The following is a 513,247-nucleotide window of genomic DNA, read 5'->3' as shown; positions in this document are numbered from 1 at the left end:
TGTTGTAAGGGTGTTCTTTATTTGTATCTCCGGAGCATTATGTAATTTCATAAACCACGTAGTTTGAAGTTTAGAAGAATAAGAGTGATAAAGAATTGTACACAAGAAGTGATTAAAATGGGTTCGAAAAGAGTCAAAGGTACTGACAGTACTTGCAGTGTGTATAACAATGCAATTTGTATCACAAAACATTAAATCTGTCTAAGTTCTGAACAGAAAGTGAGTTTATCTGTGTTTCATTTTTTCAACTAATGAGTCTAATAGTTTGGCCAATTTCTTACTGTAGTTCATAAGGAAATGAGACGTTTCAATTTATATTGTTTTGCATAGCTCCTGAGTCTCAACTAAGTCAACAAAATGGTCTATGTATGTACACTTCTCGGCGTACTTGTGGTTGCCCCTCTGAGGCATAAGGGGGTAGAAGCGAAGGGGTGGACAAATTTCCACTTAATTACATGTATTTTCCTCAAGGACGCTTCCGTCGAGTCTGCTTAATTGCATTTTCAGGGAAAGCATACAAGCACCCCTCCCCTCCCTGTAAATTGCACATGCCATTTCATGCTTCGAGTAAGTTCATGTGCATTACTTCAAAATATCCCCAAGACTATTATTACGCAAGTTTGGAAATGTATCGATTCTGACAGGTTTTGTTTCGACTGAATCGATACCACATTCGATCTAGGCTCTCGCTGTTACAATAAGAAGGTAGAACTTTCCTCGCCAAAGCGTTCTGGTCCATGACATATCTTAGTCCACACTACTAGGAGTTACTATACTAGGAAAGACGAACATGCTAATTCAAGAAACCTTCAAAACGTTAAGAGTTTATTGAATTTCCAACTCAATATTTGCATTAATCTTATTTTGTTCTTCGATTTAACCTTGGTTAAACACAATGCTATTGATGAATAACGTATTGCACATTAAGTACAGCGTGTATCATAATAAGCAACTTATCAGGTTTATTATTAAAGTAAAATCTGAAACACAACAATGAGTTTTGTTGTGTAACAATGAGAAAATCTTCAAGTTTTGTTTTCATTCGCAAGACTTGTAAACACGGTTATTGTGGCGCTGGTGTAGGGTTAAAGAAAATTGTGACTTTCACAGGTGCAGAAAAAGAAATATGCGTCTTCAATGTCCTTACATCCCTAGACTTCTGCATTCGGGGCTTTGTGAAAGACAAAGTCTATGTGCCACCTATGCCACAGAATGTGCAACAACTAAAGGAGAGAATAAGAAACGCCATTGCTTTGGTGGACGAGACGTTCTTGGGAAAAGTGTGGCAAGAACTAGGATTTCTATGGAATGTATGTCGCATAATTGGTGGAAGCCACATTGAACATTTGTAGCCATTCATAGAAACTTGAAGTGTTACTGATTGTTACACAACAAATATCATTGTAATATTCCATATAAATTAGATGAAATAAATTCTTAAAGTTCTTTACTCTATTATGATACACCCTGTGTATATGTGTCTCGACTTTCTTTCCCAATTGTAGCTAATATCAGCAAACAAAAACATTTAATATTACCTCTAGTATCAGAATCGTCAAGCAAAGTCACAGATATGTAGCGTCAGACTGGAAAATACTAACTTGCAGCATCGGCATCTTGAAAACAAACATTATCATAGCCCTTGAGCTGGTCTAGTATTTCTTCTAGATTCCTAATTACATCCTTTACATTCTCATAAAGCTTTCAATTAATATAGAACGTGCACTGTCATCTTTGGTTTTTTCCTGACTACGAACACGCAACAAATTAGCAATCCGAATACCGAACCAATATTTTCCAGTCTGATACTAACAGCCTGTGATATGCCTGGATTAGAACAGGATATTTGAATTATATATGTAATAGTGTGGACTATGAACATGTTTCGTGGCTTGTGAATAACGAAGAAATAACTCTCCGAAGAAAGAACTCCGGATTTGTACTTTGAAAGGGAGAGAATTCCAAAAAAACCAACACACCAGAAACTTCATTAAATGTTTTCTAATAAAATCAAGCTAGTCTTTCTTTAAAAATAAAGATTTGTTCATTGTGTAAAAATATGCCAATTGTATGTATGTTTGATTATGTTGCTTTCCAGTTGATTTCAAGACACGCGCTCTTCTCAAAGTGATCATGTTTATAAAAGGTTAATTCAGACAATGTATGATCCGAAAGGAACAAAACAACAAGAATAAAATCATTGTATATGTTCAATTTTCATTGATTAAACCTGCATATATTTCAAAATGTTGTTTAATAAAAGTGCATATATATAAGTTGAAATAAAATGAAAATAATTACTCTATTGTATTCATTTATTTGTACTGTATTTGTACTACATAGCAAAGATTGTGTATGGACTATTTACAAGTACATATACATGTATGCGAGATCTTGCATGGAACTGCTTCAAGATTAGGCTTATATGTAATCCAATGTGAAATACACACAGGGTGGGAATTATGAAGATGTTGGTTGATTCATACATTGATTTAGTTTCGCTTTTCTGCCACTTATGGCTAATCGCGAAGATGACGTTGAATGATGACAAGAAGAAATGGATGAAAGGATGATCACAAACATGTAGGGACGACACAACACGACGCACACGGAGGACTATACTAACCGTGAGTTAGACGCCAGAGCCTAGCTAGTCTGCAAATGCAGCCGACGATGTACGGTCCCGCTGCCCTGCAATGCGTTGTGTATGTTTCTAACTGTACGGCGAAAAGTCAACTTGAATAGGAACTTTTCTGTAGGAAGTTTGAATTTCGCCACGAGGAGTTAGGCAACACCCATTCAAAGAAGCGGGTATTTCAGATCTAGCTGTCCCATTTTGTTTGTCGGTTACTGTACAGGGTGATCATAAAGTCTTTCCCTGATTGCTAAAGAACTATGCTAGATACAGATATGCGGTTTGTTGGAAATGGTAGCTTAACTCATAATGTTTTGTTATCAGTACACTTCGAGATGTCCTCCCTTTGTTGCCCTTAGAACGTCTAGGCGATACTCAATTTATTTCCATGTCTGTGCCAACATCTCTACCGTCACCGTCTCTATAGCATCCCGTATTCGTGTCTGAAGAGTTTGCATATCAGGAACTGGTGGACTAAACACTGTGTCCTTAACGTAACCCCATAAAAAAAGTCAAGAGGGGTTATGTCCGGCGAACGCGGTGGTCGTGATATGGGAATCAGAATAAGAATCAAACAAAACAAAGAAATGGAAAAAAAAACTTGATGTATTGCACTATTTGTTGCCATAGGTTTTATTTGCCTATCTACCGTGGAAGTTGAGATATAAATATTCATAATCAGGGAAAGACTTTATGCTCACCCTGTACTACGTGTAAGGGAGGACAGAGAGGGTAATGTGTATGGGAGCGAACATGACTGAAGGGTAGAGTCTGAGCGAGAGGATGGTAGTGAAGGGGGGAAAAGCAAGACTCAGAGAGACAATTAGAGAAAATAAAGATGGAAGAATGAGAAAGGGTGAGAGAGAGAGAGAGAGGAAGAACTGTATCTGAAAGATAGGAAGAAGAGGTGAGAAAAATAGAGCGAGTGAGAGAATGCGAGGAAGAATAGAGAGAAGTATCGCACTTTCCAAAAGAAAGGCGAAAGAGAGAGAAGGAGACTGAACGAGAGGATTGAGTAAAACAAAGAGAAATGCGTGGCTGTGAGTGGGACAATAAGAAAACGGAGGGAAGGGAGAAGGAGACAGAAAGGTAGAAACTGACATAAAAGAGGGAGAGAGACAAAAGTAAGAAGAGATAGGGGAGATGAGGGCAAGACGAGTGATGAATAGAGAAAGATGGGGATGAGCGACATGAAGAAAGTAGAACAGTAAGAAAGAAAAGAAGAGTGCGCAATGGGAAACAGAGAAGGAAAGAGAAGAGTGAAGCGTTAAAGGACAGAAGCGAGGGAAGGATGAAACATTGGATACAGGGAGAAGAACGCAGTGTCTGAGAGGGAAACAGAAGGGAGAAAAATGAAAGAAAATCGGAGAATGAGAAAGTGTGAGAGTGAGGTTTGAGTACAAGGCAAAGAGGGAGACATGTGAAATAATCTCAGTACAATAGAGAAGACAGAGGGGGAAAGAGAAAGTTGAGGAGGAAAGTGAGGGGAGAAGATAGGACAAAGTGATTATTAGAGCCCGGATATTAGGCAAAATGCATATTCGTTTCAGACGCTGGTAGACAAAAATTGAACACAAAAGTACACCGATCCGAAGGTTCTTAACATTCTGAACAATACTTTATGTTGCCTTTTTTTGGCCTATTTCACCTTACGCTGCCTGCCTTTTTCAAACATTTTTGCCTTTCTTTGCCTCTTTTGTCATTCCGACAAGGCATTTTTTTAAAATTATATTTCTCTTCTTCTATTTGATTTCGTTTTTCAATAACCCTTGTTATTCAAATTATTATTTGTAAATACATTTTTAAAGATTTAAGAAGAATTTAAATCCTTCTCTTCAATTTTTAATGCCTCTTCTTCAATTTTCACTGCCTCTTTCTGAAACTTGACTGCCTTTTTTTTCAATTTTTCGTTGCCTTTTTGCCTGCCATTTTTAATACTTTTCAGTGTCTGAACATCCGGTCTCTAGTGATTATGTTTGTGTGCGAGGATGGAAGCAGGAGATGAGAGAGTGAGTGGAAAATAGTATAAAATTAATAGAACAGGATAGTTCCTAGAGAAACCTTCAAGTTCACGATTAGAATATTTATTCTATTTCACAATGATTTCTCTTCATGTGCGGTTTATTCATTTAAGAGTTCCCACATGAACTCCAAATGTATTTTCCCTGAGTTTTCCAGAATCGTCCATATTTTTCTAGAGTACTCAATTCACAGAATATTACTATTTTAAATTTATGTTACGATGTCCGCCTTTCCTTGCATAGGCATACCACCCTCACATTTTTAATATTGGAGATGGGAGAGCTTAATGAGTACTTTATCCGTATCAGTGCATCAGTAATGTTAATAATAATCTTACCAACCTGATGTATTAAAAATGGCCTGTAATCCTGCCAATTCGTTATTTTCATGAATACATATCATGGGTTATGTAAAATAAATGTGTAAATATGCAGTTCCTTTTCAAAGGCAAAACCCTTTGCAATCAGTTAGTTGAATGCACTAATTAAGGAGGCATTGATGTAATCAATAAATTTTAAATCAGTAGTTCACTGATATTTTTTTTTTAATTCCTTGTCAGCTAACTTTTTAATACCAATGACAAAATTAATTCAAGAAAACAGCGACATCTCTGTGCACAAAATTAAATACTAAAATAAAGGTTTTTGGAGGGAGTTTAAACATTTCTTCAAACTAACTGTATTACAGCGCACACATTGATCAAATATTTTCACAGTTTTGAAAACAGAAGTTTAATCTGTTATGCAAAATACCTAGTCTATATTTTCAAAGTAGCTTGTGCAATGCAAATTACTGAATTTGTAATTATTAGTATTTATTAATTGTAGGTGTTACCATGCTTTTCCCTGCGAATTTTATTTTTTCAAATTTCCAGGTTCTCTAAGTTTTCCAGATGTGTGAGAACCCTGTTTAATTTTCATGTGCGTTTTTCGAATAATGGTGATGAAAAATGAAAAGATAAAATAAACATTGGTTATTTCGGAATCGAACAGAGAATAACCGATTTCTAAGATACGGTTGCACGTTAGAAAATTGATATGCAACATGCATTCATTGGATACATAAGTCACTTGTAAGTAGAGTTCCAAAAAATAACGGAAATGTTGCTCTTTTTTGCCAATTCCGGTTAACCTGTTTCACTTGCAGTGCCAGTTGAGAGTTTAGATTCGTAAATAATTGTATATGGTGTATCAAACAAGAGACAGCATTGCTCTCAATTATAAATTTGTTTTGCATACGTGCATGTGCCTACCCAATGAATGATATAGTGGTAACACTGTTGTCTTGTAATCAACTGCTACCAGGTTTGATCCTCGATGGGGGTTCGGATTCAATTGAAAAACTGTAAATCCAATCACGATTAGCCTATCTAAGCATAAAAAAGGAATTAAAACATACTTTCACTTGTTTATACCTCATGTCAGATTTTAAATGTTGATGTCATAAAGTATGAGCCTCCCTGATGGCATAGATTAATGATACCACCTTGTAATCAAGCGGTTCCAGGTTTATTCCCCAATGGAAACACAGTGAACTGGACTGTAGGTCCAGTTCCAATTAACATGTCTAAGCATAAATTGCATTTAAAGAAAAAAATCTGAAAGTCAGATATTTGCTATTTTTGGATCAATATATTTAGGTTTTCGTACGAGCTTTAGGGCCATCCTACACTAGACAAGTTATTCTCAACCACTGGTCTGTGGTCTGGTACAGGGCCCTGGCATCAATTACACTAGGCAGTAAGAGGTTCATTCGATCCAGTTCTTGCCAATTAATATAAACCCAATCTTATATTTGTCAACAAAGCCTGGACATAATTAACTTATTACTATGTCATAATTTATTTATTAATATTTAATTTGAAAGATGCATATTAATGTATAAAGTTGTTGTTTTTAAAAAATATACAGGGATAAATTTTTGGGCACGGTACCGATTTCTATAAATGCAGATTTCTATAAAAAATATCTTACTGGGCCGTGGTCTCACGAAGATTGAGAACAAAGGCGATAGCATTCCTAAAGGTGACCAAAATAATCAAGATTTGCTCCATGACGGGAAGTCAAATTACACATGAAAGCCAGAATACGATATTCTAAATAGCTACAAATGTGTAAGGGTTTGATACTAGTTCTTTTTTCATCTTATATATAATTCGAGAAAGAATAGTGTTACTGAAGATACATTTGATAAATGTGTTAAAAGGCGTAGCAAATACTTTATTTTTGCATTATATGCATGTTGACATGTCAAATTAAAATACTATATGAGTGTCTATAAAATAATAATACTATTGGATTTTATGTACAAAATAATACATAACAATTTCAATAGTTATGTGAATGTGTAATAAGAGTAATGAAACAAGAAGGTAAAACTCAGAAAAAACGGCCATTTTAAAAACCCAACTATTTTGCAACTACTGTTTATGTCTAGCTATGAATTCCTTGTCGAAAATTGCATCTTAAATCCATATATTAGTGTCTCTTTATAAAGCTGCCACCTATTTTCACTGATTTGAAACACTGGGGAAAATGTCGAAAAGTCCGACAAACAAACAAACAAAAAAGCCGCGAAAGAAACTCATTTTCTCAACCACTTCCAACTCTACCTCTAAGACAATTGGATGAAACATGGGTTAATAATATTCTATTATATTCTATGTTACAAGCACAATTTCTCTAAAACTGTTGAAGTTATATCTGCGGATGATAGCAGGTTCTGTATTCCGCTACAAATGACAAATGCTGGGTGACTTGAGAACGCTGAATCGCCTTATCGCATGGTTCACAAAGAAACATCGACAGTAGTGAGTAGTGGGATTGGCTATAGTATAAACCCAGGAAAGTATGAACCCCCCTCAAGCAGATTTGGCTACACTTAAAACTTGCTCAACATGCCCATATGAGCTTTTTGCTCAAGTGTGGAACCCTGTCCAATCCAATATTTTTTTTAAAAATGTCCTCAAAAATTTCTCGGAAAGTATGACCCCCTCAGATTGATGAGGCTACACTTATAAAAGGCACTTTTGTGAGATTGTTGTCCATAATCCTGTCAAAAATATGCCCCTCTTGATATTTTTTTTGGCCACACTTAAAACTAGGCCAAAAAGCCACACCCACCCACACCCACACACACCCATATTTACTTCCGGTCTATTTTTGGCCATTTCTACCCATTTCTGCCCACTTCCGGTCCACTTCCGGTCCATTTCCGGTCTATTTTTTGGCCATTTCTACCCATTTCTGCCCACTTCCGGTCCACTTCCGGTCTATTTTTGGCCATTTCTACCCATTTCTGCCCACTTCCGGTCCATTTCCGGTCTATTTTTGGCCATTTCTACCCATTTCTGCCCACTTCCGGTCCACTTCCGGTCCATTTCCGGTCTATTTTTGGCCATTTCTACCCATTTCTGCCCACTTCCGGCCCATTTCCGGTCTATTTTTGGCCATTTCTACCCATTTCTGCCCACTTCCGGTCCACTTCCGGTCCACTTGTGGCCAAGTTGTGGCCTATTTCTGGTTTATTTATATTGCATCATGCTGTGCAACAAATTATTATCCAATAAATTATTAGATACGTGTTGTTTTCTGATTGGTTGCTTATGACATAATGTGATTATGTGTTATATTCTGATTGGTTTAAATAAGCAGTGTTTCTATTGGCTCTGTAAATCTATATAAGCCAGGGCACAGTGCAGATTCTTCACCATTGCTGGATCGGCAGTGGAACCCACAAGTGGGGGAAGAACCTGAACAGGCTCCACCAAAGTATAGGAGACTTGAAGCATATAATTTGGCGGAATAACCCAAGTAAGGTCATAGAAACAATATACACTGATACAATAAAAGCCAATTTTTGGCAGGGGGGCCAAAGTGGTTCCTAAATACAAAATAATTAATATCTCAAGAACTAATTGACATAGAGTTATGCAGTTTTTTTCTGCACTGAACCCAACTGATATTTTTTTATTAAGCATAGAATTTTGATCATAGAAACAATATACACTGATACAATAAAAGCCAATTTTTGGCAGGGGGGCCAAAGTGGTTCCTAAATACAAAATAATTAATATCTCAAGAACTAATTGACATAGAGCTATGCAGTTTTTTTGTCTGAACTGAACCCAACTGATATTTTTTATTAAGCATAGAATTTTGATTTGATTCCCAAGAAATTTTATATAAATACCAAAGCCAAAAATATTAACACACACACACACACACACACACACACACACACACACACAAAGCACAGTGCTGAACCCAACTGATTAAGCATAGAATTTTGATTTGAATCCCAAGAAATTGTATATAATAAACAACAACAAAAATGCCAAGTCAAAAATATTGTAATCAATGCAAAAAGAATATATCCAGCCCCAATTGGGCCAAGCACCAAAAGATTTGTGACCCAGACAAATACAGAACTCCCACAAAAATATGCCCCAAATGCCATAGAGAATATAGCATGCAATACTTCACATATACACATAAAAATACTTGTTCTATACAGTCATCAACATTGCCCCCACAACCATCTACATCTGGTCTGAAAAGGAAGCATGAAGCACCTGTTAATGCTGGACCTGCAAAGCAGCCACGCTATGAACCCATCCATAGCAGTTTTAATGCCCAACTTAGGGATTATCGGTTTGTATCAGAGCCAAGATGTGGAATTAAGAATTTTTTGAACAGTGTAAATCCTGATGTGCAGGCAATTCTAAATGCACAAAATGGCTCTTATAAGCTGTCCCTCAAATTGTATACTCAATATAAGAAACCAAATGGCACAAAATTTACACAGCCCCACATAACAGAAACTGTACCTGTATATTCAAATGCAAATTCAGACACAATAATAAGCAGTTTAATAGATCAATTGAACATTAAGCACTCTGAATTTGCGGCAAAAGAGTCTGGATGGAGCCTATGCGGACCTCCACACAAGTTATATGTTAATATTTCTGAATTCAGCCCATTACAAGGTTCTACATATCTGCCATTACCGGCCAATATAAAAAACAAAAGAGCCGTGGTTAATATTGAAAATAATGATGAGAAATGCTTTTTGTGGTGTATTTTAGCTGCTTTGTTTCCAGTTTTAAGGCATCCTGAAAGAATAAGTTATTACAAACACCATGAACACTTTTTTGACGATGCAATGAAGGGCTTAGAATATCCAATATCTGTTCAGAATATTGATAAATTTGAAAAAAAGGCCAGGCATATCAATGGCAAACAATTATCTATTAATGTATTTATTTGTTCCACTGGTCGTGATAATTGCTTGATAGAACCTCTCAGAATCAGTACAATTGATGATGAATCTGCTATTCCAATTGATTTGCTCTTAATTGAAGGGGATGGCACATATCATTACACTCTGATACATAATCTTGAAGCTTTAGTGAGAACACAACTAGACAAATCCAATACAATATTCAAGTTGTGCAGAAGATGTTTAAGTGTATTTGATGGCAGAAAAATGGTAAATGGGGTTCGGGAAGTGAATGCAGAAATTGCCAAAAACAAGTTAATTGAACATTTAAAATACTGTAAAAATCATAAACCTGTTCATATGGTGATGCCCAATTCAAGTGAAAATGCAAAATTCAATAAGTTTGAAGCCTTGTTGGAACACCCAGCATATATTGTCTGTGATTTTGAATCAAATCTCAAACCTCTTGCATTCTGCAATCCAGATCCTGAAGAATCTTCAATTACACCATACCAGCTACATGAACCTTCCAGCTTTTATTATGTGATTGTACAGGATGGTGTTGTTACTAAAAAAGATTCATACATGGGAGCAGATGCCATCAAAATATTTGCACATAGAATAGAAAATGAGTGCCGTGACATAGCATCTAACATCTTATTAAAATCAAAACCCATGTTGCCTTTAACAGAGAAACAGATTGAAGATTTCAACAATGCAGAAAAATGCCCGGTATGTGATTCTGAATTTTCAGATACAAAAATCAAGGTGAAACACCATTCTCATACAGATGGTAAATTCAAAATGGCCCTGTGTAATAGCTGTAATATTAAGATCAAGAGACCAAAATTTGTCCCCATATTTTGCCATGGAGCATCCAATTATGATTTTCATCATCTGATCAGATATGAGGGGTTTGAGAAGCAGAATTTAAATATTTTAGCTGAAAATGATGAAAAATATATATCTATTAGCAAAATAATTAAAGTTAATGGTGTTCCTATTCACATAAGATTTCTTGATTCTTACAGAATTTTATCTGCTAGCCTCGCTACACTGGCCACTCAATTATCTGATGATCAATTCAAAATCACATGTGCTTTGTTTCCAAATCAGGACCTGAAATTAATTAGGCGGAAGGGTGTATATCCATATGACTATGTTACAGATTTTTCTAAATTTGATGAGTGTTCTCTGCCACCACAAGAAGAGTTTTACAGCAAAATCAGAGGATCTGGAATCACTGATGATGATTATCACCATGCCCAATTGATGTGGAACAATTTAAAATGCCAGACATTTGGTGATTAACACATGGCATATTTGAAACTTGATGTGACCCTCTTAGCTGATATATTGCAGGCATTCAGAAAATCATCAATGCAAAATTATGAGCTGGACCCAGTGTATTTTTACAGTGCCCCGGGCCTAGCATGGGCTGCAATGTTTTTAAACACTAAAAAGCATTTGGATCTGATCCAAGATCAAGATATGTATCTGTTTATGGAGCAATGTATAAGAGGGGGGATGGTGCAATGTTCTCAGAGATATGCCAGAGCAAATAACAAATATATGCCTGATTATGATCCAGAATTGCCATCAAATTATATATTGTATGTAGATGCAAACAGCCTCTATGGTTACGCTATGATGGATAAACTGCCACATGCAGGGCTTGAATGGGTTGAAGATTTTAATATTGAGGATCTTCAGGACTTTGATGACAGTAATTATGGCCTATTCTTAGAGGTTGATCTGACAATTCCTGATGATTTACATAACAAATTTTCTGATCTGCCCCCAATTCCTGAGGTTAAGTGCTCACCTGGCTCTAAACAGAAGAAGCTCATGATGACACTGGAGCCAAAACAGGGCTATGTCATATATTACAAGAACCTCCAGTTCCTGATGCATCATGGTGTCCAAGTGACCAAACTTGGCAAAGTTTTGAGGTTCAGGCACTCAAAATGGTTGAAGCCATATATTGATACAAATACAGAGCTTCGAACATCTGCAAAAAGCCAATTTGATAAGGCCTTGTTTAAATTGATGGTCAATTCTGTATATGGCAAAACAATTGAAAATGTCAGAAAACATACCGATGTTAAAATAATTACTGACCCCAGCCTGAGCAAAAAATTGGTTGCAAAGCCTAATTTCAATTATAGAAGAATTTATGATGAAAATATGGCACTTTTCAACATGAAAAAAACAAAGATTAAGTTTGATAAACCTATTTATGTAGGGGCTGTGATATTGGAATTGGCCAAATCACATATGTTAACATTGTATTATGATGTGTTGAAACCTTTTTATGGTGATAGTGTAAAATTGATGTACATGGACACAGATAGTTTTGTTCTTGATATTAAAACAGAAGATGTTTATAAAGATATGTCACAGCCTGAATTGCTTGAATATTTTGATACCAGTGAACATACATGGATTCAACCCCACAACAAAAAGGTGCCTGGCAAGTTAAAAGATGAGACACTTGGTGATGTTATTGTGGCATTTGCTGGGTTAAGTGCCAAGATGTATAGCTTTGAAACATGTAGTGGTGCTGTTGCCAAAAAAAGCCAAGGGCATTGGCAGAGTAACTGTTGAAAAAGAGCTTGAATTTGAAGATTATAAAAATTGCCTCAAATCCCAGAGTTTAATCAAAACATCAGAATCCAGAATCCAGAGTGTGGATCACTTATTGACTAGCAATATTGTAAGAAAAGTGGCTCTGGACCCACATGATGATAAGAGATGTATTTTGTCATGTGGCATACATACTTTACCATGGGGTCATTGTGATTTGAAAAATGGTAATCAATGCAAAAACACAGAGCATGATTTGAAATAAATAAACATGCCTATGAACTTATTTGGGTTCAAAAAACAAGGTATTATGGACCTGCCAACACCACAACCCTCTTCTGATATCATATCTAAACTGAGTGGTTTCTTAATTATTCATCTGAACAGCATACTTACAGATATTGATGATGAAACAGGCAAAATATTGTACATATTTAACAATAATTTAAATCATTACCAATTACCTGTAGGTGGGCAATTGCAATTTATTACAACTCCTGAAGGTGATGTCAAAATTTCAGTAGGGAGAAATATTTACAGAATTAAGCACTCAAACATGATTTCTGGCACTGTTTATACTGTTTCTGCTGGTGACTGCTTATATATTGAGGTCCCTGGATCTTATGACAAGCTTATACCCTTTTTTATAGAATTAAGAATCAGATACTCTATAATAAATAACCACTAAATCAAAAATGCCTAATGATATTTTTGGCCATACAAGACATGAAGATCACAGTGATGAGATTTTGATGCTTGATGTCAGAGTCAAGAAATTAAGAAGTGATTTACAAGCTTTACAAACCACACTCAATGCCAGTCTTCAATTAGAAATTACAAATTTACAATCACAATGCATGGACCCTCTTCTTAAAATTGATTCTGAACTCAAATTGTTGCTTCAGAAATATACTGACCTGGCCACATTGGATAATTTTCAAAGTTTAGAAGAGGCTGTAGCAGCTCTTCAAGCCAGATTTAAGACCCAGGCTACCAATTCTGAGCAATTGAAACAACAATTGGAAGAGCAAATAAATAATGTCCAGGCACAGCTCCAAAGAATTGTCAAAAGCATAAAATCACAAGAAGATTTTGATCTAGTGATTTCCACTCTAAAGGAACAGATTCAATCACTCCAAATACCTAATCTGGACCCTCTGAACAATGCCATAGCCGAGGTTAAAGAAAAAATTGAGACACTTGAAAATTTTATGAACAATTTGCCATCTTCTGATGCTTTGAATGCAATAACTCGGAGTGTAGCAAATATTAAGCTGCAACTTGAAACATATGAAGATTTTGAAAAAATTCAAAGTTCCATAACCCATCTTGAAGGTACAATAGCAGCAGTGCAAAGTGATTTGGCAAATGTACTAGAATCCCGCCTGCCCGGTATTGTAGATACCCTTGTCAGTGTCCAGCAACAAATCACAAAGCTTGAAAACCTCAACACTGAATCTGAACTATCTCATTTTCATCACTTGATAGATGATATCCAAACAAAACTTGAAATTTTACAACAATCCACACCCTCTCAGGCAGATATAGCTCTGCTCCAAAATGCTATGCAAAATGTGGCTGATGCTTCTGAATTAAACAATGTGAAATTGGCACTTGAATTTTTGCAAAATACAGTATCAAATCTTCCAACATCACAGGAACTTAAAAATATTAAGAGAGCAGTGAATCGCATATTGAAATCAGAAGATATCAAGAATATCCAGGCAGAGATCAAACATCTCACTCAGGCAGTGGCCACTCTTCCAACCAATCAACATATTAATGAACTGCATGCCCTATTTGAGGATATCAGAAGACAGGTCCATGATCTTACAGCTCAAAATTCAAAATTGGCAGTTGTTGAAAATTTGCAACAAATTGTAGCTAATATCAAGCAACAGCTAGGAACCATGGAATCCAATCAAGCAAATGCTTTGTCTGTTTTTGCCACGCAGCTACAAGAAATTGTGCAACAATACAAGAAACTTGTTGTGGACATAAAAATCAAGCCGGGCCATGATGATGTTGTTAGGACCATCAATGAGCACCTTGAATCTGTAACAAGTAGATTGCTCACAGCAGAAAAAGAAATAACAGGCATAATTGAAAATCCTAAACATACAGTAATTCTTGAATTGTACAGCATCCCCAACAAAGAATATGATTCACCATTTACACCAGGTGGCAAAATATATATGCTGTCCCCTGCACAATTTCATTACCAATTTTTTGTTGGGGGCACATTGAGACCAATCAAGATCAAATATTGGCTTCAGCCACAGGCACACCACTACCCCACCTTATCAATAACAAATGCTGATAACAAAGTGAAAATCACCAGTGTAGAATTGGAGGATTTTACAGATCCCAATACATTAGAAACAGCCTATACTGAAGATGATGGCTCTCTGGAATTTAAAATACAAATAGGGGATAAATTATATTTAGAAAATCCTGCAGTCTCAGCTGCTGAACATCCTATAGTTGCAATATTCTTGTTTACATATTATGTCTAGAAAAATTATTGTTGATGAATTACACAGACAAGCCCGACATAATTTTAAGAGACTCCCAGTAGTCACAAAGGGCATAGATGATTTATGGCAATGCGACTTGATTGAAATGGCAAGTGGGCAGTTGAAAAACTTAGACAAAATCAACAAGGGCTACAAGTATCTACTCACTGTAATAGATACATTTTCAAAATTTGCCTGGGCTGTGCCACTCAAATCCAAGACTGGAAAATGTGTTACAGAAGCTTTTAGAACAATCATCAATCAGAGTGGAAGATCCCCGCGCTATTTGCAAACAGATAATGGCAAAGAATTTTATAATTCAGTGTTTCAACAATTTATTAAAAGCCAGTCAATAAAACATTATTCGAGTTACAGTGACCTCAAGGCCTCAATTGTAGAGAGATTCAACAGAACCTTAAAAAATCTTATCTATAAACAATTTACACTTCAAGGTAATTATAAATGGATTAATATTCTTCCAGAACTTCTACAAAAATATAACAACTCGGTCCATTCCACAATCAACATGAAACCCTCTGAAGTAACTTCATCTGATGAGCAAAAATTGATCAGCACTGTTTATTATCCTAGATATCAGCCAACAATAAGAAAGGCCAAATACAAGGTGGGGGATCAAGTAAGAATCAGCAAATATAAGCACTTATTCAAGAGAGGCTTTACAAGAAACTGGAGCACTGAATTATTTACAGTGGTTCAAGTTAAACCCGGGACCCTTAACACATATATAATAAAGGATCACCGAGGAGAAATTCTCAAAGGCAGGTTCTATGAACAAGAGCTCAGCAAAAAACTAAACAGCCTGACACATATCTCATAGAAAAAATCATCCGCAGAAAAGGCAAAAAGTTACTTGTCAAATGGCTAGGACTTCCAGAACACAGCTGGATCGATGCAAACAAAATAATAATATGAACACCTGGGATGTTATAAAGAGGCTGCCAGAACATGAACAGCAGAATAAGAGAAATGGCAAATTGCTACCTGATAATATTAGGTGTCTTATTGTTGGGCCATCTGCTTGTGGTAAAACTACACTAATGGTTGATAATTTTTTATTGGCACCCAACTGGTTAGACTGGAAAAACAGGCACTTGTATATCTTCTCTAAGAGCTTGGAACAATTAAAATATCAGCAGCTGATGAAGCTATATGATGGATTGGATATTGCCACTTTTGAACCAGATCTTAAGCCACTTCATGAATGTCTCGATAATTCTGTTGTTGTGTTTGATGACATTATACTGGATAATCAAAACAAGGTTAGAAACTTTTTTACACAAGGCCGACACAAAAACATTGATTGCTTCTACCTGGCACAGACTTTTTCAAAAATACCCAAGCAGCTGATCCGAGACAACAGCAATTTTATATGTGTGTTTCATCAGGATCATACCAACCTCAAACACATACATGATGAATATGTAGGTGGGGACTTGAGCTACAATGATTTTTCTAAGTTTTGCAGCAGGTGCTGGAACCAGGACAGTTATGGGTTTGTCACAATTGATATGATAAGAACACCCAATAGTGGCAAATACAGAAATAAAATCAACAATTTTCTAGACATTGAAACATAAATAAATAACCATGAAAAGGCCAATAATTGATGATCTTAAATTAAGAGATTATCTTGTAAAAAGATTTAAGGGATGGAAATCAGAGAACCGAGGAATTTATGAAAAACACAAACAAACAGAACAGCCCATAATTGATGCTATTGGTGAATTAGGTAAAAATATCAAAACTGTTACAGAGCAAAATCAAAATTTGATCACAGAGCTTGTACTTGTAGCTGCAAGGAACATATTAGATTATCCATTCACCCCACTTTCCAGTATTCATACACCTAGTCCTATTGGTCCTAGAAGAATTGAAGCTACTCAGGATCCTATTGAATTGGGTCTTCTTGCTCAAAAATATTTAACCACACCTAAAGACAATAAAGATGAGGTGTTTGGCTTATATGCTGACACAGAGCTTGATGGTAGCATCATACATAGAATTGGCAATTTCAGAGTAACATTTATGGGGGATGATCTTATTGTATATTCAGAATCTCATCTTGGAGAAAAAGGTGCTTTTGTTAAGTACCCCGGAACACCTGGATTGTGGGAACTGATGACTAGGAAAAGGCCTGGCAGCTATACAGATCAAGATTATGAACATTACAAAGAAATGTTAATAAAATCAGATGCCCTATACCAGAACAATGATCCCACACAAAAAAAGGGTTAAGTCGAGCAGTGGGGCAAAATACAATAATTTAATCAAGCCCATATGGTCACAAATCAAGACTGGCAGTGGAATCAAACAATACAACACCCTGCCCAAAGAATTTGTGTGGGTTGATGATGTCAGGAAACTTGTAGATAGGTTATTGGTAATAGCTGGGGAGGAAAATGCTGGGAACCACAATTTTTACAATGAAAAAGTTGGAATTATGGACATGATAAGCACCAAATTGTCTAATTTTATAGTGAATGACACTAAGGGGATTGGATATCTTATAAAAATTATTAATACTCTACCACCTAAATTTTGGAACATTTCTGAGGGTCGGGGCCTTGTTAATGACATTATAAACAAGCTGCCATTTGAACTACACATTCCAGGCTATCAATATTGTGGTCCCGGTACAAAATTGGACCATAGATTAAACAGAGGGGATCCTGGTGTTAATCCTTTAGATGCTGCTTGTAGAGACCATGACATAGCATACAACACACATTCTGATCTTGACAAGAGACATGTTGCAGACAAGAAATTAGAAGAGGCTGCATTTGGCAGATTTGTAAGCAAAGATGCTTCTTTAAGTGAAAAAATAGCAGCATTGGGAACCACCATAGCTATGAACACCAAACAAAAATTGGGGTGGGGGTTGTGAATATGTATATAATAAACCTACAATGAAGGCCAAGGGTGTTATGTATCAAATACCTTATGCAGGTCTCAAATCTCTTAAAACTATTGACAGTCTTTTGACCAAAAAGCAGCGCAAGAAAAAAAATTCTTGTATTGCAAAAGGGCATGGTATGAAATTGTTGCTTAGTACCCCCCAATTAAAAAAATTACAGCAATCAAGAAAAAAATCACATGTGGGGGGGATTTATATTTACCATCCCTGCCATCTTAGCTGCTCTCGGGGCTGTTGGGAGCTTGGCCGGGGGATCAGCTGCCATAGCAAAAACAGTAATAGATGCCAAGAAAAATAGGGCAGAATTAGATGAGCAGAGGCGCCATAACCTGGCCATTGAGAAACAAGGCAAAGGTGTTAAGAGAGCCATGAATAAGTTTAAAAAAAACAAGAGCCGCTTACAAACCAAGATATTGAAGCTTTAATCAAGCCACTGGGCATCAAACATTTTAGAGGTGTGTACATGTCTGATTCTTTGCCAGAACAACCACTCAACAAAGAGTGTGGCATTGTTAATTTGGATAAGTACAAAAATCAGGGCACTCACTGGATTTGTTATCTTAAATATTTAAAAGATGAGGCATTTGTGTTTGATTCATTTGGAGGTGTTCCACCTGAAAATTTAATAAAATATCTAAAATCACCTAATCTTTATTACAATAATGCCCGTGTTCAAAATTTCAAAGATGTTAATTGCGGACATTTGTGTTTATCTGTTCTTAGATATATGTCTCAAATAAATAAACCATCAATTGAAGATTTTCAAAAGGCCCTGTGGTATCTGAAACATCATGGGGGTATTTCATCTCACCAGCCAAAATTCAATATTGAAACTCAAATTGCATGATGACATAGTGTATCCCAAAACAATAGATCTCAGAGCATTTTATGGCATGTACCTAATCCCCAATATTACACACCACAACAATACAATTGCAGTAGGGGATGAAAAAATTGTCATCACTCCAGGGCAATATAATCTCTCCACTCTAAATGCTCAATTACCCAGAGGTGAAGTGTTAAGTCAAAATTCTGTCACTCACAGAGTAGAAATTGTGTCTGCCACAGAAACAGTGAATCTGGGTACTATAGGAGAGCTGTTAGGCTTTGAGAACAACACAAAACTTGAACCAGGCATCAAACACACTGCTATTAATATACCTAAATTCTTGGCCATAGAGACTCTAAATATTCACTGTAATGTGGCTGAGGGTATGATCACCAAATCAAATGGCATAGGCACTCACAAACAAACTGGCATCATTGCAACATTCAAACCTAATTCTGAATTCATGGAGCCCATCATCTACAATCCATCCCCAACATTATATTTTCCTGTGTGTCATAATAGAATAGATTATATTGAATTGATGGTCACTAATGAAAAAGAAGAATTAGTTGATTTTGCTGGAGCCACAACAACTGCAATCATAGAGATTAATATTTAAATAAAAATACATACAAGAAAAAAATGGAAAATATTGAGAGTTATGAGCTACAATCATTCCCCCCAAACAGGAGGACATTTGCAAATTTAAATCAACCCAACACAGAGATTGAGGTTGATCTTGATGTAGGGGATGGATTTATACACCCTCACAGAGCAGATCTATACATCAAATTTGATGTTGTAAAGCTCGATGGAACAGATTATCCGGCAAATACAAATATAAGATTGGTAGATAATTTTGTGCCACATCTATTCTCTGAAATTGAGATCAGAAAGCATGGCGTTGTTATAAACAGAGTGGATTATCCCGGCATTACCTCCACAGCTTTGGCCACATTAAAATTATCCAAAACCGAGGCTTCTTACTACAAAATAGGAGGATTTGAGGCTGGTGATAAGATATTATCTAAAAACCACACAGTGCTGTTCCCGATGCGCCTATTGCCAGGATTCTTCTCAGATTACAAAGATATTATGTGGAAGGGTGGTTTAAGAATCACATTTAGAAGAGCTGCAAATGATAACAATGCTTTGATGAGGTACAGTGCAATAAACCCTACAGGAGAAGCTCTGCCTAATACCCTACCAGATGCAGGCAAATGCATTATTCAGACTATGGAGTTAAGAATCCCTGTTGTTGAGTATGAGGCCAGTTATGCTCTTAAATACAAAGCTAATATAATAAAAGATCCACAAATTTCTCTACAATTTTATACATATCAATGTGTACAGAAGCCCGCAACTGGTTCTTATTATGAGTTTGATGCTACAAATTCATTCTCCAGTATTCAATATGACATGCCTGATTTTGTAGTGGTACTGTTTCAGACTGGAAGACACAATAATCAGGAAAAAAATTCAAGTAAATTTGATAGCTGCAACATAAAGAAAATATATCTTAAAAATGGCAGAAATGAGGTCTTTCCTAGAGAAAATTATAATTTAGACATGTCCAAGGATGATTTCCTCAAATTATATGAGGCATTTTCAGCATTCAAAAGGGTCACTACTGGCAATACTCACATGTATTACACACCAGATGAATTCAAGGCACAGAGACCCATGTTTGTAATTAACACTTCAAAAAGGAAACAAGTTGTGGTGAATGACAGGACAAACATTAAAATTATCTGTGAATTCCATGAGGCATTACCTGATGACACCATATGTAGTGTTATTCTCATAGGTGAAAAATCATATGTTTATGATGTAAGAAATGAGAGAGTCACGGAGCAATTCTAGAAGAATTACATTATTTTAATACTAGATATACAAGTTGAGCCTGGTGCCCAATTAAACTTAAACCGGAAGTAAATATGTGTGTGTGTGTGTGTGTGTGTGTGTGTGTGTGTGTGTGTGTGTGTGTGTGTGTGTGTGTGTGTGTGTGTGTGTGTCTTAGCCTAGATTTAGGTGTAGCCAAAAAAAATATCAATTTTTAACAAATTTATGGACAACAATATCACAAAAGTGCCTTTTATAAGTGTAGCCTCATCAATTTGAGGGGGTCATACTTTCCGAGAAATTTTTGAGGACATTTTTACAAAAATCTTGGATTGGACAGGGTTCCACACTTGAGCAAAAAGCTCATATGGGCATGTTGAGCAAGTTTTAAGTGTAGCCAAATCTGCTTGAGGGGGGTTCATACTTTCCTGGGTTTATCCTATAGCCAATCCCACTACTGTAGTGACCGGTATGTTGTGGAGTCGGGAATAGGATAATAATTTACCGCATATTTTGTCTACTTTATGCATTAACTTCAAAATATGTATTTGTACAAAGAATGTGGAAACTTTATTTTATTTGAAATGTCTAAAATATGTACATTTTATGTTATGCGCTAATATTATGAAAGAGGTTCCAGTAACAAATATACGCGAAAATTGTAGTGCTCCAACAAACAATAGACATTGACTTTTATGAGTGGCTAACATTGATAATACCAAAGGAAAACTCTCATTCAATGAGAATATGCAATTTACGTACGACTATCTCAAGTGAACTTTTCAATTGCTGTCTGTGCATTGAGTCTAGAATAAACCTAATAAATACTACTAATAACTATGTGATAAGTGGCTTGATCTTTGAACAAGAGAGGATTTGAGCCCTCAATGAAATTATTTACAGAAGTGTCGTCATCTAGTGAGCAAACGTGGAGCCATTTGTTTCATTTCTCCGCCAAAACGGAGTCCAGGCGAAAATTCCAATATAGGAGACAGTAGAACTTGCACGTAAACACGAACGCATGAATGAATAAAACACGCCAGGGATTACGTTCAAACTGCAGCTAACAATCTAAGACTGAAACTCTAATTAAATTTGAAATTATATTTACATATGCAGAACAAGAGTGTGGCATTATTTTATACAGGACTTACCTCTGCTTAACTTGAAGGTTCATTTCCTCGTAAACATGGGAATAGTCCCAAACAAACACTGCAGAAGCTTGCCACGTAGTCTATTACCGGTCACATCGTCTCTTCACATAACACACTCGTCGGTACGGATGAGACAAGTAAGCCCTTCAATGTGTATGGTTTGAAATACAGAGCATTCCCTGACATTCGCTACGAGACTCGGCGGCAAAAGGCCCGGCATCAGCGCTTGTCTTTCCCGGTGAACGAGTCAGCGACAGTCGCTAGAATCGGCTATTAAATTACAGTTTTCATATTGTGTACTAACCTTGACTACAGAAGGTGTTAAAAATGATGTCCCTCTGCTGCAACACACATTCCTGGCATCTCCGAAGGAAATTGGCATTTACACGTGCAAGTTCGTCTACTGTAATTCTCCCGATTTTTCGTAGAATACTCTCTTTTAACTCACGGATGGTGTGCGGATTGTCTTTGTATACTTTATTTCCCCATTTTTCTTTCCACTTTTATTCAGAACTGACCCGGTTACTCTAAAATTTTTTACGAGGTTTAATATAAGCGACTGTCGCGGACCCGTTCACTGGGAAAGACAAGCGCTGATGCTGGGCCGCTTGCCGCCGAGTCTCGTAGCGAATGTCAAGGAATGCTCTGTAGTATACGAAAATTCAAAAGAAATTTCAAGGTTATCGCTATTTATTGAAACCAATGAGAAAGTTTCTTTCTGCATAGCAACAGGTGCATGAGAAGGGTGTGTTTTACAGCGCCACCAAGTGAGAGAAATAAAAGAAATTTAAATGAAAACTTGCAGATTACGATACGATTTTTATGCTATTCTCTACGAAACAAATTAGTTATTGTCTGTCACTTTTGTAATAATCTACGATTCTAAAGCTATAATACAGTGGCGAATCTGATTTTAGGACAAAAAACAAGAAAAGGGAAGGTGAGAAAGTCAATGTTATTCACAAATGTTCGTAAATTCATATGACTTTCGTACAATTTTCATCTCGCATTTTGTCGTCGTTATGTAAGATTGATTTATTTGGTATACAAGTATTTTACTTCGCATTTCTGCAACTTTGGCTCATCGTGAAGATGAGGATGAGCGATGATATGATGAAGGGGCACCCATAAAGAACACCGATGCCCAGGCCGGGATTCGAACCTGGGACCCCGTAGCGTCTTAGCGCTCTATGCTAACCACTACGCCAGGGAGGCCAGCCATTATGCAACACCAGGAAAATTGATGCAAAATAAGCAAAAGTAACATATCAAAGGGAACGATAAAAAAATTATAAAATTTTATTCTACGTTCTATTGGAAACTCAGAGCTCAGTCTACTATCCATATCCATAGTTGAAGCATCTATTGGTAATAAAAATTAAGATTTGTTGGCGTTGCCGTGAAGAGGAAAAATTCAAGGACAAATGAAGGAAGAAATTCGAACCCGGCCGACCTGAATGTTAATATAAATGGTCAATTATCATAACAATAGATAAACGTCGACTCACAATTTTGTAATATGAAGCGGTCACGACAGAGATGTATAGTTATCGCTATTTGCTGCCATTCCAATATTATTTTAAAGTATTCGAGAGCATTTTTCTGTTATATATCAATTAATTATGAAATTACATTGTCCCTGTATTTTTGATTGATTGATTGAGTTGATATTTTAAGTCCATAGTAAGGCTAATTGGGACTGGACCTACAGTTTAAAGCGGGATCCGAACCACTATGTGCCTCCACCAGCTATCGAACCCGGTGCCCCTTGATCAAGGCGACGACTCTACCTACCACTGTGCCATCAGGGAGGTCCGTCCCTGTCTTTTCCATTGTATATAACTTGCCTTATTGACATTAGCATATAACATAACAAATAGGACAATTAACTTTTATGAACTTTCAGACCGAGGCGACAGGCGACAATCGACACGTGCCTCTTGGAAACCGACCCTCAATAATCAATACAACTTTTCGAACCGAAGCATCACAAGCTGCACGTGTCGCTCGGACTGGGCAGTTAGTTTTCTCAATGACATGCATCGTGTCGCCTTGTACTGTTGTTCGCACATGCGCAGTGAATGTTTTGATTTGGATTCAAGGGACCGTGTCGTTTCAGTCTGAAACATACCTGAGGAAGATTTCAGACCGAAGCGGCAAGCTACAAGCGACACGATGCACGGTATCGAGAGAACGGCTGTTGGAAAGGTTGCATTCACTACTGAGGGTTCACTTCCAAACGACAGGTGTCGCTTGTAGCTTGCCGCTTGGGAACGAACCAATCAACAGCAACGTTTCACACCGGAGCGGCACAACAAGCCGTACAAGTCTGGGTTCGATTGATGATGTTCTCAAGAGACACATTTCGCGGTGTGAAATCTCCCTAAAACTTTTAATGAAATGGATTTGAAGAAAGATGTGATAAATCATTACAGGCAAGCCTGTTCCATACAGTTAAAAAGAAATATTAATAAATATAATTTGAGTCACTTTGTATAAAACTAAGCAAATAGCTATGAAAATAGTGTTTCTCCTGTGATAAAAATAGTGCACCCATCACGATAACATCGGCATCCCATACACACTACGAAATTCCTCAATCTGCGCCACCTATATGTAATAGAAACCTATAGAATAAGACATTTGAGCATTACACTCTTTCAAGTTATGTCAAGAAGATACCCTTGTTGGTATATTTCCCGCCCTTTTGTTAATATAAAAATGAACTCAGAATATACCAGAATCTGCCAGATAGAGTAAAAAAAAAGTTTTCGAAATAACCCCAACCTCTCAATTTTTCAGCTCTTCCCTCCCAAAAATAACCCAATATTTGCAGCAATTAAATCGGACATAATGATGGAGCGAATACACGCCTCATACATGTGCGCACATGTCTCCATACCCAACAGTCACTGGGGAGAAAGATGGAGTTAGAGGGAGGAAAAAAAATGGACGAAAAAAAAATAATAAAGACCAACATTATATCCACTCCATCACAGATTGAAAGCGCTCTCATTACATACTCGCCAAACCCCTTGTCTTTACCGATTCCATATCACCCCCCGCCTCCCTGATAGGGTAGGCGAAAAAAGCAAGAAAAAGTATCATATCAAAACCAAAGCTTGTGTGTTCAAAACGCCAGTTAAATTGAGCGTGAAAAACGCAACGCTGAGATTTATATTGGTGGGGGGGGGGGTATAAGGGGAAGGGGAAAGAGGGGAGGTTTATGGTAAAGGAGTGAGTGGAAAGGAGGTGGGGATGTTACACAAACACGTCAATAACATACGTTACCCCTCGGATAGCTGCTCTCCCCCCCCAAAAAAAAGCCAATATCAAGGGTTCAAAGCGAGGCAGTTAGAAAGCAAAGAGTATGTTGCCTGGGGGGGCTTTGCATCGTTGGGGAAAAAATTCTGATGAAGATGTCTAAAATGCGGGCAGAACATGCGGATATTGGTAGCACTGAATGAACAAAAAAACCGTTACCAGGAAGCAGGTAAGTAAATTCGTACGCTCACCTCACGCGACGAAACGCAACACGACGAGTCACAGCGCCACCGGAAGCGACGCGGCAAGTCGAGTAAATTTGTTGGTTAAAATCTAATAGCAGATTTCGTCCATGTAGGTCTAGGTCTGTCTTTTGTAATGTGGGATATAACAGGACATATTCATTATCTACTTTACCTGTAGTTACCGATCTGCATAATTTGTATAAAAACAAGTACCCTGGCAAATATATTAATGTCAAATAGATGAAGAATTGAATAACAAAAAAGGATGTTAGATCCAGCTGGCGAAAAGTAAAGTTACTGATAAAAATTGTATGCATATTGTCATAAATACTATTAGTGTGCATGCATAAATCTTTGATACTCAAGGCCGTATGATCCCAATCCTTGCCTTCCAATAAGTCGAGAGGAAATTATAACAATCGATTATGAAATAAATGATAAAGAAGTATGTTTTCATTAGTTAAGGCCGTACTAAAGGTAATTTTGTGGTAATTTTTCGATAACAGATGGCAGCACCGTTTGCCATGGCAACCGAGGGCCATGTTGCCAGATCTCCGCGTAAATATAACAAAGGTAGATACATACAGGTAGGTCGATTAGGGTACTCGATGTGAGATGACGCCATATTGGTTAGAGGTGAGTTAGTGAATTAAAAAAATAGTAGTAAATCAGGGAAATTGATAATCATGAGATTTTTAGTTATATGTTCTTCTTACAGAAATAAACAATACATCATCAGTGGAAGGTAGTAATAGTCGAAATATTAATATAAAATCCGTTGTTTTATATTAAGTATTTGTTTTAATATTTAGAACGCAGAGAAAAAATGCAATAATGAGTGTAGTATACTAATATAAAATTCGTTGTTTTATGTTCAGTATTTATTTTAATATTCAGAACGCAGAGAAGAAAATACAATAATAAGTGTAGTTAATTCAAACACGAAACGGACCAAGTGAGGACATTAATTGAAATAATTGAAAACATTTTGTGAATTCGTTTGAAGCAAATGCTACGTTGACTCAGGCACGTATCCAAGGGGGGCTCAGTGGGCTAGAGCACCCCGAAAGTTTTCGGTTTACACTAGATAAAATGAGGCTTCTTGGTTTCTTGTGTGTGTGAAATTAAATAATGTGACGAAAATTTAAGGAGAGAAATAATTATCGAGGCAAGGTAAATTTTTTTACAACCCTGTAATTGATAATAGCACTTGTCCAATGTGGGAATAAGGGGGTCGACCCCCCCCCCAGGAAATGTTTGTTTACACTAGATAAAGTAGGTTTTTGGCATCTTGAATAATGTGACAATAATTTAAGGAGAGTAATAATTATCTAGGCAAGACAGAAAATGTTCTATAACCCTGTTATTGATAATAGCATGTATCCAAGATGGGGATCAGGGGGGGGGGGGGTCGAGCCCCTTCCAAGGGAAGTCTTTCAGTTTACACTAGATAAAATTAGGTTTTTTGTTTTTTGAAAGATGCGACGAAAATTTAAGGAGAGAAATAATTCTCGGGGCAAGATAGAGAATGTTCCATAACCATATCATTGATCATAGCACGTATCCAAGGTGGAGATCAGGGGGCCGAGCCCCCGCAGGAAATCTTATCAGTTTACACTGGATAAATTAGTTTTTTGGCTTCTTGAATAATGTGACGATAATTTCAGGAGAGTAATTATCGAGGCAAGACGGAAAATGTTCTATAACCCTTTTATTGACAATATTGCACGTAAACTTTTCTTGCGTTTTCATTGTTGTTGTCGCAGCGAGCGCGATCATTGTGTAAAGATTTGTCATCATTTGGAAGCTGCACAACAAACCGTGTCACGAGTAGGACGATTCTTTGCATTATTTATTCTTTGGAAAGCGGGAAAGGAAACGCTCTTAAATAAGAGGTGGAGTCGAACCACTGGTAATATTAACGAAACGTTTTACCTGCGGAACATTCTAGAATATAATGAAGACGTAAATACCCGGCTTCAATTTCCCGGTTGATCAGTACAACAGAATCTGTTAGTAATTCGAAAATGAAGAGGACTAGTGAGACAATTTCCCGTAAACTACCGAAGTCTACTTCTAGTTCGTGTCCAAAGTTGAAGATATTGACGTCTGTGGAACTCTAGGAGCCTCAGTGTAGTGCTAGTTCGGGGCATGAGCCGAAGAGATCGAAGGTCTAAAGTGAATATTTCAAGAGTACCGGATATTGGGGCGGTTTATTAAGACATAAATAAGTTGCACAGATCAACTGTAATTTTATTTGTGCCTGGGCCAAATTTCGTGTATGCAGTCCGAGACTTTCATGGGATAAAAATGACTTTTATTTAAGCCAACTGGGTTCGACACACACTCAAACACTTAACCACTACAAAGGGACAGCCGAAAATTATATGAATGTCGAGAGGAGAAAGCAGGAAGATGTTGCATATGTAGATATTTTAGCGGAATTTTCACGCTCTGCCAGGACCCGAACCAGGGTCTCTGGCATGTCGTGCCGTTGCTCTACTGGCATACCCAGGATTTTCGAAAAGGGGGGGGGGGGTTACGTATACTTTTTTTCGGTAGTCAGTCTTCATTTTGCCATCTTTCTCTGCCTTTGACGTTCATTTCTTTTAGAAATACTGGACCAAAGGAGGGTTATGACCCCATCACGCCACTGGAGATAAATGAGTGAGCATTTTATCATATTGGAAGTTGAAACATTAGATGTGTTGGGAACGGAAGGGTTTTCACTGTGCATTAATTGTTTCTCGATCCAGCTGTGAAGACTTGCTTTGTTTCGTGCCGATATATGACAAGACTGCGGAAGCTGTGACGGACAATAATTGACAAAATTATTTTGAACACTTGCGAGTGCTTAGGCCTGAATATGAACAATTTGGTGGGTTTCAGCTTTTATAAGAGCTGCATACATGGGAAGACAAGACACATTAGTGGTGTTCAGGCTCGAATCAGGGAGAAATATTCGAGAACTGTGTGCATCCAGTTCACAGCCCACAGTTTGAATCTCGCATCGTCGAGTGGATTGTCCATCCATTGTGTAACAGCTTCATGAAGACACTCAAAGACACCAAAGATATTTTGATACCTGATGAGAAGAAACGGACAAACACGTGATAAAAATGGCAGCCTTAAACGGTGGCTACTATTTAGGGGACAGTTGCTCCCCATTTTTTTGCCTCCGCACTATGGCCTCTTAATGCTAGGCCTTGTCCACCAAGAGAAAGTAAACTTTCCTTGCCCCCCCTCCCCGCTTTGCCACCAAAAGGGCACCACTGGCCTTAAATATACACCTGTGAGGTTCTATCTATACCCCTTAAAAATATATTGTCCCCCCTCCCCCCGAAAGGAATTTCTGGATACGTGCCTGCGTTGACTGTACAATTAATTTTGTATGACAGTACTTTCTACTTTTGATTGGAGACTTTATACTCTGTCCCAACTATCACTGCTGCAGCAAGGCTGCACATAGCGGCAGAGAAAGGGGGCGGGGGGATCGAGTGGGCAGAGCGAAGCAGTACACGATGCTGCGAAAGCTGGTAACTACAGCAGCTTTCCACCGTTCCGCGCAATCCCGTTCCCTCTCACGTGTTCATTGGTAGAGCCGTCTCGCATCACTACTTGCGCAGAGACTTGCTTTCGTTCGCTTGCTCCAGCGAAGTTCTTTTCTTGTGTATGGAGCGACCGTTCAAACTATTCTTGGGTGGAACGCAACGCACAGTGCTTTCATTGTTGAAATGCCATTTGCAAGATATTATTTTCAGCACCCTGTATTAGTAAAATGAAATTAAAGATAAAACACATTTTCAATTTTTTCAATTATAAACTTTGTTGAAAAATGCTTAAAAGTATTAATGTTAATTTTTCCACAAGGCCGTAAATTTCAGTTTCTTAATGTATTTTTCTTGCAGAATGGATGAATTAGTGATTATTGAAATCGTGAGACCATGAGAACAATCTTCTTTATTGCCAAGAACCAGAATGTATCTATTCTAAGTGCATTTAAATTAGAATAATTTCGACATAAGGCTATATAATCTCCAACAATCCTCATTGGTATACCACAGTTCAACAGTAATTCTAAATAATATATTGTTTGCTCAACAAAAATACAATAAAATATTATTTTTTCATCTTTAAGTAAATGATGTGGATTTTATTGCCTCTGTATTTACATATAAAATATATTAACTTAGTTATGGTTAGTTGATTGATTTAGTTTATTTTACTACGCTTTTCTGCCATTTTTGTCTAATCGCAAAGATGAGAACGAGTGATAAATGATGAAACTTATGAAGGATCACATACAAAGCATACCCATGCCGGGATTCGAACCAGAAACTCCTAGCGTCGTAACGCGCTGTTCTAACCACTCCAACACGGACACCAGCAGTTATAATTGAAGACTATAAATGGTAAACACTGTAAGTGCCACAATAATTCAAACACCGTTTTCCACGTTAAATTGTGAAATGTGGCTGGTAGCCCTCTAAATAGTTCAAAGGGCGTGTAAAGAGGTCACTAGTGTGCACGTTCGTAGGGGCTGATGTGCGGAACGATGCGACTTACAACGTTTACCACTTTTAGTTCTCAATTATATATGAAACTTAATGCTAAGTTGTTGGTGGTCATCTGTGATGAAATGAATAGTGCGCTTGCATTTCATGTTCTGAACCATGTCTTACAAGATATAACTAATCTAGAATAAAGTAATTGTAATAGTAACTAAATTAGATACGTTTTAAAGCTACAGTAATTATAACTGAATTAATTTCTCAAGTGATTAACTTTGAATTACTTTTGAAAAGTAACTTTCCAAACACTGTCGATATCTTAGAGTTCAGTATTAATCAGATAAGAATTGTGAGAGAAGTTTTATAAGATACAATATGGTAAAAATTACCATTAGAATAAAAATCAATTCATTCAAAAATCATTGCATGAAGGGACTACTAAAACTATATATTCGGGATATACGTATAAATTTACATTAACATTTTTCTTTCAATGTAACTTCATTCTCCTTCTTGCCCATCCTGCAACATTATGTGGTTCTCTCATAGATGCGTATGCTTCTTGCTGTCTTGAAATCATCATTCCATTCAGAAAGCAATGAATATCCTAAGATTTTGGGCAAATACCCTTCCTAATTGGAACTAGCAAAAATTTCAAGGAATGTGTGCTATAACTTGACAGACAAGACAAACAAGTTATACCATTCCCATTATTTTCAGTTTCTCAAATACACCGTTCCCAATTGCTGACTACTTGCAACCAGATATTAAGTCTTGCAACATCATTTCTTGAGTATATTTTGGACTCTTGATATCTTGTAAACCATCACCATCCAACCATGTATGTGCAAATTGTGTACAGTTCAAACAATCCACACAGACGATTTTTATTCCATAGAAGCATATCCACAAACTTCCACCTTATTGGATTGCCATTGTTAATTAAATCTGTTGACCTTTTTACAAATTTCAAGGTATTCTTAGAAGACACATCAAATAGATTCTCAAATGTCCATCTGCAAAAGAAGCAAATAAAAATATTGTTAATATGGTGTATGAGACTATGAACTTAACAAAGATGAAAAGAATCATTTTCATTACATTGTTACAACCACAGACAAGTTGAGTTAATAATAAAATGTAAACAACTTAGAGATGTTGTGTAAGTGGATGTGAATATAATTGATCTAAACTGCACCATAATGGTTAACGAAGTGGTCCTTTTATAACAGAATTATGAAAGGTTTGATTCACGGTATCAGCTCACTTCAGTGACTCAGATCTATCTTTACAGTGCATGTTAAATATGACCATAGGCGTGCGCAGACCCTCTGATTGGGGGGCGGGGGGGCAAAAGCCTTGAAAGTTCAGTCGGGAAAGAAAAACTTCACTTTATCTCACTGTTTTAGTTCAATTGCATTGATGGGTATATGTGTGTGTATGACATATTTTTTATATACATTACATAATCAATTCATCCGCTCCATAACAAACCAATAGCAAAAATGTTATAAATTGTCTCAGAAATATGCGCGCTCCTTTCCCTCGAAACCAAGCTGTTACAGGAGCTATTGTCTGAAGTACTTAATTGTTCTTACACTGTATCTGATAATTTACAATGTACTACAGAAAATAAATTGCAAGCGAAGCGAGCAAGAAAATTTCACGATCCAAATTTTTGCAAAGTGAAAACTGTATTGATTTAATATGGCGCAAAAAAAAATCACGGGACGCCATGGCGTTCTCTTTTACAATTTTTCTCATTCAGATTGTTCAGCGTCCAGGGACAACTCCCGCCGTCCCCTAGCTATGACTATGAACTTGACAAGACTGTAAGAAAAGCAGATATTGCGAGCGAACCGAGCAAGAAAATTTTACGTAATATATTTTTGTTTGTATATAAAATTTGAAGTCGAGGGTGCAATTGCCCCTCTGTGCACCCTACAAGTGCTCCTGGCCGTCTGGAAAAAATGATGATAGAAAGACGTGAAAACTAATTCCATTTTGAGTATCCTATTGTCCTGCTACTCCTAATTTCTGCTAGTCTTACTTTCCCTTACTTCAATGTTTGCCCCCCTAGAATTGATTTCCGTCCAAGGTTGGGATAAGGTAATGCCCCTCTGTCCCCTTGTGGTTGCGCCACTGCAACCCCTTCCCCCTAGTTGCTTTGAATTTTCATCGGCTTGAAATACTTCATTTTCTACAATAATATCGTTTAATAAGTCATAAGATTCCTCTACACTAAATTTCTAGTTGAAAGTATAATAATGTAGGGGCATGGAACGTTTAGAAGGGGGGCAAGGATTACCACACCTCCCTCTTTTAAAACGAATATCAACCTAAAAGTATAAATTTCACACGTATAATTTGATTTCAGTTATAGTAATTTACATTAATTATTATGTAATGGAGGGACGCAAGTATGCGATAATTTCAAATTCCAGTGGTGTTTTTGAGGGGGCAGCACTATTATCGGGGTAATATGCCCCATGGAAAATATCTTGCTTGTCCCTATGTGGAAAAAATCTGCGATCGTCTGTGAGCCCCCTCCGTGCGCACGCCTATGAATATGACTTGGACTTCAGTAGGTTATTGAATCAAATATTCGTAACATAATCTGGACAAATTATGATTTCTCTGAAAATCAATCAATCTTACCCACAAATAAATGATTGGCCTTGCACTTGCAAAATATGTGAACTTCTAATCTTTACTAATCTATACTAATTTGTAAATTCTCAGTAAACACGCAAACTATTGTTTGGTAGACTGTTAGGACTTTACTCTTTTAGCTGTTAGGGTGTACTTGTACACTTTAAACACATAAAGCTTGAACTTATTGGAAATGCTGCACTACCATTACAAGGCGTTCAAAATTATGAAAGAACGAGAAAACCGAAGTGTTTTATACAGCTTACGAAACCGGTTTTCTGACCTGATTCTGTGAAAGAAGACAACAGAACGTTGTCCAGAACTTGCACAAAATTCGGGGATCTGACATTAAATCTATTCCAATCAAACCTAACAGCTTAACCTACTTAATGCATTTAAGATTTGCGAGCTTTATGAACTGTGTTCAAGTTTCAAAAACATAAAGGAGAAAAATCTTGTTCTAAACAGGTCAGAAACGACTCGTTCCAACCATGTACAAGGGCAAAGTGAAACTATAATGAACGACTGATTTGTAATACAAATTCCGATGTACGTACATTTGAATAGCACCAGTGAAATACGCAAATAATCTCCCAAGAACGATAGTAGAGCATTTTGTGCAATATCGATTTAATGCCAGAATATAATCTATATCAAGGTATTTCATGCTCTAGTAATAATCACAAAACTGTAATATCTGCATTATGCCTAATTTAATATAACATTCTCTTCTGATTTTACAATTGCAAAGAATTATTAACTTCGTTTGTAAGGAAAAATGCGTGCTGCGTTGTAAAGGTAGAGACGTTGAAGCGATATTCTCACAGAAATTATATCGGAAGGTATTTTCTCAACATATAAATAAATCATACATTCTGCTTCACTCTTGCATATTGCAAACGTTTTGCTTTTGATGGATTAAGCAACAAGCATTTAAATTAGACTTACCTTTCAGTTTTTTCAGATGTTTCCTTCTTCCAACATTTACTGGGATTCGTTATTCTCTGGTAACTTGGTTTAACTTTCACAATTTCGAAGCACTCACTCGCATTGATCACATCCAGGGGGTGCTCGTTGCTATGTGAAGTACGTATGCATTACGTCATCTGGGAGGATCGGGTTTGACGGTGCTCGTTGCTATGTGCAGTAAGTTTGGTGCAGGGTATATTTAGCTACTAACACGTCGCAAAAATCGGAACAAGCAGGTTATTGATTTTGTAGCGTTCGATTTATTTTTATTGTATTTTTGTACTTGTAGACTGCAATCATGTCTAATTGTGCTGTAGCAAGCTATGAAAACTATAACCAGAAAACTAAAGGAACTGACATAAAATATCATAGATTTCCAGTCGATAATTGCGTAAGTAAACAGTGGATTCATGCTTGTAGACGAAATGTAAAATATGCAAGTGTGCAGTGCCAATTATTGTGAAGAAGACTATGTGCGAGATCTAATAGCAGAATTTCTGTATTTTCCACCAAAGAACGTGCTGAAGCCAAGTGCAGTGCCATCGCTAAAATTACACCCAATTTAAGAAATTTACCTACTTTAGTACCAAAAAATCGAGGAAGACGTGCCCTAAACAAGCTAAAGACTATGCTGCCAGAAAAGAGAAAAATATATAAACGAAGGTATATACACAAACTGCAAGCAATGTTTCGTAATTGGAAAACATATTCGATTGTTTACAAAGGAGAAACACACCAGAAGCAGAGTTACATAGAGTTGTATGCACGATGGTAAATATTGCATGAGTGAATATTACACCCATCATTGAAATTTTTGCAACTTTGTTCAATTTTGGTATTTCACAAATACATTGTAAATAATTTTGTACCCTTGTACTCAATATAAACCAATGGATGTTACATTATTTATTTGTAGTACATTTCTGTCAAAAAGAGAAAGATCTAAGATTAGTGTAATGCAAGTTACTTCGTTAATATACAAATGTGTGTCGGATATCAGCCTTGGAGTATATTTTCCGGTTATACAACTCAGACACACATGAAAATGGAAATGAAAATCTGCGGACAAAGTCCTTTAACGAATAATAATTCGTACACTTGCACAGTCAATCATTGTAAGTTCATGTAACTTTTCTTCTTTATTGTTTAATTAAACTAAGAACTAAGATATTTTCATCGATATTCTCAAAGCGTTTCATTTACCGTGTGATCATAAATCTATTTCTATAGGCTTGAATTTAGTAGGTTAAGACATTTAAGTTTGATGTTCCTAGCACTCATCCAGTATTTAGAGTAGGTTAAGTTAGTTAAATTAGTACTTGTACACTTTGGCTCGTCTTCTGCACGCGTTTGTATGTAAAGTTCTTAATACGAAACAATACTTTACAGAACTATGACAACGATAACTTGCAGCCAAATTTGAACCAGAGAAATTTAAAATATCTGCAAATTACAAACTGGAATTGCGTTTTCAAAGTCTGAAACTACTATCTTACAAACTATTTCGTCATTCTTCCTCCACATAAAACTTTCCAAAAAAAAATGCATGTGGAACTTTCATCCGTAAATTATTGTACAGTAAATAAATATATGAAGAATGTTGGGGATTCTTTCGAATTCAGAGTAAGTTTCAAATGCAACTAACTAACTGCAAAACTAACTATTTGGCTTTTGTACTGCGTTGTGTTAAATGTTGTAAATAGATTATACCGGACTACTATCGGATTAAAAATTACGGATATTCAAATTTGGGCTCCAATTAAAAGTTAACCAGTAGAACCACATAAAAACGAGTTACATCAAAAATCAGCTTATTCAATTCTGTGTCAATCGTGAAAACAAAATAGGATATTTTTTACTTTGACAAACTATCGCTCTCTTTCAAATTCTACAAATAAAGAACGGGTGTTTTATTTATTTATTATCCAAACTCTAATATCCATAATTTATAATCCGATAATACTCCTGTGACGTTCTGAGGCCCGTAGTACCTCGGAGGCCTCTGTCGATCTCCGTGGGGAGTTGTTAGAACAGCGCACTACGACGCCAATCGGGTAAGATATTGATTTGTCCTTAATGAGAAAATTGAGAATTTCGTAAATGTGATAGTATATGTGGAAAGAAAGATTGATTTGCTTTATTTTACTTCGCTTCTTGTGCCACTTTTGGCTAATTTGCGAAGATCGGGATGAGTGATGAAATTGATGAATGAACACTCACAAACATCCATTCCCAGGCCAGGATTCGAACCCGGACCCCTGGCGTTGAAGAGCGATGTGCTAACCACTACGGCACGGAGGCTGTCGTGTGGAAACAAGAGATCGATGGGAGGGGGGTAACTACCGCTTATGGGTCTTCTTTCATATTTAAAAAGAAGACTTAATAGCAAAAATAAGCCAAATCTGTCAATCAATTATTCCTTTGTAACTCTTTCACTATACAATTCTTCTTTAGCATGCAACGTTTTTTTATTAAAATCATAATACGATTTATGAAATGATGAAATCTGAAATGCTAATGAGAACACGGACAACCTTCTTTGTAATATATCGATCAGCTTTCAGAAACATGATTTTTTACAATATCTTTGCATGTGCAATTTTCCCTCTTTTAAATAGCATGTTTTAATTATGTTACTAATCATTAAAGGAATACCTCAATACCATCCCGAAGTATGATAATTAATATTTACCCCTCAAAGTAATGAAACACTTTTCCTCTCTGAAACTCGCATAGAAATGAAAGCGGCCATTTGCTTCGGCCAAGGCCCGAATGAACATAACCGAAGGGGCACCGAGCATAACCGATCCTCCCACATGACGTCACGCGCTCGTGCATGATCGGCAATTTTCGGATGGCGCTACCTTATATATTAAGTTACCTTGGATCACATCGTTAAAAACCACGGTGTGAAATCTCGGCAACAGTGTTGGCTAATATCTGCACCACGGACTAAATTACGACGAAACGCCACTTCAAAATTTTTGATGATAAACACTACTCTCTGAAGGTACGAAATGTTTTCATTTTTTCACATAGAATTTCAGATGCTTGCGGGAAGAAAATGTGATCTTTGTTTCACCACGAAATCTTCCATACTAGTCATAAAAGAAAAAAAAATGCACCGGTATTGACAAGACTACCACTTCAGCGCCATCTGTACGCAGAAGTTTGAACATGACAGAGACCTTTTATTTTCTGTTATTTACTTATATACCTTCAATCGTAACAAAATTATAAGGTTCACATTTTTTAGTGAATAAAACAATCTTTTATATCGGAAAATTTCTTCCTTACCGAATCTATATTAGTTGTACGGTTATATTTTCAAATTAGGGCCTATGCTTTAACATGGCTTTAGAACCCCCTTAAGTCCTTCGTCCTTGGGTAGCGGTAATAAATAAAAATACATTATTTTTCTAACCGTAAGAAGTACTTTTTGTTTGAAAATTTCTGTCTAAAAGTAAACTGCGTTTTAATGTCTGAAGATAAAGGTAGCGAAAACCGGTTTCCAACACAATGTGAGGCTACAAGGGTTTTTCGCACCCCCAATTCACATGTTCTCTGTTCAGAGTTGCCATTTCCCTTTAACAAATGTAGGAGCAGTTCTGATTAGTCAGCATGGACGTCCGGAAGGGGAAAAGGGGTCCGCCCCCCCATGGAAATTGAATGTAAACCAAAAATTATATATTACACGCATATAATTTAATTTCAGTCACAGTAATTTTTGGTAATTATTATAAAAGCGTTGCAGTAACTTCAGACTGAAGGAGTGTTTTTTGCTCCTCGTGGGGAAAAAATATATTACTTGCCCCTACTTGAGGATGTCCATGATATTCCAACAAAACTCAACTTTTTTCATAAAGGCACAATTTATTGTAGTTTCAGCCCTAAATTTATTCGCACACCCCTACAACAAAACCTTATACTCCCAGATAAAAAGAATTCTTGACAAAGCTTTTAAACCCTCCCCCATCCTTTTGTTGGGCGAAGGAAGTATATTTTGCGGAAAGTGAATATATGTCACATCACTTCAGTGAACCCCCGGGTAAATAATGCACGAGCCGCGCCTGCTCTATGGGCTGATCACGCGCACCTAGTAATACGTCAGGTGACGTCACAGAGTTTAGGCCAATTTAGTTTTAGTCTTCTCGAATTGAAAAGTTCCCACAGTATGTCCAGTTACCTTCAATAGTTCAATTTTATTGGATTTAAGTCCTCTTTATTCACAGATCGGCTACTCGGGACATTTTAGTTACGACACTGCCTCCAGTTGAACACTTACACTGACTTATGGACATGTGTGACTGGTGATGACTGTAACTGTAACATAAGCGAATTATGTACGTATTAATATTTACGTGCAACTTTATTTTGATACAACACTATTTCTCTTTCCAAACGGGAACTACGTTACGTACGAAAGACGGGAAAAAACTGCGAGAAAGTGTCAGATTGCTGTACAGCCCCGCCATCTGTGTGCCAACAGCGGAACTACATGAAGCTTGCCCGTACTGATGGTAACTGCCATCTGGTGGAGAAAGCAAGAACTGAATGAGTGCTTTATAGAAATAAGCAAATAACTTGAAATACGGTAAATTTTTGCTTGTAAAAACTTTCATATATGCAGGCGAAGGGAGTGGTAAAGAAATGCAGATGCTTTCCAACCAAACCCCATTATACACGACTGCTACTCAAGAGCACATGAATTGTGCAGAAACACAGACGACCTTGCTCCTATGTAGTTGAGCAGGAAGAAATTTAATAAAGTAAATTCTCTCCATTCTGCAACACTCCATATTTGACGTCTTTGTTAATATTCCTCTTTTTATCTTTTTCAGGAGTCATAGCTAATCAAAAGGGCATTAATATCGAACTTAAACTTAATCATGCTAGTCTGTGTACATGAACAACCAGACACACACAACATATTGAATTAATATTTACAAGGCGAAGAAATTTCCACATCTCATCGGGGAAGCTCTAAAGTATAGATGTATCATTGAGTTTGTCCGATCATCCATATAATTTATTTCATCAGCTCATCAATAATCCTCATCGCTGCGATTAACCCAAGAGGACAGTAAAAATGTGACGTGAAATAAAATAGAAGGAAAGAAAGAAAGCAACAATGAATTTTAATAGTCACGAACTATTATCTTCCTTCAGCTTTACTAAGCTTTCTATACTACAAAATACTATAACTTATTATTTTTCATCGTATCACATTCTGCATTTTTGTCTTTACAAAATTAGTATTTAATATGTTGGGTTCTTGATAATCTTTTTCGTAGAGCACAAAGCTGTTAAGTTATTCGTCACACAACGAGATGCATAAATAAAGATGGACGCTCAGATGTAAGCCTAGTGCGAATCATGAATAATTTACTTTTTCGAGCAGGACTCACTAAGCAAGCCCAGGCAGCTGGCGATCCGTTGGACGAAAATGAAGAATGGGCTCTACCGTCTCGGGAAACTGTGGAGAAACGCCACGCATAACAATAGAGAAAGGGGATGGAGGATGCAAGCAGTGCGCGCTGCTGCAAACTACTGGTAGCTGTAGTCGCGTTTCCCCCTCCATGCTCTCACTTCTCCCACGCGTTCATTGGATTAGCCCTATCGAGTCACTACTTGGGCAAAAGGACTTCTTTTCTTTCGCTTGCTACACAGATTCCCGGGACAGAGTATAACTGGGCTGCATGGTTTAACCCTATGCAACACAATCAATACGCCGACTTCCGTGGCATAGTGGTTAGCGCAACGCGGTTCGAACCCTGGCCTGGACATGGATGTTCTTTGTGTTCCTTCATAAATTCCATCCTATTGTCACTCATCCTAATCGTCTTGTTTAGACGAAAAAAGCGACTCTAATAACAGAACTCAAATCATAGACAATCAATACAGAAGCAGAAGTTAACATTGGTTCAACTAACCACTCTCGTATAGCTTGTAGATAAATAACAATAGCTGTACTTATATCGTTTCAAGACCGTGACATAACCTCTCATTCAAAGTTATTTCGGGTCAACATGCTTTCAGATTTAGAACTTTTATTATTAATCATTAAAAAAACCTTAATTAATTTGTTGCAAAAGCGTTTATCTTTTAACTTGAAAAACCTACAGAGTAGAGCCAAATATCGGTGGAACAGTGAGGACATCTAGTAGCAGCTAGCGGAACTCACAAGTAAATTCATGGAAAGGCTTCTTAAAACTTTCCGCAGACCAGTACCTCCCCTTTGCTGTACCCCCGGAAAAAAAACCAACTTTTTTTCAACTTTCTTTCCCTGCTGTGCAATATGGTGTCGCGGGCCATTTTCATATCTATGAAATTATGATAGTCTATTAGCATAGTAAGGCCATTCTTTAAACTTAACGAGCCACTCTTACACTCGGCAGCTGCTGTTACGGAGAGAAAGTCGTTCTTCTTCCCCCCTCCCCCGCTTTTAATCCCCCTCCCCACCCATCTTTCAAGCACCGAGGTAAAAAAAGAAGAAGAAAAAACATGGCGAAGAGTGCGCGGGTGTGTAGATGCTCGTTTGTTTTTCACGACAGGGAAGAAAAAGTGAAAAAAAAGAGGGTGCTCCTTATTTGTACACATTTGGAAGTTTATGATTATGTACAAGCTGGCGAAGTAATGAGTCTTGCCCCTTTTTCTATATTCTTCTCAGCGCCATATTCATGAAGGCGGAAGTGGAAAAGTTGTAAAATTGGGAAGGGAAAATTGATGTTGCTTCCTTCGCTGTAAAAGGAGGGGGAACTGTGTAATGATATCGTAATTATAAGTATGCATATATTTATAGCACTGATTAAGACTGCTCGCGTCAATTCTCGAGAACTATTCATGTTAAAATTTCGTTAACAGCAAGGCTAGAATTGAGGAAGTTAAAAGCGTAACACGTTACAAGTAACCTTACTTTCCTTCTGAACTTAACATACAGGGTGGTTATAAATTATCGAACCTATTTGAATATATGCACAGTGACAGTACACCTTCAGATATGTATGTTTTTGCCACTAGGCTATCCTAGGGGCCGCAAAAATGAAACGCTGAAAGAGCAGAAGTGGCAATACTATCGACTATTAAAATTCTTGAATATTGTGATAATTTCAAAATAAAACATGTGAAGTCCTTTTACTTGCTTTTTCATGAAGGAAGGTAAAAGGAAGGACTTTCTAGCGTTCAAATAACTTCTTACATTTCGGAGGTCACATAACAGTACTCGAATATAAGCAATTGTTTCTCGATGAAACATTGTGAATGCCAACAGTTGAAAGTCAACTGGAGGACTATTGACCGTTGATATCAACATCCCTGTTTCTCAGTTCACAGCCATTCTTAATGTAGTGTATAAGTCTTTTGTCTTTTCCCTTAGTGCTTGTCCGGTATTAGTGATATGTGTGGTGCAACTTTGCACTTTAAATGACGCATGCAAACATAATGGAAGGTTTAATTAATATTTTTTTTTATCTGGTGTGTCTCTAATTTAAAGTTTTACAATATTGTACATGTAATTAGTAATAATAATAATAATAAATGCCGGCAGGGCCCAAAACAAAGAATAGGCTAGGGGCCAAAATTTTACAAATCCCCCCTCCCCCGCACCGGTTTTGTGCCTAACCCGCTTCCGGACCCGGGTTTGATCCCAGATGAAGACACATATTGGCTCGGAATCCACTTTAAACTGTATATAGGTGCAGTCTCGATTAGCCTTTCTGTACATAAAGTGAACTTAAACATCAATTCTAACCCAACTGGTCTTTGATTAAAAAGAAGTGGTATACAGACCAGATGATACTCAGTCTCCTTTCGTGTTGTACGTATGTGCCTGCCTTGTTCTCGAAGGGCAAGTTTTTTACTCGACGCCTCATCTTGACGCTACGCTACGAACTCTCGAAAAACGGTATGTTGCTCCTGAGTATATGCAACAGCGCTGCATACGTTTACATTTACAACTGACGAGTTAAGTTTTCAATTATGATTAACAAAATGCATGACCTATCTGCAAACAATCAAGTACCATTGATATCTGAGCATCCCCGATGGTGCAGTGTTAGCGTCGTTGCCTTGTAATGAAGGGATCCCGGGTTCGATACCCGGTGGAGGCACAAGTGGTTCTGATCTTTGAACTGTAGGTCCAGTCCCGATTAGCCTTACTGTGCATAAAGTGGACTTAAAACACCAAATCAACCAACCAACCATAGATATCTGATTCGCACATCCGAATAAGTCGCATAGTCAGAGGCCGAATTGGAAATAAATTACTACCGGCATGCTCGTATGTACAGACCTGTCTCTTGATGCAGCCCCCCTTTTTTTCTTTCACTACTCACGCTTTTAGCATTGTGAAGTTCAGCGTCACTTATATCGTGTTCGTTGGAAGGTGTTCGTCTTAGCAAAAAATCTAAACTAATTTTTCACTTGTGACACTCACACCCACAAGTCAGCCCACGAATATGTCGCACAAGTCAGCCCCAACTGGACAAAAAACAAAACTTATACAGTACAATAACAATTTAAAGCATTTGTTTTTACACTTCAATCCACGACCACAAGAACCGAGATCAGAACTCAAATTGAGCATTTGGCAGTTATGATAAGTAAACGAATAAACCACGTGACTACATTCTTGCGAGCCAAATAATTGCTAGAGGGACAAACAGTTAATGCTATAATTTTAAGTATCCTATGCAAAAAGCGAAGTTTAGACTATGAGCACTTATTTAAATTACTATTTTAATTGCAGACGCTATTGTTGCGTCTCTCATGAGCCATGACTACGGCTCGAAAGTTGAAGGCCCTTTAAATTACCAAAAAAAAGACCTAAAAATATCAAAAAAGAACCTAAAAACGGAATAAAGGACGTATAAATGTGATCCAAATTAATTAATAAATTCAGTTTTAATTACATATTTAATGAATAAAAAAAGTACAAAATTCTGGTGGTATGGAACACACAGTGCGAAAAAAACTATATGAATGAAATGCATCTTCTTTCAGTCCAAAAAATTTTTTTCTCTCTTTTCAGGGATGGTTCAAATATATTTCATTCTTTCTTTTTTTCTTTTTTACTACAGAAAGGATGTTTAAGAGGTGAACTGATGATGATTCGAATTTAGAATGGGCAGTAAAAATGTAGTCGAAAGAAGGTGAAGTTGCAAAAAAAAGCCGTTAAGACCTAAAAAAGGCTAAAAAAAGACCACTAAGCCAAAAAACGCCGAAAAAAGCAAAAAAGGACAAATAAAACCCACCTTTTTCTGGCCTACAATGACCCAAAATGAACATATATTATGTTGGGCCTCGTCTTCGGACACTAGAAAAAAAAAAAGGATTTTTCCTCAACTTCCGAGCACTAGTCATGACGTATGATCCACAAGAAGCTCTCGGCCGTGGACGGTGGGGTGTGGGAAAGACTGCTGAGTGCTGTACGGTACAGTCACGGACAGTTCTGGGTTGTAATGAATGCATTGACTTTCAATGGAATCATTACAACCCAGCAGTGTCCGTGACTGTACAACTCAAACTTGCAAGAGAGAGAGAGAGAGAGAGAGAATTGAGCGAGTACATTGTTGGCCATTGCACCATTGCACAGCTACTTGTGCGATTAGCTCCAATAAATAAGAGTGCCAATTTTAAAAATTTACTGCCGGTATGCCTTTTGACATCTTGATTTACTACCGGTATGCGGCCCAATTTGATCACTGCGCATGGTACGCTTAACTTAATTTTGTTTTGCGTATTTTCAAATACCATACATAATAATTTTAAAAATTCGCGTCTTTTACTAGATTTTATACAGACTTGTCTAGTTATCTTCTCGGTAATATCTCTGATCTTGAAAGTGCTTCGATGTATTGATTGATTGATTGATTGATTTGTTGTTTTAAGTCCACTTTATGCACAGTAAGGCTAATCGGGACTGGACCTACAGTTTAAAGTGGGATCCGAACCACTTGTGCCTCCACCGGGGCTTCGATGTATTGCAATCTACTGTTGATATGGACATGAAAGTTTGGTTATCTAATGAAACGAATAAAATTAGAATTAATATCACAATATATGGACATAAAAGGATTAAGCGACTGGTTAACCACCATTATAATGAATTATTATAATTTAAATAAGTTTAGCGAACTGGAAGTTTCAAATATGAAAACGAAAAAAAATGTATACAATCCTGAATTAACTGAATAACAAAAGATGGCAGTTGTATTAATGAAATATACAAGACCGAAGCATAATGTTTTTCGTGAGCTATTTAAACTGTTTTACAGCATGTAGATTAGCATTATTAATTGTTCTGAGCTTTGTTAAGAATTCAGCTATGCAAGAAATTGTGTTCCGTTGTACTGTACCAAAACATAAAATCTCACATCTTCTCAGTACGTGCTTAGTAACATGAATCTTGCTGGATCAGGATATATGAAGCTAGCCTACTATTGTAATAATGGACCTTTGAGGCTTTGAAGTGATTTGACGCGAATTTTAGATGAATGTATAGAAATACAAACCTTATTTCATTTCATTAAACCTTGAGTTTCTTTCTATGAGGGTTCCAAATGATTGTTGGGTTTTGATGAAGTTGTTACTGTTAACCCTAGCAGGACCAAGGTTTGATCTGTTACATGCTGGACTAAGGGTGGCATTTTGTGCCACTTTACTATTCCGCTACATTTGTTAGTTATTTTGCACTACTAGTATGTTTTGTTTAATATAAGTCATAGTTTGTATATTTTTAATGTTTGTTAAGTATTTTTTTTTATTTTGAAAGATAAGTAAGTCATATTTTGTATATTTTTAATGTATGTTAAGTATTTTTTATTTGGAAATGTACATCTGCATATTTATTATTAACAATAATAGAATAAAACATTATAACACATTTCAGTTCTACATTGTCAGTAAATTACAGTTCCTCAGCATTACTCACTATTATTAGAAATAACACAGTTGTCACAGATCTGGACTTTCATGCAGTGTCTTCCAGAGACACATTTACCACAGTCATTGCATGAAATTGTAGTTCGTGAGAGTTTGTTTCTTCTTTCTCCATTAGAAATGCAAATGTAACACATATTTCCTTTTCTCGAAGCAGTTGCATAAGTAGATATATCTATGGGATTGTCAACCGTTGACCTAATTTTCCTTTGAAGAACGTTTTCCATTGCCGTACCTGTACTTGCATTCAATCCCTCAATGTTCTTTGCTCTATCTGCTACATGTGGCTCAATCAACTTCAGTTTAAAAATTAAAATGGATAAAATTTTCTCTTGAATTTTAGCAAATATGAAAATACACATCTGAATTGACAATAAACAGGATTTTTAATTCAATTGAAAAGGCAGTTTCGATTACCAACACAAAAACTTCAAAAGTGGTACTTTATGCCACACCTTGGTCCTGCTAAGGTTTATGTGTTATTTAAAAAACTATCGTTGCTGCTGCAGTCTATTGAGAAACTGACCACGTTTTTGTGAACCTCTTGTTATTAAAGTAGTTCAGTCATCGTCCGCCAGGAGGCAGTTTTCGAAAAATGGCGGCTAGTAATGTATATTTTATTTGATTTATTTCACTTGGCTTTTCTGGCACTTTGGCTAATCGCGAAGATGAGGATGAGTGACTCTATGATGACATTGATGAAGCGGCACTCGCAACCAGGGAGCCCTGTCTTCGTAACGGCTGTTGTAACTACTTCGTCACAGATGTCGGCTAATTATACTACTACGTATTTGTATTCTGTATATTAAGGACTCATATATTCATTTTGAGTTGAAACATCCTGTTAATAATATATTGAAGAAAAACATTACCCGCAGGCAGTTCACTGACCTCAGACATTGTTTAAACTTGTAAGCAAACTTCCTATATGATGTCAGTGACTGGTTTGATCCCGTAGGGTCCACACCAACGCAAAATCCTCAGTTCTTCCATAAACCCGAATGTTGATTACCTGCATCCCCACCTTTCCCGCATCTCATACAATGCGCAGTTCCGCTTTCACACCCAAAATATACTCCTGCTTCGGGGTGTTAAGGATTTACATCAATTACAGCGAAACCAATGTTGCCAGAACTCGTGAAGCTGGTTGTTCCGAGAACTAACGTCCGAGGCTACGTAATTACTTAGGTGAAACGTGAGTCACGCGGTTGCTTCAAAGGCCGGGTGACCATTGTATATGATCTGGAGGTGTTGGTTCGCTGGGAGAGTTCATGCTTGCTTTTGGTAGATATAATTTCTGATGGAGAGATGCCAGTCTTTACTATTCTCCGTCCACTGTGAGATCGAAGTTAATGTAAACAAAACCACGTTGATTTCTGAGTAGTTCCTTTACTATTTGTTAGTTCGGTGCTATCTTACCCGGACGTACATTTGTCGTATAGAAAGATGGGTAGGTTAGGTAGGGTTAGGTTTTTGTACGTTACATTTAAAATCTTTTATTTCATCTGGGCAGTGGGGGCGATAAGGGGGTCAAGGGTGGACAGTTGCCCCCCCCCCTGTCTACATAGAGAAGATAAACTTGTCTTGCCCCTCCCTCAGCCCCAAATTTTGGCACCAAATCGCCGGCACTGCATGAATGATATAGGGCACACATGATACCGTCATCTGACACGACCAATGTTGCCAGTACACCTCGAAATTTCGAAAAGAACATACTTTTTAATGAATATGCTATAATTAACCTCATAATGTGTAATGCATAAAATACGTAAAACCTATCGTTCATTTATCAATTCAATTAATACCCACACAGACCATGGATACAAATAAAAAGAATATTGCAAGCGATTCCACAGCTGCCTATTATCCATGTTTTTCTTTGCTTCTTTTCTTTTTACACCTTAGTAACGTATTCCTTACACAGAACTTTCATGTAGAAGATGACTTTTTTGTTTAATTTTCAAAAATATACACATAGACAAAGTTAATACCCAATGTAAGTTTCATCTCCATTGTTTTTTTTGTACACACTGTACAAGGACAAATGAAAATTATGTTAAAGAGGAAATAAAAAGTAGGCTTAACATAAACTTTTGTCTTCTCGTTTAATATCTAAGAAACTAAAAGTTAAGATATACAAAACAGTAATTTTGCCTGTAGTATTATATGGATGCGAAACTCGGTCCTTTGCATTGAAAGAGGACCATAGATTAAGAGTATTTGAAAATAAGATCCTTAGGAAAATATTTGGACCTAAAAGAGATGAGGAGACAGGTAAGTGGAGAAGGTTACATAATTTAGAACTAAATAATTTGTATTCATGTCCAGATATTATTAGAATGATTAAATCAAGAAGACTTAGGTGGGCAGGCCATGTGGCACGAATGGGAGAGGAAAGAGGAGTTTGCAGGATTCTTGTTGGGAAACCTGATGGTAAGAGACCTGTAGGAAGGCCAAGACGAAGATGGAGGGACAACGTTGAGATGGACCTAAAGGAAATCGGTAGGGATGGAAAAGAGTATATAGATCTTGCTCAAGATAGGGACAGATGGAAGGCCTGTGTTGCTGCAGCCATGAAACCTTCGGGTTTAAGAAGGCTAGAGAGTTAGTTAGTTGTACAAGGACACACAACTTAATACCGTAGTATCCAACCCAGGCCCCCTTGGTTACAAGGCGATGACGTTAACAGCACTTCTATACTGTAGGTCCACTCCTGGTTAGCCTATCTGAATATAAAGTAGACTTAAGCCTAAAGCATTTTTTTGTTTCGAGAAGATTTTAGGCTAGTTCTGATGGAGTGGTTACCGCAATGAGCTACGAAGCTCGAGTTCCTAGGTTCCTATCATGGCTAAGAAATGAATTGCGCTGGTCTCATCGTCCAAATAATTTTCGGGAGGGGCCACAAGCCCCTATACCCTCTTACAAATACGCCACATCTAATCACACTAACAAGCGAAGATGGGCAACCGTAACTAACAAATGAATAACGTCTAGAAGATCCAAGGAGATACAACCAAGGTGGAACAAAAGATCTGCAAGCGTCAGGAAGAAAAAAAGAAGCATCGAAGATAACAATCTCAAACGTTGGCACTCCTGCCCAAATCGTGACTGTTTAATGGGACTTTAATCGAGCTAATGAGACGATGCAATTAGAAGGAAGCGTTCCGCAATCACCTTCAAAATTACAATTCTCCACGCGCTCACCAGGGGTCTCCACATTACTTCCGCACCAACAAGTGAGTTGCTTTTGTTTTGTTTTCTTGCTTCGTTCTGAATTACTGTGCCAACTGTTTGTCAGATTTTATCAGTAATTCTGTATCAGCAAGAAAAGTGGACAAAACAAAATTGACAGGTTGGATTCGTCCTGAAACTGGTAACTGTCACAGTTGAACGCGATCTTACGTAAATTGTATGCAGTTATAAATTTGGAATATTCTTTACGTCCCACACACGGTATGGTCAAAATTATATGTATGTGTGAAGTTCTACCTCCTGTTTTTCTAATAAAATTTGGAGAAACGTGCAAGTTATAGTAAATATTGTACACTCCTATTGACTTAAAGTGGCACTCTTTATAAGATTGAACAGTTGAAGAATGTGTCACTTTATCTGAATAGGAGCGCACAGTTTATTTTATTAAGCCAAAAGCACAAGAAGTTTGCATTCTCGCTGCATTTTTCGCCCTTTAAGCACAAAATATATACGTTGAAATTCACGAAAAAGCCACAATTCGCATTCTATGCGAATTTCGTGATGATATGAAAAATGTGATTAGAACATAGGGTGTTCCGGAAGGAAGCGGCAATACTTTGGGAACTGGTAGTATGGGTGATTCTAAGCAAAAAAGTTGATACGAACATAGGCCCGATTTTGGACGATAACGGAGATATGAACAGAAATAAAAATGATGTAGGAAAACGTAAACAAAAACAGTAGAACGTAAAACATGGCAATGTAATGGTAATTGTGTAAGTAAATACGAGAAGGAACATGCTGATACTAATCTTTATTGCATTAATTTGTGGTGTAGCAGTAATTAGTACACGATAATTAAGTAATGAAGCAAGCAATAAATGTAGAAAAATGAAATGTTAACACCTGCTGGTCAGTACTCATATGAACGAATGTAAGGAGGGAAAAGGCCACAGAAATGATAGCAAGTCACAGCAGATTCTCAAAAATACCACCACCAACATCAATGCACTTCTGAGTGCGTCGGAGGACATCTTGTGTTGCACTACAAATATTTATAAACTGGAAATGACTTCCGCTTCCGATGCCACCTTTAATTACACGTAAGTCCAGAAACTATAAATTTGATAACACAACCACAATATTACAGAAAATAAATAAATCAAACAGATTTCTGTGAAATTAACAGAAAACAAATAAAAAATTACATATGACCAAAATAAACAAGGCGTATCAAGGAGCCGTGGTAGCTCGGTCGGTACGGCGTTCCACTACCAATCCAAGGGTCGCGGGTTCGACTCCCGACCAGGCAAACCCGGAATTGTTCTGACGATGGCAGAGGCTCCGGCACCTATCCAGCGTCGAATAACATGAGTATTTACTAAAACAATTACCACTACATTGCCATGTTTTACTTGTTACTGTTTTCGTTTACGTTTTCCTACATAATTTTTATATCTGTTCATATCTCCGTTATCGTTCAAAATCGGACCCATGTTCATATGAACTTTTTTGCTTATAATCACCCATACTACCAATTCCCAAAGTATTGCCGCTTCCTCCCGGAACACCCTGGAACACTGGCGTGCACAGATTGGGGGGGGGGGGGGAGAGCTGATGGATGTGCAACCTCCTCTGAAATTCTGAGAAAGTCCACCATTTCAACTCGGGAAAAACCAGAGTGGTCATTGAAATGTTCTCCGATGGCCATTTTTGAGAGTGAAAAGTTCTAAATATACGAAATATCTTATTCTGTATGCAGCCCCCCCACAGAAAGCAGCCATGTACTATCCACCTTTAAAATTTCAGTATGGGAAAAAAATCCTGCGTAAAGCATAGCTGTACATACATAAACAACCTTATTATTTTTTTTTCAGCAATTAACAGTTTTCGGTGTTATTGCGTCAGGGAAAATTCTAGGTCCCTAGCAGGGGCGTGCCCAGAATTTTCGAAAAGAGAATCAAATTCCCACTTATTGGGAATCAAATTACAAATTTCTTCGCGTCGAAGACGAGGGGTTAATTTGTAACGTACCCGAGGACTTGATAAATAATAATAATATTTATTTATCTGTAATGGTGAGAACAGAGCGATCCTAATTCAGCACTAAGACAAATGTTTCTTACAATTACAGCGAATTAATAGTGTGTGTGTGTGTCAATAACATTAGTGTCATCCTATTTATTTAATATTTTCTTTAGCAATCCATCAACATTGTTAGAGCTGATAATTACAACCTCGTGGGTAATTGATTGATTGATTGATTTAGTTTATTTTACTTTGCGTTTTGTGCCTCTTGGCTAATTTGCGAAGATGGGGATGAGTGATGAAATGATGAAATTGATGAACGGACATTCACAAACAACCAAGCCCGACCGGGATTCGAACCCGGGACCTCGTGGGTAATTAAGAAATGATCACTACATTATCAATATTAATACAACTAAATAAAATTCGTCGCTTTTATGGGGACAATTGTACCTTAAGAAATAATAATAGTAATTTCATAAGACGACACAACAACTACACTAGATTTAGCAACATGCATACTCCTTACATTGGTAAAGACATACATTTCAAGTCTATCCATGATGAAAAACATCTCTAAAGCACAATTATTTTATATGCACCCTTCGAACTCTCTTCAAAAATTACTTCGAAGTGTAGTCCATTAACTGCAAATTAATTCGATACCATCTAAGAATGTTATCTTGCTTTTGAAACATTTAGGAGATTAAAAACTGTTTGTTGCTACCGTGCCATCTAGCGTAAGTCTTGGAAACTTGAACTCTGGTCTAGATTTTCCCAGAAGCCTTCCGCCATCTTGACCACAAGGACATTAAAACAGCGGTACAGATTTTTCAAACGACGAAAACAGTCGTACGCCCTACAGCAACGGTCATGAAGGCCAATTAAATATCGTTTAACCTGGGACAAATAATTCAGTATGTCCTGACGTACCACACAAGCGAACTCTCCAAAAGGTATGTCTGCGGACCAAGACTGAATACAAAAGTCCAGCATTGGGAGAGATTGATTATTTACGGTGCAACAACCTTGAATTGTCCTTGCTTTTCCTTTTGGCAAGGATGGGACACCCTGCGATCGTGTCCTGCAAATCTTTTCTGAGGTCTTCCTGAAGACCCAGGTGCGGCAATCAAGAAGTAGAGGCAAATCATGAAGAGTCTGTGGTTGATTGACGCCTCACCATCTTCCCAGGCTATTATCTACCCATTAAGCACATACCCAAAGAATTAAGGTAGGCTGTTCCCAAAGGTGGAACTTTTTTCTTTTCTGGGATCCAATGAGTAGAGGTCTTGAACGAGAAGCTATCAGTGCTGGTCACGACAAACCTTCCAACACCTGCAACTGTCTGACGCCTCGGTGCTTCTTGGTTTCCATCGACTCCAAGTGGTACCATTGCAGATCCTGGTTGGTGTAATCTTTCTTTCAAGAACTTTGGCTTCAAGTTCAGACTCTGTAACACCTGTGATTCGTTTCATCTTTCATCCTTTAGGTAGAGTCTGGTTATTTTTGGAACATATACAGCTGGCTGCGAGCCTACCAACAGTGTAAAGCGTGAGCAAGAAGGTTAGCGATTGGTGCTGGGCTGAGATGACGTCAGCGGCTCAATTGTTGATTGGAAGCCTTCGGAATCATGACTCGCTCCCAAGCTGCAAATGAAGAAGCAGTGTTGCTACACGAAGAGAAAGTTCCCTTGTCTAGGGAAATTCGGGCCGAATTTTAAGCAAAAGGGGAAATGGACTATTCGATTTAAAAAATGAAAATTTCAAGGATATTTGAAGGCATCAGACTTAGGTTCCAGTTTCATATCCCTAATTTCCGAAGACACTAAAATGTCAACTTCTCTTCTACGTAATAAACCCTGGACTCACAGCATTGTCTTCTGGCCACGTGTATTTGTGTATTCATGCATCTCATCTTATCACCATTCAATATTATCTTCGCGATTACACGAAAGTGGCAGAAAAGCTAAGTAAACTAAATCAATCAATCAAAAAACAAAAAATATTTCACACATTATAAACGTTATTGTTCGCAAAGCTATCAAACTGACCTTATTACTTATTCTGTAAAATGATGAATGTTTTCCAATAAATCTCAAAATGTAGTAATGGTGTGCATTGCAAGATAGAACTTTTGTTATCATAAGCATTCTACGTAAGCAAATTACTCCTAGCGTTTAGCTTTCAGGCTTATACACATTATTTTGTGATGATTCGTTACATGAATCTTGCAAATTAACTGTAATTATCCCCTTCCTGTACCGATTCTCATGTTGCATGCATAATGAAATCTGAAACTAGTGAGGTGTGCCGGGAAGCCCACAGGTATCGTGATTAAAATATCCCCTCCCTACTTTTTCCAACATCTCATGCAATTTCTTGATCACGGGAGGCGGAGATGATAGGTTAATGATGTCACACGGGAACCTATCGGTGACGTTATTTGAAGCGAGGTATCTTCCTGTTAGACAATGATTGATTGTTACGCATTGATAATTAGAGGCCTGAGATGTATAGCTTCATTTAGCGAGGTTGTTTGGCGCTTCCATATGTGGGGATATTGTTGGGTGTTTCAGGTCATGTGATGGCAAGACGCATCTGTTCCGCCATCGCCAACAGGCGATGGTTTACTGAATAATATAGTTCTAACATGTATTTCTTATTAGTTGAAATTGAAAAGCTTTTGCTAAGAACATTTTAGAACTGACGTTTTGTGGAAATTTGTGAGCATTATCCATGTATGTCATATTAAAATTCCGAACACAAGGGAAGTGTCGGACGGTCCCACCTCTGTATATTCACCTTTATGCGATATATTGACAGTCTTAGTAATGTCGATATTATCTTTTATTATACAGCATTTTTTTCCAAGGTACAGTTTGACCGACATTGAACAGAAATAAATTAATTTCGGCATAACCGAGGCAAGTGCAATAATTAGCATCGATATCCCCGAAACAGTCCGAATTAAAAATATTAAATTTGATGGGTTTAACCTTTTGGTTAAATAGATACGTTGTCATGTTCGTAGTTTTTACGTCATAATGTCGCTATTATTCGCTGGAATTGCGATTCTTTTTTATATTATTGTTAACACATATATGTCTGCGTAAGGACTGTTGCTCGTCCCTGAAAATTTATTGTTATTCCATAAAAAAAAGCGGGAAAATGGCGGCTTTGAAAAAAAAAAGTATTCTTGTGCACAATATAGTCTCGGAATGTTTGTTCCACGACAATAATGCAGACGTACTTGGAGTTGGGAAAAGTTTTCCCGTCGGTAGCAGCAAGTTCGTAAGTGCTTTCAGTGTCAGCAAAAGGGTGGTGGGAGCGGAAGACACGGGGGGGGGGGGTGAAACCCAATTTTCCTTCAGAAATATTGGAATTTTCCGGCTCCTCCCCTCCCCCCGCATCCATAGATACACTCAATGTGCATAAATTGTATACAGTCCGAATCTATGGTTCATTCCGCGTATATCGGATTCGTCTGTCTAGGGCAATTAGCCTCCGATCTACAGTCATCTAAATTAAACTCTACATTTTGCTAAAAAACGGCCCGGTCACCGGAGGCTTACCTGCAAAATGGGCTCGGTAATCAAAAGTTAAAGAACTGTGAATTCTCTGCATGGTGCGATCCCCACCTCCTTAATTGTAACGCCTAATTGTCTGCTTCGTCAACAATAGATTCCTCAAAAACTACTAAAGATACAAACGTAAAATTCGGTGGACGAAAACATCTACCTAATACTATCATAATGTGATTGATCGGATTGTTTGTGTCTTTGGCAAAAGTCAACAATCGGTATGTTTAACGTGAGATATCTCAGGAATAAATAAAGCTACAAACTGTAATTTGGCGCATGTAAAGATCCAGAAAAAGTATCAACTTAATTCTAAAAAAAATTCCCGTTGTTTAGTCCATTTGTCGGTTCATATCAACACTCAAACAATTCCATATCTGTTGATTACTCGGACACCCATCTCCGGATACAAAGATATAATTTCATGAACTAAGAGAATATACGGTTCTAGTTGAGTGGGAAATTTATTATCTCGATCGATCTGTCCGTCCGTCTGTCAATAGGACTCAAAAATTGATAGCAACCCTTATTACAATGGCCTCTGCCTAACCAATATATTTTGTGGGTAAAATATTTAAAAAGACAGTTCATTTGACTCTATAGGAAATTCAAATGTTAATTAATTATGACCTAGATTATCCTCATTAGCAATTTGATAGGAATCTATAACAATAGCAGGGGTCCGCACTTCGATACCCGGAGGCACATAGTGGTTCGGATCCCACTTTAAACTGTAGGTCCAGTCCCGATTAGCCTTACTGTGCACAAGTGGACTTAAAACACCAAATCAACCAACCAACCATCTATAACAATAGCATAATCAAAATTAGAGATATCTTATTCGTCACAACATTAATATACCAAGTTCTGATTAGAACCAAGGAATCATACGGCAATTACCCTGTAAACGAGGCTTCGGCTTGTTTTATTTTTTTGGAGTTCTTAATTTGTAAGTTCATCAAATTGATTTACAGTTTCATGATAGCAACATCGCCATGTCTTTCACTGAAACAATAAATGAAAGCCAGTTTTATTTCCAGACGTTCCAAGCCACATTAATTCCTGCTTCTGTAATAGAAGAATTGCTTCACAAAAACAGAACATGTCGGTATAAATTTACCTCATAAATACCAGCAAATACACTGACATCTGAAAACGTTTATGCGTGCATTGTAGGAGAGCATTCACGGTTGTTTCATGCAATCTTAAGTCATAATAAAAATCTGTATTGAAGGAAAGCAGAGGAAAAGGGACAGGCAACTATGCAGCGTCTTCTTTGAAAAAAAACAATTTCAAAGCTTAAGGAATACTTTTTAATCCTATTTGCCCTTAAAGGCTAGTTTTGCATGCAACACATGCATGCTCAGTTATTAGTTAAACAGCGGTGCAAATATCTTAATTTTGACGCCCCGTTAAAAGAAAAAAACAAGTGAATGCACGCTATGATAAACAAGTATTTTCCGAAGAAAAAGTCGCCGATAGATGGCAGCTTGACTCAGCGATTGTCTCATGTTTATTTATAACGGCTAGTTATTTAAACTCAGCTCGGGATAAACCAGTTTAATTAAACAAGGTTTATTTTTCGTTTCGCCAAGAGATCGTGACAGATCCACAACAAATTCGACACGGGTCAATTTTTGTTTTCTTTAACTCAGTTCCTTCGTGCAATTTTTGGAAGGTCGTGATTCAGGCAGACATTCGGAGAAGATATTTCGTGGCGGAATGGTTCAATTACCTACAATTTCTTTCTCCTTTTTTCGATGTACCACGTAGATCGCGTGCGTATGGACCCAGATTCTCTGGTGTGGTGTAATGCGGCATGCATGTTGGCAAGCTTAACCGCATCTGCAGATTCTCAAAATAGGCATGACTCGTATGTGGAGGCGGGGAATTTTGTATTCGCCAACATTTCATAATAATATAGAAGCGATTAGTGTTCGAGTGAAACCTTACAGCTTGCCCATATCAGTCTTCTTGGTTGTTCGATTTAAAAACGATTTGTAATCGAACTTACACATTCGAAATTTGGATTTTCCCCCTTAATCGATAGGTTACTGTGTTTTGCATAACGTAAACTTTATTTCAAGGAACCACACATAACAGATATAGTTAGTTCCGAAGTGTGGCATAATTTGTATTCATGTCCAGATATGATTAGAATAATTAAATCAAGAAGATTTAGGTGAGCAGGCCATGTGACACGAATGGGAGAGGAAAGAATAGTTTATAGGATTCTTGTTGGGAAACCTGATGGTAAGAGACCTGTAGGAAGGCAACGACGAAAATGGAGGGATAACGTTCAGATGAACCTAAGGAAAATCGGTAAGTATGGAAAAGATTGGATTGATCTTGCCCAGGTTACGGGCAGATGGAAGGCTTGTGCTGCCATAAACCTTCGGGTTTACCAAGAGTAAAGGTTTTTTTTAGTTTTTAAAGAAAGAGAGAGACGTAGTAAAAGAGGACAGGGGGTGAGACAGTTAGTAGTTAGTGTGACCAGCCTTCGTCTAATTGTTAGCTTCCCGGTACAGTTTAGAAGGGTTTTTCCTATATTTTTTTCCGTTGTAAGCATACGCACAAATCGAGCGCTACAAGGCTAGGTGTCCTAAGTTCGAATCCCTGTCGGGGCATGGGTGTTCCTTCATCAATTTAGTCTAAACATCACTCATCCTTACTGTCGGGATTAGCCAAAAGCAAAACCGAATAACAAAAATCAAATCAAATACGCACAAATCGGCTTCTATGCTCTGTGAAGGCACATAGTTGTTCGGATCCCGCTTTAAACTGTAGGTCTAGTCCGGATTAGCCTATCTGTGCACATAGTGAATCTAATCGTTGAGTTTGGCCAAAAAACAGTATAACACCTAGCGCTCCTAACCTAATAAAAACTTTTAGAAAATACTATCAGCAACAAACTTAACATAACGACAGAAAATTACAAACCCCAAAAAAACTTAACACAATTAACCAAATTGAACTGATCACAACCGAAATAAAATCGGAAATATGCATTTCCAGATATACGTAGTTGCAGGGGGAAAGCGTCAACATCCATGTCACCATCGTTCGTCTACCTTGTCGTATTCTGGAGCACTTTCAACGTTTTTTAAAACAAAATATTGTTGAATGGACACACACAAATCCCATCTCTGACCAAAACAAAACGTGAAATTTTTATCGCAGTGTAGTCTGAGTTTATTTTAAGCGAATTCCCCCTTTAGGTTTCATGTATCTCCCCTCCGTTTGCCAACATTTTGATATTGGAAGGAGAATCATACCAATACAAACATACTATCCCGGTGCTACGAGCGTAGCTATTAGAATTACCCCCAATTGAAAAAGAAATATTCAATACCATACTGGATATACCAATACAGAGCCGGCTGGCCCTGGAGAGCGCATGATAAACATAATTGTTTATGTGCTGTTCATTACGAGTTTACAGAACGCGTTGAATTGAATAAAGCAACTAAACTGTTCTTTTTTTCTGATTTCATGGATTGTTTTGACATCCTTAAAAAATATCCAAAATTACTAAAATCATTTCTAAACGAAGTAGAAAAGTTGTGTTCAGATGTTTAAATCAAAAATTGTTAATATGCATTATTCGTTCAAATAATGAAATCATGATGTGAAAGTATTATTTTATATGGATCATTGTGAATTCACTACAGTGTCAAAATTCAATGAAAATTAAAGAAAACAGACGAAGTAATTGTCACTTTCATAGGTAATATAACAGTTTGGTATTAAACATACCCAGTTAAATATAACGAACGTCGCACCAGAAATGGGAAGAAACATTAATATAATACTTTTATAAGCCTCCCATAAATCTTAGCTATAACCTTCAACACGTTCTTCTTATTGCTCTTAGGTATAATACGAAATATATAAAATTGATTGTTTATTAATTGTAAATCACTGATTTTTTCAGACCTCTGAATATTTCTCGTTACAGACCCAGCGTATACTGCATGCTCAAGGCCAGGCACCCACCTTGTACCAATATCATATTTTTTTGGAATATTAGCCATTCGTTTTGGAACGGGCACGTGCCCCTCTCCTCCCCCCGCTAAATTTGCCTACAGTGGTTAACCGTACAAATTTGTCGACAAAATATAGCGTTGGAAAGCTTATTAACAGCATGTAGATACGTGAATTGCGTTTGAAAGTGCTTCGAAATATTTTTAATAATATTCTGTTGAATTTCACGCAACAACTTATCACTCGCTAGAATACATTTCTATTTTCACTTTGGTTATTTCACATAGCATACATGTAACGCACACCGCGCATTCCCAGATATCGAATCTGGAACTGCTGACTTCGTAGTGGGTTTCAGGTTTCACTAACCACTTGGAAACAGCTGGAAAAAAAAAACCAAGCAAAGCGTTAGAACAAATGGCCGGAAACAAGTCACATAAGTTTATCAATTATCATTTTAGAAGAAAAACCGAACGTAACAAACGAAGGACAGTCGCGAATAATTGGGAAAGAAGTTACACTTAGAACCTTACGAGGAAAATTTAACAGGTTGATACGATCCTCCCGAACCATATCAAAGATTCGGTCATATTTAATATTATTCTTAATTATTTTACTTTTTATATTCACTATAAAAACGTTATGAAAGATGAGATATTTAATAGTTGAACTAATGACCTAATTCTGTCATTCGAGAAGTTTAGAATTTGTTATTTGCAAGCTTCTTGAAAGCAAAATCTTTCATTGTTGACAATTAGTCAAAAATATGTGTTCTCAGTTTTAGAATCAAACTATTATGAAAGCCATAAGAGCTAAATTTCAGTTGGAGTTATTAGTAATATAAGCCTTATGGACATTGGAAAGAAGTTTTTAAGAATGTGACAACTTTATAGTAGAGAATATTATAGAAACTTTAAGGATCACAACTGTTGTTTTAGACATAGAAAAATGCACCTTATGGAACATACTGTTTAATCTTTAGAATATTGCCATTATACACAAATTAGTTCTGCATATCACAGCTGTAGCTATGTTTATCTTTTGTGTCACGGGAGGCGCTCTGCTTGATATGCGGGTTTATAAATACAGCTTCGGAACCTAATTCGGGGGCATTTTCATCACCGACTCCGATGGATTAACATCTTAAATACACAGCTCCCTTTATGGGAGGGTTCAAGAACTCAAGTCTTCGTTCCCAAATTAGCTTAGAGACATAGTTATTCTGTCGTATGGGTAGGTTCGCCCTGTGGACATGCTAACATGACACCATACTAAAGAATAAGTTAATTTCAACTTTATTTTGAAGTTTTCTGAAATTTTAAATAAAATCTTCACAAAATAATGTTAAATTTCGACTCAGAACTTACTGTTATTCTGACGCATGGGTAGGTTCGCCCTGTGGACATGTTAACATGTCACCATGCGTGAGAATAAGTTAATTTACGATTGCTCAGTTTGATTTCTTCGAAACATATACGTAATATATTTTCAATTTTTGCATAAAGCAATCGGACTTAAATGTCATTATGCCGTATGAGTAGGTTCGCCCTGTGGGCATGCTAACATGCCATCATACGGAAGAATAAGTTCAGATTATTTCGTCTCCATGATTATTATTTATTGATCAGGTTATTCATTATTGATATCTGGCATGGTTAGGTTTCGCCCTGTGAACATGCTAACATGTTGCCATACCCGATATCAAGTCGATGTCTCTAATATTTTACGAATTATAGCAGTTTGTATTTCTGCATATATCTTGAAGCCAGACCATAATGTCCAATTTATATTAAAATCGGAGTCAATACTTAAAACCTTCGCCAGTCACGTCAAAGTTATGCTTCATTATGTCAAGGAGCGTTCATAAAGTTCCAAGCAAGCGCCTGGTCGTCTTTATATAACTGGTATGACAGCTTGATCCATATTATGTAAATAAACTACAAAAGTCGCGTAGATTTAATTATAAGACGGAAATCTGTTCTGTCCTTAATTTATGGAGATCTGTAACTAAGATGTAAATTTATAAAAGTATCTTGAAAATAAACCATCTTCAGGAAAATAATTGCCCATAAAGAAGTCTACTGAAGACGCAGACCTTGCTTCATATCCCACGTATTTCTACTACTATACCCGTACCTGAGAGGGGTCAGAGTATCCCATTAGCCCAAGGCGATTGCTGTTACTTACCTTTCGAACTATGGAGATACCAACTTGACTGCTTCGACGATTCGAAATGAGGTCAAGACACTCTCGTGACAAACGTTATTACATTGTCTACCCTCTCGGCATATAAGCTATTCTTTAGCACACACGTTTTTCCGAAATAAACACTAGTCTGTTACTTACTATCCAGAATATATGTTAAAAAAAACTACAACTCCTACTTCAGCAGAACACACACGAACGACAGAGTAATACTGATGACGTTGATATCGGAAATTACGTAACAACAACACCCCCTGGTGATAATCATCGAACTATTCGATACGTAGCAAAAGAAAGTTGAAGTTTTCCCGTGAAGTTTAAGCGTATATTCTTCCCATAAAGAACAAAGAACAAAACTAGCGGAGGAATACAGTTTATTTTCGATAAATTAGCATTGTAGTCGCCAAAAAGTCTTAACCTAAATGTATTTCGTCAATCGTTCACAGTATACACATCGATAAGGCGGAACCAGTGTGTAAACAATAAATAACGAAAACGGTAGATGTTGCCTGCAATTTTCATTAATCATAACATTTAAATTCAGCCACCTTATTATATAATAGCACCGGGTCGGAGTGGAAAGTTCAGTGTACAATGACGTCACGGGCCCCGGGTTCGAATCCCGATTAAAACATGGATGTTTGTGTTTGAGTCTGACATGAATAATAAAGAATACAAGTGAAGTTCCCCGTGTATAATTATAGTACCGTGCCATGAAGGCACATTTAGGGGATGTGGGGGGTAGGGCCCCACACATTATCGATCGACATTTTGGAAGTGATGTGATCAGCACAACGCTCCGGCCGCCTTTACCTCCCAGGGTTGCCTATTTATTTGAGACTGGGTGAGCCCCCGAGTCGCTTTATGAGGGGAAAAGGCCGGTAAAATTCAGACATTAGATCCCCCACCCCGAGAATCGAACCCGGGTCTCCCGCATGAGAGTCAGACGTCATACCGATTTTTTTTCTTTTTTTTTAAAAGGAATATTCCTATGCGGAAGTATCCCCCGACAAACACAAACATCCATGTCCTAACCGGGATTCGAATCAGAGACCCCTGCCGTCGTAGTGCGCTGAACTAACTAGCGTTGTTAAAAGGTCCAGAGGAACCCATAAATTCTAATGGCTTCTATTGGGTTCCGCTGCAGAACCGGAACCTTTTTTTCTAGCACAATTTAAATTCGGTCCAAGCTGTGTATTGTTACATTGAAAAAAGGTTCCTGGACCGTATTTTAATTGTTCCTGAAAAAAGGTTCCTGGACCGTATTTAAATTAATGCGGGGAAAAAAGGTTCCTGGACCGAAATGAAATTCTTCCGTAGAAAAGGTTCCTGGACCGAATTAAAATTCATTCTGAAAAAAAAGGTTCATGGACCGAATTGAAATTCATCCGGAAAAAAGGTTCCTGGACCGAATTGAAATGATTTAAATATCAAAAGGTTATACACTGTTCAGAACTCATTTTCGTTTGCTGATTTTCTCTCCGGGATTGAATTTATTTACAATTACAGATCAGGCTCGTGGCCGATTAAAAGTTGCCTTCTAAAAATGTCCGCGAGTACGTTTTACATTGGAATGTCACACTGCGGTTGTAGAAAACGTAGCGCAGGGAATAAATCAAATCGCTGTTGTCCTCTCGTGGACCAGGTTCAAAAACTCCCTTGTCGATACTGTACATAACGCAATGGACTATATTAGTGTGGCGTCACATTGAGTTCAAACAAACCCGTCACGTGTTGCTCCGGCATCCGATCGAGGAACCGCAGCCAACGGACGAACTTAAACATGCATGGTTGTGTATCCACACGCCAGATCCTTGTTGGCCTGCAACGGGTATACTGCGTGGAATACGGTTACTATTTAAAGAGGTTCGGACTAAGATCTGATGATAAGTGCCAGAAATGTGGAGTAATAGTACTGTAGATACACCGGAACACGCCCTTTTAACTTGCGAGAAATTTGACGACGTCCGAATTCGGCGTCTCGAGGACTAATTTAAGAAGAGGCTCATTCCAGCACATGGCGAGCTGCCAGCAGACCTTCAATATCGTCAACAAGTTTGCAGATATAATATCAAGCTATGAGGAAATCGAGCATAGAAGATCTGACCCCACAGAGAGAGATACCACTCTTGGCTCTACTATACGTAGGACTGTCGCAGTTCAGGATGTACCTAGGAGATCAGCTCGAGTACTGAGATCAGCCATTACTGTGGCCACTGAGGAAGATCATCAGCAAGAAGAGATCAGGAACTACGAGACAACTTCCCTAATAGAAGACGTTTCTTCATAACTTCCATTAGAGGTAAACCGCTGGAAGAACTCGAAGCAGATTCGTAGTGCAGACCTGTTTCCAACAAGAGTGGATGCTGTGCAGCAGAAGATGACCAAGCACTCCCTAAGCTTCTGGGAGAACCTTTAGTCCATCTTACTTTATTTTATCTTCTGCATCTTGTGGTCGGCCTTCTTGGTCCGCCCGCAGTTCTCATCTTGTAAATTTTCTGTATTATATTCTCTCTTACTGTATATTATTCCATGCTATCTATTGTTCAGGGTGGTCTTCATTTGAAGGCCACTCCAGTTTTCTACGGGCCCTATTGGACCCTGAATTATTATCTCTATATTTTATGTATTATATATTATTTTATATTTATCATATGAATCTTATTCTATATTATACTTATGTATGCTCCTCGAAAACTTCTCTAGATTCTCAGACTCTAATTTCAAACATCTCGTTTTTATCTTAGGTACCGAGATCTATATTACTCGCTGTTGTGCGATGGAAAACACATATAGTAACAAGATTAACTGAATTCATTAAGGAACTCACAAAACAACGTAACACTTTACATTATAACGAAACTACGTTCACCATTCCAGGTGTTTGCACAGACTCATGTCTAGCAACAGTAGCTTGTTTCTTCTTCCTCTAGGAGGCAGCACTACATTCCTCCCAGAGTTACAAAAAAATTAACAAGGGTACCCGTATCTGTCAGGGGGTACCTTAATCCTGGTTGATCTTCTAGGCACATGACTAGTGGATCTTGGTCGTGGAGCAGCGTCAGGGTCTGGGGATTGATGGTCATCAACGTCTGGTTGAGGTGGGGTAATTTTGGAATCTGAATTTCGGTTCTCCGCCGCGCCTTCTGGTCCGGGTGGACTATCATCATCCCAGGTTTCTGGATTGTTTAGTTGTCTGTGTATCCTGTGACGAATCCAACGTGAATGTACCACTCTTTGAGATCCATCTGTAAAGCGCACTTTGCAAAGGTGAGTGCCACCCAACCTTTCTACAATATCTGCCTCGTTGAAGTTAGGTGACAAGTGCTTCGGTGATTGAACCATACGGTTTCGGTAGGTGAAAATGTCCTGTATGGTTTGCTGTGGTTGCTCCTAGGTTTCAAGAAAGGAGGAGCTTCTGTCCTCTCGTCATCTCTATTATGATCACCACCTATACAGTTCCACCATGTTCTTGGAATGAAGGTAAGGACTGAGGCTGCAGGAAAACTACGTTCCTCTCCCAACCGGGAATTCCTCAAAAACAGCAGGTACTCTGCTAACTTTGCATCGAACTGTAAAGAAGTCAGATGTGGATGTTCATGCAACACCTTCAACATGCCAGTCTTCACCGTGCGTACGTACCTCTCTGCGAGCTCGTTGCCAGGACTGTGGTACGGCGGTATTGTGATATGTTCGATCCCGAACTGCTGGCAAAAAGAACGGAACGTGATGCTGCTGAAAGTTGGACCATTGTCGGAAACTATTGTCTGTGGAATTCGGAGAGTCGAGCATGACTGAAGAATCCAGCGTATGGTCTCTGGTGTATCTAACGACGATACTGGCCAGACATCTATCCAGTGACTGTAAGCATCCACAAGCAACAGAAACTTCCTCCCAGCCAAGAAGAAATGGTCTACGTGGAGTCTTTGTCCTACGGATCTAGCTTCTGGCCACCTATTACCTGAACCTTTCTTGACCTTCGGACTTGAGGATCGACAAGTTTCCTCTTCAACTGATCTTTCCTTGATAGAAGACAATCCGCTATCCGATGTATGTGCAGCATCTTCACTTAACGGCACGTGTATGGTGTTCGACATCGGCTTCATTACGACTACACCAGTGTTAGAAGAAATGACTGGATCTGAATTCGACTGCGAGTGTTGAAGTTGCTCAATCTCTGTAGATATCCCTACCACAGAACTTGCCGACTCTGAGCGTAACAGTAGCGTTCTCCAATCCGGAGTAACGATATCTAACCAGGTACGACCTATGAGTGGATAATTTAGATGTTCCTTGCACAAAATAACAGGAAGTAAGTCGATCCTGAGTGTGTTAGTTCCAGTTCAGCCTGTCCTTGCACTGAAAGAGCATGTTTCCCTACGCCATATATTTTTATAGAGGAATGGTTAATATCAGCCATTGGAAACCAGCTCCTGAATGAATCCGCTTTGAACAGAGTTACGGCAGATCCTGTATCGAGCTCACATTGAATAAACTTGCCGTTAATAAGTAAATCCTTTAACATTGGATTCTTTGATAGAGAATAATTGGACGTAGGTGACCCGATGATGTGTGAGTCACAACTGTATGAGACGACACTAGGTAACCATGTTGTTTGCTCATCAAGTGAACTTTGAGATGTTGACATCTGTAAATTTGTGTGTTCAGTAGTTTGCCCTACGTTATAACTATTAGGTTTCCGTTTAAACTTCTCTCTCTTCCTACACCGCTTTTGCCAGTGACCACGTTTCCTACAGAATGAACAAACAGAATCCTTGGCTGGACAGTTGTATTTAGAATCATGTTTGTACGTACAGTTAAGACAGCTGTAATCAGTATATTTCATTCCGTGAATCGTTGGATTAGACGAACTATAAGTATGTTGTTTTGTATGTTTGTCCCCTTGCACTGTTCTTCTTGGAAACTGGATTGAGATGCGTGAAACTGTTGACTCTTCCTTTACATTTTCTGATCGAATTAACAATCGGGTTTCTTTCTCTAACATTTCATTTTGTAAGGTCAGTTCCTGACATTGCTGAAAGGTTAGTGACTGTACTGAAAGCAACTTTCTTCTAGTAACTTCAGATCGTATGCCCAATACTATCTGTTCAACTAAAGCTTCGTCCAGATAATTGCCATAGTTACATTTTATGGCTTGTTGCTTCAGCCTTATGAAATAATCAGAAACGGTTTCACCTTCCTCTTGCACACAACGTCGAAACTTATGTTCAACAAACTTATTAGTTACAGGTTTGTAGTGTGACAAAATACTATCCTTCAGACGAGAATACGACAGATTCTGTACAAGGTATGGTGCAACTACATTTTTTAAGACTTTAAATGCCTTTGCACCTATAAAGGCGATGAGTATAGGAACTCTCTGATCATCGCTGAACTTTTGAATGATACACAACTGTTCGAAACGTAAGAGATAATCTTCAATGTCCTCTGAATCTTCGTCGAAAGCGTTAAATGTCAAGTTTGTGTACATATTTATGACTGTAAATCCAAACGTTTAACCTAACAACTATGAAAAGTGAGTTTTCACTTATAATTATACTTGATCTGCGTCGGATCACAATGTATCTATGAACGTGACAAAGCCTTTGTACGTTTCATGATTATAACTTGGTTCTACGTTAGAAGGAATCTTGATATATATATTTACATCACACTATTTTTGTAAGACTTAAACAATGTAGACGGTAATCCTTACAGTGTTATGACAAATTGCGTCAAACCGACACGTTTATGATTGTTCCAACAGTTTGTTGTACTAATGAGGACAGTCAGTTCGAATAGAATAAACTTACGGAAATGTAAGGTTCTTGCAAATGCTGCAATCCATGAAGAGTAAAGTTATTTTATACCGACTGCGCCATAATGTTGTGCGATGGAAAACACATATGTTAACAAGATTAACTGCATTTATTACACAAACTCACAAACAACGTAACACTTTACATTATAACGAAACTACGTTCACCATTCCAGGTTCTGTTTGCACAGACTCATGTCTAGCAACAGTAGCTTGTTTCTTCTTCCTCTAGGAGGCAGCACTACACTCGCCTGTCTTCTTATTTAAACTGGTGTAGAAGCGGAGATTCCCAGAACATAGTTAACCAGTCAAAAATATATCCTTCACTCCAGGACCACGAAGAATGCCGCACTCAGCAGAAGCACCAACGACAAATGATAGCTGAGTGAGAAGGTATAAGAAGTGAGAGTGGTGGCGGAGGTTCGCACCTTCGTGTCCCCCTATACTGCGTGTAGATGAGATTGACTTTTGGGAGCCTTCTTAAAGGCACACATTTGAAGGGGTTTGTACGTAAGGCCCACTCATTTATAATTTAGGCCATTTGAGGCGGTGATGCGATCACCACCACGCCACGGCCGCCTTTACTCCCCATTGTTGTCCACAGGTACCGATTAATTAAAGGCTGAGTGAATCCCAGACCCACTCCGTAGAGGGACATGACTGGAAAATTTAACACAAGAAATCCCACAACTCTAAAATCGAACCTGGCATGTCAGTCAGACGTTCTAATGATTTTTTTTAACGCTGATGATCTCCTTTTTCATTTCAATTTCATTTCATTGGAACACTACTACAGCTCTCATGGATTTCAGTAAAATTATTAATTAAAAAGTTCGTCCAAGAAATCAAGATATAATGATAATGAAACTGATTTGAGCCTGGTACAGTGGGATCGATAAGTATTGCTCAGCAAATTGTCCATGACTATTTTCATTTGTTTTTTTATCTCCATTCTACGTATTTTTAAGAACTATATTTTTACGTATACTGGTTCAGAGGTTGTAAGGAGATAATTTGGTGATTTGTGTCAGTTCTTGAAGTCTCATTGCAAAAACCAAAGGGGGTAAACGTGGTGATGGACGAATTGCTTGGTAATACTTATGGATCCCACTGTACAGCTAAATTTAAAGCTACATAAATACATCGTCATCGGTTTGTTGTTGTTTTTTATTTCGATTCATGATCAGTATTAATCTTTGGTGACAGAGTGTTGTGATCCGTCGAATCACCAAATATTTTAGAAGAGGTCAAGGTCCTGCCCAGGGTATGGACATTTCTTTGTCAGTGAACCTGATCGTCACGAATATCCTAAAATAGTAAAAAGCGACGCAAAAAAATACAAATACAAGTGACCATTATTTATAACGTGGTCGTTAGTACAATGTGTAGTAGCCTATGAATGAGCTAATTTCATATAATAAAAAACATACTTTATGATAGTCCAAAATTTCCACGAAAAAGTCCAACTGCAAAAAAGAACACATACACTGACAGTAATTATGATCTTATGCATTAAATATTACAGCATAGAACATACAAAGATGATAAACATATTTATTCTTAAGGACACATTTTTTATTGCTTCATGAGACCAATACAAAAATAATCACTCATCAATAAAAACCACTATACACAAATATTCAGTACATCGACAATGTATTTTTCCTCTCTTCAAGTAAAGCGATTCCCACACTGGAATTATCATCGTCAGAAAATATAACAACAGTTGTGTGTTTCATAGGTTATATGAATAATATATTATCATTGCTTTCAATTATCCATGCTCCACATTTCACACAGTGAAGTATGGAAGCATGGCTATGCATTGCTTTGTATTATATTAACATTCTTGCACCAAAGGTAGAACAAAGACATGTTGTTATTGAAATTCTTGCAAATGCAAGATACAATTCACTGGACCACTGGGAGCATAGAACTATCTTTTATTCGATTTTTGCAGTTTCATATTGAGACTTTTGAAGTTATATGTCCTGTCTTTATGATATTAATACAATAATGGAAGATTTTCTTTATATACTAATTAAAAAAAAATAAAAACAATATTTATTAACATAATTTTGTGAATCAATAATAAATCAGAAAATAGAATTACATCTAGACAGGATAATACTGAATAAATATTAAATCTGTGTTCATTAAAAGAAATGTTTTAACAAGGCACAGGTGAAACATGCAAGAGTATATAGCAATATAAATTTAGGCATAAGAGTTCATACTCCCAAGTACATGTTAGGTCCAATCCTAATAAAAATTGTTTACAATTCTCCTCAGATATACATACATATGATGTCAATGGCTTTATGTTCAACGAGTAAAAATAGCTTATTAACATACGGAATGTACATTGTTTTTTATCATTCACTCCCCACAAAAAAAAAAAAAAATATTCATGAACTATCCTTTCAGCTATTTATAACGGGTATTTACATTATATAACTACACATGTAATAAAACAAAGACTGACAGCATCGCGAATAAAAGCATAATGTAATAACACTATTTACAAAAAAAGCTATAAATAAAACATGAAAAAATGTCAAGATGTGCCAACACTGAAGAGGTCCGATTTTCTGAATGAAATTTGTGATTTAGTAGAAAAAAGTTGATTCTTGGAAATTGTAACATTTAAGTTAAAAATTGCTGTTGGCAATAGGTGAAATGAACACAACAAAAAATGGAAGGTCAAAGACAGAGCTTCCATTCGTATAAACAACAATTGGAAATGAGCATAGTTAGACAAACGTATTACCTAAGCTCCCAGCAAAGTCAAACTATTTCATACTTAAGTTCCTTTTAGCAATCATAAACAAGTCAAAGAAACAAACACATAGTTTGAAAAAAAAATGTATATACCTTTTGTATGTTTAGTTTGAATTGGCTTCCGTAAAAGTAAAAACCCATATTTTGAAACAAGGTTAAATCTGGGAACAATTAAGAGTGCATTGGAAAATACATTAAATAACATTAAGTATGACACAATCATTCTTCAGAAAAAATGTAGAAAAATGTATCTTTTTAATTTAAGCTGACCTTTTAAAATGTATAATTATATTCAGGAATGTATCAATATATAACGCAAACCAAGGTTCAAACAGGTAATGTACGATTAAAGGATAAATCTGTGAAGAACTATCTTCGAGACATTAAGAGAGGTGCATAATATTTTATTGCTTTAGTAAATAGATACAAGTGTATTTACTTGTCTATTTTTATAATGAAGCATTATCTTAAGAACGTATATTATTTTTTATCTACGTGAGTACACAAATATTGAGTATAAACGTAGTTAACAAGCTCCGCATTGATAACTTTGAGCAAAGAAAACATCATGGTATCCATGTCTCCTATGTTTAAATGTAACAAAAAAAAAAGTTCATATCCATGATTGTTGTTAAAATAAAAAATCGTTGATTCTTACATTTGCTAAAGAGAATTGGCTAATTGGGACTGGACCTACAGTTTTAAAGTAAGATCCGCACCATAGTGCGGGGGGCAAAAAGGGGCAAAAAATAGGGGGGCAACTACTCCCCACTGCTTAAAGGTATAACGCACTGCAAAAGGTTTGCAAGAATGTTTCATTTTTGTGCCGGTGTATCTACTAAGAATATTTTTTATACTATATTTGTTCCACTGAGAATAAATAGTACAAGAGATAAAGTAACACCAATTAAGACCGAAAAATTCTGCTTCAATATAGATATTCTTGAATACACATTTATGTTGAATTCAGGAAACAAACAACAAACTTATCCTTTAATCATAGTGAACAACCATGGAAAGGAATTTTGTCGTGTAAATATGGACAGCAATATTATACTACTTGCACCAGAATCATCATCTTTACTTCGTTATCACAGTAGAAAGATTTTCACACATGTGAAGTATATCAGGAGATCGGGTTGTGGAAAAATGTTACACAGGAATATTGTAATGTTCTTATTTTCTCTGACAAGAATTCAGTCCACAAAACTTATATTCCTGTGATAGTACTGGCCTAGCTATTTTTATGTGTGAAAAATGAAGCGAGTACAAACCATATAGGGAAGTTAACAATGTGGTAAGCTCAAAAGGAGAAAAAAATATAATATCTTGCTGAATAGAAATATGCGACAGCAAGTGAATGTGCAGGTACTGTTACACGAAAATTTACACAACACACTTTTGGCCCCTATATTTGTGTTCAATTAATTGACAGTAATTGTGCAACTCTTCGTGTGGAAAATTACAGTACCAACCTTGTAGCCTTAGAACTTGTATGGAGAGGTAACACAATTTTAAAGAAACGTACAAGAGGCGACAGAAATATAAAACAACAAAAAAAAAAAAAGTACGAACTCTGCAAGGACATCGCAACCAGTAACTGAAGAGTGAACAATTATGGATTTTAAGTACACTGACGCACCCACACACATGAACCAAAAAACAACAACAAAAAAGCAACTAATGGTAAATATAGTTATTTACAAGGTATGAATGAAGTGCGAGTATTACTGAAAAATAACCCCAAAAACTGACAACTTCCGTACCAAGTTATACCCACAATGTTATCATACATCCATGTGTTAACATGTCAAACTATGGTATGCAAATTTATCACACAGTCAACATTCTTTTCATTCATGTTGAGGTTGCTACTTCGCAAGTTCGGCTTACAAAGCAAACATTACCATTGACACAAGTGTGATTTGAAATCGCACTCGAAAACTGGCACTTAATATATTAAGTGTAGTGTATAATAGGAACCTTATAGCAAATTATAACATTAAATAACAACTGAGAAATGTATTCTTTTTTACTTTAAGTGTTCATGGGACCATATAAATTTGTAACAATTGAAAGCTACCCGTCATTTGCAACCTTTTTGCAATGAAATTCTGGAGGAACAGATTTGTTAATTAACTTAATGATAATTCATGAACAAATGAGTTTTTACTAATCAAATATTATATTTCAAATGCACCTAAGATTGAACTAGGTACCATACAGATCTCATCACGAAGCCTTAGAAAATATTGCAAAATTTTACAAGAGGCTGATTGGAGTTTAATAAATAATGTGTATAACTTCCAAATATACAAATACTTATACCTCTTACAATAAAATTAATAACTATTGAAGGTAACAAGTTCAGTGGAAAACATAATCACCACTTTTGCATGCTTCTGGTGAACTTTTTTTTTCCCCCACACTACCATGGAATGAAGTTTATTTGTAAAAACTAAATGAGATTCAGTTCTTAAAATGGGATAATCAGAAGATATTTTATACACAAGGAATGCATTATTATGTCGGGAGGGCATAACATCTGAAATAATAATAATTTTGTGAGATTACTGGTCAGCACTCACACAGGTACTTGAATGTTCATACATATATTTATAATAATAATAATGCAAATATATTATTTCTTCTTGGTTCTTATTTACACTAAATTTTCCTCCAACGTGGTCCGTCGAAATAAAAATATCTCATCTAAGTCTCACGAGGAATCACTAACTTACACAAGACTATAACTTCTGTATTCTTCATGGGTGGTAAACTGTAGTTCCACGTAAATCACTGAGCATTAGGCCACAACTTACGAAGAACTACAATAGTCCCCGTGTCTTGCAGGTGTCTAAAAATGCAGGTAAATGTCTTGAAGTTTGCCTTAGAGCTATAAAGTCCACGAGTTTCAATGTCTCTTCATGTGGAGGGACAGGTGGTCGGACCTTGAAAATGACCTTTGACACAACTGACACTTGAAAGGTTTTTGACCCGTGTGCTTTCTGTAGTGGCGTGTGAGTTCGTCGGATCGCGCAAACTTCCATGTGCAACCTTCCCAGGTACACTGGTACGGCTTCTCACCTGGAAAACAAAAGAAGTACGCATCAAATGCATGTTTTTTTGTCAAATTATCGCATCAGAATGAGTAATAGTAATTTTTCACACTGACTTCTTTTACAAGCCCTGACACAACTAGGAATTCACTGAATGTTCTTAAAGAATGATAGAAAGATAGACAGTACAAACAAACAAAGGCATTATTTAACTTAGAATATTCTTGATGAATCATATAAACTTATAGGTACAGACACATCAAGATATCATTTAACTACAGTAGAAATTCACCGAGTGTTCTTGATGAATCATATAAACTTATAAGTACAGACACATCAAAATATCATTTAACTAGGAATTCACCTAATATTCTTGATGAATCATATAAACTTATAGGTACAGACACATCAAGATATCATTTAACTAAGAATTCACCGAATATTCTTGATGAATCATATAAACTTATAGGTACAGACACATCAAGATATCATTTAACTAGGAATTCACCGAATATTCTTGATGAATCATATAAACTTATAGGTACGACACATCAAGATATCATTTAACTACAGTAGAAATTCACCGAGTGTTCTTGATGAATCATATAAACTTATAAGTACAGACACATCAAGATATCATTTAACTAGGAATTCACCGAATATTCTTCATGAATCATGTACAGATAAATGAAGGTAGAGGTGTCATTTCAGTACGAATTCACAGAATATTCTTAGACAGCCTAATATAAACATATAGACACATCTGGGTACACTAGGAATTTAATGATTTTTGTTTCCCAACGTTAGAAACATATAGTACGAACACATAAACTAAAACATTAATACAATACCAGTAGTTGCTTGTCTTATTTCGGAAATGGAATGCATTTCAGAAATATTATTCAGACTTAAGTAGCTGGATATTTCCTGAATTCCTGTTTTTATTTCCGTATTATTGTTTAATTGTAATGTAAGCTTTGTCTCAATCTGCTTTTAAGCTAGTGCTACAACCATATTGGCCAGTGGCATGGCAAGATCTGGGGGGTTAGTGGTGTTGAAAAAAAAAAAAGGAAACGACATAACCAATTACAGTTTACAGTTATCAACTCTTATCTGCTACTGTTGACTGTGAGAATATGGATCCAATATATTCCACACCAAGAGACATTCCAAACAGGTCCATTACTGCAAAATTGAGAGAATCAGAGTGATTCCTCAACATGAGAGTGTAGAAAAAGTCATATCAAGCCTAGTTCATGAACAAGAATAGGTTCAGCTGTTATTTTCCTGCAATATGTAGTCTTCAGCCACCAGGAAACGATACCTTATCTTCCTTTTCCTGGTCATCCTCCACCCTCAACACTTGACACGCGCCATCATCGGTTAAGTATGCAAATGGCAGGTTGAGAGGACCGCCAGAGAGGGACCATGGCGCCAAAGTCTTCATGGGCGGAGTTTGCCACACGCTTTGATGTGAAGACCCTCACGTTCGCACCTTATACAATTCGTCTCAGACCAACGCCTCGTATAATACAAACACCTGAAGGTAATCCAATTTGGCGAAAAAGAAACCATGTAAAAAAAGTAAGACAGATTTGTATCTACAACAACAATGAAAACACCAACAGGCCTCATCCGAAGAGGTTATTGAAAATCATGGCACGAAAGAGTTGAGATCTTGCTGAGAGATAGTCATGTAGGTTGTGCTACTCCCAGCATCGGCACGTTACTACGTCATATAGAAGACCTAAAGAAAGTTCTACACACACACACACACACACACAACTGGTGATTCCAACTAGGGGTAATGTGCTAACCTCAAGTGCGCAGTACACAGGGAAGATGATGAGGGTGTCCAAGGGTCACAACTATTCCTGTACGTCCAATTTACACCCTAGGACCTCCCATCAGCACGACCTCCCTCTGGAATCGTGAGTGCAGCCATCAGGATATGATGAATGTGGTGCTGTTCTTTCAGGAGCGTTCGAAGTTGTCTGACAGCAATTATGTCGGTGAACGATTCATAACCGGATCGACTGGGAGAGTTTGAAATGGTTTCTGTCCGTGTTTTATGACTGGCATGTTCCATTCTCACTTCTTAACATACATCAGCAGCTATAGGTGATAGGAACAGTACCTGTTCCTGTAGCGCAGCACAAGGTGGGCAGAACAAGGATGGAATTGTAAGACCTCTTACGACCGATAACTAAATATTATGATCATTTCTGTTTGGTATACAAAGGTCATGTTTAACGGTTTGACTAGATTTACTCGTATAAACAGCGTATTCAATAGAAATTTCAGAGACAAATGCATTCCTGGTTGCTGTTTTACCTAAATGGAATTGTATCTGTCGGTGCTGCTACAACGATATTCCAGAGACCCGAGTTCGAGTCCTGGTCGAGCTCGGATTTTGCACTGAAATTTCTACTTAGTACATTTCCTGTATGTGCCAAACAGTAAACTTGTTCAATAGTTTCATTCGACTTACGAAGAGATTGTTCAATTGTTTTACCTGATTACTACAAGAGCTACAGATTTGTTTGATTAATAAAGAGCTTCTTCAACATGTTGGTTGCTGTATAATGAGATTGCTCGCTAGTGTTTCATTCACAAACAGTTCGTTCAACAGTTTCGCTTTATTCATAAACAGCTTGTTCAACAGTTTTGCTACATTTATAAACAGCTTGTTAAATATTTTATCCTCGATTGATAAAGAGCTTGTTCAATAGTTTTACTCGGCTTATAGAGAGATTGTTCAACGGTTTGGGCTGATTTACAAGGAGTTTGTTCAGCAGTTTTGCTTGATTTATAACGAGCTTGTTCAACAGTTTTCGTTAATTTATAAAGAGCTTGTAAATAGTTTGGCATCATTCACAAACAGCTTAATTTTTTAACAATTTTGCTTGATTTATAAATAGCTTGTTCATTACTTTTTACTCGATTGATAAAGAGCTTGTTCAACAGTTGTGCTTGATTTATAAATAACTTGTTCAACAATTTTGGTTGATTTAAAAGATTTTGTTTTACAGTTTTAATTGATATGAAAAGACCTTCTTCACAAAACTTAAGTATCTGTGCAAGCCCGGATTTCCCAATAGGCCTCATAGGCCCGGGCCTAGAGCGGCACTTTGGTAGGGGCGGCACGATTGTTTGTTTTAAATTTATAAGGAATACCTAATTCTAGGATTGCCTCTATTTTCCTCTGGACACACGAATGGAATGACTTAATGTAGTTGTATTGTAAATATAAGTTAATGAAGAATATTTCTTAAGAGAGATAGGCTAGCAGGGCTCGGAACTAGTTTACTAATTTGTTGTTTTAATTACCGACGTTGTTGCTTCGAATGTACAGTATTGTGCTGAGCCGGGTCGGCGATTGCGGCAAGAACGTGGAGCCTGCCGCTTGCTTTTGAAAGACAACACCGGCTGGGCTGCGTTCCAGGAACGCCGTTCCTTGTTACTGCCAGCATTGGCCACATATCGAAAGCATGTGATTCGCGTTGAATTGTTGAGAATTAAACTGTCGGCGCAAGCATTATTAAAGGGGTTTCGCATTGTACTATTCTACTGTTAGTTGCTCGAGAATAATATTCAAGAAGTAGGTGGTGTGTCGCGTCTCGCGTGTCAGAATGTTAAAATGCAATTTATATAATTTATGTCATATACCTTTGTTACATTTTTTGTATGATGGTATGTACCTATCACTTAAATAAAGTAAAAATAAAAGTCTTCTCTGAAAAACAAGGTAAATGTTAAAATGTAATATGTAAAGGTTGTTTTTTTAAGAGTGATAAAACTTTGAATTGAAATAAAACACATAAAAAAATAAGTTTGAAGCCAATTGTGTTTTTATTTGAAAGATAACTTTCTGACATTTACTTTTTGAAAATAATTTCCGGCATATATTCACCACGACTAGCTGTGATGAACCGGATTCGATCAGTCCAATTTTGAATCACTTTTTCAAGTAATTGGGGACGTATGTCGTTAATAACACGAGTTATGTTGGCTTCCAAAGCGTCAATTGTTGCTGGTTTATCAGCATAAACCAGAGACTTTAGATATCCCAAAGAAAATAATCCAGTGGCGTTAGGTCCCATGATCTTGTGAGGCCAATTCACTGACAGCACCGATATTTCTGAAGTGCTCTAAACGTTTGGCGAACAGAACATTGATTTTGGAAATATATTTCCACAATTTGTAAACGTTGTTGCGGCGTCAGTCTTTCCATGATCATTTGTCAATGCTCACTGATATGAAACGACAAAACAACATGTCATCAAAACAAAACAAATGACAGCTATCCCTATCGAAAATTCTATCACTCTTAAAAGAACACCCTTTATATATATAATTTATGTCATATCGCTTTGTTACATTTTTTGTGTGTAATTATAATTTAATTAATACTGCATGCCGTTAATAGTAAAAATAGTAATACAGAAAATAATGATTTTTTTCATTCTTGATAAACGGTATGGGGGGCGCCAAAAAGGTAAATCCGGACCTGTATCTGCGCTACGTTCATGCATTGCTATACAGTGAAACCCCCATGAAACATGGCGATATTCTGTGTCTTAAAGCCGACAAGGATCTGGCGACTAGTCAGAAGATTGTGCTCGTATGTTCATACATTCTGTATGACGGAAGAACTTAACTCTTACAGGCTAGCTGGTATCATCAACAATGATCGACAAAGAGTTAACGAGAGCAGACACTCTGACAATGGCTTGACATCATCGCCATTGGTCTCTACGTCTGCAATCGGAGGTTCGTAATAAAGCCCCTTTCAAACGGTCTTCACGGTAATAAGACCGGGTCGCATTTCCAGGAATCATCTTCGAGAAGGAAGATCACTTGATGGGAATCAGGGAGGACGTGAGGAAGAAGGAACTTTCGGGGCCGAACGTGATTTCATTTGGCGGACCTCGACAACAGGTAGAGCCGATTGATTCGAATCGCCTTTGCGGCCATTAGGCCAATCCACACGGCGATTTCCCATGCCGGCCGAGAGGGACAATGCTTCGAAGGGGGCGAGGTTGCACGTGCGATTACACGGGGCGCTGGGCGTGCAGCGAGACGCGTGGCTGTCTTGCGTCTTCTTGGAGAAGATCCGGAAATCTGAAGGTCCACTCCCAGCGGTTGGGATCTTTCTGGCGAGCTTTTTGCGAGACGGTTCTTTAGCGGCCACACCTGAAGTGGGGACTCAAAAGGGACTCAAAAGGAAACACTTCGTATAAAACAATGCACGCTGGCTGACTTTTGCACGATTTGGGAGGGATGGCATCTTCTTCGTCTATGGTCCTGACGCTATTCACTTATCGGACAAGCCTCAAACAACCTCACCGCTTTTCGCCTTCTCTGGGCTTGACCAACAATGAATTATTTATGCTAGGAGAACAAAATGTAACAAGCCTAACCTAACAACAAAGGCATTTCGCTTAAGAATGCATTTCGGCAGACGAGGCGGAGAGGTTGGTTGAGGCTTGTGCGATGAGCGAGACCCACTCTCGCCAAAGCCTGCATTTTCCATTTAATTATTCCTATTCTCTGTCCACTATAAGAATGAATTCAACGTAAACATATACACGTTGATTAATTAGGTTATTTTACGTCACTTCTCTTCCGATCTTGGCTAATCGCGGCGATACGAATGAATAGTGATGAGATGGATAAGGGACAAACATATATGGATGACACAACAAGAGCCTCACAGAAGATTATACTGGCTGTGAGCCCAGACGCCAGAGCCTCGTTAGTCTGCAAAATGCAGTCCATGATGTACTACGTGGGTAAGTTTGACATTTGGGTGTCCTCGGAAAGGGCCAACCCTTACACCCAAAGCCAATACATGTGGCCTAAGAGAAATCCTATTGAGGTTGGGGTTGAGTTTCTGTTTTTGCAGAGATATGCTAATAGCGACTGGACCTACAGTTTGAGTACGAGACGGCTACGCTACCACTACTGGATCGGGGAGGCCCAGAAATTGTACTCGTTATTCGAATGGCAGCAACAGCCTCCAAAATTAAATAAAAAAATTAGCCAGAGCATTATCTTGCTGCAATACTGCACTGTATTTCAACATCTGACCGCTTGGAATGATGGATGTAGATTGAAATCAAACGCAATATGCGAACACAGATATTTTATACACAATTACAATATAGATGATGGTTTTACTCTTAGGAGCATAACCAATCCCGTAATGGTCGCCAAATCAGCTATTAATACAAATAACACGTTTACGTAACTGCTTCATCATTATGTAATTCCATTGTTTCTCTGTGGAAACGTCACTGAAGTTAAGACATTGATATTATCCAGAAGGCATTCGATGGAGTCTTCAGAACTTCATTCCTGTGGCACAGCGTTTCAAAAGCCAATATTACAAATTGCTCATACGTTTTGCTGTAATCCATTGATCTCGGTTCGTTTTGGACTCAACTGGAATTCTTAGCTGTCTCTCAATAACCCTCGGGGAGGAGAAAAGAAATGTACCGAACCATTCTTCACGGGGAGACAGGAGAAAATATACTTCTTCTGTAACGAAATCGTAATCCTCTCTTTGAGGCAGGTTACCGATTGGGAGGCCTGACCGTTCGGGAACAGGTCAGAGAGTAACACCGCCTGCTGGAAGCGTTCAGCAAAGGTGGGGCAAAAAGATTTACAGGAGAGGACACAAATTTCACAAAGACAATTATCCGGTTCGCGAAAGGAATGCCACCGCTGACTTCTTTTGTCGAGTTAATCTTCCGAATTATGTAACAACAGTGGCATTCACAGATGGCGTATAAATCACGGGATCATCTCAGCGGTCGGCCATTTTTCCATGACCTGTATTCGTTCGCTGATTGCGTCGCTGAAGAATCTGCCAGATGTGGGCAGCAGTATTGTTAATCAAAGAAACCAACGCCTGCAGATAAATATGCCTCGACGTTATAAAAACCTTGCTGGTAGTGCATATAAATTACCGAAACGAGATGCATAACCCTGGTTTGGGGTAATTGTGGATAGCGCCAACAGATGGCTCTGCTGTTCCAATCCCAAAATTGTTCCTTGCAGGATGGAAAGTGAAGATTTGTCGACATGAAAATGAAGAACTAGAAATCAAGTTTCATGGTGTATTGAGGAGATACTTTCTACGATTTCATGTGGACACAAGTTAATAAATATCTAACCATAAGTTTTAGTTCCCAGTCCTAGAAAAATAGGTCGCTATTATAACCTCCGTACAATCACGGTAAAGACAATAGACTGGAGAATTAAATGAACTAACTATACTATAAACTATAATAGTATCCTAAAGCTTATATGGTTATCCATTTTTATCCATAAATCTTATGGAGAGGTTTATTGTCGATTACAAATTTAGTGATCGGTTAGTTCATTTAACTCTCCAGCCTAACTATTGTTTATTTTTTTTGAGGGGAGGGGACTCATCTCACCCAACAGGTCGGTAGGTGCCGGGACTTGCCCCGAGTTGATACATTGCTAGAGATGAGGTCTGCTCGAAAAGGTTTATCTAAATCTTATGGATTAAGTTTGAGCACTTCACATATTTCTTTCAAATGTAACTCTGGCAATTTAGTAATCTTACAATTACTTGTATCTTTTCTTATTTTACTTTGTTTCATGACACTTGAATAATTACTCACAACTATGAAGATGGATTATAATTAGATTAAATTGATGGACACTCATAGAGAGATAGCCATGCCCTGACAAAGTCTCGAACTTGGAACCTAAACAGGAGAGAGAGTTTGGGTAGACTGACTTGAATTTTCAATAAAGAAAAGAACAAATACTGGCCCTGTCTTAGAAAATCCATTTCCTAACTTGAAGAGAGTAAAGATAATTTCACCCCAGGTTGATTTAAATAGAAATTTAAATCACCTTAAATAAATAATTTATACAATAATGTACATAAGGATTTTGTAAATAACAGAATCACTTTTGGTGAAAGTATATTAATCTTGTAATAATTTAATTGTGCTTATTAATCTCTAAAAAAGGAAGCAAAATATATGTACAGATGGGGGTGAAGCTCATACGAAATAAAATGTAAACGCACTTAAATTTCTCTTGATTAAAAATTCAATAATTTTTGTAGGCAAATATAGGAAACATTTTGTGTTAAAATAATACAAAATGCTAATCATGTTAAACCGTAAATAATAATAATAATAATCCTTTGCGCAACAGCCCTGAAGGGCCTTGGCTTACCTACCGACTGCCGGTCTCCCTCCCACGCTTTCCTTCGTCACCTCTAAGCGTGGAGATCTTCAACCAGGATTGGAATAGTCGGGTGGTCAGCCCGACGTATCCCCAGCCGTTGTAGTAGATCTACGCGACCGGATTACGCGTACTCATTAGAAGCTCCCCAATTTCCTCACGATGGTGGGTTGCTACCGGCCCTATACACAGGCCGAAAATTCCCCGAGACTGAACCCGGGATCGAACCCATGCCGTTGTGCAAACTATCATTAATTCTTTTTCCAAAATTCAGCTACAAAGACTTTCAAAATATTTTTAGTTGCAATAATAAAGTATATTCAGAATTGTATTATTTTCACTGGAAGAAAAGTTACTGAAATTGTTATAGTTTCACTAACGCACTCAATAAACATTTCCATAGTAGTTCATATATATAGTATCAGAAACAGAAAAATGTATATTTACATATATTTTATTTATTTGATTTAATCGGACTGTTCAAATATTTTACAGGGCTTGAAAAACTCAATATGCTGATATTATAACATTAATATATAAACATTAATATAATAATGTTTGTGTATATCTATCGACCTGTTTTGAACCTTGTTACATTTGTACTTGGTGCAGAGTCTGAAGAAGACCTTGCTAGAAGGTTGAAACGTTACGTCTAGTTTATGTTTTATAATAAAATAAATTTCTGCCTTGGTCAGCATATTTGAGTTTTTCATATCATTGAAACAAGGCTTACTGGTGTTATAATTTACAGGGCTGTTTACTATAAACAGCCTTTCTATAAAAAATCGATATAAATTTTAAAAATCCGATTTAAATATAAAAAAAATCATAAAAAATGATTATTTAAAATAAAAAAAACATGATTTTTATCTACCCTGATTTCACCACGGCCCACCTTGGAGACCAGAAGTAGAGAAAGGACAAAAAAAAATAAAAAATAAATGAGCGGACGATACTCCGAAACTGGTACCCTCTCGCTTTGCAGGTCAACTGACAATGATCGCAATTTTCAGAACCAATTTGTAAGGCGTCGCCTCAAGCCTTATCCGGCTAATCAAGACAAAAAAACCCAAATGGGACAAGAAAACTTGTCGCTTTAACGACGATTCCCCATTATGCTAATGGTGGCTTGGCCTCGGCGTTAGTGACAAATTGTAATTGGTTCGCGAACAAAAACAAGAGACCTTTGAAAGGGCGAAATGGATCCGGCCGCAATATGCACGACAGCAACACTACAAGGTGTTCGCTTCTTCGCCTCCTCTCGATGGTGCAAGGCGGTAAATTGCCTGCAGAAACAAATGACTGCCTTAATAAGAAATTGATGAGGGAGTGGGGACGAGAGGCAGAATGAACCAGGAAACATGCACGAATGAGGTTGTTAAGTTAGAACGAGAAGAGATGAAATGAAGAGTGGGTACAATATACGGGGTGTCCGCGATTTTTTCAACCCGATTTGAAAATTCTTGCTTAACGGCAACTACTCTCGGGAAATGTTTAAAATGATCCCCCGACAACGTTTGTATTACACGGTTGCATGTTTAGGTGATCAGAAAGCAAAAGTTACCATAAGAAAAGGAAGTCCGGTTAGATTAACATCCGGCGACGTGAATGGCCAGATATATTAACTTGATTCTTTCTTTTAACTTAATTCTTTCGAGCAAGGCTCACTCTCCGGAAATCATCAACCGTACTCAAGCCCAAGTTCCTGGCGACCCCGAAATCGTCTCCAATTTATTAATGCTTAATTTTTAAACACTTTGATTGATTGATGTGGTTTATTTTACTTCGCCTTTCCGCCACTTTTGGCTAATCGCGAAGATGAGGATGAAATGGATGAATGAACACTCATGCACAGGCCGGGATTCGAACCCGGGATCCCTGGCGTCGAACGTAGTGCGCTGTGCTAATCACTCAGCAACTCCCATTAAAATCACCGATTTACTTCTACAAACACTCCTGATGTATTATCGAGACAAGATACATTTCTTTCGAGCCTTCGTGAGAAGAACGAGATATGGAACTTTATTCCCAAACCACACTGTAGTACTTAATTCTCGTCTTGGTACAATCTTTAACAAGGATAAAAAAGAGACGGGGGAGGGGGGGATTTAGAGGAAGACAGAGATACAGAATAAGTAAGAAAAAGAAAGAACAAGTGAAAGTAAGAGAGAAGTGAGTGAAGTAGATAAGAAAGAAAGACAGAGATAGAGAATAAGTAAGAAAAAGAAAGAACAAGTGAAAGTAAGAGAGAAGTGAGTGAAGAAGAGATGAAAGAGAGACAGAGATAAGTAAGAAAAATATAAAAAAGGAACAGCGTTGGGGGATATATCGACCAGGCGATATCAACTAGTCGATATATCGCACGATATTTTGGCGATATATCGCCGATATCACGATACGGAAAAAAATATCGTATCGTCTGTGACGGTATATCGCGATATCAAATTTCCGATATCGTCCATCCTTAGAAAGGAAGAGAAAAGTTCGTAAAGGCAAACACAGATAATGGTACTTCCACTGCACACACATACACATGACATGAAGATTGACTCATCAAGAAACCTGAGAGTATCGTCGACACCCGGTACAGTTGGGTGGCTACCCCATGCAAGATAATTGCACTATAATTGCATGCATTTTGCAGACTAAGTACAGAGTCGCACACCATAACGGAACCAGCGTAATGGCCGTGAGGTGCAATGCAATGCAATCGCTCGGGGAACACCTCTGCAACACGAAGATCATCTTTGCCAGAAAAAGAAAGAGTCACATGTAATTCCAGTTATCAGAAGATAATTTGCAAAAATGATTAACTCCATATGGTGCAGATACGTGTGGTATTTCCTCGGTAAATGGGGAAACTGTTCATGATATTATTCTTTGCGATGTAATTACTGTTTGTTTCGGTCTGATGAGAGGTGCAATGCGCTGAGTTCACTGTTGGGGAACATTTCAACCAATTTTAGCTACGCTGCAAGGTCATAAATGTTCAGCTAACCTTGATGCACAAGGCGAGATTTGCCACTAGGATGTAGCTTAGGAGCTGCAAGTCCAGGTGGCAGCACAATAATGAGACGCTGAAGGGGCAGAAATGAGACAAAGACCACAGCCCATCAGAATTCTTTAATATCCTGATAATAGCAAAATAAAATAACATGTTTAGTCCTTCTACTTGCTTATATCATGAAATAAGATAGAAGAAAGGAGTTTCTAGCATTTAAATAAGTTCTCACATCATACTCTCCCCGATTTCCACGTATACCGATACTAGAGCTCTCGCCACGAAAACAGTCCAGTCAAGGTCACGCCGCCCACGTACAGTGTTGCCAATAAGCAACAATTTCAACCGACGAAATTAACCGTATGCGTACAACGTGCGAAGTGTTGGTTGGGCAGCTTAGAAGAAGTGTGGCAACCCTGGATGGCCAGGGGTGCGGAGGAGTCAAGGGAAAGCTCCGACCTTGACTGAACTCTCTTCGTGGCGAGAGCTTTAGAAAATTGTAATAATTAAAAGTTGGTTCAAAATATTTATTAATATTCGTGTTAGTATTAAATGCATCAATTTACCAACATTTTTACTTTAAAATATTCAAGAATCGCATAAGAATATTAAAGTATACATGTTACGTTACCACAAAATTCAGCTTTTTTCACACAAAATTAGTGCAAAATAAAAAGAAACTTCGAATTTTGCATAATTTCCAAGATAATGAGACTACACGAAAGTGCTGCCTTGCAATTTTCGCGGATTCCGTGAAAGACCAAAATCCGGGAAAATTACCGGCTGGTATCGGTAAATTCCAACCGATATTTTCCGATACCGATACATCGGCATCGGTATCGGCTCAGCTCTAATTAATACATTGAAATTTTTGTAACGCCAGAAGTCGAAGGGCGGGGCTTGACCAAGAAGGTGTGATAGTTCGGCCCCCCTATCCCTCGTTTCTATCCGGCCCTCTGGATTTCTTCCTACTTTAATTCTTCTAATCTCTCCTTTCACCTCACCCTGGGTGCCAAGCGAACAGATTATATTTACGAAAGGGGGGTTTCACATAGAATTTATATTTTTATGTCCCTGGTTTGTTTGCCCATGTACAGAAAGTGAATATACAACTTGTTCAATGGACAGTACCGTAGTTCTCTGAATCATAACATTCTAGTAGGATATATTGGTTTATTATACGAAGTTATATATAATATACATATTTTACATAGCGTTTCCATGTGTGTCTGCATAGACCAAATTACCAAATCTCTAAACCAATATAATTGCGCACCTATGGCATAACCATCGGCACTTCCTTTACCACAGAGTTAGCATAACTATCTCTACGGGCCTACCCTCAGCTTAAATGATATTCCGTTCATTACAAATGCGTTTCCTTACGCCTTCACTCCTTCTTTTGGGCATCAATTAATCAATACTGAAATATCCACATAATCAAAGCTTTTTCTAAAAGGGGACTTGGGACAGCAACAGGGGCTGGCATAACCAGATGCTACAGTATTATATCCAGTTTAGCCACCATAAGTGGACTAAACTTGAGGAGACGTTCCTCTTTCTTCGATCAATGGGGAAACACTGTTTTTTTTTTGCTAAAGCCCACTGGCCTTTTTTATAGTCGGGGTAAACGTCCGTGGACATGGACCCCGTAGCGTTGGAAAATTCCACTGGAACGGTCTTTTGAGACACCTAGCTCCCCCAACCGGGGAGGTAAAAAAACAGGGGAATCTAACATCCAGCAAAGCACAATCCAATAAGCATATACACTTACATGCAATAATAACATAAAAGTACACTCATGGAAACATATTACTTAACCCTACACCTCGTAGCAGGCCAGCAATTAATTATTACAATATACCAAAACCAGTAATGGTCAATCCGACCGTTACAAAGGTGATTGAAAATTGTGCTATAAGTGAGGCCAACGACGGTTTTACTATTCGCACAGCCGATTGAGCTCCTTCGTCAATAGACATCAGTGCGGAATGCTTTCGTTGTTAGGTTTTACTTTCCTTAGCATAAATACAATGCAATACTTCGGGACTTTCACGAAAAAAAGCATTAATTATGTTGAGAGAACTAACCCTAACAAGGGGAACATTTAACGTGTTGTCGGTTGACGATGGAGCTCAATCAGGTGTGCGATAAGTGCCTTGCCTCGGCGGCACCAAGCAAACTCAACCGGCCAATCCGATTCCACCTAGCTGGAGCGCCACATCGCATGGTGTAGTAACTATATATGTAATAGTAAATAATTTGTTTTTGATTTGATTTGATTTATATTACTTCGCTTTTTGTGCCACTTTTGGCTAATTTGCGAAGATGGGGATGAGTGATGATATGATGAAATTGATGAATGGACACTCACAAACATCCAGGCCAGGATTCAAACCCGGGACCCCTGTCCAGGTAAATAAGAAATAACAAAATAACAATACCTGATGAAGTTTTATAGTGATTAAAATAACCTATTTTGCTTGTTAGAATCTATTTTTGTTTTTTTCGCCTAAATCAAACATTTTTTTTAGGTTTTTGTATATTTTTTAAAGTTTTACAGTATTTTTACATCACACAAAGGTATTTGTTCTGTTTGGTAATGAAAATATTCAATGACTAGCGTGTTTGAAACATACTCTCTGCCGATTTCCCTCCATCCAAGTCCGCAATGTTTTTCCAAGATCTAAACAAATCGAAATTTCCGTCGCCACTGTTGCCTGCACAGTCCAAAGTGCACACGTCTGGTACTTTCTTGTCTACCTTTTTTGTCTGTAGACAATATGAAAAGGTTTGTGCATTTATCATATCGATAAGTAACCTTTACTAACAGCACAAGTATTAGTATTACAATAACTAGTGGATAATTTTGAAAATGATGCATAGAAATGAAAATTTCGTTAGAAAATTAATATTTGATGGTTTGGATGGATGGATGATTTACTAAAATTTGTCACGGCTCCTCTGACATTTTGTTTCTAACAATTAACAATTAGTATTTTTCAGGAACTTTGAACCAAGTTTTTTGGAACCTACTTCAGAATTTTTTGAGTTTAATTTAATATTTTTAGAACCTATTTTAGGAATTATAGAACCTATTTTAGAATTTTTAGAGCCTATTTTAGGAACCTACAGTAAAAGTACATTTTTTAGAACCTAAAAATCCGAAGCCTAATAATAACGCATGACGTCATGTACACGTTGCATGATAATGTACAATTCATACAAGAAACATCACGATGAGCTATAATCGCTTCAGACAAATTACAAGCCGTCCGTGTTCATTTCAACGGCAAAGAGGATGTGCGCCATTCAATCCAAGACTCGCTTGTCGCTAAAGTGTTTCATTAACATTGTAATTGTCCCTGTACATTAAAGAATCTGCAACACTCAACGGCAGTAATTACTAATATATTTGCAGCATCAAAGTTGGAAACACTGCCAAGAAATTAGCTGAAAATACACACTCACACTGCTACCCTGTCATTAAAAATGAATTTTATACACGTAGGCTAATTGATTTTTAGGTGCCAACCATTATACCAGAATCCTGAATGGTACTGGGAGAAGTTGTCCACTTTCAAAGGCGGTCAAAATGTAGTGAGAGTGACGTCTTTCCTCCTTTGGGATTGATAATTATGCATATGTATTCAAGCATTTTTTTCTTCCGTTGCACTGAAAAAATGTATCCCATTTGGACATGTAAACCGGAAACTACGTAAAAATGTGTTATTGGAACAGTGAACACTAAATGAAGGGTTCCGGTGTAAAACATGGTAAGTGACATTTTGGTCATTCTTGAGTTACAAAGTAAAATGTGGCATCCTTCAACTTTCGAGTGAAATTGCCACGTCATACAATTTGCATTGGACTCAGTGAAGCCTTGTGAAATTGGTAAACACAACACGAAAACAATGTATCTAAAGTATAGCTTCTAATAACGTTCTTTCTTAATCAACTCAGGAATGACCAAAATGTCACTTACCATGTTTTACACCAGAGCCCTTCAAATTATGTTCAAAACTACAAAACCGTATAAAAGAAAAGCGATATCACATATACCGTAAGTACACAACAATACAATTCAAACCGTATGCCTCGAAACACCCAATTTAAGTTAGTATACAAACATACTCAAGATAAGATCGATGGAAAACATGTAATATTCAACGGAAAGTGCCGATAAGTACAGTTGCAACTTTTAAAATGAAACTGCCATGCAAATTACGCCAAGATTGTTGCTGCCCCAGTTTCGACACAACGATATTAATTTGGTGGCGGTAGTACAAAAAGCGAACGATAGGTGCCCTGAGAGTAGGGAGGTACTTAGAAGGGCCAACACAACCTGCGTAACTAAGCGGTAAGTGCAGGAAGAATAACATAAAAAATAGCGTAATAGGTCCTTTCTTATGTTTTCTGTCATTAAAGAACAATTTATCCTGAAATGGTGCGAGAGACTAACCCTGTTTGCAAATGCGATGCCATTCAGGTTCAGGCGCCATGTTTTTCCAAGATCCAAATGTCATGCGTTTAAATTGCACGACTATAAAATTGAGTGCGAAGAAATTACAGAAGATGGCGATGTTCCGTGGAGGGTGGGGGAGTGAAGGCGGAAAGATGTTCTTGGGAAGGGCGATGACCTAGAGAAGTTGGTAAGGGGCCAATTTTTTGTGGCCAAAAAAAAAGGTGAAAACTGAAATGTAACAACTAGATGGGGAAATTGCACGTAAAAGATTTGATGTGGCAATTGCTACATATTATCTGTTGTTAAGGATTAATATCACTCACATCTATTTTGTTGAAATTCATGGAGATACATTCCTACATTGTACATTTACGTAATCAGAACGTCTTTACAATCTGTGATTGACCATAGCCCGCTATAAGGATCAGTCAGAATCGAAAGTGAATTTATCTGCACATCCTTCATTTCAATTGTGATGAAACGCATTGCTTCCTCAACAACAGAAATGTTTGAAATACCAAAATACTTAAATCACAAGCCTCTCAATCATAAAGTTCACCTGATTTAGATGCGTCTTGGTAGAAGCAGACCAGTCGAACATCAGCGCCATTTGGTGAGTAGCGGCAGAAATTGTAACTTCTTGCAATAACATGCGAACTGGTCGAGTGCCGAGGCTGGATGGATCGTAGCGGGGGCTATGGTTTGACTGATCAATCTAAATTGTTAAATCAATCCTTCAACTGTGTGTACATAAGGGAAATTTCTTTAAAAATTCCATATTTTATTCTTATTACATGGTTTGTGATATTTACTTCCTACAAATTTTGAAATCAGGAAACAAGGAAAATCTTATTATAAATAATATGAGTTATATTAAAGACTCGTAGTTTGCACTTCAGTTTCTTTTAAAAAATGTTTAGCATATTTAAGAATAGTTCAGCTATGTCTGTCCCACTGTCTGAACAACACCTAGAAAAACTTTGGTCCAACGTGACCTCTCAGTTGCCTTTAAGGCTATGTTTCTCCACTCAGCCAGGCTACTACTAATCTATGATGAAGTTGTTACATCCGTTACACAGGGTGGCCACAATCGATGTTGCCCTACAGAGCCCTCTGGAGCCCGTTCGAAGCAACGGATTGCGCTGAAACTTTGTACAGATGCTATGGAGACCAGGGAATAGCGTATGCTGACGAAGAAAATAGTTAAAATTTTCACCACTAGGTGAAAATGTGGCGCATAGAATTAGATTCCCCCTACTCAAAGTCCTCTGGAACCTGTTCGAAACAACGGATTACGCTGAAACTTTGTACAGATGCTATGAAGACCAGGGGGGAGCGAATGCTGACGAAGAAAATAGTTTAAAATTTCACCACCAGGTGAAAATGTGGCGCATAGAATTAGATACCCCTACTCAGAGACCTCTGTAGCCTGTTCGAAGCAACGGATTGCGCTGAAACTAGATATAGAGGCTATGGAGACCATTGGAAAGCGAATAATGACGAAGAAAATAGTTAAAATTTTCATCACCAGGTGAAAATGTGGCGCATAGTATTAGATACCCCTACTCAAAGCCCTCTGGAGCCCGTTCGAAGCAACAGATTGCGCTGAAACTTTGTACAGATGCTATGGAGACCAGGGAATAGCGTATGCTGACGAAGAAAATAGTTAAAATTTTCACCACCAGGTGAAAATGTGGCGCATAGAATTAGATTCCCCCTACTCAAAGACCTCTGGAACCTGTTCGAAACAACGGATTACGCTGAAACTTTGTACAGATGCTACAACGGATTGCGCTGAAACATTGTACAGATGCTATGAAGACCAGGGGGGAGCGAATGCTGACGAAGAAAATAGTTGAAATTTTCACCTGAAAATGTGGCGCATAGAATTAGATACTACTACTAAGAGACCTCTGTAGCCCGTTCGAAGAAACGGATTGCGCTGAAACTAGATATAGAGGCTATGGAGACCATTGGAAAGCGAATAATGACGAAGAAAATAGTTAAAATTTTCATCACCAGGTGAAAATGTGGCGCATAGAATTAGATTCCCCTACTTACAGCCCTCTGGAGCCCGTTCGGAGCAACGGATTGTGAAGAAACTTGAAATAGATACTATGGAGGCCATGGGGAAGCAAATTGTGACGAAAATAAAATAGTTAAAATTTTTACCACCAGGGCGAAATGTGGCGCTGATGTTGATGCAGAGTGAACAACATCCCGGGAAACTGTTCGTCCGATCATTGATCACGCTGCCTTACGCATCCAAAGGGTCATTCACGTTGACAGGGCGCATACTGAACACTGGTGTTCAGACAAACTCAAATTACTGGTTTATGTTATTTCAAAGCCACATTTCCACCTGTTGGTGAAAATTTGAACTATTCTTCTTCAGCATTCGCTTCCCTATGGTCTCCATTGCCTCTGTACCAAGTTCCACTGCAATTCATTGCTTCGACCGAGTTCCAGAAGGATCCGAGTATGGAAATTTAATTCTAAGCGCTACACATGCACCTGGTGGTAAAAATTTGAACTTTTATCGTCAGCATTCGCTTCCCTATGACCTCCATAGCCTCTGCACCAAGTTTCAGCGTAATCCGTTGTTTGGAACGGACGCCAGAGGGCTCTGAGTACTAGTCTGGCCGTGAAGAACTATTTAGTACTGCCCCAAGGAAGAAGAGAAGAGAATAAAAGAAACAGAATTTGAATAAAAAGATATTTCCTTCAGAAAACTATATTTAGTTAAAACTCTACGCCAACCTGGGAGAGGGCAGGGATCTTGCTGACCAAGCCACTGAGAGATCATATCCTCTGGCAAACTTGATACCCAGATGCCGCCAAGAAACACGGGAGAATGCCAGTAACGCTTTGGTAATTTCATTGTCAAATGAAATCATATTGTTGCTTTTGTGACTAGTAATGCCTGAAAGTAGGACCAAACACTGGAGAAAATAAACATTTTTTGCACTACAAGTATAGCGCTTGACAACCGAATTGTATTTTTTGACCACACCTCGTATATACAATTTTTACTCACCTGTGTGCGTTCTTTTGTGCGCCTTGAGATGCGAGCTCTTCGTGTAGACCTTTTCACAACCTTCGAAGTCGCATTTGTGTACCTTCCGCTTCCGTAAACTGCTCTCGTATGGATCCCCCGAACTCGGCGACGGGGAGGAGGTGGGTGAGGTTTGGCCCCCGATCAGGAGGGAGCTTATCCCGTTCAGTCCGTTCTGCGCATGCGGCGAGGCAGGCTTCATAGGTGGTCTCGTGTGGAACGCTCTGCAAGGAAACAAAGAGAAAAGATGAAAATAAAATACATGATGTGATACAGTGTTTTTCATTGAAAGTCCTCACAATATACAGGGTGGTGTGTTGGTTGTTGTTCTTGTATGTTTATTCATCTCATCTTATAACAATTCATCATCATCTTCCCGATTAGCCAAAGAGGCAGAAAAGGGAAGTAACATGAACCAAACGAATCTTAAGGTAAGGTAAGGTTCGCGGTGTATACAGCACCGTGCCATGAAGGCACATTTAGGGGGGATGGGGGGGGGGGGCAGGACTCACAGATTCTCGATCTTCGCCATTTTGGAGGTGATGTGATCAGCATCACACTTCGTCCGCCTTTCATCATATCATCACTCATCCTCGTCTCCGCGATTAGCCAAAACTGGCAAAAAAGCGAAGTAAAATAAATCAATTTGGATAGTTTGATCCAAGTAGTGCTTTCAGACAGTACGCAAAGCCTACTACCGACATCTTTACTCATGGATCGGATAACAATTAATAACAGTTTGTGTTAAGGAACAAAATATAAATAATCAAGTACAAACGTACAATTATCCAGATGAATTGAACTTTCCATGTTGTCATTTTTATCGGAAATATCAGCACCTTTCTACCAAAAAAACATGGAAACACTACTTGCAAGTATGATTAAACACACCAGTTCAATCCATTTGTACTAAAGTCACAAAGAAAGGTGATATATGAATTTACCTGAGAGGAAATGTTCAATGTTAGCATTGTCCATTAATGTTTGCACGATTAATTCCCGCCAACCAGAGACGGGGTCTTCTGATCAACAATTATCGAGTCCTGGCACATTCCGTGCCGTGAAGCACATCTTCTGTTCTTTCTCAGAAAATTGGACGATAAACGTGAGTTTCTGTTTAAACAACCCAATACTCCACAATGTACCAAAACAAGGGTCAAATCTCCCAACCGTCCGCTTGGATTCCGTATGTTTACACGAACTGGCCTCAATCATGGCTGCTCGATCCCACAATGCAACAGTTTGTGGCGTAGTAGGTGAAACATGCCTATTAAAAAGCAGTTGCTTCGTGCCACAGCAGATTCAAATGCAGTTATGATTAAAGCTTAGTTCCTGGCTCTTGAAGATTGCCTTGAACACTATTCCACAGAGAACAAGGAAGGGCATTTTCTTTGTAAATTCCTTATGGGCGAGTCGCCAAATTACAGCCACATGTCTAATATAAGGAAGGGGGGTGGGGGCTGCGCCGGGGGACCAACGGCATCCGCACCTACCTCAATTCACAAGATTTATTGTCGTCGCTAACAGGTAGCGCTACGAGTTATTGTTACCGACGGGAGACAAACAACTAGTAAATAGGGAACGTCTTCATCAAGATACATTGATCATTGCCAACACAATGGATCTTCATACCCGAAGCGCCTGCTAGTTTTTGGTCCGCGGAGCTTATCATTAAGGGTTGGCCATTACGGGTATCTCGCGAACTATCAGGCGGTTCCTGTTCCATCAAGGACCGAGCCCTCCCCTTTCCCCCCCAGCGGCACGCATTGTTTCGCAGCGCCATCTCTTCGCTCGGAGGCTGCGGAACTGCGCGCCTTGTTTTTATTTATGGACAACCACGTTGGTCATAAATCACGCGAGCGATCCTCTCCTGCTGGACCAATCTACTCACTTAGGAGGATGGCTTCTGGTCTTGGATGGTTCTTCGGCTTATGAGGTCGGGGAGGGAGCGGTTGCGAAACTGGGAAATTAGCCTTCACATCTCTGGCGGTCTTTTCCGGGTACTCCTGCCCTTTCGTTGTTCTTGTTCTCATATTTGATGAGAAACTCTCCTTTTCTGACCACATCTCTGCAATGACTAGGTCTGGGAAAATGAAGGCTGCAACGCGGCGAGATATGGACTCGTAAGTAGGTTTGGGCATTGCATTCTCCGACGACAATATCCGGAGGACACAATCAAGACAAATAAGTAGGGAGACAAATTTATGGTAAATAAAAACTGAGGAGACCGGTAAATAAAATGTTAGATCAGCGGTACATACCAGCGGTGGAAAAAAAGACAGACTAATCTTATCGCTGTTACAGCTAGCAAGTTCAATGAAACTGGAAGTTGGGTAGACATTCGGGTAAAGATAGGAATGCAGCTTGACAGGGAGCGAAGTTTTATGAGATTATGTGCATAGGAAATCCCAATATGCAGCGTCTTCCTGATGTGATTGAAGATAAAACGTTCTTCAGCTGCAAGTGGTAGGAAACTTTAGGCAAACGTTTCGTTACAAATCGACAGTTTGCGCGCACAACCTCGATTGCCGGTTCTTGCGTGTTTTCTACTTAATTTGATGATATTTCACGGTTATTTCGCGAAAAAGCGTTCATTTCGTGGAAAAGCACACATTTCGCATTACTTCGCGAATAAAACTCATGCATATTTCATCATTGGGGGCGTAGTTACGTCTAGAATGTTCAAAATTCCATCTTTTTTTCACATTTCGCGATTTCGCGCATCGCGAAAATTCAATGTCCCTACAATAAGTGACACACGGACACGAGAGACGCCAACTGTTGGAACATAAGCTGGTCCCAATGCAATTCATTACTAATTAGACAATATAAATTTTGGATTCACAATTAACCAATTAAATATTCCCTCTTCAGGTGGCGGTCTATCGACATCTTCTTCTAGTAGATGCACAATATTTGAAGTAGACAGCAAATTGCAAGACACAATTTCAATAAAAATAACAACTGAGGTGGAAATGTAATAGCTATTCATTAAAGTTTATGTTTTTTTTAGTTGTAAGAAAGAAGGTATTATAGGTCTTTTCAGTTCTTACGGCGGGCGCTCTAGATGCTGGCAAGGGAAGTGGGGAGCGGGGAAGCGACCAATCCAGCGCGATAAGAAACGCAGCAGCCTGTATAACGAGGTTCACGTAGTACCTATTTCCGCCACGTCGTATCTCTCGGCGCCACCGCTGTTGTCTGCGGCGAATAACCCCGCTCCCCACTTCCCTTGCCAGCTTCTAGAGCGCCCGCCGTAAGAACTGAAAAGACCTATAGTATAGAATACACACAGGGCACTATGCACCGTGTGTGTGTGTGTGTGTGTGTGTGTGTGTGTGTATATATATATATATATATATATATTGTATCATCTGCACTGTTTTGCAAGTTTCTATTTACAGTAAAACCTCGTTAACGGACCCCGATAAGCCGGACTTCGCTTAATCCGGACAAGCAAAAGGAAAAAGCACAGAATGCAAGGTTTTAAATGTCGCTACAAGTCAACAATCGCAACAATTCCCCTTGCTTTATGCCAACACACACATTTTTGAAGTCGAACAACATTCAGCAACAACTTTGTAAAAAACACAGCCTCTATACTGTACTGTATAGTGTATTTAGGCCTATGCCCTTTAAATACACCATAACAAACGTGTTTTGTTGCTATGAACGGAGTTTCAATGCACTTTCTACTGTTCTTTTAGGTTATTTCAGTTAATTCAGACTTTCGTTAAACCGGTCAACTTATCCCCCACCCCCATTAGTCCGGATTAACGAGATTTTACTGTATTTACATTTACAATTATATACATGTGTACATATCTATATTTATCATAAGTTCACCGACAAGGGCAAGAGCTGTTGCGAATGTTACCAGCAATTCCCTTGATCCTATCCTGTTACTGAAATAAACAAGCTGTCTGCTCTCAGTACTTTTTACAACCATTTCGTTTCACCTAAAATTGAATATTGCTCTCCGATCTGGTGTATGGCATGCCCCCTCAAATTCAGATAGACTGAATTCCGTTCTAAATTTCTTCCAAGTCATTGTTCGTCACCGAATTCCATAAAGAAAAAACACTCGCAAAAAGGCCATCTTTCTGAAAATGTTAATTATCCATACTTCTCACGAGAGACATAAACTGCCTGGTCATATATTCCTGCAAGAAATAGCCAATGGGAGCATCAGAAGTGACCGCCTTCTTCAGGAAATTCACTTTCGAGTGACGTCTCGCACCACAAGGAGCACTCAGCTTTTCACATATCAGAGAGCAAGATTATGCCTCATCCAGCGTTGCTTATTCCACAGACTCCCCAGCCAATACAATCATTTAGCTAACAAAATAGATATTCTTGTCAAGTTTCTCAACTCTTGACTTCCTCCTTTCCCAATTACTCACGTATTTCACCTATGAAATAGACTTCCCAAATTTATCGTAAGATGGCGTTATGTCTGCTGTATTAGATTTCAGCGCTGCTGTTATTTCTACTTTCATTATGCTGTGGTCTATTGTACACCACTTATTTGATTCATTTGCTCCTAGTTCTGTTATCATTCCTGCTTTCCATTCGCAGGTCCATAGAAGCAGCTTCATTTATTTACATGTAGTTCTAGCTTGTTTCATTCATGTGCTGGTTCATAAGGTGTCAATTTCTTCAGTTTTTAATGATAAACATCTAAGAGATTGTGGGAAGATTCAAGATTAGTCAATTGTGGCAGAAAAGCCAATTGAAATGAAACAAAAGCAAATCAAGTCGTGGGAAAAGTCACGTCCTTTGTCCTTTCTTGTCATTCTTGTACGTCTTCATTAAGTTACCTCTTCGAGCTCCCTTTCGGACGGTTTAAAGATTAGCCTCAGACAATTTCGTACGGTCCCTCGTAATAACCACGTCACACTTGTCGTCCAGAAGGAATAACCAGTATTGTTGCCTGCTTTCTCGCTCAGTTGGAGCCGTTTTGAAAGAGAACATGAAAATGGCTTCATCGCCATGGCGAGTTCCATTGTTGTACAGCCTTTTCCTTTCCTTTCATGCATTCTTTTTTTGTTTCTTGTTTTGTTTTGCTTCTTGTTTCACCTGCCACATACAGCGACAGGAAATGGTCCACAGAAATCTCTCTTCTGTTCAAACATGTATCTCACTGTGTCGGGAAATGTATGTATTAATATTTACGTTACATGTCCTCCCCCACAGAATAAATGAGGTTGTTCGATCGTTTCTTGTCATTTACATCAGTGGTTTTCAACATTCCTGATCTCGCGGCCCGGTAATTTTTTCTAAAGGTCTATGCTCCAACCCCAACCATATTACTAGTAAACATCTTCCTATTTGTTTTAACTTTATACGATAATTAATGTACCATGAAATTTAATTAATATTAATAAATAAATAAATTATGGTATAATCGTAGAGAGTATTAGTTCGAATATGTTTAGACTTGTTGTCAAATATAAAATTTGGTTTAAATTAGTTGACAACAACTGGATCTAATGGAATCTTTTAGTTTCCTCTGGCTATTATATATGATTAAATTACAGTAAAACCTCGTTAATCCGGAGTAATAGGTGGGATAAGTTGACCGCTTTAACGAAAGTCCGGATTAACTGAAATAACCTAAAAGAACAGTAGAAAGTGCAATAACACTCCGTTTATAGCAAGAAAACACGTTTATTATGGTGCATTTAAAGGGCATAAGCCTAAATACACTATACAGTACAATACAAAGTCTGCGAAAAACAGAATTCCATCAGTGATTGACTGCCTTTTCTTTGGGAAGTTGTCTTGTTGACTTCTAGCCACATTTAAAACCTTGTATTCTGCTTTTTTTTGTTGCCTTTTGCCTATCCGGGTTAAGCCAAGTCTGGCTTATCGGGGTCCGGATTAACGAGGTGATACTGTAATTTGGTAAGTGATGATTGTCATTGCTCGTTCCATATGAAAATTGCTGCATAAACTCTATTGACTATGATACCCGTCCGTCAACCTCCAAAATTGGAGACGGGACAGAAAAATGGTTGCCACCTCGGGCTGCAAGTCGCAAACTTCAGAATAACCTTTCACAGCCCGCTACCGGTTCGCGGCAAGACGGTTTAGAAACACTGATTTGTTGTTTATTGTCACGTAGATTATTACGACTTAACAGGCGAGTCGTTTTGGCGTTTACGCAGAACAAATTAAATAATAAAATCATCTAAAGTTTGTACGGTTTGTTTTGAGTCCATATCTATTTATGCACAGGTTCGAAAGAAAAAATGGGCACTTAAAAAAAAATCACCAGCCAAGAAACCTATGGAGTGCTCGAATGGAGGAAACCTTACAGAAATCGATAGGGAATAATATTAATCGATACGGGGAAACGGCAGTGAGACAAGATAGCAACGGGTACAGTTTAATTATTAATTAGTGTTAGGCGAAATAAGTTTATGGTAGAATTAAGATACTTGATAGCTTACTATTCAGTTCGGAGCAATCATTATGAATTACCATCGGAGTTTTATCGTCTCCCAGCAAGTGACTGATTTTATTACATAATTACTCTAATAACGTTGTGTGTGTGTCAGAGAGAGAGAGAGAGAGAGAGAGAGAGAGAGAGAGAGAGAGAGAGAGAGAGAGAGAGAGAGAGAGAGAGAGAGAGAGAGAGAGAGAGAGTGAGGGAGATAAAGGGATTGAGAGAGTAGAGAGTGAATGAGAGAGAGAGAGATAGGGGGAGGGAGAGAGAGACTGAGAGTGAGGGAGAGAAAGGGATTGAGAGAGTAGAGAGTGAATGAGAGAGAGAAACAGAGAGAGAGAGAGAGAGAGAGAGAGAGAGAGAGAGAGTGAAGGACAGAGACAGAGAGAGTAGAGAGTGAATGAGAGAGAGAGACAGAGAGAGAGATAGGGGGAGGGAGAGAGAGAGTGAGGGAGAGAAAGGGATTGAGAGAGTAGAGAGTGAATGAGAGAGAGAGAGAGAGAGAGAAAGAGAGAGAGAGAGAGTGTGTGTGTTTTTTAATGAATTGATGTTTTAAGTCCCCTTTGTGCACAGATAGGCTAATCGGGATTAGACCTACAGTTTAATGTGGGGTTCGAACCACTGTGCGCCTCTCCGATGGCGCAGTGGTAGCGTCATCGCCTTGTAATCAAGAAGTCCCGGGTTCGATTCCCGGTGGAGGCACATGGTGGTTCGGATCTAACTTTAAACTGTAGGTCCAGTCCCGATTAGCCTTACTGTGCATAAAGTGGACTTTAAACAACAAATCTACCAATCAATTAATCGAACCACTGTGCAATGTGTCTCCACCACCAGGTATCGAATCCGGGACCCCTTGATTACAAGCCGACGACGTTACCACCATCGCGGAAGCCGAGAGAGAGAGAGAGACCGATGCATAAATCCAACAAAAATTACAATACTAAATTTCAAAAGCCAAAGAAACAAACGAAACAAGAGATTAATGGACACGTCATAAGGTAATGAATGATACAAATATTCACGTCTTCCTTCTTTCCATTAAAAGCGCTACTAGCCAAGATGATAAACATAGGCTATACTTCTAGGTTTGATTATCTCGTGACAACATTATCTAACACGGCACAAATTTCAGATATTCTATTGCTTCAATCGGCTCTCGTGTCCACCTAGCCTCTTGCCAATCCAACACTGACCGATATACCGTTTTCCTCAAAATATGAAGTGGAACTTTATTCCTAGGGAGACAAATTTATGGTAAATAAAAACTGAGGAGAGCGGTAAATAAAATGTTAGATCAGCGGTATATACCAGCGGTGGAAAAAAAAAAATTGGCACACAATTTTTCATCATGAGAGGAAACAACATACAAAAGAGCTATAAATTGATAAACTACTTCATTTTTATATACTGTACACATACACAAGTACTTAGCTGTCCAACCAAAAAGAAAACATCAACACAAAATCACTTCCTTTCTAAATTGCATATTCGGGGGAAGAAAGGAATGCAGCTTGACAGGGAGCGAAGTTTTCGAACTGAGATTATGTGCATGGGAAATCCCAATTTGCAGCGTCTTCCTGATGTGATCGAAGATACAACGTTCTTCAGCTGCAAGTGGTAGGAAACTTTAGGCAAACGTTTCGTTACAAATCGACAGTTTGCGCGCACAACCTCGATTGCCGGTTTTTGCGTGTTTTCTACTTAATTTGATGATATTTCACGGTTATTTCGCGAAAAGGCGTTCATTTCGTGGAAAAGCACACATTTCGCATTACTTCGCGAATAAAACTCGTGCATATTTCATCATTGGGGGTGTAGTTACGTGCAGAATGTTCAAAATTGCATCTTTTTTTTTTTTTTTTTTCACATTTCGCGATTTCGCGCATCGCGAAAATTCAATGTCCCTATTTATTCCTATTCTCCACGGCACACATACGGCAATGTGCGTGCGCGCGTGAGGAACGCATCGAGCTCAATTAAATCCCAGTTTCTTTCCTATTTTTCCTTTGCACATAAATTTGCAGACATTCCTGAGGGCATAACTGTGAACGAAAAAACTAATTTTTTAGACACAGTGAAATCTTTGCTTCCTTTCATTCTACGCTAGGTTCGGGAGAAGTCTGAGGAAAAAAAAAAGTCAGCAAAAAGTTGCTACAACAAATTCTCTCCCTTCCAAAAGCACTTTACAGGACAGCGCCATCCATCTCAATTATAGTGACCGCACCCAAATTCCTCAGCATTTTGTGAGATATGTCCGAAACCAGTTTTTTTTTTTCTCTTGGCCGGTCCCTTCCTTGTATAATCATTGTTAGCATAATTTTGGCCACTTCATTCCAGATGAATACATTGAAAACATGTTGCCCTTTTTTTTCACTCCTTCTTCTTTTGGAGGACAAGATTGAAACCGACTTGGTTTTTGTTTTTCCTTCCCGTTTGGAGGCCTTTCAAGGCAAAATATAAGTCACGGAACTGCGTCTCGTTTCCTGCGGATACATTTCTATGAAATACGGTCGCTGTCGGATTAGAAGAATGAATAAAATGCAGAGGAATGTGAGGCTTCTCTGTATCTGATGCAGCCACGTCACTCCGTGGCGGTTTCGAAATGGGAATGCGTGTAACTTCTGTGTCCACTGGAGATTAACTTTCCTTCAGATATGATAATGTCCTTCAACTTCTTCACACACACACATGTATATGTATATATCTATCAAGGACGAATTTAGGGGGATACAAGGGGTCTGAACCCCCTCCCCCCAACTTAAAAATTACTAAAATTAAATAATGAAAATATACTTGTTTAGAATAAAATATTAATCTGGATCTTTGTTTTTCGCAAACTGGATCTAACATCTTTCTTTGTTATTCAATAAATATTCATTTTTTTTTATCTATTTGACATTAATTTATTTGCCAGGGCTCTTGTTTTTATACAAATTATTCCGATCTTAACTACATGTGAGCTAGATAATGAATACGTACTATTATAGTATCTATATTCTTGTACCGTTGTAATTTCATTATTATTATTATTATTATTCCTGAGACACTTGGTTCGGACCCCCCCGAAATATATTTCTAGACATGTGCCTGATTATATTATATATATATATATATATATATATATATATATATATATATACACACAGGGTAAGTCAAAATGATGGACCCGATTTCAGACATTTATTCTGTGAAATATAACAAAACAAATGTTATTGTGAGACATGTGCTAAGAAAGGTAAACTGTCAAAGTTTTTCTCAAACAAATCACAAGTGTTCTATGTGAGCACCTCGCGTAACACGGCACACGTCAAGCCGATAGACTATCTCCTGCCAAACCTTGTGTAGCATGTTGCGGTCAATATCAGCAATGGCTGCTGTGATGCGGGCACGCAAGTCATCCAGTGTTGTTGGAAGTCGTGGTACGTAAACATGATCCTTGACAAAAACCCACATGAAGAAATCACATGGGGACAAGTCGGGGGAACGAGGTGGCCAATGAAGGAGAGGTCGATCCTCCGGAGATCGTCCCGAACACTGCCATGGTAATGCGCAGGGGCACCATCCAATTGGAGAATGAAATCTGCGCTATCCTCTGCAAGCTGTGGATAGTTGCAGCATATCAAGGAAAACAAGTCCTGTCACAGTACGTTCATGGAAGAAAAAGGGCCCATAAATTTTTTCATGGGAAATGGCACAAAAGGCATTCACTTTGGGAGAATCGCGTTCGTGTCCCACAAATTCATGGGGGTTAGCAGATCCCCAAATTCTTACGTTGTGTCTATTCACTTTCCCTGAAAGGTTAAAAGTTGCTTCATCACTGTAAATTAACCTCTCAGAGAACCCATCCGTTTCCATTAATGCGAGGAAATCAGCACAGAAGGACGTGCGCAAAGCATAATTATTGTCTTTTAAGGCTTGAACTAGTTGCAAGCGGTAAGGTTTCATTTGTAAACGTTTTCGCAGAACCCGCCAGACAGTTTTCTGAAGTTCTCTCGCTGCTCGGTAGGTGGACTTCCGTGGACTTCGCACGAAACATGTGCGCACTCGTTCCACTGTCTATTCCCCAGTCGACGGACGGTCAGTCGATTTTCGTTTACAGATGCAACCCGAATGTCTGAAATGTTCACACCACTTAAGAATGGCCTTCCCCGTAGGTGGTTCTCTCCGATATTTGGTACGGAAATGCCGTTGGACTCTAATCACAGACTTGTTCACATGATAATCAAGCACACAGAAAGATCTCTGTTCCCCAGTCAACGCCATTTTCCTGCTCGCTGCTGACTCCTAGCGGTAGAAAGTGGAAACACTGCGTGGAAACTAAACTTTGAAAGTTAACCTTTCGAAGCGCATGTCTCACAATAACATATGCTTATTAGATTTCACAGAATAAATTCCTGTAATCGGGTCCATCATTTTGACTTACCCTGTATATATATGGATAGATAGGTATAGATATAGGCAAATTACAGACAGATAGTTTTAGAGAGAGAGAGAGAGAGAGAGAGAGAGAGAGAGAGAGAGAGAGAGAGAGAGAGAGAGACATAAAACAAATGGAATCATAAACAAAAATTAAGCTTCTCTACACTGATTGTCCTTACTGAAAACTAAGAAAAACATTTGTTTACCCGTTCTTATGTGACCAGTGGCGAATACTCACTTCAAAAGAGTGCTACTAAACACCCCCCCCCCCCCACGCGTATATATTTACTATTTATGCATTGTATGACACTTTATATTCTTTTCACACTCATTGCGTTGACAAAAATGTTCAGTACCAGCTAATCACATGCTGTCCTCCGTGGCGGAGTGGTTAGCACAACGCGCTACGAAGCCATTAGTCTGTGCTCATCAATTTCATATTATCATTACCCATTATCATCGTCGCGATTAGCCAAAGTGGCAGAAAAGGGACTCCAAATAACAAAATCAAATCAAATCAAACCAGATCACCCACTCCTAGATAGTTGTAGCGTGTGGTACCCCTGGGTTACATAGTGTGTTCGTCACTGTGTATGACCACTATATATTTAGTTAGGATAGTATTTTCTTTTTTATCGTAGAGATATCATTTCTCTGCCTAGTCCAATACTCAAATACGTATATCTGATAAAAGGTTCCATCCAATAAAGAAACAGAAATTATTTATATGGCTTGAAGACCTAAGATCATGAAAGAAATGGAAATATTTCCTTCGACTTAAAGTATATGGAAGAGCATGGAAGGAATACGAGAAAATGAATAACTTATATTTTTTAAAGCCCAAAGTGAATGAAAGAAATAGATATAGTCTACGTCCAGAAGAACAGGGAGCATGTAGAAAAATTGGCAACAAAATACTTCAACAAGTTCTCCAGTTACTACGCCATCTCTTGAGGGCAAACATTTATGAGCTACGTTAAAAAAAAAAGGCAACTGGTTAGTTGAATTTATTGACAACAGATGGCACGGCAGGATCAAATGGTTTCAGACACAACATAACATTGCACTTAATAGTTTATATTTTCTGTTGTATCAGGAAGTTTTTATATTTTTTATAAACTGTTGGTGGATCTTATAGACCGTGGTTTTGGAGCTCCCTGATTTAGAATAGGCAGGTTCTACACAGCAGGGAGGTATATAGATGAGTCAAGCGTGTAAACGGCTAGGAATTTTGCGCGGCACTTTGCACATTGATGGAACTACTCCTAAAGCAGTCTCTCTCTCGTGCAATTCACGCATTCTTTATTGGCGATTTCTGCGCGTTGTGGCCTTACGGGAATTCATTCAAGCGAAAATCTTCTCCATAATCTACACTTGACACTGAGTTGTTAACTTGTATTGTTGCCTGGCTTAGCCTGCAAGGGTAGCATTAAAAAAACAGGTTCAGACTTGTCGTGTGTTTTCTTGGGTTTATTTTGCTATACTATACGTTAGAAGCGGTCGCTGGACTTTGACAGTTCGACACCAACGCGTGCTTTCAACAGTTCCGGTTTAAATAGGAAATTTAATTGCTGTCTAAGCAAGTTTTTCGAAATATGTTAAAAGTAAAAAGAATTACAGCTAATTTGCTCCAATAGTCACTGACTTGTCACAAATTACGGTAATTTATGCAATATTCTACCGTTAAATTTGGTTTGAGTTGGTGTTTTAAGTCAACTTTATGCACAGGGAGGCTAATCGGGACTAGAACTACGGTTTAAAGTGGGATCCGAACCACTGTGCCATGTGTCTCTACCGGGTATCGAACCCGGAAACCCTTGATTACAAGGCGACGACGCTACAACTGCGCCATCGGGAGGCCCATTCTACCGTTAAAATTTAATACTCTGGCTGTTAATTACGAAAACTGGACACAACCGTTTTTAAAAGAGTGCAGGCTCATTTATGACGTCACTTTTATGTAGTATATTATGTATGAGGGTGCAGGGGAAATTTCATTTTAGAAAACACACACACATAATGTGTGCGTGTGTGTGTCTGTGTGTGGAGGTTAAATTTTGTACCGCCCTCAAATGAATAACGTTCCTGCGCCACAAGCACATGGCGTTCGAATCCCAGCCTGTTCGAATCCTGCACAAAGCAAGCTTATTCTCTGGCGATTGAATATTCTCTTAGTTAATCGATTACTTTCTACTCAATCCTCCTCATTACATATAATCACATAATCAGAGTTTCATTTTATCTTTGTTATTTAGCGTATACTTTCTTCCAAGTTTGGCTAATCGCGACGATAAGGATGAGTGATATGATGAAATTGAAAAGAGGCACTCACAAAAAACACCAATGCTCTTCCACGGAGGCCGGCGTATACAATCACAGAATTAAAAAAAAGTTCATAATACGTAATAAATAATTTTACACGTGGTACATCATTTTAACCAAACTTATCTTCCGTGCACATAAAAATAATCATTAAGTTCCTCTTAATCAGCTACATGGGAATATTAACACAGCAGGTTAAGTAGAAAAAACAAATCATCAATTTTTTTAAAAAACAACAACAACACAAAACCAGGTGCAGGGTCAAAGGACGTTCACTCCACGCTAAGAGTAATTTAATTGAACAAACACTTAAGAGATGGCTCTGGCTAGTATAAATAATATCACGTGACAGTAGGTGGCCAATCGCAAAGAAGGAATCAATTCGCTGCAACAACAACATACGATTTGATTGGCTGACTGGTTAATTCGCGGAGTCATGTGCTACTGATATGCCATCTGTTTGTAAGAAGGCCAATGAGCTCAAGCTTAGGAAACGGATAACTGTTCATCGTTCCTTTATCTGATCTCTCTCTCTCTTTCTGCGTGTGTGTGCTTGACAAGCAATATTAAATACAGATTGTTTTTATGTTATTAGAACATTAATGTATTCGCTTCTTGCTTATTGCCTACGATATCATTAAAAAGTTAATGTCGAAGAAACGACAAGGAATATCATTAATACGTACAGTTGACGTGTAAGTAAAAAAGATAATGTCACAAAAAATAACATTTCTGAAGATAAATGTAATACTTCAAGCAAGTTATTTAACAGCCCGATACGAGATACTAATGGTCCTTGTAATCGAAAGGAAAAGGTATTGCAACCCTCCGAATGCCGGTTTACATATGTAAAAAAAAAAGTTATTAGGAATGTCCTGGAATGCAGCAGGACCTCAGAAGGTCCAGTTCCCGCCACTGAGCCATCACGTGATTGTTTCCATCCACTAAGAGCAACGCTGTCTCGCAGTTCGAGTCTCCTGGGTGAAGGGTAACAACTTTTCTCCTGAGATCGCTGCCTACGTAGGGACAAGTGGCCATCCACCATCGTGAGGAAATTGGGGAGCTACGAATAAGTAGCATAACCCGTTCACGAGAACCTACCACAACGATTGGGGGTTCGTCGTTCTAACCACACGTCACCCCGAAATTAAATTTCTACAGTTCATCCTCATCGTCGCGACAACTCAAGAGATAGAACAGTGACGTAAAACAATTGACATAAAAGAAATATCGGGAAGTGCAGAAAGAGGAAGAAAGGAAAAACTAAGGAAGAATTATAGAAAGGAAGACAGAGGAATATTGAAAGATCTATAGGAAGATGGACAAAGAAAGAGGAAGAAATACAAGATGTAAGAGAAACAGAAGAAGAACAGAAAGAAAGGAAGACATATAAGGAAGGAAGGAATATAAGACAGAGGAACTTTGGAAGAAATATAGAATGAAAGGCAAACAGAGGAAGAAATGCAAAAAAGGAAGAAGTACAAAAAGAAGGAGAAACAGGAAGAGAGAAAGAAAAGAAATGTACAAAGAGGAAGATGGAAGAAATACTGAATGAGAAACAGAGGAAGAATGGAATTCAATGGAACTTGAAACATTTGAAAGTAGCGAAATTCAAAATGGAAGTCCTTTCGCTGCTTCCCCCCAGAGACCTTCCTGCAAGTGGGCGTCATGTACAGGAGTCACGTGCTCAATTGCACTGTGACCCCCACCATGTATCGATGCTACCTTGAAAAAATAAAAAAGTCTTCCGAGAAGACCAAACCCATCAAAATTACACACCCACTCGTTCGAAACACGATTATCATTTTCTCTCCTCTCTTCCCCTTCTAGTTATTATTATATATCTCGATGCAATCCTAATTTCAAAATGTTCGTGGGTGTGTTTTCGAGGAAGGATGTCATTACGGAGACAAAAGAATTGGCTTTCTGTGGAAACGCCGACAAATCAAGGAAATTGTCTCTTTGTGGTTGGACCAGCTACCAAAAACACGATGTTGCATTGTTTCCTTGGAAGCTGGCTGCCTCAACTATACAATTCTAACATTTTATGACATTTTGGTGGTTCAGTTCGTACACTCAGAGAACTAAATGCATCAAATTCACATTTGATGCATATTTGTATGTCGTGAAAGAAACACCAAAGTGCATCACTTGATTCAAGTGAGGATTTCTATCAGTCGAGATGCACTTCAATGCTTCAGTTGATGCGTTTTGATGCACCAGAATGCATCTTCTTTGATGATGCACTTGAACGTTTTGCCTGAGTTACATAAACTCTGTAGCTCCGACCAAACGTTTAAGTGCATCATCCAAAAAGATAGAGGAAGGTGCATCAAGGAACATCAACTGATGCATTGAAGTGCATCTTGACTGTAATAAATCCTCACTTGAATGAAATGATGCACTTTGATGTTTCTTTCACAACATACAAAAATGCACCCAAATGCATCAAATGTGAATCGGATTCTTTCAAGAAGCCATAAAACACACTATAGTGCATCAATCGATGCATTCTTGTGCATCAATCGATATCATGCATTTAGTTCTCTGTGTGTACAATTACTCATATATTTGTGCGTGTGCGTGTGTGTGTGTGTCGTAACATTACTTTGAGGGCGCATCGGATCCCATCGTCGCGGTTTCCTTGCTATCTAGACCGGAGTCCATTCAAGTAGCTACCCAAATTGTCCTCACAATGCTCGATCAACATCGCAATCTTAAAGTACTTAAAAGATCGAACCCAGCACCACTTGCACCAAAGTCGAGAGCGCTAACCATTGGGTTACGAGGGAAAGGTATGCATTTCGTTTTTCTATGCTATTCTTTACAAACTGATTGATTGATTTGCTTTATTTTACTTCGCATTTTGTGCCAATTTTGACAAATTTGCGAAGATGGGGATGAGTGATGACATGCTGAAATTGATGAATGAACACTCACAAACATCCATGCCCAGGCCGGGATTCGAACCCGGGCGTCGTAGCGTGATGATGTGCTAACCACTCCGCCACGGGGCCGGCTATTCTTTACAGACATACTGAAAATATACACCTCTATAGGAAAGAGAGAGAGAGAGAGAGAGAGAGAGAGAGAGAGAGAGAGAGAGAGAGAGAGAGAGAAAGAGTTCTCTTTCCTTCTTTCTCTCCCTCCTTCTTATAATGAAATGAAGAAGGAAAGAAAGAATATGTGTGTGAATAAATGGAACATACATTATCTCGGTGCGGAGTGCACACACAGAAAACTAAATGCATCATATCGATTGATGCACCAGAATGCATCCATTGATGCACTATGGTGTATTTTGTAGCTTCTTCAAAGAATCAGATTCACATTTGATGCATTTTGGTGGATATTTGTATGTCGTGAAAGAAACACCAAAGTGCATCATTTGATTCAAGTGAGGATTCCCTTCAGTCGAGATGAAGGATTCTTGCCAGGACCTCGACTCAGCACCCAATCGTCTGTCAACACCTCCCCCCCCCTTTCCATTTTTCGTTATATACACTAATATCGGAGTTGTCCTATGTTGCCGGACTTTTGAATCACCCTGTACGTACACCCACACAAGCGCACACGCCGCCTCGGTGGCCGACTCACGATCTCGCTACGGTAGATTCCGGGTTCGAATCCTCCCGTGAACATTGTTTCTTTGTGAACATCTCTTCACCGAATTTCGTGTAATCTTTCATCCTAATCGGCGCGATTAGACTAAAGGGGCAGAACAGCGACGGAGAATAACAAAGAGAGAGAGAGAGAGAGAGAGAGAGAAAGAGAGAGGAAAGAGAGAATAAAAAGGAAGATAGGAATCTTGTATACCTGTCTTGATTACTTAGAAACTACTTAATATCTTCTTCTTCTAATATATAAAAATGGATGTGTGTGTGTGTGTTTGTTCCGGCATAACTCTCGAACGCCTGGAGCGATTTCAACCAAGCTTGGTACACATATCACTTGCAATCTGGAAAGAAATACTGTGGGGGAAGACACCCCTGGCACCCCTAGGGGTGTGATTAGGAAGCGGTGACATGTAAAAATAATCGAAAACGACCGATATTAGTGTGAAATCCATAGTTTTCGGGGTCGCTAAGATGAATAATGACACTGCGAATGCCGTTCAAACCCCTGGCACCCCTAGGGGTTGGGGTAGGGAAGAGGGTGACGTAAAAATAATCGAAAACGACCGATATTAGTGTGGAATCCATAGTTTTCGGGGTCGCTAAGATGAATTGTGACACTACGAATGCCGCTCATCTTCAAGTTCATCACCTATCGGCATGACGGGTGAGAGGGGGTGAGAAATAAAATGTCAAAAATGACCTACATTAGTGTCGAATCCATAGTTTGGAGTGGGTAAATTCATTAGTAAACCCACCCTTCAGAAAGCAACAGTATATAGTTAGAATTCATTATTTTCCTGTCTAATAGAAGATTGGGATAAATAAATAGCCGGGTAACGCCGGGCTATCAGCTAGATGATATATAAAACTGTGTATGATAAACAACCAGTTAATTTCGATGTAAATGCATTCATTGGTCGGCTCGTTGAAGACTAAACCAAGGTCCGTCGAAGCCCACACAGGTCAACGGATCTTGGACTAAACAACCAATTTAAAAAACAGGTAACCGACTAGTACTGTTGAAGCACGTACGTTACGCCGTAAACGAAGTTCCAACAAGTCCGCTGGCCATCATAACCGGTAAAAGTCTTCATTACGGGCAACAATGGACCTCCACGGCCTTATCCAGCAACTTCCTTGCAAAAACCTTATTATTATACCATCAAAACCGTCAATCCCAACAGCTGGCCAAAGATTGCAACGACACAATGGACGATAGAGCCAATCCAGTGAGGTCCCAGCCGGTTTACCACCGATTGTGTGGACAACAAAGCCCTTGATTGTCTTTGACACGGGAAGACGCTAGCCATCAGGGCTTATTATATGCAAAAAAAAAAAAGTATCTCTTTTCATCTTGGTTCCCTTTGCTTTTTGGTCTTCCACCCGAACGGACGGCGGCAGTCGCAAAAGATGAAAGAGGCGATCTGTCGTCTCATTCGCTGATGGTAAGTCTCTATTAGGAAGAAGGTTTAGCAGAAGTGGGTAGAGCCCAGGTGCGGGTTCATGGAGCGCTTAGATGCTGAGTGTTACTTAGGTGGCAAGGTAGCCAGAGATTCTTGGCGGTCTCCTGTCATCTCCTCTTTGGCAGTGTTGCCAGCGCTGGATTGTTTCATATTCAGATGATTTAATGAAAACAAAACTAGGAACTTCTCCGCAGTGACAAGGCTTTACGATAAGGTGGATCAAGGTGAAATAATCTAGTCCCACACAAATAGGCACGTGAGTGACAGAGAAGGAAAAAAGAGAGAGGGCGAAATAAATAGATACAAAGGAGAAAAGATTGAAAAGGGTATGAGAAAAGAGGAAAAGTGAAAGCTCTAAAGAAATAGAAGAATGAAAATAGACGACAGACAGATAAAGAGAGGGGGAAAAGAAATAAATAAAGAATGGTAAACAGAGGAAGATAGCAACAAATAGAAAAAGACAAACAGATAAAGAAAGGAAACATATAGGAAAAAAGACAAACAGAGGAAAAAAATAAGAAATATAGAAACAAGAAAATAAGAAATATAGAAACAAACAGAAGCAGAGAAAAAAGTTCTCGGGTTGAATCCCGGCCTGGGCATGGCAGTTCTTTGTGAGTGTTCCTTAATCAATTTCATCATATTATCATCATCGTCGCGATTATCTAAAAGTGGCAGCAGATCAAAGAAACAGAAGAGAAAATATAGAACGATATAGGAACAGAGGAAGAAATATATATAAAGAAAGAAAAACACAGGAATAAAGGAACAAATATAGGAACAAACAGAAACCGAGGAAGAAGTATAGAAAGAAAGAAAAACAGAGGAAAGAAGAAAGAATGTAGGAAGAAAGGAAAAGATAGGAAGAAAGAGAAACAGAGAAAGGAAGAAAGAAATGAAAACAGAGGAATACAAATACAAATAAATGAAAACAGGAGGGAAGAAAGAAATGTAGAAAGAAATGAAAACAGAGGAAGACAAATACAAGTAAATGAAAACAGAGGAGGGAAGAAAGAAATGTAGAAATAAATTAAAACAGAGGAAGAAATATACAAATAATGAAAACAGAGGAGGGAAGGAAGAAATGTAGAAAGAAATGAAAACAGAGGAAGAAATATACAAATAAATGAAAACAGAGGAGGGAAGAAAGAAATGTAGAAAGAAATGAAAACAGAGGAAGAAATATACAAATAAATGAAAACAGAGGAGGGAAGAAAGAAATGTAGAAAGAAATTAAAACAGAGGAGGGAAGAAAGACATGTAGAAAGAAATGAAAACAGAGGAAGACAAATACAAATAAATGAAAACAGAGGAGGGAAGAAAGAAATGTAGAAAGAAATGAAAACATAGGAAGACATGTATAAATAAATGAAAACAGAGGAAGACAAATACAAATAAATGAAAACAGAGGAGGGAAGAAAGAAATGTAGAAAGAAAGAAAAACAGAAAAGAGAGGGACAACATAGGAAGAATGGAAAAATATAGGAAGAAAGATAAATAGAAGGAGAATATAGCTACGTAGAAACAGAAAAATTTCAGGAAGACGAAGAAAGGAAGAAATATAAAGATAAAATCGGTGAGGAAGAAAAAGAAAAAAAAGAGTTAAAAGTTGGAAAGGCAGAGAAAAAGACAGAGTAAGAGAGACATTGACAACCAACACAGTATCCACTAGAAATCTTGCGACGACTCCACTGTAAAACTTGCACTCGCCACTGTTTTGACCTTACTCGTGTCTTGTCAGGCAGAACGAGAAGCACACAAGGTAAAACAGGCGAAAGAAGTTACACATCGTACACTGACGACTTATTCTGGCACCATTTTGAAAAGGCAATGCGTTGAACGGACGGCACAAAGACCCACTTGCGAACTGACCTCCTCGAAACAAAACTCGCACATAAAGTCAACACCTATACATTCTTAAAAGATATCAGGAAGGGGTAGCATTGCCCTGGCATACACATGCATGCCAAGTGTGCCCCGGAGAGCCTAACTGTGTATGGAAAAAGGAACTGTCTGTAATATGATACTCATATGCAAAAGATGGTAGCGTTTTTTCACTCTTGCGTTGACCCTTCCTTTAAAAGTTGTACTCATTGCAGAATAGATGTCACTGGTGTGCTGCTTAAGATTTCGCTTAACATTTTTCCTGATACAGCAAGGAAAATTTCGGAAGTATTTCCAGTTTAAAAGTAACCATAAATTTTTGAAACTTGGTTCTCATTAGAATTTCTTGTTTAGCGAGCCCGGGTTTGTGGTTACAGAAATAGGCATATGCTGTAACAGAATGTTACAAATAACTCTTAAAATATACCACGCGGGTAGAACCGAAATAGGTGGTATCGAGAATAGGCAAGACAAGACTCGTCACAGTCTCGTCTCGTTTCAAGGCTCGTCTCGTGTCGAGGCTCGTCATGGTCTCGTTTCGAGGCTCGTCATGATCTCGTTTCGAGGCTCGTCATGATCTCGTCTCGCTTCGAGGCTCTTGAGGCTCGCTACAGTCACTTCTCGTCTCGTGAAGATGAAAGCATATATCGTTCTGTTGTTGGTATCTAAACCCGTATGAAAAAAAGAAAGAGGCTTAAAATAATTACAAATAATTTTTTTTACGTTAGCAGTAAAAGAATTACGATTTAGCTTAAATTGATTGACTGATTTGGCTTATTTTACTTCGCTTCTATGCCACATTTGGCTAATCGAGAAGATGAGAATGAGTGATGATATGATGAAGGAACAATCAATCAACCATGCCAAGGCCGGGATTCGAACCCAAGACCCCCGGCGTCGTAAATTTAGCTCAAATTTCTACTATAATATACTGAAGTATCGAGGGAGACAAGATTATCGGACAGTAAGTCTTGGCTTTAACGACATTCGTCGCTCTTGGTCTCGATGACGTCTCAAAACTTCACACGTTCACTATATAATATTTGCAACATAAAAATACCCATACAATACCTAGTTCAATTCGCGTGAAATTCTAACTGGAAAACCTCTAAACACAATTTTCTAGAATTCAGAATACCAGTATTCTCGAAACGGTTCTTGCCGAGACAAACAGAGCCTAAACTAATTTCAGAAGGAATTCAGGAAGAGTTTCAGACAGCCGAGTACGGTTACAGCTCACAGTCAACATCCACAAGCCCAAGAAATTTAATTCACGCTTTGCTCATTGTCCTGACAACTTAATTAAACCGTACACAATGAACGCAGCGCCGGCAGTCCAAATTGTTTTTTACTGACATGTTAATTGTCACGCAACTGGCAACACTGCATGCAAACAAGCAAGGTCGCATCTTTACAGGGTTGCCGGGTGTTGCAAAATTTTCGCAATAACAGCTAAAGTATGAAATTGAACGGAAATTTCAAGTACTTGGAGGAAAATCATTGGTAGGTCTCCCTAGCTGACGATGTCGCCTTGTAATCAAGATGGAGCGGGTTCGATTCCAGGTGGAGGTACATTTCACACATTGGTTTAAGTGTAGGTTCAGCCATGTTTGGCTTCTATGACAGTACATTAGACTGAAAACGAACTTTACCTTTGATAACCTTGTAATTTTGTTTTCAGGAGGTTCTGAACTGGTTTCGATAACTCGTAGGGATACAACTGGTTGATTGATTGTTGTTTTGGCGCCCTCTATCTGCCACTTTTGGCAACGATTGAGTTGATTGATCGAGTGATTTGCTGTTTGAGTCCACTTTATGCACAGTAAGGCTAATCGGGACTGGACCTACAGTTTAAAGTGGAATCCGAAACACTATGTGCCTCCACCGGGTATCGAACCCGGGAACTTTTGGTGACGATATGGTGAAACTGATGAAGGGACACTCACAAAGTACTAACCATGCCCAGGCCTAAATTCGAACCCAGGACCCCTCGTACCGTAGCGCGCTATGATAAATACTCCACAACAGAGATTGGCATATTTCAGTGGTTCGAAAACACTTCAAACTGTAGGCCTGGTCTTGATTAGCCTATCTGCGTACTAAGTAAAACTTTGCTTCAAGCTCACGCTATGCTCCGACAGACTGGTGAGGTGTGGATCTATACTGCTACCTCTGGATTAATCGCGACGAAGAAGATGAATAAAGAACTGACAAGACAAATACAATGATACACCCATGCGTTAACCAGGGTCAAGTAACTCTGTCCACTTCGCACCGAAGGTTAACAACGAGTAACTATATCTTAATTTCTTATTTAAAAAGTAGATCAAGACGAATCAAGAAAAAAAAAGAAGACCATTTTATCCGGATATCGGATATTCTGATAACTGTACATGCAGATTATCCGGATATCTCAATTGTATGGATTATCCGGATATTCGGATATTGTATTATTCGTAATATTCGCATTTTACTGTACGGATTTTATACAATTCTTTCCTTAAATCTGAACTATCCGGATATTCGGATTATCCGAATTTTCGGGACATTCGGATATCCGGATTATCCGTTGCAAGCAAAAAGGATATCGGATAATTTGAAATCCGGATCTCTCTAATTTCCACGAATACCACGGGTTAATACTTTTTGTGGTGACTGAAAAATATAATGGGCATAATTTCAATACTGAAGCGAAAATCGCACCTCCACCGTCTGGCAACACTGCGCATGACCACTTCCTGCTAACAAGAGACGGCTAATTGTAATTACAAGGCCACGGAAGCCTATCCCCGGCATTACCACACCCTGCAAACATGGACAATACAGGTGGATGGATGCATCGCGGGGATAGTTTCCCATACACTTACACAAGCCTGCCTTCTCGCAGATTAAACACGCGAGAGGAGGAAGGAGACTCAAAGCAAACAGCGAAAGAGGACCACGATTCCTTTTTAGCGCCGTTGCGGAGGAAATTCTGCATCGTCACTCGCCGTCACGGTTGCTGCCGCCGAACCAACAGCTCTGACCGCTGAAGGACCGCGGAAGAATGGGTCGGTAGCTGTGGACGTCTGGGAAAGAAGTCAACAATATGTTTTGGAAAGTTCTTTGGGTTTCCGTTTCTTATGGGATTGGCCCAAAGCGGCGCTGTTTACCTTTGATGCTGGTACTCGTAGGAACTTGAAGCCTTTGAAACGTGGTACCACAGGATTGATTGACTGTTCTTTTAAGTCCACTTCATGCACGGAAAAGCTAATCGGGACTGGACCTACAGTTTAAAGTGGAATCCCAACAACCATGTGCCTCCACCGGCTATCGAACAAGGCGATGACGCTACCAGTACGCCATCAGGGAGGCCCTGGTGCTACAGGAGAATGTTGAATTGATTGACTGAAGTTTATAGTAAGGACTGGTGAGGGGCACATCCAGATGCTAACACGCCGCGAAATTGGGTTACTAACAGCCCTAAACCTTGCCTCCCAACCTATCAACGTAGACATTATTAGAATTCTGCGAAAATAATGCATGCAAGTTGGTTTGGAGGGCTACGTTTTATGTTATCAGAATGATTGAGAAACTGATTCTCGCTAAGTGTTGGCAGCTGTGCACCGCACCAAACTCTTTATAGTATGGATTGGGCACATCCAACACATAGGCTCTTTTTGCCAGTCTCGCAATAGGGAGAGACCTAAACTAATACAAAATTGAGGATAGGCCTTCAACAAGAAATTAAAATATGTCTGTTCAAAGCTTCCTTAGTTTTTTCTGGAAACTAAATAATTCAGTCATTTCCTAAAACGTCATGGTCTCGTCGGAGTAGGGATAGCCATGTCGGAATGCCATCGTTGTTGAGTTAACTTTCCTAGGTTCAGTTATCTTAGCATAAAATATGATGCAATTTTTCGGGCCTGGACCAAAAAAGGTATTATTTATGCTAAGAGGTCTAAACCTGACGTCAGAAGACGAAGGGCGGGGATTGACCAAAATGGTGTTTGAGTTTCGTGCGATGAGTGAGAACAAGGAAGTAATAATGGAAACTGATCTTGAAGGAAGAACAGAAGGATGAAATACATTGGCAGGACCAGGATGAATTATATGTATATGGAACAAACAAATTCTTCAATATGTTAATTGCGAAAGCTACAAAGAAATAACGACATTAGTAGAATACAGGAACATACGGAGAAACTAAACAAAGTATTGGTTTATGATTGACTAATTTACAAGGGTCGTTCAAGGTTGACCGGGACTTTTATTTCTGCAGAGGAAATAGGTAGCAGAAGAAACACCAAACTATGTCAGTTTTTCAAAGTATTCTCCGTGCGCGCCGAGGCACCGTTGCCATCGTTCTGGCAGCTCCCGAATTCCTTTGGCGTAGAAAGAACTTGGTTGTTGTCGTAACCACTGGAGGACATCGCTCCGCAGTGCTTCGTCTGTCGTGAATTTCTTCCCTCACAGATGGTCTTTAAGGGGTGCAAACCAATGATAATCACTGGAGGCTAAATCCGGACTGTAGGGGGGATGGGGCAGAACTTCCCAGCGCATGTCGGCCAGAGTTGTTGTTGTCACATTGGCCGTGTGAGGGCGGGCATTGTCATGGGGAAGAATGACATTTCCAGACAACATCCCAGGTCTTTTCTTGCGAATGGACTTTCGTACAGCACCACTCAACAATGTGGAGTAATACTGGACATTAATCGTGCTCCCTTTGTCCAGAAAATCCACATGGATAACGCCCTTCATGTCCAAGAAGACACTTGCCATGATCTTTCCAGCGGACGGCTGCGTTTTGCTTTTCTTGGGGGGCGGGGAACCTTTATGCCGCCACTCCATGCTGCGTCTTTTGGTCTCTGGGGTTGAATTGTGCAACCATGTTTTATCACACGTGATGATGGATTGCAACAATTCATCACCTTCTGCTCGAAACCGATTCAGAAGCTGTTCACAGACCGTCCTTCGTGTCCACTTCTGATCGAATGTCAGCTGGCGGGGAACCCACCTTGCACAGATTTTGGGGAAGCGTAAGTGGTCGTGAATGATTGTCTCAACACTCCCGACACTGATATTCACCTCGGTAGCAATATCCCGCACTGTTACTCGCCGGTTCTCAAGAATCATTTGCTCAACACGTGCGATATTCACTGGTGTGACTGCAGTCTGGCGAATGTGTCCATGCGCTTCATTTGTCACCAGATCCCGTCCTTCGCGAAACTGCTCACACCATTCGTACACTCTTGTCCGCGACATCGTTTGATCACCATACTGTGCTTGCAATCGTCTGAAAATCTCAGCTGGTTTCACTTTCTCCTTCACGAGAAATTTGATTACACACCGCTGCTCCACAGCCACAGACACACTGCTTGCCGCCATGTTCGCTGCAACTGCTGCGCATGCGCGAAATACATCATGCCGGGCGCTAGTTACTCGCGAAGGAATACATTACGTCACCCGCACGTTTCATCATGATCCGGCTATTCATCGATTTTTTACGTACGAAAATCCCGGTCAACCTTGAACGACCCTTGTAATTTACGTCCTTTTTCTGCCACTCTTGGTTATTCGCGGCGGTGGAAATGAGTGGTGATGAGATGGACGAAGAGACAATCACAAATACATATCCCCGATATCGCAGTGGCAGAGTTGACGCCTTGTAATGAAGGAGTCCCGGGTTCATTACCCGGTGGAAATATATAATTATTATTTTTACGAAAACTGCATGACTAGTTTTCGAAAAAGTTGCAAGTCAACTTTTTGTTCAGATAGGCTAACGCGGATTGTACAGTCACGGACACTGCCGGCTTGTAATGAATGTGTTAAGTTTGAATGGAATCGTTACAAGCCGGCAGTGTCCGTGACTGTACCTACAATTTAAAGTGGGAACGGAACCACAATGTGCCTCTACAGGGGGTCGAACGAGCGATACATTGATCATTTGGCGACATAATTGTCACTATGCCTTCTTAGAGACCTCAAGACGGTTTTCTAAATGAAATGAACTAATACCTCATTTCAGAAATATGTTTTTTCCATGCTTGGATAGCTTTAAATTTAATAACCAACCTAATTAACTCTGTTTCAACAGCAATACAATACACTAAATTGCACTATTTCAGGTACATTCATTATAAAGCTGTAACCAATTGCTATTTTTAAAAATTGATGTTCAGCAAATATAAAGGTTATTATAGTTGCTATTTCCTAGTATTGTTTGTCCATTGCGTTTCAATTTAAAAGATAGAATGCGAATATGCAATAATAGATGGCCTTCTTTATTAAAGTAACTTATTTGTAGCATTTACGTATTTCACGAAAATGTTATGTACACGTTTCCAAGATTAATATTAAATAAATATCGGCTATTCGGAATATAAATTTGGTAGACTTTATAAAAAAAAACATACCTGTCAGAAATGAATTATGTTTAGAATCCCTGCATAATCAACTACTTACTTCTCCACAAAGTCTATACTTCTTTATAAATTGATAAGGCACTTCTTATTTGTTTGTACAGGGTGGTAAATAACCTTTTGCTAGGGGTCTGCAGGAAAAAGTAACAACAATTAAGAAATTATGGTAATACCAAATGTTTACTACGACAATTGTGGTTACAAAAACAAAATTAATAGTTAGTTCACGACAATGCCCCTTGCTTCAAGGCAAATGCTAAAACCAATACCTTCTTCGGCGAAGTGGCATTGACTTCTTCAGCAGTTCTGAATGGCCCGGTGCATCACTGGACCGGACCGCTATTCCCGGCCAACACTCCTTGCACATCTGGAACAAGTCCTCCGTGACATGGAATGGAATACGGACTGTTTGCGAATCTTCTGAGCTCCTACCCTGATCGTCTTCGTGCTGTGAGAGAAGCAAACGGCGGTCGTACTAACTTTTAATTTTGTTTTTGTAACCACAATTGTCGTAGTAAGCATTTGGTATTACCATAATTTCTTAATTGTTGTTAATTTTTACTGTGGACCCCTAGCAAAAGGTTATTTCCCACCCTGTACACTCCCGTGAGTAGCAACTTTTGTACTTCATAAACATCATCACAATTATCATCGAACTACAAGGAACGTCTTCAAGTGCAGAAAGAGTCACTCGGTTCCAAGTCCGGCTTGTAAAGAGGGTGTTTCGAAATGACACGATAAGCGGCACATTTCTTCGACGAGTGTCTGCAAATCCTTGTGTTTCGGTGTGGCAAGAGCCTTAACAATGACCTTAAATGCTGTAAGGATTTTGACTATATTAAGTTTGCGACATATACTTGCATTCTCCTTTTCTTCAAGTCTGGCGAATATGGAAATCGGAGCCAATGAGAACGAGGCCGCAGAGATGAAACGACCGCTACTGTATAATTGGCGAGTTACTCTTGCCGTAACCTAAAGCTACAATGACAATTACAAGAACATCCCAGAGTCTCTCGGATCTAACCTTGTAATTAAGACTTTCGAATAACTTTACCTAATAACACCGCCTGTTCGACGGGACGGTTGTCAAACCCGCCACCTTGATCGTTCGAAATTGCAGGAGTGAGTCGAGCTGGGAAAGCGCCGTCGGAATATGGCTAGCTAACGAGCCTCCGCCGCCGGTTACGGCCAATTGTCGTTCTTCTTGTCTCTCATCTTCCAAATGGTTTATTGTTTTGCTACCTGCACCGCCCATTCTCTTGGGCAACCGCGCCATTAGGGAAGAACTAATTGTGGACTTACTCGGATGAAACAACCTCGTGTTCACAATCCTGGAGCCCTTTGTGAGAGACCAATCGATTCTTCCCACGACTCACCAACTGGCAGTAAAAGAACAGTACCAAGCAAGGTTCTGCATGGATTTGCGAACAATCAATCAGTTCCTTGTCTACTAGTTAAAACAGCGGCAGAGTGGTTAGACAGTGCGATATCGGTTTCGAATCCCGGCCTGACCATGAGTGTTCTATGTGGGTGACCCTTCATCAATCATAACTCATCCTCACCTTCGCCAATAGCCAAAAGTAGCGTAAAAGCGAAGTAAAATAAGCCAAACCAGTTAATAGTAGCCAAGTTATCCATCGCTGTGATAATGAACTCAGCTTTCAACAATATGAGGTTCAAGAATTGAAACTAAAATCCGTATTCAATGGTTCGGATACAGTACCAATTAGCCTACAATTGCATAAAGTGGATTTAAAACAGTCAAACCTTGGCATAAACAATAGCATATTCTTGCAATCGCGAAGTCGAAAAATGAAGATAGGCTTATTATATATATATATATATATATATATATATATATATATATATATATATATATATATGTATGTATGTATGTATGTATGTATGTAAAAACATGCACAGGACTCCATAGCACTATGATTGATTGATTTGCTCTATTTTACTTCGCTTTTTGTGCCACTTTTGGCTAATTTGCGAAGATGGGGATGAGTGACGATATGGCGAAATTGATGAATGGACATTCACAAACATCCATGCCCAGGCCGAGATTTGTACCCGGGACCCCTGGCGTAGCGCGATGTGTGCTTGGCACTATGAACTCGGATGGTATAAACAATGGTAAAGATAATGCTGATCGAAATATCCAGTATGGAGTTTTGTTACTCCATTTTACTTAATGTGAGCTTGAAGAATTGACGCAAAAGTACGAATCTTTGGCCCATACTGTATTTTAACCGTAACCTGTAGCTTTTGAGATATTCATCTCGCCTTTATACACGTATTTAATTTTGGTTTCGTGCTTAATCCGGTCTTGTAGATTGCTTTCGCGTTTAATCCCGTCCGTGCTTATGAAGGTGTTCTGGATCCCGTCCGTGCTTATGAAGGTGTTCTGGATCCCGTCCGTGCTTATGAAGGTGTTCTGGATCCCGTCCGTGCTTATAAGGTGTTCTGGATCCCGTCCGTGCTTATGAAGGTGTTCTGGATCCCGTCCGTGCTTATAAAGGTGTTCTGGATCCCGTCCGTGCTTATGAAGGTGTTCTGGATCCCGTCCGTGCTTATGAAGGTGTTCTGGATCCCGTCCGTGCTTATGAAGGTGTTCTGGATCCCGTCCGTGCTTATGAAGGTGTTCTGGTTTTCTTTCGTGCATAATCCGTTTCGAGGCTATTCTCTTCGTGCTAATTTAGAAGTTGTTGATCGTTATATTTTATTGATCTGCTTTATTTTACTTCACTTTTTGGCTAATCGCGAAGATGAGAATGAGTGATGAAACTGATGAAGGGGCACTTACGAAGAACACCCATGCCCAGGTCGGGATACGAATCCAGGACCCCTGTGATAACCATTGATGTACATTGCTTTCATGCTAGACTCTGTTCGCAGCAGTCCCTTCGCTATATGCTAAAGGCTCTCCAGGCCGCCTATGAAAAGGTAGAGTTTTGCGTTAACAGTGGGAATGGGGAAGTGACGGCATCAAATGAATCGGTACTGGGGGTGAAACAAGGCTGCGTACTCTCACCACTTCTATTCATTCTGTTTATTAATGACATGGTAGAAGAACTATCACAGAAGGACACGCAACCTCCGCCGATCGCGGACATAAGATACCACTATTACTGTACGCGGACGACCTAGTGGTAATTTCTAGCAAAATAAAAGGGCTACAGGAAGAGTTAGAAGGGCTGCATGTGTAATGCGAGAAATGGGCTCGTATTCGGTACGGACTAACAATGGGAATACGGGGGGGGGGGGGGGGGCAGAACTAGAGAGGGTCAAACAGTATGATTACTTGGGTATGGTCATGACAATGTCGGGTAAGTGGGCGTTGGGTAAAACTAAAAAATTAAAGTACAAAGTTCCTAATATACCAACCAGAACATTCGAGGGATTATACGAAGCTACAGTCAAGGTCACATTATTCTATGGTGTCAAACTGTGGGTCTGGTGCGTACAAGTAAACTTTATAAAACAAGTTCTAAGGGGGGGGGGAAGGGGCACGGCAACGTGCGGGGTTCTTAGGGAAATGGGAAAGTATAGGGAGGAAGTAGAAGCAAATATGAGAGGTTTCAAATATTGGGTAAGACTGCTAAATATTGGGGATGAAAATCTAAGAAAACTTGCGATACATGCGTAGAACAATGACCTAAAGGAACGGCAATGGGTAACAATGATAAAGACGGAACTATACGCCATAGGGATGGGCTGGATTTGGGGAGAAGGAGTCGAGGGGAGGGCGGGCATGCAGGAAATGGGGATCATACGGGACAGATTGGAGGACATCAGCAAACAAAACATTTTGGCAGAATCGTGAGGGAAAAGTATATTTAACTTCGGCACAATTCGTGAATGGGGATAGGCAATGGGGAAGGCGAAAATACCTAGACGTGTATGGAGCGAGTGGCAGGACGGGTTTGGCATGGTTCAGGCTAGGGGGGTGGGCACAATTCAAGCGCGTGAGAGAGGACTGGAATGCAGAATATCCAATGTGTGGGGAAGACGAAATTCCACATTCTTCCCCAGTGAAAAGAAACAGCAGAGGCTAGACGGAAATACATAAGGGATATGAACGAATCTAAAATGGAGGGGCTAATGAGGGCCATTACGGGGAGGGAAAGGGCTGGAAGGGACGAAAATCAAATAAGGGACCTGGGAACCTTCCTACATTACGCCTGGACAAAGAGAGCGAATAAGTTGAGGGACGGGAGTGAAAGTGCCTGAGAGCGGTGTGCAGAAAGCTTCTTTTTGTCAATGTAATAACTAGTGCTATAAGTGTAAAATTATGAGAAAAATAAAACAGGCTGATAGATTGTAGTGAGAGAAGAACCCACAATTAGTATGAGAGGTAAAGTTGAACATGTGAGGGCATAAGGAGAGGGGTTATGGGGGGGGGGGGAGAAGAAGAAGGAAAGAAAACTTCATTGATGTATGTGTACAACCGCAGAAGCATTTCACTTTGTGCTCAATCCTTTCGCGATCATTCCGTTCACCTTTTGCGGTTATTCCAGCACCCCGGAAGGACAAGTGATCAGATAGGGAGATATAAATAAATACCCTGTCGTCTTCATCATCAACGACCAGGCAATACCTCCCAGGAGGCTGCCCGTTCAGGAGTCACCATACACACGGCCAGTTTGCTATGACAAAGGGCCCACACGTGCACGTCAAGGCAGAAGACCCTCCACACATGGAAGAGAAATCCCCCCCTCCAGCGGTCATTGCTTGCAGGGAGTGGTCAGCTCGGATGTGTCCTTCTCCCAAAGTGCCGCGGTGGATGCTGGCGACCTAATGCGAGCCAACGTGTGGTTGCTCATTACCATGCGTATGAACCCCGAGCACGTATGGTCGAGGGTCGTCAAACATTGTGGAGGTGAATTCCACGCTGAGACACAGCCGTGGTCCTCCCCGAAGGCGAGCGAGCCGAAAAGGGACTGCAGAGAGGAGTTCAATGATTCTTTCGTCGCTTCGTCTTTTGGAAACCTTTTGCTTTCGTCGGTTGTTTTCTCTTGCTGTTCGTCCAACTGTTGGCGACTTCACACACCGGTACAGTCTGCAATGTTGCAGACAGCGCTTGACGTGGAAGATGCTAGCTGGAGGGATGTTTGGTGGAAGGTTGAGATTGATTGATTGATTTGCTTTATTTTGCTTAGCTTTTGTGCTACTTTTGGCTAATTAGCGAAGATGGGGATGAGTGATGACATGATGAATGGACAGACATAGTCTATAAGGCTGTGATATCTGCAAGGCAGCTTTCAGACCGAAGCGAAAGCGACATTGTCGCCCAATCAACAACATTTCACAAATTTATGTCCAGGTTTTCAAACCTAAGACGCTGCTCAAATTTCTTATCAAAACTTATAAAAGTGTAAGCACACGTTCCACATCACAGTTACAAATCGACATTATAAATTTATCCAGAGTAGAAAGGTTTTTCTGAGAAAGAAATGGTATTAAATAATACTTTCTCCCGTGCGAGTTTGTCAATAAATCATGACCTTACGAAATATCCCGCCAGAAGACATTAAAACGTGCTTGTAGCGCACTCTGGTAATTACGCTGTGCAACAATCAAGTGTAATGACGAGGAATTCTATTAAAAGGGGGATTAAGGCCAGTTGGAACGCAATGTAAGAAAGTAAACAAAACCATGTTCTGAAATATGACCCAGTGAGTGTTCCTATAGGCATCCATTCCCTCTGCCCACCATGGGCTGCTGAATAATCTTTTAATTCTCAACATGCTTCCTAAAGACCATTGTTCTGCTATACAATGGGCCGGTAAATAGTTTCTGTCCATGTCCAGAATGCCGTCCCGCGGGTGGTAGTGGGTTTGTCTTATTGAACCGAGCTGGAGCTTATTACAAGAACAAAGCGTGCTTCCCGCCTTAATTAACCATTCGGGATTGGGGTTAAGAATTATCCCCCGTTGGTCATGCAACCCCCTGTGAGCGGGATTTGCTCACAGACTCTTTCTTCTCTCTCTCTCGTCCTTCCGAGACTCTAGGAGCCTTCTCGATAGAGCACTGATTAAGGCTGTTGACTTGTAAATTAAGAGATACCAGATTCGATTCCCAGTGGAGGCACATGCCACAGTAGTTCAGATTTCATTTTACAAGTAAATTGCGTGACTGGACCTACAGTTTAAAGTGGGATCCGAAGCACTATGTGCCTCCGCCGGGTATCGAACCCGGGACCCCTTGATTACAAGGCGACGAAGTTACCACTGCGTCATCGGGGAGGCACATAAGCTTTTGTATATATATCTTATTGTTATTTACCAATTTACCATTAAATACTTCTTTCGTTCCGTGCTATAAGGTTTCGCATCGTTGTCTATTGTGCAGTGGCGGCGAAGGGGGGAGTTGCCCCACTTTTTTCCACTTTTGCCCCCCACCCTCCCACTTATCTACTAAAGCAAAGTAAACTGATCTTGCCCCCCCCCCCGCCCTCCCGTTTTGGAACACTGGGAACTATTATGAATTATTTATTTTATTCCAGATATTCTGGAGTCCATCGCAGATAAGGGGTATGGTTCGATTCTCAGTAGGGGAATATTTTGACGTCAGTACTTACTATTCTTTCGTAAGTAAAAACTTTATCAATAGAAGCTAATCGAAACTGGACATAGATTTTAATGGGATCCGAACCACTATGTGCTTCCACTTTGTATCGAACCCGCGACCTCTTAATTACAAGGCGACAACGTTATCACTACGTCACTATGGAGGCCAGAGGGCATAAAGGCAGATATTTTTTTTAAAAATAAAATTCCACACGTTTGACGCCTCGTTTCGACGCCAGAAACCCTCTAAAAGCAGAATTTTATCCTGGATATAGGTATATGCAGTGCATTCTCACAGTTGCCTCCAATAGATAGCTTCACAATTACAAGAACAAAATATATGAAATCTGTCAGGTAAATACCTGTGGCTGAAGTAATTTGGTTTATTTAGTCAATTTAGTATTGAAGCTAATTCTGGAATGTAACCGAAAATTTTGGACATAAAGCCTTGTTCTCGTCTCGCCAAGTCTCGTGAGATCTAGTCTTGTTCTACCGAGACGGGTGCAGGGCACATTCATCTCCTAACACTCACCAAAACTAACTGCTACATAAGAGCTCTAAACCTGGCCCTACTCGAACTAAGCGGAATTGTAGATAAGGAATTGTTAGGCTAAAAGCTCTTAGGTAGCAATTAGTTTTGGTGAGTGTTAGGAGCTGAATGTGCCCCGCACTAAATCCACTACCTTCCTGGAAAATATCAGCTCCGGGCGCAAAAAGGTGAACTTTCGTTATCGCTTTGAAGACACCGGCGCTGACCATTAAGAGAGCGACTCTCCACTGAGAGGGACGGGCGTGGCACCAGAGAGAGGACCAACATTAATAGGTGCACATTAAACGGTGTACGAACACTGCACATGGGTTCGTCGAGAGCTAATGGTCAGCCTTGCAGAACCTGTTATGGACTAGTACTACGAGAGAGGCTTGTCCGCGGCCAACATGGAAGTGTGGAACATACACGGTCGGTAAAAGACAACTTGCCACGAGAGAACAGTGCATCTATAAAGCTTCATATTCAGTAAGGCATTTCTTAACGAATAACTTCACTTATCGCAGTGTTTAGGGTCACAAGAGATGCCTTGTTGGGACTTTTTGAATTCTTTCATAATACTTTATAACGGAACTCTCATAACAGGCCCTCAATTCGAACCCGAAACCCCTTTCCTCTGTTTCTGTTTGTTTCTATATTTATTATTTTCTTCCTCCGTTTGCCATTCTATATTTCTTCCTCTTTCTTAATTTCATTCTTTCTCTGTTTATTTTTCTATATTTCTTGTCTTCTTTCTGTTTATATTTATACATTGCTTCCTCTTTCTATATTTCTTCTTTTCCTTCTCCATCTGTATATATGTATATTTATTCCTTTCTTGGTCTGTTTATCTTTTTATATTTCTATCTCTTTCTATATTTCATCTTTTGTATCTCTATCTGCATATATAAATATAAGCTATATATACGTATATATTTCTTCTTTTCTCTGTTTATCTTTACACATGCCTTTCCTTCTTCCCCTGTCTATCGTTCTTTCTCTTTCTACATTTCTTCCAGTTTTCCTCTCTCTATACTTGTCTCTCATCTTCCTCCCAGTTTATCTGTTAAATAATTATTTTCTTTTTCCCCTCGCCTTTTTCATTCTTCTATTAATACGTCCATATAAGGAATAAAAAGCTAAAATATGTGTGTAGGGGGTAAAGAAAACCAATTTGATCACTCAGTGCCAGAAGTGGGCATAGCAGATATTGTTGGGGAAGCAGGAAGAATAGCGTTTCAGATATCACTGAAGAAATTATGTCTTAAAAACAGGTAAAGGCAAACATCTGCAATGTCAACCTCTCTTCGAACTAGTACACCGCGGAATGCAGTTTGCAGGCTAACGAGCTCTGGCGTCTGGGCTCAGTGGAAATAATCTACTGTGGAACTTGGGTCGTGAGCCAGTCTTGTGCGTTTGAGATTGTCATTTCACTAATATTTTCCTATCATCTTTCATCCTTATCATCGCGATTAAACAAAAATGGCAGAAAAGCGAAGTAAAGTGAAGCAATTCAATCAATCAATCTTAGTTTTAGACTAACCTGTATCAATTCTCGCAATATGATTATCTAGACATACACAAAGTTTTCTTTGCCAATATTTCATTCAAAAACATTTCAAAAGATCTGAATTCAAGATTATTCTATGTTATGACGTTTGTACAGTCCCCGGTAAAAAAAATGGGACACCTATATCCTGAAATACTCACTTCCCTGCAAGGCGTTATGTGTGTTGCCTAACTCTACGGCGATGGTAGAAGTTGCCATTTAGAATTTGCTATTAAAATCCACTTCGAGTTAGGCAACACACAACGCCTTGCAGGGAAGTGAGTATTTTAGGATTTAAGTGTTCCATTTTTTTTACCCGTGACTGTACAATACCATGTTCGATGAGGGGGTCCTTCAGTTCACAAATTCAACGATTGTATCAGAGTTACTATTACAGGAAACACGGGGGTTAGTAGTTATGGAGGAACTTTCTCAGGCAGAGAGACTACCATTCGACGTACCTTGCCCTCAACTCACATTCCAAGATCAATCCACAGATAATATGATAAGCGCTTTACCATTCCTTGCAAACACATCCCGCGGAGTGCCTCCCGTAAAGTCCCGTTCCCCAGTTGCTTGAAATTTACCAGCGCCATCTGCTGTTTGCGAGTTTGACCAGAAGTGAAAGCGGGCGCCTCCAAGCGGAGGATATACGAACTTCTTGCAGGCGCTCTTATAAAAACGCACCAGTTTGCTGCCTGAGATCAATATCTGTATATTACCTTTGTGTGTGCTATTGCAATTATTATTTTAATATGGGTACAATTAAAGCTTTTGAAACAATATTAATACTGGCTTGATGTCCTTAAGACAGTCACAGTATGAAAGTTCTGATCCTGAGTTGAAGTTCCGGAAACCATACTCCACTCTATCTCGGGAATCTATGGAGCAAGGTCGCGCAGAAGGTTAGGAAGGAAGTGGTGGAAGCGAAGCAGTACAAACAGCTGGGAGCTGCAGTCGCTCCCCCCCCCCCTCCACGCAATCCTGTTCTCTCGCACGCATTCATTGCTCGAACCTTCCGTACTTGCACAGAGACTTGCTTACGTTCGTTCGCTCCAGAGAATAGACGCAGTGCGTAAATTTGTGGGAAGCCAGTTACGCAACCGGCCAGTCCTTTGCGGGGTTTCTGCCAGACGTTCTTCCGAGGCCTAAGGAACGCGACACGACGCTCCGAAAGGTACACACAGACGCGAAGGCGTGTCAGCCGGCCTGATTTGAATAGAATAGAGAATGCTGCTCGCAAGAGGTCCAGTGCAGTATCTCAACCGACACCGCGACCTTGATATGAAGAGTAGGACGAGACCAGCCCTGCAGGAGTCCTTACATCTCCTCCTGTATTTTATGTGGCAGGGCACACCACACCTCACCACACAAGACAGGCGACTTTATCAGGGATCGAAATAGAAGGACGCGGGAAACGCTGATAGAGAAGTACATAAAACACTAAAGCGGTCCATCTTCTCCTCAAAACCCACTCAATGTAAACAACTCAGAGCGGACTATCATCTTGTAAGGGGGAGATAATTTACTTGTCTTAATGTTAGCTTCGGGCACAGTACGATTCGGCTACTCGGTGGTAATTTCTGCAACAGAATTACCTTACTACCACAGCCATTTTCCTATCTGCAAAATGTATGACATTTCAAGGTGCTTACATGCAGGTGGGTCCATTGGCGATTTTCGTGACGTCATGCTTGTGTTTGTAATAAGTGGAATGAGTGCCCATAGACACTAAACCTCCTCAAAATAGGCAAAAGAGACACCGAAAATTACAAAATAGTCACTAAAAAAGCAGTTTCCTTCGAAATAGTCACTTACGATTGAAACAGGCAACAACAGACAGTAAAAACTAATACATTCTTCTTCATAAATTGATTCTTAATCCAACAGCCTACATTTTTTGGATGAAGAAAAAAAGGACGCACAATATTGATTAATATTAGTGAGTGAATATTAAACTTCAATTATAAACATGAATTTATCGGGGTCCTTTATAATATTAACAAAATATACCGGGTGTCCTAGAAGTCTTTCCCTGATTACAAACTTTATTCATATCCGCTATATGCAAGGTAGAGAGATGTGAAAGTGGTGCCAAAATGTTGGAAAACTAACCAAGTTTTTTTGTTGCAGGTTTGAGTAACGTGGCTGTAGTGTAGCAGTGTCAGTGCCCAGCAAACCGGAAATGTTCACAAATCAGGAAAAAGCTCAGCATGTCCTCTGGTATCACGAGACCAGGTCACCAATAACAGTGCAGAGGAACTTTCAAATGTATAGAATTCTTTCGTCTAGAATATCTGCCATCAATAAGTTGGTATTTAAAAAATGGAATTTATCTTCATTCCCAAATACTGTCAAACATAGTATGGAAAGATGCCACCCGATGTCAAGAGCATTAATTCCGGATTCCTTGGCACTGACACTGTTACACTACAGCCTCATTACTGAAACCTGCAACAAATGAACTTGGTTAGTTTTCCAACATTTTGGCACCAGTTTCACATCTCTACATTGCATATAGCGAATATGAATGAAGTTTGTAATCTGGGAAATACTTCTGGGACACCCGGTACATCAGAATGTAGAAAATTCCCCACATACGATTGGTTCAAAATCATTGGAAACTTCAATTTTTGCATAACTTCTAGGATAATTAAAGTCCCGTGAAATTGCAGACCCCGCGAACGATGAAAAGGCCGGGAAAATATCGGCCGGTATCGATAAATAACATCCAATCGATCCATCGGCATGTTTGTACTCCAAACATCACTCACGGCCGCGATTAACTTTGAATACCGACGACGCAAGACCGAGAACTGCCTAAGGGGTACGACGGCATTTGATGCCATGCAAAACCTGGGAGAGCCAGGGGCGACAGAGTGACACACGGCGAATTAAGAATTCAGAAACACTAAACCCACAGGAAGAGCGAGATGTCGTCCGCGCAACACCCGTGAAATATTGACTGTAAGTGCGAGAGATCTTATCGTGTGCCTGAATGGTGACCATTGCACACTGCGCACCCAGCTTGTCCTGTTTGGATTAATCTCTCGTGTGTTCAGCTCCGTGTTCGCAATGGCCAATGAGCAAGCGACTTGTCACTGACCCATACTCGAGGACTCACACCTGCAATAATAACCACGCCACTCGGGACATCCTATTTGGAGTGCCTCTTCCATTATCAACATCCTAATCAGTGGGGTCAACATGCTCCACACTCACCCCAAGCGATGGTGCAGGTTGACCCCTTTTTTGATATATATATATATATATATATATATATATATATATATATATATATATATTGCAATGTACAGTGGGATGCATAAGTATTACAAAGCAAGTTGTCCATCGCCGTGCTTATTATCTGTGTTTTACGTAATGAAAGCTTCAAGAATTGAAACTACTCTTCGTCAGCACCAGTACATGTAAAACTCCATTACTTAAAATTTAAAGAAAATAATCATGGACAATTTTCCGGACAATACTTGTGCATCCCACTGTACTATTCTGCTGTACTTCCTATATATAAGCCATGTTTTCCATCACCTGACCACGTATTCAAATGGGGAAATATCTAGGATATAAGTTCATTAAAACATATGGTGATGATGATGTCCGGAATATAGATGATCACGTGAAAGCCCTTGACTGTGCATAAAAATGATGCAATTTTAAGTCATATGCCGAATTTCCAACTTTCCTTACTATAGGATGCATTATCCTTCGAAACTTCAATAAATTGTACTTGGCATACTGCGCTACATCTGGAGGTTTATGCCCAGCATACATTTTCAACACGTAAACAGAAACTTTTGGCATTAATCCCTACACATAAACTTTAAATACATTCTTAAGCTCTGCCCGAAAGGACCAAAAAAGCAATCTTGAAATATGGTCTTGCCGGAAGTGACGTCACCTAGTGCAGTTCGAAAGCGCCAAGGAAGCGAACAATGGAGCCCGTAGCTCGCTGCACACGAGAGTGTAGTCTTCTTTCCTAGACTTCTGCACTCGTTGTTCATTTGTTTGAAATCGTAGAAGTTGAAAGTGAACCAGATGTTGGTCGCAGTACTTCTAAAGTGTAAGTATAAGAACTTTTTAAAAATGCTATGTGATTTCTATGGTGAAAAACAAGTGTTTAAAACGCGAGGAAAACAATGTATTCTTAGTTTTATCTACCGATCGTATTTGGCGCTGCAGTCGAAGTGCAATTCGAAAGATTTCCGCTTGCAGTCCAAAACTTTTCGAGACTGAACTGCGAGGCCGTTCTTGAAAGGTATTCGCTTCAAGTACGGTCTTCGGACACGGACTCAAATTACTTGTTTGCATGTAACTCCATTCAGTCATATTATATACCGGTAAAAAATACAATATCACATTAGCTAGTCTCAAGAAAGTAAGTCCATATCCAATGCGAATATCGAGTGCGTACGTACAATAATAAAGTTAAATATCTTGGAAAAGGCATATTAATTTTTGATAATGCAGTGCATAAATTAGGAACGACATCATTTTGTACATTTTCAACCGAGATGTATTGAATAAGGTATAGTCACGGCCTGTAGAAGTAACTTTATTGGTCCATACAAAGAAATGATTATATTCCACAATTACGTCATTAACAAATGGATATTTTACTTGGATCCCATGACCTCACAAAATGTATGCTTCTCCTCCTTGTGAGCACCGTGGCGCATTGAACTAAATGAAGCACAAGCCACATTCATAGGTCAAGGACAAGGGAAGTAGTTCAAAGTATGATTGAGGCTTCATTCTTGAGACTGGGTCATATACGAAGATCCAAGAAAAATCAGAGAGAATTAACGATCATTGTTCTGTTCAAATTCTTTTATATTCTTATGACATTTCAATTAAGCTTCTTATGTGATAGTCTGACTCAATACTATAAACATACAATCATATTTCTACGTAGATTCTTCAGACTTTTAGCTTATCTCCAGGTTTAAATTGTGCAGAAGTGAGAAAAAATTGCAACAGAGGCTTAATTGAGCACTAGGTATTAATGTATGCTCTCTAAGAATCGACAGTGCTGCCATCTGACGAGAACAAGTACAGCATTGTCATTTTCATGAAGCCACCGGTTTATTTTGGAGATAAAACCGAATTTTGGCTTAGCCCAACCCTCGGCGACTTCCCACGTCCACGTCACGTGACTTCTACCTGACCGAGCGCAAGGAATATGATTTACTGGCTCCGGCCGAGGTCGCAGGGCGTGTATGCCCAAAGGTCAGCCCATCATCATCTCCGACCAGGTTCAAGAGCTTTCTTGACCCACTAGCGGCATCTGGGTCAGGCCGCGGCACATTCAGACAGGTCTTCGGGCTCCAAAGTACAATTGTCAACGGCCAAAGCGGGGCAGGATAAGTGCATACATTAAATAATAAGGCTTCTCACGGATGCACTCCATCATTGCAGGGAGCTATTTCGTTGCATTGTTATTACCGGTTGAAGAAAGGAAAGACCTGCCTGACCCAGCATTGTGGACATTTCCTGTGCGCCAATAATAATAATACAAGAAGCAGCGGAAAGACTGGTCCGCAATGCTGAAGCATGAAAAGGTAAGGTGAAAAACCAGAAGACAACATAAATGCATTCAATATGGCCGCCAAATACAACCAAAACTTTCATTTAATTCTTTGGTACTTTCACATCAAATTACCACAAAATAATATCGGTTCGATTTGAGGAGTGCAAGGGGGATGACTCTTTCCAAAGACATCCTAATGCCAACATCACTTCCACAGACTAACGAGACTCTGGCGTCTTGACCTGCAGCCAGTATAATCAATCCTCTGTAGGAACTTGTTTTTTTCTTATACGTGTATGTTTGTGATAACCCCTTCATCCACTCCATCTTATCACCATTCATCTTCATCTTCGCGAAATGGCAGAAAAGCTAAGTAAGATAATCAAAATCAATCAATCAATATCATTGACTGTCAGTAGTGCTTGTACAATGTCTCTCAAAAGTTTTAGGACAACGACATTTTAAACTAGGCAACCCAATTAACACAAAGCGTTAGTGGGTTGCGTGTAGAGTTAGGCTCAATTTCAGGGTTGCCACATGCACGATATGTATTTATGAAATACGCGAAAGAAAGAAATAATTTTATACAATAGTTCTTGTTTTTATTTCTTTCGCGTATTTCATAAATATCTATTGTGCATGTGGCAACCCTGAAATTGAGCCAACTCTACACGCAACCCATCAATGCCTTGCGTTAATTGGGTTGCCTAGTTTAAAATGGGTTGTCCTAAGACTTTTGAGAGACACTGTACAGCACAGGAAATATTTAGATAATTTTGATTTACAAAAAAAAGTATAACCATTGATTGTTGGGTACTTCATTCTGATCCATTCCCAAAACGTGTTCGCAGCAAATATTTTGAATTTTTCGAAAAATAATCCTTGCTCCATCAGGGTTTCCAACTCTTCCCGGGAATTTAGCCCAAATTATCGAAATCAATAAATTTCGAATTAACAAATGACCTCATGCATGAGAATAGGCTTGGTATAGACTATCAGGTCTCAGGATACACCGAGCTCCGTGGCGGAGTGGTTAGCGTAACGCTCTACAAAACCAGGGGTCCCGGGTTCAAATGCCACCCTGGACATGTGTGTTCCTTGTGAGTGACCGTTCATCAATTTCATATCATCACTCATCCTCATAGTCGCGATTATCTAAAAGTGGCAGAAAAGCAATGTAAAATAAAGTTATTCAATCAATCAATGGCTGCGTTATAGGTAGGAGTGAGATTTTCTATAAAAAAATCGTAATTACAAGTCTTACCTTCGGTTTAAAAATTGTTCAAAAACACAAATAGTAATTGAGGCAAGTTTGCATTTACCACCTTGATTTTCCAGACTTTTTTACTGCTCTTATTTGATAACTGATTCTCTCCAAATTTCGGGACGGGCTGTAGCCCAATCAGCCCCCCTCTGCATACGCCAATGAACAATAGTCTCGGTTTCTACACCGATCTCGGCTTGAACTAATCGGTACTTTGTAATCACGCGTGACAACAAACTTAATTTGTCTAAAATAACAAACAAATACAGTAACACCTCGTTAATCCGGACCCCGATAAGCCGGACTTGACTTAATCCGGACAGGCAAAAGGAAAAAGAAAGCAAAATGCAATGTTTTAAATGTGGCCAGAAGCACGGCATTGTCGTATTGCTTTATATTTTTCGTACTGTATTTAGTCCTATGCCCTTTAAAAGCACCATAATAATAAACGTGTTTTGTTGCTATAAACGGAGTTTTAATGCACTTTCTACTGTTCTTTTAGGTTATTTCAGTTAATCCGGACTTTCGTTAAACCGGTCAACTTATTCCCCCATTAGTTCGGATTAACGAGGTTTTACTGTACATAATATTTACAACCACTCAATTTTATGATAAAAAAAGTGAATCGAAAAATGCACTCACAAGGATGCATCCTTTATCCTTTGCAGAGATAGAAGTGTTTTCCCCGTGCTAATGCTCTCCATGGTAAGTGCCGAAAGGTCGCTAGGCGGCGACGCATCTGAAATAAAAAAACCGGAAGAAATTAATGGATTAACAAAAACTTCTGTTTACAACACTAAATAATTCTAAGACAAATGGCGAACCATAATAATTAGGGCCTGGGACTTTATGTTATAACATATTTTTTATTTACCATCAGATAGAATACGTGTCTCATGAAAATCAGCCGAAATAGACAAACTTCATAAGACATATTTGGACATATTTTACCAGTTTAGCGTTTTTACAACATATTTCTTCAATTTTCTCGTAATAAAACATATTTCTGTATAAGCCTTGTAATCAAGGGGTCCCGGGTTCGATTCCCGGTGGAGGCACATAGTGGTTCGGATCCCACTTTAAACTGTAGGTTCAGTCCCGATTAGCCTTATTGTGCATAAAGTGGACTTAAAACACCAAATCAATCAATCAATATTTCTGTAAAATTTCGTAATTGTCTTGCATATAATTGGATATTTTATAATTTATTCTTTGTACCTTTACCGCAACAGATAGTTTACATTATCGATGGCAGGATAAGGAAATTATGGACGAAAAGCAGATGTCGTCTTTTCTTACCAACTAGTAGAGCACACCTTAGTCGATCTTTGCTGGAAGATACTGGCTTTCTGTATATTGAAATTCGAAAGTACCGTTGTGCATATTTTTGGGTTTACTGGGTATATTTCTAATATACTTTTAATTTTTACGACATAACTCCATCACTCTTTGGTTACCGTATTTTTTTGCATTAATATTAATTTCTAAATTCACTGTATCATGTACAACTGTTCTGTTGACGATTTAAGTTTAATCTTACTTCATACTCAACTGACTACACTGGTATTTTTCTAAAGACGAACAAAACATTGTGCGCATTGTCCATCATTCTATTTCAACTGGGAATAATTTTTCCGTGTTCTTAAAACATTCAGTCGATAACGACAATCAGCGCCATCTCTTGATGTAGTTTTAATTTACAATATTTTATTTCTTTCTTGTCAAAAAACATTATATGCTTAGAATTTGTTGAGCAAGGACGAGCATAATGATAGAGAAGAGGAGAAAGCGAGTGGACGGAGCGAAGCAGTACTTGTTTTCTTTCTCGCTTACTCCAGAGATTCCCGGGACAGACTATGGGAACAATAATTAGCTATGAAAACAGAATCATGATGATCAGATGTACGGACAATCAAAATCAAACAATAAAGGATTCGAACTCGGTACATCGTGAGTCGAACACTCAACATGCTCTTCTCCCTAACATGACTACATATTGAGAACATGAACATGCATGAAAACAATGTGTCAAAAGTATATTGCCATTTTTTTAACCTTCTCTAAATCGCTTGGAACATTGTTCACACATTGCCTACTTATTCACTGTGGATAAAAGACAAAACAATCTCGTTAGTCGAGGCATAAATTCATACTCCCTGAGCCACTCCCTCCGTCTCATTCTCACGCCTTTTGTTCTCGAAAGCTAATATATCTTCCCTTGGTGTTCGGAAGTACAGTTCCTTAGGTGTCGCTTGCCCCATTATACCATTCATGCATGAAGAAAGCGCGTGCACCGAGTAGGAGGCGCTGAATGCACAAGTGACGTCACTTGTTAGTTACCCGAGAGCGCACTCCACGCGATATCCGATAACAGCCGAATGCGAATTAATTGATCCATTTCCCCGATAATGTGGGAGCAAGTTGGTTAATGAGATTGTGCCTCATGTACGAGGGTCGTCCGAAAAGTAACGAAAATGGCTGGCTTGTAGAAACTCTGGGAACAATAATATCTCGCTTTCCTCTGCGCAAGTAGTGACTCGAGATGGTGTGACCAATGAACGTGCGAGAGGAAATGGAAGGAGACATCACGACTGCAGCCACAGAATGCCTATGTACTCAATACTGCAGCTAGCAGCCGTTTGCAGCAGCGCGCAATGCATTGCTCCGTCCACTTACTTTCTTCCCTTCTGCGCGGCCTTGCACCCCACATATCCGAGACAGAGTATAGGATCACTTCTTTCATCAAGTCTCACGTCATCTCTTTCGATCTATGTATCCTGAAAGTAGTCCATTATCAGCCTTGTACCTAGGTATAATAAAAATTCATGTGTCTAGAGTAAATATTTAATTAAGTAACAGAAACACGTAATGAATTAAGCATTTCGAGCTTGACCCAGTTTTACTTTGAGAAAGATACCAAGGTGTTACCGCAACATATAACTATGAGTTTCCAAGGATATGAAGCCAGCATCTGAATACATGATCACTAAATTATATTGATTGAGACGCTTTCATTTGACTAAGTTCTTAGGTATTAAATGTTTTGTTAGGTAATGCATACTAAGGAGGGAAAAGTAACCTTTTCAAAATTTGGAAACTAACCTAACAGTGCTGCCATCTTAATTTCCCACCACGTACTACAACTTACACTTCCTAATCAATGTGCAGATAACATTGCCTGCTTTCTTCAAATACCTTCACAAGTATCACTTATTTTTCTCTGTACAATTGCACTAGTACGAATGTACTGCGAGGTTAAGGTGTAATATATATTTGTCCTGTAACACTAAACCTATGTAATGAGAGCAAGAGAACAAGTGAGACACAGAACGAGCCCATTTGATCCAATAACAGTGGGATGAATGGGACCATCAACGTCTGGGGAATTCCCCTATGACTGGAAGTGACAATAAAACTGAAAGCGGATTGGTGAAGCAAACTTCAGTAACACAACTGCGCTTGTTTCGTAGGGCTCCATCTGATCTACACAGAAGAGTGGCAACTATTTGTCTACTTGCAAGAGTAGCTAAGTTTACACCAAGCTCCTTACAGGAACAACCCAAGATTCTTCGAAATACTCAGCCTTCTTGCTTACATATGTATTATGCGTGTCTTTGTTACTTGTGTGAATGTAATATCAGTATTAGGGATGGCCAAATCCGGATAAAATTTTATCCGGATAAGGGATATGTTCTATCCGGAGAGTTTGTCGTTTATCCGTTTTACGGGCTATCCATGTTCGTATTTCACAGTACGGATTTTCTACAAATCCATCATCAAATATGTACTATACGGATATTCTGACATCCCGATTATCCGTTGAATTTGAAACGGATATCGGATAATTTGAAATCCGGATATTCGTTATCCGTATTTTATGGCATTCCCTAATCAGTATATAGCTAGAGAAGGGGGGGCGGGAGGGGGAGAAACAAAAAAAAAAACAATCTATTCCTGACTCGGAATGGTTTTTAAACCACTGTCAGATATCCTGACGGGGTACATAACTCGAGATATACAAAGGGAGAGATTTAGAAAAGAGATAAACCAACAGCAAAGAAAAACCTAGAAAGAGATAACGAAAGAAACAGAGAGAGGGATAGACAAGGAAAAGAAGCAAAAGAGAAAGAAATATAGATAAAGAAAACCAGAGAAGAGGATACAAAAAAATCTAAAGAATAAAAGATGGAAAGAGGTATAGAAACATAATGAAACAAGAGAAACAGAGAGAGAGAGAGTGCAGGAAAGATAGAGAGAGAGAGAGAGAAAGAGAGAGGATGCAGACATATACATGGAAAAAGACAAGGAAAAATAAAATTGGTTTATTTTACGTCTTCTTTCTGCAAGCCGGCCCCGTGGCGGACTGGTTAGCACATCGCGCTACAACGTCAGGAGTCCCGGGTTCGAATCCTGGCTTGGGAATGGATGTTTGTGAGTGTCTATTCATCAATTTCATCATATCATCACTCATCCACATCTTCGCAAATTAGTCAAAAGTGGCACAAAAAGCGAAGTAAAATAAACGAAATCAAATCAAATCTTTTCTGCAACTTTTGACTAATCGTGAAGATGACGAAGAGTGATGCAACTGATAAAATCCCATGTCAAGGCCGGGATTGGAACCCGGGATCCTAGGCGTCGTAGCAGGTTGTGTTAACAACTATGCATCGAAGGTTGGCGGAAGAATAATAACAGAAGAGGAACGGTGAATGGGAGAAATATAAATAAAGGAATAGCAAAAGTTAAGTGTAGAGAAGGTAAAATAGACAGGAAGAGGGAAACAGATATAGCAAAGGAAAAGAGAATATGTAAAGGTATTTGCGTGTGTGTGTACTGTGTGTTTGTGTGTGTGTGTGTGTGTGTGTGTGTGTGTGAGTGAGTGAGAGAGAGAGAGTGAAAGAGAGAGAGAGAAAGAGTGGGAAGATCACCAGAAACACTTGACGACTTGAAGCCACAAGGGATTGAATGACAGGCAGAACGCTGATGCAATAACAATCTGTTATAATGCACCGTAATTTATAACCTTCCTTCCTTCTCCTCAAAGACTGCATAACGTCAAGCCTAGGACATCCATTTATCTACGCACAAAAAAGAGAGAGGAAAAAAAGCATCCCATCCCAGCGCGGGGCGTGTCCACAAGAGACGACACCGCTAAGGTCACATGGAAGGTCACCCGAAGAGATGGGAGGTCAGCTCATGGGAAGGTAAGAGACATCTGAGGCCCTATTGGCTAGCCACCCTGCGCGGGGTCAGCCAACCCGGATCTAGCATGGAAGAAAACGGTCTTGGTGTATTTTTCTTGGAGAACAGCCCTTTATTAGTATGCAAGGGAGGGTACCGTGCCGAAACCTGTCACAGCCAACTAAGGACTGCGAGAAGAGACCAAGAGAGAGGAGTACAAAGTATACAGAGAAAGCAAGGACTATTACGATCAGCTGTTTGGCAATTCCGACATCCATAAATATACAGTTCGGCCTTGTCGCCAGACACTTGAAGATCGCAATGCGAGTTTGTTATTCATCCGCGCGACCGGCAATAAACTATGGTTACGTACGCGGGAGAAGTGACGGAATCTTGGTATTGTAATGAATTGCCGACGTCCTGAAGACAGAGCGTAATAATTGAATCTGCGAGAAACTTGATGATACCCGTATTATTTCCGCAACACTTTCCCCCAGAGAGCTTTCGATTAAATTATGTGAGGGCACGAGGGGAGGAATTCTAAGAATATGTTCTTAAAGCGAGAACCAAGGCAACCTAGATCACCGATCTCTCTCTCTCTCTCCAGCTTCCCTGTTCTTCTCTTTCTTTTTCTTTTTACATCTCTCATTTCTCTTCTTCTTAACCTTTTCTCTCTTTTCATTTCCTTTTCTATTTCTCTCTTATCCCGCTTTTCCTTTCTTCTCTCTATCTTTCACTTATGCTCTCTTTCCCCCATATCTTCTTTTCATTTCTTTCTCTTTTTCTTACATTTCCTCTTTTCATTTCTTTCTCTTTTCTTTTTCTATCTTCCTTTTCTCTCTTTTCCCCTTCTCATTTCATTCTCTTTTCTTTTTTCTATTTTTTCTTATTCTTTCTTTCCCTTTTTCATTTCTTTATCTATCTTTTCTCTCTTTCCACCTTTTCATTTCATTCTCTTTTCTCTTCCTATTTTTATTTCCCTTTTCCTCTCTTTTCATTTATTTTCCTCTCCTCTATCTTTTTCTTTTCCCCCCACTTTTATCCTATTTAATTTCTTTCTATTTTTGTCTCTTTCGCTCTTTACATTTCGTTCTCTTTCTCTCACACTCATTCTCTCTGTCTTAATTCTCTCTCTCTCTCTCTCTCTCTCTCTCTCTCTCTTTCTCTCAAACTTTCAGAGAGAAAATATAAGCTCCCGAAATGCTGGTAAAGTGGGTATAAAGTTTGGCTGGGCGTTATTTCGACGCCGATATACGTATCAATGTCAATAATCGATTCATTCATTTGGTTTATTTCACTTCGCTTTTCTGCCATTTTGGCTAATCGCGAAGACGAGGATGAGTGATTAAGAGACACCCGCAAAGAACGCCCATACCCAGACCGGGATTCGAACCCAGGAATCCTGGGGTCGTAACGCGCTGTGCTAACCACTCTGCTGCGGAGGTCTGCAACATCAATAATAACGACATGTCACCTCAGTGGCCTACAGCGTTAAGAGGCCTACCATCGATCTCGCCACCACAGTTCCTGGGATCGAGTCCCGGCCTGGGCATCACTGTTCTTTGTAAATGTCCCTTCATCAAGTTCATGTAATCACCACCCATGCTATCATCGTTGCGATAGCCAAACATGGGGAAAATGCGACGTCGAACGACAAAAATTCAAACACAAATGATAACGGCATAGATATTTTCGATACTCGATATTGATGCTCCGGCTCTTCGATAAGTTCATCATCGTCTCGATAATTCAACGTGACGCAGCAGCGGCGTAAAATAGATCATTTACGGGCAAATTAACACACTGGTGAGGGTCCGTACTCGTATGCGTCTCCATGAATCCGGAATCCACTCCATGGGCTATTGATGGTGTCTGAAGCTGGGAGTCCAAAGACCAAAAGGTCAGTCAACACGGAGCGAGAGGGGAAGGGGCGTGGTGAAAAGAGAGGGGGGTTCACGGGGGTCAAAGGTACCCACCTTTTTTTGCAATTTTATCTCCCTCCCAGAGGTCGTGATCGTCTCATTATCGTTAAGGCACGTTCGAATGAGTCTCCTCTCCTTCGCTTTCCCACCGTTCCTAATCTCCTGTTTTTTTCTCGGTTTCTCTCCTGGGATCGTCGCTTTGATGCTGTTTGACTTCACAGCCTGGCGGGCTCTTGGCGTGGGTTAATTTACGAGCGAGGAGCCCATTCAACAGAACTCCTCCATGCCACGTACCTTCAATCGCATTGGCTGTTTTACCGGCCGCTGAAAAGAAGCTTAGCGACAGCACTGGACCTTCCGGTGGCAAAGTCGCTTTCGAAAACTCATCTTCCTTCCAAAAACCGCTATGATTTTTCGAATTATGCGAAATTTCATCTGCTTAGAATGCCCTGAAGAGTACTGTGCACTTGACACCCAAATTTCAACATTCTCACCAGTACATCCAGGACTGCCTTACCTAATGCTAACTAGAGACTCTAGCATCCAGACTCGTAGCTAGTATTCATACAGGGTGGCGCAAAAGTAATCACCTGATTTTCTTCCTATAGCTTAGGTTCTAAATTAAACAAAGTAGGTTTTTTCCTGTTAAACTTTTATTGATACTTGTAAGTTTTATGTCCTCAATTTTAAAAGATAAGAGCTAATAAATGACCACCATTCGAATTGATGCAAATTTGTGCTCTTTTTATTGCTTTGGTGGTGTTGGGAAAGAATCTGCGGGGAAATGCTGAATATTGTCCTTTAGTTGCTGTAACGTCTCTGGCTTATTCACATAAACCAATTACTTTTAATATCCCCAAAGGAAAAAAATCTGGAGCGGGCAAATCGGGGGACCTGGCCGGCCATGGCAAATCACCAAAACGGGATATTACTCTGCCCGGAAAGTGTCACAATTTTAACACCTTCTTGTGGGGTATACTTATTCATTTTCGCACACAATAAATTTCGTAAGTATCTTCTATTTAACTGACAAAACAAAACACTACTGATATAAACAACAAGATGTCAAAATAAAGGTCAGTTCAAATAGGATGATGACTTTTGCGCCACCCTTTAGAATCCTCTAAGGGTCTCGTGTTGTCTCATCATCACCATTCCTATTCATCTTCGCGATTAGCCAAAAGTGGCAGAAAACGGAAGTAAAAAAAATCTCAATACACACACTGAATACAATAAAATGTATAAATATCCTATTTCTGCATTTCTTTCCATAATAATATGGCTACTTATCGCCACTCTTTCTACAGTTTAGGCTAATCCTAAGATGAGAATTACTGTAAAGTCGTTTTCAAAGTCTATACTAAAGATTGGGGGTGTAAGGGGTGACCTTCCACGTAGTACACCCTGAACTGCATTTTGCAGACAAACGAGGCTCTGGCAACTGACCCTATGGCCAGTATAATTCTGTGTGTTGTCCTGTATTTTGTTCTTATGTGTGCCGAGAGCCCGTTTACAGCCTCAGCTCTTAACGGAAGTCAGAATATTTTAAGATTTTAGCTATGCAACGTTAGAGTTGTTCTTTGTAACGATAAGAGGCTGGATCCCGTATAATGTGACGGGTGCAAAATTGCCTAAGTGTGACGCACCCAAAATTTTAAAATCAAATCAAATCAAACTAAACATTGATTGATTGATTTGTTGTTTCAAGTCCACTTTATGCACAGATAGGCTAATCGGGACTGGACCTACAGTTTAAAGTAGGGTACGAACCACTATGTGCCTCCACCGGGTATCGAACCCGGGATCAATTTATTACAAGGCCATGACGTCACCATTACGCCATCGGGGAGGCGCTAATTTTAGTATCACATAGGTTACTTTTGCCCATCACAGAAGCTCCTCAACCAGAACAAAACTGACATGGCTGTAACATGAAAATAAAATATGTGTGTTGAAACTACCTAAATCAATTGCGAAAGCTATTACTGTCACAGAATATTAACAACTAAAACTGTACTATCTCTGAGGATAAAACGTCCATACCGTAGTTAAAAAGTTGAGGCTGTAAAAGGGCACTCATCACACATAAGGGCTAAACATAGGACAACGTGATTCCACAGAGGATTATCCTATCGCGGATCCAGACGGCAGAGCCTCGCTGGCCTGCAAGAATCAGTTACAAGGTGCACGGAGTAGTGAGGCTGACTTTGGAGTGCCTACCCAGATGGGCACCCCTTAAACGAAAGAACAAAAACAATGTATAATTCATGTCTTGACTGAGACTCGAACGCAGATCCATAGGCCAGAGTTTGGTGCGGAGCACATCCACTTACTAACACTTGGCTAAAATCTGTCTCAAATATGCTGAAAGCACAAACCTTAAACCCTCCTAACCAACTTGCATCTTCTACACGTGACCTAAGGGTCAAATGGATGAAAAACTTAACAGAGAGGGAGGTGATAGAAGTGGTAGACGAGAGAATAAAGATAAAGGAAGCGGGGCAGCAAGTGGGGAAATACCTGGGAGAAGTAAGATAACGGCGGGGGAAAGCTGTTAGACAAGGCAGCGAAATGAGTGATCATGCTCCAGACGAGACATCTTTATAGTGTAAGTGTGTGTAAAGTAAAATGTATGCGTTTTTGGTGAGAGTGCAGGAAAAGAGAAGTGGGGCGAGGGAGAAAGAGTGGAAGAAGAACTGTCAAGGGAGGGGAAGAATGTGTACACAAAGTAAGAGACAGCTTAAAAGAAAACTAAATGTAACAAAATATTGTAGAAAAATCAAAACTATGTAGTGCGTACAGCTTATGGCTCGCACAAAAAAAAAAAACTTGCATGCACTATTTTCACAATTAGAATTCTAATAATGCCTACATTGTTAGGTTAAGAACAATTTTTAGCGACGTTTTAGCAGCTGGATGTTGCTCTCACCCGACCCCTTCGAACATCGCGATACGACTATCTCTAACACTACCGTCCGTAAAATTTACGTATGCTTTGCGCTCAAATCTCTTCCCTACCTTCCACCTCTCACCTACACACCCCTCCACCTACAAATGGCAATGCATCATGCAGTCTGTCGGACGTAAGGCAGCACTGTGGTAAGGAGGGTGCAAGTGCTGATAGGCTTCATTTCGTTTGTTATGTTGTGCACTGTACGTCAATTTTAAGTAGCTCTAGTAATACGAGAAAAATCTTTCACATAATTTTGACATTCGTAAATTCGATTTGGATAGTTAGATTTTGAAAACAAAAGTTTAGAAGCATGCACTATTTCTTGTAAGACTTTAAAATTACATTCGTCCCTTTTTGATTAAGAGTGAAGGCGAAACATTCATACAATGTACGCACGGGCTTGTCAACCAAAACATTCTCTTAAAATATTCTATGTTAAATAAAACCATGTTTATACATTTTAAAATGAAGAATAAAATTCCAATATAAGTAAAATAATGTTCACAAAGAATCGTCATTTTGTTTTCATGATGTAGAGGTTCTTTTGAAAATCGATTCCTTCATGTATGTAAAATTTACGTTTCGCTAGTTACACTGTAATATTGGAACACGATAGCGTTCTAGGCAGTGATGTGCCGTAGACTATACGTTTACGTCTACATGCGTTGTCTACACGTAATCTACGCGTAGATTACATTGGGTTGTAGTGTACATAGACTACGTAGACAATCTAAAGTGCATGAAAATGAATTTTCAAGGGTTTCATGAAGGGAAAGTGACATTTTCAACTATATTGGTTCCTAACGAAATGAAAAGAATCCTATTTACAACAAAATTTCCCTTCTCTTCTATTATCAACTATGGAAGAAGATAAATAATGCAAAAAGAAAACAACAGATGGCAGTCGTGAGGCAAGAGTGGTACTTTTCCCATAAAACACTAGAACATTTCCTATATTAGGTTTCTTCCTAGGCGAGAAATTGTTCGAATTTGGAAGAAAGAGTATGAAAAGTTATCCTTACACATCAGCAACTGATACGCAGTATAATTTTCTTTTAATTCCACGGCGCCCTTTGCTAAGTTATCACCTTTCGCCATGTTGTATACATAGATTACATCATCTACGTGTAGAAAATAGTCTACGTGTAGAATGTAGACTATTGTTGTTTACGCGTAGACGCACATCACTGGTTCTAGGGTTAAAATCATACCATTACTTGCAACACGAATAATCTCAGTAAAGATTACAAAACTTTATTCACTCTTTCAGATTACATAGTAGCGTTGAGTCATTCTTTTACGCTTTTGGTATCCCTCACATGAAACACTCGATTATACCGGGTTCGAATCCCGACCTGGGCTTTGTGAGTGTCCCTTCATCTCATATCACCACTCATCCTCATCTCCGAGATTAGCCAAAAAGTGGCAGAAAAGCGAATGTAAAATAAGCCACATCAATAAGAAACACTCCTATAAAGCGATGCAAATAGCATGTTTGCTTTCCTAAATCGAACTGGCCGGCCGGTTTCATTGCTCGGCTTGTCACATCAAAGGCATAAACACGGCAAGGGTGACAGAAACAAGTCTTCTTTAAATAGCAATTTAATACCCGACTCTTTAGCGAGGGTGCGCTCATAAAGGGACGCACACGTCGGACAAGATATACAGACCAAGTACGTCATGCGCATAAACAACCGCGCAGTACCAACATTGCTCGAATCCGCAAATCGTTTGAGCGTCCCAATAAAGCGAATGACATACGACGTTCCTTTCGGCGACTTCTTGTACGTCCGTTTGGCTTTTACGATGGTCCAGGCAGTGCAAACCTGTCTTGCAATTGCATTGAAAAAAAAAAAAGTGGTTTGTATATATCTCACCAGGTCTGCTTTTCAATTCGTGCGACTTTTAAAGCTACGGAAGTTTTTCAATGCTTCCGAGAGATGGCAGTGCGAAGAAGAGTTTGCATGTAATGATTAATGAACACGTAATACCCGTATATCGTCACGGTATTAACGTATTTGTCGTAATTCATTTGCCTGACAAAGAAGACCGCAGTCCTGAGTACGAAATGTCTGAACATGTAATGTGTACGTATCTACTTATGGTAGAGGCCGCATTTATATTAATTAAAAATGTTATAATGGATATTTATATATTCCCAACCTATTAAGAGAACTCTCATCCATTGATCTTTAAAACGTTACACTGCACTATTCTCATGAGGAGAGATTTTACGTTAAGACAGCCCAATTCGTAGCAACGCAATACATGAAACGCACATAACTTTCATCACGAAGAAATAAAATATATGATTCGAGGGTTGGTACAGAATTAAATCAAGAAGACTTAGGTGGGCAGGCCATGTGGTACGAATGGGAGAGGAAGGAGGAGTTTACAGGATTCTTGTTGGGACACCTGATGGTAAGAGACCTGTAGGAAGGCCAAAACGAAGATGGAGGGATAATGTCGAAATGGACCTAAAGGAAATCGGCAAGGATGGAAAAGATTGGATTGATCTTGCCTAGGATAGGGCTTGTGTTGATGCAGCCACAAACCTTTGGGTTTAAGAAGGCTAGAGAATTTGAATTTATTACTCCATATAAACCATATTAGTTAGTTAGTGTTGGTACAGAGTCCATTGTTTAATAACGACAATGAGACCGAGGGGTTTGTCTCGTTTGAGACATCATTCATATAGACTGGATGAGACTGTACCGTCTCTCTTCACAACCATACCAATATAAGTCTATGACCATGTAACATAGTTAACGATATCAAAGCACTTTAGAATAACCACCGATTGATTAGTACGATAAGTATATATGTAATATGAGCATCTCTGCCCTTAGCGTCCGTAATTGTTTATTTGAGTGTGTTTGTAAGTCCATATTATGCACAGAGGGGTATAGGAGACAATCCGTTAAAACCTCTAATCGGGACTGGGTCTAGAGTAGTTTAAAGTGGGATCCGAACCACACTATGTGCCTCAACTGACTATCGAACCCGGGACCCCCTGAGGCTTCCCCGATGGCGAAGTGATCGAATCCCACTTTAAAAAAAAAAAAAAAAACGGCGCCTCTTCATTATAAGGCGACGACGTTATCACTACGTCATCGGGAAGGCCTCTTCGACGTGTGCGAGTCTTGCATTGTAGTAAGATCGAAAACGCCGTAAGCTTCAAGAGAAACATTATTGGACTGCAACGAAAACAAAAAGGAGTCGATAATAGTTTGGTCTTTCCCTCAATGATCGGTGCTGATGAAGCCAGCAGAGAGGAGAATTGAAACGTTATTATTCCCAGAGAAGAGGAGGTGAATGGAGAACTCGGTGACAGGTGCCTTGGGAGTTCCCATGGTACCATTCCGGACCTTGAAGGTTTTTCTTTGGTTCCCGAACGACGTATTCCTTTCTAACTATTGACATTGCTGCAACAGAACAAGAGTCTTGTTGCCTAATCGGGCTGAACTGCCCTCGTTCCACCCTACCACCGCCTGGTGATTCAATCGGACGGAATATCACGGTTGAGTGGGCAGCCTCTCATTCAGGTTATGGTCTGACGTCTTCAGAACCTCAAAGGCCTTCACGGAGCGCCAGACAAAATGTCCTTTCTGCCCCATCTGCTTCTTAGGACCTTGCATGAAAAACAAATTAAGGGTACCTTATACCCTTCTTCACGTTCGTCCGAAGTCTGTGCAAAGTATATGGATCTCATTTTGATCGCGTTTTTCTCGAGAACCAATGAAGATGTAAGTTTCTAACACTACACGAGTATTGAAAATTAATTTCTCTCGACAACTATTGTTTGAAATTTTCAATTCATTGCTTGTGTGTAGTTTAATATTCTTCTTCTTCTTTTCTCAGTACGCCCGTCTAGTTCGCTTCACTTTTTGACTCTGTTTGCACTGAAGCATCTAGTTGGTTACAAAGTGCAACACCGAGCCGTCTAATTCGTCGATTTGGTGTCACATAGTGTATTTGGTGTATGCATCTTTTACGCTAGGCTCTGTAATGTGTATGGTCACGTGGTGCGTGCTAACTAATCAAATAAACGTTTGAAGCAACAGACAGACATTTGTTGAATCTTATGAACTTGAACACTGCCATTCGTGTACTTGGTTCAACGTCATTTCCTTGTGCTAGCCTGACATCGCTTGGTACAATTACATGACGTCACGTAGAGACCTTTCACTGTCTGAAGAATAATAGTATTGTAATTCTACAACAGTATTATGCAATTAATATGATACATGTGAGTACAATGGCGTTTAATTATACCTGTAAAGCCTAATTAGACAAAGGAGACTCTAGTATTGTTGTTCAGTGCAAACCTACACGGAAATTCCCGAACACACTCCTTTTCCGATTGGCACGGTATAAATTCACTTTGAGTAAGATTCTACGGATATCGTAGCGCAAGACATGTAGATCACGGTCAGTCAATCACTGGTAATTTCAGGCTATTGGTTGTCGAGTGTTGACGTCACTTGTAAGAGTGGTATTTTTTAAGAAAAATACACTGAAGTTGCTTGTGGGCAAAGGATCAATATTCGAAAAGATTATCACCAGATGTAGCGGAACTGGGACTTCTACAGAGCATTCCCTGACATTCGCTACGAGACTCGGCAGAGTCGGCTATTAAAATTACAGTTTTCATATTGTTTACTAAACTTGACTACAGAAGGTGTTGAAAATGATGTCCCTCTGCTGCAATACATTCCTGGCATCTCCGAAGGAAATTGGCATTTACACGTGCAAGTTCGTCTACTGTAATTCTGCCGATTTCTCGTACAATACTCTCTTTTAACTCACGGATGGTGTGCGGATTGTCTTTGTATACTTTATTTTTTAGATTTCCCCCATAAATAAAAATCGCAGGCTCTTAAATCGGGGGACCTAGAGGGTTTTTGAAACACCCGTTTCTTATGAGAGGCGGTGGATAAATTTCCGAGGAGACTGTTCTCACATTTGTCCTATCTCATAGAGTTTTTCCTCAGTAAGTACACATGGGTTTTTCTTTCCACTTTTATTCAGAGCTGACCCTGTTACTCTAAACTTTTTTACAATGTTTAATATAGTGGTCCTATGTGGAACGGGAACACTAGGAAATTTCGTTGCAAAACGTCGTCGCACTTCTCCAAAATTCCTCTTTCCGAAGTAACACTCGACAAGATAAATCCTTTGTTGTAATGTAAACTGCTGTGGTGCCATATTAAGCCACAATCTCCAACATACGGACACGACACACAACTTCCGAGGGAGGATTATATTGGCGTCAGTCTGTAACGTCAACAGAAAGGGAAAGAGAGCGAAGGCAGGGAGAGCCAAAAAACAGACTGTGGCGTGCGACTGTCGCGGACCCCGTTCACCAGAAAAGACAATCGCTGACGCCGGGCCTCTTGCCGCCGAGTCTCGTAGCGAATGTCAGGGAATGCTCTGTAGTTACTTCGAATCGAAATGTAGTGTAAGTTTGCTGAACTTGATTTGGTGTTTTAAGTCCACTTTATGCACAGTAAGGCTAATCGGGACTGAACCTACAGTTTAAAGTGGAATCCGAACCACTATGTGTCTCCACCGGGTATCGAACCCGGGACCCCTTGATTACAAGGCAACGACGCTACCACTGCGCCATCGGGGAGGTCATTTGCTGAACTAAAGTATACAATAAAGTAATCGCACTTAACGTTGTTTACAAGTTATGGCTTTCACTTGTCGACAAAGGTGTCAGTGAGAAAATAACGGACTATTTTTAAATAAATTCCGACAGCATTAATTTATCCTTAGCGGACAAAAAGCGCATGGATTTAGGTTTCGTGGCAACTAAGTTGTCAGCTCTGGTACCTATCAGTTTTGCATTGATGGCCAAATGATATCTTAAAATGAAAGTCTACTTTCAAACCCCTGTAGTAAGAGCCAACAATGAAAATGTGGCAAGATAAGTAATTTCCTGAATGAACTGCTGAAGTGACTTAGGTTAACATAAGCAATTCAAGACAGTCGACACTATTGCATATGGGAGTGGATGTAGAGATCTCATATTCAATACCACCTCATCGAAGATATTAAATAAGCTTTCGAAAGGTGGAAACATCTACGAAAGTTCCAGAGTCCACTGGTCAACTTCAAAGAACAGCCTTCCAGGATGTTAGGCGATGGAAACATATGTCGGACTCAGAAACAAATAAAACAATTATCGAGTTCTTGATTTATCGACGATAAAACTGCATACAAATGATCCAATATTCTTGTTGCTACCTCATACCAAGCTATAATCTTCATGTTAAGACATGGCATTATTATTCAAGGCAGAACTTGCCGCGAGGGGGTCAAACGGAGGCAAAAATCACACATCCGTTCCTCTCATATTTTATCCATAAAAGGAGGACCGGGGTATAGGAGAGATTTACGGTCATACAATGCCAGAACAAACAAGAACGTCCGAGTTATGTTGTGTCGAACTAGCATCAAAGGATTCAGCGGGGAAATTAAGAATACTTAATGGCCAATCTTAAGAATGGTAAAATTGAACTAATGCATGCAAGAACAAGACTTGGTTGATACTTCAGCTGGTTTCTATTATGTTAATAATTCATCAGTGTCTTTCAACAATGCGCTACCTTGTCGCTAACAATGGTGCGGATAGGCGTGCGACAATGTCACGACAAAGGCGAAACAAGAAGCATTCACAGAACCTGAGTGGTTTGGTATTGTTGTCCGGCATACCTGAGGTATAAAATATAGCGCTTAGAACACGTACGACATGCATTACAAGGTCTGAGGGGCTCTTTGTTTATTACTAAGGGGATAAAAACAAACAAATTGCAGTAACCATGAAGATGAGGCGAATAACAAGAGTTGCCATCGAAGATTTGCATCAGCATTGCCTTTGGCCTTGGAGGGAACAAACAGGAAGAGACCTAATCAGAATAGTACGAAATGGGTGTGACACGCGGACATCTTTCAAGTAATTTCTGACAAAGAAACGTGCAGAAACAGCGAGACCTGATTAATTTAAAATATTACAATTGCTGCAGAAATAAGGAAAGATTTGATCAAGTGAAAATATTACACCTGATACAGAAGTGTAATGAGACTGACAAAATTAAAGCACTACAATTGTTGCCAAATCTTGGAAAGCAACTATTGCTATTTTGTTTTTCACCTTATCTCCTTGGTTAGTGCAATTTGTTTGTTTCTTATCCCTTTAACAATACCAAACCACTCAGGTTCTGTGAATGTTTTCAAGAAAAACAGAGATTTTAAACAAATTTAAAGACTTACAATTGATACAGAAATACAAGTGAGTTTTGACCAATGGATGGAGCTATACCCCTCAGAAATTTTAAGAAAATTAAAATTTTCGAATGAAAACAGTAACTAACTAGCGAAAAGTGCAACAATCCCCCCTTAAAAGGACCCCCTATTACCATTTTTGTTTTTGAGCAACATTTAAAAGTTACACATGAAAATCATGAAACAGTTTATTGTGTACTCTGACCCCACAGAGTGCAGATTTTCATTTTCAGCCCCCCCTAAAAAAAAAAACTTGTGCTCTGCAAATTTATTCTCCATTTGTGTCACCGGCAATAGCCGCATGGAGTAAAAGGGCACTCCTGTTTTTATATGTGCAAAATGAAAGGTGGATACACAGCCAGCACCTGGCAAAGAGGTCAGTTAACAGGTAATTGTAGCCGCCACACCATACACCATGCCTGTGGGGGGGTTTTCCGACGGGACAGCACCGTAATTGCGAAACGAAGATCTTCGTTATCAGAGGTGACAGTGGGAAAGGCGAAACCAGAATTTTGATCCTAGAGCTGGCAGCGTATAAATTTCATCCGACTTTAAGCTCCCTTTTGATAGCTATTAAATTAACTTTTATTTGACATCTGTATGGAACAATAAAGTAAGTCTAACTGACTATCCACTTAACCCCGTACCCTGAAAGTGGTGTTAATGATAAGAAAAACGCTGTTAATCAAATTACGACACAATGCAGAAAGAATTATTGTCGGGCGAGTAAACTCAATGCCGACACCTCTCTGTGGCAGTTTGTGTCCACATGAAACGGTTTCTGTAACAATTTCACAGAAATAATCATTTAGCACCATACACGCTATCATAATTGTCTGGAAAAATTAATATGATAATAATGTGTGCCCCAATTTCACGGGTCCTCAACGCACCTGAAACTGTCCATTCCACCAGCGATTCATCTCCAAATTTCTCGCAGACCACTAAACTTCTTTTCATTTTGATGCAAACTTAACAATCACGCCTTCGCCCATTACAAACCCCTGCAAATACCTTTGCTTAGCGCACAACGACGTCAGGGGGTCGCGGGTTCGATAACGTCCTGGGTATGGGCTATTTCATCGTCGTGATTAGCCAAAAGTAGCAGAAAAGCCAAAAGTAGCAGAAAAGCGACGCTACATAACAAAATTAAATTAAAATAAAAAAACAACTACTTTTTCAGCGATTACTGGAAGTCCTATATGTGAATGAAAACAGTGTTTCCAACCCAATATTAAAAATACTAAGTCTAAACGAAACTAAAAGAAAAACAATGTAATGGTTTCATAGTGCGTTTGGGATTGATGTTTTGTATTACAAATACCCAGATAATAGTTCTTCAATACAGCACGAGGAATTTCGTAAAACTCGTTGCTAATATGAAATAAATATCTTTGCAATGTATAAAGGCTCTGCGATAGGTTATATTCATGTTTTCTAAGAGCACAAAACAAATATTTTTCCCCATAAAATCAACGTAAAGAGCTCCAATTAGATTTAGTTCAATGGATATTTGCGCCTGTCAAATTGAATGATGACAAACCCCTCAAGAAAAACGAAGTGTTTAAACTTTACCTAATACAAAAAATACACATTCATTTCCTAACACAAAACATTCAACAGCAGTATTCAGCCAAGTCCATTTCATGCTCAGGCAGGCTAATATGGACTGCATCAGTGGCGGCAATTAGGGGGGGGGGGCGAGGGGGGCAATTGACCCCCCACTTTTTGCCACTTTTGCACTCGTACTAAGCTAAACTTTATCTACTAAGGGAAATATACTGTGTTTGGCCCTACAATTTTGGCATCTTGCCCCCTGGTTTTGGAACCCAATCGCCGCCACTGACTGCAATCATAGTTAAAAGTGCAGTGTGCTTCGATCGGGATTCGAACCCGGAACCACATTGATTACAAGAACGTTAGCACTACGCTATCGGGATTTGTTAATGTCATTTTTCGTGGGCCTTTTCCTACGTTACATATACAATAATCGTAGCGTGGATGTCTCTCTTCACAGACTACTCACTAACTTGCGCTAGACACTATAGAGTAGCAGTTGCATGGCGGCCATCTTGGATCCAACTATAGCACAACTTTAGTACGCCTAATTTTTAGTACGCCTAATTTTAGAGTAAGGCTAGGAATTAAAAATGTGTGCAAAAACTTTTTCTTAAGTTACCGTGTACGGAATTCAAAAGCAATCCCCATGAAAACCACTAACTTGAGTGATTAAAGCAGTTGGATCTAACTGTGTTACAAGAATGAAGAAAATCTAAAATTAATGATTTGTACATAAGGCTACTGTTAATAGAGAGTGGATATTTCTTAAGTAATATATATTATAAAATACCCAACTTGAACCTGAGGATCAAACCAATTCTAATGTTTTTGGACAAGGCCAGAGTCTGGTAGAAAATTTTCTTTAAGAGTACAACTTGAAACGTAATGAAAATTACAAATATGTTTTACTCGTACTATACTAATACTATTCCTATTTAGCTTTTCTGCTACTTTGGCAAATCGCGAAGATAAGGATGGGTAACGATATGATTAAATTGATGAAGGAACACTCACAAGGAACACCCATGCTCAGACCAGGATTCGAACCCGGGACCCCTGGGGTCGTAGCGCGCTGTGCTAACCTCTTCGTCACGCAGTCCTGCAGCACTTTCAATATAAATAGCCGCCCTCCGTGGCCAAGTGGTTATCACAGCGCGCTACGACGCCAGGGTCTCGGATTCAAGTCCCGGTCTGAATGGGTGTTCTTTGTGAGTGTTCCTTAATCAATTTCATCATATCATCACTCATCCTCATCTTCACGATTTGCCAAAAAGTGGCAGAAATATGAAGTAAAATAAACCAAATCATTATTATGTTGTGATGAGGTATCAAATTATCTCTTGCGGGGATGAAAAATTGACTTTATTGACACGAATGCTTGGATCTTGTAAGGTAACACATCCAATGCCTCTCCCAAGCTAGATGGCAACACTGCAACGGGAAGAGGTGGTGCGTATTCCGAGCATCACCTCCTAACAGGTTCTGCAGAAGAAGCAAAAACTCCTTCACACTTCCCCTTTGGAAAATATCATCATCTCCCGGAACTCGGGTGATACAGGTTCACCTTGAGAAGTGAGCACGGGAGGCGCTGGGTACCGTTAGTTCCGGGAGCAGGTGGGTCTCTTCTCCCAGCGTCTGGACCCGTGGAATCTTTGGAGAGGACGAAGCCATCCTTGGGCGCGCGAAAAGAAAAATTGGGTTTGCGCAAGGACGATTATTTTCGAATCAGTCCCGCAGGGGGGGACGGTTGGCGGATGAAAGGTTAAACCTAATAAGAAGAGCAATCATGCGTCAAAAAGAAAAAAGAAAATTCTGGAAAGACCTTCAGCGCGACACACAGGGAGTTGTTAGGAATTCATGACGGGCGCTTTTGTCTTTTAGACAGCTCCTTCGGAGTCTCTCGGGCATTAATATGCAGTCTGTCTATCTCAGGATCGGCAATAGGTAGGGACGACAATCTCAGTAATTACATTACATGAAAATATCCATTGCAGAATCTATGAGTGTCGAATACACGTCGAAAATTATGACATCTGACAATACGAGTTGTAATAAAACAACACCGTTTTATGCGAGCAAGAAGGGAAATGAAAGGAAAGGCACAAAAAGAGAAATAAATAAATAGTGTGAGAAAGAGGAAGGTAAATAAAGAACCTCGTCAGACCGAAAGTGGGGAGAGAGAGGAAGAAGAAGATAACGGAAAAAGAAAAGGGAAATGAAGGAAACAAAGAAAAAAGAAACAAACAGGCTAAGAGAGAGAAAGGTAACAGTATGAGAAAAAGAAATAAATGAACCGAAGTAAAAGAAACGACAGAGAATCAGAAAGAAAGAAATAAAGAAAAGGAGCGAAAGACAACATAATGCGAGATAGAGAAAAATGAATAAATAAAGTACCTGGTCAGACAGAGAGGAAGAGAATAAGAAAGAAGACACACAGACAGAAAAAGAGAGACCAACAGGACAGAGAGAAATAGAAGAGAGACGGACAGGAAGAAAGAAAAAATAACAGTGAGGAAATGATAGAGAAAGGAAGTACGGGAGACACAGAGCAAAAGAGAAAAAGAAAGATAAACGAAGGGGCTTTATGTCCTCATCTAAATAATCTCTCTTATGAGTGAAAATAGACAGCGTTACACATTGTGGAATCGGGAGCAGATGATGGCATACGTAGGTATACGAATTCGGAAGGCAAGTGGTCAATTTTACTTCGAGGTAGAAATTTGTATAATTACAAGGTCGGGTCCAAGCTCTCTGCACGAAGCGGCAAATCTTGTCCAAACGTCGGGACCTCATTCAACACGCCTAAATTATCCCACGGTCCTTATAACAAGAAGACAGTCGCCAAGGCAACGGTACGGCTACCTAGATAAACAACTGTTCTAGCATTCTCTCATTCAATAGTATTGTATTGTAAATTTGCGAAATTATAAAAAAAAAATACACCATTACTTTGTTTCTCAGGTGCCCCCTTGCCCCCGCCAAGTCACGCCTATGTCTAACGAAGAGCCATTTGACAGGCCATAGGGTATTTTGCCACGGTGTGTACTAAATGTAGTACAGAAGAAGCCGTCGAACATCTACCTCGGTCTATCTAACCAAGAATAGGGATGGCCACACATTTTGGATAACGGATTTCAAATTATCCGATATCCATTTCGGATGCAACGGATAATCTGGATGTCCGGAGAATTCGGATATATTAATAACCGTATAGTCTGGATAATTCAGATATCCGGATAATTAAGAATCAGAATATCCTGATAATTCGAATTATCCGAATATCTGATATCCAGATAATTTGGATATCCTGACAATCCGTGCACGCGGATATCAGAATATCCGATACCCGTATATTTGAAATCCGGATATCAGAATATCCGATACCCGTATATTTGATATCCGGACAGCAGAATATCCGATACCCGTATATTTGAAATCCGGACATCAGAATATCCGATACCCGTATATTTGAAATCCGGACATCAGAATATCCGATACCCGTATATTTGAAATCCGGACATCAGAATATCCGCTACCCGTATATTTGAAACCCGGCCATCAGAATATCCGATACCCGTATATTTGAAACCCGGACATCAGAATATCCGATACCCGTATATTTGAAACCCGGACATCAGAATATCCGATACCCGTATATTTGAAATCCGGACATCAAAATATCCGATACCTGTATATATATCAGAATATCTGATACCCGGATATTTGAAATCGATACCCGGATATTTGAAATCCAGATCGAAAATTACGCGATATCCGGATAAAATGTTATCCGAATTTGGTCATCTTTAGTGTGAACGTACAGCAGTGGTTTTGGAACGTGCAAATTTCAAAAACCAGAAGGATGTCCCTCGTGTAGCCAACCGGTGGGCTGGAGGTTTAGTCCTGGAGGGAGTTTTCCAGAAGACGATTCCAATGGCCGACAGAAGGCAATCTGTTTCGTCAGCTGTTCCCACGGTCGGTCTCCGCGCCTCGCCTCCTCCCAAATGACTGCAATTTCTCTTCGGTGGCCGGAGAAAGCCCCAGGCCTTCACTCCCGTCTCCACTGGGAAAGAGAGACTCAAAGAGGAAAAGTCACAAATTTTCTCAGATTTTTCTGCGATCAGTGACGAGCAAGCGGCCGCATCTTTTCTCAAGAGCTCTTTCGTGGATCTTACCGAAGCGGGTGGTCGTAGGTTCGAATCTCGCAGTTACAGTTAAGTTACAGGAATATCAGCATGTTCTTTCAATTGGTTCATAACTAACTCTCTAGCCTTCTTAAACCCGAAAGTTCATGGCTGCAGCAACACAAGCTTTTCATCTGTTCCTATCCTGGGCAAGGTCATTTCAATATTTTCCATCCTTGCCGATTTCCTTTAGGCCCATCTCAACCTTATCCCTCCATCTTCGTCTTGGCCATCAGGTTTCCCAACAAGAATCTTGCCCACCCAAGTCTTCTTGATTAGATCCCTAACAACGCTACTTTTCTTAACCATACGGCGGTGGTAGAAATTGCCATTGAAAATTTGCTATTAAAATCCGTAGAGTTTAGGCAACACACATAACGCCTTGCAAGGAAGCGAATATATCTATGTGTCTCATTTATTGACGGTGACTGTACAAATAAGCAAGGTCAATTAATGCAGCCAACTGACCCTCTGTCAGTGTTTGGCCGGGTTTTATCAGAGGGAGGTAGTAAATGTCCTCCACATTCCTAATTTACAAACTTGTCAAACAAGTGGTAAATTTCAGATTCTGTTATTAGAGTTGGGGCCAATGGTTAACGGTCTCGGCTTTGGTGCAAGCGGTCCCGGGTTCGATTCCCGGTGGGAGATCGAAAAATTTTCGGTGTTCAGCCAGCATCGTAATGACAATTGGGGAGCTTCTTGAAAAGAAGTCTTGAAAGCCAGCGGAGATAGGGCTCGTTGCGCTGACCACGCGTCACCCACTGAAAAACCCTTTGGAAGGGCTTCACTCGCAAAGGGCTGTCGCGGCATGGAACTTCGAGTTAGTTATTCGAGTCATCTTCAATTTCATTAAACACCGCTCCTGGGCTCAATTCCAGATTCCACAGAGGTGTGGATTACACTTTAAACTGTAGGTCCAGTCTCGATTATCCTTGTTGAGCATAAGAAACAAACGTCGACCTTGAAATGCGGTGATGGTCGATCTCCGTGGAGGAATGGTTTGCACAACGCGCTACAACTCCAGGGGTCCGAGGTTCAAATCCCAAATTGGGCATGGGTATTATTTGTACGCCTCCCTTCATCAACGTCATATCATCACTCACCCTCGTCGCAATTAGACAAAAGTGGCAGAAAAGCGACGATAAACAGGCAAAAATCAAATCACAGTTGCAATTATTTCCCCGGTTGGAGTGTCATTTCAGCGTTTCCTTCAATTTCAAATCGGGTTACTGGGTGCCGGGTTCGAATCCCAGCCAGGGCATGGATGTTTTTCGTGCGTGGCCACCCATCAACTTCATCATCACTCAACCTCTTCCTCGCGATTAGTCAAAAGTGGCAGGAAAGCAAAGTAAAATAAACTAATAACAATCGGGTTATTTTACAGTCCAGCCAAGGGAAACGCGATTCCAAACGCGAGAGGCGAAGCAGGTAGAACATCACCAAACCGCCCTGTGGCATTTTGCTTGTATGGGTTCGCTTGTTGTGTTTGTATTACTGCTTGCTGTGTTGTGTTTGTCTCTTACAATTCGTAACAAACCGTTTCGAAGTGGAACAAAGAAAACTGTTTCCTTTTGGTGCCTGTTGCACATTCTACAAAACGCCATCGCAATGCCACAAAGCATTCAGTTACTACATTTTCTATATTATATTTATAATATATATAGGAAGAGTGACTACTATTCTGATTCCTGCTGTCTACATTTATGCAAATTATAATATTTACTAAGGAGATCAATTAAATAGAATGATCTGAAATTAAGCTACTGGTTTACAATTTTACACACAAGTTTATCTACTAATGTGACGTGATGAATACTTTCCTGATATATTCTGTTTGCTTATATATTATATGGATGGCTATTTTTTCCATTCTGTACCCTTACATAATTCGTAAACATCTCTACGTATTTTGGCGGATGTTAGTACGTTTGAAACTTCATTGTTGTTTCCACAGCAGACCATTTTCACCGAACCCGCTTCCTGACCCAATTGCCGTCACCCCTATTTTGCCAATGAACACATCCAGTTGGCGCATGCGCACTTCCGTCCATGGTCTCAGCTAAGGCAGGCGACGACGCACGAAACTGAAGTAGATGTCACATCAGGATTCGAACCTAGGACCTCCAGCGCGCTACGCTTGCCACAGAGGTCGACAATACACTTGATCCCACTTAAAATCGCAGCCCCGTAAATAAAGTTTACATAAGAGGGTGTTTTCCAATCTCTTCCAATAAAAACTTCGCAAGCAATAAAGAGGCTTCCCACTTACACACTTGGATGCACACGACAGCCCGTTCGTCGGTCGATGCATCTTGCGCCGTTATTACGGGTCAATCTCACTACCGTGCTTCAGCGGGGAAAATTGCACTGTTAGTTCCGCCCGATGAGCTCTAAGCATATTTATAGCGCTATTAAAATTGCCAGGAATCCTCCACGTTGTTGTACGCAAACTTTTTTATTCGAGTCCATAAGCACCATATGCTGACCAACATCCCAATTTCGCCCGAGGCAGATTACAAAAGACCTTTTGGAAAAATTGCTTTCCTTTCGAAAAAAACCGCTACGATAGTTCAAATTCTAAAAAAATACACCCGTTTAGAAGTCCTTGTAGAGTATTCTAGTGAATTTTGATTTGATTTTCGTCGCTAAGAGTCGTATTTCAGCAACTTTTGGCTAATCGCAACGATTGGGGAGAATGATGATAAGCAGGGCTCGGATTGTTAGGTAAATAAATATTATTTTTTTCTGCGAGTAGATATAACTGAAGCCTATATACCAATTTTTTTTTTAAGATTTCCCAGAAATAAATCAAAAGCCATTCTTTTTTATAGTCGCTGTACATATTTTACAGAGGGAAAAATTTCTGTAAAGTTAATGGACCAAAGACACAATTGCCTCTCATAAAATTCCAGTATGTCATGGCAAAAAAAAAAAATCTGGCTTTAAATGATGTGTAACATTTCAAATGTATTGGACGGTGAACAGGAAGAAAATATTGGATATTTAAGCGTGAGTGAAATATCATGCCTTAAGTATGCGAGGTTGACTTCGTGTGATGTGGAACAAACATTTTCGCAGTACAAGGCACTGCATCAGGACAATGTTAGTCCTTTGTGATGGACAATTTAATGATGACAGTTGTGGTGTATTGTAATTCACCATTATTCACCAAAACATGCTAATTTCATCTGCTGAGTAGAGCTGTTTTAGCACATAAAAATGCATATTTGTCCATGTTTAACTACATAAAATTTAAATATTTTCCATATTTTGAGCGCACAAAATATAAATATTTTTCTGGTGATAAGATGAAATGAGAATCACAAATATGTATTGAAGACACAACATGAACCACACAGGCGCCAGAGCCTGGTTAGCCTGTGAGGATGCTAGAGATGTCAGGTTCGAATCTTGGTTGAGGCACGGAGGTATCATTGTAATTGTCCTTTTATCCGTATCATCGGTCCATCCTCATCGTCGCGATTAACTCAAGAGGTCGAACGATCACTTTCGGCTAATCACGACGGTTGATATGAGTGCTGGTAAGACGAAAGAATGAAGGCACCATCACAAACATATATGGGCGACACTGCACAAGCCCCAGAATGGATTATGCTGACTGGGAATCCAGTCGCCAGAGCCTCGATCGTCTGCATCATTGCAGTTACGGAGTTTATTATGTGAAAGTGAGGTTGACTGTTACGGAAACTAGAGGAGTCAGGTTCTAAACTTCGTTGAAGCATGGATGTATCAATGTTATTGTCTGATGATCCATTTCATAGGTTCATCCTCATCGTCGCGATTAACTCAAGAGATACAACAGCCACGAAATGACCGAAATAGAAGCAAAAGGGAAAGAAATTTGACGGCCAGCTGCAAGTATGCGCCTTCTAATTACTAAGCCTCCTCGTGGCAGAACAAGCTCCCTGTGGGTGATATGCTTATTAAGTTGTACAGTGCCCCACAGACCCTGTACTACAGGTTCCCTGCGTATTATACACTTTACATGACATTGGAGAATATATAGACAGTCGGAATGTTTGTGCTTGAAATGAGCACGGGCGAGTGGGCTCGAATATTAGTGAAAGAAGGCGACTCACTCGGGACTAATAGATTAAATGGAGCGAAAGCCATTCGTGCTGTGCTTGACGTGACGTACGTTTGCGTTTTGTCAGCAACGACTGCGGGGATTAGCCTTTTTGTATGCCATTAGGATAAGGTCACGCTAAGGTCCTGAGGGGGCGTTCTGGTGGTGGGGGGAGATTAGCGTATGATTCGTGTGCCTAGAGTCTTGGGGTCTTTTAGTAGTACAGAATTGGGAATGAGTTGGCAATTTCTCACTCAGTCCAACTGCTCCTGATGAAACGATTCAAGGCTGGTATATCGTGCTGAGAAAACAGATATCCTAGGTTCGAGTCCTGGGTGATAGATCGTGTTAATTCCCTCATGCATTTCATCCTTGCTGTCGCCATTAATTTGAATTTGAATTAAAATACAGGGTTATTAAAAAAGAAAGATCAAATTTCAAATGTTTATTTCTCACGAACTATAAAAGATAGAAACACGTGCCATACAACAATGGATAGAGGAAGGTTCAAAGTTTTATAATCCTGCCTATCAGTTCCATTCAATACACATCGAATTATTGTATTTTTGTACACTTCAATAACTAGGGAGGAGTTAATTCTTGTGTAGCAAGAAATGGAGTACCGTTTTGATGTTTGTCGGGCAACACATGGTGCTCATGTTGAGTGCATACATTAAAACTTTCAACAATAAAACTTTGAACCTTTCTCTATCCATTGATGAATGGCACGTGTTTCTATCTTTTATAGTTCGTGAAATCTGCGCTTTCTTTTTGAATAACCCTGTATTTTGGGTGCGTCACACTATACGGGGTCCAGCCCCTTATCATAACAAATATAAAAGAGTGGCTGAAAACTAAAATGTCCTTACCTTGGTTAAAAGCTGAGGCTAAAAAGGGCGCTCAGCACAAATAAGGACAAAACACAGGACGACACAGAAGTATACTGGTAATGGGGCCCGTCGCCAGAGCCTCGTTAGTCTGCAGTCCAGGGTGTACTACGTGGAAGTGCTGTTTCCATTAAACCAGAAAGGTATGAAAGTAATTTAAAATTGGTAAAATGCCTAAACCAATTTTTCATCTACAGATTTTTGTCTACATAAAAATATTTAAACAATCAAAGCATTTGCTCATTCACACTAGCAAAGTACATACGCCTGGAAACCCAGTGGGTCAGAACGATACAAGGATGATTACTTAAACTTAAATAGTTGGTGAAAATGTCATAGCCGGGAAATGAGTTTCTTCAAATTTACAGGAGAAGGTACTTACGGAATTGAGTTTCTGTGTAATTTCGGAAGATCGTAGAAGTGTTTTCTAGCATTTTTCAATGTATTTGGCCGCTAAATCATGTATTTTTCTATAATAATGTCCGTCCGATGCACGAAAGCTGTTGCTTGCATTTCCATTCATGTACTTCAACCGGATGTTGTGAGCATCTGATGACGTAATCCCCGGTAAGTGTTTCCAAACACACAGTTTTTTCACTATATTGCCCAACCTAAAGCAGCCTAACCTAACCTTACCGTGATGGTGCGTGGGGCTATCATGAATGGTTTTTGGGGCTATTCGTGGATGGTTATACGATCCAGAATGGTTTTTGAGGCTATGTGTGAATGTTTTTTTTGGGGGAATGGTTTTTGGGGCTATGCGGGAATTTTTCTGTTAAGAAGATTGAAACGCTGCTTTGCCGTTTGAAACACAACGCTAGTCAAGATTTGCCCGCCATTTTGCGTGTTCAGGAAGCGAGAAAAGAACGACCAATAATTACTAGATGTGTCGACAATAGATACTAATTTCGTTTAAAAAAAAAGCTAAATCCCTTGTTAAAGAATCTTTCGCGATGCAGAATAGGTAAGTACGAATGTCAACAATTACAGAATAAACGAGTTACAGATACTTCCCGGCTTTGATAGTTTTACCAAATAATTCACTAACTTATCTAAGAACCACGACATACCAGAAATTCCATATGATCAACACTAATGTTTGCATCTATTTTTAGCGCAATTGCTGCCTCCTTTCTGCAAGAACTCACCAGTTTCAAAAATAGGACGGACATATGTGACCAGTGTCGGTATACTTAGAGCAACATGTCTTAGAAGTACTAAATCCGAGTTTTTTTTATCGAATACATGTGAAGAAAATCTTGAGAATGTTTAAAAATTTGAACCGCTGTTCCCAATCATTATGGGTGCTGCCACCAAGCGGCGACTCGAGAAATTCCACCCTCATAAACATGCACACATGTGAAGATAGATGATTTCAGTCTGTAGAAAAGATCATGAAAGAAAATTAATTACAAGCCCTCACAATGATAGGTTAACAATACGGAAAACCATTGTTGAAGTAAGTACTTCGAAACTGTTACAGAAATAGGAAATGTTATCTTTGTATAGCACAGTGTCCAATAGACGGACGAACTGGTCACATGAGTTGATTGATTGATTTGCTTTATTTTACTTTGCATTTTGAGCCACTTTAGGCTAATTTGCGAAAATGGGGATGACATGATAAAATTGATGAATGGACACTCACAAATATCCATGTCCAGGCCGGGATTCGAACCCGGGACCCCTTGCCTAGTAGCGCGATGTGCTAGCCACTCCCCCACGGTGGCCGGTATAGTCAATTGAGCTAACATGTATAATACGTAAGTGTTATGTAAATGGTCACCTTGCTGTGTTGAGGAATACATGTACGGTAAGGAACCGTACAACTAAATTTCACAAAATATTACTCAATGCCTGTTCCGCTAGAAGCATTTCACATAAAACATGACGATGAGAAAGAAGGAATAAGAGTGTGTAGAAAGCAAAGAAAAATAAAAAAACCGTGGAACACTAAAAAGCTGTTCCATTTATATCATCCACAGCATCGTCTTGAGAAACCTCCACGCCAATAGTTATATCATTACGATTATCCACAGTAGATTAAAACGTGGACCTTTGACCAATCGCCTGAAGGCACAGCGCCGTCTACATTCAACTCCGAATTGCTATAACAAAGCGTTGAGGTGACATCAAACGGAGCCAGCAAAAGAAGAAGAAAGAGTGGATGGAGGCGAAATGAGAAAGTGAAGCGATCGAGCATATCAACAGGACGAAACCGCAGCCTTCCACTAATAGACTCGGTGCGATCACTGCCAATTGGTGAGTGCAAGGGCATCTGTATGTTCCCACGCTCCAAAATGTATGGATCCACAAAGGAATGGGACAGTCTTCGAACTCAAGCCAATGGCAGACGGGAAAGAAGTCAGCACCCATATCGAAGAACGAAGGTGGTTCGATTGATTTAATGATTTGGTTTATTTTACTTTGCATTATGCCACTTTTGGCTGATCGCGAAGATGAGTATGAGTGATGATACGATGAAGGGACACTCACAAAGGACACCAATGCCCAGGCCGGGATTCGAACCCGAGACCGCTGTCGTCGTAGTGCGATGTGCTAACCATTCCGCCACGGAGGTTGGCTGAAGGGGATTATCAGAAATACTGCAAATTTCATTGGGTACCACCACTATAAGTTTACGTCTACATGCATTGTATACATGTAATCCACGCGTAGATTACATTTGGTTGTAGTGTACATAAGACTCCGTAGACAATCTAAAGTACATTAAAAAAAATTTGAAGGCTTTCATGAAAGTAAAGTGACATTTTCAACTATATTTGTTCCTAACGAGCTCACAAGAATCCTATTTACGTACAAGATTTCTCTCCTTTCGAAAGAAAATAAATCTTATGCAAAAAAAGACAACAGATGGCAGTCGTGAAGCAAAAGTAGCTCTTTCTCACAAAACACTAAAATATTTCTTAGGTTAGGCTTTTTTCCTAAGTGAGAAATTGTTGAAATTGAAAAGAAGAGTATGAAGGTTTTTCTCACACATTAGCAACTGATACGCAGTATAATTTTGTTTTACTTCTATAGCGCCCTTAACTAAGTTTTCACCTTTCGTGATGTTGTTTACATAGATTACGTTATCTACGTGTATAAAATAGTCTACGTGTAGAATGTAGACTATCGTTGTTTACAGGTAGAAGCACATCACTGGGTGGCACCCACGCGTTGGCAACGGAAGAAATTACCCATGAGCCGGATTTGTGCCCGGTGGGTTCCAAGACTGCTCATACCCAACACATGACGACCTCACATAGTAAATATTGTCTCGGAATTATCTGGCGAGAAACGTTGTGAAGTGTGTTCCTCATCCTCCCTATAGTCCATACCTAGCCCCATCCGACTTTGTTCACTTCCCCGATTTGAAGAAACGCCTTCGCGAGATGCATTGAAGGCTGCGGAGGCGATTCTGAAGGACCTATCATAAAAACAGCTTCCAGCATGTCTTTGAAGACTGGCAAAAACGCTAGGATAAATGGATCGCAGCCACTGGGGACTGCTTTGATAAGCCCGTCAAAATTATGAGAATGAGTATAGGTATGTTGTAAAAAAAAAAGTGATGGTCATTGTTTATTGAACAGCCCTCGTACAACAAAATGAAGAGAACAAGGAAACACAGAAGAACATGTAAAATACGAATCAAGAAAAGGATTATTATAAACACAGATTCATAACAGAAACAGGCTGCTAACTGCAGATGGGCCTGGAGATGCTTAATCCTCTCTGTAACTTTTATAGCGTATCTCATGTGATCGTTCATTTACCATCTTCTTCTCCAACAACGCGATATCTGTTAATTAATTTACATCGGCCACGCTTACTTCCATATTAAGTCAGTACCGCAAGCAAAAACAAGAGCGCTGTGCATAAGTCATGTTCACTTGAAAAGGGCCAAGAAAAATATGCGATTTTCATCAACCCGTTAGAATTACAACTGGCAATTCACTTCATTCCGTCTTTGCATACCACTCATCTCTCATCTTGACGCGCCCACAAATATGCACGATTAAATTTTTCCCTCAAAACATCCAGTTTCTTCTTTGTACGTTTGAAGGCTTGGCCCGCAGGGACGAACATGTTGCCATTCCAGTTTATAATTCTCGTCTGAATCCATGTACGCGAAGAAAAGAGGTGCATCAGATTTTCGTGGCGGAAAACCGGTAGGTGGCAGCAGGTATGATGAGAGTGAAGCTATCCCCCACCTTTTTTTCCAAGTACAACCGAGTTATGATTCGAACTGTCATGCAAGAATCAGAATCTTCCAGTAGCTGTCGACCGAAATACGCAGCATCAAGACAACACCACGCCTTGTTGTGGGAGCAAGTCTACGAGAAAATGGGTACTTCTCGGTAGACACTTATCGCTCTTTGTGTGTGCTACCTCACGGCGAAACAGGTATACGCCGAAAGAAGTGTGTGTGAGGGAGGAGCAAGGAATTACTGGTTCGTACATAATTAATTACATGATTATCCGGTATTTTAAGTGTCCTGCGCGGCAACCCGCTCCCGTCGCGAGATTTAAACGAGGAATGCAACACGATGTAGAACGCCTTCGCAAAGTCGAAATTGGACACAAGAGGAACGCTGTTCTTCTGGCATCTGTTGCGCCCTCTCACCGAGCGCGCATTCACAAGGCTCTATTATACACAATCAATTATAATATTTAAGAATACGGTAGGATACTGTTTGGCAAGGAGGGGGTACAGGATAAAAAAATCAGAAGTGCTCTCTTAATATAAATGCACGACTGGCTAACGTAGCCCTGCCGAGAAGCAATTAGTCAAAACTCTCTTGTGCCGATTCTGCTGATATCACGACTGCTGGGTATAGCATAAAGAGCCTTTTTGTTTATGTCCCGCCGGACGAACCACCCGCTCACTTCGGCCGAAGCTGTGCTAAGTAAAAAAAAAAGTAGTCCCGAAACCAGAGAGTATTGCACCTGTGGTTGCTTGCGTTGGTCCTTTTTGCATCCTACGTTCGCAAAAAAAACTGCTTTAGCAGGTGCGGAGGACCATGTGGTAATAGACATATGGCCGAGATTGATTTCTCCACGTCTGACAAACTCCGAAACCCCACGGAGAAGATGAGGAAGATTCTGTCAAGAAGATGAAACTTGTCCTCTCTCCAGCCTCCGCCTCGGCTCGGCAATATTTCGTACGGATTATGTTCCGGTATCAAAATAAACGGATTTTACAAATCAAGATCCGTATCTTCCTCGACCATTCTTATCTTCGGAAAACCTTCATCGGGACTCCCGCCAATGCCTGTCTCGTAAATGCGATAATGTTCGTCTGATTCATGGTCCCCGGTCGTCATTACTTTGTCGAACGGCCTACGAAAAGTTTTCTGTCCTTCTGGCAAACTGCTCGATGACCCTGCCCGGTTCCTTTGCGTTTGCAGTGTGTGTGACCTTCCTGTATCCCGTTACAGGATACCTTAGGACCTCCTGGTTGCGGGAGAGGGGTCAATTCTGTTACGTGCGCGGTCAAGAACTACTGAAATACATCCCTCAAAAGTTGTTTTAAAAGTTTTTTTTCGATTATCAAACTGGCGACCTACCAACGCCGTAGACTATACATTTTTTTTTTTATTTATTTGAGAAATCCTGAATACAGAGAGGATCCATTTTATATCAGGATATCAACAGCGAGAAAAATAGAAATTAACAAATGAGAAGCACGCACACATATGTAACAAGAATAATACAATAAAAATAATAAAAAAATAAACAATAATAATAAAACAATAACAAGGGTATAACAAATATTAGTTTCTCTTCAGCTGCTTGATGCACGCATTTCTGAAAGCCTGCTTAGATAGATGGAAGCCTGGAGGATCAATTAGTGTATTGTACCTTGTTTGTAGCCTATAGAGCAATGACCTTTGTTCTAGGGATAGCCTTGAGGCTTTTGTGTACAAGAAGTTGTTGCATTTGCTGTTGGTACGTGGGATCCGGATGTGAAGATGTGGCAAGAGTTCGTTAATGAAAAGTTGTCCATTCATCATTTTGAAAAGAAATGTTAGATCTGAAATTTGACGGCGAAGGGACGGATCGTGAATTTGAAGAGTGGATAGAATTTCATGTTTGGAAAAGTTTGCAAGGGCTGGGCATCTATGTTTGACTATTCTGATAAAGAAATTTACCACTTTGTTTGTTCTCTTTATATTGCTATCACAGGCCATTGACCAAATACAGGAACCATATTCAAGAATAGGTACGACGCACGATGTAAAGTAGGTTTTGAGGGCAGAAACACGTGTGATATCTGTAAATTAGCCCATCATACCATAAACATGTTAAATGTGTCAAAGATGCATATATGATATTGGTGTAAAAGTATAGTAATTTGCTTTATTGAGAAAAAATAAGTGCGAAGGTTTGATCGTTCTTGTATAACTACGTCTTGAGAGAGGTTTCAGGGTAAATGATTGATCTCATAGCTTACAACAAGGTGAGCTAGGGGTCGTAGCGTAGTGACGTGGATATGATATACAGGGTGCGTCACGGGAAACGGCCGGTTTTCAAATGGGGATCTGGAAGCAGGGAGAGGAGGAAGAGATGAAAGTAGGATGGCACTGAACTCGCTCTGCCATGCCATTTTCGGCACGGTTCGGCTGGGCTCGGCAAGGGTGACAGCAGTACACACAATGTCAGCTGCACTCATCATAAGGATGGCGTATTCATGTTTGCGAAAATGGCGAGCATGTTCCTGGCGAAGGCTGAAAGTTGTGGATAATCTTCTTCGGGTAATTTCTGCACGATCACAAGTTTGTACGGATGGAATTCCAAATCCTTGTATAAGATTCGCGGTACTGTGCTTTCATTCAGCCTCAGTTCGACAGAATGTCACCGAGCAGAAAGTTCTTGTTCGTGTTATTGTGTCTGACGATTTAAACATAAAGAAACATAACAAGGAGCCTTATTTTCCCCGACGAAATTCCCTCTTGCTGAATGTTAACAAATGGACGCAATAGGCGGGTGGCACCACCCAACATAGCGGTCACCATTTTGCTTCAGCTGACGTCACACGCTCTCGCTAATTTTTCTTCCTGCCACGCCGAGCCGAAAATGGCATGGCCGAGCGAGTTCAATGCCACCCTACTTGCATCTCTATCTCCTCTCCCTGCTTCGAGATCCCCATTTGAAAACCTTCCTTTCCCCGTGACTCACCCTGTATATGATCGTGCATCATTGTAGTTACACACACACTTTTCTTTCCTTAAATCAAAACATTATTAGTTTTATTCTCATCTGTGAAAAGGTGCCGGTAGGGCGTACCTTTGCGTACCGTCAGAAAAAAGCACTGTGTGTACATACTATACATACATGTATGTGTGTGTGTGTTATTGCTGAGGCGATGCCGATGTATCGGTATCGGAAAGAATCGATTGGAATTTATTTATTTATGTACTTTGTGATAACATAACATGTAATTTAATATTCTGAAGTAATTATTGAATATCTTGGTAAATTGATACATATAATTAGAGTATTAAAGTGGAATACTAACACGTTAATGTTTATCAATATTTTGGAAGAACTTTTAATTACAGTAAAACCTCGTTAATCCGGACTTCGCTTAATCCGGACGGGCAAAAGGCAAAAAAAGAAAAAGAAAAAAAGCAGAATGCAAGGTTTTAAATGTGGCTAGAAGTCAACAAGAGAACTTCCCAAAGAAAAGGCAGTCAACCGCTGATGAAATTCTGTTTCCCGCAGACGTTGTACTGTACGGTATAGTGTATTTAGGCCTATGCTCTTTAAATACACCATAATAAACGTGTTTTGTTGCTATAAACGGGGATTTAATGCACTTTCTACTGTTCTTTTAGGATATTTAAGTTAATTCGGACTTTCGTTAAACCTGTCAACTTACTCCCCCATTAGTCCGAATTAACGAGGTTTTACTGTATTACAATTTTCAAGCATCGGTTTCTGTATCGGTATCGGTTCAAAGTGGTTTCGGCTCAGCTCTAATTACACACACACACACGTATATGAATTCATTTAGGGATACTTCACCCGCTGTTTCAAGTAGTGTGTGAACTATCGTGTTGTACCCTCAACCGGAAATCGCAGGGAATTCTTGATTAGACAGCAACAGCTTTAACCACTACTCTATCTATTCTATGAGGCCTCACTTTAAACCAACCAAAGTAAGACATCACCCTGCCCGCTATTTCCATATACGTACCAATACGGACAGTTGTAGACCAATTCTAACGGTAAGTACCCGAGCAACAATTGTTATCTAAAATCTCTCCATCGCCATACAACAGCTCTTCAGTTGTGGCGTGGAGTAGTCGGCATCACCAAACGGGATGCTGGGTCCACGAAGCCAAGAGGGATAAACAAAAGAGTGACAGCTCCTAATGCATCTCATTGATTCTCATCTCCACTCGTCCACCGTTCGTCAGGGGATCTCACCGTTGTCGCCCTTCATATCATCTGACAGCGCTGAAAGCGGAGATGTAGGTGGAGCAGCTACTGGGCTTACCGGTTCACGTCATGAAGAACCGATTTGGCTACCACGGAGGCCGAAATGAGGACCTGTCCACTGCATCGGCGCTCTTTTTCCATAAAGATACCATCGTGCCACTGGCAACATTTTGCCACGAAGAAGCCCCCTACTGGAGATTGCATTAAGATCTGATCAGGAGCTCGGGAGACAACAAGCTCCTCCCTCGCTCTCTCTCAATCAGATCAGGGTCTTGCGGGACGGGAGCAACGGTGCCAACCCTGGCATAATTATGCTAAACCTAGGGCAATTTGAGCTTCGTTGGCACCTAGCACCCTGTGTTTGCATAAAGGGAACATGTAGTATAATTTGCACTTCAAAGAACGACAATTTGAGAAGTTTAAAACAAAATTATATCCAGATCAGGCACACGTACATGCCTTTCCAACCACACCCTCTTCTCTTCATGCACATCGTGCTACGACGTCCCGGGTTCGAATCCCGGCCCGGGCGTGGATGTTTGCGAGTGTCCATTCATCATGTCACCACTCATCTCCATCTTCACAAATTAGTCAAAAAATCAAATCTTCTCTTCATCTTTACTTTATTATCCCGGAACATTTTACACCAAGAAATCGGTATAAAGATAGATTGATTGATTTGGTTTATTTTACTTCGCCTTTCTGCCTCATTTGATTACTCGCGAAAATGAGGATGAGTGCTGAAATTGATGAAGGTACGCTCACAAACACCCATGTCCAGGCCAGAATTCGCAAGTTGTGTGGCACAGATAAAACAAATGTTCCGCTTTGTAGTCGACGAATCAACTCAAACTTTCTCTATACTCCGTCTCAGGTATCTCTGGAGCACGCGGACGAACACAAATCTCTGCGCAAGTAGTGACGCGAGACGGTTCCACCAATGAACGCGTGAGAGGGACCGGGAGGGAGGAGCGACTGCAGTTCCCAGCTTTTCCAGCAGCGTGTACTGTTTCGCTCTGCCCACTCGATCCCCCTCGAGAGACAAAGTATACAGTAGTTCAATGCTGAACTCATCTCGGAAAGTAGATGACGAACTTAAAATTACAATCATCCGAAAAATTAACAAATTAAAAAAATCGTTATTATTACTACGTAGATAATAGCACAATTTATCAGCATTTAGCATAATTTCACATATTAAACAGCACCTTTTCTTATCGGGAGGTTGGCTACGCTGGACGGGAGCCCTCTTGTAGCGCCGATAAGCACTAACGAAGGTCATGTCGTAACTTCTCCATCCATCAGTGGATTCCCGCTCGCACACCGCTTACTGGAGCAGAAGCAAGCGGCTCATGAATTTATGAGGCTCGTAGCCACCGGACGGCCTTGCCAGAGATCTTGTCAGCGCGGCCGCAAACTTTCTCTCCATCTTGTTCTTCAAGTGGGCCCCGGACTTTTCCAAAGGGGGTAATTTGTCAAAGGGAGAAATTGAATTTGCCGAACGGGTAAGTGATGTTGCCAGTTTGTTGACACGATCAGCATCTTCTTCCCAGGGGATTGCATCCTGGTTTTCCCCTTGAGGCGGCTCCGTTCAACTCTTCAAGGATAGTCCAAACGTCATCCGTGATATGATTGCATCTCAATTTGCGAGCTCTGTTGTGCCATGGGCCTGGACTGACTCGTAATTCTGCACAACCAGATAAACCATAGGCGAGGCATCTTCCTACTAACTGAGGTTCTCCTTGACGTCAATTTCTACTGTTTCTGCCACTTTTGGCTAATCGCGAAGATGAAGATGAGTGATGATATGATGAAGGGATTCGAACCCGGGGTCCCTCGCTTCGTCGCGTGCTGTACTAACCACTGAGGCGATCACTACTCAATTTTTCTATAAATATTTAAATATTTTAGTACTTAAATTCTTCAGTGTTTCAGGTAGTAAGAATACAAGGATTTTGGTATATCCCCCGTGTATTGTAAAAAACCCGGGCTGGATGTGTCAAGGTACGCATGATATGGGGAAACAAAGAAGAGACCACTTATGGAAAGAGTGTATGCAGAAAGTAAACAATGAAGAAATAAAACAATAATTGAAAGGAAGACATACACGAACTTCAACACCATCGAAAAGAAATTCACGACAATACTGCAGAAAATGTTATTGAAATAGAAGACATCACCGACTTTTTAAATCCCTTTAGAACAGTGGTTCTAAACATTTTTCTGTCCGGGACCCACCTTGAAGGATGTTACACTTCATGGGATCCATAAGCAGAATTACTTGCAGGGGTGTGCACCCACTTTATAATCATATTTTTGCTAACATCGAGTACGTTAAGAAGCCCTCTTTTACTATTGCTTAAACAAATTACACATACTTCATCATAGAAAAGTAAATATGTAATTTGAAAGACTCATTTACTTTAGTCTAACATCTAACTAAACACACATGAAGAAATTGAAAACAAATTTTACTCACCGAACTAACAGAAATGTAGAGTTTAGACTACGTACAACACGGGTTATCTTAGTAATTTAAATGTAAGACACAGTAAATAAATTTTCAAACCAGACTTCGTGACCCACCAAACGCCTCCTCGGGACCCAGCAGTGGGTCGCGCCCCATAGGTTGAGAAACGATGCTTTAGACCACTTTAGACCAATCACCTCAACCTAATCAACGTTGTTTCAAGATGAAGAGGCAAGCTTTTGCACTAGGTTTTGCATCTGCAACTGCAAAATTGAACAGGCATCAATTTAGATTCAGATCAAACGAAGGGACTCCTGACATCAGCTTTACAGCCAAATTCTTCTAATGCAGTCTCTCTTCTCATCTCGAACATTTCCCCTTCTTGCACTGCCGAAACCAGTTCACCTGCTCAGACACAGTCAGAAAGCGGAACGATTGTTTTTTTTCTTTATTCTTTCCAGATTGCCCTATCCGTTGCTTGCGAATTGAGTCAGAGCTGTTGCGATCCTTAATGGACATAAGGCAAGGTGAATCGTTTTTCTACAGCTTCTTAACGTGCTATTTGCGAAAGAGTGGACGAAAGATGGTCCACAAGTGGTCTGCTTCCATCAAAGAATTCCCGACAATCATTCCGTAAGCAGGAAGATACTTTCGCCGGTCGAAATACCTGAAGAATCTGCCTAATAATTAGGGCTAGACAATTTAGCGCTGACGTGGATGCAATCTTGAAGTACTTGATGATTGATTTTCAATTTCAATTTTCCTTTATTAAGGGGCGAGGGTTCAGCCTGCACACACTAAATACATTCTACCTACTAAATGTTTGTACAATAACAAACAAAGAAGAAAGATACAAACATAAAGAAGACACACAAAGAACAAATGCAAAATTGAGAACAAAGGCTTGTCTACACAATAAAAAAAAGAGAAAACAAATACACAAAGGATATACAAATTAATTGACACAATTGTGCTTGGTGTGATATAATGTTATGACTAGAGCTCGGAAGTTGAGGAAAAATCCTTTTTTTTCCTAGTGTCCGAAGACGAGGCCCAACATAATATATGTTCATTTTGGGTCATTGTAGGCCAGAAAAAGGTGGGGTTTATTTGTCCTTTCTTGCCTTTTTTTCAGGTCTTAACGGCTTCTATTTGCAACTTCACCTTCTTCTGTAACCCTAGTGTGGTTAGGCCAAATATGATTTTTCAAATTATGTTAATCTAAAAAATATATAATGTCTGAAAGAAGATGCATTTCATTCATATAGTTTTATCGCACTGTGTGTTCCATACCACCAGAATTTTGTATTTTCTTTATTCATTAAATATGTAATTAAAACTGAAGTTATTAATTAATTTGGATCACATTTATACAACCTTTCTTCCGTTTTTACGTTCTTTTTTTAATATTTTTAGGTTTTTTTATAGTTTTTTTTTGGCAATTTATAGGTCTTCAACTTCCGAGACCTAGTTATGAGGAATACAAATTAAAATTATGTGTAAAAACATATAAATGTTATACGAGAAAGGACAAAATATCGTCAAGGGTTGGCAACATGTAAGGGCGAAAGTAAACTAGCTAAATTAAAATCAAAATACTTGTTTTTAGGAAGTTGGTTCAGAAACGAGAGCTTGAGTGCTGGAACACAGATATTGTTCATTTAACAATAGAGTTTTTAGTTTGTCTTTGAAGTTGTTCCGATTAGTGAGGGACGTCATGGAAGGAGGAAGTTCATTTCACGCTCTTGCAGCTGAATACGTAAATGATGATTCGAAAAGCACTAGTGTGCGCTTTGGAAGCTCAAGTTTCGATTTTCTTCTTTTATAATCATGTATATCCCTTCTGAATTTTAATTTCTAGAATAGGTTTTCAGGTGTTTTGGTTTGTAAAAGATTATGAATAAAACAACACAGATGTAATTTTCGGCGTCTGGCCGTGTTCAACATTTACTTTGCGTTTAAGGTTGGGAGGACATGAGCATATTTTCTTCTATGGTACACGAAACGGAAACATGAATTTTTGACTTCCTGAATTTTTGTTTTTGTTTTTGAATTTTGATACCAGGGTTGTGCAATTACGTGTAACAAAAAAGGTTTTCTACATGACACGTAAATTAGGTGTAAAATACTTATTCAACGTAAAGTATGTAAAAAACTAGAATCAAACACAAACATTAAAAGAAAACATCATCTTTGCGATGGTATGGCAGTTGCCAGTGGTAGAAAACCAAAAAGGCTTTAAAAAAATCTTTCCTTTCGAATTTGTATGCGCTCTTATATTGGAATTTTACAAACTGCCAAATTCACATTCACACCTACACCAGGCATCCCGGGTTCGAATCCTGAGCATGTATGTTTGTGAGTGTTCATTCATCAATTTCATCATATCATCACTCATCTCCATCTTCGCATAAAATAAAGCAAATCAACCAATCATAAAAATTTGAAATCCAATCCAAAAACAAGTACTAGTGCATGACGTACCTATATATATATATATATATATATATATATATATATATATATATATAGGTTTCTCAATTTATTTTAAATATGTGAAAAAACTTTTCTATTTAAAGAAAAAAAATGGTTAGTGCGAGTGAGAGCGTGAGGTGGCTGTACAAACAATCTTCAGAAAATAATGATTTTGTGCTGAAATATGTAAGAAAATTGAAGTTTAAAATGTAATACATTTAAAGTAGTTTTTACATTACTAATTTACGAAATACAAATTAGCTTTTTACATGACGTAAAAACTGGTTTTCTATGCGAAGTAATAATTACCAGTAAATTACGCGTAATTTACGTAAAAACGTAACAAGTAAATTACCTTACCAACCCTGGTTAATACGCACTCTTGGTGACCGCCGCTAGTACCTAATGTGACAAAGGCCGGAAGCTTTCTACATACCCAATGGTATCATTTTCTGTGATGTTATCTTTTCTTACAGTGTTCCGAGATGGGCTAGTGAAACCGACAGTGGCGAGTGAGAACAGTTTCTAAGCATAGATAGCCACATCAGGATAAAATTATATCCGGATATCGGATAATTTTCTATCCAGATTTCAAATATCCTGAAATTGGATATTGTGATATCCGTTTGGATATTCGAATTATCAGAATGTGTGCCTTATCCACACACATTTATCGTTTATCCGCTTACGGGCTACCCACATATTCTTTTATTTGTCGTTTTCGTATTTCACTGCACGGATTTTCTACAAATGCATCAAATATGTTCTATCAGAATTATCCTTATATCAGTACTATCCGGATATACTATATATTATCTGGATATCCGTTATGGCGATTTTGCAGACATCCCTATTTGTAAGTTCCTACAAGCAGTGCTGAAAGGCTGAAATTACAGGGTAATCTTTCATCCGGGAGCCAAGCTTCAGCATGATAAAGACTGCCGTGTCATAATTATTAATGAAGACATCATTCAATTGTCCTTGGATTCGTTGTGGACTATAAAATAGTAGCCATTCAGGTACTAAAAAAAGCGTACGTTTCTACTTGAAAATACTTCCGCGACTCGATAACAGATGGCAGCAGTTAAACTAAATATGCACCCCTTTGTATGGGATAATCGAGAGTCGACAAATCTTACCCATTCCATTGCCTTTGATGAAGATTTGGACCCACCGAAACAGGAGTCAAGAGTCCTCGACAATCATTGATTACGCTTAGTGCTAAGACTATATGGGCTAATCCTTTCGTGTAAGAGTGATATGTTGCCGAAATATATAGAAATACATAAATGGTTCTGAGTTGTAATGATTCCATTTACTTTCAACGGAATTGTTACAACCCAGAAGTGTTCGTGACTGTACAAGGCGTACGTACAGGGTACCGAACGCCGAAACCATTCATTACAAATTGAGGACGTTGCCACTACGCCATCCGGAAAGCCACGTTTCTATTTTGTGTTTTAAAATCTTACATAAATACCCCAGATAGAGGATGTACCTTATTAATTAGAATTGTATATTGTCACAGCGTATTCCATATTCTGCTGGTTTTTTTTTTAGTTAATGATCGTAGCGTTAGTTGTAATAAACAAAAAAATATTCATACAGCTCAAATTGTTGATTGATTTGGTTATTTTACCTCGCTTTTTTGCCACTTTCGGCTAATTGCTAAGATGAGGATGATGAAATTGATGAAGTGACGTTCACAAAGAACACGCATGTCCAGGCCAGGATTCGAACCCAGGATCGTCGTAGCGCACTGTCCTAACCACCCGGGCCCGGAGGTTGGCAGCACAAATTGTGATCGGAGACGGAACAGTAAGGGTGTAAGGATGTTATAGATGACCAAAGCCACTGGAGTACGCAGAAGGAGGCCTTATGGGGCTACAACCCCTCCGAAATTTTGAGAAGATCAACATTTTGAAACAAAAACACTCGGGAAAAACTAGGGTGGTAAATGTTAACCCTCCTTAAAACGCCATTTTTGAGAGTGGAAAATTCTGAAAATACGAAATATCATATTTTGCATACAGCTATGTGCCAGTAAAATTTACGATTCCAGCCCCTCCAGAAAAAAAATCCTGCGTATCCGTACGCCAGTGACCAAAGCACACTGCAAACTCAGAAGAGGACACAGAAGCACCAAAGACGACGAAGAAAAAATAAAAAAAACTGCACGATTGTGGTTTATACCAGTTCCGTTTGCATCTCCAACCCGTCTGCTTTGACATGCGGAGGCTTAAATAGCCTCACAATCTATTACGGCTAACAGAAGTGCAGGACGATAAAAATCTCTAAAAACGAGATCGTTAACGAGAAGCGGTAATAACCAAGGACATTCCAGTACCGGATTATGTCAACTCCTAAGAAGGTCCTGCAGTACTGAAGTATTTATAGGCTTGTTCCTTCAAGGAACAAAGTCGTAACGGGGTCATGGTGGTCTATTGGGTTGGTACGGTAACCAATTTGATTGCACCAATTACCTGTCACCCTAATGTCATTGGCTAACCTGTACGATACTCGAGAAAAGGTTTTCAATGTGCCTATTCTGCATTAAGACAAAACATTCCTTATACTGTCGGTAAGCTTTTCAGGTTCTCAGGCTGGGCTAGACCTTGAGCTGTCTTAGCCACGGATATCTCGAAAATGTATCTAGTTTTTAAGATGAAATTGTAAATTCTGAGAAAGCTACATCTATTTAGATTTTTTTCCAGTGAATCTTCGTGTCGAAGCTGTTGTACAACAAGCTATTTCAAATACCTGGAAAGTACCGAAATGTTCGTCCAATAATCTTCACGATAGATCAGAAGCCGAGCGCTATGAGTGGTCGACTCGCGATGTCGGTACTGAAGGTTCCGGGTTCGAAGCCTGACTTGGGCATTAAGATTCCTTGGAAGTGACGATCACTTTATTCTAATCATTATTCATCCTCATCATCACCTCGCGCGGCCACTAAGGGCTGAAAGAAGCTTCACCCTTCTGGCACAAAGTCGAAAAAGGCCCTAGCTTCAGCCTCCAAATTTGGAGGCGGCGTACCACGGTTAGATAGTTCGATCCATCACCGCCACTGTCGCGAAAACATTCTCTGTTGTCGGTGGAACGCGAAACAAATTTAGGTGGTTGCCAGCTCGGGCTGCAAGTTGGTGGTTTGCAGCTCGGGCTGCAAGTCGGTAGTTGGCAGGTAGGGCTGCAAGTCAGTGGTTGCCATCTCGGGCTGCAAGTCAGTGGTTGCCATCTCGGGCTGCAAGTCACAAACTTCAGGAGAACCTCCAGCGGCCCGGCGTTTGACTAACACTGGTTTACATTCAGTGTGTACGCAGTCAAAATGTATTAACGGGCTTCATCAAAAATAACAGACGCACTGGCAACGCTGCCACGGAGAAGATGCGACCTGCTACGTTCCACAAACTTCCATGCGCTGTGTGCTTTTGCACCACCAGTAATTCACACATGCGGTTCCCCCAGCGTGCCACCGCGCCTTTGTTTGCGCTGAAGTCCCAGCGTAAACAAGCGAGCACTCAGACCATAGTGTCATTTGCTAAGAACATTCTTCTGCAGAATACGGGAGCCCTTAAATCAGCAAACAGACGAAACATGAGCTGGGCGTACGCGCTGGATATTCTCCCCTGCTTGCAGTGTTGTTCGTGTTGAATGTTTTCTTTCGCCTCTAGGTTAACTTGTATGATGACGATGAAGATTTTTAAGAGACTAATGCTAAATGTCCATGCGTTACTCTGGAATTTGTTTTGAAATGTTTTAAGCTAAGTTTTTGCACAAAAAGGCTAATCGGGACTGGACGTACAGTTTACAGTGGGATCTGAACCACTCAGTCTAAACAGGGTGTCGAATCCGGGACCGGGACGTTAACACTAAGCTATTTTGCTATGCTTCATTATGGGCATGACTCATCGTACCAAACTCTTGGTGAAGAGATCTTTGTCCTCAGAGGCAGTATAATATAGCACTGCATGGGAACACTCGCTCGTTCGTACTCGCTCGAGTCTCCCACGCTCGAGCGATTACACTGGAATATCATTTTAAGGTGGCAATAATCGTACACACATCGTAAAAAAATCCGTCCTGGTTGGTTCAGCCAGGGTTGTTAAAAGGACCAGGGACCCATATATTCTAATTGGTTCTATTGGGCTCCGCTGCAGGACCGGAACATTATATTTTGGGCACACAATTTAGATTCGGTCCAAGTTGCGTATTGTTTAATTGAAAAAAGGCCCCTGGACCGAATTTAAATTGATTCGGAAAAGAGGTTCCTGGACCGAATTGAAATACCTTACAGATTAAAAGGTTCTTTACGGTCCAGAACCCATTTACGCTTGCTGATTTTCTCTCCTGGACCGGAATTGAATTTATTTAAAATTCCTGGACCACTAACAACCCTGGTTTCAGCCCACAATCACCTGTTTCATTTAACTATATCACTGTATTGGTAAGATAGACGAAACTACAGTTTAACAGGGAGATGATTACTATGTTCACTTAAGTTTCATTTTCACTGAGTCTGTCCCTTCGCGATCTTTATTTGAGGTCCCACTACCACAGACAAATTGCGGTTTCACATGTGCTACTGGACTTCGAGCGTTTACCGGTCGTTTTGCCTGCTCGAGCCTTATTCGCTCGAGCGTACGCTATCTAGTGACGTCGTTGCGAACTATTTGGCGCGTAAGCGAAATCCACTACCTGCACCACACTCAGTGATGTGCCGTATACTATAAGTTTAGTCTACATGCATTGTCTACACGTAATCTACGTGTAGATTACATTGGGTTGCAGTTTACATAGACTACGTAGACAATCTAAAGTGCATTAAAATAATTTTCAAGGCTTTCATGAAAGGAAAGTGACATTTTCAACTATATTGGTTTCTAACGATATGAAAAGAATCCTATTTACAACAAAATTTCTCTTCTCTTCTATTATCAACTATGGAAGAAGATAAATAGTATGCAAAAACAACAACAGATGGCAGTCGTAAGGCAAAAGAGGTCTTTTCCCCATAAAACACTAGAATATTTTCTACATTAGGTTTCTTCCTAGGTGAGAAATAGTTCGAATTTGAAAGAAATAGTATGAAAAGTTCTCCTCGCACATCAGCAACTGATACGCAGTAAAATTTTCTTTTAATTCCACGGCGCCCTTTGCTAAGTTATCACCTTTCGCCATGTTGTTTACATAGAATCTACGTGTATAGAATAGTCTACGTGTAGAATGTAGACTATCGTTGTTTACGCGTAGACGCACATCACTGGCCACACTACAGTATAGTTTTCATTCTTTGGTAAGAAACGAATTAATGTGAAAATTGAGCACGAACTTTTTTTTTTAACAGACATATTTCACTTCTTCTCCAGGCCCTGTCGTGAATTTTATTTTTGGTAAGTGGCTTATCTTCTTATCGCGTGACGGCATGGCCGTCGCCAGAAATTTTTGCAGGGGGGCGGGGGTCGGGCAAATGGTAAAAGTTGAATTGTAGAAAAATAATAAGTATTATTACCATGGTTAGCCTATAAATGTTATTATGTAACAATAAAAATAAATATTATAAACACAAATTCTATTCGAAATAATAATAATAATTATTATTATTATAATAAATGAGGAGACTCGATCCACCAAACGAGTGAATACCAGCACAACTATTTTCCATTATTTCTTTTGCATTTTATGGAGTTAGTATCTGATATGCATTTTGATATTAACTTTTGCACGTCTCGTTCAAGAAAAGGCTTTAAATGTTAGGGGGATTTTGTTTTTCATAAAGTTTGTTGTGTCGCCTCTCACCTACAACTGTAATTATTACTATTATGAAAACTGTGGAACCATTTGTTCTTTGGATGAAATGGTAGAATGTAACCTTGTTCCTGTATTTTTCACTTTTCGATCCAATGAATTTTTACTTAGATTGTTCTGTTCGAATACTAACTAAGTGAAATTTATTTCTGTTCTTAACAATAAGAGTAACAAACTTTCGGCTTTCTTGTATCTTTAAATGGATGATGACAATTTCCAGGGGGCTCCACCGACCCCCCCTCCCGACGCCCATGCGTGACGGGCAAAAATAGCCTATGTGCTGATGTACCATACCATAAAATCAATCATCAAACCTTAGTCAGTACTCATTTCTTTCCCTCACCGTCGCGGTCAACCTGAAGAGGCAGAAGACGTGAAAGATAGAATCGAAAAATCGTCTCGAAAGTTTCTCTCTCTGTAAACCCCGTTGCGATTAATCTTCAGAGGTAGCAAAATCGACGTAAAATAACCCAGGGTCGGACGATAAAGAACAGAAACGTCATATCGAAAGCCTCGATCAAGCTTCCTGTCGCACGTGAACAAACGAGATTTGCATATCTGCGAATCGGTCGGTCAATTTCCAGTCTCGCAGAATCAGGTTCGGCGCGAAGGGATCTCTCCATCCCGTCTCGGGCGAAGATAACATCGGTGCGAAAGTAACACAACGTCTCCCATGAGCCTATAGGCATTCATCAGCCTCGCCTAGGCAAGCCAGCGCCTTCCCCCCTCCAAGAATCCGTGTGGGTAACGGAGGCTGATACCGGGAGTCGTTTCTTAATGTGATAAATCGCATCTCGTATGCGTTCGGCTTTGTACAAATGGCCTCGAGTATGTTCCAGCAACACAGAAGAAGTAGCTATGAGTTTTTTTTCTTTACGGAGTGTGAGTTTCGAAATCATACTGGTACCATTTTTTTCTTCTTCAGCTCACTAATATGTATTTCTTATTCGCATCAAGAGCGACTTAGCATTATATACTGGCCTCTTAATCGTTTATGACCGTTGATAATTTATAACACGATAAATCCCAGATGGCCTGTTGGTTCTGCACATTTCCGCCGCTTTTCTCCTTTTCTGTAGTTGATGAGTGTGGAATGTATGGTGTCGTCACCTTCCATCTGCTTTCCACTCACGTTCTAAGGTACATTAATTCTCCTGTAAGGTCCGATAGGTATGACATTTTCATTTTTTTTAACCCTCAACCACTCTTTCCTAACTCAGTCCGTATCGTCAACTTCTCATATTTTGAGCAATCTTCTGGCCTGGCTTGTCCATATTTCCACACCGTAAGAACAATAACGTTCATAAACATGATCTTTGTAATTTTGTCGTCGTTCAAATTTTCTCGTTTCTAAGCTCAGTCTTCTCTGGAAAGGCTTATGTTCTTACACAGACTAGAAATCAATTTACAAACGTAAGCTTTCAGTTATTTGCATTCTTTGTAACAATGCATATGATTGCAATTTCGTTATAATATTTCAGCCTATTTATGATGACGTCAGAGAATGTTGACTTACCTGATTCTCTACATCTTGGGACCCGCTGACGTACCTGATTTTCTATATCTTGGGACCCGGTTTGTAAGATAATTACGAAGAATTTTTTGTGGGTTTGAAGTCAAAATTATGCAGGATGAATTGATATTCTTAAATTGTGGTATTGTTTAGCTCAAAAATACGTATAAACAGAAATACAGATATTTAAGTTAAATTCCTTAAACTTTGGATTGGTTTTTATGTAGGAATGGACAAAATAGGGTTTCTCATACCGTCGAGTATGCTAAACTTCACGTTCTTCTTATTCCTGGTCGATTTTCTACGTTTTAAGATTTTGTATATTCCTTATTTTGCGCCGCTTTTATGTTTGTAGGTTAGGTAGGGCAGGCAACAACATTGAAAGATGAACTTTGGTTCGCGTTTTCAGTGACGGTGATGGATCTTTTATAAAAATACTTTGCTGTCCTTCAAGAATGCTTCAATCTAGGCTGGGCGTTGGAGATTGCATTACCGCAACACCCAATTAAACAGTGTTTCCAAATCACACAAATTTAATCTAGAAATCCGAGAAGTTTATGAACCTACCTAATAGTTATCTGCAAATAACCAACCGAATTGATAATAAAATTATATTGTTATCAGCAAGAGAACTGAAGTCTTCATTCTATCCTTTCCATGCCATTCTGTGCCCAACCGTTCAACGTGAAGTAGGCATTGGATATGCGACACCAATCCCCACCTACCAACGTCCCGAAGAGCGGAAGAAAAGCTAACAAGAACGAAGCCGTCGTATTAAGAAAAAATGGCTACAGTTGAAGCGGGGGAAGGTTAGGAAAACAATATTAAATGTAACACAATATTGACTGTGAAAATATTTAATTTCTAAGTCCTCCAGGCGTGTCAAGCAAAGCCCACTCGAGCCTAATTTAAATAGCACTTAAACACGCCCTCTATGAGCCTTGTACTTTTTTTTTACCCGTTTCGCCTTGCACTGTCCTTCAAAGCATTTAACTTCGATGAAGCATTGAGTGAAATGCATCAATGTTTCTATTTTCTTATTGTGCGTCGCTTTTCAGCCACTTTGGAGGCTAATCGCGACGATCATGATGAAATGATGGTTGTGTGAAATTAACGAGGGGACACTCACAAAGGAATCCATTACCAGGACAGGATACGAACCCGGGATCTTCGTCATGCATCAATATTTCTGCATCGTTGTCCCTCGTGTATAATGCAACACAGCATTTGCTTGTTCCAGTGACGTGTTCATAAATTCGGATCACGTGGTTTGATATGATAAGATCTCATACCTTACTATCTTTTTTGTTATTTTTATTGAGAACGTTGGATAAAAAGACAATTAGCCTGATGTCAATGTAAGGTTACTGTACAGTCTGCATCAACAAAAGATTGCAGTCCAGAAAGATTAACCCCTGAAGATAGACAACCCAAATTACAATAACGATAAGAGGTATTGCATAAGCGTCAGGATGTATCACACAGAATGTAGTGCTTCTTTCTGGTGCCGAAGTTCGGTAACCCTTGCTGTGAAAATAAAAACGCCCGTCTTGCTCTTGCATTATATCAGACGAGTTCCCGCGCGGGCTTCACGGAGGGGGCGGGGGTTGCGCCCCCTTAACTCTAATATAATTAAAAACATGTTTAATAATCTACCAAGAGGTCACCAAAAGTGTTACTAACCAAACTTTCCATTAATGTTCTTCAATTTTCTTTTTCTTTTGTTTGTTTGACGTCACTTTAACGTTTCTAAAAGGTTCACTATTCGAGACTGGACATGCAGTTTAACGTTGGATACGAACCACTTCGAAATGTTTGGGGTACCTAACCCGTACCTTCAAAATTATAAAGTGACAGGGTTGCCAGTACATAGAAAATAAACCTGATTTGTTCCAATTAACAAAATAAGTTTGGTTAAACTTTTTGGCAACCTTGCACAACAAATGCGGCAGCCTTTAGATCATTAGGTATTTGGTAAGTATTAGCACATGTGCACGATTTCTAAAATGCATTTGGTACGTTGAACAATCATTTCCATTTCGCCTGTTTAAACAAAAATTATGTTAGCAGAAACATTTTTATTTTGTTATTCTAAACTAATTTTTTTTATTCGTGTGCGTCATCGGAACGCCCCGGAGAATTAGATGAAATTGATGAAGGGACATACACACTTAAGCTCAGGTTCGGAATCGAACCCAGAACCTTCTGTACCAAGATCAGAAATTGTCCACTCAACTTGTCTTCTAGATTTAAGGGTGAGTTTGCGAGGGTACCTGGGCCCCAATTGGGGGACGATTGCTTTGAAGAAGGTCGCAAAAAATTAAACTAGCCAGCTGATACGTATAACTCGGTCTAAAGTTGTAGGGCCACCCAGATGGTATATAGTGATAACGTCCTCGTCTTGTAATCAAGGGGTTCCGGGTTGGATAACTGATGGAGGCACACGGTGGTTCCGATTCCTTAGGTCCAGTCGCGATTAGACTACCTGTGCATAAAGTAAACTCAGATACAAAATGTATACAAACTTGGGCCAGCACACACAGAACCCAAAACGTGTCAATTGACACATATATTTTGATTTCAATAACACGTTAACGTGCATAAACCTTTTAGTGTGTAAAAATACACATAGAAATGCATTAAATAGTATTTTTATGAGATGAAATTGTGTGTGATGCACTAAAATGCATCAATTTGGAAGATCAGACAAGATCATTTCAAAGATAACAAAATTACACAATTTGCTGTGTCAATTGATGCATTAAAAGTGAAATTTTGAAATCTTTGAAATGATCTTGTCTGATCTCCCAAATTGATGCATTTTAGTGCATCACACGGAAATTCATCTCATAAAAATACCCTTTAATACATTTCTATGTGTATTTTTACACACTAAAAGGTGCATCATTTGCAGTTTATGCACGTTAACGTGTTATTGAAATCAATATATATATATGTCAATTGACACGTTTTGGGTTCTGTGTGTATATCAGCTCGATTCCAGTTTGTAACAACGTTATGTTATGTACACGAACTATGAGCTAACGGTGCAAGAAGGCACGGTGAGAAACTACAACAGCAGGCGCATTCCAGTTGCTGAGTCGAGCAGAGCACATTCTATGCTGTAAGCCCAGGGCTATTTGTTTACAAGTGCAAGAAACACAAAGCAGCGAAAAAGAGGCGGCGCGCATGTTGAAATGCAACGCGACAACTTTGCACAATACCTGTCCGTCCCAATGACACCTGTTGTAGTTGGGAATAATTGCTGACGTCATCCACACGGACCAGCTGACGCAAGTCTCGCTCTTTACTGCTGCTGGCTAGCCAGCCATTCCTGCTGGAGGAGGTTAGGCGCGAATCTCGTTCCTCAACAATGAAAGTCTGCTGTCTAGGTGTCATGTTGCGGGAAGTGTGTTTGGTTGTGATTAATTAGGCTGGTTGTCCAAAGGATTTAATACGTCACGACATCGAGAATGAACAAGTGGCCAAGAAATAATTGAATATCGTAGGAGACAGAAATTAAAAGGCTAAAGCCTTCGTGCGGACTGATCATAGAGGTTCTAGGTTCGAATCCTTGCCTAAAGTACCACGTTCAAGTGGATAAACTGCCAATGGCGTATTTTGCACCATAATACGCGGAGTAATACATCAAAGCGTACTTTTATCAGCTTCTGTCCTGTATGATGCACTAAAATGCATCAACATTGATGTGATGCATTCCGAGTTCTGCGTAAATAAATTTTGATTGATTTGGTTAGCGACGGTGAGGATGAATGATGATAAGATGACACTGATGAAGGGATAATCACACACACACACAAGGACAGCACACAACACTAACCTCACAGAGGATTATACTGGCCTGGCCGTAAGTCGAGGCGCCCGAGTCTCGTTCGTCTCCAACAATGCATTGACGCCGACCTTCTCGGCGGAGTGGGTATCACACGCCCTACGACGCCAGGGGTCTCGGGTTCGAATCTAGGCCTGGGCATGTGAGTGTCTCTTCATTAATATCATCACTAATCATCAGCGTTGCGATTAGCCAAAATTAGAAGAAAATCAACAACAAATCAAATTAGATCACAATGCAGCACAACGTGTAATATATTCAAGTGATGTCGACAATTGGGTATCTTCTGAAAAGACCACTCCTTACACAGTAATATAAAATGCGTTTAGTCTCCTCAAATCAGTAGTGACTTGTAATCAAGCGAGCACGGATTTGATGCCCGGTGGACTTCACACTGCAGAGTGGTTCGGATAAGGGATATCCACAATATCCGGACAATGGATATCCGAATTTGAAATTATTCGATATCAGTTTCGAATGCAAAGGATAATCCGGATATCCAGATAATTCGGATATGAAAATATCCGATATCAGGATATTTTAATTCTGGATAGAAAATTATCCGATATCCGGATATTTCAATTTATCAGATTTCCGGATAAAATTTTATGTGGATTTAGCCATCAATTGTTCGGATCTCACTATAATCTGTAATAAACCTCTTGATACGAGGTGTTCGTAGACAGCTACCGTAAACTCACGGAGTTCCCTCCTTCTATAATATCGTTTGTTGACAGCTACCGTAAACTCACGGAGTTCCCTCCTTCTATAATATCATTCGTAGACAGCTACCGTAAACTCACGGAGTTCTCTCCTTCTATAATATCGTTCGTCGACAGCTACCTTAAACTCACGGAGTTCCCTCCATCTAGAATATCGTTCGTCGACAGCTACCGTCAACTCACGGAGTTCCCTCCTTCTATAATATCGTTCGTAGACAGCTACCGTCAACTCACGGAATTCTCTCCTTCTATAATATCGTTCGTCGACAGCTACCGTCAACTCACGGAGTTCCCTCCATCTAGAATATCGTTCGTCGACAGCTACCATAAACTCACGGAGTTCCCTCCTTCTATAATATCGTTCGTTGACAGCTACCATAAACTCACGGAGTTCCCTCCTTCTATAATATCGTTCGTTGACAGCTACCATAAACTCACGGAGTTCCCTCCTTCTATAATATCGTTCGTTGACAGCTACCGTTAACTCACGGAGTTCCCTTCTTCTATAATATCGTTCGTCGACAGCTACCGTCAACTCACGGAGTTCCCTCCTTCTATAATATCGTTCGTCGACAGCTACCATAAACTCACGGAGTTCCCTCCTTCTATAATATCGTTCGTTGACAGCTACCATAAACTCACGGAGTTCCCTCCTTCTATAATATCGTTCGTTGACAGCTACCATAAACTCACGGAGTTCCCTCCTTCTATAATATCGTTCGTTGACAGTTACCGTTAACTCACGGAGTTCCCTTCTTCTATAATATCGTTGGTCGACAGCTACCATAAACTCACGGCTATAATATCGTTCGTAAACAGCTTCCGAAACAAAAGAAAGAGTCTCCCAAAAACGAAAGCAAAGGTCATCGTTCTGACGGTTAATATCGTGCCACTCGTTTTCCATCACATCCACGATTAATCAGACGACATTTCTGGAGAAACACGAATCCCATCACAGGAGCCACATCCGTGACGCGGGAACCTCATGACATTCGAAAGGGGGTGTCTGCAACCAGAAAAGCAGCGTCTGTGGGAATGACGTCGAAGGGCCAGGAATTGATGAAAAGGCCCTTTTGCCTTCCGTGAGGCACCTTCTCGTCGTCTTCCACACACGCATTTCTCTCGGATGTTCATCAGAAGGCGTTTATTCCGGTCACGAAATGATATTCAACCTTCAGTCGGGTTCCAATGTACCTACGATCTCCAGAAAAAGAGAGAATAGTGAAAGTTCAGAATTAGCCATGAAAATAGGTTCTAAAAGTAGAACATCGTCAGTAATGAGGTGGGGCAAGCACTAAAACTACGATAACATCACTAGAAGAGAGGAGTAGGTACTAAACGTAAGGCATACTAACTAAAGGTAGTTCACAAACTGAAAGAAATTGCAATATAGCTAGATACTCAAATTAGAACTGTCACTAAATGAAAGGAACTAGATACTAAAAGTAGATAATGGTCTCTAAAAGCAGATCACTGTGTCTAAAAGTTGATCATGCTCTCTAAAATAATATATTATTTGCATTTCAATTATTTTTATTAAATGGTGAGGTTCAGCCTATGACTGGCTGTTTTCCTACCTAAGCAAGTTTATATACGTAACCCATATACATAAATAAATCAAAGAGGAAAAGTTTAGAAAGAAATAAAAAACGAAATGAAAATAAAAAGTAAAAAGACAAACCCAAAAAGTAAAAGAAAGAAAACTCAGACACATTTACATTTACATTCTGAGCAGGAGATTCATTCAGGGATACTGAAAGTAATGCACATAATTATGCTACAGAGCATTCCCTGACATTCGCTACGAGACTCGGCGGCAAGCTGTCCGGCATCAGCGCATTGTCTTTCCCGGTGAACGGGTCAGCGACAGTCGCTAGAGTCGGCTATTAAAATTACAGTTTTCATACTGTGTACTAACCTTGACTACAGAAGGTGTTGAAAATGATGTCCCCCTGCTGCAACACATTCCTGGCATCTCCGAAGGAAATTGGCATTTACATGTGCAAGTTCGTCTACTGTAATTCTCCCGATTTTCATACAATACTCTCTTTTAACTCACGGATGGTGTGCGGATTGTCTTTGTATACTTAATTTTTTATTCACAACTGACCCTGTTACTTTAAACGTTTTTACTGTCGCGGACCCGTTCACCGGGAAAGACAAGCGCTGATGCCGGGCCGCTTTCCGCTGAGTCTCGTAGCGAATGTCAGGGAATGCTCTGTAGTTTTGTGAGGTAAGATAAAAAAAAATACACAGGTAAATATATTAAATATGGTCAAGGTTAAGCATTTGTCAAGGATTGGCTAAAAAGAGTGAACAGGTATTCAAAATATGGTATAGTATGTACTAAAAGCAGTTCAAGACTCTAAAAAGACTGGAATACATGTGCTAAAATTAATACATTTCCTAAAAGAAGGGAAATAAGCACTAAATTTATGGCATCGTCACCATTGGAGGAGTAGAGTTTGATTAGAATATAGGGAACAGAAGTAGGGCACATCTAATAAAACAAATAGGAAGGAAATATGTACTAACAATTAGGTATAGTCTCAAAAAAGAGGTGATGTAAGCCTGAAAAGTACGCTAATCAATCAAGTCAATACGATGAAATATAAATAGGCTTAGAAAGGAACTTAAGAGATACCGAGTCACAAATGCAAAAGCTGGTATGACAGCTACGACCATTCCTCATTCGATCGAACGTCGGATCAGAGCCCCTGTTGCGGTCGCAGAGGATTGAAAAGTTAATTTCGCAAAAACAAGCTGCGGTCGCCATGCCCCTTGTCTAATTGCTACCTTGCGCATCGCACCATCAATCACACGGCTTTCCGAGCGCTGGATCGCGGAATGTGCGTAGGAATGGGGAAGCGAACCGTAACGTTAATGCTTCCGCTTTTGGCCGTTTTGCGTTTTCAAACATTACAGTGAGTTTTTCTTTTGTATCGCAACATCTGTGACTGTTATATATTTGAAGCTTGGAAGCGAGTCACAACTCCCGAAGGCACAAATCAACTAGCGAGCTGCTGACGTCATCTCAATCCCTACTCCTATCCCTTACCCTTTTCGCCACGCTCTAGATTCGCTAGCTGGACGCTGGGGGATGTTCGGAAAGTAATCTTAGCATGTTATCTGTCTTGAAACAATGGGTTAGCAACTGCCAATTTTCTGTTTACTGAGCTGAAATAAATTAGAATTACCATCTTCTGTGACGAAGCAATCTGATGAAGCAATTCTGTTTAGATGTTGTTTGTCAGCTCTTTCTAGCGTAATGAACATCACTTTTATTGCACGTAATGCACGAAATAGCAACGTGATAGTATTGAAATGGGCCTGAAGGGGACTGGGAACATTTGATTTAACTTGCAAGGGATGCGGATAGATGGCAGGAGTGTGTTACTGTCACAATAAGCCTTAGAGTTTGGGAGTACCAGAGAGTTACTTTACCTTCCGCATTATATTCAAGTAAAAATTTATGCTCAGATAAAGTCGTTTCGACTTCAGTGTAAGAATTGCATCCACTTTGTTTCAAGTTCTATATGTTTTGCTGGATTACATTCATGTTTGCTTGAATGAACAATATTTGAAACGGTACGTACAAACGGAAGCGGCCCCGGCGCCCACCCAGCGTCGAATGGCATGGGTACCTGGGGGAAACCCTGGGGAGTAAAGGCGGCCAGGGGCGCGATGTTCATCACATCACCCCCACTCACGATCGGATCAAGAAAATGTGGGGCGTTACCCCCACACCCCCTATACGCCTACATGGCGTGGTGCTAAGCACAGAGGAGCACTTGACTGTTTTTTTACGTACAAACAGTAGCAAAGATAACGTTCAGTATTTTTGATCATAGTTCTATATGTATTTAAGGGATGCAACTGGAATTATGAGGGAGCAAAGGTTGTCCTCTGCTTGTTCGTGCTTTTCGCTTCAATTCATGAACCTCATTGCGGAGTTAACGTGCTCATGAATAAATTTGCCTCCTATTAACTTTTGCCGTTGGCTGTACAACGACAAAAGCTATCGCAAATCATTAATACGCATGTCCAGTAATGTAACATGCATGATACCGCATTCTTTCGGTAAGTTTTTCACCCGTTATAATCAAATTACTTGAAGGCGCTTCGAGAAGAGAGAGCGTGCGAGTGAGATACAAATATACATTCTTTTTTTGGCGTTAAAAATCGTTGCATGCGAGCTGTAATGGATCTTCTCACATTGCATAAGGCACATAGCAGGTAACTGCTAAAAGACGTTCGCTCCATATGCTTTTATTTTCTCGCTTTCAGCGCTTTTTTTCCACAATGGTATCCTCTCAACGTACACTATCTGCTCTCTAGAATCGGCCAAAAGCGTCCGAACTCAACTCTTCCATACCCCAAAGCAACGAGAACCTGTATGCAAATTTCATCCGCTCTGAAAAACGCGAAGAACCGGTTAATAAGAAGTCAGCAAACACATTAATACCTCGTAATCAACAATAAATCCACATTTAAAAAGTTGGTAAATAATAGTGTGCAGCGGAACTGCGGGGAAGCAGGGGGGGGGGGGGTTGCCCACGAGGTGTACACGTACGTAATTTATATAGCAGATTACCAATCTTTTGACTTAAATTTTATGGGGTTTTAAACGGAATCTCTTCTTGTTTTTACTGCGCAACCGGATTTCCATATCAAAACATTTTGTCTTCTTGTCCGTTGCCAGTTTATTTCTCTGCCCCTACCCCTTCGTCTATGGAAGGTGATCGGAAAGGTGATCGGGATTGGGCCTACAGTGTTTGATTTGGTTCAATTTACTTAGCTTTTCTGACACTTTTGGCTAATCGCGACGATGAGGACGAATTATATGATATGATGTAATTGACAGGACATCCACAAAGAAGGCCCAGGTCCAGATTCGGCCCGGGATGTGAACATGGATGCACTTCAATGCTTCAGTTGATGCGTTTTGATGCACCTTGATGCACCAGAATACATCTTTTTTGATGATGCACTTAAACGTTTTGTCTGAGCTACATTAACTCTGTAGCTCAGACCAAACGTTTAAATGCATCATCCAAAAAGATGCAGGAAGGTGCATCAAGGAACATCAACGGGTGCATTGAAGTGCATCTCGACTGAGATAAATCCTCACTTGAATCAAATTATGCACTTTGGTGTTTCTTTCACGACATACAAAAATGCGTCCAAATGCATCAAATGTGAATCTGATGCTTTGAAGAAGCCATAAAACACACTTTAGTGCATCAATCGATGCATTCTGGTGCATCAATCGATATGATGCATTTAGTTCTCCGAGATGTATTAAATTTTGCGAATATCTAGACAACAACGAAATCAAACCACACGAAGATTCACGTGGATGCTCTAGAAGGAATTCTTTAGAATATCATAGAGGTTTTTGGAAAAGAGGAAATTTCGAAAACGGTTTCACTGGCGTCGGTCAAAAGCCCGGCTGAGCCTTAAGCCTTTCGGTAACAAAATACCGAAGCTTCTTGACCTCCCCGATGGCGGAGTGGTAATATCGTCCCCCTTGGTTCGATGACCGGTAGAGCCACATAGTGGTTCGAATCGGATCACACTTTAAACTGCAGGTGTCCGGGTTAGTCTCTGTGCATAAAGTGGACTCAACACAAATATTCAAGCACTAAGAAATACATCAACTGAACAGATCAGCTACAATAATTTCAAAGGAACCAAAATCACACCTTTCACTGTTGGTTGATTTGGCGTTTTAAGTCCACTTTATGCACAGGAAGACTAATCGGGACAGGACCTACAGTTTAAAATGGGATCCGAACCACTATGTGCCTCCACCGGGTATCGAACACCTTTCACTGTGTCAATTGCAGGTCCGTAATGAGGAGTATGCGGGGGGGGGGGGGCTGAAGCGTAGGGCGCCATTAAAAGACTAAGTCAGAATATGCGGAAGAAATTTACACTTGGCAGAGGCAAATTCTGGTAAAACACTGCTGGAATTTTTTGTTTCCCAAAGTAAGAGTAGGCTACGTTTTAAAATATGTTTTTCAGACAGCACGATATAGCTAACTGAAATATGTTTAAATATGTAAACTTTCAAAAATCAGAAATGCAAACTAAGAATATTTAAATATGACCGATATTATCTTTTAATCTTTGTTTGCTCGTTTCAAAATGGGTAGGACGTAAATATGACAAACCATACCATAAGAAAATATCGAAGCGTGGTCAATTCAGGCATTTCGATTCTGTGTGCAAATAGAAGAGTGGACTGTTCGCCACCGAGGAACAATATAATGAGACAACAATTACATTTACCCTTTGGCCCATCCTGCAAAACCCTGAAACGCTTAACTCCAGGTCACCCGAGGTGAAAATATCCACTTAAGTCCTACTTGAGAGAATAGAACCGCCTCAAGAAACAACAGCAAATAATAAAAACAATTAAAATCAAAAGAAAATTAAAGGCAGAGCAACGCTGGTTATGTGTGTGTTGATTTATAAGACACACCAGGATACTAATTACACATGAGATAATTGGTAGCCTGTGTGTGCCCCCAGACCAAACGATTCGACGCGAAACCCTACTTTGCGGACAGTTCCCATGGTGGCCTAGGACAACGGAAAAGTGCCTTAATGGACATTGCAATAGAGGAAAAGGAAAAAAAAAATAGTGTCCGTTTTCAAACGCGCATAAAAACAAACAAGAAAAACTGGATAATGAATTCGTCTCAGTTGCATAAGGGAAAGTTTTTTTTCTCTTTTTTTGCGCACCAGTGATGGAGGTAGGAAGGCAAAAAGAAGAAGCTAGTGAAAAAGAACTGCAAGGGATATGATCCTTTAGAGGATGACAAAGGTTTAAATGAGCCCCTGTTTAAGCGTGAAGCTGATGTACATGATACGAGGTAATTAAGATAGCAAGGAGGACGCTTCGGATCGGAAACCTGTCTTGGGTTGATTTCGACACGGGCTTGCTACACTGGTTTCTGCTGGGAATGACACTTGATACGACTCTTCTCTGCCCACCTTATAGCTATGTGTTATAATTTTGGGATTGTGCGATGGGGCAGACCATATGCAGTCTGTTGTTGGTTTTTAAATGCATGATCTTCATGTCTTGCTCAGTCTCCTTAGCAGTGGCGTCTCCTGACCCTGAACTTAAGGCGTTGGCAAAGAAGGATGTTAACCCCTCCCCCTCTCATTTCTGTGAACAAATGTTACAAATTTTGGTGTAAATTTAGAAATATTTAGAAAAACATTAAATTACATAAATTATTTTAAATCAAGTAAATACTTCATTTAAAATATTAATCTATTTGAAGGGTAAGGAGAAACAAGGACTGCCAAAGAACAGTTTAAACGAGAAAATTAATGTTCAATACTTCGCCATACAATTAATTTTTAAAGCACGAGTTTCAATGATCTTAACGTATGTGGACATTTCTAATTCCAGTGGGGGAGAAATTCTAGTTACTTGGGATATTGTATGTATTATACCTAGTCTGGCCATAAATACTGTTACACACTATTTGGTGAATAAATTGAATATGGTTTCAGATTTTTAAATGTTCTTTTAGTATGTTACAGTTACATATATTACACACAAATAGCACCAATCAGTTTTCAAAATGTACACTTTCCGAAAGTTTGTAACAGTATTTATGGCCAGACTAGGTATATTTAACAAGCCACTTTGGCTAAAAGTTTGCAACCAGAGGGGTCTGGAACTCCCACCACCCCCTACAAAGAACACACTGGACATAAGAATGACTCGTTAATTACAAAATTGCTAAAATGCACATGCACATTCCCGGTTTTTCCCCTTACCCTTCATTTATTCTTCCAAAAAGTAATTTTGAAAAATCAAATGCTCATTACTTACAGTTACTTGAATTCCAGCTCTATTCTTCTTTCTTTAGAGAGAAATGCGCTGATCACCGCCTCATAAAATTTGGATTTATCCCCTTCTCGCAGCTTAGAAAGTAATTCTTTCTCGATGGAGATAAGACTTAAATTCGTCATCCGGTTCTGAGTTTGAGTAGAGCGGCAGAATGTGTGGATCCTCTTCAGTGATGAGAACGATCTCTCGACAGATGACGTCGTGGAAGGAATTGTTGCGATCAACACTGCTAATTTATATATTTCCGTAAACCCACCCACTAGATTCGTGTCCAGTAGATAATTTACAATCTCAATTGGTGTTTTCTCTGATCCTTCAGTGGAAGCATACCAAACATAAAGTTCATTCTGTAGTTTTGTTGAATTAAACAGACTACCATAAATTTCCTGCAATTTATGTACGAGATGATGAGGAAAGTTTTCTCTTTTATTGAAGTTGCCCCGTTTTGTGGGATTTAGTAAATCAAAATATTGCAATTTTTCAAATGATGCGAATCTAATTGTTATCTGGTTGCTGATATTATCAATGATTTCAAAGTAAAGCCTCCGGCAGTGGTCTTTCTGTGATTCGTTGTTCAGTCGCCTCCTTTTCATTTCAACAATCTCTTCCTCTTCTACTGCACCAGTTATAGAATTCCAAAGTGTTTCGAAATTCTCCCTTTCCTTTTGCAGCTGTCGCTGAAATTCTGTTATTTTATTACTGCAATACAAAATATCAACATTTTTAGACTGCAATATACTGAATAATACGTCTGAAAAGGCAAGCAAGTTGGATAAAGCCTTTATTAAAAATATGTTTTCGAAATCCTTCAGGAAGCTAGAAAATCCTCTTGAAGTCATTGCAGTCAAATGATCGAAGTCTCCACTTTCACTAACATGTTCAAAACACATAAGCAGTGCTTCTCTGTTGTCATTGACTGTCCACACTAGCCTAGAGGTAAAATTCCATCTGGTAGGAGCTAATGACGGGAGCTTTCTGGACATGAAAGAAGAAAGTTCGTGTAACCTCTTTGGGGAATGAGAGAAAAACGTAGGCAGTGATTTAAGACCACAAAAGAACACCTTAAGCTCTTTGTTACATTCTAACGATTGTTGCAGCACCAAGTTCATGACATGAGCATAACAATACGTAAAAAAAGCTTTCGGATACTTTTCCAAAACTTTGCTTTGAAGGCCATTCAAATGCCCACTCATTACAGAAGATCCATCGTATGTCTGGGCAATTAATTTATCCCCACACTTATATTTATCCACTATTTCAGTCACGTGACTAAAAAGAGCTCCTGCAGTTTTATCGGCGCTCATGTCATGAAATCCAAGAAATCTTTCAACGACTTTTTTCTGTGAGGCCGAAAAAAAATGTAACACGGTTGACACCTGAGATTTATTGCTAATATCTGATGTTTCATCGACCATGATAGCCACAAAGTCTGCGTTTTGAATTTCATTATAGATTTCATCTCTCAGGACATCCGAAACTGAATTTATTAAATCATTTTGAATGCCTGCCGAAGTACCGCGAAACACTGTAGAATTTAATAAATGTTCTTTTAATGAGGGATCGAACTCGGCACTTGCAATAAGGAATTCCATGTAATTGCCCTTATTTAGAGATGCTGCATTTTCCTCATGGCCTCGGAATGGCAGTTCTTGCTTTGCTAAATAGCAGACGGCGTTAATCAACCTCTTTAATATTTCCCTGTTCTTTTTTACTTTTCATTGTGTAGCTCTATTTCAGCTTTTCGTTGAGTAACCAAAAGAACGTCAATTCTAGTAGGAGTGGCAACAAAACTACTAAATTTAAAGAAACTAGAAAGATGCAATTCAGACTCACTGTGTTTTTTCGCTGCAGTATTGAGATGATTCAAATCCGCATACCCTTGATAATTCCAAACATTTTTTTTTAGTGGAGAATAATAAACATGTCCAACAGTAAAATTTATTCACCACATCACACCCGCAAACCAGTCTGAAATTTCATAGAGTTCTTTTCGAAAATGTCTCTCAAAACCTTTTCCAGCACCATTTTTTCCTTTAACACATGTTGACATCGTGAGATTCGGACATGGTCGACCATTGTCAATCACTTGTTTCTTCTCTGAATACGAAAGCGAAGAGAAGGATTTATTTAAATACTTTTGCACAACACTTTCACTATTCTCCATCTTAAAATAATCACATCACTTCACACCACACGTTTAAAAAAACAATGCACAACAATCACGAGCAAAACAACGCGGAACGCGGGGTGAATTAAACCAAACTGTTGGGAACAAATACAACGCCTTGAGAAGCTGACCAGTGCTAACCATGCTCGTGGGTGGTAGGGTGCGCATGCGCGGTCATGCTATGTTTTGGCAGTGGTAAGACGTTGGATTTCCTCGCAACGCCCTGCTCGTCACGGACCGATCTGCCTGCCTGACAACCACTGCGCGCTGCGCCGCGTTCGAAAACTGCCAGGCGCTCGAAACTGACAATTAAAGAAAAACGCTCAAAATCGTAATTTATAAAAGTACAGATACTTTCTTCTTTATTTCATTTTCCTTTGGCCGTTGACACACGACTTACACACCCAGAGAAATCGCCACTGCTCCTTAGTCTTGCATGGTCTTTTGAAAGGTATGAGGGTGAATCAAATATAAACGTGAATGTATTTTTCATAATTTATTGAAACAAAATACAAAACAAATGCATTACTTTTCTACATAGCTCCTTGAAACTGAAATGCACTTTTGCCAGCGGATAGATCCCATTTTCCCAGAAAGTCGGTGGACGTATGCGCAGCAAGTTGTAAACGAACTCCTCCGCTCCTCAAATCATCCCCAAAACGCTTACCTCCCAGTGCTTCTTTCCGTGGCCCAAACAAACATCACTGGACCAAACAAACAAATGGTAGTCACAGGGGGATAAGTCTGCACTGTATGGGAGATCTTCAAGTGGTGTCCAATGAAGTTCCTCCAGTTTGTCACGTGTTGCAGCAGCTGTGTGAGGTCTGGCATTGTCATGAAGCAGCAGGACATTTCTGATGGGTGCGCCATGTCGTTTGGTCCGATAAGCAGCCATAACACTTTCCAGGAGTCGATTTTTCGGTAACCCAAGTTGTCATGAATGATCGTGTGAGCACTACCATAGCTTATGCCCACTGCAGAAGAAATTTCACTCGCTGTCAATCGACGGTCACCTTCAATAAGGTCCTGAACAACCTGAATGTTTTCCTGGGTGACGGTTGTCCTTGACGCCGTTGGTGTCTTTCATTTTTCTCTGTTTCTCGTCCTCCCCCCAAATATGTTGTGCCATTTATAAGCGCGGGTTTTTGTAAGGGTGATCTCCCCAAGAAATTTGATAATGATGCTTTGTGCATCGGACGGGTGTACCTCTTTCTCACTCATCGTGCTACTGACTGATTTAGGGAGTTGGCAAGCATTCCAGGGAGGGATCAGACTCTACGGACACCCACCATCATCACCTCAAGGCCACAGAGCCGTACCACACTTTTCCTGGCCGTGCGAAAGAAATTCCCATTTATATTTGATTCACCCTCGTAATTTCTAAAAGTAATTGAATTAAAGTTACTTTGCTCTAAACGTTACTCAGTTGCACAGGCAATTTTCTCAAAACATAGCCCAGTTACAGTCACTTCTCTAAAAAATTAACCCAAATACAGTAAGTTACCTTGCTCAAAAAGTAACTGAATTCCAGGCACTTTTCTAAAAAAAAGTAACGCACTCAAAAAGGAATTGAATTAAAATGACTTTGCTCAAAAAGTACTTTATTTAACATTACTTTGCTCAAAAGTAATTGAATTATAGTTACTTTGCTCAAAAAGTAATTGAATTATAGTTAACTTTGCTCAAAAAGTAATTGAATTAAAGTTACTTTGCTCAAAAAGTAATTGGATTAAAGTTACTTTGCTCAAAAAGTAATTGGATTAAAGTTACTTTGCTCAAAAAATAATTTAGTTAACATTACTTTGCTCAAAAAGTAATTTAGTTAACATTACTTTGCTCAAAAAGTAATTTAGTTAACACTACTTTGCTCAAAAAGTCACTTAGTTACAGGCACTTTTCTCAAAACATAACCCAGTTACAGTCACCTTGCTCAAAAAGAACACACTTGTGGTCACTTTGTTAGAAAAGTAACTCGGGTACAGGACTTTTCTCAGAAAGTAACCCACCTTGCTCAAAAAAGTAAACGACTTGCAGATACTTTTTCCAACATTCGCTTTGCTTATAAAGTAACTCAGATCCTACAGGCACTTGCTTAAAGAGTAATTCAGTCATTTGGTCAAAAAATAATTCAGTTATCTGTTCAAAAAGCTAAGCAATGCAAGAATGGTTGTTATTTTAGAGGTACAGTACTGAAATACAATGAATATTTCTTGTTAGAGGTCCTGACAAGAGGGCGCGATGATACCAGTTGGTAGGGTGCATGACTTCCACGCAGGAGGCACGGTTTCGATCCCCCAGGACGGCCAATCACAGACAGTTTTCCAAGAACGTTCCTCCATGTAATCATGACAATTCAGGTACCATCGCCGAGAACGAAGCGGCAGCGCGGAAACGCGACGCAAAAGAGCAAAAAAGGTGAGCTGAAGGAAGCAAGAGAACGTCCAGCACAAATCTTGTCCGAGTGAACACGGCTGTGTTCCCAGCTGCGACGGTAGGCAAATCGGCAATTAACAACGCATAAAAGCTGGAGATGTTACGGTACACCGACTCGCGAACAATCCCGAGGAATCCTGTTTGCAGACGATGCAAGGGCTTCTCTTCGGGCTCTTGCGGTGGGCGGCTAAAGAACATGGAAACAGCCTACAGAAAGTAATTAGGATATCTTGACTCATCTCCGTTTTATATCTCTCTTTTGTCGGCAACCACCTCCTCGGGAAAACCCGATGGCTCTCCACTGCGAACGTATACAGCTTGATTTTTCTTACACTCGGTAGAGATGAAAGTGCTGATAGCAACTTGGTTTGAGGAACCCTTTTTTGCCAAATCGTTCACTCCACTTTCGAGTGAACATTTACAGAGAAGGGTGTAAATTAGAGTACAGCATGTGACAACCTTTGCTCGCTCGTGCTCGTTCGAGATTTACAATGGAATATCATTTTAATGTGACAATGATATGTAAAATATCTGCTCTGGCAGTTTCAGTCCACAATCATCTATTTCGTTATCATATATCACTGTATTGGTAAGATAATCTAAACTACATTTTAACATGGAGATCATGATTTCAAAGTTCAACCAAAAGATCAGGTAAAAAAATGAAGAAGCCTTTGCTATTCTTGCCATTTCTAAGCATGCGCGCCTGTATTCGGACAGGTCATCAAATGGCATTGGTAGATACACTATACGCCGCCCTGCAGAATAGACGAATGCATGCATGTTATGTTTAAGGTAACTATTATTAATAAATAACCAACAGCATTCGATTTTTATATTCAAAGATATAATTTCTTTACGAGGTCTAAAAGCCGACATAAGAAGGTATATATATATGCAGATGATACTGTACTTTACCTTACGGGAAGAAAGGGGAAACAACAGAGGCTAAGACGGAATGTATCTGACACTTCATTGGCTCAGAACATCTTACCTATTAAAAAAAAAGAAAACAACCATAATTAGAGCACTCAAAAAAAAATTCAGGGGAAATAATATGAAAGATACATGTGATTCCACAATCATTTACCAGACAGAGAATTTATCATAAATGCAGGTCCTAAAGGCAATGACATGATCAACACCACGCTCCAGACGCCTTTCCCCCAGGGTTGGTCCCCAGGTGGCCGTTTATAAGGGGCTGGGCGAATCCCAAGGCAGAGAATGGTCTGAAAAAAATCTCCTACCCCGGGGATCGAACCCGTGTTTCCCGCATGGCAGTCAGATGCCTCGAAGATCAGACCAGTGCGGCTCAAACCATCATCGTGTACTCTAACAAAAACACATATCAGAATAGAACAAAAAAAAATTACGTGATCACTAGGGCCCGGGACTTTATGTCCTATAACACTGTAAAATATGTATGTAATTATGTCATATAAATTGCAAAATATGTCATGAAAAATTACAAATATGTCAGAAAAATGCAGAAATATTCCCAGTAAAGCCAAAAATATGCACAACAGTACTCTCGAATTTTCTCCCATACCCGATAGAGTAGAATAGGGTCTGTAATGTACCGAATGTTATTTTTACTTTTGACTGATTTTTGTGAAAAGCGAAAAAGGCAAAGAAATGAGAACGAAACTTCTTCACTTCCCGTGCAACAATGAGAGAGAACATTTTTCCTCAATAACGTTTGCATGGCTATCAATTGTCGGCGGGATAAAAAAAAAGTGGGGTATTATTGTTCTGTGCTAAGAAAAGACGGCATCTTTCTTCCTACGTAAATTCCATGTCCTGCCATCGACAATATGTGCTAAAGCTATGAAGAAAAAATTATGAAATAACCGATTATGTGCGAGAGAATTACGAAATTATACAGAAATATGTCTTATTACAACAAAATTGAAGAAATATGTTGTAAAAACGCGAAATTGGTGAAATATGTCAAAATGTGCTTTGTCAAGTTTGTCTATTTCGGCTGATTTTCATCAGATATGTAAAGATCTCACCCCAATATTAGATCCGAAGCCAAATGAAAAATATGTTATAACAAAGTCCCGGGCCCTAGGGATCTCTGTTGTTATATGATCAGATGTAATGCCAACCGGTATGTTTGACAGTGGCGGATTATCGTCCACCGGATTTAGGTAGGGCTTACATGGGCTATATTCCCGTATCTCCATCTGCAAAGAGATCTCACAGAAGGTGGAAAATGAGAGGGGGGGCTTGAAAAAATCTAAACTAAACTCCATGGACCAACAGTTCTTTGAGGGTCAAGGCCTGTCAAGAGAATCTTCACTGGCCAAAGAGTGGTCAGCGCATCGGGTTCCTTCGTCCTACTGCTTGGTGTTGGGAAAGGGCATCTGACAGTATTCAAGTACTTCCTCAATTGCCCAACACCAACATTTTGGGGGATCCCATGGGAAATTGAACCCGGGCCCGCTGGGCGAGAGTCCTAACCATTTAGCTACGAGAGCCCCCCAAAAAATTCTTTAAAAAGGGCCACAACATAAAAAAAAACACGATATTTTTGAAATGAGATGAAAATATAAAATATATACCGACCATCTGACGTGACTTTAAACGTCATAACTGAAATTGTGTGTACAGGAGCCCGAGGATAATGTTAGCCTCGAGTCTGCACTATACATACGTCATGTCTGTTTTATTTAGGTGTGCGACATTAAACTCAAAGAAAGCTTACCGTTAGTTGGGGGTGATCGCATAGTTTTAGACGTCAAGTGAGGGGCGATCGCTTCCTTATACAGCCTTACTTTTGATAAGTCCATTATAGCATACACAGGTGTTGCAAACGATCTAAAATTATCACAGTAGCAGCAGATGAAAGAAAGAGGCCAACAATGCTCCTTGTCAAGTGAACGACCCGTAATTGTTGGGACGACATCCGCCGACGAGGATCAAAAAAGAACTTTGAAGAAAAACAGGAAGGAGACAGTTAGAGATTTAATAACATTCGAAAGCCTCTTTGCAATTTCCGTTGTGCTGAGAGACAGCAAAGAAAGATAACACTTTCTCAATACATCACTTTTTACATATGTTCGCGAATGTATGGGACAACAACAAAAAAGCATTATAAAAACAGCTGTGAAAGGGGAAATGTACTGCCATTTTTTTTTTTTGGGTACCTCCAAGCTGGTTATTTCGTCCCTTCTCCTTGGGAAAATAACACGGTTGGACGACACACCTTTATCATTGAGGTGCTTTGTGTACAGTGAAGGTTAACCAAGATGATGCAGGAATAAGAGCCTGTGAAGTACAGTCAAAAGCACAAGTGGGATGGTACACATGAAATGAAGTCAGTACTTAACAGAAGTGAACACAACTGAACTCTCTATCGTACATTTACTGGATAAAATGTGTGATTATGAAGTGTTTTACTAAGAATGGCAAAAAAAGATGGTACTCATCTCATTTCAGACCTCCATAAAAGAACTGGCTAATTTCCGACCTCTTGGTATCAATATCGGGTCATCCGAGACAGGACCAATGGTACAGTCACGAACACTTGTGGGTTGTAACGATGCTATTTAGTGTCAACCAAAAAGGGCAATTGCTCACTCTTGGAAGCTACCGTTAAATTTACAATATTGTACCGTTTCAATTTACAGTCTGCCTGTTATTTTATGAAAACGAGTCTCAACAGTTTCATTTAAATATGAACATTTTATCTTACATGAAGATAGATAATGATTATACATTTAAGTTGCGTGCATCATAAATATACTTTCAAAAACTGTTTCATTAAAATCATATTAATTAGGTTAACTAGGTAATGGCCATTAATATTTTAATAACATCCATGTTCATTTTTACGGAACTGCGATGGTAGAGAAAATTGACGGTTTAGACAGTCATTTCTCCAGTCAACATTTTACAGTACAGTACAGTGACATACAACATTCCCAACTATTAGGCGATGAGAAAGGATTTATCTGCGGATTTAAATGAAAAGTGTAAAACTCGTATAACAATTTAACTTGAAAGAACTGAAATAATGATAACAATGACTGTTTTTTTAAAGTTCAATTTCTATATTTGATACATAACTACGAGTAATAACCCAACCGCATTTTATTATAGTTATATGTGTTATATTTATATTATAGGCATATTCATTGGTTGCTTTACTTAGATATGCGTAAAATACAATCATATCAAGATTTATAATACACAGCGTCATCTGTTTTCAGTATTTTCATGTTTCTAGGTCCGTGGGTTTGGGCTTGTGTTCACGAGTGTGTATTAAGTTTACAATTGTAATTTACATTTGTTAAAAAAATAAAGACATTTTATCACTAAAAGTCGCCGTGTATGGGCTTTGCAGTTGGATACTTAGGTTTCACACATTAGTTCAACTATAATTTTCATATTAAGAAAAAACAAGTAATTTTATCAACAGAATCCATTTAGGTGTGAAGGTGGATTGTTATATATACGTAGTTTGCATATTGCTACAATTCTAATCTTCATTTGTTCTATTTTATAGGCACGACAACGGCATTCGAACAACCCGTATTTAAATACAACTTGTAATATTAACAAAACCATACATAGAAAATTAATTGCATCAAATCTATTAGATACACCAGAAAGGCAGTGATGTACTAAAGTGTGTTTCTTGGCCTTTGTCAAGAATCGTGTTTACAATTTGATGCCACTGGCGGCAATTAGGGGGTAATTTGCTACCCTAATGGGCTGCTTTATCAAAGAGAATTAAAGACAGATATTTCAATAAGAGAGAAAATAAGCGGCAGTTTGTAAGAAGTTGAAAATGTCATTACTTGGTACAAACGTGTGCATTTAATTTTCTTATCAAACGAGTGTCTATAGATTTTCGATTTTTTGATGTCATTGGAGAAAGAAGATATTTACTGAATTATACTCTGTACTGCACCGCTTTTCTTCTATATCTGTCACAAGCTGCACGTGTGAGAGAGAGCTTTCTCCAAGCTTACCCAAGTTAAAACTAAATTAAGAGCAACTCAGAAGCAGGATAGATTGGAAGCCCTGCTCTTGCTATTTGTGGAACAGGAAAAAGCTTAGTCTATTGATGTAAATGAAGTTATTGATGAGTTTAAGAACATTGTACCTTTTGACAGACGTCTCTTGTTATAGATGACGTGTATTTTGATGTATTTGTTTGCATTTATGAACATTTTGTGTGTGTGTAATTTCTATGCAATTTGATTTTTTTCTACTACATATATTCAGAAATTTTCAACACTGTCATTTAGTGAATTTATATTCCTTTACAAACATCAGAGCAGTTAAAGAGCCAAGTGATTGTGTTGCAAAATATGCTATTAAAAAGGTACAAGACCTCATTTTTTTTTCTTTGTGCACACCCAAATATAAAGTTCTAGCAACGCCTATGACTTCAATACATCTTCCTGCATCTTCCTCGATGATGCACTTAAGGGGAGGAGGTACAGTTACGTACCAATTGTGCATTTATTTCAATACCGCCCGAATGAGCATTGCTACTAAAAGAAACCGGGTGCATCAAGAGTATTAATTTCTCTCCATGTTGCAAGTGGAAGCGATTTTTTTATGTTGATTATTGAGCTGGACACGATGTTTGAAAAATATGGTGAATAAGAATTTTCGGATACCATGTATTTCTTATGCAGGGTGTCTACCAGTGGCGTAGCGTTATAGTACGCCCGGCGTTCCCAGATTTAAAATTTCAAAAATGCGTAAATGCTATAAATATAAAGTAAATCTTGACTAATTTCATATATGTCTGACCTTCATGGCATTATAATAGCTATTTTTCGCGATCCGCTTGCAACGCTCCACTAACAACACTCGTTCTAGCATTTTTTTTTGCAATTCCTTTCCTGGCCGGACGCCGAGCAGGTTCGGCGTACAAGGACCCTATATTCCTTGCTGCCTTTCTGGAGGGAAAGCTTGGATCTCTAAAGCACGCGCCCAAATGCTCTCTCTTACGCCCGCGTATGGAGCAGAGGGCTACGTGATTGGTTCACGTGACCCTTCCTGCCTTCTGAAGCAGACGACAGCGGTAGAATTTCTACCCGGTTCTTCGCGCTCGTGCCACTCGTGCTATGTGTTGCTACAATACGCAATATTGACTGACGTAACTTTACCAAACTGAAATATACCATTTCTTAATGGCCACTGCATTGTATATTTCATCGCACGAACAGCGATGTGCATTAAAAACTAAAAGATCAACACAGTTTTTGTCAAATAAGTTGCTGAAGTCCTCGTGGTAGAAGTTCAGCCTGTGGCTGCTCTACCACTTAATTAAAAAAAATAATAGTTTTGCGGGTTATTATTTTTTCGTTATTATGTAACTGCTTAATATTGTGTCAATGGAAATGTTTAGCATTCATTTGAAAACTCTTAACATCGAATTGTCTCTGGACAAAATTATTTTAAAATGTTTATCAACATTCTCAAGATGTAATAAACAGTGGTCTGGGTTACTAATCGGCACTGTTACGTTAGTGGAGTGTACGATAGTTGGATCATCCACCCACCTCCGTGTCAAGAGTGTTTTGCACAGCGCGCCAAGACGACAGAGGCCCCTGATTCGAATCCCGGGGTGAGCACGGGTGTTCTTTGTGAGTGTCCCTTCATGAATATCATCATCACTCATATTCATATTCGCGATTAACCAAAAGTGGCAGAAAAGCGAAGTAAAATAAACCAAATCAATCATTAGTTGGATCATTCACAACAATGACGTCTACTGTTGTCCAGAGGCTTGTGATTCAGGTAGGTTTTATAATGATTTGTGTCATGCCGAAAGGTATAAAACACCAGAGTTCAAAACATTTGTTGCATAGTGAGGCATCTGATTTTCTAGCTAAAAACTGCATGGATGATGATGCTTTATTGCAAACCCAGCTGACTTCAGGCAAATAAACAACACCTGTGGCGATTAATTCCATAAGTAAATTATTAACCAAAAAAGGGCCGACCTTTCCTTCGGACTTGGCGTTCCCACCCGAAATGCCCATGCTACGCCACTGGTGTCTACCAAAATAACAAATCGAAAAATCTTGACTTTGTCTTGACCTTTTTTCTTTACTTAGGTGTAGTTGGAAATTAAGAAAACAGATATTTTTATTCAATGAAGAACTCCTACCACAAGGCTGGTTAAGATGAGAAGTTAAGCTATACTTCAACAAGAGATTTAGACTTGCTTTAATTATTAATGCATGTAAAAATTGATGCTTCAGACATCAACCTGGATGGGAAATGGTCACATTACTTTATTTAATATTTTTACACAACTTACAAGCAAGAATGAAATTGTTAAGAAACAAAGTACACAAATCATAACCACAACTCAATCCAATTTTAGATTTCCAAATATTCAATTTAACAAATCCTAGTACAGGTATATAACAATGTAAATTCACTATACTGTAAAAAATGCAAAAAAAATATTGACCACATGCATAACTTCTTGACTTCTTCTTGGCTTTCTTCACCTATCTGTTGATTTCTTGACTTTTTCTTGACTGGTAGACACCCTGTATATGGGGAATCAACTTCAAGGTATGGCTAATCAAATGGAAGTTTCGACTTTTCCGCTGGTGAAACGCATCTTCAAACAGCCCTCTTCCCGTTGGTATAATTTTCTATTCCATCGGAAGCTGATATTCCCAAGAGAACAAATCAAATAATACTCCCATAAGCCCAATGCATTTCTCCTTGCCTTCTACTGCCATCCTGGCAGTGTTGCCAAAAATGATGCGCATAAAAGAGCTAAATATCACCTTAAATTGAGTTAAAGCTGACTTTCAACGAACTAGATTTACGAAGTGCTTCCTAACCCTAGAGTAATGTTAGTTGTCAAATGGGTGGGGCGTCGCAACCAATATAACAATATCACGTCACGTGCAAATTGTATAATCATGGCAAATGTTGGTCTATGTGGGCTGGAACCAGTGATACCATGACAGTGGGGCACGGGGACAGGCGCACCAGTTCACAGCCAAACGAGTGCACGAAAGAGCCAGATCTGGTTCCAAGAGAGCTAAGTTGGCAACACTGCCACGCGTGGGAGAGCTTGGGAAGAGCCCGGTGGAGACTGTTCCGCATGCCCTTAAACATTTGGCCTAAGCTACAGATATTATGCATTTTTTGTTTAGTTTGATGCATTTACTTTTCTGTGTATAGATGAACGTCCATATTTTTCCAAACTACTGATACCCTCCCTGCATACAGATGAAATCACAGTAAAAATAACGAAAAGTTCTAACTATTACATTAATTTCTTCGGCACAGAAAGGTACGTCCTTAGCCTCTCACGGACGTTGGAAATGGATTAACATTAATGTTATCCCTACTCTTATTTAATTAGACGCTATAATAGCTAATGTAACAACCTGGTCGTTACTAATATAGCATAAAAAAAATCCTATCTTAGCTCCACAGGGCACGGGTATAACAGCGCTGGGAAGAGAGAGGTCGCGGGTTTGAATCTAGCCACAGGCAAGGGCGTCCGAAGGATTTTTTTCCCCAAGGGGGAGCAGAGTCATACAAACTTTTATAATAATAATAATAATAATAATAATAATTATTATTATTATTATTAGTAGTAGTAGTAGTAGTGCTATTATTATTGTTTTTTGTTATTATGATTTGTTTATTACTTCTACTACTTCTTATGTTGTTTTTCTTTAAATTACACACATTTGTAATTTAAACATTCTGTATATGTATTTATATAAAATATGCATAATGCCTCCCCGATGGCGCAGTTGTAACGTCTTCACCTTGTACTCAAGGGGTCCCGGGTTCGGTACCCGGTGGAGGCACAAGTGGTTCGGATCCCACTTTAAACTGTAGGTCCAGTCCCGATTAGCCTTACTGTGCATACAGTGGACTTAAAACACCAACTCGATATGAACTCGACGAAAATTTCCATAACTGTATATCTACTTAACATATTAATTCATGTTTCCTATAGTTAGATAATCAGTGTAAAATAGACTGTAAGCTTATAATATCAATGGCGACGATTAGGTTCAAAAAACTGGGGGGGAGGGCAAGGACAGTTTACTTTCCTTTGGTAGATAAGGCTTAGCATAGTGCGGGGGTAAAAATGGCCAAGAGTGGTGGCGGGGGGGCCACTGCCCCCATGCCCCTCCTAATCGCCGCCAATGAATAATCTTAATAGTAATAGTTGCTGTAACTTGGAGCCTAACAATATTTTTGTTATAAAATATCGCTACAATTTCACCACTGGAATTACACCAACTTTTCCCAGAAATCGCGGGGGGGGGGGGGGGCAAGTGCCCCTCTGACCCCCCTTCACTGCGGACGCCCTTGACCACAGGTGCTTATGTGTTGCGGTTATCCATTTCATCAATACATCCTTCGACAGGAATTCTCCGACTGCGTAGGGTCAACACTGTAGCTTTGAAATCAAGGGGTCCTGAGTGCGATTCCTGGTGGGTGCACGATTCTGTTGTTTGTGCGTAAAGTTAACCACCGATATGTCGCAGGAATCTGTGGATCAACGTCAATCATAGCTGTAGAGAAGTGGAGAGAGCGAGCGAGCGGGCGGAGCGAAGTAATGCAACGTCTGGTAGCTGCAACCGCATTTTCATTGGCCGAACCCTCTCGAGTCAGCGCTTGCGCAGAGCACTCGTTCGCTCGCTTTTCAGACTCCTGGGACAGAGTAAATAACAATCTTTGACAGTGTTGCCATACTTCAACGTTCCGATTCACCTACGGCGAATGAAATGTGACGTCAAATAATCACAAATATGTTAACTTTCGATAATTACCAAGTTTTACAGCTTGGCTGTAAGCTCCGTGATCTCTACAGCGCATATGCGATGATGAATACACCCTTTCATAATGTAGCCACATGAATTAACATGACAAAAACAACCCCACTAGCACTTGGAAACATAAGTACATCTACACAAGACAAGCAAATGTCGTTTACAATGTTGCAGTAATCAATTTCGTACCTACCTGGAAGAAGAGCCTTAAGTGACAACACAGAATGATAAAGTTACCATGAGAACAGCGAAACGATTTGCTGCGTTGAAAGTCAAAAAGACACCGGCCTGAATATCAATACAACGTAAACCTGTGTGTGCTTGAAGAGACACGAAAAAAAAGGAATATTGTAAATGATTTCTGCTTTGGGTTAGAATGCACTCATTAGCACAGACGATCCTTTTCCTCGGTGCAAAAGGAGCAAGATATGCAACTGAAGGGTGGAGATGTAGCTGGTGGTTGAAAATAATGCTAATGGGATGCCTCGAGGTTTCAACAATGACTTCTGAGCAAAGATGAGACTGGTAGATAGCATAGCTGTTGCCTAATCTTCTTAGTCTCTGCATTGAGGATAGTACCAAGAAAGGGCAAAAGATGGCACGGCCTCGTCTCGTCTCGTGAACGAACAAGCTTGTTTCGTTCTCGTCTCGAAAAGTATAAACAATAATTAAATTAAAACAAAATAAAACAACCATGATATTTCCCTATAAACAGCACACTTATCAGAAAGTCAAACCTTTTTAGTAAAAAAAACATTTCTTAAAACAACACAGAATGTAGAATAAAAATTATCCCAAATAACATTGGGCAATCTGCCTAAACGCAGGTCCGTGAAATTAGACGGGTGGCAGAAGTTCGCGCTGTTGCCACGTCGGAGCACAATCACGTGTGTTCGGAGGTTTAAGAACAGTCCGACGTGCAGATATGGGACTCCATTTCTGGGATCTGTAACGAACTGTCAATTCACACGATCACCAGGTCTGTATCGAATTTTGACTCGAAAGTGAACGCAGCCAGGTTGACGTTGCCACACAGCGCGCGGGTATCAGCGACTTTTGTCCCGCTCTCGCTTTGTTTTCTAACATGTGGCAACAGCGCAATTCTGCCCAGCCGTTTTTTTCCATGGCCGAGCGTTTTATTTATTACCTGATTACCCGGCATTGCCCGAGTATTTATTTATTCCAATCTTGTATTTGACAGGAAAATAATTAATTCTAACTATAATGTAAAATGTAGCTAACTTTAAATGTGATCGTGAATGTCACCAATTAGCTTAGCGACTCCGAAAATTATGGATTCGACACTAATCTAGGTCATTTGTGGCATTTTATTTTTCAGCCCCTCGCACCCCGCATGCCGATAGGTGATGAACTTGATGTTGAACCGCATTGGGAGTGTCACGAAAACTATGGATTCCATTCGCAACACAGCCTGAATGTTAGACAACCCGAGAAACACAATCGTTGTGCAGATTGCATAGAGTCACGGATGTCTGTTTGTGCGGAATTTAATATCGGTGGTTCTTGATTATTTTTACAAGTCACCCCTTCCCACCCCACCCCTCGGGGTGCCAGGGGTGTCTTACCCCAAAATATTATTTCCAGATTGCAAGTGATACGTGTACCAAGTTTGGTTGAAATTGCTCCAGCCGATCGAGAGATATGCCGGAACAAACAAATATACTCACCCACACACACACATACATACATACATTTTTATATATACAGGGTGTTTCTAAAGGTCGTTTACAACGCTTGGGAGGTGATTCCTCACACGAAAACAAGCAAAAAGTCTAAGTTCCATTTTTACGACTGAGGCTTCGTTTCCGAGATAGGAGCCTCGCAAAAGGTGACAAAGTGAACGTCACACCTGACTGGGACGAATACTATAACAGATAGAGAGGCGGTTCCAAGGGAATCATAAAGGAATCGTATGTGCTCAGTCCGGAAGTCACTATGAAAAGTTCACTGCACGCATGCGCAATGGAGTCCTCAAAGGAATTGGGGATTTCCAGCAAGAACAATACATGGAAAGGGTATGTAACGCAGCAAGAAAGACCGTGACAATGAGAAATGCGTTAAAGACAACACATCCCGACCTCAAACATCAAAACATGAGCACGGAACACAAAATCCGAAAAGTTGAGCACGGTTGCATACCCCAGTTACACGCGAGGAATGAACGAATCATGTCATGTGACATACGAGAATCACATTACTCCACCAGGAGGAGGGAAAGAAAAACACAATATCAGATGATTGCGACAACGTGTATTTTTACACGCGACAACTATAATATCCCCCCCCCCACACACACAACAAACAACAAATGCTCGAAGGGTTGGTTCTCTCCGGCAGTCGTTCCAGTCGTGTTGCAGGTGCTGGGATATGATCAGCAGTTGTGTTCGTACGGTGATACGGCCAATTTGTGCAGTGGGCCAGTGTTAAACAAAAACAATACTTTGCAGTTCCAGCTCCCTATTACACAGATGGCTGCGTATACGACCCAGCAGCTAGCAGACATGCATCTCATGTATGGGGAGGCACGTGGTAATAGCCGTGAGGCAAGGCGTCTTATGGAGAACGCTTTCCGCATAGACGTTTACCGTCTCACACCTTCTTTCAGGTAGTGGACAGTCGACTGCGTGAAACAGGGTCAGTGTTACCACCGCGGCAAGAAGTTGGAAGACCCCGAAGTGAACGCACACATCAGTTTGCAGAAGATGTGTTAACAGCGGTCGCAGAACATCCTGGCACCAGTACGCGAGTGCTCGCTCGGGCACGAAACACGTCTCATGTGTATGTTTGGCGAGTGTTGTCAGAGGAAGGAATGCACCCTTTTAAACTGCAGAAAGTACAAGAACTGTTACCTCGTGACTTTCACCCTCGTATGGAGTTTTGCCAATGGTTGTTGCATCAGCTGGACACAAACCCTCACTTCGGGGCAAACGTATTGTGGACAGATGAAGCCATTTTCACCAGGATGGATGTCTTCAATAGTAGAAACAGTCATGTATGACAACCCACATGCACTTTTTGTGGCCCATCACCAGCACAGGTTTTCAGTGAATGTGTGGTGCGGGATAGTACATGATCATTTAATTGGACCATACATTCTCCCTGTTCGCCTGAATGGTCGCACGTATCATGCATTTCTTAGTGAGGTTCTGCCTGAACTGTTGGAGACCGTACCTTTGGCAAGAAATGTGGTACCAACACGATGGTGCACCAGCTCATTTCGATTGTAATGTACGACATTTCCTGCATGACGTGTTTCGCAATACGTTCATTGGTAGGGATGAGCCTGTGCCTTGGCCACCGAGGTCGCCAGATCTCAACCCTCTCGATTTTTTCTTCTGGGGAGAAATGAAAACCCTCGTATACGACACACCTGTCACATCAGCTGAGGACCTCGTTGCTCGCATCAACGTCGCCGCCGCGACGGTAGCAGATACACCTGGCTTGTTTGCTCGCATTCGACAATCCTTGATTCGTCGCTGTCATCTCTGCGTAGAAGTAAACGGCAGACATTTTGAAAACCGTCTGTGATTATTATCCTCGGCAATCTCAGTGAGAACACTCTTTGTATTGCTCCCCACCCCCTTTGTGTGGTGAAAGTGACATCTTCAGTTGGTGTACAGTGACAGGACTGTCTGTGCGTAAGATATTGTAGCATTTGTTGTTTGTTGTGTGTGGGGGGGATATTACGTAGTTGTCGCGTGTAAAAATACACGTTGTCGCAATCATCTGATATTGTGTTTTTCTTTCCCTCCTCCTGGTGGAGTAGTGTGTCTCTCGTATGCCACATGACATGATTCGTTCATTCCTCGCGTGTAACTGGGGTATGCAACCGTGCTCAACTTTTCGGATTTTGTGTTCCGTGCTCATGTTTTGATGTTTGAGGTCGGGATGTGTTGTCTTTAACGCATTTCTCATTGTCACGGTCTTTCTTGCTGCGTTACATACCCTTTCCATGTATTGTTCTTGCTGGAAATCCCCAATTCCTTTGAGGACTCCATTGCGCATGCGTGCAGTGAACTTTTCATAGTGACTTCCGGACTGAGCACATACGATTCCTTTATGATTCCCTTGGAACCGCCTCTCTATCTGTTATAGTATTCGTCCCAGTCAGGTGTGACGTTCACTTTGTCACCTTTTGCGAGGCTCCTATCTCGGAAACGAAGCCTCAGTCGTAAAAATGGAACTTAGACTTTTTGCTTGTTTTCGTGTGAGGAATCACCTCCCAAGCGTTGTAAACGACCTTTAGAAACACCCTGTATAGAAGAATATTATCTTTCCCATTGACTGCACCTACACACAGAACCCAAATTGAATTGAATTGAGTTTTGAAGTCCACTTTATGCACAGATACGCTAATCGGGACTGGACCTACAGTTTAAAGTGGAAACCGAACCAGCATGTGTGCCTCCCGATGGCGTAGTGGTAACGTCGTCGCCTTGTAATCAAGGGGTTCCGGGTTCGTAATCCGACTGGAGGCACATGGTGGTTCGGATCCCTCTTTAAACTGTAGGTCCAGTCCCGATTAGCCATACTGTGCATAATGTGGACTTGTAACACAATTCAATTCGTACCAGCATGTGGCTCCAGCGGGTATCGAACCCGAGACCCCTTGATTACAAGGCGACGGTGCTACTACTACGTCATTGGGAAGTCCCACAGTAAAATATAGCATTGATGCAGTCTATTACCTAAGGCTTGACCTGTACTGTAATTAATGTACTGCACAGGTCGCAGAACTGCGATTTTCCATTTAAAACCGTGTAATTGAGTTGTTGGTAGGAAGGTGGAGCTCCTGCGAAACGTGAGGTGAGGACATAACCTCAATTGCGTGAGGGACAGACTATTCCGAATGCAACGAGCGATCGTCACGAACCAGCACCGAGCACTGACATACTCGTCTTCATTAGTGCAAGTGAACTAGGAAAGGGCGGGAAGAAAAGCAGCCGGGGGTGGGGGGGGTGTTCAAAATGTAATCCTCTTTCTTGACCGTAATGGCTTTGAGATGTTGTCGTGATGTGGGAAATGGGTTATTCGTTGCAAGGCTGATAGGGAAAGTAAACGAATATAGTTCTCCATATTATTTCCTTTTAAAAAAAGGACCTCGGTAGGATATGTTCTGTTATACTCTCCGTCCTCTGTAAGAACGAAATCGTTGTAAACAAATACATGTAGCTTCTGAGAAATCCTCTTGGTTGTCCCCAATGGCGGCTGTGCAGAGATTTGCGCGTAGGAATATAGTGATTGTGGTCAAATCATACCACTTAACGTAGCTGCTGAATTGAGTTGGTGTTTTAAGCCCACTTTGTGCACACTAAGGATTCGGGAGTGGCCCTAGAGTTTAAAGTGGGATCTGAACCACTATGTTCTTCCACCGGGTATCGAACCCGGGAATCCTTGATTACAAGGCGACGACTCTACCACTACGCCATCAGGGAGGCGTAGCTGCTGAGGTTGTGTGGTACAACTACGATCAATGTATTCATGCGCAAAGGAATGGAACTATTTCTTAGCATTCACGTGGTTTTATTCTTGTAGTGGATGGAGAATACACAGTGAGACGTGACCTTAATTCACTGTTCAGGTACCACGGGGCTATTGATTTACGTCAGCAAAGATTATTTCGAAACTTTTGTTTCCAAAAAAACCGCTCTGTTATTTGAAATTGTAAAATCTGTTGTGAATTTCTTCAAAAGGATGCAAATGAATCTTTGTGTTGTTTCCTTTCGCTGTTGTCTAGAATAACTGATAATAGTTTCGTGGCACTGTGAAACAGCGGCGATGGGACTCGATGCGCTGACCTCGCGTCACCCCAATGAAAAAGCCGCTTGACAAGCCATAGCCCTTGGTGTATATAGCCACGGAATTTCAGACTTTTCGTGAGCTGTAGCCACATTTAAGGTCTCCCAAGGGTGTATCCATAATGTCCCCTCCGAGATGGTAAAGTTCGTATTTAACGGGTTGCAAGAGTAAATTTAGAGCGTAAATGATCATCAATTGGGCCTTTGTGAAGGCATTTAGGGAGGGGGTGTTGATGAAATTGGGGGGGGGGTTGCTGGATAAATCACTGCGGTTCCTCCGATGAGGTAGTGGCAAAGCTGTATCTTTGTAAACCAATGGAATCTGCAATACATCCCCGGTTGATTGACTGATTTATTTGAGTTTAATTCGCTTTTCTGCAACTTTTGGATAATCGCGAAGATGAGGATGATGAAATTGATGTAGGTACACTCAGAAAGAACACCCATGCTAAGCCTGGGATTCGAATAAGGGTCCCCTGACCTTGTAGCACGCTATGCGAATCATTCTGCCACGCAGGTCGGCGGTTAGAACACCGGTGTAGGGAAAATTGCACAGCGGTACAGTGAAACTGTAGATACGGTCCCGAGTAATCTTTCTGAGCATTAAGTGAACCTGAAACGTACCGCTCTTGCTAAACAAACAAACAACTCCTGTTTCTCCTCACGTTTCCTCAAGATGACAACGGTACTATCGTTGTTTTCCGTAACAGATCCAACATTTACATAAAAATCACCAGGTTGGAAACACTCGCGCAACAAAAGCGGTTGAAAGATCAAGGCGACGATGCGCATGAAAGCAGCGTGCACAGATGGTTGACCAATTGTCTGCCTCCTCTTCTTTTTTTTCCCGATTAGAGAATCTCGGGAATGCCGAGCGATGCCAAGGCACAACAAACACCTCTCTCGTACGCCGCAAATTCCTCCTCTCCCCGCCCTTTCCACACACACACACGCACGCACGCTGACGAAGCATAAACCGCACCATCTATGTCTGCTGGGTGATGTCATTCGGGTGTGGCCCACCCGCACCCTCTATGCGTGGGGTCATTGAGGTTGCGTGGAGAGGCAAGGCGCATAATAGGCTTTGGGGAAAAGGGGGGGGGGGGCAATATTTAAGTGCCATGAATACCGCTTTTCAGAGGGCCCTTGATCCGTAAAAATCCTTGTCCTCTGTCTCGATTCGTGACCAAATATAGACAACGGCCAATACAGGTGGTATGTCCTATCTCAATAATTGGCAATGAGTCCCTTGTTCGATATACGGTGGAAGTGCATAGGGGTCCGAATCCCAGTTTAAAACTGTAGGTCCAGTTCCGATTAGCTTATCTGTGCAATGCAATAGGGTAAACAATATTGTGTCCTGAAATGAGATGTGGGAATTTCTCAGGCAATGGCTCTGGGGTTCACCCAGCCTCTGATAAATGGGCGAAGTCATATTATTTTCTGAAAATCCCAGCTGAGAGCGCGAGTTCAACTAGCGAGCCTACAGACAGCCTAGAGCGTGAGCAAGAGGGATAGCGATTGGTGCTCCGTTGAGATGACGTCAGCGACTCGCTTGTGAGTTGTGACTCGCTCCCTTCATCAATCTCACTCGTACTCATCGTCGACAAAAATGGCAGAAAAGCAATAATGAAAATGAAATGAAGTCGAGATTTAAGACTTGAAAGCAATTGGCAAATCCATGCACCAAGAAAATGGGGATGTACAATTTGTCTAACAATATTTACTTATTGCGCTGTACATAGTGCGTGGGGAGTGGCAACAAAGAGGATTCTAATTTCGCAAAGAACAACAGAGTGACTTGTAAGATTTGCCAGTCGTTTTGTCTTTGGCCTGTCAGCAAGGGAAAGACTGTGATTGACATGTAAGGTTAAGAGATAAAAGAAGTTTCCCAATAGGTGGGGTGCTTAGGTGGAAGGGGGAAAAGAACGGGGAGGTGTGTCTCCCCCACGTGACACATTTGTCGATGATCAAAACGGCTGATGATGATGTCAACTCTTTTCGGGTGGAGACGGCTCTGTTTTATGGACCGTGTGGGCGTTCCGAGCTAAGCCACGGTGAATGCATGCAAATTTGATGGGAATGTATTGGCGATGGGAAGTTCCCTGCCAACCCTAGCATTTCCCTTTCAATCGAACGTCATTGCGATGAACAAGCATTGTTGACAACTTCATGTCTTTGTTTCTACTCCACCATCAAACTTTCCTTTTCTGGTTTTTGAATGTATAGGGTGTCGCAAAAAGTCTCTACACATATGGAAATACACAATTGATGTTAATATGTTAAACTTGTAATCTGTGTAGAGCAAAAAGCTAATTTAAATTTAACATTTTTAAAGTTAATTTTATGTGCCTGAGACTTGATAGCCTCCACATTGAGAACATTCTGAGTAAAGTAGTGATGGGTCGTTCGTGAACGAACCGTTCCTTTTGAACTACTCCCTCTTGGGAACTGTGAACTGCTCGCTCCTTCGGAGTGAACGAGCAGTTCCTCGTTCCAGGAGTCGTGAGATTTGCGTGTACGTTGTCAACCGCTCCTGCAGTTCCAGCTTCGTCGATGACTCATTGCGAAGGAGAGCGACCGTGTTTTGTTTTGTTACTGCTGTGTATGTTCTCTGGTTTTCTTGTCGGAAGTCTAGTAGTAAGCACAGTTCCCTCTCCCCTAATCCTTCTCACAAAAGCTAACTCCCGCAAGTTTTCCCCCACCCCCTTCACTTTAGCTGCACGAAACCAACATCGGGAGGAGTTGGTCGTTCCTTGGAACGAATGCTTGAGTGAGCGATCTCCGGTGAAGTGCTTCCCGAAAAGGAAGTGCCATGATCCGTGGCAGTTCCTCAGGAGTCGTGAGCTTTGCTTGTATGTTGCCAACGCTTCCAGTCGATGACTCACTTCGAGAGAGAGAGAGAGAACGAGGTCCCGTCTTTTGTTTCTGAATGTTGATATTGGAGGGGCGGTTTTCCGCGTAGCTATGTGTACAACTCTGTTTACAGCAATGCTGCAGAAGCTCAACAATGAGGGAGGGATGGGCAAGTAATTCACCTTTAACCTTTTTTGTAGCATGTTTTCGCAACTCGCATTGCAAGGAACTGTAGAAGGAAGACAGATAGAACATCATTATATCAAACTTACGACAACGTTCCGTTTCCGTGCTCTTCCATTAACGTAAAGTAAAAGTGGGGTACGGGAGGCGGAGAGAGCTTGAAAAATACAATGAATGCTGTTTTTCGTAGTCCAAAGTTTAGCGTCCTTTCTTCCATTCTCTTATGGGTGTTTGTTTCACCGCATATCCATTTAATTGCATGAACATTTGGAAAGGTGGGGAAATAAATTTCAACCTATAATTTGTACATTTTACACATATAATTTCATTTCAATCTCAATTTATGTTAATTTCACTATCCAGGGGGTTCTGTGCAGGTCTCAAACGTTCAATGAATAGAGAAACTGTTGGGTGACTCTTCTTAAATGCCGGGTCAGATTAAATGTATTTCCTCCTTTGAAAGAGATGTTCTTCGCACAGAAGTTACATTTTGCAGAACTATTAGCTTGTTCGGCAAAAAAACACGATATTTCACTTTTCCGCGGTTTAGATTTTGTAGCCATTACTGGATCAAAATCAGCTACGAAGATGTGCGTACACGCAGAAATGTCCAAGCTACAAAACACAAAACTTAATTTTGTGGAAGGTCGTATACTTTCATTACAAATCCAAACTACTCCTCTCCTTCTGTAATAACGTAACGAATGCAACGCGAGTCGTGACGAGCCCTCTCGCTGAAAATATTTACAATGATTCCCCCTCCCCCTCTTATCGCCAGGCGCTGCACTGCGACAACAAGGGGTAGGAATTAATTTCTGAAAAGGAAGACGGGACGGGAGAATATAACTTGTCCAACTTTTCCTTTATTAACGGCACCGCTTTGTTCAGGCTTGCCTTCGACTTTCCGATGAGGACTTTTTGTCCGCTAAGGTTCAATTATCCATTAAAATATATTTTCATTGCCCCCCCCCCCCCCACCCACACCATGAAAGCAGCTATCGGTCGGTCAGTAAGTACATTGTTTCTTTTAGCTGTTTATGTGCTCTTCCATTCTTGCGCGAAGGTGGATTCCTCCCCTCTAATTCTTTTCACCCACTCCAGAAGCAGTCTCCCACATCCCCTCCTCCGCCCAACGAAACAAACTTCGAGCTGTGTTGGTATGGTAGCTCCTCCTGTGAACGACTCCTTCAACGGGCAAGTTCCAGTGAACTGCCTTTCTAAAAGGAACTGCATCGTCCGAGAGCAAAGCATGCTCCGTGGCTTCGTAGTTCCTTTGAATGACTTCCTTTGAACGCTTCCTTTCGGTGAGCGAGCTCCGGTGAACTGCTTCCCGCAAAGGAACTGCCATGACCCATCACTAGAGTAAAGTAGTTTTTCCCTGTATTTGACATTAGCTTCGTTGGTAACTGAAAAACAATGATCTCTCTTCCTTGCAAACTAGTGTTCTTATACCTTGATTTGTATTCTTCTAGTATACTTACGTCTGAACGAATTGATACAATTCAGCCTTTAAAAAATGATTTTGTAACGATTTCTCATAAAGACAATACCTGGTATTCACATCTCTTGTTCTCCTTATATAATTTAAAAATATACTTAAAGAGTGTACAGATGTTTCGCTTGTCTTAACAAAAGAAAGTAATATTTCAAAACAGCGCCATCTATAAATGAATGAAAAAGTCAATGCCTCTCTCTTACATTTATACAGTTTTCTCCCGTTATAAAATGTAAACCCAAAACTGCTGTATTGTACAGTACTTTTACACTGATGAATTAATGCCAGAAATCGAATTAAACGTTGGGTGAAGTTCGACATTTATGGTAAATTAAGAAAATAAAAAATAAAATAAAAACACTATAACAACAAATAAGATATACCCGTCCTGCAATAAATAACGGGTATTATATTCCTGTGTGATGAGTGGGATTTTTTTCAAATATATCAACAAGATGTGTACCAATAATTATTGCAGCTGATTTACAATCAAATGTCACCAATGCTATATTGAATGAAAGAAAGACAATCATTAGTATGGTGTGAAAATTGTAGGTATTGAAAATCTGCACAAAATCAATGAAAATAGGAACCTACTGATTTTTTTTTTCTTCTTTTTGCACACTTACTAGCTTGAATCTTTTATATTTCTCTTACTTTTATGTCGCTCTTCTGTTACTTTTCGCGACGCGAGGATGGATCCGCATTAGGAATTGGACATCGCAGTAATCTTGTGGCAAAAACGTGAAATTCTCAAAGAAACGAATGTTTAAAAGATCTGCAATTCCTTCCAAAAGATATTTGGGAAACTTTTCCGATATTTGTGAAAATGTAGCCTTGCTTGTCGCGCATGACTGACAGATTACGCCCTTCATTTGTTTTCCGTGTTTCCGATTCGGGCCACTCCTCTCGCGACGGCGTTTCCTTTCTCTACCCTGTGTTACGTCACACCGACACGCCTACGAGCATGCAGGATGCGTCCTTTCGCACATGATCGGGTGTTGGTTAATGCAGGAAGTATTATACCCCCTACGCGGTATACAGCTTTTATGGCCGGCCTGTGGAAATCATTCTTCTGGGTGAAACGTGACAGTTCTATTAAGAGGTTAGTAATTCAAATTTCCAACGCTAGATGGTGCGTGCGATGCTAACTATTCAATTAAGCTCTCTCTCTTAACTATAAATCAATAAATAACCGTGTGAACTGCTCGAATAACTGACGGAACAGTATATCAAATGCCGTAAAATTTCTGGGGTCGGGTACCCTATTCTACACCCTCGAATTTTGAATTATTTTTTTTCATTATGAACATTATTTGATCCTATTTGTGAATAAAAAAATGGAGCGCGGAAAGAAGTATTTACGACTGTACAGCCGTTTAAAGTTGAAATTTTGTCGTTTGAAATGGTTCGCAATTATTTCCAATTTCTAGATCGTGATACTAACACGACACCAAATTTTAACTATCGATCTCAACCTAACTGAACTAACCTATCCACGCGCCAATGGTTCGTGGGGCTAGCGACAATGGTTCGTGGGGCTAGCGCCAATGGTTCGTGGGGCTAGCGTCAATGGTTCGTGGGGCTAGCGCCAATGGTTCGTGGGGCTAGCGTCAATGGTTCGTGGGGCTAGCGCCAATGGTTCGTGGGGCTAGCGCCAATGGTTCCTGGGGCTAGCGCCAATGGTTCGTGGGGCTAGCATCAATGGTTCCTGGGGCTAGCGCCAATGGTTCGTGAGGCTAGCGCCAATGGTTCGTGGGGCTAGCGCCAATGGTTCCTGGGGCTAGCGCCAATGGTTCGTGAGGCTAGCGTCAATGGTTCCTGGGGCTAGCGCCAATGGTTCGTGGGGCTAGCGCCAATGGTTCGTGTGGCTAGCGCCAATGGTTCGTGGGGCTAGCGCCAATGGTTCGTGGGGCTAGCGCCAATGGTTCCTGGGGCTAGCGCCAATGGTTCGTGGGGCTAGCGTCAATGGTTCCTGGGGCTAGCGCCAATGGTTCGTGAGGCTAGCGCCAATGGTTCGTGGGGCTAGCGCCAATGGTTCATGGGGCTAGCGCCAATGGTTCATGGGGCTAGCGCCAATGGTTCGTGAGGCTAGCGTCAATGGTTCCTGGGGCTAGCGCCAATGGTTCTGGGGCTAACGCCAATGGTTCGTGGGGCTAGCGCCAATGGTTCGTGGGGCTAGCGCCAATGGTTCCTGGGGCTAGCGCCAATGGTTCATGGGGCTAGCGCCAATGGTTCCTGGGGCTAGCGCCAATGGTTCGTGGGGCTAGCGTCAATGGTTCCTGGGGCTAGCGCCAATGGTTCTGGGGCTAACGCCAATGGTTCGTGGGGCTAGCGCCAATGGTTCGTGGGGCTAGCGCCAATGGTTCCTGGGGCTAGCGCCAATGGTTCATGGGGCTAGCGCCAATGGTTCATGGGGCTAGCGCCAATGGTTCCTGGGGCTAGCGCCAATGGTTCGTGTGGCTAGCGTCAATGGTTCGTGGGGCTAGCGCCAATGGTTCCTGGGGCTAGCGCCAATGGTTCATGGGGCTAGCGCCAATGGTTCATGGGGCTAGCGCCAATGGTTCCTGGGGCTAACGCCAATGGTTCGTGGGCCTAGCGCCAATGGTTCGTGGGGCTAGCGTCAATGGTTCGTGGGGCTAGGTTCCCTGTAAGTCAATTACAATGTCCCGTATGTCTCGTCGAACAAAGTCCTCTATGTCCTTCATCCGTTGAACGTGTCAATCTCATATTTAGTCCTTTTGTCTTAATTCAATGTCACACAAATCAATTCCAATGTCTAAAGTCGCACAAAACAATTGCAATGTCTCAAATATCCAATCCGCCAATAAATTACATAAATAATATATTGAAATCGCAAATTATCCCATTGCACAAGTCATTCATAACAAGAAAGAATTGCAAATTATCCCATTGCACAAGTCAGCACAAGTCAAAGATAAGAAGAAAAAGAAAATGTTCAGACGTGCGCCTGTGACATGAATCCAAGATGCGCCATGATCAAATCCCTGCAAAACCGTTTCGACGTTACATAAGGAATCTAAATATTGAAAAACGTAAGTTTCCTAGCACGTAGATCTAAAAAAAATTACTTTCCGCGCTATTTAGAAACATCGTTTCTTATGAAGAACTAATTTTCGTAACGAGAATATTTGAAATGTGCGAAAAATCGAGGGTGTAGAAAAGGGTACCCGAGCCAATTTCTGTACAGTGTGACAACAAATGGGACTGTACTCCTGTCTCTAAATACAGAATTCCAATTATACATATGTTACCTTTAAATTCAATACACCACATATCTCTGTGTCAGCGGCGTATACTCTGGGTCACCTAGGTAATCGGAGATGACCCGGTTATAATTTTTTAAAAAGTTATTTTTTATTTCTTCGCAATATTCTTCCGAACCAATCTTTGATTCACATATTTCTTTGCTTCCAGCGCGCGAATGTTTTCAACCGTTTGCCGCGGAATGTCCGTGAGGCTTTTTCTCCAGCTGGTGGAATCTGGTGACGTCAGGGTGAGATTCCACCGGCTCCCTTTAAAACCCTTGACGGGAGGGGAAGGAAACACTGCTTCTCAGGCGCGGTTATTCCGTGGCAAGGGTAAGCTCCTTCTGGAAAGAGTCCATCGGTCGCACTCTCCACCCCAGAGCCTTTGCCGTTCCCTTGGCTGGCACCCTCTTCTGCCATTCTTCCCCGATGGTCTTTGTATCGTAGGAGCTGTGTTGTTTACGACAGGGAAATTTATCAGGAAACAGGTTTCTGGGTTCACAAATTACGTACTGAAAAGGAAAGAAGAGAAAATACATCTGAAAATGCGCGAGAAACAGAGAAATCTGAACAACATTTGCGAACCAATTCTATGAAAATTCTCATTTTACGTTTGCTTCTGTCTTCCTGATCTCTGCTATTTCAATAGATATTGTCAAAGGAAAAAAAAAAAACTATTACACCGACCTCCGTTGCGGAGTGTTAGCACAGCTCCCTTCGACGCCAGATCTTCAGGGTTCGAATACCGGTCTAGGCATGGGTGTTCTTTGTAAATGTCCCTTCATCAATGTCATATCATCACTCGTAGAGATTAGCCGAAAGTGACAGAAAAGCGACGTCAAATAACAATTTAATCAATCGATTAATGAAGTAATTAAACTATTTATATGCTTACTTTTTTCATTTTTGTATTTTAAAATGCGTGATTACTTTCTTTGTAGCCTTCAAAACCAGTGAGAGTACTTCTTTCACAGAAATGAATAATTTTTAAAAGGGAAAGCTAAAAAAAAAAAAAAAAAAAAAAAAAAAAAAGTAAAGTGTTCCCCTGTGCTTAGCACCACGCCATGGAGGCGTATAGGGGGTGTGGGGGTAACGCCCCACACTTTCTTGATCCGGTCATGAGTGGGGGTGATGTGATCAGCATCACGCCCCTGACCACCTTTACCCCCCAGGGTTTCCCCCAGGTACCCATGTTATTCGACGCTGGGTGGCTATCAGAAATAAATTATATATATACGTACACATATATTAGGTAATTTAAGTTGCTTTTCCCCCCTCTTTAGATTAACAATGATCATAATGATAAAAGATGTTTGAATGTAAAATATATAAACAAAAAACGCAATGATTCCAACTTATAGAACCTCGCGCATCGCAGGGAATATAAAGCTGGGAAAGGGAATTTTTCAACATCCATAGGGAATTTAATTCTGTGTCAAGCAGGAAGGAACCACAATAGAAGATTGGGGCAGGGAATTGAATGCGTGTTGTAGCGATTCGAGAATTTAATATTTGTTTAGCTGTTAGTGGTTTAGTATTTGTGCTAGTGCTGTGTTCACTGAAGTTAAAGGCAATGAATGGATATAATACAATATTTGCGTGCGAAAATGTTTGGAACGGGATCTTTTCCGGAGAAATTTCAAATAGTTAATGTAGGTAGGTCAGTAGCATCTCTTGTACCATAGATCTTGAACTTAAACTTCCTTGTATAAAAACAAAAATCGGGAATGCACAAGTGACTGGGTACTGGGGTAACTTGAATTTTACACTTCAATTAATATTGAGGGTTTTTATTTCACTACCGCATTCCTTTCATATTCTTTGTTACAGGTTTTTTCTTATAGATTTATTATATTCTCTTGTTTTATCATTTGAAATTCTAAACGTAGATTAACTGCAAGTGCAATCACAACAATTATTCGACAGTGGTCACAACAATAAGGTAAAATTTTTCACATATATATTCATAAATCCTGTATGGATGTTGAGGTAAATTTGCAGGGAGACTTCAGGAGTGGGTGGATGAATCGAGTGTCGGAGATTACCCACTAGTTAAAACCAGCATACGCCACTGCTCTGTGTCTCCTTTATCACACAACAGTAGGACAACTTGCGTTCTGACGTCACCGGCGAATGCTTTTATTAGGTTAGGCTAGCTAGGTTTAGTTCTCTTAGCATAAATAATACATTTGCAGTGTATTTATGCTAATAGAACCTAACCTAACAACGTAGGCATTCCTCGTCTGACGTCAGAACGCAAGGTTGTCCTAGTGTTGTGCTATAAGGGAGACCCCCCATATCTGTAACATTTCAGAAAATGAAGATGAAATTTCAATAAGAGCCGTAAAAATTATAACTCGATACCCAAAATACATGAGACCTTTGGTCGCTGAGCTAGGCATACCAACATTAGAAATAATAATTAATTTGTCCCACTTTCCATTTCGTCACCTAGTGCAATAAGTGGTCCGCTATCGATCTCGCCACCCAAGTTCTCGGGTTCGAAACCCGGCTTCAAAGGACGCCACATGAGGATCCGTTCATCAATTCCATCTAGTCATAGCTCATCCTCATCGTCGCGATTAGCCAAGAGTGGCATAAACGCGACGTAAAAAAAACAAATAAGTTTTATCAATATCATGCAATGATCTTGATATGGGAGCCATTTGGCAAGAAAAGATTAGCAGTCTTATACTTCTATAAAAGGCAATTCATCCATTTTTCGTTATGGTAATTAGAAATTAAACTTTATCATCATCTTACATGTGGTTATCTTCTCAATTTTAAATAAAAGCCTAAATTCTGTAAAAAAGATCAAGATATTAACTCATTTCTACCACAGTAAAACATTCAGAAACAATAAAAAATAATGATACAAAAATAGTCATAAGTTCAGTCATCTATTATTCACCACAGCAAACCATATCTCAACATAGTAGCGATTCTTTTTAAACATATTTTTATCTCGAATTATTCAATACTTAGATAAAAATCAGACAATCTTGTCAAAAAACATTCAAAAATTTGTTAGTATAAAACTTTGTAAAAAGTATGTCAGCCTCTATTGATTCTGGAAAGAAAATATCAATAAAGAACGAGGTGAAAAAATTATCATCAACACTGCTAGAGAAAAGATGACAGAGGCCTAAAATAGAAAAATTGTGAGTAATTTCTTATTTCTTTATCCCAGGTTGCGTTTGTGTTTTACCGAAGGAATGAGACGTGTAATATTCGTATATTACGCCTAGAGTGCTTGAAAAACGTCAAAAGGTCATCAATTCTTCAATTATCTTCATCATCACGGGTGTTTAAAGGTACAGGAAAGTAACACAAAATATAAATGCAACAATGGGTTGCCAAACAATCAGCTATGTCTTCCTTTATAGCGGTGAGCGTATCGTGGCACTTGGAAACCAAGGAAAACAGACCCACATAAAAAGCAAGATGTGGGATCTCATAGCTTCAAAATAAAGTATCTAGGATCGCGACTAGTTTACTGCAGAATTCAAATTATTGAAATAAGTCCCATGAGGAATCAACCCTCGGCCTCTAATATCGGAATCAATGGCGGTGATTGGGGGGGGGGGGCAAGGTGCCAAAACTGGGGGTGGGGGCAAGCACAGTTTACATTTCCTTGTTAGATAAGGTTTAGCATAGTGCAAAAGTGGCAAAAAGTGTGTGTGTGGGGGGGGCACTTTCCCCAATAGCCGCCACTGATTAGAATATAAAAGTTAAAATGAAGAATACCGAAGTGAACAATAGCCTATAACTACATTCATCTTCGGGCCTCCCCGATGACGCAGTGGTATCGTCGTTGCCTTGTAATCAAGTGGTCCCGGGTTCGATACCTGGTGGAGGCACATTGTGGATTGGATCCCACTTTAAACTGTAGGTCCAGTTCCGATTAGCTTTACTGTGCATAAAGTGGACTTAAAACACCAAATCAATCAATCAACCTATATTCATCTTCAAATTCAGGATAATTAATTCAAAAAGACTTTAAAACAAGAGATTACCGGATCTTTGTTTACTTTTAGTCCACTTTATGTTCAGGTATGCTAATCGGGATTGGACCTATAGTTTACAAAACAGCAAAATTAGTTTGGTATTGGCGCTTGTGAAGCACGTGGAGAAAGCGGGTCTACGTCACTGCGGGAGGGTGGGATGCTGGATATGCGAGCCAATCAAAATCTTCACAGTGCTTCACCCAAGCCCTGGTTACCTAGCAACAGAAAACGTTTATCTCGGTGTTGCCGCTTATCGGGCGATTCTTCCTGCGATCAGTTTTCATGTTGTTGGGAGAGGACGTGTTGTTTGTTTGTTGCGTTGCGTTGCTGTGATATTTTAACCGGTCCGTTTGTTTAGTGTTTATTGAATTTAGAGTATTCCTTGTTTATATAGCGTGTTGTTTTAGTGTGTTATTTTTTTTGTACATAATTTTCTGTGTTCTGCCTTGAGTAGTCGTGTGCTTGTGTGAAGAATGTCAAGCACAGGAGGCAATACTCGAGATGGCATTGTACCAAAGAGGGCATGCACTAAAAGAAAAATGAATTCCTCTCAAAGGCCAAACGCGGGAGATGGTTTGTTCTGAGCGCAAATAATTTGAGCAAGAGAAAAGCAATGGGGGGTCCAATCATTTACGTAAATAAAGTTCTGGACAGGACTGTTGCTGCTGTCGGCGTGTCTAAGAACACTATTGTTACCATAGGGAAAGAAAAAAATAATGTGGTGGAAATAAATAAATAAATGCGAGGCTTCAAAACTGGAAAGCCCAGGAAAAAAAGGGTATCAGTAAACGCGTGACAAATTTAACACTATTTGTCCCAGGTACTCACTTGGACTGAGTCGACCCCGGAGCCGCTCGGGATATTTGATTGATTTGTTGTTTTAAGTTCACTTTATGCACAGGAAGGCTAATCGGGACTGGAACTACATTTTAAAGTGGGATCCGAACCACTGTGCCATGTGCCTCCAGCGGGTATCGAACCAGAGACCCCTTGATTACAAGGCGACGACGTTACCACTACGCTATCGGGGAGGCCTGCTAGGGATATTTGAAAAAGTTCCACAAACCACAGCGGGTCTCCCGTGTAAAAGTCAGACGCCTCACCAGCTGGACTTTGTGCAATTCAGTTGCGGTATAATTGAAAGATGGGCAGACTTTAACGGCGACTTCGGAAAAAAATAATTATTGAAAGTGTATATATTCAATATTTGAGAATGGATTGAAAAGGTAACCTGTAAACAATCCTCGTTTCGTTAATTCGTTCATGTTGTAAGGGAAATGGAAATGATGAGAGAAAACAATAATACATTTAATCATTGTTGTTGTCATTGTTGTTATCCCGTTTTCCTCGAAAAACAATAACACATTTCATCATTGTTGTTCCTTTTCATTACACGTTTTCCTCGACACAGGCTCAGACGTCTGCCCCAGCCCTGGCCCAAAACCATGGTAACGGTTGAAGTTTTTGCTTGCGATGACGTGTGACCGGCCAAGTGAATCCATCACTTTAATGTAAAGTCACGGAAATGGCAAAACGACAGTGTTGCAGTATGCAGATATTAAACACCAGAACAAGAACAATGTCTAGATGAGGATGTGTACGTATTACAGGCTGTGGAAAAGGAGATACGATAGCCACTAACGCCGTCAAACGGTTGGGCGGGAACTTCACGTCACATACCATGAAGAAGTAATAGGATCTGAGCTGATTATGTCCTTTGTGATTAGTCACTTCATTAAATGGTTGACTAAATCTCATCAATTTACATTGTCGAGTTTATTATTTGTGTTCTTTTTGGTTTAGGTTCAATATCTTCTCCGTAGAGAAAATTATGCTCATTTCTTTGTTTTCCTTGACCCTGTACATCCAGGGCCAAGGAAGTCAGTAATAAGGTGTGTTACATACAGTGTACACCAGGGCCGGCGCTAGTAATTTTGCCGCCCTGGGAGGTGGCGGCAGATGCCTCTCCCTCTCGAACCCCCCCCCTCCTCCTCCCGTCATTACGTAGCAACGGTAAATTGAAAATTAATATATTCCTAAGTAAAACATCAAACTATAAAATAAATAATTTTATTATACTATTAACCAAAAAAGGATATCTTACTCGACCACAGTTAAACACTAATTTTATATTAGACTTATTATTATACTTTATGAAAACTCTCTCTTTCTTTTAAATGTATCTTAAATGTAACAAGTATTAGGAAAGAAATGAAGGCTTGACTTTATATGTTTAACGTTGTAGGTCTGTGATACATGATTGGATTTTTAAAATGTGGGTGATCTAAGGTTTAAATTCTTTCCATAAAGCGGCTCTGGGGTTCACCCAGCCTCAAATGAATGGGTGTACCATGGGGGCAACCTGGGAGGTAAAGGCGGCCGGAGAGTGGTGCTGATCACATCACCTCTAAAATGGCTGAGATCGAGAATGTGTGTGGGCCTACTCCCACATCCCCTAAACGTGCCTTCATGACATGGTGCTATGTGCACAGGGAACTTTACCTTTGCATTTAGTATTCTTCTTCGTATAAAGCTATCTTGCATAAAATAGAAACAAGGGTGTTTCAGACATGATTGATAGGAGATAGTATTTTTATTAGCCTTAATTTCCAAAAAGAACTTTGTTCGCCACTTGCCACGTTTACCGACAAAGTTAATACATCCGAAGTTCTACACTCACATTAGGTGCAAAATCATGACTCTTTATCAGTTTAAGGTCTCCTTTCGTGTAATTGTTTTTTTATAGCCAAAAACGCTTTTCGTTCATCTTTTAATTCAGTAACTTTCATGTGTTAACATTCCGGCAGTTTTCTACAATTTTCAAATAAAGATAAGATTGCATGTCTTTAAGCTTGCTAATATCATAAAAGAAATGGAAAATTCACTATGATGTTTAAGCTGCTCAAATCTTTCTCTTAGAGCTAAAATAATCGTCTACGGCCTGGTAATAAATATCAACTTTGTACCGCTTTAGTGGATCTTCAACAGTTTCATCATACTGAAACTGCTTCTCCTTTCGATTTCGGCCCTGTACAGTGTTGCCTATCTTTAGATCATCTATATCTAAATTCGATGCCAATTCTTTCTCATCAACCTGGACTCAAAGGTCCCCCCCCCCCCCGACGCCTCCACGAGTGGAGGGAGGGAAGTCCTACCAGGCTGCTAAGTGGCGTCTAAGAAACTTTGAAATTTTCATCACTCCTGCTTTTTTCAAAACGCCGATATGCTTGCAGAAATCATCAAACACATCGTAGATTAATATTTTGAAGGCATTTGCTCATTACATTACGTGGAATAAGAAGTCATACGTACCATATAACTAGTGAGCAAAGAAATGTAAAGACACACAACTAGTTTGCAATACACCGAGCCTCATGTGCGACCATTTGGACAGTTTTATTGTCGCCAATTATTTGAAGGAGCACATCATAGACATCTCCCATTTGACATCTCAACAAAGTTAAGGCATATAGTGCTGATTAAACAATATAAAAAAGTCAAGACAGCGTTTGTTATTCTTCTCCTTCGTGACCCTCACCGCCGGGTATGTGGCAGTCTTGGTCAAGAAGGTGTACAACACTGGGAATTGTAGAGGAGTACCATAGAATTAAATTCGTAGTAGTAGCTGTGGTCATATAGATATCGCAATACTATACTTCACTTCACTGACCTGTAACACTGATCACAAACTTGCATATACACACAAATTTTAAAATTAAATACCAATCTGGCGGGCAAAACTATATAGTATCCACATTGTACGAGGGGGTGGGGAGACGATAACAGGGAGTGTATGATACAGGAAATGGTATCTTGGCTCTGTGTAGTCTGTTAAAAAAGGGCGTGTCTGTGTTTGTTCCTTAAAGTGCAATGGAAGAATAGATAATTTGGCGTTTGTTTGATTACTCTTCAATCACATACAGGAGATTCATAACGTGATGTTCTTTTGATTATATGAAAAAAATACTGGTGATATTTTTAAGGATTCTATAGAGCATAAGTTTAAAATGTATTATACAAATTAGTAATAGTATTTTTAATATTTGTGGCAACGTATTCAATTCACTGAATTATTCTTAAAAATGTATACTACTATGTAAGACCATTACAGACACATTAACATTTATTTCATAGAACGTATAAGCTATATTAAAAAATACAATACTTCTGCAATTGAATTGTACTTTATGACCAAGTTACAAAGCAAAAATTAAACCATTAAGCTAAACTCCTACAGCTTATCAAAATCTAATTACGGCTTCGCAGTAACCAACTTAGCTTTGAACAAAACTTCGTATATATTTTGTGCTTATAAAATACCGACACGAAAGTTGTCGTATTAATCATTTTACACATCGGTAAGAAGCCACACTTGGTTTCTACTGCAGAAATTAAATACTACACATCGAAAGGTGGAAAAAATCTGCCCTTGCATGTTAACCTGAGACTGCAGTGGCGTGCCCAGGATTTTCGAAAGGGAGGGGTTACGTATTTACGGTAGTCATCCCTCATTTTGTCATCTTTTCCTACATTTGACGTTCTTTCTTTTTAGGAATACTGGGCCAACGGGAACTGTTATAACCCCCACCAACTCCCCATTGGGCACGCCGCTGCTTGTGAGAATGAAATATTACTACATGCCAAGTTTGCGTGAAAGCAAAGTTGAACAGTATTACATTTCATGTTAGGCACACTGTGATATATTCGCGGAAACATGTGCACTAAAGAAAAATACAAGTGCATTGCCTAGTGTAAATATAGCGTACATAAATGCTCATTTGAACTTTTCTTTTCTGGTATGCACAGTACATTATGTTCAACGTACTTGGAAGATGTATCTTGTAATAAATAATAATAACAAGTGGTGTGCGCTATCTAGAAAAGTCGGGACCGGGATCGGAAAGAAAAATTCCGTCCCTATCCCGACTCCAGCAAATGACTTCCCTACTTTTCTGGATACCGAGCAGTCGGGAAATACCGAATGGTCATTTTAAAACGGTATTAATTCTTTTCTTTTCTACATTGCAAGTGCCTGGAACTTATCGGAAATTGTTAGTTTTCATTCCAGAAATGCAAAGACAATCAATTAAGGTGAAAATGACGTGTAAAATTTGAAATTTTCAGTGCCTCGGAAAATTTCGGAAATTTCCCGTCCCGAAAATTTCCCGACTAGTCGAGAAATTGCGAATATTTCCCGTCCCGAATGTCAGGATTTAAAAAAATTCCCGTTCCGATCAATAATATTCTGTCCCGCATAACAATAAGTACCTATCGATATTTATTTTCAATTTGTATGAAGCCACAAAATGTAAATGGGTGGAAATGCTCATTTGTGTACTCGATTTCGTGTTTTCAGTTTTTTGGTATGGTTTTCCTATCTGCATAGTGCAACACTAGCGCATAGATTTGGAATTCATTTCATGGATAAATTCACTTCTTACCGTCGTTTCGTCATTTCGAGTAAACAACGGATTGGCCCAACCTTACTTCTAATAACCTTGGTCTGCCCTGCGTACCGTACAGCATGATATGCCAACACCGTGAATCAATCTGAATCTTCTAATCTCCTATGTTACAAGACAATATTTCCAATTTATCATGTCTGCCTACTTTTAATATGCAAAAAATGCACATGCAACTTTAGCAAGTCAATTCATTTTTACTATCGTATTTCGTCTAGCAGTAGGAACTTGGACGTAAAATAACGAAAATACGGACGTAAAATATCGAAAATACGGATACAGGGAAACGTAGGAAATGAGGTGTTACCTTGCCGTTACGTTGCGGCGTTGAGTGTAGCGACTTCTAGCGACATCTGTTGAGCTCCACACGGAAATGTTTGCGGCAGGGGGAAACCGTGTGTGTTGCACTGCACACAGCTCGGCCTTGTTTCGCCGAGGCAGCCCAACCCACCAGCCAAGGTCGTTCGCAGGCGCATCCCGTGATTTACCACTTGCCCAGCGTTGCCACGTTTCCGTTCTCGCGTTTCGAAGCAACTGAGTGTGTGAACGCTAGAGTGAGCGGGATTGTAATCCTTGGGTTCGAGTCTCGGTGTCAGGGGGAGTGGGGCATTTGCCACTATAGCCTAGGGGCCGCAAGTCCAGGGGGGCAGCACAAAAATGAGACGCTGAAGGGGCAGAATTGACAAAAAAAAACCATCGACAATGAAAATCCTTTCATATTGTAATAATCATAATAAATTTGCAGTGTTTTTATGCTAAGATAACCAAATCTAACAGACCCAACCTAACAACATGGGCATTCCTCGTCTGACGTCAGAACGAGAAGTTGTCCTAGTGTTGTGCGATAAGGCAGACCCATTATTATAACCGGAGTGCAAGTCTGTGTGGCAGATTGCAAAGGAAAGAGCGGCAGGTCACGTAACAGTGCTCGAATATAAACAATTGTTCCTCCAAGAAACGAATGTAAACATTTTGAATGCCAACAAATCCTTGTTTCACAGTTCGCAGCCAGTGTGGCTACCGTATAATGTAGTGTACGTTTCTTTTCCTTTGGAGCGTGCCCGGTGTCAGTGTTCTGCGGCAAAATGCATAGTGCAAGTGGCGCTTATAAACGAAAAGCGAAAAAAAGAGGAAATTCTAAGAGAGTAACTAAATTCGATTCCATTTTCTTGAAGTACCATGATAAGAAATCTAAATAATGATGATGATAGCTTAGGAGCCCAAATTGTATAACCCCCCTCCCCTCCGCTCTGTGACGGCTCAGGGCATTTCTATCCACCTTCCTTCGTGCATAAGCGTAGAATGGCTGGATAACCAGAAGTCACGAGTTCAAAACCGGATGTGGCCTCCTAGATGGCGCAGTGGTAGCGTCGTCGCCTTGTAATCAAGGGGTCCCGGGTTCGATACCCGGTGGAGGCACATAGTGGTTCGGATTCCAGTTTAAACTGTAGGTCCAGTCCCGATTAGCCTTACTGGGCATAAAGTGGACTTAAAACCAACCAATGAAAACCGGATGCAACCTCCCTCACGTATACTCCATAATAACCTGAGAACGTAACAGAAAAATGCGTCATGAAATCAAGTATGGGAGGGGAGGGGGGGCTGAAGTAAGTTCTGATAGACGCATGATAAGAGGAAGATGAAGAATTTGTATTCTATAGCATGTTATTGATTGGTTGTTATAGTAACCGTGTGTAAGATGTAAGTGAATGGATTCCAGGCATTAAAGTTATGTTGTTAATTTGAACCACGTGTTTGTATGTCTTGTATATGTATAGATAAGAAATCACACACACAACAAACCAAGGCTTATATCTATGGCGCAGTCGTACAGGATATTCTTGGTAATCCTTCGTAAGAACAAGTATGGGTGAAGACGTCACGAAGAGTACGCGACGATCATTATTCCAGCATAGGTTTATGCAAGGAGAAATTGTGTCGGCTTGATCAATTTCTACAGTAAGAAACCAAGATTGCACGGTTTGTGTATTATTTACAATAATTGTGTAAGGGCAAATTCAAATCAGTGTGATACAAATTGTGTCTACGATATTGTGATATTTAGTTGACCACAATTATGAATATGTTCGGTTTGAATTTATTCTCTGAGTTCCGACCAGATTCGGAAGAAATAGAAGATTATTTAACGAGGTTTGAACAGTCTTGCTTGGCTCATGATGTTAATGAAGCCAGGAAGGTGTCCATACTGACTGCAGTTATAGGACCTGAAACATTCAAAGTGCTGAAGACTATCCTAGCACCTAAACCAGTCGAACGGCAATCGTATTCGACCCTCAGGGATAATCTACTTAAACATTATGGCGAGAAAATAAACAAATATGTGGAACGTTTTAAGTTCAGGCAATGCATGCAGGAAAGCGGCGAGGATGCAACACGATTTATGGTACGTGTTAAACAACAAGCACTAAAATGTAGTTTTGGCCAGTACTTACAGGAAGCCATTGTAGAGCAAATAATTGTAGGCGCTCGGTCTGACGCCATTAGAAAGAAATTACTTTCTGAACCTACATTGACTCCAGCAAAATGTCAAGATGTTGTGCTCCAAATGGAATTAATTGAACGGGAAACACAAATGTTCGCTCATCGTGAAAAGGAACGTAGTTCTAATGTAGTTGCATTTGCTTGGACACAGAAATTGAAACCATGTTTCCAGTCCTCACAAGCAAGCAAAAAGAATTTTGTTACTCCTCAGGATAGAAGTAATAAAAGCACTGAAGAATGTGATAAGATATAAGCCTTGTTGTTGTGTGTGTGTGATTTCTTATCTATACATATACAAGACATACAAACACGTAGGTTCAAATTAACAACATAACTTTAATGCCTGGAATCCATTCACTTACATCTTACACACGGTTACTATAACAACCAATCAATAACATGCTATAGAATACAAATTCTTCTTCTTCCTCTTATCATGCGTCTATCAAGTTCCAGGAAATTCTCAATATTAGCAATAGTTATGGTGATGTTATCAGCAACACACTCCCTTAGCACCTACTAATCAGAGGCTGAATGAGCCATAGAGCCGCAAGTCCACTTTATGCACAGATAGGCTAATCGGTACTGGACCTACAGTTTAACGCGGAATCCATGTGCCTACACCCGGTATCGGACCCGGGATGCTTACTTACGTTACGAAATCGAGGAGGCCTTTCTACCTTTAGTAAAGCATATTATGAGGTACAGACAAGTATACTCAAATTAAAATTTGTTTTAATGTGTGATATACCCAAAGAAATTGACTGCTATGTCTTCAGATGCATATTATAAGGTCCGTTTTCTGAGGAGAAAGCTAAGTTTGCATTTTACGTTGTTTTTATGTAATTTCTGGATTGAATTGATGACCTCATGAAGAGTCCCTCACAACAGAATAAGATCCGAACCTGGAACCTTTGGCAGCGACATCGATGTATTATTTCAGAAGAGACGAAATCATATCTTCGGTGGCCTCAGGTTTGAGTCACGGCGTGACATGGATGTTTCTTTGCGAGCGTTCCTTCATGTATTTCATCATATCATCACTCATCCTCACCTTCACGATTAACATAAAAGCGACAGAAAAACGAAGTAAAATAGACCAAATCAATCAATGAATGCGCCTGCAATGACGAAAATTACGGATGCGTCCCCATTTTCGTAAATTAACAGGCATACCATTGTCTTTTTAACATTATTTTGTAAATTTTACTGTATCCCCTAGCAGTGTATATCGTCAGCGTATAGTGGAAAACCTTTTTGGACGCCCTGTGTAGATTAAATTTTCTACGATTGTTTCCCCCTAAAAAATCACAACTGCCTCTCCATGACATAAAACAGAAGTAAACAGATGCGTAGCCCAGCGGCTGGCGCATCCGTGTGTGTAGCATGGTAAGTGTTTGGCGTCTGATCAGCTGTTCAAGTCGTGTAGAACTACGCAGTGACAACTGAACTTGGCACGAGTGGCATTTACTCTTGTTTATTATGAATGACTTTCCGTACTATGGCCGTCATACTATGAAGATAGTGCAGACATCCTTCACGTGTCTTGCTTATCAAATGATGATTACGATGCATATAAGTGTTTTCATCCTTTCGGATGTTATGCGAAAGAGGTCAGTGAACACAACTTTTAATAGTACCAGAGGAAACATGTATTTTGTTAACACATGACACTTTATCTGGATTACTCGGCTTCATTAACATTCGCGATGAGGAGGAAACTTCTTAATAAAGCTTAATTATAAATATTTAGTTAAAAATACGTTGAAAAAACCTTCATCACGGCATTTGTCGTGAAATTCTAGCCTGATTTGATATCACAAACTTCCCATTTAAAATTTCTGAGTTGAATTCAATATGGCTACCAACAACATGGCGGACCTACGCTTGACGCACCCAACTGTGGTTTCCTACAACGCCAGAGGTCCCGGGGTTGAATCCTGGGCATGGGTGATCTTTGTGAGTGTTCCTTCATCAATTTCATCATTACCGACTTGTCAAAATTATTGGGGGGCTCTGATCACTGAAATAAATGAATGAATGACTCACTCCCTCCTTTTTTAAAAATAAAAATTACGTCTTCGTATAGCACTTTTTAAGCAGCTATTATATTCCTCATGCAAATGAAATAACATGAAAAACGTTTAGAAAATGTTTCAAAGTATTTTTATGTATTTTGTGTCTGCTCATTTGTTTTTTTTTAGATAACAATTAACAATCTTTTTGAAAAGTAGGCTATGTATTTACATTAAGAGGCCAACCTAACAGTTTTATGCCGGCCTCGGTAGCCGAGCGTGTTGGGTGTTCGACTCAACTCGCTTTGATCCGGAGGTCTCGGATTCGAGTCCCGGCGAGTGCATGGGTGTGTTTTAATGTCCGCAACAGACTTGTAAATAAAGAACATGTGACAGATGCAAATAACCTTAGTGCTAACGTACCCATAAAAATAACGAATATTTACAATATTTAACAGTTTTATTTAATTATTTACACAAATGCTAACACAAATCGCAGGAAAATAGTTTTACTTTTTTGTTCTTGCTACAATATTTTACTTCTTAAATGTAATTTTGCCGTGCTTTAGCAATAATGCATTTGATCATAGCCGTTCCCGCTTTCGCAATACAGACTTTTCATAAGCTTTCCTTGCGTACTTTACTGCAAGCCAGTGTTAACTCAAAGACTTTAGAATTATTTCCCCCTTATTCTTTGTACTAGAGGAAGACATTTCGAGGATAACTAAATATCGTACATATCAATATTGCCTGAAAGTCGTGATTACGACCTCAAATTGTTCAGAATTCACTAAACAACATACTGGTATAATTGTCATATCAGCTCGTTATTTTGAAACTCTTTATAGTAAAATTCTTAACAATACTCATAATTATATACTTAGCATATAGTAATAAGTCATGTGTTTTGGTGTCTCCGGTCATAGCCCCCCAAAGTTGATAGTTTAGCGGTCTCAGCCTCCCAAAGTTGATGGTCTAGAACATTTCAAAAGTGTATTTAAAGTTAAGTTCATGTAGCACAATTCAGAGTAAACTTTACAAGGGAAGCAAAATAATACATTAGATCCTCTTAAGCAAAATTATTTGAAGGGCTCTGCCCCAACATCATTAATATTGGGGGGGGGTTCGAGCCCCCCAAGCCCCATGGAGTCGGCGCCTATGATCATTACGCATTCTCATCTTCGAGATTAGCCAAAAGTGGCAGAAAAGCGAAGTAAAATAAACCAAATCAATCAATATCGTGATCAAGTGTACCCAGCACAACTCCTTTACATTTTTATAGGAGTAAGGTACTTTTGTCTCACCCTGTACTGCTAAAACGGGACTCGAACCCAGAAAATGTGATGGTGGTGATAGCTTCTTGCATTGTTCACCATGGAGACAACGAAGCAGGTGTTTTGGGTCCCCTCGTCCCAACTTACAGCACCGCTTTTATTCAGACATCAACCACATGGCGTTTGTGGTTCGAAAACATTCTGGCTGCTCCTGGTTTTATCCACAGCGTTTCCTGGCAAATGCCATGACGTGCGCACAAGATTTGGTTCGATTTCTGCAATGGCATTTCCACTGCATGTAACGGAATGTTAACTCATCCCTTGAGACGCTTTTCAGTATCACCTCTCCTGGTGGGCCTCACTTTTGGAGAGAAAGGATTGGGGGGGGGGGATTTCCAGCACCTGGTATCATTTCGTACCGCCTTGGAAAAAAAAAATCTTGCCTTCACGACATACACACACAACGCGTTCTCAAGCGATACGCATTGAGACTTGAACACAGTTACAAAAACATTTCCCGTGCACATGAAGCCAACGATTTTAGTTACGTAACCAACCAGAATGCTCAACACCGCAATTTATGTTATCGAAGGTGATCCGAAAGTAATTTACGAAGAATGTAAGCATTTAGACATGTATTACAACAAGAAAAATGCAATGCCTTGTGGCAACAAAAAGTATACTAAGTACGGTACCCAGTATTGTGTTAGGCGAATCTAGTACTAGTCTAAGTCCAAGCAGGTAATCTAGCGCGTGATTCTGCCTTTACGGTATTAACACTCCAGCGCAGTGGCGTGCCCAGAATTTTCGAAAAAGAGGTGGTAAGGGCTACGTTTTTTTTTTTTTTTTTTTTTTTTTTTTTTTATATATATTTAGCCCTCACTTTCCCATCTTTTTCCGACTTCGGCGTTCTTCCTTTTTGGAATGTTGAGCCAAAGGGGGTTATGACCCCCACATCACCCCCTTTGGGCACGCCACTGCTCTAGCGCCACAAAATCTGGCCCGTACCGAGGGGTAGGATCGATGGGGGCAAACAATATGGCGCCATTATTTTTCCCTTTAAACATAGTCAGAATATGGGACGTAGAAGTTTACACCTGGCAGATGTAAGTGGAGAAGAAAAACAAACAAGGTGTTACTCGATTCTTATTCCCATCAAAATTTTCAAGTGATGAAGTGACCCCGCCCCCTTCTAGATTCTTCCTTTGGGTGGTTACCATGTGAAAATAGATGTCACCATTGAACTCAGTACATGGCATTTCGTGTCCGACCACGTCACGAATAAGTCTATCATAAACCCTCTTCGACTTACGACATTGCGTATCACGAAATCGAAAGAAGGCTATGTTTTTTTTTTTATATATATTTTGTCTGTTTGTTTTTCTAAGAAAATGCATGGAATTGGCGAACCTGGGTCATGTCAAGCTTTGCGCTTTGACTTTTAAATTTTCAACATGGAAATTTTTTTCCCTCGCGGCAGAACGTATCAATCCCTAAGATTATATGTTTATTTTATTTAAGTCTCTCTGAACGCTTCACGTTGACCAGGGCATTCACTTGTTTTTCTCAGTTGTCTCAAGCCTCTGAGGCATGTTTACAATGCATTGTGTTGTGCCATGCAAACCTCCTGAGTATTCAGGAAACAGGTAATACTTCTGGTTATAGAGTCAGCGGTTTGCATGGTGGCAATTAATAACACGATTCGGCATAGAGGAAGAGCTCGATGGCCTAGTGATATAGAGGTGAGACAAGCTGAGGGGGGACTGACTTTTGGGATTGAGTTGAGAGAGAAGAGGTGGTCAGCAAGGGAGTAGGTCAGAAGTGGAACGACGCTTTGGTCGACGAATTGGAGAAGCTTACAGAGGACTTCGCTTTTCTATTCAGCTTAATACTTCAGATAGACAGGTAATTATCCTAACACCCAGCCATGATTCAGGTTCAACGGTTCACAAAACCCAACGACCATTGTCTTTTCTGTAGTCTAGTTCCTTAGTGTGATTTTGTACCTTTCGGATTGCCAAGCGTTAACTCGTCATGCCAATGACGAGTGGTCTCATCAGAGGATGAATGATGAGTAACTTACATCACCCATTGATTAATTGGTTAACAGTTTAGGTATTCATAAGATCCCACGATTGATACGAAGTTACAGGCTTATCCTCAATATAGATATAGTAAGTTTTAAAAGTATATTCTTCAGACACTAAAACATTAATTAAATATTACCTATTTTTTTGTAACTGAGTTTCTCTTTGTTTCATAATTCCAAAATTCGTAGGATGTAAACATCACAAACCATGGCATAAGAAGAAAATATCGAAGGACGCACATAAAATATCGGTGCTTGCTGGTGCGAGGGAAGGAGGTAAGACGCCAAACCACAGGCGCCAAGATATCTAGCTCACGAAGCCACACAAGATGGCAGCATATACTCGGCATACATGGTTCACTATTGCCAGATCCTCTTATCTATATAGCCCTCTTTTACGACAGCAAAGGAAAATATAAAATACGAAAGCAATTATACAGAATGTTGCCCTTCACTGCTGAAGTAAGTTCCGTACTCAAGGGATGGAGAAAGTACGCGTATGCCGCAAACAAATAACAGGTTGGCCATGATAATAGTGCGTTCCCTGATCTTGCATTACTTACGATTTCAAATCTCACAAATCTTGGGTGGTCAAAGTTTACGCCAGTAAGGAGCGTATATACTGTATACAGCAGTAGCTGTTCTTCATTGAACATATGTACAATGTCATTTTCTACCCTCTCTCTTTCTACTTCAGTTATTTTGTGTCACATTTCTGTCTTTCTTTTTTTGGGGGGGGGGGATAATCGCGGCGATGAGAATAAAATGTATATATAATTGCTTGTTGCTGTATATCTTTCAAATTGTTGCGCTCATCTAATAGTATTGTACGTTCCAATGCTAAGTCACCAGGCACTGGAATGTAGTTACGTAAATAGAATTAGTTTTGACTGGATATACACAAATAACCTAATCCGGACTTATTGATTTGTTTTTGATTGATTAATTTGGTTGGTTTAACCACATTTTGGCTAATCGCAAAGATGAGGATGATCGATGATTGGATGAAGTTGAAGGGATACCCACAAAGTACACCCATGCCCAGGCCGGGATTCGAACCCGGGACTCCCGACGTCGTAGTGCGCTGTGCTAACCACTCCGTCACGGATGATGGGCATGAGTAACACTAATTCTGGCTAATGTTAGAGTGGCGGAGTGGTTAGTACATCGCGCTACGATGCAGGTGTCCCGGGTTCGAATCCCGGCCTGGGCATGGATGTTTGTGAGTGGTATGATCATCAATTTGATCATATCATCACTCATTCCCATCTTCCAAAATTTGCCAAAAGTGGCACAAAAAGCGAAGTAAAATAAAGCAAGTCAATCAATCAATCAATAATGCAACTGATCAAATTCTCAATTTTGCTTTCAGTTCAATGTTTCCTGATAAACCTGTTTCCGTTAATTCTGCTTTGCTTCACAGAACTTAAAAGTTATTTGTAATATTTTCTGGTCTTCGGTTGTTCATATCTATTGTCGTTGGAGTTTTTGTTACTTATTCGTAACTCTTTCTGTTCACTGCCCACAATTCTCTCCACAGCCGTTGATCACACCCACACAACCACGACGTTTCCCAAGAAAAAACAACCGAATTCGATCTGAAAATGTCATAATCAAGTTTTCACGAACCTGAAACTCACGCAGAACCCTCAATCACTATGCTCTCGCCATCATTAAAACTCCTTCACGTCCCGAGGACCTGTTAACACTGAACAGAGGAACGCTGGAAATGAAACCCATAAAAATAATGTCTACATTACCCCCAATACTTCCTAATTGTACGTTACTTAAACAATCCGGTTCCACGTTATTTGAATTTTATGCAAATCTGAACGCAAAGCCAATAATGAAAGCCAGAAGATAATAGAGTTTTTTGTTCCCAAACGCTTTCAACAACATAATTTCAGGCGAAAATGGGTGGCATCGTTACGTGTACGGCACGCATTAAATAAACATCTTGGTAATTACATGTATGTTTTCGGTCCACTATTTGCTAAGCAGGGGATTTTTTTTTCATGGTAACTTGTACGCGGTTCCTGCTTTCCACCCAAGGGCTAGAGGGACAACACGACCAGCCATCAACCAGCTGTGTTTGTTATTCTAATGGTCAGAGCGCGCTTTAATGCTTTGAAAAAGTTATCATTAGTGCTATGATCATAACGAGAGACCATAAAAATACGCAACATATAAATGGGGAAGGAGTATATGCTATCATGTGATGGGGACGAAATTAAAGACTTGGTATTTGCAGCAAGAAATGGCTGTTCGAAGATGAGACGGGATTTAGGGTTGGTATTAATGGTTGAACAAAAAGGTTTCTTGAATATAAATGTGTTTGATTGCAACATGTCTTTACACCTGCGGGCCTAATAAAGCATTCTTGTTATTTTGTTTGTGGTGGTAAACAAGGATGTTTCCAACAAAAATAATGCCGCAGCTGAAAGGATAAGTATATATCTCGACAACTTCAGTAGTGTCCAATTTCTAGCGTGAAATAGAAATTACAGGTGCTCGTACTGCAGTAAATTATTTTCCAGATGTTATATTCCTTACTAAGCCGTGGTGGTACAGTCGATAGAGTGTCTGGTTGCCATGCGGGAGACCAGAGTTCGATTCCTCCTAGTGGACGTTTTTCCAGCAAGAACTCTGCATAGAGCGGCTATGGGGTACCCGCGGGCAGACCTGGGGCGCCTGGAGCGTGGTGCTGACCCCTTTCACTTATTGCCGACATCGTGAATGTGTGGTACCATACCTCCACACCCGCAATATGCTTCCATGTGCAGAGGATGGCCTATGTCCCTTACTTAGCAACCATCCATGAGGCAGTAGTCAAGGACTCAAAATAACGCGCTATGAGATCAAAGGTCCCCGGTTCGAACACTGGGTACGGCGTAAGAGTATCACTGTATCTGCCCTATTAATTTCATCTCCATTGTCATCATTAACCCAAAACAGTTTAATGTTAACAGTTTACAGTTGGGAGGGAATTTCAGTGTACCCTCCCAAACAGCACAAATCTTCAAGGAGTATCAGTAGGATATCCACAATATCCAGATCAGATCCATGGATATTATGAATTGCAAAAACTAAATATGCTGACCAAGGCAGTAATTTATTTTATAAAAACATAAACTAACGTAACGTTTCAACCTTCTAGCAAGGTCTTCCTCAGACTCTGTATCAAGTACAAAAGTAACCAGATACAACAAAAGGGCATTATATATACACAAAGATTACTCCCTCCACACTATTTAGAAAGTTGTTTGGAACTTTCTAGCAGATGACTTTCATTTGCCAACTTTACTTTCACCTAAAATGCTAAACACAATTACTTCCATATAGAATGTGGTTGGACTTTTAATCTCACGCTCTTTTCCCTTCATTTTTCTTCCTTCTCCTCTCCTCTTTCTCTCTTGTCCTTTCCACTCTTTCCAACATCTTCTTCCATTCTTTGTTTAACTTCAGTCCTCCATTCCAGTTCATTGTGTCTTCTTCACCTTTCTTCTCTATTTCCTTGGCTTCCTTCCATTTTCTCACTAGCATTCTCTTCTCCTTTCCTATCTGCTTAGCCTCATCCCACTCTATGTCATGTCCTGTTTCTCTCGTGTGTTTAAATATTGCATTTCTCTCTCTCTCTTAAGTCGTACATCATCCCTATGTTGTTTCAACCTGTCTTTCAGCCTAAGTAAGAAAACGGGCAGGGGAGAATTGGAAGAAAAAGAAAAAGAGGAGAGAAGGTTTGGAATAAGGAGTATGGGGAAGACCACAGAAAAGATATGCAAAGTGCTTAGGAAAGCGGGAATTAAAACTTACAGGAAGGGAGGGAGAAGCATCTTAGGAATAGCGAGGAATGCTAACAAGAAAAAGGAAAACAGAGAAGAGGAAGAGGAAGGGATTATCTACGAAGTGAAATGTAAAGAATGTCAGAGTGTGTACATAGGAGAAACGAAAAAAAGGCTGAGGAGAGAGGAGAGGAGAAGGAAGAAAAATGAAGGGAAAAGAGCGTGAGATTAAAAGTCCAACCACATTCTATATGGAAGTAATTGTGTTTAGCCTTTTAGGTGAAAGTAAAGTTGGCAAGTGAAAGTCATCTGCTAGAAAGTTCCAAACAACTTTCTAAATAGTCTGGAGGGAGTAATCCTTGTGTATATATAATGCCCTTTTGTTGTATCTGGTTACTTTTGTACTTGATACAGAGTCTGAGGAAGACCTTGCTAGAAGGTTGAAACGTTACGTTAGTTTATGTTTTTATAAAACAAATTACTGTCTTGGTCAGCATATTTAGTTTTTCATAATCATGGAAACAAGGCGGCTTAATGGTGTTATAATTATGAATTGCATTCTTATCCATTGAACATGCATGGGATCTACAATCTTGGATATCCATTAGATGTCTGTCCATGGGAAATTCTCGACGTCAAAAAGCGACACAAAATAATAAATCAAATCAAACCATTCGACGTCAATGATATCTCCATTCCTGGATATCCATTAAATGTCCATGGGATATCCAGTCCTGGATATCCACAGGATCTCCAATGCTGGATATCCAAAAGTGATCAACAGAATGTCCAAAACATATTCAAAAACGATCCACAGAATGTCCAAAACATATCCAGAAATGATGCATAGAATATACATGAAACCTAGCTCCTAGCTATCCTATAGATATCGTCAGGTAGGACACATGGATATTCCTAGATATCTGTCTGCTATCCAGAAGTTTCGGCATGAATATCTAGGTTGTGTGTCGTACGGGCCGCAGCAAAGGGAAATTTACTTTTGTAAGGGATTTTCCCCCTACGAACATCCGAAAAAGGGAAGAGGCGGGGGGGGGGGATACTTCTTTGACACGTTGCCAGAGTATGCAACCCCGCAGAGACCGTCCACACATCCTTTTCAGCACTTGGGATCCTTATCTCGAAGCCGCACGGATCCTCCGTGTGTGATTTACTACATACGCGGACATGCCCCCCCGCTGGCTGCGGCATCGGCGACTTCATCCTTTGACCTTGTCCCCGACCGAGATCGAACGGACGGACATAAAGATGCGACTTTTAAGCGTGAAGCTGAAGGCATTTACGATTTTAAAAATATACGGTTTTGACCAATCTCCATGTTCGGCAAACGTGAAGGACGGCGAATCGCTGGCAAAGAACATTGATCACTCGAGCTTGTTTGTTGAAGAAGGGCTGTAAACGTCCCCGCGCCTAAATATATGGACGCGATGGCTTTTGAATACGACAATTGCTGAATTCGTAGCATTAGTCAACAGCTACAGGTTCCACTATTAGCTAGTAACATCGTGAATAAGGCTCATCAATTTAAAAGCGTGTCTTTTCCTTTCTCATTTTTGCCAAACACACACACGCAAACAGACGGTAGAAAAAGTACAAATATGTGAAAGAACAGGGAGGAAAGTGAGACGGGGAGAAAAAGATGGACAGATGCAGAAAGAGAAGAAAGAAGAGACAGAAAAACAAAGGAAAGGCAAAAACAAACAGATAAAGAAGAAAGATAGAAGCGAGTGACAAGGAGAGAAAGAATTGTTGTGGTTTTGTTTTGGGGACGAGAAAGGTGAAGGCTCGCGGATTTGCTTCGAAAAACTACACTTTCGACTTCACTTTTGGATCACATGGTTTCGAATAGCGGAAGGACGCAGCTTGCTTCCCCCCGAAAATTGTAACTTTCCGGCTAAACTTGATTTTTGATCTTAAAAATCGTTCAAATTTGTGACTAACTTGAAAATCATACTTTTCAAGTGACTCGAACACTCAACCTCGTTGTTACGCTACCGTCAGGTTATCTTCCCAGGTCCTTCCCCTTTCACCCTGGCTTAGGAGTTAGCGCGTTCCGGCAGTTGAAGCAGGAATTGGTGCCATTTTCGCCGGGTGCGAAGAGGGCAAGATACAGGGGGCGGAGATGCGCTTTGATTCAAGATGGCGGCCGCACTTTTTGGGAAATCTCAAAAACGCATCTATACCTTTGATTCCCTTGACGTGACCTACCTTTGTCTCAAATTTCAGCTCCCTAGCTCAAAAATGAAAAAAATCGTTTAGGGGACGAGAAAGCGAGTGACAGGAGAGAAAGAATTGTTGTGGTTTTGTTTCGAGTTCAAGTTCATTTTATGCACGGATACGCTAATCGGGACTAGACCTACAGTTTCAGGTAGGTATGGCCACACAATCAGGATAACGGATATTCGGATAGTACAGATTTGATTCATACGACCATGAATAAAAATATATGTGGATAGTCCGTATAACGGACAAACGATAAAACTGTCCGGATAATGCACACATCGAAAATCCGGACATTTTGGATAATCCCAGTATCAGGATATAGGATAATTCGAATATCAGGGCATAGGATATCATTCTCTAAGAGGAAAATAATGTTGGGCAAACAGAGAGAGGGGATGAAGGAATATATAAGACAGACAGAGAGAGAGAGAGAGAAGAAAATAGGGTAAATGGTGCGTGGACGGAAATAGGAGAAAAGAGAAAGAGGGAAGGACAGATAGAGAGAGGGAGGGATAAATATGAACAAACAAAGAGAAAGGCGGAAGATACATGTAAAGACAGACAGAAGGAGAGAAAATATATAGAGGGATAAAGGAAACATGTCTGAAGAGATATAGGTTGAAAGAGAGAGAGAGAGAAAGACAGAGTGAAAGAATGATGAACACATACAAACAGCGAGAGAAGAAGAAAGAGAAACGGAATAATAGAGAAAGAGAAACTAGGAGAACGAAAGAAGGAGAGACGGAGGAAGAGTAAATGCAGAAAATAATTCAGAAAATTCAAAATTCATCTACTGATAACAGAGAGAGGTGAAAAACAGGACCATCCCTTACTCTACAGCGATTCCAATGAACCTTGGGCCTCTCTCCTCTCCTCTGCCTCTCTCTCTCTCTCTCTCTCCGAGAGACGAAGAGAGAGAGAGAGAGAAAGAAAGAGAGAGAGGTGTTTTTCTTTGTTTCTCTCTCTCTCTCTCTCTCTTTCCTCCCTCCTTAAAAGAGAGAGAAAAGAGAAACTCTCTCCCTATCTTTCTCTCTTCCTCCCCCCCTCTCTCTCTCTCACTTAAACAGAAAAGGAGAGATAGAGAGAGAATAAGAAGGAAGTAGAGAGACAGAAAGAGAAAGAGAGAAAGAGGAGAGAAGGAAGAAGAATGAAGGAAAAAGAGAGAGAAAAGAGAATATCTCTCCTTCTCTCTCTTTCTCCCTCTCCCTCTCTCTTTTTTGAGAGAGAGAGAGAGAAAGCCTGACTCACCGCCAATACCTTTATCGAAGAAGACAACTGACTTGTACACCATGAAAAATCAGAATCAAGTCATATTTACGGTGGACATAGGAATTGAAAGAATTCGACGCCACGTCTGCTGCGAAAATATTTTTTTTAAAAAAAAAAGCTATCCACTGGCAACACTGAATGAAGATGACCCACCCGCGAATGCCCCACCCAAGGTGATCCCGGATGCGATGGGCATGGTTCATCGGGAAGGTCCAGGATGCTGTGGATCCAGACAATCGGGAAGAGGGGAAGCCACCTACTCGTGCAAGGTCACTTCTCCTTTATTGTGCATTTCCCCCATTGTTGTCTTTTTCCTTTACACCCGCACGTCCAGCGGCTGATGGTCGAAGCGGATTGGCTTGGATGTCCGTTCGATAGGTAATAAATGTTCTGTCTGTTCGATCCCTGTGAGAGGATTGCATTGGCCGTTATTTATTATATAGATTATTTGTAAACTTTACTTTGTTACAACACCGATTGAGTGATTGATTTTTTGTTATCGGCATCTCAACACACTGGTTATTTTTTGCCCGTCACGCAATAATAATAATAACAAAACTAAAACAAAATGCACGACAGGCCCTTAAATATGGAAACCTGATGGTAAGAGACCTGTAGGAAGGCCAAGACGAAGAGAGAGGGATAACGTCGAGATGGACCTAAAGGAAATCGGTAAGGATAGAAAAGATTGGATTGATATCGCCCAGGATAGGGACAGGTGGAAGGCGTGTGTTGCTGCAGCCATAAACCTTCGGGTTTAAGAAGATTACAGAGTTAGTTTGTCTCATAAAAACTTCCTTACTCAATCCCTTCGAGTACCAAGGTAAAAATATTACGTACGGTCATTTTGACCCAGGCACTATTTTTAAAAAATACATTTAGTTGGATGCAGTGAGTTATAATTGGGATGTACAATAAACAGGACAATGTGCCTGATTTTATCATGTATTACAATACATGTTATATACATATAGTGCAATAATATGTCTTGTCTATATGAAAGTAAATAAGCACATACACATTTAGTGTGGACAAAAGAAATGCAATTTTCAATGTACTCTATTAACACCAGTTTTCTTTCAAACAATACTTGAAATATAATAATTCAAAGTTAAAAATATAAACATACAAATAAGATGTCTAATTTAGAAGAAACTGACATCACTATTCCATTCTGATTACACTTGACAGTCCTTGCAGAGCGGTTCGCTGATATAGTGTGCTTCGCATACAAATTTATTTATTGGTATTTTATATACCAACTTTCGTGAAATGATGTGCAAAAGTAAAAACGCATGTTGAATGAGGAATACCTATAATATTATGCCACTACGGCTCTTTAAAATAGTGAAATTCCTAACCAAAATGTCATCTGGGTCAAATTGACCCAGTCTTGCTCGAAGGGTTAAGACTAATTCATTCATTCCTTGGCAAGAACTAATACTACGCTGTCTCTGAGGACTAGAATCTTCTTACGTTAAAAGCTGAGGCTGTACACTCAGCATACAGGACAACAGAATCCCACAAATAATTTTCCTGGCCGTGGGTCTAGGCGCCTGATCGTCGTTTGCCTGCAGGACTGCAGTTACTGGGGTGTACTACGTGTAAGTAAGGGTGACCTTTGGGTGCCTTCACTAAAGGTCACCCCTTAGCAGTGATGTGCATTTACGCGTAAACAACGATAGTCTACATTCTACACGTAGACTATTTTATACACGTAGACGACGTAATCTATGTAAACAACATGGCGAAAGGTGATAACTTAGCACAGGGCGCCGTGGAATTAAAAGAATATTATACTGCGTATCAGTTGCTGATGTGTGAGGAAAACTTTTCATACTCTTTCTTCCAAATTCGAACAATTTCTCACCTAGGAAGAAACCTAATATAGGAAATATTCTAGTGCTTTATGGGAAAAGGACCACTCTTGCCTCACGACTGCCATCTGTTGTTTTTTTTTGCATACTATTTATCTTCTTCCATAGAAGAGAAGAGAAATTTTGTTGTAAATAGGATTCTTTTCAGATCGTTAGGAACCAATATAGTTGAAAATGTCACTTTCCTTTCATGAAAGCCTTGAAAATTAATTTTCATGCACTTTAGATTGTCTACGTAGTCTATGTACACTACAACCCAATGTAATCTACGCGTAGATTACGTGTAGACAACGCATGTAGACGTAAACTTATAGTGTACGGCACATCACTGCCCCTTAGTTGCAACACCAAAAAACGCTGATTGTTCCCATAAAAAGAACCGAAACCAGCGTTGGCCCGGTAACTCTGTAGTAGAGAAATGGCACGGGAGACCTTGCTTCGAGTCGTGGTCTAGCATTCATTTCTCGCTTAATTTTTTTACGATGTACGTCTACTGTTTACACACACACTCATATTAAACTAAACTGTTCGGTCACTCTATATTATTATCTAAAAATTATTATTAATATTGCTACACATGCAGTGTAACTTTTAACATACCTATCACAGCAAATCTCACTTTCAATTGGTGCTCTGTGCACATACCTGCAAATAAAGGAGAAAAATACATTTAAGATCTGATTACACTGGACATCCACGAACAATTCTTTACACACGTTAAAATAATTAAAGGAAGATATGAGAAAGACAAAATTTGTAAGTACTTTTGATGAACTGGACGATGTTAAGAGACTTATAGGCGAGGCAGGATACTGACTATTTGCATCCTGCACATAAATGGCCTTGAAAAATGTTAATTATAGCCTTTGAATTTCATTTATTCATTTACAACTAACACAGAGACTAACTCCTATAAGGAACTAAAACAGGTACTACGTATGAATAAAAGTTTCTGTGATGACACTATGTAGCCATCTGGAACAAGCACAGTACTATGGTAAGCCCCTTACAAACTTGGTCCGGGCGCCAGAGCTTCGTTAGCCCTCACAAACGCGTTTTCTAATGTGCATCACGCAGAAGAGGGAAGGACACCCGAGACACAAGTCATACCCGTTAAGGGTTGATTCCACAAGTCATACCCGTTAAGGGTTGATTCCACAAGTCATACTCGTTAAGGGTTGATTCCACAAGTCATACTCGTTAAGGGTTGATTCTACAAGTCACAGTCGTTAAGGGTTGATTCCACAAGTGATACTCGTTAAGTGTTGATTCCACAAGTCATACTCGTTAAGTGTTGATTCCACAAGTGATACTCGTTAAGGGTTGATTCCACAAGTCACAGTCGTTAAGGATAGTTTCCACAGGTCATCTCTTCAAGGTGAAAAGTGCAACCGTTTAGCCTCGTTGTTTGAAGTCCCGCCGTAGGTGGCAGCAGCGTCGATGCGCGGGGGAGGAGGCTGTTTCCGGGAAGACCCCTCCGAATCACGACTTCCCGAGGAGTCACGAGGGGGCCCCGCCTAGCTTCACGTCTGCAGGAATTCTTCTCCACACGCAAGGAAATTTTTCCCACTGATCGTTCGAAAGGATGGGTATAGGTACGAGGGAGCCGATTGGTGGGACCTTAGGTTGGGAGTCAAAAGGGTTTCTTCACCTTTGCAGGAACCGATGTTCAATTGCGCCCGGTTTCACACGGTTTGGAAATGTGGGTGGGTCTTTAGAGAATGATCCCCTTAGTCATATCCAGTAGGGATTGATTCCACAAGTTGTAGTCGGTAAAGATTGATGGTATAGTCTTATTCCGAAGTTAGAGTCATTAAAGACTGATTCCGCGGGGCAAAGTCATTGAAGATTGATTCCAGAAGATGTAGTCATTACGAGTTGATTCCGCAAGTCATGGGCGACTGCCACCGACGTTCTCGAGTTCGTTCGAATCCCGACCTGGGCATGGATGTTCTTTATTAAGTGTCTCTTCATCATCATCCAATCATCTCTCATCGTCGTGATTCGTCAAAAGTGTAAGAAAAGCGACGTAAAATACCAAAAATACGAAATAAAAACACAAGACGTAGTCATCAAAGACTGATTACATCAGTGTAGTTATTCAAGATTGATTGATTTCCTGTTTTTAAAGCCACTTTATGCACATTAAGGCTAATCGGGACTGGCTGGACCTACAGTTTAAAAGTGGAATCCGAACCACAATGTTCCTCCAGCGGGTCTCGAACTCGGGACCCCTTGATTACAAGGCAACGACAATTATTCAAGATTGATTCCACACGTCACAGTCATTATCGATTGATTCTACAGGTCAGTCGTTTAAGATTTCACAAGTCAGAATCATTAAATATTGATTCCGCAAGTAGTACTCGTTACAGATTGATTCCACAAGTCGTAATGGTTAAGGGGGGCCTCCCCGATGGCGCAGTGATTGCGTCGTCACCTTGTAATCAAGGGGTCCGGGGTTCGATACCCGTGGAGGAACATAGTGGTTCGGATCCCACTTTAGACTGTAGGTCCAGTCCCGATTAGCCTTACTCTGCATAAAGTGGACTTAAAACACCAATTTAATAATGGTTAAGATCGATTCCACAAGGTGTACTCATGAAAGATTGATTCCACAAGTCACAGTCGCTACGGAATGATTACGAATTGAAGTCGGTGAAGAGAAATACCAGAAGATATATTTTTAGTAGCTAATTGTACTATTTTTAGCCGCGTCATTGTATTTTAACTTTATTTCAAGCTGCAACATCGCAACAACATGCCGTGAATGCATATGGAGGCAGGGTCACTCACATTCACAATATGGAGGTGATGTGATCAGCACCACGCTTCGGCCACCTTAATTCCGAGGGCCCCACTTTTTAGAGGCTGGGCAAACCTCAGCAGAACCACTCCATGCAGGGACATTTTCTTGTCTACGAACTGTACAAGAAAACAAAATGGATGCACTAATGGACGTTTTTTAATAATGATGACGTCGCTTTTGTTTTCCTGGGAAAATGGCGACGATGTGAGTAGATGGTTACGTTATACCACGGGGAAGCATTCCCGAAATGTAATGTCTTAATACCGTTCCTCAGCTCCCTCTAACTAGTAAGTGCGTGTGCGTAGACACTCATACACGCACTTAAAAGCTATTCTGCTCGAGACTTGCGACATTGCGTGTCTGTGGCTGGTCTCGGCAGCGGACAAGAAAACCCAAGCAAATGTCGCAACGGTAGCAAACCCAGCGTTCTTACGCAGACAAAACGCACGATCCTGCTGTCCCCTTCCAGCCACAGGGTGTGCGTAAGCAACTGAGAGGATTGAGCAACCTGTTTATGGCATGATTTCCACCGCACTTCGTGCATAGGCGGGTGTAAACAGAGATCGACCTTGCCAGTGCAGTCTTACCTCATAGTTCTGAAAACGGTTTATGCTACAAACGTGTCACTCTTGGTCGCAAGACCTCCATACAAGCACGGCAACAGTGAAAAGTTCAAGAAAACTTTGTCTGTCACACTGTTATCTTTCTTTTCCCTTCAAAGTCGCTTCGATATTGATTGATTAGGATTATTTTACATCGCTTTCTGTCACTTACGGCAAATCGCGAAAAGCAAGATGAGTGATAACACTAGACAACAAATTTTAACTTTTTGTTTTTTACAGAAGCCAAAATAGCTGATTTATATGGATTTGAGTGTGCTGAAGTTGAAAATGACAATTAAAAATCTAGATTAGCTCAGGTTTGGAAGTTATTGAAACTTTTATGTTCTTCACATATTATAATGGGCCATAGTCTAACAAGCGTAGCACTGTCAAACACACATTTACTTACCAAACAATAGACAGTGGTTTTGGGGTTAATTCGATGCACTGATCACAAATATGGAGTTCGTTTTTCTCGAATGGTTCTAGTTTTTAAGATACAGGGTGTTGAAGTTTATATTGCTACTGAAATACTGATACATATATTTTTCATATTCTATTCAAAATTTTTGAATGACAAGCTTGCTGATTCCATATATCACATAATTTTTGTCAGACTAGTTTTTACAATGCAAACTAGTAAAATTTAACCTATTCACAAATCATGTGAAAAAATAAATCAAAGTGCTTTAGACTAAGTACATGAAATGCTAGTCAATTTAGTTAAATTAAAGTAAACTATTAACAGCTACCTTGTTTACAACACGCGTTTTCTCTTCGCCTGCCGCTTATGGGGAAGATGAGAGTCTTTCTGCAAAGTCCAGCAGAAATCTGCCAACATTGAAGCACCGAATCTTCCTTGGTATCGATGTTCCATTACAGAGATTTCTTGGTGAAACCTCTCACCATGTTCATCACTAAACACCCCACAATCTTCAGGGAAAACGTCGATATGTGAGTGAATGAAGTGCATTTTGAGTGACATGTTGCATTTCAGTTTCTCATAGGCACACATAAGGTCATTCACAAGTTCAGTATAATTATCAGCCCTCATATTGCCCAAGAACAATGACGTAACTTTCCGAAAGCATTGCCACGCGTTTAGCTCATCAGGACTGAGAATACACTCGAATTGCTGGTCTCCAAGGACCTTGCGTATTTGTGGACCAATGAATACTCCCTGCTTGATCTTCTCAGCACTCAGTCCAGGGAATTTTACACGCAAGTATTCAAATGCTCGTTCGTTGCTCTTATTCACTGCTTTTACAAATTACTTCATCAATCCTAGCTTCACATGTAGTGGTGGTAACAGGACTTTACTGGGATTTACGTGGCTCCCATGAGACATTTTTCTTGCCAGGCAATAAAGCTTGTCGTCGTGGCCAGTCCTTCTGTTTGTAATGTAAATCCTTAGCACGACTGTCCCACTCACAAATGTAGCAGCAGTACGTAGTGTACCCACCTTGTAGGCCCATAAGCATACCGATGACTTTTAAATCAGCACATATGAGCCATTGATGCTTATCATAGTCGATGCTGTTTAAAATACCTCTCATCATGATGTAACTTTCCTTTGCTAGGGCTGCATATGCCACTGGGATGGAAGGAAGCACATTGCCATGATGTAATAGCACGGCTTTCAAACTAGTTTTCCAACCATCTATGAAAAGTCTCCAATCGTCCTGTTTGCATAAGATATTGAGTTCTTGCATCAAACCTTCAACATCCGTACAGTATGTCATTTCGTCTGTTGTGTTGAAAAACCTTTCGAGTGGCTTTTGACGTTGGCGAAAAGTACATATTCGAGCTTTATCTTCCAGAAGATTTCACTCCATTAAACGAGAAGCTAATACTTCGGCTTTATGTTTTGGAAGGTCCAAGTCTCTAACAAGATCATTGAGTTCACTTTGCGTGATTTTGTGCATTTCACTAGATGATGTTGGTGTAAAGGTGGGATCGTTAGATGTGGAAGGATGGCATGTATCTGTCACTAGAAAAGTTTATTGTTGTGGCTATTGGAGGATCTGGAAATGAAGACCCACTCCATGAGGCACATGTCGCATCGCACTTAGTATATTAGGATACTGTATGATGCTCTTCTTTTTCTTGTTCAATCCTTTACTTAGCGGACGCACCAAGCAGAAGTAGCAATTTGTTGCGTGATTTGTAGGTTTGCGCCAAATGGCCGGCACTGCAAAATGCATGGAAACTTTTTTCCTTTCATCCAATCATTTAGAGTTGATGAACATGTCGCACAACAAACATCAGGAGCCCATGCTTTTGATTGGTCCCCAACACGGCACCCGAAATATAGGAAATAAGCTTTTTTCACTGCTCCTGACAATGTTCGCTTTCTTTGTCCAAAAATTGCATCTCCACATATATAACAAAAATTGTTGGGGTTATTAACACATCTGCGGGGCATTATAACAGCAGTTTTGATTCCACACAGTAACTCAGAAACTCACGTCACAATACACAATGGAGCACTCCGGATGGCAAGCAATCTCAGACTGTGTTAGCTAGAAACAAAACACTGACGTAATATCACGCGGAGCAAGTGTTCACCGATCGATATATCTGAGGATGTGGTCAAGGTCGTCGCCTCACATTACAATGTGCGTATCTTATAACTGCGTGAAACACAGCATTCATTGGCATTCCTGAAATAAGAAAACGAGGGCTAAAAAACAGAAATAAGGACGTGACAAACTTCATATAGCACGAAAACGTACGAAAGCGTACCAAAATCTCTAAGATTGTTTTTTTACTTTATCTCAAAAACGGGAGCTAAAAAACAAAAACTATTGTCATTTTCGAATTCAGCGTACCAAAATCTATAAAGATTGGGCATTTTCCTTTCTGTAAAAATTTCATTGTTGAACAGTGTAATATGACAAAACTGATGAAGGGACACTCATGAATAGGGAGCGGAAGTTGATGAAATGTCATCTTTTTTCTGACATCTCGGACACGATGCCCATTAAATATACACAATATTACACTTAATCTAGAACCCAAAAAAGGTAATTCTAAAGTGCGTTTCTTTTTTGCCAATTTTCAGGTTTTAGGTCATTTTCCCCGATTTCCGGCATTTTTCGCAATATTCGGTGTATTGTTTCGTCATATTTTGTCACTTCTTTCATTTTGGTAATATTCTTGAGTCTCTTCTCCACAAGGTGAACATAGACCTATATATATATCTCGCAGGATTGCAATTTACGAGCAAAAGAAATGCTGAACTGGTGACAGTCTTTGTTGTGTCATTTTTTTTTTTGAAAGCAAGATTGCTTCTTGTTCAATTTCCTTTTCATTTCAATTTTTTAACCTGAAACTAACAAATTTAATGGTCATTTTTTGCATTTTTTACGTCATTTTTCCCCATTTATTAGGACATTCTATAGGTCATATACCTATATTTTTTAAGTCATCAACTTCCGCTCCATACTCATGAAGAACAAACATAGCCAGACCGGGAATCGAACCCGGGACTCCTGAAGTCGTAGTGGGCTATGCTAACCACTCCGTAACTGACGTCGGCTCGCTTCGATATAAACAAGAGTACGGAGATAAGAGGAACGAGATACCAACTAAACAGAGTTCTATTCGGCAGTGTATCCATCTCCCCTTTATCCAACCAGCGCCGGTCTCCGGTTCTTCTAATGTAAGAATAGCTGTACTTCACGCAAGCCGAAAGGAAGTATATGGCGAAACGTGACACTAACGAAGCCTAGTCGTGCTATAAATAACTATTTTGAGAGAAAAAATAGGACATGGCTATCGATTGGAGCCCAGTGATGAATGATGAATGAAAATCGATTGAAAGATCAGCGGAGCATAACATGAACATGCACACAACTCTTGCTTGCCGAGATTTAGCTCTGTTCTGGCTTTCACGCTTCAAGAATAACGAAACAATTACCATATCACAACGTTCACGCCGCTGAGAGCGTAGCGAAGCCTACCACTGTGTAATTAAGAGCCTCGAGATCGAACCTCTGTGGACACGTCTGAGTGATTTGGATTGCGTGTAACACAATGGCTTCAGTCCAGTGGCGGCGACAGACTTTTGTGGTGTGGGGGTGCCTCTCGAACGATTAGTTTCGTACTACAATCATTAGGTACGGTTTCTTTTAACGTTGGTAATTTTGTGGAATTAAAAGATATTAATTTTTCAAATGATGGAGTGGAGAAGTGTGACGAAAGTCCCATACAGCAAACAGTAACGATTTCATTTCTTGCTTGAAACATTTTTCTGTGGCTGCAATGAAATATTTTGCAAACTCATCGCCATGCAGAAACTGCGAAATTAAGACAATAAAAATGAAGATGTAAGAAACAGAAAAAGGAAGAGGGGGAGAGGAAAATAGAGAAATGGAAGAAAATGAGAGAGAAAGAAAGAACAAGAGAGGAAGATAAAGAGAAAATGTGGAGGAGAAAGAAGGGAAGGGAAAGAAAGAGAGAAGTACACAAAAGGGAGGATAAAAGAGAAGAAGAGAGAAGTTGGGATGAAATGAGAGAAGTAAGATGAATGGAAAAGTGAAAGAGAGAGAACGAAAAACAGATACAGAAAAAGAAGAAAAACCTAGACAATAAGAGAAAGAGGGAAAGGGTATGATAAAGAGAAGAATGGAAGAAAGGTACACTAAAAGATAGAAAGACATGAAAGAAAAGAAAGATAAAGAGAGAAAGGGATATATACAGAAAAAGATATGGAATGAAGGGACAAATGGAGTGAATGAGAGACAGAGAAAGACTAATATCAAGAGAAAAGTGGGAAAGAATGGGGATATAAAAACAGGAAGGGAGAAAAAGAATAGTAAAATAAATAAAGAAGAAAAAATGATGCAGGAAAACGGAAGGAAAAAGAGAGAAGGAGAGAGAATGCACCACTGAAACAAGTCCTAGCTGAAAATAGTTCGTCCACCCTTAAGCCCACGTGCACAAAATTTTATAGTGACGCAACTGAAAAGTCAGCGGTGATCTTCCTTCCTTGCAGCCTCAGCCAGAACAATAATTTCGCAAGAAAAAAAACCACTTGAAAACAATTTAATTACACCATCTAACCCGCTCGTAACAATCAGTTCGAATGACTTAAGCTACTATTACCATAACAATAGACCACTAGTAAGAACTACAACAAAAGCTGTTTCCTCCACAAATGGAAAAGGGAGTTTCCATGCAGCCATTCAGGAAGCAATAGAAAAACTTGCAAGGCTGCAAGGTCAGCGAAAATTCTCATAATTTTCCCTTTTCATAAATATATAGACCTTGGGACGTTCCGCAACAGTGCAGAGATAACAAGACTCGAACACACGACATGGGTGTTTAACAGAGTCGAGTCAAGGACGGTTCAATGTTGGGGAAGAGGCTTGACACTGGTATTCTTCCGTAGATTCTTGTAGGTATGTTGTAATGCAAGTATATTTTACAACTGAGGAGGCTTGGTTTTACAATTTCCTGAGCATAACTGCAGCATCCTTTCAACTTTGACCTCCATGAGTGCTGAGGGAAGTGATAATGTTCTCGATTACTTCCTGGCTGCCTTCACGAAGAGAGGGAGGGAGACAGAAAAGGAAAAAAGAAGGAAAAGAGATGGAGTATAAAGAAAAGACAGAGCAAGAGAAAATATAAAGATAAATGAGACAAAGGGAAAATATAAGAAAAAGGAGAAAAGTAAGATGTAACAGGGAGGGGAAGAAGAAATGAAGATAGTAACTGGAAAACAGCAAGGGTCGGAGAAGGGAAGTGAAATAGTACAGAACGTATCAATGTTACGTTGATTGATTGACTGATTTGGTTTGTATTAATTCGTTTTTCTGCCACTTTTGGCTAATCGTGAAGATGAGGATGAGTGATGATATGATGAAATTGATGAAGGGACACTCAACAAAGAACACCCATGCCTAGGGCGGGATTTCAACCCAGGATCCCTGGCATTATAGAGCGCTGTGCTGGCACAACGCCACGTGGGTCTGCGAAAAAGAAAGAACAAAATGGAACGGGGCATTGGATAGCGACAAATGTGAAAGAGAAAGGAATGATAAATAAGCGTGTGCGCGTGTGTACTTGTGTGTTTCTATATGCACTCAGAGAACTAAATGCATCATATCGATTGATGCACTAAAGTGTGTTTTATGGCTTCTTCAAAGCATCAGATTCACATTTGATGCATTTGGGTGCATTTTTGTATGTCGTGAAAGAAACACCAAAGTGCATAATTTGATTCAAGTGAGGATTCCTTTCAGTCGAGATGCACTTCAATGCATCAGCTGATGTTCCTTGATGCACCTTCCTGCATCTTTTTGGATGATGCACTTAAACGTTTGGTCTGAGCTACAGAGTTCGTGTAGCTCAGACGAAACGTTTAAGTGGATCATAAAAAGAGATGCATTCTGGTGCATCAAAACGCATCAAGATGCACCAAAACGCAAAAATTTAAATCGCCATATCTCCGTTCCTAATTGAGTTAGGAGGATGGTTGATAGCTCGTTGGACTCGGAATGAAGTTCTCTTTCCCATTCTACAATACAAAAAGGGTTTCCATTTAAAATTTCACAGTTGCCACCCGCCCCAACCCCAGGGAGCGGGGGGGCGGGGGTGGAGAATCAAGTGTGATATCATTGAATAGCTTTCTTTCACTTATTAAACACGTATTTTTTCGTTTTCCGATTCGATGTGTATTTCTCACGATATGTGACCGTTCCGGGACTTTTGGACCACCCGGTATATAGATTACAGAAGCCAGACGAATAGCAAATATCATGCATTACAGGACGAATCCAGAAAAAGGATATCAATAGAAGACACCGACCAAAGCAACCTAACACCTGATGCTGATTCTGTAGAACAAGTCTCCCCACTCACATCCCCGATTTAACTTGAAATAAATAGAATCACTCTTCATAGGAACAAACCCAATGCCCAAATTACCAAAACCTACCCCAAAACATCCTGACCAGAAGCAACCCGCTGTGGTTGATTGATTTGGTGTTTTAAGTCCACTTTATGCACAGTAAGGCTAATCGGGACTGGACCTACAGTTTAAAGTGGAATCCGAACCACTTGTGCCTCCACCGGGTATCGAACCCGTGACCCCTTGATTACAAGGCGACGACGCTACCACTGCGCCATCGGGGAGGCCAACCCGCTGTGGTAAACGATCTGGCACCAACAACCTTCAAAATGAAACCATAATATATAAATCCACTGACAATGTAGTGCCCAGGCTTTCACCTCTTCTACGGGATTTTTCTCCTGGGGTAAATAACATAAGAATATACCCGCAACACGTATGTTGCGAAAATTAAAATTTGGAGGTTTTTACTGCCAACTTATGAATGCGGCAGGTTTTTTCCTCTGTCACGCAAAAATCTTCTTGTATCTTTCCTCTCTTCTATCTTCGTCTTCTACTTCCGGTAAGTGCCACATCGGCAGACACAGTTTGATGCATACACACTATGTGTGCTTTATAGGTATTCCCTAACAAGCATGCTATGGAGGGCCTCGAGGGGGGAAGGGTACTCATTCCTGAGAACCCCAAACCATAGGGGGATGGTTACAAGATGAGGCGTTGCCGTAGATCTGTGCGGGGCCCCACTCATCCTGGCGGGCTCTTTGGGGGCCGGGATTACTTAACACATCTGATTTCTGGCAGACAGAGTTTATCTTGTGTTGATAAATATTGTAAAAGATTTCAAAAGAAAACTCCGCAACGAATTAATCAAGAAAATACAGAGCATTCCCTGACATTCGCTACGAGACTCGGCGGCAAGCGGCCCGGCGTCAGCGATTGTCTTTCCCGGTGAAGGGGTCCGCGACAGTCGCACGCTACAGTCGGTTCTTTTCGCTCTCCCTGCCTTCGCTCTTTCCCTTTCTGTTGAGGTTGCAGACTGACGCCAGTATAATCCTCCATCGGAAGTTGTGTTGTGTCGTGTGCGTGTGTTGAAGATTGTGGCTTAATATGGCACCACAAAAGTTTACATTACAACAAAGGATTTATCTTGTCGAGTGTTACTTCGGAAAAGGGAATTGTGGAGAAGTGCGACGACGTTTTGCAACGAAATTTCCTGGTGTTCCCGTTCCACATAGGACCACTATATTAAACCTCGTAAAAAAGTTTAGAGCAACAGGGTCAGTTCTGAATAAAAGTGGAAAGAAAAACCCACGTGAAAAACTCGATGAGATAGGACAAAGGTTAGAACAGTCTCCTCGGAAATCTATCCGCCGCCTCTCACAAGAAACGGGTGTTTCAAAAACCCTCTAGGTCCTCCGATTTGTCAGCCTGCGATTTTTATTTATGGGGAAATCTAAAAAATAAAGTATACAAAGACAATCCGCACACCATCCGTGAGTTAAAAGAGAGTATTGTACGAGAAATCGGGAGAATTACAGTAGACGAACTTGCACGTGTAAATTCCAATTTCCTTGGGAGATGCCAGGAATGTGTTGCAGCAGAGGGACATCATTTTCAACACCACTGTGGTCAAGGTTAGTACACAATATGAAAACTGTCATTTTAATAGCCGACTCTACCGACTGTCGCGGACCCCGTTCGCCGGGAAAGACAAACGCTGACGCAGGGCCTTTCCGCCGAGTCTCGTAGCGAATGTCAGGGACTGCTCTGTATAACTTAATGGTTTATGTACAATGATTGATTGATTGATTTGCTTCATTTTACTTCGCTTTTTGTGCCACTTTTGGCTAATTTGCGCAGATGGGGATGAGCGATAATGTGATGAAATTGATGAATGGACACTCACAAACATCCATGACCAGGCTAGCTGTTTATGTACAATGATATTAAGGGTGAAAGTTTATACTTGTTGCTGATGTTCATCGCATAGTAGAGCTTATAATCCTAACAAATTAATGAAGAAATCGAAGAACGAACTGATACCACATATACGAACCAAACGACAAGCCAACCGTGCTTCTGGCAACGCCTGTTCCATTGTAGGCAGCCTGGCGGCGCTATTATCGCCCATTCCGAAAAAAGAACTCATTCTCATTCTTAGTACGCCCTCTGGCACTAATCGCTTCCATTGTCCCTCTGTTGACGGAGTTCTTGGTGACACGTGCCGTAATGCATGTTGGTCCGTAGCAAGGACGAAAGCCGCGTGGGTGGGTAACAGCGGCTGCTGGTGAGCATCGCCGGACAGGAAGGGGACGGGAGTGCGTTTCCATGTTGAGGGTCCTCGACTTCCCTTCGGTGGCGACCCTCTGGTAAGAGCACCGGAGGTCACGTGCATCCTATCATTCTTCAGTGACAGTTTCTACATGCACGAAAGAAGTTCACCATTATATAGGCGTTGCAGAGAAAGGCAGCCTTGCATTATATGAATCCCAACGAACATCCTTGCCAAACACCTGCAATGAACGGCAGCATGGATATGGTAAGAGACTGACTAGTGGTTACTGTATCTGACAAGGGAGGTCATCTAAGTGTCCCCCTCTGATTTCCATGAAACGTGCAGGTGTATAGAGGGGCCCAAAGGAAGAAATACGTGTTTCTTGTTTCGGCTAAAAAACTGTTCTAGGGGGCAACCCCTCTCAATTGTCAAGATGAGGACAAATTGAAGTGGGGATCTCACCCCGAAACCACGTAAATCTTGCAACAAGTAGGCGGATAGCCCGTTGCCAAGACACACGACACACCGGCTCGGTCCCCTCGACAGACAAAGACCGGGCGTCGCTGCCTACCAAATATCTTTCTGTTATAAATATATAAATGCCACGACTACGCTCAGTTTCTGCGGGGCATGGGACCCCGCATCCCAAAGTTCGGGTAAGGGTCTGTTTCAAGATAATAATATAATCAAAAGTTAAATTTACACTTACATAACCAAGACTTCAAATTATATTAGCCCTTTCTCATGCTTGAACTCCACCGCAATCGCACCCGCATCCCACTGACCAGTGAGGATACGCATACGATTCGCGATTGAAATCAGCATAATCAATTCTGACGTCCTTTGGATTGATAAGGCCTCCGCCTCACTGACCAATAACGGCGGGACACCTCTCCAACCAAAAGGAAGTCAGTTAATTTATACTTATTAGGCAAACTTACTACAAAGAAATACCAAATAACGATTATAAATTTATTTACTAATCCATATATACGTTAGGATAAAAGAAAGTATACAATCTTCAGATCGAGAGAAAATTACAATGCCAAAATTTAATTTCTGTTCAAATAACTTCCGAAAAACATAGACTGAAACTTGCTTTCTCATAAAATACAAACCAGAGAGCTCCCTCTTATATATATATATATACGTATATCGTCCATATTCCAGCTTAACTTGGTTTCAATAAACAGGTGACAAATTAACAGTAATGATCGACAATTTCCATTAACCAAAACCAAAAGAAAATTACATAAACTTCTTATCCGTAAATATCTATTTGTGCTTCTGTCATATTTTCACTTCAGTATTATGTTCTTTAGAACTCTCGAGGTATACTACCCTCTTCGGGGCCAACCTCCAATAACATTCATAACTAAAGATAAGGGGAGCCTGTCTCTACCCAATTACCAAAGCCATCTCTCGGCCACAAACTACAAATGTTCGCTTGGAATTCCATAACATAACAGGGGACACTGTCTACCCTCTTTGGCTACTTACATTGCAAAAGCAAAACAATAGACTTTTACATAAAACGAATTTCTATAAAAACATTTACTCGACCGGTCACCTATTATAACTGTTTCAAAATTATATCTAACATAAAACCAAAATAAGAAAACCCATTAAACGTTCCGGATACTCAGACTTTAGAAACGGACGTAAAACTATATAAGTTATTAGATTTAAGAGACATCCTCTGACCAGAGGTATGCTCTCGGATTTAAGTATCAAAGAAACAAATTTATTTAAATGAACCTCCTGACCAGGAGAATTCAGAATGATTTAAGAATTAAAACAAATAACTCGACGAGAAGGAAGTATAACTTGAATTTATATCGGAGTCACACTGACCAGTGCCAACTTCGATAGAATTTATGGATCAAAATTTTAAATTATTAAGATTAAATATGTATGAATCAAATTATTTACAAGCCTGCCAAAATCCCCTTTAAGGATCATGCTGACCAGCACAAATCCAGAAAGGTGGCTTACGGAAAACTCAGGACATTGTAGAAGGGAGAGCTGACCAGCCACTCCCCTCACAACGCCTGTGTTCTCCCAGCCCTGGACCTCGACAAGCGATTTAATCACCTAACGATTCCGGAATCTACTGCTATACTGAATTAATCTGCCAGCGAGAACGCTGATATTTATACTTGCGAGATTGCGCAATCCTATTTCTCAACAAAAGATTTCGACAAACTGAAAAGTTATTTTTAGCATCTAACAATTACCCTTTCCAAAAGACATATCCAGAAACACAATGCAAGCTAAACTTATTTACAAACCCACGCAGCGCCGAACGAAAAGAACTCATTGTTGTTAAGGAAGAAAAACAACGCAAGCTTCTACTTGCTTTGCGTTCTTTCTCGTTGGGCCGAAACTGCGTTACAATGTTAACAAAGATAAAAGATAAAAAAGTACATTCAAAAGATTAAAACTCCAAATGAATTTATACGAGGGCTATTAAATATTAAAAAGATTTGCCAAAAAATTTTCAATCGTTACAATATGCCCCTTTCTTTTTTTGGGAGAATTTTTCTCAAAAAAAAAAAAGAATTTAAATTCCTTCCTTTTGGAGAAAAATTCTCAAATGAAAATTCAATTAGCTAACGATTGCCTTTAACTTACTTACTAATCTACACGCTATGACAATACTAATTTACATACATATATATATATATACACTCAAACAAATACCTCAGACTTTAAGAAAAGCCATGCCCTTTTTTACTACGATGGCTTTTCTTTTTAACTGAAAAAAGTTCGCACAAGTGGTCTTTGTTATCCCTCGGCGCTCAAGTTCTTTCATTAATTTTCCAACTGACATTTTTCCATCTTCAAGTAGGTCGCGGTACACCTGTATCACTTCCTCATCCTCTCTTTCACGTGACGAGAAACTCCAACCATCCAGATTATCTCCTGCTTCTTCATTGATTGGCGATCCATTCTCTCAGTTTACTGTTTCCAGACGAGGTGTTCTCTGGACGAAACTTCTTCAACAGCATTCTACTTTTCTTCCATTTTGACACTGAAATTATTTGCACTAAAATTTCGTGTCACTTATCTCATCCTCTGCTTTCACCAAGTCACAAATTTCCAAAGAGTCCATTTTCTCTGCTGGTTTTTCTACTTCGTATTTCCATTTCAATCTCTTCCTCGGGTTTCGTCAAAGTCCAAGAATCTTCACTTTCAGTCAGGTATCAATAAGTGTGTCACTTCAAATTGTAGTCCACTTTCCAAGACAATCTCAGTTCAAACACAATTCTCACTTATCTGCACTACATCCAGTGTCTTTTCACTTTACTTTTGTGCATGCATTCTATATACAATAAGAATATTTTATGGAATAATATACAACTATTTTTTTTTTCAATATGAGCAATTACAGGTTCCCTTTTTTTATCGAGCCCCAACGTTATGGCGCCACTTGCAACAAGTAGGCGGTTTTGCCCCACGTTATGGGCGCCACTTGCAACAAGTAGGCGGTTAGCCCGTTGCCAAGACACACGACACACCGGCTCGGTCCCCTCGACAGACAAAGACCGAGCGTCGCTGCCTATACCAAATATCTTTCTGTTATTAATATATACTTGCCACGACTACGCTCAGTTCCTGCGGGGCATGGGACCCCGCATCCCAAAGTTCGGGTAAGGGTCTGGTTTCAAGATAATAATATAATCAAAAGTTAAATTTACACTTACATAACCAAGACTTCAAATTATATTAGCCCTTTCTCATGCTTGAACCCCACCGCAATCGCACCCGCATCGCACTGACCAGTGAGGATACGCATACGATTCGCGATTGAAATCAGCATAATCAATTCTGGCGTCCTTTGGATTGATAAGGCCTCCGCCTCACTGACCAGTAACGGCGGGACACCTCTCCAACCAAAAGGAAGTCAGTTAATTTATACTTATTAGGCAAACTTACTTCAAAGAAATACCAAATAACGATTATAAATTTATTTACTAATCCATATATACGTTAGGATAAAAGAAAGTATACAATCTTCAGATCGAGAGAAAATTACAATGCCAAAATTTAATTTCTGTTCAAATAACTTCCGAAAAACATAGACTGAAACTTGCTTTCTCATAAAATACAAACCAGAGAGCTCCCTCTTATATATATATATATACGTATATCGTCCATATTCCAGCTTAACTTGGTTTCAATAAACAGGTGACAAATTAACAGTAATGATCGACAATTTCCATTAACCAAAACCAAAAGAAAATTACATAAACTTCTTATCCGTAAATATCTATTTGTGCTTCTGTCATATTTTCACTTCAGTATTATGTTCTTTAGAACTCTCGAGGTATACTACCCTCTTCGGGGCCAACCTCCAATAACATTCATAACTAAAGATAAGGGGAGCCTGTCTCTACCCAATTACCAAAGCCATCTCTCGGCCACAAACTACAAATGTTCGCTTGGAATTCCATAACATAACAGGGGACACTGTCTACCCTCTTTGGCTACTTACATTGCAAAAGCAAAACAATAGACTTTTACATAAAACGAATTTCTATAAAAACATTTACTCGACCGGTCACCTATTATAACTGTTTCAAAATTATATCTAACATAAAACCAAAATAAGAAAACCCATTAAACGTTCCGGATACTCAGACTTTAGAAACGGACGTAAAACTATATAAGTTATTAGATTTAAGAGACATCCTCTGACCAGAGGTATGCTCTCGGATTTAAGTATCAAAGAAACAAATTTATTTAAATGAACCTCCTGACCAGGAGAATTCAGAATGATTTAAGAATTAAAACAAATAACTCGACGAGAAGGAAGTATAACTTGAATTTATATCGGAGTCACACTGACCAGTGCCAACTTCGATAGAATTTATGGATCAAAATTTTAAATTATTAAGATTAAATATGTATGAATCAAATTATTTACAAGCCTGCCAAAATCCCCTTTAAGGATCATGCTGACCAGCACAAATCCAGAAAGGTGGCTTACGGAAAACTCAGGACATTGTAGAAGGGAGAGCTGACCAGCCACTCCCCTCACAACGCCTGTGTTCTCCCAGCCCTGGACCTCGACAAGCGATTTAATCACCTAACGATTCCGGAATCTACTGCTATACTGAATTAATCTGCCAGCGAGAACGCTGATATTTATACTTGCGAGATTGCGCAATCCTATTTCTCAACAAAAGATTTCGACAAACTGAAAAGTTATTTTTAGCATCTAACAATTACCCTTTCCAAAAGACATATCCAGAAACACAATGCAAGCTAAACTTATTTACAAACCCACGCAGCGCCGAACGAAAAGAACTCATTGTTGTTAAGGAAGAAAAACAACGCAAGCTTCTACTTGCTTTGCGTTCTTTCTCGTTGGGCCGAAACTGCGTTACAATGTTAACAAAGATAAAAGATAAAAAAGTACATTCAAAAGATTAAAACTCCAAATGAATTTATACGAGGGCTATTAAATATTAAAAAGATTTGCCAAAAAATTTTCAATCGTTACAATCTGGAATAGGAAGAACACGCTCATATAATTGGAACACACACAGCACAGAACTGTAGGATTGTCGGTACCAAACGCAGTGCAATTGTAGAGATATGACGAATTCATAGACACCGTTGTTCCCGGATAGGCATGGGCATAACAATAGACGGATCAGAGCAGGGTAACGGAGCGTCAAAATAGCCGCACACGGGAACCATAACCTTATCAAGGATGATCTGTTTAGGTTTGCCCCCTAAAACAGTTTTTTTTAGCCGAAACAAAAAAACAACAACACGTATTTCTTCCTTTGGGCCCCTTTATACACCTGCCAAGTTTCATGGAAATCGGAGGTTCCTATGTCTCAGAATTTGAAGTAGAATTTGAAAAGGAGTAGTTAGCACAGCACGCTATGAAGCCAGCGGTTCTGGATACGAATCCCGGACTGAGCATGGGTGTTCTTTGTGAGTGCTCCTTCATCGATACATTCGCGATTAACTAAAAGTGGTAGAAAAACGAAATAAAATAAACCAAAGCAAATAAATCAATCAATCAATGAAGATATAGGACGGAAGGGATCAAATGTGAAATGAAGTACGAAACGAAAGGTAAGGTATATGATTAAAAAGAAATTAAAAGAAAGAGAGCATTTAAAAATAACTACAATACACTACTGTGTGAAAATGTTGCAACACGACGAAAAGACAAACAGACCGATACGAAAACAGAATAATAGAAACATTAAATTGAGTCGACAACAAAAACTTCCCATAGAAGACTCGCGGTCGACGGCCTGTACAGAAAAAATAACAAATCGAAGAACTAAGGAATGAGGCAAAGGATTAAAAGAGAAAACAACCTATTACGTACAGAAGCGACGACAATTGATGACTAAACAGGAAGGCATGGCTCAATCCAAGAACAAAAGAAGTTCGACCACAATTAAGTACAGCATTACAAACCAGGACACAAACTACCATCTTGACGAGTGTCATCCAGGATAAATCTTGTCGTTGTCATTGTTCTCGCAGCCGAACTGATTGCTTGCTGCAGACTTAAATGAGATCAACGTGTGTGGTGGTCGTTGCTTGTGGAAAAGGCTGACGTCAAAAGTAGCCGTCCTCATCTAGCAACGTTGATGAGTGAGGACATGAATTGCAGTATTCAATAGATCTGTAACATATCTGCCGTTGTGGTAAAACCAGGAGAGCCACGAATAAAAAGTTCACATTTATGAACTTTTATGCAAACAAAATAGTTTTCTGTGAGGCATGAACAGAATAGGCCTCCAAACTTATTGAAACTGTCAGAACGCAGGTGGAAAATCCTGGGAGAAAATTGAAAAATGGACGAAGTACGAAAACGTGAAGGAAAGGACAGTAATGGATAGGGAAGAAGAGAAAAGAAGAGGCTGGCCAGAGAGCAAAGAAGCGCTGAAAAGAGGAAATATAGGAGGAAAAGACGACAAAAGAAAGAAAAGGCAACAGCGCGTACATAAGAAGAAAGAGGAAGAATCACAAAACACGAGGAGGAACTGGAAAAGTGATAGGTCAAATATCAAAAGGACTGACAAAAAGGCATATAGTACATAGATGGCAAAAGAAGTGGGAAAAGGAAAGAGGAAGAATTACAAAAGGTGAAGAGTACAGACTTGCTAAACAGCAAAGAGGCGATAAAAACAGGAAATGTAGAATGTAGATGTCAAGTGAGGGGGAACAAACGGAAAAGTAACAGAAATCAAGGACAAAGAGAGTGCAGACAGAGAAAGGAAAAATAACAAAAAAACAACAAAAAGGACATGTAGACGAAAACAGAAATACAGAACTCAAGGAAGGGGGAAGCAAACAGAAAAGTAATACGAAGAAAATGCAAAAAAGGAGAAAGGCGTCAAAGGAAAACAAAGAAAGATATACCTAAAGGAACGGGAGAACAACGGGAAAAAGTGAATGTTATATACAGAAAGCAAGAGTTGAAGAGACGAGAAAATATAAGAGTAAAAGAATCGAGAGAAGGGTAAAGATCGAAAGGGCAGTCAAAGAGAAAGAAGACATGGGTAAAAATATGGAAAGAGGAGACAGAAGAACAGGGGACTGGCAAAAAAAAGTACAGGCAGACGAAATAGCACATGAACAAAGACCAAAAGAAAACGAAAATGCCATTCCTACTTATGGACTAGAAGAAATTAAGAGTACAGAAATTCAAAACCGTAAATACAAAAGGTCGATTCACATACTTTAAGAAAATTTTCGGTAAAATTAAAAAGATGAAAGGAAAAAGATCCCACCCATATTGAAGAATCTAAAGCAGCAGGTGCTTTGAGAATCCTTCTGTTCGGCGTGAATCTGCAGATTAGAATCTGCACTTCGATTCACGACTTGTCGTTCCCTGGCTGCAATGTCACGTAGGAAGGATCCCCAGCGCGTGTCGGAGTGCCTTGTGCTTACAATTGCGTCACCGTTCTGTGTGTGTGGCATTGCATCACCTGTAGGTGTGACAGGTGGGATTTACTAGGCGTGGTAGGGCCATAGAGTACCAGGCACAAATAATTTTCCCTATCAGGACAACAATCTCATGAAGTAGTAGTCGCTGAACACATTTTATTGGAATCATCTCTACCTTACATCTTATCATCTGGAATGAAGGAATATTGTGTCTATAAGTAGGTTACGCCTTGGGTCTGGACCAAGAGAGCTAAAATAGATTTAAATACCTACAAGAAATGGAGCCAGAAGTAGCCAATGATAGATAAAAAAAGGGCACAGATATGTAAATACCTACAATAAATGGAACCAGACGTAACCAATGATAGATAAACAAAGGCGCAGATGTGCAAATACCTACAATAAATAAAACCAGAAGTAGTCAAGGATGGTTAAAAAAAGGCACAGATATGTAAATACCTACAATAAATGGAAACAGAGGTAGCCACTGATAGATAATAAAAAGGCACAGATATGTAAATACCTACAATAAATGGAACCAGAAGTAGCCAATGATAGATAATAAAAAGGCACAGATATGTAAATACCTACAATAAATGGAACCAGAAGTAACCAATGATAGATAAACAAAGGTGCAGATGTGCAAATACCTACAATAAATGGAACCAGAAGTAGTCAAGGATGGTTAAAAAAAAGGCACAGATGTGCAAATATCTACAATAAATGGAACCAGAAGTAGCCAATGATAGATAATAAAAAGGCACAGATATGTAAATACCTACAATAAATGGAACCAGAAGTAACCAATGATAGATAAACAAAGGTGCAGATGTGCAAATACCTACAATAAATGGAACCAGAAGTAGTCAAGGATGGTTAAAAAAAAGGCACAGATGTGCAAATATCTACAATAAATGGAGCCAGAAGTAGCCAATGATAGATAATAAAAAGGCACAGATATGTAAATACCTACAATAAATGGAACCAGAAGTAACCAATGATAGATAAAAAAAGGGCACAGATATGTAAATACCTACAATAAATGGAACCAGAAGTAGCCACTGATAGATAATAAAAAGGCACAGATATGTAAATACCTACAATAAATGGAACCAGAAGTAACCAATGATAGATAAAAAAAAGGGCACAGATATGTAAATACCTACAATAAATGGAACCAGAAGTAGCCAATGATAGATAAAAAAAGGCACATATATGAAAATACCTACAAGAAATGGAACCAGAAATAACCAAGGAAGGGCAATAAAGTATAAACTCTTCTAAAGAAAAGAAGCATATGATACGAAGTAAAGGAGAGCCACTCAGATTGTATTTCATTACAGGTATCATATCCAAATAGTAGAATTGTTCAGAAATGTGGATTAGGAGGGGAAGGATGACAAAAAAGATGCAGGCGTTAGAGGTGAGGTCTCTTAGTTAAAAAGAAAAAAAAAAGACGGATAGATACGTAATCACGACAACAAAAAGATGCTGGGAACAGGTCCAGCTGAGCCTTAAGCGATCGAATTTCGATTTCGCCATTGAAGTTCCTAGGTTTGAGTCACGCCCTGCCATGGGTGTTTATTGTGAGTGTCACTTCATCATTTTCAAAAATACCACTCATCCTCATTGCCGCGGATGGGCCAAAGTGGCAGAAAGGCGACGCAAACAATACAAAGGTGCTTCTTTCCATAAACAACCTGCAGTTAGATTGCAAATGCTTAACGACGAAGAAGACATAGAGAAACCACTTTGGACTTTATGCGTTGATAGGTCGGACGTCTCCTCGTCCCTTCTGTTGTCTCGGGGAAAAGGACACAAAGCGGGAGAGAGAGGAGGAGGAGGCAGGAGGAAGTACACCCACACGACCGAAAAAAAAAAGCTTTGGTAATCACCACGGCGTTTGGTGTGAGGTAACGCCTTAACGCCGCGCATCATCTGCATGCATATTGTGTACGCTGTCCCCTCCCTTCGCTATCTCATTATCAACTCCACCCTCAATGGTCATCGTGGAGGAAGAACGCACGCACGCACACACACACTCACAACTGGTTGTTTTCACTTGACCTGCCTAGAAGGTAAACAACATAAAGCGTTTGTGCACGGGAGAATACATACAACATGCCGAACGCATGAGGTCACTTTCTATATACCACTTGCATAACCACGCCTGCCTTTCGGAATAATAACTTTTGGATTATGTTCATTTCAATGCAGGTTTCTCTATTTTTTCTTCTTTGTTTATATTCTTTAGAACAATAGGCAAGTTTCCAGTTTACGCTGCTCTTCGTGTGCGAATACAATGTACTTGGTTTCCTATGGTAGTAGGTGTGGGCCGACCTTTCGAGAATGCATCTAAAAGTCAAAATCACTCGCACGTAGTACATCCCGGTAACTGCAGTATTGTAGGCCAACGAGGTCAGTATAATCCTCTGTGGGGTTCGTGTTTTGTCGTCCCTACATGTTTGTCATCCATCTCATCTCATTACCAATCATCCTCATCTTCGCGATTAGCCAAAAGTTGCAAGAAAGCGAAGTAAAATAAAATAAATCGACGAAATCAATCAAACCTATGGTATGATTCTTGAAGCTTTCCTTGAGGCGTATGCTGAAGAGGTTTCCTCGGGCATTCAGCCAGGTGATTTTATATCGTTTTTCCTTTGTTTTTGCTTTTTACTAGTGCTAGTGCAATTTTTATTGTCGAATAACGTCAACCACACAAAAGGAGACTAGTGAATTTTTATATTTAACTATCTAAGTATTGATACACCACAAAATACAGTATCAATATTTATTAAAGGCCCAAGCACCTGACGTCTGCGGTTACAAACGATTCCGGAATACACAGATTAGTCAGCTTCCGGTGTGAATTTGTTGAGATATAAGACCAAACTTAGTGGAAACTTCAATGAGTACTTACGTCTTCGATGTAACTACTTACGTATTCAATTCACTTGGCAATAAACACGCTGAAAAACACTAACGTTGAACACTTAAGGGGAGTTGGGGGGAAGCACAAATCTTGCTGATACCGAGTTCGACGTCTTCAATCTTCTAATCCTCCTGTCGTTGGTTCATAATAAACATGTAGCCTCTCTTCTTTAGTAACATGTTCTGGTAGAGATACTGCACAGACCGATAGTTCACTCACAGTTTATTCTATAGACTCTATATCTCTTTCCGGCTGAGATCATGGCCATTAGTTCACTCACAGCTTGTTCTTTGCCCGCGAAACCAATAACCAACGTGATATGGATCCTAACCGTATCAATGCTTGACTCGGACTGTCTTCTCTGCAACGTTAACGTCTCTTGCCGCCCTTTTTTCCCCAGCGAGGGCGGGTCAACTTTTATAAGGGGTGCGTCAAGATCGGTTACAATTTCCGGATAGGCATCCGAGAGCTAACCTCACTCTCATCTTCAATCCCCAAAATGCGGTCTTAACTTACTTGCTCGCATATGGCCATCAATAGGAAAATATCCCTGATCGCAGTTTGTCGTAAACGTAGTGAAGCATGTCAATTGTCTAGAGTTATGAATCCAGTACAAAGATTCAGTTACTCAACCAGTCGATGCCTTATTGCTGCACAATAAACAATAAAACTTGGTAATTCATGACCTCTTACCACTAATATTAGTTTTACACGTGACATTAAAAATGTAACTTCCCACTAAATATTCTCAAGGAGGTCCTCAAGATTCTTCATATTGAAATAAGAGCTGAAATGAATTTCCCACGTTGTCCACACCTGCTATGTTTTACTTGAAAGGAGCCCAAAAACTCACTAGGAGGTGTAGCCCAGGAGCAATTACAACTTTGCCCTAAGCGCCATTATTCCCTCCTCTGCCACGCAGGTATACAGCGTATGAGTTAGATGTCACCATTTTCTTGTGAAGTTCATTTTTCTTACATATCGTATCAATCCTTAGGATTATACAGAGGCTTCGAACTGACCAGGTCATTCACTTGTTAGTTACCACATGTCCATTCCTCTCAGGTATGTGTAATATGCACTGTCGTGTATCAAGCAAACTTCCTGATGTATTGAGGCTGCAAGATTGACAAAGGGTTGACAAGCAGCAAGCTGTGGAGAATACTAGGAAGAAAAACTCACGTGTCAGCGTGGAGGAAATTCCACGGACAGGGGTTTAGGGGAACGGACAGGCTGGCAAGGAACTCACTTTTCGGTTGGTTGAGAGAGAGGTACGAAGACTTTGGGAAGGAAAGAAGAAGAGCCTAGAGAAAGAATAGTTTCATTTTACTCTTCGATATTAACTTCGTCATCATTCTTCTAAGTCTAGACAGGTATTTATCCTAATCCTTACCATGTATGATTCTCGTTCAAGGTTCTAAAATCCAACGAGTGACTATATGCCTTGTCTAGTTGTTTAAGTATTTTATTTCAGTTGTGCCTTTTGCTGCCAAGCATTTAACTTGCCGTTAATGAGGATGAATGATGATTAACTACATCACCCATTGGGAGTGGCAGGTTCGATTCCATCATTCATGAGAATGATACGTGGTGAAGATGCGGGGCATCATGTTGTGTACCCTGTGGCTTCGGACCTACGATATTTAAATTTTGTCGACATTTCTGTCCAACCAGTTCTTCTTCTCTAATGTGTTACGATTTTGCATCAGCAGTGTTTGAAGTGAAAATTCCTAGCTGCGAATTTCCTTGTTCGAGTTTGGGGATAGAAGGAATGGACCACCAGCAAAGGATTGAGCGTGTGCGAGAATGAGAGATGGCATATTCTTGAGCACGGACCCTTGTTCTTGAGGAGGTCAGGATTCACAGAGAACTATACGGCTAAGCTTTTGAAAGATGGCCAAGAGATGACATCACTAAGCACCTACCACCACTTCTGGAAAGCAACAAAAAGACAGTAATGTATTCGAAACGATAAAGGCCATCTTCTTTTTACAAATTGCGCAATCATGCGTTTAAGGAGACACAAGAACGCATCCCACAGATTCATACTCGATTCCCTGGCGTGAGGAACCAGCGATGGGAGGGCTATTACTTCACCTGGTGGAGTACCACGTGTGTGTGCAACATTGAATTTACATACTGCTCGATCTTCATGACCTCCTCCTGAGAACGGAGGGGGGGGGGGGGAGGGATCGAAACAAACACTTGCTTGTGAAATTTCCCTACCCGAGAAGTTGCAATTAGTCAAGAGGTGGAGAAGGGCCAATATGGCCGTCGTGATGCTCTGGGCAGGGCGTTGTTTACTGCTAGATGACCATCCTGAACTCAACAACACCCAACCCTACATCCTTGTGGGGCAGGTGGCCCGTACGCGCGATTCGTGGGTGTCGGAATGAGTGGACGAACAAAAGATGATGCCAGCGCCACAGGTGGACATTGGGGACACTAGCAATTTCTCTTCTTCTTACGGCTCCCTCCCCCCTTATTTAAGCCTCCTCCAACTCTTGGCGTTGGCTTGGACAAGGATATTTTGTAGGTGTGGCGGATCTTGGGGTCAAGAAATTTGACCGTGTCATCAATTCATTTGTGTTTTTTAACCTTTCGAGATGGCGTGCAGTTTTCGAAATCAACGGTGGACGGTGCGTTAGCACTCGGGCCATTTTCATCCGTCACTTCTATATACAGGGTCATTCAAAAGTCTCTTGACATTTCCCTTATGTCGCTAATGAATGGTGTTCTGGATGGGATAAAATACACTGTTGTTTTCCAGCAAGATGGTGCACGGCCCCATTTCGCCTGAATCATTCGGGACTACCTCGCTGACACCTGGATCGGCTCACCAAGACATTGGGCGACTCGGTCTCCAGACCTGAGTTCCGTACACTTGTTTGTACACTGACACAGCGAATAGGTGCAGCAACAGAGGAGATCCCGCCAGGTATTTTGAAGCATGTGTTCCGGTCTACGCAAGAGAGATGGGTGCTGTGGCTAGATATACAGGGTCACGAAATTGAAATGTACTGAGTTTGTCTTCTATTCTAGAGTGCTTTTCAGCAGTTCTGTCAATTTTGCCAATAAAATGCTTTTTTATTAAAATGTCGAGACTTTTGTATCACCCGGTATTTTCGTAATTTCGTTATTTAGCGTCGCTGTTGTGCAACTTTTGGCAAATTGAGACGACGAGGATGAATGATGATTAGATTAAATTGATGACTGGGCACTCACAAAGAACACCCATGGCCAGGCAGGGACCAGTTGTTTTCCAGCAAGATGGTGCACCACCCCATTTCGCCAGAATCGTTCGGGACTACGTCGCTGACACCTTCCCCGATAGGTGGATCGGCTCACCAAGACCTGGAGGAAATTTTGGAGCCGAAAATTATACGAAAAGGGGAATATGTTCAAGAAAGAGGGAAATTAGACGTCCTGTATTAATTCAGTACACAACTGCTAATTTCTGACTCACGGTTGCTTCTGGTTTTTCTCTTCTAGTTGAAACGCCTGTAATATATTTCATTTAAATCTGAACTCAGCTGATTAATTGTAATGAAAAGTGTAAGAGCTTTCAATAACTTTAATTAATATTGTAAACTCAAGTAAGCAAAATTCATAAATTTAATGTGTAATAAAAAGGAATTAAATTAAGTACGTAGTACAAATATGATATTTATCCACCCCTAATTAACATACTAATCATTTTTTTTATGACACGCAGTCATACAAGTGTTCACGAAAGTCTAACTTGAAACTACATTAGTCTCGACACCCCTTAAAATCTTCCGCACGCCTCCCCCTAGATCAATTAAGTGTCTTTTCTCATATTTATTTCTGAAATGGGGCAATTAACGCGCGGCTTTATCTTTATCGATGTATTCTTCCTTACAAGGCAGTGCATGTACCTAGATAGTAAAATGCACGTGTCGCTCCGATGAAAATTGTTACAATCCGAAAATTGAACCAGAAAATGCAACGATCTGCGGTTCTCAGCCTATGTGGGACCTTTATAGTGGGATGGACCGCATCGGAGACGGCAACAAAGCCGCGCCCTGTCACAACCAAAACCATAAGAACTCTGAGGATCAGTGTTGCCAACGGACGAGATTCAAATTTCACTAACTTTGTACAAGTGGCCGGTAGAAACGTCAGTTTCAAGACGATCCCGTTTCACAACAACGCCATTGAGACATGAGCTGTAGATGACGTAGAGGTACCCTGCCGGAAGAAGCCAGGAACAATTTCCTCCTCGTTTAAGTGCCCAATGAATGGGCACAGGATAAAGATATTGTCAGAATACATTTCCTCGTCTTCCGGATATCACACACCGCACACAAGTCTTCTGAACAAGTAATGCCATTTTCTGCATCGAATGGGAGTTATTGGAATATCACATGCAACTGTGTGTATTGTCTTGCCAGGTACACAGTGATTTTTTACTCACCCTGTAGTAGGGACCGTTCGGTGAACTTCGGTAAGTCTAGGAACCTTTAGGGTGCGTGTTCATAACACATACGAATCTAGATGAAGCTACGCAATCAGACGTAGTCGAGGATTTTCCAGCTAGCTAGCTTTTATCCATTTTAGACGCAGCCGAGGTTTTTCCAGCTACCTAGTTTTTATCATTTTTTTTATTTGTTTGAAACCATGTTGAAAGCAGGTTCAAACAAATTCCGACGTCATGTAGGTAGTTAGCAATACTAGTGCATTCTTGCATGAATGTTCTATCTGGCATTATCTGGATTTGGCTCTCAGGGTACTACCCCCTGGCAAGGACCAATCCCCAGAAGCCGCCAATGCGTTCTATGGAACTGATTGGAGCTCCAGGAAAGGCCAAACCCCGGAAAAGGGTAGTTTCCGGTTGACTATACGGTCAAGAACCACTCATTTCTTCGAGTCATTTGGGGGCATCAGTTTCCCTTTCCCCCTGAGACTGACAGTAACCCTCCCTGACAATCAAGGACGTTTTTAGGGGGGGACTTTGAAATTGATTGATTGAGTTGGTGTTTTAAGTCCACTTTATGCACAGTAAGGCTAATCGGAACTGGGCCTACAGTTTAAAGTGGGATCCGAACCCCTATGTGCCTCCACCGGATATGGAACCCGGGACCCCTTGATTACAAGACGACAACGCTACCACTGCGCCATCGGGGAGGTCCAAGTACTAAAATAATTAAATATACTTGTTTAGCTCATTGTTGTATAATCGATGGTCATTAATCTCCTCGTAACTAATAGAAGAAAAGGATTATATTGGGATCATGCGGATTTGTAGGACAGTATCAAAGATTTATGATTGCATAGTACTATTTATGAAAATATGAATATTAATCAAAAACTTTACTTTTTGCCAACTCTCTCTAACATCCTTTTTGTTATTCAATAAATATTCAATTCTTCATCAATTTGACATTAATTTCTTTGCTAAGGCACTTGCTTTTGTACAAATTATGTGGATCTTAATTATAGGTAAGCTAGATAAAGAATTCATGTTGTTATATCTCCATTTATTTACTTTAATATAATTACTATATAATTATTTTAATTTTATTATTATTATTATTATTCCTGAGACACTTAGTTCGGACCCCCACCCCCCGGGCCCGAAATATATTTCTAGATACGTGCCTGCTGTCAATGTAGTCAATGTTTGCCCTTCCGCGTTTGATTCACAGCGAGGCTTTAATCTGTAGGTCTAGTCCCTTGTAGCCTAACTTTTAACGAATTTTGCTGAACATTGAAAGCTCCACAGAAACGAACTGGCTGCAACTGGAGACAAACTCACCGAGATGGAGACCCTGGCTAAGATATAGCCAAGTTCTCCGTCCCTGTCCATACAAGATGACATTTACGTAAACTACGACCTCATAAAAGAATTGCAATTACGTCACGTGGTGTGCGAGCGGATTTTTTTTTACCTCTGAGCCTTCGATATGCGTGCAAGACCACGCACGCGCGTACCGATCTCGTAACGTGTACTCGGGCAATAAAATGCGAGGTGATGATGTACCCATCCCGGGTGTCCAGCAAAGGCGCCGACGTCTGCAGTGAAAGCCAGAAGGAATCCACTGGTGTGGCAGAAACATTAACCCAGTTGACTTCAGGACGGTTCGCAGACGGCAAGAGGCATAAACTGCACGTTACACAATCAATTAACACATATTTCCCCCTGCCGTAGCCACCGCACACATTGGCTCTTAAAAACAGCGAGTGATGCGAGAATGGAAAAAGGAGGGACGGAATCCATCGGCGGTAATGGCTGAAGTAACCCAACCTATCCCATCCTGGGTGGCTCGTTACAACATCGTAACTCGAGTGAAAACACGTCGTTATGTCGCAAGACGCACACACCCATACATTCGCACTGCCGCATTATTTTTATATAAGTAGAATTGAATGATTTTTCAAGTTGTCAAGTAGTTTGGTAGTTTTTTCATTTTAAAAGGGTTATCGACAAATTGTCATCAAATTAAAAATTCGAACAAATTGTGGGCGAAACGGACGCTGCAGATCTATCTCCCAAGGAAGTTGAGAAATAAACAGAATTAGAGTGATGGGCACATGCACGGAGAGACAGATAGTGAAAAAGGAGGCACTAAAGTGACAGACAGATTATTTGGCAGTAAGAAAGAGCCATTCAAAGAGCGAGAGAGAGGTGGGGTGAGAGAGTGTGGTGTGGGAGAGGGGAGAGAGAGGGGGGAGAGAGGGAAAGAGTATGAAAGAGCCATTCAAAGAGCGAGAGAGAGAGGTGTGGTAGAGGGAAAGAGGTGGAAGAGAGAGAGAGTGGTGGGGGAAAGAGGGGAGAGAGTGGTGAGGAGAGAGAGTGGTGGGGAGAGGGGGAGAGAGTGGTGAGGAGAGAGAGAGTGGTGGGGAGAAGGAGTGGTGGGAGAGAGGGGAGAGAGAGTGGTGGAGGAGAGGGGGAGAGAGAGTGGTGGGGAGATGGAGAGTGAGAGTGATGGGGGGAGAGAGAGAGCGCGAGAGAGAGCAATGTATTTATAAGGACAGAAGGATTAGAATCACACACATACACGGAGAGAGAGGGGGAGGAAGAGAGAGAGAGAGAGGATAACTGGACCGACCTAAAGTTTAAAGCATAAAGGTGCTTCCACCGGGTATCAAACCCGGAAACGCTTGATTAGAAGTCCAGAGCTATAAAGAGACAAAAGTATAAATCCAACAGGATTCTGCAAGGATATATTTTCACACAAGAACAGGTATGGCACATGAGAGTTTCATGTAATTGAAGAGAGAACATGGGAATGACCATCTTTTCCACATACTACATTTTGCAGGCAACGAGACTCTGGGGCCTGGATCCACAGTCAGTATAATCCTCTGTGGGGGTTTGGTTTGAGTCGTCCAAATGCGATTGTTCCTCCATTCATCCTCATCGTTGCAAATCATGAAGTCGAGAGTAAAACTTAAACCCTCCCAGTTGCACTCTTCTAATTTATTGATGTTATTTTACGTCGCTGTTTTGCCTCTTGAGGCGATGAGAAATGTAGTACATGGAATTAAGACACAGACGAATAAGAATGATATATAGGGATAGGGCTAGGATTTTGATAACCTTAAAATTGGCAAAAAATGACCTTTAAAAAATTAATTTATGACCTAACACATGCAAGAAAGTGTCCTATGAACTTAGAAAAGTGACCTAAAATTCTCAGAGATTTGTAAAACAAATTTATAAACTACCAAGAGAAATTCAAATTACAAATTAACGTTACAGTATCTATCACATGTTCGTTGCGTATGGTAGTACAAGTAAGAAAGTTCACTTTTTGTCATATTTTACACTTTAAGTACTGAGTTACAGTACACAACGGAAATCATATCCAAATTTTCAAAAGTGAATGATTGTAGGTTGTCGGACAAGAATACCTTGTACATGGTAAAACTTCTCTCGACTTCAACAGACACAAGAGGAGCGTACTTGAAATGAACAATATTACTTGCTGTTAAGTCACTTTCAATTCCATGGAGTGCAACTAAAGAGGAATTTTGAACAATAATCCGTTCGGCAACAATGTATTTATTGATAGAGGGGGAAATCAAATTGTTTGAGCTGAATTGTTACACAACAGCTTGTATCAACAATACTGCACAGAATTATTTGTTTCTTCAAACACAATCGTTCAGAACTGCGCTGAGGGCAATGAGATGAGAGTCGGGAACCTCTCTCACTCTGTAAAGTTCCGCTTCTTCCACCAAAATGTAGAAAAATGCATAAGATGACTTTTAAAAGGCCAAAAAATGACAAACGGTTTAAAATGTTTAAAAAATTACCTTTACTCCAAGAAGGGTAAAAAAAATTAAAAAATATACTAACAAAGGCATTCCAATTTATATGTAAAAAACGTTCCTATCTACTTATGCAATGTTTCTGCCTTACCAAAAAAAATGCATTTGCATCAAAATCCTAGCCTTAGTGATAAGGTTACCATCTTGTTCCACTACCTCTTTTGACGGTACAGGAAAACTCATCAAAGTAAGCTAAGACTGACACCAGCATTTCCTGTGGCTTCCCCGATGACGTAGTGGTACCGTGGTCGCCTTGTAATCAAGTGATCCCGGATTCGATACTTGGTAGAGGAGCATTAATGGTTCGGATCCCACTCTAAACTGTAGGTCCAGTCCCGATTAGCCTCACTGTGCATAAAGTGGACTTAAAACAATAACTCAGACTCGCTCTAAGAAATATGCAACTCAGTTCCTACCAAAAGAGGTGTAACAAAGTACTCGGTGTAGCACAACACATAGTCGAGTGTTAAAGGCATCCGTACTTGGTGTGGTGTGACGTCAGACTGTGTAACAGGACACCAAAAATGGTGTTAAACAACGCCAATTCCGCATTAACACCAAAAGTTGCAGTTTCTTAAGACTGGCTTCTCCTCAATGGGATTCCTACTTGACGCAGGCTCTGATGTGTCGATACTACATCAAGAGCCGAAATAAAAAAAAGAAGCGTTTAATTCCAACACCGATTAGATGGCAATCACAGCAAATTGTTACTGGCAAGGATGACGCATTACCTTTAACGGAAAGCCCCCCGACGACTACTGAAGGTGACACCTGACAGATTAGCATTCGCACGACAATTCCGCAAGAACCTGTCGCATTAACTCATCATCCTCAATTGCAGAGGACAGGGTGGCCCGGAGATTCTGCACGCAGATACCACGGCTAATTATAGAGTGGTCTTCTTCCAATTTATGCTTTTATCCCTCCGCTGTTCAACCCCTTCCGGAAGACACCGGCACAACAATTGAATCCAGAAGGCTTATGTAATGTATGCACGAAAACCGGTTCCTGGAAAGCTGTCGTTTCCTCGTATAATTTAATGCGTACCTGCACGAATACGCAATGAGACGGAGGGGAAAAGGGGGGGGGGTTAATTGCCGAAATGTACATGTGTAACCTAGCAGTAAGGACGCAGAGAGTTGGGTGAAAGGTGCGCGCGCCAATGCATCGTAAGCTGGAAGGATTTGGGTTTCTTTTTGTCTTCAGTAAGGCTTAAGTTTATTACCGTTGTGTTAATGGGCTCCTTAAAAAAAAAAAAGTGCCGGGAGCTGCTGAATTATCAGCGAGGGATGTTCAAAAAATAAACGCTAAACTAATTCTCTGCAATGCAAATGGGCGAATAAACATGTCTCAGAATTCACCTTCTGATGAGTGATGATGGCGCCAAGGGTGGTCGAGGACCTCCAGAATGAAAGAGTAATATTTTACTCATATTAAATATACTTTCTCTTACAGCTTGCTCTGTACTGTGTGACTGTAACTTTTACATAACACTCGCAATTTTATTATAATGATAAAGATCTTTGAAAACATGGAGGATATTTCGTTATCATTATCACCGTTTTAATGTAGTATTATGGTGGAATGAATGAAAACTCGTAGGTTGGTTTCTATGTTTTGCTTATCACAAAATTTATAGGTTGCTCATTTTCTTGCTAATATAAAATCCACTGTTTTGAACTCTGAAGATTCAGATTATCTTGACAGCAAATAAAAAATTATCTCACAAGTTCAATAATAAGAATCAAGTAAAGTTCTACCGGGCAAAAAAAAAAAGAAAGGGAGAGAGAGTTTTCTAAAATTTCTTTCTCTTTCTCCCACCTCTCTCTCCTTCAAAGGCGAACCAAAGAGAGAGAAGGAAATAAATATCCTCTTCCTCTCTTAGTTTCTCTTTCTCAATGAACGATAAACGAACAAGAAAAAGGGGGAAAGAAGAAATTATCTCCATTCCCCTTTCTCTTGAGAGAAAGAGAGGAGGAGCCTTCTCTCTTCTTTGTTTCTCTTCATGAGATAACGAACAGGATAAAAAAGAGGAAAAGAAAATAGAAAAGAGAGCGAGAGCCTCTCTCCTATATCATCACTCATACTCATCGTTTCGATTAGCCATAGTGTCAGAAAATTGACGTAAAAATAACCAAATTAATATCTCTCTCTTCCTCTTTGTAGTGTTTCCACAAGTGTCCACGGAAAATTCCACCCAACACGCCACTTACATCTTCGTCAACACTCATTTGGTCTACCTCAACCGTTGCATAAGCTTGCATATGACACAGGCCGGAACGAAGTCTGCACTGGCACTACTTCAGAGACAACGGACAGCGATTCCAGAAAAATTAGTCCTCCCTGAACCTGCTCAACCCAACAACAGGGCTTGGTCTCTTTACTCAGTCAATTTAACTCATCGAAGGTCGTAAATTCAAGCAGGTTTACTTTCGCCAAGTTTCTGACCCAAGAGAAGTCCCACTCTCCGTCGTGTTTTGGTCGCCACGGGCAACGGACAATCTCTTCTGGATCTGCCCTGGGGCATCCTTAAGTAAGTGAAACCGAGGACTACAATATGTTAAATCAATCACTTGCTGTTGCCCGAGGGATGTGCATAAAGTATCTTGTCAGAAGTCGAAGCACGGTTTAGGTTCCTGATTCACCTTCACACACGAAAGTTCTTAAGGATTTGCAGCTTCGTCCGGCATATTAGCTGTTGGGAAAACCTTGTACTCGCAAAACTTGTATTATACCACTAGGATATCTGAAGCCCATGGGCGTTCGCAGGAAGGGTCAAGGGGGCAACTTGTCCCCTGTGGAATAAGGAAAATTACCTACTTATATTTTTTTCTTATTTCCTACTGACCGCCGTGGCATAATGGTTAGCACAGTGCGCTACGACGCCAGGGGTTCCGGAGTCGAATTCCAGGTGTTCTCTGTAAGTATCCCTTCATCAAATTTTATCATATCATCACTCATCCTCGTCATCGCGATCAGCCTAAAGCGGATGAAAAGCGACCCTAAATAACAAAATCAAATAAAAAATCAAATTCTTATTTGCCTATTTAATTTTTTCCTCTTTTCGCTCCATCTTTTTACTTCCTTACTTCTTCATTATTTCCATATCTACACCTTCCGTCCCGTTCTCAGTCCCATATTATGCTGTCTCTGTTTCTTTCTCTCGGCATTCTGTTTTTCCTCTTTCTTCTCTTCTCCATCTCTCTTTCTGTGTCTGTTTACGTCTCTCTCCCTCTCTCCTTTCTCTTGTTTTCTCCCTCTGTCTCTCTCTTTGTCTCGCTTCTTGGTTCTCTCTTTCTCTTTGTATCGCTTCTTAGTTATCTATCTCTCTGTGTGTGTCTGTTGCTTCATTAATTCTCTTCCCTTTCCCATTTCTTTTCTCCCGCTTGTTTCTGCTCTTCGTTTCCCCTTTCTTGTGTCTCTCTTATTTATTTTTCTTTCTCTCTCTCAAAATCTTTCCTTTTGATGACGACACACACACATACACAACGTCAATAGGTTTTGCCCCTTTTCTATCTTTTGAACCCCCTTGGAAAAGTTTCTTCGGGCGCTTATGTACTCTCTCATAACATAACATACGAACTCCAGCCTATTTTCTAAAACACGGTGTTTATTCTACTACCACTAGAGTAATGGTCTTGCCTCTTCTGTGGACAAAGTGTATTGATAATTCTATTTCCTTTCGATGATTTTTGATTGGCCAAAAATGTGACTATGGTCAGTGAGCCAGGAGTGTCTGTAAAGCAACAGCGAGCTCTGGAGAAAGATATGCAGGCGCATGCGTTGTACAACACGTGGGATGCGCAGCGACATGCGCAGTAGAGCAAATTCGCGGTACATAGACAATAACAGAGAGTAAGTAGACTCGCGCTGAACGTGCGGAGCATACGCGAGGGGGAAGAGCGCGAAAACAAACCAAGCTACATAATTCGTTCAGACCGAACTGGAACAAGTGCCATCAGCATATTGGAACGCTTTCGTTTTCAAAAGCCTTGACTTCTTTTGTCCTCGACGAGACAAGAGAACGCAGTCAAGCAGCGATTTTCGTCCACTAGAGCACACATGAATCATAACAGTTCCTGGAAATTTCCCTTTCTGATGCTAATGTGGCCACTGCGAGGGACATGTTCTGTTTGGGCGACCCGAATACAAAAGGCCAGCCTCCAAATGGTCACCCACGGGCAATGAAGTGCTGTGTTCGCCCATAAGATAGATTTATCGGAGGAACCTCTCCTGCGACCACCCGAACGGATGCCCACCTATCTACTCTGAAACAACCGGAGGGATTCCTTTGTTCAAGAAGTAGCATCCAGTGGGAGCTTTATATCAAGTTAGGTTCATTTCGCATTGATAAACAAGGATTTTCCAGTGATACGATATGATGTGCGTGGACACAAGTGCTTTATGAAAATCTATTGAATTGAGTTTACAAGTCCAATTTTAGCACATATTGGTTAATTGGGCCTGGACCTACCGTTTAAAGTGGGATCCGAATCATTATGTGCCTCCACCGGGTTTCGAACCTTTCATTTGATAATAACAGAGACTGGTAGTACAAATAATGCGAGAAAACATTAAATATTATTAATTTCTTCTGCTTTGGTGAAAAATTTTAGTTCCGTCGGCCGTGTCGACAATCGATATCTCCGAAACTGTGTAATGACCCCGAGTTGGCCATTATTTCGAATATTATTATATAATGGCTAGTATATTATCTCATGTTTATTATAATTTCACGTATTTTATAATTTCACGTATTTTACAGTTAATAATTCATATATAAGTACATAAATATTATATTAATGCCTTGAGCCAATTTTCCAATATGGCCGTTCTTATAATCGTTAACTTTATATACTGATATATCTAGAAGTATAAATGGCAAGTTTAAGCAATTTTTATATACTCAACACCAATAGTTTGATTTGCTTTTAAACGTTCTAAAGATTCTAAAGTTTCATTTCGATCAGTTTAGTGAAGCCGAAGTTATTAATTTTTAAGTTAAATTTCTTATATTTATTTGTAATTTCATGTCTAAATTCTTTTCTCTCATTATTTCGAAAGCCATTGTTGATTTGTTTAAAGTTTTGTGGAGTAGAAGACCACGCATTGCCGTTTGCATTGTATTACGCGTGAGTGATTCTAATTAGAAGATATTGCGGTTCTTTACATTTTAAAAGTTTAATACTTAATAGAATTTATTTCAAGTATGAGTATACATACCACACAAGTGAAAATATTTTAGTACACTTTCCCTACACCCTTCCTCCTCTTAGTCTACTTGTACATTCACACTATTTCATTTCAACTCTTTCCCTATACTTGCACTGTTACCTGAGTGATTCCTAAATTTTCTAACAATTTATTTATTAATTTATTTATTTAGTAACCCTCCCCCCTTCCACACATGTCCGCTATCCCCACTGAGCTTCTTTACTCTCTTTACCCAGGCGTAGTGTAGGAAAGTTCCCAGTTTCCTCATTTGCGTCTCCCCCCCCCTCCTTCTCGGTCTCTCCCTCCTAATAACGCTTGTCATTATATTCTCAATGTTAGCTTCATTTATTTCCCTGATATATTTTTGTCTTGCCTCCCCTGTTTCTTTGCACTGGAGGAGAATGAGAAATTTCGTCTCGTCTTCGCCGCAGCGGGCATTCTACGCTCCCGTCCTCCCGTTTTAGTTTAACTTGTGCCCATCCCCCAGTCTGAACCAGGCCAATCCTGACGTTTCTTTTGCCCCACACAAATCTACGCAGTTCCTCCTTCCCCATTCTCGATCCGTATCCACTATTTTCGCTGATGTTAACGATATTTTTGCGTCGCATTCTTCCAACATTTTCTGTTTGTTAATGTCTTCCAGTCTGGCACGTATGGCCCCTAGCATCTGCATATCAATTCTTCTCTCTATTCCCTCTTCCCACACCCATCCCAGCCCTATACTGTATAATTCCGTCTTTATCTTTGTTACCCATTGTCTCCCATTACCTCCCTTTCTGTGATTGTACACAGAGTTTCTTCAAACTTTCCCCCTACCAGGATCGGGAGAACAACCACGTGATTTGGAGAGAGAAAGAGGGACACAAGAAAGGAGAAATGAAGAGCAGAAACCAGCGGGAGAAAAGAAAAAGGGAAGATAATTAATGAAGCAACATACACACACACACAAAGAGAAAGAAAACTAAGATGCGATGCAATGGACTTCACAAATGGCCCGAATCCTGGGGTGTAACCAGCATCCTCTGCTGAGGTAGTAAGGCAAGTTGTACCAGTGAATTGCAGCGCTACGAGGTGGTAGGAACTACTAGAACCACAAAGATGAAATTTAGTGGACTGAAAATCGATCTCGCCGTTCTACTTACTGCCTCAGTGGATGACCACCTTAGTGTCCTGTTAGTCTACAGGGTACATATCACTTTTATGCAACATCACACAATTCCAAATTCGTTTCATTTGCATGATGATGCGACATTTTTCTCTTTTACATAATAAGACAGAAATTTAATTCGAAAAGATAGGGATAGATTATAGACTTGTGTCGCTCTATTCTTTTTCTATACTTTATAGTTGAATTGCAACGATTACGATGAAGTGATAAAACAATGGTGAGATAAACCTCATGGCGTGGTACGTTGTCGCCTTGTAAGTCGCAGCACTCGCACAGGATTTGAACCCACGACAACTGTCTCCGTAGCGTGTTACGATAACCACTACACTCAAAGAGGTCGGCTTGCGCTGCTTTTTAAAATTACGTTAGCCGTTTTGTTGAATTTGCCCAGTGGTATTGAGTCATTTAAGCTTGTTAATACGACTTCTGACCACAGATTGAGACTTCAATCTGCGCCTTTGCTCTGCAAAGGGGTATTTCCCAATTCTTCTCATTATAGGTGGACCCGATAACCAGCCTTGATGATACAAGGACAAACACTCATGGACAATCCATGCACCATGCCAAAACACTCAAAAATACAAAAAGAAAAGAGCTAGAGACAGATTTATGACACGTAAACTGCATGTTCTGGCTACTCAACACGGAGGATTATCAATGTAATTCAATAACGACGACCAGTTTTGTAATTCCGGGTACCTGTTTCCACACTGGATACGCTACTTTTTTTTAAGCCACTCAACGTGCGTAATAGTCCATGCGGATAAGTGGTGTGACGTCATCGTTTCCTGGCAAAGAACGGATATTTCCTGGACTGCCGATCGTCGTGAGTCACAGCTGACGATTGGAAGCGACAACTGAAGTTTCTGGGGATGATATTAAGGAAACATGTCCTCTTAAACCATCAGTGTTTCTATATCTGGCGTCTTAAAAAGCTGAATAAAATACAGATTCGTTTCCTCAATTCTTGTAACATTGTAAGATTGATTAAGTTGGCGTTTTAAGAACGCTTTATGCACAGTAAGGATAATCGGGACAGGACCTACAGTGCCTCCGCCGGATATCGAAGCCAAGAACCCTTTATTGCAAAGCGACGTGTTCAAAAAGTGAAAGCGCTGAGTACACCAAAGCGCAATCGAAAATTTGGATTTATTGATTTCGATTGAATTATGTTACTTTACGTCGCTTTTCTTCCATTCTTGGCTAATCGCGACGATGAGGTGATCAAGAAAAACTTACAAAGAACAAGCCCAATCGCGGACTCGAACCCGGGACCCGTGGCGTAGTAGAGCGGGATAACCACTTTGTCAGGGAGTCCCCACCGTTTAGATGAATGTTAAGATGAGAAGGATGAAACACATAAGGACGACACATCACGTGCCCCACAGAGAATTACTGTGAGTCTAGACGCCAGGGCCTCGTTAGCCTGCAAAAAGCAACCCAGGGTGTACTATAAGGAAGAGGGGGGTGACATTTGGGTGTCATACCCAAATATTTACGATCCACAAGCTACAAAACGACCAAAAAAAATGATCTAAAATGACTTATTGGACACAAAATTCTAAAAAAAATAACGAATTCACCTTAGAAGCCTTCATCTGCCACAAGACAAGTAAATGCTAAATCAGCTACGTTTCTGTAATATCAGGAAGAAACTATGAACAAAATATATGAATTATCCGTAAATAACTTGATACATTACAGCTTGGTATGGACACCAGGTACTGGTATTGTTTCGATTTTTACGATGCTGTCTCATCATCTCGTATTCTACGGAACTTGCTTTGACTGATTGATTTGGTGCTTTAAGTCCACTTTATGCACAGTAAGGCTAATCGGGACTGAACCTACAGTTTAAAGTGGAATCCGAACCACTATGTGTCTCCAGCGGGTATCGAACCCGGGAACCTTTGATTACAAGGCGACGACGCTACCACTGCGCCATCGGGGAGGCCCCCGGTCGCCCTTGCATTTTCAGCTTAGTTTGTATGCACTCAGAAAACTAAATGCAACATATCGATTGGTGCACCAGAATGCATCGATTGAATGAATCAAGATTCACATTCCATGCATTTTGGTGCATTTTTTGTACACCGTAAAAGGAACTCCGAAGCAGTTGAGAATTTCTTTCTGTCGAGATGCACTTTAATACAGTCTGCAGCTCAAACCAAACGTTTAAGTGCATCATCGAAAAAGATGCAGGACATGATGCACTTTGGTGCTTCTTTTACGGCACATAAAAATGCATCAAATCTGAATCTGATTCTTCGCAGAGGCCATAAAACACACTTTAGTGCATCAATCGATATGATCATGGACGTCCGCAGGATTTTTTCCAGGGAGGGGCAAGGAAGGTATTTTTTTCCAGGGGGGCAAACAAGTCACATTTTCCCCCAAAAGAGTGTTGTTCCCTAAAAAAAAAACATTGCTTAAATTTGAATTTATGGTGTTTATGCAATAATTAACACATATTATTGTGGCTAAAATGAAATGTTATGTGTGAAATACATAATTTTTGCTTGACTTTCATTTTCCAGGGGGAGGCACGGCCACCCTTGCCCCCCTTCGGACGCCCATGGATATGATGTATTTAGTATTCTGTGTGTACGATGACCCGATATGTTATACACGATTCGTTGATAAGGGGATGCAAAGAGTAGTTTTATTAATTCAATTTTACTTTAAATACATGCACATATGCTTGTTTTCAAGTGCTGACATCTGATAAACTTGTAACGGATTATGCTTCACGTTGCAGCAGAGATGTACGTTTTTGTCTCGAAAATAGGAGCGGGAGGGCGAAGGAAGTTCGCAGGGACGTTGATCTTATTTCTGGAGCTTCGAGAGAGGCTGTCTGGAGCCTCCAGCCCGTCTGCTGGACGTTTCTGCAAATTACCTTGCAACTGCGCTTTAACTAAGTGCTGGCAATCATAATGTGGATTCTGTCGACCGGGTCTATCAGACGCGCTAAAAGCTCTTACTTCTTCTTCTTCTTATCTTCGGGTCCAGCTCGAGGATGCTGCGAGAAGAAAAAGAGCCGGCGGCAAGGGAGCCAAGATGGAGAGAAAAAAATAAGGTAACGTATTTTTATTTTACCAGCAATCCAATTTGTGAGTCCGGGCCATTACTATTTTACTGCGGCTCTTGTGTTGGGGTTATAGGGAAGGGGGGACCTGGCCCAACTTTTGCATTGCATGGATTCCTCCATCAGTTGTTACGCAGTGCAAGATCAATAGCGACAACTCTTTGCAACGTCCATGTAAGGTTATGCGACCACACCGTCTGTATCAATTAGAACCGGTCTGACCCCCCCCCCCCCCGAAACTCTTCTCCCCGTTGCCGTACAATAACGTCTACACCGTCGTTGAAACTTCTCTATTCCGAAGCTTTGGGACAAAGTTATCAACCCATTGTAATCCTCAAGAATTATTGCGTTCGAACGCATCGTTGTCCGATAAGGGAAAGAAATAGTTGTCCCTTTCGATTGTCTAAATATAACGGCGGGTAGATAAATCATGTGTTCGGGTTACATTAATTGCTATCTGTCGGCTTCTTGTCTTCTCTTCTTGAGGGACTGTTGCGGAATTCATAGCGGAACGCGCCGCTACGAAAAGTTTTTGCGTCTCTCTCTCCTGAACTCTTTCTCTGTGTCTGCTCTTGTCGTTCTTTCCATCTCTATTAATGTGTCTCTCTCTTCGTCCTTAACTACCTCTGAAGCTTCCGCGATAGCGTAGTGGTATCGCATTCGCCTTGAATTCAATGGGTTCCGAGTCCGATACCCGGTGGAGACACGTAATGGCTTGACTGGACCTTTAGCGAAGATGTTTACGAAATTTCCTCACTTTTGAAAAACCTTTATCACAGGGGAGAGTTGCCTAAATTGGACCAGTTGGTACTATTTTGCTTCTGCATCCAAAACAAGACACAGAAAAAGAACGAAATTGTAAGTATGAGAAGCACAGACTATTAGCTTTCACTTCATATATGTATTTCAACAAAATATGCAGGAACGAATATAATAGGGTACATAAACGAAAGTAGTGACATCGGTCCATTATAGGCAACTGGTTTCCTAACTTGGACCACAGGTTGCTTAGGTTGGACCGCTCACAAAAAGGCATGTACGTGTGTATGTCTACGGTATCTAGACACTTGCAGCATTCACTGCACGCACCATTGTGGTATTTACTCCACGTTCGCTTGTAACAGCACCTACCTGTAATTTTCCTTTCCTTGCTACAATTTCTTGTGGACGTTTCTGGACTGAGGTGAAACCTGACTCGTCCACGTTGATTATTCGGTCAGCTGTAAAACCAAACAAACCATACCTTCTACTACACTCGTTCAAGCCATAGTCCCCATTATTGTATGCTGCTATAGCCATTTGCAATTCCATGTCTGTCCACAGCCCATACTTGCCCCGGTCCAATTTAGGAAACACGTGGTGGTCCAACTGAGGCAAGTATACCCCGTTAATAAAAATATGACGCTACACGAACATACGCAACTGAACCATAGTTTTACCACATGTAGTTAGTGGTTAATGAATGGCATTTTTATAATATACAGGGTGATCGAAAAGTCCCCGAACCCAAACTTCAAAAAAAAAAATTTCGCCGGTCGTTATTACGATAATGTCAAAATTTCTGTGGAAGCTGGTTTGCGAGGGTCTTGGCTGTACACGACACAAGAGATGGCGCTGGGGAGTGGCGCTAGCAGTCGTGGCGAGGAAATGAACTACGAGCAGTGCTGGTAACAAAATAATCAGGTAAACCAAACCAACAGTTAACCTAAACTGCGACCCCACAAGAAAAAATCGGGTGTGGTTAAATCAGGTGATCTTGCCGGCCAAAGCCCTGATGAAATCAGGCAGTCATCAAAAAATTCACGCAGAACTGCCATGGTGGCATTGGACGTATGGCATGTTGCCCCGTCTTGTTGTAACCACACATCTCGTTCATCGGCGTACAAAAGCGCGATAAACTGCTGTATAATGTCCTGGTACACAATAGAGTTCACTCGGCTTTCGAAAAAAATCCTCCTCCACCGACAAACTCATCCTTGCAACTGGCGTGATTATTTTGTTACCAGCACTGCTCGTAGTTCATTTCCTCGCCACGACTGCTAGCGCCACTCCCCAGCGCCATCTCTTGTGTCGTGTACAGCCAAGACCCTCGCAAACCAGCTTCCACAGAAATTTTGACATTATCATCATAACGACCGGCGAAAAAAAAAATTGAAGTTTGGGTTCGGGGACTTTTCGATCACCCTGTACTACAAGACATTTGATTACTTACCCCTAGTCTACACAAGAGCTTAAGATCCGAATCACAATAATTGCAACACGAACAATGGAAACACAATAACAGCACTCCTACTTCGTCGAACTTCTCTAGTTGACCATTCAGTCATTTGTACATGGCACTGACGCCAACCAGTAGTGCCAACTCACCTGTTTCAAATACTCGTCTATAGGCAAAAACAAAGGTGGTCCAACTTAGGCAGTGGTCCAACTGACGCGTGGTCAGTGTCTGAAGTCCCATCGTAGCAGCTTTTAGGCATTCGACACGAAGCCACTACTCCTTTTCAATAGCTCCCCAATTGTCAACGCCGAAAGCTTTTGGAGCTCCCACCCGAAATCGAACCCCGAACTGCTGGTACCAAAGGCGAGAGCACTATGTGACTACGTGGGAGCCCAGAGTTTTTTAATGGATAAAGTGTTTTATAAAAATAGAAAGACATTTGGGTCTCCCCGATGGCGAAGTGGTAGCGTAGCCGCTTTGTAATCAAGGGGTTCCGGGTTCGATACCCGGTGGGGGCACATAGTAGTTTGGATCCCACTTAAAACTATAGGTCCAGTCCCGAGTAGCCTTACTGTGCATAAAGTGGACTTAAAACATAAAATTATAAAAATAGAAAGAGTCAAGTTGTTGGGATTGGGGCATTCACTTTTTTAAAAAAAAGAATTTACCGGACCGCTTGAAATCCACTGCTCTAAACGGTTATTCCTGCCGTTCTACTTCATTTTCAAACCTTCTGAGGTTAGCACATCGCGCTAGGACACCAGGGGTCCCGGGTTCGAATCCAGGCCTGGGCATATGTGAGTGTCCATTCATCAATTTCATCATATCATCACTCATCGCCATCTTCGCAAATTAGCCAAAAGTGGCACAAGAAGCAACGTAAAATAAAGCAAATCAATCAAACCTTCTGAATGATTGCTTTCCTATTCTTAATTTCCTGCGCACCTAAATCAAAAGTTCTAGTTACACGTACGTAACATATAAGATTTGTCTCTGGGCCGTATGAAAACAGGACGCCGACAACCCCCATAAGACAAATTGCAACATGGCGTTTTCTAACTACTTAATTACCGCTGCACAAATACATTACTTCCTTTGTCTCTCTACCCTAGACCGCGGTCAGGTTGCTAAAAGCACAACCGCTCCATAGGCAGTCATTCCACCGAGATTTATTCTCCTTCAAGCTTCAGCAATAGGATGAGTCGTCTGCATATATCGAGCTCCAAGTTCCAGTAGCTAAAGCACATATATTCCTGGCTGTCACGAGGCCTGCAATTCTTCAGCCGGGTGAAGCCTCCGAGGCAGCCTCATTGAGCTTCTGTAGGAATTGTCCTTAGTCGGAAGGAGCAAGCTTTTTTTATTATTTTCTTTCTTTAACTTCAGTAGCCGCACACGTCAAAATTTCTCCACCGGCGTGACTTTCTCTCGGCTACTGGATACCCAGTTATAATAGTCCCCACTAGCACTTGGAAATCAGATTAATATTCATACTTGGTTTACTGGTTAACATCTACAAATCATGACAGCAATGGGAAGCTTAGTGGTGATTAGAGGACGGATGAGGCAAGGGCGTCGTGCGGGAGGGGGTCGAACGGGTCTGTTGACCCCCGCATGGAAATTGGCATCCTCAATTTCAAGTTAGAAAAAAGCAAAAAGGTTTTTATTTTTAATAACAGAAATAAAATTAATTTAGGTAGTATTCGAACAGAAAATCATTAAAAAAATTCAGTGTAAAATACAAGAACGAGGTAATAATTTCACATTCTAACATTTAATCCAAAGAATAATTGATTCCGTAATTTTCAATATTCGAAAAATTATAGTTTTATGATAGAGATGCCCCTAACCTTAAGAGACTTTGCTTGAATGAGGTGTGTAAAAGTTGATATAATGACAAAATACTAACAATAACTATGAGTTTCAATACACAAAGTCCATGAAATGAAAAAAATAATGGAAACAGTTGGCCTGGATATCCACTCATCTGGTGTAGCAAAGTCTCGTCATTAATATAATAATAATAAATTTGGAATAAAAGTAGTTTATCTTAACAAATGAAAATTATATTAAAGAGGAAATAAAAAGTAGGCTTAATTCAGGAAATGCATGTTACTTCTCTCTTCATAAACTTTTGTCTTCTCGTTTAATATCTAAGAAACTAAAAGTTAAAATATACAAAACAGTAATTTTGCCTGTAGTATTATATGGGTGTGAAACTTGGTCCCTTACATTGAAAGAGGAACATAAATTGAGAGTATTTGAAAATAAGATCCTTAGGAAAATATTTGGACCTAAAAGGGATGAGGAGACAGGTGAGTGGAGAAGGTTACATAATTTAGAACTACATAATTTGTATTCATGTCCAGATATTATTAGAATAATTAAATCAAGAAGACTTAGGTGGGCAGGCAATGTGGCACGAATGGGAGAGGAAAGAGGAGTTTACAGGATTCTTGTTGGGAAACCTGATGGTAAGAGACGTGTAGGAAGACCAAGACGAAGATGGAGGGACAACGTTGAGTTGGACCTAAGGGAAATCGGCAGGGATGGAAAAGAGTATATAGATCTTGCTCAAGATAGGGAAAGATGGAAGGCCTGTGTTGCTGCAGCCATGAACCTTCGGGTTTAACGGGATGGACTACGGCCGCCATCTTGAAAAATCGTCCCATTCATTTACATGGGAAATTGTTACAGTGATTGCGTTGCCCTGGAATAGAATTTCGATCAACTGGTTTTAGAACCTTTTTCTTCGTACTCGTCCCGTGCGTGCTATTACTTCGAAGAGTAACTTGCATAATTATATTACGCGTAAAATAATAAAAATATCAGAAAATACAGCTGACACACCTTTCTAATTAATTTTCTTATTTCACAAGAAAAATATGAGAAAACCGACAAAATGGTTCACTAGATGAAACATTTATGCAGCGATTGCTATACTTTGGTTACTGGAAAATTTGCATATTATTACGCAATCATAATAATATTCTATGTCTGCAATGATTTTTTTTTCATGGCAAATTGTGCTGCCACCTACCATACCGCCTGGAACTTCCAGCAGGCGGAGGGATATTTGAGTTGGACAGCTTCTGCTAGCTAAAAATTTGTCGAGTCTCGCTGGAGTGTTGTGTTGTAAACATAGAATAAGAAATTATGTCACCGCCAAGAAAGAAGAGAGGGTTGTTTCTATCAGAGAGAAGAAAGAGGAGGCGAGCAAATCACTTGAAAGTTTGGCGAGAACAACAAAAGCAGTCTAGGTAAGTAAAACTGTATCTTTTAGCAGTTTCCTAAGAAAGTGTAATTGTCACGCTAAAATTTCCGGCCGCAAATTCATAGGTCCGCGAAATCTTCGCCTCAAAATAGCCGGGAGGGGGACTGTTACCGTTCCTTGACTCTCCCTCAAATACCTCTGTGTTTGTCACCGCCAATGGTCAAGGCCAAACTTCAGAATGAATGGTATTGGAAACAGGTCCTCTAGAGCCAAAGCCAGAAACCTTTTCATCTTCTTCTGGAAACAGGGCGGTCTTTTTTTTGTTTTAGTATTACGTGTAATGCTATAATGTCCTGATCCAGCATTATTATACACGTGTCTATTAAGCTTTTGTTACACATTCATGTTTGTTGATCATATGCTATAATAATAATAGGGGCGTCGACACTTTATTAACATTTATAACTCAAACAAAATATCTTATATAAATGATCCTCACTTCCTAACAGCGACACTGAGAGGTTTCATGGGAACTGAATTTTCCTGAAGTTGAAAAAGAAAACAGAAAAAATTAAAGAATGGTCCCCTTTGATGGTAATACTTGGTAGTTTATCATTAGCTTCCTTGCATACTTTTCATAGCACCACTATTTTTTAATTCTCCACTTTCTCCAAGTGATTCGTTCCTTGTGAGTTGATCGACACTTGTTCATTGTTGTCGCAGCCGCTCCGCGCGCCAGATGAACTAGACAATACAGACTAGGCTGGCTTCTCGAAAATGACAAACACAAGCCACCTTATTAGCGATAGTAGGAGAGACGAATAAAGTGTGCACGCCAACAATCATCCTCACTTATTTTTTAAATGTGTTAGTTGTTTATTTCAATATTCAATCCATAAATCAAGGTGACAATAATAATAATAATAATATGACGTATTATTGGGTGAGCACGGGCCCATGTAAATTGGCGACACGGATAATAATCGGCCTCTGTGATCGAGGTATGATCCAGTTGTTCTTGGTTCGAATTTCAGGTAAACCGTGCATGTGTGTTTCTCCCATCGTCTATTTCATCCCTTCATCTTTCATCATTGTCGTTCGCGACGCTATCGGGAGAGGGGGGTGTTATAAAATTTGGGTCGCTAGGCGATTCTTTGCTTTGGACCCTGCCGACATTATTATTACTACAATTATTGACAACGGTTCTCTTATCGTGACACTTCCACTAATTGCATGCTCTCTAATAATAACACTTGTAAACTTGAAAATGTAAACGCATCTGATGAAAAAATATTCCTTGAACTTTGTTTTCTTTTAAAAGTGTCATTTTCACGATACATTTCGCCACACAACACTAATAACGCACACCCACACACACATCAAAGGGAAAGAAACCGACACTATATTACGGTAGCCAAACTGAGAAACAAGGATGTTGATTTCCACCGCCAATATGCCTCCACTTGACTTTCAATTGTTGACATTCAATTCTATTTTACATTAGTTTCTTGGAGGAACAATTTATATTCGAGCATTGTTACGTGACCTTCCTTTGCAGGCTGCCACACGGACTTCTGGCACTCCGATTAAAATACAGTACTGAAAATAGGGTTAATATGTAATTATTTAAACTCCTTCCATCTTCATTCATGAAATAAGCAAGTAAAAGATCTTGACATGTTTTATTTTGCTAATTTCACAATATTAAGGAATTTGTCACTATTTCCTCTTTAGCGTCTAATTTTTGTGCGGCCCCTAGGTTATAGCCTAGGATAGCTTAGTGGCAACTATCCCCTAGACGCGATTACTCCAATAGTTAGGAAGACGACATAACAAGAGTAAAAATAGTAACAGTAATGTTTTTATTATATGATTGTCTGAATATATGCTAATTGTTCTTGTTTTCTTGAAATATATTCCTTAACATATTATCACTAAATTCGATCATAGTATTGGCTGAGTATAGTTCGCCGCCAAAAAAAAGAAAAGGAAAGAAAGCAAGTAAATTCTATTTTACTCACTGTGGGGTTTAAGAAATGAACATTAATGTCATCTATTAGTTAATAGAGCTGAGGACTTGAGGACTTTGTGAAAATTATGGTAGGCACTTTGCCTCCTGATATGTTCAAGAATTATCATTCGAATTTCGGCCTACGATCGGATTAAAAATTATAGATACTCGAGTTTAGACTGCAATTAAAAATTAACCAGTAGACCTACAATAAAACGAGTTACATCAAAATTTAGCTTTTTCAATTCTGCGTTAATCTATGACCAATTTTTTTTTTTTTTCGAGTAGTCGTGAGAACGAAAAAAGGGCCGTTTTTTTAGTTTTGCAAACGATCGCTCTTTTTGAAATTCTCTAAATAAAAAACTGTTTGTCCGATCGTGATGACATTTTGGTATGGTGCAGGCAGAAAGTTTTTAAACGTTTTTAAAATTTGTCAAAAAACCGTAATCATGAATTTTGAAAAACAACTTTTTCTTAGTATTGGGTAGTCTTACAAATACAATATTGGTCTTGTTTGGAAGCTCTTTGAATCTGTTTTTAAATCCATTATCGTTGTCAATTCACCTTGAGAAACAGATTTTATACAGAGGAGTAAAGCTGTACGCACTGCTGTGCCAACACCGCTTGCAGTGACAGCCTGCAGTTTCCATGATTTAAAGGATATCGCTGTGTCGTGTTGCCACGTCATCTTTACTCCGCTGAATAAAAATCTGCATCTGTTATTTGTTGAAAGTAGATCTACATATTACTTTATAGTTGAAATACTATAAATTAATTATAATATTCACTGATAAAGCTTTTGCCTCAAAAATATGTACAAAATAGGGAGTTAGTGTTATGCGCCGGTAAATACGGTATATATTGTTAATTCTTTAAGTCTACTTTATGCACAAATAGGCTAATCGGGATTGGACATATAGTTGAAAGTGGGATCCGAACCACTATGCAATGGGCGTCCACCGGGTATCGAACTTTGGACCCCTTGATTACAAGGCGACGATGTTACAACTACGCCATCATTGTGTATGTGTGTGTGTGTGTGTGAGAGAGAGAGAGTATGAGTCCTTTTGTTGTAATATTGTTTTTATGTTTCATTAATTTTTTAGAACTATGGAAGCAAACGTTCCACCTGAAGGATCATTATCAGGTGAAAATACACCAAAGCCAAATGAGGTTCTCCAGGGAAGGCGGATTGTGGACATTGGCTATTTGCTACAGAGAATCATGAGCATACGTCATGATCCATTTCAGTGTGGCGTTGCTGACATGAAAATTGTGAAGGAACAAAGAAATGGGTTGTCCAGCATAATTTTTCTTCAGTGTGAAATGTGCGGTGTGTCTGAAGAGGTATCCACGGAAGATCCAAGCAAGACAGATAAATACATGTCCGTCAATGCAGCAGCAGTGTCTGGGATCCTTTCAACCGGGGGAGGCTTTTCTCAGCTGGAAGAGTTCACTGCTTCTCTTGATATTCCGTGCATGGCTAAGAACACTTACGCCAAATATCACAGAAAACTTGGTACAGCCACAAGTAAAGCAGCGTGGAAACAGATGGAAGAAGCAGGACAAGAGGAGGCCAGGCTTGCAAGAGAAGCGGGAGACGTCGACAAAGATGGCACTCCACTGATTACTGTAGTGGCTGACGGAGCATGGTCCAAAAGGTCTTACAAGACCAAATATAATGCATTGTCTGGAGTGGTAAGTTCAAAAACATTATTCTTTTGGTTGTTTCTTTATTTTTTCACTCCCCATAACGGGTCAGATTTTCTTTAAATTTTGATTTGCTTTATTTTACTTCGCTTTTTGTGCCACTTTTTGGCTAATTTGTAGATATTTTCCTTCCAGAACGTAATTTTTAAATATTAGTGACCATGAACATGTAAATCTATCCCATCTTCTTCTTATTTTTATCTTTTGTTATTGTTTGTTTCTACTTTATGTTGTTTCAGTGTAAAATGGCCAAATAAGACTGTATCTGAAACTCTGAGTAAATAAATAAATAAAAGATGGGGATGAGTGATGATATGATGAAATTCATGAGTGAACACTCTCAAATATCTATGGCCAGGCCAAGATTCGAACCCGGGACCCCTGGCATCGTAGTAGTGATGTGTCAGGTTCGGGTATGAAAGGTAGTGTCTCTTTTGAAGTGCCTCACCCCCCCCAAAAAAAACAAAAAAAAACGAATGAGACGATTCTCCTTCGTTTGTACTGTTCTGTTTTTACATTCGTTTCTACCGTTACGGTTCTGGAGTAATTCCAAATTAAAATTAAGCCGGCCTCCGTGGCGTAGTAGTTAGAACAGCGCACTACGAAGCCAGGGGTCCCGGGTTCTAATCCCGGCCTCTGTATTGAGTTATTTTATTTATGGGTGTCCCTTCAAGAATTTCATCATCACCACTCATCCTCATCTTCGCGATTAGCCAAAAAGTCGCAGAACAGGGAAGTAAGTCAATCGAAATTGGGGCCCAGCATCACACAGCCCCCAAATTCCATTTGCGATTACTCCTGAACCATAACAGTACAAATGAAGGAGAATCGAATGATATTATTGTATCGTGGGGTGGGGGGAAGGCATTTTACGAATGAAAGGTTGGTCAACTTTCTTAAAAGACATAAAAGTTCGATGCACGAAAAGCTGAGAAAATGTTTTACCGTTGGCGAAACCCGTAACTTGGGTGCTGATACAAAACGAGCGAGTGCAGTAAATAAATAATTAAACCAAAAGTTCGGAAAAGCTAAACGTGAAATAATGCGGGAAGTGTTTGTGATATTTATAAATTGTGAATACCGAAAACTCAGTTTGTTCTTTTCCTTTCCAGGCTTGTATTATTGGCCACAGAACAAAAAAGGTCTTATTCATTGGGATAAGAAACAAATACTGTTCCGTGTGTGCCCGAGCTGAAGCCCTTGAGAAGAATGCTAGTGACCACAAGTGCTACAGGAACTGGACTGATAGCTCCACAGGAATGGAATCTGACATTATACTTGAAGGGTTTCGAAGCAGTGTTGCTATGCACGGTGTGAAATATGCACGGCTTATAGGTGATGGCGATAGCAGCGTGGATAGCAAATTGACGGATGCTCTACCATATGGCCCTAACTTGTTGATTGAGAAAATTGAGTGCAAAAATCACATTTTGCGTAATTATTCCAACAAATTAAAAGACATTGTATTAAAGAGCAAGTTGGGAAGTGTTGGTTTGCGCTCGATTGTTCGTCAGAGGCTGTTGCGTCTTCGTTATGCTGTGACGAAAGCAATAGAGTTTCGATCGCAGCAGCGGGAATTATCGAGGGCCACGAGGATTGAGGAGCTAAGGAAAGACATTGTCAATGGACCTAGTCATGTGTTTGGCGAGCACAAACACTGCCAGAAAAGAGGATACTTTTGTGAGGGCATCAAGGATGGAGAAAACAACTACATTCCTTCTCTTGCTGAATGTGGAATTTACCAAGAGATCATGTCTGCTGTGCATCGGGTTGCGTATCATTCTTCAAGTCTGATACACAACGTGAACACGAACACTGCTGAGTCCTACAACTCTTGTGTGGCGAAATTTGTGGGGGGAAAAAGAATAAATTTCTCATTTAGAGGCTCTTATCAAGTGAGGTGTGAGGCAGCCGTAACTTCGTTCAACACAGGAGGAGAATTCCATCGCTATGTACACAAAGCCATGGTGACAGAAAGTCCAGGTGCTTTCACGAAGAAATTTGTGAAAAAGAGAACTGATACGTCTAGAAAGAGGAGGCTAGAGTATCAAAGCGGCCAGCAGAAAAGAAGACGCGTCAATTGTTCTGTGGAAACTGGCCCAGATAAAGATTATGGACCCCTCTGTCAACAAGCGGACATGCCACCTCCAAAGTACGAGGAGGAAAAGAAGAAATTTTTAGACTCCCTTCGTTTGGCTGAAAAGGACTTGACAGAGCTGCAATTAAAAACAATAGGCCAAAGTCAGTGTCAACTGTGGCGACAGGAGAGAATAAAGAGACTTACGGCATCAACATTCGGCAAAGTCTGTAAAATGCGTCCAACAACTTTATGCTCCAACACAGTCAAAGCTCTCCTTTACACCGACAACACTAGGACTGCTGCCATGACGTATGGTATAGAAAAGGAACCTTTTGCTGTGCAACAATTTGAGGAACAGCATCATGTATCAGTCGGTCCTTGTGGATTGTTTGTTGATAGTGACCGCTGTTACTTGGGAGCAAGTCCTGATGGTCTCATTGGTGACGATTCTTTGCTGGAAGTGAAATGTCCCGCTACAGCTAAAGACATGACACCAGTAGAAGCTGTAGTCAACAAAAAGGTTAATTTTTGTACCATTACCTCCGACGGACAGATGCAGTTGAAGGTAAACCACAATTATATGTATCAGGTGCAGGGACAACTCCATATTACACGCCGCCTCTTCTGCTATTTTGTATTTTGGACACCTAAAGGTATGTTGGTGCAGAAAATAGTGCGGGATGACAAATTCTGGAGAGAGAAAATGGAAGTGAAGCTACAACAATTTTACATGCAGTGTCTTCTTCCAGAATTGGTCGATCCACGCCATACAAGAAGTATGGAAATCAGAGAACCCCAGTACATCCTTGATGCCCTCCGAAGTAATAGGAGCAGAACACAGTCATCGTCAAAAGTTAGTTCTGCACCATAATTCTATTGTGTACATAGTTATATTGTTTACAATTTTAATATATGTTTAGGTGTAGTTGTCAATTATTGTCTAGTAATAAGTTTTATGTATTCTGTGTTATGTAATGTTTCCGTGGCTTATGTGTACTTTCAATTTCCCATCATGCTTGTTATTGGAATATTTCTTGGATAATACTTCGTAAATTAATCAACAAAAGTTATTATGTATTGTGTATTATGTGTTTCATAACGTCCTTGTTTTGTATGTGTGTGTGTGTTTTCTAATAGTTTGGTGTTTCTGTATTTGCATATGTTGTTTTAATTCTAATGTCTTTGTTCCTTATGAATCATCTATATGTTATTATTAATGTGTCATTTCTTGTGTTATTGTGTTTCAAAGGGTTTGTTTTATTTTAAATCTAAGAATGTTTGTATTTGTATCCTGTACCGTGCGCAGACCCTGTAACTGCGTAACGGCGCGTCCCTCGGGTGGCGGATGAGGGGCCCCCTTTAGTACTAAGGGGTGGTTCGAATAGTGAATAAGAACCCGTGGACCAAACAGGGAGCCAGTGCAGGGGGCTATAACTTTGCTACCCGTCTCCTCCTAAGGGAGAAAAAATATTGGGAGGGCCAGTTGTCCCGAGGTAACGGCGCCCTCGTCGTTGGACTTGTAAGACACAAGAGGTAGATATCACCTGCGTAGTAACCTCAGAGTAAACAAATCAAGATAACGATGGCATGAAGAAACGTGTAATATAGTCACTACTACTGAAAAAGAGAGTCAGTAGAAGAGATGAAAAAAACTATCGATTCCTGTAATTAGAAAAGAGGAGGAAAAGAAAGTGAGTAAAGCCCTCCGTACACGGTGCATTATAATCTGAACAAGTCGTTGAAAATCTGTGGGAAACATTGACGTCACATGATACGTATATTTTTCTCCTACTGCTCAGTGTACAAGTATCAATCAAATGCTTCGTATGTGTGACAATAGAAACTAGGAGACGTGTTCTATTTGAACAACAGTACACATCAGAGGCGCCAACTTAGATAATTTTGGGGGGGGGGCAAGGTTGGCATGAACAATAATAAATATGTAAATATACATTAAATCTGTCCCTCCATGTGAATTGGTGGGGGGGGGGGCAATAAGTGCTTTGCCCCCCGAAAGTCGGCGTCCATGGTACACATTAATAGGAAGATGCTAAGCTTGTATAAATCAGTATTGACTAGCAATACACTTCCCCCTCCCCCGCCGGGAAAAAAATTCCGGAAACACATTTTACCACAGAAACTAGAAGTAACGTGTTATATTTGCATGTGTATAATAACAACAACAGTACATTATGATTTTCTTCGGCCCCTCTAGATATCAGTATTGACAAGCGATTCTCCCCCCGCAGGAAATAAAAATTCTGGTACACACTTTACTACAGAAAGAGATATCTGTAAATGCTAAAGTCGAAGATTTTGCGCATGAAATGAAAAATTTCGCTATGGAAGTTTTGAAATATTGTTGTAGTTCAGTTACATTTCCCTTGTAGTTTAACGTCCAATTCATATGCTCGATTTTTAGAATTACTGTGGTGAGAGAATACTGCCTTGCCTGAGTCTCCGTTCGTTCGTGTGTGCGTGTTTGAAGAGAGAAAGATAAGGAGGGGGATATGTGTATAAAAATTGATAATCGCGTTTCCATCACGCTGATGCCACTTGATTTGGGTGAAAATTTAATCGCTAATTTGGCCACGACAACTGAACCAGAGCCCACGAAAATTTTTTCAACCACCCTTGAGCCCACCCAATTACTGGTGACGTCACTGCTTATCTCAATGGGGGAGGGAGGCGGTTGGTCCTATTTTTTCGAGAAGTAACCGCCCCACTGGAGATAAGCAGTGGCGTCACCAGTAATTTTTTTTTGGGGTGGGCTCAAGGGTGGTTCAAACTTATTTCGGGAGGCTCTGGGCTAGTATAGCTTCCTCGGCCGAAATTGAAATTTATAAAGATGATTTCTCACTTTGTTCATTTGCTTAGACACTGTAGTTCAATAAGACGTGATAGGAGCTTGACTTGTGTAGGAACATTTTGAACAGGTGAAGAAAGCCGGGAGGGAAGGGACGAATTCTGAAGTGATCGTTGGAAGACAGGCCTTGCTAGGATATTTCGTCACGCCACTGGTTGAGAGATTTCTGACCCCGGGGTGGGAATAGAATTCGGTGTGTCGTGCACTTATTTCAGCATACTTTTATTTATGCTGGAATAATTTTTCAAGGGAAAGAAATATTTGAATTGACTTACCTATTAGAAAGTTTCAACTCCTAGTAGAGCGATCGAGACCATTTTTACTAAATCCTATTATTTGCAAATAAAAAATTATATTGATTTAACACAATAGACGAGAAAAAGTAGGAAAGTAACTAGAATGAGTGAAACAGTGAAGTCAGATATATTCCACTTTCTGAGGTTGTATTATTTAATATAATTAGTATTATTTTATTGTTCTTATTCTTCAAACACTGTAATTTATTATGTTGTTCGTAAAAATAACACTTATTTCCTGGTGAGATATTTTGCTTTTGCCTTGACGTTGTATTTATTTGGGCCTTTAATATATTTTTATGTTCATTTTTTTCAGATTGAAACATAATTTTAATTACGACTTTTAATAGCGATCTCTTATGTGTGAGTGAATTTATAATATTCATACCAATATTACGAAATGAATTATTAATTCATATGCAGTCCCAGGTAGCCAAATGTTGCTTTCGGTGTGAACTGTCTGGCCTTCGATACCCAATAAGAGTCTGAAATGTCGGTGATAGCCAAACATCGTGAGGATAATGGCGAGTTCATTGAAAAGGAGAAGGCTTCGCCTAGAAAGCCAAATAACAGCGACAATTAGTTTGATTTATTTATTTAAAAAAAAAAAAAAGGTAAAGTGTTCCCCTGTGCTTAGCACCACGCCATGAAGGCGTATAGGGGGTGTGGGGGTAACGCCCCACACTTTCTTGGTTTATTTTCCTTCGTTTTTCTGCCACTTTCGGCTAATCGCGAAGATGAGAATGAGTGATATGATATTATGAAATTGATGAAAGAACACTCACAAAGAACACGCGTATCCTAGCCTGGATTCGAACCCGGGAACCCTGGGGTCGTAGCGTGCTGTGCTAACCATTCGGCCAGGTGTTATCCAAAGATATGCCACTCGGCAGGTATCGAACCTCAGACGACATTTTCACCATGAGGATTATTATTCCAAAGCTACCTCCTCGGTGGCGCAGCACCAACTTCTGTTCTAAGGGCTCCAGGTTCGAATTATGGCCATGGTTTGTATATTTTGTTCTCTTCCCTGCTTCATCGGATCACCATTTATCTTCGCCGTGAAAAGTGACGTAAAGTTTTTGGTTCACTAGTTGCCCACATAGGCAAATCGGAACTGGAGTACAGTGGAGTTTCCGAGCCACCGCCGGGAATCGAACCCGGTTCCCTTGATCAGAAGGCGACAGCTTTATCCACTACGTTATCGGGAGGCCTGAAAAGTGGCGTTAAAAAACAGAATACAGATTTTGGAATTTATTGGTAACAACACGGAATAACCAATACCAAAACAATTGCACATAGGAAATGCCAACCCATCCTGAGTCGCTGGCTAAGGGCTAGTACTACACAGACAGGTTCAGCGGTCAACCTTGCCTCAGGGTCAGACAGAAATCAAAACAAAGCAGTCTGAGGGGGTTGGGTGTTCCTTGAATGTTCAGTCCGGGAAGGATGGGGAGAGGAGCTTGGGCGAGGGTCGGCGCGTGTTTGGTATTTTGTGGGCGCGAGTTATATTTTTGCGTATACCATTTTTTACTGTTTGTAAGTAAAATACAGAGTGAGTAACTTATATTTTAGAAAATAAATCAAATGGTGACATTGCACACAGAGAACACCATAACACTTCCTTGTAGTAGTTTACGTACATTCAACTACACATTTTATTTTTATTTTCGCTAAATTAAATTGAAATATAAAATAACCTTTCGCATCTGTCTAGTCTAACGCATAACATACTGCCAAAGTACATCTACGTTTCGTGTGCTGCACTAAGGATGGGTACATTGTAGAGGAAGAACTGTAGCGACGGAAGAAAATGCAAATGAAACGGGGAACTATATTCCATCGCGGAATAAGCCACACTCTTGCGTTGGGCCCGCTCGCGAAACTATCGTCGGTGGCTGCTAGTAATTCGGAAGTTTCACCACCAGATGTCTCAGACGTAAGGCTGGCAAACTCGTCTCCTTGATCCATCGCGTTAAGAAGGCTAGAGAGTTAGTTAGTTAGTAGTTTATCTTTGTTCGTTTATAAGAGTTATAAGGGATCCAAGTCGCTTTTCTACCTTCTGGAACGACTGAATAACGAGCTGATTACAGTACGTGCTTCCACTGGACATCGATTACGGAACCCTTTGTTAAGCCGCTATGTGGTTCAATAATGCGACGTTTAAAATGTTAAATATAAAAGCAATATTTCGGTCATATTATGACGTCAAATTTGTTATGACGCAATTCTGTTATCCAATCGAATGGTTATTGACTAAACTGAAAATCTTTTTAGGTAAGCGGATTAAAATGCATGATTTCGACAGTGTAATTCAAGGAAAAATTAACACTGTGTTGCCCGAATACGTGTTAATCAAATCAAAACAACAAAGCTTCGGCCCGTTCGCCGCACGAACGTCCACCAATGGAAAAAGGAAAAAGACCAACCTTTGCTGCCAAGGCCACAATGTATTTCCATGCCGCCTTGTACAACAGATAATCGCCGCGTCTGGCTACCGCAGTTTCTGCAGCTACCGGCTTTAATACATAATCGCCGTCCTTGCGCCCCCGGGGGCTACGCCAAGGCACATGGAGAATATTCGGATAACCTCCACGACGAGCGAAATGCCCCCCCTCGGGCGCGACATACATCTTCCTCTTGTCACAGCGACCGAACTGCCCAACCCATGCGCCCGACGTGGCCTCGAGAGTCATCGCGCTAGAGACTACCTGCTCCAGTTTTGTCGGCGGGTCGTATGTTCTGAAGGCCGCTGCGTCGATGTAATGAACGCTATTAGACATTAATGGATACCGAAGTGCTTTCCCCCATTGTTTTCTCTGGAGGTGGAATAAAAAAAAATAGCTCGGATTTACCTCGCTTTCGGTCATAAAAGTCAAGTTAACGATTTGTGTAAAGAGCGATTTCTGGTTTTGTTCTTGTCCCCCCCTTTCCCTCTTCCCGTTCTTGTTTATTGAAATTCCTTGTCGGGTCTTTGTCAGAAGTATTTAAATATCCATTATTCGGCTCCAATGGCGAATTCGGCTTTCTTTTTTGTCATGTTCTGTAGTCTTGTTTGAACTGTTTCAACTAAATTGAACCAATAAGTAACCTCTTGCCCACAACAACAAAATAGAAAGGCTGCCCTCAGTGGCGGAGTGGTTATCACAGCGCCCTACTATGCCAGCGGTCCGGGTTGGAATCCCGGTTTGGGCATTCCAAACACATATAATTAAAGAAAATCGTACTGGTTTTTCGGAAGGGGAGAGATTCTCAAACAAATCCTTGCTGTTGCAGATCCCACCCATCCGAGTTCGCTCAACCTCTGAATCGAACCCATTATCTCCTGCGTAGCAGTCAGATGTTCTGATGACTGAGGCTCCATCTACAGTAAAGATAGGTAATCGGGCGTTTGCTTAGATCAAGCCGCATTATGTCCAGTAGTCGGGAATCAAACATGGAACCTCCTTAATGCAAAGTTTACTATGACATCAATATATTTGTAGCCTAATAATATATATGAACTAAAGAAATCCCCCTCCAAAATTGTGCGCCCCCACGATTAAGCTAATGGTTTCGTCTCTCCTGTTGACACAGTGTAACAATTTTGCTATTGTCCCTTCTAAGCAACGACTTTGACGTTTGTATCACCAGAAGTACCAAGATAAAACACGTAACACTTTCTCGCATACCCAACTCTCTTTGGCAACGCAAAGGTAAACCATGTGTTCCAGTGCCCTAAAGCCCTTGAGCTTTCCTCGCTCCCAGGGCATTGGATGCACAAATTCGGTTTTATCCTGACCTTTATGCAACCTGGTGGGGCGTCAAATTACGAATGGTTGTATATGTTTCAGGATGTGATAAAATTCCTGTCGGCATCACGATTATCGAGGATTGATAACGTTTACTCACGCTTTTCTCCATGCGCCGTTCTTAGTTGATACAGTATAAGGGGAAACGTAAGAACTGCGAAGTCATAGTTCAGCTTGAGTAAACTAGGCAGGTTTCTGCATGCTTGCTGCTTCTCACTTATATGTATTTTTCTCTGGGGAAACAAATCATTTTAATTTAAGTCTTCCCTGCTTATGGATACTTCTTGAACATGTTTTCTGCAACACGCTTTGCAAACCCTTTCATTGATTGGTTTGGTTTATTTTACTTCGCTTTTCTGCCACTTTTGACTAATCGCGAAGGTGAGAACTGAGTGATGATATGATGAAATTGATGAAGAGATCCTCACAAAGAACACCCATGCAAGGACCTCTGGCGTTGTAGCACGCGGTGCTTAACCAGCCCGGCACGAGGGCTATAAATTATACTACAATTCTCAGGTAAGAACCTCATTGCTCGAAACACCCTGTAACGGGCATTTCAAAGATATTCCTACGGCGGGAACTAATACATTTAGAGATTAAGATATGGTTACCACTGCTATCACTCCAACTTTAATATCTTCATCATGCTTTAAAGTGTCTGCAAATCTACGTGTATAAAGGAGAAACTAGAGGTGCCCTCTGAACAAGAAAATTTCAACTACTACAATTGCGAAAGACATGTTAACGCTAGCAAAAACAACGGCACGACATAACCATACGCCAGTCATCTTAAAATCAAGGCCTCTACGATGGTGTAGTGGGAATCATGAAGTCCTAGACTCGATCCCGGTGGCGATTCCAATGACTTAGGCCCAGTCCCGACTAGGCTGAGTACAAAGTGGACTTAAAACATTGATAAACTTAGGCACATCAAGAACGCCCACTTAAATTGCGTCGAAAATACAAAACTATCCGAAATATAAAGTCTTGCTGGAGATTGAGTTGACTTCTTATTTAAGGACTGATCCATTGTAAGTCACATGTGCTTCCATTTCGTGCATCCTGGACACGACAGGAAGGAGTATTGTGTTTCACTTCATCTGGAAGCACAGACATTGTTGAATAATGCATGCTGGAAGTAGCCTTTCCCCTGTCTGTCTCAAACGAGAAATGTGACATTATCGTTGAAATCGGAGCACCCAGCGTTCAGGTAGTACAAATTATATTATATACATATATAGTTAAAGGGTCAAGCTCATGCGTGCAACACAAATACAGAAAGGGTTGTTTTTCTTTAAGTCACCTTTCACGAGGCATATAGGTTTACAGATTTGCACATGACTTCTTCCTGCGGGGTATTATGGGCGAAACGTGGACACTCCCACATCCTTTAGGTATTCCTTTAACGTAGCCCAAATCAGAAACAAAGTTATCTTCATCCATTGTACTTTTCTCCATACGAACTTTGTCCTGTCGTATAAACAGTTGTAACACTTTGTCACATCATTACTGAATCAGTCTCTTAATATATTTGATTGATCGATTTGGTCATAAAGTCCACTTTATGCACAGTAAGGCTAATCGGAACTGGACCTACAGCTTAAAGTGGGATCCGAACCCGGGACCCCTTGATTACAAGGCAACGACGTTACCACTGCGCCATCGGGGAGGCCATTTGAATATATTTGTGCACAGGAACTTTCTTATCGTCGTAATGGAATCAATCATTAATGCATTTGAACAGCATGTTCACAGTGCAGATTGCACAAAAAACCGCTTAACTATTGCATATTCCCTTCATCTCCACAACCTGCAGTTACGTCACTGTTGGCCTAGCATCCCCAGTGACCTTGCGGCTACGCAAGTGGGTGGGGCGAGAAGGGAGGGGGAGAATCGCACAGTAGCTTCCCATTATTAGTGTGTCACCGGGGCCAAGGTTGCGTTGCTCAACATGAACGCTTCAAAAGGATTCCCTGCCTCATGCGTGGCGAAAGACTCCCCCTTTGGAGGTCGCCGTCTGCATCTGCCAAGTCGAGCTCCGGTGGTGTTGGTTTAGACGGGTTGTCAATTCTAAATAGGGCGACGCCAACTTTCTTTTCCTCCCGACTGCAAGATCTCACATGCTTCCACGCAGTGCATGTTTGGCGGTTTGATTGCGGGGATCGTATCAAGTGTTGCCAGCTTTTACCGGACCCGAAAACGAACGCTTCCATGTACAAACCAATGTGTAACTTGTCCCGGTATCTTTGGAGATGCAAACCTTCCTCAGATCATTTCATTGTGGTACTAGATCTCTGGTTGAGCTGATGGTGCCAGTGCGGGAGATACAAGGTTCAATTCTCCACACGCGGACTTAGAATCCTCCCTGTCTCTTTCTCTATGTTTCCTTCCGTCTCTTTAGCTAATTTCCTGTGTATTCCTCTATTTCACTATTCTTCTTCTTTCCTTCTTTATGTACCTGCCACTCTCTTCGGCTTATCTTTCCCCCTGTCTCTCTCTAGTCCTTCTTTTTCCCCTCTATCTCTCTCGTACAGTTCCCGTCTATTCCTCCATTTCACTTTCCTTTTCTCTCTCTCCTTTTCTGTATCTGCTATCCTTCTCCCCACCCCTCTCTCACGCACTAGTATACATTTTCTCTATTGCCTTCAATCTTTCTCTTCCTCCCACTCTCTTGCCAAACTCCGTGATGCAGTGGTTATCACAGCTCGCTATGACGCCACGGGTTCCGGGTTCGAATCCCGACCTGGGCATGGGTGTTCTTTCTGAGTGTCCCTTCATCAATTTCACCTCATCACGCATCCTCATCGTCCCGATAACAAATAACAAATTAAATCGAAATCAAGACTCGTCCTCATCGCTGCGATTGGCCAAAAGTGGAAGAAAAGCGACGCTAAATAACAAGAAAGATTGACTGATTGAGTTGGTGTTTTAAGTCCACTTTACGCACATTAAGGCTAATCGGGGACTGGACCTACAGTTTAAAGTGGGATCAGAACCACTATGTGCTTTCACCGAACAAGAAAGAACAAATCTAAAGAAATGTGAATATATAAATTATAGTAAATAGAACAAAAGGGTGCATGAAGACCTACCACTCGTCATAGAGAAACAGTTGAATCACTGCAGCATCCTAATCCCTACGCCTTCAACATGAAACATCCGATTCTGTTACGTCAGAGAGACAGATATGCATAGAACCGTTGGGCACGTGTCTCTCGACCTTGACGCTTCGTTATTGTTCCATTTTAGGAGAATGTTGACGTGTCGCGTAGTCATGCAAAGAGGGGATGCAGCCGAAGATTATTTCATCTTCTGTTCTTCATTGTCCTTTCTTCTTCTTCTTCTTCTTCTTGTAACCTTGTTTGTCTCGCCCCTGCGTCTTCGGCATATTAAAAGAAGGCCAGTTTTGTTGTTGTGTTGTTCGAAGAGAACATTCTGCGTCGGCTGTGAAAACATTGTGTTTCAGAAGGGTGTTACGTCATCAGAGAATACCTTTCGAATCAAGTTGTGATCGTGTCTTATTATGTTCTTTACCGACACAAGGGGAAAGAGACAAGAAGGCGGAGAGAGAGAAGCAAAAAAGGCAGGGAAAGTAAAGATAAGTAGTGGAATAAACGAGACGGAAAGACAGAGAGAAAGGGAAATAAAGATAAATAAAGGGAAGCAGTGGAATAAACGAGATAGAAAGGTGCAGAGAGAGAGAGAGAGAAAGAATAAGAGAGAGAAACAGAGAGAGAGAGAAAGGGGAAATAAAGAGAAGAACTAGTAAAAACGAGATGAAAATAAAGAGAAATACTAAAATAAACGAGATGGAAAGGTGCAGAGAAAGAGAAACGCAAATAAATAGAAGTAGTGGAATAAACGAGAGATGAAAAGGTGCAGAGAGAAAGAGAGAGAGAGAGGAAGAGAAATTAAAGAGAAGAATAAACAAGATAAGGAAAGGTGTATAGAGAGAAGGAAAGATAGGGGGTAGGATAGAAGATTTTTAGAAACAAGCAGAAAATGGAGAGGGTTGAATTTGAAAAAAGGCAGAGAGAAAATACAAAGAGAGACAGAAAATTAAAAGTGTAGAAAGATCAAAAGAAAGACAAACAAACACACGAAAAGAGAGGATGAAACATAGAGGAACACAAAGAGATGTAAACTGTGGGAGAAAGTGTAGAGAGAATGATGGAAATGTGTTGAAAGACAAAGAAGAGAGAAGAAGATGAAAGAAAAGCAAGAGTATGAGAAAGACAGTGGAAGTGAGAAAAAGACAGAGATGTAGAGAAACAAATGGAAAGAAAGAAGGGAGAATAAATAAAGGTGAGCTATAGGGGCGAGGAGATGTTTTGAGCCTGCAGAGATTTTAGGCAGCCATGATGTTTGGAACTCAGAGAGTAAGGACGAGATCACACAATTGAGAATCTCGAGACTGTCTTCGAGAATGAGTAAGACCATGCGAAACAGTGACAATTCTCGTCTCGGCACTAGCTTTCTCCCAGGACTCGAGCATCACTGGAGAGAAACATTCCGATTTTCACTTCGGCGTCTTCTCCTCTCTGAATACATCACGGTAGCATCCATTCCTTCTAATTGGACTCTGTTGAGACGGTGGCCCGAGTCTTGTTAAGTCATCCAGCGACGCTTGCTGAACGGGGCGCGGCACGAAGCACGTGGCTTCTCTCTCCCTCCCTTCCTCCAGTTCCAAGGATGAAGAAGCCGCAACAACAGGCTGATTGCTGTTGTCGATTGCCTAACTGGCGAAATCCTTCGATGTTGGTCTTCGCGATTTTATCGAGGACAAATCCCGACAGCGCTCGCACTCCTCTTGACAGGGCTGGCGACCACCTGGATGATCAGATCTGCCTTTGTTTTTTGCTTGTAGCCTTTCGTCCTTTTGTGATGGAATGGTTAAGATTCAATTATCCAGATCGCCCTGTATGGACACTGATGAATTCTAAAGTTAGAATAATAAATATGGATATACCTATGAGGGCCAAGGCGTTCCAAGAAGCTTTTGGTTTCATTGCTCTTTCCTAGACCAAAGTCCGCTAGTCATTCTCTTGAAATAGCATCTTCTCTGTCCTGGAAGATCTGGGTCATAGCAGAAACGAACCATGGACCGCTAGAACCAGTACATACACATCACAGAACGGTGATCAACAATGCTTGTATCTCCCCACACTCGACTAAGCATTCTCCCAGCTAGTTCCACTTCCAGCCCTGTGAACAAGCCGTATTTTCTCTGTAGCTTCTGTGACTGTGTCCACTGTTGACGTCTACATGCTAAGAAAAAAGTGGGGGGAGGATATATTTGTAAAATTCTATTCAAACTTGAAGATAAAATTCAAATATGATTACAGATTTCCCGGGGAGCTTTTCTTCAAATTTCTCAAATCAAAAAAACTGATTGATTTGCTTCTCTTACGTCGCTTTTATGCCACTTTTGGCTAATTGCGACAATAAGGATGAGCGATGATATTGATGAAGGGACACTCACACACAACAACCCACGCCGGGATTCCAAAACGCTACGGAAGTCGGCAAATCAAAGATCTGAGTGGCTCGTTGAACCCCTCCAAGCGCATGGCAATATAATTCTGGAAAGATATGTAAATTTTTCAGTCGCTAAAGAACAGTCGTCAGAAAAGATTCGTGATTCTTCTTGTCAGCTAGCATTACAAAACCACCACAGTTTTGTAACTTCCAGCTAAAGGATTCGACTATGCATGAAAAAACAAAAGTGCGAGCTGCACAGCAACAAACAAAAAACCCAACTGAATAGAAAATATAATCTTATTATTCATTGGCAACGTCACCTAGTAAAGTGCATGCGCTTTGGTATAGCCGAGGCAAAGCCGTAGAAGTCTGTCGCCATCAGGTACAATGGGCAATCATTGGTCCAGAAGCGGTGACCCGTCATCAAATCTGACCCGTACAACCTCGACTATTGTCTCTCTGGACAGTCCGTCTGACAACCAGAAGCAGTTGGTAACAGGAGAATTTTTTTTAGACACATTATGATAATCCTCACAGGGGTTATTGCTAGAATCTTATCAAGTAACGCTAGACGAAATACAATCTCCAATGTTAATGCATTTCTGACCTATTGTGCAGAGGTCGGAAACGACGAAGGATCGATAGTTCTTATCTTGCACGCCCACACGAGGATTAATACTGCTTTTCGAAATCCTGAAAAGGCAGATCCTGCAAGTGTGGCTAACTCTATTATTATCTCACCAGCATTTGCAGGTTTGCATTTACTCCCGTTCCAGAGGTAGATTCAATTTCCGCAACCAGCCATGCTGTCTCACCTTGTTCATAGACTTCGTTCAGAGTCACTTGAAGTGAATGCTGGGATGATACTTGGGCGCTTCTATTCACTTGTCACTGTTCTTTCCCTTACACGCCGGGCATAACCTAATGGTACAAATAAGCGGCGTTTATTAAATAAACCAACCAGTCAAAAAAAAAAAAAAAACTTTAACATTCCTTTAACCAAGGAACAACAACTCGATATGTAGAGTAAGTGCTGCCAACTCAATCGTATCAAGTGCGAGATGAGGGAACGGCAGGTAATACAGGGATTACTGAGATAAAATTTCCACAAGAGGCCTTTCCACTTTTATGGAGAATCTACACAGTTGGCAACACTTGGTCAAAAAGTTGTTTTCTGAATTCCATGCCCTTTCGTTGTCATGGGTCTTAGGTGTTTTTGATGGTGTCCATTTATCAATTTCATCATATCATCACTCATCCTCATCGTCGCGATTATGCTCAAATGACATAAAAGCGACGCTAAATAACAACATTGAATTCAATTCATTGAATATGTATTGTGCTCCTTACTACACAGGAGAAGCTCATAACGCCGTCGACCTTTCAAAAGTAGTTCCTTTACGCAATCATGCCATAAGATACCTCCACACTGAGATCCAGAATTTAGAGAATCGAAGTCGACTATGGTACTATTCAGAGTTACTCACAGAAACATTTCGCTTCCTCCGGCTGGCAACACTGCTCCTAAACTCATTTTGTGTCAAGGTCGCGTTTCCAAAGTTTTCCCACAGAGTAGACGGGGATAATATCAATGCGAATTATGTTGACTTTTTGAGCGTTTCCGAGGAGGTGGGGAAGGAGTTGTGTCGTGTCTCCTTCCTCCATCTGCAAAAAAGTCCTTGCTCTCCTGGGAGAAAGGCACCGCCTGGCAGCAGGTCGACTATCAATCTGCACAAATTATGCTCCTAAATTGGTTTAAACCAGCAAGGAAGGTGGGTGCGTAACCGTGGTGTTTCCTTGAAGCAGCCATATTTGTGCTCGGGTTTCCCATCCAATTGTTTGTTTTTTCAAGGTTTCTTCTTTCGCGTTCGAGCTTTTTTTCTGGGACAGTCGCCCACGTGGTAAGTCGTTCCTGCGAGAAAATGGTGCACCTGTCCCCGTAACCATTCACTTGGGATATGCGCTTGATCCTAATTTGAAATACCTGGAACCAAGGTTTCTTACCATAATACACGATTAATCCGGATTTACTGCCATAATTCAAAAACCACCATCAGAATCTCAGTTCCGCTGCCAGAATCCAAGATTCGCCACCAGCCTCTCAGTTCCGATACCACAACCCAGGATTCACCATTAGAATCTCAATTCCGATACCACAATCCAGGATCCACCATCAGAATCTCACTTCCGATACCACGAGCCAGGATTCACCATTACAATCTCAGCTGCGATACCACAACCCAGGATTCGCCACCAGCCTCTCAGTTCCGATACCACAACCCAGGATTCACCATTAGAATCTCAATTCCGATACCACAAGCCAGGATTCACCATCAGAATCTCACTTCCGATACCACGAGCCAGGATTCACCATCAGAATCTCAATTCCGATACCACGAGCCAGGATTCACCATTACAATCTCAGCTGCGATACCACAACCCAGGATTCGCCATCAGAATCTCAGTTCCGATACCACAACCCAGGATTCACCATTAGAATCTCAATTCCGATACCACAACCCAGGATTCACCATTAGAATCTCAATTCCGATACCACAACCCAGGATTCGCCATCAGAATCTTAGTTCCGATACCACAACCCAGGATTCACCATTAGAATCTCAATTCCGATACCACAACTCAGGATTCACTATCAGAATCTCAGTTCCGCTACCAGAATCCACCCACCAGAAAGGGTATAATAAATATTGGCAGTAGATGATTAAGATGATTTTTGATCATTTCTTACATCTTCACGTTAATCAGAAAATTTTCAAATTGAGACAAACAAGTTTAAATAATCTACATGGGGCAAGATTCACCATCAGAATCTCAGTTGCGATACGACAACCCAGGATTCACCATTACAATCTCAGTTCCGATACCACAACCCAGGATTCACCATTACAATCTCAGTTCCGATACCACAACCCAGGATTCACCACCAGAATCTCAGTTCTGCTACCAGAACCACAATTCACCATCAGAATCTAAGTTCCGATTCTAATAAACAGGATTCACCAATAGAATTACAAAATCGCTACTAGAAAAAAAGATTCACCACCAGATTGCTATCAGAACCTGAGATTAATCACTACATTCGCAAAACTTTGATTGTGTCCCAGAACGAAAGATTTGCTATCATTATATCAAACCGGCTTCAGGAATCTCAAAAACCATTCCTGCTGAACCACGGGTTCGCTTTCAATATTCTAAACCTACAATAGCTGAAAACTATCGCATACAACGAATATAAGTCCCTTTAGACTGCATTTCTTCTACAATAAAAATACAGTAATTGAATTTAATCAGAGACCTGTAAACCTGCAAATATGGAAACCAAGCATCTGTCTTCTACTTGGTATGTATTATTTTACGTATCTTTTTCTACCTATCGAAGGTAATCGTGACGGATGAGGATGTACGATGAAACGTCCATACAATGTAACGTACATGCCTTTCCTAAAGATTCGAACGTTAAGTCCCATGGTTGTAATGCTACGTTAACCAATCTGCATCCATGATCAATGAGCAACAATTTCACAGTACCATCGTGTATATTCACAGTTTGGCTGTGATCTGTCAGCACGAAATATGAACATGTCGAAAACTATTTCTGGTTCTTACGTAACGAAAATGGACGCTTCATTGACCAAAATCTTAATTCTAAAGTCATTTTCTTTTCATTCTGGACTCACGCTTATATTGTCGAAACATGATTTCTACAAGTAGAACAATTGGAAGAGAGAGAGAGGAAAAAAACTAATTTTGCTCTACTGAATCTCCCCATTACTGACTTCCTACGCTGGTTTCCAAAGATAAGACACATAGAAGAATTTCTGCTTATTGCCCGCAAAGACCAAGCCACCCACGTAAAAGGATTTTCCTTGCCATCACTGGGTCGGTAATGGTTCGTGGGTGTAACAGACAGCCTGCCTCCATGCTTCGCTTCCCGTTGCCATGGCTACGAGGCTGATTGTCCTTCAGATTCGAGCCAGCTTTCAAAGAAGCATGCATGATTAAGTGGCTGGTTATTGGTGTGCTTCAAAACTGGAGCACAGTTTCATTGGTTAAACTTGAACTACAACCAACAGCTTGCCGTTCGTATGCCGACCTCCGTGGCGGAGGGGTTACCATAGCGCGCTTCGATGCCGGGGGTCCCGGTTTCGAATCCCGGCCTGGGCATGAACAATGATGAAGGAACACCCTTGTGAATTTCCTCTCCGTCTCGATTAGCTACAAGTGGAAGAAATGCGACGTAAAGTAACCTAATTCAATCAATCAATTCTCAAAGCTATAATTTCGAAAAATAGATAATTAAGCCTGTTCTACACGAATGTAGTTTTAAGATTGTACAATTCGTTTTTGACGCTTGGGTAAAATTATTCCATAAGGATTGATCCATTGGTTTTTCGGTGTCGACTCAGCACTATTGGGGGGGGGGGGTATTTGTAATGTACTTCAATAACGGTTTATCCAGAAATTTCGGTCTGGGAATGTGAAAGACCCAAGAGAGGTAAATTAGCATCACCGGTCCTGTTAAATGGCAAGAAGGGTGTTTGAGTGTTATGATCCGAGCATTAATTCTTCGATTCACAGATTGAGCTTTAATTTTCAAAAACTGAGAACAAGCAACGCATTCGAGGATGTGGATCTAGTTGCTAGTGTCGGTCCAAGTATTGAGCTCGTCATTTCAGTCCAATTCCTAGAGGTTCTAGATCGGACAGCTGAATCAGAATTGGGTATTCGTTCACCAATTACCTTTTCTAGAATCACTCAAAAAATACTGAACCTAAGTCGTTCCGAATTTCAAAGGGAACGCTAGTATGCTGTCCAATGATATCGTACATTACTCTCATATAATGCTTCCTTATGAGTACTTGAAGGAGATCATAAGCAAAGGCCTTCGCTATATCAAAGCAAGCATATATGTAACCATGACGAAGACTCGCTACAAAAAACAGGTAAATAAGTAAACAAAATACCTTAGGCAAACAGCACATCCACTCTCAAAGACATCTCCAACGAACATTCCCTCATCAAGCCTCTTGATAGCTTCATTAATCTTTCGGCATTCACATATACTCATTTGACAAACAGGCAAACGCGGATTGAGTGATTACTCCTTTAAGCATTTGCTGCTCGAAGACTATTTTGGAAGCTAATCTGAAAGACAAGAGGAGTACATAAAAAAAATGTTTGCTTTCGCGAGAGCTGACGATCGATCCTGGATATCGATACAGTTTAAAGTCTTCTCATGAGGCTGTTCCACGCCGGAAGATCGTTCTAATGGACCGCTCCATTACACGCACCAATACCCCTCGCCCGCAGCTCTGCGCTCTTCATAATACCAAGAGGTACTTCTGGATCCGACGGCATCCTTTGTGTCTGAGCAAACATTATCATTTGTGCGATCAAGCGAGTCCCGCGGGACGACAAGGAAGCGGACAAAAAAGTAGTTCTGACTTGACAATACCCGCAGAAATGCAACCGGAGAGAAGGCGAGACTGTGGACGACCAAGCGTCCGCACGTTTACAGAAGGGACTTGTGCGAATCCGATCCCCACCGACATGTTAATCGGATTTGCTTGGATGTGCGCGGTGGGTGATGAATATATTCGTTTGCTGGCTTACACGAGGGAGACAGGTGTACTCGTAAAGCAGCGGTGGGAAAGTCGATGTCACTTCTCATGTCCGTTAAGGCAGCAGAGGAAAGCTGCTGGCGTGCCGACAAAGGATTGTTTTCGGCGCTGGTTTCACCTCCGATCGTCACCTTGTCTTTCTTTGATAAATAGTGCACAAACCTTTCCTTACATCTGGATTTCCTGCATCAGTTTCTATAACTAGAACGGCCGATCTCCGTGGCGGAGTGGTTAGCACTGCGCGCTACGACGCCAGAGGTCTTGGGTTCGAATACCGGCCTGGGATGGTTCTTTGTGAGAGTCCCTTAATCAATTTCATCACTCATCGTCATCGCCGCGATCAGCCACAAGTGGCAGAAAAGCGAAGTAAAATAAACCAAATCAGTTAAACCATATTAACTATAACTGAGTATTTTGTACATAAACTCTTTTCGTCACTACTGTTTTGGAATTATTGCTTACCTCAAAAGTATAAATCATCTGCATATTTCAGTCGTGGTAAGGTAAATGTAACGTTCCCAGTGCCATGAAAGCACATTTAGGGGGAAACATTACATATTTCAATCGTGTGTGGAGAAAATGCCAATATATAAAAATTTTAAAAAAATGTATGTATGTTTGTTCCGGCATAACTCTCGAACGCCTGGAGCGATTTCAACCAAACTTGGTACACATATCACTTACAATCTGAAAAGAAATACTGTGGGGGTAAGACACCCCTGGCACCCCTAGGGGTGGGTGGGAAGGGGGGCATGTAAAAATAATAAAAAATGACCAAATATTAGTGTGGAATCCATAGTTTTCGAGGTCGCTAAGATGAATAGTGACACTCCCAATGCCGTTGAACTCCAAGACACCTCTGGCACCCCTAGGGGTGGGGGTGGGAAAGGGTGACATGTAAAACGACCGATATTAGTGTGGAGCCATACTTTTCGGGGTCGCTAAGATGAATAGTGACACTCCCAATGCCGTTAAACTCGAATACACCTCTGGCACCCGTAGGGTTTGGGGTGGAAAGGGGGTGACATGTAAAACGACCGATGTTAGTGTGGAGCCATAGTTTTCGGGGTCGCTAAGATGAATAGTGACACTCCCAATGCTGTTCAACACAAAGTTCATTTTACACTATAGTTAGAATTCATTTTTTTCTTGTCTAATAAAAGATTTAGTTAAATAAATACCCGGGCAACGCCGGGCAATCTGCTAGTATTGGAAATAAAAATAAGCTCGCACAATCAGCAGGATGTTCAAAATCTGAATAAGAGAATGTAGAAGGCGGGGGGGGGGGGGTGACGGCGATTGTGGAGGAAAGAAAAGGTGTAGTGATTAGATTGTGGAAATATAGAAGTTACTGGTGAATTTACGTCGATTGTCTACACTTTTAAGTTAATGGCAACGACGAGAATGAGTTGCGATTCGAAGGAGTCCATGCAGATATAAAGGGCAATGAAATATGCCTATCTTACCCAGGATTTCATCAAGGCACACTCACAAAAAAACACCCTTGCCCAAGTTCTGATTCGAACCCGGGACCTCTGGGGTCGTAGCGCTAACAATTGCGCCACGGAGTTCGGCTCAGTGGATGTTGAGATGGCCTTAAAAGATCGGCGACTTCGTCAACGGGTTCGCTGAGCTGCAGGGCTTAAGGTTCGAACCCACGACCTTTGAATCGTCAAAACTGAGGAAATCTCAATGCAAGACATGATCGCGTGTAACCGGCAGGGAAAAAACGTCCTGGACACTCTCACACACATCAGACATGACGTACTACATGTTACCGTGCCTGTCATCAATTCAGTTCCAACACGACAGACCTTCCGAAGTACGTGCCAAGGTGTACGATGCTCACATGTTGGGAAGAGAAAAAAAAAAACATAGAATTCATCCCAAAAGTCAGGAATCATGAGGAATTTGATGGAAACGCAAGGGGCGAAATTAATTAAACCAGGCATGCGGGAGGGTGGCATTCCAATACCAACGTGCCTCTACTGCATCCTGGTATGCCGCTTTTTTTTCCGTCAACCAATCTGTGCTCTGGCACACTGTCGCTAGCCGCAGCCGTGGGTAAAATGATATTCAACTGAGCAATCAGAAGCCATAAATCAAGATGGCGCAACAGATCGGATCCAGCCTGACAACGGAGGGAGAGAGATGATAGATTGGGAGGGGAAGGGCTTACTAAAAATTACGACAGTGTTTCCACCCTCGCGCGAGTCAGTGTGTCGTCATAAGTCCAAAAGGAAAAATATAGATGGGAAAATTAAGTACAGGGATGGCAACGCCCAAGCACATGTAAATGTCATCTACGGAGACCTAGACTTGCTCACTTGTCAAGAGCACAATACATATATACAGGGTGCTTCAAAAATGAAATTCTTGAATCACTCTGTATATAATGCTTATGTATGTTTTACTGATACAACATGTTGGCACAATGTTTCTATTTATTGTATCTGTATTATACTTTTGGTAATATAGGTCCTTTTTTCTGCCACTTTTGGCTAATCGCGGCGATGCGAATGAGCTATGATTAGATAAAATTGATGAAGGGACACTCAAGAAGAAAAACGTCAAGGCTAGATCTTCGGTGGCGTGGTACAATGTTGTAATATAGTAGGAGGGACTGTTGGAAAAGAAGTCATACTACTCCTCCCCTGAAAATTACGAAAATAGTTGTTTTATAATCCCTTTTTTGACTTAAACATTCTCATTATTAAAGTACTACTCGTACAGTGTTGCCAGATGTAGAAAATTTCCCACGGGGCAGGAAAATTAAGTAAAACTTTGGTAAAAATATATATTTTTTTTATGAGAAAATATAAAAATTGCAGAGAAATTTGACGATTTCGATTTCACATATTAGATCCAAGCTCTTGTTGATTAATACACCCTCCTCCCGAAAATGAACTGTAATTTAAAACCGTAATTGGTTTCGGAGCAATCAACGCCTTCCTATTACCTTCTAAAATTACAGTACTGTAATAACCAGTGACAGTATAAATATGATGTTCACTATTGTCAATAACATTTTCTTTTTGTATTTGGTACATTTTCCACAAAGTGTCTTTCGGTTTGACTGTGAACTGATGATTCCATAAGTCAATTACCAACAACAAAGGTTGATAGAACCATACATAGTACAACTCCTGTGTGTGCCTAATTTACAACAATGGTTGATGTTTAGAAGTTCTTTTTTATAGGGGCCTTCCAACGTTAAGTGTGCGACATTTCACATACAAAGAGGTTCTACAAGTGAGATTGATAATGATGTCATAGAATTATGAAGTACTTTCTGGTGTCTGCTAACAAATGAAAAAAAAAAACGTTAGTATGACGACACACACTCAATGTGTTACATGTGTGACGCTTTAAAAAATGTACCAAATGTGACTCCATTCGTCTGTGAAGCACAATTTTTGTTGGTGAAATATTTAAATTATATGCATTCACAAATATTAAAACCTTAATGCAATTAAAAACAACAATGACTTTTAGATAAATTCATTTTTTTACGATGAAGTAAACACTTGAGACAAAAAAAGGAAATTATGTTCTCAAGTTGTGGCAACAACTCACATACGAGCAGTGTTGCCATATTGTAAATTTAGCTAACAACTGGAGACGTAAAGTAACTTAGTTCTCATTGAGATTAAGACGTGCATATGCCACACTCTGCAAGTATAGTTTCTGGCCTTAATACGTGGACACTAAGGCGACTATTGCTACTAGATCAAGTACATCCATTGTCCGTGGCTAAAGGAGTACGTTGGCAGTGTACTTGACCCATATAGGCTTTGATTGACGTCAATAAGAGCCTTACTGTGCTATCATCCGCCCACGGTAGGGAAACCGCCTCGAACCGAGTTCTGCAAGAATATGAGCCAAATGATGCAAAATTCGCCTCAAGAGCGTCTGGAACGAGCAATTCTATTGGCTCTTGACTTCCTTTTTCTCGTTTGTGTGGTCAGGTTTTATCGTGAGATGATGATGAGAGAGGAAGAGACAAGGAAAGAGGCAAAGGCGTGCATGGCCTTCGTTAAAGTTATCCTTTCCTCGAGTGACTCGGTCAAGATGGAACCAGCGACCTCAAGAATACAAGTGGTCAACCTAAGAAAAATCTGATTGATTGATTTGTTTGTTTTTTGTTCGCTTTTCTGTCACTTTTGGCTAATCGCGTACATCATGATGAGTGATAATATGATGAAAAAAATGATGAAGGCTCAAAAATAACACTCGTAGCCGGGTCAGGATTCGAACCTGGGACGTCCGCAGGATTTTTTCCAGGAAGGGGCAAGGAAGGTATTTTTTTCCAGGGGGGGGGGCAAACGAAGGCAAAAATAGTGTTGTTCCCTAAAAACATTGCTTAAATTTGAATTTATGGTGTTCATGCAATAATTAACACATATTATTGTGGCTAAAATTGAATTATATGTGTGAAATACATATTTTTTGGTTGACTTTCATTTTCCAGGGGGGCCACGACCCCCCTTGCCCCCCTTCCGGACGCCCATGCCCCTGCGTCGTAATATACCTAAATAAAAGTTACGAGCTTGTTCCGTTGAGGCGGTAGCCTTGTCTGAGGCAATGATCACATGAAGACAGAGGTCCCGGGTTCGAATCCCGTCATGGGCAAAAGTGGTATAGGTATATGAGTGAACTTTCAACAATTTCATCATATCACCACTCATTCTCATCGCCGCAATAATCCAATAAAGTAGCAGAAAAGCGAAGACAGAAAATTTTGGATGTTGTTTACTTTACGTCGCATTTCTCCTTGTTTTGGCTAATGACGAAGATGGGGATGAATGGTGATAAGTAGGGAAGGGATTTTAAGGTGCACAATTATGGTCTGGAAAGGGGTGGGGGAAGGTTCTGAAAATGTTTTTAAAAAGGTGCAAAAATAAAAGATGCTGATAAAATGATTCAATGCTCTCTTTTTCTGCGCCTTCTGTATATAATTCGCACGGACCGCAGAGAGAACTGTCGTTCTGCCGTTCTGTCGTTAGGTCTTTGTTGAGGTTTGTATTTTCTCTCCCGGGTTTTGCTACATTATCTTGGGAACTATTGGGGCTGCAATGATTATATTACACCATTTTATAGCTCTTGTTCTGCTCTACAAAATGAGACTATAGCATTTTATGCAGCTGCTCAAGAAGAGTGAAAATAATGTATTTTTCTGTCCATTTTTTTTTTTAACAAAACCTGAAATTACAGGAAGGAAAAAAGGTGCGAAAAGGTGCAACAAAGTGTGTTCATTTTACTTGATTTCGTGTCCTAAAATATACAGGGCTACTACAAAAGAAATATACACTTTCAATGCTTTATAAATCCAAAACTATTTATGTTATCAGGAAACACTTTTCACTGTTTTATAAAGTAATTCTTTTAAGTTTTGTTTCGGGCACTCACAGATGTTCAATATGTGCTCCTTGCGTTACATCTTTGGGAATTTGTCAAAAACGAAGTGTACGTCCCACCACTTCCTAATGATATAGATGAGTTGAAACAACGCATCACGATAGCTGTGAAAAGTGTAGACCGGGATTGGGTTCAGTTTGTTTATCGCCTTCCATACATTCGTCTGAATAACAAATTTTATGGACTTCGCTGGAAAACATCACGGACAAGATTCACTTTTTCTTCTGGCACAGTGGGGTATTTCCGGACATTTGCCTTTACATAAACACCCTGTTGTTTCAAATTTTCTGTACCAATCGTAGATCGACTGTCTAGTAGGTGCTGGTTTTCGGAAACGTGTTCGAAAATGTCGTTGTATGGCAGTAACGGAGTTTGTTTTGGCTAGTTCAAGAACACAATATGATTTTTCAACAGCGTTTGCAGCCATCTTAGCGACAAACAGCGACAACAACAAACGCCAACAATGTGTCTTATCGAAACTTCCACAGTTCCTCAACCTAACAGCGCAAAATTCATGTGGATATTATGAATAGTTTTTGTTTTGTTTTATACAACATTGAAAGTGTGTATTTCTTTTGTAGTAGCTCTGTATATCTCAAAAGGATCGGTATGGAAACAGCTATACTTTTTGGAAATGTGCTGCGCCTTAAAATCCGTTCCCTAGTGATAAGATGAGTGAAGGGATAACCACAGTGCATACGGACAACACGAGCCCCACAGAGCATTATCCTGGCTGTGAGTCCAAGCGCCAGACCATCATTAGTCTGCAAAACTGCAACCCAGGATGTGCTACATGGAAGAGAGGTTGATATTTTATTAGTGCAACACCATCAGGGTATCTCGTTTCTATCTAGGAAGCTCCTGTTGGCACATAACGTTAACTCCAAGAATGGCAAGGTGAAGATATTTCCATAATAAATTCAGTGTCAATTCGATGCACACCCAGTAAAACCATGGGCAACAGAAGCAGGTTAAGGCTAATGAGCCCAAAACAGCCCTGCAGGATGAATATATAAATGCCACATCAATCAAAGGTGCAGCTTTTTTCATGCAAGATTAAATGGACAAAGTGCAACACTTCTTCCACGCTAAATATTGTTTTAAAAAAAGAAAGAGTAGCCGATCTTAAACGCACCATACTGGAACGAAACAACAGAGGCGGGATAAATTCCATGCGATTAGCTGCTGGATGTTTGGTCGGGTTTAATCCAGCGAGGTCGGCAATCTTAATTAAAACGGTAATCAATTTGCAGTCTCGGAGACGCTAATAGCTTAAACGTTTAGGGGAGAGGGAGCTTCGAGGTATCTACTTGTAATTGCTTAAGTGCAAATATGTTTCGGAAGAGGAAGGGGGGTTACCTTGAAAAGTGGTTGTTTAGGGAACGGTGTACACTTGTTTTTTTGGTCTTGATGAAAACACGTGCGTCTTGATTAAGCTGTTGGTTGGGTGCTTGATTGCGTGGCAAATTCTCTTCGCGCGGTGTCTGGGTGGGGGAACGAAGTGGTTCGCTCCGGATTCGAACTACGAACGCCACCGGAGAGAAAAGGAGCCGCTGCTAGAGCGTAGAGGCTACCGTTGTCGCTTTGTAATCAATGACGGTCCCGGATTCGATACCCGCTGGAGGCACAATCAACAATGGTTTGCCTATCTGAGCATACGGTAGGCTTCAAAGAAACTTCTCTTTCACGATGGGAAGAAGGAAATCTTTCTTTCTCTCCTTTGATTTTCTTTCTTTCTCCCTTATCTTTTTCTCTATCTTCCAGAGAGAGAGAGAGAGATGACGCAGAGAGAAGAGAGAGAAAGATGACGGAGAGAGAGAGAGAGAGAGAGAGAGAGAGAGAGAGAGAGAGAGAGAGAGAGAAAGAGAGAGAGGCTCCCCTTCCCCTCTAGCTATCTTCTCATTTTCTCCTCTCTCCTTTCTTCCGGGAAAGAAAGAGAGAGAGAGAGAGAGAGATAATAAAAAAGGAAGGAAAGAGAGAAGGAAAGAAGGAAGGATGTCTGCCTCTGCCTCTCTCTCTCTCTCTCTCTCTCTCTCTCTGCCTCTGAGAAGAAAGGGGAGGAGAGAGAGAAAGAGAAAGAAAGAAGAGAGAGAGAGAGAGAGAGAGAGAGAGAGAGTTTTCTTCTCTCTTTCTCTCCTTGGAAAGAGAAAGAAGGAAAGAGAGAAGTTTCTTTTTTCTTCTTCTGGAGAGGAAAGAGAAGATCCTCTTCTCATTTATCTCTCTCTCCCTCTCTAACACTACCGCCTCCTCTCGCTTTAACTTTTCCTTCAACTTTTCCCCCTCTATTTCTTCTCCTGTCTCTCCTACTCTCTCCCTTTTCTCTTCTTTTCCTCTGCCTCAGAAAGAAGAGGAAAGGGAGAGAGAAGATGGGGGGGGGGCTGCTTTTCTGAACAGATTTTGATTTCATTCATTTTTTGTTACTTAGCGTCGCTTTTCTGCCATTTTTGACAGATGAGTGATGATATGATGAAATTCATCAAAAAAGCCGCTCACAAACAACGCCCACGCACCGGGATTCGAACCCGGTGCCCCTGCCATCGTAGCGCTCTGTGCTAACCAACCACTCCGCCACGCTTTCGTGAACAGGAAAGAGACTTTGGAAGGACGGAGGAGAAAGTGCTGAAAGAAAAAAAAACGAGAGCACGGAAGATAGAGGATAGGAGAAATAAACATTAGACAGAATGAAAGAAGAGAGAAAACACAGAATGGACACAAGCAATAAAAGAAAGCAAGAGAAAGCAGAAACATCAAAAATATATAAAAATAGACAGAAAAAAGAAAAACGAACAAAATAGAACGAGGAGTGGGGAAGAAAATAGCTATTCCCCCAAAAATGAAGAAGGGGCCAAAAAATATAGGAGAGGCAGACAGAAATAGAACTGAGTTATTCTCACAATGCAGGGGTCAATCCCAAAATTGTGGGCCGTTACGGCATAGACACATGCAACTTGATCCAAATAGTACATATTAATATCACGTATAAAATAATATGCTTACTTACTACATGAAACTCTCAATTATGTTCTGCTTCCTGTACAGTAGATCTCTGTTACTCACCTGAAATAATAATAAAAAAAAACAGTTTCAGTACTAACATTATGTAAAGAGACCTGTAGCAAAATTATATTCAAAAATTAATATTTTTTTCATTTTTTCCCTATACAATAACTTGGGGAGGAGGGAATTTATTTATTTGAACACAACAAGTGAATGCCCAATTATAATGTTCCATATTATCTGATAAACATAAAATATGTCAACGCTAAAGTACATTGTAAATGTACACAAAAGAAAGTATAGTTACTAAAAATAAAAACATTAAAATAATAATACAAGTACGATTGAAAGAGTAACATAAAATAACAATGTACAAATAATATCTTTACACTCAATGTTTCAGATCTGAACCAAAACGGACGTAACAAAATATAAAGATATACTTACATAATGCATTATAATTTACATGAAATATGAAATTGATATAAACACAGTACACTTGAAGGATAGATGATAAAACCTAGCGGCTTCTCTTTATTACATTATGAACTATAGTGAATTAAAATGAACCTTCATTTTGGAACTGAAGTCCTCATTCGTTCTGAACATTTGAATTTGGATCGTGTCTTGGAGATAGGAACACGTATGTGTATTTGTTCTAGTACATGTTGCACTTGACCCGTGTTCGATACCCGGTGGAGGCACATAGTGCTTCCGATCCCACTTTAAACTGTAGGTCCAGTCCCGATTAGCCTTACTGTGCATAAAGTGGACCCAAACAATCAAATCACTCAACCAAATCAATCAATCAATCATGTTGCACTTGAATATTATTGTTAATGATTTTGTATAAGAAACATAGCATCTTCCTTCTTTTGCTGAGAGAAGGCAGGTTGTGATGTTTACAGAGGGAAGTGTATTATTCGTATCGGGGATATATGCCTGTTTCGTTGTAAGTGGCGTACCTTACGAATTTATACTGTAGCATTTCTATTTTATGCGTGTACTTCTTGTCCTGAGGAGACCATATTTCTGCTGCGTATTCTACTTTGCTTCGGACTGTGTGATATTTGCTGAACATGCATAGCAGAGGTCGTTCTTAAACAAGGAACAAAGTTGAAAGGACTGAGGACAAGTTAATAACTAGTTTGGGCTTCCACACAGCACATACCTTGTGTAAAATAAGGTTCGCTTCCACTCTACGCGAAGCAAAGCTGTCATTTTCTTTATAGACTGTTACGCCAGTACACCCACCACCACGGACCACCCTAACAGCTTGCGAGCATTACCAACGTGTTAACAACCCTCTTTACGGAATCGTCCGCTACATCAGCGCCGCTGACGGCAAAACTAAAAACCTTTTACGTACCGTCAGAGTCACACTTAACCCAATAATCATTCATGCGGCGAACGCACTAACTCACAATTATCGGTCCTTACAATCTAGCCAAGTATAGACGTGCAGTCTTCAATCGTAAATTTTTCATACTGCATGTGAAGTGGCCGGATTTATTGCTGTCGGTCTTACACTCAACAAACTAGTATGGCATGTTTAGAGGATAACCTTCTTCTCTCAATGAATGCACACATCGGCCGTAAGCGATCTGTGCAGCAGTGCAACTCCTGAATACTGATTCGCACTGGTCTTCTGCTCGGGTACGTAAGTCCGTAGACCTCTTTTGTGCAAATGCATTATCTATCATTCGCTGGAATAACGACGAAATTGCATCATCTTTCTTCCGTGTAACATTCCTTTATTGCAATGTCCACCGTTCTGTCAGATAAAACCTACCGCTCGGACAAGACGTCACGGGAAATAGACGTGCAACGCTAGACGGAATACGTTGAGCTGACTTTTGAGTTAGTTGTGCCATCCGTCAACAGGTGGCTCTGACAGCCTGTCATGGGAAAATGCGTGGCAGCGGATTGGCCAGCGAATGACCCTATCGCAAATCAATTGGCATGAGCGCGCGGAATGTGAACACGGAAGTTCTATTCGATCTTATTAAGTTTTCTTTCTTTATTTTGCTTATAGAGGCAAGTTGTGTGTACCATACCAATGCATATTCCTGGAACATCAGTTTGTAATTTGTAGAGGACACACGTAAAAATTAAACTTAGTGAGAACTTGCGAAACAGTTTACTTGCGTAAGTCTGAGTTTTGTTGTCTGTACTGGGATATATATGGCCTGTCAAGGCTCCCAGGAGTTCGTTTCCCGCCTAGGGGCAACTCAACATTCAAAGGGTGCCTTCTCCCCGACAGGATAAGGGTAAGGAATATATAGAGGTCCTGGGAGAGGAAAAACAGTTTCTACTGTTATAGACAAGTGATAGACTTGACTTGCGTGTGTGTGCACGCGCAAGAACCCTAGGCAGGATACCTCATGTCAATACACCATAACAGATATGTGTGCTTCCATAGTTTTAAAGTCCAATAAACACGATGATCATGTCAAAAGTGTTTCGTCTAGTGTTCTTTGAGCTGTGAGCGTTAAGATGGCATTCATCTGAGCTTGCATCGTACAATATTTATTGAAAACACTGAAAAGTAGCATCAGTATAGTATTACTTTCATTTACTCACACCTAGATAAAACTAACGTTACATAACTTCCCCCCTGACATGAAGGTAATTTCAAGCTGCGCAAACATTTTACGCTGAAGGTTGGGGTTTCCTCTGTGAAGTCTTTATGATAAAGAAGAACTCACTTGGAGACGGGGAGAGAGGCGGGGGAGGAGGTACGAGATAATGATGCTGACCTCACCCGTTGACCCGGATGTCAGCTGTGAAACTTTCCCATGCGCCAAGAAAAGGTGCACCGAGAGGTGGGGCAGGTCATTGCGGAAGCTGAGAGTCGGCGGTGACACGTCGGTAAGCAGAGGGTCAACCAGGTGTCGTCAACCATAAGTATTTGAGTTGAATATGTACAGTCACCAGCAATACAAATGAGAAACTTACATCGATATTCTACGGCGGTGACGAAACTTGCCATTGAAAAATTACTATTAAAATCCACTCATCGCCGTAGAGTTAGGCAACACACATAACTCCATGCAGAGAAAGGTAGCCTACATTTCAGGATTTAGGTGTCCCATTTCTATTGCCTATGACTGTACGTATATTGCGTAGTGCTAAATGCAAGGATACAGCACAGAAAACAATAAAATATAACAGCATATCAACTCTGTTAGTAGCAGAACGATTTCAAAATCACTTTCTCAGTTTTAGGAGAAATGAAATACAACGGATAAATCAACAAATATTACCAAACCGTAAACATTCCAAAACGCAGTTTTATTGTCAACAGATGGCAGCAGGGTAACTGAGAACCCCTTTAAATACACATCTAAATGTATAGTTACATTAGGTAAAAATGTTACTACACTAAAAGCCTTATTTTATGAGTGCTTGTATAATGTATAAGTTCATTCAGAACATATTCAGTCTGTATATTCCTGTTGTTATTTTTCTTGCAAACTCGCCTCAGAAAACTAATTTTCTTATTTGAAGTTTACTGAAATCTCGCATGCTTGCGGTTTGTATTTCTTATCTTGTCAATTACGTATTTTTGTCAACATATTTATTATATGTTTTTGAAGTCTCATTTCCTCATTACTATGTACACACTTCGAGCTGTCAAAGTTCAAGATTGCCTACAATTAGACAGTGTATGATCGCAAAGTCTACGTGTTCGTATGTGAAACAAAATAGATATGTTATTACATCAAAAAAGTGCATTGTATTATTTCAACATTTACGATTTCACATATGTGTTTATTTATGTATATATGTATACGTATATGGATGTACATGAGAGAGAAAGGGGAAGAGAAAGATAGAGGTAGAGAGGGGAGAGGAAGAAATAACAAATCCTACAACATTAGTGTTGTTGAACTGCACTACTTCATGTCGCGTTTCAGAATCAAAAACATTACGATTACGAAGAAATATCCAAGCTTTCCACAGGTTCGAACCCTGGATGTTGTTGATTTCGCAATGCTAACTACTACACAAGTGGAGAAGCCAAACACACTCGATGGTTTCGATGCGTAGCGGTAACGTCAAGGGGTGCCAGGTTCGATACCCAGTGGAGGCACATAGTGGTTCGGATCCCACATTAAACTGTAGGTCCAGTCACGATTAGCCAATATGTCAATACAGTAGATTTAGAAACAGACTCATTAAAATTATATTAATCACGGTTCAATATGTAATAGACGCTTCTGCAGAAACGACGATGGCCACGATTGGTTGGATGATATTAAACCGTCATTTATCCAAGTAAATTTTCAGTGCACCAGTAATATTGCATTTTGTACGCCCCACTCTTCGTTTATGACGTGTTTGAGTTTTTGCTTTACGTCCATTTTATGCACAGATGGGCTAATCGGGGCTGGACACACTGTTTAAAGTGGGAAGCGAATCACTGTGCTTCCACTGGGTATCGAACCCGACACCCTTTGATTATAAGGGCACTACGCCATCGGGAATGTGTATTACAATTCCACCGCTATCACATTTCATTCTTTTCGTGCTTTATACGTATCTACAATAATCTCTAGTTTATAAATCAGTTACTGTTGAAGCCTTGGCGGAGTGGTTAGCACAGCGAGCTACGACGACAGGGGTCCCGGGTTCGAATCCCAGCCTAGGCAAGGGTGTTCCTTGTGACTGTCTCTTCATCAATTTCATCATATCGTCACTCATCCTCATCGTCGCGATTAGCCAGAAGTGGAAGAAATGCGAGGTAAAATAAACCAAATCAATTAAGAAATTTAGTAACAGAAATGGAGCTGAGACGTGGACGTATGAGAATGACTGATCTAAGATGCAAGCAGTTTTTTTCTTGAAGGCAGTGGAGATGTTTTATGTACGATGCCTTCTTTCCACTGCCTGGTCCGAGGTCTATTCAGGCATGTTGTCCTCCTAGGGCAGGGCCTTACGCCACTCCCTCTTCATGATGACTTCCTCAATAGAAGCGGCTCTCCGTGGGCGAACTTACAGTCTTCGCATATGTGAATGTGTGTGTGTGAACCTCCTGTGAAATCCATCCACAGCTTTTACGACTAGGATATATTCAGGTTTCCTCGCAGTTAAAGGAAACATCAAAGGGGGATGAAGAAAAGGGTACAAAGATGGTACACGACAAAAAAAATAACTAGTTGGAGTTACGTTTACGACTCGTACCTGTCCGCACGCTCTGTGATTAAAGTTAGCACCAAGATTACCACAAATTAAGCCGTCGTGAAATATCTTAGGAGGGGGTTGATTTACCTGACGAGGCGAAAAAGCAGCATTAACTAAGATATTGATTACTTATTGATAGGATTTAGATGTATAATGAGTGAAAACCTTCTTTCGTTTCCTCTAATTGATTTTTTTTAAAAAATTGTACCCATTATTTTCAGTCGAAAAAGAGTATGATATATGTATTGTGAGACAAGACTGAGAACGACGCAGACACTTGCTAGGAAGAGAGAAAGAAAGAGACAGAGAGAGGGTGAGTGAGAGAAAGAAAGAAAAAGAGAGAGAGAGAAAAGAGAGAGAGGGTGAGAGAGAGAAAGAAAGAAAGATGAGAGACAAAAAAATGAAAGATGAGAGAAAAAGAGAGAGAGGGGAAAAGAAAGGAAGATGAGGGAGAGAGAAAGAGACAGAGAGGGGAAGAAAGAAAGATGAAGAGAGAGAGAGAGAGAGAGAGAGAGAGACAGACAGAGAGGGGGAGAAATAAAGGAAGATGAGAGAGAGAGAGAGAGAGAGAAAGAGAAAGGCAGACAGAGAGGGGGGAGAAAGATAGATAAGAGAGTAAGAAAGAGATACAGAGAGGGGGGATAAAGAAAAATGAGAGAAAGAGAGAGGCGGAGAAAGAAAAAGAGAGGCCGCGAAGAGAGAATTCCCCCTCATTTCACACATAAAATGGAAGATTCCAGACATGATATTGGATTAAAATTATTCATAATGAACTTATTTCATAGAATTACGAAATACTTTGTGGCGTCTGCTAACAAAAAAAAAGGAGTATGATAACACAGCCTGAATGTGTTGTGCAACTTCTTAAAAAAAGTAGCAAATTTGACTTCATTTGTCTGTGAAGCACATAGGCTACAGATACTACTACTAATATTTTGTGTCGGTGAAATATGCAAATTATATGCATTCGCAAGCATTTAAACTAATGCAATTAAAAACAATAATAATTTTCAGATTAATTCATTTTGTTATGAACGTGGAATAGGAACACTTCTCGTGGAATGCCCCCGTAGCGAATTTAAAATTTTCTGCAATGAAGGAAACGCACACATCTGACTTTAAACTGTGAGCCCAGTTTCGATTCTCTCATCTGAGCAAAAGTGCATTTAAAACAAACTTGTCGGTTCGGTGGCAAAGCGCGGTTTTGTAGTCGACTTTCGATATAGCTACCGAAGTTCCTAGGTTCGAGTCTCGGCTTAGACATGTATGTCCTTTGTTGCATCTCACTGTCAATCACCCTCGTCGTCGCGATTAACCAAAGGTGGCAGAAAAGCGAGTGCAAAACAACGAAAACACAAATAAGACAAACTTTTTGCTTCGCAAGAATCTCAACATCTGCCTTTTCTAGACGTGAGTTTTTCTGTAGAGCACGTGAACGATCGCCAGTAAAAAAAAAAAAAACACACGTCAAACTTCCTGGTCTAGGAACAAACGATTTTACAAGAACATCATTTAGATACGAGAGACCTTTAGTTAATAAGCCAATGTATTAAACAGCAGCGGATACGCCGCCGCCTGGCGGTCAAAGGTCGAAGCTACGGTGAGTTTCCAATCAAGCCGCTTCGTGATTCAATTAACATGAAGGCGGAGTCCTGTGTGAAATTCATTAATTTGAGTATAGGGGGCGGTTGCCGCTTTGGCTTCAGCTCATCGGAAACAAGTGAAGAACGCCCAGCGATCTTCGTTTTTTTAAAGCCCCCGCCACAATTCTCAGGAAAAAAAAGGTGAACTCTTCAGAACCGACATCGTTCAATACTGATGTGGTTATCTCGGAGTCATAAGCTAAGGTGAAATCAGTGTTGCTAACTTGTCTATTATTAGGCTGATACTATCATTAGTAATAAACTCAGAGGTAGTCAGCGTAGTCGTATGTCCATTGATAGCGCTATCGCCTTTGCTGTGAGGAGTCCTGGGTTCGATCCTCGCTACGAGGTGTCGTTAACGTGCCACGAACTCAATGGCAATACAATGAAAAAAATATGTTTGGAATAAAAGAAAAAATAAGTGCTCAGCGACAAACAGATGATTGTTGACCAACACAATTTTCTCTCGGTAACTAGAACCCACTCAGGACTATTTATATTAATTAGAATTTAGCAAAATTTAGCAAATTTTTCATTTGGAAACCAATTCACACATCTTTGGTTCAAAAGCTAAATCAAACATTTTTTGCTTATTTCACAAGGAAAATCAAACATCTTTTGTTAATTCAAAAACTCGACTAAATATCCTTGATTAATTCGAAAGCTGAACCTCAACCAAACGCCTCTTGTTAGTTACAAAGTTCAAACAAACTTTTTGTTTGTGTTATTAATAGTCTCCGTCTAACATCTTTGGTTAATTCAAATGTCCAATCAAATGTTTTTGGTTATTTCAAAATCTCAATCAAACATGTTTCAATAATAACAATAGTTAAATCAAATGTTTTGATTAATCTAACAGGTCAACCAAAAGGTCTTGATTACCTTGAAAGCTCAACTAAACATCCCTGGCTAGTTCAAAAGTTTAACCAAACGTATTTCATTAATTGCAAAGCTCAACCAAATATTTTTGGTTATTTAAACATTTCATTTCTGTACATGGAGGTTCCATATGTTCACCCCTTTATTTACTGATGAATTCTGCCTGGAGATGGGAAAGCGATATGATATAACCGCACTTGGAAGTTGCTAGCTGGGGGGGGGGGGAGTTTGTAGAGCTCTTTTAGTTAGCTGGGGGGATGCTCCAATGGTATAACATGATGATATAGAGACACCTGGGATGATGCTTTGTAAATTGTTTGCTAGCTGGGAGATTTCGAATTAAAAATTTTGGGTGCGCCAGCACTTAGGTTATTTTGGACCCGTCACATTATACGGGGTCCAGCCCCTTACCATAACTAAAATAGCATAATTGCAGTGTCGTGTTACTAACATATTCTGAATTTTGTTAAAAGCTGAGGCTGTAAAGGGACACTCAGCACACACGAAGACAAAAACAGGGCGACACACAGAAGTATACTGGCCATAGGGAAAGTCAATAGAGCCTCGTTAGTCTGCAAAATACAGTCAAGGGTGTACTACGTGGAAGTGACGTTGACAATTGGGTGCATATCCACCTCACTTCGAGCCCTGACGTAAACCCAAAAATACGACACAATCGATTGGTTCATTGTATGAGGAAAATGAAGGGAGTTATTGAACACAGAAAGAAAGATGCTGAGAAACGCAGAAAGCAGGAACGATTTTTCTTTTTATCGAATACGTCACTTTTCAGCCACTTTAGCTAATCGTGACATTCAGATTCCACTTTAAACTGTAGATCAACCCACAGTTAGTCAGTCTGCTTGTGCACAAAGTGAACTTACAACCAACTTCGATATTGAAAAATACAATGCAGAGGACAAGGTACCTGGCAGCACGCCCTTGACCTTATAACAGACTCATACCATGTCGGAAAAGTAACGGTCATAAGAAAGTTCCAGCAAATTAACCTTGGAGATGGCAACAGTGGCTGACATGCTTTTGGGTGGCTTGGGAAACAAGCTTGACGAGTTTACCCACTTTGACATTTCCCTGATGAAAAGTAATCACGATCGATACTCGCTCTAATTGATGCTTTGTGAGCATTTACGAACAAATAATTAATCAATTCTTGGCAGAAACAGTCACCCGGAACAAACAAACATGAAACGAACGGAAGTGATCAAAGTATTTACAGAAATAATTAGGGGCATTGGTTTTCTTTTGTCTGGTAACAATTCACCACCGTTCTACATCGTAAATATAACTAACTACACGTGCTTCAGCTTGGTCCTTAACGAAGGAAAGACCGGCATAGGAAGTGTTTCGTAATGTGTCCTAATGTATCACCTGCGCGACGGAGATAGAAGTTCTAGAGTAGCTGCAACGGTATCTCGACTGAAACAAATGAATGCAAGTCCTTGACTTACTATCGGCCGCAAAGAAGCAGGTTATTGGCGGAGGAAGAATCACATGATCTGCTTACGTCGAGGCAAGTTGGGGAGTTTCTCTCTCATTGGATCACGTCACCCGCTAGTAGAAATAGTAAGGCAAGATTTAGGGTTCAGCTGGATGAAGAAAACATACATGGTGAGGCAAGGTTTAGGTTAGGAAAACAAGTACGTGCATACAATATACACAAGGTTGATGTAACGGTTACAGTACATATTCAATTTACGCACAATCTACTTGACACTCCCAGTTGCGTGAGACGTCTGCTAGTGTGGTGGGGTGATTTGGAAAGTGGCGCCGCCTGTTATTCTTTATTTGAGGAGGCATATAAACTCTTAATTTCACAGCGGCTTTTACGTGTCCTCACAATTAAAACTCCAGGGGTGTTAGGTCTGGCAACCGTGGTGGCCATTCACCTACGTAACATCGTAGTGATTATCACAGCGCGCTACGACGCCGGTTCGAATCCCGGCCTGGGCATGGGTACTTTAGTGTCCCTTCATCAATTTCATCATATCTTCACCCATCCTCATCTTCGCGGTTAGCCAAAAATTCCAGAAGAGCGAAAGTTAAATAAACCAAAACAACCAACTAATGCCAAACATACATAATCTGACTTTTGCCTCACCCTGTGCTACGGTCGTTGATTGATTGATTTGGTGTTTCAAGTCCACTTTATGCACAGTAAGGCTAATCGGGACTGGACCTACAGTTTAAAGTGGGATCCGAACCACTATGTGCCTTCACCGGGTATCGAACCCGGGACCCACTTCGGTCGTTGACAGGAATACCGTATGGGTACTTGGACTGTATGGTACACCCATCCCAGAGTAAGACAACCTTGGAGGGAGGGTGGGCAGGGACCCATTTTTCCAAATGTCAGGGAAAATACAAATTCTCTAAAATAATAGAGATCCTATTTGACAACAGAAACTTGGCCAAGGCATCTAAATAGGTCGTCAAATTCAAAGAAAATATTTTTGAAATCCACTGGCGTACTCCAAGGGGGGGTTTATGGGGGGTTACCAATCTTTTGATTAAAATTAATGACAAAAAATGGTAACGCGATTAAGCCTTGTTTCCATGACAGAAAAAAACACTATGTCACTATGGTGACAAAGGCAGTCTCAACCTTCTATAGGGTTTTGCACAAAGTCTGAGGAAGGGCCTATAGAGGGTTGAAACGTCACATGTTAAGTGACTGAAATATAGAGTGCCTTGTCAGCACGTTTAGGGTTTTCATACAAAAAATGAATGCGAGAAGCATTCTTAAAATATCCGCAGGCTAGAAAATATAAAAGCGTCCCGATGGGGTAAAACAAAAAGGTAGACGTTTAGTGAATAGTGGAGAAATCATACGAGGAAAGGTCATACGTACACATGTACACGCACATCACTCAACACGGGAGTAGACTACCGAACGTAATACTCTTGAAAGTCAGGTTCGTTACAGGCTCCAGCACAATTCCTGGAAGGAGCCAGGAACTGGAAAAAGCTGTGGGATCGAGGTTACAGACAATCTCCTCTGTGATGAGAGCGACCGAGCAACTTCCCGACTCGGAGATGGTGAGGTGCCCAGTTGCCCGTGTTCTCTGACCCGCCAGGTCATTACGAGGTCGCCGGTTTGACTGGTGGCCAGGCTCGACTGGATTTATTTGGCAGGTGTAGAGCTAGTGTTGCTACCTCAGGAATCAATCTTCATTTTTATCGAGAAAGAAAATCCCCGCCCACCACATTATCAAGGATATCTTTCAAGGCAGAAGCTGGACGACAGGTCTAATCTCAGCATTTGCCTAGAATGGCTGAAGAAACGCAGAGCAAAGTGTGGGTTGTTGCTCTCACCACGGCCAGGTGGTAGAAATAACGTCAATTCAGATTAATATGAATGTTCATTTATTCATCGTTCTCTGCCTTAACCCTAAGGGGGGCTCAAAGGCCCACACTTTTCTTAATCACTAAAATTCAAGAAACCACTTTGTTATTGGACCACTGCTTCCTTTGTTGTTTAGAAATGTATAGTTGTACATTAATTGCAATAGTTATAAAAATTGCCAGCATTAATAAAAAATAAGAATCAATTATTGCAAGAGTGTCACACATATTCTATCACTTACTAAACCTCGAAAAATATATTAATGTCGCATCAATGATATTTTGGTCACGTTCATTCGTATAGTAATTATAATAATTTCAAAAATTAACAAACAATTGTACATGAAATCTGATTTCAGATTTGACATCCTGACGAAATTCTAGCGTATGGTCATGTATTACATGACCCACCTATCATTTTAAATAAAAAAGTTGAATTCAAGATGGCGACCGTCCCTGTGACGTACTCCAAAAGGTGTCCGTCCTCCTAGACCTATTTTGTATCGCCCATATCAAATTCCATGAAAATACATCACTGCGGATTTTACAAGGCGTGGTAAGGGACTTCTGATACACCCTGTACACTCTTTCAGACATGAGGGTTATGTCGGAACAGACATCCCGGGGGGGGGGGGGACTTACAGGTCCACCACGTGACTTTTGCCGTTATTTACGTTAATTTTAGGATTTTTTGAACAAAAATAATATATAAATATTGAAACACACTGGGGAAAGATATAATTTATTCTCAATTTTTTTACAAAAATATGAAGTGTTTGAAAAATCTAAAAGAAAAGAGGTGGTGACAGCCCCCTAAACAGATTTTTCACTGCAATCTCCAAATTTTCCGATTTTGCGCCTTATACTTCATAGGATAGCATAGGATTCACTTAATTGAATATCATCATCTGATACTTTCACCTTCCCAGCATCCTCGGATCCTGGCATGACTTTTGAAACAGCTAAGAGTACTAAAAACTTAGGGGTGCGACAGCGCGTGTAGAGTAGCTGTGGTTCAGTCGGTAGGATCTCTGATGTCACGATGGCAACTTTTTCTGCCAATGTCCCTGCACAGGTTGCTCTGGAGTTAGCCCAACCTCGCGTCAGGTAGCCCTAGTATGTAGGGCGGAAGAAGGGTGGTGCTGAACACCTCCACTAATGTTGAGATCGAGAATGTGCAGTGCACATACGTAGCAATAAATATTGATCTTAGAAGGGACATCTTATGTCATGTTTTTACCCCACGAGTATGTACGGTGATGTGTCCAGAAAGGGGGTTGGGGGTAATAAACCCCTTTTGGCTGAGTTATCCGACACAAAAGAAGGGTGTGGAAAATTACATATACCAAAAACATTACCTGTTGTTACAGTTACACTATATTCCTCTGCATCATGTAAGACATGTCTTTATACGCCAATGACTGTGTGTGTGTGTGTGTCTGGTAGTGCCTGAGAGAAGGCAGGACTTACTCTCTCCCTAGAAACGAAAATAAAACATCACGATGTCAGCCAGCAGAGGGGAGGGGGGAAGGGGTAAGATCTCTTCTCACTCCAACTGGTTTTCCGCCAGGCGTACAAAAACAAGAAAGAAGAAAGTCCAGGTGTGGCAGAGGACACTTGAACCCTTTGGGTGGTTCCAGCGTCACCCGAGAGAGGTCACTGGTGTTGTGAAGGCACCCCCCGCTGCGGCCGGTGCTGGCCAACAGAAGGTGAGGTCTTCTTTGATCTTTGGCCAGAGGAAGCGAGCTTGCTGGATACAGACCATGGCCAAGACGGCAATGAGGGGGATATTCTAAATTCTAAACAACTGTACCAATTTAGAAATTCTTCTCCAGCATTCAAGAAAATCTTCGCTTGGTTTGCCTTCGCTGAAGTCTAGATAACAGAGACACAAAATAGGCTCACGGTGCTAAACCACTAACAACTTTATGTAGACAACAGCAAAAGCAAATCATACAGAGATTCACTCCAATGCTCCAGAAGAAATCTTAACAGATGTCACTTTGTAGCTCTTGGGTTAATCGCGACGATGATGATGAAAATAAACATGGAGATAGACCGTGGGAAAGGAAAAGGGAAACATTGGAAGAGACAAAGAAAAATGAAAAAAACAGGGAAAAAGAATGATGCAAAGAGAGGAGGGGAAGAAAGAAAGGAAGAGAGAGAAGGAAAGAAAAAGTAAGATAAAGAAGAAAAGAAAGAATGAAAAAGAAGGAAAGGAAGGAAAGAAGAGAGTTAAGAGAGTTATAGAGAAGGAAAAAGATGGAAAGAAAGGAAGAAAGAAAAAGAATGAAATAAAAATAAAAATGAAGGAAGCAAGATAGAGAAGGAAACATGGAATGAAAGGAAGAAAGAGAAAGAAAAAACGAAGAATGAGAAAGAATGAAAGAAAAAGAAAAATGAAGGAAGAGAGAGAAAGAATGAAAGACATAGAAAATGAAGGAAGAGAGATAGAGAAGGATACAGATGGAAAGTATTGCAACGGAAGCGAAGCAGTTAATCAAGAAGTAAGTGCGGGAAACTTGGGAAATGAGAAGGTGATCACTTTCGGTCACGCGATTTCAAGTAAGAGACAAACAAAATAATAATATTCGGTTCATTAAGAATGTTCACGACAAATCTGTAGAAGGAGTTATGACTGGCATTGTACAGTGGGATCCATGAGTATTACCGTGCAAATTGTCCATCACCATGTTCGTGCACTTTATTTGACCCAATAAGAGCTTCAAGAAGAATTAAAAGAAAACTCAAAAACTCAAAACAAGCTGTTGACAACTTCTGCACCAGCATACATAAAAATACATCTCTTTAAAAGCACGTAGGATGTAAGAGAAAAGTTAATGGAAATAGTCATGGACAATTTGCACGATAATACTCATACTCTGTACTGGCACAGAGGTTCAAACCAAAGAACAAAACTCAAGTAGGGCATTCTGGGTAACACGCCCGTCGTCCAATCAGCATCCGCACAAGCAAGCTCTCACGCCCAGGGAACGGATCGCCATAAACATTGGCCGAACAGCAATTTGTCGGCAGAAAACACATCGGTCGTGGATGCCTGTCGGCCGGTAATGAAGTGGTCGCGGGTTCTTCGTTTGGGAACATCGAGAGAAAAAAAAATTTGAGCTTGCCGATTCAGAAAGGAGATACTTTCTCACGACATTTGTCACTCCGTGCTCAAATGATCTTCGGCACGCTACGTGGATATTTCCCTGAAAAATTGGCTCATTTTGAGTAGGCGAGGGGGGCGGTATTGCAAAAAATTTGCAGCATTGGAACTTTGGGCAATTCGTGGACGACAATTATTTCCTTTGAGATCACGTTAGAAAGAATGGTTTCACATCATTTCCATTTTCTGCAGCGAACTTCTTTTACAGGTTGGGTGTATCAGGATTACATTCCGTTTAAATGCGCGTGCTAGCATTTGTCAGTTGTTTTTTATAGAGGCGCGTGATCTTGATTGACGCAGTAAGATTGGCGCCACTGTTCTGCAACTTTTCAGTTGGTGAGAGGCAGCCATCTGGGTAGGATGTGTTTCTAGCACGCAGCATGGGTTTGAAACTACAGCAGCGCGTGGAATCAGGTTTTGTTTGACAAAATTGATAATGTGGTTTGTAAACAGTCTACGCTATCTGCACAGTATTACTTTGATGTTAGTAAAGAGGCATGTGTGGATGCCACAGCGAGCTGAACAAGGTTGTTTCGGATTAGCTAAGCCTCAAAGAAAGGCTTCAATGATTGCCTTGATAAATGGATTCAACGTTGGAATCAGCGTACCATTTCAGAAGGAGACTATTTTGAAAGTATGTATTTGAAACACCTGTTACCTTTTTATACACCCTCGTATACAGGCTGAACTTTAATCTAAATTTGAGGAAAATGAACATTATTAATCACAATTTCTGCAACACTACACGAGCAAGACTCACGAATTCACGACACAAAAAATAGGATTGATTTGGTTCATTTTGCTTCGCATTTCTGCCACAGTTGACTAATCGCGAAGATGAGAATGAAAGATGATATGATGAAATTAGTGCAGGAGCTCTCACAAAGAAAATCCATGCCCAGGTTGGGACTCCAACCCGTGACCACTACCGTCATAGCACGCTGTGTTAACTACTTCGTCACCGACGTCGGCAACACAAAACTAGGGACGATGCCAAATTTCGTATCGTCCGTCTGACGAACGGGTATCGAATTGAGGATCTCTCTCGAATTTAGAATGCATTGACTCCAGCTCATCTCTTCTTCACCATACCCAGGGTATAGAATCCCCACACGTCATTTTTCGAGCACTGTAACGTCATATTTCAAGAAAAGATTCTCGAATGTAATTTCACCTCCGCCTTCCCGTATCTAAACTCTGATCGGGAGACAATTTAGCGGTCCTGTTTGACACAAGGGAGCCTCCCCCTCCCCGCCTCCAGATCGTGAGCCTCACCTCATCACGACGCTCGACGAAGGCGATGAAAACGTGACCTCGTAGGAACGAGGAATTTGTCCCGGGTGTCACGTGACAGCGAATCGCAATTTCGACCACCCTCTAACCGACAATATATCATTTTTCTAGCGAGAAGACGTTCTTCCTGTATTCAGTTTGGCTACAGCCCATCTGAACCATATGAACCACTGCACCAAGTGTGACCTGGCTGCGTTTTGCAAACTAACGAGGCTCTCGCGTCTGGATTCACAACCAGTGTAATCATCTGTGGAGCTTGTGTTGTGTTGTCCACGTATCATCATCATCATCATTCATCCTTATTTTGGTAATTAGCCAAAAGTGGGAGAAAAGCGAAGTGAAATTAAACAATCACTCTTTCAATACCACTAGCGACTATTGATATTTATTTAACTTGCTCTCATTCTAACGACTGGATCATGAAAAATCACAATAAGTCAAGTGTTTCCTCATATCCAGTGGCGTGCCCAGGATTTTCGAAAGGGAGGGGGCTACGTATACTTTGTTGGTAGTCAGTTCTCGTATTGTCCTTTTCCTGCCTTTGAGTTCTTTTACGAATATTGGGCAAAAGGAGGTTACGACCCCCATCAACCCTTCCTTGGGCACGCCACTACTCATATTTTATACACTGTTAGAAGTTACTGTAAAATTTACACTAATCTACCGTTAAAAATTGAACAGCTTGCCTGTTAATTTGCAAAAACGCGGGAACGCATCCAGTTTTTTTATTGAGCGCATGCGCATTCAATGTAGTCACACCCCTGTGCTGTGGTTAGAATGAGAAGTACAGATGGCGTCGTTATCGATTGGAATATTAAACACAGACACTCGTATATGTTATATACACACAGCATTTCAAATTTTATATTTTATATTGCATAAATATATTGATTATAAATTGCAGTTGGATGTACCATAAATATATTTTTAATAACTGGACCATTAAAATTGCATTATTTATATCAGCTATGTAATTGCTGCGAATACTTTAAAAAAGATCACGATGATTTTGCAAGTTAGAAGTATCTTGTAGTGATGAATTATTTCCAATTAAGGTTCAGTACACTAAGTGCCGTAATGTAGTTACCGCTAATATAAATGGGACATCTACATCCTGAAATATTCGCTTCCCTGCACGGCATTATGTGTGTTACCTAATTCTACGGCTATGAGTAACTTTTTCAATATCGCTAAATAGGCAACACACATAACGCCTTGCAAGGATCTAGTCGTTCCATTTTTATTGGCGGTGACTGTACATTCAGCTCACATCATCCAGCAAAATCCCTGTAAAAACAAAGTGAAAGTTGTCATCATATTCTGCATAGTTGCATATATACTCAGGATAGAATTCCGCTTTTGGAGGCGTAAATAGAAAAAGTTATCGAGAAGATTCGTTTGCCTTGACCTCCATATGCAGTGAAAGCTTGAAAAATGGCAAACTGTATATGCTATATTTTGCTCGTAGAATATATTCGTGACGAAAGCGAGAATTGACTTTCGAGGCCGAGACGAATGTTTATAACAAGACGAGACCGAGAAGTCAGATACAACTTGACACGAGACAGGGAAACTTGTCAAGTCTCGCGTTTTTTCTCGATATCAACTCCATAACTGCAACGAAAACCTAGACAGTGCTCCATAAGCAACGCGATTAGCTAATAACCGATTTGACGTCATTTTTTGTGACCCTCTAGGTTCATGATTGATGACATACTGAGGGAAAACTACGCAGTGCTCCATAAGCAACATGATTGGCTAATAACTAATTTGACGTCATTTTTTGTGACCCTCTAGGTTCATGACGATATACTGAGAATGACGAACTTGTTTGGTAATACTTATGCATGCCACTGTACCAGGAATTTAACAGCGCACCATACAGCCGAAATGTGATGTCTGGACCTAAACATACAAGCCCCAAACTCACAACTTTCGAATTAGGAAGTGATATCGTCATCAGATGAAAATGGACTGTGGCACATGACGTACAGAAGCTACAGAACAGAGACCATCCTGGGAATCGGTGCTCAACTGCTGGACTAGTCGTGACTGCTCCCAGCCAACGAGAAGCATCTGGATACCTGCTACCATTCCACGCTCGGCAACTCCGAAGCGTATAATTTTCTTGTAAATATGACGACCTCAATGAATCCGGTAGCATTGCGAAATTTGATAATGGCACAGTTGTAATACGCCTTGCTGTTTCGTCGCCTCCCCTTCACAAACCAAAGTTAAGTTCCTCGTAATTTTTTCCCCTCTCTCGCGACGAGGTCCTTTCGCCGCTGTCAAAAAACTGCCTCTGACGTCACAGTGCTCCAAAAACTCTGGTTACCCAACGTGTTCGTGAGCAGTGGAAATATTTGTCATGTTTCTAAGCTTTCGAGAATCGCGGGCTGGACAGCTTGAAACGGTACTGTATACTCGCTTTTTGAACACTATAGTCGTGACGAAACGTGAGCGCAAAGAAAGTTTGTTTCAAGTGTACCGTACGCACATATAGGCGAATCGGGACTGGACCTACAGTTTAAAGTTGAATACGAAATGCACCGGTGAAGGAAATGAGTGTCGCCTACCGTTCTGCACATTGAAATGGTAAAATTTCATTCAGGGCCAGGACCTGCCAGAGGGTTTTCATTGGGTGTGGTCAGCGCATGGAGTCCCACCGCCGCGGTATTCTGGCATTCGACGCCGTAGCTTCTACCGCTTGCAAGTAGTTTCCAAATTATCCTCACGATGCTAGGCCAACATAGACATTTTGAAGTTCCCACAGGAGACCGAATCCGGGACCGTTCGCACCAATGGTCAGAGCTCTATCGGCTACGTGGGAGTTGTGAAATGTACCAAGACAACACAAGGTAGGGATCAAGAAAGAGCGGAACAGAGACGGAAGAAAAAATGTAATTAACAGAGAAAAATGAATGAAAATAAAGTGACAAAGAAAGGAGGAAAAAGCAAAAAACAGACGAAGATGAAAGAGAGAGAGAGTGGCGGGGAGAAAGAAAGAAGAAGAAAGAGAACGTTACCACACAGGCTGTTGGAAGAACATTTCTTCTGTCATGTTAAGACTCCAAAAAAATATGCCACCACGTTTTCTGAACAACTACAATGACGTGGTGATAACGCATTTGCCTTGTAATCCAAGGGATCCAGGTTCGGTTCCCTGGGCGAGAAACATTGCACAGTGTTTCCGATTCCCCTTTAAAGCAGGATTGTCAAAGGTCAAGGAATTTTAAATTCCGGTCCAGGAGAGAAAATTAGCAAGCGTAAATGGGTTATGGACCGTAAAGAACCTTTTTATCTGTTAGATATTTCAATTCGGTCGAGGAACCTTTTTTCCTGATAAATTTATGGGACCTTTTTCCGGAAGAATTTCAATTCGGTCCAGGAACCTTTTTTCAATCAAACAATACCCAACTTGGACCGAATTTAAATTGTGCGAGAATAAGGTTCCGGTACTGCAGAGGAACCCAATAGAATTTATGGGTTCGTGGACCTTCAACAACCCTATTTCAAATTGGCCACTGTAGGCCCAGGCCCTATTTAGCCGCCAGAACTTTAGTGTCATCGAGTGTTAAAGAGCTCCATACGTGGGGATTGTTGTTGATTTGGATTATTTTACCTCGCTTCTCTGCCAATTTTGGCTAATCGCGAAGATGATGAGTGATGATATGATGAAACTAATGGCGACACACACAAAGAACAGCCATGCGAAGGCCGGGATACGAACCCGTCACCCCTGCCATCGTAAAGCCCTATGCTAACAGAGGTCGGTGCATGCTTGGTGATGTCTGATAGCCAACTGTGTAACAACACGCCAAAGATGATGTAGAACAATACCAATTTCGTATTAACACCAACAAAAGTGCTGTTACAGCATGACTACACTCGGCGTTAATTTACGCCACATTTCTTTTTTTTACAGCGTAGCGAAAACAACATATGCTATGACACACAACCGAGTCCTTTAGATTACCAAACGTGAGAGAATCAGCCAAGACACTTCTCAGACCTTGACACCCAAGGAATCCACCTGTTGCTAGCGTCAGTAACACCTTTCCATCCTCAACAAGAAAACATCTCAGCGACCTTGTCACTATTTTCACTGGGGCAAGGGTTCGATGTCGGACTCTTTTTATCTGTTTCCCACGCGAATTCGTTCTCTCCCATGGTCTTACCTGGCTCTGCACCTGGCCGTGACCTGGTTCCCGAAGACTTCTCCAGCCGAAGAGCCTTGCCGTGCTGCGATGTACCAACAATGCGCTTTCACCCGTGGCAAATTGTTCCAGGTTGGGTGTTTGTTTTTGAGTCCAAATGTCTTGAAACCATCTTCGGTAGGAAAAATCAAGTTGGGCGGATGGACAGCCAAAAGGAATTGTACTTTACTTTTATCAACACTCTATATAAGCTGAGTTCCTGCTCAATGTTCCAAAGAAAATTCTATGACCTTTCCAGGCTTCCAGATCGCTACCGTACAATCATGAAGTGGAAACGTAAAAGCGCCATCTCTACTTGAATTATGAATCATATTTTAAGGTATTTGAAAATACACACTTATTGTCATGTGAGAACAGAATTTGGTAGGCTGTCTGACTGCTTTCGGGTGGGACTTTTAACAGCACTGTCCGTGCATGAAGCGGCTCTGGGCTTTGACTGCCCAGCCTCTAAATGTGTAGCCGCGAGCAACCTTGGTGGTTGAATACGGCCGGAGCGTTGTACTGACTACACCACCTGCAGAAATGACAGAGATTGTGAATGTTTGGGAAAGTACCTCTACAACCCCTTTCAAGCCTTCATAGCACGTTTCAATGCGAAGGGTTGCTTTATGTTGTTTTTTACCTGTGACCATGGGCGTTCGGAGGAGAGGCAAGAGGGGACGTTGCCCCTCCATTCACACACCCCGACACCATATACTTTCTACAAAGGTCCAATCTTGGCTGTTTATTTACTTTCATAATCCAATGAATACCAACCCCCCTCCCCCCCCCCCCCAGATGAACAAGTCTGGACATACCCCTGCTCTTCATCGACAACGAATACCAGCCTAGAACTTGAGTGTCTGCACAGAATCCGGACTGGACCTATAGTTTAAAGTGGGTTAAGTGAACTCGTCCGATATCGAACCAGGAACTCCATCATTACAAAGCTATGACGTTACCACTACGTCATAGGGGAGGCCACGTGAGTCTTAAAGTATATATTTCACACATATAATTTCATTTCCGTAGCAGCAATTTGAGTTAATTACTTTAAGGACTGATACTTACAAGAGTGGTGCTTGGGTCCCGGGTTCGATACCCGGTGGAGGCACATAGTGGTTCGGATTCCACTTTAAGCTGTATGTCCAGTCCCGATTAGCATTACTGTGCATAAAGTGGACTTAAAACATAAATTTATTAAAAAAAAAAAAGTGGTGCTCTAGGGGAGAACATGACTTCCTTGCCCCTTCTCCCGCTGAGGGGACAAAAAAACAACAACTCCTGAGCTCCATTTTCTATCTTGCACCAAAATTTGAGTTTACAAATGTGGGATCTGAAAGATTTCTGACGTTGGCTACCGCCCACCATTTCCCACCCTGCAACGGCTGCACCGACCCCGTGACTAAGGTTATTTGAAACCAGCGCATGTGCCTCAAACTCCATGTGCCCTCGTATTGGAATGTAACCGAAGCCCATAAAAGAACCGGCGAAATCAACAGCTTAAATGTATGGAGCAACTACCCAATAAGAAAAATAAATCATCGACAAAAAGGGAGAATTTAGTGTCATAAAATAGGTCCTTAAAGCAACGCGGTTTTCTCCGGCAAATTACAACTCTCGATCATGTTCGATTGTCTGCGCCCCCATAATCGATTGCAAGTAATGGAAGCGGTAAAGGCAGGAAAAGTACAAGAGGAAAGATTCAATACGTGGCCACCTTCTAAGAGCACGATCCCATAAAATATAATTCTACCATAAAAAAACCCACGGGGAAAAGCGGCGCCTTGGTTCTTCAACTAATATTTCCACGTCCGAAAGACATAAGTGTCAATCAAAATTCATGCAAACACGTAGAGCAATTGTGATGAACGTTACGTTTCCTCCCCCCTTTTTCTGTTACAATCTTCAATGCAGTTATTTATATGCTTCCTTTGTGCATCTATTTTGATTGTAGTCAATTTGAGTTTTGTTACTTAGGGTTTCTTTTCTACCGATTTTGGCTAATCGCGATTATGATATGATCAAATTGATGGGTCAATGACAAAGAACAACCATGTACGCTTCTAGTTTTCTTAGCGGCGCATGCGCATTCAATGTCGTCACCTCTCTGTGCTGTGTTTAGAATGAGAAGTATAGATGGCGCTTTTTATCGAATGGAATATTAAATACAGGCACACGCTCGTATATGTTATATGTACAGCATTGGGATACACAACAAAAACTTTAAAATGTAATATTTTATTTTGCATAAAGATAATTATTATACAAACCACGGTCGGGTATGTAAATGCCGCTAATATTTGAAAACTAATACGATCATTATACAGGACACCTAGATCAAATTTGGGTTGTACGTTTACGCTCACACCCCTATAAATACGAACTTACGCCTCCCTCAAATGGAAAAGCCTGGATATCAGCCTAAAACTTTAGTTTTAAGTCCACATTCTACACAGAAAGGTAAATTGAGACTGGACCTACAGTTTAAAGTTTGAACCCAACCATTACGTCTGGGTATCAAACGTGAGACCCCTTGATTGAAAGCGATGAAGTTATCACTGCGCCATCGATGAGGCCACGTCACACATATTTCATTTCAGTCACAGTTAATTACTTTAAGAACTGATATTTACAAGAGTGGTGCATTTGGGGAGCACATTAGTTTCTTGCCCCTTCTCCCCCTGGAGGAAGAAACCTCCTGCGCCCCATTTTCTGGAAGCAAAGTTTGAGTTTACAAATGTGGGACTTCGAAGGTTTCTTACGTTGCCCAGTTTGGCTACAGCCCACCATTTCCCACCCTAGAGACGCCCGCGGTTGCACCAACCACCGTAACCCAACCCTAACGAAAGCTATTCGAAGCCAGAGCATGTTGCTCAAAGTCCAATCGCACAGAATATGCCCTCGTATTGGATGCAACCGAAGCCCATAAATCAACTGGCGAAATCAACAGCTAGGCCCAGACTGGGATTCGAACCCGGGCCACTAAGCATCGTAGCTCGGTGTGCTAACTACTCCGCCAAGGAGGTCGGTTGTATGTAAATTTCTTGGCATTATGGCGACGATGACAATGCACGATGAACTGGGGCTTCCCACTTTGTATCGAGTTCGACCAATGCCTTCTAATAGCAAGGCCTGTGTAGAGACTGTGTGTTGGTATGCAACGTCATCATTGGTAGGTCATGACTGTTCACTTTACTTCGCTTTTCTTCCACTTTGGGCTAGTCGTGAAGATGAGGATGAGTGATGAAATTGGTGAAGAGACACTAAGAAAATCCATGCCCAGGATTGAATTTGAACCGCGTCTCACTTCAGAAGGAGACTGTGTTGAAAGTTTATAATTGAAATTCAATAAAGGCCAACAGTCTTAAAGCACTGGCGTACGTAGGATTTTCTTTCGGAGGGACATCGAATTATAAAGATCATGTATCTGCGTTCTGGGGGAAGGCGGATACAGTATAAAATATATCGTAATTACCATTTTTAACCTTAGCTTTAAGCTCACAGACAAAAATGCTAATCGGAGATCATTTTAAGGGGAGTTTGTATGCGCAACTTTCGTCTTTCCCGAGCTTTTTACTGCTTTAATTTCAAAATTTTCGCTTTCTCCAAATTTAGGGAAGGACTGCAGCCCCATCAGCTCCCCCCTACGTCCGTCAGGGTCTGAAAGTAATACTATTAGTCCCAGTGGCGGCGATTGGGTTCGAAAACTGGGGGGGGGGGGGCAACAGCCTAATTGCCGCCACTGATTAGTCCAGTTATTTTTCATATATCCTTGCAACTTACCACAACGTGAACTTAAACGTTGCTACCTTCTGATTGGCATAGAAGAACGTCGCGCTAGACAATACACCACAGAGGCCGGAGAGGTATTAACACGTACACATCACCATGTAAGCCTGACTGATTACTGACCTTAAAGCAGTTTAGGAAGTGGTGCTTTCCGCAGAATAATCACTGCCTTCACTTTCTTGCCCCGAGCGGGTGAAGATACAGGGAACATGGCGTGCGAGCCTTGTGGAATCTGATTTGCCTAATTTTTTTTTACAGCGTCTTAGCACGCGAGTTTCGATTCTTCGAGCGAGAACGAACGGTAAGTTGGTTGGAAAACATCTCCGAGGGAGCGGAGAAAATTCTGATGCTGGGCGATTGATCGCTGCTCTCGATACAATGAACCCATGGCATGTGGGATACCTCGCTGTGGGGCAGGGAGCGGAAGGGCAGGGGCGGGTTCATTATCGGACAAAATGCATTGCTCCTGAGAGGATATTCACTGCATTGGAATGAATTCTAGCGTTAAAATATGCATGCCAATGCCTGATGGTAACCTATCCCAGAAAGATTTGATTTGATTTTTGTTATATAGCGTCGCTTTTCTGTCACTTTCCGCTCATCGCGACGATGAGGATGAAATTGATGAAGGAACACTCACATAAAACACCCATGCCCAGGCCGGGATTCGAACCCGATGTCTATGGTAGCGCGATATGGTAACCACTCCGCCACGGAAGTCGGATCTCCCAAAAAATGCTAATAAATCAACAACGTTTCACATAGTAGCGACACACGCCTCCACTCAACTGGTAAGATCCTCAGGTGACACGCGACAAGAGCATATAATTGGATTTGGATTTGTTATTTTATAAGTCCACTTTATTCACAGATAGGCTAATCGGGACCGGGCCTTCAGTTTAAAGTGGGATCCGCCACGTGGCTCCACCGGGTATCGGACCCGGGACCCCTTGATAAGAAGGCGACGACGTTACCACCGCACCATCGAGGAGACATTGTGAGGATACAATCAAGTCATACTATAGGTATAGAAACAAGTAGACTAACTTTGTGGCTGGCAAAGACTAGTGTTGAATATTGAATATAATGGACAACTGCTGAGTGAAAATGGGTGGTAATTGTTCCGTTCGGCTGTAATTCATGTGCTTGCACCGTTTTCACATTCCTAGTTACAGCCAACAGGTGGGGTAAGCAGTTCACGAACGTAGCTGTAAAAAAAAAATCTCGCCGTATCCTTAACAGATAGGCATCCTCAAGCACACGCATGTAAGGCGAAGGCATACAAGCTAGGATAAAGATTAGTAACGTCGTACATCGAAGAACTTAAAACCTTATTGACCCAAACAAACATGTTACACAGGACAAGAATCACTGAAACTTTGCAACAGAAGAATCACCTACCTGGTTTGATTATCCTGAGGTCTACACCGTTCCCCGTGGATCCTGGGAGCTGGGGGCTATACCGAGGCACTTGAAGGACTACAGGAGACGGCGGCGTGGATGAAGACCCTGTACTTGAGCTCTTTAGGCTCAAATCTACAGGCTCCATTTGGATCGGAGGGCACTCCGCCTGGAATAGAGAAGAAAACAAGTGCTTTAATTTCTCACGGCCTTATTTTAAATAGTTAAGGCAATTTTGGACTTCTGATCTGCCGCACCAAAGTCATTTCTGAATATGATACCGAAGACTTGCATCTGCTTATAGAGCGACCACAAACAAAATAATCTTCCACAAGCCTTCGTGCATCTTTTCCTCCAGCTCGGGCCATAAGGAACTCCACTAAGCCTTCCGTCCACGTGCGAGTACGATTCACGTGGTTCTGAATAGGTTCCTTAGCTTGTGGTTACACAATAGTATTCCTGCTAGAGCATTCAGGAACAGTAAAATAAAATAACAGAACTGACACAAGGATTCACCTGAATAATCTAAAGGAATTCTAGACAAGCGAACGAAAACAAGTCCTCTGCGCTAGGGCTCGACCAATGAACGCGCTAGAGGGAAAGGGGCTACATGGAGGGTCAACGCGGCTGCAGCTACCAGACGCTTGTGGCAGCGCGTGTTACACGGAAACATGGTGTGAAGACACCCAAATATCAACCTCACTTCCACGTATAGTCCACGCGTTTACTTCGTTAACGTCGAAAAACTGAAGAATGCCGCCGCCACGAACGTGAGCGCAGCTGTCATTCCGCTCGTCTACTCCACGTGGAGTCTCAGTCACATGACTGCCGATACGATGTTGCCGTACTTTGCAACTTCAATGTGGAGACCGTGGGAAGGTGCTTGTGTGCGAAGGGACAAGGTGGCGTAGAGTAGATGTGTGGCTACACTGTGCGTTGAATGTGATTGTTACAGCTGGTGGGCGTGCTCCGTAGACTTCAAAGCCAGCCGGTCGTTAACGTAGCTAGCGCGTCGACTAAACTACATCCTGGACTGTATTTTGAAGACTAACGAAGGACTGGCTAGTATAACCATGTATGGGGGCCTGTGTTTTGTCCTGTCCTTTATGTATATGATTGTTGTCTCATTCTTTTCATCTTAGCGCCTTTTATCCTCATCTTCGTGATTAGCCAAAAGTGGTAGGAAAGCGAAGCAAATTAACACAAACAAACTACTTAGAAACGCAATTCCCGCTTATTTTCCATTCCCAGTACTTTGGCCTACACAGCTTATATAAAAATGGATATATCAGTAACAACTACTTCAAAAGGGCCATAACATTTCCCCTTTAAGCTCCTCTTGATTTAAATTGACCTAATTTACTTCGCTCTTTTGCCACATTTGGCTAATCGCGAAGATGAGGTTGAATGGTGATAAGAAGCGATGGATGAAGGGACAATCACACACATATATAAACAACACAGAGGATTATAGTTGCCGTGAGTCCAGACGCCACAGCCTCGCTAGTCTGCAAAGTAGTACAGTCCATGGCAGTAGCAGCGATTGGTTCCAAAACCGTGGGGGCAAGGTGCAAAAACTGGGGGGCAAAGATAGTATTATTCCCTTTGTAGATAAGATTTAGCATTGTGCAGAGGCAAAATTGGCGAAAAGTGGGGGCAACTGCGCCCCTCACCTCCTAATCGCAGCCACTGGTCCATGGTGTACTACGTGGAAGAGACATTTGGGTATCTTCGCAAACGGTCACCCCCTTACCCGGCCTGCAGCTGATTTCAACATAATTAGGTACGCAGCTAACAGCCTTGCAGATCATACAATACCTTACGCAATGACCCCCCTTTTTCTTTTCAGGAATTCGATCCCAAAGTTTTTCCGTTTTGCAAGAGAGGTGTGTTCGGAAAGGAGGGTGGGGGAGGGCATTCCCTTTTTAACCTGGCACCGTGAGCGGTCGGAGAACCCATTGCATCTCTCGGGTTGCGTCAAGTCCGAGGGCATGGGAAAGAACCCCGCCTCTTAAATCTCACATCGGAATCGTGACCTTTGGGGCCGTATAACGATGTCTCAAATGACCACTTCGGCAGGAAAGGCACATGAAATACTTTTTCCCCCTCTCTTCGACTTTTTTTCCAGCCTCCCGAGGTGTGTGCGAGAGTATCCGAGTCCTGAAAGGATTTAACGGTGACGTATGGGGCTGAAGACTGCCTCACGTCTACTGTTAGTAGCCTCAAGGTGCATCTTCTATTAGCTGTCGACAATGAAACGGAAGCAGTGATTGTTGGGAATCATTGTCAATGTTGGATCAGGACAGCTGTGTCTTGGTGATCCTCTTGCATATTTATTGCGAGTTTCAGGTGCCTGAACTTATCAGCTAGCAAACAATGGAACTCAAACAATGATTGTTGAGTGTATCTTCTATGAGCTGTCGACAATGAAACAGAAGCAGTGATTGTTGGGAATCATTGTCAATGTTGGATCAGGACATTGCTGTGGCTTGGTGATCCTCTTGCATATTTATTGCGAGTTTCAGGTGCCTGAACTTATCAGCTAGCAAACAATGGAACTAAAGCAATGATTGTTGAGTGACTACTTTATTGTGGCTTGATTACAGCCTACGACATTTATAGCAGGTCTGAAGAGTAGCGGCGTAGATGTGTTTGCACCTACTGGGTAACAACAATGAACCTGAAGAAGTGATTGTTGGGGGAAGCATTGATGAATTGTCTTATCTTGGTTCGGTGATAACTTGACGCCTGTATCATCATTTACCGTTGTACACGCACAACCCAAAATGTGTCAATCCAGTAACACATTAAAATGCATACATTGGTATGCACTTTTTAAGGCATCAAAATACACAGAAGTGTTGTTCTGTGTGTGTGTGTGTGTGTGTGTGCACTACAATCCATAAATTGAGAAGATCAAACCCCATAATTTCAAAGAAACCAAAATGACACGTGTTTAGTGTAAACTGATGGACTGAAAATGTATCAATCTTGGTTTGATGCATTTAGCATATTCTGGTGAGTCCATTACCCACAATACCTTGGGAGAACTGCAGCGTGAAAAACCAGTACAAAATCACTTTACAGTGCCGCTCTCCAGAAGCAAAATCACTTTACAGTGCCGCTCTCCAGTAGCAAAATCACTTTAGAGTGCCGCTCTCCAGAAGCAAAATCACTTTAGAGTGCCGCTCTCCAGAAGCAAAATCACTTTACAGCCGCTCTCCAGAAGCAAAATCACTTTACAGTGCCGCTCTCCAGAAGCAAAATCACTTTACAGTGCCGCTCTCCAGAAGCAAAATCACTTTACAGTGCCGCTCTCCAGAAGCAAAATCACTTTACAGTGCCGCTCTCCAGTAGCAAAATCACTTTACAGAGCCGATCTCCATGAAGAGCATTATGCAAAATAATGTACTCATACAAGCAAGATTTAAAGGAGCTGGTAGCCTACAGAACAATACGAAACAGCATCGAACAAAAGCTCCGAAAGTCCATCAGTCATTTATTTATATACATTCACAACAAATCACGCATAATATTACGAAAAAACTTTGAATATTCATGCAGCCTCTCTTCGGTTTGTTCGCTTGTGCGTCGCAGTCCCCTGGTGAATGGAAAGTGGAATCATAATATAATGGCTTGGCAGGGGGGAACACGTAAATGTGATTTAGGACCTGCCACGCCTTCTTTCGGTCGGAGTACTTACGTCCAGTCTTTCCCTGGAAGTCTTGTATCTGATAAGGTGCTGCGGGATATCGGTAGATCTGCTATGATATCTGAAGGATTATCTTTTGACGACGTTTCTTTCTGAGAATTGGGCAAGAAATTAAAACAATGAAAGGAATTTACGTAAGAGAAAGGTAAGATTAAGACATATTAAATTCCAAACGGTCGTTTGCAAACACTGTTACCTAATCTCGCTTTAGTACTTCTTTAACTTACCTCTGATGATAATGATTAAATATAATTAAATGGTAGTATTAGGCTCAGTCAATAAATAACGAGACAGAGGATATTACACCAAAACTATGGCAATTAGAAATGGGTCGACGGACCAGAAATGGAGGTTTTCCCGCTAGATGGCGTACGTGTCTGGCAAGGTATGCGCAAAGGCTACTAACCGAGCAGCGGCCGTGTCTAGTCTTCAGTGGAAGCACGCAGATTCCCCCCATCAAAAAAAGTTCAAGACCCTCCACACTAGTGCCGGCAAGGACATGCTTTCGTTCTTCTTCGATCGCAAGGGACCGCTCCTCGTCAACTTCCTAGAGCATGGAGCTACGGTCAATGCCCAGCGGTATTGTGAAACGTTAGCGAAGCTCAGGAAGGCAATGAAATCGAAACGTCCCGGTCACCTTTCTCGTGGTGTCGTCCTATTGCACGACAACGCTAAACCACACACAGCCACCCCCAATATAGTCCAGATCTGTCCCCGTGTGACTTTCACATCTTCGGTGAGCTCAAAACGGGGACAACTGTTTCAATCGGACGATGTCGTCAAGAAGTAGGTGCGCAATTGGTTCCAACAGCAGCCAAAGGAGTTCTACGAGCGTGCAATTTTGCGAGTGGTTTCACAATGAGATAAATATCTAGACAGTGGCGGACAATACTTCTGAGGTTCGTTACGTAAGTACTGTGAAATATCCTCTGCCTTGTTATATATTGACTGAGCCTCATATAACTACAAACGTACCCTGGCTAGGAATCAACCCAATATCTTTTCTGGCGAAATCACGACGCATCCAGCATATTACATGCATGTATGCAAACACAAACATATGCAAGTGATAACGTCGTCGTGTTGTAATCAAAGGATCCCTGGTTCGATACCCAGTGGATGCACATATTGATTTGGATCCCATTCTAAACTGTAGCCCCAGTCGCGATTAGACTGTATGTGCATAAAGTGGACTCAGAACAAGGAATGAACGAAAGGACTTCTGAATATATCATTTTACCTCTTGCAAACTACGGTCCAACAGAATTAACTTGAGAGAAATGGCCGCTCTGTGAGCGATGCAACTGCGCTCGAATTGGCTAGAGGTGGGGACTTCCTGCTGTAACGGGCACTCACAGAGCGGCCATTTCTCTCGAGTTAATTCTGCCGCACTGTAGTTTCCAAACGCTGCAACTAATGTATGTATTAAATTGTCAACTTTTCATGGTTGAGATTCTTGAATATACTCGACACCATAAAATCAGAGAAGAAAATCTCGAAAAACTGAAACCCTTTGAAGAAAGAATATACTGGGTGCTTTTGGTGCAGCTGAATGCACCACGCATGGGTTTTATCGGTGCTTCCAGAAGGAATTCAACTAGTGAAGAACGCAGCTCCACCTGTTGAGATTTTCTACATCGATACGTACATCAATCCGGCAGGAACAATTTATAACGTTTCATTACCACATCAGTACCTATGCGTTCGTTGCTCGTAGCAACCTAATACACCCACTTCTTACGCCATAATCAAGCCGCCCTGGACGAGACAGGTTAAAAAAAACAAACGGGCACACACAGTTTTCTCTTTACTTCTTTTGTCTGGCACCATAAATTGGAAACTTATCGACGGAAATGCCCGATTGAAGTCACAAAAAAGAAAGAGTACTGTACGCACAAGCTCACGTCAACGCACTGCCCAGAAGATCTGATGGATTTAGTGTCGTATTTCATTAGTCTTTAGGTGTCTGGAAGAAGACAGAGATCTTTCAAAGTGGGACTCCTTTAGGTCAGTGCATATCCGATTCCCTGTCAAGCAACCGGACACCTGGACGTCGCGTGGGGAGAAGAGAAGGAAATCAAATGCATCAGATTTTGCTTCAGAATGGTCTTAATTGGACCCCCAAAACCCTGTGGACCTACTTCGGTGATGTAATGGGCAGAGGAAGAATAAATTAGCATCGGGAATTGATGTTCTCACGTATAATGAGTAGCCCGAGGAGTAGTGGGGGGGAGAGGAGAGGATGTGTGGTGTGGATGCTGGACTGGGATTTACGTCTGGACCCTGCACCAGGGTTCGACGTCCCCCATCCTGTGTGAACCTGCTTCTTCACATCCAAAAGGACCGATTGTAAAGCGGAAACAACGAGGTTCGATTTTCTCCAAGTCTGAGAATTGGCGGCTTTAGGGCTCATACAGCCTCTCATTTATGGATAATTTGAAGCATATATTTAGCCACATACACGCCTGACATTTTTCACAAACGCCCAATTTATGATGGTTTGGCTCTAAATTTACCCTTACCTGCCTTAAATACAAAACTACACCCCTCATGTTAAAAAGCTTGGAAAAAATAGAGTTTGACGGGCGAATATAGTGGGCGTCACGGATGGATATTTGCTCCTGTGACAGAGAGAACCGATCTTTTGGAACTTTCTTTGAAGTAACGTGACGTTCGAATCAGGACTTGACGTATACACCAAACCTTACCAAATGCGTCGCCAACTGTACCCTTTCTGTGTTCAGCGCCTCTACAACGAGGCTCGAATTGCCAGAAGTATAGCTTTCCAGTTCTTGCAGGGCCCATGATATACAGTCCTTTTGTCTCGCATTTCCAGGAACCCACAGCAAAGCAGATGCTGGAGAAAGAGCAATTATACGTCACGATCACGCTGTATACTTTAAGACTGATGTCCTGGGAGTGTCCGCACGAGGTTGGCTCTCGGCCAAGAGATATGATTACCGCCGATGTACGACGAATCCGCTCGGGATGTTTCCTGATGGCAGAGAGGTTTGGATATTTGCTCCTGTGACAGAGAGAACCGATCTTTTGGAACTTTCTTTGAAGTAACGTGACGTTCGAATCAGGACTTGACGTATACACCAAACCTTACCAAATGCGTCGCCAACTGTACCCTTTCTGTGTTCAGCGCCTCTACAACGAGGCTCGAATTGCCAGAAGTATAGCTTTCCAGTTCTTGCAGGGCCCATGATATACAGTCCTTTTGTCTCGCATTTCCAGGAACCCACAGCAAAGCAGATGCTGGAGAAAGAGCAATTATACGTCACGATCACGCTGTATACTTTAAGACTGATGTCCTGGGAGTGTCCGCACGAGGTTGGCTCTCGGCCAAGAGATATGATTACCGCCGATGTACGACGAATCCGCTCGGGATGTTTCCTGATGGCAGAGAGGTTTGTTAAAGTCACCCTCTTGTCGTCGCAGCACGGCTGAGGTCATTTGCTAATTGTATACGGCCTGTGGCACAAGCTGTGGTCATTCCGCACTGCAAGCTAGAGAGGTTGGGCAATTGAGCTGGAATACCGTCACACCAGGCACGCATCTAGTAATATATATCAAGGAGGGGTCGGTCTCAGGAATAATAAAAATAACGTTGAAATTAAAATAATTACATTACAAGTATTTTAAATTAAATTAATACTAATTAAAATATAAAAATTAATTAATATTATATTGTTATTATCACACGCATAGGTAAAAAAAAGACAGAATAAAGATATAACAACATTCTAGCTTACATGTGGTTAACATCGGCATAATTTGCATGTAATAAGTGCCCTAGTAAAGAAATTAATGTGAAATAGATGAAGAATTGAATACTTATTGAACATCAAAAGAGGACTTTAGATCCATTTCGCGAAAAGTAAATTTCCTGATTAATATTTTACGCATATTGTTGCATTTCTTATTTAAACACTGGACTGATTATATACACTATTTAATGTACACCGACACTGGGCTACATTGAAATGGAGTCGACCACCGTGCAACAATGTCTCGCTGTTCTCTCGTTCAGTACGAGTATTTCCCGATACATGCCACGCCCTGAACAGTCTCCGAAGAAGAGTCTGCACCGTCCTGCCACCTGGTGGCGACAAGTATAATGAACACTTAAAATATACACATTCATACCACGATTATAATACACTAATCTATCCCAAACACATATCATCATAAATAGTAGTGTGCAAGAATAAATATTTGGTACTGTCTTTCAAAGCCAGTATTATTTAATTATTATTTAATTTTAATACTTGGTAAGTCTTTAGGGGGTGCGGGTCCGGACACTCTGGACTTCATACAAGAGTTGGAAGATTATCGTACATGTGAATATGTGTGTTTAATGCAGCAGGTACTGAACTGTGAGCAACGAGCCCCCCCCCCTCCCCGCCCCTCGTTCCACCGAGACTTCTCCAAACGAGAACAAGAGCAGAATAACTTTCTGAAGTTGGGAGAGGGGGATCCAAATTTTAAAAATGTATTCTGAATTTCAGAGGTGGGCGACTGCCCGGGGCGTCCACCCCTTGATTAGCGCCAAAACCTTTATGCGTCATTATTGGTTTGTTTGAGTTTATTTTTAAGTCCACTTTATGCACAGAGAGGCTAATCGGGACTGGTCCTACAGTTTAAAGTGAGATCCGAACCACTATGTGCCTCCACCGGGTGCGTGGATATTTGTTTAAAAAGAGAATTGGATTTATTGTTGAGAAGAATTTTAATTCAAGTTACTTTTGAATAGCATAATAAGTATAGTGCAAAATCAAGCAGCAGCAATTTAAGCTAAGAAGTTACTGCTGTTTTGATCTCATTATGTAGGTATTAAATAAACATATTCATATAGCAAACGTGTTTTGTTTTTTAACAGTAACACTTGTATTATTTTAAAATACGGTCATTATTTTTCGTTATTAGAACAGTAAATATGCAACAACATTGTCACTTTTTTTTGTTGGAGGAAGGTTGAATGTAGTACGACTTGGGTAGAAAGATGGGGAGTAGGGGGCCAATGGGAGGGGGAGGGTTACGTCAAAACTCAACCTTACGTGGATGAAAATTTTATATTAATCAGCCCCTTTTATATTGGGATATACTTACACATATTGAAGATCATGGAACGTCGTGGATGTCATTGTATAACGGAAATGTTTGATAAGAGAGAATTTGAACAACGACAGTGAGAAAATGGAACAGAAATTAAGACAAGAGAGAAAGCAATGTACAATTTTTTAAAAAATCGTGCTTTTGATGCCATAAAATATCCACTAACAACCTGAAAATACAGTTGGCTAGAAATAGCCCTAAAAAATGTGCATACTACGCGTCTTTGGCATTAGGGCCACAGTGCCACCTAGTGTTATGTGAACGAATTAATGTCTTGAAGAGTGATTTCTAAAACTTTGGAAAACGCTGCCTTATACAGTGTGTTTCTTTCTCCTTTGTGCGCCTCACGGCGGCCTGCTTGGCAGCTCGCCTGACCACATCTCCCGTCAAATCGCGTATGATATCTCTGCTATGGAAATGACTTCAAGTTCTCAGAATTACAGCTACAATTACATTCAAAATAAGCACGTTAATTGTCACGGGGGATGCTGGAAATGTTGTCCTCGTGCATCCACACATTTCTGGCATGGTTTTAGGAATTTTTTAATTTTATTTTTTGATTACCTCCAACAGAATAACTCCAATTGCAGAAGGAATTCCTAATTTTACGAATACCTTGAATTGGAGTATTTTGTTGGGGTTAATGAACAAACAAGCAAATATCAATTACAACAGAGCCATCATCTTGTTCAGGCTTGAGGTATTTACCTATTCGCACAGTTCGTTCAACTTGAATGACGTCACGGTGGATCCTATCACTCCGCCACGTTTTCCTTCCGTTATCGTTATGGTCGAGGATATAATGGCGCTGTTATCACACTCAGCTTATCTCCCAACAATCTCCAAACTTGGAAGCAATGCTATACTTCATCGGGCGTTAACTCTGATTGCAAGAATTTTGATTTAGTCACTATCAGTAGATGTAAACAGCTCGTGGTTTGTCCAATGGAATTTGGGCACAAAAAAGTAGCTGAACCACGGAAAAGTTATTATCTTGCCCTGATATAAGCATTCGGGCAATTTTCATTAATAATTTACTTTCTTCTTTCAGCTAGGAGAGATTTTACTCGGTACTCACTTATGGAGAACTTATTTCTCTCTCTCTCTCTCTCTCTCTCTCTCTCTCTCTCTCATCCTATTTCTCTATTATATCCTGTTTCTATCGTTACCTATCCCTGTTTTTCCTCTTTATCACTACATAGTGGTTCGGATCCCACTTTAAACTGTAGGTCCAGTCCCGATTAGCCTTTCTATGCATAAAGTGGACTTTAAAAGAAAACTCGTTATTATCTTGTTCATCTCTATTTTATCTTAGTTCTCACAATCAAGCTACCATATCTAACTACGAATCGTCTCTCTTTCTCTCCCCCTCGTTCTTACGTCGCCTTTCTTCCGAATTAGGTTAATCGCGACGCTGAAGATAATCAGATGAAATTGATATGAAGGGACACTCATGCACAACCCACATGGTCACCAAAGTTGATTCTCTCTGTCTGTATGTAATGTGTGGGCGTGTCACATACAGTGGCGTGCCCTAGGGGGGTACGTGTGGGTCATAACCTCCCCCTTCAGCCCAGTATTCCTAAAAAACCGTGAAAGGCAGGAGAAGATGGCAAAATGAGAATAGATTTCTACACTAAAAAAAAAGTATACGTAACTCCCCCCTTTCGAAAATCCTGGGCACGCCACTGGTCACACTATTCCATTTTAACTAACTGTGTAACCTCTGCATATCTTATATTGCTCTTCGTCCCTTCAATCTCATCCTGGTAGATAGATTGTATAGTCACGGACACTTCTGTGTTGTAACGATCCTACTGAATGGAGTCGTTACAACCCAGAATTGTCCGTGACTGTACAACGCCAACAAACTTTCGTATCGGGTAGAGGATATCAAGTCGACCATCTTTTCTTCATAACATTTCAAACGCTAAGGCTTCGAGACTTAGAAAAAAAAACATCATTTTTCTATCCTGTAAATATGCAACAACACATGGCACAGAATCACGATTGCCGCCGACAGTTTCCGAAGAATTGCGGAATAACTGCAGAAATATCCCACAGCACGTGTGAATATCTCCGGGATTTAACGATGAAATTAGTGTTATCATGTAGCAGCGCCAATGCACAGACAAAGGAAGAGCAAAACCCAGGTAGAAAAAGAAAAAAAATAAGACAAAATCAAAAAACAGAAAAAAAAACTGTTAACGAACAGTTGGGATGCCTCCGGACTGTCCGGAGTTTAAAGGCGATAATTTTCCGATCCGAAGGACTATGATCGAAGGTGGTCCCGATGACTGGGTTGGGAAAGACAAGACCGATCGCCTTCAGGACATGGGTCCGTCTCTCTGGGAGGTTGCCTGCCAGAGACTATAAAATTTCTAGCTCCCTAGTCGGTTCTCAAACATGTGATGGTTGTGGCAGTCTACGGCAACAACTGTTCTGTCCTTAACGAAATCTATCGCACACTACCAGTTTCAGGGCACTAAACATCTGTAATTTGCTATATTAAAAATTAAGGGTGAGCCGATATCAATACTCAAACGATTCCCCAAGGCCTTCCCGATTGCGCAGTGATAGTGTCGTTGTAATCAAGGGGTTCTGGGTTCGATACCCGGTGGAGGCACATTGTGGTTCGGATCCCACTTTTAACTGTAGATCTAGTTCCGATTAGCCTTACAGGGCATAAAGTGGAATCAATCAATCAATGAATCCATATCCCATCAACTCCCTATACTGATGCTTGAGAATTGTAACCATTAAACGTTCTACAAAATATTGATTATTAGTGGGTGAGTATGCCACTCAAATGAGGCATGGACTGTTATTTACAAAACGACATCAAGGCTGCAACACTGATCAAGTGAGCCTCTCAACACCATTTTTGTCATTTTAAAGATGGCGCCTCCTGCATACACATGCACCAGCGAAGAGCAGTGGTTTCTTGCCCCCTGGAAGCTTAAAACTCATAGATATTTTACGGGAAATGAAAATTCAATGTCTCTATGCATGCTTACAACGCCAGCAAGTTTACAAATAGAGGAGGAAGTTAGACAATGGCCTCAGTCCGCACGCTGATGGGTGGAAAGACCTTAGCGGTGGCTCATAATTGCCCGCACATAGCTTTCGAATACTCTTCTTCTTGAGGTATTCAGGCAGATGTGGATCAGCAATAGGTCTATGCTAAAACGTAGCAAACTTGTGAAATATTACATGCAGAAATCTACTAGGTAAGAAACAAATTCAGTTCTTGATTTGACCTCCCTTGTATAAGCATCAACTTACCAGTTCTTTGCTCTAAAATATTTAAAAAGTCGCAACAGAACACAAACATTCCTGTTACGTAATCACAAAAGTTTTCTTCACACGGTGTAAGGGGTGATCGACCAAAAATGTCAACCTTTCTTCCACCTATTACATCCTGGACTGCATGTTGCAGACTATCGAGGCTCTGGCGCCTGGAATTACGGCCAGTACAATCCTCCGTGGAGCTAGTGTTGTGTGCTCTTCTGGTGTGTTTGTGATTGTCCTTTATTCATCTCATTTTACGACAATTTATGCTCATCTTCGCGATTAGCCCAAAGTGGCAGAAAAGTAACGTAAAAATAAACTACATCAAGTTTTTCTCCACATAATATTGCAAAAATTAATGGAAACTTCGAACTTTGCATAACTTCCGGGATAATTAGACTCCCGAACGACTACAACGCCGGAAAAGTATCGGCCGTTATCGGTAAATAAACTCCAACCGGGTCAGCTGAGTTTTTTTTTAAAAAAAATTAAATATTTGTTTTTAGCAGCAGCAGCTTTATCTTCGAGAAACCCAAAAGATGCTCCTCCACATCTTCAAGTTTGGTGCGCTGAACTTTGAAGCGGATGGTTCACCCAAGGTTGCTCCCCTCCCCAATGTGTTTAGCGACCGCTGCTTAAAAAAAACAGCCTAATCAAATTAGTGGCCCTTCTTTGTTTAGTGCTCTGAAAGGTGTCCTTGAAGTACGTGATGGAGTGCTTCGAGTTAACAAGAGCCGAACAGGGAATGTTTCCTGATTGAAGCCTCTCCCCACATATACTGGCACTCCCACATGATTCGTAAGAATCTGTCCGAAAAGAAATTATACTTCTTGCATCAGTTCGATCGTCACAAAAATTGCACATTTGTGGTTTAGGTGGAGCTGGACATTGTAATATTCTAAATTATGAAAAATTACGTTTCAAATTTATTCATTTAAATTTATCCATTATTGAAATTTCTTTATATTAAAACACACCTTTTGAATAAAAGGTAAAAAAAATAATTAATAAAAAGGTAACGTTTCCACCCTCTAACAGGGTCTTCTTCAGACGAATATTCACACTAGATTCAGTAGATTCTAGTGTGAATATTCGTCTGAAGAAGACCCTGTTAAAGGGTGGAAACGTTAAATTTTTAGTGATTATATTTCTTATACAATAAATTCTGCCTTGGTCAGTATTATTAACATGGAAGCAAGGCTTAACAGTGTTACCATTGGACACCTTTTTATTTATAAAATTTATTTATTTCTAGGATATTCGAGTTTATCTTTATATGATTTTCCTTATATTTTTTTCTGTACATCTGTGATAATTTCGTAAGAACGTAAGCTTATTTATAATCACATATATCTAAACAACAGTGAAAGTAAATCACTTGAAAATTCACTTGAACACTCTACAAAGAATTTTAAGTAGATGTAACTTTCTAGATTCGAAATACTATAGCCGCTTTATGAAAGATGTGATAATTTTGTAAAAGGCCAATGGGTCCAGGTGCATCTAGACTACTGTTGTGGTGCGACAACAGTCTTTTGGGAATTCTTATTGGTCCAGGATTTACCAATAATCGTACTTCTCTCTAGGTTTATAGATAGGTTTATAGATAGATGACTTAGACCAGGGGTGGCTGAAGGGCCGGGCAAGCTGGAAGACGGCTTCTGGAGAGCGCCAACACTAATTTCTGATTATATAAGTGTAGCTATTAGTTTGTTTGAGTTTATTTTTATGTCTTTTTAAGTCCACTTTATGCACAGTAAGGCTAATCGGAACCGGACCTACAGATTACAGTGGGATCGGAGCAACTACGTGCCTCCACTGGTTGGATTTATTGTTGACAAGAATTAATTTAAGTGCTGCATAACATAAGAAGTATATTGCAAAATTATGCAGCAATTTAGCTAAGATATTCTTTTGGTACACTTATGTTAGTATTAAAAAAACGCATATCTATAATAAACGTGTTTTTTTAACAGTAACACTTAAAGTATTTTTTTAAAAATAAGGTTATTATAATTTCGTCATTAAAACCGTAAATATATAACATGGTCATATTTTTTATTGGAGGCGCCAAAAATCATATATTCGTTATAACAGTGGGTTAAATAAAATTGTTTATTGTATTTTTGATGATGGTGGATTTGATGGATTTGGAGTTTTGAGTCCACTTTATGGACAGTAAGGCTAATTGGGACAGGACCTACCCCGAAACACTATGTGCCTCCACCGGGTATCGAACCCGGGACCCCTTCCCTTGATTACTAGGCGACGACGCTACCACTGCGCCATCGGAGAGGCCCTGTATTTTTATTATTGTGTTTAATAAGTACAATCTACTTTTCACTTAGCCCGGGTGAAATTTTTATCATGAGCCGGCTCTGACTTATACTAAATTTCCTGCGTGGTTCCTTCCGTGTCGAAATAGGGGTGGAACGGATAATGGTCTGATGCTGAAACGAACACTGAAGTTTCAGATAGAGTAACGTCGCCGGCAAAATACGCTGGGAGAAGTAAAGAGTTGTAACAGCCATCACAAGCACAACAAAGTGATCGATAATAAACAAAACCGAACGCATAAAAAAAAAATTCTGAAACCTGCAGTGTTGTATCTCTCAAACACTCTTGTCCTCCAGTATGCAGACAGTAGGGTCTATTTTAGTTAAGTGCCTAGCCTCCGAAACTAGAACAAGTTGTTGACTCGTACTCGTGAAGTACGCGTCGTACGTCGTAACCGCAGCTTCCTCAACCGTCCTCACAAGCAGCCATCATCTCCAAGAGCTGTGAAGGAAGAAAAAAAAAAGACTGCCGACCGCAAATCGAGCCTTATGCAAACTAATAGACGGACGGTGACTGCACACAATTCTAGTAATAAAAAAAATGGTAAAGAAAAAAAAACACCACCTCCTCACGCTTGTCATTGAAATCGGGCACACCCACAATCAACGCATTTTACTTAGCACAAGCAAAGCATTGTTCAGGGACCCTCTTTGGGAAGGATCTTCCCCGCTTGACTGACACTGTTTCGTTTTTTTGGTCATCACCCGTCTCCTCTCTCCCATCCGGAATAATGGGTCAAGCGAGGGTACGAGGGAACCTCAACCAGCTGTTCGAACCAAGATGGTCGATGGACCAGACCGGTGGGAACAGGTGAGCGACGATGACAATGGTGGTTCTGGGGGGGAAGGGGTTCCGAATCGCCGCCAACAAACAAAAAAAAACAACAACACGGTTCCAAGGAGTGCGAATCACGATTCTGGACTGTGGACCTACTTTCGATTCGTGAATTGTTGACGATTCACACTTCCAAGTGCGAAGTAACAACTTCGGAAACGATTCTTAAAGAGATGATTGACTTCTTGGTGCGAATGTTCACTTAACAGGTCAATGTTTGTTGTGCTTGGTTTCTCACTACCGTGTGGTATCTGATTGGGGATGCCACCAGGAAAGTTGCTTCCAAGGGACAAAAGTGTAACCTTTCACGTCTGGTTGTCCCACCGTCGATGGTGTCATAACTAGGGAAAGGAACTTCAGGTAAATAAATGTTTTTTCTGCGATAAGATAGAGACCCTCATTTTTGCAAAAATTCTGATCATAGCCTTATATGTCAACACAGCAAATTTTATTTTACATAAAAACACATATTTTCCAGTTTTCCGTATGTAAATACATATTTTGCGAATTTTCATTTTAAATACATAAAATCGCTCATTGACTTCATCTACCTCGAAATCCTCGAAGGAAAAATGTTTATTCTCCCCACCTCTTTCATATCGAGAGTGCTAGGTTTGTTTTGTCTTTGAACACCCTCGCTGGCAAACTTTTGGCACCTCGCCTACGATCCTATTGGGAGAAAATAGCTGTGAGTAGCTGGGGCTGGCTACACGTAACGATAGCAAGGCTTTTTAATGAAGCAATTCAGCTATTGTGGCCAGAAGGCATAAAATTTGACAATGTTCTTCTCTTGACAGATGCTGCAGCTTACATGCAGTGGTCTTGCCGTTAGCTACCCCAAAATGGTGCACGTTACATGTGTCGCGCATGCGTTGCATAGAATATGTGAAAAGATAAGAGCTCTTTTTCCCAATGTCGTTAAACTGGTTTCAAATGGGAAGAAAGTTAGATCAAGTCGCCTAGAAGAATAGACATTTTTAAACAAAAATGTCCTGAGGTTCCCCTTCCCCCTACACCTGTAGTTACGCGATGCAGATGTTATGCCCAGAACTTTGAAAAAAATTGTATCTGTTGTAAATGATCTCGACAAAGAAGAATTCTGCAAGAACTGTTGATGGAGCCCTCCTTAAAAGTCGAATTGGCATACATCTCAACAAACCTGTCCATTCTCTCTAATTCCATATGAAAGCTTGAATCGTCCGCGAACACTTTGGCAGCTTCCATTGGTAAAGTCCGTATAGTAGAAACGAAACTGAAAGAACTCACTGGATCTAAATGTCTAAATGTACAGAACTTTTGGGGAAAAACCAAGGTTTTCAAACATTGTGCCAAATTGCATGTGTTTTGGAAGGAGGTGAAGTAGAGGAAGAGGAAGCTTTGGAAAACTTCAGCGTTAGTGACATTTCGTGCTTCAAATATGCAAGAATTGTTTCTTGTGACGTGGAGCGATCTTTCTCACAATATAAATGCTTTTTAGAGATAATCGTCACAGATTTAGAATGGAGAATTTGGAAAAAACTATGGTGATCCGCTGCAACTCTTCCAAAAAAATAGGTCGCTAAGAGGTAATCATTTAGAAACTAATTTCAGGTGTTTAAAATGCATGTTATAGTTTGTTTTTGTTACCAAATGTTTTTATTTTTGTCACATATTTTCCTGTTTTTATCACATATTTTCAACATTTATGACACATAAAAAATAAATATTTCTGAGTTTTTTAGCACATAAAGTTCCGTTCCCTAGTCATAACAATGCTCCTGGATGTATCTACCAATCTACTTGTCACGCTAGCGCCTGTTTAGATTCAAGAAATATTGAATCACTGCGCTCAAGACATACTAAATTCAAGCTTCAATTCGGGCGGCAGAAAAGTTGAAATTTTCGTAAAATTTACAATATCCTACGAGCTAACATTTAACAGTCTCTTGATTTACAAACAAGAGACGGAACCGTTTTCTTCGTGAGCTCAGGTTCATTCATGTATTGTGGCTAAAATGAGAAGTAAAGATGGCGTTGGTCACCGCTGGGAATGTTGAACGCAGATAGACCCATACTATAGACCTGAGATATATAAGAAAAACTTCCAAGTTGTAATATTTTATCTTTGTCATTATAATTCGCAGTTGTGTGCACCATAAATATATATTTTAAAAACTGAATCATTAAAAATACATTAATTACGTTAAAGTTGTTATTGCCTTTAGTAGTTTGTACTACACACTTAGCTCGTAAGTGATTGCACATTCATTCCTGTTTCATAATTCTTGATTTGGTTTATTTTATTTCGCTTTTTTGCCATTTTTGACTAATTGCGTTGATGAAGATGAGTGATGATATGGTGAAATTGATGAAGGGACACTCACAAAGAACACCTACACTCAGAGAACTAAATGCATCATATCGATTGATGCACCAGAATGCATCGATTGATGCACTAAAATGTGCTTTATGGCTTCTTCAAAGAATCAGATTCACATTTGATGCATTTGGGTGCATTTTTGTATGTCATGAAAGAAACACCAAAGTGCATCATTTGATTCAAGTGAAGATTCCTTTCAGTCGAGATGCACTTCAATGCATCAGCTGATACATTTTGATGCACCTTGATGCATTTTGATACACCTTGATGCGTTTTGATGCACCTAACTGCATCTTTTTTAATGAAGCACTTAAACGTTTTGTCTGAGCTACATAAACTTTGTAGCTCAGACCAAACGTTTAAGTGCATCTTCCAAAAAGATGCAGGAAGGTGCATCAAGGAAAATCAACTGATGCATTGTAGTGCATCTCGACTGAAGGAAATCCTCACTTGAATCAAATGATGCACTTGGTGTTCCTTTCACGACATACAAAAATGCACCCAAATGCATCAAATGTGAATCTTATTCTCTGAAGAAGCCATAAAACACACTTTATTGCATCAATCGATGCATTCTGGTGCACCAATCGATATGATGCATTTAGTTTTCTGTGTGCATGCCCAGGCCGAGATTTGAACCCGGGACCACTGGCGGCGTAGGGTGTGCTGTGTTAACCACGAAGGTCGGCAATATTTCAATGGTACCGTGATGTTCAAGTTCTTTTGCAAAGGTACAATCGCGTAGAGCATGAACTACTTGAAGGGGGTACGCAATCAGATCGGAGAGTGGGTTTTCATCCATGGTGTACCTAAAAAACAATAGTAACACTGTTGAGCCTTGTTTCCATTTTAATAAAGCATTAAAATGCTGACGAAGGCAAAATTTATTGTACGAAAAATATACACTAAAAACGTAACGTTTCCACTCTCTAACAGGGTCTTCTTCAGACGAAGATTCGACAATAAATTTATTGTGAATTTTCGTCTGAAGAAGACCCTGTTAGAGGATGGAAACGATACGTTTTAGTGATTATTTTTATTACAATAAATCTTTCCTTGGTCAGCATTTTAATGTTTTACTAAAAATCAAGTACCGAAATAGACTAAATTCGGAGCCAAATCTCCGCTTGAAAGTTTCAAGTGTACAACCAGACACCAAGAAACGGTGTCCGGCTATGCAGGCACATCCTTCTCACAAGAAACTCTGAGAATTTACAATAAAAACTACAAAATTGGGCTTGACAGTTTATTTACAAACTAATTTTCGTTCTTTACTTTGTTTTCAATAACTCTGGAAAAAAATAGGTATGAAAATCAAAGTTTTTTATATACTTCTTATCATACGCGTGTTTCACATTTTTATTTTTGTAACTAATAATAAAGATTGTACAGTAACATCCAAAAAAATAAGAAACGTACGATTCTAAGGTTTATTGATTTACCTTTACCATTTTTCCACATACAGCCCAGCCCGAATGCCATTTTGCTCTATTGCAGGTAGAGGCTGTTACCCTGCCCCCTGTCAGGGCAACAGTGTTCTCTTTCCTATTGAAATATGTATTACTATGTTAATTAATTAGGTAATTACGTGTATAAAAATATGTATATGTGATAAGTGTATCTCAATTTATTATGCATTTTAGCATGTATAAAAACCATGCAGCTCTCTGTTCATTCTTCATGTTTCGAACGTTCAAAGAAAAGGCGGGCAGTTTAGCTGTTCAGGATTACAAATTTTGAAAGAAGGGCCAACAGACGCCATCCAAACATATATAAACTCCCAGATGAGAGTGGGGGAAGTCGGCTGTTGGAACTGAGACTTGGAAGGGAGAGGCTGTTTTTGCTTCGGTCAGCTTGGATTGGAGGACAGATCTCCCGCAACGGATGCTGTAAAAGGTTGGATTGCCGGGCAAGCTAGTGCCTTGACGTACAGTTTACAGGTAAAAAGGTAGTTTGTACTGGATGTTATTTTGAAGAAATTTCGGTGCGCCGGGCAGCCTAATGCCTTGTCACCGTGGAGGTTGAGAAATGTACACGTCGGGCGACCTCGCGCCTGTTAATACGTTTTCTTGGAGTAACGCTAGTCTACCTTGTGACAAGCGTACTTCAGATGTAATTCATGAAATGTAAAGCATCCAGTTACAAACAATAGAGATTTCCAACATCAAAATTAGAGTTTTGGCCCGATAGTTAGAGAAAAGAACGTTCGGATACGACTTGTATATACTTCAAATTTTACGTTAATTAAATTTTAAAAAAATATCCAAAATTTCAGTTTTTAATTTCACAGTTTGCTGGACAAGGTAATTTATCCCCTATAGCAATAAGGTTTCGCAAAGATTATCCGTTGTCTATTGTAGTTAACTATATAATTATGTTGACTTGAAGCAACCCACGTGCATTGTCGTACAATGAGATACCCCTAGACAAATCAGAGCCGAGTACGAAGTGCACCGAACCTCGAGTGCGGAGGTAAAGTGTGTGTGTGTGTGGGGGGGGGGGAGGCAAGTAACAAGGCCTTCAACATATCAAAAATGTCCCACCAATCAGGCAGCAAAAACCCACTATTTGGAGAAGAGTGAATTAATTGTGTGGGGTACATTAGACATTTCGTTACGACTAAAGGGTACAATGAAAAAAAAGTTTGACAACCGCTGGCGTACAGGGATATAATTCAATACAAGATAGTAAGGTGGTATATCCGTAGAGTTGTTTAATGGACACTCAATAGAAAGTAAGTAGAGGTGTTTTAAGATAAGAATAAGTAACTGGCGAAGAAAAATTGGCGTCAAAGGATGAGATACGAACGCACGCCTACAAACCGCGTTAGAGAGTTGCACGATAAGTATAAGCAAAGAGAATCAGTACACTTCCCCAACAGATCCAAAGAAGGGCCCAGGGGACGAGGTCCTCCAACCACCTCTCACCTCGCACTCAAATACACCTTCTCTCCCAGCGTAGTTCCCGTAGCCTGCAGTTCTTGTTTGCAGTTTTAGCTGGGAGCGGTCGTGTCCCTCGAGAGGATAAGGTGTAGTGAGGATTGACGAGAGGTTCAGTAACCTTGGTTCCTAATATTAAACCCAAGGTGTGTTTCTATTCAGACATGAGAACTTGAGGAAATATCCTTGATAATAATAAATGATATACATTTTATAATTTAAAATTATAAAATACAAGAATAACATAAAAGAAAAATTATAAAAATAAGAATAAGATATAATATAATAGAGTAAAAGAAGAAAGAAAGATATAATATACAGTCCGGCCAAGAAAGACGAAACTACCTGGAAAGGACGATTCCAAACGCGAGAGGGGAAGCAGGGAGAAGCACTCGCCGACTACCCTGTGGTATTTCGCTTGTGGGGGTTTGCTTGTTGTGTGTATTACCGCTTTCTGTGTTGTGTTTGTGATTTGTGATGGCTCTTACAATTGGCAACAAACTGTTTCAAAGTGGAATGAGGAAAATTGGGACGTTTTGGCCCCTGTTGCACAATCTACAAAACACCCTCGTTTTGCTAGAAAATGTCGCAAGCCATTCAGTTACTAAATTTATACTTATAATACTATATACAACAATATTATTATTATTAAATACTATCCTGATGAATGGTGTGTACATTTGTGCTAATTATAATATTTACTGAGAAGATCAATTTAATTGAATGAACTAAAATAAAGCTACTGGTTTACAAACAAGTTTATCTACTAATGTGACGTGATGAAGACTTTCCTGATATGTTCTGTTTGCTGATATAGTATATGACTGGCTTACATAACCCTTACATAATTCGTAAACATCTCTGTATGTATTTTGGTGGCGATGTTACTACGTTGAAACTTCACTGCTGTTTCTACAGCAGACGATTTTCAAGGAACCCGCTTCCTGTCCAAAGCTCCGTCACCCCTATTTAGACACTGAACGCGTCCGGTTGGCGCATGCGCACTTCCGTCCATGGTCTCGGCTAAGGCAGCCAGACAGTACTTATATGTTTTAAGGTCCTTAGTCCACGTGAAACCAGCAGGTTAACTTGTGTACAATACAATTATTGATGTAGATATGAATTTCACAATGTACATTGAGTAAGAAGTATTTATGTGAGAATCGCTCTTAGATGAAGCGAGATTATTTTAGTGAGACAGTCAGACAAGTTGTTCCCAAAACCAAAAGGGAATCTTTTTAAGAGCAGGACATCCGAAAAATGGATGTTCCTTAGTTTCTTCTTCTTACCGCAGAATTGGAACTGGAGCTGGGACCTTGCATCTTCTTCTATCCAAAGATAGAAAAGAGCACCAGCAAGTCTCTGAAGGTCAACTGGACGGTCCCCTGAGCTACAAGAAGCCCCAAAAAAACATGGTGACACAACGCTTCCAATTCCGAGAAGAGAAACTCTATATTGGCTAAACTCACCATGTTCCCTCGTGGAAAACAAATCCCAGATTATCTTCGGCCGATCTTTCACAGAGGTCTTTAGATATTTATCTCCCAAGACTCCAAATACGATCTCCTCCTGTGGACTTGCGAGAGACATCGATCTTGGTGTCAAATTACATACAGTTTGTCAATGCCTCGTGGAAAAAATTGCACGACGTGAATGCGTGGGTTGCAGCAGGAGTGGTATCTCTGCGAGATGTGTCGGGAACAATGCGTACACGGTAACGCCACACCCAAGATGAAGGGAGCTGTTTGTTAAATGGAGAAAAATTTGCAATTCCTACCACACTGTATTTTTCATTAATCAGCTTCTGCTATTAAAAGTCTTGTGCAACTACAGGGGACTCGGGATAAAACTGTGGTGTGCATTTGCTTATTAATTATATGGGAGATGCGCCGGATCTAAAGGGCGAGAACTGACACATTAAGGTGCATACATTGTGGGTGAGGTACTTAGGTGTATCGAAGTAAGTTCTCGCCGAGACAAATGCCGCAGGTCTATTCACGATGCGCGCGAAACTAACATGCAGCCCCGTACCGCGTGTCATGGTGCTCTTCCTTGTGAAACTATCAAACTTATACTAAAAATAAACTTGAAATTATTCAGTCAAGTTTACGGCAAGCACTTTTTTTATTATTATTATTTAGCTCAGTGGCATAAATATGCTTGCCTACTCAATAAGAACAACATTCCCCAAGTTGGCAAACAGTCGCATACACGCACAATTCTCGTTATTGCATTTCAAAATATGTCGAAACTGTGACACATATCGAAGCGTACTCTCACACTCTGTCTGTACGAGAAAAAAATACACACCCAAGAAGTTGCGTGCACATACAAGTCGACGTTCCGAACAAGCGTACGAGGCGTTTCTTGTACACGCAAATGTGGACACACACATACGTATGTAGGCGCAAAACGTACGCATTCCTCGAAGGCACGAGAACCAAGCGAATAAATCAATTGACAAGTGTGATGTGGAGAAATAGGAATAATTAACTGTGAAGAAATTTGCATATGGCACAGCGCGCTTGAATGATATTAGGAAAGGCTGTGAAGTAAATGTATTGATTGATTTAGTTTATTTTTCTTCGCGTTTTGTGCTTCTTGGCTAATTTGCGGAGATTGGGATGAGTGATGAAATTGATGAATGGACATTCACAAACAACCAAGCCCGAGCGGGATTCGAACCCGGGACCTGAAGTAAATGGAGTGTTGATTCAAAGATCTTTGAACTGATTGATTGAATTGATTCGTTTTACTTCGCTTTTCTGCCTCTTTTGGCTAATTGCGAAGATGAGAATGAGTGACCATATGATGAATTGAATGAAGGGACACTCACAAAGAATACCCATGCCAGGCCGGGATTCGAAGCCGGAGCCTCTGGTGTCGTAGCCAGGATAACCATTCCGCCACGGAGGTCGACAGAAAATGATTGAAATTATTAGGGTTAGCAAAGTAATTGCTTTGTTAGCACAGATAGGATTTCCACTTATTGCGGCAAAACTAGTTCTTGGACTTTTCCAGATAAGGCTCCAGGCCACTATGTGATACTTCGTAGTAATCAAAAAAAGAGATGATACGTATAATATAGCCATATAATAACCGAAACTTCTGTAACTGGTCACCCACGACAGGCATGGCATTGTCAAGTTTGGGAATGATGATTTTATGGGTGAAAGTGAAAAGTGTCATTTTGGGAGGCAAAAACTTTTGAAACACTGGATTTCATTATCCTGCCACATATTAGGAACTGCACTTCACACAGTAATATAATGGAGGAAAGTTTTAAAGTTGAAAATACTCAGTGGCGGCAAAGCACGAATTTCATGTTCTGCGAAAGTCAAAATCTCGGGATATTGTTTCGGGAAGTTTTTATTTACATAAATAAAGAGGGAGGGTGGAATGCATAACCATTCCATTCATCCCTACGTGTAGAAAAAGGGATTCTATTTATAGGAGGTTACGATTGCGCATTGAACTTCATAACGTGAAAACAATACAGGAGCAGTGACATATTCACGAAAGTGTATATTCGACCAAAACTGCTTGCGTTATGATATTAGGAACTATACTCTGGAACACGAAATGAGGCGCCTGGCATACTTTGCTCAATTGCCATATCGATGTTGCTGGATTGATTCCAACCGTCTATGTAATACATGCCATTAGGTAATGGCATCACGACTTGCTAGAAAGATACGGAAATTACATTACCTTTCCCTTTGGAAGTAAAGCTGAAGCTTCGACTTGGCAACAGTGTATGGTGAACGTTGCCATGTCGTGCTTTTCTTGGCATTTGCACGCCTTGCGGTATTCCATATAAGGTACCCGCGCATCTCTGTCCAGCCGCCTCGTTTCGTGCTGTCTTTTCTTAACTTACAAACTGCTTATCAGCGACGTTTGCAGAATGATTTCAGTTATTTATACAAAATTGTCAATGGCAAAATCCGCTGCAACACACTTCTTGAGGAATTCCACTTTAGAGTACCTATGCGCTCAACACAAGATTTTTTTATACAAAAAAACCTAGACTAGAAATTCATAAAATATCTCTCTTTTACAGACTTGCAACACAATACAATGATCTCTCCTCAAGTATTGATATATTTTCCTACGAAATTGCCTTTCGGTCTTCTATCAGAAGAAATGCTTGTAATTAATATCACATAGCGCCATCTTTTACTTATTTGTTCATTTGCTATTCACTTTTATGTTATTTTGTTACTCTTAATTATTTTTATTTTTTTGCTTATTATTATTATTATTGCTTTTTCATTCTTGACAATTTCAGTGTAAAATGGTCACCTGTGCTGTATCTGGAATTTTCTCAATAAATAAATAGAAGAGAAGTAACTTACCTCCTTTGACGTCATCGTGGGATGCATGGGGCTACACGTGGTTCGAGGCACGGCGGGGGTGGTGGCACTGTTAAGGACGCAAGAGAAGATGGATTGGTTCCTGTTGGGGGTCGGGGACTGGGCCTCATTCTGAAAAGAAAGAAAAATACATGTAGAATACAGTTTGTTCCAAAACACCCAAACCAGATAACTCTTTCAGAACGATGAAAGAACAATTTTGGAAAATTTCAAAAGACACCATATTTGATAAGGCAAAAAGCCGACACCGTTAAGAGGTCGATTTACGATCTCGACCTACACATGGGTGTTCTTTGCATTGAAAAATCAAAATAATTGAAGTATAATTTCACACAATGTTACATAAAAGTTACCCTTGCTAGAAGTCATGAAGACAGAGGACACAATCTCTGCAGTTTGTACAAGTGATGTGATCAGCACCACGCACCGCAAGTCCTTACATCCCAGGTATCCATTTCGGTCATTTCAAAGACTATTCTCTGTCCCGGGAACCTCTAGAGCAAGCGAACGAAAACAAGTATCTGCGCAAGTAGTTACTAGACGGGGCTCGACCAATGAACGCGTGAGAGGGAAAGCGAGTGCAGCTACCAACCGTATGGAGGAGAGTGTACTGCTTCACTCCGATTTCCCCCCTTTTCTACCATTATGCGCGACCTTGCTCCACAGATTCCCGGGATAGAGCATACATGTGCGTGCTCGACTGTAAATCAAGGTGTGTGTGTGCACGCGCACTAAAGCCTCCGCCGTCAATAGTTTTCATAGAGCCATAACCGCGAAATTTGAGATGCACCTCTTGAGCTATTCCAACGACGACATATTCGATCCGTTGCGGTCCAGTCGATAGAACGTCTGAAGGTGGGGGCAACCCCCTTCCATCCCGCCACACACACACAAGTATCGTAACAGTAGTGAATTTGAGATTTCACTTTTTCCCTGTATACAATACGCCACTAATCCATAAAAAGGTTGGTTGGTTGACTTAGTGTTTTAAGTCCACTTTATGCACAGTAAGGCTAATTTGGACTGGACCTACAGTTTAAAGTGGAATCCGAACCACTATGTGCCTCCACCGGGTATCGAAGCCGGGACCCCTTGATTACAAGGCGACGACGCTACCACTGCGCCATCGGGAGGCCTAAATCCATATCAAGGACTGCATTACATAATTGAAGGGCTTTACAAACCTCAAATACGCCTCTGTAATGCAGACACTAATCGCTAAAAGACACTACCAGTTACCCGAAATGTTATGCCAAATTCTGGCAAGAGTCGCTAAAAAAAATCGAAGGAACTGTTGGAAGGATCATTCTTCCATAATGATCCAAGGTGAAGCCCGTTCCTACTTCAGGATACTAGCAAAACATTACTGTCCTCAATTTGTCACTCATGTGCGACAAGGCTTTTGTCATTGTCGCCCACGTGATCGGTATCTCCCTCCTCCTCCCCCCTTGCATTGTTGCGGAGGTTTATAGGTTCAAGATCTCCATGTGACGACCTTGAGGGAGTGCGTGTTCCCGTATGTGTGTTCTCGTGCAGACCCAAGCAACAGAATTCAGGTTACTAGGTTTGCTGTGGGATTTGCTTATCCACGTGAAAATGGCCTCCGCGTGTTTTGCCTTGCGCCATGTTGCCGCTGTCTCCGAAGTGAGAACGATCGTGGCGAAAACGGTGGTCGGGGAAAATTAAATGAAAGTTGTTGAATTGTTGTTTTAAGTCCACTTTATCACAGTAAGGCTAATCGGGACTGGACCTACAGTTTAAAGTGGGATTCGAACCACTGTGCCATGTGCCTCCACCGGGTATCGAACCCGGAATCCCTTGAATACAAGGCAACAACGCTACCACTGCGCCATCGGGGAGGCCCGTGAAATGAAAGTGTAAGTATCCAGTGGCGTATGCACGATTCCAACTCCCTCCGCGGTGGGAAGAGGCCTACATCCAGTCCGTATCAGTATATTGTTTTTGTCTTCATTGAATCGAGAAAATTCCGAGGGGCTCAATCCCAATGGCCCCCATCTGACACGTTTCAACAGAGCCTGATATGTATTTGGGTTTGAGTTTTGATTTTTAAGTCCACTTTATACACAGGAAGGCTAACCGCGACTGGACCTACAGTTTAAAGTGGGATCCGAACCACCATGTTCCTCCACCCGGTATCGACCCCGGGACCCCTTGATTTCAGAGTCCCATATACTCCTTATGGGAAATCAGCTTCAAGTTACGGCTAATCAAAAGGCTTGGCAATCACTTCTTTAAACTATCCTCTTCCCATTGATATATTTTTCTATGCCATCGGAAGTTTGATATTCCCAAGAAAACAAACAAAATAATATTCCCGTAAGCGCAATGCATTTCAACTTGTTTTCGAAGGTCATCCTGGCAGTGCTGCCAAAACCTGATGTTCATAAAACAGCGTTCAACTTAAATGAACTTAAAACTGATTTTCAAGGAGCTAGATTTACGAAGGCTGTATAAAGTGCCTCCTAGGGTAATTTTAGGTGTCAAAAGGGGTGGGGGCGCTGCTAGTACCGCTAACTTTAAAGTGATGTATATGTATGGCAAAAGTTGGTTTGTGGGCCGGAGCCAGTGATGTCATTATAGTGAGGCATTTGGACGGACGCCCCTGTTCACAGCCAAACGAGTGCACGAGCCAGACCTGGCTCCTAAAGAGCTAAGTTGGCAACAGTATCGCGGACGGAAGAGCGGGGAAGAGCCTCGCGGAAACTGTTTCGTATGCTCTTAAACCATGCACATCTCATCCCATGAGGTATTAATACAAGCTAATCTACACTACGGCCCAGGACTCTGTGGAGTAAAGTGGCGCATAACGGAAGAGAAGGGAAGAAAGCGAGCGGGCGAAGCAAAGAAGTGGCAAGACTTTCCGCAAACGTCTGGTAGCTGCACCCTCGTTGCCCCCTCCATGCAATCCCTTTCCGTAACACGTGTTCACTGGTTGAGCCCTCTCGAGTCACTACATGCGCACATGACTTGTTTTAGTTCGCTTCTCCATAGACTCCTGGTACAGGGTATGGTGACAGGTTTTGCCAGGTTAAATTTCTCAAATTTCAAGGCAATTTTTCCCTGTAAACTACACTGTTACAAGTTACCGTAAAATTTACAATATTCTACCGTTATAACTTAACGGTTTGTCCGTTAATTTACAAAAAATGGAACACAAACTGTTTTTATTTCAATTTGAATATATCATCATGGATATACAGGGTGATCCGTTTGGGTATGGATAAAAGAAAATGGATGTTTTTTTGTTTTTTTTGGTCAAATGTAATTACATGAAATATTGTATACAAAAGACTGACAGGTTAGAGTTTTTATTTTTATACACTACTAACAGTTTTCTACAGTTCTCAGTTTTCTACATAGCCTCCATTGCGAACTCTGTACAACTCATAACGGTGATTCAATTTATTCCACGTTCATACTCTGGGGTGATTCTGTCGAAAGCCTGTGTGGGTTTCTGTGAAAAGACAGTGTCTTTAACGAAACCCCAGACGAAGAAGTCTGGAGGGGTTAAATCTGGGGAGTTGGCAGGCCAAGCAATTGGTCCCCACACATTTAGCCCGTTGCTGTTTCGTAAACGCCATTTTAACAATAACGAATCAGTTTAAACTTCATTGTTGCCAACACACTACAACAAAACACGAAAATTTTCCTACTATCACATTTACGTTTCCATTAATGTTTTATTTTATCCATACCCAAATGGATAACCCTGTATATATAATTATTATAAATTGCAGTTGCGTGCACTAAGAATATAATAATTTTAAAAAATGCATCACTACAGTTACATTAATTAGGGTAATTATAATAGCGGTTACTACCTCAAAAACGATCATGGTAATTTTTTGACTGTAGCCTTACACCGTAATTTCTCCAGTGAACATCTTACAGTGTACTTGAAGAGCAAACGTTTTCGATGACAACGATAATGGAACCAAATCACATAGATTTTTGGTATTTCTAATAGCTTCTATATTGACAAATATTTCCTAAGAGATAAACTTACAACTGCAATGTAAGGAGAAATCAATAACCTAAAACTCATTATGCTTCTTTTCTTAAGCCGTGAACATTTTGACAAAACAGAACTAATATGGGTCGATGCGAAACTGTAAAATGAACCTTGCTTGCTCGGAATTACTGGCTTGTGTCAACCAGCGGCATCTAGCGCTTTTGAAAACAATCATTCATTTTTGTGAAAGTGTTTTGTTTCAGTTGTACGAACGCACTCCAGAAAGTTGACTGAAGAAATAACGGTTCAAGACCGTCAATTTCCGGTGCCATCCTGTAAAAATATTACCAGGACCGTTTTTTTTTTAAGTATTAACGGCCATTGCATAGTTACCGGACCCTAATAAAGCAATTTTGATGAGTTAGTTTTTAAAAACACGGTGCACACAACTAATTTATAATCATTATCTACCCTTATGCATGATAAAATATTCAAATTTTACATAAATAACGGTTGTGTACCGTTTTGTAAATTAACAGGTAGATTGTTAAATTTTTAACGGTAGAATATTGAAAATTTTATGATAACTGTGTACAGGTTCGTAGTTACTGATAAAAGTTTGCGCAGAACTCAATGATCTTCATTTAATATACCAGAATTACAAGGAAGAGAAGGTTGCCAGTACTTGAAAATAAAATTTCCGATTTCACTTGCTTTATTTTACGATAAGCAATAATTAAAGAGGTATAAACAACGCGAGAATAGGAAAAAAAAAGTGTTTTCTTCTTCCTTCAGAGATCAAGGACCAGAATCGTGACCTAGGCAAGACATGCGAGAATATTAAGGGAAACAAATAACTTACCCATAATACCTTGCTTCTCCAAAAGAAGCGCCGTGTCTGCATCCACCACATGTTATGGTTTACCTTAACATTTTCTCTCCCGAGTTCATCACGCAAAAGTAATGGGCATTTACTTATTTAGCCACCCCTCCCACAATTCCCACACCCTACCCACCTTTCCTTTACTACCCTGTTTCTTCGGAAACCAGGTTTAAAAGAAAAAATCTTTCTCTGAAGAAAACTGTAATTACCTTGTCTCTGCTTGGCTATTAACAACTCCAGATGCCTTTCTTCTTCTTTTCCAAGAGTGGCCCAAATCAGGATTTACCTTCCCGACACCTTCAGCCCGCATCTTAAAACATGACCTTCCCAAATCCATCGCTTCGCTTTTGTTTTCTTTTTTCAAATTCACGAGTTGAGGATGCATAATCACTCTTATCAAGCGAAACAACCAGTTAGCAAGATGCGAAGGAGGTGAAGAGCACAGCATCTTAAGATCTCAACGGCTTAATCTACATTTAATTTCTGCGAAATGGAGTGCGGGTTTCCAGTTTATTTCCTGTAATGGCAACACTGAGGATTTGTTCTCGTCATCAGGCATACATCATATAACGGTCAAATATTGAGTGACAAGTAATTAATCTAATTGCCCGTTAGTAGGAATTAATTGCAATTGGTAATATTAATATCCGTCGCGAATACAGGTGTCTAGCGAACTGCCTTAGCCAACACTAGATTGCTCAACCACCGTTTTTCGCCCGAATTCGGATTTACATGCATTCTTATGGGAATAACAAGAAAAATGCAACTTCTAAACCAATGGACCGAATTTGATGAGATTTCAACCAGCGGAAGAACACATCATGAAAGTATTGATTCCAAGATTTGAGCCTAATCAGAACAGAACTACGGGAGTTATGAATTATTAAAGATTCATCGCTGAATTGAAAGGGAGAAGCTACCCTACTGAGATGTCCTTGCTTTTCGTGACTGACTACAATGGAGAAAGAGTTAGCCTAATCTCTGCGCGAGGGGCTGCTACCAAAGGTTAAGGACCGGAGTGAGCATTGACCAGGATAGGAGGACAACGGTCAAAGCACCAGAAACAATAAACAAGCACCTGATCATAGAGGGTAGCGCGTCACTACGTTCAAATCTGGAATAAAAGGGATGATTTGAAACAGTTTTACACAGTTTTGCCCAGGGGGTGCTCGTTCGGCGGCGCAGATCGTGTGCGCAGTTGTCCGTGGATGCATGACGTCACCATCGAAACACTCGGCACGGAAAAGGCTGGTTCCTTATGCAAATATTGAGAAATTTGACAACGAATATCTTCTAAAATATAGTAGCAAGGGAAAAGTTACAACTTTTACTGTTAAGATTCATCCTTTCTAATCAATTTATCACAAAGTTGATTCAAATGTGTAAAATGGTTTTCAAGAAATCGTGTTACGAAGGAGCCCCTGTTTTGTTCTCTCCAGGCTTCCAATGTAAGGGAGTTTTAACTTAAGCGCGTTGGATTTCTCTTTGCTCTACGTTTTGAAATAATATTATTTTGTTCTTGTCAACTGAAATCATGCCTAAATGCTATGGAAAGCTGTAAAAACTATTATCAGAAAACTAACGGAAGAAATCTAAAATATCACAGCTTGATTGATATAACAAATGCGAGATTGCCCATTTTTGTGAAAAAGGCATTGTGCGAGATCTAAAAGTAGAACTTTATAATATTGTATGTAAATGTAAGGGTGTAATAAACGTGACTGCTTCCCAGGCACGTATCCAAGGGGGGGCTTAGGGGGCTCGAGCCCCCCAAATGTTTTTGGTTTACACTAGATAAAATGAGATTTTTTGTTTCTTGGGGTGTCAAATAAAATAATGTGACGTTAATTTAAGGAGAGAAATAATTATCGAGGCAAGACGGAGAATATTCTATAACCCTGTTATTGGTAACAGCTCGTATCCAAGGTGGGAATCAGGGGGCTCAAGCCCCCCTTCAGAAAATTTTCAGTTTACGCTAGATAAAATTAAATTTTTGGCTTCTTGAATAATATGGTGATAATTTGAGAGAGATAATTATCTAGGCAAGACGGAGAATGTTCTATAAGCCTGTTGTTGATAATATTGCACGTAAACTTTTCTTACGCTTTCGGTGTTGTCGTAGCGAACTTGAACACTATGTAGAAGAGACTTGTCAGCATTTGGAAGCTGCACAACAAAGGTAGCGCCGCAGGTAGGGCGATTCGGATTCATTGTAATTTTTTAATCTCTGGAAAGCTCGAGAGGGAACGTTCTTGAAAAAGAGGAGTCGAACTACTGGCAATATTTACGAATCGTGATATCTGCGAAACGTTCTAGAATATAATGAAGATATTAATACGCGGCTTCAATTTCCCGGTTGATCTGTACAACAGAATAGGTGGAGACTTCAGAGGTAAGTGTGACAATTCATACAGTCGATTAGTGATCAGTCAGTGTCCATTGGTTGCTTTATAAGATCTAGTGATTCGAAAATGAAATGGACTAAAAACCGTAAAGTAACGAAGTCTACCACTAGTTCCAGTTCGGTCCCAAAGCTAAAGACATTGACGACAGTGGAACTTCGAGTAGTGCTACGAGTAGTTCGGGTCGAAAGACGAAGAGATCGAAGGTCTCTCTCTCTCTCTAAAGTGAATATTTCGGCAGTATCGGGCTGGGCATTGGAGCGATTTATTAAAAAAGAAATAAGCTGCACAGATCAACTGAAAATCAAAGTTTTGAGTGATGATTTGGACCAAATTTTGTGTATGCAGTCCGAGAATTTCATGGCATAAAAAAATACTTTTGTTTAAGGCTACTGGGTTCGACACACAGTCAACAGGCAATTTTGGACACTTGCGAGTGCTTAGGCATGAATATGAACAATTTGGTGGGTTTCGGCTTTTATAAGAGCTGCAAACATGGGAGGACAAGACACATTAGTGGTGTTCAGGCTCGAATGAGAGATAAATATTCGTGAACTGTCTGATTCCAATTCCCAGCACACAGTTTGAATCTTGCGTTGCGAAGTGGATTGTGCATTCCGTGCATGTGTAATACCTTCGTAAAAATACTTCTGGTACATAGATGTTTTGATGCCTGATGAGCAGAAATGGACAAACACACACACTGAGATGGTTCTGGCACACAATGTTAATGCATGGAAACAGAGGAGTTGAGTGGTAGAAAATGTCACAATTTCACGTTCTGATTAAAATGACAGCCTTAAACGCCGCACCCCGTGGCCGAGTGGTTAGCACATCGCGCTGCGACGCTGGGGGTCCCGGGTTTGAATCCCGCTCGGGCATGGTTGTTTGTAAATGTCGATTCATCAATTTCATAATTTCATCCCTCATCCCCATCTTCGCAACTTAGCCAAGAGGCACAAAACGCGAAGTAAAATAAAACAAACAAACAAAGACAGCCTTAAACAGTGGCGACGATTTAGGAGATAGTTGCTCCCCATTCTTTTGCCTCCACACTATCACACTATGGCCTCTTAATGCTTGTCTCCTTGTCCACCCTCGCCCCCACATTTTGGAACCCAATTGCCACCACTGGCCTTAAACATACAATTGTGATACCCCTTTAAAAAATGGTGTTCAGCCGCCGCCCCGAAAGGAATTCCTGGATACGTGCCTGCTGCTTCCCGTAAAATATCACTGAACTCTCCGTTCTTCTTCTTCTGTCTTTTCTTTGGCGCCGTCAATAGCTTCAACACGTTGTTTTTTTTTATATATATATTTGTCACATATTTGTTTTAATTAGTATTCTGCTCGTTCCGCCACCTGAACGCAGCAGCTACGGCTCAAAGGGCAGTGTAGTTACACCGGAAGAAGGCTCGGAAATGGCAGGCTTCAGAAGTTAACTCATCCAAATTAAATTAAACAGGTATGTGCTCTCTCTAAATTTAAATCATAGTTCACAAATAATTTGATTAAAAGTTTTAAAAGTATCTATTTTACTTAATAGCGTATTAATTGGTGCATTCTTCTCCAGCATAGCCATAGGCAGTGACCACACTACGGGGGGGGGGGGGGGAGGAACGCCCCCCAATTCTCGTTCGACAATTTCTCTCTCTCTCTTATCTGCCCCCAGTAAAACGACGGAATAATAAAAATGATTGCCCCGGGAAAATATGATTTACCCCTCCATCTTTACTATTGCGCTGTCACTAGCTACAACATATTTTGATTTCTATTGTTCCCACATATTTATTTTAATTTTAGTATTGTGAATCATATTCCACTGTGTTACCTCACGTAGCCACTCCCCCCCTCACACACACACACACGTACGACTTCAGTTGTAAGTTTTAGACTAAGCTTGTCAAATATCCACTTATATCTTTGTATTCTTGAGCTATTTAAAAAAAATCATTTCGCCCCTTCTTCTGGACTATTTCATAGGAATGTTTTCCCACTGGAAGCCCCTTTGCAGATCGAGATCCGGGGCTATAGCCATCCCAAGCCAGCGTCACCTCCAAATACTCTCTTGGCCTCATGAAAGACAAATATATGTATTTCTACGAAATATTAATTTGACTTGGCAGTTCCTCTTTTCGAACAGGAATAAGTTTTAAATTTTAATAGCTTATAAATTTACACTAGCAATTTTGAGTAAAGGTTTGGCGTAACCCTAAAAGTACATTTAGAGACTGCAAGGTCAACTCTCGATATTTCAGATATATTAAAAATTTTCATCACAACGTCTTGTAATAATTATTTGTTACTTCAATAACCTCCTCGCAAATGTTTCTCGCATATTAAAACATAGATGCCAATTTCTGTTTATTTCCTTGTAATGCTGACCTCCGTGGCGAAGTGGTTAGCACAACGCTTTACGATGCCAAGAGCCCCCAGGTTCGAATCCCCGCCCGGCCATGGGTCTACTTTCCTTTCTTCAATTGCATCATATCATCACGCATCCTCATCTTTGCGATTAGCCACATGTAACAGATAAGCGAAGTAAAATAAATTAAGTCTATTAATCATTTTTTTTTTAAAACTCTTTAATTCTTCTTTAGCATGCCACGTTTTTGTTAAAATTATATTACGATTTGTAAAATGACGAAATTCTAAAGGAGAACACGCAAATTTCTTTGTAGCGCATCGGTCAGAAAGTTTCAGGAATATGGATTTTCAAAATACATTTTTTCACACGTACTTTGCCCCCTTTTAAAAGTAGCGCGTTTTCAATTATGTTACTAATCATTAAAAGGATGCCTCAATACCATCTTGGAGGATGACAATTATTATTTTTCCCCTCCTAAAAGTAATAATATACTTTCGCTTTCTGAATCTCCCATATAAATGCTAGGGGCCGTCTGCTTCAGCCGAGCTCACTGCTTCTCCGGCGACGTCACGCGTTCGTGCAAGATCGGCAATCTTCGGATGGCTTTACCTAATCTCTATATTCCTTGAGTTTTGCCTACAATCGCCACCGGAGTGTGAGCTACGCGCGACCGAGCTGCGAGTTGCAAGCAGACTCGAGGTCTGGATTTGTTTTTCCTCGAGTGAGTGTTTCAGAGCCATGGAGTAGAGCAGAATAGAACCAGGGGGTCGATCTCCCCCTTGCCGTCAACGCATCCGTGCACATACGTGTGGTTATGTGAGAATAACGCCAGACACGTCCACCCGTGTCAATCGTCCGAAACAACGTCCTAAGTAGTGAAAGTTAATAACATTTGATATCCATGTGAAACCGCGAATGGCTCATCGCGTATGTTCGTCTCATCGCCCAAGTCACGTATCTGTACTTACGAGTGACCGCGAAGAACTGACCTATTATTGCACAAGTTGTCGTATGGAGTCGACAGTGAACGAGTGAAGCCAGGATCCGATGAGGCCAGATGGAGCTGCCGACTGATCCACTTTCGCCAACCAGGATAACCGCGAGGTGCAACAATGGAGCGTGGAGGCCTTTCAAAACTGTAGGACCACTTTCACCCAACCCAGGTCAGAGGGAATGCAGCGAAGGTAAGATCCAACCATGTGCGTGTGTGAGAAAGATGACGACTATCTACCGCGAATCTGCGTGAATCAAATCATTGCTTAACTTAAATCAGTGCTATGGCATCCCTAGGCATCGGTATTCCGGCGGAAGTAATCAATGTTAAAGATGAGAGTTTATGTTAACAGCAAACGATAGTTCATGAAATATATTTATACCTTCGGAAAAGATAGAAGGAGTTCGCACAAGGAACAATTATTCACTTTATGCTTAAAATCCTAAACGATAAATTGTAAAAGGCAATGTAGCCAGACATAACAAGAGTATGGTCAAAGTAGTAATTAATCTAGCCTTTGTAATTGTCATATTGTCGCCATATGCCATGGAATGAGAGTATGAATGTGAGATCGAGTGAAAGAGGGCAAGATGTACTGTGTTTTTATCTGTGCTTTAATATATGTGTATATTCAGAAACACCGTAGTATTATGTAACGTCATTTCAGGTATTTAAAATCAAATCCTCCTAGGTTTATTCTCGGTAACACCGACTGTTAGGCACTTATCCTGACCGTATTATAATTCATGTGATGTTTAATTCGCCCAGCAGGTGAGGCGAGAGATTCTTCGTTGTTGCGTTGCTAAGCTCAGCTCAGTTGAGTTAGTTGAGTTAATTAGTTTATTTATTAAATTAGCAGCCCGTGACAATCAAGCAGATAAATTGAAAAGTAAGAGATTCTTTGCATCACTACAAACTCCCCACTCCCTTTATGTTTACGGAAAGTGTTCTTGTTTGTGAATCTCCCAAATTGGTGAAATGAGAACAATGAATAAAGGAGAAGGTCTAAATATGGGCGAAGGTTTAAATATGGGTTTTGGAATTATCAGCGCTCCCGGAGCGCTGGCAGAGGCTATTGGATCTGGTTATCTGTCAAGGACAAAGGTTGCGGCGCCAATTCGCAAGAGAAAGTGGTGGTTAGATTCGGCATTGGACGCTGTTTTTAGAATTGCGACCTCCGAAAACTTTTTGCAGGTATGTTTTAACTCAGCGTTTTTCTGAATTCTCATCTGCTTTGTATAGGTTATGGTATTAGCGGTACATAAAACAAATGTGGGCTTTTATAATGCAATGATTTGTTTGTGAAATATATACACCAGAGAGCGAAAAGAAATTGAAGAAGAAAAATAGCGTGATGGTCTAAATATGGGCTATGACATGAGGTCTAATGTTGAGATCACATTTTCAACAAATTTTTGGATGTTTTTCTTAATTTCGAGATTTCCCATTCCGCGTGATTTTCAAAACAACAGATTATTCATAAATATGAATTTTATAATGTTTTAGCGATAAATGACTGTTTTTTTAAAATTTTAATTGCTTTTTGTGATACTGCCACTAGTGGCCCAAGAGAGAAAGAAGTAAATGGAAAAGAAAATTAAAATTCACAAGAAAAACAGTAAATTCCTGAGAATGACCGGGGGGGAGGGGGACTGCGGATAACAAAAATGAAATTGCGAGCAAAGAAAAATGAAAAGACTGGTGAATAATATTCACAAAATGGAAAATTCGTGACTAGAATAAACAATTCGTGCGAAAGAAAAATTATTCAGTAAATAAGAAGAAACATTGACATAAAAACGAAAGATTGTGAACAAGAAGCCAAATCAGCAAGTAAAAACGAAGTATTCGTGATCATAACGAAACCAAGAAAGATGTTACCAAGAAAACCTGGGAAAAACTTTTGAACTATGTTAACAACCTTCCCTGCATTACATAAATGCCGACAGATTACAGACATAAATGAAGTGAGACGTCCAGAGAAAGAAATGTCCACTTTTGACAGTCGACAAGGACTAGTCAGCCTAGAATGTTGATTCTGGCTCACATTGCACTCCGAAAGGATACGAGGAGATGTGTTGATTAATCTCGAGCAAGCGGAACATACGGGACCCTCGCATTCTCGATCTCCGCCATACTGGTGAGCTCTCCCCGATGACGTAGTGGTAACGTCATCGCTTTGTAATGACGAAGTTCCGGGTTTGATACCCGGTGGAGGCACATAGAGCTTCCGGTACCAATCTAAACTGTAGGTGATGTGATCAGTACCACAATGCGAACGTCTTTGTCCTCGGTATCAATTAATTTGAGGCCGTATGAGTCCATTACGGACATTCTAGAAAAAAAATCCCCACCTATGAGATATATCAGTTTTTGAGCTAAAGATTGATTGGTTTATTTTACTTCGCTTTTCTGCCACTTTTGGCTAATCGTGAATAAGATGAGTGATGACATGATGAAGGTGCATTCACACAGAACACGCATACCCAGGTCGAACCCGGGACCTCTGGCATCGCAGCGTGTTGTGCTAACCACTCCGCCACGGAGGTCGGCAATCTACGTCATTATCACCTTGTGGACACCCCTGATAACAAGAGTCGTTAAAGGGTCAGGAATTTTAAATAAATTCAATTCCGGTCCAGGAGAGAAAATCAGCAAACGTAAATGGGTACTGGACCGTAAAGAACCTTTTCTATCTGTAAAGTATTTCAATTCGGTCCAGGAACCTTTTTTCACGTTGAATGTAAATACAGTCCAGGAACATTTTTTCCGGTTCAATTTAAATTCGGTCCAGGATAAGAGATTCCGGTCCTGTTGCGGAACTCAATAGAATTTATTGGTTCCAGGACCTTTAACACCCCTGCCTGGTATTAAGGTACCACTTACAACAACTACACCAGTGACATCGTTCAAACGCACCCACCAACACACAACACACAGACTGCAGAGTCCCAACACAACTGGGTGTGGTTATCTGGGACTTCTATCTCACGCATCACGGCGTAAATTAGATCGACTCTCAACATCACGTCTCCGCGGAGAGAGAGAGAAGTTCTGGCGTTCAAGATGAGGTAATGGAACTTAGATTGACCTGGAGAGAGAGTTACAAGAAGGGACCCGTGTGCTTCTACAGACAATCACGAGCCTGCAAGTCTGGTTTCGAGGTGTGATATACATTTTTTTTCCCTCTGCTTCGTCTCCCTCTCAAAAGTCGATTGCGTCTATCGCTCAGAGAGAGATCGTGTTATCGCTTTTTTGATACCTCGACATGTCGTGATCGATGCAAGCGAAGTCGACCTTGATGCTCCGTTTGCGCAGCCAATGCGGTGTTCTACATTAATTAATGACTCTCTCTCTTTCCCACATGGCGAATGATCGACAAAAATACGTACTGCAAACAAGAACAATCAACAACGCTACCTTCGAGAGACTGTAACACACTGAACGTGACAGCAATTCCGATGTGATGGATTCTATTACGCAAGCTCGATGCTTTACGATAATTTTTCTTCAACTCTCGTTCATCTACGGCAACGCTCAACAACCCTGTGAACAAGCTTACCAACAAAACGCTTTCAGGAGATTAATGGTGCTCAAGTATGTTACGTTCCTAGCAACTTTCCTCACCCTTTACTCCTATAGCCGGGAGCATTGAGGCTCTAAGGGTCTACACTGAAACCTTACTTCAGGGTAGGTGCGAACAAATCCAACCAACGTCGTGAAGTTTTTATGAAATGTTTATTTACTGATTGAGTACTTACAGACAGTGATTAGGTAATTCATAACTTGAACTTGGAGATCAATAGTTAATAGATAATTTCGAACTTACTAGAAAGGTCAAACTAGGGTGGCCCAAACCTAGGTTTTACAGAAGAGCGGCATACACCTATTCACTTCTTCCTAGACTTGGAGTTATCACCCGAGATTGCCAATTTAGGTTTTACAGAAGAGCGGCTTGCACCTATTCACTTCTTCCTAAATTGGAACTTATATCCCATTCGGCTAACCTAGGTTTTACAGAAGAGCGGCATACACCTATTCACTTCTTCCTAGATTAGACCGTTCCTATTTGGCCAGTCTAGGTTTTACAGAAGAGCGGCTTGCACCTATTCACTTCTTCCTAAACTGACACCAGAACAGACCTCTTTACGGACCAAACTGCTTCGTATTTATACCCAAAGTTCCAGCCTCGAACACCTGTCTTTAGGTAATTTCTTATTACAATACTCTAAATTACAATAGAAAGATATTTGAAAAATACATAGTTTGGTAATTAATAATTTACAAAGAAAGTTTACATATTCATTTGAGTTAACAATTATTTATTTAACGTTGATAAAATCTTACATTTTGGAAATATACAAATTTAAATGTTCCGCCATTATTTAATTACAATTAGGTTAGTTCATCAAACATGGATAATCTTTGATTGGCAAATCTATATTTACATCATAATAAATGCCCGTTGTCTTAAGCGAGCTGTCTTCATTTGATAGTTACAGAAAGGTGAATACATTAGTTCAACAACGCCTTGATTGGCGCGTTCATATTTGCGTCACAACATGTAGTATCACGGATATTAACAAGGACTTGAGGTAACACTATATCAATTTTTCTTTTGACACGGAATTGCAAAGTTACAAAATAAGTAAGGTCGTAACAAGTATGTAATGACTTTCAGTCAAACTGTAGTCATAGTGATGATAGTAGTGTACCATAATCAGTGTGCGAATTACCGAGGGGATGCCGGGGGTGGCTTCAGGCAAGCAGAATAGAAATTCCGTGACTTTTACAGGTTTTCCAGGGAATTTTTTTGCATTTTCCATGACAGTGTTAAACTAAATCCATTTATTTGTGCATCGTAATAATAAACTCATACAGCTTCCAGGTATGGATTGTTCAACAAAGAAACATTTGTCAATCAAGGGCCTCCCCGATGGTGCATTGGTAGCGTCGTCGCCTTGTAATCAAAGGGTCCTGGGTTCGATACCTGCTGGAGGCACATAGTGGCCCGGATCCCACTTTAAACTGTAGGTCCAGTCACAATTAGCCGTACTCTGCATAAACTGGACTTAAAAACACCAATTCAATTTGTCAATCAAGACAAAATTCCCTGACTTTTTTTGATCTCTGAAATTCCCTGATTTTTGCCGGTTTTCCAGGTCTGTCGCCAGCCTGATATAGCATACTATTTCTTAACAAACAACTGAAAAATCATTCGTGTCCATCATGGGTCTAGTCACTAAAGATTTCCATGCAGAAAAGTATGCAGCCTTGTGGATTAAAGGAGGACCATTCTGCAACTGACCAACCTCACTAAACATGTATTACAGTGTTCACAAAGGTTAAATAGAAATTAAGTTTCATCCTGGCAATAGAAATTTGATCAAGTTTTCGATGATACTAGTTCGATAGATCTCTTTGTGTAAGAGTTTGGGTTTACTTAGAATGTAAATGTAGTTTCTAAATTATGTGTAAATGTTTTCGTAAGATTGAGTGACAGGTTACAACTAATGTTCTAAGGTACTTAGAACCGCAAGGTAATAGTTTGGTTTACTGACTGGTAGCCTGTATACAAATTTGAAGTCTAGAAAATAAAATACAGGAGAAAGATCGATCAGAAATTGTAAATAAAATTATTCACATCAGTGAGATGGTGATTCTGGAGTTGGCAACCTGATTACTTGAGTTGGCAACCTGATTTCTTAATAGTTGGTAAACTTATTTCTATTCATAGCCTAGGATCTTGTGACATAGTGAGATAGCCTAGACCTTTGACTCAGTATACGCCACTTATATATATATATATATATATATATATATATATATATATATATATATATATATACTAGCTGATTGCCCGATGTTGCCCGGAAATTTATTTATCCCAATCTTCTAATGAAGTTGTCCGTGGGAGAAATATGGCGATCTTAAATCCACTCCGCATTACTTAATAGACTGCCCCTGTGACTTGTTGATCGTGATCTAGAAAGCAAGTGTATCTGTGTCTCTGTCTCTCTCTCCCTCTCCCTCTCTCTCTCTCTCTCTCTCTATCTCTCTCAAATATCATCGTGAATGTCACCAATTTGCTTAGTGACTCCGAAAAAAACTATGGATTCGACACTAATGTAGGTCAATTTTGACATTCTATTTTTCACCCCATCTCACCCCCCCCCCCCCATGCCGATAGGTGATGAACTTGGAGTTGAACGGCATTCGTAGTGTCACTATTCATCTTAGCGACCCCGAAAACTATAGATTCCACACTAATATCGGTTGTTTTCGATTTTTTCAATTCGCCTCTTTCCCATACCACCAGGGGTTTGAACGGCATTCGCAGTGTTACTATTCATCTTAGCGACCCCGAAAACTATGGATTCCACACTAATATCGGTCGTTTTCGATTATTTTCCAACCCCCACCCCTACGGGTGCCAGGGGTGTCTTACCCCACAGTATTTCTTTCCAGATTTCAAGTGATATGTGTACCAAGTGTGGTTAAAATCGTTCCAGGCGTTCGAGAGTTATGCTGGAACAAACACTTATTAGAATCTCAGACAATTCATCAATGCATCATTCATTCTCAACCTCGCAAGGAATCCTGTTGTTTGTAGAAACATCTTACGCTAACTGAACCTCGTCTTGACCCTACTTTTTTTTGGCTCAATAGTATTTCTTTTCTCTTGGAGCTCGTGGAGCTGCTTAGAGCATTGCCTATATACATCCACTCTCCTCTCCACCATATTTGTCCGCTCCCTCATTTACGTGCGAATGTTTGAGACTTATGTATTGCCATATATATATATGCAGTACAATCTCTATCTCAGTGTAGTCCTAGAATTGGTCCTTGGGTCAACCCAAGGCCATCACGTTGGGATTATGGAGAGTTTTCGACAGGTTTACATAGATAGCGTTTGATGTCTTTTCTGTGGTTAGTTAGGTGCACAAGTAAGTGAACCTGCAGTTAGAAACGGTTGTTTTGAGAGTTCAGCTTCTTAAAAAGATCTATAAATCTGATTACTTCCTAATTTCTGATAGTGCTTTCAAACGATTGCGTTTGCAAAACTGTTGGTGTCATTTCAAGAATCAATGATAGTTGTCGTTTAGGCTAATAGCCACGATGAGGAAGAATGGTGACAGATGAAATACGGGAAGGGACACCCACAAAGAAACAACAATGCTCATGCCACGACTCGAACCTGGGACCGCCAGGACCGATCGTGAATGCAGAACACGACGCGCTTGACCAACCTTTCTTAGTAATATACAAGAATGTTAAGGGGTCGAAAACGTTACTTGTATTTTAGTTCTTACAGAGGAAGAAAAGAGACCTACACACTACATTACAATGCTGGAGAGGGTAATTATTCTTTCTCTCCTTTCTAATCCGTTATTATACATCGCCTTTCTAGATCTTGGGTGAATCGCGACGACGAGGATAAAAGATGAGCTGATGAAATGGAGGAATGGACAAACGCAATGGTACATCTATGCCCTAACCATGGATGCCACTAAGGAACTCCAGCTTCGTAACGCGTGACGCTGACACTATGCCACGAAAGCCAGCTGGCTAATTATACAACGCACATGTTATTTAACGTCGCTTTTCTGGCTCTTTTTTGGCCATTCGCGACGATGAGTGATGATTCGTTGCAAATGATGAAAGGGCAATCACAAATAACATCCTTGCCTAGGCCGTGTCTCAAACCCGAGACCATCCGTGGTACGTAATCACCTCATAATCACCTCCAGGTTGTATAGCCTCTGCTCACAAAACAGACTTGTGACCCGTGATGTTACAAAAAAATAACACCATTACAATAACAAGAGATTTACTGATGGGTTTGAAAAGAAATCCCAGTAAAATATTCAGCGTACTGGAGTGGTCAAAACATTTAACAAACTGGTATCCTATCACAACCATTAAACCCGATCATCTGACAAGGACAAACAAAAGTGACCGTTGTATAAAAGATGCTTTCTTTTTACTCAAGAGCCGACCTCCACCAATAAAAAAAAGGACAATACTGGTCACTGCATGAGCCAACGCCTCGAGCCCACCCCGTACACAGAAGACACAGATGAACAATCCCCGGGCACCATAACTGCCCATGCCAACAAAATGTTTACCAGCATAATCGGAGTCGGTCCGACGCGAGCTTTATTACTCCCATATAGGATGCAAGAGGGCACGTGAGAAGCATGCAGGAACAAAGTCTTAAAGGCTGGAATTGCACTCGTAACGGCTATAAAAGCATAATGACTGCTGTTAGGAAGGCATTCATCTCTTGAAACTCAGTTTCGCCTGCGATTGTAACACTGTACCCTGTTGGGATTTAGCCTCGCAACAGAATTGAAATCGGCGATTAACATCTTAAAAGAGCGGGCACGTTTTCTATATTAACCTAACAAATAGTATGAGGAACAGCAGAGGTCAGGGCAGGTTTAATTGCCACCCTTGTTGAATGTCTGAAAGTCACTCAGTAGCCAGATCGGTTATTAATACTGGTTCTGATTTAGAGCACAGTGCAGTCTTGCGATAAGGCCGTAAATATATCAAGTCCACTCTAGAACCTGGGAAAACGAACTAATGAAAAAAAGTTCAGTGTGTGCAACAATATTATCTGCAAATCCCGCATGGAGTAGCTAAAGTACGTCCAGCGTTATCTCCGACCTCCAATAGCACAAGAGCGCGGGAAAATTTCAAGAATGCTTGTCTGATTGGTTGTCTCGAGCGCCTGCTTTGACGCGTATGAAAAGCAACTCCGATGATGACCAATCACGTCGCCTAATTCCCCCAGTGACGCAACAGCCTAGGATTCACGCCGGAAATAACAACGGCTCTGGTATAGTTACTGCATTTTCGCCGTTTCTTATTTTATGTATCCTGGAGAATAGTTTCTTTTCAGCGTAAATAAAAAAAACAACGAATGTCCTATCAATGCCTCCCCTGTCTTTCTTTCAGTCCTGCAAAACTACGAATCCTGAAACGACATTTATCTTCTTTGGCGTACGTCGAACAATGAATTCTGAAACAATGTTTCGTATATCTTTTCTAACGTCTGTAAATAAATCAGTTCTACTTCAACGTTGCCTGTTCTAACGTTTATAAAACAGAAATTGTGATAACAATATTTTTCCCTACCATATATACGACAATACATTCAGCTATTCCTTACATTTTCTACCTTCTGCAAAACAAGGGATTTCGGCAAAATATTTCTGTTATTTCTACCTTCTTTACGGTACAATGTTTCGACAATGACTTCGACTTCTTTGTTTTTTCGAGCGTCCATTTAACAATGAATTCTGCAGCAAAGTTTGGTTTGTTTATCTTTGCTAGCGTCAGTAAAAAAATGAATTCTCATATACTACTTCATTTTTTCTTGTTGCGTCTTGAAACAATGAATTCTGAGACGCCACTTCATTGTTTTTCTAGAGTCTTAGGGAAATTAATACTGCGAAAATGTTTCGTTTATTTTTTGCTACCATCTGAAAAAAAGACACTACTTCATTGGTTTTTCTGGCGACTATGAAACAATATATTTTGCGACAATGTTTAGTTTATCTTGGCTAGCTTCGGTAAAACAATGAATTTTGAGACACTGCTTCATGTTTTTTTTTCCTAGCGTCTATCGTCGTCGCTTTGTAATCAAGGGGTCCCGGGTTCGATACCGGTTGGAGGCACATAGTGGATCGGATCCCACTTAAACTGTAGGTCCAGTCCCGATTTGACTTACTGTGCACGAAGTGGTGTCAATCAATCAAATTCTAGCGTCTCTAAAACACTTGACTTCTGCGACAATGTTTCGTTTATTTTTGCTAGCGTATGTAAAAACAATGCATTTTTTGAGACATAACTTCATTGTTATTTTCCATGAATTCTGAAATACTATTTCATTGTTGTTGTAGGGTCTATAAAACAATGAATTCTGCGACAATGTTTCGTTTCTCTTTGCTAGCGTCTGCACCCAATGAATCCTTGGTTTCGCTGCGCTTTCTAGATTCTCTTGGAAAATAAATTTTTAAGGGAATATTACACTGGGCTTTCTTATCGTCTAATTATACAAATTCTACGGGACTGTGTTCGGCTGGCTTCTCCTTGGACTTCTCCCAAAACTACACAAATTCCTGAACGAAGTTCCAGTTTCAGAAAAAAAAAGAAGAAGAAGCGATTAAGGGACACAGCTCAGAAATAAGGAAACGCCTAATTTACCTCTGACTGAGCACGGTTCACCATCTAATTAGCCACGCTATCGCTTGGGCACTCTTCATTATCTTTCACCTCCAACAACATATCGAGTTCCGTCCTCATACCCTTTGCTCCCAAGGAATGCATGTATATTTTTTTTTACATGCCTATCCTAGTGTCTCGTAAGCGCAGACCGTCTTCTGGGCATTCGTTGAAAAACAATTTATTTCTTGCCTATTAACATATGCATGACACCTGCTACGGGTTTGAGAACCATGGGATGAGTTCGATTTCTCGTTATCGTTAGTGATTTATATTTGATCCCCTTAGCGGAGCCGGTAACATGGCCTATAACTGCGTGTAACGACCCAAGCAGCAATACAGAACATCGATAAAAAGCTGTACGAAAGAACAGATACCAATGTAAGATGGAAAACGTATAAAGGACGTCGTTTTTCTTACGAATTCATTCCGAGATGGTAGAAACAAGAAAGGATGGGTAGTTTATTCCCTGGTCATATCGTACGGTGATGTTACCGTACCGTGTAATGTCTGGTTCTGGGAATTCCACGGCAGAGGCTGCCTGAATCATTGTCGAAGCCCAAAGTTCTTCTGACGGATAAGATTTGTATAGATCAGAGGAGGGTAATCCTGCCTTTCAGGACCGTCCGATATTTGGCTGTGTCATGTCGAATATTTCTACGACTTAGTCATCTGTCACGGATTGTGGTGGGGGTAGATACTGAAGACCGCTGATTATCCTTATCACCAGAGTAACTTTGCTTGTTGCCGCTGTATCAAGAGCTTCTGCCTATCAACCTGACGTAACATTAGAGAAAAATCTGCCTACGAATGTTTACTGATTGACTGATTTGCTTTATTGTACTTCGCTTCTTGTGCCACTTTTGGCTAATTTGGGGATGAGTGATGATATGATGAAATTGATGAATGGACACTCGCAAACATCCAGGCCAGGATTCGAACCCGGGACCCCTGGCGTCGTAGCGCGATGTTCTAACCACTCCGCCACAGGACACGAATGTTTATGACAGGATTTGTTGAGGCTTTTGTCTTGTTTCTTGCTGTGACTTCCATTCACTCTAACCACAGTCATTTACTAGGGCTAGGCATTTAATAACCGTAAAATTGCTTTAAAAGGCGACTTAAAAAATACCAAAGCAGTAAAAAATACCAATCTTTTTCAAAAATTTCAGTCACTTTACAAAAAAAAAATCCGTATTATTAGTGCCTTAACAGGTAGTCAGGTAATTTTAGACAGCACTTTAATGAATGACGATGCGAAATGTTTAAATTTACTATCGAGAAATCGGTGAAAACCAATACGAAATTATTGTCCTTTTTTCTGAGATTACTTTTCAAAGTAGACTCTAAACCACTTATTTTTACGTAAAACGCACGGTATTATCAAATACCAACTCACTATATCAAAACCCAGTTACATTGTAGCTTCAAGTTCGATGAATGGAACAAACCATCGGTGAAACAAAAATGTCTGCGAGGTTCCTGCTGATGACATGTAGGTATACGTCATAATTTTGTCATGCCCCTACAAACGGCGAAAAATTCACGGAGAAGTGGTAACGAAACGGTATTGGTATAAGTCTGCACCTAACATGACGCCTAGACTGTAAAAAATTGACTGAAGAAATAACGGTGTAATCGTCAATCTCCTTCCTCTCGGGTAAAAAAAAATGTAAAGTAGTAATGGGTATTGTACAACCTCATTAATGTAATTCTGTTTTAAAATAACCGTAAATGATAATCATGGTCTATCTTAATTTGGTTTGATTTCTGCTATTGAGAGTCGCTTTTCTGCCACTTTTGGCTAATCGCAACGATGAGAATGAGTGACGATACGAAGAAATTGATGACACTCACAATGAACATCCATGCCCAGGCAGGGATTCGAACTCGGGACCCATGGTGTTGTAGCGTGCTGTGATAACCACTCCGGCACGGAGGTCGGCGTTATGCACGATAAGGTATCCAAACCTAAATGAAAAACGGTTCCGTGCCATGTTTGTAAATTAACAGGAACGCCGTTAAATTTTAACGGTATAGTATTGTAAATTTGACGGTCAGTTTTACCAGTGTACAGTATACGGAGAAAAAGATAAGAATTGAGCATGAAAACAAAAGAGAAACATTCAAAAGAGTACCGAGAAGAACCTGTCTTTTGTCCTACAATAATCACTTTCAAACTAGTAAAAGTGTTCCACATTTTTTCCGTGGCGGTGCGCGCGTATAACATTACGCACATGGGCAGGTTGGAACACTCAAGGCAGAAGAAAAGGCAAGCAACATTTATGAAGCAGGGTGCACTAAAGACAGAGCAAACCCAATGCCTCATCTTGTAGCTACACAAAGGAGTGGTCCATGTTTTGGGAGACGACACCGTCCATCAAGGTCGGACATTACCAATTCGAGACGTCGGCGAATCGGACTGGGCCATTAGTTTATTCGGGCCTGCGGAAGACCATCCGGAGTAGGCATGACCGTCGAGGTTACCTTTACAAGCATCGGCATAAGGTTAACTATAACAGAAACCAGGCGCGGAACTAAATGTAGCAAACCATCCTGAGAGATGGGTGAAGATAGCGACCAAGACAGGCCGTTGAGAGCAACTATGCAAATTCAACAATGGGCAGACCGGAATAGATTTGGAGGAAGGGGTAGGATCCAGTTGCTCAATCGTTTGGAGTTTGATTTGTGAAGGCGATGCGGTGCTTTAGAATTGCGACTTACAAGAAACCAAATGGATGTAATGAAGAGAAACGATGGCAGATCACGAATGTCTTACCATACCGAAAAAGCCAGTTAATCGCATTAGTCATGGGGATTACGGATTGCCTATTGAGTCCCGCTGCTGCGAGTACATACTAATTGAAGTTTTAAGAGTCTTCCAAGATTCATTGGGTGCACGCAATGGCCGATGACGCGAGTTTCCACTGCTCCATTGCATGTTCCTCGACCTGCCATGTGCTACCTGTCACAGCTCTTGCGTCAGAGGTGACCAGTTTGGCTCGGCGATCCTGTCGTCCGTTGGTCCAGGATTCCGGATTACAAACCACCTCTTCTTCACCAATTCTCGCCGCAGAATAGCATTAATATCGTCAGTGAGAAAGGATGTTGTCTGAGCGATACTGAATGACATTCCTTAGAATGGATCGCTCGCTAAAGGAATGTCATTCAGTATCGAAGTATTGCAAAAGTAGTTGTATGCAGTAGTGGTCCGAATCACACCTTAAACTTTGATTGATTGGTTGAATTGGATAGATTGATTGAGTTGGTGTTTTAAGTTCACTTTAAGTAAAACTATGTGCCTCCACCAAGTATCGAACCAGAGACCACCACACACTTTAAAAACAAAACTTAACGCACTCATACTCCACCAGAAATGCCAATAATCTCAACGTTCTTGGCTGCAGAACCTCCGCTTGGCAATCTTCGTTTAATTACATCGCACCTGATATCTGGAATGCCCTCCCGAACGAAGTAAAACTACAAGGTACATAAGTACAAACCAGTGGCGGCGATTGGATTCCAAAACTGGGAGGCAAGAACAGTTTACTTTCGCTTGATACATAAGATTTAGTATAGTGTAGGAGCAAAAGTGGCAAACAGTGGGGGAGGGGGGCAATTGCCCCTCCTAATCGCCGCCATTGGTACAAACACTTTCGTAATTAACTGATTGATGACCAGAAGCAAAAAAAGACGACATACCATTAAAAATTGAAATTTCCTGTGAATTATTAGAAAACACTGTGTATTACCTTAAACTGAACCGAAACTAAGTAATGAATAATACATGTATTATTATTATTTTTGCCGTTTATTTGCACACACCCACTGTATACATTTCATCTGTTTCATTTTTGTTATTTCTTTGTGTAGTCCAACAACAGATTTCATTTATCTTATAATTTTTCTGCATAATCATGTACTCTGCTACATCTTTCTTTGTGAGGTTAGGTGGGAGATCAGCATTTGCTGAACCTCGCCCAAGAATAAAGACTATCGAATAAAAAAGGTTGGGGAGGTGGGGGGCGAATACATTACAATCACAACGCATAGAAGAAAATAATGAAAGTAGCAGGTGGATTATGAAAAGAAAAAGACAGCACACGAACGGGCGACCTCGACGCACAAAGACAAGACGTGCTTACAACGGGAGGAGCGGAATAAATTACCGATTTTATACACTTGTCTCCCAGGTCCGTGGCCTCACGGCTTGTAGTGCATTCCAAGCCCACCACACCCACCTTGTAGAGCGGTCCCTGTCTGCTTCAATGTTAGGAAAGAGAAATGTTGGTCATGGGACAGGGAGACACATCGAGACTGGACAATACCGAACTTGTTTCTCTGACCCCGCCGGCTTTATGGCTCAACATTGAGGTTGGTCTCACTCTACGATCTCTTTAAATACATTTGGAGCCTTTTTTGGTTCCACGTATCCATTAAATTTAGTTTATTTATTAACCAGTCGCCTATAACAGAGCGAATGCTCCAATTACAATAGGCATTACAATTTGCTATATACAATATAATTTACATAAATACATACAAACACATAGTAATTATTACACAAAACCTTAGATAAATACGAATACAAGAAGTTATACAAATACAAAAGTTACACAAATACAAAAAATTACATACATATACAGTTTAGTTTATTCATTAACCAGTCCCTTATAACAGAGCGAATGCTCCAATTACAATAGGCATTACAATTTGCTGTATACAATATAATTTACATAAATACATAATACATGATACAAACACACAGTAATTATTACACAAAACCTTAGATAAATACGAATACAAGAAGTTATACAAATACAAAAGTTACACAAATACAAAAAATTACATACATATACAGTTTAGTTTATTCATTAACCAGTCCCTTATAACAGAGCGAATGCTCCAATTACAATAGGCATTACAATTTGCTGTATACAATATAATTTACATAAATACATAATACATGATACAAACACATAGTAATTATTACACAAAACCTTAGATAAATACGAATACAAGAAGTTATACAAATACAAAAGTTACACAAATACAAAAAATTACATACATATACAGTTTAGTTTATTTATTAACCAGTCGCCTATAACAGCGAATGCTCCAATTACAATAGGCATTACAATTTGCTGTATACAATATAATTTACATAAATGCATAATACATGATACAAACACATAGTAATTATTACACAAAACCTTAGATAAATACGAATACAAAAAGTTATACAAATACAAAAAATGACATACATATATTACAAATTTCGAACAGAGGAGAAAACTAAAGGACAGAAGAAACAAAACATAAACAAGTAACAAACTATAAAAGCTTTAGAATAATAAAGAAATTATACAAATACCACTATTTAAATAAGAAACAGCAGTAATTAATACAAAGCAAAAGTTCAAATTTGAATTCGTTTATATGTATACAACACACAAAATATGATACTCACAAGATCTGTACTGCTGCCGTTATACTAAAATCTTTCTGTCTACATATCCAGATTGAGAGCGATTGTAATCCAACAGAGGATCGAACCCGAGGCCTTTCATTACAAGCTACCCTTTTGTAGGGAAGCAGCCCCATTATTATCATTCTACAGTTATCAATGGAAAATAAGTTCAATACTGGCACGCGCTATCTGCCAATGTAATCTGTTCTGTGAACAACTCTATTCTTTGACAGAAGTGTATGGAACCCACTCAACCAGTAGCACCTTTCTTGTTTGGAGACAATATTTCTGCATTCATGTAGATAAAAATCATCTCAAAACAATATGACATTTTCATCTTTGTTGTCAGAGAATTAAATTATAAGCCGGCCCCCGTGGCGGAGTGGTTAGCACATCGCGCTACGACGCCAAGGGGCCCAGGTTCGAATCCCGGCCTGGGCATGGATGTTTGTGAGTATATATTCATCAATTTTATCGTCATTACTCATCCCCATCTTCGCAAATTAGCCAAAAGTGGCACAAAAAGGAAAGTAAACTAAAGTAAATCAATCAACCAATAAATAAATAAAATTATTAGAAAAGTTAGACAAAATAAATTGTAATGAATATTCATCTTTCTTATGAGATAATATTTGTGTATAGACGTGGGTAAAAAGAGTCTTACAACAGTACGAAAGCATCGTGTGATGACACTATATTTATTTATAATTGCGGTTAAAAATAGTCTAAATAGTAATGACTTCTTTGAGTTTTTGTACAGTTTAAAGTGGTATCCGAACCACTATGTGCCTCCGCCGGAATTACAAGACGATGACGTTACCATTACGCCATCGGCGAGGCCAAAAATAGTAACGAATCCTTCTCTTTGTTATAATATTCGTCTATAAATGAGGTAAAAATAGTTTCATAACAGTAATATTTGTTCCTTTGTTGTGGGACAATATTTGTGCGTATAATTTGCGTAACTAACGTCCTAAAACAGTACGGAATCTCTCTCATTGTAGTGGAATAATTTAAAAAATGAATATCCATCTTTGTTGTATGATAATATTTTTGCATGAACGTGGGTAAAAACGTCTTAGAACAGTAATCTTCCTGCTACAGACACTGTGTATTAATGCGGGTAAAAATCGTCGTAAGCACAAAAGCCAGGCGTCCCATTTTCTACGGTCCTCGCAACAGCCCTCGGGATGGTTTTAGGTTATTGACATTCCCTTTCTAGGCCCCTAGATACCATGACCTTCAGCAAGGCTGTTCAACTATTGACTCCTCGATCATTATCGAGGGAACAGCAAAGTTATTTTCGGGAGGGAAATGCCAGAGTTTGCCTTAGGTCCAGTTAGCCAAGATGCCGCGATAAGTCCATTTTTAGAATTTTCGGTCAGTGGATGCACCACCCTGACGATACCGTTACCGCATTGAGAAGATTGTTTTTCCTACATCTTCATCATTGCAGCGTCTGGACCCTAGTCAGCTTCACGGCGCCTTCTGAAGAATCTCCAGCAAAGAAGCCCGTCTGGGTGGAGTGAATTAACAAGGTTAGTCCAACCACACCCAATCGCCGTGTTCCAACAACAGATCTTTGTGTGGATGAACGGCAAGAGATCCCCTCGTCTCTCTGCTCCTTTATTTGTCAATGCGACGAAGATAAAGCGTGCCTCTTCAAGCCTCCTTCAAGCCAGCGACGACCTTTGACTCGAGAGACGGCAATGGAAAAAACAGTGACCTCAAAGCATACAATATGGTTTTGCAACAGTGTCTGCATACGGCGCACGTAGTAAGGTCGCCGTAAAGTACGTGCGTGCGTTTTTACGCACAATGTTGATTCCAGCGACACGCCTGTAATTGTTTACGCAACGGATAGTCACTTCTTGGCATATTGCGAGAAACAGCTACCTACATAACCATGAGAGTGAGCTGTACTGGGTGCACAGATACTGTACCTCTGAAAAATTGCTCACCACACTCTTCTACGATTCTACCGAAATAAATTGACGGGTGTTGTCCAAATTTATCCACATATAGAGTCTCATAACAGGAAGAATCTGTAATGCCCGGACTTTTTTTTCACCTACAATTATACATAAATATGACGTTTCCTTACTGTTTAAAACAATTTTGACATTCATTTATATACACATAGTGTCTCATAACAGGAAGAGGGTCTCTGCGATGGCGTAGTGGTCGCCTTGTAATCGAGAGGTCCTGGGTTCAATACCCGATCCTACTTAAAACTTTGGGTGCAGTCCAAACTAGCTTATCTGTGCATAAGGTGGACTTACAAAAAAACTTAAAAAAAAAAACTCATAACAGAAAGATTTATTGTCATTTCAAGAAGATTTTTACCCATCTATGTCGACAAATACTGTCTCATAACAGGAAAATTTGTCAGTGTTCTAAGTTTTTGTTACCTACAATTACACACAAATATTGCCTCACAACAAGAGGAAGATTCATTAGCATTTATATTGCCTAACAACAAATAAAGTTTCCTCACTGTTTAGGACGATTTTTACCTATTTTATAAAGAAATATTGTCTCGCAACAAAGAGAAAGATTCCTCATCGATGTAAGACAATTTTACCCACATTTATACATACACAGATATTCTCTCAGAACATAGAAGATTTCTTACTGTTGTTAATACGAATTTTACCCACATTTATGAATAAATGTTGTCTCGCAACAAAGAAAGAGTTTTCTCACTGTTGTTAATATAATTTTTACCCAGATTTATATAAAAATATTGTCTCACAACAAAGAAGAATATTCCATTCTGTTGTTAAGGCAATATTTACCCACATTTATAAACAAACATTGGCTCACAACAAAGTGTAAATTCCACATTGTTTTGAGATGATTTTTACTCAATACACAAATATTGTCTCCCAACAAAGAGGAATATTCCTCCCTGTTATCAGACGATTTTTAATCAATACACAAATATTGTCTCACAACAAAGAGTGTTTTAAGACGGTATTACTCACATTAACACAGAAATATGTCCCCAAACAAAGAGAAAGATGCTACTGATTGAGGGCGACATTTATACTTACCCTTCTTTCACAAACAGCCCACAAATTACACTTTAATATGGCAATATCGTTGTTTTATCAGAACAGCATTCCACAAAGCATGACTGTGGTTGATCTGGAATGAAGAAGGGATACTGAGGAATGGGGGATAAAGATGAGCGCCTCGCCTGCTCTCCCGGCCACTTCCAATTTCCAAAGGTCACACACCGGCCGTTGGAAAAAAAAAAAAAACAGGCGGAAAGATTAAGTGTTCGGTATCATTAGAGTTTGCTCCGATACTTGGCTGGATGCGAAAGAAGAGACAATGAAGGAGGGGAGAAAAATAAGGGAAGGGCGTTACAGCAAGAAGGTCTGCGCACCACAAACCACGACACGATCCCGTATAGTTTGTGGTCAGGTCTCCGCGTCGCAGGGGTCAGCACGAAAAGAGGATAGGTACCGCACACACCTCGCCGGGGAGAATGAAATGCATTACCCTACGAGGTTCCAGCGAGTCAAACTCATTTCCAAAAGTCATTTAAAACGCCGTGGCCTTTCCCCTCTGGAAATGAGCCTCAAAGGAGACGAAGGGACCGCAGAAATTGATGCCAGAACACCTGAAAATCTCTCACGTCTTCGGAGAAAATAATCTCATCATTAAAAACCCCTCGTCCTTGTGCACAAAGGTATTTCGGAGAGCGAGACATCCAAGAAGCCACATTCCTCCATCCAGTAAACAATCTTTGTTTCTTTCAGCGTTCTCTAATGGGGCATTTCCTGGGGGGTGTAATTTTCCCCAACTCACTCTTAAGACTGGGTAGTGTTACTGCAAAACCATGCCATTATAATAACTTGAGAAATACAGTTACCAATGACATTCTACACGAATTACTTCTGTTACAAGACAGCTTCTATCATACAAATATTCTATCATACAAATAGAATTCTATTATAATCACTCTATAACAAGAATCGATCTTTAGAGCAAACTGCAAGCTGTACACAAGTCTTTCTAGCGAGCCTAGCTACAGTCTAAAGCGTGAGAAATAGGGTTAGCGATAGGTAGTGGGTTGAGATGACGTCAGCTGCTCGCTGGTTGATTGGATACCTCGAGAGGTGTGACTCGTTCCCGAGCTGTAAATGCATAAAAGCCAGGGAATCTCTCTTACTTTAAGATGTACTGCAAATATATTCTGCCAAGGTTAAACCTGCAACTGCTTCGGTTGCGAAGTCACCACCTCAATATCGAATGTTCTCGGTTCGAGTTTTGGGCGGGGCATGGGTGTTTCACAGAGTCTGTCACGGCGACACAAGACAAAGATAAATTATATTCCGAACGATTTTTTTTTTTCAGTGTAAACGACAAATAACTTTTATATCAGAGCGCTTAAACAGCAGGGGTTCTGGGTTCGAATCCCGGCATGGGCAAGGATGTTAATCAATTTAATCATCATCGTCGCGAATAGCCAACAGCGGCAGAAAAGCGACATAAAATAATCTAATTCAATGAATCACGACAAATAACTTGGATTTTCGAAAAGCTGGAGCATGAGCGTCCGGTAAGAGAGGGAATTGAACGTCAATTTAAAATTATATATTTCACACACGTATAGGGTTTTCATTTCGGTTACAGTAATTTGCGTTCATCGTTGCAACGGACTGATAATTTCAAGTAACACTAACACAGATCGACGAAGGAACATAACATAGACCATGGTGGCAACAGAACACTTCTTTTGGTGTTAATGCTGAATAGGCGTTGTTCAGCACCATCTTTGGTGTCTTGTCACACCATTTGCTCTCAAAACACACCAACCTATGTGTCGTGCATGTAGATTCAGAGGTCATTCATGCACACACGCACGTACTTCATAAGATTAAGACGAGGATACAAAATAACAACGGTTTAATACTCAACTTCTAAAATGAACTCACAATCTCGTAATACACAACTTTACAAACAATTGAATGTAGATTCAAATATTATGCACACTTTACATTCCCCCTCTTCCTTATTTGATTTTACTTATGACTAGGGGTCGAAGACGAGGCACAACATAGTATATGATCATTTTGGGTCATTGTAGGCCAGAAAAAGGTGGGTTTTATTTGTCCTTTTTTGCCTTTTTCGGCGTTTTTTGGTTATTGGTCCTTTTTTAGCCTTTTTTACGTCTTATTGGCTTTTTTTTTTTTTTGCAACTTCACCTTGTTTGGACTACGTTTTTACTGCTCATTCTCAAATCGAATCATCATCATTTCATCACCTCTTAAACGTGCTTTCTGTAGTAAAGAAGTAAAAAAAAATATATAGCTATATATATATATATATTTGAACCATCCTTGAAACACGAGAAAAACATTTTTGGACTGCTGAAATAGGATTCGAAGTCCTATTTCTGTAACCCTAGTGTGGTTAGGCCAAATATGATTCATCAAATATGGTTTTCAAAGTTATGTTAATCTAAAATATATATAATGTCTGGAAGAAGATGCATTTCATTCATATAGTTTTTTCGCACTGTCTGTTCCATACAAGCAGAATTTTTTATTTTTTTATTCATTAAATATGTAATTAAAACTAAAGCTATTAATTAATTTGGATCACATTTATACGTAATTTTTTCAGTTTTGAGGTCCTTTTTTTGATATTTTTAGGTCTTTTTATAGGTGTTTTTTTTGGCAATTTATAGGTCTTCAACTTCCGAGCCTACTTGTAACTCAGTCTATCTGGCGGTTTTCTTTGTCGGGAGGACCTTCTGTACTGCTGCTGCTGTTGATGTTGCTACTGATGTAGGCTGAAGGAATTATCTGAATATGACGTAGACGGCTGGTCGCCTGGCGTTGAAACGTCAATGGCTTATTTCCAATAACGGATATTAATCTAGGAACTTTCTTATCTTCTGTAATAGTTTGGGTTTGACAATAATTATCAAAGCGCTCCAAATAAGCTACTATCGATCCATCTTGGGGATCATATTTATCAAAAGCAGCTACTAAAGCCATTATAAATGACACTATAACACAAAGCTTAGAAGTAAAACATACTTATCCTCGATTTCTAACTAAATTCTCGTCGCCATGTATATATCTCTGTCGTGTATGTAGATTCAGAGGTTAATTCATGCACACGCGTAGGTACTTCATGATATAAATATTAACACGAGGATACAAAATAACAACGATTTAATACTCAACTTACAAGACCATTTCTAAGATCGCTGAACTCACAATCTCGTAATACACAAACAATTGAATGTAGATTCAAATATTATGCACACCTTTAACACTCAATTAGGTGTTGTGTTAAACCACATTTGGTGGCAACTCAGGACGTCCACGGGATGGAGTTTTATCTGTTATCCTGAAACTGGCCTTCTAGAGATCTGCCGACAAATTCATAACAGCGATTGAGGGTATTAAAAAGGATGCAACTGAGAAAAACAGGTCACCGCAAGGTCACATCTGACGCGAAGCAAGGACAAGGAGAGAAAAAAATATACTCATACATCAACAATAGATCTTAATCCAGCATGCAGAAGACAGCATAGCCTACAAACGGTCAAAGGCGCGTACGACGACGATACACACATTCGAAGTAACACGAGACGTTTCATCCTGGATTCCATCGAGGCAATGCCAACGACGCTCCTCCGCGCTATTTCACCTAAGGACACGGAGACCGTTTTCCGAATCTGCCCATCCATGTTCTCAAACAAAGGAAAGACAGGAAGCGGCTATCTGGCATCTTCCCACACCTATTCACTCGAGAACAGCCTCCGTCTGCGATGCAGGTTACCATCTTTCACAGAGCCCATTCACAGAACAGGAAGGTGTAACCGGCTCAGGTAAACAAAACAAGAAAGGCCTCTCTATTCAATTGGCAAGCGACGGCGAACCAGAATTTTTTAACACTTCACTCCCGCTTGATGTTGCTTCAGCTTTCAAATCCGCCAAAGGGTTAACACTGCGAAACACACCCGTGCGAATTGACGGCAAAACAAACAAGTATCCAACGATGGTGTTGTTGTTCTTTTTAATCCATGTGGGTTATTGTAGGTGACCGCTTTGCGAGGTCATTCGTCATGTAGTCCAGACATGCCAGTCTTGTTTGACAAATCGTTTGGCAACCTGATCAGATTCAAGAAATCAGATTGCCTTGTCATAACCAGCATGTATTAAAATATGAAAGAGCGGGGAACTAATTTGATTACCAGCAAGTCCATGAACATCGCCCATCTTGAACCGAAGACTGAGCATACCAGAAAACATTGACTGATTGAGTAGGTGTTTTAAGTCCACTTTATGCACAGAAAGGCTAATCGGAACTGAGCTTACAGTTTAAAGTGAAATCCAAACCACTATGTGCCTCCACCGGGTATCAAACCCGGGAGGTTACCACTATGCCATCGGGGAGGCCCCCATTGTTCCATCAGATCTCATTCTAATATCGCTCAGCTTCTGGTCGGCGGGATCGCGTAAAAGTGCTGTAATGGTGTGTTGAGATCAATTTCGTACGTGCATGGCATAATAAATATCAGTGATCTTCCTTGCGCGTCACCTAGTTACCAAGGGTAACAGGATAAAAAGGAAAGAATGCAATTATATTGCAAAAGACCATTAAGGAAACAGCATCTCGTACAAATCAGAGGTAGCTGATGTTCAAGAGAAACATAAAAGAAACCAGCACGCCTCATGCTAGGTAAAGTAAATGCAAGTGTAACTCAGAGAAATGAAATAAACTGTGAAGAAATAAAACAGGAGTAGCTCACAATCAAGAGAAACAAAATAGGTATAACTCATGTTCATAAGAAACAAAACAAAACAAAACAATTGGAATACGAGCTTATATTCGACATTGAAAAAAAGCACACCTAGTGTTATGTAAATAAAAAAATAGGCGTAGCTCAGATAAATGAAATAAGTGTAACTGGTATAGAGCCGGAAAAAAAAAACAGGTGTAGCTTATATTCATGAGAAACAAAGTAGGTACAACTCATGTTCAGAAGAAACAAACCAATAGGAATAACTTACATTTAAGAAAAAAAAACACAAAGAAGTAGCTTACATTCATGAGAAAGAAACGAAATAAGTATAACGCATGTTCACAAGAAACAAAATAATCGTCAACTCATGTTCAGAGCGACGAAATTACACAGCTTGCTAGAAAAGAAGAAACTTGTACAAACTCATGAGCATTACGTGAATTTTCACAAATGCTTACAGTGGAACTTCCAAACGACAGCAACCTTTGATTACGTAAGGCACAGCATGGCGCATACTCATTATAAACGATGTAAGCATTAGGTTTAACCATTGAAGACAGAGAATATGTGATGAATGAACGCGTTAAACTATCACCGAAAGTACAATTTGATGTAAACCTACCTAGGACAAACACTGCATGCTGCGGTCTCGCTACTCGTGCCAGGAACTGACAAAACCTGCGACAGTGTCGTCAGGACAGGAAAGCAACAACATTTAATCAACAGGCAGACTCTCCAGCAGAGCTGACCTCAAACGACCTGAGGTCAAGCAACACGCTGCAGCCTTTCCGTGCAATTGCACTTTTGGGACATGCAGAGGAGGGACTCTGGGAGCGAAAGGGGTAATAACCTTCTCCAAAGGAGACACCTGATGAAATCCTCGAGACCATCAGACAGTCACCATCAAGAACAGTAATAAGCCAATCCGTACGTCGAGGTATTCGATTACAGGCAAAAATTCTCGCCTCCCCTTCCGAAAAACCGTACCCTGTAATTTCTTGTGGCGGAAACAATGTGGTCACGTACCCAGTAACTGACCACCAGACTTCGGGTTAAACGCTCGCTTGGATTCGTGTCGGGAAGAGAACGGTTACTCCAAACCCCCTTTAAGCGGGATGACAGTGCGCGAAAAAAAAATCATCTCCGATGACTTTTAGAATTCCATTGTGGCAAACCTTTCATTGCAATCAGCGCTAGCTGCGAAGCATTATTCCGTCTATCAATACAGGGACTCATCAAATTTCGCCAACAGCCATCGCCTAAAACTTGACACTTCTCTCTCTCACACACACACCACCAACTGACCCCTTTGAAGTTCATCTCCAAGACGGTTAGCGCCCAGTCCTTTTGTTTGAGGAACGTGAATTGTTGCCATTTGAAGAACCGTTAATTCTTTTGCGTCTGTGGATGAGTTGCGGATCCGTGTCCTTCCATATGGGAGCTATCGGGCAATGCAGAGAGGAATGGAATGAGTGTCAGCATGTGAGAGTACCACTTATGCAGCCTAGCTCCCGCGGTCCTCGATTCTGTTCCAGGTTGACAACGTCCGGGTGTATGTAGTCAAGATGCTGTGCACTTGCTTACTTTACATTGCAACCGCTTACCAGACATCCGTGATGGCGTAGTGGTAACGATGTCGCCTTGTAATCAAGGGATCTCGGGTTCGTACGATTAGCATATCTGTGCATACAGTGAACTTAAAACAAAAACTCAAAGCAACCGCTTACCATTTAAATTTCCTATAAATTCGACGTTTTGCAATTATATTTACGCAGGCACGTCATCCAGGGAGGTTGGGGGCAGAACCCCCCCCCCCGGTCGAAATCCTCTAAATGTTTCGTTAATTTACAAAACTGTCACTTTTTTCTAATATTACGTAGCTGCAGCTGATAAGGGATGCAACCCTCCCGACCCCCGAAACAAAATTCTGGCCAAGGCCTGCATGGAATTTTGAAATGTTACATGATCATTAGATAAAAATAAATCGCCTTCACGAGAAACAAAGACGACTAAAATTTAGTTGAAAAAACTGTAACAAATCTAGGTACGGATGTCCGAGAAGTCTTTGTATGAAAACAAAAATTAACTGTATCCGCTATATACAATATAGACATGAAAAAATGGGACCAAAATGTTCGGAAAACTATTCATTTTTTTTTGTTTTTTTTTGTTTGTTTGTTTCTGTAACGTTGCAGTAGTGTAGCAGTGCCAGTGTCCAGCAAACCGGAAATGTACACAAATCAGGAAAAAGTTGAGTGTGTCCTGTGGTTTCACGACAGCAGGTCACAAAAAACAGTGCAGAGACAGTTTCAAACATCATACGGAAAGGTGCCCCACGCTGGTGGAGCATTAAGTCGTGGTATGACAAATTCAAGACCACAGGATCTGTTGATGACGCACCGAGAAGTGGCCGACCATCAACCTCAGACGAAAGGGTGGAAGCAGTGAGAGTGGCTTTTGTGCGCAGTCCGAAGAAATCCGTGCGTACGGCCTCACGTGAATTGCAGATGCCAAAAAGTTCTGTTTATGATGTGTTACACAAACCTTTACTGTTTCGTTCATACAAAGTGCAAATCCTGCAGGCTTTGTTGCCCAATGACGGCAAACGTAGGTATAACTTTGCGGTGAAAATGTTATCACACATTGACGCTGATAATGGCTATCTGGAACGGGTTGCTTTCTCAGACGAGGCGGTCTCTCATGTCAGTCGTTTAGTGAATAGACAGAACATGCGTATCTGGGGTAAAGAGCCCCTCATGAGGTGAGGGAGTTGATCATGGGCAATCCGAAGGTGAATGTTTGGTGCGCACTGCTGCATGACAGAATAATCGGACCATTATTATTCTGTGAGGACACCGTAACATCTGGAGTGTATCTCGACATGATGCAATTGTTTGCTGTTCCTCAATTGCTAGAATACCACCCAGATGTTATCTTTCAACAAGACTGTCCACCGCCACATTGGAGTCTGGAGGTTCGTTCCTACCTTGATCAGACATTTCCTGGAAAATGGATTGGTCGAGATGGACCGACAGCGTGGTCTGCACGATCTCCAGACATAATCCCTTTAGATTTTTTTCTACGGGGTTATGTGAAAGACAATGTCTGCAGAACTCCTGTATCCGATCTTGCAACTCTGCAACAACGGATAACCCAAGTCATCACATCAATCCCTCCTGTAATGTTGGCTAATGCATGGCGAGAAGTTGAACTTCGACTAGATGTACTCCGTGCTACCAAGGGTGCTCACGTGGAGATTTATTGATTTCTTTCCTATTCCCAATAAAACTTGAATAGTTTCCGAACATTTTGGTACCATTTTTTCATGTCTATGTTGCATATAGCGGATATAGTTAATCTTTGTTTTCATACAAAGACTTCTCGGACACCCGGTACTTCACGTAGGCTAATAGGGAAACAAAACAGCCGTAGCTCCCGCACTAGAGAAGCAACAGAGGAAAGCCGCATGTTCTAGAGTAGGAAAATAGGTGTATTGATGTCCAAGGACAGAATAGACAAATCTGACTGATACTGCACTACGTTAACCAGTAGCTTACTTTTTCTCTATTCGAATTTTAGAATTATGAAATCAAACAAACGAGTGATAACTTTCTTCAGAATACGGAATACTTTCTGGAACGAAGTTCATCCTGCAAGATCAAGAATGCTATTTTTACTATAAATACTAAAGATATAGTTGTGAAGAACTTTTCAATCAATCGTTTCATGAACAACAAGGCAAAAGTTGATGAATATGCATGACGTTAACCACTATTTTTGTGGAAAGATTGGAAGCACAAATAAAAAGTTTATTAAGCCACACATACCAATGGAAAATATGCTCCAATTACTGGAACATATGTTTCTAAGTGTACACTTTCATCCGACACTATTTTAAATCTAGTAAGTCAAAATGTAGACATGGCATTGGGTGTCTTTCAAATGTGACAAACATGTAAAGTCAGATATTCTCATTAAGGGATTAAAATGCAAGGTTAGGACAGATGCTTATTCTGATTGGCGTTCACATGACACACCCAATGCTCCAATCAGAAATATCTAGACTCATTAACAATCAGTAATGACGAGATAATCATTTGTGGTAACCCAAGAAGAATCGCTGTTAGACAAGGATTACAAACACTTCATTCGATGAATAGGATGTCTCCTGCAGTAGTTCCAAAGCAATATATAATGGTAGGTTCGAAATGAACACATAATGTTACCTTGCTTCGTTTTCTTTTCTCTTGACGGGGATTCAAATCGTGCTAACTTGCTATACGCCGACCTCTGTAGTTAAGTGGTTAGCACAGTGCGCTACGAAGCAAGGGGTCCCGGGTTCAAATCCTGGTCTGGATGTTCTTTATGAGCGTCCCTTCCATCTCATATCATCACATATCCTGGTCTTCGTGATTAGCCAGAAGTGGCAGAAAGGTGAAGTAAAATAAACCAAATCAATCTAACTCGTTAACCAGAGTGGAGAGAGTTTAACTGGATTAAATTACTAGAAACCAGTGGCGGCGATTGGGTTCCAAAACGGGGTGGGGGGCAAAGACAGTATATTTCCCTTTGTAGATAAGGTTTAGCATAGTGCGGGGGCAAAAGTGGCGAAAAGCGGAGGGGGGCAACTGCCCCAACTTGCCCCCCCCCTAATCGCCGCCACTGTTAGAAACAGTAAAGTACAAGCTATAGGTTCCTAAATGGAAAGAAGTGCAAAACGCAACGCTTAATTAAGATTGCATGTTATGAATGATTTCGTACAGTCAACAGCAAAGGTAATAGTACGCAAATTGCCCATGACCATAACAATGCATTCAATTCTCAGCAATCCAAGAGTTGAAACAACAGCGTCATAAAGCAATTCTGCTCCAGAATAAGTTCAATTACATTCCCTAGAAAAAAAAACACAGAAAAACAAAGCAGAAAACCGAAAATAATGGCGTTGGACAATCCACCTACAGTTATCTTCGCCGCTGATTGTACTAATGTGAGTTCTCACAAAGTCAGTGACCACGACACTCGGAAAAATACATGGAGGGAGAGGCTAATTTCGCTCCCATTAAAACCAAGGCCAAAACCGGGAGAGACGATATATTTGTGGACACCCAGACACAAGAAACTGGAAGATGCAGCGGATGTTCAGTACGGTTTGTGACGACAATGCTGCAAGACTTCATCTGTCCATCTGGTGAACTGTGTGGAGGGATGGACAAGCAAGTGAACGTTTCGACAACGGAAAAAAAGAACAACGATAGTCGGCGAAATCATACAGGACACGAAAACTTGGAAGAGGCGTAGATCAAGAAGTAGAGAAACAAATCACGCGCAGTTCATGTACTTAGGGAAGATAATCCCGGGCCGGGATCCCGCTTTCGTTCTGCGGTCCCGAAATCTCACGATTAAAATATTCATAGGCTCGGATATTAAGAGAACATTTGCATCTTACCTTGCACTCTAAAAGTCGGTTTATCACAACTGCAGCGACAGTAACCTTGGCAATACAGAAAAACAATGCGCCCGTTATGCACGCCTTACACATAGTTCAGACCTATGGGTGGTGGCACGGCTTATAAAACGATTATTTTCATTTGTAAGTTATTGTTGACTAAATTTTGTTTTGTCATTCCAATAAAAAAAAGGAATAAAAGTACAATGATGGATTTGTAACAAGAATATTATTACCACTAAAATTATAATTACAAATGCATTGCGCTCATTGTGGTACCAAAATTTTATCATCCAGTATATTCTACAACTATGCATGTTATTGTTATGCAGGTATTTGTTCTTGTATGGTGAATGAAAAGTCAGAACCCGATTGGTTAATTTGATTTTTTGTGATTATTTAATTGGTTATTTGCATTATCAGTCCATGTAGTTTGCATGTATGCTAATTGCATTGGTTTTTTCTAAGTTCTTTGTGCATAAACCAATATATGTATAGGCCTATGCTTATCTGTCTTCTGTAATTGGAGATTTTATTTCTGTTGAGGGTAGCACAGAAAGACTAATCGGGAGTGGACCTACAGTTTAAGGTGTGATCCGAACCACTATGTGCTTCCACTGGGTATCGAACCTGGGACCAGTGTTGCCACATGAAGGGAAATTTCCCTTTTTGAAGGGAAATTTGGAGCTAATTTTAAGTGAAAAGGGAAAAAGGAAATTTGGTGAAAAATAGCAAATTTTCAGGGAAATTTTAAGACAGACTCAACATTAATTATATTAAACATTATAAATGATTCCAGTTTTGAAAATGAGAACTTCCTTAAATTTATTTTGTCGTATACTTTGTTCTGAGAGTAAGGGTGAAATTTAGGTTCATCCACATCTGGCTACCGTTTGGGGCCGGAGGTCATTGACCATTCACCCTTATCTATTCTATGCCCTTATGTCCCGGCTTTGGGAGTGGGAGTAAGAGGGTGTTGTTTATGTAAAGCTTTCCGCTGTTCTCTGAATTTTGCCTCAACCACTACATGTGCAAACAATAAAGTTCTCTTTGTCGCAAATTATTTTTACTTCAGTCCTCAATGGACACTGGGTTATTCGTCGTGTGCGAGTGTTTGCTGGAAGGCTGTGCCCGTCTTGGACGATGGAAGAACAAGGGAAGCAAAGGAACCGATCTGCAACTCCAGAATATATTAGAAAACGTCGTGGAGAATTATCGGAAGATTAAAAAAACAGCGCAGAAACAAGTTTAAAAATTCCGTGCGGAGTGGCAAGTAGTGACCAACAATACTTCTCAGATTCAATGGATTAAATTTTAATAAGAAACTTGCTGTGTTTTAGAAGTTTCCACCTAATATGTGAAATTTACCAGAATGGAACATTTGCTCAGATATGTACTATATATTTTTTTTAATAAAACGTGTATACCCATGCGCCGAACTTAAAAATTTTGATGGGGAGGCAAAAATGTGATTCTCCACTCAAACTCTTTATATGTGCGCCTTACTAGAGCCACAGACAAATTTGTCTGTGCTATTAGAACAGCATTTTGTGTAGAATATTTTTCATTTTCTTCTGATGGTGTGATGAAGACAAGGGGCATTGGCCTCCCTAAATTCCATCTCTTTTTGTGTGTTTTGCTTTTTACTGATGAAAATCTTCAGTTGCCAACTTTAACATAGTTTTAGCTTTCATCTCAAAACGAAAAAATTGGCTTGGTTTAGCAATAAAATCTAAATCTTCCGAAAGAAACATTTAAAAGTTATTGATTTTATTGTTTATTGATTTGGTTTATTTTACTTCGCTTTTATGCCACTTTTGGGTAATTGCGAAGATGGGTATAAGCGACGATATGATGAAAATTATGATGGACACTCACAAATAGCCATGCCCAGGCAGGGATTCGAACCCGGAACCCCTGGCGTCGTAGCATTTAAAAGTTAAACATTTTATACATACGAACATGGGTCAACGATAATATTTAATTATTACAATTATTATTATTATTAATAATAATTCATTAGATGAAGGGAAAAATGGGCGAAAAAGGGAAATTTTACCCCTTGCAAAGGGAAATTGTGCTTACATATTGTGGCAACACTGCCTGGGACCACCTGATTACGAGGTGACGACGTTACCACTACTTCATCGGGGAGGCTCCTTATATAAATAAATTATTGCATATTGAGTATAAAAGATCTGAATCCCTGGATTAGAGCCAAGAAATCTTTCTAAGTTATTTGTGCATAAATCCCGGGATCCCGATCCCGGAATTATAGTCCCGAAATCCCGGGATTGTTCATTGTACTCGGATTGGTTTGAGATTCTGTTTTAAGTCCACTTTATGCACAGTAAGGCTAATCGGGGACTGCACCTACGGTTTAAAGTGGGATCCGAACCACTGTGGCATGTGCTTCCACCGGGTATCGACCCCGGGACCTCTTGATTACAAGGCAATGACGCTACCACTGCGCCATCGGGGAGGCCCCATTCTACTCGGGATCGCATTCCTAACATGTACTAATGGAACGTAAGAGGCGTAGGTCATGCACTCGGGAAACAAATCGGACGCAGCCCATGTAATAGAGCGACGAAAGAGGGTTTCCAAGAGTCACCTCATGCGCAACCGGATGGAGCATACCACATTACTCAGACATTCTTCCCAGTTCTCAGAAACCGGGGCCATGGGCATCCAGGTCCGTTCCCAGGGTGTGGCAAGGGGCCAGCTCACAATTTGTGGAGACCCAAGAGTTGAAATGCAGCAATAAGACTCTTCTTTCTCCATTACAGAAACAGGTCTGTGATGCAATGCACTTCGGAGTACGTCCGTTCTGTAAGTGGTAAAAAAAAAAAAGGACACCTGAGAGGCCTTATTTAACGGGTCCGCTGGATAATGGACTCTAATAGGCAGGCATATGTTTCCCGACGGAGTATAATTACATCAACAAATTAGGAAGGGAGGGTCACCGCCGAAGGTACGAGATACTTGTCTTGTGCTTGCTCGGGGCGGTTTCAATTCTCCTTTTTCCAGCAAAAATCGCCACCTCTGAGATCCGACTCGGAAGAAAGCTACTTTACAAACCTCCTGGGCAAACTGCAGAATATTCAGGCACAAATAGTGAAGGCGATCCGGTTCCCTCGCGTTTGACAGGTCACTGCGAAAACTTGTTTAGGTTTTTATTAACGGCTCTATGTCAATACTGGCAAGTGAGAAAGAGAGAATAAGTGTTACATATATTGGCCACCAAGAGACACGCGAGTTGCTGCAAAAGAACTTCACCGCATTTGCTTTAAGAAAAAGTGGCAGCAGAAATAACAATAAATTACCATAATCAGGATAATAGAAGCCGAACAAGAAAACACGGAAACAACCAAATGAAATTAAAGTGTTTGATTATCATCGACTTCTTTCAAGGGCAACAAGAGTAATTAGCTGTTATGATATTGTGATTATGGCCGCCTGGCTTTTTCTTGCTGCAGGGGTTGCATGGACTAATGGACTTGTTTGTTAAGATTGTTTAACGTCAAGTAAATTTGCTTGCTGCGCTACGACGCCAGAGGTCCAGGGTTCGAATCTCGACCTGGGCATTGATGTTTGTGTGTGTCCATTCATCACTTTCATCATGTCATCTCTCATCTCCACGCAAATTAGCCAAAAGTGGCACAAAAAGCGAAAGTAAAATAAAACAGATCAATAAAACAATAAATAATAAATTTTCTTGCTGTAGGTTTACCACAGTAGTGAAGATGGGCAAATGGAATGAGCTATGTTACCTTTCGCTTGTGATAGATGAAGAAGTGAATCATGGATTCTACGGAGACTACGCTTTGGAAAAGTCTCGTCTGGTGTGGTGAATGAGAGAGCTTGCCTCGTTCTCGTTGCCTGTTTCTAGAGATGGTACCGAGACGGCTTTTTGCAAATTGACACGAGAAGTTGACACTTCGAGACATGTCGTGACAACATCGAGACTCTCCATCTTGTTCGAGACTTTGGTATGGTATGAAAAGATTGCCTAAAACAAATTTGCATAACTGCGTCTCTCTTTCCAACATAGCAAGAGGGTATCTGTACTTTATCCCGGGAATCTCTGGAGCAAGCGAACAAAAACAAGTGTCTGTGCAAGTAGTGAATCTAGAAGGCTTCACAAAGGAACGTGCGAGAGGAGAGGTGAGTACATGAAGAGAAAAATGCGGCTGTAGCTATCAGATGGTAGGAGAAGCGAGCACTTCGTTTCGCTACTCCCACTAGCTCTTTCCCCTTCAAGCTTTATGCGCGGCACGATGCTTACCTTTCGAGCCCGAGAACGAGACAGAAGCGAGATTCTATCCATACTTACCTAGATACCTAAAGACCAGTCTCATCGTTTCGGGCTTCTGGAACAGTTATACAAGTCACAAGTATAAAATAGAACTGATATAACTCATCAGCGTTTATTGAACTATAAACGTATCATACCGTAAGAAGGTATAGGGTTAGCTACTAAGTGATATATTTTGACGGTGTGTGGCTAAAAATTCTACCTACTCAACCAATGCAATTGAAACCACATTAATACCCACTCTAGTTTCTTCCAGGAAGAAGCTTTGTGCACACACAGCGCCATCTATTGTGATTTATCTAACGCAGACAACATCGAGAATCTTTTTTCGGCTTGGCAACAGCCATGGTGCGACATTGACAGACGGTTTTAACCTTGACACAGTGACACAAGAAGAAGAGAGGTTGTAATACGGTGTCCTCTAACCATCGTGATAGAGTTTAAAGCGATTCGGTTCCCCGAAAAACCTACCCAGTCCTGACGGGAGATTTGTAGTCGATGGCTAATGAAGTAGATGGGATGGTGATTTCTTCTGCTCTGGTCCTGCCAAGCGCTCATTTCCTGATATTTGCATGCAGGAAGCGGTACTGGTAGGCAAGCATGTGTGTATATGGCGAAGACGTGTCCGAATTATCGAGTGTTGATTTGGTCTTGCCGTTCCTGTTCTGGCTGTCGCCTCTTCAAGATTTCAGGCGCTGATGGTCAACTTCAAAGATATATGGACTGTGGACACAAACTGTCCATTACTAGACGACACGAGTCAGGATGGTGATGAGCAAGGCCAGGATTTTCATGTAGCCAAAACGTGAGAAACACCACATTGGCCAGAAAATAAGCCGCACTTTTTATCCAAATTGCAATTATGTAAAGTTAAGGTGCGGCTTATACTGGATGGCCACAATTAAAGTAGCCCTACAGAGCCCTCTGAAGCAGTTTGAAGCATCGGGTTTCGGTGAACTTGGTAGATAGGTTATGGAGACCATGGGGAAGCGAATGCCGACAAAAAAACAATTCAAATTTTAACCACGTGAGTCGAGATCTGACGTTACTGACAACACTCAAAACACTACTTGTGGGTTTTGCTTAGTGAAATTCTGTTCGCCTGAATCGGCGGCAAAGGGATACTGGATACAGTGCCATGAATGTGGAACATGGTTTCACAAAGTGTGTGTGGGTGCAAAGGAACGACAAATGTTTACTTGTGGTAAATGCTTGTGATTTTGTTTCACAAGATTGCTGGGCGGAATAGCCCAGCTGTTCTTGTGAATTCTGTTTTCTGCACTCCTCAAATGTGTCTTTAACAAGAAGAGTATGCATTACCATTTTCACTTATTATATATAGTAATCTGTTCTTAATTAAAGTATAGGCCTCCCCGATGGCGCAGTGGTAGGATCGTCGCCTTGCAACCAAGGGGTCCCGGGTTCGATACCCGGTGGAAGCACATAGTAGTTCGGATCGCACTTTAAACTGTAGGTCCAGTCCCGATTAGCCTTGATGTGCATAAAGTGGACTTAAAACACCAAATCAATCAATTAATTAAAGTATCATTAGTGTCTTAAAACTACCGATTTCTTTACGAATGCTTCAATTAATCTTGACGTGGTTATCTGCCTGGTATATCTGAAGAAATAGCACACTAAATTTCGTTTCGTGATCGCCTTTTTGGAAGATATGAAAGTTCCGTCGTTATCTGCCCGTGCCATTTAGTCTATAATTCGAGTTCCCTCTTGTTCAAGACTTCTGTAATACAGATTGGGACTGTTTGAAAATTAATGCCGGTTATCCATTTCCAGTAATCCCTTCGGTCAAAGCGATTAATATGCATTCACTTTGAAATAAATCGTTTTAACATTACACTAGAACACTGTCCCAACGAAAGGAAAAGCAAAGCATCCCACACGGGTGGAGAACTGCTATAAAAAGCCATCTACCGAGAACCAGATCACCTTCATTCATCCACCACACGCTGTGCTGGCCGATTTGGGTGACTTTTTGTGTTGGCTGTCAGGCACAATGAAGAAATATATGGAACATGTTTATAATTAAGAAAAAATATATGTATCCCTTGTATAACAATTACGGTAATTCTCACTAAAAACCCGACGTTGATTTACAGGTATGGAGACAGTAGTTAAGAAAAAGAGGGGAAGAAACAGGAAGAGAAGAATAAGATTGCTAATTAGATTTCCGTTTAAGCATAGGGAAAAAGCCGTGCTGACCGCCAATTCCAAGTAAGGACAAGAAACATCGGAAATGGTTGCTAAAAACAAAAGCAAAGTGTGTGTGAAGATTGCTGAGATCCTGTAGTAATATACGAGGTGTACTACTGGAAATGCAGGGTGTTTATAAATGAAATCTGCTAAATCAAGAAGACTTAGGTGGGCAGGCCATATGGCACGAATGGGAGAGGAAAGAGGAGTTTACAGGATTCTTGTTGGGAAACCTGATGGTAAGAAACCTGTAGGAAGGCCAAGACGGAGTGGAGAGAGAACGTTGAGATGGACCTAAAGGAAATCAGTAAGGATGTAAAATGTTGGATCGACCTTGCCCAGGATAGGGACAGATGGAAAGCTTGTGTTGCTGCAGCCATAAACCTTCGGGTTTAAGTAGGTTAGAGAGTTAGTAAGCTAGTTGTTTAGATTCTAAATAGCACCTACCCTGTGCAAGATAAAAGTTAATATCTCATACTGAAATAAGTTTTGTTTTCAACCCGTAAAACAGAGAGAGAAACGGTATAAACGAAAAAGATTCTTTAATTATTTGAACAATACTGAGCTTGTTCATTTGTAGTTAAAGATTGAAGTATACATGCCCACTAGACAAGTAATCTTGAAGGTTTTTTCCTACAGTGAACCATTTTCACATTACGAACTCACGGGTCGCAATGTTCCAGTCACGTTCACAGATGTCGTGGTAGCGGTACAAACAATTACATGGGTTTTGTTGCTCAATATACATTCACTTACTGAATTATTTTCTTGAGAAAGAAGATATCTGCATGTGCAACTATTGCAAAGAACAAGCAAAGTTCTGAATTGAAGTTACTCGCTGCAACACAACAATAAGCATAAAGCATAAAAAGCACATTAACAATCCATACACAAGAATTGTCACATACGCCTTTTCCTTTACTTTACTTGATCACCCGTTCTTTATTTTGGAAAAAGGTGAAAATGGTCGCTAAACTAGACTAAACCTTGGGTTGAAGACAACTGCAAATGATGACCTAGGACAGTCATGTCAAGTGATTTGAGAAACTTCTGTAGTTCTCGAATATATATTTTTGTCATTTACAGTCAAGCCCGTAGCCAGAATTTTATTTCGGGAGGGCCCATCCCTTATCAGCAACCGCCATATAAAGGCGAAAATAAGATGTGGGAAAGAAGCCCTGAAGATGAATTTCTCAGTACATTACAACTCATTATGCAGAATGTTTAATCCTGATAAAGGAGTAAAATTAATTACCACTATACGCTATTTAAATTAGATATTTGTAGGATTTCGGAGGGGGTTTCAGTAGTGTAATCGAGGATAATATAAAATCGCGAAATGATGAGGTGTTTTGACTGAATAGAAATACTTAAAACTAAGGCAAAATGTCTATAAAATTTCATTGTTACTGAGTATAACCTACGATTTTTGTAAAAAAAACTTCCGAGAAAAGATGACCCCCTCAAATTGATGTGGCTAAACCTGAATTTGCTAAAATTGCTGTTTATAAATTTGTTAAAAATAAGCTTTTCTCGATATTATTTTGACTACACTTAAAACTAATCCAAGATGCTTTTAAGAATTTTTTGATTATAGTATGCTATTTTGTCTAATCCAAGATTTTTGTAAAAAGCTCTCGGGAAATTCTTGTAAAAAGGATAACTCCTCGGGAATTTCCCGTAAAAATTATAACTCCTCAGGAAATTCCCGTAAAAACAAAATTCTCGGGAATTTCCCGTTTTTCTTTCTTCTCAGACCGAGTTTAGCTACATCTATAAAAAGCTGGATCTAACTATAATAGTTAATATTGTGAGAATAGATGAAGAGTACAGACGTGTTGTTCTAGTGCTCCTCATATTATAGCTCTGTTTGGTTTGATATACTGAATTTCTGATTATTTATATTAAACATATTTCTAGTATACAGAACAAGAATCTTATATTTTATATAAAAGAGTTTGATATTTGTTACATCTAGTTGTAATTAGTTTATATTTAGAGTTTTGGCTTCCAGCTGTTGCAATCTGTCTCCGTGTGTTATACAAGATCAATACGCATTAGGTCATTGCCAGTGCTGACATGCAATTGTGGTAGGTTAGTGATTCTGTGGATCAATACTTATTCTATCTTCGTGCACGTAAGCTATTGGCATTACAATTTGTCATAGTTTTATTAAGTATAAAATTTTGATTTGAATCCCAAGAAATCTGATATAATAAACCGAGAATAAAAATTAATAATATTAACATATTAAATATATACAATAATTATATAAAATACACTGCTAAACCCAATTGATATTTTATATTAAATATAAAGTTTTAATTTGAACCCCAAAAAATCTTATAACTAATAACAAAAATGCCAAATCAAAAATATTGTAAACAATGCAATAAGAATATATCTAGCTCTAATTGGGCTAGGCACCAAAAGAATTGTAATCCAGACAAATGTAGAACACCTACAATAATATGCCCAAAATGCCATAGAAAATATAGTCTGGAATATTTCTTATATAAACATAAAAATAATTGTTCTGCACAGTTTTCTACTTTATCACGACTATCTACATCTTCATCTGGTCTAAAAAGAAAACTTGAAACACCTATTAATTATAAACCAGCAAAGCAGCCACGCTATACACCTATTCATAGTAGTTTTAATGGTCAACTAAGTGATTACCGTTTTATATCAGATCCAAATGTGATATTAATTTTTTTTTGAATAATATAAATTCTGATGTGCTAGATATTCTAAATAAACAAAATAGCTTTTATAAATTATCTTTCAAATTATTTACACAATATAAGAAACCGAATGGAACAAAATTTACACCCCCCCACATAACAGAAACTGTAGCTATATATTCAAATAGAAATTTAGATAAAATAATAAATAGTTTGATAGAGCAATTGAATATTAAACATTCTGAATTTGCTGCAAAAGAATCAGGATGGAGTTTATGTGGACTTCCACACAAGTTATATATTAATATTTCTAAATTTAATCCACTACAAGGTTCGACATATCTGCCATTACCTGCCAATATTAAAAACAAAAAAGCTGTGCTTAACCTAGAAAATAATGATGAGAAATGCTTTCTGTGGTGCATTTTAGCTGCTTTGTTTCCAGTTTCAAATAATCAAAAAAGAATAACTTATTATAAACAATACGAACATAATTTTGATGAAGCAATGGAGGGCTTAAAATATCCAATGTCCATTCAGAATATTGGTAAATTTGAAAAAAAGGCCAGAGATATCAATGGTAAACCATTATCTATTAATGTATTTATTTGTTCTACTGGTGCTGGAAATTGCTTGATAGAACCTCTCAGAATTAGTACACTTGATGATGATTTTGCTATTCCGATTGATTTGCTTTCAATTGAAGGAGATGGCACATACCATTATACTTTAATACGCAATCTTGAAGCTTTAGTAAGAAAACAAATAAATAAATCTAAAACAATATTTAAGTTGTGCCGAAGATGTTTAACTGTATTTGATGGTCAAAAAATGGTGAATAAAGTTCGTGAAGAGAATACAGAAATTGCTAAAAACAAGATAGTTGAACATTTAAAATATTGTGGCAACCATAAACCTGTTCATATGGTGATGCCTAACCCAAGTGAAAATGCCAAATTCAAAAAATTTGAAGCCTTGTTGGAACACCCAGCATATATAGTTTGTGATTTTGAATCAAACCTCAAACCTCTTGCATTCTGCAATCCAGATCCTGATGAATCTTCAAGTACATCATACCAGGTACATGAACCTTCTAGTTTTTGTTATATAGTTATACGGGATGGTGTTGCTAGTAAACCACAATTATACATGGGACAAAATGCTATCAAAGAATTTGCACATAGAATAGAAAATGAGTGCCATGACATAACATCTAATATCTTATTAAAATCAAAACCTATGATGCCTTTAACAGAAGAACAAATTGAAAATTTCAATAATGCAGAAAAATGCCTGGTATGTGATTGTGAATTTTCAGATACAAATATCAAGGTGAAACACCATTCCCATACAAGTGGTAAATTCTTAATGGCTCTGTGTAATAATTGTAATATTAAGATCCAGAGACCAAAATTTGTCCCGATATTTTGCCATGGTGCATCTAATTATGATTTTCATCATCTGATCAGGTACGAGGGGTTTGACATGCAGAATTTAAATATTTTAGCAGAAAATGATGAGAAATATATAGCTATAAGCAAGATAATTAAAGTTAATGGTGTTCCTATTCACTTAAGATTTCTTGATTCATATAGAATTTTGTCGGCTAGCTTAGCTACTTTGGCCAGTCAATTATCTGATGATCAATTTAAAATTACTTGTGACACGTTTCCAAATCAGGACTTGCAATTAATTAGGCGAAAAGGTGTATAGCCATATGATTATGTTTCTGATTTTTCTAAATTTGATCAGTGTGCTCTGCCACCACAAAAAGAGTTCTACAGTAAACTCAGGGCATCCGAAATTACTGATGAAGATTAACACCATGCCAAGTTGATGTGGGACAACTTAAAATGCCAGACATTTGGTGATTATCATAAGGCATATTTAAAACTTGATGTAACTCTTTTAGCTGATATACTTCAGGCATTTAGAAAATCTTCAATAGAAAATTATAAGCTAGATCCAATGTATTTCTATAGTGCACCAGGTCTAGCATGGTCTGCAATGTTTTTAAACACTAAAATGCAGTTAAATTTAATCCAAGATCAAGATATGTACTTGTTTATGGAGCAATGTATAAGAGGAGGCATGGTGCAATGTTCTCAGAGATATGCCAGAGCTAATAATAAATATATTTCTAATTATGATCCAGAATTGCCATCAAATTATATACTTTATGTGGATGCAAACAGTTTATATGGGTATGCTATGATGGATAAATTGCCATATGCAGGGCTTGAGTGAGTTGAAAATTTTAGTATTGGGGATCTTCAGGATTTTGATGACAGTTATTATGGCTTGTTCTTAGAGGTTGATCTGACAATTCCAGATAATTTACACAACAAGTTTTCTGATTTGCCCCCAATTTCTGAGGTTGAGTGTTCACCTAATTCTAAACAAAAAAAGTTAATGATGACTCTGGATCCAAAACAGGATTATGTAATATATTACAAAAATCTTCAGTTTTTGATGCATCACGGTGTTAAAGTGACTAAGGTTGGCAAAGTTTTGAGATTCAGGCACTCAAGATGGTTGAAATCATATATTGATACGAATACCGAACTTCGAACATCTGCAGTAAGCCATTTTGATAAAACTTTGTTTAAATTAATGGTAAATTCAGTATATGGCAAAACAATAGAAAATGTTAGAAAGCATAGTGATGTTAAATTAGTTACCGTCCCTAGCCGGAGCAAAAAATTAGTGGCAAAGCCGAATTTTAATTATAGAAGAATTTATGATGACAATATGGCACTTTTTAATATGAAAAAAACAAAAATTAAGTTTGATAAACCTATTTATGTAGGGGCGGTGATATTAGAATTGGCAAAATTGCATATGTTAAAACTTTATTATGATGTGTTGAAACCTTTTTATGGTGATCGTGTAAAATTAATGTACATGGACACAGATAGTTTTATTCTTGATATTCAAACAGAAGATGTTTATAAAGATATATCACATCCTGAATTAATTAAATATTTTGATACCAGTGAACATTCAAAAATTCAACCCCACAACAAAAAGGTGCCTGGCAAGTTAAAAGATGAGACACTTGGCGATGTTATTGTAGGATTTGCTGGGTTAAGGGCCAAGATGTATAGTTTTGAAACATGTAGTGGTGCTGTTGCCAAAAAAGCAAAGGGTATTGGTGGAGACACTGTAGACAAAGAGCTTGAATTTGAAGATTACAAAAATTGTCTCAAGTTACAGAAGTTAATCAGAACATCAGAAAATAGAATTCAGAGTGTGGATCACTTGTTAACTAGCAATATTGTACGAAAAGTAGCTCTGGACCCACATGACGATAAGAGATATATTTTATCATGTGGCATACATACTTTACCATGGGGACATTGTGACTTGAGAAGTGGTATTCAATGCCCAATCACAGAGCATGATTTGAAATAAATAAAACATGCCAATGAATTTATTTGGATTTAAAAAAAAGCTATTATGGACCTGCCGACACCAGCACCCCCTCCTGATATAATATCTAAACTAAGTGGTTTGCTAATTATTGATCTCAATAGCATACTTACAGATGTTGATGATAAAACAGGTAAAACATTATACATATTTAATAATAATTTAAATCATTACCAATTACCTATAGGTGGACAATTACAATTTATTACAACTCCCGAGGGTGATGACAAAATTTCAGTAGGGAGAAATATTTACAGAATTAAGCACTCAAACATGATTTCTGGCACTGTATATACCGTCTCTGCCGGTGACTGTTTATATATTGAGGTCCCGGGATATTATGACAAACTTATACCTTTTTTTATAGAATTAAGAATTAGATATTTTATAATAAATAACCCCTAAATCAATAAAATAAAAATGCCTAATGATATATTTGGCCATACAAGACATGAAGATCACAGTGATGAGATTCTGATGCTTGATGTCAGAGTTAAAAAATTAAGAAGTGATTTACAAGTTTTACAAACCACACTTAATTCCAGTCTTCAACTAGAAATTACAAATTTACAATCACAATGCATGGACCCTCTTCTTAAAATTGACTCAGAACTTAAATTATTGCTTCAAAAATATACTGATTTGGCAACATTGGATAATTTTCAAAATTTAGAGGAATCTGTAGCAACTCTTCAAGCCAAATTAAAAACTCAGAATACCAACTCTGAACAATTTAAACAACAACTACAAGAGCAGATTAGTAGTGTCCAGGCACAGCTCCAAACAATTGTCAAAAGCATAAAATCACAAGAAGATTTTGATCTAGTAATTTTCACTCTAAAAGAACAAATTCAATCACTAGAGATACATAATCTGGACCCTCTGAACAATGCCATAGCCGAGGTTAAAGAAAAAATTGAGACACTTGAAAATTTTATGAACAACTTACCATCTTCTGATGCTCTGAGTGCTATAACTCGCAGTGTAGCTAACATCAAACTGCAACTTGAAACATATGAAGATTTTGGAAAAATTCAGAGTACCATAACCCATCTTGAGGGTACCATAGCAGCAGTGCAAAGTGATCTGACAAATGTACAAGAAACTCTAGAATCCCGCCTGCCTGGTATTGTAGACACTCTTGTCAGTGTCCAGCAACAGATTACCAAACTTGAAAAACTCAACACCGAATCTGAGCTATCTCATTTTCATCACTTGATCGATGATATCCAAACAAAACTTGAAATTTTACAACAATCGACACCTACTCAGGCAGACATAACCCTGCTCCAAGATGCTATGCGTACTGTGGCTGACGCTAGTGAATTAAATGATGTGAAATTAGCACTTGAATCTTTGCAGAATACTGTAGCAAATCTGCCTACATCTCAGGAACTTAAAAATATTAAGAGAGCTGTGAATCGCATATTGAAATCAGAAGATATCAAGAATATCCAGACAGAGATCAAACAACTTACTCACGACAGTGGCCACTCTACCAAATAATCAACATATTAATGAACTTTATGCTTTGTTTGAGGATATCAGAAGACAAGTCCATGATCTTACTGCTCAAAAATTCAAAATTGGCAATTGTTGAAAATCTACAGCAAATTGTAGCTAATATCAAGCAACAGCTAGGGACCATAGAATCCAACCAAGCAAATGCTCTGTCTGTTTTTGCCACCCAGCTTCAAGAAATTGTGCAACAATACAAAAAATTGCTGTGGACATAAAAATCAAGCCAGGCCACGACGATGTTGTTAGGACTATCAATGAGCATCTTGAATCTGTAACAAGTAGATTGCTTACAGCAGAAAAAGAAATAACTGGCCTAATCGAGAATCCTAAGCATACAATAATCCTTGAATTGTACAGTATCCCCAACAAAGAATATGATTCACAATTTACACCAGGTGGCAAACTGTATAAACTATCCCCTACACAATTTTATTACCAGTTTTTTGTTGGGGGCACACTTAGACCAATCAAGATTAAATATTGGTTACAACCACAGGCACACCACTACCGTAACTTATCAATAACTAATGCTGAAAACAAACCAAAAATCACCAGTGTAGAGTTAGAGGATTTTACAGATCCCAATACATTAGAAACATCTTATGCTGAAGATGATGGATCTCTCGAATTTAATATACATATAGGAGGCAAATTATATTTAGAAAATCATGTAGTATCAGCTGCTGAACACACTATAGTTGCAATATTCTTGTTTACATACTATGTCTAGACAAATTATTGTTGATGAATTACACAAACCAGCCAGACATAATTATAAGCGACTACCAGTGGTTACAAAAGGCATAGATGATTTATGGCAGTCTGATTTTGATTTGATTTGGTGTTTTAAGTCCACTTTATGCACAGTAAGGCTAATCGGGACTGGACCTACAGTTTAAAGTGGGATCCGAACCACTTGTGCCTCCACCGGGTATCAAACCCGGAACCCCTTGATTGCAAGGCGACGACGCTACCACTGCGCCATCGGGGAGGCCTTATGGCAGTCTGACTTGGTTGAGATGGCACCTCATGGGGGACAGCTGAAAAACTTAGACAAGGTCAACAAAGGATACAAATATATACTTACTGTCATAGATACATTTTCAAAATTTGCTTGGGCTATGCCGCTCAAATCTAAGACTGGAAAATGTGTTACAGAAGCTTTTAGGACAATTATTAATCAGAGTGGAAGATCACCACGCTATCTACAAACAGATAATGGCAAAGAATTCTATAATTTGGTGTTCCAACAATTTATTAAAAACCATTCAATAAAACATTACTCGAGTTACAGTGATCTCAAGGCCTGTATTGTAGAAAGATTCAACAGAACTCTAAAAAATCATATGTATAAACAATTTACTCTTCAAGGTAATTATAAATGGCTTACTATCCTACCAGAACTTTTAGATAGATATAATAATTCAGTTCACACCACAATTAACATGAAACCCTCTGAGGTAACTTCATCTGATGAGCAAAAATTGATCAGTACTGTTTACTATCCTAGATACCAACCAACAACAAAAAAACCTAAATACAAAGTTGGTGATCAAGTAAGAATTAGCAAATATAAGCACTTATTCAAAAGAGGTTTTACCAGAAATTGGAGTACTGAATTATTTACAGTGGTTCAAGTTAAACCTGGGGCTCGTAATACATATATAATAAAAGATCACCGAGGTGAAATTCTCAAAGGCAGGTTTTATGAAGAAGAACTTAACAAAACTAAACAGCCGGACACATATCTTATAGATAAAGTTATTCGCAAAAAAGGCAACAAGATACTGGTCAAATGGCTAGGTCTCCCAGAACACAGCTGGATCGAGGCAGACAAAGTGATACTATGAACACCTGGGATGTTATAAAAAGACTACCAGATCCTGAACAGCAGAATAAGAGAAATGGCAAACTGCTGCCTGATAATATTAGATGTCTTATTGTTGGGCCATCGGCTTGTGGTAAAACTACACTAATGATTGATAATTTTTTATTGGCACCTAATTGGTTAGAATGGAAAAATAGGCACTTGTATGTCTTCTCTAAGAGTTTAGAACAATTAAAATATCAGCAATTAATGAAGTTATATGATGGACTGGATATAGCCACTTTTGAATCAGATGTTAAACCACTTCATGAATGTCTCGATAACTCTGTTGTTGTATTTGATGATATTATACTGGATAACCAAAACAAGGTTAGAAATTTCTTTACACAGGGCCGACACAAAAACATAGATTGCTTCTACCTAGCGCAGACTTTTTCTAAAATACCAAAACAACTGATAAGAGACAACAGCAATTTTATATGTGTGTTTCATCAAGACCATACTAACCTCAAACACATACATGATGAATATGTAGGTGGTGACTTGAGCTACAATAATTTTTCTAAGTTTTGCAGTAGGTGCTGGAACCAGGATAGCTATGGGTTTGTTACTATTGATATGACAAGAAAACCTAATAGTGGTAAATATAGAAATAAAATTAACAATTTTCTAGACATTGAAACATATATAAATAACCATGAAAAGACCAATTATTGATGATCTTAAATTAAGAGACTATCTTGTAAAAATATTTAAAGGATGGAAAGTAGAGAACCGAGGTATCTATGAACAACACAAGCGCACAGAACAGCCGATTATTGATGCTATTAGTGAATTAGGTAAAAATATCAAAACTGTTACAGAGCAAAATCAAAATTTAATAACAGAGCTTGTACCTGTAGCTGCTAGGAACATATTAGATTATCCAATCACCCCACTTTCTAGTATTCATACACCTAGTCCTGTTGCTCCTCGAAGAATTGAAGCTAGTCAGGATCCTATTGAATTGGGTCTTCTTGCTCAAAAATATTTAAGTACACCTAAAGACAACAAAGATGGGGTTTTTGGTTTATATGCTGACACAGAAGTTGATGGTAGCATCATACATAGAATTGGCAATTTTAGGGTAACATTTATGGGAGATGATCTAATAGTATATTCAGAATCTCATCTTGGAGAAAGAGGTGGTTTTGTTAAGTGTCCTGGAACACCTGGATTGTGGGAACTGATGACTCGTAAGAGACCTGGCAGCTATACAGATCAAGATTACGAGCACTACAAAGAAATATTAATAAAATCAGATGCTCTATACCAGAACAATGATCCCACACAAAAAAGAGTCAAGTCTAGCAGTGGAGAAAAATACAACAACTTAATCAAACCCATATGGTCACAGATCAAAACAGGTAGTGGGATCAAACAGTACAACACATTGCCTAAAGAATTTGTGTGGGTTGACGATGTCAGGAAACTTGCAGATAGGTTGCTAGTAATAGCTGGGGAAGAAAATGCCGGTAACCACAATTTTTACAATGAAAAGGTTGGAATTATGGACATGATAAGCACCAAATTGTCTAATTTTATAGTGAATGACACTAAGGGCATTGGATATCTTATAAAAATTATTAATACTCTACCACCTAAATTTTGGAATATCTCTGAGGGTCGGGGGCTAGTTAATGACATCATAAACAAGTTGCCATTTGAACTACACATACCAGGCTATCAGTATTGTGGTCCCGGTACCAAACTAGATCATAGATTAAACAGAGGTGACCCTGGTGTTAATCCCCTAGATGCTGCTTGTAGAGACCATGACATAGCATACAACACACATACCGATCTTGACAAGCGACATGTGGCAGACAAAAAATTAGAAGAAGCTGCATTTGGAAGATTTGTAAGCAAAGATGCTTCTTTAGGTGAGAGAATAGCAGCATTGGGGACCACCATAGCTATGAACACAAAACAAAAATTGGGGTGGGGGTTGTAATAAATTAACTAAATTAGCTACAATTTAATTGTGATAGTTAATCCCAAAATATGTATATAATAAACCAAAAATGAAGGCCAAGGGTGTTATGTATCAAATACCTTATGCAGGTCTTAAATCTCTTAAAACTATTGATAGTCTTCTAACCAAAAAGCAGCGCAAGAAGAAAAGTTCTTGTCTTGCCAAGGGACATGGTATGAAATTATTACTTAGTACCCCACAATTAAAAAAATTACAGCAATCTAGAAAAAAATCACATATAGGTGGATTCATATTTAGTATCCCAGCTATTTTAGCAGCTCTCGGCGCAGTTGGCAGCTTGGCTGGGGGATCAGCTGCTATAGCAAAAACAGTAATAGATGCCAAGAAAAATAAGGCAGAATTAGATGAACAAAAGCGCCATAATCTGGCCATAGAAAAACAAGGCAAAGGTGTTAAGAAAGTTATGAATAAGTTAAAAAAAAAACAAGAGCCGCTTACCAACCAAGATATTGAAGCTCTAATCAAACCACTGGGCATCAAATATTTTAGAGGAGTATACATGTCTGATTCTTTACCAGAACAACCACTCAAAAAAGAGTGTGGCATAGTTAATTTGGATAAGTACAAAAATCAGGACACTCACTGGATTTGCTATCTTAAATATTTAAACAATGAGGCATTTGTGTTTGATTCATTTGGAGGTGTTCCACCTGAGAATTTAGTAAAATATCTAAAATCAACTAATCTTTATTATAATAATACCCGTATTGAAAATTTCAAAGATGTTAATTGTGGACATCTATGTTTATCTATTCTTAGATATCTGTCTCAAATAAATAAACCATCAATTGAAAATTTTCAAAAAGCTTTGTGGTATCTAAAACATCATGGGGGTATTCCATCTCACCAGCCAAAATTCAATATTGAAACTCAAATTACATGATGATATAGTTTATCCCAAAACAATAGCTCTTAGAGCATTCTATGGCATGTATTTGATCCCTAATATTACGCACCACAACAACACAATTGCAGTTGGTGACCAAAAAATTGTCATTACTCCAGGCCAGTATAATTTGTCTACTCTAAATGCTCAGTTACCTAGAGGTATATTGTTAACTCAAAATTCTGTTACTCACAGAGTAGAAATTGTGTCTGCTACAGAAACAGTGGATCTGGGTACTATAGGAGAGCTATTAGGATTCGAGAACAACACAAAAGTTGAACCACCCATTAAACACACTGCTATTAATATACCTAAATTCTTAGCTATAGAAACTCTAAATATTCACTGTAATGTGGCCGAGGGTATGATCACCAAATCAAATGGCATAGGCACTCACAAACAAACTGGCATTATTGCAACATTTAAACCTAACTCTGAATTTATGGAACCGATCATCTATACTCCATCACCAACATTATATTTTCCTGTGTGCCATAATAGAATAGATAACATTGAATTGATGGTCACTAATGAAAAAGAAGAATTAGTTGATTTTGCTGGAGCCACAACAACTGCTATCATAGAAATTAATATTTAAATAAAAATACATACAAAAAATAAATAAATAAATAAATAAAATGGAAAATATTGAGAGTTATGAGTTACAATCATTCCCCCCAAACCAGAGGACATTTGCAAATTTAAATCAAGCCAAGACAGAGATTGAGGTTGACCTTGATGTAGGAGATGGGTTTATACACCCTCACAGAGCAGATCTATACATCAAATTTGATGTTGTCAAGCTCGATGGTACAGATTATCCAGCTAACTCAAATATAAGACTGGTAGACAATTTTGTGCCACATCTGTTCTCTGAAATTGAGATTAGAAAACATGGTGTTGTTATAAACAGAGTAGACTACCCTGGTATTACCTCTACAGTTTTGGCCACACTAAAATTATCCAAGACCGAGGCCTCATACTACAAAATAGGTGGATTTGAGGCTGGTGATAAAATAATATCTAAGAACCACACAGTACTGTTTCCTATGCGCCTGTTGCCAGGATTCTTTTCAGATTACAAAGATATTATGTGGAAGGGTGGTTTAAGAATCACATTTAGAAGAGCTGCCAATGATAATAATGCTTTGATGAGGTACAGTGCAATAAACTCCACAGGGGAAGCTCTGCCTAATACCCTTCCTGATGAGGGCAAATGCCTTATTCAGTCTATGGAGCTAAGAATTCCAGTAGTTGAGTATGAGGCTAGTTATGCTCTTAAATACAAAGCAGATATCCTAAAAAATCCACAGGTGCCTTTACAATTTTATACATATCAATGTGTGCAGAAGCCTGCCACTGGTACCTATTATGAATTTGATGCTACAAATTCATTCTCCAGTATACAATATGATATGCCAGATTTTGTGGTGGTACTGTTTCAGACTGGAAGACACAATAATCAAGAAAAAAATTCAAGTAAATTTGATAACTGCAACATCAAAAACATATATCTTAAAAATGGCAGAAATGAGGTGTTCCCTAGAGAAAGTTATAATTTAAACATGTCCAAGGATGATTTCCTCAAATTATATGAGGCATTTACAGCATTCAAAAGGGTCACAATTGGGAATACTGACATGTATTACTCACCAGATGAATTCAAAACACAGAGACCCATGTTTGTCATCAACACCTCAAAAAGAAAGCAAGTTGTGGTTAATGACAGGACAAACATTAAAATTATCTGTGAATTCCATGATACACTTCCTGATGACACCACATGTAGTGTTATTCTTATAGGTGAAAAATCATATGTTTATGATGTAAGAAATGAAAGAGTCACAGAGCAATTCTAGAAAACCTTTGCATATTATATTTTCTTAGTATTAGATAAACAAGTTGTACCTGGTCTTGAATTAAAATATTTAGAATGTTACAAGTCAACATATTAACATAATAATATAAAAATATTTTGAATAAGTATTTAAAATTATATTACAGTGTACTACTGTATAATCAAAAAATTCTTAAAAGCATCTTGGATTAGTTTTAAGTGTAGTCAAAATAATATCGAGAAAAGCTTATTTTTAACAAATTTATAAACAGCAATTTTAGCAAATTCAGGTTTAGCCACATCAATTTGAGGGGGTCATCTTTTCTCGGAAGTTTTTTTTACAAAAATCGTAGGTTATACACAGTAACAATGAAATTTTATAGACATTTTGCCTTAGTTTTAAGTATTTCTATTCAGTCAAAACACCTCATCATTTCGCGATTTTATATTATCCTCAATTACACTACTGGTTTCAGCCCAACGAGCCCCCCCCCCCCCCCCTTGGCTACGTGCCTGTTTACAGTGGCTTTTCTGCCACGTTTATCTATTCGCGACGATGAAAATGTGTGGTGATTATGTCAAATTGATGGGGGACACGCGAAGAAAATCTATTCCCAGATCGGGATTCAAACCCAGGAACTTCGGTGGCGGGATCGAAAGTCCTGTCTCGTTCTCGTCTCGGATCTCGAAATACTAATTACAATAATTGAATACAATAGATTATTTAATAGGCTATGTATAACACAACATTCAACATCGCCGCTATCCTTTCTATGCGTCCGAGTACGTCGTATAGTGAACCAACTTAGATGTAGGGAAAATTTTTCGTGTAAGTTTACCTTCTAATGTACCGGGTGGCCAGAATTAAAGTTATCCAACTCAGAATTTTCTGTAGCCTGAGGCATCGTAGAACTCTGAAATTTGGTGAATCCACTATGCAGACCATGGGGAAGAGGATGGCGATAAAAATAGTTTAATTTTCCACCACCAGGTTGAAATGTGGCGCTGCACTTCCATGATGGGTTGTAACAATGACGTAAACTGCTCCAATTGGTTATGGATTTGCCTTTACCTTGCAAACTTGCAATAAACGAGAGATTATTTTCTCGCAACTTCCAGCCACTAACAAATGTCTTTCTAATTAATAACCCAGCTAATTAACTTAAACGTGATTATTTGTACAACTCATCATGGAAGTAAAGCGCCACATATCAACCTGGTGGCGGAAAATTGAACTTTCGTTTATCGCCATTCTCTTCCTCATGGTCAGCATAGTGGTTTCACCAAATTTCAGAGGGCTCTGAGTTGGGTAACTTTAATTCTGGCCACCCGGTACGAAATGGCATAGTCGTAACGCCGTCGCCTTGCAATCAGGGAATCCCGGATGGGATTCAAGACGGAGACACATTGCATGCAGTGCTTCTGATCTCCCTCAAAACTGTAGATCCAGTTCCGATTAGCCTATCAGAGCATAAAGTGGACTTAACCCAACGGCCTCAAAGGGTCTAATCTCGGATTGTAAATCCTTGGTGCCATCTCTTGGTTTCAAAAAGGAACGTTATGTTTAAAAAACAACAAATTTCTTTAACTACGTATCTAAAAACACATGTAACGACTGTTGATGTAATCTCCATGACCTTCACCGTAACTCTGATGGCACAACCGGCTCCCCACTCCGATAATCTTTTGAACAATGTGGCGCCACTAATTGTTGGCCATCATCATCGGGAGTCCACCTGGAAAAACCACGCCTTGGGTTTCCAGGTAAAAAAGGAGACGCAACAGCTGGTGCAACCAGGTTGCGCGACAACTCGCCCTTGTTGTTCGCCGTATTGTTTGCTGATACCAATTATCGTTATGAAACCAAAAGAAAAAACAAATGAAGCGAGAGGAGCGACAAGAAATATGTCGCAGTGAAAGCGACGTAGATAATACTGCAGTACACGTAAGAGACACCTTCGCGGGTTAGTCTCGATTTGTTCTGCAGGAATTTTGAGCAGTACTTTCATCAGAATTTTGATTGGCTGCGAAGTTCGAAACGAGATATTTCGACAAAGTTCTTCCTGAGATACGCCCACAGCAGTGGTGTATTCTGAAAAATTTGACCTGGGTTGACTAATTCTCATTTATTGTAAATACTTATTATATTTATGTAATAGAAACAAAGCACCAATGTAAAATTAAAGGGAAGTCCGACATCTTAGTTTTTCATAAATCTTCCTTTCTATTAAAATTGGACCTGAATTCCCCTTCACGTAAGGATTTTTTCCCTTCACGTAGACAAGCTCGGTATAGAAAGCCAACGCTGTCTGCATCGGTGCAACTGACCAAGCAGGCAGCATGTACAGTAAAACCTCGTCAATCCGGACTCCAATAATCCGGGGGGGGGGGGGAGAAAGAAAAAAGCAGAATGCAAGGTTTTAAATGTGGCTAGCAGACAAGAGAACTTCCCAAAGAAAATGCAGTCAACCACTGATGAAATTCTGTTACCCGCAGAGTGTATTTAGGCCTATGTCCTTTAAATAGACCTTAATAAACGTGTTTTGTTGCTATAAACGGAGTTTTCATGCAGTTTCTACTGTTCTTTTAGGTTATTTCAGTTAATCCGGACTTTCGTTAAACCGGCCAACTTATCCCCCCATTAGTCCGGATTATCGAGGTTTTACTGTATTTAAATAGCCACTCGCCCAATTTATCTTCAGCTTCCTCAGCCTTCCCGCGCACAATCAGAAGGGTACAATGGAGAACTATCAGTGGCGCATGTAAACCCGTCATTAAGTTATTTTAATAATTTACTTACACTCTGATTTAGAAGCTTATTTTAATACTGGGTGTCCCAGTTAAAAACGAAAAGTAGCCCGTTCAAAGATATTTGTCTATGAGACAAATGAGTAAAATGGAATATTCCGTTGTAACGTGAACCGTGGTAGGAACTCGAGGTCATCAGTAGACACACTTCATATCTTTTTATGGTCCTTGGCATGCAACTGGAACACCCTGTAGTTTGCACAATATAGCTATGTCAAAGCTATGTATAAAAATATATGAAAACAGTTTGTTTACAGGCAGTAGTCACTGCGCCAATGGCCTACAGAAAAGCTCAAGTTGTCGCCCTCTAGTAAAAGAGTCCTGTAAAGAGACATGGTGCATTGGTTCGCATCCCAGTTGGCTTCAACATGAAATATCCAATTGATTCCTACTTTGTCGTGGACAATTTGCATGGACACCTCCAAGGGCACCCGAATGATTTTTTTTTCCTCAGGGTGGGCAGAGTCATACAAACGTTTATTATTATTATTGCTATTGTTATTATTATTGTTGTTGTTCTTATAATTATTAGTTACTACTACTACTACTTTAGAAATCATAAAATTTAATTTGAATTGAAAATACTTTGGCATTGTATACAAGTTCAGAGTCGAGTCTAGTACGTATTTAGATAGCAACTGGATTCGCCTTTCTTCCTTTCAATAAGCATCTAGCCTATCACTTTGGGGATGGACAGTTCTTCTTCTTTTTTGTACTTTTTCACAATGCACAGATATCAGAGTCTGGGACCACTTAATCTACTGTTCTTCATGTTACCATGTCCATGTTTTTATGTGCAGAAGGATAATAATAATAATAATAGTTACTGTAGCTTACGGCCTGTAAGTCACAGAAAACAATACTTTTTGTTATAAAATATCTCTACAATTCCACCATTCGAATTACATTAACTCTTTCCAGAGATCTCAATGGAGGGCAGCACTTGGCTACCTCCTTTCCTTCAACATTTTCACCATGTGATTAACCGTTTCTTACGGCTATCCTTGTTCTCACATGCACGAGATCGCCAAACGTGCTATCCGATCACGTCCCCCATCCCCCTTTCGTTCACTCGAAGCGCCTGTCATCAACCTAGCACCAGGTCTTTCAAACATCTCTTTCAGAATCAGCCATATAAAACGGACGAACTTGGGAGGTATAGATACAAAAAACACAAAACCGCAGAACGGGGACCATTGGCAAACAATAACAGCTTGCAAATCGAACGTGGTGGTAAGATTTAACTTGGGGCAGACAACTGCACTCTTCCAGCTTTTTTTTTTTGTTTCACAACGTGCGAGGGTTTTTCTCAAGGAACTGACAAAACGACAGAAGTGATTCAGTGCGCAGAACCAGTCTTCAAGACTGACGTGCTTCTTGCTAAAAGGGAAAAGCGAAGAAAAAAAAGTGCATGGTTTAGCAGCCATTTATCTACCATCTCTTCCTCCCCATAACTTCCACCAATAATATATTTATAAGGTGTTATTAAGAAGAAATTCAAGCCAATTATATGGGAAATTAGATCACGGATAAACACTGGTTACTAATTAAAGTTGTCAGGCACCATTTGCAACATTCGTGGCTTTGCAGTAGATTATAGTCAAGGTTACGCTGTGCCTCAATTTATTGACGTTCGCATTCCATTAGTTCTTAATGGAGCGGATCGTTATTTGGATGTGTAACGGTTGTAGGCTGTTTGGCGCTTTTATCTCAACCTACCACATTGAAATTGAAACATTTTAATTTATTGATGTTCAATTTTGGCATTCCTTTCTAGTCATTACGGATAGTGATTGCAGAAAGTCTCTTTCTAATCATCATCGATCGATTCTCTCTAGCCATCACCGAATAATTATTTCTATTCATTACGGAACATTTCTTCCTAGTCATCACGAACATTTCTTTCTAGTCATTTCGGAACAGTTCATCCTAGTCATTTCCGAACAGTTCATCCTAGTCATTTCCGAAAAGTTCATCCTAGTCATTTCCGAACAGTTCATCCTAGTCATTTCCGAACATTTCTTTCTAGTCATTTCCGAACAGTTCATCCTAGTAATTTCGGAACAGTTCATCCTAGTCATTTCGGAACAGTTCATCCTAGTAATTTCCGAACAGTTCATTCTAGTCATTTCGGAACAGTTCATCCTAGTCATTTCGGAACAGTTCATCCTAGTAATTTCCGAACAGTTCATTCTAGTCATTTCGGAACAGTTCATCCTAGTCATTTCCGAACAGTTCTTTCTAGTCATTACGGAACAGTTCTCTCTAGTGATTACAGAATTTTTCTTTTTAATTATTACCGAACGTTTCTTTCTAGACATTTCCGAACAGTTCATCCAGGTAATTTCCAACCGCTGGGGCCTCCATCGACCTATCATTTTTTCATTACATTTAGCAGGAGTTTCTTTCCTCTATCCTAGGGGCAGATCCTTTTAGTAGTCATTTTCGAACAGTTCTATCTAGTGATCACAGAACGTTTCTTTCTAGTATCACGAACATTTCTTTCTAGTCATTTCCGAACAGTTCATCCTAGTCATTTCCGAACAGTTCACCCTAGTCATTTCCGAACAGTTCACCCTAGTCATTTCCGAACAGTTCATCCTAGTCATTTCCGAACAGTTCATCCTAGTCATTTCCGAAAACTTCATCCTAGTCATTTCCGAACAGTTTATCCTAGTCATTTCCGAACAGTTTATACTAGTCATTTCCGAACAGTTTATCCAAGTCATTTCCGAACAGTTTATCCAAGTCATTTCCGAACAGTTCATCCTAGTCATTTCCGAACAGTTCATCCTAGTCATTTCCGAACAGTTCATCCTAGTCATTTCGGAACAGTTCATCCTAGTAATTTCAGAACAGTTCTTTCTAGTGATTTCCGAACATACGCTCGATTATGTTTCGTGTATTTTATTCTGCTAAAAGACGACAAAATTTTTCAGTGTAATAAGAACACGCTGTTATCAATCTAGGTAAGGGCTATTCCCTGATTTGATTGATTGATTGAATTGGTGTTTTAAGTTCACTGTATGCACATTTTCTCCTACACTCCACTGTCTTCATCCCCCTGTAGCTCTCGCAAAACAACATTAGCGATATGTTTAATGTACTCCATCCTGAACTTGCCAATAGCAGCGTAAAAACGAAATCCGTGTCAATCTAGCGATAGCCAGACCGGGTCCAAATATTTCATCCCTAGACCAGCCTTGCGTATTTCTGAAATTATTAAATGAAGGTCATTGTCCTCAATTTATTCGTTTTCTCCAAGTAAGTTTTTACAATTCTCGAAATTCCTGTCTCGTCACTGGATCATTGGAATGTAGAAAGGTCAAATGCCAAGAGCTTCGTGTATTTTGAGGACATCGGCAGTTTCTCTTCGTTTCGTCTTCGTACCCTGCCATTGACGAGGGCATCAAGGAGGAGAAGACATCAGAGAAAGCAGAGGTGAATAAAAATTCAAGGTATGCTCTCGTCGCCATGCTTTCTCCAGAAAAGGTACTCCTCTAGACAGACAGTACCGTTTCGGTGTTCAGGAGTTGCTACACACTTTTTATGACGTCATATTTTTTTATCCTGGCTTGTTTCTCTGTGCCTGTGTGAATTTGAATAAGTTTCTAGTTTTTACGAACCAAAATGTTGATGACTGTATGTGAATCATATAAATAAATAAATAAATAGGCATGTTTTAAACATAGTTTAGTTTTAGGATATATTTTGGCCAAGCGTATTTTTAATATTTCACCAGGGAACAGCCGGATTCCACTTTAAACTGTAGGTCCAGTCCCAATTAGCAGAGAATAGCACAAGGCATGGACAAATGGAGAGGAATGAAGATAGCAGCAGAAGGCAGGAACAAGTGGAGAGGAATGAAGGCAGAAGCAGAAGGCAGGAACAAATGAAGACAGGAGCAGAAGGCAGGAACAAATAAAGAGTAACGAAGGCACGAACAAATAGAAAGGAATGGAGATAGGAGCAGAAGGCAGAAACAAATAGAGAGGCATGAAGAGAATAGCAGAAGGCAGGAACAAATGGAGAGTAACGAAGGCAGGAACAAATGGAGAGGAATTAAGGCAGAAGCAGAAGGCAGGAACAAATGGAGAGGAATTAAGACAGAAGCAGAAGGCAGGAACAAATGAAGAGGAATGAAGACAGTAGCAGAAGGCAGGAACAAATGGAGAGGAATTAAGGCAGAAGCAGAAGACAGGAACAAATGAAGAGGAATGGATACAGAAACAGAAGGCAGGAACAGAAACAAATGGAGAAATGCAAAAAGCAAGAACAACACAACATAAACCAGTTCCACAGTCTGCTTCTGTTAATAAGAAGGTACGGGAAAGAAAGGAACCAAAGATAAAAAAGACCAAAAAGGAAATAGCATTGTTCAGCACAATCTCTCGTGTCTTGTTACATAACATTTGCCAAGCAACACCAAGTATTCTTTCTTTCGTTCCGTTTCAGCTATTTAGTCGCTTCTCTATCTCTCAGGCTAATCGCAACGATGAGAATGAAATGGAGGATGGGACAAAAGCAATGACGTATCCATATTTTAACCAGGGTTCGAATCTGGGACATCTGGCTTTGCTGGGTGAACCCCAGAGACTCCGATTTTGCTGGAAACAACAGACTAAACCACCGCGATGAAACTTTCCCGACCACATTTATCCACACTATGTTCTGTGCAGTGTAATGTGGACATAACTTTTAGGCTGGGGCAATTTCACCAGCAACAGTGCCAGCCAGCCAGCCGGCTTCTTCCTGTTATGCAACCCAAAGACTAAAAATGGAAAGCCACAGGTACGTGGAGAAAAAAATAAAGAAAAGCTGAAGAAAAGAGAGTATGGGGAGGGGGAAACCGTGCCACACCCTTGAACCGGCCCTCTAGAACCGAGTGAAAATAGGGTCTCTCACACCCACGCCGTCTGACCATCCCGGGGCGGGAAGGGAGCGCATGATGCATTCACGAGGTTCCCACGGCCCGGCGCTCGGGAGAAAGTGCCATGATAGATAGGTGGGAAGGGCGCAGGTGCGGAAGAGGGGCGGCAGAAGCGGGCGGGAGGGGGAGGTCGTAAGGTGAAGGACGTAAAAACGCCTGGTGGAGCAGTGTGGCCAGAAGATGGGAGATTTCCAAAAAGGTTAAAGGGAAATGTTGCCACAGTGTATCCAACCTTCAAATTTCTTTCGCATTTTAGGGGGGGGGGGAATGCAGCTTCATCTCTTCTCTACACTTTCCTCCGGAGGGGGGATTCATAGGCACCAATTTATAATATTAATAAAAACAACACTAATAATATTGAATTATTCCTTACCCCTGATACGTAATTAAATTAAATTAAGTGCATAATTTGACAAGACTGCACAAGCACGACACCATCGTTCCACAGCAAACTGTTGACTGACTAGCCGTTAAAGTAACTGCAAGAAGGAGAAATTCGTTACAACAATACAAGCGCTGTGTCCATTGTTGAGTATTCAATGTCGAGTGATAATTTAAATTCGTTCATTAATTTGACTTCTAATTATAAAGAGGACTGCACCAATGTGTATTATTACGAAAAAGCCAGGGGAAAAAATACGTTCTAACTTAAAATAAGTAAATTAAAGAAACCCAAAGTGAACATTATTGTCCACATGCTCCACAAGGTTACTGAAATTTCCGGGGGGATCTATTTAGGGAGGGGATTCCTCCCGCCGAATTCATCACTGTCTCTCTCTCTATCTGGTTGTAAAGTTTTGATTCTTGGGAGAGATACGCATGTAATTTATGTGTATATATACACATGCTAATTGCAAGCATACTCCATGCATCCATGCAAATTCAGTCCGAAGATAATACTAGAAGGACAATAAATGTGATATTTTGTCTCAATGGGAACAGAACTTAATAATATAACTATATAAACCGGTTCAGAGATATTTTACAGGTGGTGCATGCTTTGGCACTGTTAAAATGCATCGCATTTATGCAATGTAGTGTCAAATTGGGGTTGTTCAAAGTAGTTTATTTTTGCAATGTTTGAAGTGTATATAAACTTTGTATAATATTTCTCTCTCTCTCTCATTATCTCTCTCTCGCTCGCTCAGTGTTATTTGTCAGTTTTCACTGTTCCCGTAAGTTGAAGCTATATATTTGCGGGTGATCCGTTTCAGCTGTCAGAAAAGTAAACAGTTGTGTACAATAGGAATAGGTTAATGTTCGTATCTCTGAGCAGTTTGTTGTAATATATGCAGAAAGGATGAAAGTTTTGAGTGGGTGCAGGTTTACAGACTTCAGCCGCGTGGCGCTAGCGTTCATGGTAGATAAAGATAGTGGTCACGCCACAACAGAGCACAATGTATCGTATGGGATGTCAAAGTTTCGAGTGTTATATGCACACTAGTACAGCCACATGGCTGAAGTCTGTAAACCAGCATTCACTTAAAACTTACATCCTTTCTGCATATATTACAACAAACTGCTCAGAGATACGAACATTAACCTATTGTACACAACGGATTACTTTTATGACATCTCAAACGGATCACCAGGTATTATCAGAACAGTGAAGAGAGTTATTTCGTGTTAAATTTTACAGGGAGAAATCAATGGTGTTCTTTCTTATATATATATATCTCCCAATGTTTCAAGTAAGCAATGGAAGTAAGCAGGGGTTTAGACAGAACTTTCCATGTGGAGGTGCGTTAGGCCGTTTCTACCATAAAATGGGTCTTTTATAGAGGGTGCAGCGAAACTTTTGGGCGTGGGTGTTGGGGATGTATGGACAAATCACTGAAAAAGTATGACAGGTCAGGAACAAGCAAAACAAGGTGCTATATTTATCTGCCACTACTGTAGTCCAGGCGTGCTATCGTTATTGTTGCTTTTCTCACCGCACCGGAGGGATATATACATGGGGATATGGCTACACTGCCGTGAAAGGCAGAAGATTGAGTGTTGAAGGTCCGCCGAGGCGAGGATGGTGCCGTGATGAGGTTTGCGTCATCGACGACGGATTCAATTTGCTTGAAGAAGTCCTGGCTGCACCTTACAGCGAGCGCCTTGCAAAGATCTTGTTTGTCTTCTTCTGGATTTGTTGTCTTGGGGACTTGGGGCTTGCCGGTGGGGATAAGCAGGGCGACTCAAGACTTCTGGATCATGAAAACGTAAAAACGTGAGACGGGTATGGAAGAGAACGCGACCGTTTCTTCGAAGCTCCGAAACTTCAACATTGGAACATCAACAGAAGACTTGCTGTATGAGATTCTTGGCTTCCTACAGACACCAAGTGGATATGTAACTGATTACTTAACAACAAATCATATAATCTGTTTATGGTACAAAGTCAATCCACTTGTGGCAGTTGAGAACCTGTGATATATTCAGGATGAAATTCCTTTGGAGTTGGGTTCCATTCCCGGGGTGGGAGTTCTAAGGTCGAAATAAAGAGGCTCTGGGGCTCACCCAGCATCAAATCAATGGATACCTGGGGGCAAAGACGGTCGGAGCGTGGTGCTGATCACATCACCTCCAAAATGGGCTAGATCGAGAATGTGTGGGGTACCCCTAGATGAGCCTTCATGGCACGGTGCTACATGCACGGGGAACTGTGCCTTTACCGATTTGATTTTCTTTTTTAGTGTAGATTTTCAGACGCTTTTGGCTAATCGTGAAGGTAAGTGATGACTTGATAAAACTGATGACGGGATACTCATAAAGAATAGGGGCCTCCCCGATGGCGCGTTGGTAGCGTCGTCGCCTTGTAATCAAGGGGTCCCGGGTTCGATACCCAATGGAGGCACATAGTGGTTCGGATCCCACTTTAAACTGTAGGTCCAGTCCCAATTAGCCTTACTGTGCATAAAATGGACTCAAAACTCCAAATCAATCAATCAATCATAAAGAATACCCATGCCTGGATTCGAACCCGCACTGTTAACCACTCCACCATGAGTTTGAGTATCAAGCAGTGGCGTATGCTGAGTCCAAGACCTGGAGTACCTCACTATGACACGTGGTCCTAGCCTATGGAGGATGGGAAAAGATTAGGCACGCCTAAACCCTCGGTATAAGTGGTTAGGCATATCCATTTTGCTTGTTCGTGACGTCTTCAAGGAAGCCACGTGCCATCCCAACGGCAGCCAGGTTGCAAACTTCTAAGAATTCAGGTTGCCAACTCCCAAGAATTCAGGTTACCAATTTCCAAGAATTCAGGTTGCCAACGCCTAAGAATTCAGGTTGCCAACGCCTAAGAATTCAGGTTGCCAACTCCTAAGAATTCAGGTTGCCAACTCCTAAGAATTCGGGTTGCCAACTCCTAAGAATTCAGGTTTGCCAACTTCAGAATGTGCATTATCCTCTTATTAAAATGAGTAAGTTTATTCACAATTGCTAATCGATCTTTTGTTCTGTATTTTACTCTCTAGGCTTCAGTCCACTTAATGCACGATGGGTTAATCTGGACTGAACGTACAGTTTAAAGTGAGATCCAAATATCCACCGGGTATCGAACCGTTGACCCCTTGATTACAAGGCGACGTCGGTACAATTACGCCACCGGAGAGACTCAAAATTTCTTTAAGAGAGTTCGTTGTTCCTGCAGAGATAAGCTAGGTATGTTGTTTATACTACTTAGACGATACCATTCTTGATCATTTTTTCTTATGTAAGTAGTCAGTGTTACACTTTACCTTCTTGTCATATCTCTGGACACCCATGGACACGTCAATGGAAAATAAATTGTGCACAGAACAATTTCGCACAGAGAGTTAGATGTTGCAACTCTGTTGGCCAGAAAAAAGAGTCTCTTACCACTTGATTCAACGCCGTCGTGAGCAGCTAGAGAAACTCAGCCTGCTAGAGCCACCTTACTTTTGAAGGCCGAGCCACAGACACACACGGCAGCTGATTGGGAAACAGATGGCGGACGAGATGCAACAGGTGCGAAACAGTTTAATAGGCCAGTCATGGGTGTCAGGATGTAAGGTGGAAAAGGAGGGCCATGGACAGCAACAGAGGCGTCTGCCTAGACAGTGTATGTAAGAAATTGCCCAAGATGCCTTAGAAAAACACATTCTAACAGCAGGACAAAGTTTTGAATAATATTACTTTTTCAAATTTGAGAAAATGTTATTCCTCCTATTTGACTGAATTCTCTTCAATCTTGAATCGCCTTGTAATCAAGGGATCCCGGGTTCGTTCCCTGGCGTAAGTCTCAGCATCGCCTCGATTTATACAAAGCCGTCTCGGTACCATCTCTAATTAAGAGTTCAAATTAGAGTCCTAGTGCTTCGCAGTCAATATAGTAATGTAGTAAGAATAACATCCCGAAAAGGCCATGTTAAAGGAAGAATATAGAAGATTCACTAAAGAACTTACCAACTGCATATGACTCGACAAAAATGAAGAAATGCTTTAACTCACCTGAAAAAAGAAAGAAAAAACAACATTAGCGTGTAATTTTCTTTACAGAAAACGACTACAGGTAAAGTAATGTTACTAGAAAATGGTTACTGTTTCAAAATTTGGTAATCAAGTACAATAAAATGGATTCAGGAAGTAATTTGTATTTCACTGAAGGTATTTTCTACAAATCCAGCATCAAATCTGTTCTATCCGAATTATTTATTATTATAATAGCCTATTCAATTAAAATAATAATAATTAAAATATATAAATTAATATTGTATAGGTTAAAAAATAAGGTATAAGAATAGAGATAACAAATAAAATATTTATTAAAATAACAAAAAAAGAATGTTAGATCCAGTTGACGAAAATTAGTTTCAGATTAATATCTTCGGTACTGTTATTCAAAGTTCGGTGGAAATTAATAACCCTCGATTATACAGCAAATACTAAACAAGTTTATATTCATTATTTAATTTTAGTACTTGGTTAGCCTTTTTTTGGGGGGGGGCTCCGGACACTAACGGCTCGCCCTTAAATACGTGTCCTTGCTAGTCCGGTAGAATAGTTTTCTCAAAAGTCTCCCAATAAAATAATTTTACAACAAGGAGTCATTGTACTACGTTAGCTTTTGTTTAGACACACACACACGTCAAAATAATGTTAAATAAAGCAATTATAAAAACTAAATATTTACTGCCTTCAAATACGTTCGGTGGATCACTCGATTGTACAAAAAATGTTAAACAATTTTTGTAAGTCTTTCGGGGCGGGGGGGGCGGGGTCCAGACCCTCTGGATCTTCCGGTAAGGCGACTCCAAACATTCAATAATGTCGCCACCGCACTTTCTCCGGCGAAAAACCCTAGAGAAAGCAGCGTTCTGAGCCTCTCTTTTTATCGATTTCCGACGGTCACTCATCCCGCCTTGCGTGCCGGCACTTCCACCACGCTATGTGCCTCAATTATCGTTCGCTTGGCGAAAGCACGGAGGAGAATTTCCCACATGGTTGACCCATCATGCTCCTCGCCAGGGGGAGCTCTTGTCACGGCAATTAATGCACAAGGAGACGGAAGGCTCAAAATGCAGCGATGTTAATTGGCCAGACTTGGTAAAAGACTCTTGAATAATTTTGTACCCTAATTTCAGATAACCGGAGCTGGATTATCAGTTTCATTCGCGGGAAACGGTAAGCTGCAGGATTGTAGGACAGATTCCGACATGAAGGAACTGTAAGTCTTTTTGTTTTGAGTCCGCTTTATGCAGTGATGGCCTAATTGAGACTTGGCCTACAGCTTAAAGTGTGATCGAAAACAATATGTGCCTCCACCGGGTATCGAACCCGAGACCCCGTGATCACAAGGCGGCGAGGTTACCGTGAAGGAATGATGAAAACAGTAATTGAAGAAAGATTGATTGATTTGGTTTTTTTAACATCGTTTCTCTGCTACTTTTGGTTGCGTCAGAACCAGTGATGTGCGTCTACGCGTAAACAACGATAGTCTACATTCTACACGTAGACTATTTTATACACGTAGATTACGTAATCTATGTAAACAACATGGCGAAAGGTGATAACTTAGCAAAGGGCGCCGTGGAATTAAAAAAAAATATACTGCGTATCAGTTGCCCATGTGTGAGGACAACTTTTCATACTATTTCTTCCAAATTCGAACAATTTCACACCTAGGAAGAACCCTAATATAGGAAATATTCTAGTGTTTATGGGAAAAATACCAATCTTGCCTTACGACTGCCATCTGTTGTTGTTTTGGTATACTATTTATCTTCTTCCATAGTTGGTAATAGAAGAGAAGATAAATTATGTTGTAAATAGGGTTCTTTTCACTTCGTTAGGAATCAATATAGTTGAAGATGTCACTTTCCTTTCATGAAAGCCTTGAAAATTAATTTTAATGCACTTTAGATTGTCTACGTAGTCTATGTAAACTACAACCCTATGTAATCTCCGCGTAGATTACGTGTAGAGAACGCATGTAGACGTAAACTTATAGTCTACGGCACATCAATGGTCAGAACTCGGAACATAAACTACATTTGGAAGGTAGCCACCGATGTGAAGGAAAATTATTTATATATTATTAACTACGTGACGTAGTCAGGTACACCAAACAGGTGACAGATTATTGTATTGTTTAATTTGGAAGAACATATGTTTATTTTTTTAGTTAGCTAATATTTGTTTCTGTGCCGATTATTTGGGTAGGCAGATATTTAACCGTCGAGAATGAAGGCAAGACGAAAGCACGAGAGTGGTATTTGCAATTTGACTGTAGTAAGTCCCATCTAGTCTCAGTACCACCACCCCTTCATCACATCCAGAAGCCTAAGGTCTATTTCACTCACGATATCCACTGGCTAAGTCAACATACTTCTTTGGTCCAGCCTGTACGTACCGTAAGATTTACAAGATCATACCGTTAAAATTGAAAAGCCTGTTAATTTACAAAAACGGGACAGCCGTTTTTTCTTGCGAGCGCATGCGCAATCATGCCGTCACATCTCTGTGCTGTGGTCAGAATGAGAAGTATAGATGGCGTTGTTATCGAATAGAATCTTAAACAGACACACATTCAAACAAATTATGCCCATAGTAAAGCATTGAGGCACACAAAGTATAACTGCCATTCTGTATATAACATTCACAACTCTATTGTGGTGAAGAAATTATTTGAAAAGATGAAGGATATGACTTTATCACTATCAATGTTACAAATATGTAGTATTATGAGAAAAACTGAGCTGTTGATTATGGGCTATTTCATTAACATATAGGCTACTAGCATATTCAAAATTCGAATATTTCATCTTGCATAAATATGAATAATGATCATAAACTGCCGTTGTATGAACCATGAATGAATATATTTTCAAAACTGAATCATTAAGTATTCATTGAGCATAATAGCTGATAAGTGAAAAACTGCCGATACTTTCTTTAAGTTATTTGGATGGCAGCTAAAATTGACCGTCTTAGCCCGCAGTCGACTTCTTACAGTGTATGAAGAGAGAGGCTACATGCAGGAAAAATAATTACTCCCCAGGAAATGGTATGTTGAGTGGAGAACGTTGTAGGGCGGTGACCGGAGATAAGGAGAAAAGTAGCAGTGTCTGTTGCTACCCGACTCTTTTTTGGCGTTATTTCAGGAGGCGGGAACCAACTACACCATCAGTGAAATATTCCAGCCAATAAGAAATTCACACGGGACATTGTGATCTCAGTAGATACTGAAACACAGCTGAATTCGTCCGGGATCTACCACTAGAAAAAACAAGGAACCAAAATGGTGGTGGAATGGTCACCGCAATGCGCTACGACGACAGGGGTCCAAGATTTGAATCTGGACATGGGTGTTCTTTGTGAGAGTTCCTTCATCAATATTCATCATATCATTCAGCCTCATCTTCACGAGTAGCCAAAAGTGGCAGAAATGCGAGGAAAAATAAACAAAATCGAACCAGCATGTGCCTTCACCAGAGATCATCGAGCATTATGGATCAGTGTGCAGGCCCAAAATTGGGCGAACGTTCTGCCATCTATTGAGATACATTTCTGAATACAATTCTGTTCCTTTGTAACTATAGAACCATAATTCGAAGCCAGATATCAAGGTGTACTCTTTCTAGAGAAAACAAGAAGCGAGGGGTTGGTAATGTCAGAAACGGTCCCGATGCGTGCGCCAGGAACCACAAGCAGCACCCAGGAAAAACCTCAATGGCGGTTATGTCCCTCCCCCTTCCCCTTTCGCACCCCTGTCCTCTACCAAACCCTGTTATCCGAAAGGCAGTGAAAGAGGGTCAGAGAGAGAGAGAGAGAGAGAGAGAGAGAGAGAGAGAGAGAGAGAGAGAGAGAGAGAGAGAGAGAATGATATGAGGCCGCCATGTGGCTCAATAGGGAGAGATGATCCCTTACACACCCATGCGACGTTGCCATAGTTACAATTGACCATCAAAAGTTCTTCGACATCCCGACCACGGCATAAATTCTTCATCGTTATTCCCTTGTCCTGAACCAAATGTTTGCGATTTTGGGGTAACTTTTTTGAAGAAAGTCAAATAAATAAACTTTCAAGAAGCTTCAAACAAGGACATTCCCAGTAAATAAAGAACCAGTTAATTTGAATAAACAACTGGCATCGTTAGAGCGGTTAACGCAGTTCGCCCAGAGATGGCACTGCGAATTAGGAAATTCTAGAAAGGGTGTAAAGGTGAATTTAGAACAAGGATGGCCATAAATTATGGTTCCGTAAAAACACAGCAGAGGAGTTGCTAAAAGCTATGGAAAGAGTGTGGATAAATCAATGGTATATTCCACTTTATTAGATGCAATACTTTTTACACATAGCAATCTGTCAAAATGGCATATTATAAAGTCTACACGTCTGCAAAAATATGGTATAATTTCACTAGTTCTCTTCGGGCATCGACCATTTGTTCATAATTACGACTGGCCTTAACTGTCGGAGCCTGCCCAAATAGTACATGATACAATATAGGTGACGCCAGAAACTTTTGATGGGGTGGGGGGGGGGGTGGGGGGTGTCGGATGAAGTGAACTGAAATGCATGCATGTATTACATAATTTTATATACACCTCGTTCAAGAAAATGTTCTAAAAGTTAAGGGAAATTTTTAGTCATAAAATGTATGCTGTGTCTCTCATAAAAGTTTTATTTTGGAGTATTGAAAATTATGGAACCGTGTATTCTTTGAATTTAACGGTAAATCATTTCTTATCGATCCAATCTACTTTTGTTATTTGGTTCGAATACTAAATGAGTAACGTCGTCGCCTGTAATCAAGAGATCCTGGGTTCGGTACCCGGTGGAGGCACATAGTGGTTCGGATCCTACTTTACACTGCCGGCCCACTCCCGATTAGTCAATCTGTGGTTAAAGTGGACTTAACAAAACATATTCTTTACTTCTTATTCGCATAGGTTCCCCGATTTGTGCTAATGGACCTGGATTCTGACTGACTGTCAATGAATGCTTTCTCTTCTTTTCTTACAATTGCTGATGTTCATTTTGTTATGCTATTGATTTTGATTAGTTTACTTCGCTTTTCTGCCACTTCTGGCTAAACGCGACGATGAGGATGAGTGATGATACGATGAAATGGATGATGAGGCAAGAAACACCCATGCTGATGTTCGAACCAGGGGTCCTGGAAGTCATAGCGCGCTGTGTTCAACACTCCCCCTCTTTCGCTCTTTCTTCTTCTCTCTCTCTCTCTCTCTCTCTCCCCCTCCAATGGAGGTCGGCTCTCATACTATTGTCACACGTTTCGTCCAAAGGAGAAGAATTGTCGTTTATGCAAAACGAGGGGCATTTTCACAAATAAACACTGACCTATGAAGATTGCACTTTAAAAGGTACAGATAGAGCTCCCGTACATTCAAGACGAAGGTTTTTAAAGGTCCCCCCAAAAGCCGTGTAGTGAATTTGAATGTTCGCTTTGGTTACCAGCTCCCCTGTAATGGACTGTTATCACCTTGGTGTGACTCCTGGCATGCCGTATCAGCCACGCCCCTCAGGAAGTGGGCCCCTCCCGCCCCCCGCCCGTGGTTCCTTTGTTACGTGATATCCGGGCATTGAATTCACAGGATGCAGGCTTCTGTTAATGGAAAAGGAGTCTTTGTATGTTTAAGAAGCCCGTCTCCCTCCCCTTCCGATCTCTCGCTTCCAAGGAAGGTATCTTGCTTTGCAATGCGTCGTTTCTTCTTTTAAATGTTATCAGAATTCTTATTGGTTTAATTGCAGTTTTAAAGTTCTTAATGTACAGTTTTGCTCTTTAGGTTTTGAGTCCACATTATACACAGGAAGACTAATCGGGACCGGACCTACAGTTTATAGTGGTATCCGAACCACTTGTGCCTCCACTGGGTATCGAACCCGGGACCCCTTCGTTACAAGACGGCGACGATACCACTACGCCATTGTTATTGTAGAAACCCACCTACGTTTGACTATTAGAAAAAGATATACATAACCCCACCCCTCTTTCGAAAAACCTGGGCACGCCAGTGTATAAAACTGATATATGCAACTAAACTATAACTTTCTCACTGGCATGAAAACTATGAGATGTGTCTTGTGGAGTGCAGACCACAGCTTTGTTACGTACCCAATAGGACCAAGTAATGTAAATAGTTTGCCAAAAAGGAATAGAGATGGCAGCACCAGGCGTGCAAGATTAAGAATTAGCATAATATATGTGAATAACTTTATAAATAAGAACAAAGCAAATTGGAAAGAAGAAGAACAATAAAATCTACTATAAGAAGATAAAGAATATATATATAAAAAATATATTAATGTATATACTCGATAAATCAAACTAGTGATCATATGTAAATTGATCAGAAAATTAAAGTAGTGAAAGCACTGATGCAAGTTTGTGTCTGAACGGATATTGCATCTGTCTGATTGATTTATCATTCCCAAGGCGGAAATTTTGTTTACATCAGTGGCGGCGCGTTCCAGTCGACGACCCACAGCACGTTTGGTTGCGCATTATTAATTAGTAAATTTCCCAAAGCTTAAGGCAAAACGCTGGAAAAAGGAATTCATTAAATCGTCAAAAACATAAATAAATGGAAATCCAGAGGGAAGTTCACAAAGAAAGAAGACAAGAAGGAAGTCCAGATCCAGAACGTCCATTGAGACAAATTGAAGAAAAGAAATAATAAAACACATATTGAGATAAAACTTGACTGTAGATGAGAATTATAGAGAAAAGTAGCTCATCATGTAAATATTATATTTCCATGTATCCTTGTTGATATAATGGTATATTCGTTTAAACGTCTCCATTGGAAGGCATCCTGTCTGGTTTCGTTGTCTACAAAGAACCCTACCCTGTAGATATTCTAGCTGAGGTTTAAGATTAAGAATCATACAACTTGCACCAAATAGAGGTAGCAGCTTGTGTTTACGAACTGCCATCAGCACAGAGTAATAAGAAAAATAAATAAAGAAAAAATATAGGAAATGTGGAGAAAAGGGAGATTCGGAGAAGAGACTGATTGATTGATTTGGTTATTTTACTTCGCTACTGCTGATCCCGAAGATGAGGATAAGTAATGATATGATCATATTGCTGAAGGGACACTCATAAGAACACCCATAGCGAGGCCGGGATTCGGTACAGAGTCCCTGACGTCGTAGCGCGCTGTGATAGCCACTCCGCCACGAAGGTAGGGGAAAAGGAGAGAGAATAATGTAGAGGAATGCAATGCAGAGACAGAGTGGAAGGCGCTGAAGAAAGAGAATGATGGAAAATGGAATGAAAGGAAGACAGAATAAATAAAGCTTGAAAGGAGCATCGAAAAAGAAAGAAGAAGAGAGATGTACAAAGAAAAAGGGAATGAGAGAGAGCTACAATAAAGGGAGTCACAGGAAAATGGAGAGATATGATAATAGAGAGAAGCACAGAAAAACGGGGAAAGAGGAAGAGGAGAGAGAGAAAGGGGAAGAGAAGATAGAGAGAGACAGAAAGAAGATAGAGAGTGAGAAACAGAAAGAAGATAGAGAGAGAGTGAGAGACAATGCGAAGATAGATAGAGAGAGTCTCACAGGAAAACGGAGAGAGATGATAATGATAGAGAGAAGCACAGAAATTCGGGGAAAGAGGAAGAGGAGAAAGAGAGAGAGACAGAAAGAAGAGTGTGTGTGTGTATGTATGTATATATATATATATATATATATATATATATATATAGAGAGAGAGAGAGAGAGAGGGGGGGGTATTGCAAATAGGGACAACGAATAAGGGAGAACGTCAGGAACACAAGCGATTCAGGAGAGAGAAAGAAAAGTACAGTAAAAGATAGACAATAAGAGTGAATTTCAAGCAGACACGCAGAGCGGAAGGAGGGCGCGTAAGAAACAGGAAAAGGGAGAAGTACAGAATATGTATTTCTGTGACGTAGACCAAGGTTTAGTGCTTGGTAAACTTTTGGATATTCGCAATATTTCTGGCACATTCGCTCTGAAAACTGAATAGAGGTTGTCACAAAACTACTCTCTTTGATACTGCAGGTTTCTTCCCTTGTGAAGTTACATCGTGATAATGTGAATCGGCTTCTAAGGAGGAGGTATTTTTGCAGTCTTCTGTCATGGAGGAAAAGATGAAGCCGATTTGCAGACTCCAACTGATAGATTGGAGCGTCCACCCCGGATGGGAGGGGGCGAATATACCCTCTGAGTCACAACCCGTCGAGAGGGAGGACCGACAAAAGGGCGTGTGCATTTTCCGCACCCTCGGAAGGACTACCCCAACAATAGATCACTTGGACCATGGTTGGGGAACATACACTTTTGTCGCCAACAATGGTGCCCAAACGTGTGATGCTGGTCGAAAGGGAGGGAGAATCTAAGCTTACAAACATTTTAGGGCGTTTCTATACGGGGTGGGTTAGCGAAGAAAGAGTAAATAGCCCACCTCTGTGACATAGTGGTTAGGTCAACGCGCGACGACGCCAGGAGTCCCGGGTTCGAATCCTGGACTGGGCATGGAAATTCTTTGTGAGCGGCCCTTCAATATCATCACTCATCGTTATCTTTACGATTGGTCAAAAGTGACAGAAAAGCGAAGTAAAATAATCAAAATCAATCAATCAATGTAAGAAATACTTGAATCAACGCTGTTGCAGCAGGGGGATGTTTGTTCGAACCTTAAGGCTAGCTGGGGGATGCTCATAAAGTTTAACATGGTAAAAGTGAGACAACTGGGAAGATGCATTGCGAAAATTTTCTTAGCTGGGCTGATTTAAGTGGACACAGAGAGAGAGAAAGAGACAGAGATAAACATAGTGAAAGAAAGAGGGAGAGAGAGAAGAAATAAAATAAGTGAAAGAGGAAGGAAGTAGACATAGAGAAAGAAAGAGGGGAGAGAAGGAATAAAATAAGTGAAAGGGGAAGGAAGTAGACATAGAGAAAGAAAGAAGGGGAGAGAGAAGAAATAAAATGAGTGAAAGGGAAGAAAGAGGATAAATAAAACAAGCGATACAGATATATTTTTGTTTCTTTGAAGTGATCGTGTTTGATATGCATTCAACTGATGCATTTTTAGTGCATCCCACTGAACAGCGGCTGATAAAAGTACCCCTTGATGCATTTCTGTGCATTAATATCAGTTTGTCCACTCTATTGTCTTACTGGAGTCACGAAACAAGCCGACCTGCAGGGTGGAGTGGTTAGCACAGAGCGCTACGACGCCAGGAGTCCCGGGTTCGAGTCGCAGACCTGGGTCTTTTTGAGTTTCCATTAATCATAGCATCACTCACGCTCCCCACAAGGGGCCTCCCGATGGCGCAGTGGTAACGTCGCCGCCTTGTAATCAAGAAGTCCTCCAAATCAATTAAGTCTTGGTGTCAATTGACACATTTTTAATTCTGCATGTACCATCCAAAATTTCACCACCAGTCTCATCTTAGCGATTAGCTAGAATAGTAGAAACACAACATAACGAAAGTAAAAGAGAAATAGACAGCCAACTTATAACAGACATGACTTGAAATACGCCAGGTATTCATCGAAACGTACAAACAAACTATGCAACACACACACCGCATCCTTGGCCCATTTCCCGCATAAGCCTTGAACGCAGTAGTTATTGATAACAGCAAGAAATGAAAAGGTGGAGTGAGGGTCCTTAAATTTGCAATTATCTGCAAATTAACGTGGTTTAATTGCACGTTCTTTTTTCGCAGCAAGATAACGACTTCTCGTCTAATTACAACTTTCAGGGACGGAAAATATAAATTCTTGGAAAAGGATTACCACCGATTCAGTTCGTCGCTAATTATAAGCATGCAAGTCCCTAGTTCTGGTAAATCTGAGGAAAAGATGCAATTAGTTTTCGTTTTAAGCCCCCTTATGCACGTATAGGCTAATTGGGACTGGGCCTACAGTTTTAAGTGGGATCCGAAACTATGTGCCGAACCTGGGATCCCTACAGGACGATAACGTTACCACTACGCTATCGGGGAGACCTTAACGAGGCCCTTGCGGACTTATTAAGGCGATTACTCGATCCAACAATGTAAGAGAAGAGAAATAGAGATAAATATAGATAGAAGAAAATAGAAAGAATGTGGGGCAAATGATGAAACCAAAAAAATTACGTATTTACCGAGTACTTCTTTTTATATTTTATTTGTAAACAAAACTCCAGACAAAGAAACAAAAGTTTCCAGACCTTGTCATTATAGCAATTCATATATTTAAATATATGTGTAAGAAGGTCACTACATTTTAGTTAAACACAACACTTAGAATCTCAAGCTTTTAGAATATTCGATTCACATGTTAAAAGTAATAACGAAACTGAACAGAAAATGACTGTTGGGCTGGGCTTTTACGTAATGCATGCCATTTAAAAAAATAATCACAACAATTATAGCATATATAATGCATAATTATAGTAAAATTTAGTAATGCATGTAATAATTCTAATCTTTATCCAACACAACCCAAAAATTGTAACAAGAAAATTGTAAATTCCAGTAGTCACTTACTGTGTAGATTTATACATGAAAATAGTTCAAAACATGATCCCTTCTTTTTCCCTAGAGTATCTAATGTGAAATTTAATACTCATTATAAAGGGCTTCTCCGATGGCGTGGTGGTAACGTCGTCGCCTTGTAAACACGGGGCCCTGGGTTCGATACCGGCCAAATGGCACAGTGGTTCGGATCCCACTTTAAACTGTAGGTCCAGTCCCGATTAGCGTTTCTGTGCATGAAGTGGACTTAAAACAACAAATCAAATTACTCATTATATAAAATTGAAGTATGTTTGTCCACAGCAAATTCAGAATTTCTTCATTCTCTTTTTTTTCTTTGTTGAGAAACCTACTTTTAGTTTACTACTAAAAAACATATTAATTTTTCCAGAAAAACAAAATTTTCCTGACATTTCCATGACTTTTCCAGAAAAAGTAAATTCCCTGATTTTTCCACGATTTCCAGACTGGTAGACACCCTGAGGCATACTGGGAAAAAGAAAGGAAGTGGAGGAAGAAAAGGGGGAAATAAACATAGAAAAGAGAAAGTAAGAAGAGAATAGGAGAGATACCGATAAAAGGAAGAGGATAAACAAACACAAGAAGAAAAATAGAAACAATGTGAAAGATGGAAGAGAAGAAAAGAATAGAAGTAGAGAGAGAAAAGTAGAGGAAGAAAGGGAGAGATAAATATAGAAAGACGAAAATAGGGAAGAAAATAGAAAGAATGGAGATTGAGAAATAAAAGAAAAAGAGAAAGACCGAAGAATAACTCGTTAGGAAAACGATTTGGAAAGAAAACTTCCACAGCAAAGCGTTCTCCCGAAGACCACGCTTCTCGTGTGTCGTAACCAAAGGTTCAGCGCGATGCAAAATCCGGCAACGCCGCATCTGGGGCGAGGTCCTTCTCGGATGGGGTGTGGTGGGACCAGAACTCGGGTGGGTAAGGCCAGGATGAAGAGGGGAAAGTGTAGGGTGGGTCTGGGCAGAAGATGTTCACCGCGGACAGTTTTTGCTTCTCGGACCCAGACTTGGCCTGGCATGTTTTTTTTTTTCAGGTACACCAAGCGGCAAAAGTAATAGCAGTCGAATTGTTCATCAGCACTCTGTTTCCGCAATGCGGAGTTCAAGAATGGAAACACAAATTAGAAGCCAACGTGTGTTATTTACAAAGCACAATAAATGCAGAAGGCATCTTTTCTGCCAATTGTGCCACGGGTATGTTGCCAGTGTTGCAGCATGAAGGAAAATTTCTCCAAATATTACGCGAGAAGGGGGAAAAAAATTGATGAAAAGTACAAAAAATTCAGGCATATTAATTAGTATAACTATAGGATTATTTCATGTCCATATTTTTCTGCTGTTACTTCTGTCTCGAATCATTTGAGTTGGTTTTGGATTTGGTTAAGTCCACTTTATCCACAGTAATGCCAAATCGGGAGTGCCTCCACCGGGTATCGAACACGGGACCCCTTGATTACAAGGCAACGACGCTACCACTGCGCCAACGGGGACCCTCCTATCCGTTGAGTATCTATATGCATATTTCTATTATGTGTATTGTTCGTCTCTTTCTACCATGATTGGTTAATCACGACGATGATAATGATATGATAGGGACACTCACAAAGAACACAATGACCAATCAGGGATTCGAACACAGGAACGTCGTAGGGAGCTGTGATAACCACTCTGCTAAGGAGGCCGGCACCTTCGTCAATCTTCATTCAATGATTACTCAATAGTGGTAGAATAGCAACAATAAATACATGACAACATTTGCGAGTTGGTGCCGTCAGGTAGATACTAAATTTTATAGTTGGAAACATTGTTTCTCCATGCGTGCTGCACAAAGCAAGATCGACTGCTGAAACCGTATTGCGCTGATGGAAAGCATATGTGAACCATCAAGTTCATCAATGTCTTCTGTCCCCTACGACTCCTGTAAATCCCCTGAAACAATTTCTCCACGTACCTCCAACATGTTTGGAGAAAAGAACATATCATTTATATAGCTTTCCCCCACTTATGGAGATACTCACCTTTCCAAGACGAAAGGGAAGCTACACATAGATGTTGATGGGTTGCGCCGAGCAATTAAGGATCTGCGTGAAACCTGGTAAAAGAAACGAGTTGTGGAGCCTCTCAGGTTCGCCCCTTGATATTTCGTGGTCGTGTGAACAGTTCCCTCTTCTTCCTTGCCAGGATTTAGTGCGTGAGGTTCGTGGGTGCGTACATTTCGTGAGCGGGTCTTGGTAAAGAGTTATCATCGTTCCGCCGGTGGAATAATTCCTCGGCCCGTAGCGTGAGAATAGACGCTCAAATTGATTTACTTCAACCTTTCGGTTCCAGCCGTTGTGGGCGCTGGGCTATGATTTCTGATGTGTGTGATTTGGGACCCCCAACCGATGTTCATTGCCACAGCCTTCAAGAATGTAGCAGAATATGTTATTGCTTATACGGTTTTCGAATCTTTCTGAGGGCTAAAATCCACACTAGATGTCGGTGTTCAAACACGAATCATGCCATAGTTCAATGCTGGATCCGATATCCAAATCTAGAATGCTGGATCCAATATCCAAATCTAGAATGCTGGATCCAATATCCAAATCTAGAATGCTGGATCCAATATCCAAATCTAGAATGCTGGATCCGATATCCAAATCTAGAATGCTGGATCCAATATCCAAATCTAGAATGCTGGATCCGATATCCAAATCTAGAATGCTGGACCCGATATCCAAATCTAGAATGCTGGATCCGATATTCAAATCTAGAATGCTGGATCCGATATCCAAATCTAGAATGCTGGATCCGATATCCAAATCTAGAATGCTGGATCCGATATCCAAATCTAGAATGCTGGACCCGATATCCAAATCTAGAATGCTGGATCCGATATCCAAATCTAGAATGCTGGATCCGATATCCAAATGTAAATGCTGAATTCGATATAAAAATCTTGAATGCTATATCCGATATCTAAATGCTGGATTAGATATATAAATCCAGAATGCCGGATTCAGTATCCAAATACCAAATGCTCGGATCGATGTCACAATTTTGATCTCGAATGCTCGAATCGATATCCCAACTTTGACTGCTCGATTCGATATCCCAATTTCGACTGCTGGATCTGATATCCAAATCCTGAATGATGGATTCGTTATCCAAATCTCAAATATTGGATTCGATATACTAATCTCGAATGCTGGATTCGATATACTAATCTCGAATGCTGGATCCCATATTCAAAGCTTCTTTTCTTAACGCATTTGGTTATGCAATGCACTACTACTTTTGCAGAAGGGGACGAAGTGATAAACACACAACAAATCAGAACTACAGTAAAACCTCGTTAATCCGTCCGGACCCCGATAAGCCGAACGTCGCTAAATCCGGACAGGCGAAAGGCAAAAAAGGGGGGGGGGGGGATCAGAATGCAAGGTTTTAAATGTGGCTAGAAGTCAACAAGAGAACTTCCCCAAAAAAGACAGTCAACCACTGATGAAATTTTGTTTCCCGCAGACTTTGTACTGTACTGTATAGTGTATTTAGGCCTATACCCTTTAATTACACCATAATAAACGTGTTTTGTTGCTATAAACGGAGTTGTAATGCACTTTCTACTGTTCTTTTAGGTTATTTCAGTCAATCCGGTCAACTTACCCCCCCCCCCCCCATTAGTCCGGATTAACGAGGTTTTACTGTCCTATGATAACACCTACACGGAATGGGTGGGAAGATGTGCACTATACTGAAAGGAGAGGAAAAATACAAAGTGATGTAGTAAAAACAGCCAATGGTTCGCACACGATTGATTGATTGGCTTTACTTTACTTCGCTTCTTGTGCCACTTTAGGCTAATTTGCGAAGATGGGGATGAGTGATGAGATGATGAAATTCATGAATGGACACTCACAAACATCCATGCCCAGGACGGAATTCGAATCCGGGACCCCTGGATTCGCACACGAGAATGGTAAGTAAATCTAATCTAATCTAATCACTATTGATTTTGCAACGCTGGATTTCCCCCGATTTCCCGTTAACAGCTACGAGTGATAGAATATACAAGTGGGAGTTTTAATTTGTAATTCTGTAGACCTTCTACAATGAAGCTGAAGTACCCAACAGTTGTGCCCTGGTAATATCTCTCTTAGCGCCAACCCCTTCTCGCTTCTACTCGTAACGTTGCGCCAATGGTGCGCTTTACGGCGTTCCTCGTTAGCTCTGGAGTGGACAATCGACTCTCGTTTATGGCCCCACTCACGTCTTGACAAATCCCGTCAACCCCGCTAGCCTTTTACGCGCACATCCGAAAGCGTGTTTGATGCGTAGCTGACGTCCACCCTTCCTCCCCACAAAAGCCGGGACGACGTAAGGTATTGAAACAAGGTTCTAGCGCGTGTGGATGCTCAGGTCGTGACCGGTTACGGAGAAGGAAGAGGGGCAGGAATTTTTACTGGCCCCACCGCGGCTTCTTCCACGCCAGAAATCTTCTCACGTCCTCTTTCATTTACGGAGTTCCTAGTTTCCGATTTGCTGGTGGTGATGAAGATGGACAAGAAGTGAAGAGAGAACGAGATGAAGATGAGCGGAAGACTTCGGAAAGAAAGAAGAAACAGAGATAGAATGAAGCGAAAATTTTGGATGCGTCAGCACTTAGGATATTTGCAACCGTCCCCCGCCGGGGATCGAACCCGGATCTCTCGCATGGTAGTCAGACGTCCTAACGACTGAGCTACCGTGGCCACCAGATATTATTAGAATGATTAAATGAAGAAGACTTAGATAGGCAGGCCATGTGGCACGAATAGAAAAGGAAAGAAGAGTTTACAGGATTCTTGTTGGGAAACCTGATGGTAAGAGGCCAAGACGAAGTTGGAGGGACGTAAAGGAAATCGGTAGGGATGGAAAAGATTGGATTGATCTTGCCCTGGATAGGAACAGATGGCAGGCTTGTGTTGCTGCAGGAATAAACCTTCGGGTTTAAGCAGGCTAGAGTTATTTAGTTAGCATATCCAGACGGCATAGCCTCGTTGGCCTGTAACACTGCAGTTACAAGGATGTTCAATGTAAAAGTGAGGTTGACTTTTGAGTGTCATCTGCATAGGTCCCCCGTTTTACAGTACGTTTGGCAACATACTCTGTATCCCACGCTCATTTGTTTCATCCAGCCAGCAAATTTCGGTACCTTGTGACACGAGAATGCCCGATGTCAGTCGAAGAGAGCTCAACTGATCGCTGATTCGTTGTTTCCCAGACGCCAGTTGGGAATGCAATCAGTATAGACCCACGAGTGCAAAGAGAGTCAAAAAGTGCAGCGAACTAGACTGGGCTAAAAATGTCAGCGGAGTTAGTGCCCGTTTCCTGGAGCATTTCTCCTCAAAATTTTCATAAAAATCCGGCCACATACTTCTGCTGACAGGCATCAAACCAATGCAAACATCCAAGCCAGGATAAAAAAAATCACCAGGAACTTACCAAAGCATGCAAAAGGATCCGCTGAAAGACACTCCATCCGTCAGAAATGAAGAAAACCAACCAAAACGGAGATTCTTGAAGAAACTCAACTTAAAGTTGGTACTACTGCAAAAAAAGCACAAGAGGGCTTCTTCAATCCTCGAGTTTCTCCACTCGATCCAAGAGCTCCTCAAATCACTAAGTCACGAATTTCCTTCACAGCGGACAAGATGAAGAGACAGAAGGAAGACGGATAAAGGAGATGCCTTGCGCCTTAAGAGAAGAGGCGATGTGGCCAATTACCTGGGCTTGGAGAGGCTGATTATTCATCATCCCGGGATCCGGTTTAAGTCGGCGACACCAGCCATATCACTATAGGGATTGTCCTCCGAATGTGTTTATTAGCGTATGCGCTCAGCTCTGTTTAAAGGCCTTAATCACACGGAACTGGATTTCCAGTAGGAATGTCCTAGTTGGCGCTGAACTGGCTACCTGTAGTGTTGCCCACGGGACGAGACGGGACAGGCTTTTAAAAATTCGAGACGAGACGAAATTGATCATGTGTCCCGAGACAAACGAATATTTTCGAGACGAGACAGCATTTCACAGCATTTCCACGAGACGAGACAGGCCAAAGTCTCGTCTCGTGGGCAACACTAGCTACCTGGGTGGAAATCATAGCCGTCTGGCTGGCTGCTTAACTGGTTTGCAGGAATAGGCCGTTCTAATCGCCGCAAACGAACTGCGCACGCTTTAGATCCAGAATTGCGCACAAATTTCACTGCCCTGTTTTGCGCACAGATTTTGATCCAACGTTGGCACTTTGATAGCTTTAAAGTCTGTGCGCAAAACTGTTTTTTTCTCTTTAGACAAGAAGAGAGAGAGAAATTAGAAATAAAATAGCAATCTCTTAAGGATTAAGTAAAAAATATAATTTAACCAGTAAATGTAGCAACTCAAGATACAAATTTCTTACCAATTTACTCAAACTCAAAAGTTAGGTTAGGTTAGGTTAATGACTGCACAACAAACTTCTGTCAATCGAAGCTCGTGACCTTCGGTATAAATACGGAGATACACCAACCATTACATTCTAGTCCACCAATCAGGTTCATCCTCTATGCCTATCTAATGCTACCCTTCCAGCAAAAGCACGTGTAAGTTCACACACGCACACAAACAAACACAACAGAAGTGAGAACGGCTTGAGAACATTTTACATCTGACAACATCGTCTCATTTTTTTGTGCGCAATCCTGTACATTGTGACAGCTTGTCAACGGCTTATCAGAGTGTGCGCAATCCGGCTGTAGCCGTTCTAATTGCAACTGGCTTTCCTCGGCTGGATTATGTGGAACAGCCAATCAGAGCGAAGTTTGGCCATGTGAAGATAATCTGTGTTTGCCAAAGGAAATTCTCTTGTCTGTGGTTTCCGATTGTTGGTTGTTTTTGTTCCTAACAGAGATGATGTGCATTCGTGTTCCGTTCATTAATATTTAGGTATTTATGCAAAGCGATGAGGTTTGTGCGTGACAAATACGATTAGCCGAATATGAAAATCCTTATTATTACAAGTGTATTAAATGTTTGACATATTTAGTTGAATATATATATATATATATATATTGAATGAATCCTGCGAATCTCACGCATGAATATGCATACCCGAGAACATTAAAACGCTTGTTCAGTACGCATTCATTACCATATTCTCTTTCGAGCCAATTTCAAGTCCATCCTTTCCGTTTTTCAATTTTTAATACAACAGATTCTCCTACAACGTTCTTCAAATCTCTCGTACATCTTTTTAGATTGTCTGCTCTGCGCAATGTCTTTTTAAAGTATACATACCGACAAGAACCGTAAGAAGTATCGTGTGAGGTGAGAACTAGCAGATTGCTAGCCACTCCAGCGCCAACTAGGACATTCCTACTGGATATCCAGTTCCGTGTGATTCGGCCTTAAGGGGAAGAGGTACAATTTCCCCTAGGTCTTTCTCTCTGCGGCAGCTGCCGAGCACTGTTGCCAGCTTCCCCTCTTTTAGAGCCAGATCTGGCTCTTTCGTGCACTCGTTTGGCTGTGAACTGTGGCACCCGCCTCCTGCTTCACTATGATGATCACTGTCCCACAAAGACCAACTTTTGCCATGAGTATCTATATAATTTGCACGTGATGTGATATTGTTATATTGGCTGCGTCGCCCCATCCCCCTTATCTCCTGAGGTGCTTTTTTATAGCACCGTGTTATCCGGGATTCCTTCATTTCCAATTTCATGCAACCATTGGTGGATTGAGATGAGTGATGCCTCCAGATCTAGATGGTGAAAACTAAGAATAACTTGTCATTACTTTAAAGTTAAAGGTAATAGCAGTGCCCCCAACCGTCTAACACCTAAAATTACCCTAGGAGGCACTTTATGCAGCCTTCTTAATCTAGCTCCTTGAAAGTCAACTTTAGCTCTCTTATGCACATCAGGTTCAGCAACACTGCCAGGATGGCCGTAGGAGGCAAGGCGAAATGCATTACGCTTATGGGACCATTATTGTATTGGTTCTCTCGGGAATATCCAACATCCAATGACGTAGAATAGTACATGGACGGAAAAAGGACACGTTGAACTATGTCTTAGTCGTAGGAAAAATCGAAACTTCCATTTGGTTAGCCGCAACTTGAAGTTGAAGTTGATTTCCCATAAGGAATACATGGGATTCTGTAAATACTTATTTATCATAATTTCAAACATCGTGTCTAGCTTAATAATCGTCTTAAAAAAATGTTTCCACTTGCAACATGGAGAGAAATCCCTACTCTCTTGTATAGTCAAGGTTTTTTTTTACTAGTAGTGCCCAATCCAACGATATTGAAATAAATGCACAACTGCTGTGTAATTGTCACTCTTCCCCTTAAGAAGAAGCACATCTCGGTTCCTAGCAATAAGGATAATTTCATTAGTAATAACAGTCTTGGCTTCGACTCTACGACCCGAGGCCAGAGAGGTTGTGCCATAGCGGCAATGAAGGTCATGTACTTGTATGGTAAGTACACATGTCTTGCTATTTAAGGGAACTGTTATTATGCAGTTTTATGATATGGAATGTTTTTAGGACCTTCTGACGCACCTTGTTAAGTGAGCAGAACCGTCATGGTAGTACCAGATGATGATAATTCTCAACTGTTCTTCACAACAATAAGCAACGAGTAGGGCACGACCTTCGTATGGGATTCCGTGACTTTTACGAAACTCGGCCTAAAAAAAACCACGCACTTAGGTTTTGGCATGTGGGAAATCCTAAATTAATTCCCAATTTCCTTAGTTAACTAAGCATTTAAGCGTACTGCAATCTACAGTTCGAGAGATGTAACTTTAGTCTCGTCTAGTTCACTGTCCTGGTGACCTCTGTGGCGGAGTGGTTAGCACAGCGATAGGGGTTGCGGGTTCGAATCCCGGCATGGGCGTTCTTTGTGAGTGTCCCTTCAGCTATTTCATCATATCATCAGCCATAGCCATCTTCGAGATTAGCCAAAAGTGTCAGAAAAGCGAAGTAAAATAAACCAAATCAAACAAAAAGTTGGCTACACTTTCTGACTCTTACAAAGTGCAACACTACGTAGTTAATTTGGTGTCACGTTGTGTGTTTGGTGTTTGCACTACGCTCTGGAGCAGGCATTTGTTGATTTTTCTGAACAACATCGTTATTCTTGCGTGTACAGGGTCTATACTGGGTCCGAGAAATTTTTGGAGCAAGCGAACGAAAGCATGTCCTCCGCACAAGTAGTGACTGGAGAGGGCTCCACCAATGAACGCCTGAGGGGGCAGGGAGTAACAAACACGTAGAGCTTTTTTTTACATTGTATGCTAAAAACGTTCCTTCTGAAATATCATGTGGGAACTCTAAAGTAGATTAAGCCTGCATGTTGTGTGAGCCACAAAAACCATATAACTTGACAGTCGAAGGGCACCAATATACTCCACATGTCGTCAAATTCCATCACTCTTTTAGCAACGGTCATCACGATGCCGCTACCCCTTTTCACCCAGAAGCACTTCCGAGCTTGTTTTCCACTTGTTGCCTTTTTACTTTTACCTTTCTAAACAGGAGCGAAGGCATGTCCTCTCAACCTTCCCTCGAACTCAACCTTCATGCTTTGCCGACAGACCGCGTCGCCCCCTTTTCACATTTGACTGAGAAGGTGTGGTCGGATGAATGGGGGGAAGAACTGTAACGTCTCAGCCGGCATTCTGCGAGGCAAATAACAGATCCAAGTATACAATCCAAATCACTTCTCTTGGAGTCCCAATGAACCTTGCCTCCAGATATGTCCTCCACTGATAATGTCTAATTTTTCATTTTTTTCAGGAGAACCCTTTGAAGTTTGACATGATATATTTATTGGACCTGTGTCACCATTGCGCTGAAAGCTTGTATAATTGCACAGATTGATATACTGACGCCTCTCAAGAAAGATGTAGTTATTTGGTTACGTATTTATGCTGTAATTAATTATTGAAATTTCAGATAGAACAATTGTATGCAACACTAAATTTCATGTGAGTGTCAGTGTTCTATCTACCAGATAGAACACTGAATTTTGGAAATGAGATGGAGATGAAACATTTTCATTATAATTTGTCATTCGATAGCAACTAACTCTCTAGAGGGTGCGTCAAATCTCCTGCATATGCCGATAGCCAATAGCAACGCACTGCAGCGGTGCCATGTCGAAATCTCACACAGAAAAGAGACAGCGTGGTTGAGCGAAACGCCTTGTCAAGGAGAGCACGGCAACGCCGCACGTCTGTGATTCGCTGGTGCTGTTCAGCCGTTCAAGGCCATATGCAGGAGATTTGACGCGCACTTTAGCCTTCTTACACCCGAAGGTTTATGGCTGCAGCAACACAAACCTTCCATCTGTCCCTATCCTGGGCAAGATCAATCCAATCCTTTCCATCTTTACCCATTTCCTTTAGTTCCGTCTCAACGTTATCCCTCCATCTTCGTCTGGGCATTCCTACAGGTCTCTTACCATCAGGTTTCCCAACAAGAATCCTGTAAATTCTTCTTTCATCTTCCATTCGAGCCACATGGCCTGCTCACGTAAGTCTTCTTGATTTAATTATTCTAATAATATCTGAAGATTAATACAAATTATGTAGTTCTAAATTATGTAACCTTCTCCACTCACCTGTCTCCTCATCCCTTTTAGGACCAAATATTATTCTAAGAATTCTACTTTCAAATACTGCTACTGGGAAAGCAAAGTAACAAATAATTCATATTTTGGGAAAACAATCAACTACTTTGATTCCACTATTATTCAATTTTTTTGTCTGTTAACATAAAAAGTAAGAACCAAAGACCACTATTACTTCTAAGCAGCTCACATAAGTGACTGAGGTTAGAATAGAATGCAAGTGGTTTATGTCATACTCGAATGGTGCTTGTGGTTGGTTTAGGGAAATTGTCGTAGGGTTTCATTGGCTGTTGGAGTTTGCATTCTCGTGGCTGCTTCAAAATCTGTAGATGAACTAAAAACACACTCAATATATCAATATTGGTTGTACTCGTATGTAGTCATTAGACGATAGCAGAGATGAAACAATTGCATCATAAATAGACAACGGCCAAAACATCACGATTTGTTTAAAATTTGGAGATAGAACATTTACATTCTCAATGGACGATGTGCTACTGCGAAGTTGAGACTGATTACTCAAATGTGAACCTATTAGCACTGCATTGGACTGCATTTGCTAACTAACGACGCTCTGGCTTCTAAAGCCCGCACGACCAAAGAAGATACTTGAAATTCTGTTTTTGGCTCTTGTACAGGAGAGCAGTGAGGGTCACGTGAATCCTTGACCTACCAGGTTGGCCCAGTTGCCATGACTTATGACTCACAGTAACAGTTTGGGGTCCTGAAGGGGAGTCCCGGTGATACCCTCCCCTTGTTGTGTACTGTTGTGAAAATATGGGTGAAGACAAGTATAGAGTGATCACAAACAAAAGAACCTTCGGCCACAAGCCCTCGCGCATCTTCCCCTCCATCCGCTCAACTCTGGCCATAAGGAAACGTGCTCCACTCTACACCTCCCCTCCATGCGCGAGTACGATGCTCACGAAAGGGTTCTGCGCAGGTTCTTTCGATTGTGGTCCTACGATAGTTCTCACGACTTCTCTGCACTGCATAAATCTGAAGTTGTGAATTTAAGTGTCGGGCTGGTTCAGTCCTTGTAATCTAATAAATTAATAGAAAGTGCCTGTGGCTATACGTGTCTGCAACTGTCGCAACACAACACAAGTAATTTTTGACATGGCTCAATGAGTGAGGTTTGTTTTCATAGGCGTGGCACTAGATACATTTGTCCAAGAGGTTTCGCTGTTTCCGGATTTGTGACACATTTTCAGGGCGTCATAACTAAGATGCGCCGTCAAAAATTTACATATACAGATATAACATGTATGCAATGTAATTGTATGGTTTCTCCTCACGACAGAAATATTCATTCTTAATAACGACAAACCTAAGAGAACACTCTATCTAACAGAGAGAATAATAGTTACATGTGAACGTGCACAGTCAAACTATAATGAAAACAATGACCTGACAAATTATGTAATATATCAGCAATTCTGAGACTCCTTGCCTTGCTGGCTGCGGGATAGTTACCATCTTTCACTGGCTGATTACACAGAGCCATCTATTGGTGGGTCTTTAAACAAACTAATTCAGGAAATAAAGGATTCTGCCGACTGAGTATGTGTAGCTTGTTATCTACACTTCGTATGAATTAAAACTGACTGTGCTAGCCAGTGGCGGGTTTAAACCCCCCCCCCCCCTTGAGCTTTTGAAAAATTATGGAAAATGCTGTAGATAAAAATTAAAAATGGTTAATTTATTACAGTCAAAGTTCTGCGACAGTAATAATAATAATAATTTGAATTATTATTCCCATACAGCATGAATAAAAACACAACATTCCAAACACAATGTAAGGGGGCGCAAAGTTCAATTTGGAATTTTCTTGCAAAAAGTCGTGCAGTGACTCTCGCGAGAATTGTGAAAATTCCTTGCTTCGTCGCAGTGTGCCGACCTTATTGTAAAACGTTCTTCCCGGTTCTGATTTCACATCCCCTTGTGAACTCTCAAGTGATGCTGAGTCTACATCCACATCATGAAATACTGTTGAAGAAGTGCTTTGTGAATCACCTAGAAGTGATAAATGTGTTGGAATGTCTATAAAATTAGTTTTGAACGAAAACATAGACTCGGTGGAATTTAGCAACATGTATTCTCGCGTCTCATCATCATCCTGGGCTAGATCCATAAATGTAAATTTCCCCGTGCATATAGCACCGTGCCATGTAGGCACACGTAGTGGTGTGGTGGGCCCCACACTTTCTAGATCTAGGCCATTTTGCACGTGATGTGATCAGCACCATGCTCCGGCAGCCTTTATCCCCCAGGGTTGCTCTCAGGTACCTATTGATATGAGGCTGGGTGCGGAGACAATGCTGGATAAATTCCAACCAATTCCGGGAATCGAACCCGGATCTCCCGCGAGGTTGTCAGCCTAGACCACCGCGGCTCCTTGGATGAGTTTCATATTTTGATTATTTCAATAAATTTAATATATTTGGTTGTTTTTATGAATTTTCTTCACACTTAAAATGTCTCACCTATAATTGACTAGACAATTATTTCGTAACATAGAAACAAAAAAAATGTAATTTTGTTCTATTGCTTTCAGAAATATATTTATGTAGATCTCTACTACTTAATAATAGTACTGATATAAGTAGTAACAGCAGCTGCATTAGTAGTAATTAAACTAATTAATTAATTATAAATATTATTAATTAATTAATTAAAGTATAATAAAACAATGATAATGTGAATTTGTAGAAAGTTTTCGAAATAACACCCCCCTTGGTGAAATCCTGCGTACGCTACTGGTGCTAGCTGATTGAACTATTCAGCCTGGACATGAATGTTCCTTTGCGAATGTCCCGTCAGCAATTTCTCCAGAAGAAGTCGATATGTTCTGCCGTTGCAAAGAAATAGACAAAAGGATATGTTTTAACACGACGGCTTCGTTGCTGTACAGATAACGGCAATGAAAATGAGACATCTAGATCCTGACTTGCTGCTGTACAGTCAACGGCAATGAAAATGGGATATTTAAATCCTAACATACTCGCTTCCCGTGTGTTGCCTAACTCTCCGGAGGTGGTTCCTATCTCCAATACACGATCCATAGGAGGCCTCTTTTACTGTAGTAACAGAAGATCGCATTATGCTCGATAAGCAAATGAATAAACAGGCACTGTAAAATTATCCTAATGTTAATTAATAATTTACCTAATGTTTTTTCTTTTAAATAATACTCGGGTTGAATGTGGGCTTCAGTCTCAAAAGTTTCAATCTTCATTCACTGCAGTTTATAAGGAAAACAACTTCTATCCTTGATTTTTGCTGTGTTTATTTTATTTCCTCATTTTATATACTTTATAATGTATTATATTAGTATCTCCTTATTTTCTATTTTGATACATGGTGTTAAAGATGTCAAATACTGAGTGTAAAGATAAATACGTTGTGCATTTGAGTGTCGGGCTGGTTCATCTATTTAAAATATCGTATTCATCTAGGCTATTTTTGTACATAATAGTCTGATATTTTACTCCACTCTCTTTAATTAACATGTTATTATTATTATTATAACTCGCTTTGTTAACTGTTGTACACACATTTAATTTAGCGTTGCCATGTTTTACGTTTATATACATTTCTGCACAATAATCTCTCTTATCAAACTGTACATTTACAAACTCAAAGCAGAAAATGTAGAACACTGTAATTGGGTATTCGCCTGTTGTGGTGTTCAATAAATAAATAAAAAGTGATGCTGATAATTGTCTAGAAACGTATAAAGTTTTATTGTGAAAACTAGTGTTGTGACAATGAGGCGACAATTATACATCTACTTAAAAGTTCTAAGGTTGGTTTTGAAGGTCCGGAAGCCCCTAATCTACCTTCTATTCTCAAGGTAGGAGCGTTTTCTGTTGTTCTGCGAAAGCAGCTCATGTGAAGTAGGCTTCAAGGACTCTCCTCATACGAGCCTACGTAGACTCGCAACTGATAAGCGCAATTAGGGACCGTAAAACAAACAACGCCGAGCCGAGTCATGTATGCTTCTGTACAAGAAGACTGTCGGATAAGGAATTACGGTGCCTTGAAAGGTGAACCGGCCAACGCAAAAAAGAAACGTTCTTCGCAGTTATCGCGTCCACTATTTCACCTCAACGCTATCACTGGAAGACCGTACGACTGCCTGTGTGCCCCTGTTCCGCAAATCAACTAGTAGAATGCTGTCAGAATCTTGGAATAGCACTAATGTGAGAACCCCCGAAGAGGTAAAGTTGAAGTCCTGGTTCGAACGCCACTTCGAAAAAGTTCCAAAATATCAGTTTCGCTCTGACGACCACATGTCAAGTGAGCGTGGAGCCCTTCCCATCAAACATTTCCCACCAATAGCGTCCGTTTTAGGAACTGACAGTACATGTCAAGTCCACGTGGAGTAAGTGAGATGTTGACGATTGATTGATTGACTTGCTTTATTATACTTTTCTGTTTGTGCAACTTTCGGCTAATTTGCGAAGATGGGGGTGAGTGATGATATGATGAAATTGATGAATGGACACTCACAAACCCATGCCCAGGACGGGATAAGAACCCGGGACTCCTGGCGTCGTAGCGCGATGTGCTAATTACTCCGCCGGTGGTTAGCACATTTAGTGGTTTTTAGAAATGACTTTGCTTAAAGACGTCGAAGTCACCACAGTAATTATAATAACCCGTGGCGCGATAGGTCCAGGGCCTACCTACCGACTGCCGGGGCTTCACTTTGACCAGAGGTGGGAGATCATCAAACCAATTACGGGGTGACGTGTGGTCAGCACTACAAACCACCAGTCGTTGATGTAGGTTTAATATGACCGGATTACGCTACTCCTTCGTAGGTCCCCAATTTGATCATGACGGTGGCATAGGTGTGGGGGTGGGGAGCAAGGAAAGGCAGTTGCCCCTCCTAATAATCTCACTTAGAAATTTAGTGTAGATAAATCTTATTATCGTTACTAAACAATAGTATTATCTTTAAAAAATAAAGTATTTTCAAGCCGACGAAAGTTCCAAGCAACTACGGCGAGTTTATTTCCTACGTAATTGGACGATCTCACTTCGTTCTCCAGCAAATTACTTGTTATGCAGATTCACGCATTTCATTCGTTAGCCTGGTTGTGTTACCCTATGTGGTCGCAGAATAAATTCGTCACACATTGGAAATAAATAAATTATGTGTAGTTGTTTTGAATCTGCTGTACGAAATCATGTTTACATGTAAATTAGTCTGAACCACAGAGAAGAAAAATAAAGGGAGAGGGAAGCAGAGGACTTTTGTGCCACGGTAGCTGGGATTCTTCTAATAGGAGTGATTCTCGGTGGGTTCGAACACACACTATGTACGTCCGTCTATAGTACGCATCAAAACAATAAAACAGTGAGGAGGAATGAGGATTTTCTTTCTCTGACTGAACTGTCATCAAGGTTCTTGCACCCCTTAATCAGATGATCTGCTCACTCCTATGTTGGGTGGCCAACGGTCTCATACACTGGCCGAAATCTGAGGAGAAAAGCTGTTACAATTGTGCCAGCGCGCGTCCCGTAGACCGTACGACGACCACGTTGTGGGACAACACCACGGTGATTACATGGGCCAAACCACGAACACTGCTAACTCCAGCAATGGAATTAACCATAACAATATTTGGAGTTGAAGACACCACGCCCGGAGACCTCAGTCTTGGGTGTTATCTGCCAGAATTACTTTTTTATCGCTAGAGAATGGGGTTAAGGGCTCTCATAAGGCGCCAAGGATTTCAACGTTTGTGGGTGTGATAGCGGATTGGGTCTCATGGCCTCTGAGCACACACACTGTTTTTATTTTTCCACAGCCTTCAAGGAAGAAGCGACAGCTTTTGTGATCAAGGAGACCGGAAGCAACGAACCGTATGCCGAAACCATGTAACCATCAGTGGAGGCATAGGCGGAGCTGTGGATGGGCCAGGGGAACTTAAAGAAGACTAAAAAAATAACACATGATTAACTTCAGTTACTTCATTTTTGTTACGAAGCCATACCGCAAATCTTGACGTTTGGCATGATGGTAATTGCGCCGCAATAGCTGGTCTTAGACGATTTGATTGATTGTACAGTTTGAAGAAAGAAAAACGTACAATGACTTTGTGTTGAGTCAACAGTTACTGCTGAGGCATCAAAAGAACTTTTCAATTTAATTTTTCTAAAATTTATGAAGCTTACTATTGTACCGTAACATTTTTTAAAGTAATACGAGTTTTGTATCAATAAAAAAATAATGAAATGTAAAATGCATAATCGTACTGTTTTCCTTCTTTTAAAACTGACAACCATACTAATTAATACATGTATTTGTTTACTAAGCGAGGAAATTTAACATTTTCAAATCTAAAATACCTAAAACTCAGTGTTTTTAGTTGTTTTTTTAAAAAAAAATCAGGGGCAAGGCCTCCGGACTTCTTATAAACTAAGGGATATTCAATAACCCTCAGGTACATCATATGCTTCTCCCAGAGTCTGCCCCTCCCCCCCGCCACATAGCAAAAGCTGAAACTCCGCCCATGACTGGAGGTGACGAGTTTGCTTCAAGAATTTCTTGTGGAGCTTATGTATACTGCATTTCGTTCTGCTGCAATCAGGAGTTAGGCGAAGACCATCTTGAGGTTCAGGTCGCAGGGCTCAGTCAAGACATCATCATCTGGAGACGATTGTCTTAACGCTGTAAACCCATTGTCGTATTTTGATCGTGGAGAATTAAGGTATATTTATTTCTTTTATGATGTTAAATTTTGACAATTACCGTCCCGACGAATATAGTTAGAACAAAATAGTAGAATATTGAATATTTACACCAACATTTTCATTCAGGAAAGAGTTGAAAACAGTTAGAAACTTCCTGGCGGAAAAAATTAAACATTTATTTCTTTGGAAAATATTATCCGGAATATTTGTCAGCTACAGAAAAATTCGTTACAGCTCTTGTATGAACTTTTGTATGTAAAAATCAATGGATTAAATCAAAACCCCGCATGTTAGGTTGACAGTAAACATGCCAAGATACCTAATCAATTAAATTTTCTTTGACTTTACCCAAAAGTAATCAACCAGATAATGCAGATATTCTGTGCAGTTATACAATCTCAATACGAAAACTTAATTTCTATAACCTCTGAGCAAATGCGAAAAAAAATTGGAACTAGGGCAATGTTACATTTCTGTGAATAAAGACTAAACCTAAATCACTTGTCACATTGTAATTTTTACCCTTTTGACTTTATTTAATGAAAGATAATAAACAAATTGAATATTTTCATTGTCGTTCGTAAGATCTATGACAATAACTTAAGAGTTTCAACATTTTCATTGAAAAAAAAAAACATTAATATTTCGATCTTAGCATTCATTTGGAGGAATATTTCCTTACACTCTGTTAATAAAATGGTGAAGAATGTTAGTGAATTGTGAAACATTATCACTAATTTAATAATCAAAATTACGAACATCGAAGCTTCACAAAGACAAAAAATAAAATTGCAATTCACATGAAACAATTTTATAAAATTTACTACACTTGTAGTTCATATTAACACAGCTAGGTAATTTACGAGTATTTATTTAAAATGGTTTCTGTGTAAAAACATTTGTGTTTCGCTTGGCTTGCGAGAGGTACTGGGATCGGTACCCCCAGCATCTCCACCACGTATCATACCCTTAGGTATGAGGGATCTTATTGGGAATGTAGATCATAATCATTCATCCTTGACGGTAGAGCAACTTGCTGCTCATAGTGAGCTTGGTGGTGAGGTGCAAGAGGTACTAATGTAACAAGATACACTAGAAATGGCAAACAGTTAACACTTGGATCTTAAAACCTTCGAACCTGAATCATACATGGTGAGGTTAGGATAATTACCTGTCTAACGTGAAGTCTGATGACCGAAATCAAGATTGAATGGCTATCCTGTGCTAAGTTTCTGCAAGCTTCTCGTTGATTGTCAGCCCAAGTCAGGCAGGCTGTCTCTATTCGAAGACAAAACCGAAGAGCGTTGTCGACTTCCAAATCAATCCGAAGTGTCTCATTCACCTATGTCCCTGGTGCAGTGGAGACTTACTCCATGCCGATTCGATAAGTTTTGACTTTCTATTCTCTTAGCAAAATTACTGCCTGTTAACATTTTTAAATAAAAGCAGTGAAGAACTCGGGGAAAACAGAGTGGTTAATGAAACCCCCCCATTTAAATGACCTCTAATTGCAATTTTTGAGAGCAGAAAGTTCTACTCTCTCTTTCTCTCTCTCTCAAGAAAGAAGGAAGGAAGGAAGGAAAGAAAGAAAGAAAGAGAGAGAGAGAGAGAGAAGGAAAAAGAAAGAAGGATAAAAAGAAATCTCTTTCTCTCTCTTTCTCTCTCGGAGAGAGAGAGATAGAGAGAAGAAAGAAGGAAGGATAGAAGGAAGAAGGGAAGAAAGAACGAAGGAAAGAAAGAGAGAGAGAGAGAAAGAGGGGAGAGAGAGAAGGAAAAAGAAAAAAGGATAGAAAGAAATCTCTGTCTCTCTCTTCCTCTCTCAGAGAGAGAGAGAGATAGAGAGAAGAAAGAAGGAAGGATAGAAGGAAGAAGGGAAGAAAGAAAGAAGGAAAGAAAGAGAGAGAAAGAGAGAGAGAAGGAAAAAGAAAGAAGGATAGAAAGAAATCTCTTTCTCTCTCAGAGAGAGAGAGATAGAGAGAAGAAAGAAGGAAGGATAGAAGGAAGAAGTGAAGAAAGAAAAAAGGAAAGAATGAGAGAGAGAGAAAGAAAAGAAGGAAAGAATCCATTCTATCGCTCTCTCCCTGAGAGAGAGAGCAAGAGAAAGAATGAGAGAGAGAGAGAGAGAGCAAAGAAAGAGAGAAGGAAAGAAAGAAAGAAAGAAAAACCTAAATACACGATTTTTTTTGTACAGTAGGCTACACAGTAGCCCCTAGAAAGCAGCTATCTACTTGTACTATCCACCTTTACAATTCCAACCCCCCCCCCCCAATATCCTGCGCACGCCAGTGCTCGTGAAGAACAAAACGTAAGAACGGTTCTCTGTCTCAACCTTTCAGCGAATGCAGTGAACAACAGAACTCCTTATCCTCACGAATGCGTATTCACTTGTTTGTCTCTTGTTGCTGTGGACATTCGATTCACAGAATAGAAGCAACGAGCGATAAAGGCAGGAAAAAGGGTGGAGTCTCACAAGGAGAGGCCGCAGGAAGTCTGTTGTTTAGTTCTGATTGCGAGGGGACATGGAAAGTTGGAGGGGAAGGGGAGTATGTCGCTTGAAGCAGGAATGACAAACACGTGCCGTGTATTAGTCATAGCAAATTTACGTCCTTGGACACTTTGTACTGTTATATGCGAATCTTGCAAGTTATATCTCTGGGTCAAATACGGTACTCGACTATTGGAAAACAGTACACGTGGTGAGAAAAGAACAAGAAATAAATAAAAAATTTCACCCGGGCGAGGTGGATTTTTGGCGCCCTCTACTTTCCACCCTGCCCCCCAACTTTCTACCCTGGTACACCTACTTCTCCCCTATCTACAATAAAAAGAACATGGCCATATTACATATTTATGATTTTAATGATCATAAATAATAGCCTTATGGCGTCAGACTGCTACGCGGGAGATCCGGGTTCGAGTCCCGGGGTGGGTGATCTAAGTTCGGAATTTTTCCGGTCCTTGCCCGCGCATAAAGCGGTTCTGAGGATCGCTCAGCCTCAAATCATTGGTACCTGTGGGGAAGGGGGGTAAATGCGGCCGGAGCGTGGTGCTGATCACATCACCTCCAAAATAGCCGAGATCGAGAATGTTTGGGGCCCTACAACCCCCATCCCCTATATGTGCCTTCATGGCACGGTGCTATATGCACGGGGAGCCTTGTTTTTTAAATGCTTCAAGTATTGCTGTTAAAGAACACTTTCATTGTAAGTACTCGTAAAAACATACGAATCTGTTGACGAGAACAAAAGAGGCATTTAAGCCAAAATTCGATTCTAAATATCACAAATAAACCAGAGGCATAGAAGGGCGCGATGACATGGGGAAATACATATCACAAACTTTGGAAGTTCCTGCCTTACATTGCTGTAAACAGGGCACAGGAAAGAAGCAAATAATACGTAACTGAAATATTGGTTCTTAAAGTTAAACAACAACATCTGATACAATTGGAGAAGTATCAGGAAGTCAATCGCAATACGGGCTAATGCCTCCTTATCACGGAGATAAGAGTCTTTGCTGTATGACGTAGAGTTGTTTCGTATCATTCATAAATAGCAGATAAGAATTGCGATCGAATATCAGAAAGATATAAAGAAGAGTATTTGCCAACATGTCAAGGGGATACTTGAAGCACACTTCCATGTTGATCTTTCATACTCCAATGGAATTTTTCTTCTCTTTCACCTTGTATGGTGGAATGCAGGGTTGCGCATTTGTCAAGTTAATTGAAGATTGAGAGAGAGGGACAGAAATAGAGAGAGGAATAGACAAGGGAGAAAGAAACAAGAGAGAGGGAGAGAGCGAGAAAGAAAAAGATAAAAACAAACAGAAAGAGAGAAAGAAAGAACGACAAAGACAGAAAAGAAGGAGGAGATCCTCTAAATTAACATAACTTCTCCACAATCTCTCACAATTGTTAATTATAGAAATTGACATTTCTTGAGATAAGCACCAGATAAAAAATAATTTATGTTATTAATAATAAAAATTGCAAGCTTTCTACTTTTATAAAGTAACTTGAAATGAACAATTCCAATTCCGAGAGAGGGAGGGGGAGGAGGTCGTCGGACCGCACGACCTTCCCCTCCCCGCCCAGCCAACGATAGTTGTTACAGCTTAGAAGTGCCCGTTGCTGTACAAATAAAAGTAATAATTACAATTGCGCTTAGAAGTAAAGCACGTCGATTACTTCTGTCAAGTGACACGATATAGTTGCTTGTGGGAGGAATATGTCGTCATCTTGCCTGCGATTCTCAAAAAGGGAGGGGAGTGGCAGACATTAAAAAAGCGTGATGAATGACAAGACTGTATAAAAAAGAGAGAAGGGAAAAAATACAGAGCGACAACCAACAGCGTGAAAGAGTCGGAAAAACATAGAGCACCAAACAACAGCTTCAAAATGGAGGGGAAAATATAGAGCGCCAAACAACAGCGTGAAAGAGACGGAAAAAATATGAAGCGCCAAACAACAGCTTCAAAATGGAGGGGAAAATATAGAGCGCCAAACAAGAGCTTCAAAAAGGAGGGGAAATATATAGAACGTCAAACAACAGCGTGAAAGAGACGGAAAAATACAGAGCGCCAAACAACAGCTTCAAAAAGGAGGGGAAAATATAGAGCGCCAAACAACAGCGTGAAAGAGACGGAAAAAATACAGAGCGCCAAACAAAAGCTTCAAAAAGGAGGGGAAATATATAGAGCGTCAAACAACAGCATGAAAGAGATGGAAAAAATACAAAGCGCCAAAAAACAGCTTCAAAAAGGAGGGGAAATATATAGAGCGCCAAACAACAGCGTGAAAGAGACGGGAAAAAATACAAAGCGCCAAACAACAGCTTCAAAAAGGAGGGGAAATATATAGAGCGCCAAACAACAGCGTGAAAGAAACGGGGAAAATTCAGGGCGCGAAACAACAGCTTCAAAAAAGCGGGAAATATACAGAGCGCCCAAGAACAGCTTCAAAAAGGTGGGGGGAAATACGGAGCGCCAAAGAACAGCGTGAAAGAGACGAGAAAAGATATAGAGCGCCAAACAACAGCGTGAAAGAAACTGAAAAAATACAGAGCGCCAAACAACAGCTTCAAAAAGACTGGGAAGATACAAATCGACAAACAACAGCTTCAAAAAAGCAGGAAAAAATACGGAGCGCCAAAGAAAAGTCTGAAAGACAGCGAAGCGCCGTAACAGACATAGATAATTGAAATAGAACGTTGTGTGCGACACAAAATACTAATCAACACCGATAAATTTCATACTAGCCAATGCCTGTCGTTACAAATTAGTCTTAATTTGCCTCCCATCTAGGCAATATGCCAATTAGTGGCCAGAAGTTGAAAATAGGCAAAGGCCTGTCAGAATTCCCCATCCAATACAACCGGCAAAACATACTTTTTATATACATCTTAAACTCTTGCGGGTAGAACTAAAAGACACAAAAAAGAAAAGGGTGAACTGAATCTTGACAAGCCTACGGGTGTGTGAGAACAGGTAGTGCAGCTCCTCGCATATAAAATTTGACACGCAGCACAGACTAATTCAGTCCAATTAGCACGTGGTGTGAAATCAGCATGCTAATGCAGTATAGGTATTTGCAATTACGAATATCCTTGTTCACCATCATTATCGAACATGTAAGTACTTAATGTTGAGAATGATTTAAGTCAAAACCACCGCTGAGAAATCTTATTATTCAAGGTCGGCACTGATCTTGTTTGTTGGGTTGGACATGTTTCTACATTCTAAAACAAAAGTAAGGTGAGGTGCTAGTCTTTCTTTTTTTTTTCTGGAAGTAACCGTTTGCTCATTTCTCGATTTGCTCAGAAGCGTGTATAAGAAGATATGAATTCAAACCATGTTCATTTTTCTAAAGTTTCTAATGAAACTCATTGTTGTATTTTCGACGTTCAAAACGAAGCTACTGTACTATTTCTATGTTTCAAACAAATCCACTGTTCTACTCTTTGATTTAGAACTAAATCCCTGTTCTACTTTTAGATCTCGCACAAAACTCCTTTCTTCCTTGATTTGAAACTAATTCACTGTTCTTATTCTTATATTTCAGAAGAAACCACTGTTTTATTGGGGGGTACGACGGGGTGACCTTCCACGTAGACACCCAATTGTCAACCTCACTTCACTTCTTGCAGACAAACGAGGCTCTGGCAACTGGCCCTATGGCCAGTATAATTCTGTGTGTTGTCCTGTTTTTTTGTCCTTATGTGTGCTGCGTGCCTGATTACAGCCTCAGCTTTTAACGGAAGTCAGAATATTTCAAGATTTTTAGTTATGCAACGTTAGAGTTGTTATTTGTAACGGTAAGGGGCTTGACCCCATATAATGTGACGGGTGCAAAATAGCCTGTGCCGACGCACAAAAAATTTTAAAACCAAATTTTAAAAAAACGCTGTTTTATTATTTGATTTTAAAGTAAATAACTGTTCTATTCCTAGATTCTAGATGAAACTGTTCTGTTCTTAGATTTCATTGCAAACAATTGTTTTACTCTTTCATTTTAAAGTAAATCACAGTTTTGCTATTACAGTTCAGACGAAATCATTGTTTTTTTCTTTGATATTAAACTAAATTAGTTCTATTCTTTGAATGCAGACAAAACCACTGTTTTTTCTTCTTCTTTGATTTTAAACTAAATGGCTGTTCTAAACCTAAAACGTTTTTCTTTCATTTTAAAATAAATATCTGTTCTATTCTTAAATTTCAGGACATGGCTAGCCAATGCGCATGAGTACATCATCTTGCCGGACTTGCATTCTTAAATTACGACCATATAGTCTTGGTCCAAACACAGAATCGAACCCGTAACCAACGGAACGCACGAAAGAAACATCCTGCCACCACACTCGCGGGTGAAACATGAAAGGAACATTGTGCGAACCAATTCTCACGAGGCGCACCAGAAAGCACTTGCCCTTCGCCGTCACATCTAACTCTTCCTGCAATCGTTGAGTTGATGAGCCAAGGGAAGGAAAAAGGTCCGCTCCGACTGTGAGAATCAACAGGTTGAAAATTGCAGGTTGAAGAAGAAAGTGCAAGAGGAGCTGCTGGGGGCAAATTCCCATGACGCTCCTGTCGCCACCTTCTATTATGCAAATGAGATCTTAACCGGGGGAAAAGATGTCCACTCTGAGTTAGTGAATCTGCGCGTCTGACCCACTTTCAATGCAGACGGCGCCCTTCGCATGACAATTAGCCATTTGACAGCGCTGTTGAGAGCGACTACTGCGACGCCATGTTCCTCCCGTCATATTTAATGCCTCTATGTCTCTTCTACAATTTCTCAGAGTTCTCTAATATTTTCTCTGCCTGGTTAAGGGGAAAGGTTCAATTTCCCTTCCCCAAGCAGGGACGGTTGAGAAGTCGCAGCCTGGAATAAGTCAAAAAAGTAGTCTCCGCTGTGTTTTACCACCTCTTCATATATCTGACCTTTTAAGGGAAGGTGGGTCAAACACCATACAGCATGCCCCAGGCCCGTCACTGCATTCACATAGAAATATAACTTCAATTTCCGAAAGATAGGAACAAACACATTACATTTCTAATGGAAATCATTTGTATTTTTGAGATTTCAAACAAAACCACTGTTCTATCTTTAAATTTCAAACGAAACCACTGTTCTATCTTTAAATTTCAAACAAAATCACTGTTCTATCTTTAAATTTCAAACAAAACCACTGTTCTATTTTTAAATTTCAAACGAAACCATTGTTCTATTCTTGAATTTCAATCGAAACCACTGTTCTATTTTTAAATTTCAAACGAAACCACTGTTCTATTTTTAAATTTCAAAGGAAACCACTGTTCTATTTTTAAATTTCAAAGGAAACCACTGTTCTATTTTTAAATTTCAAAGGAAACCACTGTTCTATTTTTAAATTTCAAACGAAACCACTGTTTTATTCTTTAATTTCAAACGAAACCACTGTTCTATTTTTAAATTTCAAACGAAACCGCTGTTCTATTTTTAAATTTCAAACGAAACCACTGTTCTATTTTTAAATTTCAAACGAAACCACTGTTCTATTCTTAAATTTCAAACGAAACCACTGTTCTATTTTTAGATTTCAAACGAAACCACTGTTCTATTCTTAAATTTCAAACAAAAACAACTGCAGTCTGAAGCCCACTGAAGCATAGATAGACTAATGAGGACTGGACCTACAGTTTAAACTGGGATTCGAACTACTATGTGCCTCCTCTCGGCATCGAATCCGAGACCCGTTGATTACAAGGCGACTACGGAAATCAGGTATCAGTAAACATTTCAGGAAGTAAGTACTCTACAAGCTGTGACTACCACAATCTACAGGCAGAAGCAGCATGGATTCTCAGCGACCGTAAACATTGATTAATCAAAGTCGAGAGAGTCGCACACATGCACGAGCGCCCCCACCCACATGCACAATCCAGCTAAGGCCACGGCGCTTAACCTTGTGGAGCGCCATAAACGTGGAACTGATAAGCAGCAGGGCGGATATCAAACGCTTAACAACCATATTCCGCTTCGAACAATCATGAAACGCTGCGGAATGCAATGTCGCTGCTTCCAACGCTTGTCCTTCCCTTCCTGGTTTTGTTACTAGCTAACCTAGCACCTTACGGATCAGTGGCGTGCAACTCTGGGGTTGTAATTGTGAGTATTTTTGAGCGACATGTCGTAAGGAGTGAAGTACGTCTTGCCCTTGTCCCCGTGGAAAAAGTTACCCATCAACGATAAACCCATTGGAAAGTTATATGCTGCTTTTATACTCGTGTAGAGTATAAATGTTACCTGTGAAAATGTTCTCCTTGAAACGTTACGTGCGAACGATGTATATGAGCTTGTTTTTAAGTCCACGTTATGCACAGATAGGCTAATTGAGACTGGACATACAGTTTAAGGTGGGGTCCGAACCACTATGTGTCTCCACCGGGTGTTGAACCGGGGACCCTTTGATTACAAGTCGAGGACGTTACCACTACGCCATCGAGGAGGCCCTCGTGAACGATGTACCATGGGGAAGTCATCCGTGAACAGTGTACCCCGTAAAAAGTTACCTGTAACCAACGTGTTATTTGAAAAAAATTCCACTGGGGAAATTCCGGTAACTGCCCCTGAAGTAGAGATTGGTTTGATTTGATTTTTTTTATTCAACGTCGCTTTTCTGCCACTACTGGCTAACCGCGACGTTGAGGATGATATGATGGAATTGAAGAAGGGACACTCACAAAGAAGCCATGTCCATGCTGGGATTCGAACCCGGCACCCCTGGTGACGTAGTGCGCTGTTCTAACCGAAGGAGATGTGGGAAAGCACTAAAATGAGCGGGGCGTTGCCCAACCCCCTTTTCATATACCACCATGCTTGTAAACCATTAAACCAAAGATTCATCCAACTGGGATGAAAATCAAACACTGCTTGATCCAACTCGGATGAAAATCAAACATTGCTTGATCCAAGTCGAATGCAAATCAAACACTGTCTGTTCGAACTCGGATGAAAATCAAACACTGCTTGATCCAACTCGGATGAAAATCAAATATTGTTAGATCCAACTATAAAATCAAACACTGTCTGATCCAACTCGAATGCAAATCAAACCCTGATTGATCTAACACGGATAAAAATCAAACCCTGCTTGATCCAACTTGGATAAAATTCAAACATTGCTTGATCAACTTGGATAATCAGAGTGTCGCCCAACTGGACGTAAGAAACAGGACCAGACACGTGTGGGAACTCAGCACAACGGGCTGAGCAAGACGATCAGGTGAGTAGTGAAATTCCACTAAACAAGAAACAAGACCAGTTCTTTTTTTTTCCGGACAACATGATGAACTTATCACGACTTAGCTGGAAGCAGGGAGAAGATGAAGAGGGTATATGAAATAACTTGAGCCATCAGAGCAATTCAACGAGATAGGAGCAAACATAAGATGTCATCAGGTCGTGAAGATTCCACCCTCATGGAGAAAGCCTCGAGGTTCTTCTGAAACCGGAAGGATAGAAATAAAAAGCGGGAAAGCATGCTTGGAGGTGAGCTATACATCAACGCGAATTATGACAAGACTCTCGCACAGCCGATGCCTTCTTGTAAAAAGGCCTGTGCACAGATTCTTTGCTTACATTTAACATCATCATTGGTAGGTCACGATATCAACATCACAGTTGCAAATTTGTGTTAACAGGCTGAAAACTGACAGTTTGAACGAAAGGATTCGTAGTGTATGTGTGTGTGGATAAAATACGGTAAGATTGTGTGACTGCGATTCTGTTATTGTGTTGAAATTCATAACCTACCAATGATGACGTCACATGTAAGGAAAGGAAGATTGTAGAGGCCTTGATCTAAGAAGGTACCGGCAGAGCACACTGAGCCAGTGGAGACTTTATGGAAACGATAACAAGCTGATTGGCTGCATGCACATTTATTACTGACTGTACATCGGTGAAGGATCAGTTATGTTCAATACTAAACCATTGAAGAAAATGTAATTCGTACATATTGTTGCATTTTATATATGCGAGGCCCCAAAATTTGTTACATACATTTCTTCCTGCATTTTATCACTTCACAGAAGTTAAATTTTATGTACAGTGGGATGCACAAGTATTACTCGGTAAAATGTCCATGACCATTTTCATTAACATTTCTCCGGCATCCTACGTGTTTTTGAGAACTGTATTTTTACGTATGGTAGCACAGAGGTTGTTAGAAACTTGTCTGGTGCTTAGTTTCAATTCATGTTGCGTACAACAAAGATAATAAGATAATAAACATGGTGCTGGACAATTTGCTTGATGACTTTTGCATCTCACTCTAAACATAATACTCTCTCTCCTATCTTTTACTATGATTTTGATTATCTTTCAACTCCAAAAAATAATAGTTATTACTGGATTCATTATTATTATTTCAAATCTATGTCAACACAATCTGACCATTTCCACTAAAATTCCTGACAACGTTCATGAGTACAAATGCTGGTCACGTGCAAGGTCGAAATAGAGGAGTCGTGGAGTTTCAACAGGGGATTAACACTTGAAGACAATGATAGTACCACGCCCATTCTACTAAGCCTACCAAAAATTTGCTACAAGTTCAATACCACATGTGTTGCTGAAACACCACCTTATATCTAGCAACAATAGTTATTTTCTTCTTAACATTTTGAATTCGACCCACACCTCTGGCGTCTCCATGGGTGGTCGAAGGTGGGCTTTGGCCCACAGTGCCCACCTATTTCTTGACAGAAATCGTTGATTTTTTATACAGCGAAATAGATCCAAGAGAAACTTTCGAATCATTTACAATATATTTAGTATTACACACATGCAGAGGGATAAAAAGAGAAAGACGCGATAGGAATATAAGAAGGACGAGAAATAGAAAGACAAGAAGGAAAAGAAATCAACAATAGAATTAGCATTACACACAGGCAAAGGGACACAGAGAGAAATAAAGAAACCGATAGAAATATATGAAGGACGAGAAATAGGAAAAAAAAAGAAGAAAGCTCGAGAATTTGATAGAGGCAAGAAGGAATTAGAATAGAAAGAAAGAAGATAGAAGAGAATTAGAAAGACAGACAAGAAGGAAGAGAATTACAGAGAGAAAAGAAGAAAGAGGAAAAAGTAGAGAAACAAGAAGGAAGAGAGTTAGAAACATGAAAGAAGAGAAACAGAAAGACAAGAAGGAAGAGAATAAAGAGACATGAAGGAAGTGAATTAAAAGAAGGAAAGAAGAACGAGGAAGGAAGGAAGAGAATTAGTCATGATGGAAGATAAATACAAAGACAAAAAGGAAGAGAAGTAGAAAGATGAAAGAGAATTAGAGGCATGAAGGAAGTGAAATAGAAATAGGAAGAGAATTAGAGGGTCAAGAAGGTAGAGAATTGTAAAGAGAGAAGAAGGAAGAGAAATTGAACGAAACACAAGAATGAAGAGAAACAGTAAACAGAAAAAAGAAAAACAACATAAAGCAAGAAGGTAGAGAAATTTACAAATGAGAAAAAGGAGGAGAAACAGAAAGAATGTAGAAATAAACTAAGTTTATCACACCGACAATAAACGTCTACATTCATAAATAATTAAATTGTAGCTTAAACAAGCACAGCCCTTGTAGCCAAGGCAGAATCTTGGCGACATTCATAAGGATTTTTCCTCCATCATAATGGCGACGATAAAGCCCCCTTGGAATTCTGTTTACAATGCAAGTCACCTGGATTATCTCTTATCTACTCGCTCAGCTTCTTAGCCTGTTTGGAGACCAGAACTATCTTTGTCTCCATCGCTTGCGCGTTTCGTCCCTAGCTTCAGCACGTGGTGTAAACTTTCGTCGTAGGCGCGGCGCTTAGAGAATTCTATACACATGTTTTGTGTGTAACATTATCCTCTCCAATCTTCGAAATTAGTGACCCCAATTAGCATTTAGTAAATACGTCATTTTCAAAGTTTTCTGCTTGTAAATCTCAAAACTTACACTAATATTACTATCGGTATAGAATCAGTAGTAAGGTGTGCTACATATAGGTGGGTCCGTCAGGCCCTTTTTGTATTAGCGAAGATTCTTGTGACGGATGTATGAGAATACAAATTTGCACAATACAGGTTCTGGAGATGTTTTCTCTGATAAGGCTTGGAATGGATAATTCAACGCAAGTTAACGTACGTATATGCAATAATTATTTGCTTAATTAATTTTTCAGAAAACCAAAGAATGGCCTTGTTAGAGGTCATCCAAATATTTTCGATCGCTATACCGGCCGCCACCAGACCCCGAACCTGTGTACAGAACAAGATAAATCGCGAAGTTAGTAATCTTCAAGGTTCCGAGTGACCTGTTTGGGCAACGATATTTTTAAAAAATATATCTAGTTTCTAACGACACCGTGATATATTAAATCCTGCGAAAATACATGTGTAACCCCCCCCCCAAAAAAAAGTTCCAGCGTGAATTTCACCCACAGTTATTTGGACATTTTTACTAATTTCGCTGTGCCACATTAAGCTCATTTTCACCCACAAAGTATAAACAGTCAATGAATCTACAACTAAGTCCCTTCTAAATGCTCAAGGAAAAATTCTAAAAGTTAGGAATAGTATTATTGCTTGATTGATTTGGTTCATTTTACTTCGCATTTCTGCCTCTTTTGGCTAATCGCGAAAATGAGGATGATATGATGAAGGAGACACTCATAAAGAACACCCATTCCCATGCAGAGATTCGAACCCGGTACCCCTGTCGAAGAATGGTATCGAAATGAGACTTTGCTGCGTCTCGGTCTCGAGTTGTAAACAGCTGTCTCGTTCTCGAGTGGCAAGTCCCGAGATATATAGCATAAACAATACAAAACAGCGTGTCAACGCACCAAATGTGCATATTTATAAATAAATCATATATTTTTCCAGAGGCCTGGCTTATTCTCGGTTTTGTCTCGACAAGGTCTGCTCGAGATCTCGTCCCGTTATACAATAATGTCTCGATACCATTTATAAAGCAGATTTGAAACCTTCACCTTAAATGTTCTATAGTGACTACAATTGATAGGATTCCGCTACAAACTGATACTAGATGATGTTGAGAGAATGTTAGGTAAACCTAACGAGGTAGAATAACAAGCTCAGAAAAGACGTAAACAAGCAACATTCCCCCTGGTAATTCTGAATTATTGTAACAATATATAATTAAAAATTATTCGATACTTCGGATACGATTTACAACTGGTTAATTGGTTTTCCCTGGACAGTTAATTAGAGATACTGTAATAAACGTTGACAATAATCGCACCGCAAAATCATGTCGGGAATATTCGAAATAGTAAGCAAGCCGTTTGCATATTACCTATTGTTGCGGTTAAAATGGTAAGTGCTAATGTGATGGATGTAATTGAGAAGAAATACAACATTCCAGCACGTACAATTAACGTACATACTTTTATTTTACGATCAAATAACAACTAGTGCTGCATGTTAATAGATTATTTTACAACAAAGTCTTGCTCTATTCTGGATCAACAAATTGTCCAGCCAATCAAAAACAGCAGAGAATGAACGTTATGTTTTAAAAATAATGTGTTTTTGCCGTGATCGTTTTCTTCTTTTTAAGTAGCAACAGTTACGACGAGATAATAAGTTGATGAAACAGAGTAAAAACAAAAAATAAAAATAAACAGCTATTATTACAAATTACTGGCTGGACACTAACATATATCATCTGACTGTCTAAAGTAGAAATTCAACAGCTGCCTGAGCTTGGTTAAACGAAATAATACGGTTTTCTCGGTGCAGTGCACCATGGAATTGATTTGTTTCGTACTTGTCAGACATTCGATTAACTGTAAAGGTAATACTTTAACATTTTAATAATACAAATAATAATGGTATATTTATAGGTGAAATTTGTAAATGCAGTTATTCGATATGATTTTCATATAGGGTAATACAAGCAAGTCTCAATGTACAAAAAAATAACAGTCGGCCCAAATCATGTATCAAAATGCCAATGAAATCTCTTCTACAATACTGTATAATCAAACAGTATTATACTGGTCGTAGCAATATGCCAGGCAAAATGCAAATGCGTTGCATATCCTACAGAAAGCAAGAAGATGCAAGTCAATGTTTTCCTAAGGATTACGGACGCACTGAAAAGTGCCTGGAAAATAACCAGTTTTTTTCTCAAATACGTTCACAGAAAGTCCATGATCACTTTAAAACCATAGAAATAAGTATGTAAGATTACAAGAATGAAACTTCGCTCACGATCCTCTACATGTCGAAAGCACTTCCAAAAATTTGGTTCAGCTTTTATGCAGTGCCCTTCAAGACAAGACAGTTTGACGGACATGGGTAAAAGTACCACGTAACGATAAAAATATGCCTACACAGTTTATATCTTAACACTAAATTAAAAACGACAACATTGAGTTTGGTGCAAAGATTGCGTTGCGTAAGTTTCGAGGACGGTGGGGGAAGCTCTGCAACAGACAGACACCTGTGACAGGATTACGTTATCTATGCTGGTATGCCACGTTCTTAATACTGTGAATCGAGACATTTAATTACGAGAGTGTAGCTCACAGAAGTCTTATTTACGGAAACGTTTGACTATTCATGTCTTTATTGTTGATTAACGTTATTCAAACATAACATTTATTCGAAAATTAGACGTTGTGATGACATCAACTTGATCTGCAGTACAAATTCGTGCAAGGGCAAGTAGGAAATGGCACTGTCACTATACAATCAAGGTGTATATTACGAAAACAGAATACATTCCTTTTCACTGGCTAATACAAAGTTGTTCAAATATGACACCTTTAAATGGTTTTCGCGGTAAAGATTTTTGCCCTTCGACAAACTTATCTCGTCGTAAAGGATTTGACATAATAAAATACATGAGAAATCGTACACTAGATTTCAGAGGGGCATTCACAAACACTGAATGTGCACAATAGTACAAAACAAATAAAGATTATGTTGTACTCACCATCAAAACCATGAACCTCGTTTTATTGGGCGCCTTGCCACCTTCCAAAATGTAAGAATAGTGTGTTTTTTCCTCCGTGATGACGTGTTCGAAATCCACCGCTCACAAACGTATTGCAAGAAGTTCCGTGATAACCATTAAATCCTTAAGTTTGATTGGGAAAATAAATACATACAAATCCGTCAGGAGTCACTGTTCACTCTCCAAGTTTCGAAACATGTGTCAAGATTCCCGGACATACACACACGCCCCCTTGGTCGAGCGTAAGGCACGTGTACAAGGAAAAAGGGCTGTTTTCCTGTGACGTAAACAAAGCACAATATCAATTTCCTTTTCTTGGCATTAACCACCAAAGCTATTTTGTAGCAAATATCAGAAAGACACATTCACCGAAAAACTTGTTCACAAAAACTCACAACACAACCTGAGTCATAACACACGTGTTTTGGGTTTGTATTTTCCCACGAAAAACTCTGGTTCCAGTGATTCGGTGCACAGTTTGTTTTCCAGTTCCCGGAAAATATCCCGATAAGGCACTGTTGTTTATGGGGGAGGAAGGCACTAACGCTGTGAAATGCCGGTAAACAAAATGTCTGCACCTTCTACCACGAGTTGCAGTTTATCGTGGGTGTACAGCTGATATCGCAACCATGATAAGGCTTGTTGAAGGACGGAATGTGTGTGTTATCCTCACGTAGTATTCTGGTCGTGCTTCTGTCCGCACGCACAACAATCGTTCCAACACTCGCACCGCGCGATCAACGACGGTGCAGTTCGCACGATGTCCAGAGGAACACTAACGCCAAATCCACAGGCGAGCGCCGTCTCGCTGCGGAATCGCTTTGCCGGACCCGGCACGGCACGGTCCACTCCACCCTGCGATGGTAACGCACCGACACACAATTCCACACCCGAACGGTCTGCGCGGCGGCGTTGCCACATGTCGCCGGCGGCACGGGACTAACCTGTTTCCCCTGGAGCTCTGCTATCTATGTCCTCAGGCTGTTGTGCTGGGGAATGCGTCGCCGTTCTGTCTCTCGACGTTAACCGCTACTATGAAAACAAATGATCAATTGAATTTAAAGAAGACATGCATTAACCAGATTCGAAACATTTCCCTTTTTATGTCCCTCCCAAAAGAAATAGTTAAATATTATGAAAAGTATTGGTAGTATTATATTAAAACGAACAAAAAATGTTCGAGCAACCCTTATCACAGAGTATTTATTTATTTGAACACAACAGGTGAGTGCTTTGAGTTTGCAAGTTCACATGATTTAATTACATGAATATTTTTGAAGTTGTAGAAATGTAAATGTCAACCCTAAAGTAAATGTACACAACAGAAAATATTATTACTAAAACAATAACTTATAATAATAGCACAAGCTAGATTGAAAATAGTAACATAAAATATCAGACTATCATGTATAAAAATAGCCTAATGAATATAAAATTTCAAATATTTCAATGTACAACGCATTATCTTTACACTCAATATTTCAAATCTGAACCACCACGTACAAAACAAAATATAAAGATATACTAATATACATAAAATATGAAATTAATATAAACACAGTAAAATTCAAGGATAGAAGATGTAATGTAGGGGCTTGTCTTAGTTACATTCTGAACCACAGAGAATTAATATTAAAATTCCTTTTGAAACTGAAGTCCGCATTCGTTGTGACTATTTGAATGAGTTAATATTTAAAAATATAACAGTCAGTGAATTATTAATTAACATTAGCGTAATTGTACAGTCCCTGCTTATTCATTTATACTATATCTAAGAATGAAACAAAGTTTAGCACAAACACATTAAGCGGGATTAGATTTAGTACACAAATAAGTTGATTCCGGAAATCTAATACAAGGTTTGTTGCTTTAAGTGAATAATGTTGACTTAATAATATGTCAAATATTCCCCATGGATGGATGGATAGATGACATGATGACATCACAAGACACAAGTCCCACAGAGGATTATACTTGCCATGGGTCTAGAAGCCAGAACCTCGTTAGTCTGCAAAATACAGTCCAGAGTGTACTACGTGGAAGTGAGGTTGACATTCGGGTGACTTCATGAAGGGGTCGCCTCTTTCTTCCTGTAATTATTGCTAATGCAAGTAACGTACAACTACCTCTATTTCACAAAACTTCGGTAACGATATCGCCGTATAATCAAAGGGTCCTAGGTTCGTTCCCTGGTGGGTACAGTCGTTCTGTTGGATCCCTATTTGAAGATCCAGCTCCGGTTAGTCTATAACGAACCCTGGTAAGTATCCTGATGTGAATATTATGTATCAAAGCTATGTTTAAAATCTACAAAAATCTGAACATTCCAGTGTTAGATGGGCCTCCCCCATGGCGCAGTGGTAGCGTCTTTGCCTTGTAATCAAGGGGTCCCGGGTTCGACACCCGGTGGAGGCACAAGTGGTTCGGATCCCACTTTAAACTGTAGGTCCAGTCCCGATTAGCCATACTGTGCATAAAGTGGGCTTAAAACACCAAACCCAACTCCAGTGTTAGATCTCTGATATGATTACAATATGTTATATGCTCCTCCCAGAAGAAAAAAAATATTTCTAGATCCGTCTATGTGTGTGTGTGCTTCTCTCTTCTTGTCTCCTCCCTGTTCTGTGTTCTGATTCCCTCTCTCTGCCTTGTTCTCACTCTCTTTCAGTTTCCCTCTATTCCTATACATCTCTGTCTTTGAGCCCTCTTCACCCTTGTCTGCTCTGCTATTGTATTTTCCTCTTCTTCTTGCACAATCTCTCTCTCTCTCTCTCTCTCTCTCTCTCTCTCTGTCTCTGTGTGTTATTCTCTTTCCTTCACTTGTTTATCTTTATTTCTCTTTCTGTCATGTTTCCCAGTCTCTCTTTCTCTCTCTCTCTCCACTTTCTCCCTTTATTTCTCTTTCTGTCATGTTTCACAATTTCTCTCTCTCTCTACTTTTTCCCTTTATTTCTCTTTCTGTCGTGTTTCAGTCTCTCTCTCTCTCTCTCTCTCCACTTTCCCCCTTAATTTCTCTTTCCGTAGTGTTTCACAATTTTCTCTCTCTCTCTCTCTCTCTCTATCTCTCTCTACTTTTCCCCTTTATTTCTCTTTCTGTCGTGTCTCACAATTTCTTTCTCTCTCTCTACTTTTCCCCGTTATTTCTCTTTCTAGCAAGTTCACAGCCTCTCTTTCTCTCTCTCTCTCTCTCCACTTTTCCCCTTTATTTCTCTTTCTGTCGTGTTTCACAATTTCTCTCTCTCTACTTTTCCCCTCTATTTCTCCATCTGTCGTGTTTCACAATTTATTTCTCTCTCTCTACTTTTTCCCTTTATTTCTCTTTCTGTCGTGTTTCACAATCTCTCCTCTCTCTCTCTTCTCTCTTCCCTCCCTCTCTCGTTATGTGTCTTCTTTCCGCTTCTCTCCCTTTTTCTATCCAATTTCTTAATCTGCATGTCTGTTTCTTTGCCGTCATCCTCTGCATTTGTCTGTCCCTATCTTTACCTTTCATTCTCCTTCTATGTCATCTCTCTCCCTTTCAATTTCTTCCCCCTTTCTCCATTTGCATCTTCGTGCTTCTGCCGACCTTCACAAACGCGCGCGCGGGCATACATGCGCGTTTTTCAACACACACACACACACACACACACACACACACACACACACAAAATCCATGTTTCGCAACGCATCCGCATGCGACGCATACTACGCACTTCTCTATTGCAACAGAGACGCCAAGATCTGTGTTGATTCGAAAAAAAATATTCGTTGTCATCATCCGTAGTGTCACAACAGCGAATCATGTATTTGTTTACCGGCGGTCACGTGTTGAGTGTATGTGAGACAGTGAGCTTTGAACGTCCGCACAAGTACTCGACTCGACCAGATGAAGTAAACATCGTAAATCTTAGGAAAACACGTCTTCCCTCTCCACTCCCAGTGTCTACTGTTGGAAGTTTTGGTTCATTCACATGTTCGTCGTTGCTATCTCTGGCGCTAACACACGCCTTCATATTGCGACTCTCTCTCTCTCTCTCTCTCTCTCTCTCTCTGATATACATGCATAGATGTACACACACTCACTTGTGTGTATGTATGTATTTATGTATGTGTATACCAAATCAATCAAGCAATAATACTATTCCTAACTTTTAGAATTTTTCCTTGAGCATTTAGAAGGGACTTAGTTGTAAACTTGTTGTTGTTGTTTATACTTTGTGGGTGAAAATGAGCTTAATGTGGCACAGCAAAATTAGTAAAAATGTCCAAATAACTATGGGTGAAATTCACGCTGGAACTTTTTGGGGGGGAGTTACACATGTATTTTCGCAGGATTTAAGATATAACGGTGTCGTTTCAAACGAGATATATTTTTTAAAAAAATCGTTGCCCAAACAGGTTAAAGGTCACTCGGAACCTTGAAGATTACTAACCTCAAGATTTATCTTGTTCTATAGGTGCCGACTCCATGGGACTTGGGGGGCTCGAGCCCCCCCCCAATGTTAACGATGTGGAGGCACAGCCCCCCCCAAATAATTTTGCTTAAGAGGATCTAATGTATTATTTTGCTTCTCTTGTAAAGTTTACTCTGAATTGTACCACATGAACTTAACTTTTAATACACATTTGAAATGTTCTAGACCAGGGGTTTCCAACTGGCGGCCCGCGGGCCGCATGTGGCCCACGATGCCTTTTTTTGCTGCACGCGAAGCCAGTTTGCAAAATATATTAATTTTATGTATTTTTATTCAAATACGTTCTATTTTTACTGAAGGAACAGTTTCAGAGTATGGACTTCCTTAAACAACTGGCGTTTATAACAGATATCACAGGTCATCTGAACGAACTGAACTTGAAACTGCAGGGAAGAAACCAGCTGGTGTCAGATTTAATGGGAAACATAAATGGGTTTCGTAATAAACTGAAGATTTTCAACGTTACTTTGGAGAGGAATAACCTGGTCCATTTTCCAAGTGTCGGCGGCTAGCAAAAGATGAAGAAACATTGGACTTGTCTGAATTCAGTGCAAAAATTAAAGAAATAATGGATGAGTGTGACTCCAGATTTAAAGATTTTGAAGAACTTAAAAGCAGCATCCAGCTATTTAGCAATCCTCTTGGCGTTAACATCGAAGAGCAAGAAGCTTCTCTCCTACTTGAATTGTGTGATTTGCAAGGCGATGTGTTCCTTCAAACTAGCCAAGAAAAGGAGCCAGAGTTTTTCAAATACCTTTCAAAGGAACGCTTTCCAAACCTTTGTAGTTTTGGGCAAAAAATGACATCGATGTTCGGCAGTACATACACGTGTGAAAGTGTTTCTTCTTCAATGAAGTTCATCAAGAACCGCTACAGAAGTCGACTGGCAGATTCTTCACTGCTTCATCTTCTGAGACTTTCAAATACAGAAATTGAAGTGGACATTAAAACTTTAATAAAAAAAGCAGATCGGCCTCAATTTTCACATTGAACACTTACTATGAAGGATTCTTATTTGTATGGTGTTTTTCATTTCTTTCAATTCATCCATAAGTATTGGGTTTCTGTGAAATAAATTGTAATTATACAATTTTGATTTGTGATTCCATTGTTTTTAATGCCTCATTTTAGAAATTTAGGTTATGCGAAAGTAAGTACTACATTCTCAGTTCAGTACTTACAATTTTTGTAATTTTTTATCCCCCCCCCCAAACAAAAATGCCGCCCGCCAATCAACTGCTGGATATAATTTTGGCCCTCGGACCATTTGAAGTTGGAAACCACTGTTCTAGACCATCAACTTTGGGGGCTGACACCACTAAACCATCAACTTAGGGGGGGGGGGCTATGGCCAGAGACAGCAAAACACATGACTTATTACTACTATATACTAAGTATATAATTATGAGTATTGTTAACATTTTTACTAAAAAGAGTTTCAAATGACGATGTGCATGAACTAGGTTAGTGGATGGGACGTTCGGGCTACAAATGGCTCGCACATGACATTCACAACGAGATCGTTGATATATTAGGGAGATCTGTTTTGCGCTCCGTGGTAGCAGATATAAAAAGTCGGGAATATTTTGCTATTATGGTTGACGAAACTTGTGACATATCCATCCGTGGACAATTACTATTCTGCATTCGAACTGTGAATAAAAATTTTGATATTTTTGAGGAATTCATGGGCTTTTATGAGATTCCAAACACTGAGGCCAAAACTTAAAAAAGGGAGTGAGTCATTCATTAATTTATTTCAGTGATCAGAGGCCCCCCCATTAATTTTGACAAGTCGGCGCCCCTGAGTACACAGGTTCGGGGTCTGGCGGCGGCCGGTATAAAAAAAAGGTAAAGTGTTCCCCTGTGCATAGCACCACGCCATGAAGGCGTATAGGGGGTGTGGGGGTAACGCTCCACACTTTCTTGATCCGGTCGTGAGTGGGGTGATGTGATCAGCATCAAGCCCCTGACCGCCTTTACCCCCCAAGGTTTCCCCCAGGTACCCATGTTATTCGACGCCTGGTGTGCGCCGGGGCCGCTTCCACCGTTAGAAAAGTTCCCGGATTTGAACCGGCCGGGGATCGAACCCGGGACCTTTAGCATGGTAGTCAGACGCGTTACCGACTGAGCCACCGCGGCCGGTATAGCGATCGAAAATATTTGGATGACCTCTAAAAAGGCCATTCTTTGGCTTTCTGAAAAAATAATTAAGCAAATAATTATTGCATATACGTACGTTAACTTGCGTTGAATTATCCATTCCAAGCCTTATCAGAAGAAACAACTCCAGAACCTGTATTGTGCAAATTTGTAAGATTCTCATACATCCGTCACAAGAAACTTCGCTAATACACAGAAAGGGCCTGACGGAACCACCTATATGTAGCACACCTTCCTACCGATTCTATACCGATAGTAATATTAGTGTAAGTTTGGAGATTTGCAAGCAGAAAACTTTGAAAATGACAAATTTACTAAATGCTAACTGGGGTCACTAATTTCGAAGATTTGAGAGGGTAATGTTACACACAAAACATGTGTAGCTATAGAATTCTCTAAGCGCCGCGCCTAGAACGAAAGTTTACACCACGTGCTGAAGCTAGGGACGAAACGCGACAAATTGTTTTATCGAGGCAAGGATATTAACAAAGCTTGAAAACTTGAATAGTACAAATAGTAATCATAATGATAATATTAATAATAGTTATTGTCATTAAACAATAATAACTATTATAAACAAAAATAAACAAATTTTATTATCATTATATTGTTGTGGAGATTATTCTATTCGATCCACCAGATGAATGAGTATCTGTTTTGTTAATAACATTTACACACCTAATTCAATAAACAGCTTTGAATGTTGGGAAGAAATTTTAATCATAAAGAATTTGTTGTGTAGTCTCTCAAATAAAAATATAAATTTTGGAATTTTGAAAACTGTGCCACCATTTATTCTTTGGATTAAATGGTTGAATGTGAAAACATAATGTTCGGATCTGTTTCTTGCATTTTACACTAATTTTTTTTCGATCTAAAGAAGTTTTCACTTTGGCTAGTCTGTTCGAATACTGCCTGAAAACTCAGGATTTCTGCATTTTTGTAACTTGAAATTAACGGTGCCAATTTCCAATAAGGAGGGGGGATCGGTTTGACCATCCTAATACCGACGCCCACGAGCAGGCACGTAGCCAGGGGGAGGGCTAAGGGGCCTCTAACCTCCCCCGAAATCCTATAATTATCTTATTTAAATAGTGTATAGTGGTAATTAATTTTACTTCCTTAGCAAGATTAAACATTAGAGCGAAAAAAGTTTTGTGTAGCAACCAGCTTATATTTTTATATTCCAGAATTTAATCCAAAGAATATATGGATCCACAGCTCCCAAAATTTATAGTTTTCTTTGTGAAAGGTCACACAATATAAACTTTATAAGTAAAATTAGCCCCTAACTTTTAAAGTCCTTTTTTTAACGGAACGTGAAGTTAATAACAAAATACAATAACTATGAACTTCAGTACACTAACTGTAAAAAATGTAAGAAAAATAATGTCACTCATACGGTGGATCGAGAAGCAAAGTGCCACCATTTATATAATTATAATAATAACAATAAATTCGGATTAAAATTGTTTTATTTGTAATAACTGATAATAGTTATTATTATAAAATGACAATTATAACCGTTGTAATAATTATTATTTCTACTAATCAAGTTTCATTAATGGCCTGCCCTCTAGAAATATTTCTGGCGACATTTCTGCTGATAAGGGATGAGCTGCTCCCCCGAAATGAAATCCTGGCTACTGACCTGCCCACGAGTGGTTCAATCCAAAATACCTACAAATCTAAATTTTTTGAGAGGGAAGCAAGAGAGACAGATGTCTATTTGACATTGTGTCCGTGCAACGTTTAGGGCCTTCAAGAATATCGGAGAAAGCAATCATGAGGATCTTGTCCAGAAATCAGAACGTCTTAGCAAAGACGCGAGAAATTCAATTTCGCTTCCGGATTCTTCCAAGGTCGCTGACCTCCAGACAATAGTTGACATGGGGAAAGTATTCAAACCATCTATTTTTATTTGGAAACACGAAATTTCAATTCGCACCCTTTCGTAGGGACAATGAGTTCGTTGAAAACGTCACATCACCGAATTAGTAACTAGTGTCCATATCCATGAGGGTCCGGAGTTAGGGTCGAGTTCACGGCGACGAAAAGGAAAGTAGGTGTGAAAATATGTGTGGAAACAATTATTTAACAAGAAAAAATATCATTCCCTTAAGCACAAAAGTTTTCGGTTCAATTCTTTCGCAAATATTTTACTATTTTAGTCAATTCGTTGATTTATCCAGAATATTCAAAACTGAGACAAGAAAGGGTACAAAGTAAATTTGGTGTTATTTATTAGGGCAACATATTGTGTTGCTTCATTGGTGTAAAATGTTTAAATGCTGTTAGTTTCAGAGCCACGGTGACGTCATAGAATGGAAAGGTATAGATAGCGTCCTTTTCAGGGTGCGAAATCATTGCACCAGGGAGGGGGGAGAAGATATTCATTGACACACACACACACACACATTATATATATATATATATATATATATATATATATATATATATATGCATACATACGTATATTAATAATATGATATACATACTATATTACAAATAAAAGTAAATTACTAAATATTTAAATGCATATATTACTAAATATATTCAAAGGAATTCACTTGTTGCTTTTCAAGTAGTGAATTAATTTCTTTACTAACTAATTAAAATGTCAATAAAGTACAATTAGTTGAAACTGTGTTATTAAGTTTTAATTTTCATTTATTTTTTGCATTTAGTTAACATAAATCGATTGTCTAGTATTGTTGTTTTACTTTTAATGTGCATATTTTGTTATTGGTACAACACTCACGAACACATACACAGTCAAATATTATTCCTTGATATTTTTGTGTGCTTTTTTTATTTTTCTTAGTAAGGTATATTTGAAGTTAAAACTAATTGTATGTCTTATAACCCAAACTGTTTCCCCCACTAGGAAATTTTTGATGGGGTATTTTTGAGGAGGAAATTTTAGTGGGGGAAATCCCCCCTATCCCTCACCAGGATATCGCACTCTGATCCGTGTTTAGTTTCAAAAGTAGTAACTCAGCATTTGCTTAAAGTTCCTGCGGCATAACACGAAATGCAATGATATACGTGGGAGTAGTTGCAGAGAATGTTCTTCTGTGCCCATCATCGCCACAGTTAATTGAGCAGCTGAAATACGCGACGTAAAAAGTAGCTTTTAATATCCCCTGGCCACATGCGAAGTAAAGGCGTGCTAAAAGAGTTTCGAATACACCGTTATCTGCTCATATGTTTCTCATGTTGTACATTTTTACTCTTTCAATCCGAAAATAAGAAAAGAAGAAGGAAAAAGAAGACAGACTTTGAATTTAAAACACAAACCGGCCACGCGAGAGAGAGAAGGAACAGTGAACGTACCCAGTGACCCCTGGAGTTCATCTCCTTTACTAGAATACGGACTTTGACTCGCATCGTATCAAGTGATGATTAGTCTGGGAAACAGGACTGAATAGATGAAACGTCTGCTTCAGCATTCTTAACAATTAACTTGCACTTCAAGTGTCAATTTTCTATACAGTTGCAGCAGAAACAGATACAAACAACCGCACACAGCACTGCATTTGAATTGCATTGGTGGAACGGACCTCCGTGGCGGAGTGGTTACAGCGACGTAAGGGATCCCCAGTTCGAAGCCCGATGTGGGCATGTTTGTTCCTTATGAGTGTCCCTTCATCAGTTTCATCGCATCATCACTTAAGCTCGTCGTCGCGATTAGCCAAAAGTTGAAGAAAGGCGACGCTGAAAACACAAGAGGTGTGAAGAAGTGAAAAGACAGCAAAATGCAGTCAACTTCTCTTATAATGAACCCTTACGGATTCAGATGATTTGTTCACTATATCCAGTTTACTAAAACCAAAATGCCCTTCCTTAACCTGGATTAAGGTTCGAAGTGACAAGAAATTAAAGACCTATGGTAGATGTAGTTTGATAGGACGCAGGAATCCATTAATGAAACCAAATATCAAATATAGAGGCGAGAGAGAGAGGAAAGGAGGGTGAAAAAGCGAAAGAATGATAGGGAGAGAGTAAAATAGTTAGGGGAAGGGAAAAGAGTGAGAGCGAGGAAGAGAAAGAGAGGGAGGAAAGGATACAGAGAGAGAGAGAGAGGAGAAGCTGTAGATGAACAGTAGGGACTGACGACATCGGAAATTTGATATCGCGATATATCGTCACAGACGATACGATACGATATTTCTTCAGAATCGTGATATCGGCGATATATCGTCTCCATGATATGCATAGCCAAATATCGTGACAATATATCGCCGACGACACGATATACAGGGTGTTTCCGGGCTGATGATACAAACTTTCAGGGATGATGGAGAAGGGCAATGTATCAATTTGAGATAAGGAACCTTGGTCCGGAAACGACTTAGTCGAGTTATAAGTGAAAAATCGGTGTATAAAGATGTAATACTTTTATTACCTGCACAAGTTTCACAAGCTGCTACATTCACAACAGTTGTTCAAAGAGGCGTCCCCCAGCTTCCCTGCAGGCATGACATCGTCGCACAAAGTTCTGGCATACCCGTTGGAACAACCCCGGGGTCGTTCGAACAATGTCACAGGCAGCGAGAATTCTTGCCAGGAGATCCTCTTCAGTCTCGACAAGTGTCTCGTACACAAGACTTTGCACATGACCCCACAAGAAGAAATCAAGTGGAAGAGATCAGGTGACCGAGCTGGCCACGGAACAGCTTGTGAAACTTGTGCAGACTAAGTCGTTGCCCCACCAGGGTTCCTTATCTCAAATTGATACATGTGCCCTTCTCCATCATCCCTGAAAGTTTGTATCATCAGCCCGGAAACACCCTGTATAGGCTATCGCCAAATATTGTGACGATATATCATTGATTGATTGATTGATTTGGTGTTCTGGTGTTTTAAGTCCAATTTATATACAGAAGGGACTGGACATACAGTTTAAAGTGCAATCCGAGCCACTATGCGCCCACACCCAGTATCAAACCCGTGATACCTTGATTACCAGGCAAGGACTTTACCACACCACCGGGAAGGGCAGTACACTATAAACAATATTTGTAACGTATTTGGCTCGAGAACAGTGGTTTAGCTTCACTGGTTCACCACAGCCAAGCCCACTACACCCAGAGCTGACTGCCAGGCACATATCTAGAAATGCTATTTAGGGGGTTGGGTCCGAACCAAATCCTCAAAATAATAATAATGTTAAATTAAAATAATTATAGTTATATTAAATTAATTAAAAATTCTATTAATTAAAATATTCAAATTAATTAATATTGTATTTTTTACATGAATAGGCAGAAAGACGGTATGAGGACAGAGTGATATACCAGCACGTATTCATTATCTAGCTTAGGTGTAGCTAAGGTCGGCTAAGTTTGTTTAAAAATAAACCAACTCGGACAAGGAAGTTAATGTCATATAGATAAAGAATTAAATATTTATTGAATATCAAAAAAGGATGTTAGATCCTGTTGACGAAAAATAAAGTTCCTGGTAATGCACATTATTACAACTGCCATTCAATGTCATATGATCCCAATCTAATCCTTGCCTTCCAATACGTTTTGGGGAAATAAATAATAAGTATAACAACAAGCAAATTTTCATTATTTATTTTTAGTTATTTTATTATTTCAATATTTTTAATTTTTGTACTTGGTAAGTCTTTCGGAGGGGATCCGGACTTCCTGGACCCCCTTCCTCAATACGTCCTTGCTGACTGCTTCGCATTGGCTGCTGAAAAAATCAGGGTAGCTTGCTTCCTCCCTTGAAAATTTCCAGCATACGCCACTGGTCCCTGAACTCTGTGCTTCTCCCAGCGCATGATAACCGCACACGGCATCCCAGAACATCTGCAAAGTGGTAAAACATATGCTGTCCCGCTAACAAGAACGAGAAGACCTACTTCTGGAGAAAGAAATCCGCGCAGAGTCATTACCGAACCGTTCAAGGTCAGCTCGGATGTTGCTCGCTTTGTCATTTCCGAATCGTTACCAAGGTAATTCGTATGTGGAACTGGGGATATAGGGTTTTCTGTTTCGCCTCTGCTTTGGAGTAATGGCTGAAAGGAAGGAGTCAACTGTGCAATAAAAAAAGGAACTTGCGAAGTCGCCACCCCTGCCATCTGCTTGCGTTTAGCCCCTATTATCTTTGCTCCTCTGTTACTGATTCGCCCACTTTTGCTGTGTGGACATGTGCTACATGTACCTATTGGTTCCAGTGGCGGATCCAGAAGTTGCAGTTGGGAGGGGCAAATTTCAGTTGGGTATATCACCTCACTGAGAATCAATTTCAACTTACAGTTGCACTATCTATATGAAACGGGAGAACCGGCAAATTCGGAGCAAATAAAGTCCTGATTTATTGAAAGGCACCAGGACCCTCGAATGCATGGGTGGAGACAGGCTGCTTCGGGGGGTCCCCCTTTATTTTTGTTTATATGAACAATAAATCGTACTGTAAAGCGGAAGAGATATTGATTGACTTGGTGTTTTAAGTCCACTTTGTACACAGTAAGGCTAATCGGGACTGAACCTAAAGTTTAAAGTGGGATCGGAACCTCTATGTGCCTCCACCAGGTATCGAACCCGGGACCCCTTGATTACAAGCCAATGACGCTACCACTGCGCCATCTTTATTATTATTATAACATTTTACAATAAATGCTGTTACAAGGTTTACTTATTTTTAATTGAACTGGTTAACAAGGGTAACGAATAAGTTTTTTAAAGTCTTATCTACATTTTAAATGAAAATAAGAAATATTGGACATGAAGTCCTTCTTCCGTCACTCTGTATGTGTCGCTCATATTCACTACGAAAGTAATCACCTATATTGTCTGATGTACGTATTTTGGAGAAGAAGTACTTCAGGTACGTCCTGATGATCCATTGTATTGCCCGGTGTCTTGTTGGTGGGATATAGCGGAATTCTGGGAAGCACAACAGATTGGTGGTAACAATGGAAGCTGTTGTTCTACAGATAAATGCAATCATTTTCTGCAGATCCTTCCGAGCGTGTTGTGCCTTTCCGCAGCACATTACTCGATCTTCTATAGTGTCGTCTCTGGAACACGTTTCGCAGGTAGGGTCTACACTGAATCCGAGTATACATTGTTTTGCCTTTTATGGTCTATTATCTCATGTACTACTTGGTACCACTGAGTCCGTTGGTTATTGGAGAGATGTCTTGCTGAGATAGGTCCAATCTCTTTACGGAAATGAATTCCTGAGGAAATTTCAATGCATTTTGACATGCTGCATGACACCCTTTCTATTTGAAAATTTTGATTTCCATCCAATGTGGCGCACTCCAAGATGGCGCAATCCAAGATGGCGACCAGATTCCTGACCTACCTCAAAAGGCTCGCCCCCAGCCCCATTGTTTGCTTGCGACCTCAGATCTTTCATTTTTCCTTCCGTTTTCTACTTATTAGGGTGTCCTGGGACTTTTGACTCACCCTGTGTATTCCAGGAGTGCCTCCGTAGACACTTTTGATCAGTGGCGCATACTGAGTCCAATATCTGGGCTATCTCACTATGTCACGTGGTCCTAGGCTATGAAGAGAAATAAATTTACCAACTCCTAAGAAATCAGGTTGCCAACTCATAAGAAATCAGGTTGCCAACTCATTAGAAACCAGGTTGCCAACTCGTAGGAAATCAGGTTGCCAACTCATAAAAAGAAGGTTGCCAACTCCAGAATCAGTATAATCATCTCACTGATATGAATAATATTATTTACAATTTGTGATCGATTTTTCTCCTGTATTTTATTCTCTAGACTTCAGGCTTCGGAGATAGCCTAGGTAGCCTATATCATACGCTCCTGCTTTTGATAGGGGCTATACTTTCACTTGCTCGGCAGACTCGCTACGTCTACTGTTATTTGAATCGTGGAAGTCAATCTGGTGGATATACAATGCCCTATATAAACTAATCCCATTCCACCTTGCCAGGCCCAGGAGAGATATTGCCATGGTCCAGTGCTGGAATACGTGGTTATTATTTTATCATAATTCCATTGTCCAAGTAAACTGAAAAATTAGATATGAGGTAAGGTAATGGTAAAGTTCCCCGTGTATGTGAGGGTAGCGCCCCACACATTCTCGATCTCAGCCATTTTGGAGGTGATCTGATCAGTACCACGCTCCGGCCGCCGAAATCGCTTCAGTTACACCGTTACAACAAGTAAGATCCAATGAACGTCAATTAATGTAATTTCCTAACTCCGCAGCACGCCGAAATCTACGCGCCGGAAAGTCTACTTTCGTTTCTACAAAAATGTCATTACAAAGCAGTGGAATTTGACAAAATGCCGTATAAGTTTATGTCTACATGCGCTGTCTACACGTAATCTACGCGTAGATTATATTGGGTTATAGTTTACATAGACTACGTAGACATTCTAAACTACATTAAAATTAATTTTGAAGGCTTTCATGAAAGCAATGTGACATTTTCAACAATATTTGTTCCTATTGAACTAACAAGAATCCGATTTACAATAAAATGTCTCTCTTCTTTTTCTATCAACTGCGGAAAAAGCTAAATTGTGTGTAAAAAACAACAGATGGCAGTCGTGACGCAAAAGTAGTCTATTTTCACAAAACACTAGAATATGTCCTATATTGCGTTTCTTTTCCTCAGTGAGAAATTGTTCGCAATTGTAAAGAAGAACATACAAGGTTCTTCTCACACATCAGCAACTGATAGGTAGCATAATTTTGTTTTACTTCTAAAGCGCTCTTGGCTAGGTCATCACCTTTCACCATGTTGTTTACATAGATTACGTTATTTGCGTGTACAGTCATGGACACTGCCGGCTTGTAATGAATACATTGACTTCTAATGGAATCGTTACAAGCCGGCAGTGTCCGTAACTGTACAATGTAGACTATCGTTGTTTACACGTACTGCCGGTAAGTGCATGTAAGGCTACGCCAATGTATCAACGATCAGTTTGTGGCGTAAACGCCAGCAAAGCTTCCAGTAGCTTGCGGCCACCTTCGCATATGTGAACCCGTGGATTACGTTACACAATCGCCTCATCAGGGGCGATTTGTAAACCAGGCTTCGAATGACATTCCTACGTCCTTGTAAACGCATCCTCCTTGTGATGGACAGCGTTCATTAAAATACCACGTGATTAATCCATCATGATCTTCGCAGGGGCGTGGTGGACCACTCTGAGGCGTAAAAAAAAAAAGAAACGAGTCCGTCTGTCCCTCTTCCAAATGGTCACTTCTGAGCCACCGGCGATCGGCCGACAATGTGGTAATTAGGGTCCAAGAACAGCATAGGCAAGGGAACAGTGCGTTACACGTCGCAGCCGCGGCTAAAGGAATGATGGATGCATGCGAAGCGAAGTTGGCAACTTTCACGCTGTGCACGAAGCTGTTTTCCTTTCTCTAAGTTCTTTTTTATTCTGCACGGTCGATTGGCCGTCTGCTATAAATAGATTCGTGGTTGCATTGATCGCTCTGTTATGGTTTTCTCGCCGTACGAACTTTATTCATACCTTTTGGCCATCCGAGAGTCAGTAACGAGAAGCAACTCTTTCTTCTTCGTTTATGTCGTTTCACTTCTTCTTGGGTTAATTGCGACGATGAAATGCATTGGGACAAACACAATGATGCATTCGTGCCTTTAGGCTGCGTCAGAACTTGGGTTTTCGAAAATTCTTCCCGTTTTCAAAAAACTTGACTTGACTTCTCCTCTGTGCTGTTGTCCGTCGGCGTCCTTGGTGATGTCCAAACTCAGGACATTCCAAATCAGGAACTGTGACGGAAGTTCCCAATTCAGGAACCAATATTTGCACGTGGAGTTTGTTCCCAACTCATGAACTGTGACAAAAGTTCTCAATTCAGGAACCAATATTTGCACGTGGAGTTTGTTCCCAACATTTGAACTGTGACAAAAGTTCCCAATTCAGGAACCAATATTTGCACGTGGAGTTTGTTCCCAACTCAGGAACTGTGACAAAAGTTCCCAATTCAGGAACCAATATTTGCACGTGGAGTTTGTTCCCAACTCATGAACTGTGACAAAAGTTCCCAATTCAGGAACCAATATTTGCACGTGGAGTTTGTTCCCAACTCAGGAACTGTGACAAAAGTTCCCAATTCAGGAACCAATATTTGCACGTGGAGTTTGTTCCCAACTCATGAACTGTGACAAAAGTTTCCAATTCAGGAACCAATATTTTCACATGGAGTTTGTTCCCAACTCAGAAACCGTTGCCTCGGGAGGTAAGGGGTAGACGGAAGGACCAGTTCTTGAGAGGTTCTTATCGTTACTGCACGTTACCCTGAAATACTACGTACATGCATATCCATGTACAGAAAAAGTATTGTACTTTACGGGAGTTTCTTCTTTCCTACAATATATTTTGAGTATACTGTAGAGCTTTTGCTTGTAGGTTAGGTCATCAGTTACACAGGTGAAAGTAATGTCAACTATTTCAAACGACAATTCATCCTCCCCCGAGGAGATTAGCAGGACGTCCTGAGTTGGGAAGACATTTTACTAAAATATCCAACCGGTAAAGACCAATTCCTCAGATGGCACTGTTCTAATTAAAATTTAAATAGTTCCTGAGATGGCACTGTTTTCATTGGAATCTCCTTAGTTCCTGGGATGGCAGTGTTTTCATTGAAATTTCAATAGTTCCTGAGATGGCACTGTTTTCATTGGAATCTCCATAGTTCCTGGGATGGCAGTGTTTTCATTGAAATTTCAATAGTTCCTGAGGTGGCAGTTTTCATTGGAATTTCGATAGTTTCTGAGGTGGCACTGTTTTCATTGGAATCTCGATAGCTCCTTAGATGGCACTGTCTTCATTGGAATTTCCATAGTTCCTGGCAGTGTTTTATTGGAATCTCAACAGTTCTTGAGGTGGGACTGTTTTCATTTGAATTTCCATTGTTCCTGAGATGGCACTGTTTTAATTGGAATTTCAATAGTTCATGAGTTGGCACTGTTTTCATTGGAATTTCGATGGTTCCTGAGATGACCCTGTTTTCATTGGAATTTCCATAGTTTCTGAGATGGTACTGTTTTTCATTTGAATTTCGATGGTTCCTGAGATGACCCTGTTTTAATTGGAATTTCCATTGTTCCTGAGATGGCACTGTTTTCATTGGAATTTCAATAGTTCCTGAGTTGGCACTGTTTTCATTGGAATTTCGATGGTTCCTGAGATGACCCTGTTTTCATTGAAATTTCCATAGTTCCTGAGATGGCACTGTTTTCATTGGAATTTCGATGGTTCCTGAGATGACCCTGTTTTCATTGAAATTTCCATAGTTCCTGAGATGGCACTGTTTTCATTGGAATTTCGATGGTTCCTGAGATGACCCTGTTTTCATTGAAATTTCCATAGTTCCTGAGATGGCACTGTTTTCATTGGAATTTCGATGGTTCCTGAGATGACCCTGTTTTCATTGAAATTTCCATAGTTCCTGAGATGGCACTGTTTTCATTGGAATTTCGATGGTTCCTGAGATGACCCTGTTTTCATTGAAATTTCCATAGTTCCTGAGATGGCACTGTTTTCATTGGAATTTCGATGGTTCCTGAGATGACCCTGTTTTCATTGAAATTTCCATAGTTCCTGAGATGGCACTGTTTTCATTGGAATTTCCATAGTTCCTGAGATGGCCCTGTTTTCATTGGAATTTCCATAGTTCCTGAGATGGCCCTGTTTTCATTGGAATTTCCATTGTGCCTGAATTGGAAAGTCCTGAATCAGGAATGTATCGCGTTTGTAACCATCTCTGACAGCAATTGTTCGCAGTCTCTTCTAGGTCTTCCTGTTCCTCTTCTGCCTTCTGGCCTTCCAGTATTTGCTTTGGTTTTCTCTCTTCTTTCATGACAATACGAACCTAATGTACTTACTCTCAATTACCTCATCAACTGACTCTATTTTAAGATCATCCCTAATTTTAGTACTTTTGGATCTATCTCATCTAATGTGCAAAAAAATCCCTACGATATTCCAAATTCTGCTGATTCCTGTGGCGGAGTGGTTAGAACAGGACGCTACGACGCCAGCGATCCTGGGTTCGAATCACGTCCTGGGCTGTAGGTCTTATCACCAGCATGTTCAAGATTCCTGAGAAGCTGCAATTGGAATAATGAATAGGATTTCTCAGAAGTAACATGTACTTGTTTACATTGGCTTCGTTCTTACAACGAACAGAGAATAGTTCATCCAAAGAAGAGGCAAACGACCGCAACGGATCTACGAAGAAAGAGAGCGGACGTCACATATTTACGATCGAATAGTGGCAATTACGAGAGCCTCCGTTTTACAATGTGTCGTTTTCCGAAGCGGAGATTTCTCGTGGTCGATTCTCACGATAGTCGATTCGGTCCGTGCCTCGATCTGTGGACGCACGCAACGTTCGACCACACCCTGTGGAGAGGAGCCCCATCACGAAGCATCACATGGGAGAGGCCAGGAAATCGTTGCTATTGGAATCTTAAACACAAAGGAGCCCCTGCCCCACAGCGCCAGGAGGGGCATGCTTCGGTGTCTCCCAGAAACGCACGTTCGGGTGCTTATTACGAAATTACGCCGGCCACGCAATACCCCTGGAGATTTGTATCGTGCTTGCGCGGGAGAATGAGGTTGCCTGGTTTGAATCCTAGATGTAATATTCCGAAAAAACACTTTTGGGAAAAACTGACGAACTATTTCCGACCCACGGCAAGACCGAAGTTAATTTAAGCAAAACCACGGCTTCTGTGAAATAATTTCTCCCCTATGCGAAACTTGGTCCCTTACATTGAAAGAAGAACATAAATTGAAAGTGTTTGAAAATAAGATCCTTAGGAAAATATTTGGACCTAAAAGGGATGAGGAGACAGGTGAGTGGAGAAGGTTACATAATTTAGAACTACATAATTTGTATTCATGTCCAGATATTATTAGAATAATTAAATCAAAAAGACAGGTGGGCAGGCCATGTGGCACGAATGGGAGAGGAAAGAGGAGTTTACGGGATTCTTGTTGGAAAACCTAATGGTAAGAGACGAGTAGGAAGACCAAGACAAAGGTGCAGGGATAACGTTGAGATAGACCTAAAGGAAATCGGTAGGGATGGAAAAGAGTATATAGATCTTGCTCAGAATAGGGACAGATGGAAGGCCTGTGTTGCTGCAGCCATGAACCTTCGGGTTTAAGAAGGCTAGAGAGTTAGTTATAAATTAGTCGACATCCGTGGCGTATCGGGGTTCAGAGTTCGAATCCGAGCCTCGGCGTTGGCCTTATTTGTGAGTGTTCTTTCATAGATTTCATCATTACTGATCCTCATCGTCGCGATTAGCCAAAAGTGGCAAAAATGCGAAATAAAATAAACCAATAAACTATCATTTCCATCAGTGATATAACACCTTATGTCTGCACGTTATCACATTCCCAATAACAACGTTCACTCCTCATTTACGTATGGTCTAGTGGACTCCTTTTGATTGATTTGGTTTATTTTACTTCGCTTTTATGCCACTCTTGGCTAATTGCGAAGATTAGGATGAGTGATGATATGATGGAATTAATGAATGCACATTCACAAACACCCTTGCTCAGGCCGGGATTCGAACCCGGGACCCCTGGCGTCGTAGCGCGATGTGCTACCCACTCTGCCACGGAGGTCGGCTCCTGTTGAACCGGTTTCTGTAAAGCAACCAATCAGATTAATCTGTTCGAAAAACATGTTTTTTTTGTGTCGCAGGGTGCCGAACGCTTCTCGCGGAACCATGCAAGCTAGAATCGGAGACACACCATGTTGCCAAATCTACCGTATGCGCATAGTTTCCTCCCTCCCGCGGTTGTAGACTCAAGGGGAAAGAGCAGTAGAAGGACCTTTGCTTATTCTACACAACAAGAAGCAAACGTAAGATTACACTTGGCAACACAGCTGTACGAGGGTCGATCTTCTTCCCAAAACATGCTATTCGAAACTGAGATTGCCACCCGCTCCAACGCACACACCCTCGAAGACGATTTGCGCTTAGATACAGCTCTCAAGGTCAGTAGAAGATGCATTTAGTATAGCAATATATTAGTCATTCACCTATCTTTGGCCGAAACGACTTCAGAAACAGTGCAGCTCTTTGGAAGGTGGCTGCGACAGACTCCAAGTCGACAAATGCCGGAAAACTGCCTTTGCTAGACACCACTCTGCGTATATCTTCATCGATGGAATCTGAATATATATGAGAGGAACTTGTTCAGTTTACAACCACATATTCTGACGGGTGGACATGAGGTAGGAACTGCGAATAAGGCTGCATCACTCTTTGGTGGTGTGAGGTAGAATGCGAAGGAATTATTATACCAGCAAGCATTTACAATGCTCATGTAACAACAGGAAGTAAGAACAGTGAAGATGGCGTATTTTTACCTCCTTTCCTTGCAAAACGTTTACTCCCCCCAAGTCCGAACCAGGCCAATTTCACTTTACGATTTCCTGTACGTGTACT

At 40.1% G+C, this 513,247-nt stretch overlaps 2 protein-coding genes across 2 annotated transcripts; both read right to left on the bottom strand.

Moving 5' to 3' along the window:
• Positions 1 to 62,594: 62,594 nt before the first annotated feature.
• LOC145987026 (uncharacterized) lies at positions 62,595 to 63,410 on the bottom strand. The gene has a single exon (XM_083121488.1). It carries the CDS (start codon positions 63,408 to 63,410, stop codon positions 62,595 to 62,597), a length of 816 nt encoding a protein of 271 aa, XP_082977614.1.
• Positions 63,411 to 66,686: 3,276 nt separating this feature from the next.
• On the bottom strand, positions 66,687 to 492,933 carry LOC145986657 (uncharacterized). The gene is made up of 6 exons (XM_083120936.1): positions 492,150 to 492,933; positions 376,261 to 376,389; positions 351,313 to 351,481; positions 132,380 to 132,476; positions 89,701 to 89,942; positions 66,687 to 70,990 (listed from the first exon to the last, which is right to left on the bottom strand). Exons 1-6 carry the CDS (start codon positions 492,159 to 492,161, stop codon positions 70,818 to 70,820), a joined length of 822 nt encoding a protein of 273 aa, XP_082977062.1. The 5' UTR covers positions 492,162 to 492,933; the 3' UTR covers positions 66,687 to 70,817.
• Positions 492,934 to 513,247: the final 20,314 nt, after the last annotated feature.

The sequence above is a fragment of the Lepisma saccharinum genome, chromosome 4 (assembly GCF_977018435.1).
Source record: "Lepisma saccharinum chromosome 4, izLepSacc3.1, whole genome shotgun sequence".
Lineage (NCBI taxonomy): Eukaryota > Metazoa > Arthropoda > Insecta > Zygentoma > Lepismatidae > Lepisma > Lepisma saccharinum.
Note: the sequence above shows the minus strand (reverse complement) of the source record. Positions and strands in the feature narration are given on the sequence as shown.

What these genes read in the sequence shown, in the direction of transcription:
- LOC145987026 (XM_083121488.1), bottom strand. Translation starts at nt 63,410, where the DNA reads ATGAAGCCGATGTCGAACACCATACACGTGCCGTTAAGTGAAGATGCT.
- LOC145986657 (XM_083120936.1), bottom strand. An exon ending in CCTCAGGATAATCAAACCAG is followed by an intron (nt 132,477 to 351,312) that starts GTAGGTGATTCT and finishes TTTTTATTTCAG; the next exon opens with ATGCGTCGCCGCCTAGCGAC. An exon ending in AGGATAAAGGATGCATCCTT is followed by an intron (nt 89,943 to 132,379) that starts GTGAGTGCATTT and finishes GTTTCCTTGCAG; the next exon opens with AGCGTTCCACACGAGACCAC.